At 49.1% G+C, this 576,716-nt stretch overlaps 5 protein-coding genes and 2 long non-coding RNA genes across 32 annotated transcripts; 2 read left to right on the top strand and 5 right to left on the bottom strand.

The window, feature by feature from the left end:
• Window positions 1–125,244: 125,244 nt before the first annotated feature.
• On the bottom strand, window positions 125,245–165,735 carry LOC309845245 (uncharacterized protein). The gene is made up of 4 exons (XM_082692961.1): window positions 165,609–165,735; window positions 164,332–164,456; window positions 125,996–126,248; window positions 125,245–125,733 (listed from the first exon to the last, which is right to left on the bottom strand). Exons 2-4 carry the CDS (start codon window positions 164,376–164,378, stop codon window positions 125,551–125,553), a joined length of 483 nt encoding a protein of 160 aa, XP_082549087.1. The 5' UTR covers window positions 164,379–164,456; window positions 165,609–165,735; the 3' UTR covers window positions 125,245–125,550.
• Window positions 165,736–199,541: 33,806 nt separating this feature from the next.
• LOC309845251 lies at window positions 199,542–209,582 on the bottom strand. The gene is made up of 3 exons (XR_014301165.1): window positions 208,074–209,582; window positions 207,730–207,803; window positions 199,542–200,389 (listed from the first exon to the last, which is right to left on the bottom strand). It is a non-coding gene; the product is annotated as an uncharacterized lncRNA (long non-coding RNA).
• A 3,346-nt stretch (window positions 209,583–212,928) lies between these two features.
• On the bottom strand, window positions 212,929–320,228 carry LOC309845244 (uncharacterized protein). Of its 12 annotated transcripts, XR_014301157.1 has the most exons (13): window positions 318,252–318,496; window positions 316,513–316,581; window positions 292,309–292,498; window positions 281,709–281,830; window positions 265,885–266,087; window positions 265,604–265,775; window positions 265,366–265,449; window positions 264,436–264,628; window positions 263,406–263,454; window positions 260,925–261,055; window positions 223,493–223,652; window positions 223,330–223,379; window positions 212,929–216,446 (listed from the first exon to the last, which is right to left on the bottom strand). XR_014301157.1 is itself a non-coding variant. In XM_082692959.1 (7 exons), the coding sequence occupies exons 1-3, from the start codon at window positions 319,263–319,265 to the stop codon at window positions 266,004–266,006; spliced, it is 918 nt and encodes a 305-aa protein (XP_082549085.1). In that variant the 5' UTR covers window positions 319,266–319,298; the 3' UTR covers window positions 212,929–216,446; window positions 223,330–223,379; window positions 223,493–223,652; window positions 260,925–261,055; window positions 264,440–266,003. The 12 variants fall into 12 exon arrangements, 2 of the variants coding, with proteins under 2 accessions (XP_082549085.1, XP_082549086.1); XM_082692959.1 differs by lacking the exons at window positions 263,406–263,454; window positions 281,709–281,830; window positions 292,309–292,498; window positions 318,252–318,496 and adding an exon at window positions 318,504–319,298 and having other exon boundaries at window positions 264,440–266,090; XR_014301150.1 differs by lacking the exons at window positions 212,929–216,446; window positions 223,330–223,379; window positions 223,493–223,652; ... (4 more) ...; window positions 281,709–281,830; window positions 318,252–318,496 and adding exons at window positions 267,467–267,613; window positions 271,942–272,043; window positions 319,327–319,750; window positions 319,824–320,228 and having other exon boundaries at window positions 265,759–266,090.
• Window positions 319,334–356,695, top strand: RNF32 (ring finger protein 32). 2 transcript variants are annotated; one of them, XM_082692945.1, is made up of 9 exons: window positions 319,334–319,521; window positions 320,606–320,692; window positions 321,670–321,934; window positions 326,006–326,148; window positions 333,255–333,287; window positions 333,835–333,959; window positions 334,143–334,251; window positions 355,090–355,257; window positions 355,803–356,695. In XM_082692945.1, the coding sequence occupies exons 2-9, from the start codon at window positions 320,678–320,680 to the stop codon at window positions 356,052–356,054; spliced, it is 1,110 nt and encodes a 369-aa protein (XP_082549071.1). In that variant the 5' UTR covers window positions 319,334–319,521; window positions 320,606–320,677; the 3' UTR covers window positions 356,055–356,695. The 2 variants fall into 2 exon arrangements, with proteins under 2 accessions (XP_082549071.1, XP_082549072.1); XM_082692946.1 differs by lacking the exons at window positions 355,090–355,257; window positions 355,803–356,695 and adding an exon at window positions 334,984–338,519.
• Window positions 356,696–367,676: 10,981 nt separating this feature from the next.
• LMBR1 (limb development membrane protein 1) lies at window positions 367,677–524,651 on the bottom strand. Of its 13 annotated transcripts, XM_082692933.1 has the most exons (17): window positions 524,306–524,651; window positions 490,127–490,199; window positions 487,118–487,157; window positions 479,401–479,540; window positions 458,671–458,774; window positions 431,331–431,457; window positions 430,811–430,879; window positions 430,064–430,128; window positions 426,147–426,219; window positions 405,480–405,560; window positions 400,051–400,127; window positions 399,343–399,420; window positions 397,068–397,141; window positions 396,748–396,838; window positions 395,411–395,477; window positions 374,071–374,232; window positions 367,677–370,935 (listed from the first exon to the last, which is right to left on the bottom strand). In XM_082692933.1, the coding sequence occupies exons 1-17, from the start codon at window positions 524,369–524,371 to the stop codon at window positions 370,850–370,852; spliced, it is 1,473 nt and encodes a 490-aa protein (XP_082549059.1). In that variant the 5' UTR covers window positions 524,372–524,651; the 3' UTR covers window positions 367,677–370,849. The 13 variants fall into 13 exon arrangements, 12 of the variants coding, with proteins under 12 accessions (XP_082549059.1, XP_082549070.1, XP_082549066.1 ...); XR_014301147.1 differs by lacking the exon at window positions 395,411–395,477 and having other exon boundaries at window positions 524,306–524,568; XM_082692944.1 differs by lacking the exon at window positions 479,401–479,540 and having other exon boundaries at window positions 524,306–524,574.
• Window positions 524,652–546,198: 21,547 nt separating this feature from the next.
• Window positions 546,199–553,116, bottom strand: LOC309845248. Its single transcript, XR_014301160.1, has 2 exons — window positions 552,899–553,116; window positions 546,199–546,590 (listed from the first exon to the last, which is right to left on the bottom strand). It is a non-coding gene; the product is annotated as an uncharacterized lncRNA (long non-coding RNA).
• A 959-nt stretch (window positions 553,117–554,075) lies between these two features.
• Window positions 554,076–572,401, top strand: NOM1 (nucleolar protein with MIF4G domain 1). 2 transcript variants are annotated; one of them, XM_082692932.1, is made up of 11 exons: window positions 554,076–555,256; window positions 556,515–556,639; window positions 558,078–558,273; window positions 561,688–562,011; window positions 563,720–563,830; window positions 565,588–565,755; window positions 566,539–566,660; window positions 567,568–567,700; window positions 568,218–568,349; window positions 569,140–569,249; window positions 569,584–572,401. In XM_082692932.1, exons 1-11 carry the CDS (start codon window positions 554,099–554,101, stop codon window positions 569,756–569,758), a joined length of 2,754 nt encoding a protein of 917 aa, XP_082549058.1. In that variant the 5' UTR covers window positions 554,076–554,098; the 3' UTR covers window positions 569,759–572,401. The 2 variants fall into 2 exon arrangements, with proteins under 2 accessions (XP_082549058.1, XP_082549057.1); XM_082692931.1 differs by having other exon boundaries at window positions 556,512–556,639.
• The last annotated feature ends 4,315 nt before the right edge of the window (window positions 572,402–576,716 follow it).

Below are 576,716 nucleotides of genomic sequence, written 5' to 3'. Positions count from 1 at the left end.
CACATAGAAATAAATTTAATAAGAAAGGCACAATATCTGTAAGATAAAATCTATAAAATCTTTTATAAAGGCATAAAACAAAATCTGGGCCAATAAAACTAATAGTCATGTTCTTAGATGGGAAGATTTATTATCATAAAAGTGGCAATTCTCCCCAAATTAATGTAATGCAAATTTAAAGTAATTCCGGGTAGAATGCAATGTTTTTAACTGGCTAAAATGATGTTAATGTTTATCTAAAAGAACAAGTGCCAAGAAGAGTTGAGACCATGATGGGGAGGAAGCCCAGTGACGGAGCTCTCTGCATCCTGGCTCTGACATGAAGGGACCATGATGCCAGTATGTGATGGGCAAGGAGGACAGTGGAGTGAACGATGAGCTCAGAGAGCTATCACTGTGCCCCTAAGGACGTCATGCAGGACAAAGCTGATGGTGTGTGTCAGTTGACAAAGAGACTGGTGAGAGCTCCTGACATAAGTGGCCGTCCCTCTGGAAGGCTCAGACAACACCATATCATCCCCAACAACAAACAAACTCTAGAAGAAGGACCTGAAGGAGGAAATGACTTGCTGGTAGTGAAAGCCCAAAATGTCTCATAAGAAGAGTCTTCATACATATAATAAGTTTGGAAAAACGTATTTGTGCCTTGGATAACATGGAGTCCATACCCACAATGTGAAATGAACCGTGATGAAGATATTTAAATTTAGAAGTTAAATAAATAGCGAAGAGTAACCAATGGACAGTTTATTTTTAAAGATTTTATTTATTTGACAGAGATCACAAGTAGGCAGAGGCAGGCAGAGAGAGAAAAGGAACCATGTTCCTTGCTGAGCAGAGAGCCAGATGTGGGGCTCGATCCCAGGACCCCGGGACCATCACCTGAGCTGAAGGCAGATGCTTAATGACTGAGCCAGCTAGGTGTCCCCTAGAGTGTTTTTTGCAGGATTGTTCATAGTAGGAAAAACTGGAAATGTAGAGAGTGCCCATCAAGGGAGGAACTGTCTAAATTAGTGATCTTGCCCACTCCCTAGAATGTAAGGCAGTCATAAATACAGCAAACTAAAGCTAAACAAGGTCACTTGGCAGGGCTTCCATGAAGAGTCACTAGCGCGTTATACAGTCCAGTCTTTACTAAACAAGAAAGGACCCCTGGCTCTGTGGGTCTCTAGAGACAGAGCAAAGACTGGAAGGACCGCTGGCTGGTTGTGCACACGACTACCCAAGAGCGACGGAGTGTGGGGACCAGGTGGGCAAGAAGAGCCACGCTGGAAAGGGAAAGTGACACCACAACAAGTGAAAGTATGTATTAGGTCATCACTTCTCTTCATTTATAAATTATATACTGCACCTATCTCCATTTATGTAGAACTGAGTAAATATTAAAGGTTATCAAAACAGAGACAAGATCTAAACTGAAATTCCATCTCGAGCTGGGTGTCTAACAGCGGTCTATCCAAAACAAAACATGTCAAGAATGACACTCTTTATTTTCCACATGAACGTCTCCAAGATGTCCCCCTCTCTGTCCCCATCCATCCAGCAGCTGAGGCCCAAACCCCAGGAGTTTTCCTTAATTTCACTCCTCCCTCACTACTGCATCCGGCTAGCTTGGAACTGCTCAAACCTCCTCCTTTTCCGACTCTCTTCCTTTTGTTCCCACAACCACTGGAGCCTGCCTACATCATCACGATAGCCTCTGACATGGTTCCCCTCTATGCTTTCTCTCTTATAGGCAGCTCTACACACAGGAGCCAGAGCAGCCTTTTGATTAATGTGTTACATACATAAGATACACTCAGTACATTTTACTGACTTCCCAGATCTGTGTAACCACTACCCAGATCAAGATATAGGGTGTTGTAACACCCCACTTTCAAGATGCTGTTCCATTGTCTTCCAGCTTCCATCATTTATGTTGAAAAGTCATCTGTTTTCTTTCTTTCTTCTTTTAATTTCTTTTCAGTGTAACAGTATTCATTGTTTTCACCACACCCAGTGCTCCATGCAATCCATGCCCTCCCCAATACCCACCACCTGGTTCCCCCAATCTCCCACCCCCCGCCCCTTCAAAACCCTCAGATTGTTTTTCAGAGTCCATAGTCTCTCATGGTTCACCTCCCCTTCCAATTTCCCTCAACTCCCTTCTCCTCTCCATCTCCCCTTGTCCTCCATGCTATTTGTTATGCTCCACAAATAAGTGAAACCATATGATAATTGACTCTCTCTGCTTGACTTATTTCACTCATCAGTTTTCTTAATGTTGTTTACTTGAAGGTTATGCTTATTTTCTCTGCCTTCTATTAGGATCTCTTTTTGTCCCAAATTTTTTAGCATTTTGACTATATTTATCATATATTTTTAATGCAGTGGTCTTTATTTTTGTCCTGCTAAATTTTTTTAGGCTTGACTTTGTGACTTGTTTTGCATCGACTACAGAAAATTCCTGGCCAGTATCTCTAAGACTGCTTCTGCCTCCATGTTCTCTTTCCCATCCTCTGGGACTTCAGTTCCACGTACATGATACATTTCTGCACAGCCTCTGTGGTGGGAGTCCAGGTGTGGTGTGCAGACTGCCCTTCAGGAAAGAACTTGCTATTCCCGTAAAAGGACTGCATTCAGCTGCCCCGCTAACTCAGCATTGTCAGGGTCCACCTCACATTTTATACCAGTTATGCTCCCCCTTGGAAGTCAAGTGCATGATTCCTCTAATGGGCAGTCATTGCTCTGGTGCTCCTTACTGGGTTCTCCAAAACTTTGTCAGGTTTGCAGGCCCATGGCTGTGCCTGGTCAAATCCATCCTCCTCTCCCTTTTTCTTTCACTGGACTCAGACATGCATCGTGGCACCATTCAGCTTTCTTTCCCTTTAATATTCTATGGATATTATCCTCAAAAAATTACTTATGCTCTTAATTTTATTTCAGTGCCTGCTTATACATTTTGTCAAGAATTAGCTAATTAGCTAATTTCCTGGAACAAAATAGGGGTGGGGGTGTAGAGAACACCTCGATTAATATTGCTCCTTTAAAGCTCTTGGCCCCTCAGTGTTGGCTGCCCCCATTGCTCCCTAGTGCCTGGCCCGAGATTTAGTGGTTATCCTTAGTGGGAGGATGGTCTAAACCCAGCTGTTACACCATAGCCAGAAGTGGAATCCCTTCCACTAGACTATGTTAAATTTCAATTCACATTTGGATAGCCACTGTTAGGATGTCTTACAACTGTCTTAAAATTGCTGTAGGAGGGACGCCTGGGTGGCTCAGTTGGTTAAGCAGCTGCCTTCGGCTCAGGTCATGATCCCCGCGACCTGGGATCGAGTCCCACATCGGGCTCCTTGCTCTGCAGGGAGCCTGCTTCTCCCTCTGACTCTGCCTGCCATTCTGTCTGCCTGTGCTCCCTCCCGCTCGCTCTCTCTCTGACAAATAAATAAATAAAATCTTTAAAAAAAAAATTGCTGTAGGAAACTTAAATAGTGGGTATCCTGTAGTCCATGATGGCTGAGTAAGTCTTTATGAAGAAGTTAGGCCTTCCTTAAGGGAAGTCTTGGATCAATATAGCCATATTTATTTATTTTAGAGCTCACATCACTTGTCCACAAAGTTGTTCCCCCTAAATCCTAGGAATTTCTTCCCCAGTGGAATTAATCAATTTACCCAAGATTACTGAGCATCCAGCCTGTGCCAGGCACTCTGCCCATGGGAAAGACCCAGACCACAAGACTCCAACAACACAGGAGAAGCAAGGTCTGAAACTTGATCTTTGTAAAACATGTTCTGCCCTTAAAAGAGATGCACAAATAGTTAAGCCTAAGAAACCAGCATTCTTTTATTCTGGAATTCCTTGTTCTTCAGATAAAAACTAACAGACCACTAAATGTTAGCAGAGCTGTTTGTCGCACAATGACCCTAGTAAAAGTCTAGCCAGACTGCTTGGGTAGATCACAGTCTTCCTACGCTTCCTACCCATGTGACTGTAGGTGAATGACTTTACTTCTGGACCACAGTTTTGCGTCCTGTAATATCGAACTATTAATAGTACTCATTTCAAAGAGTTGTCGTGACGATTAAATGAGTTATTTAATAAAGCAGTTAGAAAGTGCCTGGCATTTCATAGGAAGTGCCCTAAATAAGTGATTGATGCTTTAGGACTATTACTAATATCACTAACAAAGAGCATTTCTGTTCTCAAAGCTGACTGATCTTATGGAGATCATAATATGGCTAATTAATCACCATGGATGAAAACTATCTCATGATGGAATCCTCTTAGATGCATGTGAGCTTTTCTAGTAAAAATAAAAAAGAGGGACGCCTAACGTGGCTCAGTCAATTAAGCATCCAACTCTTGGTTTCAGCTCAGGTCATGATCTCAGGGTCATGAGATCAAGCCCTGAGTCAATCATAGATCAAGCTCTATGTTCAGTGTGGAACCTGCTTGGGACTCTCTCTCTCACCTTTTGCCCCTCCCCCAACTCCCACTTGTTCTATCTCTAAAATAAATTTAAAAATAAAAACAGTCTGATTTGAGCAATGAGACATTATACAGTGTTAATACTGTCTTAAAAATACCTATAAATGTCACTACTTTGCTGCATTGTCCTCACTCACCCAGCCGGCTGTTTCTTCTGCTTTTAGCTATGTAGGGCACACGCACTCAGAAAACACCATTAGGAAGATAATGGTCACATAAAAGCTAGCAGGACAATGGTGTCCTGAAAGATTTTTGGCAAGGTCATCAGTTAAGTTCACTGGAAAACTACTCTCAGGACGTTGAGAAGCCACATGGGGGACAGAAAGCACTTCAGACAAAAGGGCTGCTCTGCCGAGCCCAGCGAGTGGAGGTATCTGTCCTCAGACCCCGAGCAAATCAAGAAAATTGGAGCCCACAAAGCTGGAGTCCTCCCTCCTCAGAGGAAATCTCATAAGGAAGTGGGACACATGAAGCCAATAGCAGCAGGGCCACTAAGTTTAAAGAGGGGTGGGATCCTGCCCTACAGACTTCCTGACCCCAAATCCCTAGGACAGTGCCACAAAACCCCTAGGACATTTGGGGGTACATTTTGGAAACAATGGAGATAGTAATTTAGAAGACTTTCATTATCTATAAAATGCTACTCAACATAAGGTCTTCTGAGTTCTAAGTAATAGTAGTAATATTATTGGTGATATGATCTAACATCACACATTTGACAACGTAGCAATGGTTTGACTCTGTTAATAACCAAATAGATGCCATTGGTGGTAGTGACTTACTTTTTGTGCCTTAGTAGGAAGAAGCAATTGCCTCTCTAGTATTTATGCCAGTCTTCCCCTTGGTTACTCCTAAGCTACAGTCAACATCTTTATTGTTTTAACTTGATGAGTGAATATACATTGTGTCAATATTGATTGTATCCAGTCTCAATATTACTGAAAACAGGACAAGAGTCTCTGTCCAGTGGAGTGGGGGCAGATTGAGAGTTTCCCTGGAAAAAAAAGAGTCTTGGAGCCAAGAATGTCTGTGCTCAGATTTATCAAAGATTGGGTCAAAAATTTTAAAGGTTTCCTAACATGATTAGGAAAAAAAAAGCATAATTACAGAAATGATGTTTCTGATTTTTCAAGAACCGTTCAAATCATCATCACAAGACAGGTTCACTAAGAAATAGACTCCAAGACAGATTCGTCTGCAAAAGTTTTAGGGAGGGGATTCCCTCAGTAGAACTCTTAAGAACAGGGGGAAGCACAAATGGGCAGAAAGTTGGGTTATGGTCCACAAGCAACAGAGATGTTACAAAATCCCATGGGAAGTTCTGAGTGTGAAATGGTCCCTCAGAGTTGCCCCAATCAGGAGAACAGGGCATCCACCTTGACCAGTCACTGGATGTGAGCTGTGCACAGATTGGAGGGGCATGATCTTCAGTGAGGCATCTCGTTCAGCTGATGGCAGTTCCTGGTTGTTGCTCGGCGGTGAGCCCCCAGCAGCCAGCAGGTCCAGCAAGCCAGGAGGGGGGATGGGGGCCTCCCAGGGAAGGGAATATGGGTGTCGGTGGCACACCACAGTGGTGGCTGCGATGTACTGCTTGTGTGTCCCAAACATGCTTGCTTCATATATGAAGCTTACCCTGCCTGGGAAAAGCTCCACGCATTTGGATGAGTCTCTTTTCTTGGGCAAACTTCAACTACAGAAGTTAGGGGACTAGAAGTTCTGCTGCTGAAGCCATCTCGAGGCTGCTACAGACACTCCTCATTTCCCCTCTCCCCTGGCTAGCACCCCTGCTGATCCAGGCCAGCTAACTACTGGAGGAAAACCAGATCCTCATTTCTGGTCATTATGTTCCTCTTAGGCTGTAGCTGCTACACTTAACCATTTACCATCAAAGCTGGGCAGGGCACCAAGAGAGGCTCCAGTGAGTAACCTGCATTCCAGACAGAGTCTCCATGGTTGATGGAATTCTGGAGAGGACCAGTGTCCGCCATCACCTTATGCTTGCTGCCATGGCTTCTTCGGTAAAGGTGGGTGCTTTCATCCAAGGAGATGCTACACCATGCACTCTGCCAGAGGACCAAAGCTTCCATCAGTCTATAGGCATGCAGGTCTCCCTATTCTTGGAATACGTGTTAGTTCCCGTCAAGATGAATCACTGCCCTTTTCCACTGTCTGTGGAGTGGCTGTCAAGTGTCCTCTAGAGGAGGTCCTGGGTGGGGCAGGGTCGAGGTCTGTGGCTGGTGAGTGGGGCACTTGGCAGGGGGCAATGCTAGAAGCTACATCAGCCTTGGTGGGAGGGAACCAAACCAGGGGCCACCATGACCATCCGTGCATGTCCGTGTGGGCCAACACTGTGGTGGCCGGAAGAGGCTGGCTGATACTGTGTGGTGGCAGTTTGCATCTGTGTAGATTTTATGTAGATTTTATGTAGATTTAAGTGCATCTTCTATGAGAAGAATTCTCTGCTGGAGGTTAATGCTGGAAGCAAAGATACTTACGTGTTGCACTCACTGCTGTATGTCCCCCCAGAAGCCTGCTGTCCTTGTCCCCAAGAGAACAGTCTCTCTCCTCCATAACTCCTGACAGAATCCAGGTCTATGATCCTTGGAGTCGCTTCTCCAGAACCTCTCAGGTGCCCGAGTTATGGCTCCTACGGTTCCCTCCCATGGACATCATCTCCCTTCAGACCCGCAAAAGTGCCAACGATGCACCCGGTGGCCGGCTGGGGCTTCCCGCACCTCCCCCAGCACCGACGGTGTGGTTCTCATTTCTGGCTGCCCAGTGGGGGACTCAACTCCAAAAATCCCATTTCTGAGTCTGTGCCCATGACCACCCCTCATATCAACCATAATGCCAGGTTCCCCAGCAACAGGCTATGAGACGGAACAGAATGGGCAGAGAGCAGGTGACCGGTAGAGCCCCGAGTGGGGCTTTCACCAGTCCTCAGAGAACCCCGAAATGGGATGAGCTGTAGCTCCCCCCACCCAGGTGGGGCACCGAGCCTTCATGCCCCTGATCAACCCGTCGGCCATGGTGGGGTCCCACCTGGAAGGGGTCCCGGCCATAAGCAAGGCAGCTCCTCCAGGGGTGGTTGAGATTTGGGGACCCAGCCTCCTGCTCACAGGGGAGGCACAACCCGCTCGTGAGGGGCCCTGGGTGACACACCACCCCATCCACCATGCCACGTGGCAGGGTCCCCCTCTTTAGGCTGGAGTGTCCGTACAGAGAACGCTATGTGCCCTCACCCATTGGATTTCTGTATTTATTTTATTCTTGGGTGAAAGCTGGTCCTGTCACTTACTGCTTATCTGATTGGTCCGGGCAGCCCCTCTGTCCAGTGGGTCTAACAGGATCTAATTCATGGAGGGCTTTTGAGGCAGAAAGAGAAGATGTATGCAAACTTTTCAGCCCAGCGTCCGGCCCCCAGTTAGAGCAGGTCGCTGAAAGCTGACTTTAATGGGCAGGTGCGCATCCTAGAACGCCTTCTCTAGACGTGCGGGGGTGAGTCTTGCCGCCGGGTACCCTACTGACCTCTCTTCTGTTTCCTCCCCAGCTTGGGCCTCGTCACAGGAGCCTCTGCTCCCAGAAACCGTGTCTGGGCCTCGGAGCATTTTGACAAGCCCTTTGGGAGAAAGACAACTGGGGGAGGGAACGTCCGATGTGGGTCTCCCCTGAGGATGAGATCCAGCAAGGACCAGCACGGCCCGAGCTTCAGCCGGGTCCCCCTGCAGCTCCCCATCCGTCGCAGGGAGGGCGCTGCCAGGGGTTCCCATGTGGAGAGCCCCGGCATGGGGGGAGGCGCTGCGCACGGAGGGTGCTTGCCGCTGAGACCCGGGATTTCTTCCCGGCAGTGTAATGGTCTAAGGACAGCCTGTCCAGAGAAGTCTAGAGAAATCACTTTTCGGTACTGACAAAAGCTGTTTGATCAGCTAACATCCCCATTTGGGGAACGTTGAATCTTTCCCTCCCTTCTCTTTCTGCACACACCCTTGTATACCTGTACACACGGGTGCACATACATCCCCTTACACACGTGTACACACATATGTGCCCACACCCCGTAGACACACGCGTAACCCCCGTGTCCACTCCAGCCTCGCCGGAATGCTTTCGACAGAACCAATTTATTTTCCCCGGTTTTACCACCAAGATATTAGCAAGAAGACTCCGCTAGGAATTTCCTAATGGATGGTAAATCACTGTTTGGGGCGTTAAAGAGAGTAATTAGGTCATTTAGTAGAAGTGCTGCTACGGAGCGAGTCTGTTACTGAGAACCATATTTGGAAACCCACGGGGGGACAAATTAACGTGACTGATTGTGTCCGACTTCAGGGCAAGGAATGGAAAGACGTCTTGTTATCTGAGGCGAAGCGAGGTTTCTTTCTGTCAACTGCCCTTGAAATCAGACAGATCCAGATGTAACTACCTTTATGTGCAGCAGGCTGACGACAGGCTTGTCAAAATTGGTTGAATGTCCAAATTAACTTGAAGTTAATCCATCCCTCCCCCAAAGGCCTGTAAGAATCAGATCACAAGTAAGTCTACATAATAAATTCTTTGTGCCAGGAAATTGTTCTAAAGTAATAATGTTTAGGTAAGTAAAGGAAAAAAGGCTTCCTACCGAGAGATATTTTCTGAACAAAATTAAATATTATAAAACCATATTATTAAATTCTGTCAAAAAGGTATTAATCTTGCTACTTTGGCATGGAATCCTTGGCTCTCTGCACTTAGGGGCCCTGCAAACTTAGCCTTCCGTGTTATCTCATAGCCACCGTGCAACACGGGGCTGGGAACCGTGGAGGAGATCAGAAGGTTTCTGAAGCCCTGAGTGTGACCATAGCTCTGTGAGTGTGGGCCTTGTGAAGTTTGCATCTAAGGACATTTTGGAAGTCAGGCACACCCTGGACACACACATGCGTACACACACCCCGTGCACACACCCATGTGTGCCCCTGTGCATGCCACCCATGCCCCTATACACACACGTGCACACATTTGCACGCACACACGAGCACACACCCATGGACCCCTGCACACACCCATGCACATGCATGCACATGTGCACGCACAGATGTGACACGCCTACACACACCCCATGTACATGTGCACACACCCATGTGTGCCCTAGACACACATGTGCACAGACCCCCCCACACATGCGCACACACCCTTGTACACCTGTACACAAGGGTGCACATGCATCCCCTTACACACATGCACACACAGCCTGTGTACACATGCACACTTCCATACACACATGCACACATCGGCACACACCCGCACAAGTGCACACACCACCCCACATTCTCTCTTCTTGTTTCTTTCCGTCTATGGAATATGTGCACTGTCCCTCACGGCCGTCTGTGAAGACCACTGGCCTTTTGAGTGACGCATTCTGGTTGAGCCCTGGGGACTGCCAGCCGCCTCTCCAGGGCCATGATCACCTTGAGCAACGTCGCTTTGTCACACCATTCAACTGATGATCAAGATAGGGTCAGTCTTGGCGACGACACGTTCCCTGAGCGCCCGCTCTGTACGGTGCTGATCTGCAGAGGGTCAGACCCCCCCAGCTTCGGACTTGGGATATAGTTGAGGATTTAGGACACGGTTATAAAAAAGAAATAAGAACACATGATTGCAAACGCTCTGTGCCATCTCAGCATCGTAAGAACTGAGTTACTTACACACTCTGTCCTGTAGGGACCTGACTTGGACCAGGCTCCCCATGGCCGCAGGAAATCATGTCTCACGCCTGGCTCAAGGCAGGTTGCATTTCCAGCCTCCGCTGTGGGGTCTCCGTCCCAGGAATCACGACATCTACGCAGGTCGTGTTGTGAGGGAAGGCTGTGCAGGACATTCCCCGACCTCTGGGGCCCTGTTACCCCATCCCCAGAACGAGCACGGTCCTGATCCCGGCCCCTTCGCGGTCTGAGACGCGGGTTCTGCCTTTCCTTCTCCCGTGTTTCCGGTCCTGGTCCGCGGCCCACGCCACAGCAGGTGCCCAGGTCACGCTTGCTCGTGGAGCCACGGGCCGTGTGAGATGAGGCCGGATGGCTCCAGGGGCCGTGGCCTGTGCCGCAGAACACGCACGAGAAGCTGATCCGCACCAGCTCCTCTGTCTACTCTGCCCTTGGCTTGTGTTTTCCTCGCAGGGGTGCCCGATGTACGAGCTCTCGGCCTCCTGCTTGTGCCCATCAGGGTGCTCGATGCTTAACTGAAGCCACACACACCTCATTTCGCTCCTTCTTCGGTGACTCAGCTGGATTTACCGTAAGCTGACCCACCATAGGGCCGACTCCACTCGGTCTCCCGGGGCCACAGCCTGCCAGAGACGCGCCCCCAAGGTCCCCACTCCCCTGCTGCTCACCTCGACCGGAACGTGCTCAGGTCAGCCCACCCCCCACGGCTTTTCCAGAGCATCGGCTCTTGGCTCAGTCTTCACGGGGCCGGATGTCATTTCCTGAAGCCGAGCTCGGGTCCAGACCCTGATGGCTGTGAGCAGTTCGCTTGTGAAAACGGGACCACACTGAGGGCAAATGAAGAAGTTAATCGTGACATGGGCGACGAGTAATTCACACATCACTCCTGCCTTGAGCACATCACAGGAGACAAAGACATCGGTTTGTACTTGATGGAGAGAGGAAGACTGGGGCGGGGGACGGAAGGGGAGGGTGTGTTTGAAATGAAGAAACTATGGGTCTAAAGGAGCTGAAGGTCGGAGGCCCCAGGAGGGCAGGAAGTGTGGTCAGGCACGCCACCCGCCTTCTCCCTGCTTGTTGTGAGGGGCCGAGTGTGCCAGCTGGTCCCGGGCCCCCAGCCTTTGGGAATGCCCCCTGCAGACAGCCCTCCCTGTCAGCCGGTCCGGAATCACCTCCATGAGGAGACCACCCTGTTCAGCTCACGCCTCCCTCCAGGAGCTGCTCGCACCCGAAGACTGACTGACACACTGCCCCTCACTCAGCCTGGACTCCTGACTCCGGGGGCTCCGGGGCCACGGGCTCCCGGCCTGCCTTGGTGCAACCCTGTTCCCCACAGCACCCTGCCCACACCCTCCTCACACCCTGGGCGGCCATGCCCACTGCAGCCTGGCCCCCCCGGCCGCCCAGCCTGCGACACGTCCCTGTCACACCCACTCTCACTCCTGTGTTCCAGAGCTGTGTCCCTCCAAGTGTGGCCTCTCACCGCTGGCGTGAGACTCACCCCGAGCCCTCATGAGGACGCAGGCGCCGGGGCCTCCGCACGCTTCTCCGACCACAGGCCCCGAGCCCCATGGTTCCAGCCGCGGTAGCTTCGCCGCAGAGAGAAGGCAAGAATCGCGTCTCAGGACGCGTGTGGCGAGAAAGGAGTGTCGTCACGGGGCTTCATCTCTAGGTCACCGGCACAGGACCCCAGGCACTTCGTGAGATACTTGCTCCATCCAGGAGAGGCTCCTGGCGCGTGGCCTCGCAGCCCCATTTGTCCCGTCCGACGCCGCGGCTCGCGTTTTAGCCAAGCCTGTGCGTGTGGACTCGGGGCGCTTTCCGGTGGGTCCGTCGCCCCCTCCTTCCTGCCGCCTCCTGCGGGGTCGCTGGGCTGATGTCCTCGGAGGACAGGCTTGAATCTATTTCGGAGGCGCGCAGACAACCCGCTGAACCCCACAGTGGAGTCCAGCGGCTGCAAGCCCGGGCAAGGTCACAGGCCTCGCCCGCCAGCCGTCCCGGGCCACGGGGCCGGGTCCTTCGGCGACGGCCCACGCCAGCCGCTCCCTCTCCTGCAGCTCGGGTCCTCCCCTCACGCGAGCTGCCTCTGTGTGTCCCGCGGCCGCGTCCTCCTTTGCTGGGGAAAGAGGGAACGACGCGCGCTCAATGTTCAGGTCATTCTGTCTTGAAGCCGCGTGTTCGGACTCAGTCCAGGCGGGGAGTCGACCGGGTTTCTCTCGCCCTCCGTCCCGGTACTGACCGTGGGTTCCGTCCGCTCACGGTGACCCCGCTGCCCGGGCTGTCGGAGCGAGCCAGCGAGCACGTCCCTCCTGCCTTCTCTTTGGCTCTGTCGCCGACGGCGGCCGCTCACAGATGTCTCCTCGGGATCCGACTTTGGGGTCTGCTGTGTGTCCAGTGACCTCACGGATTAATTTTCCTACCACTAACGTGTCCAAAGACACAGGAAAGGCAAAGTAAATTCTAGCCCCTGCCTTCCCAGCACGCTGGTTCGAGCGGCCCAGGACGGCAGGGTGTGGGTCTGGGTGGGGTGCGCCTCGCCGTCGCGCATTCTGAGGGGCGACAAGCCCGCGGGGGGAGGGCCCCTGGTCTGGCGCTGCAGCCGGTCCCGCGGTGACACTGATGTGCTGCGGCACGTCTCGATGTGCCGGCGAGCCGTGCGGTTGTAGACAGAAAACGGTGGTTTTCCCTTTAACCAACCTAAAATTGCTGTAGAGAGGCTCCCCTCAGACTCTCCAGAGGAGTCAGAAACAAGACAGGGAGTCTCTGGGGACCGGGAACAACTCCAGTTCTTGTGCTGCGGGACGTGAATCCAGAAGATTACACGGAGGTGGCAAAGGGACAAAGGGTCTGAACAAGATGTCAGCGAGAGGAGGGCCGTAGGCCACCGAAGCCGACCCACACACTTGAGACGGAAACCGTGTGTCTGTCTGAAATATCCCGATGATTTGGGGAGAAGGGTCAGAATTCTTGGGCTTTCATTAACTCGGTCTCATTAACGAAGCAGAGGACACTAAAGGAACCCCAGGAATTCTCAAGGACCATCCAGCACTCGGCGTCGCGGGTCCCCAAGCGTCAGCTGATTCTGAGACAAGCCGTGCCCTGAAGCCCCCGCTGCCGGGTCGCCCCCTGAAGACGTTTGTCATCCATCTGAGGCCAAAAAGCAAAAACAAACACAAGCATATTAATTCGCGCTGGGAACGCCGAGCCTCTGAAATGCGGAGATGAAAGGCCGCGCTTCTCACCTTTCATCATGAAGCGAACACCTTCAGGAAGCTGGCTTACGGAGATGCTGATATTTAAGAAAGAAACCAGAGGCCTGTTATTACACAACTTGTTTTTACAAGGATGTTGCATAGATTAAATCATGCCCTTCAGAACCTCGCGGCCCCCACCGTTGGAGTCAGGAGGAGCAGATGCCGTGGGAGCCAGACTCTGTGCGCGGCCGAGGCGGTGCGTGCGTGGGGACCTGCCCCCGGCGTCCGGGGGTGCCCGTGTCTGTAGCGTTTGCCCACTTCTGCGGTGTAGCTCGTCCTGGGTATTTAACCGCGAGGCCTCGAAGATCGTCCAGTGATCTCGCGGCGCGGGAGTCAATAAGCATTCACTCACAGCTGGCCGCAGGCCTCTCCTCACCGGCCACAGCCTCGTCGTCGCCGTCCGACCCCGCGGAGCTACTTGATCATTCCCGGCTGAGTGGAAGGGGGAGATGGGGGGTGCCGGGTACACACAGAGGCCCCTCACGAGTGACAGCACATGGGGCTCTAAACGGGGACAAGCGGCTACTGTCCGTGTTTTAGAAGCACCTGCCAGGCCCAGTCCCCCCGAGGGGACACGAACCACCCTGCGTGGAGCTCCGCCGCCCTCGTCCCACTGACCCACTGACATTGCCCGTCCCTGCCAGAAAGACACTAAGTGTCCCCAGGTGCAAGCAAAAACACGCAGGGGTGACTTGGTGACCGGCGCCTTCGCTTCTTAGCCCCAGACAGCCAGTCAGACCCCAGACGGAGAGGAGGGCTCCGAGCTCCGCGTCCCTGTGCACGGCTGGCAAGAAAGAGGAGGCCGGCTTCCAGGTGGAAAAAAGAAGAGTCAGGAACAAAGTGACAGTAAGAGGAAGGAATTCCGTCTTTCCTTCCGCGGGCATCGTGCTTTATAACAAGACAATGTCGGGGGCTGCGTTCTGGTGGTGTTTCCGAGACACCGCAGGCGACCTGCCCCGTCCCGGCATCTCCCCGGCTTCCTCTCTCTCGGGCATCTCCGCAGTCAGGGGGACCACGACCGTCCCAGCAGGGCTGCCCCGCGTGGCCAACGCGCCTGTCCAGCCTGATGTTCCCGTCTGTCTTCAAAGAGCTGGAAGGGCTGCTGCGCAGCGGGCTCGCGGCTCCGCATTCTCTGCCCCCTCCGCGGAGCTGAATTTACTTAATTAGTGTTTTTCATGGGAGTGTCTCACTGTTCCCATATATTTACTGAACTATTTGCCACTGCAAAGGAAAATGACTGTTTTTATTTATCCGAACTCCTGAATGTCGTCCATTGTCTGCTTCACTATTTGAAATGCCTGCACTTTAATAATCTTAGGCTACGTGAGTTGAAAATCTGTGTATATTCATAATTTTATCAAATAATTGTTTACTGGGATTATTTCAGTCTGTAATTGTTGCTCTTTTTGTCTGTGAACAGCCAGTGCCCCCGCTCCGGTTCTCAGGAAGGGGCAAGCGCAGCCTCGGTTCCCCCACGAGATGAAAGGGAGCAGGGACGCGTCCGCAGCGCTCGGAAACGGCGCTCGGTTGCTCTCCTTGTTGATCCGGGGCTGAAAGCTCCGCTTGGAGACCGACACGGGAGCTGTGGGAAGTTCCCTCTGACGCCTGGCACCGGGAGGTCAGGCTGCAGAAGGTGTCTGGGTCTGTGAGCCGCAGGAAGGTGCGGGGCGGGGGTGGGGGTGCCGGCAGGCTGGGGGGGCCTCCGGGAGACGGCCCCCTGCCCTGCGCTCGGCAGTACCCTGCTCTCTCTGAGTGGAAAAGACGGGGTGACACGCCAGCCTCCAACCAGCAGGGCAGGAGGTGAGACGCAGACTCGCCGTGCGGGGGGCTGGGCGCTCTGTCCCGTTGGTCAGACTTGCTCTGCCCGCTCGTGGGTCGGGGGGCGCTCCAAGGAGCGGCCAACTTCCCGGAGCTGCGGCCACAACCTGGCCCACGGGGGCTGGTCTTGTCCGTGGGCCCACCCGGCAGTGGCAGTGACCCGTGGGAAGGGCGCTCACCCCCCACCGCAGAACCGACCTGGTCTCTTTGGGGGACATCCTCACGTCCCACAGACCCGAAAGGTTCAGAGGCTCCCAACTCCGCCTCCACCCGGGCCAGCACCACCCCGATGCAGCTCACCCTGCCTCCCAGCCTGTCCTGACCCGCATCTGCGTGGATCTCCCCAAGAGCTCGGGACAGTGGGTTTTCAGGAGTGAACTGACAGGCATTTGGTTTTTTTTTGTTTTTTTTTCCAAATTCTGTCTACAGAATCATCTGTATGGGCAGAAAGAGAAGGAATAGAGAAAAGCCGGTGCCCTGGCTGAGACTCGGCCGGCCAGCGGGCCATGACATGCTGCCAGTGCGAGGTCCCCACTGACCGCCGCTGCACCCCTGCCCCCTGCTCCTCAGGCCCACGGCGGAAGGAAGGGAGAGGGCTGCTCCTAGGGACAGCCCCTCAGACACACACGCACCTGCAAATTAAAGGGACAGGCCTGCCGGGGAGCACCGAGCCGCCCGTCTGCCCCACTGGGCCTGACCCCAGAAGCCCCAGGGCAGCCCACATCTTTGTAAAGAGCCCTCAATCCGTGTGCAATTCAGTCCCGAGTGGGCTTCCTCGCAGAAGGAGTCCTGGATGTGGACCACCCGGTCTGTCCGTGCAGTTACCTCCTACTCTTGCCGACAGCCTTCTCCTTGGCTTCTGAGCAGGGCCTCTGCTCCCAGGACAGCCTTCCTGGCTCCTCAGCTGGTGTCCCGGCCGCTGAGCCTCTGGTCTGCAGCCCCCTTGCCCCACCACCACCCCCGAGCTGGGCGACCCCTGGCCTCAGGTTTTCCAGCTCCTTTGTTTCCAACAGACCTAGAACATGTTTCGGTTGCTTCAAAGTTTCAGAATTCCATACAAATTAAAACTAATAAAAAGCCACGTAAATCCTAGAAGGTATAAAGAGGGTGGTTGAAAAGTGATTTCCTGCGGCTTTAATAAAGGCTTTAAGTTGCTCAGGAGAATGAGAAGTAGCACGGGGCCACTTCGGTTCTGTGTTCTAGCTCGAAGGATGGTCACGTGCTGCTTCTGACTTCTGAGGGGCGGTCATCGGGCCGCGTCTCTCTAACAAGGGCGATCTGTGACCTGCAGAGCCGTGCGCCCGGCGTCTGCGTTGCTGCACCCGCGTGGGGGCGGGGGCCGTGTGCGGAGGGCGGGGGTGGGAGGTGCGCCCGCGGGTTAGGGTTGGGGGGTGGGTGTGCGGGCGGCGCCCCCCTCCAGGAGGGCCGCTGAGATAATTCCGCTCCCCGGTGGCTGTCATCCTCCTAGAAGATCTTTCGTCGCTCAAATGCTCCGTGTCCGTGCGTCCTGCCGACGGTCTGCGGTTTCTCTGCGCTTATTTCCTGACTGCGCGGCCGCAGGGACGGAGGCGGACGTGGAGAGCAGGAAGGAGAGCCAGGAGGGCTGGAGCGCGCAGCGTTGGGGATGAGGGTTCCCTTCTGTGACGCTGGCTGTCCTGTTTGAGGGCGGATGGAACGTGCTGCCCTGCGCAGCCCCACAGACTCGAGCCTCACTCCCCGCTCCCGAACGAGCCCGTACCTTGGCCAGTCACACAGACACACGTCAGAAGTAGAAGGGCTAAGGCGAGGTAGGGACTGCCACACCCCCTCATGGCACCCTCGCTTCTGGACACTTCTACCGGGCAGGGGCATTTGACATTTCTTTTACTAGGGACAGTCTGTTCTCTAACGAGAGAAGCTTGTGAGCAAACACTCCATGGGAGGGACAGAGGACGACCCCCCGCACCATGGGTGTCTCTCACAGCAGCAACCGTGGAAGGGGGCACCCGAAGTCCTCAGGAAAGGGGACACCCCAACAGCAAGACCGCCCAGCTCTACAGTTCTGTCCCAGGCCAGCCCTTCTGGGCCCCTCAGGGCACAGGCATCGGTCAGCTCCTCAAGAACGTCACAGCGAGAGAACCCCACTCTCCTCCACGGCGACCCCCAGGACAAGGGTCCCCGCCGACCCTCGGGTACCGTGGTTCACTGGACTCAGTCTCTGCTTTACAAGGTGGGGAGGAAACTCTTCTTGCTCGTGGTGGCCCTGACCTCTCCGCGTGGCAGCTGAGGCCAGGCAGCAGCTCATACTTGGGAAGACCCCCCGGGGCCTCGTGGGGAAAGTCCCCTCTGGATCCGAGCTGCCTTAGGTCCCCTCCCGCGTTCTCCTCGGGCAAGCCGGCTACCCGTTGACGTCCAGACACGCAGGGCCCCCGAGCACCGCAGGCCTCTCCTTAGCTGACGCGACTTCACGAAGCCCCGGGAGCTGGACTTACTTTCAGGAAGACGGTGACTACGTGGCCGACACCGTCCTCGCGGAGGGAGGTCCTCTCACGGGAGCGGCTCTCCTTCCGGCGGCTCCCGCTGGCCTTCTCCTGGCGACACCAGACAGGATGACTGTCCCGGGAGGAAATCACTGGAAATCGCAGAAACGGGCTGCCCGTCCCCGCGGCCTCGAGCCCCATGTCCAGAGTGCTTACCTTAACGCTCAGGGGAGCAGTTCTCTTCCAGGGCCCAGGACCCCCGCCCTGGACTGGAGGCTCGCCTGCCCCAGACCGCCGAGGTAGTAACGGCTAATGGAGGGATTTCAATCCCGAGGGAAAGGAGATGGCGTATTTCCGCCTCCGAGTGGACGTGGGGGGCATGGGGACCTAGGGGAGCCAAGACCCAGACCCCATGGGATAGCGACACACAGGCCACCCTGCCAAGCTGCACGGAGAAGAGGGAGAGGCACAGGCGGCCCACGTGCCCGCTCCCACTGGCCACCAGGGATGGCAGTGGGCTTCTGGTTCTGTCTTACTTTCCCTCCTGTTTCATATTCTATAAAAAGCACTTTCTCTTTCCTCTCCTGTGTCCTACTAAAAAGTACAGCGTGGATTGACATTGGGAAGATTTGCCATTGACCCGGAGGTAGCCACGTCGGGGCAGAGCTGTGCTAGGACGACAGCGGAGCGCCAGTGAGCCCGCAGGCAGCGGCAAGCCGGAGAGCTGCACCACGCCGGGGGCATCATCACAAGGGAGAGACTGGCATCGAGCTGGATGGCCACCAGGAGGACCCTGCGGCCGGCCCCTGCCGCACTCTCCCAGCAACTCTTTCTGGCCCCCCGATGTCCCAGCCAGGGGCAGGTGGGGGCCGGCAACCGCTGCACCACCGCGTCTTAAATCCCAGCCAGATGCTTTGTCTGTTGGGTGAGCGCAGGATGAACACTGGACAGTGGGCCTCTCTCTGAAGAACTTGAGCTGAGCACAGGCCGAGAGCAGACGACACTGAGACACTTGTTGGCACCACCCAGAGAGAAGTCCCCTGGACTCCCAGGAGTGGCCCCGGCCCCCCCCCCCTGGGACTGGCAGCTCAGGCAAAGTCAGTCAGATTCCAGGCATATGGTCCGCAGGACAGAACAGAAACCAACACAGGGACCACCTGCCGACAGAGAAGCAACGGCCCCAGGATTCTTCAGGGGTGGAGAGGGAGGGGGGCCGAGCCCCTGAGGAACGATCTAGAATCCTGGAGGGAGCTGTTCATGCACAAAGTTCATGGCGGCCTTCATTCTTGGCTCTTCAGGAGACAGCAGCCTACCCGGGATGGTCCGGAAGCTTCCAGCAGACGGGCTTTTCAGTCCAAGATTTTCATCTGCTTTCAGCAAAGTCCTCTCGTGGTGGACCATGGCAAGAGCCCCAGGAGGGTCATCCACACCTTCCCAGGTCCCAGAGCCGCAGACAGCTGACTCCTGGGTCCCCAAATCACCCCTGCAGGCGTGGGTGCTCTACTCCCTCTGGGGCAGTGGCAAAGAGATGAGCTTGGAACCAGAAGTTACCAGACATGATTCTCTGGGTCTTGGCTGTTCCTTCAGTGAGAATTGCTTTTGGGCAACTTCTCTTTCCTATCTTTGGAAAAAGGCCAAGATCAGAGGCGAAAACAAAGTCTCTGGTGCAGATTGCAATCTTGACTTTTTGGAATCAACACTTCTGTTTTCCACCGCAAGGAGGGAAAACACGAGAGATGTGAGGGTCTGGCCCCTCACCTGCCCATCCACGTGGCTGTGCCGTGACCCTCCTAAGCACCGGGTTTCTGGGTCCTGTAGCCCAAGGATTAGGGAAGTTTTCTGTGCTTTGACCCAGACTCCAGGTCTGGCTGTGAATTTCCTAGGATCCCTGATCGGCAATCTTGATTCCTGCTACTGGATCCCGGGCCCCAGGGCACTGCTGTTCCAGCCACGAGAGCAGGGAAGTGAGCCGCCTGGACGCACCCACGTAAGGACTCCGGCTCCCGCCCACTCTCCAGACCCTTCTCCCAGCACCCACGTTTGTCCTCGTCAGGAGCTGAGTTCGTGGCCGTGACCCCTGCTTGCCCAGAACGTCTGTGTCCCTCTGAGCAAGCTGCTCATTGTTTACAAGGACTGTGGCCTCCCGTATCCACCCAAGATGCCACATCACATTTCAATTGCCAGAGACCACGGTTGGCCGTCGGGTTTTTCTTATAGAAAAGTTTCAGAGAGCGAGACACAATAAATCCGGTAGAACAGGCGCACTGTTGAGTGAACGGACTGCAAACCGCGCCCGCGACGTTGAAAATGACAAAACGCGCCCCACGGTCGGCGGCCTTCCTCCCGCAGCAGGAGATCGCCCGGAAAGGGGACCACGCATCACGTGGGAGTTGTGGTTCATGCGAGGGGAAGTGAGCGCCTGACACACAGTCGGGGCCTGGTAACGCCAGTGTCGCTTGTGAATGAATGAATGAGTCCGACCCCGGCAGGAAAGACGACGGGGAGGGTCCCGGGGAGCTGGTGACGCGGGGCCGTGCCGGGGGCTCTGGTCTCACTGAGGCTCTGCTGGTTTCGGCCCGTGGTGCACGGCGGGTGTAGGGGAAGGGGCTGGCTTCCTCTGGGATTCACAGCAGACGCACAGGAGGCCAAGGGGAGAGATGGTTCTGGCTCACAGCCGTGGTGACAAGACTTCCATCTGATGGTGATGGATATTGATTTTTTCCTCCTTTTCTAGGCCTGTAATGTCCTCAATCACTTCCCTAGTGCAATTGCCCAAACCCGTGCCCTGGCTTCCACGGCAAGGGACCCGAAGGTTATGGCTCCGGGGGGCGGGGGTGGGGCGGGGGGTCCGCATTTCGAGTGGCGAGGGGGATCGCGCCAAGACGGGCAGATGGTGCCAGACAGAGCGTCCCATCCTGCGCGGCTCTCTCCATAATGGAATCCACATTAAAAACGATATTATCTTCACTTTTAAAGGCCCTAATGGATGATATTTATGTCTGTGAAATATGTCCCCGGCCGAGCCCTACGCGGCGCATCGGGAACGAGCGTGGGGAGATCGCTGCTTCGGAGAGGAACACAGTTGTGGATGAATCTCTTTTCCAACCAGCCAGTCAGTGAAATATGTTTTAATACGCGGCAGAAAGTGTCGTTTGTCAGTTTTCCCCGCAGAGCACGGTGCGTCGTCGGACTCTAATGGGAGCTGACAGCCTCGTGATATTTTCCGCCATCCTTGTTCCTCGCAAAGTGCTCTGGAAAGGCCTCCATCATTTATTTATGGGGCCTGCCGGTTAACTCACGAGTGGCCAGAGCGCTTACCAGGGCACCGCGCCTGCAGTGTCCTCCTCCCTCTGGGAGATGCTGCCGTCCACTTCTGGGGAGTCGGGGGCCGGCGTCCGTGCCCTTTGCCAGACAGAGAAGCAGACGAGGACGGGGTCAGATCAGCCGTGTTCACGAGAATCGTCTCTGGACTCAGACTTCCACATTGAGTGAATGACTCTATTTACCTAAAAGCTCAAATGCTTCAGCTCCTTTTCCTTAATGACCTAACGTTTACCAAGGAGCAAAACTGTCGGTCGGGTGCTGAATTAATAGCATTTCACATTAGTGCATCTCTAACGTCCAAAATGTCAGTGAAAAAAAACAAACCCGTGCTCTCTCTCAGAAATTTGAATTTTGACTCTACCATAGGACACAGGGGCCGGGAACAGGGGCCTGAGCTCGGTCTGACTCCTTAACGGAGCTCCAGGTAGAGCTTACCAAGGGAGATCAAGAAATTGTAACAGACCCACAAGATACTCCATTGTTGAATGCCGAAATACTAATGGGGGGGGGCGTATTTCACTCTTATTTCAGCCCAGGACGAACTACGTCCACAAAACGAAGAGGAAACTGTTCCGTGACGATAATCGCTGTTACTAACGACCAAACCAGATCACTAATAAAGAAGAACCCCCCGTCATTAACAAATAACCAGATTATGAGAGGTGAATGGAGGTCAGTGTGAACCGACTCCACCCCCACGGCCCCTCGGGGGCTGGCAGACCCCGGGGTCCCGGCCCCGGGCCTTGGTGTGTGCTTGTAACTTTCACGGCTGGATACCTAAATTCACACGTTGGCTTGAACGCCAGACCTGTTGCTTCCAACGCGCTCCGTGTGAGCACACAACGCTGCTGCTGTGCGCGGACACCCCTCCGGGGATCCCAGCGTCTCCGTCTCAATCTCCATTTACAGGCACAAGACACAGAGGCAAAGTGTCTAAATTTACGTCATATGCTCCCTTTGTCACAGATGCCAAACGTGTTATGGACCGTCCCCTGGAAGGACGCTCTGTTTCCCAGGAAAAAGCTTGTGAGAAGCGCGATGGGGGGAGTGGAGAAGATGCAGGATTCAGGCTTCTGCCACTTGGCCCACAAGCCTCGGATCTTAGTACGAATCGCTGCCACAGCAAAACCTCTCCTTGATTCAGTCTGGATTCACACATTAGCCCTGAGGGTATTAAAACGATGATTAAAAAATCATTAATGATTCGGCCCTTGTTAATAAGCCCAAAGGGTCAGCTTCGGCCCCGACCGAACTTGGCTGGTTCGGTACTTTTCTGTCACATTCTGGACAGTAATCATCTGAGCGGGCGGTCCCCTTGCCCGACGGGCCGGAACTTCTGACGACACCGGGGACAACGGTGGGGACAGTCGGCGCGGGGCTGAGGGTCTGGCCTGTGTCAGCTGCTTTACAACAGCCCTGGGCAGGCATGTCCAACCCTCACCTCACAGAGGAGAACACGGAGGCCGAGAACGTTCCCTGACGCCCGAGTTGAGCCCACAGCCAGTGAGAGACAGGGGAGGGGTTTGAGTCCTGGCCATTTGCTTCTGAAACCTGCTCCCCTAACCCTCCATCATGGCCCCTGAGCCCCCCAGGAGCCGCGATGTACCTGGCGGTCAGGAGAGAAAACGCGCACGAGTGCCTTCCGGACCTCTCAGGGTGAGGCGAGTGACCGTCACAAGGACACGAGATGCCCCCGTGAACACGGGGCCTCCGTGGGGTCTCGCCACCACACTGCACGGCTGGGACAGCTGAATGACACGTCACAGGAGGAACCAGCGACAAGCACCCAGCCTGCGGCCCCATAGCAAGGCCTGAGCAATGGTCTCCAGTCCCGAGGGCATCACAGAGCCTGCAAGAGGCCGAGGCAACCTGCCCAGCTCATGGTCCTGATGCTCTGTTCCAAGCACCTCACTGGGAAGGGAAGAGTTCCATAACCAGGCGGCAAGGACGCCCGTGATCAGGCCCGGCCCTCTCCCAACCATGTGTCTTTGTCCCTGGTGCTGAGCCATCTGGCCCCTGAGCACAGCCAAGGGTCCGGAGCCTCACGCTGCTTTCCGCTACTCCTCCGGCCAGTCCGGAGTCAGTGTTTCCATCAAGACCTTCAGAAATAACAAAATATGCCCGATCTTAGAGACACCTTACAACCTCTCGTTGGGTTGATTCCATTCTTACCGCAAAAGGCAGACTGAGAGAGGGTGACCCGCCAAGCCGACGGACGGAGAGCCAGGACTTGAGCCGGGCTGGCACGGCCCCAGAGCCTCGCGCTCACCCGCCCGCGGCAGGGCCCGCGCCCACGTCTCCCGGGAGGGCAGATAAGAGCTCTCGGGTTCAACTGGCTTCTCGCTCTGAACACAGAGCATTAAGGACGGCCAAGTCTGGCAGCTGCCCTTCCCCCTGGGGCTGCTCCCCTGGGAGGAGGTTGTCTGTCATACCCCTCCCCCGTGCAATCCCTGGTGCTGGGCTAGCGGCTCCTTGGGAGTGGATCCTGGCGCGATGATCGCCTGTCTCCACCGCGAGCCCCTGCGAATCACCTGCTGGCTCCAGGCTGTGCCCAGAAGAGGAAGAGTCCATCACGCAGCCTGTCCTAGCACGGGTTTGGGTTGCGTTTTCTGTCATCAGAAAATAATTTGCAACCCCCCAAATCACCCTGAAAGCAAATGTTTCAAGTTTCCAGCTTTCTGCCCAACACAGGGAAGCCAGGCTGCCCCACACTCCTGGCTTGGTGGCACCGGGACCCTGCGAGCGAGCGACAGCGTGTTTGAGGGACGCTCAGAGCTGGCTAGCAAGGTCCGGACGTGGTTATGTTCGGCAGGAAGAGGGGGTTCCGGCGTTGGGCGGGCTGAGCACCCCCTCCTGGGGCTTGCCGTGTGTGGTGTGGCCAGAAGGTCATCGCATGAGGAGCTGGAGAACATGTGAAGTCCTCATCCCGGCTCCTGGTGTCGGGTCCGTGACAGGGGAGGGGACGGAAGAACTTTGGATCGAAACGTCTTGTGAGATACAGACCCCAGGGGTGCGGAGGCTCCCCAAGCCCACACTTGTCTGTTTTGGGAAAACCACGGGCGTGACCACTCCCTTGATTGGCAGGATGTCAGAAAGGACTCTTTTCAGAAGTGAGAGGTTAAACGCTGCAGTTCACGGCTGGGAAAGGCTGATTGGTCCGTTAGTGGGAGGTGAAGGGAAGGACCGGGGGACAGACCCTGACACCCACACGTCCACTGGGTGGTCCAGGCCCGTCGTGCAAGCTTGCTGTCTGCCTTTCCTCATCTGCCGATGACGACAAGAAATCACAGCTCTGTCCATCCCACAGAGCTGCTAGGACGACCGGGGATCTAATTATGTGAGGTCCTTGAAGGGCAAAGATCCGTGGAGAAACGCAAGGAGGCTCTGCACGGCCATCCCCGTCACTGGGGTCCGCTCATACGTGTACGCGACAGACACCGTTCTGTGCTGACCACAGACCCAAGCTCGGGGCCGTTCCCTGGGGACGATTTCATCCGCGTGAATCGAAGAGAGGAACAGTGGCTTCAGAGACCCTCACCTGCATGTTCCGGGCTCAGCCCGCACCTCCTGAAGCTCAGGATTTTCTGGGGACATCCCAGTGGCGCTGAGGCGGGCTCCCGCCGGCTTCAGAGAAGCAGCCCTTCACGGTCAGGGCGCCAGGGGGCCCGTCGTTAAGCTTCCAGTAGCTTGAAGCTTGGTGAGTATCTTCATGTCGTGCACACGGACACATGGTACAAATAAGGGCCCTCCCCGGCCCCCCAGACCCCAGCCCCGGCCCTCCAGACCCCCAGCCCCGGCGCGGCTCCCCAGCCCCCGCGGCGGGCTCCTGGGGCAGCGGAAAGACAGCCGAGGACCTCCCAGCTGCCGACCCCCGCTTCTTGCCAATGAGGGCCTGACCCCACGACAAGCCTTCTGGGAGGGGGACACCAGGGTCTGACCACCGCACCTGTAAACCTTCCAACAGGAAGTCTTCTTGATTTACCACCTCTGGTCTCTGCTCTCTCCTGTTTTATTTTAACCCTCACCATGGGGTGGGGGTTGAGTAGTCGCCACTTCCTTTTGCTGGGATGAGGACCTCACCCAGCTTAGCAAGACTCAGCAGATGACTCCTTCCAGAACGTTTACCGATAGCCCACAGCGCGGCTCAGCGTCTGATGCCAAGCCCCATGGGAAAGCTGGAAGAGGAGGAAACATGTCCATGTCGGGGAGTTCGAAGCGGGTCGAACTGCTCATCAAACACACGCGCGGCTTGTCCCTTGCTGGTCGTGATTCCCGAAGCTGCGGCTCTGTCTGGGGTTCTCCCTGCGGGCTCTCCAGCTCTCTCAGGAGGCCCCGCTAAGACACAAGCGGACTGGTCCCTGTCCACAGAGCGATCAGAGCTCGGTAGGATGCAAGGAGACTCAGGGAACGCCAGGGACTGAGACCCCCCCCCCCCAGACCCGGGCCCCCTAGCAGCTGCGAGACTGAACAAGCCCCAGACAGGGTCCTCTCGCCTTCGGGCCCCCAGACGCGATGTGGTACCATCCACAGACCCTTTTTTCCAAACCCAACCGCAAACCCCAAAAGCTTTCCAGGCTCACTTAGTGTTAAATTCTGTCCTGAACTGACATGACAGGAGGCTATTTTTAGTCTATTTATTCCACTTAACGTGAATATTCATGTCTCGTTGCAGAAGTAATCATGTGCTTGATTCTGGGGGTGCTTCTACCCTCCCCGGGGTTTGTTACTACCTTTCTAACACCTGCTCCGCCTGGGTTCCGAAACAGCTGGGCCATGTGAAGCCCTCGCCGGCCCCAGAGACGGAACAGCCCCCGCGTCCTGGACGGCTCGTTCCCCAGCTGAGCTCCTTCCGCTGTAGGATCCCCCGCAGAAGCCGGAGACAGCCACCGAGGATGTTCAAGCTACAGCCTGTGTTCTCCACCGTCCTGCCCGTGGGGTCAACATCTCCGCGGCCCGTCTGGGACAGTCTGATGTTGCCAACACCCAAGAATAGGGACAAATGCGGCGCCAATCAGCTCCAAGGAGACGCTGAAACTATGACACTAAGGGTAGGTTTCGAGTCATGAAAGGGATGCAAGAGAGCCGTCCGCGTTACCAACACACTGAGAAACCTCCGGAGGGAGAGCACAGCAGAGTCCGGCGGAGGAGGAACCGGAGGGAGGCAGCTTGAAAAGACGGGGCAGAACTCGGAAAGAATGGTTTGAATATCACAATTTTTTAAAAAATCTGTTAGGAAAACTGATGCTGCTATTAAATTTCTTCGGGATGCTAAGATATGATTCTCTTTGGATGGTGTTACAGAGTTCCAGGGAGAGCGGACCGTGTCCCACCGCACGGTTGTACAGCCGCGACGTAATCAACGCTTGATTTATTTATTATTTTTTAAGTCAGCATCATTGCAGTCATGTCATGTGTTATCGACTGGAGGAGAAGAATATGTGTTTTCTTACTATTAGCTTCACATTTATTTTCTGGACAGATTTCCAACCCACCCCCTTTTTTGATGATTTACCGCAGGGTGTTGGGTCTGTCTTCCCAGCGTGGACGGAGCCGGAACGCGAAGGGCCTGCCGTGGGTGGGGCCTACCCGGACACGCTGGCTCAGAGCCGCCCTCCGCTGAGCCTGGAAGCCCCGGAAACGGGTCCGTGGGCAAAACGGCCCCGCTGTTGGAGGCGGCAAAGTTAATGCAGGGCTGGGCCCTCGGGAAGGGAAGGAGGAGGACTTGTCCGGAAACCCCAGCGAGGGATCCACGCCCCTTCTCCTAGCGGCTGGGCGCCCAGCGTCCCAACAGTCCACGGGCAAGGGTCAGTCTTCTGCTGGGCAAACTGCTCTGGCTCCGGGTCTCCCCTCTGAGCCACGACAGCCTTCCAGCACCTGAAGACACCTTTCGAACCCCACCTCCCCCCCGGGCCTTCTCAACACACATTTCCACCGCATCTGCGGCCGGTTCCAGAATCTTCACCACGGCCTCGTCACCGAGTCTCCCCCCGGCTCAGCAGCGCTCCTCCAAGGACGCGGTGACCAGACCTGGTGCGACCCTCGGATGTGCTCTGAACTGCCTTCGTTGCACAAAATGCATGATGGCGAAGAGCTTCTAAGAGAGCATTTTTGGAGAATTTAAGTCTCATCGATAACTTGTATTCAGATCACAGAACACGGAAGTAAAATCACTTGTAAAATAATTTCTTACTTACTTTTTTCTCTTATCCTTTTTACTTTTTTACAGAGTTCAACTTTTTTAGCCCGGATCGCAGACTATCTCACGGCCCCAGCCCCCACGTCTCGTGACGTCTCTGTCACTGTCCGAGGCCGCGGAAATGTGCGACGCTTCCCTCTAGTTCTACCAGGAAACCCGAGGGGCATAAACCGGACCCACGACACCTCGCAGCACGTGTTTCTAGACTGCTCTTGCTTGTTCTCGTCCTTTCCCTCCCTCTTTAACACACAAGCACATCAAATACGTAATTGATGCGTTATAGCATCTACTGTTTACTTGCTAGCACACTGTGAGTATCATTAAATGTGCTTGTTTACATAAATCGATTCTATTTTGTCCCAGAGACCTATCGCAGCTTATTTAATGAGGCTTATTGCTGGACATTGAGGTAGTCCCTAATTGTTACAGAGTCCTAATTAATCTGCAAAGATGGACCCGTGCATAAATCATTTTGTGCATCTGATTATTTTCTTAGTATAAATTGCTGAAAGTGAAATTAGTGCACAAAGACACGCAATCTTTAAAGCTCTTGCAATCTCTTGGAGACAAGATTAACTATGCAACATGTTAATTTTGTAGGATTTGCATATTTGATAAATATTCTCCAATTTAAGCTAAGTGTTCAAAACGCGGAATCTTGTGGCAAACGAGTATCTACGATTTTACCACTTTATCTGGGAATTTCACTCATTCGCCCTCTAAGTTCAGGAACTGTTGAGAGATGCAGCACATCGGCCCCCGAGAATGCCTGCCCTGAGCCGTCCGAACGGAGCCTTCGGGCACCGTGGGTGGCTGGAGTTCCCACCCTGATCCCCGGAATGGAAACGGGAATCCCAGAGCTAACTGCTCCGGACCGTAGCTGGGGATGGTCGGGGACAGGGAGGGCTCTCAGAGCTGCTGCCTGTCCCCACAAGCATGGACGCTCGGGTGCCCGGGGCAAGACCCCATTCTGACAGTCGGCCCAGGACTCGGGGGTTCTCAGGCTCCTTCCAGCGCTTGTCGTCCTGCGTTGTGGGGGGTGCGGGCGTTGCTTGGCCCCATCCCAGGTGAGCGTCGCAGAAGCACTGCCCCCGCCCCCCACAGCCGAGGGGCCCTGGACGGCAGCCCCCCCTCGCATTGGTTCCACACGTCTGAATATCCCGCTGACACTGGCATTACTTCTCCTCTGACTCCTGGAGGTCCCGCTCCTTCGGCACCGCCTGTGCAGTCCCTCCTGTCCCCCACGGGGCCCTGGCAGGACGCGCTGCCAGGGCCCATTCCTCCTCCAGGGAAGCCAGACTGGAGTGCGCTGATGATGTCTGCACACACAGCGCCCGAGGCGGTGACGTGGCTGGGGGGGGGGTGTCCGCCCTGGGCCTGTGAGGTCTCTGACCTCCCTCCTGCCGGGTGGTAACGGGCTGGCCCACAGCATCTAACACTACTGGTCCAGAGACTAGGGGACACCAAGGAAGACTGGGGAACACAGGAGTGGTCTCCATGTGTCTTTTGCGTTCTTTCCCGCTCTGTTTGGTGCGGCAGACGCACGGGCGGCAGAGCTGGGGAACCCACGGGAGGAGGAGCTCACAGAGTGACCCCCGGTGCTGCGTGGTCTTCCCGGGCCGGGAACTCACTGCCCCAGACGCTCGAGAAGGGAGGCTGCTCTCGCGGGTGTCATGAAGACAGTCCCAGCCCTGGGGAACTGGGCGCCCCATGGAGCCCCCTCTCTCCCGGGAAGACGTGAAGTGGTGGCCTGCGGCGTCTCCGGGACCCGATGGGCTGCTCCAGAATCGCGATCTCTCGGACTGAAGCTCTGGACTTCGTCCCCGCTCGGAACGGACGTCCCGGTGTCACGTTCTGGGTTCAGGGGTGTCCTTCCCTGCCTCCTTGGGTCCTGCTCCTCTCCTCACAGACTGTCTCCCCTCCCCCGCTCCCCCTCCGCTCCCGAACGCCGGTCTGCAGGGTGCGGGGAGGGTCACGCTCGGCACCCTGAGACCGATGTCTGGACCTCACTGTGACATGAGCCACACCAGGATGGGTGACACATCCTGAGCGCCATGTGTCGTACGTGCTGGGGCTCTCCGTGCAGACAAGAGGCTGACACGGGGGCACCTGTGTCTCTGCGGGGCTGTTCCTCACGACCAGCGGCTGAAGGCCGTCCGCACAGACGAGAGCTCATCAGTCACCTCAGGCAGCTCAAGTGTTGGGGACAGGAGGCCTCGATGACCTTGAGCTCAAGCACACACATGATGTGAGAAACCACCACTGTCATACTCGGGGGGAGGGTCGGGGACCAGACATCGTGGAGAACAGGCCTGGGGCACCGGACCTTCCAGCCCCCGCAGGCTCCGACGCACGCATGTCCTCCCGTCTGGGCGAGCGGCTGCACATACGGTCTCAGCGCTCAGGCGGGTGACCTGGAAGGGATGGGCCACGAGGCAGAAAGGCAAGCTTGTGTGGTCCATGTGGACGGGGTCTGTTCCGCGGGCACAGAGCCGTGAGATCCCATAGCCTGCGCGTCTCTCAAGGGCTTTGAAATCCGCTGGGACCGTCCTGTGAAAGGAAACACCTGGATTGATCATTTTCCCCTTTCTAATGTTGGTATTGCCTTTGGCCTAAAAATGACAGGTTCGAAGACTGTCATTAGCCTAAGTTGCAAACAGATTATATGTTGATATAATAGATGTTTTACCTCTAATTTTTGTTTTAGTATCTTCTTATAAATGGGTATCAAACCATGTGGAACCTATTTATTAAAGCTTTCCTCTGGAAGGTGCTGGGGTTGCAAAAGAAAACCTTTCCTCCTTACCAGAGGTTCCTCCTGTGGCGGACAGGGCTGGGAGACGGGCCTTGGGTTTGGGGACGGCGAGGGGGCAGCCCTGATTGCCGGCTCCCCCCGGCCCCCCAGAAACATTACTTTCTCCTCCCTGCCTTAAAGTCTCTCGTTCTTTATAGGCCCTGGTATTACGGGCTGAACTGTGACACACCCCCGCCCAAGCTGGTCTGTTGGCCCCTGACCTCAGGTCCTCAGGACATGGCTGTATTTGGAGATGGAACCTTAAAGCGGGGACCGGGGTAAGGCTGTTAGGGTACATCCTGAACCAGCACAACTCATGTCCCCATAAGAAGAGGAGACGAAGACACACACACATAGAGCGACAACCGCGTAAGGGCCGGGAGGAGCCAACCCGGCCAGCAGCTTGATCTCAGACACCCGGCCCCCGGGACAGAGAGAAGGTAAATTTCTGTCCCCCGGTCTGTGTGCTTGGTTATGGCCCTCTTGAGAATGAACTACCTGGCCACAGGACACTTTCACGGGACGCTGTCCCAAAGCCGGGCCGGCCAGAGCACACAGAGATCCCCAAATACCAGCGGTGACAGCGAGTGTGTGTCCTGCTTCTGGCCTGCTGGACCCCTGAGGACAGGCTTCTCTTTTGCTCCTCTCTGGCCACAGAGCCCAGTGCCCGCATGTAAAAATGTTCTGTGCTCACCGCCGACGGGTGCGGAGGCTCAGCCCCTCCCTCCTTTTGAGACCCGCATCACCCCCACTGCCCCACCGCACACAATGCCCACCACCCGGCAGCTCTCGGCTGACCCTACGGTGACCACTTTGGCTCAGGCTGCGTTGGCTGTGGGAGAGCTGTGAGGTGTGTGCGGGTGTGTGGGGTCAGGGCCTACGGTGCTCCTCGCGGAGGCCAGGGCCTGGCTGCACAGACACTTTTCTTCTGCCTGAAAAGAGGCTTAAGTGCTGGGGAGAGGGCTTTGGGATGAGAGGAGGGGCAGAGGCCTTCGGCTCGCTGGCAGGCGGAGGCAGAGGTAGTGCTACGAGGCCGTCCGACCTCGTCCTATAAAGAGCAGCAGCCAAGCTGGGCCGCCGCACGACAAGGCCGGGCTCACTGTGGCTGGAGCCTGTCCCCAGCGTTGGGGGCGGTGGGAGGGGCGTTCAGCCCGCTGCAGAGGGACCTTCCATCCCTGCGGGGTCTGAGCAAAACCAAACCAAGGCTACACGAATGTCATCACAACTGATGTCTGGGAGTTACCGACTGTCCGTGGACTAACCCCCGAGTCATAAAGAGGAACTCGCTAGAAGCTTACGTGACTGAGCCGGGGGTCACCACCCCTTCACGTCTCCCAGTGTGAATAGTTGTCCAAGTGCAATTTGATTGTCCACTTACGTGACATCTTCCCCTTCCCTTGCCTTCTGCGGAGGAAGAGGCCCCACTTCGGATAAGACGCACCAATAAAGAGACGCACAGATGGTTCTCCGGAAGACGGACGCACCGACGCGGTTCCGCCAGCAGTGCCGGTCGTTACTGGTGGTCCGTCCAGTCGTGGCTGCCGTCTTTGGAGATGGCTAATCACTGAAGGGGCTCTCGTCCTGCTTGTCAGGAGCACTGGGGAGTTTGCCCAGGTCTCACGTTGAGATCTTTCCTGCATTTTGAGTCTATTTTCGTGTGTGCTGTAAGGAAATGGTCCAGTTTCAATCTTCTGCCTGTGGCTGTCCAATAGTCCCAGCACAGTCTGCTGAAGAGACTGTGTTTTTTCCACTGGACATTCCTTCCTGCTTTGTCAAATATTAGTTGACCGTAGAGTTGAGGACCCATTTCTGGGCTCTCTACTCTGTTCCGCTGATCTATGTGTCCATGTTTCTGCCGCTACCATACTGTCTTGATGATCACAGCTTTGTAACAGAGCTTGAAGTTCAGAATTGGGATGCCACGAGCTTTGGTTTTCTTTTTCAAGGTTGCTTTGGCTACTTGGGTCTTCTGTGGTTCTGTGCACACGTTAGGATTCTTCTAGTTCCGTGAACAATGCTGTGCTGTGGGGACACTGATGTTAGTGCCGCTCACTGCTGGGGCGCTAACTCTGGGACAGACAGCACAGCTTCACAACACACATCGTTTGGAGTCTCATGTTTTCTGCTCTCTCTCTCTCTCTCTCTCTCTCTCACACACACACACACACACACACACACACACACACACTTGTTTCCATTGGAAGAAAAGCAGAGAATCAGGCTAAGCTTCTCACAGGAGAACACCACACTCAAAGTCTGAAGCAAACTGCTTTCAGTTTTCTGGGTTGTGGGGAACAAGACCCTGCCCCCGCCTCTGCTTTCTGGTGTGCGCAGGAAGAGCTCCCCCACCCGAACGCCGGGTCGTCATTTGCTGTTGGCTTCAGGCCACAGCAGATGCCCTGCCCCTGCCTTGTCCCAGGGAAGCCGAATGATGCAGCCAAACGCTAGCGCTCAGGACTGGTGTGCAGCAGATGCAGGGCACCTGGGTATGTCAGAAATGGGAGGTTCCCAAGCCTCTGGAAGCATGGAGACAGAATCTGCAGCCAGCAGGAGCACTCGGGCAACTTCCTAGCTGATGATTTCCACTGGCAAATGTGCAGGTTTGCACGGAAAGTCATTCATTATCTCCCACTTAATCATCCATTTTAAGAGTTTCTGCGGGTTGGATAATTAAAGATAGAGGATTTTATGGGGATTACTGCAGTACATAAAATCCCCAGCCATGGGCCAGAGCCGATAGCGTACGTCTCAAGACCTTTAGAATCTGTCTCGGATCGTGACAAAGCATTCCCAGGCCTCTGTTGAGGCTGGGCTCAGGATCCCTTAGTACCCGCAGCCTTCCGGCCCACTCCTGGCCTGAGAGAGGCTCCCTTGGAAAGCCCTTGAGCATCTCTGCTCCCAGGCAACGGTTCCAATGTGAGTACGAGCAGTGGACAGCACCTCCCTCGCCAAGACCACCGACAACTGAACATCGATGAAACATGGCGGTGTCTGCCTTCCCTGAGGGCTGGAGTTCAGGCAGGCCTTGCTGGGGGAACAACTCTCAAACGTGCTCTTCAATGGCCATAGCCTCTTACTCATGCTCTAGGAGTGTGGGCTCTACCCGGGGACTAGCTTTTAACAAACAAAACAGATGGGACGTCTCTTGTATGGATCTCTCTACGGACATCTGGGCTGGTGTGCTTGATGAAAGAAGCTGCCATCTTGAAGCAGAACTAAAGGTGGCCTCCAGCAGACCATTGAGGAACTGGATCCCACCAACAACCCCACAAGTAGGCCCAGAAGTGTATCCTTCCCCAGTCGAGTGTTCAGATGAGACACAGCCCCAGATGACACCCTCACTGAGAGACCCTGAAACAGAAGGTCCAGCCAAGCCATGTCCAGATTCGTGACCCACAGAAACCGTGAGATAACAAAGGTTGTGCTTTCTGGCCCCTAACTTCCCGGTAATTTGTTACACAGTAATAGACCGTTGAACCCCTCAGACTAACAAAAGCTTAGGACCGTCATGAATCTTTTCATTTTCAACACCACGGTTTCTCAGAAGGACACGCTTCTGGGTCCAAGAGTCGCGTGTTCATTAACACATGCTGACCTCCAGTTCCACATGTTGACGAAGAGGAGGCTGTCCGTACCGGGTCCATGACACTTCTCTTCCATTCATACCTGTGAATAGGTCACGCAAGCTTGTATGCTGTGAAAACAGGGCCGGGGAGAGTCTGTGAGCTCTCTGATTTCTCAGAATCCTCTGTTTCCCTTGAAGATAGACTTCTCTGTATTTTATTCACACCAGCAGAGCGAGGACAAGAGAAGTAGCGCTGCTGAAACCTCACGTCCATCAGGGATCCTGACAAGGGCGTGGATGCTCGTGCAGGTTTAGGAACACTTAGGTCGGTAAGATACGGGATGAAGGCTCCTCCTTCAGAAGGGACGAGAGGGATCGAGAGGGACGACAGGCTGGAGGAAGAGCAGGTGAGGGAGGGAGCTCAGCCCGCCTCGTGGGCCTGCCTGCACTTTCTAAGCCGGGGCTCCACTGTCCAGTCTCCTCCAGGGGCATGGCGGGGAAGAGGGGCTGGGGACAGCAGGTGCCAACAGCTCAACACGGACACTTATTTCCTCATCTATAGACTGTGAAACTTGAGGCTCCCTATGAGTTACGTCTGAGAAGTTAGCTTGAAACCAGTACGAACGTGACAATAGCAACAAGGTCTCTGCTCCCTCATGTGGAGATATTGGCATCGAAGGGCCTCTAGTACACCCGGTGTCAGAACAGAGCGATCCTAGAGGCCCACCCATAGCAGAAACACGCGGTGCCCAGTCTACAGGCTGCGAGGCAAACCCCCATGGGAAACAAGCACGCGGTTCGCAAAATGGCCAGTTTGTTAAATACAGGTCTCTTTCTCCTCCATGTTTTGCTCGATCTCTTCTCTACAATGATGACCGATATCTTTTCTTTCTCCACCTAGCCTCCAGAGCTATGCGGAAGGCCAGGTCCCTGGGAGGCGGGAGCTGGAAGCGCGGACGGGACCCCTGACCCAGAGCACGTGGCATCGCTTCTATCCCCTTTCAGGCTGGTTTGCATTTGCGAGGACCGCCAGGCGGAGGCCTGCTGCTTCTGCGGGTTTATGGGGCAGAGTCCTTCAGGACTCGGTCTGTCTTCGGAAACTCAGTGCATGTAAATAAACCCGCAGGCCCTTGCTGGGGCTGTGTTTGAGATCGAAATCCCGCCTCACCCATTCACTGGCCGAACTCATTCTCCCAGAGCCTGGCTCACGCCGGCTTCCATGGCCGAGAGCTGAAGTTCAAATCTTTCTACACTGTAACTCAGGGTTCACCTGCAAGGCACGATGTCCTGCCCACGAGCGACAACAGAAACTGGAGAAGATCGGGAGGCAAGCTCTACCTCCAGAGATTGGCCTAAGGCAGAAGACAGAGGGGAGCAGGCAGGGTGAGGAGATGCGGCAGGCTCAGTGTCCAGGAGAGTCCGATGCCACCATGAAAATGACCACTGCGGGCGCCTGGGTGGCTCAGTGGGTTAAGCCTGTGCCTTCAGCTCAGGTCATGATCTCAGGGTCCTGGGATCGAGTCCCACATCGGGCTCTCTGCTTGGCAGAAAGCCTGCTCCTTCCTCTCTCTCTCTACTTGGGATCTCTCTCTGTCAAATAAATTAAATCTTTTTTAAAAAGAAAGAAAATGACCACTGAGCCAGCAGCAGAGCCAGGGTCCAGGGTCCCGTCCGAGGCAGGCCAGAGGGGTTCAGTGACAGAGACAGCAACACTGAAATCTCGGTTTCTCAGGACTGACAAAGAAGTAAGAACAAGACAGAGGCCAATTCTGCTTTGGGGGAGTTTGATAACCCAGGTGACCTTGACCTTTGGCTCCTTATGGTCCATGGGGGCACGGAGGATCCGGCGAAGCTGACGGCTAGCCTTAGGCAGAGGATGTTAGAGAAGCTCCCTTCATAAACTTTTGTCGTCCTCACCAAATGACTTCAGCTGAATTAGGGAAAGTGTCTCCTAAGAGAACCCAAGTTTTCTATCTTGAGCGAAAGGGGCAAAAATAGCTCCTCCGAGTTTTTAAACCACACGCTGTCCGCATACATTCTTGCATTTCAGACTCGCATAGACCACCTGGTGATCCAGGAAATCTCAAGCCAAGATTTTGTCTCTTTCTCTCTCTCTTTTTTTTTAATTTTATTTTAATTCTAGCATAGTTAACATACAGTGCTATACTAGTTTCATACTAGTTTTATGGTGATTGGGGCTTGGAAGGACACTCAGGCATTTGAAGCAGCAAAGGAAAATCCTCTCTGGAAAGACCTAACCTCCAAGCAGCACTCAGAAAAATCCCCACAAATAAAATCCCAAATAAAATGGGAGCTCACACTCAACCACGAAAGGGCACGTGAAACGGTCACCACGAACAGGAGACAACAGTGGAGGCTCCAGAGAATCAGATCTGCACGGACTTCGGGTCCTGGGGGCGCCAGACACAACTGTTCCCCTTTGTACGAGAGGGTGGTGGGCAGGCCTGCGGGAGGGCGAGCGTCGCAGGTGCTTGGGTTCTGCTTGTCTCACGTGCACGGCTGACGAGAACGGTGGCCGATGCGTGCTGGGTGTGAGAGACCGGCGTCGAGGGCAACTTTCCCGTTAGGATAGCGGGTGCATTTGGATGCCAACGGAAGTGATCCTAAGAGAGGTAACGGACGGCGCCGGACGAGGGAGATGGGGTGGGGTGCTGTCTCTGAGCTGGGAAAGGGCCGAGGCTACAGAGGGCCGGCCTCAGCCGGGACCCCACACACTTCACCCCATCTCAGGGAGAGAGTGGCCATGGGTGTAAGCCCTTTGGCAGGTAGGTCTGGTATTGGGAGTGGGAGCCAGGAGGGAACAGGTACGGGAGATGAAGAGAAAAAGCCAAGGCCGTGAAGCAGTCTGGGAGAGCGCGAGAGCGGAATGAGTAGGGAGACCACAAAGTTACCAGACGGCGTGAGCGTCCAGCGGGCATAAATGCAGAATCAGGGCCGTTCTGCGTGAGTCAGCGGCTGGAGGGGCCTGAACAGCAGGCAGAGCATGGGGTCCTCGTGGACGGGAGCCGTCCTGGGAGGAGCACAGAGCCGGGACTCACTCCCGAGACACAGCCGCGGTGGGGGAGGCGAAAGTGCAACGGGTCTGCTCTGAGGCCCCAAAAGGGGGCGAGACAAAAACGTCCGCTCTCGGAGTGCGGACCAGCGAGGCCCCTGGACGCACACACGTCTCCCCAGAGAGAAGTAAAGTGATAGAGCAGGACGACGTTCAGGGCACAATTTTCTAAACTTGCCAAGAAACAAAACAATTCTTACACCTACGGTCTTGGAGGGCTTAGCAAAGCAGAGCAGGAGTATCTTACCAAGGAGGAGCAGAGGGGCGCCTGGGGGGCTCAGTCCATTACGTGTCCACATCGTGATCCCAGTGTCCCGGGACCGAGCCCCGCATCGGGCTCCCTGCTCCGTGGGAAGCCTGCTTCTCCCTCTCCCGCTGCCCCCACCCATGCACACGTGCTCTCTCTCTCTTTGGAAGAAAATCTTAAATAAAAGATAAGCAAAGAAAAAAGGGATAAAGGCCAAAATGACAGAATCGACACATGCATGACCTAATGGGGGGACAGCCACTGTAGTCAGAGGCGCACAGCTGAACGCACAGGACAAAATCCCACAGGTAGAGGGGTCCGGAGGTCGGCGTCCGCAGCCGCTGCCCGACACAGGGTCTCTGAGATCCTGAGAGGAGCGGGACGGCGGAAGATGCCGGCACACACGGTTCAGACCGCCAAAAAAAAAAAGACACAGGAAAGGAGACTCACCGGGACCCTTGCAGAAGAGGCTCCGGAAGGCGCACAGACCCTCTCGGACGCTCTCATTCACGGTCACTGCAGTCATCAGAACTTTGGTACTGATGTGTTAATGCACGCACGGTGTGACACACCAGAACGTCCACCAGGAGAACGAGCCCCCCAGTCGCCGGTGCGGCAAGGCAGGACTCCGCGCCGGACGAGGAAACACGGGCAGCCCCGCCTCCAGACCCCGGCGGGGCTGCCGTCCACAAAGAACATCACAGCACGGCCTGCTCCCCACACAAACGCGCAACTTCTACATTTTAAACCCAAACTGCAAAAATACTGCAAGAAAACCCTGAGCGATTTTACGGAAGGACTTTCTGAGTATGACATTCGGCCGTTGAACCGGGGAATTATACTCAACAAACACAAAAAATGATCTGCACGGGAAAACTGTTGTGAGTACGGCCAAACGCAATACAAAATTGGCAAACAGGAAATATTTCCCAACATACCAGAGAAAAAGAGAAACTTCTTACCTATACAGGTTTTTCAGATCAATAAGAAAAACCCCGACGAGACAATAGAAAAAACGGCCAGTTTTTACAAGTACACAGAAAAGGAAACCCAGCTCGCCTGTGCGTTGTAAAGAGAAATTCGGTGTCACTCGGAACAAGAGGAATGTGAACCAACAATATGAAGCCGTAATTCTTAAAGCCTGTGGGTTCGGCAGAGATCGAAGCGCTTGGTCACACGGTAGGTGGGCGGGAGGCAGGGAAACCGATCTGGGGTCTCCGTCATCACGACATCATGATGGTGCAAACAGATGGGCTTCCAGGGGCCCACTCGGGGACAACTACGGACATGAAATCGCTGCACACAGAGCCCGGCCGGTGGCGTCCCGGGTCGTACCCCACACGTGGGAACGGCCGGTGCACAGATGCGGTCAGCTGAACTGAGTTTCATTGCGAAGACCTGACTGCATCGCAGGAGAGAGGTGAGGCGAGTTGTGACCTCACGTTGCAGATGCTGAGAACGAGCCAGCGCCAAGCATCTCACCCAAAACAAACGTCCTTTACGATCGCTGACGAATCGCTAACCGTCTTAGGAAACCTGTGAGACGTGTTGGTAGAGAAGCGTATGGAAGGGAAAAAAAGGTGAGTGTGAGAGAGTGTGTGCGACACGTGTTTCTGGAAGAGGCCAGCACGCCCCACGGAGGGGACCCCGTGGCAGAGGTCCAGAGTGGGAGAGATTCTTTTTGTTCTACCTTTTTCACAATTTTTGAATTCTGTATGTGTCTAATTGTTACTTTAAAAAAAAAACCGGGCACCTGGGTGGCTCAGTGGGTTGAGCCGCTGCCTTTGGCTCAGGTCATGATCTCAGGGTCCTGGGATCGAGTCCCACATCGGGCTCTCCGCTCAGCAGGGGGCCTGCTTCCCTTCCTCTCTCTCTGTGATCTCTTCCTTTCCTCTCTCCTACTGTGATCTCTCTGTCAAATAAATAAATAAAATCTAAAAAAAAAAAAACCCTCAAAATATAAATTAAGCTATTAGTTTTGTTTTGGTTGTGGAGAGAAATGAATCCTTTAGGATTTCTGGGAGCAGGAAGGTTTGCGATCTGTCTGAAGGACCAGCCCAGAGGTTCTAGAGTCCGGCTGGCCCCTCGGATCATGATGTCCCAGAAAACACAGAGGTGGCGGCCAGGCCCCTGGCTGCTCCCGGGTGACACAGGCCGGGGAGCACGTCCACCCTGTGGGGTCCCGCACCTTCTGTAGACTGAGGACAGACTTCTGTGTGACGCTGCGCCCGCGGCAGGAGCTCACCTGGAGGCGGAGCTGCCCGGGGTGGGGAGGCCGCTGTCTGTGTCCGTCCATGTGTCCGTCCGTGTGTCCGGCTGGGCCTCTCCAGTGGCCGGTGCTCCCTTCCGCGGAGGCCACGCTCGCTGGCGCTGCGGCTGGACGCCCCTTCCCGGCACTGCTCCCTTCTCCTTCCCTCCCCGGCCTCTGCTGCTCAACCGAGCTCATCCCCAGGTCTGTGGCCGGAACACGCCGCATGGCTCTGGCTTCTCGCGTCTCACATAGGCGCCGTGGGAGCCTCAGATGAACGAGACAGTCACGCCCGAGGCACAGCAGCTGCAGGTGCCACTTGGCCGCCTCACGATGGCTGAGAAAACGAGAAAAGTGCGGGTCCGCGGAAGCTCCGACAGCTCCCTTCAGTGTTCGCAGTGGGAAAGGGCGAAATCCGAAATCCGCGCCACGTAATTCAGGTATTGAACCCGTCATCCTGAGTGAGCCTGGGGGGCGCCTGGGTGTCTCTGCTGACGGAGCGTGCGAGTCTTGGTTCGTGAACTCAGGGTCGTGGGATTGAGCCCCGCATCCGGCTCCAGCCCAGCGGTGAGCCCGCTCGGGCCCCTCCCCCTCCCCTCTGCCCCTCGCCCACTCACGCTCGCTCACTCTCTCTCCAAAAATAAAATACAATAAGCTGAGCCTGGAGACCCAGAAATGGGACAGGCGTGAATGCGGGTTGGAGAAAAGCGCCCGGAACAGAGGCTGTAAGGGGTGTGGGGGCTGCAGGCCCCGTGGCACCCGTCAGGAGGCCGGCGGCCGGGCCAGGCTCTGACTGCGGCCCGCTGACCCAGACCAGGTGCTCGAGCCCCTAGTTCGCCGCCGCTCTGCTGTAATCCCTCGACGGAGCCGAAATACCAACGCCGCCTCCGTCTCGTTCTTCCTCCCCTTGTAGAACTGCCTGCCCCTCGCGCCCAGGATCCCGCAGGCCCCGGCACAAAGCAGTGATGTGCAGCCCAAACAGACGGTCACAGGGGACATCCGGGAGCCACAAGCCCCACCTGGGCCCCACCCGGGCCCCACCCGTGGGGTCTCTTCTCCGAGCTCCTGGGGACGCTCCTCAATAAGCTTTCTTACCGAGCCGCTGGTGTGACACGAGATCCAGAGACGAAGCCAGGAAAGCGGCGCATCTTCCGATCCGTTGCTGCATTCGGAACCGACCCGATGGGCCTGACTTCAACCTTGTGTTTTAAGCACCTATTTTGGGGGTCCCGCCTGGGCTTCTGGGCTCACGTTATAGTTCTGAACATCTCCCCTTGTCTGGGGACACGTACACACATGTGCACACGTACACACTCACACACACATTTCTTAACACAGTTTTGGGGAAATGTGGGGTTTCAGCTCCCGGGGGACACACTCTGGTCCCCAGCCGCGTTCTGCGCCTGCAGCCCCGCCTCAAAGGGAGATTGGGCAGGGACTGGGGGATGGCGTCCTGGCCTCCCGACTGGTCCCCGATATCCCGGGTCGGCCAGCCCCACGGGGGCCATCGTGGGTCGGGCGAGGGGCGAATCCACGCCGCCCAGCAGGGCCGAGCTCGCGGAGGCGAGCGCGCGTCCCCCGAGCCAGGAGCAGCAGATGCCGGACGGTGACGAGGCAGCTGTTCTTGCTGAGTCTGAAGAATCCCTTCCAGAGCCGCTCATCCGTCGCCGACGCCCGCGCTGATTGCAGACTGCACCCGTGTCAAGGACAAAGGGACGGCGCTCGCAGGCAGCGAGCTGCGGCCCCCACGCGAACGGGAGAAGAAAAGACCGGGACCGGGCAGGGGCTGTGCGCCCGAGCCCCCTGGACCTCTCGGGATGGACATGTCCCTGGCTGGCAGAGGCGGCGCCAGGCAGGAGGGGTGGGGAGAGGCTGGCCGAGGGCCCAGGCCTCCAGGCAACGGCCACACAGGATGTATCCCCACTCGTGTGCGCAGGCCGGGAGGGAGGGAGGCTGAAGACGAGTCGTGTTGCTGCCCGCCAGCCGGGCGGGGGGCTCAGGAGGTGTGAGCAGGGCGGGCGGGTCTGCGGGGGCACAGGAACGAGGACATCGGGGTCTCCTTCTCGCAGGTGTTGGGGAAGCTCGCAGGCCCATGGGAGAAGGTTCTGCGTGGGAGGCAGAACACAGGAGAGCCTTGGACGGAGGCCGGCGTCACAGCAGGTGAGCCCAGCAGTGAGTGGAGAAGCGGGAAAGGGCCCCCGTGCTGGTGTCCGTCCACGGCTGCCACAGCCTGAGCACTCGGCACGCACAGTCGGCTCAGATGGGCCTCCGCCGGCCCCCGCCTGTGGGCCGGCCTCTCCCCGACACCCCAGGGAATCCTAACACTAAGGCCGGTGCTCGCACTGACACGACCGTGAACACTCAGGCCGACATCGGCGCCGGGACCGGCCCCGCGGCTGCTGCTGCTGCTGCTCGTGCGTCTGGCGCTGACGTTGACACCGACTGACACGGACGCGGATGCGGACCCTGCAACGAATGCTAACGCGGACCACGGTGACACGGAGGTGGCCGTTGGTGCCAGGAGCTGGTCCTAACAGCTCCCCTGTGTGCGAGAGCCGCTGTGAGCGCCGAGACAAATGCTACTACTAATATTAATGCCCAGAGCAAGGGCCAGGAGTAGTGATGGAAATGGCCAGTGTTGACATCAGTAACTGACGCTAACGCTAGGGTCAATGCTCCACCAACACTAAGCCCAGAGCGCACGCTGGCGTTACTGCTAACACTACACTAATGCTAAGTAAAGCCAGAGCTAATACCAACACGGACCGACGTTAACAAGAGTCCGCGTCCTGTGCAGAGCATGACCTATGTGCTTCAGGGGCACGAGAGCGCGTTACCCCCCAGACAGCCCTACAGACTGCCCCGCCGTTGCCGTGTTATCCACCAGCGAGGGCAGGCGCATGAGGATTTGTGCCTTCTCCAGCCGGACACTCGCCAGACAGACTCTGGCCCATCCCTGACCTCAGTGGCTTGGGGCCGAGGCAGTTTGGCTGCAAGAAACTGAGTATTTCGTCCAGCTCCCGTCTCACAAATACGTCCACAGTCCCCTGTGGAGGAGGTAGTTTGCTGGGTCCCGGAGTCTGTCCCTTCTGTGGCCAAATGAGCCAGGACTAGTGGCCCGAGACCCCATCCCTGGTGTGGGAGTGGGGGGGTAGGGGCTGCAGTGCCTTTGCAGGACCAGTGCCCCTGACACGCAGCCTGTCCTCACCTGGGGGACCGCTGTTGGGTCCCAGAGGCAGTGAGGCAGAGGGCCACGGGAGGGCTCTAGCAGTGCGGTGAGCGGCGACACAGCAGCGCACCACCCTCGGAGCCGGGTCTGTCCCCCGCCTCCCCCTGCGCGCTGGAGACCCCTGACGGGCAGGCCCGAGTCTTTCCTAGGACTTCCTCACAGCAGAAGACCAGCACATGGGGGAGGAGATGTAAACCCCAGAGCCCCTCATGGCGACATTTCAGCTCCTGTCCTGACCCCCACGCCTTCTGCGGGGGCCTCTGAGCAGACTCTCCGGCCAGCAAGATGCTCGCCTCAGGATCCACCCGGAACGGCCACTCGGGGTATCTGACTACACAGAGTCACCGCATTTGTACGGACTTCTACTTACAACATCGCCAAGCTGACGTAGGAAAACGGGGAAGTAAAGTCACCGTAGCTCGGGGACGTGACTCGAACGGCTGATTGGCCTCATCGACTTTAACATACTCTTACTTTCCCCAAACAACTTCACGCAGGACAGGGCAGACACGCTGCTCCCGGGCAATGAGGCGCTCGCCCCGGCCTGAGCGCCCCAGCCTCCGTGAGTCGGGTGTCCTCCCGGCCGGCCGAGAGCAGAAGCAGTGGGGACAAGGCCCCCCACGTGGAGTGACCACCACGTGGACGCGCTCACGTTCACACCCCCCAGAAGCCCACTGCCCCGTCCGCAAACTGAGTCCTCCGTTACGTTCTGCAGAGTGGCACCTGACCCCTTACCGTTAGAGACTGATTCCCGCTGTGAGGGCTTTGGGCCATGAGCAAGTGCTTCTCTCCTGGCCGGGAGTGACGGACGAGGCCACTGTCGCCCACAGCCGAGCTCAGGGGCAGGGCGTGGTGCAGGCGTGTGTGGACTGCGGGGCGTGAAGTTCACGGAGCACACGGCAAGGGCCTTCCCTTCTGTGGGCCCGATTCCCCATCTGCTAACGAGTGCGCGCCCCGGGACTTCTCTCCAGGCTCCCGTGCGGACGGCTCAGTGCGGGGAGGCGCTGAAATGCAGGCCAGGTTGAAAACAGCGAAATGGAAACCCACGTGGCTTTGGCGTGAGGAGAAAATCCAAGCGGCAACGGCCCTCCTGTCCTGGTAACAAATCCCACGCCCCTTGGCCTGCCATTCAAGGAGGGACGGCTGCTTTCCTTCCTGAGAAGGTGACTCCTGGGTATGGGACCACTGTCCTCCGAGCCTGGTGATGGGCACGAGGCCGGCAGCGTCTACCTCGGGGGTCCCGCTGGAGTCGGGGAGACCGGGCAGCCCACCGGGGCAGAGGCTCCAGTGCCAGCCATAAGCCCCGAGCTCCATCCACACCAGCAGTGGTGGGGCTGTCGGCCTCCGTCTCCCAAGGAGCGGGAGTGCGGCCTTGACCTTGACCATCCCCAGGTCTCCCGCATGTGCAGGGCGAGGAGAGGGGGTGGGGCTCTGGGGCTCCTCATGGGGCTGTGGCGTTGCCTCAGCCCAGCTTCCCGATGCTTCGCTTTGCCGCTGGGAGCATGAATTAGTTCACACTGATGGGGACCCTGTAAGACGGGCGGTGGTGCTCGGCCGGGTGCGGGGCGAGATGAGCTCCGTCCACGGACCCCGGCAGCCAGGCTCCTCCGGGAGCTGCTGGGACGGGCTGCACTTCCCAGACATCGTCTCCGCGCCGTCCACGGACCCCGCAGGAGCCCCAGCAAACAGCTCCCAACGCTGGCCACCCCCAGTCCTCAGGAGGGTCCTCACCGTGTGTGCACGTGTGTGCGTGCGCTGTGGGGTGTGGATGTGTGGATGCGTGGCGTGTGTGTGTCTAGGGTGTGTACACGCTCATGCGGAGACCCTGCTGTCCGGCCGCTGTCCCGGAGAGCGTGTGGTGGCCGCTGTCTGGGGCCTGGCCGCGTGTGGGGACGGCCGTTGGAGAAAGGCACGTCTGCGGGTCCCCAGGGTGCTCGGAGTCAGCTCCCCCCATGGCCACACAGCCTCCGCCTCACATGCTCCCGAACAGTTCTGGCCATCAGGAAAGCGCGGTTTCCCTTTTCCTGAGGTAAGAGAGTTCATTTTAGGTAATCCGGGCTTCACAGCCTAATCCCAGGAAGCGGTAGCCGTGACGATACTGACAAGGGACGCTCTCTCTCAGTCATGATTTAGGTCACAGCTTCCTCAGATCGGCTATTGCCATAGCAACCGGAGCTTCTGCCTTTGCCCAGGGACAAGCCACACGACTCCTCCAGGTAGAGGAAAATCCAGAACCCTAGGACAGAGCCCCAGCACGCCCGCACCCTGCGGCCCCCGAAGAGGGGCCGTCAACCCCATTGCGTTCGGCTGTGGACCCACACGGTTTTCCTCAAGACTGAAATGCTGACAGCCGCCGCTCTCCTGGGGGGCTTCTGCAACTAAATGGAATCCGTGTTCCGTGAGGTCTGGGGAAAGCCAAATTCATGTAAGACCATCAAGGCAAGAACACATGTCTCTTCCCGTGGTTCCCGCAGGCGTCCCGGGGAGCCCCAGGGAAGGAACGCCCACCCCGTCAGGGCGGCCCCTCGGCCTCAGGCCACAGCCGGGAAGTGTGCGGGATGCGTCTTCAGCAGCTGGTGCGGGAGCGCCCAGCCTTGCAGGGCAGCTCACACCCGCCGTCTGGGAAGCTCTCTGGTCGTCCTATCACGTGATGCTCTGGAGTCCAGCAGAAGCAGCGCCCTTCCTGGGTCATGTGTCCCCAGAGGCTTAGCGCCCTGCCGACCACAACCCAAGGGCATGGTCCAGCCGCGCGCGTCCGCCCACACCTGTGAACCCCACCCAGCAAGGCCAGGCCCCACTCTTTCTGAGGAGCGTGCGTCACAGCCCGAATTCATCGTAGAGATCACCCGACGGGTTCACGGTGAAGTCCCCAGAGTACCTGTGGCTCTGGGGCATGTGAATGGAAGAGAGGCCTCCAGCATGAGCCACGGCCACAGCGATGCAGTTCCTGGGCACAAGCCGCCTGGCCTCTTGGGAGCAGCACCCCACGTTTGTAACTGTCCAAGCTGTGGCCTGCTTCGCAGCCTCGCCATCCTCGCCACAGCCCCACAATGATGGTTCCGCGGTCTTCATCCCTGCTTCAGCAAAGTAGGCAGTGACACTGACCAGACCACACAAACCTGATGCAACCAGAGAGCATCCCGAGATCAGTCCTGACCCCAGGTGTGCAGAGAGAAGGCTGAGGTTCAAGATCCTCTTCCCTGATGTGTCAGCCCTACGATGTGGGGCGGCCTGCGAGCTGATGGGGTATCCCTCCCAAGAGTAGGTTATATTCTGTAGCAAAGGTGCTGGGACCTGGCAGGTGTAATTAAGGCCCTCATTCAGCTGTCCTGAGTTCATGCAAAGACAGATTGCCCCAGGTGGGCCTGGCCTAAGCAGGTAAACCCAGACTTTCCCTGAAAGAAATACTTGAAGAAGTCAGGGACCCTAACCCTAACCCTAACCTTAACCCTAACCCAGCAGAGCTGAGAGCAGACCCCAACCCACAGAGATGGAGAGATGTGAATGCGTGCTGTCTTTGTGGTAACGATTATGTTGCCATGGGGAGTCGGGGGGACCCGTCCAATGACTGAGTCCACACCCTGACCAGGAACAGCCTGCTTTGCTCACGGTGGAGCTGCCCACGGATGGGGGTGAAACCATCTGCAGTGTCGTGTGAAGAGAGTCAGGAGAGGCCGAGGGACAATCCCTGGGGTATCTGCAGGAGCCCCTGACAGGAGGAGGGTTAGACCACTGCGGGCTTTGTGATACTTCTGAGCGTTTGTTATAATGATAATTTATTCACTTGAGAAGCTCAAAATAAATTTATGGCTCCAACTCTTCCTGTAATATTCATGCACCAGAAGTTATCCCAAAGCTGAGAATCTAAGCTAAACCAAAGCATGTGAGATCAGTGGCTAAATATTCCCTACTGCCTGTACTGGTCAGGTCTGCTGCTGTAACAAACAGTCCCCAGCTCTCAGCGGTGTGTCACGACACATGTCCCTCACCGGGGTTACGTGCTGGGCTGCTGTGTCTCATCGAAGACTTCTCCTTCTGGGATCCAGCCCAAAGCAGAGCCCCTCTGGAGACACATGGTTCTCCGGGGACAAGATCAGGATGGCCCAACCCTGCACGTTGCGACCCTCATGCCTTGGGCCCAGCAGGGCAGACGAGTTTACCTGCCTACAGAAGGGTTCTGCATGTCTCATGGGCACAGAGCCCTCTGACATGGGGTAGAAAGCAGCTGCTTCGGGACCACACGGCTGAGAAGTAAGCGTGTCCACGAACTTGCACGTGTCCTTAGTTCCAAGACCAGACTTCCCTGCATCGCTTTCACTTTGGTTCCACACATTCTCAGCCAAGCATTCTGTGACGTCCATTCATGGTCATTTCCACGGACAGACTGACTCTGAGGCTAACTAAGATCATCAGGCTCCTACTTCCGCTTTTATTTATCTTTCCAAAATCCCCACGACTTGAGACCTTGTAGAGGCTCCCTGGAACTCAAACATGGTCACGATGCTAACTCGAACGTTTCGAGGACACACTAGGTACCCCGTCTCTCAAGAAGACCATTGTCCAGCAACCCCGACTATCTAACATCGCTAAGGAGGTCAGGGTGAGCGAGGGCGGCTTCTGGACGGCAAGGCCGAGGTCCGGAGCTTCGTGCCCTGGCTGTGAGAGGAGCCTCGGTTCAGCTCCCCGCGACTCCGTTTTCCTGAGAGACACTGCGAGCTGTGTGACTTAGTTTCCCGCAGGACGGCAGAGTCGCAGTGAGTGAGAAGAGAAGGCAGACTCGTGGGGCAGAGCACGAAGCGCATCGTCTACCCACAGATTAACAGGAGGAGAGAAAACGCTCCCGAAGTAGACGGAAGTGTTCAGAGAGCAGAGTGGTGGGGAGGATCCCATACACAGCAAAACCACCCTCCCACGGGCCGGCCCTGAGGCTCACGCCCCCAGCCCCCCGAGCGTGTGGCCCGTGCCGTCTCCGAGGACACACGTGAAGGACCCAACCTCTGCACTTCAAGGTCAAGCCTCGGCGGGGACGGTCGGCCGTGAGCTCTGTGGGACAGGTGTTGCCTCGCTTTCTGCAGGAGGTGAGCCAACGCGGGTCTGCCCAGAGGATTTCAGGACAGAAGACAACCAGGCGACAAGCAGAAGCAGCTGGCCCGGAGGCTGTAAGGCCCGACTGGGGTCTGGAGAAGGCCTGGTCATACAGGGTTGAAGAATTGGGGCATTTGGGGAGTAAGGACTAGGCTTATAAGACACTGGGCAGCGGGTGCTGCTTGCTAGAGCGGAGTCGGCTGAGGCAGGTAGAGGGCCACCGTGGAGGGCCTCTCGTCGGAGTTGGGGGTGCTGGTTTGCCCCTGCAGTCGGGGTGTGTGGGGTCTCAAGGGTGGCGTAACCAAACTCACACGGCTCCAGGACCGCTGTGTAATGACAGCTCCGGGCAAGCTGGGGCAGGGCCGTTCGGATGGAGAGCGCCAGGCTGGAAGCCAGTGCAGTGGCTCGGACCCAGAGCGGGGGGCAGGCCGGCACAGAACCAACAGGCCTGTGGGGGCGAGAAACATGGGGGCAGGAGAATCTGACCCGCGATCTCTTATGGGACAGAGCGGTGCCTTGGACCGTGACAGAGACCCCGAAGGTCCCGTAAGGTTTGGGAGAAGGACAACATGTTCAGGTTTATGAATCCTCATTCTGGAGGCTGTGGGTCATTCACGCGGAGGTTTGCAATAGCAAGAGCGCTCAAGTTTGGAACCTGGGAGAGGTAGCATCGGGCCAGGCACGAGCACACAGATATCTGAACGGAGAAGTAGAGACACAGCCGGAGCCGTCTTGGAGAAAAGGCTGAAGGTCACTGGGAGGTCTGTCAGGGGGCTGAGTTAGTGCTGTCAGGGGACACGTGATCCGAAGCCCACAGGGACCCCCACGAGTGAGCCCACCAGGGCCGTCCACCATTGCGCCACAGCAACGACCTGCCTGCCCTCGGCACGCCCAGAACGGAAGGCCCTCGGTGCCACTTCTGTATCACTGCCAGTGCCCTCGCCGTCATAGCTGGCTTCTTGGTCCATGGGGCCTTGGGGGGCTGTGCCGGTTCTGACCCACAGCACAGCACGAGAGGAAGCAGAATGTAATTGGTTTGATGCTGCACCACTGGACACACGGGGGATTGAGCCAACCAGGCCTTCCCACCAGCCCCAAAGGTGGGCTTCCTCCCGCATGCAGAGAACGCGGGAGTCGACCGTTTCTACGAAGGGAGGGCTGGCCATGACCAGGCGGGTCATGTAGATCCCAGAAATGCAGGCCACAAAGGCTGGGTCCAGAGAAGCCAGAAATCCGACTCAGACAAGACACCAACGCACGCGGAGTGCAAGCCGTCAGGCCATGGCGGTGCGGTGACAGGCCCACGACAACCCCGCCTCCGAGTGGACACGCGCCAGTGAGGAGACAAGTGCGGGGAAGAGGCTCGGAGGGGAAGGAGAGCCGGTGCGGCTCCAGCGGGGGACTCGTGCGCGGGTAAGGAGAGGAGGCAAGAGCTCTCATGATGGGAAGACGCAGGGCTTCCAGAAAAGCGCCCTAAAAATGGGCATTTCAGCTTGCATTTTAATAGGCAGACGTGATGGTATAGCTCAGAGCAGGGGCAGGAGCATGGTGGAGGGGACAGGCTGGCAACGGCCCAGTGCTGGGGACGCGGCTAGCCCGTGCAGGGCCTCACGCGAGAGGCCGTCGTCCCTGGAGCACAGCCCGGCGGGCAGCAGGCGTCTGGGTAAAGCCGAGCTCACACAGAAGACCTGGCATCGGCCAACACGTGGCTGGGTACATGGCCACGGCGGTCTCCCAGGACGCGGTGACCATGCCCCACGCCCCACGTGGCTTCAAACCACAGCTGCCAGTTTTCTCCCGGCCCAGAGATCGGGCGTCACGAGGTCGGCCCCTACCTTCCTGCCTGTGCCCTGACTTCTGGCACTTTGCTGCATTTCTCACGATCCCTAGGTCTCCCCAGGCCCCGTGGTCATGCCTGCTCAACACTGCCCCTGGGCAAGGACACCGGCCTCGGGGCGAGGACCCACCCTGAGGGCCTCACTGTCCCCTCACTAATCACATCCACTGGGCAAAAGGCCAAGCGAGCGTGAGAAGCACCGTCTCGGGGCTTCGGCTCCTGCGGCCCTTCCGGCCCCGAATTCTGCCCCACGGGTCCCCCCAGCTCGTTGCCGGACACGGGACACTCTCCGTGCCCACCAGAGATCCACAGGGGAACCCCTTCGCCATCGGCCCTTTCTGCTCCTCACCCACACGGCTTCTAGAAAAGTGCCAACAAGGGACTCAGACACGTCAGACGTCCCCTCGTGTCCAGGGAGGTCTGGGTTTGGTGGCAAACATCGCTAGCGGACCCTGGGCCTGCAGGACGGGCCGCTGGGGCTGGAGGCGAGGTGCGGGGGAGGGGACGGGGCCGGCCACTGAGACGGGGGAAGGGAACCCGAGCCTGGCAGAAATGGCAGTGCCTGGGGCCGGGGGCCGAGACCTTGGGAGGTGCGGGGGGGGGCTTGACCTCGGGAGGTGCGGGGGGCCCTCTCCTCCAGCCACCGCGCGTCCAGACCTCCAGGGCCCCGGCGCCTCCCGCAACACCGTGATTTCCCATCGGCAGAAGACACGCACCACAACCGCCCGGAAACGCAGCAGCCAGAGCCCCCGCGACAAAGCTGTTCTGTGCTCACTGCGCGGAGAGATGCGTCTGCGGCTCGCCCGGCTTCCCCGTCTCTGCCGCGCACGAGCGCTGGAGCAGCCTTTGTTGATGTGTCCAGATGCTCTTCCGAGCGTGAGGCCCACAACAGCAGTGACGGATACTCACGGGCGGCCGTGGGCATTTCTGTCTCACTCACGCTCCGCTCGGGGAAAGCGAACCAGCACTTGGGCTGCTATTCAGACAGAAATTACGAGCACGTCTGTATCGGGACCCGGGACGCAGGACGAGGGACTCCGGGTCCCTCTCCGCGACAGGTGTGCGCGCTGGAAACCGGAGACCGGGGACCTTCTGAAACAAGGAGCTCAGAGCGTGAAGCTGCTGGGCAGGCGGTCTGGGTCGCCACGGATTTGGGGAGGGAGGGACAGAGCGGGAATGCTTGCTGCGAGTAGGCGCCGGTCCTGCCCCGGGCCAGCGTCCAGTCCCCGGCCAGGACCCTCGGCCGTAGCCTTCCACTTGCTAAAGCACCGCACCCTCATGGCTGACGGGAGAGTCCGCTCCCCAACGGCCTTGCCCTTTCCTGGCCCCACAGGAGGCCCGTCCCTGAGGCTGTGCCTCCCCCCAGGGGAGTCAGGGCCCCTCAGGGAAGGGAGAGCCCCCGGGCTGTGTGCTGGCGTCCAGTCAGTGGTGACCTCAGAGCGGAGGGTCCTCTCCGGCAAGCCCATTCGAGCAGGCCGCCTGAGAGCTGGGGCCGCCGGGCCTTCCTCAGAGTGACCTAGAAATGCCACCCAATGTCCCGAGAGGGAGCTGGGCTGGGGCTGGGACAGGTGCCTGGAGGAAGAAAGGAAGGTCAGAGAGGGACGGGCACCCCTGCTCTGCCACCACCTGGCAGCCGTGCGGCTTTGGCGGTTGAAGCTCCCTGGTCCTCAGTTTCCCCATCTGCACAGCCCGTTGGTCCCCGTGCGCCTTCCAGCTGCGGGTGCTGGTGACAGTCATATAAACCAGACCGGCCGGCAAGAGCCGCGTGGTGAAGGGAGCTCACGGGCAGGTGGGTCCAGGAGACCCCACAAGACCGGGGACCGGCGCCTCCCATCACACAGCGGTGTCGGTAACCCACACACGCCCACACGCACCCACGCGCATCCCAGAGAATCCAGACGGACCCACAACCAGGCGTGGAAGACGGCGACCGCGAGAGTTAAGTCTCCCTGTCTTCATAGGAGACCTAAAATGCAGAGCTTTTCAGCCAAGGAAGAGAGAGTCCACCCCAGGACGAAATAATCTGCAAGGTCGTGGTCCCCTGTTTTCCAGCTCCAGCAACCTCACAGCCCCCACACCTCGAGAGCAAACCGAAGGAAGCCCTGTGAGTCTTCTGGGAGGCGCCCTGGCTGCCGGGACCACACGCCCAGATGGCGCATCCCTGAGCATGGCAGTGGCTTAAATGACCACAGGGCTGCCTCCCGATGGAGCAAGGGGAAAGCCGTCAGGGATGTCCCCTGGTCCCTGCGGCCCCACCGCCCCCCGGGCACACCACCTCCCCTGCCAGCGGCCCACAGACTGCTGCAGGTACCGACTGGCTTCACAGAGAGCACTGCGCGCTCAGCCGGGAAGGGGAGCAGGAGCAAAGCTTTCTTTCCCAGAGCGTTGGTTTATTTTGCCAGAAAGAACACAGACCCCAGGGGCCTCCCAGGAGATGACTTCCCGGGGCCCCTTCAGCGCCCAGAGAATGGGAGAGTGTGAATTTGGCGCCCGGCCGGGCCGGCGAGTCTGCTCTCGTGTTTGGTCGTTCCGCGGGGCAGGGGTCTGTGCTGCGCGCATCCGGTGGGCAGAGCAGGGCGAGCGCGAACCACTCCACGGCACACAGGACGGCCCCCAGGTAGGGAACTGCCCACCACAAGGACAGTGGTGCTGGGATTGAGGGTCCTGACACAACGGCCGGGATCTATGTCTTGGGGTCGGAGAAGAGGGGCCCTTCCCGGAGGCGCCAGGTCCCCAGCCCAGCCCGGTCCCAGCTAAGGTCTTGCTGTGTGATTGGCTCCGTGGCTGTGGGCAGCAGCCCCCGGACTCTGGCCCCTCACCCCGCTGGCCGGGAGAGCACCGCGAGTCCTGCCACGTCCCATGCGCCCGCGGAGTGCGTCCTGTCCTCCACTCCTAACCCCCCAACCTCCGTGCCCGGCACAGCCATGAGCGCTGACCCCTGGCTTGACTCAGAGCCACGTACTCCTCTCCCATGGCAAGCGCCTGAAAATGAAGAATTGTTTTGGATCATCCTCGAGTTCCCCTGAACAATTAACGTGGGCGCGATCGTCAGCAAACTTAAGTGACACGCCCGGACCTGGTTTCCCTTCCAGGCCTCCAACCAGCGGCTGCTGTCACCTGCAGGAGCTCGGTTGTAGTCCCGAGCTGTGGTGGGATTCCTGGCAATTTTCTTTGTCGCCTTGACATACACAGATCGAGCTATGCAGAAATTTGAAAACTGTAATTATGTCAGCCAAGTTGCTTTTAAAATTAAAAGAGACTTAGGAAATAGGTTGATGTAATGTCATATGTATGCTATGTTTTTGCTCTGGTGTCAAAAATAAGCAACAAGTCAATTAACAGTCGAAGTTCGTCAGTGAGGGAGATCTCTGTGTCTCTGGAGACACAGGAGCCCACCCGTCGGGGGCGTTCCCGGAGTGGCTCAGGGCAATAAGAAATTGCACCCGACCCTGTTAAAGTCCATTTTGACCCAAGAGTTTTGGCGCCGAGCTCTTGGCATCTTTTTTTTTTCCCTGAAAAGGGCCTCTTTGTGTAGCCTCTCCGTTTTTCTACAGACGGTTAACTACGTCCTTTCAACAAAACCCACTATGTCTGTCTATCTGATTGGCAAGGGTTAAAAACATGACATCGTACATGACATCGGTAAGAATGTGGGGTGGACTTTCACACGCTGTGGTGAAATAGAACGGCTTCCGTCCAAGCAGCCTTTGGCGGGAACTTTAACATCATTTTAACAATCTGAAATGTGCACAGCCCTGGACCCAACATTCTCATCACTAAGAATTCGGCCTATGGACGTGCTCAGCCGGCGCAGGTGTGTGTGAGGCTGGTGGTCACACCCACGGCACCAAGAGGACTATGGGAAGCCACTGTGTCCCCTCGACACCAACACCGTGTAACCGTTCCACGAGAGCCAAGCGGTGCAGCACCTTGTGCCTGCCTGACGGGGGAGACACGTGTGTGAAACGCTATGAAGGGACGTCCCCGGTGCTCCACGAACCAAAGGAGGCAACCGTCAGGGGCACCTTCGCATTTCCACGTTGGGAAAAAGACCATGTAAGCACGCGCACGATCGCTTGACGAGGCGTCCAGGACGTGGTCGGTGAGGGGGACCCAGGACCCGGAGGGCCAGGCAAGAGACAAGACTTGCCCTTTGGACTTTAATTTCCTTCTTTATTCTTCTGGTTTTATCTAGACAAAATGTTTCAATTTCTATATAAAAAAAAAAAAAGAACATAAAAAATCCACAGATTCTAAAGCTTTAATGAAGTTTCGAGGAAGCTGTACTGAAGAGCAAGTGAAAAGGAGTAAAACCAAACCAAACACTGAACCCCCCAAAGGTGTTCTCAAATGCTTATAATTAATTGATTTTCTTTAGGAAAGTTTCAAAGAATCTTTAAAATCCCATCTTGATGACTGAGGCTTTGGCGGGAGCTCAGGGAGTGGTCGGGGGTTCTAGGACGTCGCACTGTTTGCTCCCCGAGAAGAGAATTCACGCAGCTCAAGGCCGACTGACGGCAGTGACAGTGACTCGTGACAAGAACATTCTGGCTGTTCCAACTTGTGGCGACACGGTGGCCTGCATTCGTTTTGCTGGCTTCTGTGCGTACGGACTCGTAACGGCTCGGTCGGTGGAGAGAAGCTGGTGCGCAGCAGGTAACTCACCTCGCCTCCCACGAAAGCGAGGACGGTTTGTTGCGGAAGCTCAGGTCGCCGGTTGCCTCCCAACCCCTGCTCTGCCCTTCGTCCAACAGCCGCCAACTCCAGCAAGACAGGCAGCCAGCCGCAGTGAGCACGTTTCCCAACACCCCTTGGAGCCAGCTGGAGTTCTCTGAGGAAGTCCAGTGAGCGGTGAGTCAAAGTGGGGAGTGAAACTTCTAGAAAGGAGAGAGCGGGGAGTGACCCAGCGGGTAGCACGGCCTGTTCCGTGTTCTGCTTTTGCTCCTCTCTGTGGCTTGCAGCGGAAATGTGAGGGCTGGAACGCAGCAGCCACCTTTCACCGCGAGGATGGAAGACGGTCCTTACACATACCGAGCAGAAAGGGCAGACATAGGACCGGGGACATACCAGCACTGCCAGACCACCCACAGATGTCATGTCTGCGTGCTTTTCCTTGAGAGAGAGAGAAATTTGGTGGCTTCCACTTCCAGGCCTGGCTCGTGAAAGTCTTCTAAGGCTCCCTCTGCCCTCTCCCCTTGGCTATCTGCTAGCCGAGCAAGGAAGGGAGGGAGCCCTCAACATGGCGGAGCCACGGATGGAGGGAGCCCAAGCCCCCAGTGACGTCTCGGGATGATTTCTGGACACACAGCCTTTCCTGCGGACAGTGCGGCCATCTCAGCAGACACTGAGAAGTTGAGGAGTGCGTGTGTCCAGGCCACCGGAACGCAAACCACATGTGGGGGCCTCGGAGCGGAGGTGCCCGGTCTCGCTCTCTGGGGGCCGGAAGCCTGAGGCGGAGGCGTCCGCAGGGCCGGGCTCCCTCTGAAAACCGCAGGGCCCTTCCTTGCCTCCCGCGCACACAGGGCCGCCCGCGGGAGCCGGAGGGAAGGACCCCAGCTCGACACGTTTTTCCAGGAGCTGCTCTTGAAGCCGGTGTGGCCCTGAGACAAGTCGATAAGAAGGAAGATAAAAGAGAAGAAGCTCCTTTAAAGACGGGCGAACGGGCGCGGGCGCGCTTCCTGGGATGCCCCACGGCGGCAGGAGTGCCCGGCGGCGCTCCGGTCGGCTTCCACCCACGGGCCTGAGCCGGAGGAGCCGGAAGGTCTCCAGCAAACGGAACCGGGCCGAGGACGGGCATCCGCAAGGAGTCGGTGACTCCGCGAAGGGAAAGGGAGGGCAGTTCGAAGGGTGAGTTTTCGCAGCGGGGCCCAGGATGACCGCAGGCCGGAGGCGGGACGGGTCTGAGGACGGGGAGAGGCTGAGCCGTGAGGAGCAGGGAGCGCAGCAAGCCCCGGCTCTCAGACCAGCGGTCCCAGCACCTCCGGCCACCCGCACGCCGCTCAGAGCCTGGGCTCCAACAGCCAAGACCCAAGACCCCCAGCAGGTTCTGGGGCCGGCCAGGGGAGCTGTGCCCAGGGGGAACCCCGTTCGTCGTCCTGGGGACGGGCGCTGGAGAGGAATCCGCACTCCCCGAGGAGGCTCTGGCCCCACCCCTGCTCCCTCCAAGGCTAGAGCCCCTCGCTCTGCAGGAAGCACAGCTGCCCAGATGCCCGCCTGGCTGGGGACACGCACCCCACATGCGATCCGCTCCTTCCTGCCCCGTCCAGAGAGCCTCACCACACCCAGGACAGAACCAGCCGCGTCTGGGAAAACCAATGACCTGAGGGAAGGTACCAAGCTCCGCACAAAAACAGAAATATCTCTTTAAGGAAAAAATGCTTTTCTGAGTAATGGAAGAAAGTGAAACACCACTGACAGTACACTCGGAGAGATTGACAAGGACGCGCCGCGCATACAAATAGGGCAGCGGATAGGAAAACTACTGAGCAAATATGTTACAAATTAAAAGTATGATTCCACAAATGAACAGAATGGTCAGCGGAAGGTTCTGAGAGCAGGAAGAGTAGGATTTGGGGTCCTGGGGGGGTCCAGGGAGCCTGGAGCCAGAGGCCAGTGAGGCGCTCGGGTAATGGCAGATCTGGGGACAGGAGGCGTCCTGGGATGGGGGCAGACGCCGGGCCATGGGAGGCAGACCCCACAGCAAGCGGCGGGAGCAGGTGTCTGGCTCGGAGAGGACCCTGTGCGCAGGGCGGAGAAAGCAGGGCTGGGGACCGGCGGGAAGCGCGCGACGAGCAGAGCCGCGCCAACAGTGACACGTGCGGATGAAGGCGAGCGCCGTGTTTCAAAAACCGGATTGTGCACAGGAGACCAGGAGCGCTTCGGACCTCTAAAGGAACTTCAAGTTTCAGAAACTGCCTTCCCAAAGCGCTCGGCGACCTCCTTCTCCCACTAAAGCAGCCTATTTTTAGCCAATAATAGAAGAAGCAGTGAGTGCATCAGCCTCGATGTTCGGGGGACTTTGAAAAAAATGAGGGGGACTCTCACCCCAGTTTCACAACTGGTCCCCACACGCATGGTGTTATAGCTGCATTTCCGGCATAAGTACGCCTTGTGGGCCCTCCTAGGAGCCTTACGCCATCTGGGACATCGTTTTATGAGAAGGTGCGTGTAAAGTAATCAAATCCCACAAAGTGTGAAGATGAAAACCATTTTAATAAGGGATTGGATTTTTTGAGCATCTTTTTACTCAACAAAGAGCATTTGCATATTTTTGGGCAAATGGCTTCTAAATAAAATGCAAATCTTCCATCAGAGGGTCTGTGCTCGCCTCCCAGAGCGGGAGGGTTTGGGGAGAGGCCCGCGCAGCCCAGCCCAGCCCAGCCCCGCGGGCACGTCTGAGAGGCAGCGAGGACCGGAACTCGGACTCACACACCTGCCCCTTGTCTGGTTGTCGGGGGTTGGGGGCTCAGGAGGGGTGGGGGCCCGCGCAGGAAGTCCTCCGTGACCTCCAGCAGTAGACACCGTCAGAGCCCACAAAACACCCACCAGACAAGCAGCTCCAAGCAGCCGGTTGGATCGGGGTGAGGCTTCGGTGTGTCCGCCAGGATGCCCAAACTCAATTATTCCCTTTTGTTCCCTTTATTTCCTCCTTAATGTTGCGCAGCAAACTAAATAGCTAAGAAATTGCAAATGTGGACCGGCACATAGTTCTTATTATTATGGTTAATTAAATAACACTCTCTGTGACACGTCATGATAATTATCGCCTCGCCCCTCTGTCTGCTTTTCCTGTTAATTTAGTTCCTAAATTTATTTCTGAACTATGGACTTTAATAGATAGTTATTTTAATGAGGTCTTTAAAAATGCGTGTGTTGTTGATAAGCTTGCTGTTAAGACTCGGTTTGAACGTGACACAGATTTCAGGTAATTTAAACGTGATTTAAAGGAAAGCCCTGCATTTCTTGGAAAATAATTGAGAAAGAAATGGAGTGGACGTTCGTGATTTAGGAGCCATCCATGCCTCGGCAGTTTCCTTTAAATACGGGCTTCCCGCTACTGGAGCTCATCTGATCTGAATTCCTTTCTTGTCCCTCGTCTGGTCCCTCCGCCACGATCCAAATGCCTCGTGTGTTTTAAACGCACGTTGTCCTGGGAGCTCAACGTGGGCAGAAATGAGCCGAAGATCCGTTAGGGACTCGGGGAGCTTCACCCTGTGGTGGGGCTGTGTCCCTACCACACAGACCCTCTCCCTGTGCTCGCCCCCCGCCCCGCCACACTGCGTCCCGGGAAAGGGCCCCAGCCTCGTGCACCCCATGCACAATCCACCCACATGCGAATGGCCCCGCCCCCAGACAGGTGTTTCCACAGGTTCGAACCAACCTGGGTATGGTGTTGTGCTTTCTTCACCTAAAACAAAACAAAAAGATATCTTAATTTAGAAGAAACGAGGGGAAGCTCTTGAATATGGAATCTACACTTTTTTTTTTTTAAAGATTTTATTTATTTATTTGACAGACAGAGATCACAAGCAGGCAGAGAGGCAGGCAGAGAGAGAGAGGAGGAAGCAGGCTCCTGGCCGAGCAGAGAGCCCGATGCTGGACTCGATCCCAGGACCCTGAGATCATGACTCCGGCCCCAGGCCTCCGTGGAATTGGCCGTCCCAGCCCCTCCCACGACGACGCCAGGCTCCCGCGGCACATGTGGACACGTCTGTGTGGCTCCACGGACCTTCCGTATGTCAACACCCACGTCCCCGGGACCCAGATCCAGCCAGAGAACATTTCCTGCAGCCAGAGGCCCCCGTGCACCGCCTTCTCTCCTGTGCCCCGACCCCACCCCAGGACAACCACTGCTCCCGCCTTGCAAGCCCTCACGTCGTCTGACGTTCTGTTCTTGTGTCAGCCCTGGGGCGGGATTGCCCATCGCAGGCGTCAGCCACGCACGTTGCAAGTGGGGGAAAGACACAGAGCCTGCCACGTCCCGGGGATGTCAGCCTCTAAACCCGGGTCGTCAAGGCGCTGTCAGGAGCCACGTGGGACTGACGGCCGCAGACTCGCCTCCACGGCTGTCTCCGTTTGCCTTTGTCCTACAACAGTTCTTTTTTTTTCTTTTTTTCTTTTATTTATTTATTTGACAGACGGAGGCAGAGAGGCAGGCAGAGAGAGGAGGAAGCAGGCTCCCTGCTGAGCAGAGAGCCCGATGTGGGGACTCGATCCCAGGACCCTGACATCATGACCTGAGCCGAAGGCAGAGACTTAACCCACTGAGCCACCCAGGCGCCCCTATGACAGTTCATTTTTATCTGTCCTTCGAGGCCTGTTCTGTTTTCGATAGTAAGTTTCAGAGAAAAGAGGAGAAGACGGTGAGAAAGTGCAGGATGGACGCGAGAGACCAGTTGCCGCTGCGGCTCCCGGACCATCCTCCCTCGATCCTCCCCGCCCAGGACGCCGGGTCCTTCCCAACCAGCCACGGCTAGAGCAGGAAAGCCCTGGGTCTGCCCCCGATCAGCAGCCCGTCTGTGCTCAAAACATAACCAGTTATGCTTACTGTATTGCGATTGGCAAAGGTGGCTGACTGGCAATGTTTTGAGCGGGCCGTATGCTTTCTCGTGCAGAAGTCAACCTGGACACTTGGCTGCCCGGGGCCAGTTCCGATGGAGGCCGGAGAAGGACGGCCTTGCAGAAGGCTCACGTGGGCCTGTGCTGTGCTCCTGCGGCCCTGGTCCCTCAGGAAGCCTCTGCTGGCCGAAGACGGGCCGACCCTTCCCCATTGATGTCTTTATTCTGCAGGCCAGGAGAGAAATGCCGGGCCTCCGTTCTCCCTGCGGTCCCTCCCCCGCCGCTTCTCTCCATCCGCGCCCCGCTTCTCTCGCTTGGTCGTTAGAAGCAAACAGAGGACCACACGTCTGCCTTTTAATTGGGTGTTTAACGGGACAGTGTTTGAAAGCAATTAATGGGGAAAAACATTTTTGTCCCGTTTTATCAATTGGTCTTCAAGAAAAACGCCAGTCCAAGGTAATGATCCCGTGTGAGCCAGGAAACTGTTGTCCTTTTCAGTTTTCCCATGCCACGATTTATTCATTTCATTCAGCCTCCGAAATCACTGCCGGGCCAATTATCTCCGTGTGTGCGGACGGCGAGCTGCAGCCCTCCAGCGCGCCTCCTTCTGATGCCCGGTGGCGGCCTTTCTTCTGTGCGGAGCAGTGTGCTGTGCGCAGAGAAAGGAGAGGGTCTTCCCAGCTATGTGGAGTGGCTGGAGTGGCTTCTCGGTACCTGTGAAGAGTCCCCTCGAGGAAGCTTAGGGGACAATGGCCGATGGCGTCTGCCGAGGGCCTATTTTGTCCACACGATCCATTTCACACGCACCCAGGCAACTGCTGAAAGGAGGATTAGCACCGGTTTTCCCCTCATTGAAACGGGGGATTCAAAGCAAACAGATGGGGCTAACTAGTTAGAATATGAAATTAAAGATTCGCTAAGACCCTCCGTTGTCCTTCAAGCCACATTCACACCAACTGAAAAATACGCAGAGACGCACACAAACAGCGGGTCATGTGACTGTCCCTAAGGCCGTTTGATCTGGTGGGAGGCTCTTCGCAAACACGGACCAGATCGGCCGCATCCCATCACCCTCCCCCGTCCGCTGGGAACCTCTCTGCACCGGCATTGTCCGAACCTGAATGAAAACTGTAATTAATCCGTGTACGAGGAAACACCAAGATAAGGATCTCTTAGGTTATTCCGTCTTGATACTAAATTTAAGCCTTTAACTGCCGTGGTTCATAGGAAACCGCAGACACCGCGCAGACCAAATTCTAACCGGCGCGGCTCCCTGGACGTGTTCGGTTTCTTACTCTGCAGCAATGTCGGTCACAGGCGCTTTCGGATTATCACAGACGAAGTCATTGTGCTGAGGTCACGTGGCAATTACGATGGTGTACAAGACGCACACACGGACACACGGGCATGCACGCACACGCACCGCACACACACACACCTCCACATGCCACCCAAGCCCACACGGGTCCACGGAGCCCCCGGATGGACTCGCCACCTTCCGCCGTGCTGGCAGCCGGCGTGAGGAGGAACCGACTTGATGAGCATTTTGGTTGCAGCAGTGCTCTAGTCACAGTCACATCTGCTTTTGATAGCTTAAATAAGCAGCTCGTTTCTAAGCCTACGTCTCAAGCATGACCAGACTGCGGGCTCCATTTCCTCCCCAACCCAATATTCCCGAGCATTAATGCAATGAAAGGACACACATCCTGGGGGAGACACTGGCGGGACTTTGATATGATCATTTATAGTTATTGAAACGAAAAGTTCTTTCACATTCATTAAATTTTGTTTTCACTTATCCGTCTATTTCTCAGTACAGCAAGTGACTCTGCAGGAAGCGAAAACATAAAAAGCAGAAACGCACAGCGTTTGGAAACCCACGATCCAACAGAGAGAACAGACACGCGGGTTTCAAAGCAATACTCTGCGGTTTATGACAAGGACCAGCTATTGTCTTTGACGTTTAAGGGCGAGAGTGGCTGAGTCGTGGGAACACGGGGCTCTCCGCGGAGCCTGGGAAGGCAGAGCCAGGAGGACGCGCTGAATGAGGAGGGGCCCGTCTGCGGACAGCCTGCTCCGGTGGGCGGAGACGACGGGCGTGTGTCCCGGGAGCTGCCCCTCCCCCATGTGCGTGAGGACACACCTGCGCCAAGAGCCAGGATGGCCTGGAGTCCGTCCCCCCTTCTGTGGACAGAGCGCACGGGACTCCGAGGCGTCCGCCCTGAGGCACGCCGGATTGCCCGGGGCCGGGGAGAGGAGCCGAGTCCTTGCGCCTGCCTCCAGTCAGTCACCAAGCGACATGGCGGTGAAGCTGTGCGCCAGGCCACACGTCCCCAGGGTCCCCTGCCCCATCTCCCATAATCTGGCAGAAGCCCCTTCAGAGCACTTGGCTCCCTGCAGGTCCCCTTGCCTGGGCCCCCCGCCCTGCCCAACTGCGCAGCAAAGTTCAGGGACCCATTCAGGGGTCCCGTGACTCCCTTCACGTTCGTCTTCTTAGTCCCCCCTTCCTCCCTCTGGGAGAGGACAGTGTGGACATGAGGAAAGCCGGTGTGAACTGAGCAGGACGTTCGTTCGGCAGGAGGCGGACTGGCGGTTTCAAAACCTCAGTCGTGCCGTTGTCCACCTCTACAGCCCGAGACCCACGAGGACAGTCTGGGTCACCTGTCACTCTCCCAGGGCGAATGGGTTCACAGACGCCTGCTGGGCACCAGTAGTTACGGAAATACAGGAACTCTGCTCGGACCTGCTGTAACAGACGCATCTCCTGAGGGGAGACAGAATGGGTGATCGTGACTTCCAGAAGCAACTTACCCAATAAGGACTGTGAATGTCTACACTGCTTTGAAGGGAACATCGAGGGGCAGTGTCTCTCCATCACGCACTAGCCATCGGAAAGTATCTCAAAATTGATTAAAGTGTTACTTAGCTTAAGTACTGTTGACCTATTTTCATTCAAGCCTGTCGTCTAGATCTCCAGGATATACAGTTTGTAAGGAAACAGACCGTGGACGTGGACGCCAGGAGCTTCTCCGCCGAGAAGGAGGGAGGCTCCGTCCCTGACCACCGGCGTCTCACACCGAGGGTGCGCTACAGGAAAGGGCGTCTCGTACCCGATGCTGGACAGGTTTGGGAACCCGTTCTAGAATTCTTCGTTCTAGACACCATTAATTACTCCTCCTCCCTCTTCTCTGACTGAACTCACTAGAGGTTTTACTAATTTTTTTCTCTTTACAAAGACCCAGCTTTTGGTCTTTCTGACCCTCTCCAATGCGTGTCTCTAAGTTCAACAACTTGTGCTTCTAATTTCGTCCAACCTCCCCTTCCTTTGGGTTTAGTTTGCTTTCGTCTTCCAAGTGCCCAAGAGAGAAATTTAAATGATAGATTTCAAGCCTTTTCTCTGTTAAAAACACATGCAGAGCCATGATTTTCCCGGTCAGCAAGGCTTTGTCTGAGCCCCGTGGGTGTTCACATATCACATCTCTTATCATTCAGCTCAAAAATATTTTCTCATTTGCACCATGACTTTTCTTTTGACCTGCAGATTATTTAACGTTTATTTAAGTTTCAAATGAATGTGTGAGATGTTTCTCTTTATGTTATTATTGGGGTTTTTTTGTTTAAATAAATTATGGTCAAAATATACACTCTACGATTTTATTTCACTGAAATACGTTGAGATGTGCTGGCTTTATGGCCAGAATATGGTGAGCTTTTCTTTTTTTATGTGTCCGAAAAAGAATATGGGGTTTGCAGACATTGGGTGAGTGTTTAATTCATACCCATGGGATCAGGTTTGCTGGTTACTGAGATGTTTTAATCCTCACTGATCTTATAATTTAAGTAAGTATTTTCCATAATTTGTAAGTTGCTTTATCAGATAATGGTAATGATTTTTTTTTTAATCCCAACATGCTTATGATTTTGCCTTGCATGTCACTCATCAGTTCCTCCTTTCTGTAATCAAGGCTGAATCAGAGTTCTTGTATCTTCCAGGTGATGTGAACTTTTTATTATTACAAAGCAACCTGGGTCTCTCTAGTACTACTGACTTTGATATGAATATAGCTGTACTTCATTTTGTTTAGGTTCCCAAACTCCTCTGCTCACGGTCCCTGTAGAGTCTCAGGGACTGTGCCAGGATGGCTCTCAGACGGACATAAGACCCGACTGTTCCACGGGTTGAATGGTTCGGCCCAAACCATCTGGTGAGGATTTATGTTCTATGAATTTTGCACGAGTCCGAACAGAACTTCTCAGAACCTCTGATCAGGTACCACTGATCACATCAGCAGCACGTCGGGAACACAGAGACCATCAGCATCATCACAAGTAAGGCGGAGACCGTTGGCGTCAACACAAGGAACACAGAAATCTTATGCACAGCCCACGACTACCTTGAGCTGGTAATCTGTGCAGGACCCAGAAGATCTACTGTGTTCCTTTAAAAATTTAAAATGTCCCATGTCAGCTCTCTAGGCTTGTCCTGACCTTACAGGATAGCTCAGTGCGCAGCTTGGGAATTACAGCGTTGCTATTTGGGATCTATCTTTTCCGTCCTTGTGCTTTTTTTATGCCAAGGAAGAATTAGCAGGGAGAATTAGAAAATAGCTTGAACTGAAAATGAAGACACAACATAACAAAACTTGTGGGTTGAAATTAAAGCAACAATTTGAGGAAAACGCATGGCATTGAACACTCCCAGAGCTAATATCAACCTTACTAGTAAAAGATGAAAATTTCCCCCTGTGACTATAAACCTGTAAAATTATTTTCTTGTTGTTCTTACTCAACACTGTGTTTGAGGACCTCACCGTAGCATTACTGTAGGGCCAAGAAGTAAGAAGAACACGATTTGGAAAAGAATAGGAAAAACCGATTTTATTTGAGGACGACATCATTATCCATATAGAACATGCTAAGGATTTACATCCTCCCCAAAGAAGGTTCTGAAATGAGTGAGTGAGATAAGCAAGTTTGTATGATACAAAGATACAATCACCCACTTAGTGAACAATTGGAAATTAAAATTTAAAACCATTCTAATAGCATAGAAATATGAAATCCTGAGGCATACACGTGTGCATACATGTGTACTTACAAGATGTGGATCCTGAGAAATAGAAAATATTGCTGAATCTTTTTTAAAGCCTATATAAATGGAGAGACAGACCATGTTTCTGTGCCGGAAGGCTCAAAATTGTTGAGGTGTCTATTCTTCTCAAATTGATCTACAGATTTAATGGAATCCCAGTAAAAATCCCTGAAAGCATTTATGCGGCATGCCGACATGCTGGTTCTCAATTTTACATAGAACTGCAAAGGACTTTGCACAGTCAAGATAATTTTGAAAAACGAATGGGCGGGGGGGACTTAACTAGCTGATCCCAAGACTAACCATCACAGTGAACAACACAGCGCAGTTAAGGTGGAAGACAGCAGGGAACTGCCGAGAGTCAGAAATGAACCCACACAGACGTGGTCAGCTAGTTCCACCCACTTCTAAGACAACTCATGGGGCAAGATTCGTCTTTTCAGCAAACGGGGCCAGATATCACGCACAAAAAAATAGTAATAAACTTCCAGTCTTGTCTCATACAAAACACAAAATTAAGTTGAAATAAATTAGTCATTGCTAAATGACTTCCAAGGTGCAGGCTTTTAGGACCCCAGACAGGAGGTGGCTCAGTGGGTCCCCTTGGGGGTCCTGTCCCCCAGCCCAAAGAGCTGTCAGCTCTGCACACGTGGGCACCACTGGGCACTGTAGCCACTCGGCCTCTTCTCTACCCGCCCCCTAGAATCAGCACATTCCCCAGGGAGCTCCGGGATTCCCTGTCGGGCGCCCGCTTACCTGGGCTTCTGCATTGGCTAACTCTCCTGATGCTCCGAGATGCGCGTGTGTCTACGTGGGCGCACACGGTGGGCAGATGGGCGTGCGTCTGCGAGCTACAGTCCGTGCGGACTTGTTCTTGCTCCCAGCGCCAGTTACCCGGCACGCCACTCCTGGAAGGGGCTGTTCGCTCCTTCCTTGTTTGCCCGTCCGTCAGCACCTGGGAGGTGTGCACGGAAAGCCAGCGCCTCTGCCTCCACCCCCGCCCCCTCCCTCAGTGTTTGGTGAGGAAACCATCTTTTCGCCACACCGCCTGTGTCCATGACGACGGGCTCTCCAAGCACACTTTGTCCCCCACCCCACCCCCACCTCACTGCATCCCGGGGAAGCAAGGTGACAAGGTGACTTTTATGAGTACACCCATCTTTGTTCTTTTTTTTTTTTTTTTTTTTTTTTTTTTTACAATTTCCATTAAGTTATACTTCATGAAAACTTAAAATTCCTCCTCTGGCTTCTCTCAGCTTCACACTTCTTTGGTGTATATTGTCTCTTTTTGCTTATTTCCAGCCCTTCTAAGTCCACTTTTCTTTTAATATTTGGGGGTTTAGTTGATTTTTGTTTGCTTGCTTCAGAGGTAAAGTTCAGTGATTCATCAGTTGCGTGTAACACCCAGTGCTCGTTCCGTCACGTGCCCCCTCCACGGATGTCACCCGGTCACCCCATCTCCCACACACCTCCCCTCCAGCAGCGCTGTTTGCGTCCTAGAGGTAAGAGTCTCTTATGCTTTGTCTCCCTCTCAATTTTCATCTAATTTCATTTTTCCTTCCCTTCCCCTATGTTTCGTTTCTTAAATTCCACATACCAGTGAAATCGTATGGTATTTGGGGGCGCCTGGGTGGCTCAGTGGGTTAAGCCTCTGCCTTCGGCTCAGGTCATGGTCTCAGGGTCCTGGGATCGAGCCCCGCATTGGGCTCCCTGCTCACTGGGGAGCCTGCTTCTCCCTCTCTCCCTCTGCCCCTCCCTCTGCCTGTGCTCCCTTTTGTATGCTCTCTCTCTCTCTCATGAGTAAATTTTAAAATCTTTTAAAAAACCATACGGTGTTTGTCCTTCTCTGACTTACTTCACGTCCACGATCTCCTCTAGTTCCACCCGCATCACTGCAGATGGGACGACACCGAAATAAAAAGCTTTTGCACAGCAAAGGAAATAGTGAACAGAACTAAAAGGCAACCTACAGAATGGGAAAAAATATGTGCAAATGTCTTATCACATAAAATGCTTATATCCAAAATCTATAAAGAATTTATCTAACTCAATACCCCCCCCAAAAGAAATTCCAGTTAAGAAATGGGCAAAAGACACGAGCATACACTTCTCCAAAAAAGACATGCCCCCGGCCACCTTCTGGATCCTTTCAAATGGAAAGCATGCTAATGATCTGTTTTTGCGCTTTGTTTCAGAATTTGAGAATCTTTTTTCTTTTGATCAATGAGTTTATACCATTTATATTTATGTAAAGACTATGACAATAAGCAATTTATTTCATCTCAATTGCACATTTTCCATTTAGAAAACTTCTTAAATTTCCTTTCTCTTTTTCTGTCTTACCTGGAATATAAACATTTATCCTACTGGTGTCATTTATTCTACTTTTATTTTTGTTATTGCTACCCACAAATTGTTAGGCCCTGATATCTGCTTATTTTCCCTATAAGATGTTTGCAGGTTATCAACAACTTTGTCTTTCATGGTCTTTCCAGCGTGAGCTGAGAAACAGTCACCTTTTCCAACGCCCACATACACTTTGCATGGTGTCGGCTACCTATCGTTATTCCAAACTTTAGCAGATTAAAACAACCCATATTTTGTCTCTCTCGGGTGTCTGAGGACCAGGAGTGCCAAGTCGCTCCGCTGAGGGCTGCTGGCTCAGAAGGTGTCCCTGTGGTGTCAGCTGTGGTCATCCTCTTGTGGCTTCACTGCCAGAGGACCGGGCTCCGAGACCCAGCAGGTCGCCGCAGGCAGGCTGAGGTCCTCGCTGGCTGCTGAGCGGGGAGTCCGTTCCTTGCCCACAGGACCATTCACAACAAGGTGACCTGAGTCCCGCAGAGAGAGTGGCTGAGAGAGAGAGGGAGCTGGGGACACAGGTATCATCTCTGTGAACCCTTATCTTTTAAGCAAAAGGTCACTAAATATGCCAGATTTTATTAATTAGAAGTGGGTCACTAGGTCCAGCTCACATCCAGCATGAAGAGAAGACCTGAGTGTGAACAGCAGGAGGCGGGGGTGCTGCTCTGGGCTCCCCGTCGCTGTGGAACAGTGTGTAGGATTCCCCAGGTGCGGTGTGGCACCTCATGCACTCATTACCTCGGGCCATAGACAAGGAAAAGCCCTTCACATATTTAAGACCTTGTTCCTCTGTATGTAATCTCTCTCTCCCTCTCTCCACCGGTCTCTTGGTTGCTCTTAATATTTTCTCCTTATCAGTGATTTTGGACAATTTGCATAAAACTAGCGTCAGTAAGGTTTTTAAAACGCTGCTGGTGTTCTTTGTGTTTCTTGGACCTGTGGGTTACAGTTGTCCTCGTGTTTAGAAAATGTGGTAATTATTTCTCCAAATGCTTTTTTTCTGTATCTGCATCCTTTGGGAATTTCATTTAAGTTGCTCAAACTTGTCCCACGGCTCACTACTGCTCTTTTAATTTTTAAAAATTCTCATTTTCCTCCTTTTTCTTTTGGATAGTTTCACCGTTAACACCTTAACCTTCGCTGGTCTTCCGTTGTACGACATCTGATCTACTATGTGTCCCCTCCAGAACATTTTTCATCTTAGACATTGTAGTTTTCACCTCTAGAAATTCTGTTTTTCCAGAATGTTTAACTCTTCAAAGTCTCTACTTAACTTTAGGACATACAGCATACAGTTACAATAACCAATTCCATGTCCTCTGTTGTGCTAAGACTTGTGAGTTCTGGATTAGATTGTATTGGTTTTTCTCTTCACTATAGGTCTGCTTCTTTTCTTGCTTCTTTTTTTTTTTTTTAATTTTGGAGGTAGAATTCAGTGATTCATCAGCTGCACATAACATCCAGGGCTCATTACATCACGCGCCCTCTTCCACGCCCATCACCCAGTCACCCCATCTCCGCATCTACCTCCCCTCCAGCAACCCTGTTTGTGTCCTAGAATTTAGAGGCTCTTACGGCTTATCTCCCTCTCAATTTTCATCTTACTTTATTTTTCCTTCCTTTCCCCTATGTTCATCTGTTTTGTTTCTTAAATCCCACATATGAGTGAGATCACATATTTGTCTTTCTCTGACGGACTTATTTCGCTTAGCAGAATAGCCCCTAGTTCCATCCATGTTATTGCGATGGCAAGCTTTCATTCTTTCGATGGCTGCGTAGTATTCCATCGTGTAGATACACCACATCTTCTTCATCCAGTCATCTGTCGATGGACTTCTGGGCTCTTTCGATACTTGGGCTACTGTGCTACTGTGGACTTTCCTGCTTCTTCACAGATGCATTGCTTTGAGTAGAGCCCAAGGTAGAGGAATTATTTCTGTCCACCAAGGCAGCGCCTTCCTGAATACTCTACCTGACTTCCCGTGAACTGTGCCCTTTCCCAGTTCGGCCACTGGGCACCAGTCATTTCTGGGACCTGTACGAGTACCCAGACCCTCCGGGATCCAGCAGCATCCTCACTCAGGCCCGGCCCCTGCTCTGGGCTTCCCAGGCAGCCCTTCCCTCCAAGCTCTTCTGAGAGCTTCGGCCACAGGTGTCCCTGGCCTCCTGGCTCTGTTGCACACAGACCACCTCAGTCCTCCATGCAGGGAGCTTTCTCCAGGCTGCTTTAAGGACCAACCCTTCATCCCTGATGCCCAGCTTCTTAAAAACCATTGTTTTATTATATTGTGTGGATTCTCTTCTTTTTTGGCCGTTTCCGACAGGGAATTAATTACATGGTCCCAGCGGAAACACATGAATTTTTTACGAGTAGCTGCTCGCTCTCACCCAGTGTGCTCGTCTGTCCTCACGGTCTGTCCCAGCGATCGTGGGGGGCTGCCGTCCTGGCTCTCCCATGACTCCATTGCTCCTGCTGTGCTCTGGTGGAGGCCACCGCCCTTCCCTCATTGTCTGTCCCCTCATACGTCTGGCAGAAGGTGCATGTGAGTCCTGCATCAGACCAGGGGCAGGAGAGACCACTCAGAGTGGGCCAGCCACCAGCTTGTTTGACGGCTACTTGACCCACAGCCAGCTTCCACTTGGCCCCGATGGTGCGTAGATCCCTCCGGCTGGCGCTGTGGCTTTCCCAGCGTGGCACAGGCTAGACGAGGCCCAGACAAGGCTAAGTGGGGAGAGGGAAGGAAAACCAGAAAGACTTCCGGTCCCGTTTCTCCCTTAGCTCTTGATGCTCGCGGCCTGGTCCCACATCCCTGGACCCTCCTGCCGCGGGCTCCCTGGAGAGGAGGCCCTGTCAGCCGCTAGGACCTACGGGCCATCCCCACAGCTCCTGTGGCCCCCCCAGGTGTGAGAAAGGCCAATGGCCCCGATTTGTTCTTCATCTTATCCAGACTTTTTCCTTCTGTAGATAACTTAATTATTTAGCTATAGGATTCTCTTGAATTGTAATTCTAAACTTTTATTCATGATTCCAGTTGGTAATCAGCAGGTAGAAAGTGTTCCAATTAGGAAAATCAAATTAATTCTTTTTTTAAATAAAGAGGAAAAACTACTTATTCTGTACTCCTGGGAAGTAGAAATTAGGTAGAATTCTTAAAATGAAAGAGATGATTATCTCTCCCTCATTTACCCATCTTCGCTCTCCCTCGTTGCCCTCCTGTGTTCTCTGCTCCCTGAAGCCCAAGAAATTACTAGGGGAGGAAATCATTCCTCATATTATACCCCTGCCCCCTGGACTTCTGCAATAAACCTGATTCTGGCACGGCTTTCTAGAAGAGAGTCGGAAGTCCGTGAGTTGGGAAATCAGCATTGGACCCTCTGCAGGTAGAGGTGACACCTCCGCTCCGACCCGTCTTGTGTCTGGCCGTGGCCGGCAGCAGGATGAAGAGAGGACAGCCTGCTCGCGACAGCCTCACCCCCTCTACCTCCTGCCCTCCTGGGCCTCATCCCAGTGCTGCTGCCCTGACCGGGGACTCATTATCTCAGAATGTGTCCAGCAAATGTTGTGATTCTTCTCACAGCTGAGCTACTGTGGCTCTGAGCACAGTTATAATTAGTCCAGTCAAGATGTCCTAAACCTCAAAGGTCATTTTCTTCAACTTCACAGCCACGTTCAGGATGGAAACCACTGGGGAGGGGCCGGGCTCTGGCCTTCCTCCCGGGACCATCAGTGAGGATAAATGTCCTTTTAAAGACTTCTCAGCGGTGGTTTCCTAATGCTAATTATCTCGTCAGCCTCCTCTCCCTGAGTCCTCACGTCCGCAGCGGCCGGCACTCGGCCCCAGACCAGCGCCGCATAACCGTCGCCATTTTGGCGAATGTTTCGTGAACTTATTTTAGGCCTCGCTGCCAGCGATGCATTCTCATCTAACCATCTAATGATTTACCATGTGAAACTAAGATACTGCGCTGTGTTTTTAAAACAAGATAAATCCTGGATCATTCATTATTCCATCTGGAAAGAATCCTCCGAGCCGTGGTTGGGACAACATGGCAACCCAGTCTCCCGGGCGACAGCGATCTCTAGGGACACGGGAAGCCGGGCACTCAGCACTGCCATTCTCCCAGGGCTGGGGAGGGGGACACAGTGCAAGCAAAGGCCTCGACGCATTGGGAGCACAATAAGAAAACAGGATTTCCAACCATGACAGCCTCACTCTGAGAAGAAGAAAACAGTTTTAACTGGTTGCTCCATTAGAACCAGAAAAAGGATGTGAAATAACTCTGGGGCTTTGCAGTGACTTTGTAAGGAAATCCGGGTGCTGTTGTGCCCTTGCCAGTGAGTCTTAGAATGGTCTCAGGGTTGGCTCTGGAAGACACTAAGGACTGGATCTTGGTGGTGGTAGAAACCATAGTGGTTTCCGGGAGGCGAGGGACTGAGAAATAAACACAGGATAAGACTCCCAACTGTTAGCCAGAGAAAGGACATTCACATTCTTGTAACCCCGATCCTCCCTTAGGAAAGCACCTTGACAGAAGTGTCGAGGACAGAAGAGCTGGCAGGAAGCTCTTGTGAGAGCTCCCTCCCCTAGGACCCTCACCCCATGGGGTGCTTTCATTCCCCGCTCATTGGCCTGCCTGGGGCAGCTCTGCGTCGAGGACGGCTTCCCACATAGCTGCGGCCAAGCAGGTGAGCCAAGCAGGTCTCCACCCACTTCCAACTCGCCTCCCCCTACCATGGTTTTCCAGTTGCTTCCTTCCTTCTTGATTTAGGGGAACCTCTCTCTATTTACTTCCCTTGACCTGACAGCATTTTCCCTCCTGGTAGGCAGGAAAACAGCCCCACTCCCCAAAGATTCTGTGAGTTTCAGCTTCTGAAATCTGTGAATATGATGAGTTTACAGCAAAGGGGAATCAAAGGGCAGATAGTTGTTAGCCAGATGACCTTAGATTGGAGAGATTATCCCAGAATATCTGGCAGACCAGCGAAATCACAACAATCCTCTCGGCGGCGTGGAGTGGCGAGGTGGCGAGGTGGGGAGGGAGGGCCACGCACCAAGGAGTGTGACAACCTCTAGGAACCAAAAAAGGCAGGGAAATGGCCTCCTCCCCCACAGCCTTTCCCACCAAGTCTGTCTCAATATCTTGATTGTAGTCCTGTGAGTCCCATGTTGGGCTGTTAATATAGAACTGTGAGACACTAAATTCATGCTGTCCTAAGCCCCTAAGTTTGCGGTCACTTTCTACAGCAGCTGTAGGAAGTCCCCCTCCCTCCACCCCTCCTATGACGGACGACTCTGACCTACAGCTCAGCATAGTCGGTTTTCCTCTGAACCTTCCAGTCTCTGTCAAAATCCTCCGAAGTCTCTCACCCCGGCCTGTCCCTTAGACACCTGTGCCTCGCATCTGGCCTGGCCCCCTTGGTTCTCCTTAGCCCACCTGCCCTGTGATGTGCACCCTGCCCCCACACACACACTCGCACAGGGAGCTCCGAGCTCACGCTGGGTCACAGAGACCATTCTGCAGGCCTGCTGAGTGCAGGGGTGATTTTAGAGAAATGCCCCATGCTCAGGCTATAGGACAGCCTTACCCACTGCACGCTCACCCCTTACAGACACCATGCCGAGCTCTCTACATAAACTCATAATATGATCCTCATGCCCAAATGCGGAGCATTATTCTTGCCATCTCCTTTTTCCAGATTTGAAAAAATTAAGGTCCTGGGAGGTAGGGTTACTGCCTAAGGTCACGCAGATTGGGTGGCCCAGCTAAGCCTGGAAGCCAGAGCTCCGGTCTCTACCCCCTCACCCCAATGTCCTGAAGAAAGAGTGGGAGCCAAGGCTGCAGCCACTTACCGTCCTGACAGTTCCTAACCAGAATCCACTCCATCTGCCGCTATAGACTGGGGTGGAGGAAGCCCTCCCAGGTGCCCATCTGCTCTGACAGAGTCAGGGACCCATGCCCTGCTGGCTGAGCCCAGGCGCGGTGTCCTGCAGCAAGGAAGGGGACCTGTGTAAGGACAGAGCTGCCGCCTGTACGCACGTGTGTGACCAATAGGTCACCTCTGCAGTCCTGACGTGGGGCACCCTGGGGAGATGCCACTGCGCCCACCCCTCCCTGCTGAGCCACGGACCAGTGAGTCAGTCCCCTGTCCCCGGCCATGGCTCACGCCCTCAAACTGCACCAGTCCCAGGTCCTCAGCAGCCTGTGGCTCGATCCTTTCTGTCTCCGGCGTTCTTCCTCTGGGTGGGTGGCAGGTCCTGTTTCCAGCCAGAAACATGGCCTCTCTCCTGGTCCCCACTGTCTCCCTGCATCTCACCAACCAGGAGACTCTGTCCCCTTTCCCGTCCCAACACGCCTCCCAGCCCCTCCCTCCTGTGCATCCCCAGCCGCCAGCCCAGCCCGGCACCCCCGTCCTTCTCCTGGACCAAGGCCTCAGCCTCCCAACCCGCTCAGGCACTTTACTAAAGCCAGAGTTCTCCTCCTTACGCACAAATCTGACTTTCCAATGCTCTCCATCCCTTCATAACAAAACCTCAGTGACTACGAGGCCCCAGGAGGTCTGTCCTCGACTGTTAGCACACGTCCCCTCGCGCACTGTGACACGGAACCCACTGAGTCCAGTCAGCTGAAGCATAAATGTTCAGGCCTCAGACATTTGCTGACGCTGTCCCGCTTCTCCATCTGCATCTTTCTTCCCTTCTTCCTTATTCCCATCCGCCCTTCAGGTTTTATTCTATGTCACTTCTTCCAGGAAGCGCTCCTGGGCTCCTTCTCAGTCTGAGCTAGATGTCCACACAGTGTGCTGCTGTGGTCTTCTAAAAAATAGTCTTTTAACAAAGACAAATAAGAAGGTATTGCTTGATGAACTTAAATTCCTATTTTTAAAAAATGACACAAGTGCACACCAAGCATGACATGGCTTCAGTGGACAGTAATGTCCAGTGTGTCTGCCTCCTGACCCCTCCCATCACCACCCCTTCTCTTCCCCCGCAGCCTGGGATGGCCCCTGGGCCGTTCTTCCTATCCAGGCATTGTCCACCACTCGTGAATTCCGGACGACCATGAGGGGTACATGCCACGTCCTCTGTAACGTTACTACAACTTCTCCATTCAAAATGACCCATCTTTTGAACCCTTCTGGTCTTTCAGTCCATCAAATGAGTGATTTTCTAATTATTTCTCATGAACTAGCTTTACATCTCCAACCATTGCCTGACACCCCCGGGCAGAGGCCGCATTGCATGCACACTCGCTCACACGCAGTGCTTACGGGCACCTCGCAGCCTCTACATAAGTGCCTGTGAACATCTGCTTTCGGACAGTCTAGGCAAAATGCTCAGTACCATCGCAGAGGCTTGGAGCTGAGTCACAGGTGAGTGACCGCAGGGCCGCCGGGGCGGGCTAGCCAGCAGACCGGTGGGTCTGCGGCCCCCACCCAGGCCCAGCGCAGAGCCCAGGGGGAGCACGGCTGGGGGAGGGGTAACAGGGCCTGTGGGGGAACAGGGTCGGAGGGGGGAGCAGGGCCGGGGGAACCCAGAGCACTCCAGGGGAGGGGACGGCCCTGGGGAGGCAGGCCGGGGGAAGCTGAACTCAGCGGGGAGCCAAGACGGGTTCCCCTGGTGTCGCCCGCAGTCAGAACTCATTTTCAAACTGGCGGTGAGACGTGGAGGGCCTGGCGCCGGGTACGCGCCAGGCCGTGGGTCAGAAAGCGGGTTCTCTGGAAACATGACCGTCTTCCTGACGCCCAGCATAATGAGACCTTGTTGTGTGTCAGGCCTGTGACATCGGCTGTCCTCCCGAGGACCAGAGACGACAGCCAGCAGGGTCCTCTGCGTCTCCTGAGGGTTCCCGCAGACCCACTCCTCGAGCTCCTTCCTGAGACCCTCCCCTGCTCGCGGAGCCCCGGGTCACCACCCCCAAGAAGCAGCCTGTCCTTCCCGACCTGCTCACGGTGCTGGGCAGGGAGTCGCCCCACAGACACATGGGTCTTGGGGCGATCGCGCGCCACCGACCGTGGCAGGGGGCCCCGGGGACCGCGAGAGGCTCCTGCTGGACTCTGGGGAAGGCATCGCCGAAGCTCTCCCTCCTCCGGCTCGTGTTAGCCGCCTGCTCAGGGGAGAAGAGCAAAACCCGTGCTTCCTCCCCGGGGGGACACGTCTCTGCTGAAAGGGAGAGGGCTGGAGCGCTCGGTCTGCAGGACGTGACCTGCAGGTGGCGGGGAGCCGGCCAGGGCCCTGCCCTCTGTCTCGCGGCCTGGAGTCCTGGCCATCGGTGCCACCGCTTCCTGCTACGGCCCTGCTCATCTAGAGAGTGACCTGAGGGCGGCAGGGCAAGAGTCAGGAGCCTCGCGGAGAGGCTGGTCCTTTGAAGCAAGCAGGCCAGGCTCCCCGGGGTGTCTGTCCAGCCTCATGGGGCCGCCTGCAGGCTGGGACCATCCGGCCGGTTAGTGCCTCCCGCGCCCGGTCCCCACAGCGCGCTGCGGGATGCAGATGAACCGGGAACAGTCTGTGCCCCGAGAAGCCAGGCCTGCAGACAGAGAGATGGAGCGGAATTGGGACGGGGCTTCGCGGCGGAAAACGCGGCAAATGTAGATGTTGTTGTCACACTTCTCATGTCCCCAAATGTCAGCCGTGATGTTTTGCGCGCAGACTGTGTTCAGTGTTTGCTAATTGATTAAGCTGTACTGACTTTGGCAGGAAAACGCAAATGTTTTCTGGCAGCAGGGAAGAAAATAGATTTATCTGCGGAGCAGGAATTTAAAATCCTGACGTCCCCTCACCAGTGGCAATGCCTGAGACGGGCACCCGCTCCCACGCCGTCTGCGGGGTCACAAGGCCACCCCGCATCAGGAGGAAGAGCAGTGGTGCTGGGACACCCTGTGGGCAGGGGGCTCGGGGCCGAGGCAGCAGCCCCAGAAGGCGCCCCTCGCGCTCTCCCGCACACGCACTGACACCAGCGGTCCCCTCCTCGGGAGGCGAGCCCCGGCCAGCCCCGGGCCGATCTCTCGCTCTGTTCCAGGAATCTACGCAACAATCCACTCCATCGCCGGCCGGGCTACTCTGCCAGGCCAGCGGCAGCACAGGCGGCGTACCCGGGCAGCCAGCCACGGTGCGGGCAGAAGCCACCGGTGAAAGTCTGCAGCTGTGACGCGCCGGCGTGCTGCTGGGTGGGCGGGAGCCTGTCAAGCTGCCAGGAGAGCCTGCCCCTCACTCCTTCCCTTGGTCCCTTTCACTCAGCACCTCCTCATGGGGTGGAGGCCCACCTGTCCGCTGCACGGCCACCTCTGTGACACCACGGAGATGATGTCTTGGCCCAAACGCAGGTGGGAGGCCCACGCGTGTCGGGATGTCGTCGTAGCTGGAGGTCTGGCGTGCACCGCGGGCTGGGCTCCCGAGGTTGTGAAAACACCTTATTTTCATTCTTAGTGGGCCAGTTTCCAGAAAGGGGGCTGTCAGGGAGTCCTTGGGCGAAGGACAGGCGATCTCATGGGAACAGTGCAGGGAAGGGTGTGGAGCCCACGCTCTACCGGCAGCGGGGCACCCACGGGCCGCGTGACCACCAGCCACACTTCAACCTCTCTGTGCCAGCAGCACGTGGGTCCACGTCACGGCGGAGAGACGGCCCTGACCCCACGATGCGGAGGCTGTGACATCGGATGCATCCCCAAACATGGAAAGAATAAAGTCCCACGGCAGTGTTGCAGTTCCTGCTGCGGCTACGTGAGCTCAAGGGTCCGGGTGGCGAGGGAGTCTGGTCTAGGGAACCGGTCCTGGGCTGGGTCCCATCTCTAATGCTGGGAGCTGCAGGAACTCGCCATCCTCATGAACAGGAGATGGACATCTGTAAAACGGGGCTAACGGCCCTGCCTGCTGCGTCCAGCCAGGAGGGGGACAGGGTGCCCACACGACATCCCCCGCCCCTAGTGTGACCTCATGCAGGAGGAGAGCTTCGACGCCGCCGCCGGAGATGCGCTTCCAGGTCTGAGAGGGACTCGAGGGTCTGCGCACAGATCGCGGCCCCTGGACCTCGAGGACGGAACAGAGGCGGGAAGTAGCCCGCAGAAAACATCAGAATCACTCGAGTGGTAGAGGCTCAGAAAAAGGAGAGCGTGGTAGGGAGGAGGGGCTGGAGCAGGCCACTCTGCGACTGAGAAATGCTCGGCCTGGGGAAGGAAGACATTTAAAGTGAGTCGGTCAAAGCACCGACACCTGGAAGCTCATACTGGGTCTGCAGGGGCCCTGGTACCCTCCGTCTTGGAGGACACATGGGCAAGGCTGACCGAGGGCCCCAGGAGCCACCCTGGCTGCTCTGACCTTCCCGGTCCCGCCTCACAGGAGGCCGCTGCCCCACGGTGCCTCGGCGGGCCCCATGGCCCAGACACACAGAGAAGGGGCTTGTGAACGCGGCTCTGGGTTCCGCAGGCGGACACAGAGCGTCCCTCAAACCCACAGAGTCCGAGAGGCCCTGGAGCGGCCGTCCAGTCTGCAGCCCCGGCTCTGGGCGTCCACCCAGAGGAGAGGGCCTGTGTAGACACAAATGTGTACAGAAACGTAACTGTCCATCCCAGAAATAGAAGCTGCAAATTCACTGTCGCTCACAGCTACCTGTCATTATGCCGCATCCGCAGAGACCGGCATGTGGCCGTCTTCCGGCCGGCACAGGTGACCTGTTTGGTTTTTCTTTATCAAAGTCTCCTGAAGGGCGTCAAGATTCTCAAAGTTGGCTTTTTCCCTTGATGACACAAAGCAAACTCAGGGACACGCCCCATGGCCAGATGCATTTTCCATTTGAAACAGACATTTCTTAATACATTTGTTTCCTTTTTTGTGTTAATCCCTCAGAGTTGCTCAGTTTACTGCTAATGAAAGAGTATCAAAAGCACGTTTATAGCTCGGTGGAGGAGCTGCCCCCAATTTAACTCTCCGGTCTCTGGGAGGGGGCGATCCACCGTGTGCGTCCACAGACACGCACACCCACATGAATGCATACAATCCGGTTTTGTTCACGTTAATGCCACAATCGAGCTGAGAAATAAAAAAGCACCTGCATAGAATAAAAATCTCGAAGAATGGGTCAATAGCCATTGAAAGTAATGTTGGAACAGGTGTCATATGAAAATCTTTGATCTTCAAGACCCTTTTAAAAGTGTCAGAAACAAAGTACATGGTTAAGTCAAAGAGAAAACCCTAAAGTATTGTTTTCTAAAGGAAGGTTTAATGTAAACTTCACTCTTGCCTGATGCTTCATGGGATACACTTGAAAAGACAAAATCCAAGGGAATTAAGCACATGGCACGTGGGGACGCTATCTTTTCCTGCAACCACTGCTGTTGTGGGAAAACTGCAGGACAGAGTCCTGGGTCCGCTCTGGAAATGAAGCTAGAACGCATGCAGGGTGCTGTCTCCTTGTTGACCATTGCAGCTGCGTGAGCTCATTCTGTAGGCCAAGCTCCAGGCAGTGAGAAAGCCGGCCAGAGGTCCCTAGGCTGTGGGGAGGGTGCACGGGAGAAGAATGGAGGAAGGTTCTTTGAGATTTTTATTCTACGCAGCTCAGGGGTTTAGCGGTCGGTACCCACATGCTTAGCTCCAGCTGCCCGTGCCCCGCAGCACAAACCCCTTTCCCCAAGAGTGGAAGAAACGTGCAAGGTCAGGCATTCTTGCCTTTGGGAGAATGTTGCTACTGGAACGCACAGGTGTGGGCCAGGCGCGCAGAATCGGGAACAGCAGGACCTACCTCCGCGCCTACGTGGGCTCAGGGTGTCACTGGGAACAGATCACGGAAGCGCCGGGCCGCCAGCATTCGGCCACGGCACTCCTTCCCGTCCTCACAAATGACAAAGGACCCTGGAGTGCAGGTGTTCACGCGTGTTACATAGGTCAGTATTTACTATGTTAAATAAACATTTATTTATTTATTTATCTATCTAATAATTAAATTAAAGCACAGTAGGAAATGTATAAGAATTTGTTTTAAAATAGTCATACAAGGGCACCTGGGTGGCTCAGTGGGTTAAGCCGCTGCCTTCGGCTCAGGTCACGATCTCAGGGTCCTGGGATCGAGTCCCGCATCGGGCTCTCTGCTCAGCAGGGAGCCTGCTTCCCTCTCTCTCTCTCTGCCTGCCTCTCCGTCTACTTGTAATTTCTCTCTGTCAAATAAATAAATAAAAAATCTAAAAAAAAAAAAATAGTCATACAAGTATTTCCTGTATTCATGTCTTTAAATAACCCTGTCTATGTCCTTGGTCCCCTGTGTAGACTAGGGTTGTCGCGACTTGCTAAATAATATTTATTTCCATTGCGTGCATTTACAGTAATAAAAATGTTTAGTGAATTTTAAAAAATGGCATATACTTCTGGAAAATAGTTATATTTTCCAAAACAAAATAAAAATACAAAGTGGGACTTCATCAAACTGAAAAGCGTCTGCACAGCCAAGGAACCACCAGCAGAATGAAAAGGCCATCCACGGAAGGAGAGGACATATTTGCAAATCATATGTCTGATCCAGGTTAGTACCCAACATACATAAAGAACTCACACAACTCAGTAACGACAAGGGCGACCAGTGTGATTAAAAATGGGTAGAAGACATGAACGGGCATTTCTCCAGACAAGACATCCAGGCGGCGAACAGACACATGAAAAGGTGCTCCACGTCACTCATTATTGGGAAATGCAAGTTAAAACTGTAATGAGACCCCCCCCACCCCTGTCAGAACGGCCAACATCAAAAAGATAAGAAACAGGTATTGGCGAGGACACAGAGCAAGGGGACCCTTGTGTACTGCTGGGAGGGAAAACTGCAGCAGCCATCATGGAAAACAGAGTGGAGGTTCCTCAGGATGTTTAAAAATAGGAGAACCTGGTGGCTCGGGAGGTTCAATGTCTGCCTTCAGCTCGGTCACGATCCCAGGTCCTAGGACCGAGTCCCGCATCGGGCTCTCTGCTCCGCGGGGAGCCTGCTTCCTCCTCTCTCTCTGCCTGCCTCTCAGTCTACTTGTGATCTCTGTCTGTCAAATAAATAAATAAAATCTTTTTTAAAAAAATAAAAAATAGAGCTACCCTATAGTCCAGTAATCACACTTCTGGTTCATCTCTAAATGAGACAAAAACACATCCGCATGTCCCTAATTATTGTAGCGTTATTTACGATAGCCAGGACACGGACACAGCCCGAGATTCGATGGAGGAATGGACAGAGATGTGAGAGGTACGGGATGTACACATACGATCACTCACCCATAGAAGAAGGAAATCCTGCCACTGGCAGCAATGTGGAGGGACCCGAGGGCATTCTACTCAGCGAAATATGTGAGACAGAGAAAGACAATTATGGTGTGATCTCACCTACACGTGGAATCTAAAAACAAAAACAAAAACAAAAAACGAATTTACAGAAACAGAACAGATGAGCGGTTGCCAGAGGCAGGGGACGGGTGAAGGGGGCCGGAGCTGTTAGATCAACGAGCCCGGGGAGGTCACGTCCGCGCAGTGACCACAGCCAACATGCTGCGTTGCATCGTCGAAAGCTGCTAAGACGGGCAGACCTTCCACGTCCTCACCACAAGAGAACGCATGTGTAACTGCGGGATGACGGACGTGAACTTGCATTACCACGTACCACGTTCACCGGATATCCTGCTCCTGGTGAGTACCCAGAGCGTTAGCACGTACCCCTGCACCCGCACAGGGTCACATGTCAGCTACGTCTCTGCAGAACGGGGGGGGGGGGCACGTCAGTGAGCCAAGCGCAGGGAAGGGCGGCGCTGTGCGGGGCTCCCCGTGGCCTCCGTCGCGCCCAGCTTCCGGGGGGACGCGGGATTCTCGCGCCCCTGCCTACGATGTGTGGTGATACAGCGCTTCCATCGATTGGCTGATTCCCGAAGACGACCACCTTCCCACAGATGCGTGGTAGAGAAAAGAGGGCACTTTCTTTCGAACGGCCCCCACGTCGGACCAGCGGTGTGTTTCCCGTAACATCGCCTCATTCAGCATCCGACTTGAGCGGTCTCGGACCCACTCGTGATCCTGTAGCCTCACACGGGGATCCCCTACGGGGTTCGGCAGATTTCCAGATGTGGCCTCAGCTCAGTCGGATGTCAAAAATCACATTGGTTCATGTCCCCCAATCTCCTCAGGAATGCCTTTAGCATTGGGAAGTTGTCGGGCTCGTGGTGGCAAATTAAATTTTTCCAAAATTCTAGCTTTCTCCTCGAAGTCTGAATTTTACCACGGGCGACAAACACGACCCACCGCTTTCCCCGCCGTGACAGGCTGACTTTGTCCATCTTGGGAACAGTCGGATTTCCCGACAGCGAGTCCAAGCACCAGCTCGTTGCTCATCCTTTCACGGGAGGACAGAGTCCAGGACCAAGGCGGCTGGGACGGCACAAGCCCCACCGCTCGTGTGCTTCCCTCGGCTGGCAGGGGTCCCTCCCGGCCTGTGGGCTTTCTGTGTCGTTCTTGACTGATCTATTTGAAATTAGAATCTAAGTGGCCTGCAGCGTAAGTCAAGTTACCGTATCTTCAAGTTAAATTTCAAAGGTGTGTGTGTGTGTGTGTGCACGCTTGCGTGTTAGCTTTAACTTTGGAGTCGATTCTGTGTCGGGAATCTTGCCAACAGATTACTCAAGGGGGGGACCCCATGGTCTGAAGTGGGTGCCACATTCCAGCAGTGCTGGAAACCTCGGAGTCCAGAAGGCTGGCCAAGACACACGCTGCTGAAACAGAACGGCAGTCCTCGTCCCGGCAAAGTCTTAACAACTTCGGTTTTCTAATACAAAGCAGTGTTTATCTTAGCCTCAAAGCTTCTCTGAAGCTGTGCCGTGAGAAGAACGCTCAAGATGCCCCAACATCAGAAAAGGCTTGTCTGGTGTGTGGGAATGTGAGCTGGAAGAAAGCTTGGGACCTGTGCGACCAGGACCTCATTCTAGAGAAATGGAACTAAGAGCCTGGGGCCCCCGTGCCCCGGCTAGACTGCTGCTTTAGACCATTCACCGGGCTCCCTCCAAGACCCAGTTCAGAGGCACTGGGGGGGCTCAGTTGGGTAAGTGGCTGACTCTTGGTTTCCAGCTCAGGTCCTGATCTTCGGGTCATGGGATCGAGCCCGTGTCTGGCCGGGCACTCAGCAGGGAGCCTGCCTAGAAGAGTCTTTCCTTGGCCCCGCTCTGCTCACTTACCCCCGAGCACTTGTACTACCCCCCATCTCTACCTCTCTTCCAAATAAAGAAAATAAATATTTTTCTTTTAAAAAAGACCCAATTCAATGGACTCTCCCCAGGAAGCCTTCTGTAAAGCCTCTGTTCAGAATCAACCACACCTTTTTCTGAGCTTCCCAGACCTTCCTGCACTAGGGCTTCCTGCAGCCCGTGAGGCCGCGCACTCCTCCCCCAGAGATGCCGTCATCTGAGTCCTGCCCGCAAGCTGCACCCCCGTTCAACTCCGCGTCTCCCGAGGGACCCACTGTCTTCCTCATCCTCCTGTCTCCACCCGGACAACACAGGCGGTCACTCAAGGTAGCTGTTCAATAAGCATTTATTAAATTATACCAAGTAATTTCTTTTTTAAGTCACGTAACCAGAAAGTGGCAAAGCAGCATTTGATTCCGTTTGTAGTTCACTGATGTTTCCTGCACAAAACATCCCTCCTTCCACAAGATTAGCTCCATGTGCACAGCTAAAAGCCCACCTGTAACTGTCAATCAAATCAGACATCTCCAGCCTCTACACGGAAGTACAGTGTGGCAAGGTCCAGGACAGTGACTCCAGGAACCATCCATAAACTGCACCTCCCAATCTCAGCTCCTGACCAACACGTACTGTCAGACACCAACACATTCTATCCGATACTGCCGGATACCAACACGTTCCACCAGGTGCCAGCACGTTCTACCAGATACCAACATACACCATCGAATACCAGCAGTATCACCAGATACCAGCACAGACCATCAACCACTGCCAGGTACGGGCACACTGACTGTCAGATACCATCACACACCATCACATACCAACAGATACCACTAGATACCAACATATACCATTAGATACCATATATCATTAGATACCAAAAGATATCATCAGATACCAACACATTCCAATAGATTCCATCACGTGCTGCCAGATACTATCAGATATCATTGGATACCAGCACATAGCAGTGCCATATTTGTGCTAAAGGTCATGCTGCTGCCTAACCAAAAAACCTCCTCCAAGAGCTGGCCCTCCAAATTCCCTCTATGGAGCACAGACTCCTGGCTCCCCTGTAGAATCTGGTGGCAGCCATTGATTTTTCAGGGCAGGTCACCATCTACCTGGGCCTTAACTGCGGAGATGACCAGCTGGGCTGTAATCCCAAGAGGAAAGCAAGTCTAGACATGGCGTTCGTGTCCACCGGAATGTTCCTGTTGGAACCAGTCACCCTCTCCTGACTGCTGGGCCACGGTTTTCAGCAAGGACACCACCCTCGGGGATCACTCCGTCCCACTGTCAGGGTAACCCTCGACAGCCAGCGACAAGCTCCCACGGTCAGAAAGGTGGGTTTCCACACAATCCAGAGTGGCTAAAGCCACCGTAGGTCCGCATTCCCGGAGGTGTCTTGTGCGAACGTTTGGAAGCTTAGTGGGGCACTTCGTTTGTAAGAAGGTCTGTCTCCAGGCCCGTGTCTGCAGTGAAAAACGCCTTCAACCCCGCGGATGACAAGAGCAACAGTCACAGCTCGCTGCCTTCGGAGCCCGCGCGCGTGCAGGCTGGAGACGCCATTTTAGATGTAGGCGCTGCGCTTCAACGTGAGCCCTGCGGCTGCCCGCGGCAAACAACTGCTAACGGAGGACTCGGGCCTCTCCAGACCGGGGCGGGGCGGGAGGGGCAGCCGCGGCGCTCGTGTGAGGAGGGGCCGCACCTCCCTCCCCGCGACACTGCCCAACTCCTTTCAGACCACAAGGAAAACATGAAGCTTTGCCACACAATCCCTTGGGTCAACTCAGCGAGGACAGTCTTAGAGACTCCTTTTCACGTGCTCCTGCTATCAGTTGGACTTGAAAGTGTTCTTTACTGTCTGGAAAGCAAAAAGCAAATTGAAGAAATAGTTGGGGACACTTTGATGGGCGTGGGAGCTGCTTGGGGCCGGAAAGGAGTGGCCTGGAGCCTGGAAGACAAGCCTTTTGTAGTCGGGTGGTTGCCCTCAACCGAACGCTTGCAGCCACCACGCAGTTTCAGAGGACACAGAAGCCGTGTGGGAAAGCTGCTGCGGGCTTCCTGGGTCAGCCCATTATTAAATGTCGGCGGTAAGTAGCAAGAGCAGGAATCCTTCCCTGCTTCCTCCTGACTGGAGAAGGCAAGAAGAAATAAGGATCTTGTTGGTAAAACTGGAGTTCTGAAAGGGATTTCCCCGTGTAACTCGCCTGTTCCATTGTCCATGTTCTTAAGTTGAAGAGAATTGTGAGAGTCACAAGAATTAAGGTGACCACTCAAGCAGTAAACATGGCTCCAGAAGTGTGTTCCTGCTCGTCTGTAGCAGATGCAGAGGCGCACCTCCGCGAGGGCGTCAAGGCAAGCAGGCAAGAACGCTGCAAAGCGTCCAGAAGACAAAGCCGTGCTAGGCCCGCGGCCGGCGTGCACAGGCACGGGCGGGCACGGGGCACGGTGGCACAAGCAGAGCCGTGAACAAGCTCCCACTCGCCGCTGCGGAGGGGACGTCCACGAGCTCACAGTGAGCGCAGCTCAGCGGACGCAGCTCGGCCCACGGCAGGGTGATGAGAACTGCACACACACTCAAGAGTGCCGGGCACTGGTCTGAACACCTTGCACAAGCTAACGAACGCAATCCTGACAAAATGCCACGCGGCGGGTATCATCATCCAGCGATTTCCACGACCCCGGCCGGAGCTCAGCGTGTCGTCGCGCAGCTTTCTCCCTGTGCTAGAGGACTTGACGGTGCTCCGTCACATACGACGACGTCTACGCAAAGCTTTCCTGAATGAATGATTCCGTCGTCGGTGAACCCTTTTCTCTCCCGGGCAGCAGGGGAGACGCTCAGCTGGGAAGTGGGCATCGCCGCCTCCACCCTGCCCTCCGGCCTCTGCCCGCCCGCCTGTCTTCTCCATCGGAGTCTGCTCCGAGGTCCCCTGTCTTCGCTAGAACGGGAATGACCGGCACAGTTTTAAAGGCTAAGACGCCTTCTTTAAACAGACCAGGACCAGGACCAGGACCAGGACCAGCCCTTCCTGTGTCTGAAACCCTCCTTCCTTTGCCTCCTCCCTTTGGCCTCACGGGTTTCCTGGTCTCCTGGACTCAGGTCTCAGGGAGACTTGTCTGTCGCATCTTCCTCGGACTATATGTCCAGGGACACACACCAGTTCTTCAGACATGAGCAGGCAGCAGAGCACAGCCCGACTGTCCGGGGTCGGCCTGACACGGCCGAGGCCAGAGGAGCGGCCGGAGCCCCACCCAGGGCCCACCCGAGCCGCAGGCGTGGCTTCCGAAGACCGGGATAGTCGGGGGGACGACATCCCAGCCCGAGGTCGGTAAGAGCGGCGCGCAGGCAGGTCATGTTTCAGACGCTCCACGGTGAGAGAGACCGAGTCATTACCAGCCTTTTGCTGTTGTTAAACACTTCGTCTACGCTGGTTACCACTGAACGTACAAGCACGCGCGAGGCTCCCACCCCGAGCCCGTGGGGCAGGGCCCGTCTCTGTCCTCCGGGCGAGAACCGGCTGGCGGGAGGCCGAGGGCTGAGTCTAGGGGCGGCTACGGGAGGCTCCAGGGAAAGCTCAGGGGAGGCGCGGGGTCCGCTTAGAGCCGCTCTCACCGTGTAGACGGGGAGAGAAAAGAATAAATCCGTACATGGTTTTGTAAGCAAAGCAGGGCAAGGGTTTCATTTTCCCTGTCCACGGTCCCCCGAGCGGCCAACACTCCCATCTGCCTCGTCGGCAGCCCAGGGGCAGTGACTTACCGCTCGCTGCCCAGCAGCCCGAGGGAGCGAGACGGGAGACCGGGGCCCCACCGGCATCACCAGCCCGGCTCCGTGGGGGAGCACGGCCGAGGCAGCTGTCGGCTGGTGAGCCCGGGCCCCGCCAGCCCCCCGGGCACTGAAGAGGCTGGCTCGGCTCAGGCCCCCGTGGCTCCGCTCTGTGACGCCCAGAAGGTTGGGGAAGGAAGCTGAGCGTCCGGTAGGGAGACAAACACGCGTGGGGAGCGGTGGGCAGAAGATCGGAAGGACACAGTGACCTGGCGATGAAATCGATGAAATCGAAGAGGCAGGGCAGGCCAGGGCAGGGCAGGCCGGGGCAGGGCAGGGCAGGGCAGGGCAGATCGGGCCGGGCCGGGGGCTCAGGTCGGGAGCGCCTTCGGGGCCAGACCCCCACCCCCACTCTGGCCTGCCAGTGCCGCTGACGTTACGCCGACAATCGGGTCTTACCAGTCCCCGCGCCTCGTCACGTCCTAGGAGGTCGCTGAGTCGGGACAGCCAGGCCGTGGCTCCAGGAGAGACACAGGCCGCTCCCGCAAGGCTCTGTCTCCGCATTTTCACCCGCGGGTGAGTCCAGAATCTCGTTTATGTGTGTTTCTGTTTCGGAGACTTTCCGGGACACATCCGGTCGGCTCCCTGGGCCGCACTCACGCCACCCGCCCTGTGGCTCAGCCCCGGGAAGCTTCCCTCACACGTGCGTGCCCCCCGTGGGCACGAGCAGCCTCTCGGGTTCAGGAGCCCCCGACGACTCTGCGGCGTCGGGCCCGGCCGCTGCTGGACAGGGAGACGCCAACGTAAACACGACATGGAACACACGGACGCGAGCCCGCGAACGGGTCACCCGTTCCCAGAATGTGCCGACGCCAGAAAGCAGAGCTGGCAAGGGGCGGCCCGGCGGCTTGACGGCGTGAGGCCGGGCGCGCCTGTGAGCCCCCGGCGCCCTCCCGGTACGGAGCCTGGGGCGACCGATGAATGTGGGAGAGTAAGTAATCCACAAGGAGGGACGCCACGAACAATGAGGAACGTGCTGGTCTGGCTGCCCTTGGAGTTCTTTTCTCATTATAAAACACTGCATCGAGAAAATTCCTTAAATAACCGAGAGTACGGAAAAGAAAATAAAAACCGAACCATCGCATTTTACTTCAATTCAGTCCTTGATTTACACTCTTACCTAGAAATTAAAGGAAGAGGGTGTATGCTGTGTGTATAATTGTTCTTGCATATTTCACTTGATCTCATCAGCTTGTCTCCGTGAAAAATATTCTTTAAAAATAATCATTAAATACAACTAATTTTTATTAAAAAAATAATAAACGATCACCATGGAACACTTGAAGCACAGGAAAAAGTACAAAAATGGAAATTAATACTGTTCCTTGCCCCCCTCGCCTTTCCAAGACAGCAGGTGGAGAGTTCTGTTTATCTCTCACAGAATTTTCGTCCTACTGAAATGACATGGTGAAGGCCAGCGAACGGTGACGGAGCACGCGTAGCAGGCGATTTGCCCTGTATAAAAGGTGATCCTTGCAACACGCACAACATGTAATCCCTCCCACGTCCTGGGTCGGGAAGCGGAGGCTTGGGCAAGCTGCTGAGCCTGTGCGTCCCTTCTCTCCGCATTTCGCTAAAATCTCACGCCGAGTGATCTTTGAAGCCAGAATTGAAACTCTGCCCCTTCGGGTTCCAACAGCTGTGTACCTGGCCGCCCGGAGTGTCCTCGTGTGGTCACGACAGGGTGCGGGTCTCACCTCAGCATCCCGCAAAGTGCAGAGCCTGCGACTTACCTCACCGCTTCCCACTTGTGCTCTTCGCAATTTTCACTTTTATAAATAAAGCCCGGTGATATCTGCTAATAACGATGGTGCATAATCCTGGCTTCCTCCACGTGGAAATTATCTCAAGACTTTTGATAAATATTACTTTTGATAAATATTAATTTCCAGCCGTTTATACCGGAGAGGCCAAGTTTTCACTTGTTGGACGTGACCGTGGTTTTTTCTTAGATTTGACAATTTGGTTAGAAGAGAGTGCAATTATGTTATTATTTCATAAATGACGGATTTTGTTTTATAGTTTATTTTGTAATAGCACTGACTGTGAGACTGTCCTCGTGGGATCACTTCCGGGGCGGCACACGCGAATGACAAATGTCCACATCTGCGAGGCATGGTCCCCCTCTCCGGGCCTTCCTCCTCTTCCTGTCCAGACGGGGAGGGCGCCGTCTACGGGAGCCGTCTCCTTTCTGGGATAAACCAGTTTTTCTTAGCAGAATGGAGGAAATTTGGTCTTTTCTTCTCTCTGACCTTTTTCATCAGAAGCACAGTTTCAGCGGACATTGGGGTGTGAAACGGGAGGGCCCTGGTACCCTTGATGGAGACTCCCTGTGCTTGCTACCCCCACCCCTCGGGTCAGGAAAGCTGGGCTCCTCCCAGTGTCGTTTAGCAGCAAGGATTAGAGCGAAGCCAGAACATTCTGTTGCTGTTCTGCATCTCAGAGACTTTGGAAGCAGAAGCTACGGATGTTTTCCTGCCGTGCAGAGGACGGTCACAGAGGCTGCCTCCCAGTCCAGGCCGCTCGCCCCTGCTTGGCGGATCCTGTGAAGGCTGCCCTGGCCAGAAGGCAAGAGAAGCCCTCGTGCCCCGCAACAGCATGGTGTTATTCTTTTGGACCAAATACTGTCAGAGCATTTCAAAACCTCTTTCTAAAAGGGTTCCAAATGTCCTGTATCTGGGGAGGGTACAGGCCCTTCCGAAAACGGCCTCCGAAGAGCCAGTTAGCCAAGTGCTTTGTGGGGGAGGGAGCGAGGGGCTGCGCCACATGGTGTGAGCCAAACTCAAAGGGATCTTAGAGTCCGAGTGAAGTTGGAACAGCACATACTGAGACCCGCATAAAAATCCATTTAAAAATCCATAAATATATTAATAATAAATCTCAAACCTGCCACTTATTATTGTAAAAGCATCTAACAAGCTAATTTTATCCGAACCATTCACTGTTCTGTTTGAACAGTGCTTCCAAGGTCCGAGGAACAGGTAGGGGTCTCCGCAGACGGCCTCCAGAATCGTTTCACAGCCATCAATGTATTTGGACTTTACCACAAGCCAGTGAGATAACTTTTAGTTCTCATCTCATTAATGAGGAAACTGAATTTGGGGAAAAAATAAAGGGATTTATTCAATACGACAACGTTACGGGCAAAGCCAACACCCAAGTCAGGTTCCTGGACGTCCGTGCCCTTCTCGAGGTCACACGGCGTCCTGTGACCTGAGCCTGGATCCGGAGCAAGGGGCAGGCTGGCCGCGGGGCCTCCAGGCCCGCCTCCCACCGCCCGTCATCAGACCCTGCGTCCTGGCCGGAGGAAGCTCCGATCACCGGGAGGGGCTTTCTGACTTTCCTGCGCCACGCAGGCAAGGGAAGGAACCTCTAACAAGGGAACTTCCAGCGGGCGACGTGGTACGTGTGGGGCACATTCCAGCTGGTGTCTCCGACCTAGCAGCTGGAGAGAAGTCCAAGTTTGCAATCAACCTGCGAGCTCTCAGGGGGTTTGCGAGGCAACCTGGACGGGCAACCCCTTCTCCTGGGTCGCATCTGGACGCCCAGCAAGCCCAGGACACACACCACTCTTCCCAGCAGTTGAGAGGGAGGCCTTTCCTGCAAAAGGCGTGGGCTCAGCAGCCAGGAGCACTGCACAGGGAGGCAGCTGTGTGGGCCGAGACCCGTCTCAGCCACGGTGCAGCGAGCGTGGGAACCCCACACGGGAGCAGGTTCACTGGAACAGTGGGGAGAGGGTCTGTGCCGGCGCATGAGCACAGAGCCACCAGTCAGCCTCAGACAACGGGGGACACTATGTCAGGTGCAAGACAGGAAGGGGATCTCTTTTCCTTCCGTTCTCTTCCAGTGACTTCTCAATAGATAATCCAACAAACTGAGTGCGGGGAAGATTATGCTGTGTTGAGGCAGCCCTTGTCAGAAGACCCCCAGAGCTCAAGCCAACAGTGTGAGCCGAGATTTGGCCACAGGGAAGGCTATGAAAAGATCCAGTGTAGAGCACAAATGTAGCTTCTGTGCCCGTTTTCCAGGGGTCGAGGAGCTCGGTGTCAGGAAGGAGCCTCCCGTTCCATGCACAGGGGTCCCGCGCGGCTGCCGCAAGCCGGTAAGTCCGGGTAGTTCCGAGGCCGGCACACCTTTCACCTCTGAGCTGTAAGGAAAAGTCTGGAAGCGGAGACGATCTAGAGTCAGCGTCAGGGAGAGAGCGTCGCCCAGAGCGCGGACTCTTGACTTGGCCGCATGTTGGAGTCGCCCGAGGGAAACCAGGGTCCGGTCCCCCAGACCCTGAAGTCATTGTTGGGGGCCAAGCTTGGGCAGGGGACTTCTGAGAGCTCCCCAGCTGGTCTTAGGACACAGAAGCCTTGGGAGCCGCTCAGTGGCACCAGCTGAGAACCTCGTGGACGGTTCCTCAAGGAGCTGGAGTCAGAGCGAGTCCGGGAACGGGAGCCACCAGGCGACAAGGAGCCGCGGCAGGTCGAGGCTGTGTTTGAGTTGGGCTGTCAGACTCAGAACCTAGACACGTTCGGTCACGGGGCCAAACGCGGCCCCTCCCGGCACTGGACGAGAGCCTGTGACACTGAGCCATGTGCCACGTTCCCAAGGGCCCCACGCACAGGGACCTGGAAGCCAGTGTCCCACCCAGCCAGGACTGCACCCAGGCAGCCACCCTGCCCTCACACACACACACTCGCGCACACACACCCACAGACATACTCGCAGGCACAGTTGCAGACACACCCGACCCTTGCACACATGCACACCTACAGATGCACATGTAGACATACTCGCAGACACACCCCAGCCCTCACACACATGCACACATGCAGACACACACACAGACACACTTGCAGACACACCTGGCCCCCCGCACACAAGGACACCTGCAGACACACATGTAGACACACTCGCAGACACACACGTAGACAGACTCGGGGCACGCCGTGTTTCCCCTTGGGGCTGGTGCTTGTGTCCCCAGGGCTCTGAGCAGGTCACACAGACACCGTGAGCCAACCGCTGACTAAGAGAATCAGCCCTTGTATGAATTTTTCCATCAGAGATTGGTAGATTTTTTTACCCACTGAGCCCAGATCTGGCTCGCTCTCTCAGACAAACTGAGTCGAAGACCCTGAGGCGTGAGAAGCCGTGGGTCACTCTGTTTAACTTCTGCTGGGACTGTTCCACGGGGCCACAGAGAAAGGCAGTGTAGGGCCCGGCAAGAATGCCGAGCTCACCGCCCTGGCCCTGCGGCGGCTTGCCTTCGAGAACTCCGGAGAAGACCGCTCGTGCTCGCGGGGGCGTCGAGGGCTTCCCCAGCCACACCCTCCGTGGTGACGACCTCCAGCCCGGCACCTCCCCCGCTCTGTCACCGCAGCCAACAATCCCGAAGGCGCACTGCACACCCTTCGGTGCACACGGCCTCACGCGCAGCGCGGATGAGGGAGCGGGGCAGGGAGCGCATCGCTCCTGCTCCTCCTGACCGCGGGCCCGGCGCGGCGCGGACTCGAGTGTTTGCTGGAAGCCCCGGCGCACGCGCTGCCGCCGGCCTGTGCTTCTGACTCCCGTGAGGCCTCCACCGTGATGCCGTGGGACCGGGGACGCGTAAGGCCGTGTCTCTCCTCTGACCTCTGCGGGAACAGGACCTGCAAAACTGGTGGCCTCCTTTCATGTTCCCACGAGGGGGGATGGTTCCAGAATCCGCACTGGTCTCCGGGGAGGCGGAGGGGCCGAGGTTCACGCTGGGAGAGCCAGCAGCGAGGAGGAAGGGGACGCAGCCAGACTCTGCCACGCCGGCCTCGGCTGACGCCGAAGGAGAAGGGCCAGGCGGTCCCCGCCAGGAGCCCCTCAGCTGGGGGCTGTCCTTTCATCCAGGACCAGCCGGACCCTGGAGCCCGGGAGCCTTTGCCGGGACTTCGGCTTGAGCTCCAGAGCGGGCGAGCCCGAGGGAGAACCACTTGAGCCATCTTGTACCGTGGCTGGGGCGTACCTACCTCAAAGGGGTGTTGTGTGGAGCTTAATTAATTAGTGTTTGGAAAGTGCTCTGGGCTCCCTGGATGAAAGGGTCCCCGAACAGTACAACGTATTATTATTAAAATGTCCTGGCGCGGGGCCGCGCGGAGCGCAGATAGACTCGGATAAAAGATGGACCACAAAAGAAGGAGAAGTTAATAGGATGTTTCGGGCGTGCTGCTAATAGTCTCACCGAAATTACTTCTCTCTCCTGTAATGATGATTTCGAGCAGAGATAGGATCTCAACTGCTTGCAGAACCGAAGGGTATTTCCGTGGCGGTCGTTTTGAGGACCCAGAGACGGTACAAAACAAGGAATGCCCTGCCCCGCCCCGCCCCGCCCTGCGGGAGCAGAGCTGGCCCTGTCTCAGGTGCGCCCCTCTGCCGCGAGCCGGAGGAGCCCTGCACCCGGGGACCCGGCATGATCGACTCCCGCCTGATGGCTCATCTGGGCCCCCACGTGAGCTCCACGCCAGCGTGCGCAGGTGGCGGGAGAACGTAGGAACGAGCGGAGAGCTGAAACGGTACCGGGAGCCGAGGAGAGGAAACTCCCCACCGCCGTCCCCGTCCCCAGCGCCCGCCCCACCGGGGAGTGCCGGCGAGCACGTCGGAACAGGCACGCCTTCATGAAAGCACACAGGTTAACTGTCTCCTGAGATGGTTGGGGCGTTTAAACGTGCCACAGCTGAGAGAAAGCAACTGCTTGAAGTCCTGGCACACAGTTGCCCTGAGTAACGTGCATCTGTCTGCGTTCCAGGAAGAGAACAAGGGGAGGGCGGCCGACGGTTCCAGCGCGGGCTCGGGGCGCGGAGCGGCTGCTCCAGCCTCGCAGCGCGGGGGCAGCCGGGGGGACATCTCCTGCCGCTTTGCTCCCATGGACTCTGGCTGGTCAGTCACCCTGGTGAGGTTTCAAATGAAGGCACGGGCCCAGAGACCACGAGTCTCCACAGCCACGGCTGTCTGGTCCCTGGAAGGACTACAGCTGGGACTCCTGAGGGCCCCAAGTAAAAGTCGGAAGAAAGACCCCTTTGCTCTCTTAATTTCCAAGCGGAGGCTGCCCCGTGGAGGCCCAGGTCCCCGTCCCTCCGTCCGAGCTCTATGAGCAGCGACCACCGGCCCGGGCTGTCCGATGCCTCCACGCGCCCTTTGTGTGACTTGACTGACCCTGGAGAGAAGGTTCTCGTCATCTTCCCACCAGGATGAAGCCTCGATGGGGCAGGTTCAAGGAGGACCCATGACCCCCCACTCTTGGCCCCGGTGCGGTGCTGGCTGGTGGCGGCCCCGGGCTAGTCGCTGCCCGTGCCTTCTGGCCTTTCTCGGTGCTCCGTGACCAGGGCTGCATGTGTGAGCAAATCACTTCCTGCCTCCCGCGAGGCAGCGGGTGAGACAGCCAGGCCGCGATACGCACCCCCTGAGGTTCTCTGCAGGGATGAGTAAAACTAAGACGTGTCTGGGGACTGCTTCTCCGTCTGCCCTCACAGATATGTCAACACGAGGGAGGGGGCAACCCTCCGAATGAAGCACGAAAGGGGCATTTTAGGGGAAAAACACAGATGTAAGTGAAAGTAAGCCATCCGTAAATATTCACAAATGAAGCGGCGGTCAGAAAGGGGTCCTCGGGTTCCCCCTCCCCCGCTAGCCCTCACTCATCCAGTGGTGTCTGAACCCGGAGGGATGGTGGCTGCCACAGGGCTGTGTCTGTGCCCAGTGGACGCAGGACCAGGACACAGGTGTCTGAATACTGAGCCCACCATCCCCAGAAGGCAACAAGGGACTGACCCGTGTCCCCGAGTGCCTCCTGCTCCCAGTGCTGGGTCCTGCATTCTTGCATTCTTGCAGCCTCATGAGAACCGCCGGCAGCGGGGACAGATCCAGGGACCCCTGAGATCCAGCTGGGGACCTCGTCCTGCCACCCATTCTCCCAGATTTTGGAGAGCAGAACTTGTAGATGCAACGGCCAAGTCTTAAGACCAAGGCCAATTATGTCCTGTGACTGCTGTAGAGAACGCTTCATTTCTCAGAAGGGACATGTGCTCTCAGGTTTGCCAGGAGTAAAGTTTTTGTATTAAAACTCACACTTCTCAGCACCTGGTTGGCTCAAGTGGTTAAAAGCCTCTGCCTTCGGCTCAGGTCATGATCTCAGGGTCCTGGGATCGAGCCCCGCATCGGGCTCTCTGCTCAGCGGGGAGCCTGCTTCCCCTTCTCTGCCTGCCTCTGCCTGCTTGTGATCTCTGTCTGTGTCAAATAAATAAATAAAATCTTTTTTTAAAAAAGTCATGCTTCTCCAGTGGAATTTGCTTATAGAATCAGAGACACGGTCGTCACATGTGGCCACACACATACACACACAGGCATTCCCCTCCAAACGGTCACAGAGTGGACAGCGGGAATGATCCGACCACACATGGACGATCCTTTGAAATCACCACTAAAAGGACACCTCAGTTCCGTCTACGAACATCTAGTGCATCTGGTAGTGCCGGCCCCAGCTTTGTGGTTCTTCAACATTGCGTTGGTTACTCCGGTCTTCGCCTCCTGGCAAACTTCAGAACCGGCTTGTTGAGAGCACAAAACACCACGCTGGGCTTTGGATGGGGACTGAGTTGAGAGCACAAAACACCACGCTGGGCTTTGGATGGGGACTGAGTTGAATCTGTGGCTCGAGCTGAGAACTGACATCTTAAAAACAGTGAGTCTTGTTGTGTTCTCCTTTCTTGACCCTCAGAGAATGAGCATAACTCAATCAGGTCTGAGAAACGCTTTAGGTGATGAATGGGATTGTGTGAATCAGAAAAGGAAAAAAAACAACCAAAAGTCCACAATTTCTGCTGGGAACAAAGAAACTCTAGCTATAGGTAAACATTTTAATCAAAAAACTTAATTCACCTAGTACAAAACCTTCATAATTTCTAAAATTCATGCTAAGTTTTCATATTTCTGCTCATTCATTTCTAAATTATTATGAATTTTAAGCATTAAATAGTAAAGTTAACATTAAATTGATTTTACCCTATCAGACCAAAATAATTTTATGTTTAATAATCATTTAATACTCTTAATTACTAATAAGTCATGAATAACTGAAATTAATTTAAAATATTGAACTGTTCATTATTGATCTGTTTCATAAGTTCTTAAATTTATGATGATTTCTCAGAAACATACTAAAATATTATTTCCATCCTAAGTTACCGATGCTACTTTGGGTGTGTTCATTTTTTCCCATGTTTTCTGTTCTCTAAGCCCAAATTGATCTCAGAACAACACGGAGTGCGGCTCTTGGATGCAGGATAACCCACGGTCTGGGAAATCCCAGCGGCTGTGGAAGCCACGCTACGTCCAGGCCCTGGAGACCACACCGCCCGCGGCGCCTCGCTGCTGCCCATCTGCCTCCCCTCGGGGGGGAGAAACGACCTGATGCTCACGGTGCCGTCGCACTCGTCACTTGGCCGCCGAAAGCAGATGCAGTGACCTTCGCATCTGCCGTCTTGGGCTGTCATGGGGCCTCTAGGCGGATCTGCATGACCGTCCCATGTCACGGACCAGCGCGACGGCTCCTTGTCCCGGCGAGCCCGAGGAGAACCGTTCCCAAGCTTTAGAAGCATGTGTTGCAGGAGTAAATCATCATGACGCCTCAATATATGCTAAAATGTTGCTGCAGAATGACAGCCGAAGAGAGGATGGAAGCATTCCAGTAAGGTCAGGCCGGAGGTCATTTTACCAAATGCGGTGCCGTACCCCACGCTCTTTACACCTCCATGTGTCTGAAATGTTTCTGAGCTGAAAACACTGACATCCACTTTATCAAAAAAAGAGCCTCGCAGGCTCCCTGGAGCTGTGGGCAACGTGGCCGGCGGGCCCCACCTCCGCCCGACCCGCCGGGGCTGCACCGCTCCGCCGGCACGTTGGGCGAGACGTGGAGACTGCTGAGCACTTTGCTTTAGATCCTTTTCAAAGTGTCCAGAACAGAAGTAATAACTGGGTAACATTCGGAGGGCGAGTGAAAGGAAAGCGTTGCCAGCCCAGCACATCAGGATAAGGCTCTGCACTAAAACCACACGGATCAGAGAAAATGAACGATCACGTGTGGCTCGTTCCGCCGTCCGGTAGGCTTTGTCAACTGAGCCCTTCTGGTCATCCCACCATCACAGCCTCGACGAACACCTCTCCCCCACCCCGGTCTCGCCTGCCTCGACACACCCACCACCGGCGCCCCCGGCCCTCTGTCCGTGTCTTCCTCCAACAGTCAGTACCCTTATGTCTGCACGGCCCGCCCCAGCCACGGGCCGACTGCTCCACAGAACTAAAGTAAAGAATGCGCCATGCGGTGCTTTCCTAAAAGCCATCGCAAGGAATCTGGGAGCCAAGGACATTTTTACAGGGGCGCTGTGGAGGCACGGGAGAGAGGGGCTCCCGTCACACTCGGCCTCCACCAATGACATCTTCGCTCACCCGATGGCCACGGTTCTCTTTCTAGTCAGTTTCTTCATGACCTCCCAGATGTCACAAAAGTTAAATAGGACATAAGAGACGGAAGGTCTCACTGAGGAGCTACACGGAGAAATGTGCATAGGTTTTAACCAGGTTGAATCTCCCACCGTGTCTTCTGGTTTTACAGACTCATATTTTGGTTCCTTGCTCTCCTTTAAGGGTGAGGGGTGCATAGTGAGACGGCGGGTGTCTGCCCGTGTGGACCTCTGCACTGCCACAAGAAGGACAAAGCTCAGGGCCACGCGTGACGTCGACGCACATCTCGCCCCTCCCGCTGCAGCAGCGGCTCGCCCCGATGTTCTCGCTTCTCACCCTGCCTCTACCGGGGCACCGGCTTCCGGACACGTGGCCTGGACCCTGAGTCCCCTTCAAGGGGTCTCACCCTCCTACTGTCAGGGACTATGGGTTTGAAATACCAACAACATGTCCTTCTGTTATTCTAGAAACCTATGTGCTCCTTTTAAAATATCATTGCTATTTACAGGGCATAGTGTGACTTTTTTGGGTGTATTTGCCAAACGTGCCAAAGAAATGATTTAAGTCTTTTGAAGTCACTTTAATTCTGGAGGTGCCTGGCCGGTGTGTGCGTGGTTTTGAGTGAGCTAGCTGTTAACTGCTCAGAGGTGGCTTCTCCCTTGTTCAAAGGTTTTTCTCCACGTGAACACACTCCATCCACGAATCTGCCTGCTGCCGTGTGTAAGGTCTGTCTACACCCCAGAGGTATTGGAGAACATTTACAGCGAAACAGGCTTTAGTCCCACTGGCTTATTTTCTTCCCCTTATAAGTCAATGATGTTGATAATAGATGCACAGAAATTGAAATAACCTGTTAACCTATTAAGGTAAAATACTGTTATGGGAGATCGTTACGTGTATATGTAACGGTGTGGGTCTTGGAATAGGAAGCTTTGGTGAGCTTAAAATCCTTTTCTTTCTAAGTTGAGAACATTGTTTATTTTTCATGGAAGTTACACATTTAAGTCATACGACACGATGATTGGGCACACGTGGAAGGACCGCTTCGGGCCAGCTAACTGCCGCGCCGTGTCCGTGTGCACCTGCCGGGAGGGCCCGGGTGTCCTGCCCCGGCGAACTCCCAGCGCCCTGCACGGCACGGCTGACTACACTCGTCTACACGCCTGGCATCCTCGCCGGCCCCCGGTGACTGCAGCTCTACCCTCTGCGCCTGGGACTTGGGACTGTTCGTTTCCGACGCCACATGTGAACGAGATCACACAGCGCGTGTCTTTCAGTGCTTGGCTTGTTTCACGTAGCACAGCAGCCCCGGGTTCATCCATTGTGTTGAGAACGGCCGGATTCCCTCCTCTTTGCGGCCGCAGATGATCTGTCCACGCTGTGTTACCGGCCCGCCCACCGCCAGACGCACGCGGTGTCCGTGCCCCTGGTGGTGCGAACAATGCCGAGGCCCGATGCTGTACGGCGGAGACCGTCTTCTTCCCAAGTCCACGCCAGCGCTCTGAGCCGAGGGCCTTCCCCGCCGCGCCTGCTGCGGCTTCTGATTTCTCGGTGGTCGGACACTGTCCATGCATCATCCTGTTCAAATCCGACTGCTCTGTGTCCTCTCGGCCTCGCTGGGCCCTCAGCGAGGTGCTGTCACCCTGGAGACGTTCCTTCTGCTGTGCCTCATCGTCCGGTGGCCGTTCTGTGATAAAGCTGTGAGTTTTCCTCCACAGCTTCTCGTGTCAGTTTCGTGGCTCTGAAAGTGCACTCCGGTGTCCACACGTGCATTTTCTCCACCACGCATTTCCTGTGCTTTCCGGAGAATGTTCACTGGAGACAGGACCATCCCCAGACCATCCCCGGAGCCCTGGTCTCTGCCGGGCCAGGCCCCTTTGCTGCTTGTGGGGAAAGACCGCACACCTTCCTTCGTGAGCAGGCGCAGCCGAACCTGGGGCTGCAAACGAGTGTTGGAGGAAGCTCTAGGGTGTGTGCGCCAGAGGAGAGAGCCCTTCCTCAGCTGCTGCCCTCCACACTAGCCAGAGGCGGGGCCGCTGGTTTACCGGCATGGGGCCGAGCTTGCTTACTTTGATAAACTCAGGAGCAAGGTCAAGTATTCTGAGGTCTCTAAAAGAAAAATGAACTTTCCCCCCGGGTCTTATTGCCACTGCCTCTGGCTGACATCGGCCGAGTGACCACGTGGGCACTTTTCAGAAAGCCTCCCCAGAATCGTCCGAGAGCGCAGAGCCGGGCCTGCAACATGAGCTCTCAGCCTGCCGTGTGAGCGGGCGCGGCAAAGAGGCACTCTCACTCCACGCTAAATGGACATCTTGGCCCAGGAAACGGCCGTGTCAGCACTGCGGCAGCATCGTCGGGAACGAACGACAATGATACACGCGGGGCTGGAGGCTGGCACCCGAGCCCCTGTCCCCAGGGCCCCCAGCATAGTTCCAGCTCCCCGGGGCCCATACGCCCACCTCCTCGGTGTCTCACCAGGAGGACAGCTTCCCTGGTGCCAGGTGTCTCGCTGGGTCTTGGGTGACAACAACTAGTTAAGGGATTTCAAGAGAATGCCAGCTCTCAGCGACTTCAAGGGCTCGCCATGCTCTCTAATAAAACCAGTAGGTTGAGGGCTTTAAAGTCATGCCACGTGTGGCTCAAAAAAGGATCCAACGGGAAGGAGCTGACATTTGGGTCACTAAGATCTGAATAAGTGAGACATGACCATAGAAATCAAGATTTCCTGTTGAACAGATTTTCATGTAACATGACCATATTGGACATGTTTTTGAGGATGTTGAGATAGTGATTCATGACCTATAAGGGAGGAGGGTAAGCACTGCTGGACCGCACGAGATCAGAACAAAGAGGGAGACAAACCGTAAGAGACTGTTAACTCCAGGGAGCGCAGTGAGGGCTGCTGCAGGGGAGAGGCGGGGGTGGGCGGCTGGGGGGCATGAGAACACGTGATGCGGAGCCCCGGGGACTGTACACACTGCTGAGTCCTCAACTCTACCCCTGAAAGGAATCATAGACTACACGTTTACTAAATTGAATTTAAATATATACTTTTTTCATTTTTAAAAAAGAGCTTCTGAACAGGGGTACTGGAGAAGAGAACATTGTGATTAGCAAAGAGAATGAGCAGGACATCCTTGGTCCCTCCCCATGTCACTGCTCCGTGAGCAAGACTCGGTACGTGGATTTTAAGTGACTTCTCTTGTTGGAGACGCCGCAATGTGACTCAAGGTCATTGTTGGGCAGCTCAGGGCCGCCGGCCCCTGCCTATATTGTGGGGGTAGATGTCAGGGGGCAGGGCTGCCGGCACCACGGCTCTGGGACAGCAGGTAACAGGATCATGTGTTTTATTTATTTGTGCTTTCATTTTCAAAGGGAACGTGTCCCAGAGCCGGCACTACTGTGCCAACAGTGGCACCTCCAGCTGCACAAAAAGCAGCGGCAACATTACTCTCTGCCTTTGTCTGTAGCGAGGGAATCACCGCAGTCTTCCCTGAAGATACTCTCTGTGCTTCGCTTCAAATTCAGAGAACATCTGAGCACTGTCCGTGTCATAAGGGCTGATACCTGCAGCCAATCCAAAAGCAAGTCATGGTCAAGACCACGCCAGCTTGTCTGCGTCCACACCCAGCTCCTCTACTTTCTAGGCTATGATTTGGCGCAAGTTCCTGAACTTCCAGAAGCCTCACTCTCCCCGCTGTAAGGTAAGAGCAGGAATCGTACTCGACACGTAATTCCCTCGTGATAATTTAGGGACATCTCTTAGCACGATGCTCTCGGCAAATATCCGCCACCGTCGTTACTGGTAAGGCCTTGCACAGAGACAGGGAGCGTTTGTGAAGTTCCGCACACTGACACGGGGCGCGATGGCCGAGTCTGTCGCACGCATTCCCGGGGAGCTGAGCACAGTCCAAAGGGCGCACGGGCCCGCACCCTCCTGCCGGGAAGTCCGGACGGCAGGACTCTGTGCCGGGCCACGTTCCCTCTTGTGCAGTTGCGGACTGACGGGACGAAGAAATAGGCGGCCTGTCCTTGACTGAAAAAAATGCCTCCTCCAAGCTGGAAGGTCGCGTTCTTCAGCTGAAAGCACATTTAAGGAGAGGTGTGGGATGCTTGCTTTGCAATCCTTAATGCAGATCCAACCCTGGTGATCGATGAAGAAAAGAAATTGCAGCCAGATCAGCCTCAAATTTTAAAATAAAATATGCTCAGCAAACCGCAGCCGACGCAAGGAGGAGAGGCCGCAGGAAAGTCAGGGAGTCAAGGCCCAACTGCCTCTCAGGGCCACACGAGCAAACCGTCTGGCTAGAAGCAGCAGAAAAATCCTGCTCCTGGGCTTTAAAATCAGTTGCCAGCCACTGGGGCCAGGAAACCTAGTTTCACGACAAACAAACAAAAACCTGAGGTTTCAGGTGGAACGACAAATTCAAGGAGCTTCCGTTGCGGTACAGCCCACGTAACGGAGGGCTGCGGGGAAGGAACAGCGTCAGGATCCACGGCCCGAGCTCAGATACAACCCTGAACGAGACCAGCACACCTTTGCCCTGACGGACATTCACCAAATAGCTCGCTCGCATTTGCATATCTGATTGGAAAGAGGCCCCGGAGCGCGCGGGATGGGTCTAGCGTGGGACAACAGAGGACAGGGCGGGAGCTGACATTCCTGCCGCCACGGGGGCCCATGCACTGCACGGGCACAAAGACTGGCTTGACTGTTCTCAGAGCGATCCCTGCTCGACACGAGAGCCCCCAGTACAGGCTCATAAACTACTTCAAAATGTCAGTGACGGTGCCCAGCCTCCTGCTAGTCAGGGGCCAGCCCCACGCCTGACTCCGAGACCCCAGTCACCTCCGTTACGCAAAATAGTCACAGCCAACAAGGAGGGCTCATGGAAACACGGAGGGGACAGGTTGGGGCGGACGGGAGTCACACTGACTTTTCTCCAGAATTCTGCGGTGCCTTCCATGCAGCTCCAAGAGAAAGAGCCAGAAGGATGAGTGAGCAGGAGGAGAAGCGCCCACATTCCGTAGCCGCAGAAGCAAGGACGAGGGAAACGCACCCGCTGTCACGGAGCCGCCGTGTCCATCACTGGAGGGTGGACGCCGGTGTGCCCACTCGCCGGGGCTATTGTCCCAGGGACCCTGCGCTACCTGTGATGCTGGCTGTGCCCCTTCCCGCTCTTCTGGTCTGTCTGTCCCCCAGACAACACGGGGCAGTGTCCTTCTGCCTTTACACGCCGGCACATGGCCTTCAGCTTCACAGGCGTGCGACCGGGCCTCGCTGCAGCTAACGAGTGAGTCGGAGGCTCAGAAATGTGACCTCTTCGTCCCTGAAGACTATTCCCACGCTCATTAGGAAAGCAAATTTTGTACAATGTTCTTGTACATACAGCTTGTCTTTAAAGCAGTAGCAATACCAGCATTTCCTGTTTGAAAAGTCATGTTTCTCCTTTTGCCCTATTTTTATGTCTCAGGTTCTCTCCGGGACCACCGCGGCGAGTTAACTATTGTTATTTATTAATTTTTTTTTACATAAATAAAATCTTTTCTAAAAAGAAACCATTGTTATTTTTTTAATTGAAATCTATGCTGATATTGCTTTACTGTTTCTTTTGTAACCAGTTGGCTGGAACAAACCCATCTTTGGGCGTTCTCAGGGCCGTCCACCTTCAGATAGGTCTGGTGGGTGCTCCCACAAAAGGGAAGAAGACCCGGGATTGGGAGGAGCAGGACGAGAGCCCGTTACCTCAGGTGCTTGCAGTGGGGTCCGCGGCAGTGCCTGACGGGCCCGGGCGAGCTGTGGACCCCACAACCCCCACCCCTTCTCTCTACCGGAGACCTGCGCAGCAGCTCCCTCACTCACCTGCTCCAGGGGCTGCCTGTGCATGTCTGGCTCCCTGCAGGGAAGACGGGGCTCTTGCTGGGAGAGTGGGGAGGTTGGCGTGGGGGTCAGGGGGCCTGAGGGGGGAGGAAGTGACTCCTCTCACTCGACGTTAACATCTGCCTAGGCTTTTCCTCCAGATCCTGGAGGAGGCAGCATGGCACTTTTAATCATATTAAAACATCGTTATGAGGCATATTTAATAACCCTCCAATGCAGGGAGCCCTAAGATCTGAAAACGGAAGGCTTCGTGCCATAAATGGCCGCTCGTTATCCGTGGCTAGACTTTAATGACAGATGTGCCTATTACTTAAAATGAACAGAGGTTACCCTTACGACTGCTAAGATAAAGAGAATACGTACGGGTGGGACGGAGGGTCAGAAGACGACCTAGCGTCTGCGATTCAGGATGAGTGAGGAGGGGTGCTCTGAAAGCAAGGGTAACGGGGCACACATGTGGGGCGTCTGCCTCAATCAAAGTTCGCCTGGTTTTTAAGTATTTATCGAGAAGCTACTACGTGCCACTTTCCCTGTTTCCACGTTCTCACTGGCGGGAGAGGGAGGCCCCGTCCTCCAGTCCTGGGAGGAAGCAGATGCTCCGAGAGCTCTCGTTGAACGGGGGACCCCGCAGCGGAGGCGCTGGGCACCCCAGAGGAGAGTCCGCGGACGTGGCGGGGAGGAGGGATCAGGGACGAGCGGGCCGCGCAGGAGGGAATGCTGAAAGGGGGGACAGCGCTGCTTATAACCGCGTGCCACGCAGAGACTGGCCATTTTCCTGTGAGCCGGCCACGATGACCACCACAGAGAGTCCCAGGGCCCCCCAGTGCCTGGGCGAGGTCCAGGGAGCAGACCCGGCTCAGCAGGTGGGGCGATTGCAGCTGCCCGTGCGAGCCTGCTGCCCTGGGTGGGGCCCAGCCTGCCGGGCAAGCATTAGAGACCCACACTAGGGGACATCAGAGACCCACGCTGGGGGTCAGCGGCCATGGGCTTCCTGCGGCGGCCACCACACCGTGAAATCCAAGACCACAAGTCCAGGGCTTAAAAGAGGAACAGAGCAGAAACCTGATGGTATCCGTTAATTTGATTTAACTTGCAAAGTTGCACCACGCGGCCCTCCCTCCAGCAGCCCCAGGAAACAGGCTAAGAATCCTGCTGGACCAGCGGCGTCTCTCCGGCTCCCCTTGAGATAACTTCGGGGCGACCGTGAGCAGTGGCTCTGGCTGGTTAATTACTTGTCGAAGGAATCAGGCAGAGACGTTTAATGCGTCAGGAGCTGAGGCTGATTGAAAATCCATCAGAAATTAGGGTAGGATTTCCTTCTCTGAGGTTATTACACAGTCGATAAGAAATGGGTTTGGATTCGGAACAGTCCATTCTCAGGCAGCCATTACGATGACGTCATTTCCGTGAAGTCAACACCTGACTCACAGCCCACACCTAAAAATAGCCAGCTCCCCGCTGAGCTCGGCTGGTCCCTGGGGACCTTCCCCGTCTTCGCAGCCGGGAGCCGTGTTCAAGGTCATTTCAAGAGGGAACAAAACGACCACCAGTAAAGCCAGGGAACTGTGCTCAGCGGACAGGAAGCCCGGCTCCCTGGTTCTGCCGTGCCCTGCCCACCCCCCCGGCCCCAGGGCCACAACAGCAGAGACTGCGGTGGGGGAGTGAGTCCCCACGAAGCTTCAGACACCAGCCGGCCCCGGGAGGTGGCTCTCCTGCCTGAACGGACCTCGCCTCTAGCCTCACCTCTTGCACTGGACGCGGGGCAGCTCCCGGTGAGCCCACCAGCCGGGCCAGCAATCCGCAGCCGTCCCCGGGAGGTGGTGGGCACTCCGCTCCCTCCGACAAGATCAAAGATTCCATGCGGTTTATTTTAGATTTAATTTAACTCCCAAATAAGAGCTATGTGTAGTTAAGGGTCTACGCCGTGATCTGACGCACACAGGCACAGGGACAGGGTCATTCCCGTCAAGCTCATTAAGATGTCACCTCTTTGCACGGTTACCGTATGTGTGTGTGTGTGTGCATGCGCGTGCGTGTGTGTGTGTGTGTGTGTGCTCACACATGCGGTGGGAGCACCTGAACAGCCCCCTCGAGCAAACCCCCAGTACCTGGCACAGCACTGCCAACCACAGGCCTCGTGCTGTCCATCAGGCCTCCTAGAGCCCCACCGCTCCATACCCTGTGAGCATCTCCCCCCCCCCCCGGGACCCCAGCAACGACCCCGATCCTCTGCTTCAGGACCCCCTGCGAAGTGTGATCCCGCAGGTCTCCGCCCTGCGTCCGGCCGCCTTTGCGCAGCCTCAAGCTCGGCAGGTGTCTCATGTCGCCACAAACGCCAGACTCTCCTCTTCGAAAGGCTGAGTGAAATTCCGTGTGCACGTGCGCGTGCACGTGTGTCCACCCCAGCTTCTTGTCCGCGCGGCCACCGGTGGACACTCAGGCTGTCCATGTGTCTTGGCTACCGAGAACAAGGCTACAAACACAGGGCTGCAGACGTCTCTTTGAGGCGCTGATGTCCTTTCCTTTGGGAACACCCAGAAGTGCGGCTGCTGGATCTCACGGTTGTTTCTGGTTTGGGGGGCACCTGCCCTGTTGGCACAAGGTCAGCACCACATTGCGTCCCGCACGCCGTGCCTGCGACCTTTCCCTCCAACTCCTCGCCAGCACCTGGACGTTCTTCTTCGATCACAGCCATCCTAACGGGTGCGAGGTGCCACCTCGTCGTGGTTTGATCTGTGTTCCCTGATGACCATGTCCAGAAAGAGAACTCCCAGTACACATCGGCCTTTTTCTGGGGAAAGGTGCAGATCAGGAGCGCTTGGTGTCCGGAAGGCAGAGGGGAAGGCGGGGGACATCAGGGAGGCCGTGCAGGGTCCCGGCCGGAGCGAAGCCCCCAACGTGGGCACAGGAAGCCGGGAAGGAGCTAGAGCAGACACGTGAAGAGCGACCGCACGGCCAGCGTAAGGTCCTACGTGGGTGCTGTGCTTGTGTCCGTCCCTAATTCCATCCTACGCATGTTTCAGAGATGGGAGCGCCGCTCGTCTCCAGTGGCTGACCTGCTTCCGGGAGTCCCAGCCCTGTTCGTCCGCTGCCACGTCCCCCAGACGCAGAAATGCCACCAGACGAGGTGGCGTCCAGAGCAAGAACAGCCTCTGACGGTGCGGGGGCGGCCACGGGGGCCCTCCCAGCGGAGGGCGGAGGTCCTGGCCGCACACACCTGTGCAGGCCGCCACCACTGCAAACCAGTCGAGTGCGTCTTGGGCCCCGAGGAATGGAGAATCGGTAGCTGCTGGGGTCAGGTAACACGCGGCCACTTCATTGCTTGATTGGCTTGGTCGCGTCGCTTAGGGAGACTTCAGCAAGGCGAGTGACACGCCAGCTGTGGAGATGTCAAAACGCATCAGGAAAAGGGTCCATCATGGGAACCACTACGGGGTCACCGTCTTTCTGCCTCATGAGCAGCGCCACGTGCCAGGGACACAGAGTGCGGCTGGAGCGTCCGGTCATGCTCATGGTCTCGGCCACGGCCGCCCCGCCCCCTGACCGTGAGCGGAGAAGGCCGGCCTTTGGGACCAGCTCGGGGTTCCTTGCGTCATTTTGCTCCACGAGCCCTAAGCCCCTCGCGCGGGTTTTTCCAGGCAGACTCGGAGAAGCGCCCCCAGAATCGCCCACAATTGTCGCCTCCTCTGTGAAGGCCACTTTGCTTCGCTTCCTCCTGGCTCAAAGGCAAAGCTCCGTTTGGGTAGAAAAGTCGTTTGACTCCAGGTGGGAGGCTTGGGTCATTATTTTAATTAAAATATTTTAATAAGAAATTCAATTCTTATTACTTCAAACACGTGGAACCACAGAACCGACGTTTCCAAATCTCGCCAAGTCTTGTTCCCGATCACCGACAGGACTTTGGGCTGTTGTCTGAGGACAGCCAGGCTCTCCCCAGCGTTCTTGGTGATTGCGGAGGCGAGGTCACACTACGAGGGGACATTTCACGGTGCTCGGAATTTAAGGGTGACCGAGGGACAGATCCGAGGCCCAGGTCTCGGGGCCCGAACGCCTAAAGCCCGCACACCCAGCGCCTCCTGGAAGTCCTCCCTCCCTCTCAGTCCGGTTCCCGTTGGGTGAGCCCCGACCGCGAGGGGAGGCCGGCAGGGACGCCCTCGGACGGCGAATCCTCCCTCCCCAGGGCCAGCGCTCTCGTGCGGGTCCTCAGACCCTGCTGCGGGCCCCCGCCAGCGAGGCCCGCACCTCCACCCGCTCGGTCCGCCGAGGCGACAGCAGACGCACGTCCTGCACCACAGGACGACCTTCCCTCGGCTCCGCCTCCCACATAGCCCCGCTCGGTGGGAGCGGGTGGCCCGCACCGCCCGTCCCGACCTCCGGGCCATGACCCGCTCTTCTCACACACTGTTTGCTTCCACAGGTTCCGCACGTCTTTGCCTCCGCTCAGGCACGAGCAGGTTTTTAAATAACGCGCTGGTCTACCTGAGCCGCGGCACCAAGGAAGGGCCGGCACGGAAAGCGCTCCCAGTGGCAGTCCCAAAATACCGTTCCACTGACCTACCTCTCCTGCCCCACTTTGCCACCCCAAAGAGAGCTCGTACAGGGAAAGCAGCCCCCGAGTCTCTCTGTCAGACGGCAAACAAGCGGTGCCATTTCTTCTCAAATCGGCGTGACTCCCTTATTAATTAGTTAATTCAGCAGCCACAGATACTTTAATTCAGTGCCTGCTCTGTTGCCAGGCATGATTCTGTGCGTTTTATCCCAGAAGCCAAGAAGGGAAAGGACAATCCCCCCACAGGGTAAATGTTTCTAACGGCAAGTCGTTCCTGGGAACGTGCGTGCTCCTCGGGGAAGCACCGTAATGTCTTCCGTTGCACGGCTATTTAAGGAATCCCAGCAGGAAGCACTGGGGTCCTCGGTAGAGTGGAGGCGGGAACCAGCCAGCGGCGGCGAAGAACTGGTAACAGGGTCCCTCTGACAGCCCTCCCCGTGGCCGGCCCGCACCCGCCGGCCCGCACCCGCTGGGGCCTTGCTGGCTCCATGGGACCCCAGGTTTCCCTGGAATCAGCCTCGGGGCAGGAGTAGGGGGTGGTCCAAGGAATGTCAGTCCCAATTTTCACATCGGGGGTGGCCCATGCCAGGACTTCTCCCCAGGGCGTTCCCGAAGACCACAGGGACACAGTTCTTTGTGCTACTGCGCAGTGTCTACCAGCCCCACTGCCACCTTCCCCTGCTGAAGATGAGGGTCCAAAGGCCCATCTTGGGCTTGTTGTGGGTCTCAAACTGGATAACAGCGAGGAGTGTGCTCTTGTGACCAGTGAGTCCCCAGTGTCACCACTACAGCAAGTCTGGGGACTGGAGCAGGCCGGGGAGCCACGGATCTCCGTTTCCCAAAGGGACCAGGGAATGGGACAAGAGAGATGACCAGGAATTCTGGAAATGACCCCGGAAAGGTAGCACATTTGGGAAAGGTTGTGGACGATAGGGTTCGAGACAGGGAAGGAGCCCGGCCTGACCCGAGCGATCCCGAGGGTGCCTGGTGCGGAGGCGGGGGAGGACCCAGCTGTGGGATCGGAGGTGACGGGTCACAGCTGGCGAGAGAGGAACGTCCGTTTCTTCACCTCTGGTTGGAAGCCCGCTGACCGCGTGACGGAGGGTTATCAACACACCTGGGCACAGCTCACACCCACAGGGTGCTGGGTACGTGCAGACCCTCCGCCCTTCACACCCTTGCTGAGGGCCACGTTCACACGCAAATCACAGATCCCAGAGAAACCCAGGGTCTGCTACACTGCCGGCTGGGTACTTCCTGCAGAGCGACAAGGACACATGTGAACGGGCCCCTCTCACGCAGCCAGACGCGGTGCAGACGAAATAAAACCCTCTCAGGCCACTAGCCCCAGACGTGTCACCGGCTACCGCACAGTCCCCGCCACGGCCTCATGGGGTCACTCGTGAACGGGGTCACACAGTCACGGGCTCGGGGGGAGGGGGGTCCACGGGGCAGTGCAGGAACAGCTGAGCCAAAAGCCACGCCCAGCTGGTCCTGGGGCTCCACCCCACTCTCGCCCACCGTCACCAGCCCCTCCCTCCAGGCACCCCCCCGTCCGCGGCCGGGGGTCCCACACCCGGGGCAGTGAGCCCCGGCATCTTGATGACTGCGTTGGTATCTCAGCTCCCCCCAGCTCTCCCGGGAGTCTGGGTGCAAACGCTCGACTGCACTGACCTCCTTGTCTTGAGCAGGATTTTCCAGCGATTTCAGTGAGGGCCGTCCCGAGTGCGTGGCGAGCAGCCCTGGGACACGGCCCACTTCGCCTAGTGTACCCAGGAGCTAGGCTGGCGGTTTTGCGTGAGACCGGAACAGCCTGACCACCCACCTTGTGCCCTGGGTGTTCCGCTCCGGAATCGCAATGAGGGAGCTGAGACGTGGCGAGGCCACCCCGCGGACGGCGGCCGGTCCCGAGCACCTCTCTTGTCAGATGTCGTCAAACCAACAGCACAGGCGCCGGGAGCCCAGTGTCTGCAAATGCTGAGCTTGCAGCCGGTGGCCCAGGGCTGGGCACACGGTCCCTCAGCAGCCAGTGGCGCTGAGCCCACAAGGCAGGGGCCTCAGATCCTAATACCCACTAGCGCAGGGGGGGATAGCTGAGTCCTTGTCCGCCAGTGTGGACCAGAGGAACCGCCAAGAGCAAGATGGGCTCTCGGATCTCATGAAACTACAGGTGTGGACGGCTGAGCTCCCCTCCCCTCTCACTGCCGAGGACTGAACTGTGCTTGTGCTGAGCTGAGAGCTGACCGTTGAGCGACACGTGGACTTCGTTCTGGTGCCCACTGACCACTGGGAAGCAGAGCATCGGGAGGCCCATTGGGAGGTCCACCCTAGAGGCTCGGTCTTTCTGCTTCATCCTCTGAGCACAGAGACAATCCTCCTCACCACGCAAGCAGGCTGCTGGCCACCCTGATACACTGCTCACCTGGGATCGCCCCACCTCCGAGGACACCCCCTTTTGGGTACACACAGGGGATCACCTTCTGGGGCACACCTTGCCGGAAGGCGTCAAGGAGAGACTCAGAGGACGGAAACAATGCAGTTCAGTGCTCTCTGGAGCCTTCTATTCCGAGTGACGCGCTGTCCCCACAGCAGTTTGTGAAGATGACAGAGGGCGTTCTGCACATTTGTCTTCAGGTCACGGCAGACACTCCCCAGCCTGAGGCTGTAACAGGTTTCCGAGCTTGCTGCCAGAAGTGACAGGCCGCACTTCCAGGGACACCTCTGCACGGACAAGGTCAGGAGGGTTTTCGCCACGAGAGCCGGGCGCACTCACTGCAGGCGATGTCCTCTTTGCTCTTGGTCCAAGTATCGCGCATCGGAGCTGGAAAGGCTGCTGCAGACATCTGGCCCCATTTCTTCATTTTAGAGAAAGAAGAGACCCAGGGAGGTTTGGTTATTTGCCCAAGGTCGCATCAGTTAATGTGAACATTTGAACAAAACTCCAAGCCTCCTAATTGCTATTCCTGCGTCCTCACAGCTACAGCGCTGTCTGCTGCTACAGCTCTGGGAGGGACACTGTCCTCCCCTTACAGACGGAGACACGAGTCTGCAAACACAGTAAGAATCAATGCGGAGCGCGCTTCCGAAGCCTGACGTTACCAGTGGCTCCAAAATAAAGTACGTGTCTGCGATACAAATTGAAAAAGTACGAGTCATGCCGCGAGCACAGCCACCCACAGGCACAGCCCCAACGGGACACACCTCCACGACACTCAGCCACCCAGGAACAAGGGATCAGCTAAACACGGAGGCCCCTGCGCCCCAGGAGGCAAACCGTAAACCCAGCCTGTGCACGCCTCAAGGGTGTGAGGGGGAAGCCAAAGGACCACCAGCCAGCCAGCCAACTGGGCTCCAAGCTCCCGGCGTTCAAATATGGCCACACTTTCTCCACGAAGTCTCCCCTGGCCCCCGCTTCTGCAGAGCTCCCTCCTGGCCAAGTCCACCGTGGCGCTGCCAGACTGGACCCAATTTTTGCTCCAATGAGCTTAAAATGTTTGTTGTGACTCAATTTATATTCTAATAATAGTGTACTTGCCTCATGGAGGTTCGCCAGCATCGTGCGCCATTTGCTTCTAGCTACCTGTTCAATGGGAATAAAATGGCTGAAATAAAAATACATAATGCATTTCTCTGCATCAAACAGCCCATGCGTCTAATAGAGATGACAAGGCAGAAATCAAAAGCAAGTATGCTGTAATTTATGCTCAGATAAGCTGAGTAAGTAGAGAAATGAGGCCAGTTAGGAGGAGGATGAATGGGTACCGTCTGGAGGCCTTTGGCAGATCCCACCGCCTTTTCCAGGACTCAGTTCCTCCCTCTACAGAATTAAAGAACTTAATTCCTAATAATGCCACTCCTGGATCGTGGATTCTCAGAGGAGGACTCTGTAGGTGAGTTGGGGCTTAGGGGTTAGATGGAGAAAGGGACGTAACCACCATGGTGAAGCCCCAAGCTTTGAATCCATTTTCGCCGAAGCTGGGCGTATCTTTCCCTCTGAACAGTATGAGAAAACCTCTCAACCTCTTCATTAATTCTGCTGGGAAAAAAATATATTTCTCTCAATCTTGAATCTTTCATTAGGAGTGTTGGTCAGACAATTGGGATGCCCAGGCAGAGCCAGGAGGCAGAGGTGATGGGCATCTGAAGGACGATGTGTGTTGGGTAATAATTTCAATTTCCAGACTCAGTTCTTTGCTCTCCAGCTTCATTTTCCATTGTAATTTATCAGTTAAGCCAAGATTGGCTCAGCTCTTGAAAAAACCACCCCATCTCCATGCAAGAGACGCTGCCAAGAGGGGAGTATTTTAGAGAGAACGGTCATAAAGCATCAAGGTTGGAGAGAGTATTTTAGGGAAGGTGACTCCTCTTTTCTCAGGATTATACTTCACAGAGAATCATTACCGTTCCCCTTGCCAAAGGCTTAAAAACTCATCTCTGCTTTCACTTCAACAGCAATTATTAATCTATACCACTCACATTTCCGTCCTCCTTAAGCCACCAATACGTTAGCCTGCACGTCCCCTAAATCAGTTATGGATACACCAGGGCAATGTCAGAAATGCATACACAATACCCACTGTTAAACAGCGGCAAAGTAGTTAAACATAGTTACAGAGCTTTACAGTACCACAGTGTTGCTGGTTAGCTAGGCAGCCTTGCTTATGCTTGCCCCGTGACCATCCCCCCCACACGAGTCCATCAGTTAATAAAAAGACAACTATCAAGCCCTTATTCTTTCCTCAGGCTTATTGCAGGTGTTTAGAATATATTAGAAAAGTATGCAAGGAGTGTATCGTTTTGATAAAGAGCCATGACTGACAAAGCAGAAGAGCAGTGCCCTCCATAAGCATCCTGGGGGAGAAGAGATTAGGATTTGCAGAGGTAGTTGAGAAGATTTGGAGGAAGAGCAAATGAGGCAAGCCAGGCTTGGGTTGTGGGTTGCACAAGAGTGGGGATGAGTCAATCAGCAGAAGCAGCACAAGCAAAGGCATAGGTAGGAACCAGTGGCATGTAAGAGAGGGGGCTGCAAGGGATCTCCCTAGTTCGAAGCAGAGTTCATGACACGGGGTAAGAGTACACTTCGTTTAGTGACAATGTAAAATACTTGCAAGACCCTGCATATGCCCTGCTAGAAAGGATAAAAATAACCTAAGACACACCCCCCAGGTGTCATGAATCAAGACGAGTATGGTTGTAACATTTGCCAGATCTCTACCTACTCTGCCCATGGACACTTAGGTTGCTTCTCTGTCTCAGCTGTTTGCTGTGAATAATGCTGCCATGAACATGGGGCACACCTCTTCCACACCTCCATTACGTCTCCCATGGACATATACCCAGAGATTGCTGGATCATGTGGTAGTTTTACTCCCCTCTTTCCTGAAGTCTGGTGACCTAGCATTGATTATTACCCGTGATTAGACCTTTTCTTTTTCATGAGCTCTTATATGCTATATTTGTGCTCTTGTTTTATTGAGGTAAACTGTAGGGCTGGTTTTGAAAGTTCACGGTAATGTGCTTGCTTACCTCTAGGCAATGTTTTTCAAATAGTTTCACTTGCCATCTGTTCATCCTGTTAATTTAATATATATCTCTTTCATATTTCAAAATAGACGTTTTAAATTATAACTTATTACTGAATAAGGAGATTTCTTCCCATGAACCATTTGATGAAGTTACACATAATGGAAATTCCAAGGACATATTCTAAGCCAGTGGGGATTCTCCTTATGTCCGGAGTTGTCTGTATGAATAGGTTCATGTAGACTCACTTTGTTCCATCCAATCAAAATACCCCTGCAAGGCTGTCCCTAACGTAGTGCTTCCCTCTGCCCTGCTCACCAACACACCCAGATAAATATATTTATACATCACAAATAGAGCTAACTGCATCCTTGTTCAGTGGGCTCCTGCCTGCACTGATTCTTGACACTGGACGCCACACAGCACCCAGGAAATGCCTGCTGCCAGCACAGTCTCCTTCCCTCACTCCAAATAAATAGTTACTGGTCTTCCCCAATCACTAGGTCACCTGTTTTGGAGAGGATGGCTCTGACACTGTGTCCTGAGATCTGCAGCTGGGGGTGGCGGGGGGAGGGTGCTCCTCGGAGGTCTCTCTGGGCCTCTCCTTGACCTTCTCTCTCCTTGGCAGCCTTCCCTCACATATTGTATTTCAGGCTTACAGATGTCTCCTGCTTTTGTTGTAAAGATGGCATTTGCATTTTTATTTTTCAATTTTTTTGTTGCTTTCGGGTGACTTTCAGGATGATAGGATGGAAAATGCCATCTTTACATAGCTAATTCTAAATAAGAATCTCTCAATAAATTCTGAGTGGAATTTTAAACACGGAGAGGGAAATGGGTAACAGTAAGACTCCCCGAGGCCCTGAAGCCATGAATGCCTGCCGGAACCTCCAGGCAGGGGCTGGGCCAGGGCAGGAGACCAGATGCCTGGCGGTGGGCTGAGGAAGGGGCTTCTCCGCCCCGGGGCAAATGTGGGGCCCCAGCACTATGCAGAGGTCAAGTCTCACCCAAAGAAACGAAAAACTGTGTCCTCCTAAGCCAAGAGGCCAGATTCAGAAACAGTTCGAAGGCGTCTTCCAGCTGGTAGCAATGCGACCTGTGCCTCCCCACAGCCCACGTGCCAGGGTCACGACAGCAGCAGGAGCTGCATCTTAAACCCTGCTTTGCCTTTTATTTAATTTTATATCATTTTTTTAATTTATTTTCAGAAAAACAGTATTCATTATTTTTACACCACACCCAGTGCTCCATGCAGTCCGTGACCTCTCTAATACCCACCACCTCGTATCCCGACCTCCCAACCCCCGCCCCTTCAAACCCCTCAGATTGTTTTTCAGAGTCAAACGTCTCTCATGATTCATTTTTTTTAACCTTTTAGTAAAGCCCCTTTTATAAATTTCAGCCTTTCTCAGCTTTCTCAGAGTTAAATTAAAAATATTTTCTGCTTCCTCTCGTCCATGGTCAGGCCACAGAGCACCCAGAATGACTGGATTCAGGAATAAACATATTTCCAAGTTGTGTGGGTGTGTGCTTGTGTCGGAGCGTGTTTGTGTGTCCGTGTGCCTGTGTGTGCACATGCGTGTGTGAGACAGAGGGGACGGGGCCGAGCCGTACTCTGTTCGCACGGCCGTCTCCCGGGAGCAGACTCTTCGGTTCCCGGCCCCGCTTCGCTCCGCGGGACGAGCACGGTCAGATGCCCATCGGCGAAGGAGACGCGAATTGGAACAAACGAGTCTGGGGGGACGGGCCGGTGAGACAGTGGAGTGGCGCGGTCCGGCACGAGAAAGCGGCGAGTCCGGAGCGCCGAGTTAGAGAGAGGACACTGAAAATGGTCGTCTGAGACCTTCGCAGTTCACCCCATCGTTCCCACCTCATTCTCCCCAGGGCTCCGGTGTTCTCCACTTGGAGAGAAGCAAAAAGGCTGAGAACCCGTGCGGTCACACAGCCGTGCCTCCCGGGGCCAAGAAAGGAGCCCTGTGCCCTCGTGTGCCCCGTGCTCCCCCACACCCCCGATCCTCACGCACCGTTACTAGCGGGACACGCATGACCCCACGTCCTGCTGTCCAGCTGACTCAATAACAAACTTCCCTTTGTAAGAAAATACCCGGCTCGGAGACAGACACTCGCCAAAGCAATAACCACGCCCTCTGGCTTTACCTTCAGGCACAGCCATGGTCGGAGCTTCCACGCTGCAGGGCAGACCCCGAGGACGCGGCGATGCAAGCCAGCGCTTCTCAGAGCCCCACGTCCCCAGCCAACCATGACTCTGGTGGGCACAGCAAGAAGCATGACTGTCCACGGGGAGAGCGCGCAGGTCCGCACTGCCCCGGCCACCCACCGCCCCTCACGAGCCGTGGTGCTCCGGGTCCCTCGGGCTTCCTGCCAGGGGGCACCGGGACCCTCCCCAGTTTCCAAACAAGTTGGGGTTCGTGGAGCTGATGATGCTCCGGCTCCCTTCCTAGTTTCCCGTGGAAAACGTTCTCTGAAATGTGTCACGTGGCAGCACTACGAGCCAGACGGGGGAGGACGGTAAGCGCGCGCTTTAACTACGCAGCGTCTTCTCCAGTGACAGAGAAACACGCCAGCCCACCCCACCGCTTCCAGAAACCCACGCGTGAAGCACCTTTGGGGGGCGTCACGGCCATGGTGGTTTGGGTTTTGTGGAGTTTTGTCTGTTTGCTGTTTGCTCGCTTACCGTGGGACGGTGGCATTGGCAAGCCACTCGTGAGTACGAATATCCCATATTCTTCTAAGATTCTGGGTCCATAGCTGAAGCCCAAGCGGGAGGCCCAGGCGTGCCGCAGGGCAGCAGGGTGACTCCTCACCCGTCGGGGCTCCAGCTCCTCACCTAAAGGATGGGGCTGCGCTCACTCACCACATACTCCGCGGACGCAAGTCAAGGGTGTCTGAGGGGCCAGGCAGAGCCCAGGGAGCGGCCCAGCATGGTGCATGACGGGAAACTAGCATCCTCCGTCTATAGGGCCATTTTGTGTCATCCCCCAAATTCACCGGTCCCTCCTGTGGGAACATTCTGCACGGGAAGCGTAGGTCCCCGAGCACCAGCTGGACGGGACGTGTGTTGTCTCTGGGGCGGGACCAGCCCTCCTGAGAAAGCGACCAGGACTCTGAGGAGACGTGGCTTTCACCATTTCTCCCTGGAACAAAACTCAAAGACACACTCTTCTCATCAATAATCAGTATGGGGAGGAATCGCTGCGGACCCCACGGGACCAGCGAGCCCGACCCCACGCTGCCCCCACGGTGGCGTCGGCACTCCTGTCGCACGGGTGAGTTTTCGACATGAACTCTGGGAGGCCGTGTGCATTTCATCTGCGCCGATTCAAGAAATTACAAGTGTCCTAATACGCAGTGACAGAAGTTGACATATCAAAGGATTCCCAGGAACACCAACAAAAAATAAATCACCATTTTGCGGCCCCTCCCCAAAACTGAATTCCTCATTTTACAAAGACCATATAATCCTTTCGTTTTCAAACAAATACCATGGCATCACTGTTATTCTAGCATAAGCTCGCATAAATCTTACGACAAGGAGCACGTCCAACGAGCTCTTTAATGGCCTTGCTTGGGGGGCTCCTGCCTGACACGGGGCCGCGGCGGGATCCGAGGGGATTACCCGCGTCAGCCCCGTCACTTGGTGGCAACGGCAACACAAAGGTGTACCCGGGACCCCCCCACCGGAAACTGTGCTCTGTGCTTTCCTGCCTTGTAAAAGGGGGGTTGGGGTGGGGAAGAGCTATTAAATTAATTGGCACTAAAAGCATGTAATAGTTACCTAATCTATTAATTTTTAGTTGACTATTAACTCCAGCGTCTGCCGTGACACGCAGTTGACCTGCGCAAGGGGCTGGGTCACCACCTCCGTCTTTGAAAGGAGACGAGGGGTTGGGGGAGCGAGGGGAGGGCATTCTTTTGCTCTGACCTTGTATTCGAAGACTGTGTTTGCTTTCAGACAAGTATTGACTTTCCATGGGGCCAGCCTCGTTGAGCCTGACGCGGCATGTTCCTCCATAAAGTTTAAAGGACCGCAGGTTCAAGAGGCAGCTTTTAACTCTCAGACGTTTGAACAAGCTAAGGTAATACCGTGGTTCTTCAAAGGAGAAAAGAGCATTAGTTCCTAAGGAGAGAGGGTGGGAAGTGCTGCCCAGGCCTCTCGGTGGGACGGATGACGACGCAGGGCCCGAGCCCCATTCTTCCCGCGCCCCTGACCCTCTATCCTGCGTTCCAGGAGGGCGCATGCGCTCTGGAAGAAAAACCATGGCAATAACCTTGTGATTGGCTTGTGCTTTTGAAAGATGCGTCTAAACCCAGAGAGATCCCTGAACTCATCAGCTTCCTTTAGAAGGAAAACGGTGAAAACCTATACAATTCCCTGGAAACAATTTGATGATCTGAACCATGTAAGGACTTCCTGCCTGGTGGCCAGAGGTGCTGGGATGGGCACAGATGGCCTCTGTGTGAGGGCGGCCGACGAGGGGTTCTCAGACTCCCCAGTGACATTTGTCACTTTCTCGGCCAGCATTTTACAGCTTGCATCCTGGAGCTCAGAACTTCCAACCTTGGGCTCACAACACAACAAAGAAAGTTGGGTATTTTCACGAGCAAGGACTGTCTCATGACGGAGCTCCTGTAACGGACAGTGGCACGCCTGGGCTGTCAGGTGTGCTCAGAGGAGAAGAGCCCAACCAGTCCGGCAGGGAAAACCGAAGCCCTTCTTCTTCTTTGGAAGGAGGCATTGGTTGGCCATCTGACCCACGCAACAGAAGCCTGTGGAATCACCGCGCTGCTCTCCACGTGTCCTCGAACAACGTGATGCCTGTGGGGTAACAAGGCTAGCGCGCAGATATTCCTGGAGAGATGACTGCCTGTGAGTCAGAGACCACCTGTCCAAAGTCCTGCATCCAAAGTGTTTGTGGTCCCCTTCCTCGCTGTCAGGGGGAATCTCTGACAGACCACTGCCCCTCCACAGTGATAGGTTGGAGGAACCCAGAGCAGAAATGCCCCTGGGTCCCACTGGGTCCCACAGGAGCGACCTGCAGGTGTTCCCCTGTCCAGAACAGCACGGAGAAGCCCCGCACCACCCCTGCACTCCTAGCAGACCGCCGTGCGAGCTCGGAGCCCTGCGGGCTCAGCGGGCAGGTGCAGCTGAAACAGACACTCTGAGTTGAAAATGACTTTGCCGGCTGTCAGCAGATTCCAGCCACCACAGGTGGCGCGATGTCCCCAGTGAGTTCGTTTTCGTCCCCCACGTCAGGTGAGACTGTAGAATGGACTCATCAGGCCCGGCGAGGGCTGCCTACGCTTGCTGCAGAAACACACTCTGCCAACAGCAGCCTGCGTTCGGACCGCCGCCGGGGACGTCGTGGCCGGGGGCGTCGTGGCCGGGGGCATGACTCTGTGGGCACACCTTGCTTTGCTCACCCGCCAACACCCGCCTGGTAGGAAAGACCCAGCAGTGAAGGTCAGAAGGGCTGCAGACCCCCCGCCACGGTCCCTGCTCCTCCAGCAGCCCCAAGCCCGGCTCCTGAAGAGAGTCGTAGAGAGGGACCCGAGCAGCGGCCAGAGCCAGCGCCACCCCCGGCGCACCGCCCTGCTGTCCGTCTGTTTATATTTTGTCTGGCATCCAGCTTTGGATTGTGTGGAAATGCCTGGCGCTCCCGCAGCAGAAGCAGGAACTACTGCCTGAGATTGGGATCACTAGCCAAGGGGACCGTGACAGCGGGTACTCGAGAGTGGGGCGAGCGCCTCCACCCACCGAGTGTCCCCTTCCCGTCCTCATGGCTGACCTCACTGTGCCGTGTGCCGTCTTCCCGTGGTGCCTAAGTTGCCACATCAGACACAGACTCCCTCACTCTCCCTTATGAAAGAGGAGGTCACGAGCCCCACTTCTGAGCTAAGGACAAACGCATGTGCAGGGAGGGCCAACAGCACATCGGAGCGCAAGTGAGAAGGGGCGCGACCCACACACCGGTCTCTGAACTCAGAGCAGGTCCCCGACCAGCCAGGGGGCTGCTGGTGTGTGTCCCTGTCGTAGGGGCAGCAGCAGCCCCTGGGGCCCGTCAGCTGGAGCCCCTTCATCAAGCCACAGGCCAGGCTGGCACAGCGACACTCCGCTCTGTGTGGCCGCACACGGACCTCAGCTCCAGCTGCCGACTCAGGAACGAGTCACTGTGTGTGCATGGCTCCTTCCAAGGCTCCGCCTCCGTGCTGCCCTTCCCCTCCTAGGAGGATGGGCCCCACGGCTCTGGTGCCTCGGCCTGGGACTCCCATCCACAGGGTCTGACAGGGCCTTCCAGGGCTTCCCCGGCCACCAGCACTGACAGCCCACCAGGGAGCTGGCCCCACGGTGCGCTGGTCCCTTCACCCACTCCCGCTCGGAGGGGCAAGTGCTTCTTCCTGCCGTGCTCGAAGCCACATGCGCTCTTGCCCAGCTGTGACCCCGTCAGGTCTGGGGAAAGTGGGGCCAGATGGCTCCTCCTTTCCTGGCCCTAGTATGTCGTCTGTTTTTAAATCAAAGCGATTTCTACCTCTGCCTGACCAGGGTCACCTGCTGGGAATGATTTTTTCTGGAAGTTAGGATGCGTGCCTAGTTCCCATCATCTCTGCAAGTGCCAAACGTCCTGAAAGGGAGCCAGGCAGAGAGCCGTCCCTCCCTGGCTGACCCCAGGACTCCCGCCTCCCCCCAACCTAGAGCCAACCCCTGACACCAGCCAGACCCAAGCTCCCCTGCAGGGGACGAGACTGTTTTTCCATCAGATGCACTGGAAAGGGAAAGGATCTAGAAGGAAACCAGTGTCTCAGCTCGAGTGAACCGTGGCGTCTCCATGGAGGCAGATTTCACTGATGTGAAAGCGTGTAAAGTGTCTGCGTCATGGCTGCAGGCGTCAGCGTTGCACGCTCCCCGAGCCGCTCTACCTGTGCGCGCAAGGTGCTCTCGGGGGCTCTGAGCACCGGCATCCTGAGGCCTACGCCCTCCTGGGGAGTGGGGAGGGCTGCATCCAGCCGAGTACAGCTCACTTACGGGGCCCAGCGCTGAGAACAGCTGCCTTTCATCATTTCCCTCCAATTAATTTGGGCAAATGTGTCTCCTCCTCCGCAGACGGCGCCCACAGACAGCAGGTGCTGATTATAATCACAGGCAGCAATATTTATCAGGTGCCAGAATCTAATGGCTTCTGCAAAATCAAAACGGTTTTGTAGCTCACAATCAAGTGTCCATCCGCGGTGGAAAGGGCATGCGGTCTTACATAATTCTTGGTTTATTTGGGCCATGCGGAGAGGTAACTCCGAGGCAGGCTGTATTTCTCTAGAATTCTCGTCTAACCCAACAGCCGTGTGCTTCCCAGATAAGAGCCGCGACTTTCGGGAGAGGTGGGGAGTTGCAGGTATGTTTGGAATTCAGAAGGACTGTGGCCTCGGCGGTGCGTGTCCCCTTCCCAGCCCCAAGCCCTTTGCGGCGGCATGAAGGGCTGACATGGGGCAGGAACTGGTCTTTTCCTTTCGTGTGGGCAGAATGTTTGCAGCAGGGCTCTCTGGAGAGATGATCTGCAGTCAGCTGGACACTTAGCACCCCGCCCGGACACCGTGCCTGGTCACCGTAGAGACGACACAGCTGTGTTCCATGCTGTCGTCTCTGCAACAGAGAGCCCCTTTCTCTCCGGACCACAGGCCAGGTTTCTGTCCGTGCTGCTCGCCACGGACAGGCTTCCCTGACTCCGTGCGGTCTGGGCTAGGCGGTCTGCGCCAATGAAGAGAGCTCAGCGTGCGACCTGGCGGACAAAGGGTGGAAGGCTCGGAGGCGCTGAGAGCTCTCTGAGTCCTGCCAAGAATGCTGCGTCCAGAGAAGCCGCCCTCCAGCAGCACTCACGCGGGGCCCGGTGTGCCACGGGGGAGGTTATGAATGGGGTGTGCCACGGTCAGACACAGAGGGGAGCCCGCCCTGCGGCCGGCAAGCGGCGTCCCGACTGTCACCTGCACGTCCCTGTAGGAGCAGGAGCGCTCGACCTGTGGGCCGTGCAAGCAGCAACTTCCTTCCTCTCCAAAGGCGTCCCCAGAAGGTGAAGCGCATGGCCCTGCCCCGCCCCCTGCTCCACCCCGCTCAGTCCTCAGGCCGCCTCAACTCCGCCCAGCCTGGGCAGCACGTGTTCACCTCTGCCTGTTACTGTCCTGTTACTGGGGGTCAGCGGTGTGTTCGGCAGCACGCGGTCCTGCCAGGCAGGGGGAGAGGGACTCAGGGGTCTGTTCACCTGCCCCCTACTCACCACCCCTCCCCAATAGCCACAGAAAACATACTTAAAAAAGAAAATGAGGGCGCCTGGGTGGCTCAGTGGGTTAAGCCGCTGCCTTCGGCTCAGGTCATGATCTCAGGGTCCTGGGATCGAGTCCCGCATCGGGCTCTCTGCTCAGCGGGGAGCCTGCTTCCTCCTCTCTCTCTGCCTGCTTCTGTCTACTTGTGTTCTCTGGCAAATAAATAAATAAATCTTAAAAAAAAAAAAAAAGAAAATGATGAATCAGTGCTTTTAGAAATAAGTACAGCACAAAAAATAAGATTCCTAAACAAGCACGATAAGAACAAAGAAGGACCGGGACAGAGAGATGAAGCAGGAGGGACAGAGCACATCGGACACACTCTGGGTCCTGCAGTGTCCGAGCCGGGCCCGGGTCTGGGTCTGAGCGTCTAGTGTCAAACAAATGGGAACCCTCAGCTCTCCCAGGCTCCAAGGCAGCCCCTCAAGACATGGGCGCAAACAACACAGCGGCAGCCTCGCTGTGTTCACGGCCGTGTCCCGGGTCCCCTCCCGCTGTGGCCTCAGTTGCTAAAACATAATTCAGAAAGGAGCACTTTTTAGTCCTCCAGCAACCGGGGGTGACCCAGTGCCGGGCGAGCCGTGGATGTGCAGCGGAGGACGGGAAAGCCCCAAGGTGCTGATGGCCCAGCAGGGGAGACAGACACAAGCACACAGTCTGGACAGACACGCAGAGTGCGAGCAGCGTGTGCAGGGATGTGAGCACATATGCAGAGAGGGCGGCGGGGATCCTGGGGTGTGGGCAGCGACGTGAGCACGTCCTGAAGGCCGAGAAGGAGCCACTCGTGCGGGACGGGGGTGAAGCCTTCCAGGACAGATGGGGGAGTGAGTGGACTCTGTGGACCCCCGACTCCAGCAGAGAATCCGGGGGTCTTCAAACGGGTGTATGGAAAAAGCACATCTTTATTTTTACTAAACTTTGACTGAACTCTGGTGTTCCTCCAGTGATGAACACCTTCTGTTCATGCCCATCAACCAAGACAGGCATCCCTGAGATCACAGAAAATTTCACATCCGATGACCTTGCTGAAGAGCTCACAAAACAGTGCTCAAGCTCAGCACTGCCCCAGGCCAGGGGACACGAAGCCACCCGTCTGACGCCTGAGCAGCACTGCTCTAAAAGCAGAAGCGTCTCTACACCACCAATTCCATTCACGTTCCTACAACACACATTCCCCCTGAAACAGGCAGTGCTACATGTTTCCTGCATCGCAAAATCTTATCTTGAGAAGGGGCCCACCCCAGGTCCGTAGGCAAATGATTTAAGAAATAACAACATATTTAAGAAAATGCTACATGAACTGAATCTCTCTCAGAGGTTTCTCCATCAACGCGATTTTGTGCAAGTGACTTTTGATAATAACTGAAGAGCCGTGGGGTCCAAAGTAAGTTGACACAAAAATTAGGAAAAAGAAGAAAAACTACCTGTAATGAATTAAAGATGGTGAAGTTCAGTACCCACTTATGGTCTACTGCTTCCAGGAAACTATGACTAGAAGATGCTCTCAACCAGATAAAAGACAGCTTCACGAAATCGGCATCGAAGTCATCCTTTGTGAGCTGGAAGCGTTGTCTCCGAGGCAGGGAGCGGCGTCCATCCCTCGGCTTCCGTCCAGCACGGCACTGGAAGCTTCAGGAAGACGAGAGAGGAACTGAGTATGGAGGGACTGAGAGGAGAAAACAGGACGGTCAGTACCTACAGCTGGTGTCACTTTGTAAGTGTAAAATCCAGGAGAACCAGTGGATAAAGTACTAGAATCTGTAAGTGAATTCAGGGGGCTGCTGGGTGTGGTCGACACACACAAGTCAGCCGGCTACCTTTGTCCTGAGGGCAAACACACATAATTTGGGGGAAAGGAGAAAGATAACGGAGCCGCTGCTGGCAGGGCCCCGGGCGGCGTCCCGCTGGCCAGCCCGACTTCAGCACAGCGGCGGCGGACAGCTCCACGCGCGTGGCCGGCCCGCAGCCAGCACGCGTGTGGGGTCTGCCGTCTGCTGCAGGCATCCGTCCAAGCCCCGGCGACCTCTCGGTCCGTGCACAGAGACGGGCAGAAGCACAGAGACAGAACAGCTCTGGAGGCAGCCCTCAAGCGCGGCGGGAATGGGATCGTCGGCCAATGTCCCAGTCTGTCCTCTGGTGGGAAAATCCCAGGACCCTTTCTCTGCTTCCCGTGAGACGGAGTCCTGGCTGTCCACAGCGACAGTCGCTCACGAGTCCCTGCCGTCCTGGCTTTCCCCTTTCCTGTCCCGCACGCGCTGCTCTGCATCCTGGGGCCAGGTTCTACGTAAACGACCTGTGCCCATATCCTTGTCCCGGGCTCTCCTTCAGGAGAGCATGAGCGGAAACCACGTACAAGAGCTTCAGATAACGTGTGGGACTATGAATGACTCTTACGGAAGACGTGGGAGACTTCTCTGCATAAAACCGTAAAAGAGCATCCGAGAGCATTTGTAGCTTGGAAGGACGCGCATGCTGACGATATCCATTCACCAAAACTCATCTATGTATCGGATACAATGCTAATCAAACCCCAGAAGACCTTTTTTAGAAGCTTGACAAGCTGATTCTAACGACATGAAAATTCAAAGAGCAAAGAATAGCCAAAATGTGCTCAAATAAGAACAAAGCAGGAGACACGCTCTATTCAACATGAAGATCTTTTAAAGTCACAGTAATTAATATGCTCTAGTATTGATGAAACAAGAAACAAATGGACAATCAGAACAGAACGGGCAGCCAGACAGGCCCCTAAACGTACAGTCACTATAACACAAATGTGGCGCTAAGACGGGAAAAAGTTGTTCTTTGTAATACTAGATTCTAGCACAATCAGATGCAAAAGTGCGGAGAAGTTATTTGTAATAGAACGTTCGAGGGCAATTAGATATAGTATATATTTTTAAAGGCCCTGATTATTACTTCACTGTGCATATAAGTCCATTACATATGGACTGTAGAAAGAACCTCAAAAAGAAAAACAAGGAAGTAGGTTAAAGATAACATAGGAAAAAATTATTATCTTTCTACTTATAATCATATTTATTGTCTACCCTTCCCCGATTAAGGGGCATTAAAGATTACTAATTATTCCAGCAGTGTTGCTTACTATACCTTTTTATATGACACTTCAGTCTCACGTCATGACTTTTGCTTTTAAGGACATTTTCGTGTTAATACCATGGCTTAGTCTCTCTGTTCGTGTTTTCTTGACGTACTTTTGCCTAACCCGGCTCTGACGTTTTGTTTAGGTATGTATTTTACGAGTGGCTTGTTTTTCTTTCTGGACCATGATGAATGGCTTTGGTTTTCATTCCAAATCTTAACCCATTTGTATTTATTGTTATAGGTGATATTTTATTTCTCTTGTCAATAGTTACAATTTCCATTACATTTCCAGAAGCAGCTTCGTGTTGCTTCTCTGTTCTATATACTTTAAGATCTATAACTTAAAAGGTCTCACTTAACAAGAAGTTATGATAAAAACAGAAAACATCGAACATCTTGGGAAATGTGCTGAGCCCAGGAAGCTAAGCTGGGAGTCATGAGCAAGGCCCTCTACAAAAACGGAGGAGTCCAGCGTCCCCGCCACGTCTGTTAAATGAAGGATTATGCCACGACCGACTTCCCTCGGGTTAACGCGTGTGCATCTTGCAATTTCAGTTTCAAATAGCATGATTGCTGTTTTTATAATTTGATGAGTGAATCTAAAATTTATATGAAAAACAATCTGACAAAAATGACACGTCACTGAAAATGTCACGAGAAAAGCGGCACAGTCTGATGTGGAGAAGGGGGACGAGGGAAGGAGCCCGGTGGGAGCCCGGAAAACACCGGCATGGGCTCCGGAGGGACCACGATGGAGAAGAGGGGCCTTGTGGGGCCGCGGCGCGCACGTGTGGGTACGGTGGGCAACGCGTTTTAGAAATGCCACATGCCACCCCAGTGTGGAAGCCTCAGTTTCTGGCCTGTCACGTGGGGGCTGCATCGGCACCAGAGGACACTTAGTTACAGCAGGAACGCACGGAGCGAGCTCAGAACAGGACCGGCCGCCGCGCCATTGCTCGGATGGGCTGCCCACGGCCGCCATCACCCCCGGTGCGCACGGGCACACCCAGACCGAGAGTTCCTGCAGGACAGAAGGCTAACCTCGCTCCTCCCCAGCTTCCGAAGGACGATTTGAATGGAGCAGGCCTTTTTAAACCTGACATCTCTTCGAATACCATGTACCCTTGGCTCTGAGCCCTCACAGGAACGAGAATCTAGGATGACACCCGAGGTTAGTGGGGAAACAGGGAACAGTTTTTTAAATGAAACGGAGAAAACTCAACCACTTGGAAAGAAATAAAATGAGGACCTCATTCCAAACCGTATAAAAACAACCTGTAAGAACAACCTATAAGACAGATACAGACTAGAATAAGTGATAATGATTGATTGATTGAAAATAAACTACAAGACACCACGGAAAGTGTAGTTTGTTTTTCAGAAAACCCTGTTTTAACCTGAAGGTTGAGGTTGCCCATAGCAGCACAGCCTCAAGGGAAAAACCATAAGGAAAACCTTGACAGATTTATAACATGATCACTTGTAAGTTCTGCAAATTAAAACATGTCATCAATACAATGAAAAGGAAAACTATCAACCTTTTGAGACATTTGCAGCTACAATCAGTAAGTCCACTAGGGAAGTATCGCCCAAACGGGAGGTCATTGGACAAGAGGAGATGTAATATCCAAAGTGGTATTTAAAACAAGGTAATTCAGAGAAAACAATTAGGAAGACTGCACTTCCCCATCACATTGGCGAAGGTTAAAGCCTGCCCTCGCCAGGCGTTGGGGAAGCAGAAAGCATCCCGTGCAGGGGGCACAGGCCTAAGCTTTGGGGAGGTCCATTTGGAAACTGCAGCAAAAGCTTTAACAACATGAGGCAGGCTGGTCTGGGGGCTTCGGGCCCAGGGGTCTGAAGCTAAGACGTCATGGACGGCCACAGAGACCGTCAGCCAAGCAGATTCCTGTCCCGGAAGCTGGAGAAATGGTGTTCCCCGAGAGGCGGACGGATGGCACCCTTACAAGGGAGTCACGTCACAGTATAGAAGGACATTTCAGTCGTTGGGAAAAGGACAGACACATTATTGGAAGGAGGGAACGTAAGAAGGAAAGGAGGGGGAGGGGATCCCGAGGGAAACTGTCCACGTGGTGCGGGGGCAGAGGGGAGGCGGGAGGCGGGGGGCAGACGGACCGAGCACTTGCCCACACACTGTCAGCCGCGACTGGGTCTCCTGCGCAGCACCGATTCCAGAGGAAGCGCCGCGAACGTACCTGACTCCTGCAGAGCCGGGCCGCGGGTGAGGGTTTGCGGACGAGCAGCTGGACACGCCGCGGGCAGAAGAGAGGCCGAAACGCCCGGAGGGCCCGGGGAGATGGAGCAGGACCGCACGCCGAGGTGCCCTTCCTGAGACAGGAGATGCCTGGGGCGTTCATCCACCCGGTCGGCCGCCGAGGACTGCCGGGGGCACCAGTGAGCCAGCGCGTCTGACCTCCGCGTGGGGCTCCGCGTGGGGCTCGGCGTGGGGGGCGCAGGCTGAGACCGCAGGTGCCGGCGGGTGACGTCGTTGGCCGGAGGAAGGATGCTCGGGGGCCGGGCAGAGCACCGGCGACTTCTGGGGAAAACCACCAAGAAGAGGAAGAAGAAGATTATTGCAACCATATTAAAAAACAGAAAAAGAAAACCCTATTTGGGACACACTTAAGCAGAGTACCTGACCATAAGAGGACAAGACCCAGGTCACCCTAGTAACCCGCTGCGGACTCGTGACCTGGTATCTGGGGCGGGGGCCGGGCCTTCGGGGGAAGGAGCCAGGGTGCCCTGCCCCCACCCGCAGGGTCTGGCAACAGAGCAGGCTGTGTAGACGCAAGCCTCACCTGGGAGGGGCGGGCGGGTAACGTTGTTGGCACCTCGGATCCCGGAACGGCCGAGGGGGTCACGCAACATTCGCGGGATGGGTAAGGGCACAGACAGCAGATGCTGGACCTCAGGGAAGCCAGCTCAGCCCCAGGCCACAGGTGACAGGGCGCGCACTCCTGGGCCCAAGGGCCACCGCGCTCCCTCTCTGCCACATGTCCTCCTCTGGACCCCATGCTGCCTCGTCGGTCTTTTCTCACAAGGATCCGAGGCCTGAATGGAGAAGACAAGACAGACAAAGTCACCCACGGAAGGCAGAAGGTCTGCGAGGGCCACTTGGGGCCCCTTGGGGCCACCCCGCAGGGCCACGCGCTCTGGGAACACCGGGCACTGAGCAGGAAGGACAGCCCGGCTGCCGGGGTCAGGCTCAGAGCTTGCCTCTGCGGCTTCAGCCCCATGGGGGCTCGCCGGCAGTGCTCAGGCAGTGTCCCGACAGGAATATAGGATGACAAGTGATCCCAGAAAAGCTGAACATAGAAGCCGGTGATGGGTATTTTGGCACAGGCGTGGGCTCCATAATGCCTGTAAAACCCAATCGCAAATTTGTAAATCAAATCAAAAGTCTGTGAAATGAGCCCAAGTGGGAGAGATAAGTGGGGATGAAATCAAAGGAGGGCGGCATATTGCATTGTGAGGCTGAGTTTAAAAATGAGAGACCATCTTGGAGGGAACTAATCACTTTTTGGCAGAATAGTTTCCCTCCAGTGCAAGTTCCGACGCAGACTATCGAGTGTTACTTGAAATAGTTTCTGCCTCACGTCACCATTATCCTGATCTTTCTAAAACTCGCCACGACGTTTGGCTTCACTGTCACGCCTTTAGCACAAGGTTGGTGCAAACAGGGCTCCGGCGGTGGGAGTGCGTCGTCAGGTACAGGGTAGTTAGCGCGGCCGTGGGCTGGGGTGCAGCCAGCTCCCTCCCCCGGCTCGCCCCCGGCCCTGCCTCTTCCCAAACCTGGAAGGGGAGAGAGCAAAGCCCACAGGCTCCACCCTGGACTGGGGATTCTTGGGGCTACACAGGCAACTGGCCGCTCGTGGCAGAGCTGCGCACACCAAAGAACCGTTTTCACAAACCTCCATGGGTAGAAAGTTCTTCGGGTGATGTCCCAAGGGGTGGTGGCCACCCCTCCTCCAGTCTCCCTTCCTGGGAGGCTGGATGGGCCCCAGGCTTCTTGAAGCTTCACCCCGTGAAAGCACTCAGAGAAGTAAGGGATGCGACGGACCCGAAGCACGGGGTCCTGTCCCGGCCCCCGCCCCACCTTCTCCTGTGCACGCAGGCCCACGGCCCGCCCACAACCTCAGGGAAACACAGGCTGTCTTCAGACAGCGACGATTATTTTGACGTTAGCCTGGGGCCTGTAAATGAATGAAAATATTTTTTAAAACTCACACAGTGGAAGCGTGAGTGGGTCTAGGCTCGCAGGCCGACTCCTGGGGCACAGCTGTGTCACCGAGCAGAAGCGGCCGGTCCCTCCACTTTGTGCTTTGGCCCCGGCATGGCCGCACTGACTCCGGGGCCCAGATCTAAGAGGCACCCACTCTGCGTTCCTGGGAGCAAAATCTTGGGGTAAACGAGAAGTGCAAACCCAACAGACAAAAGCCCCAACCCCCAGAACTGGACAGACTCGGGTTTACAGGAGCCAGAAGCTGTCTGGGCGGCTGCTCCCTCTCTGAGGCAGGAAAGGCGGCAGGCGGCTGTGTGTGAGGACGCGGGACATCTTCTGTGCCGGGGGGGACTCTCATCGGGCTCTGTGTTTTGTGGTCCCTGCGTGGGGCCCGTCACTGCTGTATTACCCCGTATACCCCTTTATTCCTGGTGCCACTCTGGGGCAAGGGAGCCCTTCTTCTCCTGGGTACATATGGCCACGGTCTGATCAAGACCGTATTTTCCACTGGAAGCGGCGCGTGTGCATGTCTTGTGCTCCATCCGAATCAGGGCCGCGGGACACGGCCCGCGCTCACGCCCGCGCCCTGAGGTCTCCAGCATCATGCTAGGCACCCAGCAGGAGCTCGATGAGTGTCTGTTGATTAATGGAACTTGAACCAGGAAAGACAGCCCTCTTTGGGGTGCTCCATCCCTTAAGTGGGCCAATTAGCTTGTCTGCTCCCCATCACCGCTGATGGGATATTGTGAATTGCCCGCGTCTACAATCAGCGGATTCAGGTCTCATCACCGTGAATAGCTTTCCACTCGTTCAGCCTGCCGAAAATAGCTGTACAGTAAACTCTCATTACGGAGGATGATGGTAAGATGGGGTGTTCTAATTAATTAAACATTCGGGTCAGTAAAAGGAGAACATATATATGCAGAAGACCAGCTTCTACAAAATCAGAATATAATCAGACGTGGGCCTACAGTCCCACCAGACACGACGCAGCCGCACGATTCCAGAACGACCGGACAGCCTCGTCCCAGGCCTCGTGCTGCACGGCTGGGCGGCAGCGTGGAGGAAAGCTGGAGTCCCAGAAACGCAGCGTGCCTGATGGAGAAGCTCACACCTTCCCCGACGCCCGATACATCCGTGAAACCGCATTTCAGGTGTTCCGGGGCCCGCCGCTTTCACTCGCCGACACTTTAGCGCGTCACGCCGACCTCCCGGCAGCTCCAGTTCTGGACAAAGGGTGGTTAAGGAACACAGTTTCCAGACTTCAGGAGGAACGAGCAGAAAGTTGGGGGAAAATTTCCAGGGAGCCGGAACGTTAGGCGTTTCCTCACTCCCACAGTTTTGTCTGCCTCTCCGTATAGGAATTAGTTAATTAGTATTCTCCCTATAAAATCTATTTTGGTCCCACATGTTAACAGCCATTTCAGCAGAAACTGAAGCAGTTCAAATTAAATCTGGCATATTTACCCAGCTTTTCTTCAACTTCATATCCATTCACTCAAAGATTATCTAATGAACAGAAAAAGAATGTTTTAACTATTGTTTCTGGGTTTTGGCTTGGACGTGTAGGTTTCTTTACGCATCTGCCCTCAGAAGCATTTGATTAGTAAGAATAATTTTTAAATGAATAAAATGAGATGAAAAGGTAACGCAGTCCAGTAAACCTGCGGCTGTTAACCTTGGCCGTGCACCCTACGACACCCATGACCCAGGAGTCTTTTAAAAAGGCCACACCCAGGCCCGTGCCTGAGATCTTTTTTTTCTTTTTTTTGGTAATTTAAATGTTCTGGGGTGGGGCCCAGGCAGGGGCACCTCCACTGTTCAGGGAGAAACTAACCCGAGTTGAAACCCGGACTGTGGCGGAGAAAAAAACAAGCTTCTTCGCTGAATGTGTATTAAAACAAGAACGCTCTGTCCCGTCTGGACGGGAGAGGACACCCTGTCCCTGGGGGTGCGGACGGCCACGTCCCTGGAGGAACGGTCCCCAGCTGCGCCGCCCAACGTCCAGGACTGCCTCCTTTTCTGGTCTCAGCAGACCCCCCTCATCTTGGTTCTCCAGACGCAACCCCAAAACCTCAACGAAACACGAATCCACAAGCCCTTCTCATCTTTCTATTAATTGGGAAGTGGCCGGTTCATCCGTAATCGGTTCCCACATTGTACACCGGGCCGCGAGCTCGTGAGCCTGATAACATCTCGGTGCGTCTGCGAGGAGGTGGCTGGCTATCACGACATCAAAGCCACTGGGAGATGAAAGGGCATCTGTGTATTTGCATCATAAACAAGCCTCACATATGAGATATTCCAAGAATCTTTCATTTTAACAGCTGGAAAAACAAGGACCGAAACCCCCGTGTCCGACACAAGCCTGCCCTGCGGCTGGTGACTCAGTGGGAGGGGCTTGGATCGAGCCCCTGCAATTAAGTGGGTGATGAGCAAGGACTTGTCCGGCTCTTTATGGGGTTCGTGGTGTTTATGGATCCCTGGTTTATGGGATAAGTCTATCGGCATCGGGGCGCAGCTGCAAATAAATTTTCATGGGGATGATTTGTATGCTGGGGAACAAATTCCAAAATTCTTACACCCTTTACTGAAGTTTTGCATCTTAAAAGGGGCAATTGGGTACGTCTCACCTGCTCTTGGCTGCTGACGACCTGCACCGCCCAGACCACCTCCCCGGGTCGGTGACACAGGAGCCGATGCAGGCCTGGTGGCGCGCGGTGAGTGGAAACCGCCACTCCTGCCCTCAGTAGCGGACAGGCCGCTCTGTCCGGGCGGCAGGCCACCCTCCTCCTCTGGTGGGAGGCAAGACCTCAAGCATGAGGCAGGAGCCGACCGGGGGCTCCCTGTTCCCAGAACCCCACTCACACGTGCTGGGTGTCTGAATCAGAGAAACACCTCTCTGAGACGGCCTCCAAAGGAGAACACAGTCGCGCTGGACAGTGTCATCCACTTTCCACACAGCAGGCCTAGACACAGAGTACTGCACTCACACGCCTCTCCACTTAGAACGATGTCATCTAACACGGCAGCTTCTCCCCCTTTCAGAGATAATGTTTGGAACACAAGGAACTTGGAAATATCTAAGTAAATCAGCTCCTTAATGCCATCATGGGAAGACACATTCCACATCAGCATCCTTAAAGTTATGTTCTTTCATTAAACGTACAAAAGAAATACAAAACCAAAAAGCGCACTGTTTCGAGCGCCACACGTCACCCTGGCGAACGCAGCCGGTGCTGGCTGGAGCGGATCCCAGCCAAACGCAACCCCTGAGTGTGCAGAACTGACCCATTTCCTTGCACGTCGCTGCGGAAACTAATCTTTATTGGGCATTTATGGGGGGAGGCGCGTATTATGCTGATCGCTGTTCGCTAAAATAAACATAAAAAAGATCTGTGCCCGTGCCCTCAGAAGCCTAGATGTCCTCCTGGGAAAAGTGAGAGCCGGGGATCCGACCGCGTTCCGGGGCGCCAGGCTGGGTGTGGTGTGGCCGGAACACGCCCAGTGTTGACTGAACCCCTAAGAAGCCAGACTAGACGCAGCAACGTCACACCTAGACCTGAGGCTCCAGCTGCCCTAGTCCTTCTGAGCCTATCCCTCCTGGAGGGCAAGAGCCAGCAGGGGAGCCTGGGTGCTGTGGCTGGAGCGGGGCGGGCTGAGGGCCGCGGGGCGACGGCCAGACAGGGCATCCGGGCTCCTGTTTCGGTCCTGTCTATGGGGCAAACGCACGGCATTTCTAAGACATCCACAGTTTCTGCGACCCAACATCAACAGGAATGAAGGGTCCTGGTACCCCGGGGGTCCTCTGGACGGCATCGCAGGCTGACCGGCCGGGGCCCGGGGCTGGTAACAGCAGAGCAGCAACCAGCTATGAAAATCCCATTCAAATGTCTCTCTTTTGTCCCAAGGGGCGGCCCCTACACCGAACCCCAGCCCCTCCGCATCCCTTCAGCAGGACCCAGGGTGACGACTGGAGACCCCGTCACTCCCTGCAGACCATGGGAGAGCCTGGAGCCTGGCCTCAGGCCCACGCACCCATACCCACCGGCCAGACCACACCATGCTATGGTGCCATCTTGGCTCTGGCACCAGCGCTGGGGCTGGGGAGGGGACCACGCTTGCTCTGGACTCCCCCAGCATGCGGCGCTCCCTGGAGCCTCAGCCCTGTGGGGCCAAGAGAGGGATAGCGCCCTCTGTCATCGCCACGCTCCTCCTCCCTGCCACAGCCTGAGGGCCAGGAGCCCGCGGCTCTCGAACCTGTGCCTTCGGGTCTGGGCCTGCCCTGTCCGGCGCGTGCTCTGCTCCACGGCCGGCTCTCCACAGCCCGAGGGAGGAAAGGACCTTAGACAAGATGCCCTCTTGACAAGACCTGGACTTCATGGTTATTTTGTCATCATAAAAATCCTATTAGGGGGGCACCTGGGTGGCTCAGGGCCCTCGGCTCAGGTCATGGTCCCAGGGTCCTGGGATGGAGCCCTGCATCGGGGTCTCTGCTCGGCGGGGAGCCTGCTTCCTCCCCCCCCCCCCCGCCTACTTGTGATCTCTGTGAGATAAATAAATAGAATCTTTTTAAAAAATCCTATTAGGGACAAAAGTTGAAAATCAGCTCCCTTTCCTCCGTCCCCCGTACGGACGCCGGCACCCCCTGAGGAGTAGCTCTGGGGGACGGGAGAGATTTTATGTTTTCGGCACAATCACACCTGAAGTTTTTATTTTATTGTCCACTTGCTTGCTGCTAGTATGTAAAAATTCAGTTGTATTTTTGAATGTTGACCTTTTATCCCAAGACTTCGTTAAACACTCGCATGGATCCTATAAGCTACTACTGCCGTCGACAAAGCAGCATTTCCTACGTGAACAATCCGGCCGCCCAGAAGGAGCACAGCCTTACTGCCCCACCGCGGATTCCTCGACGTGCTCCCCCCGCCCACCGGCGAGGACCCCCAGGACAATGCCGAGTGGAAGTGATGACAGCAGACCTCTCTGCCTTGTCCCCCGTCTTGGCGGAAGGCACCCAGTCTTTCAACATGGGGTATCACGTTACACGAAGGGCTTTGTAGCTGCATTTTACCAGATTGGGGACGTTCCCTCTATCACTCGTGCCTGAGAGTTTCTATCCTGAAGGGGTTTTAGCTTTTATCAGTGTTTTCTGCATCTATTGAGATAAACACACCCTTTTCTCTTTATTCAATGACTCTGGTGGAATATATTGATTGTCAAACATTAAACCAACTTCGCGTTCCTGGGATGAAGCCCGTCTGGCCACGAGGTACCCTTTCATCGCACTGCTGGGTTCAGCGGACCACCGCCTTGTGAAAGATTTAATCCTGCGTGTGTCTCAGAGCTAGTGGTCTGTGATTTTCTTTTTCCGTGATTCCTGTGTCGGGCTTTGGTGCCACAACTATGCTCCCTCATAAAATGAGCTGACAATTCTCTTTCTCTATTTTCTTTTTTAACTTTTTTTAATATTTTTTTTACTTTTTTAAGTTTTTACTTAAATGCCGGTTGGTTAACAGGCAGTGTTGGTTTCAGGAGTGGATTTTAGTGATTCACCACATCCGTACGACACCCAGTGCTCTCACGAGCGCCCTCCTGGGTGCCTGTCAGCGACGGAGCCCGTCCCCCACCCCCTCCCCTCCAGCAGCCCACACTGTGTCCTCCAGAGTTAGGAGTCTCTTAGGGTTTGCCTCCTTTTTTTCGTTTCCCCTATGTTCATCTATTTTGCTTCGTAAATTCTATATATGAGTGAGATCCCATGAGGCTCATCTTTCTCTGCCTGACGCATTTTGCTTAGCTCCAACCACGTCACCTCGAACGGCGAGGCTCCGTCTTTATGGCCGAGTCATACCGCATTGTTTCTATGCCACGTGGTCTTTTCTAAATCTACTCTGTATGTTCAGTAGCCAACATACAGCACCTCATCAGTTTTGGATGTCGTGTTCAACAATCGGTTAGTTGCATATAACACTCACTGTTCTTTCTCTGTTTTCTAAAAAAAATTGTGTAGGACTGGTAATATTTTTTCCTTAGGTGTTTGAAAGAATTTGCTAATAAAACCATCTGTGCCTAGAGTTCTCTTTGTGGGAAATTATTCTGAGAAAGTTTAAGGTCTTTGATAGCTATAAACCTATTCAGACTTTTTCTTTTCTCTTATGTCATTTTCGATGTGATTCTTTATAAGGAACTTTTCCATTTCAACTTGATGTTTATTGACCAATTATCAATAAATTTATTAAACTTATTGGTACAAAGTTGTTTATAATATCTCCTTATTATACTTTTAATGCCCATAGGACCTATAATGATCCTCCAACTTACATTACTGAAATTATTAATTTATGTTTTCTTCTTTTTCTGAGTAGTTACAGCCAGGGATTTATTAATTCTATTAATATTTCCAAAGGCCTCATTGAGTGTCGTCATGTACTCCGTTGTTTCTGTCCCTTTCTGTTCCGTTTATTTCTGCTCCTACCTCTATCATTGTCCTCACACTGACTTTGGGTTTCATATGCTCATTTTTCCTGTAGTTTCTTAAAGTGGGAAATTAGATCATTGATTTAAATCAATTCCTTTCTACAATAAACATTCTGGAGTTATAAATTTCCCCCTGAGCACAGCTTCAACTATGTTCCATAAAATTTTATATGTAGTATTTTCCATTTTCATTCAGTGTGAATTATTTCTCTTTTCCTCTGTGATTTCTTCATTGACATTTCAGTTTTCTTGAAGTTCATCATTTAACGTAAATATTTGTTGTTTTTCTAGAGCTCTTATTCTTATTGATTTCAAATGCAATTCCATTGTGGTCATAAGACAGATTCTGTAATATTTCAATCTCCTGAAATTGATTAAGTGTTGTTTTATGGCTCAGCGTGTGAATTACTGTGATAAGCTTTCCATATATGCTTGAAAATAACGCAATTCTGCAATGTTGAGTGGAGTTTCCGTAAATGTCGATTAAGTCATTTAGATCCTATAACTTAGATTTATAGTTTAAATGTATAGATTTATAAATGAACTGATTTATAATCATCATTTATTATTTGGATCTTATATCTTTACTGACTTTTTTTCGTTTTTATAGATTATTGAGAACAGAATTTTACTATGATACTGCATTTATCTCTCTTTTTTAATTTTTTGGTGCATGTATTTTGAATCTCTGTTACTAAGTTTGTGTAAATTTTAATTTCATCTTGCTGGTGCAGCCTCTCATTACTGTAAAGTGTCCTTCTTTACTTTGGGTAATGTGCTTTGCCTCAAAGTCTACTTTGCCTAGCACTACTGTAGCTACTCCAATTTTTTTTCTACTCCAATTTTTAATTATTACAGTTTGCAGTATGTTTATGTAAACACATTTTTTCTACTCCAATTTTTAATTATTACAGTTTGCAGTATGTTTATGTAAACACACACACTAAATTTAAATATATATAAATCTAAAGTGTATCTTTTAAGACAACATACAGTTGACCTGGCTTTTTTTTTTTTTTTTAAGATTTTATTTATTTACTTGCCAGACAGAGATCACAAGTAGGCAGAGAGAGAGAGAGAGAGAGGGAAGCAGGTTCCCCGCTGAGCAGAGAGCCCGATGCGGGGCTCAATCCCAGGACCCTGAGATCATGACCCGAGCCGAAGGCAGCAGCCCAAACCCCTGAGCCACCCAGGTGCCCCGACCTGGCTTTTTTAACCAAGTCTGACAATCTATGCCTTTTCATTAGTGTCTTAGTCATTTATACGTCTACCAAGTATTAACATGGTTTCATTTAGGTCTATCATTTTCCTCTTTGTTTTCTATGTATCTTGTCTCATTTTGGTTTCTCAGTTTCTCCTTTCTTGCCTTCTTTTAGGTTAATCACAGATTTTTTGACATTCTATTTTAGTCTCTGTCTAGGCTTTTTAGCTATATTCTTTAAATTTTTTTAGTGGTTGCTCTGGAGATTACACAGTACATGTATAATTTATTACAGAGAATTACTTATATTCAATATTGTATCACCTCCTGTGACATAGAGGGATCTTACAGTCCTATAGTCCCCTCCCCCCAATGCACTAGTGCTTCTTCATGACAGACTGGTCTTATAATTTGTATTTTTAAAGATTCTTTTGTCTTTCTATTAAAATAAAAATATCAATATAGTCTTCACCCACATGTTCACCATCTCCAGGGACGTCACTACATCTAGATGTAGAAGCACACCCCCCCCCAGTTATTTCTCTTGAATGTGAAGAACTTCCTTTAGCATTTATGAGTGTGAGTGTGCTGCACATGGATTTTCCTAGAGCTTGTTGATCCAAAATGCCTTTCACATTCATTTTAAAAATTGTATTAATGTTTTATTTAACTCAACATATCTAGAATATCATTTCAACATGCACTCAATGTAATAAAATTAATACTGATATAGTTTACCTTATTTTCATTCATGCCTAGTCTGTAAAATTTGGCTTATTGGACACCTACATCTCCATTCAGACGACTCATATTTAAATGCTCAGTAGCTTTCACTAGTGGCCAGTGAACTGGATGGCGCAGTCCTGGAACATCTCTTTGCTTCAATGTTGAAGACTAGCTTCATTGATATAGAATTCTAAGTTGATATTTTTTGAAGATTTATGAATTTATTTTAGAGAGAAAGAGAGAAAGCATGAACAGAGGGAGGGGCAGAAGGAGAGGGAGAGAGAGAATCCCAAGCAGACTCAGCGCTGAGCGCAGAGCCTGACATGGGGTTCAATCTCCTGACCACGAGATCATGATGAGCAGAAATCAAGAGTCAGACTCAACCAACGGAGCTACCCCTGTGCCCTGACAGTTTTTTTACTGCATCGTTTTAAAAATGTCATTCCATTGTCTTCCAGTTTCTATTGTTTCTGACAAGAAATCTGCTGTTAACTGTAGGATCCTTTGCCTTATGTAACATGCCATTTTTCTCTGACTGCTGTTTAATACTTGACATCTGTATTTTAGTAAATTTACCATATGCCTACGTGTGTGGGTTGGTTTGTTTGTTTGTTTGATTTCATATGCAGGGTTTTTTAGCTTGTTGGATTTGTAACTTAATGTCTTTAATCCAATTCAAGACATTATTAACCATGATTTCTTCAAACATATTTTTCTGTCCCATTATCTTTCTCATCTCTTTCTGGGATTCTAATTACCATATATTAGATGACTCAGTATTTCTCTACAGGTTTTGGAGGTTCTGTTCATTTCCGTCAAGCTTTTTGTACTTCAGAACTGATCATTTCTATTGACTTATTTTCAAGTTCACTGATTCTTCCGCCACCTATGTTCTTTTGTTAAGTCAATTCTGTGAATCTTTCATTTCTCTTATTGAACATTTAAGGTCTATAATTTCTATTTTCAGTTCTTGGCCATAGTTGCCACCTATTCAGTTATTACACATTTGTTTTCCTTTGGGTTCAAGTACACACCTTATTAAGGCTTTAAAGTATTTGTCTGCTCATTACAATAGCTGTTTCATTCAGAATTGGTTATTTGATGCTGCTTTTTTCTTGATTATGGGTCACATTTTCTTGTTTCCTCATGTATCTAGTTTTTTATTTATTATTAAATAAAAGTAATTATGAGTAAAACATTGTAGTCTCTGGGTTCTTTTATGCTGCTCTGGACAATGATTTTTATTTTAGAAAGCAGTTAATTAGGCAGGCTCAAACTCCATTATCTGCAACAGACAACAGCTAACATCTCTGTTTAAGTATGTTGGCTTTCAGATGCTGCTTTACTCCAGATTTTCTGAGATCTCCCCCACACAAGCATAGTTAAGTGGTTGGCCTATTATCTGGGTGGATTTTAGGTGCAGATTGGGGCACTCTCTCTTTCAGGATTTTCCCTCTTTCTAGATGATCTGCCAGCTCCAAATTCTCTCTTCTAACAGCCCAGTCCAGAAACATGCAAAGTTTCTCCTGTGCAAAGCCACAGACAGTGGAGTACCAGAGGCAAAATGGTGTGAACTCAAAACTTTAACCAAATCAAGTGCTTGAATTGAAAAGGTAGCCTCCCCTCTAGTTCTACCTATTTACCAGTTACACTCCTTTAACCCCTCCCCCACATATACACATACAGTTGTTCAGATTCTGTGATTATCTATGGAACAGTTAATCTGACTAAGCTCTTCCACCATTATCACAAATTTCAACTACCACATAGTGGATTCTGAGTCCAGTATCATGATAAGATCAATAATTCCTACAACAAAACTCTAACCTGAACCAGCATGAGATGTTTCTCTTCCTTTACTTTTCCTAGCAGGAGTTCTTACAGTACTGTGAGCAAGTCCAGTGGACCAGACCATGGCAGGACCACTGGTGGAGAATTTCTCAGACTCTGAAGCCAAGCCAAGTAGAGCAGTACATTGAAAATATCGGAGAATTCATCTCAACTTGCCATCCCCCTCCCCAGAATGGAAACCACAACCATCTCCCATAGACAGTACTTTGAAGGTCATATTAATTGTATCCCCTATAATTCCTTTGGATTAGGGAAAAACACCCTGATGAATTGAGAATCTTCAAAAAATCTATTTCTGAAATGAAACATCCTTCTTGCTCCCTTTCATTACCTGGTTTAGACTTAATTAACCCCTTTTATTGTACTATTCCATTAAAAATATTGTAACCTGGGCTTCTTGTTACTAGAGCCAAAACCCAGCAAACAGTCAACCATATTTACTAGCCCAGCTAATCAGGACAGCATGTCCAAGCTTTATCAATGTTTGTTTTTCCTTTTTTCTCTGTAGGGCAACACAAATACAAAATGATAGTGAAATCCCTAATATTTAATTCTGATATTTAAAAGGAAACTAGCTACCATTGCTATGTGTCTTGATGAAAATAATATGATAATGATTTTTTTAAATAAAGGAGAAAAAGAAATACTCATAATGAAATACCACCATACCCCATTAGCTTGACATTACCAAGTGTTGGTGAGATGTGGAGTGTTTGTGATTGTCATCATTTCTGTGACACAAGGCTACAGAAATGGGACTTGTGAGTCAGGCTGTCCCAGTGCTCATTCTAACCCAGAGGTGCAAGAAACACGAGGGCAGGAGGTGTGCTGAGAAGCCGGTGGATGTGAAAATTGCCACACCATTTGGGAGAATATGTGGACATCCACAGGCAGTGATGAAATTTATAAACATCCCACATCTCCCCCACACTTAGCACTGTCACTCTTGTCAACCTGTAATGTTGAACACGATATACTCCTCAACCCAGCAATGTCATTCTTCATTTATTCTCACGCGTATGTACAGCAAGACCCACGTAAAGGAACATTCTCCACAGTGTTTTTGTGCAATAACCACAACTTGAAAGCAACCCTAGTGATCAATGGGAGAGGGGATAAATACATTCTGGTATGTTCATACAATGGAAAACCAAACATAAATAATAAAGAAACCATATGGAATGAAAAGCGAGCTATGATGACAGGCAACAATATGGATGTACTTCATTAACACAATATTGGGTAAGAGAAGCAAGACACAGAAGAATAGAGACTACATGATATAATTAGTATAAAGTCCCCAGGAGACCTTTCCATACTGGTGGTTTCAGGATGCACAAATGGGTGGCAAAATGATAAAGAAAACCAAGGAAATAATTACCACTCATGTCAAAGAAATTGGGGAGAGAAGGAAGCAATATGGTAAGGATGGTAGATCCACATACTTTTGCTTAAAATTATTTATCAGCCTTCCTTTACAGTTAATACACTTTCTCATATATCTACTTCACAGTAACATCTTTAAACTATAATAAAATTAAGGAATGTCAACGGCCCTGAAAGCCACGAAATATTGAGTACGTCCGTGCTTTCAGGGTTTTAAGAAGGGCTTGAAATACACCTGCTTGCCACCATCACTACCCCTACTAGCACCACACTGCTTTCCTGATTGTTCAAGTATTCCAAACGGGTCCCTGTTACATACATTTACATGTCAGAATGTTTTATCCAAATGCATATCATAGATGGTTGATGAGAACCAGTGAAGACAGTTATGGAAAATCTTTAAAATACTAAGCATTTCTCCTCTTCCTCACCTTTATTAGCTTGGCATTAACATAAATTATTTTTTTTAATTTAATTTTATTTTTTCAGTGTCCCAAGTTTCATTGTTTGTGCACCACACGCAGGGCTCCATGCAATCTGTGCCCTCCTTGATACCTACCACCTGGCACACCCATCGATTATGTTGAATAAAGTCCATTGTGTTTTCAGAGCAGGTTCAGAGGGGAAACATTCCCATTTTTCCTCATGACAACCATTGGACCCTCTACTACAGGTTGGATGAAACAGCACCTCCCTCAGGGTGGGACCACCTTCCTGGGGTCTTTGGTCACGATGTACTCAGGGCAGAAAGTAGCTGGCCCAAATCTCAAACCCCTTCAACCTTAAGGATCCATCTTATGTTTCACATGCACCCAAATGCTCGTTTCTGATGAGCAGTCCCCACAGGACTCCGGGACCCCCACGCTGTTCTCCTTGCTCCTGGCCCCAGCAGTCATGCCTTCCAAAGGCAAGTCCCACCTCCCCGCACATTCTCCTCCTGCTCCGACCACAGCTGGCGGTGCTCCAGGCATTCTGCCCTCATGGCCTTCCTTCACATGACCCCATGCTCTCACTGCACTTCCAAACCACCTCCCCCTCTTCTGTAAAAGATTTGTTCAAGGACACGGGAGCAAACTTTGCTACCCCTTCCTATTCTGTAGCTCTCCCTTGTTCATGGCAGAACGCACCACCTCGATCCTCCTGCCGGCTCTGATACCAACTTGCACCGGCGCTTCTCCACAGCAGCACTCACCGGTATTGGGGCACAGTTTGTGTGGGTGCTGTTGTGGGAATCATAGGATGGGAAGCACCATCCCTGGGCTCTGCCCACTAGACCAGGAGCCCCTCCTCTAGCTGGGACACCCAAAAATGTTTCCAGATGTTATCAGAGGCACCTAATAACACTTTCCATGAAGATTTCTTACTTTATCCTATCTGAACTTTTAATTCTTTAACCCTCTTAACTCTAACAATCACATCCTCTGCCAACGTTAGATACCCCTCAAAGGGTAAACGCTAGACCACACCACTTCCACAGCCTCAGTCTGGACACCCCATGCTGCAGCCCCACCACCCTCCCAGCACGCTGCTCAGACCTGGCCGGGTCTCCGTGCCCCTTCAGTCCCTCCTCCAGCTCAGACTCTGAGATTTCACTGCAACTGTTACTAATAGCTTTACCTCCCTCACTCTCCTTTTTGGATTAATTAATGCAAATTTGGTTTACCTGGAAAATCCCTGATTCTGGTCAAGCCCAGCTATCTGCTTGTGTGGTACCTGCATCGGAGCAGGGGACAGTCACTGGAGAAAATCCCTCGATCTGCTAACAAGACTCACATCAAGTTGTGGCCAGTGGTCGCAGGACGCAGGACAGTGTTGCTCAGCCCCTTGTGAAACCCACGCCCACACGTCACTGACAGCCAGTCCCTGCTTCCTCCTCCCTTCTAAACTTCCAGGTACCCCATCCTCCAAAATAAATGGTCCGTAAACGATCCTTGTCCCTCTCACCAGGCAACCCCTCCAGTTACCTGGATCTGTCCCCGTGTCCTCTGTCTCTGCTATTGCACAAACAGAGGATCTAAGACCAACCCTCAACGTGCACCCGCCGGCTCACACCCCTACAACCACGCTTCCCTCTCCCATGGTGCTGAGTCTCTCTTTGGTATGAGGTGACTCCCGTTATTAGATGACTGCTCCCTGAGGGCACTCGACTTGGAAACAAAGAGACGAAACCCAAGCCAGGTCCCTCTGCTTCTCTGTGCTGCCCACGGGCCACCCACGAGCAGGGCCCCACCGTCCCAGCTCCTCACTCCTGCCCACTGGCCTGCTGGAGGGTCCGGGGCCCAGTCTTCAGGCGGATGTCTGGGTGGCACTCTTCCTCACCTCCCCTTCACTCGGATCTTCTGGTTCCATTTAAAACTGCAGCCCCTTCTCCTCCAGGCCCTGACTCTAGCGTATTACACACTTTACTTACTTGTTTCCTTGATCATCCTCATTATACTGGAAGATACGCTCCATGAATAGAAGATTTTTTCTGGCTTGTTTACTGCTGTGTGCCCAGGGCCCAGCGCACAGCAGATGCTCAATAAATACTTGTTAAGCTGATGAGTAAATGAACGACACCGTGCACACGTGCGTGACGTTGGAAGTGTTCATCTGTTATTGTCTCGTGAGAGCAGAGAGCAGGGATTGGATTTTTTTCTTTACTTCTGTGCCCACAGCGCCTGACACACAGAGCTAGATGCTGAATATTTAATCAACTAATCTTGGAGTGGTGGTCTTCTGTTCACTTTTCAGGTCTCTACTCAGCTAGAACAGGACAAGCTTTCGAATGTTCTGTGTTGCTTGTATCCCCCCAGAGCGGGAGAGCGTGTGTCAGACTGTTCAGTAATGATCTCTTCCATAAACAGGGAGACACGCACCATGACACAGCGATTTCACCAACTTCACCAAAAATAGAGGACACGTATTTTCCCTTGGATGAGATTATAACTTCGGATCAATGTTATAAAAGAATTTACTCCCCAGATATCCAGGCAGCATTGTGACCAGGAAGAATGAGACCATGTGATAGACGCCCCTCCTGAGGGACGGGTCATCCAAAATGACCTCCTGTGCCCCCAGATTTATCCTTTAATTTAAAACGGCCTCCTTGAATGCAAAAATCATTCCTCCTTTTGAATTACAAATAGCCTAAAAGAAGTAACTTTAAACTGATTCTTATTGCTAATGTTAAGGTAACTGGTTGCCACATCCTTAATGCACAACCTGCCCATGCTGAGCCACCCAGCCCCTCCTGCAGCTCCGGGAAGCTGGAAGCATTTGGCCTCAGACAGCAGAGCGTGTCCTGCCCCGGGACTCACTACCTGGTCCCGTCCTGCTGGTACCTGAGCTCTGAGGGGCGAGCTTCTCCTGGGGCTTGTTCTGGAAGCCGAGACCCTATCAGAAGCACTAGTTCTAGAACCGAGTTCTGGCGTTGTTCTCTGGTGCACACCTGCCCACTGCTCTGCTCCTTGAGGCCCCCACTCTTCTCATGTCCTTGCAGACCCCCGTCTCCCACGCCAGCCCAGCCAGGGACTGTCCTTCTATCCGTGACTCGCCTCTCCAGCACTGGTTTCCTACCAGCCTCTCCAGCTACCCCAACTGTGGTCTTTCCAGATTTCAGTCAATCCCAGGATATGTGGTCTAGGCACAGCTCATCAGATGACACAGCCACTGCCACGGAACGTGGTACAAACATCTCAGGAGGAACAAGAGTCTGGTAGAGACCAAGAGAGGGTCTTGGGATTCCATATAGGGGTGTGCGCGTGCATGTGTGGGAGGCACCAGCCAAGGCGTCCCTGAGGCTCAGAGCCGGTGGCGTGATGCTCCCCGGACAGCCCACCACCCGGACAGCTCTCCAGATGGCTCCTCACCAACATGGCCCAGGCATGTGCACAGAGTCAGACGTCTCCGGGGGCCCTACAGGCACTGAGCAGCCACCATGTGTCCCTAAAGCCACACCGTGCAGTCCTTTCCAGGGAAGGACCTCAATAAAGGGCAGAAGTCTGCTCCTGTGGTCTTGTTTATTTCTCTCTGAAAGACGAGGCCAAGAGTGAGGCGTGAAACCCAGGACTGCTGAGAGGGCACCAGGGGATCTGCACACCAAGCTCCTGCCTCTGTCCAGGGCTGCACCCCAGCGGCATGCCCACAGCTCCCTGGCAAAGTCCAACGACAGCTCAGTCCACACACCCCTCACCGCCTTCCTTCCGCACAACCCACACGAATGCAGAGAAGCAACACAAGAGCGTGTTCTGGGGAGCAGGCCCAGGACCACGGCCTGTTTGAGACGGGTTGGTAAGCAGTCATGTCTTCCTCCCGGAGTCCTACTGTCCCGGTGGTCTGAGCCCACAGTCATGTCTTCCTCCCGGAGTCCCACTGTCCCAGTGGTCTGGGCCTGTGGTTGTAGGTTACCTAGTAATGGCCACTGATCATTTTGCACGAGTTGGTCTAGACCCTTCAATTAGACCACAAACGGCTTAATGATGAGACTCCTCCTTTGTGATCTCCAGAGCCCCAAGGAGCAGAACTCCAGAACAGGGTTCAGCCACAGGGGAGTCCTTCATCCTAAACCCATGTTGGTTTGAGGGCGCCCAGTGTAGGGACATGGGATTTCCAACCCCACCACCTACGTGATGCCTGAGAATGAGTTCTTGGCATAATCCTGGAGGCAACATGAGAGGTTCAAATTTCAGATCTTCATGACACATTTTATTTCAACTCTGGTTTGAAGCTGAGTGTCCCCACGCATCAGGCATTCTGCTGGGGGCCAATGTACACACTGATGTACAACACAAGGCTTGGTCTCTGGTACCAAGAATCGACAGTCCAGTGGGGAAGAAAGAAAACACAAAGTAAACATAAGTGAGAATGTGATGAGAAGTACCATCAATGTTCCAGAAGGAGGTGAGCCGGGGAAGACCAGTCGGTGTGGAGGAAGTGACTTCCCGGCAGAGGGCATCGCCAAGCTCCAAGGTCATCCCCGGAACCGTGACTTCACCCTGGTGGGGAACGACAGCACAGTACCAGGCAGACAGGCTGCGCAGCCCCAGTGCCAACTAGAGCCAGAGCCCGTGTGCCTCTAAAACGCAAGACTCCTTCCCAGCAAGGGCCTCTCCGGGCTTGTGAGTATTTCTCTACTCCCACCTCTGCTCCCCACACACATGCAGTCTTGAGACCCGGCTGAGAAAATGAGGCCACGCGGTTAAGGTTATTGGTCAAGGTTATGCAAACACTCAGGTCGGGCAAGGTAAGAAGGCTCCAAGTCTGCCCTTAGGGTTAGCGGCCCGCTCGCCTCGGGGCGTCTGGGGGTCAGTCAGCCAGCGGCTAGCTCTGGGTCTCCGCTCAGGCCATGATCTCAGGGTCCTGGGTTTGAGCCCCGCGTCAGGCTCTGCACTCGGCAGGGAGTCTGCTTCAGGATTCTCTCTCTCCCTCTGCTCTTCCCCCATTGACTGTCTGTCTCTCTCTAATAAATAAATAAATCTTAAAAAAGAAAGAAAGAAACGCATGAGCCCTCAAACAGCCAGTCTCCTTGTCTGAGACATTCACTACTCATTCAAAGCCCAGGAACAGAGACTTAACCAAAGGGACAGCACCTAGTTTCTCACAGGGCCCAGACACACCCCCAGAACGACTTGGGGGGTACCCTGAGTTCCTACAAACTCAGCTGCGTGTATTCCCAAATCTAGCTCTGAGGCTGGTAAACTATGTCTCCTCACAATGCACAAAATGTAAATTTCCCCAGCTCAATTATATTTAGCAAGTATCTAAACATTACCTCAGTGATTTGGTCTCCCCGTTAATAACTGGATCTTCAGAATTAACCTCTCATAAGGAAGCCTTCCTTCAGACACCTGATTCTGGTTTCTCCACGTACCACAGGAAGAATCTCTGTTTTCCCATAAATCTCAGACTATATGAAAGAATGGGGGAGGCATGATTCGGGGGGACACTGATACCATTGCTCTTGTGGTCATCCGTGACCATCACAACGTGCCTCCTTCTTCTTGAGCAAACACGGGCTCTTTATTGGAAGATGCTTAAGAGGACTATGGATCAGGCCAAAATTCAACCATTGTGGACCAACCAGAAAAGTAAGTCACACAAACAACTGGGTTTTGATTCCAGTAAACCAGCATTCCAGTCAACCCCTGTTTCCAACACAGCTCCTGGGAAGAAATCCCGTGTTACAGCAGGAACCGACTGAATTACGCGGATGCGTGTCCTCCTGGAAGGAACTCTCCAGTGGTCTGCCACAGGCTCTGTGCGTGGCCCTGCTCTGATGAATATCTTTGACGATTTGAATAAAATATCAGACAGTGTGTCCATCGAGTGCACACGGGACAGAACGGAGGAGAAACAGTACCCCGAGTCACAAAAAGTTCGCAGGCTAAACAAAAAACAAAAACTGGACGAAACTAGACGAAAAGTCCTCTCCTCCAGAAGCTCAGCTGCAGAATCTCGGGAAAACCGAGGCAGCAGTTTGTGTTAGAGAAATAACAATTCTAAGCTGTTTCCAATGACATCATTTAAATGTGTCCGTGAGACGACGGACCAGTAGACTCCTGACCCTCAGAGCTCAGCCTGGTCCGCTCAGGGCCCCGTCCCGGCAGCACACGCTGGGCACGCGGCGAGTCTGTGCTGAGCGAGTCAGGGACCGGGCAGCCCACAGTGGCCGCTGAAGAAGGTCTGGTGTGCTCGGGACGCGCCGAGTCTGCGCAGACGAGCCAGGGAACGGCCGCCCGAGGCCGACCCCGGCCAGGCCGGAAGCAAGCGGACCCGGTGCGGCGAGCTCCAGGACGCGGGCGGCTGCTGGCGGCAGGGAGAGTGCTCTGCGGGCGCCACCCTGCGGGGGACCCGTCGCCACGTGTGAGCACAGACCCACAGCACGCACCCCCTCGGCTGCACTACGGACTCTGCGTGATGACGTGTCCGTGTGGCTCTGTCAACCCCGCCACCACGCCACCCTGTGCCTGCTGTCTGCGGTGCGGGGGTGGGGGGGCACGCAGGAGCTGTCCCTGCATTCTTCTCCACGTTGCTGTGAACCCAAAACTGCTCTAATAGAAATAAAGTCTTTTAAAAAGATGAAATCAGCGAAGAAGCTATTGACGTAAATATTGGGAAAAGTAAACACAGGCAAAAACCAGAACCGGCGCATTGACGGACCAGTTGACGGGCGCTGCCCCTGCGGGGCCAAGGGGTTGACCCAAGGGAGGCGTATTTCAGGGACAGGAAGAAGGAACTTTGTCCAAACGCGGAACGGCCTGACCATGACACGTCTGACCGGGACAGCAACCATTTCTGTTGCTGGACTCATCGAGGCGCGGTCCAGCAGCCTCCCGTCAGGACTGGTCAGAGCGGAGGTCGTCTGTTCCTGCAGCAAAGCACACAGTAAGTGCCTGCTGTGTGCCTGCTGTGTGGGGACGATGGGCTGTGCAGAGAAAGGGGACCTCACGGAGCAGCCCTCGGTGGCTCACTCAGGGAGCTCGCCCGGGTCACGGCATAAAGTGGGAGGCGACAGGGTTGTGCACCGTGGAGGACCTCATCCCCGGAACCTCCTCCCTGCGGGCTGGCAGAGACCGTTGCAGGCACGCTGGTACTGAGTCACTGAATGTTTCAGAATCTTCCAACAGGACGGATGTAAGATAAGACCAAGGCCGGACAGCGTCCTCCTGCAACACCTGCCCTCCACACAGCAGAGCTTCCAGATGACCCAGGAACAGAGCCATGAAGGGCTTCCTGCTCACACACCCCTACAGTCACAGCTGGAAGCCACGCATCTGGGGTGGGCTCATGCACAAAAGCACGTCTGCTCACTTGAAATCATGGGGTAAAACCGAGAGGAGCACCTCCACCCAGGCCAGTGGTCCTAGAGTGCAGAGGATGAGGCCCTGGGCACTTGCTGCCACCTTAATACACGCCAATCCAGGTCTTTCCACTCCCTGAAGAAATGGGAAAGGGAAATCCACCTTCCTTCAGGAAACAGAACATTCAATGTCATTTGGTCGCGTGGTTTCCACCCAAAGACCTCGAAGCAGAAGCTTGACACCAAACATGCCCACGTCCACGGTGATGCCGCCCAGCGATGACACGGTGACCCCCACCCCCATGCTCTACAGGTAAGTCCCTTCCAGGTGCGTCTGGGGAGAGGAAAACCACACACTGTGGCTTGCTCACGGGAAAGCTGTTCACCACTGAGGCCACAAAGGCCTCGTGTTCCACGCGAGAACCTCAGAGGAACCGAGTTGGCAGACCGGTGGGCTCTGCAGAGAGCTGCCGTCTGGTCCGATGTGAACACTGGGGTGACGGGAACCAAGAGCTCCCACGAGCAGATCAGCTGGAAAACAGCTCATCCCCTTGGCTTTCAGGGAGAGCCTGCGATTCACCTCTGTTTAACCAAGTGCCGGCCAAACGCACAAGATGTTGGATCGTTTTTTACTCCACTGGGAAGGCTCTGTTTGAGGAACACAGACTTGGGCACAGACGGTTGGAGCAACCACCTCAGAGAACGCCATTCTCCCATCATGGAGACTGAGGTCCAGAGAGAGGCCCGGCCAGGTGCCGAAGAGACACGTGATGGCGACAGGTGGCCCGGGAGTGTGGCCCCTGACTACAGGCCACGTTCTTCCGTATCCATGCTGCCGCTCTGCGAATGAAAATCACCCAACACATAACCAGCGCACACACGCAGACGAGTTCCCGAGCCACAGGTATTTCCGTAAGCACGGTTTAATAGAAATGTAACTCAGAAAAGCATTCCGGCTCCCTACAAAGGCTTCAGAGGCAACCACTAAAAAGACTTGAGGCCAAATCTGAAAGGGGGGAGGGACGGCCATATTATGCAACAATTTGTTGTCCTTGCCAAACACTGGTGCTTGGAAGTTAAGAAGAGACAGCAGGCGCACCTGTGTCCATTGGCATCGAGTTAAATCGATCCAAAAAATTAGGCCAACAGCCAATTACCTGTCACCTGAAGATTCACTTAAAGGATTTAAATAGTTTTTACAAGCATGAATTTAAATTTTCTGTGCTCCTAAGGTAGTCTTCCTCAGATATTTACAGAGACATTAAAATTTTATGGTATTATTCATGAAAAAGTAGGAAATAACAATGTGAATCACAGGTGCCTTGCAGCAGCATGTCAGCGGTTCTCTGGGGATCCCCAGGTCGTGGGTGAGAATCCCCTCGCCACTCGCTTGCATCTTTGATGTTTCTGGTTTCGCACCATGAGGAGCACACGTCCCTGACGCTTCTCTCCGGCATCTGCTGGATCTCGTTCCCTGCGACAGACCTCGCCCCTGCTTCGTGGCTCCTGATTCCCACTCTCTGCCCGTCACTGCTCTGCACCCCGGCAGACAACCGAGCAGACAGACGAACTACCCTGTCCTCACGAAGCTGGACACCGCGGAGGGCTTATTAACAAGGTCACAAATCGTGCTTTGTCAACAAAATCTTTTCTTCCATGGTCTTCAAAAGCAGACGAGGACAAGAAGTGGAGTATCTGGGAACTACACGGTCAACCTCATTCCAGCAAAGATATTCCCCAGAACTCCAGATTCCAAAATACATGCTGCAAGGAATTCCCACGACCGACGGGCAGTGCTGGGAAACACGTGTCACAGGTGTGGGCCCCCTCGGGGCCGTCAGCTACCATAGCAAGAACATGACATATATTTATTTCTCTCAGGTACTTCTAAGAAAAGTTTTAAGGCAGTTTTCATCTTTTTCTTTGTTATGACTTAGTAGGTAAACAACAGTAACCAGGGGCATGATTTCAACGCTGTATAATTTCTCGAGTACTTTCCAGAACCACCTTGTTTGCGAGTCACAGACAGCCATATGGGTCAGGTGGGGTAGGAAATCCCCCACCAACAGGCACACACAGACCCCGAGCCTTTGACCAAGGGGGACGCTGACGATGGGATATTTGGACCTTGTCATGGGGTGAGCCACCGATTCCCCTCCTGGAACAATGTTCTATCGGGGTCACTAAGAGAGATCACTTTACGTAAGCGCTCACCCCAAATCCTCCATGGAACTAGTAACGGTACAAATATTAACAAATTTCTTGCCATGTTTGTGGCTGTTGAGGACACGGCATGCTAACCGTCTGGGCCTAACAGAAAAGCCCAACATAAATACTTTTTGCATCTAGTTCTCAGAAAAGGTTTGCTTCTCCCGGGGAACTAAGATGCTCCTTCCTTTCTGATGATGAAAATTCTGGTTCTCACTATGCCTTCATTTTCATCTTACATTCCAGGAAGCTCAAAACCGAATGTGAGCAGAATCCTCACGTCTCTGGGAGCTCTCAGTCTACTTGGGCTCTTTCCCTCCACTACCAAACTGCTTCTATTCCCATTCTTTGAATTCTTATTAACAGTGTTTTTCTGTTGCTGGTGTTCAGCGGCCTCTAAACCTTTTCTGGAATGAGTAGGACCCTACGATGGTATGCATACGTTCACAAAAACCTTCAACTGACCGACAGGGAAATTATCGGTACACTTTCTAAGTGATGGGGTCAGAGTAACAGAACCTGGATGGACCCAGAATTGGAACCCAGGTCTCTGCAAATCAGTCTGTGCTTTTTACCATGCTCCCTCCATTCTCCTGGTTAACTTCAAGGTAAATACCCAAGACACCTTGCAGAGGAAAAGTGTCTGAACTTAACAGACCACACACCTCCGTCTCTGCGACTCCTGCTCCCAAGCTGACCCGGTGTGACTCGACCGCTGGCAACGCTTCATCTACACTGATCTGAATCACGAACACTGATACAATGAAAACGCCCTTTGATTCATCTAAGTAGGTTTGGCTCAGAATGGATGAGTTAACTAGAGGATTTCATTCCATCAAGAATTAAACTTTAAGAAACATAGGCCATAACTAAATTTTTTTAAAAGTCAGTTGGCTATAAATTCCACTGATGCTGACACAGACCTCTATGACCTCCTGGCAGCTAAAGATAATCTTTTCTTAAACATCATTTCCTCCTACCTAGCAGAACCCCCTTGGACTTACTTGGGTTTATGCCCAGACACCTGGATTTCACCAGGATGATCCGTTCCCGCCGCAGACTGAGAGCGAAGGCCGCCCTGTCCGTTAACGCGCTACAGCTGCAAGAGAAACTCTACTGTCCTCTACCAACGTTCGAGCTCTGGAGAGGTGACCGGTTCCCGAGTAGGCGTTACTTGTCTGCCTCGCCGTTGCTCTAGGGGCGCCAGTGGTGTGTCTCCCGGGGGGCTGAGCACCCTTTACTGAACACCCTGATCCTGCGATTCCATCAATACAAGTGGTTGCCTGCACTTTCAGGCCTATCCACTGCAAAGACAGATTTCTGCTCAATCTGCGACTACTTCAGGCATCTACTTCATCACGACGAACATCCCCTTGCCTGCCCCCTCTGGCAAACCTTTGTGATTTACTAATAATAATTACAGAAGCTTCAAATGAAGAATTACAAGCTGTTAGACACCTATGTGAAGAGTCGACCAGTCCGCGATCTTGGCACCTACAAGGCCCACAGGAAACGGGAAACACAACCTTTTTCAACTTAGAAATGCAAATTGTTTGATAAACTATTTCAACCAACAACTATTTGTCAAGGCCCTTCTAAGAATCGCACTGGGAACGCGCGGCTGGAGAGGCTGTCGTAGGCATGAAAGACGAGGCCGACTCCCGGTGAGCACCTTCCCCTGGGGTCTGGGGAGTGGGGAGAGAGGGAAGAGCAGGGTGGGGTGACGGCTGGAGACCCTGAGAGACAGAGCGTCCGCGAGCGGCTCCAGACATGAGAGGAGAGAACCGGACAAAGGGACCGGACAAGTGCCGAGCCGGGGGCAGGAGGGGCAGGAGAGTGAGCACAGAAAACGGGACACAGCGGCGCTGGCAAGGATGCGGAGACCCGGGAACCCGCGTCACTGGGAACACGAGCGGGTGCGGACGCTGTGGAACACAGGACAGAGGGTCCTTGAAAAACTAGAACGACAACTACTGTGTGGTCCAGCAATCCAGCTCTGGACGTTTGCTCAGAAGAACTAAGACGAGAATCTTAAAAAGCCACCTGCTCTCCGAGTCACGGCAGCTACTCGCGGAGCCCGGCGGCAGAGACGGTGTCCACCGACGCGCGACCGGAGAAAGACTATGGGCTGCATACACTCTCCGCGGCCCCTAGAAAGAAGGGACTCTACGACATGCCACAACACCGGGGCACCTGAGGACACTGTGCTCAGTGAGACGAGGCAGCCACAGAAAGACCGACCTGGTGCGCATCCACTCCATGAGGCACCTGAAGCAGCCACACTCGTAAAACCACAGAGCCGCGTGGCGGTTGCCTGGAGGCCTGGAGGGCCGCGGGTAGGGTGGGGGTCGATGCTCACCTGGGGGGCCTGGGGTGTCCCACGGAGCCAGGCAAACAAGCCCCAGAGCTCCCTGCACAACCGCAGACCTGTGTTCACCCACGTGTATCATCACTTGAAAAACCTTTAAGAGAGTAGATTCCACACGAAGCGTTCTTGCCACAGTAAAACAGAACTTCAGAAAAGAAAAATAAAGAAAGGCCACGGGAGAGGGAACAGGTACTGAGTCGGTGAGGCGGCGGAAGGCAGCTCAGAGCCCCGGGGACTGTGGCTGGGAGCTTGGGCTCTCCGGCAAAAGCCGTGGAAAGGCCCCTTCAAAGTCCCGTAAGAAGAGGAATGAGTTCGGGGTCGGGCTCTACATGCGATCACGGTGCATTCCGCGTAGACCAGAAGAGGAGGAGCGAGGGCCGGACGGCCAGAGACGAGGCTCGGCGCCAGCGCCAGGCACGCTGGCCTCCACCCCCTCCTCGTCAACCCCCACAGCCTTGCAAGACGTGCGGCCAACGAGAGACACTCGTGAGCGGCCGGGAGGCGGGGGAGGGGAGGTGATGTCGGAAGGCTGACGACGTCCGGCACCCGTCGCCTGCACAGCCCTGAGTCAGAGGTCTTCTCCTCCCAACCGTAGGCAGATGTGCCAACTAGAAACTGGCCTGGAAGGAAACCACTGGACCCTCCTACCCGCTGATGGCTTCAGCCCTCGCCACGAACCCAGACGAGACACTGATGGCTCAGATTAGCCTGCGAGCAGCGTCCCCACTGACAAAGGTGGGTTCCCATGCGGCGCCACGCAGACCCCGGCCTGCCCCCCACCCCAGGGCACAAGCATTTCCACACGGTCCTGAGAGGCAGCGGCTCTGGGCACGGGACTCAGGGCCCAGGGGCTCCACGTCTCACCCCTCAACTCATCTGTTCCATCACCAATGCTCTGAGTAAGATTTAGTTTGAAAATAAGGTTCTACTGTCCCCCCACATCCTGAGAGTCCCGTAAGTAGTGACCTCAGGGGACACTTACAATGTGGTGGCCTGTCCTGGGTCTCCTGGTCTTGCTTCTGACCTCTGCGCTGCTGTCCAGACCACTAGTGACTCACCTGCTAGGCTGGGTCAGCCGGACGTATGCGCCCCCCGCCCCCCTGGGCCCAACAGCAGCCTGTGACCTGATGCCCCCCCCCCGCGCCCCGCGGGGCTGCCCCTCACACCCACGCCCGCGGCCCGGCTGCCACGCGCCTGCACGCTGCGGCGCTCACACACAAGCCACCAGGCGCCAACATCAGCCTTCTAGAGGCGGCCCGTGTGTGCCCCACAGCGACTGAATCCCAGCAAGGTCGCCGTCGAGCACGACTCTTCCCTGGCCCAGCCGCCTCCTGTCTCCACAGCGGCTGCGGCTGCTACACCCCTGCCGGAACCCCTGCATCCCGCGGGGCCACAGGCAGTGGCATGTGCTCACTCCCGCACACAGGCACGTCGGCATGAAACCGGCATCCTCACCTGCGGCGAGGCTCAGGTGGTTCTAAACCGATTATATTGTCTATATTGTATGACAAAATCATCCCGTGATCGAGACGATGAGCTGTGGGCTCCCCCGACTTCCTCCCCCTCTATCAGGCCCCCCCAACTCAGCAGCCACGGCCTGGGTCGCTGTTTCAGGACCTAAGCTAGAAGGACCCAGACGGAGGCGCTCACGGGACCAAGACTCTGGGTGAGGCGGGTACTGGAACAGGGACGCATCTGAATTTTAGAGACGCTTCTGGAAGCAAGGGTGGACCCCAAATGTTCTGATGCTTCTTTGTGGAAGACCTTCGGCCTTGCAGAAAGCTGGATAACCAGAACCCGTGTCCTGTGGGCAGGATACTAGTGAGCACCATGTTCCCGGGGTGGGGGACACCTGCTCAGCCGAAGGCCGGCTCTGGGTCCCCTGCCACCTGCCGCAGCTGGCGGCTCTGCGGTCCTGCAGAACAGCGTCCTCACAGCACACAGGGTGCAGCCCGCACGCCCGCACAGGAGTGGGCCGGAGCCCGGCAGGGGAGCAGAGAGAGAGAGCAGGCGGGTCGCACAGTGAGCCACGCATCGCACACCGAGACCACATGAGTCCGGGCCTGCGTCTTGGGGCCTGCGGTCAACCAGCACACGGAGACCCTGCAGCCGCTCCAAGCAGGATTTCAGGGCAGTGGCGACAAAGAACACCCTCCAACCCTCTTCATCACGGCTGCGCAGACTGAGGACAGCCCCAGGAAGTGACTGTCCCCCGTGTGTCCTTGCAACGCTGAGTGTGTTTGCTTTCCATCAGCGCCCTCTTCATTGTCTCCCAGAGATCACGACTATGGCCACGTGCCTGTCCCCCAGACTCATCTGCTGAAACCCGACCGGCTGGTTGGGTCATGAGGGCAGGGCCTCGTGCTGGGATCAGTGCCCTGCTGAGACGAGGCACCCGAGCGCTTGCATCCTCTCTCTGCTCTCTGTCGGTGTCCGGACGTGGGACCCCAGCCCCAGCAGACACCAAAGCTGCTGCGCCTTCCAGATCTGTGAGAGGGAACATCAGCGAAGCCACCCAGATTGGGGACATTCTGCTTGCGCGGCCTAAACCACGACAGCACCCGCGGCAGGGGGGGTGAGGGCCGCTCCTTCCCCATAAACGACGCGCTCTGCCCATGTCTCCCTACGTCACAGATGCGCTCTCCACACCCACACACCCCAACGGTGGCTTCCGTCCCCTCACGGCACCCACACTGTTCAGAGGTCTTGTCCCCAGCACAGACAGACCTGCGCTCAAAGCACTGACAAGCTAGAATCCACCAGAAATCACCAGAACGGTGCGGTACTGAGCGCAAAAGTTCCAGCACGCAGGACGTTCTGAGAAGAGCCAGGAGAGCAGATCCGGGGAAGATCCGCGCCGTCTCTGTCCCGAGACGCCCGCAGGGCTCCCCTGGCCGGGAGAAACCCGTCTCGGTCCCTCACAGGAAAGGAGGGGGGCTGCCTGGCTCCCCACAAAGCCTGGCCCCTGACCTCAGGCCTCTCGTCTGACCCCAGGGACAGCCTCAGCACGTGGGGGAGGTCACGGATCATGCAAGCAGCGCTCCCCCTCCTGCATGTGAGACACGCTCAGCAGAGACCCCTCCGTCACGTCTCATCAACACGGAGACTAATCGGCCACACACAGCACGAGTTTCACATCGTTACCTGCAAAGACACTTACGGACCGAAACCCACGCAAACTCTATTTGTTGACCACGGTGAAGCCTGAGGTCTGCAGAAAGGTCTTCTTGACAAATAACACTGTCGGCCGCTGTCGGCCTCTTCTGGGATACGACCTGAGATTTCCAAACATCGTGTCGCTACTGGGTTCTTGTATATAAGAAACACCCAGAAGAGCCCAGTGATTGGCACAGGGCTGTCGAGGGCTAGCCTAGCTTGTCACAGACACACGCCCACGTATCAGTCAGACTGAGCCCTGCAGCACCTGCCTCGCTCTTGGGGGTGGGGGGACAGCAGCTGGCTGCAAGAAGCAGGGTCCGTGTCCACCTCCTCCAGGCTGGGCGGGCTTGGGACTTCCGCCAACACCACATAACTGCGTAACTCGAAGTGACATCACATCGGTCAGGGTCTAGACGGGAGAGAAAACCCACACCGTCCCCCGAACGGGGAAAGTTTAGCATAATGAAGCCCGGACCGTAAGCAGGAATGCGCACCATCGTGGACTGGTGAGCGACAAGTAGGGAGAACTCCTAAGAAGGAAAGGACCGCAGAGCCCGGGACGGCCCCGCCCCCCACACCGCACCCGGCCGAGATCCAGGCCTTCTCGGAGATGCACGCCCATGGCTCGACCACCCACGCCAGTTCCTGGGGCGCCGCAGCAGCAGAGCTTATCCGAAGCCCTCCCTCTACGGAGCCTGGGAAGCTGTTCACAGGGAAGCGTCTGCCCAGAGGAGCTGTGCCACGACAGTGACCGAGAGGATGGCCAAGGAAAGCGGCAGGCCACCGTCCACCATAGGAACCGTCCCTAGGGGTCACCCACCCTGCTGAATGCAGGGAGGTCACGTGTCTGCACAGGTCGGCATTGGGAGAGCCCACCCCGCACGGGAGACCAGTGCCAGAAAGGCTGTCCGCGCTGCTAAAGCCACAGACGCCGCCCGGCTACGGCAGAGCCAGGAGGTCAAAGCCCGTCCTCTCGGAGGGCTCTCCACGGACCTCTGCGAACAGAGCTTCACGTCCAGCCTGCGGGCAAAGGAGAAGGTTCCGTGGGCCCGCGTCCGCTTCGGCAGAGCGGGCAGAGAAGGGTGAACAGGAAGCAGAGCGGCAGTAAATCGGTAACTCGAACACTCCGCCACGCAGCGCCTCCCCTCTGCCCCGCCCACCTCGACCCTCCGCTCAGCCAGAGGGACGCCCCTCGCAGCTGACCAGATCGCCCCCTCCTCTCCGGCCCCACGCTTCCGGGGCCCTGGCAGCTCCCCCCGTCCCAGCCGCCCTCCAGCTCCCTGTTCCCGCCACGCTGCCCGTGCTGTGGAACTGCGTTCCCGGCCCCAGCACACGCGCCTCGTGATGGCTAACGTGGGGTCCACGCGACTAGGCCACGGGCACCAGACAGCCGGTCTCCCATTATTCTGGCTGCGCCTGAGAGGGTGTCCTCAGGGAGACGAGCGCTGGAGTCCGGAGACGGAGCAGGGCGGACTGCACTCCCCAGCGTGGGTGGCCCTCCTGCAAGCGGCTGGAGCCCGGGTTAGGACAAAAAGGCCGGCCTCCTCTGGAAAGAGGGAATTCTCCGGCCTGGCTTTGAGCTGGGACATCAGCTTCTCCCTGCCTCTGGGCTCTGGACTCCAACAGAAACTGCTGCTCCTCCTGGGTCTCCCACCTGCCACCAGACATCCTGGTGCTGCCCAACCTCCAAGATCGTGAGGGCCGACCCCTCAGAACACGTGTCTCACGATACCGTGTGGACAGGTGCACGGCAACCAACAGGACGCTGTGTGTATAGTTACGTATCCCCCGGGCGCTGGCCGGCTGGGCCCCCGTTCCTCGGGGCAGGGAACTGGAGGAACACGGGAGACAAGAAGTTCATCTGGGGATGTCGCAGCCCTTGTGGGACACGCGAAGAGCCATGTCTACCCACGTGGCAGGCGGGTCCGGGCCCAGCGGGACGGGAGTCAGCAGCCGCTGAGTTGTCAGGACGGTAGGTGTGGCCCCACCGCGGGTCGGCCAATACCCGGGACAGAAGCCTGGTGCCCACCAACATTTGGGGAAGAGCCGGAGGGGGCTACCCTGGAGGTATTCCGAGGCACGACTGGAAGCAAGGGCAGCACAGAGCCTAGGAAAGACACAGTGGCCAACGGCAGCCACACGGGGTCAGGACCGAACCACCCTGGGCTCAGCGGCTGGCCCGGGACGGGGGCTGGATCCCGTGCACTGGGCAGCATCTCAGCAGTGGGGGACTCAGCTTGAACAGGCGGGAGAAGAGGAATTGAGGGGATGGAGACCCCACATCGGAGGAGCCCCTCTGGGGTTGTCCTCAGGGAGACGTCCGGATACAGTCAGAAGCGTCCGGAAAGCAGGGACATTTGCCGAGGGACAGAACGCTCCACGAGGGCTGTCCCCGCAGCGGCAGCTGGCAGAGCAGCCCCCCAGGGCAGGCGGGCATGGCAGGAGCTGGGGGGGCCAGCCCCGGGGGCACGGTCGCCCTAGAGGACAGGCAGGCCCTCTGAGGAGGATTCGGGGAGGAGGGAGAGGGACAGAGGCGGAGGCCGGTGTGGGAGGCGTGATGCCTCTCCAAGGGGGGCCGAGAGTGGGCGCGGTCACCAGGGGCTGCCGAGGGGACCCAACACTGCAGCCGCCTTGTGACTCTTGACTTCATGGCTTCAAGCCCACCTTTCTGCCGGGGTTTTGTTTGGCTCCCTACGTCCCGAGACCGCGACCGGGTCCTTCCATGGGAGCTCAACGAGTCGCATACACCAAGGGAGCCCGCACAGCCTGACACCAGCCCCACTCGGAGAGCCTCGGTCAGCACAGGCCCCTGTCGGCAGCCGGACTCCACAGACAGCAAGCCCCGCAGCGATCCTCCCGGCTAACGACGAGGAACCGGCTCGTCTGCAGCTCCCCCAGAGGCTGGGAAGGCCAGGCCGGCCGCGCCGGCATGGAGCGCTCCGTGCACGGCCGAGCAATGCGGTTAAAGGCGTTCTTGGACGAAACGCATCCTTCACAGGAATTGGAAGTGAAAGCAGCTCACGTATTAACTACACTCACAGGTGATAAATGCACGGCGCTCCCCACCGTCGCGGGCTCCGAGCCAGGCCAGGGCCAGAGCAGCAGCTCGCCGTCCAGTCTCCTCGCGGCCCCCTCCCCAGAGACCCGCCCCCCTGCCCCTCGGGGTGGCGCGCAGCTCACCCCTACTCCAGACCAGCCCTTCCTCCTCCTCGTCACTAAGAAAGTAGCGATCGCTGCGTTGGTTATTCCCGAGCAGGTGAACGACCAGGCTGACGGCCTGCATGGGGCGGGGGCCTCACAGGCCTTCCTGCGGGGGTGCCTTCCTGCGGGGTACCTGTCCGTTCACAGGGGAACGCTGGAGGCTGGCACTTGGACCCAGAGCCTCCCGCTCACAGCTGTGGGAAGGCGGGTTTGGATGCAAAGGCTTTCGACCCAGCACAGAGGGCCTGCGCCACTAAGAATGGAGAGAGGTCGGGGTGGGCTCGACCGGGACAGAGGCTATGTGGGAACACAGGGTGGCCTTGTGCAGGAGGTGGGGACACAGGGTGGCCTTGTGCAGGAGGCAGCCACCCCAGATGGGCCTTATGGGTTGAGCAGACACGGTCAGTAGCGGGTGGGGCAGGAGGACAGGCCAGGCCTGGCAGAAGCAACACCCTCGGTCAGTTCAGGGCGCTGGCCCAGTGTCCGTGGAGAAGGGACACGCCAAGAGCGTGAGGCTGCACGGCAGCAGCAGCGCGCGGGGACTGCGGGGCGGGACACCGCACTGGGCTCAGAGCCAGGACACGCGGCAGAAACGGCTCCGGGGTGGAGCATGCCTGTGGCGCACCCAGACGTTGACGATGAGGTCCAGGTCCAAGGGCGGCGGCAGGGAGTTCGGAGGAAGGTGGGGTTGGCCGACAGACTACGTTACCCAGTGAGATTACAGCTGGCGGGTCTGGAAGGATCTGGAGGAGTGATGTGTGAGTGAGGCTCCAACACAAGCCCCTCGAGGGAGGTCCCGCAGCAAGTGGCGGGGTCACCCACGCAGAGGGCTGCAGGCAAGACGGACGCACGGGAGGGTGAGGACTGAGCCAGGGCCGACGGAAAACAGCGCCTTCAGCTTTTACAAGCATTCACACGGAGCCAAAGGCACGCACGCACATGTGCACACGCACGCGCACGCACACACCCACGCGTAATCCGAAAACACCCTGTGCCCAGCATTCTTTTCAGATTTAATATTATGCAATTAATTAACCGCAGGTGTGGCCTGCCGTGGCTCAGCCCGAACGCGAAACGTTCAGGGAACGCAGAGCGAGAGCCGCTCAGAGGAAAGCCCAGCGCAAGGTGAACCAGGCATTTCGGTAGGAAGGAGGAAAGTCGAGCTGGAGGACACGAGGCACTTAGCTCTTCATCCCAAACCAGAGAAAAATGAACAAGTGTTTGCCAAGAAGATGCTTTTAGAAGCCTTGCCTTCAGAACTCAGTCACCGTCCGGCAGAACTGATGACAGACGGGAGTGAGAACGGTCACGACGGCGGCCCAGTCCGGCAGCACCCAGACCCCAGTGGCCACCACGGCGGCCCCACCGTGCGGGCCGCACACGCCGTGGCCAGGCCCGCGGAGCCCTCGCGGCCCCGGGATCGGGCACTAACTACCGTCCGCTTCGTACCGACTCAGGGAGGACACCCAGCTCACGCAAGGTCACGGAGCTGGGATCACGTTATTATGGCCGACACCTGTTAAACTTCCATTTTTGAAACAAGGAGAAACACTCGAATTCAGTGATCTAGCTCTAACCTCCCTCGTTGTTGGCTTTTCTCTTGAGCTACAGAAACCCCTTTCCTGCTTACGGGCCCGGCCAGCGCTCTGACTCAGCACCCCGGAGAGCGGCACCCTTGCCCGGGGCCTTCCCCTGGGCTCTGAGAGGGTGTGCCGGGGAGACCCTGCGGCCCACAGAGCACAGGACAGCACCCTCCTCCGGGGAGCCCCACAGCCTTTCCAGCCTGGCCCCGCGCCATCTCTTGGATGGGAAGGATTCTGAGGCCCGCTGAGGCTGGGGAGGCCCCCCTCGAGGCCACACAGGGAGGGGAGCATGCCCAGGGGAGCAACCGGGCCCTGCCGTGGCCCAGGCCGTCTCCTCCCCCAACAAGGCAGTGTCCCCAGGCTCACTCGCCTCAAACGGAGGAAGAGACCAATGTGGGAGGGAACTCCTAGGTGTCCCGAGTGGACGTCCCTTCGCCGACGAGAAGCCCCGCCATCAGATGGCCCAGAGTCCTCAGCGAGCGGAGTGTGGCCCCGACCCTCCGCCCATCTTTCTCGTGCGATGCTCTGTAAAGGCCACGCAGGCTCCCCACTGACATCCGTGCTTTCTCCTCGGAGATAAAAATAGCTGGTGAGCCTTCTAGAAGCTCTGCTCCCATTTATTGAAAGCACCATCTCAAATAAGCTTTTGTCCTAATTACGGAGCCAGCCCCTGAGGGCGGGGCGCTGGGCAGGAGCCTGAGAGCCGGGCTGGGGGCTTCCCGACCTTCTGTCTGACTCGCAGACGCTGACAGATGCCATCCAGGCAGAGGCTCCCCCGGCCAGAGTCCTCGGCTTCACCACGTGGAGAAGAAAGCAGGGAGGTAACGAGGGACAATCCTAAGGAATAAGAAGTCTTCATTCCAAGTCTCGAGAGACAGCTCATTTTCTTCACTGTCCTGCCAGCTTCCTGGACCCCCATCCCTGTTCTGCAAACGTGGAGCGGGGAGCTGGGGTCGTCGGAGACGTCCGCGGAGGTCACGTCCGAGCCTCGTCTGGAGCCGGCTGCTTCCCGAGCGGTTCTGCTCCACGTGAGCCACGCCAATGTCTCAATTTCTCACCGCCAAGTCTCGTGGAAGTCTATTTTTAAATGTATAAATATTTATGCGCTCATTTACAAAATGCTTAGGCAGTCATTTTTTGTGGAGATGCTGGCCGGAGCCCGCAGCCCGCCGAGGCGCACTCGGAGCCCCCGGAAGGAAGCCCCTTACCTGGGAAGTGGGGGCGTCCGGCCAACCACGCGGCTGTGGGGCGCACGGCTCGCTGGCGACCGCTCCCACATCTCCCGGCAGCCGCCATCCGGCTCGGAGCTTCCTTTGTGGGGACGGTCCTCTTCGCAGAGACCGAAACCGTTAACCACATTGAAGACTTCCTTCAAGTGCCCCCACGGCAAACTCACGGGAAACAGCTAAACCCTCGTAAAACAGCGGCTCTCTCCTGACCCAGGGATGGATGAGCAGGAGTTCGTTTATTCAGCAAATATTTATTGGGCCTCCACTATGTCAAAGGCCCCACCAGGAGCTGGGCTATGCTATTACACTATTAAATGTCCCAACAATTAAATTTTTCTGTGTCTAGAATGGTTTATAACTTACTCAAAGTGCCTGTGCAAAGGACCCGGAGCGTGCAGCCAGCGAGCCACAAAGATCCCGTCACTGACGGTAAATCACACGGCATAAACAAATAAGAACATTATTTAAATGAGAGGCCCCTTACTTACAGAAACCATATCACAGGTATTTTCTTTCAAGATCTAATTAGATTTAAAGCTTCATTTGGGAAACAAGATGAAAATGAACGTCTTCTCCTAAGGGTATCTGGACGGGACTCAGCCGCGTGCATAATTTTTTTTTATCACACAGCAAATTTGCCAGGTAATAATCAAACAAAAGAGCTCTGTTCCAGGAGAGGAGTAAAAGGTAAGAAAAAAGAAACCAAGCCATGCATTGTGACAGTGGACGATCCGCCAGCACGCTCCTGACCGGTCTCACGATTTTTAACCACTCTTGGAGGAAAACTCTTACTGTTTAATTCAGTAAATCCCTGTATGCTTGGGATGCACAAATTTAAGGAATGTACTGAAGTTCCTAAAACAAACTACCTTCACAGGTACCCGTGCATGCCTCGGAGCGCTCTGAAATTAAAAACAGAACAAGGACAAGCTCCACCAACCCTGAAAGAAGTGTGATGAGTCACCTGAGCCTTCATAAGGCCACTAAGTGTCCAAATGCAGATGACCAGAGACCAACTTAGCCTGCTGAAGCCTGCTTCTCTGAAAGCTCACAGCTCACCTGAAACTCATTATACTGGGCCCCATTATTTGTCTGAAAATCATAAAAATATAACTGATGTCCACTTTGATTTAAAATAACACATGAATATATGAGTAACATATATTACATAGAATATAAAGTTTATATATAACAGGCTTATGAAGAAGAGTTACACTAAACAGGAGGGAATGTTTATTTTCAAAAATATTCTTTTTTAAAAAAATTTTATTTATAGGAGCACCTGGGTGTCTCAGTGGGTTAAAGCCTCTGCCTTCAGCTCGGGTCATGATCTCAGGGTCCTGGGATCGAGCCCCGCATGGAGCTCTCTGTTGGGGAGCCTGCTTCCTCCACTCTCTCTCTGCTTCCCTCTGCCTACTTGTGATCTCTGTCTGTCCAATAAAAGATTTTATTTATTTATTGGACAGACAGAGATCACAAGCAGGCAGAGACGGTGTGGGGGAGCAGGCTCCCTGCAGAGCAGAGAGCCCGACACAGGGCTCGATGCCAGGACCCTGGAATCATGACCGGAGCCGAAGGCAGAGGCTTTTAACCCACTGAGCCCCCCAGGTACCCCTAAAATATTCTTTACTTTACGGGAATTGCTGGGAAGTTCTTTTGAGCATTGAGCTCCCGAGGACACTGACGCGCTGGTCCACAGGGCAGCGACTTTTGGATGAAACTTGGAGAGAGCTAGTGAGGCAGAGAAAGGTGGGCTCGGGGGAGCTGCTGCTGAGCGAGGACCAGGCAGGAGTGAGACTCACATGGCCTCCGGGGAGAGGACGTCCAGGACCTGAATGAGTCCCACCATGAGACGTCCTGCCACGCGCCTTCCCGGGGCTCAGTCGTGCGTCCTGGCGCAGGTGTCTGTGCGCAGGCGCACTCCCGAGGCGCAGGTGCCTGCGCGCAGGCACATTCTCTAACCTCATGCAGGTGACTTGCGAACAGTTGGAGACGTAAGGTTTGGAAGACCAGAGAGAGGAGGGCCTTGTGAGGCGCTCGTGCCCCTGCTTGCCTCCCCTTACCCCGTCAGCTTGGCTCTGGCTTCCTGACCGTGACCCTGGGCCCCCAGCTCCACGTGAGAGCCCTCAGGAGGCCACAAATGTCCCCCTACGTGGGCTGGCCCCCGAACAGCAGGGCTGCACGCCAGACTGCTGGGAACCGCGTATCAGGACATCACTTATCCCCGTCCTTGGCTCTGGGCTCTCTCCAGCGGGAGTCCGGATGCCTGGGCATGGACCACAGGTATCAGCCACGAGGCACAGTCCTCAGAGCCACTTCCCTGTCCCACAGCCGGGCCTGGGTGTGGTCAGGCTTGGTCATGGGCAGAAGATAAAGGAGGGACTCCAAGGGTGGTCCCGGGGAACCGGCCACCGTGAGCCACAGAGATCGCAGACAGCTGTGCGACACGGTCAGCCACCTGCTGGTCTTCACGCTGCGTGAAGAACCAGAGAGGCTCGGGTGAGAGGAATGGTGTTCGCAGCACAGGGGAGGCCCCTGGGGATGAGCACCATCTCACCCGCAAATCAGGGAGGACAAAGCCTATACCGTCCCTGATAAGCACTACATATTTGTGGAGAAAAAGAAGAGATGTCTGCGAATGGACGTATCCAGCTCTGTAAACATTATTATGTGGTAGTCACCAGTGATGTCGGCTGTCAGGTAAGTAACAGGGGTCCCAGACACCCTGCCCTGTGACCCGCACACCGAGAGAGGATCTGGAGCTGGAACAGTGGGGCTCAAAGGTCCTGGGGGCACGGTGTCCGTGGGAGGGAGACCTTTCCCCCAAAGGAGGGCCGCGCTTGGCCACCACGGCTCCTGATGCCTTCTTTTTTCCCTGACTTCCACGATGGACATTTTCTACACTTCCATGTGAGAAATCTTTGACCGTAGTTTTGCCTAATCGTCTCACACTTGAGAATTCTCACAATGCAAGGTATGGTGAGATCCTGTGAGCGTCCGGGTCCTCCTGCAGCCTCAGCTCACGGAAATGTCCACAACCTCCATGTCAGAGTCTGTACCGCACCCCCCAAACCAGCCCACCAGCCCACGGCTCAGCTGCTAGCTCCACTGAGGACAGAAACCTCCCCCCTTCGTGGGGACCCGTGTCTCCGCCGGCCCCACAAGCCAAGACCCAGGAGGTCCTTCCACCGGCGCCTCCCAAACCAACCCCAGATTCAAATTCTAGCTGTTACCAAAGTCCTGCCGGAGCTTCCCAGGAAAGGTTTCCGTGTGCCTCACATTTCTTTTTGGACAACATCCGCCATCATGCCTGAGACCCTGCACACCTCACCTGCCCACTCTCTGGTACAGGATGGCCCCGGGTGCCCTGAGATCCAGTCTCTACCCAACAGCCAGGGGACTGTAGGACCACAGATCTGAGCTCGTCATGCTTGTGCCCAAAACCCTCAATGGCCTCCCAGGACCCCACGAACCAGTCCCACAAGCTGCTCCTGCTCCTGCATGAGTCCCCACTGGCCCCACACCCCATTGCTGCTGCCACACTGTGACCTGGACACGCTGACCTCCTACCTCCTAACAGCTGCCTGCACACACCTCGGGGCCTTTGCACACACTGGTCCCTCCCCCCAGACTGCTCTCCTCTTACTTCCTGTTCTTCTGAAACACCCCTTCCCCCGTGGTTTCTACCAACTTCTCTCCGCTTCTCTCCGGCCTCACGACACCCGCTTCCGTGCAGCACGTACCGTAGACCGTGACCACGTTCCGAAGGGACTGCTGCATCACTGTGCATCTCCTGGCAGGAAGGAGGGCTCTTCACGCCTCGGAGTCTCCCGGGCCCGCTGTGTCCCAGCTCCCTACGGAGTGACTCCTGGAGAGACGGACAAACAAACCAATCAAAACAGCTGGTAAATCCTTCTACCTTGAATCACACCCAGCTGGGCTAAACCACAGGAGGGTAGTTCCTCCCAGAGGCTGTGTGTCCTCCAGCAGGTGCTAGGGAGACCATTACAGAACCAGGATCTCGGACTTTCCTAGGAAAGCGGCCGCCTTGGTCAGACTGTGACGTCAGCACAGAAGCAGCGGAGCGCACACACGGAGTGTCTGCCGAAATCTGGGGGGCTGTCGGGGGCTGTGGCAGGGATGAAGAGGGCACCGCAGACGCACCCATTACTCCCCCAAGTAAAGGGTGAGGGACAGCATGGTCCCCAGAGCCCGCTGGCCCCGGCCACCATGACCTGTCAGGGAAGGAGCCCCCTTTCTTCCTCCCCGGGGCCACCGCTGTTCAAACCCAGCAGAGGTCAGAGGGCGAGGAGCCCAGATGATGAAGCCCAGAGAGCTCAGCCCCCCGGGGCCCACCACAGGGCTGAGGAGGTCAGCGAACGGTCTGGAGTGCCGAGGAGAGTATCAGCGGCACCTGCGTCATCCGTGCTGTCAGATGAGCCCTGCAGGAAGATGGGAACCGAGGCCTCGCCACGTGTCGGCCCGACAGGGTCCTGCCCAGTGCGCGCCCGGTAGGCAGCAGCAGGTGGTGTCGAGGGACGCTCCCGGGGCCTCTCCGTGCGGGCACGTACCCTGCTGCGGCCAGGCCCACCCGGCGCTGCCCGGACCCTGTGCAGCACGGCCCACCCACTGTGGAAGAGCTCACTTCCCTTCTCCTCTCCTCTCTCACGAGATAAGAGACGAAACTGGAGCCGTCCGTGAGCAACTCTCATTCCTGACAAAATGCTCGGCCTCTAAAGCCTCTGGACGTCACCAAGCGGCGGTTCTGAGCTCCTCAGGTGAGCCAACCTCACAGCACGAAGGGCGAGCGAAGGGCTGGCCCCAGACGCTCTCCCCACATCCCTCCTCCAGCGCATTAAGACATTTTAGAGCTGGCTTGCAAGTTCCAACGTTAAAGTCCTGATTATTTATTTATGCCCTTTTTGTCTAAGAAGTTAAATCCCCAAAGCATCTCAATTTAGATCAAAAGCAATTTACCAAACTTCAGCTGGCTCACCTGTGCCTATGATTTGTTAATTACCTGCTTAGCATTTCCAGGCTGTGAGGCGGAGACGCAGCCTCGCGGCTGCGGGGGAAACCTCGGATACGCCCCTCCCCGGATAGAGCCTTCCAGAACGCCCGAGGTGTTCAGTGGGGGAAGCCATCCCACAGCCCCCAGCTAGTGAGCCCCATGCAGTCTTGCAAATTGCTTTTCTTTTCCAGGGAGAGGAGCTCCACGCTGAGCAAACAGACGCACCAACGCCGCGGAGCTGCTGACATATTTCTTGGCTACCCGATCAAATTATGTAATGGCACTATCGGGTCCGCAGCGATCTATCACACACGGGATCAGCAAGGACTCGCACCCATTCCTCTCTCCGGTGCCCTCGGTTTACAATTTGGCATTAGGATATTAGGAATAACAATAATTACTTGCTTTTACATAGCTTCAAACGAAAGAAATCATTCAACGGCACACATGAAAAGATGATCTCATTTCGAAGGCGGCTTTGTTGGCGTTGCTTCCTCGCTCTCTGTTGCTTCTTCCCGTGTTCCCGCCTCCCCCACGCCATTCCGAGCAGTCGTCTGCGTAAGTGTCACCGCTGTAGCCTCTGCGCAGTGCAGAGGAACCGCAAGCAATGAAGAAGATCCGGAGTTTAGAGCAATACAACGTGAAATGTTTTTTCTGGGTTTTTTCCCGCTTTCCCGTGAAGAGATGGAAAGCATAACCTTTTCTGAGCCCCACCAGCACCAGAGAGAGGCAAAGAAACCGCGGCCCTGTAAGTGGGCAGCCTCTCACGCGAGGAGTTCTTAAATCTTAATTTGTTCGCTGTTTAACTTAAACTCTGAGGGAGTTGAACATGCCCCATGCTTGGAAAACATCTAGAAAATTAAGATTATGAAACGTATTGGCCTCTGGGAGTACGTGGCAGAGCTCTGGTTCCATGCCTCTGGGCACCCGCTCTCTGACCCCCCCTTCTCCTGCCCATGCTCTATTTTTATCTCTTCCATGAAACCAGCCACGTTTTAACTTGTGCTCTGATTGTAATTATGTCCTAGCTCGTTCATTACGCTGCAAGCCCCTTTAAGGCCAGATCCTATCGCAGACTCCTCTCTGAGTCCCTCCCCCGCCCCGCCCCGCCCCCGCCCACAGAAAGCACTCAGGACTCACAGGGGCTGCCAGGAGCCAGCCAGCACTCTCGCCTCTCCCAGGCTCTGCATCCTCCCGGTCTTTTCTGCACTCCTCTCCAGAAGAGCAGCGCACCGTCTTCCAGAGGGGCGCATGTCTCCAGTGTGGCTTCATGCTCAAACAGGGGGAACGCCACCAAACCTTCACGATTTTCCCCTCTCACTCCAGCCAGTCCTATGCCAAGCCTTGAGGTGCTGGGTTAGAAAAAATGGTACATTCGAGAGAGGGACAACGAGGTATTCTACTAGTCACAGTCAAATGAATCCTACCCTTAATAATGCAACATGAAAGATCTCAAAAAACACAACGAATAATGGATCTAGAGCCACTGTCTGTTTCCCTCTGTGGAGTGCGACATGGGCAGAGCCGCCCTCCCCGATCGGGAATTGCAACCCATGGGGACAACGGAGCCGACAAAATGCTGTGCTCGCTGGGTGTCCTAGAACACGGGACTCAGGTTCCCTCTTCCGGCAGAGCCCAGCTCGGCCCTCTCGTCTTCCTCCGTCACTGACAGGCTGGAGGCAGAGCCCTGCAGGCCGACTTGTAACGGTCCCGGGAGAGCTTCCGTCCTCCACAGACCTCCCAGAGTGCCCAACAGTCACGTAAGAACTGTGGCCACGGGAAGGCAGGGGCGCACACACCCTCTGGCTCAGAGGCTCTGTAGGACGTCACCCATGGGACGGGGTGGGGAACAGTGACCCAGGCGGCAGGCACGCAGACGCAGCCAGGCTCCAGCCGACCAATACGTGCGAAGGCGCCGCTGTTGGCGTTCCTTCTTGGAGCGGCAGCGCGAGCGCACCCTGGCCCAGGGTCTCCCACAGGGTGAGCTGCAGGCACAGCCGGCTTCCCAGCAACGTGTCCAGCGCACACGCCATCTCTCCTCCCTGCCCAGAGGACACGGCTCCCGCTGAAGTCAGCACAAGAGGAACCACGCCACAAACCAGGGGGCGCCCCACCTGTGCCCCCAGAAACACCCGGACACTGAGCTCAAAGTGAGGCACGGGGAGCTCAGTGCCCCCGCGTCCCTGCCCCCTGCCTGGCAAGGCGTCATGTGTTTGTGCATTCGTGTCCGAGGGCTGTTGTAACAAGGGAACAGGAAGACAAGAGAAATTCTCTCGCCCAGTTCTGGAGGACACGTAGCCAATGTCAAGGTGCCAGCAGGGTTGGTCCCTCCTGAAGGCCATCGGGGGGGGGGGGGCACCTACTCCTTGCCTCTCTCCTGCTTCCCGCTGCCACCAGCAGGCATGGGCCTTGCTGGTCCTCTGTCGCCACGTGGTCTTCCTCCCGCATCTCTGTGGCTTTGAGTCCAGAGCCCATCTAGTTAATCCGGGATACCCCACTTGAGAGCCGTAATTATATCTGCAAAACCCTCTTTTCTAAATCAGGTCCCCTATGGAGGGCCGTACCTTTTGGGGATGGGAGCCCCAGCCCGCCCACCACACACTCCTCCGAAACCTTACACACCCCTGCCTCATTTTTCCTGCCCCGCTCAGTGAGTCAAACAAAACCGCAGTCTCCCCGAGACGTGTGCGGTCAACCACACGGACAGATAACACGACCGCGAACCAGCTTTTCCAGCAGAGCACGCTGGTCTTGCCTTTCCCAACTCCTGGAGAACAAGAACAAAGGGTTTTTTAAAAATTTCCATAGAATAGGTCCCCATCAGGACCTTAAAGCTTTAAACTTCTCTTGTAATTGCCTGTGGTCAGTTGCATTATTTCCCCGAGATTCGATTTTGTGGATTTGGATCAGGGATAAGACAGAGGAGCTGAGAGTGGAGAGGGATTATCTTCGTAGACATTAGGAGAACCTGCCGTCCACATTCCCTGCAGGAAGCCTGGCTCAGAGGAAGATAAAAGCCAAGTTTAGGACTAACTGGGAACACGAATATGTAACAATTCACTCAGTACAATGTGACACGTGCAATCCTGCAACTCCGGACAGAATACAAGGGCAGGAGGCAGCTCGCTCCATGGACAGAATGGAGAGATAACGTCTCAGAGGAAATGGGCCTCTGCTGGGTGCAAAGAGAAGGGCATTTAGAACAAAGGACAAGTGGATAAAAACGTAGAGAGAAATAAAGATTTGGAGATCATGCAGGTGTGTGTCAGGGCAGAAGGTGGAGGGAGCAAAGCTTAAAATCCAGATTGAAGCCGGTTCGGAAGTTGCCTTAAATGCACTTTGAACTTCTGCCCTCTAGACAACAGGTGTTCTAAAGCTCCCCACCTCCTACATTTTGGGGAGACCCCTGCCCCTGCCAGCACTTCTGCACATGAAAGTGCAAATTGTGCACTGAAGGACTCCAAGGCTACCATTCACATGATGGTCCGGGAGAAAGAGCCCCCCCCCAGTTGTGCAGTGTTGGACACTGCAACCGTACAGGGCCATCCTGCTCTTCATTCTCTCCTCCCACCCAACAGCCTTCTGTGTGAACGGCAGATTTTTGCAGTTAGATATTTTAGGACTGGAAGCTAGTCCTGGTAATACATCAGAACTAATCAGAATAAAGCATGACAGACTGTCATAAAAGCTTGCTTGGTAATTCATGCTAGCATTTATAACATATAAATAAGTCATGTAGAGCGTAGCTGTGCAGAAAGCCTGCAATGAGAGAGTAAATAATAAAATGATGAAAGGTTGCCAAACTGGAGTGTGTCTATCAGGGTATTACAGGAATTATTTTAAGGTTTCATTTAAGAAGAGAGCATAAGAACAGATTTATGAAATGGAAGGACGTCCAAGCTGATCACTGGTACAAACTCAAGAGCAAGGCAGCGCCATGTGACGGGGAGAGCTGGAAGCCGGCCGCCAACCCAGATGACCTGAAGCCACTGCCTGACCCTCTTCCTGAGGTCACAACAGCCATGAGACAATCGGACGCTGACCATTCTGCAGAGTCACTATGAGGCTCTCCTATGAAAACTGGGAAAACAGAAGGGCATAAATTCAGGTAAATCATGGTTTTGTCAGAATCACGCTAATTTCTTAGGCATTGGAAAGGAAATGGAGAAAGTTACCCGCTGTGAACTTTCCCCTCCTCCTGACTCAGATTTCAGCAGCTAATATGTTGGGAAGATAATTAGCAATAATCTTGCATTTAAAAAAAAAAAAAAAACCAGAGTCAAGAGAGAGCGAAGGATCTGAGGTATCTACAGTCAGAAATGTAGGAGGGGAAGCCGGGCTTAATTTGAGGAGGCTTGGGCCAAAGCCTTAGCACGCTGCGAGGGCACGTCGCTGAGTCTGTACCCATAACAACACTCCCTTCAGCTCCTCAGGTCGGCAGCTCAATACAAGAAAGATCGACGATTTGGAAGAGGTTCAGAGAGGAACAGAGTAATGACACTATTAAGGGGCTGGTTTCAAGGATTGATTTAGGAAGAAAGATTAAGGACGCTGAGTGTGCACGGCTTCCCTAATCACGGACTCAGTGAAGACAAGATAAACATCATCAGATATTTAACGGGCAGAAGTGGTGAGGATAGAAGAGGATTATTTAGACGAGATTCCCAATGTCTGTGACACATCGTACGCTGCTGTACACAGCTAGAGGATGAGGACTTGGCTCACCGAGAAGAACTGGAAACGCACTTAGCCGAAACTGGTTTACGAGGCCCGCTGGCTTCCAGAAGCCTCTACCCCAGACATTAAAATGGCTGAAAAGATGAAGTTGATCTTCATTTGTGGAATGATGGGCTGTGCTTACACTAACATAAGCTGGCATTTTGGCAGGGAATAAACTGGAATAAACGGATTCAGGCACCATGCCAATCCCTCATCCTGGTCTCCGCAGTCTGCTCGAGGGAGCCGCCACGCAGGGGAGCGGAGCTGCCGTTCTGCTCCTGTCTCTCAGCTGAAGACCCACGTCTAACTCCTCAGCCCCCACTCCTGCAGGTGCACTGGTCTCTTCATTCTAGCGAGACCTCGCCCACTCACGCCAATATTACTATTTATAATCAGCATGTTCTACGGATTCTTCCCTTGCCAATGCCTCTGGCCATCTTTCGCGGTGATTGGATTTGGCTGCTGTGGTGGTGGGGCCGGTTGATGGTGGTGAAGGTGCTGATGGTGGTAGTGACTGGTGGTGACTGGCGGCGGTGGTGGTGGTGATGGTGATGGTGTCGGTGGGGACGACGGCAGTGCTAGGAGAGGTCATGGTGGCAGTGACTGTGGTGGGGACAGTGGTGGCAGTGATGGTGGTGGTGGTGGTCATGGTGGTTGTGGCGGCGGCAGTGGCAGTGCTGGTCCAGTGAGGGTGGTGGTGGCGGTGGTGAGAGTTGAGGTGGTGGTGGTCATTGCCGTGGCAATAGTGGTGGTGGTGATGGTGCTGACGAGGGAGGCGTTGTCCCTGCCTGGCAGAGTGTCTTACCTGCAGGCTATAAATCTGTACGCACGGCACTGAGCTACAGACCACATTCCGCTTGTTTTGTCGCCACTGCTGCCCCGTGGGCTGACACCGTGCACTCGGGCACCGTCCCCACCGCTTCAGGGAGGTGTCCCTCACAGCTTCCTGCCGGGCCACGTTCCACAGCACCCAGCTGCCCCCGTGTGACTTAGCCGTTCCCCAAGGGATGGACCTACCAGGTTGCCTCCCGCTTCCCAACACCACGTTCAAAGCTGATGCAGGCATCACCGCTGGACGGCCGGACCGGCCGGAGTTTCTCTGGGGCGCGCCTGGAAGTGGGACGGTTGTACCGTGAGCCGCGGAGTATGGACGCGCTCTCGCTGCAGAATCCCAGACCGCCCTTCTGCGAGGTTGCCCCGCCGCCTTTCCTCTAAATTAGGGTAACGCCCATTCCCCCACATCCTTGCTGACACTTGATGTTAAAAGATTGTCCACGTTTTGGTGATTTTATGTATGTATCACGGTATTTCATGATTGTTCTGATTCCTATTGCTCGGCTAACTGGAACTCAAGACTATCTGATTAATGGTGAACTTTCCAAGTCAGAGATTGACCGGAACATAGAAATCACACTAGGTATTTCACAGGAAGGGGATTTAAGTTAAGGAGCTGGTTACAAAAGGGTCGGAATGACAGAAGGAGTAAATCGGAACAGGAGGAGGCCCAGAGGTGAGCTCCCGCGGGAAGCTGCGCCCTCCGGGGGCTGGAGCCACAGGGAGGGAAGCGCGTAGGACTCCGCGGTGGGAACTGCAGGAGGCCTTGGGAACCCGGAACCACGGCGGCCGGGCCTGGTGCTCCTGAGACCCCAGCAGCAGGCACCAGCTCTGCCCTGGAGCCTCGGCCGCCAGAGCCCTCGGAGGGCACAGCCCTGAGAGCCAGCTCCTGGTGCCAGGGCTCCAAGCTCCTCACCGCAGCTGCTGCGGGAACGATCAGGGTCCAGCGGAGCCCAGGGGGGCCAGCCGTGGTGACGCACTCCGACGACCAAGGCGGGGGCCGGCACACCCGCTTTGTCCAGCGGGATGAGATCCGGTGGGTCTTCCAACCTCCACAGTCTCCCCTCGGCCCGGGCACCCCAGCTGCACTGGATCCGTTAACGTCCACTTCCAGCTGCTTCAAATCACCCCCGGGGTCTGCGTGCCCTGCCTCTCCAGCACACATTCCCACCGACATGTGTCCCCAGGTCCCCTTCGGGAAGCGCAGGTGAGGGTGTGCCTGGCTCCTGCACAGGGATGGGGAGTCCCGCCTCCAGGGGACCCCGTCTTCCCATTCCCACGGCAATGACCCGACCGGCTCTGGCACATGGCAGGAGCCCACATGACCGTCTCCGCGCCCCACCGAAGGGTTACTGGCAAGTGCCAATAGCTGGCCGGCCTCCGCCAGTTTCATTCCCAGGGACAGTGTGACCGACAGCCACGCCAAGGTTCCTGCCATGTGAACGCTACACACCTGCCACCGTAGGATGGCCAGCTGTCCCCAGCTCGCCTCCGAGGGGAGACCCCGCCACCCGGCACTTACACCTGGGACCGGGAGCCCCCGGCAGCAGGACCCACTTCAAAGGCAGCGTCTCCTTCCATAGCCCACGGGAGACTTCACCAAGGTTCTGCACGGTCTGCTCAGCACCTCCCACACATTTCCCGGGACACGGCGGACAAAGGCGAGGGTGTGGAGGAGCCCTGTACACGAGGAAGGATGTCCTGTCACCCTAAACCCGTGGACCAGGCTCCCCAGAAACAGACTCTGAGGCGAGGCGGGCAGCGGAAGTTCTGCTGGGACGCACATGGCGGATACGCCATGAAGGCACAAGGCGGGGGGCTTGGGAAGAAGGATAAGCAAACCGCATCGGGATTGACACCAAGCCCTCGTGCAGTCTCGGGGCCCCTGTGAAGCGGAGCGACCCTTTCACAATCATCGCAAGTGGAGGCGGCAGGGCTGGGCCTCTGCATGAACCCCCTTCTGGAAGGAAGAGATGTGTCCGCGGTGATTCTCAGTGAGGCATCCCGGGAGCCAAAGCTACTGCTGATCACTGTGAGGACAGGCGCCGGGCAAAACCCTGCAAGGACGGGGGGTGACCCCCTGCCCCCTCTTCACTCCAGGGAGGCCCTGCCATCCCCACCTTGGGGCTCCAGGCCACGGTCAAGGCGCTGCCCGTGAGCCACCGTATCTTCTAAGAAACACTGAAACAATATACATCCTGTGCCCATTTTTCTATTCGGGTTCAAGTCCTTTTCTTATTAATTTCTAAGAGTTCTTCATGTAGCCTAGTTTGGACATGACCAGGACCTTCTACGCTCCTACACCTGAAGGCGTCATCAGTGATGCCCTTCCCCGGAGAGCCACCTTGAGCCGGAGGCGCGCACGCCAACCCTGCTTCGCCTGAGGGCCTGGGGTCTTCGGAGCTGTCTCCCACCTCCACTCTGCAAAGATATTCCGCTGCATTTTCCTTCATTAACTTTATTGTTGTTTTTTAAAAATTTGCGCCAAGTTGGACTGTATACGTTGTGAGAGGTGGGGGTATACTAGACCTTCCCATTTAGTGGGTCAGTTTCTCCAAACCCTCCTGCAGAGCCCGTCCTCCCTGCTGGGCGGGGCCGCGGGGCACAGTCCCCACACCCCAGTGTCTGGTTCTGGGCCCTGCGTCCTGTCCTGCAGGGACTCGTTCCGTCGGGTGCTCTGTGCTCACTGTGGACTCTAATGCCCGTCCCACGTGGTACGGATTTTTCCTGTTTGAGGAAAAATCAGACATTTCTCGGTTTCTTGTGCACCTTTATTTTTCCAAATTAATCCATTTTTTGAGTTTCTGAAAGAAATCTTGCTGGGATTTTTAGTGAAGTCATTGACTCATCTGGGACAAACTGACATCTTGACGGTGTCAACTCCTGCACCCGCAAGCACGATCTGTCATCCCATTGATGAAAATCTCCTTCCCTGTTCCACAACAGGGTGTTTAAGCTTCTGTACAAAGTCTCCCAGACTCTGTCGGGTCACGTGTCCACACTGAGCGGCCGCGTGACTGTTCTCCGTGCAGCTTTGTTTCCACCACACGCCCCCGCCGCCCACCGTGGCCGGGGGAAGCACCGCCGAGGAGTCCGACTTCGGGCCGCGTCCAGCTGCTCCACTGGCCTCTCTTGCGGCTTCAACATCTCCTCCGCTGCTGCCACTCCGTCTTCTCTACGGACTCGTACGTCGCGTGACAGACGCCGCCCAGTTCTCTACAGACTCGTACGTCCCGTGACAGACGCCGCCCAGTGTCGTCTTGTTCCGTTCGTGCCACGCGTCTGCCTTCGCTTTGCCGTCTGGTCCTGATCCTGGGATCAGGATCTATGTTGGAAATTAGAGACCGTGTCTGGACCGCAATCATAAAGAAATTCTCTAAGGTTTCGCCATAAAACACATCGCCTGCTGGTCACTTTTGTTTACATGACCTTTTGAAATCAAGGACATTTCTTTACAGCCTTAATTTCTGAGAAGTCTCTTCGTTTGTAAATGTTGGACGTCATCAAATGTGTCTTCTGCACCTACTGAGCTAGCGGACGACCCTTCCTCCCTCGGTGCGTCAATGTGGCAACCGACAGAGAAGTTTCCAGTGAGGAGACACTTGCTCTCCCGGAACGAGCTATGCTAGGTACAGTGCACCTGTAAGACCCTCCGAGTCGAGTCAGCAGTGTCACTCCACGCACACGGACAGTAGCGGACGAGGCGACAGAGCTCTCAGTTCTTCTGAGCTCACACAGAGTCCTTGGACGTGTCCCCTCTGCCTGGAGGGATCTGCCTGGCTCTTCACACTGTAGCTCCTTCTGAACACAGGGTCTGGTCTCACATGTCACGACCCCATGGACGCCTTCCCAAAGCTCTGCTAGTCACTCCCTGTCCCCGATCACTCCATGAAACGGCCAGTCCTTGCTTACTGACCGTTGCTGTCTCCCGACAGACTAGAAGCACACGGAGAGCACGAACATTCCTGTCTTCCGTACTCTGTGTTCCCACTGCCCAGAACACGTTCTAGAACACAGCAGACAATCCATCAGTATTTAAGTCCACAAGGTCACAAGTCGACGCACCACGGCCACATGATGGGTCCACATTGGAAGCCGCGTGATCATGCCGGTATGTGCAGGACCACCTGAAGAATGCCGTACAAGGCCACAGATCCTACAAAGGCTACAGGACACTGATATCCGGGGATGTGAGTGACCGGCGAGAGAAAGAGCTTGTTTAAGATCCGAAAGTCACAGGCAGGCATGCAGGCACTAGAGGCCTTCTTCTAGCCAATGTCACTAAGCTAATCTTGGAGAGTCCTTGCAGAAAGTGGCCATCGTGCCCAGTTTTGGGCCTTCCATCTGCACACAGCAGCCTGGGGAATGGGCCAGATAAACCAAACTCCCCAGTCTTCAGAGCTGGAATTTCTCTGGAGAAAAGTGTCCAGTCAAACGACAGGACAGTAGAGTGTACAGACTGTCCCGGTCACTAATGGGGGAGGAAACGTGGGATTTGGGGATGACCAAGAAGCCACCCAAAGCAGTTCCTAAAGGGCAGGTATCAGAGGACGTGACGAAGAGAACAAACCCGGAGTGAGAAGGGGGGACATTCCCAGGTCAGAGGGGAGCCCGAGAACCTGAGACAGTCTCCCCAGCCTCACGCACACACTGGCCTAACAGCATCCTCTGCTGCGCGAGCCTCCTGCCGGGGAGGGCGGAGGCACGCGCGGGAGCCCCTCCAGCTCCAGGCAGCTTCTGAGCTGCTCGGGTTTTATCACCGCGCAGGATGAGCACAGCATGTCTGCCCCAGCGCCCAGCTGTACCTCGTGCCGGCAAACCCCGAAGCCTGCACAGGTGGGGGAAGGGGGTCCTCCTGTTGGGAGGAATGCCCCAGAAGGGGAGCATTGTAAGAAGGCGAAGCCCTCGTGCAAACACAGCCACCGTATAGAGATTTCTCTCCAAAGGGGCTGCCTTTGGTCATTCCTACCCTGGACCTTCCTCCAGAGACGCGAACAGGACCCGTGCTGGGGCGGCCAGCTGTGGCGAGGGCAGCGCCCCAATCTGGAGAAGGAGGAAGAGCTCCCGCTTGCCCTGCTCCCCGCTGGGACGTGGTCCTCAGTCTGCCGTTGCCCGCGCAAAGCGATGGACTTCAAGTGGTCACCAGCGGTCCGTTCCCGACCTCACTGAGGTCTGAACAGCCTTGGGCCACTAGGAAAGCATCTCACCTTTCCAAAGCTTGTGTGCTTCCCACAGACGCCAAGGCTTTGTTAACACGCCGACGGCCTTTAAACCCCATGAACATCGCTCCTCCCACGGTCCAGTACACTCTGCCCCTCCTTGGGCTCAGATTGCGTCCTCTACTCCTACTTGTGGCTCTAGGAAGTATGTCCTAACGTGAAAGGGTGAAAGCTCAGCCACGTCCACATGTGCCTTCCGCGTCCTTCGTTACTCGTGCGAGGTCCGCTCTGAGCAGCCCAGTGGCAGCGAGGGCCAGTGCGAGGCGGCCCGTGTGCTCCTCTGTGTCGCTCTCTGCTTTCCTGTCCGGGGCGGACGCGTCACGGCTCCTTTGTGCTCCAACACCGGGTGCCCCCGTTGAGGAAAGACCACGTTCACCCTCCTGTGTGTGCACCTCTGGGGGCACCGTTTAAGCTTATTTCCTCACATGGCATTAAATCAAGACCAAACAAAGATCTTTAGAGGCCTTAAGTCCCCTAAAAGATTGCTACCCCCTCATTTAATTCAGCAAAAACACTATTATTCCCCAAAACTGGGTATAAATAAATTCAACAAGTTTTGATTCTTCTTGACAATGTCTTCAATGCCTTCAAAATAAATTAATTAATTCTTTCCAAGACCATATTTGCTGTCCTGATTTTGGAGCTTCTGTTCTGCTCATACCCAACTGCTGTGAGATGACCCAGGGCCAGAGAGAGGACCTCATCCCTTCGTAAGGAGTCCCAGCGGCCACCAACGGCTTTCCTCCAGCCGAGCCAGGTGCTCTCTGGGGCACCAGACTCCCCCCCGACTGTGATCCAGAAGTCCCTGGACCTATGGGAATCACTTCAGAAACCCCGAAGTGAATCCACAGTAATCCAGATCCTGGGGTTCAGGAAACACACCGCAGAGGGGCTGAGGTCAAACTCCGGGAAGGTGGAGGGGTTGGCACCTGCCGCCGCAGCTGCCGGTCCTGAGAATCACTGACGTGGACGTGGCTGCACAGTGGTCCACGTGCATCTGGGGACGCGAGCGGCCCAGGGAGGGGACGTCTGCACATCCGGCACTGGCCAGCCGCTGCAAGGAGCAGCGTCCCCAGACACAGCCACATGTGCTATGGCTCTCACAACCCTGCAGTGGGCGCCAGCCGGGCCCCCACTGTGGACACTGAGGCTCAGTGACTTTCCGGGGGCCAAGACCCAGCTGACCTTGAGCTTAGAAGCACATTCCAAATCACCTCTCCTCCAAGTGGGCCCGGGCTCCTCCCATGTTCTTTATTGAAATGAAATTCCAGCAGGAAAGCAAACACACAGCCGTGCGACTTTAGACCCGCAACAGTACTGCCTTCGCACTGACGTTTGGTGTGCTGGGTTCTGTGACCAACGGGGCAGAGAAGGAGAGCCCTACGCGCTGTTTACGGGCTCAAATCCGTCATTTTTAATGGCCCATGATTGTCAAATCAGCAGGAGGGGAGAGAGGCTCATGGTTTTGATCTCACTTTTGGGGGGTCACATTCAGTACCAGGTCACTGGGCAGACGGCACACGGTGGGGGGAGCCCCCTGTTGACCTGAAGATTTACCCAGATAGTCTTAAAATCCATCTGGGGGACTGAATCCCCTGGGGCTTCGCGTGGACATTGCTAGTCTCAATCAAGGACAGTGAGATTACTAGCGGCCGTGACACCTAGTGACGTCACGTCATCTCTTCACACCAGCATCAAAGTAGCTGATCCACGGTTATGAAACCATCGCAGAATTTTCTTGGTGATACTGTGATTTCTGTGGTACGTCTGGGGTGTGTGTGTGTGTGTGTTGAAATTCACGTGCATATTAGGTGTTTTAAATGCCGGGAGCGTAATAACAGCAGGACCGCGAGCCAGTAGTTATGAGTGGAAGCCCACGGAGCCCTCGGGGAGGGCCGTCCGCCCAGAAGGAGGGGCCGCGGTGAGCACTGCTGACGGGCAGGTGGCAGTGACGGTGCTCGGTTTCTGCTCCCCCACTCCCGACCGGGCCGTGTGCTGAGGGCTTCGTACTGCTGGTGAAGGAGTGGGGGGTCAGCAGAGACTTGATGTGCACCTGGCACCCCTGTGCCACCTCGCCCAGACTGTGGGGGAAGAAAGTCTGGCTCCCCTGGGAAGGGCACGTGCCCTGTGCCTCGCTCTCCCACACCACCAGAGCTGGAGTCAGATCGGCGGCGCCCCCCCGCCGCTGGTTGTCCCAAGGACCCCATCTGGACAGAGAAGGAACACGACAGGTAAGATGGTGCCGGCAAGGATGGGCTCCCACCGAGGTCTCTCCCTTCTGACCGAATCCTGGGCAGACCTGGAGGTGGCCAACTTTTGGCTTCTAGAGGATGACACCCTCCCGCTTGAGATTTCTGGTTCCGAACGCCGAGACCTCGCCGGCGTGTAGGTGAAATGCACGGCACTTAGTGCGAAGTATTATTAGCTCAGATGACTTCGTGCTCTCCACTCTGTTTTTAATGGATAAGTGTCTCCATGCCGCAAAACCACCCTGCAGCGGGCAAGGAAGGCTAAGACAGGAGCCGCACAGGAAGAGAGAATGAGGCAGGAGGTCCGGCCGCTGGAAAGCACCGGGCATGGGCAGACAGCGGGGGGGGGGGGGGGGGGCAGGGCGTCCGCAAGGGCCACAGGAAAGAGGCAGCCGACATGAAGAAACCTGAGAAGCAGGCAGTGGTGTCCACCATGGAGTCACCCGCTGCAGCATATGTCAAGCTGGGAGTCACCGGCTGGGACCCCACACAGCAAACCCAGCTCCGATGTCCGGCCGGCCCCTGCAGCACTGGCTCTGCCTGCATGAAGCAGACCTTTCAGCGGGGGAGGCTAAGCACTGGGTGCGGGCTACCGTCTCCAGGGGGTGTGGGGTTCTGAAGTGCTAGGGCTGTGTGCAGTCAAATTAGACAGGAGGAGGACAGGAATCCAGAAGAAACGACGGAGCGGGACCAAAGAAGAACCTGGTCTGGTGGGGAGGATGGGAGCCCAGCAGCTGGTGGGAGGGAGGGAGGGAGGGGGCGGGGCAGGGGAGGGGCTCGCAAGGGGCCGGGCAAGGAGGGAGGAGCTGGCGGAGGACTGCGGGGGGAGGGGAAGGAGAAGGCTGGTGAGGGGGAGGGCAGAGGAGGGAGCAGACTGGGGGTGGGGGGCGAGGAGGGGTGCGGGCTCCAGCCAGGAGGTCGAGGAAGGAGAGGCCGAGAAGCAGCAGCAGGACGGGCAGCTGGGCAGAGAGACGGGTCCCCCACACCAGAAAGCGTTGGCCGGGTTCCTGCAGACGGACTCTTCCCAGACCTGGATGTGCTCCGCAGAGGCGGGCAGCTGGCCGGAGGGGCCCCGCTGAGAGCCCCTGGAGCGACCCAGTGCGGCCGGCCGCTCCCCCTGCAGAGTCACAGGCCATCAACGTGGGTTTGTGTGGTGACCTGGAAATGAGGAGGTGGGCGGCGGGCACTCGGGGACAATGTCTGCGACGTGGCGCGGAAACACGTGACTCCGGGGTGCAACGACTTTCAGGAACTCTTAATGACTAGAAAGAGATGTTTGCTAAGATCTCAAAATTACAGTATCAAGAAACAGAAGAACCCGGAGATTATTAATACATGCCCGCTAGCTCATGGTCCCAGACCCCCCGCGTCCCACGCACGCCGGCCGCCCCTGCCCGACTCACGTCTCCAGCCTGGCCGCTCGCCGGGAGGATGGTGGTTCTGTGCTCCATGTTCCACGAGGTCCTCATCCCGGGCCCTTTCTCTGCACCTGAGCCCACAGATGCCGAGACCACCTGCCAGCCCCCCCTCACGATCACGGCCCTGAAAGGTCCCCTCCTCTCGGGACCTGAATCGTCCCCACCGCCTGCCCAGAGTCCAGCCATGGCTGCTCTGGGGGCCGCCCACAAGCCCCTGCCCCGCTTGGACAGCATCTGTTCTGGGGGCCCCGTGACTCCCCCCACCCCCCGCACTGAAGCTCGGCCCGCAGCCCCCAACAGAAAGACCAACGTGTAAGTCTTCATCTATAAAACCCGTCCCTGAACACGCACGGACAGGCACCAGCTTAGAAACACATAAGATGTTTTTCTGGGTGCTTAAAGCTGGAAAATGTAAGAAAACCACGTTTCAGATAATAACACACAGACACCACAGGTCTTCGGAGGAAGGGGAGGGAGCATTTCAGAAAGACGTCCCAAGAAACTCTGAGCTTGAAGTGAAGAATGGGACAGGTCTGGGAGGGGTGGAGGGAGTAAGAGCTTTTAGCAAGAAAACACCCTCTTTACAGCCGCGGGTCCAGAAAGCTCAGGATGTGTTGCGAGAAGCCAGCGGGTCCCCCAGCACACACCCAGAGCTGCCGATGGGCAGGCGTGGTTCCAGGACCCGCAAACCTCCCCTGACAAACAAGGATCCTCACACGGGTACGGACTCTGACCAGGGACTGGTGCCCGGAGAAGCAGATCATAGAGGAGCAGGGCTCTGGGGAGGGCAGGCTGCAGGCCGAGCGGAAGGCCCAGCTGAGGAAGGCCGAGCTCGCTCAGGCACTAGAATTCGGATCAGAAGTGCAAGGGGCCCAGCCCTGCCCTTCAGTCCTCGCGGCAGACTGTGGCCTGGGCTCCAAGCATTAGGGCCTCTATCTTCTCGTCTTTAAAATCAGGGGTAGAAAAATAGTAAAAGTAAAAAAGCGAAACAGTGAAATAAAATAAAATCAGAGGTAGGACCAGATCTCACTCAAGAATTCCATGATGGTGCTTACATCTTGACTTTCAAATAAAATTTCTGGGGTGAGCAGGAAAAACAAATCTAGATGCTTTGGTTCCATTGACAGGTGGCAACTGTGTTCATTTTTCTCATTTTGGTGACAAAAGCTCAGTGTACGTTCGCAGACTCTCCTTGTATTCAAACCTGGTTTCACTCGTCATCCAGGAGCCACGGGCACAATCTGTGGGCCTGAGGTCAGGAAAAGAGAAAGCCCGCACGTGATCCCTGTCCTCGAGCGGCTGTGGGGGAGGCCGGTGGGGGTGGATGAGCTCCTGAAGGTGCGTTGGCTGCTCAGGAAGGGTTCGTGCTGGGGAGGTGGGGGCCAGGCCCTAACTAGCCAGCACCGAGCTGTCAGACACAATGACAGGACAGGGTCTGGGCAAGACAGAAACAGAGAAGCGGTGCGGGGCAGAGGGGGACAGAGGGCTTGGGGGCAGGAGGGGTGGCCAAGATCTGTCCTTGGTGACCGACACTGGCCCTTGCTGCTTCATCTTCGGTTCTGACGCGGGAAGACTGCCAGCAAGTGTCCCGAACACATCCCAGGCCCAAGGTCTTTCTGTAGTGCGGCTGGGACAGGTGAGGCTTCCAGCAGCAGGTCCGGGCTAGGTCCCGGCTAGGTCCCGGCAGGTGAGGGGTCGGAATTCACGAGGCCCTCTGGCAGGAATCAGGGCGCAGTCGTAAAGTGAGCGATAATTCAGGCACCTTCAGTGGGAGTTCAAAGCCAGTGACACAGAGAGAAATCTGAGATACAGAGTTCAAAGTCGACAGCAGCGAGAACAAATTGCCGCTCGGCCTGAAGCTGGGCGGGAGGGCTCCTTGCAAAGCTCCGCCCGCAGCTGGGGGTCCAGGCGGGGCTGTGCCGCCATCCAGGCAGCTTTGAAGTCCCGGCAGATGACTGCGAAGGCGAGGACAGGGCGGGTGGGGCCGGCATCAAAGCAGACATGCGGCCGGCGCTGGCTCAGGGTTGGGCCGATCTCCAGTTACAGCCGCATAATCCACGGTGCTCACCACTGTTTGCTCAGGGTTAACGCGGAGTTAGAATTCTGGTTTTGTTTCTCACCTAGGGAAAAATAGCTTTGTACAGCGAAGTCACTCAGTAAAGCTTGGAGAACTCTGCTGGCCCTCGCAGGCTGGCTTCCGGCCTGCGGTCTGGGCCCCGGCCGCTGACGGCTGGAGTGTAGCGTTCCCGGCAGGCTGGAGGACCTTCGAGGACATCCTTACTGAATCGCAGCCTGTCCCGGGAACCACAGAGGCCCTTCCCCTGCCGGCTCCGAGCTGAGAGGTGGCCCCGTTGCTCTGCCGGGAAACACCGGACGGTGCCCGCGGTGGAGGAGGCAGGGACGGAGGAAGGTGCATCGCTGTTCTCCACCCTCGAGGCCTTGGAACGTCATGAAAGTCTATGGAGAATTCTGCCCTGCTGCGTTTTCAGACTTTTCCCCAGCTGACGGAACGCCATCAGCTTAGTTAAGAAAAGCCAAAGGCCTCAAACTAGAACTTTGAGAATAAATGCGGTGGGCAGGGGCCAGCCCCATGGAGAGTGCGCCCAACACTGCAGAGGTGTGGGGCACACCCTTCCCGAGAGGTGTAGGTCAAGGTCGGCAGCAAGAGAGGGAGTCCTGCGTGCACGCGTCAGCGCCTGCTGAATACAGGCACTGGCCACATGGCATGCGTTCCAGCCCCTGGACAACGCGTGTTCAGGCTCAGTCCCCCGGCTAGGGCCGCACGAGCGAGCCACCAAGTTAGAGCTCCCGGCACGAGTCCTTCCTCTTCAGACCCAAACCTTGTACTGCTTAACGGGGCTATACCACACTAGCGATCTTGCTCCCTATGTTACCTCACAATAAACCATGTATTTCTGTGCAAGAAAATTCGAGAACTCTAGTGTGCGATGCGTGCAACACATCCTCTCTCCACAAGTGGTTGCTGACCGTGTCCCAATCCAGCCACCACTAAATCAGAAAATGACACGAACAGAAAAATCACAGACACGGCTCTTGCCCCACACGCTCCGAGCATGGAGTTGAGAAGAAGATTTGCCACCGATTACGTGCGGCAACGGCTCCCAACCAGTAAGACCCGGTGCTCCGCGGTTTCCGGGGCGGGGGAGTGGGGGATGCACACAGGTTGCGATGAGCAAAGACCTTCCAGAAGCTGGTCTGGGTACTCCTGGATGACTCGAGGGTCACGGCAGGTGGAGGGGACATGTGGCTCTTGTGACACAACCTAAAATCTAAAACAGCTAAAGCAGGGTGGGAGGATGGGGGTGTGGGGGGCTCATCTGGGGTGTGGTGACGTCGGGCTGCGTGGGGGACCGGCCTTGGTCCCACTGCGGCCCTGCACCCCCTCTCGATCTTTCCCTCTCCGGTGACACAGGTCAACTTCAGACGCGTCCTTGCCCTCGGAGCTCACGTAACCAACCATCAGTGAGTGCCAGCAGGGTGCACAGCCGTCACCCAGAAATCACAACTGCGAGAGTGTGGGGTGCATGCAGGAGACCCACACAGGCAGACTCTGGCCCTAGGGAGCAGGGGCTTTCCCAGGGGACACGGGAGAGGTGGACGGGAGGAGGGAGCTGCTTGAGGGAGCACGGACAGGAAAGGCACAGGTGCGAAGACAGAGCAGGGGCAGGAACAAATGCAACTGTTCTTCCAGGTCTGGGCCTTTTTCTCGCCACTGCTGAGGAATGAGTGGACATTCCTGTGCTGTGTCCTACTGGTCCATGAGATTGCTCAGGGTTTTGCCAGAAATGCCGACCTTATAGCACAGCCCGTCCTAGTCCGGAGTACAGAGTGACTTACGTAGTCACATCTGCAAACTGGCAGCCCTCCCACGCCCATCTCAGCCAAGGAACGCCTTCCTTTTGCTTGTGTGGGACAAGGACACTCTGCTCCTCCTTGGCATCCCTCTCCATGGCCAGCACCTGACCCATCGGCAACAAATAGGGCTTTACCCTCGGAGCACAGCCGGGCCCGGGGCAGAGTGGCCCCTCCATGGCCACGCTCATGGCCACGTTCTGCAGAGGCCCGTGTGCTTCTGCCGTGGGCCTGACCAATCTTGTTTCAAAGGGAAGCTGTGTTCCCAGACCACAGAAGATGATCGGTGTTCTTGGGGACACAAGAAGTCAGGGGCTGCTGGTGGGGAGGCCGGTGGCGCGGCGGCGGCAGACGGCAGGCCGGGCCCTCCGGAGCGGAACGTAGAGCTGCCCGTGCCGCAGCAGCGCACTTCTGGGTGCAGACATGGGAGGAAGCTGGGCTCACAGCCACGCTCACGGCAGCAGAAAGTGGCAACAGCACAGACCAACGGGCTGAGCACCGTCTGTTTCTCCGGACAACGGAATCGTATTCAGGCTTCAAGAGAAGGGAAATCCCAACCCCCACTCCCACACGGTGAACCCCGAGATCATAACGCTCAGTGTGGGAAGCCGCGCCCAAAGGGGCCCGTGCTGGGGGATTCCTCAAACGTGGTCCCTGGAGGGTCAGACACGCAGGGGAGAGTGGAGGGAAGGACTGGGGCAGGGGAGGGGACTCTGTTTCCTGGGGACAGAGTCCCAGCTGCACAAGATGAACAAGGTGAGGCGCTGGGACGCTGGGATGCCCGTCGGGGTGGCGGAGCTCCAGGCCGGGGTTGGCTCAGAGATGGCGGGACGCGTCTGCTCTATCTTAAGTGTGCCCGACCCCAGTGAGACGAGACAGAAGCCAGAGGAGCAGCTCTCAGATGTGGCTCTGACCTGCCGCTCCCCCGCGCAGCCCTCCTGTGGCTCCTGGCTTGTCCTGGGTCTCCCACCCCCGACACCTGCTTGTCCCCACGGCACCTGCACACCCGGGATGGCCCTGCACCCCCCCCGCCCCCGCCACGGCGGCACAACCCCCTCTAGCTTCTGTCGCAGCACTTTCCACCTCGGACGCAGCAGGGCTGTTACTTACTTGCTTATTTATCATCCGTCTCCGAAAACGAGCCTGTAAGTTCTGCTAGAGACGATTTCTCCTCCTGACCCCAAACACCCAGCACGCGCCAGCACCGCCTCCTGCCTCGGTCGCGTGAGCGAAGGAATGAATGGATTCGTCAAGTTCAAGTGATCAAGGAGAAAGGGCGTATTTTCTTTAAAATATTAGCATTTTCTGAAACTCTGAATCTGTGTATATTGATCTTTTCCTTCGTGTGAAGGTGGCGCTGCTGAAAAGAAGCGCCCACCGCTGTGCGCAGCCGAAGCACAGAAACCCTAAGTACCGGCCCAGAAAGTGGCTTCACAACCGCACGACCCTGTCGGCCGCGTTCCCTCTAAATCCCCGTCGCGCGCGGCTACCTCGCGAATGCAGCGAGCGCGCGTGCAGGGGTGTGTTGAGGCCGCGGTCACAACTCAGCAGCAGGAGTCGCACGAGGACCGCCCCTTCGCGCGGCGCTGTCCCCGGTGGCGATTCTGTAAGGAACTCACGGCCCGGCTCGGCTTCGCCGGCTCCCGGGAGCCGAACGGAAGAGCCGCGTTTCGGCCGCTCTGCACACGACAGAAAACTGCTCTTGAGAACGCCGACAACATTCAAACCAACGGCCGGGTGGTCCGGCAGAGAAGGGCCTTCTTCCTCCAGCAGCATCTTCTCCTAAACCTCGGCTGTCCGCGTGGGCGACGACCCGGCTGTCACGTGTCACCGCTAGACCAGAGTCCCCCCGCCCACCAGCCCCTTAAAATACTTCGTTTCCTTTGCATCGGATTACGCTGCGTTATCTCCCTCCCAAGCGAGGCTGCTGTTTTCCTGGCGTGGACCGTCTCGGGCCGCAGCCCAGCCGCTGGAGCGGGCGCTGCCGTCTGCGGTCCGGGAGGCCGCCGGCCCCCCGCGGACGGGACAGACACAGCGGCACACAGACAGCGGGGGAACACTCTGCAGGCTCAGGGAGTACCCCGCCTTGCCAAAACTACAGAAGAGCACTGCCTTTTTGCACCAAGGCAGTGTTTCTGGATATTTCGCTTCCTTGGGCCTCACTCTAGGCTGGTGGGGAAGCCAGCGCCGGTGGACTAGCTCTTAGGAGCACAGGTACGTGTCCGGGCATCCGAGGTCAACCCTGGGGCAGAGCACGTGAGGCGGGTGGTCCTTCGGACGGCTCCCGCGCGGGGCAGACCCGCTCCGCAGGCGGCTGAAAGCTGCGGGAGTGCGCTTCCTGCCAAGTCCTCCAGAAAAGACGTTTTTCTCAAATTGCTTTCAAAGGGAGCAAAGGTCCTGTTGCCGGCACAACCTGGTTAGGTGAGAACACGAAGACGGCCACTCTGGCCTGACGCCTTGGTCCAGCAGCCCAGAGATACTGCAGGGACGGAGGGAAGAACCAGGGCGCTCCTCCCCGAGGTCAACCCTGAGGCCCGAGGTGGACCGCGGCTCCCAGTCCCCACGTCGGCCGGGCCCCCGGCAGAGTCCTCGTGACTCCAGATGGAGCTCAACCTCAGCCCCGGGGGGAGGCTGTCTGTCTGTCTTGGCGGGGGGTTGCTGGTTAAGTAGTCTACCCAGAGTGCATTTATTTGGGAAGGTGGGGGAGGGACCCTATGGAAGAACACTAGGGTTTCCGGAACAAATTCTGGTTTGCCCCGCATGCCTCCCCCAGGCCCCGCCTCTGTGGCCTCAGGTCAGTTTCCCAGACCCGGCCCGGGCTTTCAGCAGGGCGCGCGCATCTGACCCCGCATCTCTCCGGCTCGTCACCTGTGCTCCCGGATGGTACCTTTGGATGAATTCATCAGCATGATCTGTGTCTGTGCCGAGGAGACGCAGAAGCAGGAGAAGAAAGTCCCAGCGCAGAAAGGAAACCCACGGGCCGGGGCCACCGTCACGAGCGAGGTCTGGCCCCAAGGAGGAGCCCCACAGAGTGACCGCTTTTCCTATTTTGCATTCTTGGGACGAACGCCCACAAGCTATGTGCCCCAAAGCTGGGCCCTGGCAGCTGACTTGTTAGCACAAAGCTTTGACTAGAGTCACCCGTTGAAATGAGTGTTTTTCAAGATTTTTGTCACCTCATTAATAACTTCACTCCAAGATCACAGATCCTTACTTCAAATTAAGCATCCAACCATGGAGTTAGTATCTTGCTGACCTCCCTTACAAACAACCTGTGACAGTTCAGTAGAAGTAGGACTAACTGCCTCTCCCGTGTCTTTACTTAAAAATACTGCATATATGTTGTTAATTATCTTTCCACGGCTGCACAAGTAAGGGATATAAAAAGGTGCACTTGTGTCTTTGAAATTATTTCACAAAAATACGTGTGTGTACGTGTATGCACACAGACACGGGCTTTTGTATATCCTTTAGTTGCAGATCAAAATGATTCGCTCTAAACTTTCATGCAAGAGTCCTAAGTGAGAAATTCCACACCATTATCTCAAGGCAGTGAGTCCACATCTACAGGTCAAATGGCTTGGTTATTTCATTTAAACTTATAAGTGCACAAGTTACCCCATCAGCTTTGTGAAGTTGTTCCCACTTCGTATCCTGGGGGATGGCGTCTACAGTGCCTCGAAAGCATCTGCTCTTTGTACATCCCGACAGTTGCGGTCCTTTGAGAGGCCGGGGCCTGGGGACCATCGGACACCATAGACGGCAGGATCGCGGGGCCACGAATCTCAACCGCAAATATATACACTCATATTCCCTCACACCCTCGGGCTAAACCATCAGCCCCTCTTCCCCCAAGTACTTCTTACGCCCCTGGTGTCTGAACATCATGTGCTTCAGCTTAGAAAAGTCTTGGCAGTCTTTCCTATCACATGATAGCAGGTGGGGGCCAACCCTGGGATTTACCCAGTTCTGTCGAGCGACGTACAAATGTCACTTGGGAAATGACAGAAATGGTGCTGAGCAGAGCTAGTGAGCATCGCAGCCTGGCCAGTGTGTGGAGCAAACACCGTGCAAACAGACAGAACTCAGAAACAGAGAGACAAATAAAGAAATGGGCTGGAATCCGCAACAAGTGAGTTTGGACCCGCGCAGCCCTCCCCCGGCTCGACCCCGGCCGCGTGGCCTCACAGGTCCACTACGGAGCTCTCAGTGCCTCAGCCTGCTTTCCGTATCGTAGTTTGAGGGTTTTACCAATTTTAAAGTGTTTAGTCCCAAAGGGGAAAGAAAAAACCACCACTGGTTATACACACTTAAGTTTGTCAAATGTTAGTTTGGCTCTTACTTGGCTTGTTATCTTGGAGGAAGAGTCTGAATCGGTTCATTTAAAAAACAGTATTGGTAGAAACACACATTTGATGGCATTCGGTTTTTCTTCCGGAATGGGAGCCCTCTGTGAGTCATTTCCCTGTGCTGTCCCCAGCGGGCTGCGGGGTGGGCTGTGGGCCCAGACGGAGACAAAGAGCCAACGGGGCAGCCTTGAAAATCAAAGCTTTATTTATCTCGAGAACAAGAGAGTCAGAGTTCTTTCATGGTCCAGAAATTATTTCCATGCTTTAAAAAAAAATGACTGGAAGCACGGAAAGCTCATCTTTATAAAAATTATTATACCTTTAGTTTGCTTCCTGCGGAAAGGTCAGAGGGCCTAGATCCAATTAATGGTGAAATCAACTTCAGCCCACGACGTAATTTCGTAGTGACTGCATTTCATCATCCCACCGTCTCCGAGACAAACGCTGCTACTGTGTTCGTCACCTCAGCCCGGGTGCGAAGGGACCCACTGTTGGACTGAGTCCCCATCTTCAAGGTGGAGCCCGAGTGCGGCTTCTCTTGCGCCGGCGGTCTGCGAGGGCGATACGGCCACCGTCCTGCCTAACGACCGGCAGCAGACCAGTCTCCAAGTTCCTACCGTAAATGCGACTCGAAAAGGACGACTTCGTGCCCTCGGGGGAGGGGAAAAGAAGATGTCTGGGGCATCGAGCGAATGCCTTCCCTGCTCTACGTTCTAAGGGCAGCTTTTGTGTGTCTTTGTTGTTTGTAGCTCAGGAGTTGAAGTGGGTTTTCCTGCCTGGAATGGTTGGAATTCTTCAAGTGGCAGGAGGGACACAAGGGCTGCGGGCTCGGCGACAGTCCGGGGGACCCACCGCCCCTTCCAGCCCACAAAGCAGACAAAGATGAAAGACGACGCCCTGCCCCAGAAGGTGGCCGCGCTCTGAGGAGGATGGAGCAGTCCGGCCGGCCGGGCAGGGACCGAGGCACAGGCCGTTCCCCGGGGGTGGGGGGAGCCCCACGGCATGACCCGTCCCCAGCACTGCTGCGTGTGTGACACAGTCACACCTGCCAGGGAGTGGGTCAGCCACCGTCACCGTCAGAAAACCCAAGGGACCAAAAGGCTCTGCTCTGCAGAACAGATGAAACCTTCCAGGATGGCGGGGACAATGTCCTTGGTCGCCACGGCCTGGCCACCTTCTCACCCAACGGGCGCAGCGTGGATGCCTGTGAGTGTGAGGGTGGGAAGCCTCCGGAGTGAAAGGGGCCTGGGGTTCCGAGGGCCGTGGAGGGACCCTCCCGCACGGCATCCCCCATGTGGCCGTGTCACAGCGCACGGAGCAGCCAAGGGGTCAAGAGGGAGCCGAGCTCTCCCACCGCCACCGCCTCCCCGCGGCTCCGGCCACTCCGGCCTCTCCGGCCGCGCGCAGCCTGCGAGCTCGTCCTGCTCTTACCTCCCGGACGGCCGGTGACGCCCCCGTCCCTTCTGTTCTCTACAGTGTCCTGGTGGATGTGGACAGGGGACGAGACCCCTCGGCCCCGGAGTCAGAGTCCACAACCGGGGTCTCCTGCGGGAACGGGAGCCCGCGCCTCCAGAACGCGCTTCTCGGGCGCCACGTCCAAGCCCTGAATTCGGTGAAGAGCGAGCGAGCGAGCGGCGGACAGGCGAGGGCGGAGGGCGACGGGGGCGAGCGGCCAGAACCGGAGCGGGGGCCGTGAGAACGCTGGGAACGGAACCGGAGCGGGGCCGTGAGAACGCCGGGAACGGAACCGGAGCGGGGCCGTGAGAACGCCGGGAACGGAACCGGAGCGGGGCCGTGAGAACGCCGGGAACGGACGACGAGCGCGCCCCTCCTGCGACACGGAGCCGTTCCCTGCTTCCCCGCTTCCCTCCGCGCTTCGCGGGGAAGACGCCAGCCTCTTCCCCGTCAGTCATCACTCCCGCCTCCCAGGGCTGGGGACAAGCCAGTCGCCTCTCCCTGTCCGAGGCTGTAGAAACCGAAGCCCGCGCCCTTGCAGGCCTGCAGGGGAGGCTGACCCGGACGAGAAGCTGAAGCCCGGGCCTCCGGCGCCGAAGCCGCTCCACTCTGACAGGTGGGGACGAGCCCAGGCCTCCGCCCTCCGAAGCCGGCCTTTGCTCCAGGCCCTAGTCTGTCACCTGCGCACGCACGGACAAAGGGAACTAATGTGAATTAGGAGGGACTCCGAGGTCCTCCGGGATCGTATCTGCACGGGCGTCACGAAGGGACAGGGGTGCCGGGGGTCGCAGAGCCAGCAGGCAGCCCAGCCCGGCCAGACTCCCTGGGGCAGGCTTACTGCACGGAGGGCCCGCCGTGGCCCGGCACACACACACGCAAGCAGCACTCGAAGGACGGGGTCGGTACACGCCAGACGACCCAGCACGGAACTTGCCCCCCTTCTCGGCTGCAGCTGGGGGAGGAGGCGCCCCAGACACGGATGCGCCAAGGACCCGTCGTGCCGAAGACGCGGCCTTCACAGGAACATAACAAACACAAAATATCCATAATATCCCCCTCGTGGAAACCCGGCACCATTGTATCCGAATCTGTCTTGACTATCAAGTCCAGTGGCTGGTTGTCTACAAATTTTTAAATTATGACTAGTGACCTTACCCTTAACTAAGTGAGGAACGGGGAGGTGCAGGGCAGCCCCGAAACCTCTCCCCGTGGCCAGTGGTACCAGGAGAATCACAATGACCCCGAGACAGGCTCTGTCCACGCGTGCCTGACTGGACCTTTTCTCTTTGGGGAGGGAGAAGCCCATGGACTGTTCCATGCTCCCCCACCCCCGCTCCCCAGTTTCCGGATTCCACGTCCAGGAGCTCTGTCGAGTCTGTCCCACCCTCTGTCCGTGCTGCCCCCCGAGGCAGTGTTCAACACCGTCTGGACAAATTCATCTCTCCTCACTCAGACCTGACCCTGGCGCCGCCGCTGCCTGGTACGGAGCCCGACACGCAGCAGGTGCCTGTCCACTTCTCCCCGCGCTGGTGGCCGAGGGAACGGGGTCACCCCCGGCTCTCGCCTGCCTCTGCTGCCCCTCCCTGCACACTGCGAGCGCCGGCTGTCGCAAGCTCTCGTCCGCCGTCCTACGATCGGAAGACTGAGAAGCGGTCTTCTCTGAGACAGAAAAGGCACTTCTTAATCTCAAAATAGATGTTCGGCGAGAGGAGTATTTTTATAAAAATAAAGGATAACCTGCGAGAGCACACAATAGAACTGTAATTTCCACAACGGAATTCGCACTGCTCGTTTGAAGCCTCCGCGGTACACATCCCTCCGCATTAGCGACCGCGATAAACAGTGTTTTCAGAGTCAAACACGGCAATTACAGCGTTCCTGGGCCCTCGCACGTCTGTTCCTGTTCCGCTTCGCACGCAGCTCCTCCGGACGTCCAGTCGGCGCTTCGGGAATATTCACTCGCTAATTGTAAACTCGCGGTGGCCATTCTTAGCCTGACTATTCGTGTGAAATCCAGGAAAGCCAAATTTGCCTTGAGCAGAGTGATTTTATCACACCATGTGACCCGGTTTTGTTACCGTCCAGATACAAAGAATAGTGGTAAGGTTGGAGGTAAAAGTACATCGTAAGCGTCTGCTCTAAGCTGGTTGGCCACGGAGAGCTGCAACTCCACGGGCAACCCAATCTTGGGCGGCAGACGTTACCCTGTGCCTCTAGTCCTCTGGTAAAAATAGTCACTAACGTTGTAGTATAAGTTACTCTAGTGAATCGCTTTTCACAAGTGGAAGGGAGGATCAGAACACAGAAATGCAGAGGCGGCGGGGGAGGGGGGCAAAAGCATCAAAATTTCGCCGCCCACAGCCTCTGCATAAGTTCTCTCTCCTCCTCCTTCGAAAATCAAGGCTGGGGAGGAGTCTTTCTACAGTAACTGATGAGAACGGAGACGGGAAAAAGTATCCTAAACACAGTCTTGGAATCCCCACAGTTTGACACTGCACGAAAATCCGGTGAACCTAGAATACCAGAAGCCCTAATTCCCAAATTCCATTTTTAAAATAATAAATGAATGCGTTAAGAACATGCAGCATGGCGCCCTCTGGTGCCCGCACAGAGCAAGGGCGTCCGGCCGAGGCGCCGACCGGTCCCCTTTGTTAGCCCAGAGAGGAAGACGTTGAACACAACCCTCTGTCGTCGCGTCCGGTCCCAAAGTGCTACAAAAAACAGACACAGTCTGGAAACCAACTTGAAAATCATTCCAAGTTTAGCCAAAATGACCTGATCTCGAGACAGAGCACGTGACGTCCGACTGACACCAACACTCGTCCTGGCACAACGTCCCTCTTCCCACAGAAACCTATTTCTAGATAATGAAAGCATTTTCCACGTGAGAGTTCTTCGTCCTGGAAATTCACGGAGCAAACGGAAGCTTTCTTCGCCAAGTTCTGTCTGTAAGGGCACGGGGGACCCCTCCTCCCACACCTAAAGCTGACTTGGAAACTCAAAGAACTAAAGGAAATGAAAGTGCGAAGATCCCCGCGCTGCGCTGACTTTCCCTTCCCGGAACACAAGCAGCCTCTCCTGACCGCATCTGCATGGAAACGGGCCGGTCGGCAAAGCCCTCCCCACCGTGCGAGCCCCCCTGGCGGCCACCCAGACGCACCCTCCTCAGGGACACCCGTCCGGCCCCTCCTGCCGGCCCCACGAGTGGCAGTGAGTCACGGCATCTACAAAACCACCGTCGAGCACGGAAGGCCTGGCTTGTTTGATCTCATTTCTGATTCCCTCCTGACGGCAGCCCTCGCACCAACAGCCCCCCCCCGAAGGGTCCTCAACAATCCGGGTCGCTGGCGGGGCCGCGCTCACCAACGACCGTCCACGCGAGCCTAGCCCCGCGGTCACACGGGCCCAAGACGTGGCTTCGGGTGCATCCAGACTTCAGCTCTCTCGTTCCTACAACGGTGTCCGCCTTGCAGAGTCCGGCCTGCAGGTCTGGTATCTTCTCTGGCGCTCAGCTAGCAACTGCTTGTGGTTTTGGACTCGGCCGGCCAGCGGGGCCCCTGCCCTTCCAGCTGAGCCGTCGCCAGCTGCACTCCTGGGGAGGATGAACTTGACTTTCTCAGGAGGCCGTGCCGCCTCGCCTATTTCCACGGCTCCCTACATCACCTGTCCCGCTGGAATGCCTGTCCCCTCCTCCCCCCGACCAGAGTCCCCCTCAGCTCAGTAGGCGGGGCCTTCCGGTCCCTCGGGGCCACACGTAGCCTCATCTGCCTTAGCCGACTGATGTCCCTGTCCCAGTGGCTGGGCTGCAAGCCGGGGACGGGGCCGAGTGCGTGAAACGACCCAAGTCTGAGGGAGGGTGATGAGAACAGCCAGGAGTGGGAGGGAGCGGCACTGGGCCGGGCCCGGGGGCAGCGAGCCCACCCCTTGTCTTTGGTACAGGCCGGGGGCCACATGCAGGCCTCAGCAGTGGAAGGGGAACCACCGCTCGCACGGCCACTCCGCGGCAGAGTCCCAGCCTCCTCCCCCTCCCCCAGCACCTGTCTGTGCTGCTCATCAGGGGAGGCCCTGCCCGCCCGGGGGAGGTGGAGCACGGAGGGACAGGCGCTTCTGGGAGAACCACAAGTCCACGCCAAGCTGTCCGCCGCGAGCGCCCCTTCTGTCTCATCCAAACACTTCACGCACAGCCCTCACACGGGGCCCAACAAGGTGTCCCACCTCCATAAATGCGACCTCTGCCTCGGAGTCCCCAGCAGCAGGGTGCACCCAGGTAGCGCCAGTGCTGAGGACAGGGGCCATGGAAAGCTCTGAAACCGCAGGCTGGAGGGCTATGGCCCCTTCTACCGGCGGCAAGAGTCCCTCCTCCCTTCTCGGCCAGCAAGCTGGAGGCATCTCTGATCTCCAGAGCCGCGCCCAGCGGCAGCCTACACCAGGCAGGCCTCCCAGGCTCAGAGGTGTGGCTCCGGCAGGGGCAGTGCGAGTCGGGCCGGAACTGGGCCAGCTTCTCCACGGGGTGCACGGCGCACCCCTCCCCGCGACGTCACCGCATCCACACACAGAGCGGACGCCAGTCATTGCTCCTTGATCTTAATTACCAACGAGCCTGGGACCCCTGCTGACCGCGGGCCCCCAGCCCCGAATTCTTGCCGAAGTCACGGTGCGTAGAGGACGAGCGAGGACGGCCGCAGGAACCCCCTCTGAGCCCGGGGAGGACAGAAGCAAGGGGACAGCGCTGGCACTGGGCGGCCGCCCCGAGAGGATGACGCCGCCGACGCAGAACGTCCCAGTGGAAAGGGATCCAGAGCTCCACGCTCAGCGACACCCCAGGGCCCCCCAGGCCAGCTCTCAGGTCCGAGCGCCTCGTCTCCTGACTGACTCCACGGCCCAGCCTGAGAGGCAGGTGACCTCTGGGGGGACACGGAGAAGCTGGGACGCGAGCTCTGAGGACGTGAAATGCTGCAACCGCTGAGGAGACGTCTGGTGGCTCCCAAAGCAGTGACACGGAACTGCCACACGACCCGCCAAGTCCGCCTCCCAGTGTGACCTGGTGTGACCCAGAAGTGTCAAATGCCGGCACACGCCCGCACTGGCCCGGGGCAGCGCCGGTCGCTCGTGGTGACTAGGAGGCAGTCACAGTCCCAACATCCCTCAACAGATGACACGACCCAGATGGGCCCTGTCCGCGCGCTAGAGTGTCCTGTAGCTCGTACGCCCAAACACGGAGGGAACCTGAGGACAGAGGTCGGTCACGAGAGGTCACGTGCGGAGTGAGTCCGTCTCTACGGAACGTCCAGAACAGCAAGTCTGCAGAGCACGAAAGCCGACGGGTGGCCCCGGGGCCGGGGAGGGGGAGGCCTGCATCGCCGGACGGCAGGGGACGCCGGACTCCGGCCAGAAAGCCTCGCTGCTCGCTTTCCCACAGAAGTCACTGGGTTTCTTCGCGCGGAGAAGCTGTGTCCCGTGAAGAACCTCCGCGCGCACTACTGACGCCCGTGTCAGCCTCCGTGCGCTGGGCTGGGCTCGGACCCACATGCTGTGCGCGTCTCGCCCGCGTCCATGACTCTGACGTGGACCACCCGTGGGCTGCGCGTTTCCCAGGCTGCCGCCCACACACCCACGTGTAAAGGCGCTCACCGGGCGTCAGGAAGTCGGACGACCCCCTTCCAGGTCCGCCGTGCGGAGCAGGACGTGGGCAGCCCGGCACCTGGCGGACGTTTAGCAAACAGCCACCCACGGAACCCCGTGCCTGCCCTCAGGACACCCTCCGCGCCTTCACTCGAGAGTTACAAAACGAGGGAGAGCCGTCTTCGATACTAAATCAGTTATCACCAATATTTAAAGGAACGCTGTCGTAAATTGTTTTATGATTATTTTATGATTCGCCACATAATTTATTGATCTATAATTATTTTTAAGAGAGGGAAGCCTCTACCATTAGCTTCATGTCATCAGTTAACATTTTCTTTGAAGCAAAGACTCAGCAACAGCACCCCCGGCTCAGCCACCCCGCGTGGCCAGTTGACAGCGGTCTGACCGCCGCGGCCTGCAGCGGAAGAGGAGGGCGGACACGGAGACGGACGGTCGCCTGAAGGGTGCGGGACGGCGCCAAGTTCCGCACGCTCGCCACGTCGCCGTGATGAGAGTGTGCGCGTGCGTGTGCGCGTGCGTGTACGCGTGCGTGTGTGCACGTGTGTCCGCGTGTGTGAGCACGTGTGTGTGTCTAGGGCTGTTGTTCTGAAAGTTGCCAGGCATAGAAAATTGCTCAAAATGATATCCCAAACCCAAACTAACAGCCGACGCGCCCTGCGCCAGGACTCCCGAGTCTCCGACAAGGCGGGAAAGAACCCAGCTGCCCGTCCCCTCACTGGCTTCCTGGCAAACAATTCTTCGAAGTGATCGTGTAACAAGCTACAGGAGAGCCTGGAGGGGAGAGGACAGTACAATGTCAGCGGAATCCGCACGAGGCCCCAGGGCGTCCCCGGAGGCGACAGGACGCCCGGGCTCCTCTGTTCTCTGCTGTCCCCGCACTCGGGATCTCTGATTGGTTGGGGGGTTACAAATCTCTCTAACTCGCAGAGCGAAACAATGACAGGAAACTTTTTAAAGAAAATTGGGCTCTGTGTCGCTAACAGGTGCCCGACGTTGCCACTGCGCACCCGTGTGCCCCGTAGCCCATCACCGCGGACTCCTGAAACGCTGTCGGTGCCGGCCTGAGGAGGGGTCGCCGACGCAGCCGTCGTGGAAGCACCAGACAGGACACAGGAAGGGCAGAGCAAACAGTGAAGGTAACTTAACTGATGGGACAGACAGGATAAAACACCGTGTGGGCACGTGGGACCCGCTGAAGCCTTGCCTCAAAGGAGTATGTGTGAGGACGACTGGTGGTCAACTCCAGGGTCGGCCTCGGGAGACCAGCACTAGACTCCCCGGGACCCCTCCCTGACGTCATCGAACATTTCCTTTGGTGGGAGCCGCTATAAACTCTGCCCACCCCGCTCCTGTTTCCAGACGGAGTCACACCCAGAGGACGGACCGTCGCTTACTGCCCACGCAGCACTCGCTTCCTTCTGGGAAACCTCAGGTGTTGGTCCCAACAAACCACACACTGAACGGGCCGGATGCACGCACAAGTGACCAGAAGCGTGTTCATTTTGGCCTCCTAGCGTCCCTTTAAGGAGGGACAGCATCACAGGTAACCTCTCTGCTCCAGACGAAAACCCAGCAGGCCCCATAAATTCCCCAACTGTTCAGGGGCTTCTGCCCCAAACTCAGTGCTCCCTCTTGAGCCCCCAGCAATCTGATGACCACCAGCACAGCTAAAATGTGTTTCTCTAGAAAAACTAACAGGCAAACTTCTGGGTGAACTGGTAGAGAAGACAAAGACACGATTTGGCAATTTTTTTCTCCCGAAAAAGAGACGTAATGCCAGATATAATTAATGACACAGCTTAATGCCAAAACTCGAAAACTTGGACAAATAGATAAATTCTTTGTAACTTACAAGAACTCAAAAATAAATAGAATTTCTCAAGAAACCAAAGCAGTGGTTAAGAATTTTCCCAGAGAAAAAGCACAAAACAAGAGGTTTTCATAAGTGAGTTCTAGAAACTTCTCAAGACCCAGACCGTTCCATTCTCACACAATTCTCTCCTTCTAGGGGATGAAGAGAGAGGCTGCTCCCACCATAGGAGGCCGCAATAAACTAGATGTCAAATTTACACCAGACCGATCGCATTCATGAACACAGAACCCAAATCCTAAATAAAATATTAGTAAGCGAGGCCCGACAGTGAGTAAGAAAACACGGTATGTCCTGGCCAAGCCTCAGTTGTTCCAGAAATGCAAGAGCGAAAAATCCACGACTTCATTCCTCACATTATCAGAACATCCTACAGCTGTCTCGACAGACACGTGGTCAAACCTCATTCAAGCTAGGAACAGAAAGAAACGTCTCTAACCTCATCAAGCTTGTGGCTAAAACACCTGCCGTGAACGTCCTTCTTCATGGGAAGACTCCGGAAGCAGCGTTCCCTCGAGATCAGGGACTGGTCAGGCCACCATGGACGCCCTCTGACTCAATGCCGCAGCAGAGAGCGGAGTCGGCATGTAAGGAAGTGAAATACATTCAAGTCAGCAGGAAAGGAAGAAGGAAGGTCATTACCAACTGTAGAAGGTACGTACAGGAAATCAGTGACATACGGAAAGACGTTCAGTCTCACCACCGATTACCTCCATGTAAACCAGGAGCACACGAGCCACCACGCCACACCCACGATGTTAGAGAAACCAAGAATCCTGACCACACCAAAGCCCAGAGTTTATGGGGACCAGGGTGTCACAGAGCGCAAGCTGACACGACCCCTTCGAAAGCAATTTGCTGTTATTCAGTGGCACCGACAGTCCGGATGGCCCCCTATCCAACAGCCCCACTCGTGGGGTATGTTCCCGAGGAAGCCCGGCGCACGAGCCTGAAGAAAGGTCTAGGAAAGTGTTGGCTAGAAAGAGCTCCGATGTCCTCTGCGGTGAGTGGAGACCCAAATGGTCTCACGTTCGCACCGAGGAACGGTCTGTGACGACAGAAATGATAGGCAGCAGCCAGGTGGGACAACCAAGTTGCCTCGATTCAAAGGCCTTTCAGAGCAGAAGTGGGCAGAGCCACTAGGGCCCAACCAGCATGGGTGTTCAGAGCTCAGGTCACGGCCGAGGGCAGACTCGCAGGGTGTTTGGGGATGAGGTGAAGAGGACTCCGAGGCAAATCAGCGACCCAAACAGTCACGGATCTGTCCTGGGTCTCGGGCTCGCACAGCTGCTCGAGCAACACCCTTCTCTGAGCGACGGACACAGGAGGGCCTGGAGGAACCTCGCACAGTGGAATGGAGAGGGGGTGGCGGGCTAAGCTGCTCTAGGACAAGAAGATGCCCGAGGGACATGAGAAAAGACCAGGCCTATAAGGAGACAAGTGCAAAGGCCCCGAGGCAGGCATATATTCGGTGCATTCAAGACCATCAGGGAGACTGAGAGCTCCTGGGAGGCTGGGCGACGGGCGATGAGGATGGCAGCCTGGTGACAGTAAGCACTCGAGGGGCTTAGTAGGTTCCAACCTCCTGTGTCTTCTTAAAGCGCACCCACACACAAGGGATCCCAGTCTAGGAAGCACAGACAGACCGCCCTTCAGTAAAGTCAAGAGTTACTGTTGTAACATGAATAAGGACTTGCGAATTTACTTCTCCATCACTGATCTCCCCTCAGGCAACTGAAGTTCCTAGCTGTGAACCACTCCTCTGCCTCACTCACGTTCTTCCTTTCAAGCCTAAAATTTCCAGTTTATCAAATTTCTTCCCCAAACTAAGGTTTAAAACTAGAGCAAAAATGCAATACTAATGAGCTAGAAATAGCATGTTGCTATATAGTAACACCAAAATCTAAAATTAGATTTTTGATCTATAAAAAACATAAAATTCATTATTGTGCCACTCGATTCTGTCATTTTTCTCTGGGTCAAGCCTATCTCAAAAAGAATCGTTATTACCCAGAATCACAGAGAGCCCGTCCCACGGTGAGCGCGAGATGGAGCAGGTAATTGAAGTCCACAGGTAATCCAGAAACCTCATTTCAGTTCAATCTCAAAACTTTCTGCCATCAATATGTTATTATATCTACGCTCAAGTCACAAAATTGGTTGATTTATGAAGTTGGACAAGTTTCATGGCCTAAGACCTCTATGTCCTCCATTACCAAGTCGGAGAGGCTGCCCAGACAGTCTCACTGGCCCTCCCCCGCCCGGTGCTCCCAGGACCTCCCCTTGCCCCCATCCCACAGGCCAGACGGCCCGCGAGGGCGCCTTCACCCTTAGCCGCCAGTGGGCTCGGAGCTGAGGCACCGAGGTGTTTCTCGGAGCCTCCGATCCAGACCTGCAAATGTCCAGGCCACGGTAAATCATCCTCAGGAGTAAAACGACACGGGCCGATCAAGCAGGATACTGTGACCTTCTGTCATACAAACACACAGACGCACAACGCCACGTGAAGGACGGCACGCGGGCTGAGCGGATTCAGAATCACCTTCGTCTTGCCGTGCAGAATCGCCACCGAAGCCAGAAGAGGCCCCCATCGCACGGACACGGGGCTCCCTTCTGTTATGACGTAATTATATCTCCATGGGCTTCCTCCCAGCAGATTTCCCCACTGCGCGAACCACACGAAGCTCCCACATCACCGATCTCCCCAGTGTGTGGGGCTCGCTGTGCGATAGGTCCTCCGACTTGCTTGCACGTGACCGAGGTGCTTGAAAACCACGCACTTGTGCCGCGAGTCATGCTAGACGCCCATCGACGTGGCAGGACCACGCCTGCTCCTCAGCCCACAAGCGTCAGCGGCTAGCTCAGCTACGTGCCGGACGAAAACCTCGGCCTCGGCATTTAGTGACGTGACGCTGCAACACATTACTGACTGCGTGTTTTTCACACCGACCCGATGAAGATGCTGCTGGGTCCACACAGGTCAGCCGCGGGCCCACAGTCACAGTCCCCAGGGCTGCATTTGAACCTGGACCGCCCTTGGGCAGCATCTGGAGAAAGCCAAGGGGAGCGCAGGAATGCACGCGGGGGCTTGGATAGAGCGGCTCCGTGGTTGTGGGACCCATCTGGGCTGGTATTTACACTCAGGGTCTCTCCTGTGCCTGAGGGAAGAAAAAGATTCAGAAAATGAAAATGCCCCTTTATCCGGGAGCCTCCGTATCCAGGGCGCTCACGCACAGCCGGCAAGCCCACCGGCCCTCAGAGCTGTGTATGGACCCAAGTCCCCCAGAGCAGGACACTCCTTCTCCACCTGCTTCCATCTGCCCGGTCCTACGAGCTGAACAGCTTTGTGCTTCGGACCCCTCGAGATATTAAGATGGGAGAGCAAATGGGTTCTTTTATAAATATATATTGTTCTTATAATCAGAAAGAAGTCATACACTTAAAAGAAAACAATGCTTAGCGTATTGGAGTGCTCGTAGAACACAGGAGCATAAGTAGGCAAAGAATTCTGGTGGAAAATTTGGTAAAGGAAACTTGAAATTTTTCGGTTTAATTTAATAAACATATTCCCGAACACTGCAATCACATGTCTAAGAGTTTGTTTTCAGGAAACAAAGTCTTAGCACTAGTGGGCTCTTCCACAGGTAGGCCATGTCCGAATGGGATTGCACATGGCTGACAACGGTACAGACCCAAAGCAATCAACACTGAGAAAAAGATGAAAGCCAGGAAGTAAAGATTGGCAGTAGGTATAAGGGTGGTCACCATCTACCCATGTACCTGCATGGATGGCTTGGGTGGGCGGATGGACGGATAGGTGAATGGATGGACGGACAGATGGATGGATGGGTCAATGGATAAATGGGTGGATGGATGGACGGACAGATGGATGGATGGATGGATGGACGGATGGATGGATGGACGGATGGATGGATGGACGGACAGATGGATGGATGGGTCAATGGATCGATGGACTGATGGATCGAAGGTTGGATGGTTAGATGGATGGATGGACCAATGGACAGATAGAGAGACAGACTTCCTGGCAGTCAAGGCAATGCTTACAGCATCCTTATCTGAAGTAAATATACCAGCTCTTGTGAACATAGAGTTTTCCCTGGTCCTGAGCAATGCGATTCTGAACTACGCCATCAACGGAAGTTTTCTTTAAAAGCTCATTTGAGCTACATATGACTGTTTCTTTATCGGCCTTATGGACATAATATAGAAGCACGGCTATGTATCTTTATTTCTCTAGAAGTCCAGATGATATGGCACAGGTCACATAGCCTTATCTCTCTTTACAAATGGAGCTGGCAATGGGGAATAGTGGAAAGGAATGACCATGCTTTACATATCATCCTTCCAGCCAAGCCTTCCACAGGGAAAGCTACTGAGACTGAGGACTATTTGGCCATGCAGGGAGCAGAGACTGTCTTACTGAAAAAGCAGAAGAACCCAACTTGTTCCTTTGGTCATAATGGAGGAAGCTGACAAGTAGGAGCTGCTTGGACTTACGTGACTTATGAGACTGCATAAGGAGGTTCCTGAGGCCATAGAGTTCTGTCCAATGAGCCACATCTAATTTCTTTCTCCTGCTGTTACCAAATCCCCACCTACTCAAGTGCGAACATTTAGTGTCCCTCTTGTGTTGTATGTGCCAACAGACTGCACACAGAATCAACGCACTGAATAAGCACCTTTACTGATTTTAATAGAGGTATTTGAGATATCCATCTAAGTGCCAAAGGAAAACCACCAAAAATGATTATTTGAGTTTGGGTAAAATTGCAATTTAGATGATATTCTTGACCCTGATTTGCTAAATCAAAGGCTTCTTGATCCCACTCGAGAAACATGAATATAGAGGCTAATCACTAGCATACAGGAAAAACACTCAATTTCTCTCTAAAAAAGTGTACAAATATTAGAGTACACATCAAATATTTAAGGAGCTAGGTCTCAACATTAGTTTACACCATTTAAAATGGAGATTTGATAAATTAGAACATCATTTTTGCCCTCTCAGTTCTCAGGATGGCATTAGGATAAAATGCCTCAAAAACCATTTAAAAGCTTAAATCAATATTAAGATCATTCAAATTGCCCAGTTAACAATTTCTGTCTATGGAGTCAAAGGTTGATGGTAGATACATAAATTCTATGAAATGTCTTAAAAGATTCTTGACGGGTTTTTTTTTTTCCTATTAGTTGGAGGGATGGGTGTTTTATAATTAGCACTAGGAACCAGAACAGAACAGCAGTCTGAGAGAGAGAGAGATGACCCAAGACAGGTTTTAAAGGACAGACGAGTCTAGGCGGCCAACAGGATTTAGGACGCTGGGCCACAATGGTGCCACCAGCAAGGGACACGTTTCAAGCTGCCCGAGCAGGCCTCACCTCCTGAGTGTGCGCCTGCCCTTCCCAAGCCCGACCACTCTTCAGAGGCAGCACAATTTCCAGAACTGTCTTTGTATGTGTCAGACTTTGTAAGTCTCAGACGGCTTCCACAATTTCCTCACATGTCCCATCAGGGTGACCTTGCTCTACGTTATTGGTGGGGGGGGGGGCTATCACCTGTTTTCCTTAGTCCTGTTTTCATATCCTTGCCGAATTTAAGCAACTAACTAGGAAATTCTGGCCAAGACTAAGAAGACTGTCTCTTTTTTTTTTTTAATTTTTTATTTTTTATTATTTATTATAAGAAGACTGTCTCTTAAAGAAAAAAAAGAAGAGTATCTTTTTTAAGGCTGTAGTGTATCTTTGTATGTAAATTATTTCAAAGAAACACTCCATTTCACTGGGTTCGTGAAAACAGTTTAACTTTACCCTGGAAGCAAAGCAGTGGGCCCTTCTGCATAATGGCTGGGGCTGCATTTTAAAAGAGCAACTTTCAGGGGCGCCTGGGGGGCTCAATCAGTTAAGCATCTCTCTTCAGCTCAGGTCATGACCCCAGGGTCCTGGGTTCAAGCCCCACGTAGGGCTCCCTGTTCCACGGGCCACCTGCTTCTCTCCCTCCCTCAACCGGCTGCTCTGCCTACTTGTGCTCTCTATCTCTGTCAAATAAATAAATAAAGTCTTTTTAAAAATGAAATAAAAAATAATAAAATAAGATTTTAAAACAGAGCAACTTTCAATATGTAACTTTCCCATCAATCGCACAAACACACACTATGCCAATCACACAGTTGCCTCCAAGAAAAACAGGGACTTCTTCCTAACCCTTTAGCCATCAGAAAAGCTTGACTGTTGCCTACTATAGAATTTGGCCTGAGATGGCAGAGAATGGTTTCTCCCCAAAGCAAATGTTCCATTTTTCCAAAATTGTATTTGGATCGTCATTGATGACAGACCTAAAAATACTTACTAAACCTACAGAACTATTCAGTCCTACCAGGGATTCCACCAAGGGCACCATCAGCTGTTCCCACCTTCTCCCCAGGAGAGCCCCCCACAACCCCTTTATGGCCGCCCAATATCCCCACCTCCAGCCACAACCACAACCCTCCCAGGGGCTCAGACTCAAGACACCAGGGTCATTCTGCTTCCTTTCCTTCCCTGACACAACAAGACACGCTGGTCTTATCCCTTCAGATCCGCAAATGCTGCTCCATCCCCGCAGCTAGATCACTCTGCCCAGCTGCCAAATACTGCCCCCCCACCCCGAGGCTCTCCTCAGCCAGTCCTGACTCTGTCTCGGCAACATCTCTCTCGCTTCCTTCCAAGCTCTGCTCCCCACCTTCAACTGTCTGTTTGCTGTTCATTGGCTCTGTGGCCCCGCCGGAGCGTGAGCTCCAGGAGAGCGGGGGTCCGTCCGCGCCAAGAGCGCACCTGCACGCGGGAGGTGCGCAGAAAGCCTCTACCGAGTGGGTGTGCGAGTAGCAAGTGTGTGTAAGGATCGTGATACTGAGAAAAACACACGATAGGGTTGGGACCTTAAGGACCCGATGGCCGGAGACGAGGTTCTGTAAGAGCGCCCAGAAGCGTGGAAGGGAGAGCGCAAGGGCCGGGGCGCAGCCGCTCGGACAAGGACAAGGGCTCGCAGCTGTCGGTCGGGTCCGCGGCTAGAGCTCAGCCCCGGCACACCGGGGCCTGGGAGCCCCAGAGACGGAGCGCGGGCAAGCGCGGAGCCTGTCCCCAGCCCCAGGGGCAGCTGGAGAGAACAGCCCCACGGGAGGAAGCACAGAGGCGCAGGCGGGAGGCGCTCCCGCGAGGAAGAGCCGAGCCCGGATCTCGCAGGGGCTGGCGGAGCGCTGGCACACGCTGGCTCTGTGCTGGGTGAGGTGGGGGCATTTTTAGCTCTCCCCGGAGCGCTGCGCAGAGGGACCCGCACTGCAGCCCTCTGGGTCCTTCTCAGGCTTGCGGGCTTGCTCTCGCCACACCGCACCGGACCGAGGTTTCCTTGCTTCGTTCAGCAGCACCACGCCCTCCCCCATGTCAGGCTCCACCTCCAGCCGCCCATTTCTGTGCCCTCGACACCCGGGCACGAGCACCGCTCCGGAGACAGGCAGGAAGGGTCTCTGCACCATCGCGCGCCCTGGGCAAAACCCGGCAGGCAGGCTTTGGGTGCCTGATCACAGGGACCTCCTGCCCTGGAGATCATCGCAGATGAGCCACAAACCAGACACACTCCCACATCTGTCTCGAGACACGCCTCTGCGGAGCGCACCTCGCCTGTGTGCAGCACAGGCCGGAAGGGTGAGGGGCAAAGCTACAGCAAGGGCCTCACCCCACGGGGGAGTCGTGGATAAACACCCCGGCCTCGGGGGGACCAGGCAGGGCTGGGTCCCATCCGGGGTCCCCGGGGGGACGAAGCCCAAGCCAACACCTCCTGGTAAACACAAGCCCCAGGTCTTCCTGGGGCACCCATGGTCGCACAGAGCCCTTCCCTCGGTGGGTCCCCATCAAGCTTGACTTAAAGCTCCGCTGTGGTTGTCTTGAATTTTTCCATCACTTTTGAACAAGGGATTCTGCGCTTGTCTTTAGCACTGGGCCCGCAAATTATGGAGTTTGTCTAACTTGCTGGTCTCCTCCTTCGCGAGGCTCTATAAACCACTTGCATCCAGGGGCACCTGGGTGGCTCAGTGGGTTAGGCCTCTGCCTTCGGCTCAGGTCATGATCCCAGGGTCCTGAGATCAAGCCCCGCATCGGGGGGAGCCTGCTTCCCCTCCTCTCTCTGCCTACCTCTCTGTCTACTTGTGATCTCTCTTCCTCTGTCAAATAAAATCTTAAAAAAAAAAACAAAACCCACTTGCATCCAAGCCCTCGTCTCGGGAGCCGCACTTCGAGAAACTTGCAGAGTCAGCAGAGCTCCTTGCCTTTCTGCGTACTCCTCCTCCGATCTGTCTCCTCCGTATCTCCTTCAGTCTCGGGACATCACAACCCAGCGTGGAACATGAAGCCAGTACATGAAGCCCGTTCTGGTCCCCCATCAATCGAGGTCTAGCTGCTGTGATTTGTACAGACAACGTGCGGCGCGCACACAGTACAATGACCTTCTTACCCTCGCTCACGGATCATTCCGAGAAGCCTTGCGCCTCAGGACCTTTGCACTTACTGCCTCCTAGAATCACCCTCTACCCATCAAAAGTGTGTAACATGGAGAAACACACAGGTATGCTCAGTCTGTTCCTACACAGACCAGGGCTAGGATAGTCATGTGAGGATTTCTTGCCTTTCCAATGATTTCACACAGGCTCCTCTAAAGCCAAACTCCCCAAATATCCACGAAGTGCCTTCACTCTGCTTCACCCATGACGCGAATGAATTTCGGAGCCCAGCTCAGTACAAACTGAACTATGCCTCCTCTACAGATGACTGAACTCAGAGCGAACCCCCAAACACTTCCTCTGAGCCCCGAGGCTGCCCTGCGAAGCCGTCCTCACCCACTCGACTCCACTAACCTGCACAACCTGAGGACACAAGCTGGTGCTGGTGGACATTCTAGAGTAAGGAAAAGTCTCCTCAAACACCCGGGACTGGGCCAGTTCCTGGGACGGCGCTCAGTTATTCCATGGGGTCCGACGAGCCTCTAAAATCTTAGCAGGAAACTGACCGAGAACGGTTGAGACAACGGAGCTTTTCCTTTTCCTTGAGAAACATTCCGTACCGACGACACGTCCGTCATGTAACGGTTAATGTGAGTATTTTCCTCCCCGAGTCCATTAACTTTAATGTGTTTGTTGAGCATGTGTTATGAGCCGACCATTATGGAAGTACACGACACATTAAGATACGGTTCCAGTCCTCAAACAATGACAAATCTGGCTGGGAAAGCAATCTAGCTATACTTGAAAATTGTGATGAAGTTAAAAATATCCTTAAACAGACAACGTATGCTGTAGGAGAGCAACAAGTCCCTGAAGACTCCAGCACACTTTCACTACAAGGTCTTTGCCCCGGGGTTGGTCCTAGAACGACCTTTCCCTTAGACACCGCCAATGTCGGCTCACTCACTCAGGTCTCTGCTCAAGGGGCTGCACATGGGGGCTTCTCGGACCACATCCTTGCACACCTGCCCCCAGCCCTTCACTTCTGCACGCACCATTAATGCAAATCCACACAGACTCCTGTATCCCCAGCGTCCGTCTTCCCTCCCGGCAAGTGCACGGCCTGTGAGGGCAAGAACCCGGTCTGCGTCTGCTCACTGCTCCGTCCCTGACGCCTGCAGGAGCCCCTGGACCACAACGGGCACATGACAGAGAGCTCCCTGGTAAACGCTGAAGCAGAGTCGTACAGGGTGGCGTATTCCACAGTAGGACATCATGAGGGTTCGGATAGTTTCCAGGAAGGGTTAGGACCGCCACATCCGATTACAAGCTTCGTGAGAGATAAGCCCTACTGACCGACATCAGCCCGGAAACCGGGCCGGCAGGCTGATCACATATGTACCCCGAAGAAATACTGAATTTGTGTACAAACAAACATACGTAGACTATTCGTGACCCGTAGCTAAAGATGAGCCCAGTTAAACATTCTAAACTCTGAACGGGAACACCGAGGCTGGTGTGAATTTTAGATGTCTGCATAGTTGGAAGCAAATTAATCCCCTACATCTCTGAGCCGTATCTTATAAAGACAGACGCTGTTCAGCCCGGTCGGTGAGAGACAGGAGATGGATGGTACGCTGTCTGCTCCGCGGCGGCTGGGCCCTCCCGGGGGTCAGGGATGGGCCCTCCCACACGACAACTCTTTAACCTGGAGGCTTGCTTCCTTCTCGATGGGTTTCAGTCTGGGTGGTGTACTGTGCTCGCCGACAGAAATCAAAATTTCTCGGACGTGTGGTCTTCATCCAGTGAAATAAATGAAGCTTCCAGAAAACCTCTAGTGGCAGAGTCAGGCAGGAGCTGGCCGAGCAGGGTGCCTGAGGCCAGAGGAAGGGGCAGCACCCTGGCCCGTCCGCTCCTCGCTGCGGACCGACCTCGCATGCAACCTCGCCTGCCCCTTCTCAGAACCGCTCCAACGTCCCCGGGTGCCACAGCGCTCCGCGATTACTTACCCCACCTGCGTCGCCTGGCGCTTCAACTGTCTTGTAGCGGAGTCTGTGCGTGCCTGATTTCGGGGTTTCCTAGGCTGGTTATGTGCAAAGCACGCGGTTTCAGGATGTGTGTGGGCCCACAGGTACTTTGGCCACAAAGCCGGGCGGGCCACCCGCCACGACCGTGCTTTGTGGACGGAAGAGGGCGAGCATCCTGAGACTCAGCCCCAGTGCCGCCAAGGCCAGGCCGGGTAAAGGGTGAGCCCCGCGCTTCCTCGGTCCCCCAGGGCAAATCTCTCCCGCGATGGGGCAGATTCCTTAGTAAAATGCCAACAAGCGGAGACTTTCGTCCCCCACTTACATACCAGAGTAACTCTGCTACCACGTGAGGACGTCCATGCCTAAACAAAGGCAGACATAGCAGAAAGCATTCTCTTCCCAGGGGCGGAGAAGGGGCAACACGCGATCTGTTTACAAGGACGGAGGAAAACCAAGGTAAGGAGCACGGCAAACCCACACCGGGGAGGAAAGCAGGGTCCCCGCGTCTCCGTTCGGCCCGCCAGCTTCCCTGCGGCCCCTCCCACTGCGGCAGGTGGCGCGGGCAGGGAGCCCTGCACCCGCGACCGGCACGCGGGCGAACCCCACCGTCCGACGGCACCGCTGCCCGGAACAGAACACAAAATGACAACGGGAGAGCCGTCCAATTGGAAGGGCCACGGTCCTCTTCATCTCTCTGACAGGAACCAAGCTCTGCACACTGCCAAGGTGTGACTAATGCTTCCTTATTCTGAGCTTACCTAATTCCTTTTCTTTTCCCATGTAATTCTGCAAGGCTTTAAAACAGGAAGGGAACATTTGGCCACGAAATGCTTTACATGATATAAAAATCCACCCCCCCAGTCGCCACCCCAGCCCCTCAATGCAAAGCAAGTTTTATTAACACAAGGCAAGTGCTCAATTTAAAGAGATCTGCGGGCATTAAAGCAGGTGGCCTTATGTCTCGGACATGAGTGCTCCTGGTGGGTGAACTCTCAAGCCCTGGGCTTCAGTGTGATTAATGCCTCGTATTTGGAAAGCGTCCAAACTTATTAAATCTGATGGAGTGAAACGGCATAACTTTCTCATATTATTTCCAGGAGCTGCGACCAGGCTGAACTGCGGTGCTGGAGGAAACCAGGGCAAGGCAGCGGGGCAGGGAACCGGGAGCTGCGGCTTATTTACAAAGAATCCAGCGGAGGGAGCGGGGTGTCTCGGCACGTACAGGCAGAGCTCAGTCACCTTGGCCCAAGGCACAGAGTGAAGGCTGAGCACAAAGTCAACACAACCTTCCCGCGTCCTCCGTGGCTCTTCCACACGCCCGAGCTTGGCGCCCGACTGGAATCAAAGGAAGAAGAGAGGCTCTGCCCGGTGAGGCCCCGCCCCCGCCAGCCCGTCCCCACCACGTCATTTCGTCCCCGGTGTGGGAGCTGTATCGCCGGCGGCTGTAAACCGTCCCTTCCCACAGGCAGCTCAAAACCCGACCTCGTAGGCCTGCAGCCCAGACGCGCGTGTCTGGATCCGACCGTCCGCAGGTTGAGTGGTTCTGCGATCGGGCCCGCTCGGCCCTCCGAGCCGGTGCTTCCCGAACCAGGCAGCCTCCGCCGCTCAGACACTCCCTGAATTCACTCGGCTCTGCCTCGAACAAAGTGAAATTCCAGGGACACAAACACCCGGAAGAAAACAACAGCCTCCTGGGTGTGTCCACACCAGGCGGGAGCCGAGCGGACGGGCCGGGCCGGGCCGGTGTCCCCACAGAGGGACACAGAGGAGACCCGGCCCCGCACGGACGTGCCCGAGACTTTACACACTGGTCATCTCCACACGCAGACGCTGGCACTCGGGGTCATTATCTGAGAAGGAGAAACACACCAAAGCGCTGACCCCAAGCCCGCCCCAGCCGGCGACGGGCTGTCACGGCGGATCCGAGACGCGGACGGAGCTGGACGGGGCCTCCCAGGCTCTCCACTGAGGAAGGAAGAGCAAATACAAGGGGAAAGTCTGCCAAACAACAAAGCTTCAATTTATTATCAATTTAACCCCCAAAACCCTTAAAAGCCTGGGGGTGACCCAGGGCCTCTAAGAGGTGGACCCGGAGTGCGGCAGATCAAGGCCGAAGCCCCGCTGCTGGTCTGCGGGGATGGAAGCAGCCGACCGCAGGGACGGCTCTGCTTGAATCCTCACCTGCCACGCAGCCAAGGGAAACCAGGAAGGGAGGCAGGAAGCTTTCAGACGACACGCGGAGCAGGTGCGGGCTCACCGCGCTGCTGGGGGCTCCAACCCGCGCCCGACCCCGGCCACCGGCTCTCCTGCGCGGACCAGACTGCTCGCGGGAACGTGCGGCGAGCTCCACGCCGGGCGCGAACACACGAGGCCTCCCCGGCTGTTCTCGGATGCAGGTTCTACCGGCTTGTCCCAACCGGGACAGCGACACGGGAAACTTACCTGTGCTCCAGACGCAAGGTCCCCCGAGCCTCCGGCCCACAACGCCGGCACGCGTGCTTGGAAGGTGCTAGGAAAGGAAATCTCAGACGTCCTATTACGAGAGAAAAACCGCGTAACTGTGTGAGGTGACGATTGCCAGACAGACAGTGCACGCATACATCAAATCCCAGAACAATCCACGGAGTAAACAAACAAACCGAAGGACCAGGCTTCACTTCGTCTCCCCACGAGTGCGATTCTTGGGGTCTTTCCCAGAGTTGGCAGACCTGACCCGCTCCCCAGTAACAGGACCGTCGCCGTCGCCCTCCTCCTCCTGAAAGAGCGCGGTGAGTTTGGAACAGAGGACGGCTCCGCGCTGCGGTATAACACTCCCTTGGCATTTTCAACAGATTTTAGAAAAGTCGCCGGGTTTGAACGTGCCTGCTGCTCACTTCGCAGACCAGCCATCTTCCGCCGTGAACCACAGGCACCTGCCCCTTCGCCCGCTCCCTGCCACCTTCCCGGAAGCAGGGCGCACTCCGCGGGCGGCACGCTCAGTCCGGCCACACACCCGCCGAAAGGACTGCAGATGTTTTCACCGACAGACGCACCGGCTTTCGAGGTGTTTACTGTAAAAGGAAACAGACCATTGACACTGCGCGCTTTGCGTTTGTGCGCGGCCAATCAGGCGTCCCTGGAAACTAAAACCAGGATTTCAAAAAGAAACCCCATTGCATCAAAATGAGTAGGGGAGACAGACGTTAATAAGGCTGACTGCTCATACGACATGAAGCTCCCAACATCACAATTCTCTTCTACCGACTGTCTGGGAGGCAGCCAGGAACGCACTGCCTCCTCCTCACGGCTCTTCACGGGCTTCTAAAATGCCAGGTGCACCCTGGCCACTTGCGTTTCTGTAAATCGATAACAAGGATCGATGCGAGCTTTCTGGCCCGCGGAAGCTAATGGTGAACGTAATGTGTTGGGCAGAGAGAAGAGCTGTTTTCAGCTTCTGGAAAGTATCTTCTCCAAGGTAACTTTTTTTATCTCAATCAATGAAGACAGCAGGGCCCCACGTCCACTGGGTCACCCTCGCTGGCCCCACAGCCCTGCTCCCAAAGCCGGCCAGACATCCGCACCCCCGCTCCTTCCCGTGTCTCGCATGCACTCTGCACTGCCCACCTGGTGCCCAACGCAAGGTCATGGCTCCCACTCACCCTCCTGAGTGTCCCAGAACGGTGACCTTCCCAGCTCAAATCAACCTGCTGAGGGGAGCGGAATCAGACCTTGGGGCTGGGTCTGCATCCGTGGTCAGGTCCTGCGGATTTCCAACCTTGCTAAGCTGATGACCAGCGAGTCCAAAGAAATCGCTGCTTCCCTGTCGAGGAGGGAACTCGGAACAGCAGCACACCTAAATCCCAGGTCCCCAGAACAGCCCGGCCCCCCTTCCCCGTCTGCTCGAGCTCTTCAACCCGCTGCCACCTGACCGGGCCCAGGTCTTACCGTCCCAGCACAGGGCACGCCTCTCCTGCGCCCTCCAGGACAGCATGAAAACACGGAACAACTCTCCTGGAAGGCACGGCAGCCCAGGGGTCTTCCGGCAACGCCGAAGGACTGTGTCCCCGCTATGCCGGTGCGCTTTGTGCAGGCACGAAGTAACGTTCTACCCCAGCAGAAAGTGACCCATAGACTCCGTCAGTTCGAACGAAGTGTGGACAGGGGAGGTACGGGGGACAGCACTCTCACCTCCCCTGACTCGCCGGGAAGCAGGCGGCTCCGAGTGAACGGGCTTCAGCAAACGTGCCCTGAGCCTGGAACAGACTCTGGAAACAGACCGGCAGCGCTGGGACCACGGCTGTGGACACGCACCCCGGCAAAGGTGGACTTGAGTCGAGGAAACGAGCTGGACCAGGGGCCCAAACCTCTGGGATTTCAGGAACCACTGGGATCTGACAGGCTCCCCACGTAGCTGCCCCCATCAGGATTTGGGGAAAGCATCAAGGTCAGGGCCTCCTTTCTTTCTTCATTCCTGGCCCACATCACACCACGCAGCCACACCAACGCACCGCCTGAGAACCACCGCCTGTTTGCAGATGTGGCCATCCCCCGTGCGCTCACGCCGCTCTGTCTTTCGGAAGAGGGAAATCCCCGCAGTGGGCACCTTTCTGCAAGGGGCTTCCAAGCCCAGGGACAGTGGGCTCTGGGGATGCTCACAGGGCACCACCGCTTCCTGCTGCCCGGCCTCCGGCCCCGGGAGCCATGTGGGCGGGCGGAGAAGGAGAGCCGGCCAACCCCACGCCCCGCTGCCCATCGGCACCCAAGGGCGTCCGCCGGCCCCCGCCTGCACGCTCAGCGCGGACCACACACGCACGGGGCTGCTGCCTCGGGAGCTCTCACCACGCAGAGCCACGCGCCCTGTGAGCATGGCTGCAGGGTCCACCGTGGGCAGCAGAGGACGGCACAGGCGTGCGACTTCTGTCCCCGACACGCTCCGTCTTCGGTCACCACCATGCGATCCGCACCTAGCCACCTCCCTGTGGAACACGCAGCTGCACTCGCAGATGCGCGGCGCTCAGGGCCCCGGGCCAGCTCCCAGCAGCGCGCGAAGGCTGACCAGGTGGCGGGTCCATCGCCAGCGCAGAGGGACCCACCGCACAGATTGGCCAGTACCGACGGGGTCCCTCCGCGGGGAAGCTCGCGGGAACCACGGCGCGCTGGGGCTCGAGACTGAGCAGAGACATCAGGAGGCAAAATACACAATTTACTGGCAATGAATAACTTTTAGTATATTTCAAATATTTCATAAACACGCTTATAGCAAAGGAGCTATCTGTTGTTTTCTGGAATTCAGGCTTCGCTAGGCATCTCGGACGCAGTGTGGCTGTGGCAGTGACAACTCGGCCTCTGGCTTCGTCAAGCCCGCTCTCCTCCACCCCTCCCCGACGCTGGGACAGACAGAGCAGGCTGCTCCATGCTGCCGCAGGCCGTGGGACCGCCCCTCGCAGGTGCATCTTAGGGAAGAAATACTCATGGAGGCCGCATCACGAGGCCCTTCAACAGCTTGGCTCCCCTTCCCACTCCCGAGGTCACGCATCCAAAGAGATGTCCCCATGGGCTCACGTGTCCAACCACCAGCGAGGCAGTGGGGTGGGGGCGGGGCTTGCGTTCCAGACCCAGGAGCCAGGCCTGCCGGTCCCCGGGGCTCCGCTGACAGCAGCCTGGCCCCCTGGTCCAGAGTTTCCGTTTCTTCCGTAATTCCGAGCTGTTCCAAGAGCTCCATGTTTCTCTGAATGCCCTGCAGGTGAGGGCTGGCGTGAGCTCTGGTGGGCACCGCGCTCGGGGCGCGCTCCGTTCAGCAGGCGCTCCTGGGGACCCCGGCGGCGAGGGCAGGGTCTCCGGCAGCCAGCGTGCCAGCCCTGGGCTCTCAGGAGTCGCCGTCCTGCACGTGAGCACGCCCAGGTTTGCAGACTCATTACAAGACCCAGGAGGCTGTCCGTCCGTCTGTCCCTTCGGTAGCCTCAGGTCCACTCACTCCGTCTGAATCTGCTTTATGATCCTCAGGCTGTGCAACAATGTCCCTTTCCCCGTGGCTGGGCCGGAGAAATGCCCTCCCCGACTCTGCTCACGCGCTCGCCCTCAGGCCTCCAGGCAGGCGCCTTAATCCTGGAGGGAAGCGCGGCCGCCACACCGGGCGCAGACCAGAGACCTCGGCGGAGACCGCGGCAGACCTGTGCCCCTGGTGACACATTAACTGCTCCGCCGGGCTCCTGCAGATTCGGCCCAGCCCCCGGCCGGCTGCGGGGCTGCTCCTCATGCGTTCTCCAGCCGCTCAGAGGAAACCTGCACCGTCAGGCTCTCTCCAAGGCCAGGGTCCCCCTCACAGGCACCCGCTTCATCCCCTAACTCTCCGGCATCCAGGCACCCACTGCACGTGCTCCCCTTTTCCAGGCCTCTTCCAGATTCTTGGGTCTTCAGGATGTATCCGCTACTCATTAACTTTTAACTTGGCCGTTCCTCCCCAAAATCCACACGGTGACTGACCTGCCACCCCCCCGCCAGCCCCTCCAGCATGCGCAGGCAATCTTCAGCTTTACCCGGGCCACCAACGGTCACCGAGAACCGTCACGGGCCTGCACCCCAGGAAACAAAATGAGGGAAAGGCGCGGCTGACCCGGAGAGGCGCAGGGCCTGGTGGAGGAAGGCGCGGAGCAGGAGCGCGCACCGGGGCGCCGTGGGGCGTGGAGGCAGGTGCAGGGGGGCCTCCCGCGGAGCCAGTGGTTGCTTCTGTGTGTGTGGGTCCGAGGCAGCTCCTTCAAAGGGGTGACATGTGACCCGGAAGCTGAGAGTGCAGACAGGAGAAGCAGCTTGCCCAGGCGAGGCCGGCAGTCCCAGCATCGGCGGGCCCCCCGCGGTCCGCCGTCAGCAGCGTGCCGGGTGGCTGGCGAGGAGCCGGGAGCCTGCACGCCACGCGAAGAAATGTAACTCAGCTCCTACTTCCGATTACACACCAAGCGCGGTTACCGTCGTGCGAAGCCGGGACAGACCGCTCCCCCGTCCCCGTCTGGAACCCCCGTTCTAACGGGGTGGGCGGCAGTGAAGAAATTGGCAGACCGTGTCAGACTCAGAGTGATAAACGCTACAGAGGAAACCCGGAGGGAGGAGGCAACAAGAATGCGCAGGTGACATTAATGTTTACTTCAGAACCGTTTTTGGATTTGTAGAAATGATGCCAAAATGGGCAGAGAGCCCCCCTCACGTTCCCCTCTGGTGCCTCTGCCACCACGAAGAAGCCAGTGTTGCTGTGGTCCTGGCAGAACTCCAGACTTGCCCGCATCTCACCGGCTGTTCCGCGGACGTCCTGCCTGGGCTCCAGGACCCACCCAGCACATCCACTGCCTGGCGTGGTCGCATCCCCTTAGCCTCCGCTGGGCCACCTCAGTTCCCCAGCGCTCCTGGGTTTTCATGACCTCGAAGGTTTCAGAAGTACCAAATGCCCTCAGTGGGAGTTGTCTGACCCCGCTCCCAGGCTGGGGCTGTGCCCAGAGGCTGCACGCCCTTCACCTCCTATCATGACAGGGGACAAGATGCTCGGGGCAGCCTCACTAAGACAAAAGACAGACTTCGAGCAAAGACCTGAAGGAGATGAGGGAGTGCAACATGCAGGTAAGCCTAGGAAACAGCATGTGCAAATGTCCCGAGGCAGGAATGGGCTGGACATATCAGGAACAGCAGGGAGACCAGGGAGACTGGACACAGTGCCCAGGAGAGCAGGACTAAATGAGGCCGGACAGACAAAGGAGCCTGATCACAGGCAGTCTGGTAAGAAATGAGGATGTTTTTGAAGTTTTTTGTGCAAATGACTGACACAATCAGACCAGTCCTCGATGTGCCTTAGAGACCGTAGAAATCCCCTCTGCATCTGGGGGCAGGTGAAGAGCAGCAGACCCTGTGGCCCGCTCTCCCTGCGGTGGCAAAGGCTAATGCAAAGACGTCCCAAGCCAAGTGGAGCCGAGTCAGTCAGTCTTCCTCCTAGAAATGTGAGCCAAGAGGTCCAGAAGGAATCAGGTGGTGAGTGAGGGGAGCCGGGGCTGGGAGGGCTTCACATCTGGGCTGAGCTGGCCATTGGAGGCTCACGCTGGAGCAGAGGAGGGCTGCCGGCCAGCAAGAGCAGCACAGCCAAGTGCCGTTCCAACCCCTGCTGATGTGACTCCCCTTCTGGCTTGCAAGAGACCCAGCTGCTCGCTTCCTGTCTTTGACTTCTCCAGTGCCTTAGATCGATGCCCTTCCTCACTTTCCTTTACCCGAACGTGAATGGGTTTCTGGTGTTTGCAACTAACAGAACTCTGACCATGACAAGAAGATTAAGGTGGCGAGTTGGCTCTTGGCAGACTAGAGGGGAGGGACCCAGGATGTGGGTAGACCAGCTGTTAAGACCTTTCAGGGGCCTTCCGGGCCTCTGATGCAGCACTGCTCCACCGTGTGAAATCAGCTCATGCCCATCCCATGGCTAGCGGCGCCGTTCCCATCATTTCCAGAGGAACTAGAGCTCCTGAAGATGAATCCTAGAAACACAGCACCTTAACGCTCCAGGAGCAGTTCCAAAGGGCAGAACTCCAGGCACCCGAGTGCGGGTCGGAAGATGACTCTGAGCAGATGAGCTTTCACGCGCCGCCATCCAGGCACTCCCCTCCCCCCGCAGGTGATCCTGGGACCACAGGGGAGTGTGGCAGGGACCGCACTGCAGGGCTGCTCCAGTGCCCCTCTCGGCAGACAGGAAGCTAGCAGAACAGAAGGCATCGTGAACATTGCCAAGAGGGTTTAACTAAATCTCAAGCTTTGATCACGAATGTAACAAAAATATCTCATTATCAAATGATCTTGCCAATTTATTATAAGGCAATATTTCCTTTGTTCCTATATCAAAGGAACCACTGGTACAAGAATCCACAAATGTGTTAGAATAAATACTCCATCGTGAAGGAAGGACCCGTGCAGGTCTTCAGATGCCTTCCAAGCCAGAGAAGAGACTAGAAGACTGAGCCGAGAGATGACTCCGCCCCAGTCCCACAGCTGGCGACAGAGACCCAGGTCTCCTCTCCGACCCACCGCGGCAGCCCACACACCAGCTCCCAAGCGCACCTGTCATCACCAGCGTCAGCCCCGTGCTAGTGTCCCTTTCTATGTCTGTGAGGGGACTGACTGGTCACTGGTCCCCGGGCCACACACGGTCTTCCTACACAGTGACAGTCACAGGTTTAGAAAAACACGTATCCCCCCTCTTCCTTCTCAGAAAAGAGAAGTGAGCTTCCAGCGGAAGCAGAGAGTCGGCACAGGCATGGAGACACCGGCGTCCTGAGCCGAAGAAGCAAGAGGAGCCCTGGGGCAGCTGGGGAGCGGCTCCTCCACGGTCACGGTCTGGACCAGAGTGAAAGCGGCTGTGTCCCCGCTCGAAATCCCAGGTGAGGAGGACAGGCCACCCCACTGCGTTTCCACGCTCGGCATTCAGACTCTTCACCAGGCTGTGCTCTCTGCCGACAACGCTGGCCTGTTTCCCTTCCCAGCAATGTTACTCTCTCTCGTGCCTACAGTTTCTAACAACTTGGTCTGGAGTTTGGTGAGTTCCAACAACCGTCTTGTAGACCAGAGCATGGCTGCCCCACTCCCCTGCTCTCCCCTGCTCAGTCTCCCTCCAGCCCTCACCGCCCATCACCAGCCCCGGCCCACGGGAAGACAGCCCAGCACAGGCCACGGCCAGAGGACTGGTCCCCAGAGGAAAACCAGCCACAGCAGGCAAGCACGCCAGGACAGCGACCTTCCTGCCGGGGGCCTTCCCAGCCTCCTCCCCAGGTAGGTGGGGAGGGGCTGCAGCTTGGGGCTCAAGGTGGCTTGGTTCAGGGTTGGGGGGCAAAGCAGCCAGAGAAGCAAGGGTTATTGTGGGAACAAAGAGCCAGCGGGCAGCTGAGACATGCTCACAGGTCCCTGGCAGACAAGACACCGTGCCTTGAGCGGGGACTCTGAGCAGGCTGTGAACGCACAGGCAGAGACATCCATGAGACCGCTGTCCCTTCGCGCGTGAACTCAAGCCACACGGGGCCCAGAGGGCAGAGGGTGGAGTCCCTTCCGCGTCCAATGTCAGAGAATAACCTCGAGTCAAGTCACTGTCACACCACCCAGGCCCAGGGGACCTCTGGGGAGCAGGCTGGTGGCAGCTGGACAGAGAGGGTCTTGCTGCGTGCTGCAGGGGGTGGGGAGGAGGGGAGAACACTGTGATCTGAGCCCAGCAGGGCCACCTGCCGACACCCCTAGAGGCACAGGCCAGAGTCACAGGCACCCAAGAGTATCACCTCAAACGGCCAGTTTCCAAATGCAAGTTCCCACATACACAAACACAGAGAAAAGTATGAGCCATCCTGGGCCGTGGGGGGTGTGATCAATAGAAGTGACTCCAAGTGGACCAAAAGTTGAATTTACCAACAATTCTTTTTAAAAAGTTCGCTTTTGTAAATGTGTTCAAAGCTTCAAAGGAAAATAGGTTCAAAGAACCGAAGGGAGATGTGTTAGGCATGAGTGAGCAGAGCAGGAACAGGAAACACGTGGAAACCAGACCGCAGGCCGACAAGTACAAAGAAGGGAATGGAAATGTCACCTGAGGGACTCACCTGCACAGAGCGGCAGGAGAAGAACAAACCCAGGGAAGGGGGACAAAGACAAGAGAAATGCCTCCGTCCGGAGAACAGGAGGGAGGAGGCTGAGCACAGACGAGCTGAGCTCCAGAGCCCGCAGCAGCACTGTGTGTCCCAACACACATGCAACAGGAGTCCAGAAGGAGACACGGTGAGGGAAGAAAATGTATTCAAAATAGTGTACAAAGAATCCCAAATTTGGTTTAAATAAAAGTATGATAGAAATCCAAGAAGGTCACCACATCCAGGTGGGGTGAATGGTAAGAAAACCACACCCGGACAACAGCTTCGTCAGACCACCAAAAGTCAAAGATGAAAAAAACAAAAAAAAACAACCTCTTGAAAGCAACCAGAGAAAAGAACCCACACACAGCAAGGAACAAAGATACAACTGAAAACTGATTTCTCGCTGAGGCCAGAAGATGCTGGAATGACACAGTGTGCACAGAAAAAACTCTCAACCAACAGCTCTATGTCCAGGGAAATGATCTTTGAAAACTGGTAGTGAAGCCAAGATATTTCTAGATGCACAGGAATGGAGAGAACGTACCGTTACTGAGACTGCACCGTGAGTGCTGACGAAGGAAATCCCCTGGGATGAGAGAAACCGAAGCCAGCAGGTAACTCGGACCAGAGGAGAGGATGGAGCCAGGAACGGTACGTAGCAGTCAGTAAGAAGGTGCGATAACGCACGCTCTTCTCTTTCATCCATTACCTTCTGTAAGGGTGTTTAAAGCAACCACTGTACGTGTTGACAGACTCTAACATACAGAATATATGGGTGCGCGGGTGTCCGTGTGTGTGCGTGCTCACAGGCGTGCACATGTGTAGATAATTCTACTCACTACACCACAGCAGATCGCCGACATTTTGCCAGAAGAAAGTCATCGTTACCATGAAGCAGACTGTAATGAGTTCACAATGCCTACATAACCTCTGGAGCCATCACAAAATCATGTTTATAGAAAATCAGACAAAGAACTGTAAGTAAGAAGTCAATGGAGAGAGAAAAGTGCTCTACATAAATATTTAACACAAAAGACGGAAGAATGAGCGAGCTGAATGGCAGACATGAATCCAACCATATCAAGAATTACATGAAATACAAATGTACTAATCACTCCCACAAAAAGGCAGAGTTGCCAGACTATAAGTAAAGGCAAAATCTAACTACACGCTATCTACCGGAGACACACTGTAAATCTGAAATTATAAAGACAGCAAAAATGAATAAGTATGCATAGTTCATGCATGAGAGACCTGGAGCAGCTATAAGATACCCAACAAATAGTTTTTAATCTAAGGAATATTACTCAAGACAAAGAGGTATTAATGATAAAATGCTCAGTGTAGTAAAAAGGCATAATAATTTAGGCATATATGCCCCTCCCTACAGAACTACAAAATATATGAAGCAAAATCTGACAGGATTGAAAAAAAAAAAAAAGATAATAGCTGGAGACTTCACCAGTCTTCTCTCCAAAATTTTAGATCCAGCAGAAAGACAACTGGTAAGGACAGACACCTCAAACCACACAAACAACTGATATCCATAAAACCCTCCTCTCAACAGTAGCAAAATGCTCATTCTTTTCAAACACACATGGAGCATTTACCAGGACTGACCACAGAGCAGGTCTCAGAAAGTTTAAAATCATAAGGAGCATTGAAAGATGACTCTGGGCAGCATAGACATTTTAACAATGTTTATTCTTTCGATTCATAAGCATGGAACATTTTTCCATCTCTTTGTGTCTTCTTTGATTTCTTTCATGAGTGTTCTATAGTTTCTAGAGTATAGATCCCTTACCTCTTTGGTTAGGTTTATTCCCAGGGATCTTGTGATTTTTTGGTGCTATTGTAAATGGAATTGATTCCTTAATTTCTCTTTCTACAGTTGCATTGTTAGTAAACTCTTCAACACTGGCCACAGTAACTTCTTCTAAGACATGTCTCCAAAGGCAAGGGAAACAAAAGAAAAAATGAATTTTGGGGACTTCAAGATAAAAACTTCTGCACAGCAAAGTTAACAGTCAGAAAAACTAAGAGGCAACCCATGGAATGGGAGAAGATATTTGCAAATGACATTACAGATAAAAGTCTGGTATCCAAGATCTATAAAGAACTTCTCAAACTCAACACTCCAAAATCAAATAACCCAGTCAAAAAATGGGCAAAAGACATGAACAGACACTTCTCCAAAGAAGACCTACAAGTGGCTAACAAACATGTGGAAAAATGCCCAACATCATTAGCCATCAGGGAAATACAAATCAAAACCAGAATGCGATACCACCTTACACCAGTTGGAATGGCAAAAATTAACAAGTCAGGAAATGACAAATGTTGGTGAGGACATAGAGAAAGGGGAACCCTCTTACACTGTTGGTGGGAATGCAGGCTGGTACAACCACTCTGGAAAACAGTGTGGAGGTTCCTCAAGATGTTCAAAATAGAGCTACCCTAGGACCCAGCAATTACACTACTGGGTATTTACCACCGAGACACAGATGTAGTGAAAAGAAGGGGCATGTGCATCCCAACGTTCATATCAGCAATGTCCACAATAGCCAAACTGTAGAAGGAGATGAGATGCCTTCAACAGACACATGGATCAAGAAGATGTGGTTCATATATACAATGGACTATTCCTCAGTCATCAGAAAGGATGAATACCCAGCATTTACATCGACATGGATGGATCTAGAGGGGATCATGCTGAGTGAAGTGAGTCAAGCAGAGAAAGATGATTATCACACAGTTTCACTCATATGTGGAACATAAGCAACAGCACGGAGGATCCTAGGGGAAGGGAGGGAAATCTGAAGGGGGAGAAATCAGAAAGAGAGCCAAACCATGAGAGATTATGGACCCCAGGAAACAAACTGAGGGTTTCAGAGGGGAGGAGGATGGGGGGATGGGGTAACAGAGTGATGGGTGTTAAGGAAGGCCCGTGTTGTGATGAGTACTGGGTCTTATATGTAACTAATGAATCACTGAACACTACATCAAAAATTAATGATGTGCTGTACAGTGGCTAACTGAACATAATAAAAAAAAATTATAAGGAGCATGGTTTCTGACCACAGTAAGAATTAGACTTTAAATTAGTAACAGAAAAAATATTCTGATAAATCCCAAAAACATGTGGAAAGTATACTAGATACTTATAAATGACCAGAGGAGAAATCATAACGAAAACACAGCAGGAGCAGAATGAAAATGGAAACACCACGTGTCAGAATCCAAGAGGTGCAGCTAAAGCAGCGTTCAGAGGGAAATTCATCCCCAGAAACTTACACTGGGAGAGAAGGAAGTCTGTAGTCAGTGGCATGAAATTCCAGTGGGAAACAAGGAAGCAACAGATACGGATCAATAAAACCAAGAAATGGCTCTTTGACCAGCAGTAAGATTTATAAGCCTTTATCTAACCTGATGAAATACTACACATTCATCAGGGCTACGTATGGAGACCAGAGAGAGTGACAATTTCTTAGTTAAGTGAACACACGCTTAAGCAACAGGCCCAGCAACAGGAGGCCACTTCTAAGAACCTACCCCAGAAAAATGAATGTGTCCACGTAGGAACCTGCATGTGAAGGCTCCAAACAGCTCCATTCATAACATCTAGAAATTAGGAAAAAGCCCAAACACGCATCGTCTGGTAAACAAACAAACCAGCCGCAGTGTGTCTGTCCCGCGAGGCAGCACTCCGCCGCAGCAGGGAAGCAACCACTACCACGTGCGGCAAAGCGCATGAATCTCAACCCTTCCCGCTCCTGGAAGAGCTGGACACAGAGGGCTCTGCAGCGCGTGATTCTGTTTCCCCGAAGCTGCGGGGAAGGCGAAGCTCTGGCGGCTCGGCGCTGCTGGAGGCTGGGGTCAGGGGAGGGGCTGACCGCAAAGGGGCAAGAAGGGGTTTGGGGTGACACGAGTGTTCTAGAACATCGTTGTGGCCATCGTTGCATGATTTTACACTCATCAAAGCTCAGTGAACCATATACCGTGAGCGGGTGCGTTGCCGTTTACATGATTACACACCAGTAAATAAGACTATAGTGTGTGTGTGTGTGTGTGTGTGTGTGTGCGCGTGCGCGCACGCGCGGGCGACAGAGACCGCGAGCTGGCGAGCACAGACCCCGCTGCTCACTCTGCCGGGCACCCCACACTGCTGACAAAGGCCCACCTGACCTCCACAGCGGGCTCGCTCGATACTGTCGAACACGCCACTCCTGGGTAAGCCTGCACGCCGACTGGTTTCAACCCCAAATCATCTGCCCCTTCTAACCCAGTTTCTTGAAACCCTATTCCACTACCTGTAGACGCTCAAATCCCGGGAACGCGTGGACGCCCAGCCCACTCTTCCTTCTGCACGGTCCGGTCCGGCTCTGCTCGCCGTCCTTCCAACCTCGACTCTCCCGCACGGGGAGCAACGCTTCCCTCCCCGAGCTCCAGGCCCGCTGCCTCTGCCCGTGGTTCCCCCGCATGCCACCTACCGAGTCACGGGCAGAGTGTCTGGGCTTTCCCATGCGGAGGGGAAGCGCCATTGATCACAGGTTCGCGCTTGGGGACCCGTGGTTGAGCAGATCTGCGTGTGTCGTCTGTGTCTTCCTGGATCTGCCGGCTATTGTGCTTGACCTCCTCCCGGACAACGGTTCTAAGCCTTTCCACAGCGCATCCTCTGGGCCATCAGAATGTTAATGGCCGTTCCTGAGACACCTCTGGGCATTGGTCCGTCTCTGGCCCTCTGCCCCCCGGCCCAGCACTGTGGACTTCCCCAACGCTCAGCCTGCTCGCCGTCTCCCGGTAAACTCAGCCACTTCACAAGCACCGGCCCGAGGATGGCTTTCCAACCCGTCCTGCAGCCACACGTCTGCCCCCCTTCCTAGCTGGCTTCTCCCACAGCTGGCCTGGAACGACCAGGGCCCTGCACACCAATGCCCCCACCCCAGGCCAGCACCACCCTCCCGTTACTCACCGAGTCTCAAGATCATGTTCCTACGGTGTCTTCTCTGACCCCAGTTATGACTGCACACACAGGTGAGGTCAAGCTTCCTTGTTTTTTCACATCTCAACGTGATGAAGACGGTGCTTTACACACCATAAGCAACAAACAATATTTTTGAACTAAAATCCCTTACCTTTGGGGCGCCTGGGTGGCTCAGTCAGTTAAGTGTCTGCCTTCAGTGCAGGTCGTGACCCTGGGGCCCTGGGATCGAGCCCCACGCCGGGCTCCCTGATGAGCATGGACCCCGCTTCTCCCTCTGCGTGCCACTTCCCATGCATCTGTTCGCTTCTTCTCTGACAAATAAATAAATGAAATTTTGAAATAAAATAAAATAAAATGCTTTCCATTCATCTCCACAGCGCGTGACTGTGCCGTGCCCCTCAGAGCAGCCTCTTCTGTGGCTTCCTGTCTGTCTGTCCCTGCCGTCCTCTGAGTGTCTCATCCTTGACTTACAGCCACGCTACCGCGCATGCGCTGGTTTCCTTCAGCCCTGCCTCTCGTTTAAGCCGTTCATTGGAGAGCTGTACTTCACATCAATCTCCCGCCCCCCAAAAGCCTCTGCTACCATGGAGGATGCGGCCCGCTTGTCCGGTGTGGACCAGGGGCTTTCCCGGGTTATCTCCGGCGCCGCTTCCCTTGTCCCCTTAGTCTCCAAATCATGCCCATCCTTCGGGGTCCAGACCAGCACCTGCCCCCACTAGGAAGCTGCGCCATCCTCTCCAAGTCCAGAGCGTTTCTTGCCTTCTACTGTTCTCACGTCTTGTACTGAAATGCTAAAATGTATTTCAGAAGCAAGGACTTTCTTCTTCTAACGAGATTATCAAGTCCTTGGCGTGGCCGTGGCCGGTGGAACTTCATCTGCAGCCCTCATGACGCCCAGCAGGCGTCGGGGGAAGATGGCTGAGACCTACCGCATCAGAGAACGGGATCACGAGGGCGCTCGAGAAGGCCGCGTACCTCACAAGTCTCTCCTCTTGGCCTCTTCCACAGAATTCCATTTAGGGTGGGACCCCATTTTCCCAGAATTAACATTTTTGTTTCGGTGACATCGGTTTTCCCAAGAAAGTTCCTAGGGTATTATTTTTGTGTATTTTGTCATTTAGAGGCAGAGAAAGCACCAAGGCTTGAGACAGGGTGTTCAGAAAACTGAAGTGTAAGGCGGGAGCTCATCCCTTCACCGCCTCCTGCTATCCAGAGCCTGTAGCCGCGAAAGCCCGTACTCCCCACAAAGGCCACCAAGAATGACGCAAAGAATGGGCGTGAGCAGCGGGTCAGTCTGGGGTCTCGTGTATCCCCCCGAGGAGCCCTTCCAGAACAGAAGCAGCAGGGCCAGCAGCCACATCAGAAACGGAGGCGACCGACAGAGACTCAGGAATGCCGGGAGAGTCCAGCGGGCACCCGAGTGTCCTCGTGCCTCTGAGGGACTGTCCCCTGGATCGTTCTGGAGGAGGAGTTTACTCCTCGTGGCCGGCGAGCAGGCAGTCCGGTGGCTAGGGTCCCAGCCCCGGGGAGGGGGAGTCCACTGCCTGGTCCGCACCCCCCTCCGGCGCCTCCTCGCCACCCCGGGGAGCTCCTTCCTCCGTCTGGGCCTCAGTTTCCTTCTAAGAAGCGGACACAGTCCTAGTACCTGTGAGTTCGAATACACACTTCGCCGTAGTCGGTAAACACCACCCGCGGATGCTAGTGTCGGGACCGTTTACGCAGACGTGCCCGCCCGCGGCCCCATCCCATCCCGCAGGGGCGCCCGCCCTCACGCCGCGCCCCGCCGCCAGCCCCCGAGCTGGCCAGAGCCAGCCAGACTGTTCCTATGCGGGTTCCGGTGCCCAGACCAGGAAGAACTAGACGGGCGCAGCCCCCCCCCCCCCGAGAACTCTGTGCCGACAACTGTCGTTCCTCACTGCTGATCCGCCGCACCTAACAGTAGCCCCGCGGAGTCAGAACAACCGAGCTCGGATGGCGTGTTCTCGTCTGTCTGACTTTTTCTACCATCAACACATTTTGTTCATGATTCTGCTCAGCCTGACCTGAGGGTACACCCCCAATCCCCCCACCAAAGGCACGACACCATCCTTCTTTACAAACATCCCTCCTTCCTAAGCGGCTTTTTCTTGCAAATCTACAGCGGCCTGCGGGACGCGATGGCAGGAGACGCGCTTGTCTTCGTCAACCTCCCGAGGCACGCACCTGAGGGCAAGAAAGGTGCTCATTCGTGCAGAGGGGCTGACCCGCGGTGTCCCCAAACCAAGCCTGTGGTCTCTCGCGAAGGAAGCCGCCAGACGTTCTGAAAGCCTCGTCTCCCCCGAAGCACGGCACGTCGAGAGAAAACAGCGAGCCTATGGTGAACACTCTTCCCCGGCCCTGCGCGCCCCGATTCTGCTCACACCTGCCTCCTGTGGCATCTGGACGAGCATTTAGGAGGCTGGACACCCTTCCCCACCCCAGTCCGGCAGAGACGGGGCATGCGAGCCGTGCTGGCCGGCTGGGAGCTCTTTCTGACGGATCTGCGTATGGGGGAGACGGGGCCACGTCCAGCCCCAGGGTCCTGCAGGCAGCCACCACGACGGGCCCTGCGTGGGGGCTGCTCTGTGGCTGCTTCTCAGACCCCCGGGCGCTCTGGGCCTCAGCCCCCCTTCCAAGCCTGGTTTTCAACCTTCAGTCAACCTTGGGGCCTCCCAATAAACCCCCCTCTTTTTTTGATCTGACATGGCATCATGTCTACTATTATCAACCAAGAACTTCGGCCACTACAGTGGCTGGAGGCCGAGTATTTATGAGGAAGGACCCCACAGCCGGTCCCACCGCGGGTCGCGCTCTCCCTCCGCACCAGAACAGGGTCATAGGGAGGACACGCGCCATGTGCCTCACACCATCCCACTCCCTGGGCGGCCCTCACGGCTGGGGGACGTCGCTCTGTCTCTGAGGCCGCGAAGTGACGGGCCAGGACGAGAGCCTGTGTGGCTGGGGCTGTTGCCCCAGGATTACACAGTTAATGTCCTAGAGACACTGAGAGGCAAACACAGACATCTGTGATCTCCGCACCTAACACCCCTCTTCCCCTCCCCCACTGCCATTGCCTCAGTCAAGGACACGCAGACCTCTAGCTCCTGGTTCCCGCAGAGCGCACCGCGGTCCGTCCCCACAGGCACACCCTGGACTGCAGAACACATGCGGAGGAGAATCCAGAGCAGGTCGACTGTGGCTGAGGCTCTGGGTCCCAGGGGCTCCAGGATGGAGAAGCAGAAACAGAGTCCAGAGGAGGGGGACAAACATGGGACAGCAGCCAAGGGGCCACTGGTGCACCAGCTACAGCGGCCACCCAGAAAACGGTGGGGCCTGAGCCTCAGGAGAGAAGGGGGTCCGGGAGCTGTGGTCAGGACACCGCACGACGCATACTCGCGAGGAAGTAACTGGGTGATGGCTCAGGTTCTTCTCGCTTGTCTTCTCATCCTGTTCCCCAGGCCGGGATGGAAGCCTCCAGAAGGAACTAACTCCAAGCACAACACCAGCTAGAAATCACCCTCCAATGCCCTGTGTCCTTTCTCCCTTTGACTCTGCCCCCAAAACGGAGGTAATTAGCTCAACTCTGGGACTCTGGGCTCAAAAATCTGGGCGAGCATCTGCAGACATTTCTGGAGGAGAAACAGATGGTTCAGCTGCTGTGGGGAGAAAGTGAGCAGGTTCTCAAAGAGCTCCACACAGAACCACAGGACCCAGCAGCCCCAGCCTTAGGTAAGGACTAAAAGCACTGAAACAGAAGCTCAGACAAAGTCCCTGCACACTCATAACCGCAGCAGCACTGCCCACGACAGCCAAAGGTGGAAATGACCCAGGCGCCCACCCACGAGGAACGTGTATGCAAAACGTGGTCCATCCAATCCCTGGAACGTTACTTGACCTCGAAAAGGAACAAAAGGACAGATACCTGCTACAACGTGGCCCAATCCTGAAAACACGATGCTGAGTGAAAGGTCACATTCTGAATGATCCTACTTACGTGAAATCTCCTAAGCACATAGGTCCAGAGACAGAAGAAGGCCGGTGTTGAAGATGCTTTAGGTCCAGAAACAGGTGGTGGGTGCACACCAATGTGAATGTGTTAACTCTTCAAAACTGGTGCTTTCCTGCAGTATGAGTTTCACCTAACTGAACAAATACAGTACGGGGCAGTAATCGCCCCATTCTGCAGATGAGCAGGGAAAGACTGAACTCGGGGCCTAAACTAGGTTTGGGTCTAGGGGCCGCTCCTAACCTCTCTACTGAGAGCATCTCCAGACTTCTGCCTGCAACGGGCTGGGCTTGGGCCGGGAGAGGTTGACTGTCCCTCAACAAAATATGGGCACAGTGACTGCATCCCACTCGGGCCGCACAGCAGGCTCAGAGACGGCGGGAGGTTGGCCTGTTAGTCCCACTCAGTTTGGGGAAAGAGGCTGGTCAGTACCCGGATGTTAATGATACAGGACAGTCTTCCGTGTTTCCTATCCACAGGGATGATTTCCAGGGATGAATGTCCTAGGACTGTCACAAGGAAGATCTGGGCGTTTCTAGGCCTTTCTCTTGTACAGTTCCATCTTAAATGCGCGGCTTGCCTATTTCTTCTCCTTCCCACTCTCATTTGTGCTTTGAATTATTTGAAATGTGTCCCATTATATTAACACTTTTCTCATCTGATGACTTCGTGGCCCTATTAGTTTTCCAGTGTTGGGCAGAAGTATTTTTAGCCTCCTCATGCTATTAATTTAATTACTTTTAATTTGATGATCTGTACTTGACATTTCTTGATCTTATGTTCAAAACTAAAGTCTTCATTACGCTCGCTCTAAAAAAGAAATCATAGCAGAGTTTTCTTTGATTATTGGTCAAATCGTGTCACTGAAGAAAACCAGATGTCAGATATGAAGCTACTAAGTATCAAACAGATTATAATATACACGGAGGAAAATGTGAAGATATGACAGCTGATACAATTCTATCTTTAAATACATATTCTTTTCCATCCTCATCAAAAATAAAAATGTCAGTCTAATAGCAGAAATACATCACAGTGTTTATTATCTGCCAAATGAGAGGGTTATAAATAAAACCAATTCTGTGTCCTTGTAAAGGATAGTGACACCAGTAAGTCCCGAAGCCAGGAAACAGCATCCCGTCCTCTGCTCTGTTCATCGTCCTCTCTCTCCGTGGGGTGGCCCTTTCCCTGTCCCTGGATCTGCCGGTTCGTGCCTCCCCTCTAGACATCCAACAACACACCTGACCCTGTACACAGAACCAACCTGCAAAGAAATCAACAGCCACCAAGAAATCTTACGGTTTTTTGAACTCTAGAAATAAAAGCGGAAGGAAGTCCAACAACAAACCCGTTATTTCAGGAAAGACTTTCAAATAAAAATCTAAAACTCCTTTCTAGAAGGAGTAAGTGCTGCAAGGGACAAGATACCATAAACTGAGAGAAATCAATAAATATGCAGATGTGATCTAATAAAGAAAACTGCACCAAATCTCAAGAATGTCTTAAACTCTGATAGAATCTGAATAACAAAGACGGCTTACTTCCTACAATTATATTTGTAGAAAGAATTCCCAAAAAAAGGTAAGACTTGGTCTGTGCATCTCTTTGCTTTTTCCTCTCCGATTGTTTCCTTGTGTGACGCAGGTGGTCGCTGTGTCCAAATTTAGGTGAAGGAAGCACATGGTGCTTGGTCCTCGCGCACCGGTACTCGCGCACTGGTACTCACACTGTGGTACTCACGCACTGGTACTCGCACACTGGTACTCGCACAGTGGTACTCGCACAGTGGTACTCGCGCACTGGTACTCACACGCTGGTACTCACGCACTGGTACTCGCACACTGGTACTCGCACAGTGGTACTCGCACAGTGGTACTCGCACAGTGGTACTCACACGCTGGTACTCACGCACTGGTACTCGCACACTGGTACTCGCACACTGGTACTCGCACAGTGGTACTCGCACAGTGGTACTCGCGCACTGGTACTCACACGCTGGTACTCGCACACTGGTACTCGCACAGTGGTACTCGCACAGTGGTACTCGCGCACTGGTACTCACTCACTGGTACTCCCGCACACTGGTACTCGCGCACTGGTACTCACGCACAGTGGTACTCACACAGTGGTGCTCGCGCACTGGTACTCACGCACAGTGGTACTCACACAGTGGTGCTCGCGCGCTGGTACTCCCGCACAGTGGTACTCGCACAGTAGTACTCGCACATTGGTACTCGTGCACCGGTACTCGCACATAGCCCGTGCTGCTGCGGCCTTGGTGACTGGCTTCTTCCTTGACAGTTTCAAACACGTTATGTCGTCTGACCTTCGGAGGACAGCTGCGAGGTCCCTAAACACCTCAACGTGCCCCTCTGGGCCCCGAGTCCCCTCTGCGCTCGGGGCCGCATGGGGCTCCACGCTCATGTCCTTTGCCTCCGAGGAGTTCACACCCTGGGGGGAGAGATGGACATGGGAACAAATCAGGACCAGAGTGACACCAAAGCTGCCAAGCAAAACTTTCCCAAGCGAGGACAAGAGGGGGTCCAGGAGGCTCTTTTCAGGGACAGCGCCCATCTGTGAGCAAGCGGCGCACACATGAGGTTTGATCAGCAAACTGGCTTTGCACAACGGTGCACACGAGCCAGGTGGCTCATGCACCTGCACCGTCTGTGGGGCCACATCTGTGGGGCCATGTTGCTATGGGGTGGGGCGAGCAGAGCAGGTGCAGCCCCGCGGTGGCTGTCGCCAGGGCACGCCCCCAGAGGCCAGCCGTCCAGAGCCCCGCAAATGAGGCCCCTGCCCCGCACAGAGACGGCCTCAGGGCCACTGCGCAACCTGTCCCGAACCCCCTCTGAGCCTGGAACGTCGAATGACAGCTCGGACTGTCCTCTCCGCAAATCCAAATGTCGAATGACAGCTCCGACCATGCTCCCCCAAATCCAACCCCCAATGACAAAGTGAGTGGAACGGAATTGAAGCACTTTTACTTTTATTTCTTCTATTCCCAGAGAACTCTGGCCACTTGTACTTTCCTGGTTTCGTGGAGAGAATACGGTGCAATTTTAGGACCTAATTATACAGTTCGTGCACTTTTCATTAGCCCGTTCATTTATATTTGTCCTTCTCGGGTTTAATCATGCAGTCAGAGGAACCTTGTAAAACCCTCAGACAGGACCTGGCACCAGGCTCTGCACATATTCGGGCTTAATTAGCTCGAGCAAATCTGAAAAGCAGAGAAAAATCAGGAGGATGCAAATATGATGGAAGAGAAAACAAGGAACACGCTCCTCCTCAACACGGAGAAACAAAGAAGGGCCCCAAAGAAACCCAGCGCCAGAGATGAGCAATCTCTGCCAGGTGCAGGGCGGGACCCCCAGATTCCATTCTCAGCCCCCCAACCAGTTCATGAGCCCCAGGACCTCACTGCCCACCCCTGGCAGTGTCACCAGCAGAACCTCTTCAAGCACAAAGAGCCACTGACCTGTTTTCTGAAATTGAACAGAAGCAGAAGGAAAGCGAGGGGGTGCGGCTCGCTGGGCAGCGGGCTGGAGGGCAGGAGGGCCCCCGGGATGTGACCATCGCCCCAGCGTGGGGGAAGAACAGAGCAGAACCACCCACTTTTCTCGGCTCCTACAAGCAGCCACAGCGATGGTTGGGCTGATGAGGGACCCCCAAACCCTGGCTGAGAGACGTAAACGCCAGGAATTCTCCATAACTCAGTCTCCAGGCAAATCTGCATGGAAACGACAGAAACGCCGTCCCACCACCTGCGACTCCACACCTGAGGCCGGTGATGGAGGTCGCTGGGGGCACAGAACGGAAGTGAGGAAGATGGAGGCCACGTGGCCCTAGAGACCTTGTTGGCTTTAAGGTAACCCAACACTTGAAAGAGAAAACATCCTCACTCACAAGACCCGGAACTTAAGGAACACGAATGTTCTTCTGGAAACAACGTGCTTCGCTTCCGTTCATGACCAGCTCCCCCGTGCCACCAAGCCCTCGCTGAGCGCGTGGCCCGTGGCCGGCGTGACCACGGTCCGCTCCGCTTGGAAGGACAGTAAACGATACCGCGTGCCATGCTGAGGCGGTGGCCGTGCAGTGCGCGAGCCGGGGGTCTGTGCAGGAGCCGAGGCAGAGCGAGTGGACGGGGCGGCCCGCGGCCTGGAAGAGAAGCTGCACCAGGACACTGGCTCTTGAGCTGAGGCAGAGACTGAAAAGAGCCTGGGCTGGTGGAGAAGCACACGGTGAGTGATCCCGTAGAAGAAACGCCGGGGAGATCACGGGGGCAATGATTTCTGCAGGGACCAGGGCCAACAGGAATCGTGAGTCACAGCAGGAGCCCCTGACCATGGACACCAAAGTTCAAGGTGGAAATCCGAAGGATTTGGGTAAGTGTATTAGTTTGCTAAGGCTGCCATCGCCAAGACCACAACCGTTGCAGCCTAGACTGTAGGGTGGAGACCAGAAGTCCAAGCTCAAGAGGTGGAGCAGGCCGGCTCCTCCTGAATCTGTGAGGGGGAGGGGCCGTTCCCGGGCACTGCCCTCGGCCTGCGGTTGACCCGTGGCATCCCCCCTGCCTCTGAATCCCCCTTTCTGTCAGGACAGCAGGCACATTGGGCCAGCACCACCATGACCTCACCTTAACTTGATTACGTGCGCAGTGACCATGTCTGAACAAGGCCGTGGGGTTGGGACTTCAACACGTGAATTTGGGGATGGGGGGGGACAATTCAACCCGTGGTGGTAAGCTGTGCTCTAACTTTCACAGATACGATGTCCCAGAATGAGACCTACAGACAAGGAAAGACAGAATCCTGCAGTATTTTAAGAGTTCTACACATCACTCTTCACCGGATGCTCCGTGGCTCCTATTTCTTGCCTAAAATACAAAGTTATTTTTTGTCATCTTTCTTAAGGCTGGGATGTCACTGATGTCTCCCTGTCGAGGGCAGCAGAATTTCTTTAAGTGAACATCTCAGTCAATATAGGGGACGGTGAGCAGGGGCATGGGGTCCCTAGGGCGTGGGCATTAAGGAGGTCACGTGAGGAATCACGGAAGTCTACCCCTGAAACTAATAACACAGCATATGTCAACTAAATCTAATTGAAATGAAGAGTGAAGAATATATATACTATTTGGTGCCTCCATTCCAGCTAGAAAGAGGCGGTCCTCTGCTTAGCAAACTTATGGTCTATACTGCGTTTCTTTTCCTTTTGTGCATCTGCAATGTTCGAAGTTTCTCAGGTGAATATGCATTACTGTTTTATTTTCCTTCTTACATTCCGATTCCTTCACCCATTTCTCCCGCCACCCAGCTCTGGCAACCATCGGCCTGTTCTGTGTGTTTTTAGATTCCACATACAAGAGAGACGACAGGACGTATGCTTGTCTTTCTCTGTCAGACTTATTTCACCAAGCATAATGCCCTCCCGAGCCATCCATGTCGTCACAAATGGCAAGATTTCATTCCCTCTTACGGCTGAGTACTAGCCCACTGTGGGGCATGTGTGTGTGCGTGTCTACCATCTTCTTGCGCTGGCCATCAGTAGACACTTCCGTTGTTTCTGTATCTTATCATGAGTAATTCTGCAGTGAGCATGCAGCGTGGACATCTTTTCAAGTTAGTGTTTTTGTTTTCTTTGCATAAATACCCAGAAGAGGGGTTGCTGAATCATATGCTAGTTCTAGTCTGGAAAGTCTGAGAACCCTCCATGCTGTTCCCCACAGTGGCTGCACCCGTTGGCCTTCCCATCAGCGGGTGCACGGGGGTCGGTCTTCTCTATGTCCTTGCCAACAGCTGCTGTTTCTGACCTTTCGGAAAACAGGCATCCTAACAGTATGAGGGAACATCTCATTGCGCTTTCGACTCGCATCCCCGGACGGTGAATGATGTTCAGCCTCTTCTCGTGTGCCTGTTGGCGATCTGTGCGTCGTCTTTGCAGAAATATCCACTCAGATCCTGTGGGCAGGATTGAACTGAGTTTTGTTTTGGTTTTTGGGTTTTTTGTTTGTTTGTTTGGGTTTTGTTGTTGTTGTTTGGGTTTGGGGTTTTGTTTTGTTTTGGGGTTTTCTGCTGCTGAGCCTATGGATCTGTTCTGTATTTTGGACACTAACTGTTTTATCAGATGTAGGATTTGCAAATATCATCTCCCGTTCCATAGGCCACCTTTTTATTCTGTTGACGGTGCCCTTCGCTGTGCGGAAGATTTTTATTTGATGTAGTTCTACTTGTTCATTTTTCCTTTTGTCACCTTTGTTTTTTTGTGACAGATTAAAAAAATCATCACAAGATCAATGTCGACAAGCTTACCCCCTAGATGTTCTTCTGGGGGTGTTATGGTTCAAGGACTTTGTTCAAGTATTTAATCCATTTTGAGCTATTTCTGTGGATGGTGTAAGACAGCGGTCCAGCGTCCTTCTGCCTGTGGCTGTCCAGGTTTCCCAGCATTTTTCAAAGAGGCCGCTCTTTCCTCACTGTACTTTCTTGGTTCCTTTATCAGAATCAACTGATCATATACACACAGTTTTATTTCTGGGCTCTACTCCGTTCCATTGGCCGATACGTCCCATTTTATGCCGATTACGGTGGCTCTGAAACACAGCGTGAAATCAGGGAGCACCGTGCCTCCTACTTTGTTCTTTCTCCAGATCGCTTCAGCTGTTCAGCATCTTCTGTGGTTTCGTGACAATTTTAGGGCTGTTTGTTTTAGTTCTGTAAAGAAGACCACTGGACTATCAATGGAGATCGCACGAGTCCGTAGATTGCTTTGGGCGGTGCGGACATTTTAACATCTAAGTTCATGCAAGAACTAACATTTACTAAGGACCGTAACCCAGACGGGAGCGTCCTGGGCCCCTCTGGTGGAGCCTCTCAGCCACACGGTTAGAGGCCGCTGTACGCTCTCCCTTCCCGTTCAGGCAAAAGGTTTGGCTCACTCAAGCAAGCACTTGGTGGCTGAGGGAGAACTCGGCCCCCACGGGCCAGACCGTCCAGCCTCTACGGCAACCTCACAGACAAAACAAAATTTGCTTCCAGAATCATAACGCAGACAAACTGCAAGATTCTCAGCCACACAAAAAGACGAAATTGTGTTCACTGGGCATTGCTCCCGTAACGGAAGTACCAGCAGAGCTCATGCCTTCGACAAGGACGCCCGAAGATTTCCAGCAGGTGGCTGGAAGGGGACACTCCCCATGTCAAGATCAACAAAGTTCTATGAACACACGTCCCCGTCCCTGGACTCCGAAGTTAGGCTTCCTTACGACCTACACCGGCTGCTCTCTCCTTCCATTTGGTGAAAATCTGTATAAGTTTCGTCTTCAGTAGGCTCTCGTGGCCCATAAATTTTAAAGACGATTAAGTAAGGTTACTAGTTAAATCTTCACACTAAACACTGTGCCTCCAACTAAGGGAAGAATTCATCGCTTTCTCCCCCCCTTGATATCCTGACTCCTGAGAACAAAATAAGTATTATTGTGGTTATTACCCACTGTGACCCTCAATGGCCATGTGTCAAGCTTTACAAGTAGATTTTCCTTTTTTTCTTTTTTTTCCAAGTTTTTATCTAAATGCCAGTTAGTTAATATACGGTGTAATGTTAGCTCCAAGAGGACGGTGTAGTCATTCATCACTCGCCCAGAACCCCCACCGCCGGGTCCCCAGCCCCCCCCCGCCCCCCCCCAAGGGGTCCTCAGTTTGTTCTCTAGAATTAAGCCTGTTTTCTGGTTTGGCCCTGTTTTTCCCCCTATGTTCACCTGTTTTGTTTCTTAAATTCCACATACGAGTGAAATCATATGGTATTTACAAGTGGATTTTTAACTCACAGGCAAAATTCACTGGTATGAATTCTGTGGCCCCAGGGTCATCTCTTTCAGATTCCATGAATATGATTTTATAGTCTATGAATATATAATTATAATATAATAATCCCATTTATTTATCATAAAAGCTTCAAAATCCTATTTTATTTTATGAAGTTTAACGTAGAGGGCCTGACAGTACACACACTTTTGCAAAATCCAAACAATAAACTGAAGGATGGTGTAACTCGACTTTCTGGAAACACAGCTCATCTGAGGTCACAGAGAAGGAGAAGTTCTGAGGACACTCGGGGGGGGGGGGCATCAGAAAAGGCATCAGCACAGAGACTAAGGAGAATGTCAGCCTTGTATCAGACCTAATAATGGACTTTTCAAAGGGACGTAAGGTCCCGAGTCCAACATCTTCTAAGTACGTTTTTTGAAACCTTGGGTTTACGGAAAGTTAAAGTATGTCCTACAGACTCAAAAGGGGCAGAGGGTCAACAGACAAACAATTTCAGGAAACTGAGTTTAACCAAATTAAGCAAGTTTCTTTAATTCAGAGTATTTAAAGACACTGTGATTCTCAAGAGGGAGAGAAAATGTTTCACTTTTTTTCCCAAATTTACTTGACGAGACTCCTTTCCCACAGAGCACTCTATAGGTTCAGTGCACCCAAGACAAGGCTGGGAGCTGTTCATCAAATGGAGAACCTCTCCATGGAGATGAAGACACTGTGGCCAGGGACAGCGTGGGTCCCTGGACAAGAACGCTCCTGCTTCCCCTCCGACAGTCCTTGGACGGGCTGCCACCATGTAACCCGCCAGTATTTTTAGCTGGTCCTGTGCACAGAATTGTGCTTGTCTAAGGAGGCTCTGAGCGTGGCCTCGTTCAGCTCTGTCCAGCGCCAGCTCCTGGCAAACCCAAGGTGCTACATATGTGCACGTGTGAGGAATGAAAACAGCGGACATCGCTGGGCACTGCCTGTGTCTCAGGGGCCGTACTAAACCCTTCCGGGAGAGGCGTACTACTACGACCCCCTTCTCCAGATAAGGAAACTGAGCCTGAAGACGGCTCGTGGTCAGTAAGCAGGCAGCAGATTGGAACCCACCCAAACTCCTTGCCACCATGCACAGAGGAGGGTGTCTCCAGGCTAAAGACTCGGGAAATGCCACTGACGATGGCTAATGAGTGACCCAGGGTAACAGCATCAGGAAAAGGTATTACCCTGGTTCGGGGCGTGCGCTCTCCATTGCTGGTGTACTAGAGGGCTGAGCTAATCATTAAAAGACCTTGGTTTTGTCCTGAATCCTGCATTTCTACCTGGTCAGGCTTCTCTTCTTCTGAAATCATGCCAATGGGAGGCATTCCACAAAGACTGCTGTCCGCTGTCCTCAATGCCGCTAAGGTCAAATTCTTCAAGGAAGTAAAGGCTACAAGGTATTTCCCAGAAGAATGGTGACAAGAGAAGCCAGGGGCTTTATGCCAGAAATCTTGCCATGAAACCCCCCTGTTTTTCTCTTCAGTGCTAAATTGGTCAAAATTATAAAACGGGCATCCCTCCCCATTCTTGACTTACAATTGAAAGATGAAGAAGAAAGTTTCTTCTCGGTTACCGAGCGGGGACTCTGATCTGTGACTAACACCGAGTCGGAGCATCCTGGGAGCGTCCCGGGTCATAAGGCGCGTCCCTGTGACTAGGCCGGGACTTCGGGGGCAAACAATTCACTTGCGGAGATCAGACACCCAGAACATTTTAAAAATACCACATTTAAGACATCCCAGATTTCGTGTTTTACAGCAAATGTCACATTTCTGAGCGTGGGGGTGAGCTGGCGAGACCCTGTGGCTGGAGCAGGTCCGAGAAACTGGGAGGAGAAGCCAGAAGCGTTCCTGCACCCAGATGGGGCTCTGGGAAGCCTGGAGCTCCTGGAGAGCCCGAGGGCTGCCGGGGGTCGCGGCCGAGCAGCCGTCCGCCCGCTGCTGTCCGTGAGGCAGGAGTCCTTCGTGGGCCTCCATGTTCTGGCCCTTTCTACGCCAGGGGTCGTTGTCTTGAGGTGACGGGGGCCTCCTGTCTGGAGTCCCCCCAGTGCAAAGGCTTCTCTTAGACACTCGTGCCTGCTGGAGTGATGACGTAGAAAGTCCCCCCACTTCGTCTCTGAGCAATCTCATTTCTACAAAAAAGGGATCCCTGAAATGAACACTGTGCTTCCAAGGGGACTCTGAGTCTGACTTTCCTCGTCTCAGAATAGTCCCATAAAACAGGAAATGTGGACACCATGACTACCACTGGGCCAGTAAAAGGGAAGTCTGAGGCCCTGACGGCTAGAGACAGAAATAAAGCAGCCCCCAAGTGAGGGCACGGGCAGTGGCTTACGGACATGGTCAGTGGCTTATGGACACGGGCAGTGGCTTACGGACACAGCCCGAGATCTCCGTGGTAATTGTTCATTTTGTTTGTTGTGCGGGAGGCATGGTGTTTACACAGGAAAATCCCCTTGTTCTGGGAGGGTGTGTGCTGAAGCTTTGCAGGATAAAGCACGCTGATGTCTAGACCATCTTTCATTTACTTGATAGGATTCAGCAAAAATGTTCTGGTGAGATGCGCAGGGAATAGGTGATGTCTGCTTCTGTGTCTGCAACATCCTATTATGTTTAGGCTTAAAACTCTTCCTAACAAACAGAAGAAAAAATAAAGTAAGCCGTTGATAATACCTAACACGTATCCTACAGGTATCATTACGTACAAATTACAGAAGCAGATCTCAAGACCCAGGGCAATTGATCGTGTTTGTTGGAACAGCAAGAAGGAGAACGCACCGTCTGAACTCCTCTATTATTAGGACATTGCACAAGAAATTAGGATCCGTTCTGCTTGAGCCCGATAGAAAAACACAGAATCTCTGCTTGGACAGGCGCTAGCCCGTGTCAGCTGCTGCCTTGGGGAAGCAACGACTTCGAGCCAGACAGAGCTGTGCCCTTGACAGTGACATTTCAGAGAGCCTCAGAAGGCAGGCCAAGGCAAACAGTGCGGCTCATGAGAGTGGCCCCTGGCCAGCCTTGCCCCCAGCCGCTGCTGCTGGCTCCTCTTCCTGCTCGATACTTGTAATTCTGACCTTCGACCTGCCCGTGGCCTCCGCTTGCTCCCGCCCCACTTCCGGACCCTCGCGGCAGGTCTCATGCAGGGACGCCGCTTCCCCGGGCCGAGGCACTCATCCGGGCCCTGACCTCTCCCTCCACACCCAGCCCACCCCGCTTCCCACCCCACAGACAGGACCGAACTTGCCACATACGCCCCAGGAAATTAGCTTCAAGGCGGGTGACATCTGTGATGCCAAGAGACACGATCCACACACGCCACTCACTCCAAGTCCCGGTCATTCAGCACGATGCGGCCGCGGGCTCCGCATGCCGGGCGGGACACACGCACACGCCTCTACACGCTCTTACTTTGTCAAGTGGTAATTTGAACTGGGGACAGCGATGATCTGCGACTGGTTCTTCTCCGTGCACTCCGGCTCATTGCGGGCGCCTGTGATACGTCGTCTGGGTGCTCGGTCATGACCCCGTCCCCTGAAGGCCCACGTGTGTGAGGGCCTCAGAGCCCGGGACTGACCATTCCCGCGGGCACCCACGAGCTCTCTCCACGGACGCGTCGCTCTTCGTCCCTCTCACGACCAGCAGGAGCAGAGACTCTGTCCTATTTGACACCGCGGAGGTCCGAAGAGAAGAACAGACTGCTCAGTGCTTCCCACATGAACGACGCGTTGCCTTTCCATTTCTCATCACATTCAGCTCCGAGGTTAATAAAAACATGTGCAGTTTTCTAAATGGGAAAAATCTCCTCTGCAAGGACCTTTGTTACCACCCTGGTAGCAGGACCAAGAGAATGACAGCAGAGCCCTCATTTTAAAAGTGCTTTGGGGTGAGCCTGGGGGGCTCCGTGGGTTAAAGCCTCTGCCTTCGGCTCAGGTCATGATCTCAGGGTCCTGGGATCGAGCCCCGCATCGGGCTCTCTGCTCAGCGGGGAGCCTGCTTCCTCCTCTCTCTCTCTACCTGCCTCTCTGCCTGCTTGTGATCTGTCTATCAAATAAATAAATAAATAAAATCTTTTTTTAAAAAAAAGGTGCTTCGGGATTTGATTTTTTCAGAATACCATGGATTAGGAAGAGCAGAGCTACCCTGCCATGCAGGCAGAAGCCTTCGAAGCTGAGGGCGCTGCCCCTCCAGGTAGTTAAAATACACGCGCTTTAGTTACCAGGCAAATACGCAGAGGATGTGCGCACGGAGGCCCAGAGAAATGTCCGCTGCACCACCTTGCCTTGCCCGGCTGCTGGGCCGGCGTGACCACACACATTCTCTCCCATCCTTGCCACCACTCGCCGTCCTTCTCTGCACTTCTCTGGGCCAGGGCCCACCCTGGCGGAAGCACAGTCCCGATCCCATGACTTCTGGTTTTGGGTGAGTCCACTGGGAGACTCGGGCGGGCGGCGGATGGCCAAGGAGCCATGTCTCCAAGGCCTCCTGCCCCCCGGATCCTGCAGGCACCAGCTCTGGGGGAAGCAACTTCCCAGATGGTTCCCAGAGCCCTGGGTTGGCACGGCTTCCTCCAAAACCCTCACTGGCAAGAAGTTAATAAAGAGAAATCAGAATAGATTTCAGCAAAACAATCAATATGCCATGTTCTCGTTACCTCTCGCTACTCTCGTTAACTGCTAATAAGACAGTTTCAACATTTAAAAATCTGGCAAAAACCACCAGAGGCCTCATCAGCTTGAACACGGGCCATGGAAAGGCCCAAGCTACAGCTCAGCTCCTCACACGGCGCGTCTCGGACGCCACAGCCCTCGAGTGACCCCCCCCCCCAGGAGCACCACACAGAGAAGTGCCCAGGTTGACGGTCACATGAGGCCCCCCTGCTCCGCGCCACCACCCGGCACAAGGGCAGAGCCCCGCAGAAGCCTGCCTCCGCCATCCCCTCACCTCTGGGAAGAGGCTGCGTCCCATGGGCAGCAGCCGACAGAAAGCCCGGCGTCGGCCTGGAGCTGGCCGTCCCGCCTCCAGCAGCCGCCGCCGCCGCCCGCCCCGGGAGCTCAGCACCCTGCCCGCAGCGACCACACCACCAGCATCCAGAAGCCTTTCTCCACAGCCACTCTGCCACAAGGAGTCAGGTGTGATTCGTGAAAACAGGAGAAATGTGCTTTTTAAAATCAGACAGACATGGTAAAGAATCCTGCTTCTAGGCAACCAGTAGTCTCCTGGAGAAGGAAAGAAAGAAAGAAAAAACACCTCTCCTGAAGTTTGTTTAGTAGAAGAGGCTCTGTGCCCAGCAGTGGGTTTCCCGTTCCTGGTTTCCCTGTGGACTGTTTCTGAATCACCGAAGACCCACCACGACTTTTCCGTTGCAAAAACACCAAAGGCATCTGGGAACGACGGGTTACGGACGCCTCATTTGTGCTGCGGATCCTCTGACTTCCTCCGCCTCTGTGTTCCCATCAGAAAGGTCCGTCAGCCCTCGTGTGGGGGGGCCGCGGGCCAGCTCCCCCCAAGCTGGCTCCAAACCGCTCCACAGCAGAACATGACTTCGCAGGAGACCAGAAGTGAGACGGGGCCAGGAAGGCGTTTCCCGGTAGCGGCCAGAGTTCCCCTCCCTATCAGCGAGTTCCCCTACTCTGCCCCCGAGCGGCTGTCCTTTGCCCCGGCACTCTCTTCCCTCTGGAATGGGTGTCCTTTGAGGCCTCGGACGCTGCACGTGTGACAAGACAGCATCGCCTAGTGGAAAGAACGCTGGCGTAGACTCCAGGACAGCCGAGGGCTCCTGGTTTCCTGGTGTCTTGGTTTTCTCTGCTATAAACTCAGACGAATGTGCCACCACCTTCTACCTCACCGATGGACCCCGAGACAAAGGCAATCAATCCGGAAGAACTTCTACCTCGGCAAAGGAGAGTTAGACGTGGAGTTGGTCACGTCTCTGCTTTGAAAGTTCTCATGAGCAACAGTCCTGCCAGTCAGCGGCAGCAAGAGGCTCCGTCCGGACTCCAGCTGGAGGGACCGGGTGTGAAACAGGGTGTGGGGGCTCCAGCGTCCTTCCCCACCAGGAGCCGGCGTCACACCCTTCTGTCCGCAGTGGTCCCTCTAGATGTGTAAGCGGCCATCAGGGTTGTTCCTCGGATGCTGCCTGCTTGGTTCCAGTTTTTGCCTTTCGGCAGGAAACTGTGGAAAATTCCAACTCTATCTAACTCCAGAGTTCCAAGGGCTCTGGAGGGACATCTGGCAGGCCTCTGAGTCTTCCAAGACATTCCTCAGTCTACCCCCAACACAGATGCCCTGTGTTCTGCCTCTGGGGTCAGAGCCTTTCTGAAGACACGATTCTGGCCCCACCCACAGCTTTAAAACTCAGGAATTAGACAAAGTCAAAAGTGGATGAACGCTTGCAGCTTACAGGAATAGAAACCAAACATCAGGCTGTCTTGGCCTCTTGGTGGCTTATAAACAATGGACACATTTCTCCCAGTTCTGGAGGCTCAAGTCCAAGACCAGGGGCAGGTGGTGGGGGTCACTCCCTGGTTCACAGAGGGCGTCTTCTCAAGGCCTCAGTTGGTGGCAGGGCCAGGGGGTGCTCTGGGGTTCCTTCTGTAAGAGCAGCGGCCCCATTCATGAAGCCCCACGCCCATGAACTAACCACCCCCCAAAGACCCTGCCTCCTAACACCAGCACCCTGGGTGAGGACTTGGGCAGAAGGATCTGTGTGGGGAAGGGACACAAATGCTCAGACCATAACAAGAGGCAACACTATAGTGGAAATAGTTACAGTTAAAAGATGCCCAAAGTTCCCTCTGGCTGTAGAATCGGTGTGGTCTCTATGTGAGACTTAATGACCAGCTTCACAACCTAACCCAGTGGCAGAGCATGTGTCTGTACCACTCTGATCCCTTCAGCCTGTCATCTGCTTCAGTAAGATTTCCTCTACTGCAATTTTTTATAGGGTCTCTGTTCCCTGTATCTTCCTAAATAAAATTTGCCTCTTTTAATGGAATATTCATAATCTTCCCAAAAATGTGACATCAAACTTGTGAGTCCAATACCTCTGTGTCGCTCAAACCAAGTCCTCCAATGCAGGACATCACAGAGATCCCAGACAGTCTCCCTGATTCCAGCCAACACAAATCTCCCCTGGGTTAGTGCAGGTCCTTGATGAAGCAGATGCCGAACGGGAATGGGATGTACAGGAGACTGAGGGGGGAGGCAGTACAGGGAAGAGAAGAGGAGAGGGAGCAGGAGGAGGCAAGGACAGTCCCCATGCAAAGCCACAGGCCTGACACCCATGGAAGAAAAGGGGAAGAAAGATGAAGGCTGCTAGACCACCATGTGGCTAAGTCCCTGCCGGCCCGCACGCATCCCACGCAGAGTAGAGGACCCTCACGACGGAAAGAAGTAGCCAGGCCTGAGGACCGACAGCAGCCACACACACGGGCCGGGAGCTGCCCCGGAGGACACGTCTGCATCCCGGTGCACAGATCTGGAGGTGCGGAGCACAGGGCAGGCCAGCTGCTGCATCCTGTGCAGAGGGGGGACTACTGTCGTCCACGGCTATCAGGACCACTCTCTGGGCACCGCAGACCCACTTCTCTACGTGCTTTTGTAAGCAGCTTCCCATGGCTCCTCTGGGCTTAGCTTCCTGCAGGAGCTAGAAGTAAAAGTTACAGCCCGAGAAAGTAACCTCCAGTATTTATTCCAAATCTCCACCCCTCAACGGTCGCTTCCTCAGGTCTTGGTGACTTATTGGTGGTACAACCTGGACCCTCATCTTTTCTCAGGCCGCAAGTAGACAAGGTCACACCATGGCAGTCCCAAGGGAAGCACCTGACAGGCAAACACACTCCCCCTGCCCCTCTGTGCACCAGCAGCCCAGCCTCTTCCACTGGTCAAGGTCAGCTACCCCCGCCAAGACCATGACTCTCATCTGCAGCCTGGATACAAGCAGTCCAGAGCTCCTGGAGTGGTTGGGCCTATGGTGTAATTAAGAACTGGCGGTTCTCATTCTTGGGGGCCTAAGACCCCCCTGCCTGCAGAGCCCAGAGCGGGAGAGGGCAGGATTATTACCATGAGGACCAACTGCGGGCCCTTTTGGACAGAAGCAAGTCAATTTGCCACCAGGTGGCTGGAGTCTCCACACGGGCTTGAGCATATCAGGGCTTAGTGGAGAGCCTCGTTGCCGGCCGCTTGGCTGAACGTTCAGAGGAGCTGTAGCTAAACCACCTCTGGTAACCGGGGCCTCTGCGTTGAGGCCACGGGTCACCTCCACCTCTGCCACCATGTTCCCCATGACAGTCCTCACCTTCCAAGGCCAAGGGCCTGTCAAGGACGTTCCAGCTCTGTGGGCTTCTCTTCTAACGGACTCAGCCACCAGTCTGACTCCTGGCCTCAGTCTCTGTCTCTACACCAACAACCCCCAAACCCACCTTTCCACTCAGGAGTCCCATCCGCTCACTCGTGTCTTCCACCTGAACCTCCACTGCCGTATTTCAAGGCACCTCAAACTCAGCCGAGAATGAACCCATGAATTCCACGCGGTCTGCTCCTCCAGAGTCCCATCGTGAGGACGGCGCCGCGGTCCAGGACCCGCATCCTATCATTCACTCGTTCTCACACACCTGTGCTTGCTCATGACCCTCGCCCTAATCAGAGCCCCTGTTGTCTGTCTTAACCTACAACAGCTTCCTAGCAGGTCCTTCCGCCTGTCCAACTCCAAACCATTTTCTGTTTTGCAAATAGGGTAATAATTCAAAGATATTTACCTACTTAAAACAGCTCAAGAGATAATGTCTAACGTCATTAACATGGGAAAAAGGGCTTTTTGGTGTGGCCAGAATTATGGAGAGTCCAGAAAATATAACTCGTGAAAAACAGCTGAAGAAACTGAAATAGAACCTGTGTCTACAAAACTTGAGGGGAAGCTGCGATAACCACCGTCAGGTTTCTATGGCTCTAATCTTTTTACTTCATCGAAATGTGACTTATCTGAGAGTATAAACTTAGTTCTCAGGTGACCTTTTAAAACAATATCAAAACTAGTACCTGTCACATATAGACTATATGAAATATCATGTCTATAAAAATAAGAACATAAATTCATAATGATACATTTTCATCTTACTTTCTTGGACACATTATTACACTGGTTCATTAAGTACTTTATAGCTTGCTTCAATATTTTTGTGGGGCCAGTACCTCCTTACCACTCTTTTCAAAACTTCCATAGTTAAAAAATAAACATAATTAAACACAAAAATAAACATAATTTTTAAAAAAAACTTTCATAATTATGGACTCAGTTGGTTAATCGTCTGCATTTGGCTCGGGTCATGATCTTAGGATCCTAGGATCAAGCCCCCCGTCAGGGTCCTTGCTCAGCAGGGAGCCTGCTTCTCCTCTGCCCCTGCCTCCTGCTCCCCCTGCTTGTACTCACTCTCTCTCTCTGACAAATAAATAAAGCCTTTTTGAAAAGTAAAAAATAAAACTTCCATAATTATTCATAGTTATTCTATTCTGAGTTCATGCAAACTAGTTAAAAATAGATAAAAATAATCTGGCACATAGTAATCTCTAAATAAATGTTAATAATGATGTAATTGCTTATTAGGTTTATTCAGAGCTTTAAAATAATTTTCTCCATCCAACAAAATAAAGAGGGACTGTGATCTGATTTTCATTGATTCTTTTGGCCCTAGCAATTCATTTCTTCAAAGACTGACATCTCCACAATATTCAGTGTCTGTATGAACAAAAGATATCTCTCCTTTTATTCTATCTCTTTGTTTCTACCTCTCAATTAAATTAATAATAATTTCCCCCAAATAGGTTCTATACTTACCATCTTAATAGTATTATTTTAGATAGGAATCATTGACTTCAAAAAACAAAATACCAAACTAACACAAAAAAGGAGATTCTGTTAGAATATACCCATAGAATTCAAAGGCAAAAAAATACCCAAAAAACAAAATATAGACAAATGTCACAGGGACTGAAATAGGGTCATCGGGAGCCATGACTCTTCCTTCCACCCCTCTCCCTGGAGCCACGTGACTTCCTGATTGCTTTTTCCATGAATCTGCTCCATTCCTCTGCTTCTGTCTTCAGACCAACTTCTCTACTTACTCATGGTTTCGCTTTCTCCATAATTTTAGTTGACACATAGCTGTGGTTTGCCATGGCCCATTTCTATCCTTGAATGAATTTAACTTTTGCACCCCCTTCACCAGTGAACCCTATTAGTGTCTGTGTCTCTTAGCTCATATTCATGAGAAAGAAAAGTCTAATGAATTGTTGGCGAGTCACTGGCTGGTTTGGATTAGCAACTTCCCTCCTGGACCAGTCAGTCCCATGTGGGTGTGAAGGTGGCACAGTGTGAGGGGCAAAGCTGTGAAAGAGGTGTGTAGTACGGTGGCTAGCCGCATGTATGACAGTGGCCGAGACAGGCAAGGTCTCTAGAAGTACAGGAAGTTGGTCAGGAAATAATGCACATATCCAAAGGTATTCTGAAACACTGTACACAAATTTTTTATCCTCAGCAGAAGTTGCCTTTCATTATATTATCCACAAGTTATTCCCATATATAGTAATAACCTTGCCATTTGTATATTTATTATATATCCAGCAACTGTACTCACTGAATCTGATTGTTTTTAACTTGCTCCCTTTTAGAGTTCTGTCCTAACACTTAAAATAATGATTGATTTTTTCCCTCTATTTTAAAAATGTGTTCCTATTATCATGTCATTTTTGTATCAGAATAGCATTATACAATAGAATACTAAGCATTCATTGTTTTTCATGTTTTTAACAGTATTTCCTCCAATGCTTCACTATTGAGTATCATGCAGGAAATTAGGAAATTATATCACAAATATTTCAGAAATGTAGATGAATAATAACACAGATGGAACAATGTGAGACATGGAGGACCAGCTTGCAACTCCCAGACCTGAGAGAGAAAACATGGTGAGAAAGAGGAGGAAGAAAGCCGGGAGCAGATTCTGAAATGAATTGGGAAATGCCCTTTGTCCACTGAGTAGTTGAGAGTGGCCTTCCTGGAAGTCCAGGAGGTCTGCGAAGCAGAAAGTCAGAAGCACCAAGGGGCTCCCTCCTACAGTGGTGGTGCCAGGCCAGAAAGTGTGTTGGGCAGAGCCTGCTACCCCCCGACATGGAGGTAAGCCAGAGAGAGGACTGCACAAACCCAGCTCCTGGTCTGAGAGTCATCTCACCAACTCTAGTCATCTTAAATAATATTTTGGGGTGGAGCAGAACTTGTGAAGAATAAACATGATATGCTGTGAGGGCAATTACCCTGCCACGGAAACCCTTACATTATGTAGTACTCTAAAATTGAATTTTAAAATATTACAACATGCTATAAGCAAAAATCCTTTCTGGTTTTTTTATAGTCATTATTTTACTATGGTAAAATATTTTTGTTTTTAACATGAGTTAAGCCAGTCATGTTGATCAGGTAACATGTTTTAGTTAGCATATTATGTATCTATCTGCCTTTCCAAAAAGTTCAAAATCTTCTTAGAACAGTAGCCATGGTTTATGCTTCTTTCATATTCTACATAGCAGCTGTCATTTTGCTGAAAGTACATTCAATAAATACTTACTGAATATAAACAAAATTGCAAAAAGCTGTTGATAGCCAGGAATCTCACTACTAACCAGGGTCATTATCTCATAAATATTTTTTTGGTATTAGGTGGACTAGAGTTCAAAAGAGTTTGCATAGGCTGGTACGAAACCCTTTCCACCCCAGCCTGAAGCCGTCACCCTGTAACACGGTGGAAAACTGGAGGATGTGATGGGTGTGCGTGTGGATGTGCACAGGGATGGGTGAAGCTGATTTTGCTTCATTGGTTTTTTGTTTTCTGTGGAAGAGAAATGGGGCAAGTACAGCCCCTGGAAGTCCAAAGCACAAGGCTTATAAGAGAGTGCTCCAGCTTTTTCTCGGAATAAACTCTTTTTTACTTTATATATAATTTTAGTAATCTTGGTGTCTGTCAAGTTTTTTCATTGAATGTTTTACATAACATATAAAAATTTCATTTTTTAAATAAAAACTGAAGACATTTGCTACCTACAATTCTCTTGAAAGAACTGGACTGTGTTTAGGAGCAGAGGCAAAACAAAAATGGTATTTTCCTTGGTTTGTTTATCTTTTACATAAATCAGGAAAACATGTTTTAATTCTTTGAAAGTAGAGACCAGATGGGTGAATAGATGTCAGGCACGATATACACAAAATTCTGCAATCCTAAACGCAGAGGGAGGAGTAGAGAGCACGCACGCTAGTAGCCTACGCACGCACGCATCCAACCAATGGTTGGTCAACAGTGTCATCTTCCCACACGTGGGGTATGTGCCGTGTGAACGCACTGACCCACCGTGTTAACTCCCCAGTGCTCAATCCCGTGGGCCCGCTATGAGATTTATGGTATCTATTACTGGGTTGTAGATCAGCCTAGATATTACATGTCAGTGTAAACACCTTTTCACACTCTTCACCATATAACTTGTCATTTTTAATCTCCTGCAGTGATGTTAAGCATCTCCTTACCATCAAACTGTAAATACAGCACAGACCATATTTTCTACGTGACTAAAAGGGATGATTGAAGAGTCGATTGAAAAAGAAATTCCTTGATTCATGTCACCTGCAGTTCCCCAGGAATATGCTATGATTTACGTCCCAGCACGGGCTGTCGGATTAGTTCACTCTGGGCTAAAATGGCAAACCATTAAAGGCATTAAAATTTCAACAAGAATGTTATCTGCACAGTAAGCACGAGAGTGACATCTTGTGCCTACAAGCACACGAGTTCTTGTAGAGCTTCCCTTTCCCAGTGAGCATCTGGAGATGACGCATCAGCACAGAGCCAAGTTGACAGCATTTAAGCACGAAAACTTACAAAATGTTGCAAGTGCCTTGGTACATGGATCAGCCCCAGCAGGGGGGTCTGTTTTCACTTTTCAGTTAGCATTTACAGTATGCAAATGCCGGTCTACAGCTTTTTTCATTATTTATGTCTGGAGGGGACAGAAAGGGCACGGGACGAGCAGCCCAGAAGCCAGGTTTCCAGCCACGGCTCTGGCCATTATTAACTCATCGTGCTATTTCCTCACCTGTAAAAGAAGAGCTTTACGCCTGAGGCCAACCACAGAAACACTTCCGTACTTACAGTTCTTGGATTATTCTGACACGAACACTGTCAGAGAGAAAGAGAGAGAGGAAGGGACGGAGGGAGAGAGGGAGGAAGTGTCATTGTGAAGGACCACACTTTGGGTGACTCACAGCATTCTTGCCCACTGACACCTGTAATGGTTACCTACAGGCACAATAATGCTGCATAACAAATAACCCCAACTTTAGGAACTCAGAAGTGTGTATTTGGCCCATGCATCGGATGGCGAGCGAGGAGGTCAGCTCATACAGGTTGGGTCCAGCCAGAGCAACTCAGCTCTTCCTCCTGGGACTAGCAGGCCATGGGCTCCCAGAGCAAAGACAGATGCAAGAGAGTGAGCAAACACACAGTTCTCCGGATGCAGGCTTATACCTGAGCGCCATCATATCTACCTTGTCTACTGGCCAAAGCAAGTCACAAGAACCCAAAGTGAAGGGCGGGGAGGTACATCAGCCCCTGTTGGGGGAAGCACAGATTCACATAATGAACCATGTGTTAGAGAGAGGAGTGAGGACTTAAGGCAAGTACACAGTCTTTCATGCCAACACACAAGACGAAAATTAATTGGAAAAAGAGTAATCCCAATCCACATTCCCACTCCCCTGACACAGTGGACACTCTAGCCCAGCTACTGGAACCCACTTGTGTAATTTAAGTTAATAAGTACTTGTTCTGACCGCCTCTGAACGAGACTTGGGGTTGGACTGGGGTGGCTGATCTGGTTCAGCAAGCTCCTGGCACCTGTGAACCTAGGTCTGCCGACAGTCACCGCACAGGCAAAAGTCAGAGATGCTTTCTTCTCATTACACAGAACACTAGAAAAGACACACTACCTAAATACAAGTTTCACCCAACTACTCTTCCAAGACATATATTCAAAATGCAAATGAATAATAAAGCAGATAGATATGTAACCAGAATCAAAAATGTAAAGTTTTCCTTTTATAAATCACTGCAGAATAACCTAAATGTTAGAAACCCACATGTGGGAAACTTGACATACATCGGTCAACAATGCGAATGTGAAATTGTTTCTGATTTGTTGGTACTAAAGTAATTTCCTTCCCAACACTGTAGCATTCTGATTCAGGCGTGTTTCTGTGAGTTACGCGTTGGAGTGATGCTATATCCGACACATTACATGAGCGGACATGAAAGATCTGTAAGGTCAGAGTATGCAAACCTTAGTAAAACGTCTCAACAATTTGAAATAAACAAATCAAATCCAAAGTCTCTGGGGGAGGAAACAGAAACATGGCACTCAGGTGTCGTCAGCAAGCTGTCCAGTGGCTGGAATCACAGGCCTGGTGACCTCGCTGATTCTAAGATTGTCCCCTTTGCTGATTGCCTTCTGTGAGCGGTTAGAAGACAGTTACCAGTAATAGTGATCGTGGAGAAGGGGAGGTGCAGTACATTATCTGTGATCCCTCCAACCTGGGCTATTTCAAAGCTCTAGAAGGTCCTCCTAGATGTATGTACGGAGCATTGAGCCTGAAATGTGCTCTCCGATATTTCAGGAAGGTGTCCCTCTACATCAGTGTCCATTACAGAAGTTTGAAAATGTCCACCTGTGTTTGAAAATCTCCCAAAGACAGAGGGGAAAACATGCAACAGTCAATATATATCTTCCAGAGGCTTCTAGTCAAGATATCAAAACAGAGTCAGTTTTTGACGAACCCTCTCTGCCCCATGCACTTAACATGACGGATAAAATCTACCAGACAAAAATAAACAAAAAACAGAAAAGATACAAGCTCAAAACGACACAAACAGCCCAAGGACCCAGAGGCAGCCCTCCGGTGTAATGGCGCCAGCAGGACTAGACCCCAGGCTTGCTGGAAGTCAGGTCTGGAAACAGACTCACCAGCAACGATCCAGTGTCTCAGGCTGGGAGAAGAAACCCACAGGCCAAGACCCAAGCAGGTGTTTGACTCCCTTCACGCAGCCACCAAAACATGCAGAACGAAGCCAGAGAATGGCCTCACCAGAGCCGTCACACACCGCTCATCCTTTTGATCACGAATGCAAAAATTCCAAATAAAATATCAGCAAATCAACAGTGTAGAGAGAGAAGGTAGCATGGCAGAGTAGGATTTCACGTAAGAATGAAAATGGCTCAGCCTGAGATTGCCTGGTCAGGCAACCCTATCGAGTTGACAGATGAAAGAGCGAAAGCGGGGTGATCTCAACGGATTCAGAAAAATCATTTTATAAACTTGGCCATCACTCCTGCCGACCAAGTGACTCACACAATAGAAACTTCACTAACCTGATTCCCATCCCCCCTCCCCAAAAAAAGATCATCAGAACCCACTGCAGGCTTCCCCTCTAGCTATGATAAAGGAGCTGGGGGCAAACAGGGCTCCTGCCAAGAATAAACAGAATATTCTGGTGGGGGCAGAGTGAGATGCCAGAAAGAAATTCTGTTTGAAAGCCCTGGAGAGCCACTGGGGCCATCGGGGCCCGGGGAACAAGAGCGTGGGCAAGAGGAAATCACAAGGAAGGTGAGCCCACATCCTGCAGCTTTTCCCTTCTGGGCATTTGCTGACCCTGGGGCAGGGCAAGGCTGTGCACCTAGACAGAGGGCCGTCCGCAGGCAACCCTGAAGGGCAGAGGAAGCTGCTAGGGCTTTGGCAGTCCGGCCAGGACAGGGGGTCAGCCAGAGGTGTGAGGGGCTAGGGCCCCAGCTAGAAGGGAAGAGACTGCTGGTCACTGTGGGCCGTTACCTCTTCCCCCCACACACGTGCAGGGGCAGGACGCGGTGATGCAGGAGTGAATTTGCAGGTGGTTGCTAAGAAATCCGGGACCAGGGGCAAGGCCAGGCAGGGGAGAGGGCCAAAGCCTGCGGGAGGACGGGCAGACAGGAGATCCACAGCCCGGCCCTGAGGGAGCCCAGCCTGCAGCTGCCGAGGCCATCACAGCCACGTGGGCCCAGAGAAGAACGGGCAGACCCTGTCTGGGAGAGGAGCAGCTCAGAGGCCTCCAGTTGTTCGCGCACAATGTGCAGCGTTAAGGGGAAGAAGGCCTTGCAGGACAGGGACAGAGCTGTTTCACCAAAGTCAAGGACAAACCAGCCGATAGAAACAGACCCATATCTGAAGCACATAGTAAAATCACCAGGTAAGCAACTTGAAGCGGTTATGAATGTGTACAAGGAAACGATGGGGGATGATGACAGAAGGGATATTCCCGTCAGGAGCGAAAATCCGGCGAGAAGAACCAGATGGAAACGTCAGAGCTGAACCACACAGTAACTGGAGTTACGACCTCCTCGGAGCAGCGCACGCAGACGATGCGCAGCGGAAGGAGACGCTCGTGGCGTGAGGGCAGGTGTGCAGAGAGCACCCAGCCTGCGCCAAGGAGCGGGGCGCAGGGAAGAGCAGGCGACCCGGGACACGGGGCTCCAGAGGGACAAGGGCCGGACAGCACGGAGAACGCATGTGTCGGCACATGACGACCCGCTTTCCTAAAACGAGTGGAAGACGTCATCGAGGCACAGAGTGGGGAATTTCTGCCAGTTCCAAGCAGGCTCCGTTGCGGAGGGAGGCTCAGCAAACATCACGCGCTGCAGCAAGCCTGAAGCCCGAGAGGACGGCAGGAAAGCCCTCACAGCCCCAGAGCTGCTCACGGTGCGTAACACCGACAAAACATTAAAAAGCCACATTACATTCTTTAAAAGTTGACAACCAAGTTCCTAGCCCGAAAGTCGTGCCCTTTGCTCCGCCGGAGAGCCTCGTAGCGCCGCACCCAAGTCCCTTCTGGACCCGCTGCCTATCGGCCTCCGCTCTCCAGGCCGGCCTGGCAGCAGGACCGCCCCGCGGCACCAGGACCGCGGTTCCTCCCAAGACTGCTTCCCCGCAAGGTGCAGGCCCCACGAGCCCATGGCCCGCCTTGCACACCAGCCTCTCACCAGTAGTTCCTGAGCCAAACGTCTGGTCACGGCCCACCAAGGTCCCCATGGGTTAGCTGATGCCATCTGTCTCTCCCCGCGGCCATGCGGCCGCTGAGCCAGTGCTCACCAACCCCCAAGCATGCAGGCTCGGACTGCGGACAAGTGAGCAGACCGAGACCCGGAGCGCAGAGGCATCGGGAAGAGAGCGTTTTGTCCTCTCTCGTGTCACACTCCAGACGTCACGCGTGGCTGGAAGAGAAGGACCCAGGCTGGCCAGTCATCCTGGCCGTGCTCAACGTGTGACACTCTCTGGGTCTGCCCTGGCCACCGGCAGGCAGGCAAGGAGGGGTCGGGGCCGGGGCCCTCCTCCTTGTGCACACTTAGCCACGCGCCACGCCTCCCTGCGCGAGTGTCCGGGCAAGGTGCCTCGAGCTCTGACCTCTCAAACATGGAACAGGGAGAGGCTGACAGAGGCAACCCAGAGCACCACGGGCCGGGCCTATGATCCCACCAACCCTGGCCCTTCCCAGGGAGGCAGGTCTGCCTGGGAGTGGGGCCGGGCCAACCAGATTGTGGTGTACACAGTCTCCCGGACTCACCCCGGGCTCCCGCCATCCTCACCCAGACCGCCACCAGGCTGTCCGCCCTTCGCGCCTCCTCCGGCCGGCAGGACGAAGGGACTTCAGGACCTTTACTCCCGGCCCTTTGTCTACTTCTGTGCCAGCCTGCGGAGCCCTGGCCAGTGTCCTGAGGTCCAGATCCAGGAAAGGAAAGGTCACAGTGTTGGCTCCCTCCCAGAAGACCCTGGACCCCCCATAAACAGTGTGCCCCCCAAACCTGCATCCCAAGAGAAGAGCTGCATTAGTACACCAGACCTAGTACACTGTGTCCTTCCTTCACCCCAACAGCCAGCGCTGCCAAGGCAGGGCTCTAATGAGGAGACACCGATTCACAGAACAAACAATTTCCTCTAAGGTAGTTTCCTGCGTTCTCATAGAGACAAGCAAGCAGCGGTGTCTTTTGTCGACATGTATACACACACACACAGACACACACACCACAGACACACACACACATAGACACACACATACACGACACACCTGCACCAGACAGACACACACACCAAACACACACACACACACACACACACACACACACATAAAAGACCTGGGGAAACCCCCACATCCCAACTGAGGCATTCCATTACACAATAAATAATCAATGCCACTTGGGGACATAAGACAGACTTAAGAGAATACACACTGTTTGTTCCCGAATGGAAAAACTCAGCATTGTAAAATCTCAGTTCTCCCTAAACTAGTAACTTAATTTCCATCTGAATCTTCATGAGATTAATTTAGGAATTTGAACATTTTATTTCACAAGTGATGGGGACTCACGTACCAGTCTCTCTGTGGGTAGAATGAGGAAGACTTGTACTACCAAATAATAAAACGTTAAAAGAGTCATCAGAATGGTCTAGAACAGGTGGAACAATAATCATATGCATAAACAGAACAAAACGGAATCCAAAAATAGATCCCAGCATATGTGCAAATTAAACATATAATAAAGGAGGCATTGTAGATTATCGTAGTCATGACCGAGTAAGAAATGGTTCTTAGAACAACCGTATTGTTATTTAGAAAAAGATGATGTCTTGGGGCACCTGGGTGGCTCAGTGGGTTAAGGCCTCTGCTTTCGGCTCAGGTCATGATCCCAGGGTCCTGGGATCGAGCCCCGCATGGGGCTCTCTGCTGGGCAGGGAGCCTGCATCCTCCTCTCTCTCTGCATACTTGTGATCTCTGTCTGTCAAATGAATAAATAAAATCTTAAAAAAAAAAAAAGAAAAGAAAAAGAAAAAGATGATGTCCAACCTAGATCTCACATCTTCCATTAAAATAAATTACAGGTAGACTACAGATGAAAGGGGAGGAACTAAGAGCATAAATGAAATAATTAGATGACTATTTCTGTAATCTACAGGGAAGAAAGGCTTTCTAAGACTGACATCAAAGCAGAAACCATAAATACTAGTTGAAATGAAAATGTAAAATATCTTCATGCCAAAAAATGCTGTTTATTAATTAAAGTCAAAACAGTAATATAATTATATTAAAGGGGAAAGTATGGGTGATATAAAATAGTTAAATATTCTTCAGTCGTACAAGGAGATCAGAGAAAACAGTGTCCGAAATGCTAAGTCAAGGAGCTGCAAGTTATGATAGCAAAGATTTGGGAAACAGGGTTTGTTCCATATTGTAGAAAAACTTACATGCATGTCTGTAGCTCTCTATCTTTCTGCCTATCGCTATCCCAAAGAGCCAAAAGTACCAGGATGCAGAGTGGACAGACTTAAAACCCCGTTGTTTCCTGTCCAGCCCTTATGCTTCTAGAAGCTTCCTTGGTCCTTATTTTGTGCGGATGGAATCGGGAGGCAGTGGTCTCACAGCTCATGATGGAGACCGGCTCCAGTGTTCCATCGCTGTGTGTTAACCCAGGCACACCCTGTCCCTCCTCCAGCTCACGTGCCTGACTCCGTTCAGCGTGCTGGACTCAGTTTCCCCACCTGTCCAACAAAGAAGTTGGACCTCACTGCTGAGCCCTTCCTAGTTCTCAACTAAAGGTTCCGTCCCTGGTGTTAGAGAGGACGGGAAATATGGTGGAAGGTCCTGGAACAGAACCAGTCAGCTTCTCTCACCCCAGTCCCCGTCGTGTGTGTGCACGTGTGTGTGTGTGTGTGTGTGTGTGTGTGTGCGCGCGCGCGCGCATGCATGAGTGTGTGTATTCGACTGTACAGACCCTCACACGCTGCCGGCTCTAGAGAACACTGACCATGGCAGTGTGAACACTGACACATGGGACCGTGAGCGGCTGTCACCAGGGCCGTGCACAGGTATCCCAGGCCGCCTCCCCCACCCCGAGCTGCCCCCAGTAAGTGACGGTCACTCTGAGCACATACCACTGGGTGCCCCCGGAAGCCGCGGAGCCTGTTAAATCTGGTATCACCATGGGCTGTTCCTACTCGCTCCTGCGTGACCACAGTGACAGAACACCAGAGACCCACCCGTTCTGACTCATGCAGGCGGCCTGGCACATGTGACATCCCAGCGGTGAGGAATCAGCTGAGGCTAACGTCGATGCCAGGACAAGAGGTTTCTGTGAAGTTCCCACGAGAAAGCCCAAGAATGGAGGGTCCTGATTTTCACAACACGTTCCAGAATTCCTCAGTGCGGCTACGGCCACGGTTTCGTCCATCATTCAGGCTCCGTGTAGGACGTTCTAAACTTCATGATAAAGTTAAGAAGGTACCAGCCTGGAAAGCAGACATTTCCCATAAAATCTGACTTTCCTCCTTGAAAAAGAGACAGAAAAGTGATACCATGTATGCGTCAGGTGCATCCGGAAAGTTTGGGGTTAGGATATAAACAGGCAACTGTAGAATCAGCATGACTTGAGTAGAGTAGTATGTTGAATTTTAACATTTTTATAGTTTTTAAATGAGATGAATTGTCAATTAATTAGATTCTCTCTTGAGGGCAAAGGGCCAGTGAAAGCTAAGCCCCCATCTCCGGTACCACGAGGCTGGGGCCGGGGAGGGAAGCGAGAGCAGGCCGGCTCCTGACGGGACGGGGCGGCGGGTCCGAGTGGGGAGCGGACGTGTCGCACGGATGTGGCCGGGCCCCGCACCCCTCCCAACCATGAACGGACGGACCTCCCCGTGCAGAACTGTGACCGACTGAAATGAAGGCCCCGCAGCAGGCATCGCCGGGGTCCGTCTGCCTCCGGACCTCCTGCAAAGGCTGCCCCTGGAATAGGGGAAAGGGGCGCTGCGTCACCCTCTACCGTGCGGGCTGCGGCAGCCGGGCGGTGGCGAGGGATGGCGGCCATCGGGGGCGCGGGTGCCAGCCCAGCTAAAGACATCGGACTCTGACTTCACAGAACACACCAGGCCTCTGAAGGAAAAACAGGAGCTGCGAGTTAGGGTGACTGTGAGATCCGTGTGAGATTTAGGGCGAACCCCGTCCAGGGCAGAGAAAGCCCGGAGAACTCCACGCGTCCTGGAAGGGGCCCCGACAGTGGGTGCCGGGTTCTAGGAAAGGCACTTCTGGTGCCCCCACCCCAGTGACCCGACGGTGTCGTGGAGCATGAGGTCCCCGAAGACGCACCTCAGCCACGTGCCCCGCCGGCAGCTGCGCTCAGCACCCCGGACTCGGCCGCGGGAGACACGCTCGCCGCACACACGCCGGTGCCCCGGCCTCTGGAGGCTCTCACGGCCAGACTCCGCAAGCCGCGCTCTGGCTCCGGGCGCGGATCTCATCCGTTTGCTTAGGATAAGTTCATCCTGGGATTTGCAGAGCTCAAAGGTTCAATCCTGAACCCCAGGAAATCATGACGGCGTCTCCCGCACTGCCCTTATCTCGGTGTCCCCCAACACCGCCACCGGCGACGAGGGTTCACAGCCTCCACGGCTCTGTGGGGCAAAACCTGCGGCCCACATGGGCACGAAGGCCGGCGCTCGCCTGGCGCAGGCCGGCTCCCCGGCCCCCAGCGTCTCACACGGCTCTTCCAAGCGGCTCTCCAGGATGTGTCCATGCCCTGCACGGTGCGAGCGCATGTGTGCGTGTGTGAGGGCACGGATGTGTGTGTACATGTGTGCGTGTGCACGTTGGTGCATGCATGCGTGTGCGTGCGTGTGCCTTATTCACAAATGCACCTCCATACCCCGGGCTCCCCTTGTAAGCTCCCCAGCTCCCAGGGTTTGGTGACGCTGCTTCCCGTCTGTCGTGGCCAACCCCAGCTCCGGGCAACAGGAAGCCCCCGTCCCTGCTGTCCCTGCTGCACTGGGGACCTATCTCCTCTATAGCGACTGTTCCACGAAGACGCTGGTCCGTCATCTACACAGAAGGCTCCTAGAAACGAGTGATTCCATCATTGCACATTGAGGACCCTGGGATTGTGGCCTGCCGCGTACACACGATAGTAAGTGAACAACTAGCCTAAGAGCTACCCATGTGCCAGAGAAGACTCAGTGCGAGCCGTGTCCTGGGCGTCCCCCCAGGGGCGTGGGATAGAGGAGATAATGGGGTGTGGCGTGCAGGGGCTCCGCGGCCCGAACCACGAGGGGTCCGCGTGCAACCCGACAGGAAAGAGTCCCCGACCCCTCGTCCAGGCCAGGGCTCCTGGGCTCCGTTCTCTTGTAAAAGTACCTAAGACTGAAATTGCCTGTGAAATCAAACATATTTTCTCCCGACAATTTTTTCTAAATTGGGTAAAGAAAGATATTAAATCCAATTTATAATATAATAAATTTTCCAAATTTGAAAAACTACTCTGTATTCCACAGGGAAGACTCGGGCAGGCGGACTGCTGCTGTGACCCTCCCAGGCTCCCGCAGATGGCTTTTCACCATGAAGACCTCATTTTACAGCCCCATTTTTCTAAGTGATATCCTGAACTAAGGAATAATTTAGATAATAAATCCATTTCAATTACTGTCCATTAGAAGACAGGAAAACATTAAACCCAAGCAAAGCAGGTAGGAATTACGAGCCGCCTTTCAGGTGAAAATTAGCAGAATGCACCGCAGGTACCCCTCGATTCCAGCCCGCGCCCCCTCTTACGAAAAGAAAACCTCCGTCCAAATGACACGCTTCTCTGCAGCGCGTGTGCGTGGACAAGCCCGCGCGGCCTCCTAACCACAGTCGGCGGCCCTGGCAGACGCGCAGGACGACCCTCCTCCCGGCTTCCCTGTCCTCCCTCCCTCTGACCCCTTCTCTCGCGACTCCAGAGCTCAAGATCCTCCCGCACCTCCAGACAGAAGCAGACAAGAGCCCATGTTTGGCTCCAACTTCCAGTCTCTTCCGGGATCTGACAAGCTGAGCACAGGTCCGCGTCCACCCGGGTCCCAGCTCGGGGTCATGGGCGGCCAGGACACATTGAACAGACGCGTCTTTTATGCAAAGCAGGTCGGCATCTCAGGGAAAGACGATTGGCTCAAAATCAAGCAAATACCCCCAGAATGTGTCTATTTCAATAGCTTTCCCTAAATTTCTCCCTAAAGCATTTAAGAAAACACATTTTGCAGTAGTGATTGATGCTAGTATCTATTAAAAGATGGAGAGATTGATTTTTCTGCTTTCACGGGAATCACAAGCTCCTGCATATCTTAACCGTCCTTACACAGTGAGGTCACGCGCGGGGACCCCGGCCACCCCCTCGAGCTCTCCCACGGCCCTGCATGTTCAAAGGAGCGAATAACTGAATAGTGATGATTTTGTTTCCATCACTCACACTCGTGGAATCGGGGGACAGGCCTCAGGAATTTAGGAATTCCGAGAGGCTTTCATGACAACTGATCAGGACTGGGGAAGGGGAAGGGGCGAGGTTGATCAAAACTCACTTGTCTGTCGCAGAAACTCGAAGCGCGCACCGGCCGGTGCTACAGGGAAGGGAGGCGCACAGCCCGCACGTCCCCGAGTTCGGAGTTCTTCATATGCCCCCGCCTCCCCTGCCCCTGTCACCGGCCGGCCGCCAGGCCCGCTCGGAGCACCACCGCCCTTCAGCTGGGTCCCAGAAGCCTGACGGGCAACCTGTTGATGAAACCCATTACTGCAGGGGATAAGGAAGGAGGAGACAGAAGCAGATTTAGGAATGACTGGGATAAAACGATACTATTCATGTCATAATGGCCACTGAGAGCCGCTGGGATATAGCCTTTAAAGAGGAGGATTTTCAACTAAGGAGTCACTGAACGCTCCACCCAGAGCCAACGATGCACCCTGTGCTGGCTAACTGAACGTAATAGTAAGTAAATGATAAAGTAAGATTAAATAAAATTTTTAAAAAATAAGGATGAGATTGTTGGGTTAATCCTACGCCCATGTTCCTATGGGCAGGATTTCGTTGGGATGTCCACAGAGAGAAGGCTCCCTGGACAGCCCCAACAGGAACAATATAGACACGAAAAAATGTAGTATATACAGGGTTTGGTACAATCTGTGCTTTCGGGCATCCGCTGGGGCTCTTGGAACGCATTCCCAGGGGATAAGAGGGGACAACTGAGAATACCTGTTTGTCTTCCATTACAGTGTGAGCTATATGAGGATTTGGCTAGTCACAGGGGGCAGTCGGCCTGGCCTACAGAAATAAGGAAATGATGGGTTCAGGGCACACTCCCCCCAAATATGGTGCCGGGACACAAGTGTTTCCCGCTGAAGGAGGCAGAGACAGCGCAGGAAGTTCTCTCTGACGACCCGACCCCGCCCTCCCTGAGGCAGGTCACAAGACCCTCACGAGACAGGCCCCCTGGACGCAGGGAAGGGAGAGCCCGTAGCTCCTAGACGGAGTAAAGCGGAGCAGAGCCCGCAGTCTCCCCACGGGCTGCCCCTACTGCGCGCTCCTGAAGCACCCGTGCTCCCCGTGACGGTGCAGTGCGCTTCGAATCCGCCATAAAATACTGGGGTCTAACGGTTTCTTTGGGTTTTCATTTCCTTACGCTCCACGTCAGGTGCAACCTGTACATCTGTGTGCTGTTCTCCTGCTCGTCTGTCTTTGTCAGAGTAACCGTCGGACCCAGCCGCGGACCCTTGGGGGGTGAGGAATCAAGTGTTACTCTCCTTCAGAAGGAAGGAAAGTAGGAGCGAGTGGGGCAGTGGGGACGGGCTCCCTCTACCCGAATCCCCAGACCAAACAAGACAACCTGTCGGCACAGACCGCAGACTATATCCTCCGTGATTCTAGCAATATTGCTTGACTGCTTCCGAGTGGCTCCGGTGCCTCGTGGATATAACTTAAGACGCTGACACTCTTCTCTTTCAGCTTATGGTCCCGGTTAATCATTTGAGCCAATACTTGGCCAACTTGGATTTACTTAATTGCCAAAGCTACTCATCGTCCTAGAAACACACTCTAGGACGTCACACCCTGTGCCTTCTCTGTTTCGGCTTCCCTTGTGGTCCCATACCTCGACACCACACATACGTCAGCCCCCGCCAACTCCCCAGCCTTCACCTTTATCGGAAAAAGACACGGCATTTGATCGAGAACAGCAATTTCAAAATTATGATCTTCTCGTGGGCCATCCTGGAGCCAGCCCTCAACTCAGATTCTGCCCTTCTAGCCCCAGAGCAAGAGAACGTGCCCAGGAATCAGCACTCAGAAGACCGGCCTGCAGACCGCGGGCTCCCAGAGCGGGGCCTTCTTCGTCTTTGTGGTCCCGGCTCCCGACACCAGACGTGAGCTCGTCCGACATCAGTCATCACTGAAGGATTCTAATATTTCCATCGCATCACACCGAAGCTTCCACTAGGACTTCAGGTCACGAAATAAAGCTGCCACTTTCTGAGCATCTCCTTGTGTTGGGAAACATCTCACCTAACTTAACCCTTGCAAAAGTGATGTGAGGTATGGACTAGGACAAGGAATCAAGGAGATCAAGCAAAGTGTCCAAGTTTGAAAGCTGGTGAATGATGGAACGGGTTTTCAAACCCAGGACCTTTCTGACCTCAGATCAGAGTTAAAAACCAATGATCTTTGCTGACCAGCTCTGTGAGGAATCAGAGCATTCGTTTGAATATGACCCCTCCGGCCCCCAAAATGTGCAACTTCCAGAAGACCCACGAAACTTACGAGCTGACGTCATAACACGTATCTTTAAGACAAACGAGGCCGGCGCGCAGAGGATTGCCTTTCCTATTTGAGATCGATGTATTGAACCTGCTCCCTGGTCCTCAAGGGAGCTTTGACGTGTTCATCTTGCCCTGATGGGTGAAACAGCAACATAGAGACAGGTGTTTGAGACACATGACATTACACAAGCTGGGAAATAGGATTACCTAAAACCTCCCTTAAAAATGACCGTTTCTGGGGCACCAGGATGGCTCAGTTGGTTAAGCATTCAAGTCTTAGCTTCAGCTCAGGCCATGATCTCAAGGTCATCAGATCAAGCTGAGCAGGGAGCCCGATCTGGGGCTCGATCCCAGGACGCTGGGATCATGACCTGAGGCGAAGGCGGAGGCTTAACCCACTGAGCCACCCAGGTGCCCCAATAATTTTAAATTTTTAAAAATAAATAAATGACCCTTGTTGGGGAGCCACGGTGGTTTAGTAGGGTAAGTGTCCAACTCGATCTCAGCTCAGGTCTTGATCTCAGGGTCAGGAGTTCAAGCCACCTCTTGGGATCCATGCTGGGCATGCAGCCTGCTTTTAAAAAAAAGAAATGACCCTTCTTGAGCACATGGGGTCTAACGGAGGCCAGAAACAAGAGTAATAGGCAGCATTTTGACACTTACTCTGAGCATCTGCTACACCAGAGTTTGTTGATATGAAATCACGTCACTTCTTGTGTCTTAAATCCAAGACAGTAGTTAGAGCCACCTAGGGCGACCCTGGCACATTTCAGGTTCCATTCGTGGTACCCACGGGCACTTCCTTGTAAACGGTCCCTCCCGTTCCTTCCACTCCGTACTAACCTCCACCCGAAGGTGTCCCTGTCAGAGCTGTCACCTAATGAACCAGCGAGCGCTGGGCTGTTCCAGCTGAATTCACTGAGCCTGGATGGGGCACCAGGACGCGCAGACCCAGGGCGGGGCGCCCGTCAGGTGGGCCCCGTCAGGTGGGCCCCGTCAGGAGCTGGACGTAGCCGCACCCACAGGACCCTCAGCACTTTGTTCAGACACGGGAGGAACGCTTCGCTCTGAGCAATGACTCGGGGAGGCGGCCAACGTCTTCGGGCTAGCACCATGCCCGCCTCCTGTGAGGTCAGCCGGCCGTCCCAAAGGCAGAGGTAAAGCCGAAATGTGGGGGCCCCAGCCGGCCCTGCCCCTCCTCCGGGCTTGAGGAGGAGCAGACGGAGGTGGACGACCAGGTCCCCGTCGCCCTGCCCCAAACCAGAGAGCTGCCCTGCACCCCGCGCCCCACACCCCTTCTGTGCTAAGCCTTCTGTAGCCTCCACGGCTCCATTCAAGGCCACTTGCAAAGATACTAAAACCGCCTCAGCCGGGGTACGGCTCCACGGCATAACCTGCTCCTCGTTCAGAGAGCGCTCAGTAGTGAAAGCAGCAGCAAAGTCAGGAAAATGGCTCCTTCATACGACTCCTGAGTTGTCAGGTGAAAAACAACCTCATCACCATATATATATATATATATATATTTAACTTATATAACCAAGAAAAGCAGATTTTATTTTAAAACATAAATTAAAAATTCCTTGTTTACCCTTAAGTATGAAACACACGGGGAACCCTTTTCATCTTATTGGCAGGTCTTGAAAATAAATGTAACTTAAAAATTCTCATTGCTGATAGAGACCCAGAACAAGCTGTGCTAGAAAAGTCATCATTAGACCAAGAGCTGCAGCATCGAGACCCTCGCAGTCGGAGAAACTGTGAATGAGCTCTGCGGCAGGTCCCCTGGTCCTTCCTCTGCAGTTACTCCCACGGAGACCCATAAAAGATTAATCAAGACAAGCGATCGATAACTTCCCAAGTGCTAATAAGCCCTGCCGTGCTCTGTGGTATGTCAAGCAGCTTATCACGTTTGGCCGCATGGAGATTTATAGAAAATCCATAGTTACAACTGAAGGGTGAGGTAATGCAGCACTTAGTAAATGAAGCTTAGAGCTGAGGCTTGATATCACACATTCCCAAGACTGGCAGAAATTTGTTTGGGTCCCCCTCCTTTTTTAAGAATCACAAGGGAAAAAGAATCGAGTCACTTGACCCGTGTCATCAGGGGTGTGACGGGGACAGCGCGCGCCGTCCCCGTGACGGTCCCCTGCTCTTCCACGCGAGGCAGCAAAGTGCCTTGGAAATCAAGGATCGTGTCTTCTGCTCTTTCTCATCCAAGGGTCAACTTCTCCTGGAAACTTTTTGGAAGTGACGTAGTCTATCTTTTGGGGCCATTTAGCTTCCTGCTCACAGCTGAGCGGATGGATCAACAGGTCCCGTGAGCAGATGGGCTGATGCGTGATTAACAGTTCGTAAACTGTGGGTCTTGACCCTTAGGTCACACCACTGAACTGCGCACCACGGCAGGCTATTAATTAAAGGCATCAAATTGTATGTTTTGTAAATTAATCTTTGAAGTAATATTATACCGACAAGAACATACCTAATCAAATAGATGGGCCACGGCGCTCTCATTCATGTGGGAACATGAACTAACCGTGAGTGATTACCAGCGGGCTCGGGTGGGGGTAAGCAGTGGCAACATCAGACCAGGAGATCCACATGCGGCAAATACGAAACCGCCAGGTGAATCAATTTGTAACAGGAAGATGTATTAAAAAATGTGGAAAAGGCCAAATACTCTTTTTTTTTTAAGATTTTATTTATTTGACAGAGATCACAAGTAGGCAGAGAGAGAGAGGGAAGCAGGCTCCCCGCTGAGCAGAGAGCCCGATGTGGGGCTCGATCCCAGGACCCTGAGATCATGACCTGAGCCGAAGGCAGAGGTTTTAACCCACTGAGCCACCCAGGCACCCCAACGCCAAATACTCCTAATAAAGAATAGAGTTCACCACCACATCAAACCGGTAGATGATGCTTCTACAGCAGATAATGGGAGCGATGCTTAAAGATAAAGGAAAACATTTCCTGGGCGAAATTCTGGTATTTGCAATACTTTCTGGCCCAATTATGTGGTGACTTTTTTTAAATCGGAAAATGCTGGTGCACAGTGAGGTTTAAAATCCCACGTTAACGACACTGCTCCCGTGGGTCAGCCCACACACCTACCCACGCACCCACCCGCTCGCTCCACCCTGGCCGCTGGCGAACGTTTATTTGACGCGCCGCTTTCAGAAGGTCGCTTGGTCCGACAGTTTCCGTGGTGCCGCATCTCTGTCCGTTTACAGTTCAGTTTCTCGAGCGGCCAAACCACACAGCAGTGGGTGGAACGTGTAAGTAGCCCTAAACTCGAAGCGTATGTATGGCCTCAGAAGTTGCCCGGGACAAGGGCTGCACGCGGGGACATTCGCAAGTCACCTCCATCAGCGGGCGGGCCTTGGCCCTCGAGTAACAGGAAAAGGCATCAAATCGTATGTTTTATAAATTAATCTTTGAAGCAATATTATACCGACAAGAACATACCTAATCAAATAGATGGGCCACGGCGCTCTCACTCATGTGGGAACATGAACTAACCGTGAGTGATTACCAGCGGGCTCGGGCGGGGGTAAGCAGTGGCAACATCAGACCAGGAGATCCACATGCGGCAAATACGAAACTCTGGACGGCCTCGAAGGTCAATGCAGGGGTTCAAGGACAGCTCCGTGAACACGATGACTTCCCTCCCTCCAGGCTGGCACCCAGCAGCGACCTTGGCTACGAGACCTGCACAAGCACACCAGTGAGAGCAGCACCGGCTTTCCGCGACTCTCTCTCTGAGGTGGGGAAGAGCTTCTCCCACAGCCCCCAGTGAAGTTCTCCTCAGTCTCAGAGGCCAGAACCGGGTCAGGGTCCCGTCCCTAAACCGGTCCGCAGACAGGCTCACGGGACGACCCCTGGATCCACCAGGTCCTCTCCTGAGGTCAGTCCCGGGAGCTGGTGCTCCGTGGGCTCACGGTCTCAGAACGGCACAAATGCGGGCTGTTACAAATAATACTCAAAGCACACACCAGTGTGGTCCCCAGCCAAGGTCCGGCAGCCTCAGGAGGGGAGGTCACAGCACAGCCCTCTCTCGTTAGTGAGGCAGCGTGATTTTTAGCTCCTCTGCACTTGAGTCCCTCTGTGCATGTGGTTAGTTACCTTCTCACCCAGCAAGATCTGGTTCAATGATTTAATTACATCAGAAACTATAACTAATTATTAAGGGACTGTTCAAGGTCACCGCCTCATAATCATAGGATAATTATCCTTGCTGTAAAAATCACATAATTTTGACGAAATATAAAATTTACATGGCAAATAAACATTTAATTAAATGGTAAGTTCAATGTAATTATTATTAAATAATCCATCCAAATATAAAATCACTACCCAATGGGTTATAACGATCAGCCCTGTTACTGCCAAAAGTTCCACATGGTTACTCGTGTCTTATGAAAGGAAATGATTCTAAAATCACTCACCGTGCTAAAAACAGAAGAGCTTTTTTTGTTTTGCTTTTCGTCTTTCGGGTTTATTTGCTGGTGTTTGTGTTTACTAAATGGTGTCTTAAGTCGTTTCATTAGGGTTCAATTCATGGAAATTTAGAACAACGACGACAAAGGCACAATGTAGGGGAAAAAACAAAGGAACGTGAAGAAGAAACAGAAACAAACAAAACCTTAGATTTAAAAAAGAAGTCTGAAGCCAAGAACACAATACCAGGGCTCCATTAAAGATCCGTCGCTACTTTCTGGAGAACTTGAGGAGAAAGACAAAGTTTCCATTTCTCCCTCAACAGGAGCAAATGGTCACAGGTCACACGAGCGTCCCCTGGTTAAACTTATTCACAGAGGGACAAGCAGGCTCAGAAATCCTCTCTCATCATTTATTTCTTCTTCTGAAAACCAGGACCAAAAAAAAAAAAGACAAAGAAAAAGATCTATGACAATTGATATTCATGCCCATTTAGCCAAGTTTAAAAAAAACCACAGTCCACGAACCCGTTTGGACAGATCGCCGCCACAGGCTGCATTTTGTTCTAATGTCTTCCCGTTCTTCGTCACTTCCCCGTCTTGCACTCATTGTCCTTGGCCCGGTCGTCCTCCCGCGCTGGTTTCCATCAGCTCGGGGTCCCACAGGTTTTGTGTATTTGCCGTACGCTGGAGGGAGTCCATTTACTGTCTCTTTCGTTCCTCGACAGGCACTGCTGTGCACAGAAAAATCATTCAGGTTTTAAGTTCACCAGCACTGGGAAAGCAGTACGAAGTGAGGGGAGGAGAGGCAAGGCGGGGCGGCCGAAGTGAGGACACGGGACGGCCGCGGGAGGGGCAGCAGCACGGGCGGGACAGGGAGACGCCAGCGCGGCCACCCCCAGCGGGATTCACGCCACAAGCCCTGTAGGCGCCCCCAGCGTCCAACACCTCCCGCCATCTCTCTACCGGCGCAGAGCGAGCTCAGGGGGGACGCTCGCCGCCCTCAACCAGAGGGACAGAGCTGGGCTGCCGCACGCCGCCTGGTGCCCCCCCGACCTCATGACTGGGAGGAGCCCCGTGACCCTCTGCGCCCATCATCTTACATGAGCATTTCCTGACATTCAAGATGGAGCTTGTTACCAGCTGTCCCTCAAACACCAGCAATGAAGGGCATCATCTCCTCCCTCTCTGGGCCTCGGCCACAGTCAAACACGTTTTTGTCACTTTGCCTTCCACCCGACACTCTGGTCCTCCCGAAGCGCTCCGGACCTTTCCCTTGGGAATTCACCACAACTCGGTCTTCCTTCTTCCTGGGTTCTCTGGGGCATTTAACCCAATCTACACTCCGTTCTCCCCACCGGTCCCCCCAAACCTCCCCCTCTGTTAGGGACACTGACCCTTCCTGCTCTTGCTGCTTCCTGTGGCCACTCCCTGGCCCAACTCGACCTTGTCCAGATGCCCATCCCCGTGCCCTCCGCCGGCACTCCAGCCCGGTTCCCCATTTCCACAGATCCTCAGGGGCTTCTTCTAGAAACATCTCCAATCAGTCTGGGACTCCTGCTTTGTTCCTGAACCAGGTTTTTCCAACCCTTCCTGCCTGGTATTTCGTGGCACCTCCACCAGCCCGTGATTCTACCCCTCATGCCACGCCACTGTCATCATAGCACACCAACGTGCGACCCCAGCGAGTCTTCCAACGTAGGCACAAATAACAGACTTATCTTCCTAAAGGCGTGACTCTTCTTACGTAACTCCACCTCAAAAGATGTCCCCCCAAAAGTCCTCTTCATCTGAAGTTCAAGGTCCCCACGGCTTTACGGAATCTTACTACCGTTACCTGGGAGGCGACGCAGCCTCCAAGCTTCCTCCTGCACTCTTGCCTCTCCCAAGAAACTGTCTCTGTGCTGATGCACCCTACACCCCTTTCTTAGGAATCTTTTCGAACTTGTCACCTTCACATAATTGGTATTTAGATATAAAAAAAGCCTGTATTATTACCGAACTGCTTTTTTTGTCCCCAAACCTAAAGTTTATTTTTCATTATTGCTGAACATACAATTGGTATTTAATAGCTATCAAACACTATTTTATTTACTCAACAACTACTTACAGAGAACTACCCCGTCACTGGTATTGTGCTGGGCACGGAGATACAATGGTGTGCAAGACAGACAGGATTCCCACCGTGAAGATGTCTCAGTCTGCTCTGACACGGGAGTTCATGTGCCATGGACGACCAGGGAGGAAAACCTTGGATCTGGGGACCGTGCAATGCAGACGTATTTAAATATCCTATAGGCCAATGGACCCTATTGCTATCTCTGGACCAGAAACCCATCTGCTTCCCTCACCTAAATCCCCACACAGAGATGCCTTTAACCCTAACTCATTCGCGCTCTTCTTTCTCTACAGCCTGGTCTTCCATGGACCATCGCTATATGTGACAAGGAAAATCCAGAATTTTATAATGTACATGTCATACTATGTGGAACCACCAGAGCCATCTCACAAGGATTCTTTTTTTCCTAAAAAAAATTGTCAGTACATGTTACCTCTGCAAAAAGATTAAACTTTAGACAGCTCATCATCCATAAATATAGTCACTGTGAGCAACTTCCTCCAGCTTCAGTTCCTTTTACACCTGCCCATGTAACACTGTTGTCCCCTCATGCTTTGATCTTGTTCTGCTAAGAGTGTGTTATATTCTCTATATTATTATTGAATGCTCTAATAATATTAATTCCCTCGATAATCTAAGAGAGATAACCTAAGAGAAGAAAACCTCAATAGCGTGTAAATTTCAGCCTTCGTTGGCATAGGAACTTCCTCCATGCTCTTTTCTTGAGATGATCTCTGGAAGATCCCCAGGTAACACTCAAAATAATATACACCTTTTCTTATGTCCTCCACTCTTGATTCTTATCAAGTATTTCTGTTTACTGTACCTAGGTCTTTCCAGTTTCTGCTTTTCCCAAAACAGTAGACATTGATCATGTTTTCTGAAATGAAAGACTAATAGAATCACAGGTTAAAATGGCGAGAAATCAATCTTTAGGTTTGAATGATTAAATTTAACACTTTTGAGACAACGGAATATAAGTGACAAGGTGCAGCTGGATATCACCCTCTGGAACCTTGGATGGAGATGTGAGTTGGAAATAACAATCTGAGAATCATAGACACATAGACAATATACAAAAAGTGAATGCCCCCACCTATATCTGTAGGGTTAATCAGAATACACACATAAAAGAAGGAAAATTAGGAAGTTCCATTTAAAAGTTCTCTTGTTAGCAAGTCTGGTCATTGGCATGAGAAACCTAAAAGTTTAATAGCCAAAATGCATGGTGGTCACATTAATTCTCCTGCACAAGTTTGAAAATCAGAAATATAATCAAGTGAAATATAACCAAGTAATATATCATGGTTTTTCTTTGATTTTTCAAAACATCCAGATCATATTACTTCAATCTAGAGGATTTGCAATGAAACACAAATAGCAAAAGTTAACAGTAACAAAGTATATCATTTTGTAACTACTTAGTAGCAAACTACAATATTTAATAGCTACATAGTAACAAACTAATAGTAAGTAGCTACATGGTAATGAACTGTGATATTTAGTAGTTACATGATAACACACTATACTATTTAGTAGCTACATGATAACAAACTACAATGTTTAGTAGCTACATAGTAACAGGCTGATAATTAGTAGCTACATAATAATAATGAACTACAATATTTAGTGGCTACAAAGGAATGAACTACAGGATATAGTAGCTACATGGTAACAAACTATGGTATTTATGGCACTACATAGTAACAGACTGCAGCGTAGGTGACCATGTTCACCAATACCGAGGTTGTCCTAAGGATGATGAACCATGAGAGACTGTGGACTCTGAGAAACAGCCTGAGGGTTTTGGAGGGGGGGAGGTTGGGTGAGCCTGGTGGTGGGTATTAAGGAGAACATCTGTTGCATGGGGCACTGGGTATGGTGCATAAACAATAAATTTTGGAACACTGAAAAAAATTAAATTAAATTTTTAAATCTTCCTGTTTCTAGCAGGCAGGGGGCAAGGACCCAGTTTGAAAGATACCCAGAGCATTCACCATTACAAAGTCCTTTGCAGGGAAAGACTCCTCCCACCTGAGCGGACAGTTACCCACTCCATGCCCCTCCAGCCTTCCTTTCTCCCCTAAAGTGACAGAAGTCAGGAGGTTGGGTGTACTTGCAGAAAGGCAGAGCATCAGAGGAGGAATAAATGAAGAAAAATACAATTTTTTTTCATATTCTGACCTAATCTGAAAGATGACTGCCTTTTTCCGCATCAGTAACCACAGTAACAGTGCACCGGGTGGCTACAGCGTATGGGGAAGTGCCGCGGATGACAGCAACAGTGCGGGGGAGGAGCATGAGGCTTGTGACGCTTTGCTATAACGTGCCTGCCGGCCTCATGAAGCAGTGTAGTGTCATCTGAAAGAGAATTTAGGTGAATTGTAAATGTATGTTCCAGACTGTCAGGCAACCACTGAAGGAAAATCTAGAAATAAGTATAAATGATGTGCTAAAGAGAGAGAGAAAACGGGACCAGATGACATCAAATAAAACCGGAGGAGGCAGAGTAAGAAGGGGAGGTCAACAAACAAAGAGTGCAACAAGCGGAAAACAGTTACACACATGACAGGTGGCAATCACTTTAAATGTGAATGGCCTAAAGACATTCATTAAAAGACAGGGACTGTCTTATCAGAGTGGATAAAAAGCCAAGACTCAAATTAATGCGGCTTCCAAATAACCAGTGCACTTGACCCTGACCAATCACGGCACTCTCCCCAAGCTTAGAGCTCTTCAAGGATGGAGCCTAATTTGTTCAGCATGTCTCAGCAAAGGGGTGGACACTAACAATGATCAGAATGCCCACCTATGATTGTGCATCTACTATATGTGAGGCACTGTGACCTCAAGGCATGAGAAACCCTTAATGCCAATTTGGTGAACAGATGCATAAATGAATTAATGAAAGCTCCGAGCAAGCTGAGTTTTCTCTTCATCTGTATCTATGCCCAGCTTTCTTTCCAGGAGGTCTTCTCAGACCTGGGTTTATCAGAACTACAAAGGGAGGGAAGATTTTTAACCCAACCCTAAGATCCCCATGAAACAATTATCTCAATTTAGTCAGTGAACTTTTCATCTTTCCCTGCCTCGCCACTCACGAACACTGCTCAGGAATGTCTCCCTGTTTTTTCTGGCTTTGTACACTTTCCAGTTGGAGAACAGGAAATGAATAAAGGACATAGGCTGGTGGCTTCACCAGTTGGCCTATCATTACGTAACTGATATCTATCTAACAGGTAAAATGTTAAAAACACCTACCTACGTTCAGCTATGCAGGGTGCTGTGTAACCAAAAGACAAAAGTAAGTGGGATGCAGCACCTAGAAAATCGCTAATGTAACCCACAATCACCAATTTCCGATGATCCGAATTCACTATTGTTTTCACTGATTTATTTCGTAGTAAGACAGTCACATATTTGTTATGTATTATATACATCCAAAATACCACCATTATTTGGGTGTTTACTTTGTCTCTTGAGGTTCCAGGCTCATTTTTTTTTCAGAAAGGGGTTTTATACTACAGATATTTGAAAACTCTGATAGAGCAGTGAGAGCACAGTGTGGACTCAGACCTGCGTGTGAATTTTGGCTCTGAAACCTACTAGACTTATCACATGGGCCGAGTGACTTAACCTCTCAACTTGGTTTCTTTATGGATTAAGTGGGGATAATGCCTACCTCACAGTTCTTTAAATGAGGCCAATAAGCTTGCTTTCTTGGCTGCCTCTCCTCAAGGGGAAGATATCATAGAAATACTGCCTTGGGTATTTTTTAAATGCTCCCTTTTGAGAATCAGCATGAAATCGATACTTTGTAGGCTAGCAACGGCTTGCCAAGTGTCAAAATGTAAAACAGCAGAGTGACTGGCTTCAAGAATTTTCTTAAATAATAAGTTTGGGTACTGAGTAATTGATTAACCAAATTATTAGTACCAGATAGGTTTTTATCAAGTTTTACAAAAAGGGCATAAACATTTAAGATGCCATCCACACAAGCTAACTTCCAGGAGAAAAGCAGGACTTTATGGAATATTTATAAGATCCAATTTAAAAGAGTTCCAGGCCGTCAGCCAAAAAAGGTGCAAGATAGTTGTTTCATTTTTATAACTTAAGCTTCCTATGAAATTCAACAAAACAGAAAAGGAGGAGAATTTGAAAAGTTTTAGGTGCCCAAATAACACTTTTCTTGAGATCGTTCTTGAGATCGTTCGATAGACTCAGAGATGTAGATTTACGCAGTCATCCGTTTCTTTCCAAAGAATTCCCGAGATGTGATTAGAAATTCATTATGCTGCAAAAAATAGCTGGTCCTTGGTGGGCTTTCAGCGTAACCAACATACGGAAGGAAGCAGAGGGACTGCATGAAATATCCAGATGGACACAGGCAGTGGAATTATTAAACCATTGGGCAACAGTGCGTGTGGCACGGTGGGCAAAGCCCGTCAACAGCACACCTGACTCACCCAGTGAGGAGGAGGGTCTCTAGCAGTGTAGACCTCGAGCCTTCTCCTTGGACCATGCGCAGAAATGGCTTGTCCCTAAGCAGCAACCTAAGCTTGAGTGACCTGGGGGAAATGTTCACACCAATGGTCATGCGACAGTTCACCTTGTCATGCAGAAAAGTACAGATTCAGTCAACTGTATGAACTAATTTCTTTTAAATCCAGACTCACTTGCCCCAGATCAATGGAAGCGGTGCCATTCACTGAATAAAACGGAAGTTGTGCGAAGACATAGTGCCCGATGAGTAGGGCTACCGTGGCCCACTTCTAGGAATTCGGGGCCAGGACTCATGCAAACGAGGTTTCTCCCACTCTGTCATGTCAGAACTAGTTCCACATAGAACGATTAAAAAACAACACACGGCTGAGCCTAACAGGAAGAGCAGAAAACCCCAGAGGCCAAGGGCAAAAAGAGAAGGCAGAGGAGAATATGCGCCAGACGATGCTCTGGCGACCCAAGACTCCAGGGGCCGGGACTGGACTGTGGGGCCACAGCTTCTGAGCATGACCAGCACCTGCGGCAGCAAACTCCGGCCCAGCCCGGGGTCAGCCCGGAACCCCCAAAGGCCGTCGGTCAGCACCTGCGGCACAGCAGGACGCCTGCCATCTCTCCACAAGATGTCCAAGAAGGGGACCGAGTCTGGATGTGCAAACCCAGAGGGCCGGGAGGGGCACGGAGCACAGAGACCGGTGTCAGCTGCGTCCGGAACCGCGGCAGCCCACGTGCGCTGAGACCGCCGCAGTGAGCACACCACGCGCGGAGCTGCGGACCAGGACAGATGAAGTCACACACACACACACACATGCATGCCCACGCGCACACCACAATACACACCTTAGTTTTTCCACTGCTGAGCTGTGGAAACCGAACCACGCGAGAATTGTCATTTTCCCCACGGTCAAGGCGCTGCTAAGGAGTGCAGCTGATACCTGAACAAGGCCATCTGGCTAGACCACAGCGTCTGAAACCCAGTGTTGACTCCAACTCTGAACCTCGCCACCAGTGCACTCGCGCAGCCGGATGAGACAGGAATCTGTGTCCCTGCCGGCAGAGGTCCCTCTGAATGGAGGCTACAAACTGTGAGTCAGAGGAGATGAACCCAGTTCTCTCCAAACGTTAAGAAAGAGCTCGCGGTACCTAAAGGGAAATAGTTAGCCTTCCGCGCAGGTATGAGAACAAACTTAGAAATGGATGAGTGAAGAGGACAGCTTCAGTTTGTCCCCCCTAAGAAAGGAGAGGGAGGGCGGAGTGGACTAAAGGTTTGGGTCCCCCAAACGTGTCTGCTGCGGCACTGACTCCCAGAGGGCTGTGTTTGGAGACGGGGCCCTTGGGGAAGTCGTCAAGGTTAAATGAGGTCAAAAAGCTGGGAGCCCGACCCAGCAGGACTCGTGTTCTGGGAGAAGAGGGAACTCCAGAGAGCTCCGCCCAGGGAGGATGCAGCCCAGGGAACAGGCTCCCTCCAGAGTCCGACCATGGGACACCCTGATCTCGGCCTCTCCACCTCCAGAGCCGGGACAGGAACGTCTGCTGGGGGAGCCCCCATCAAAGGCATTTTGTTTTGGGAGCCTGAGCTGACTAAGACAGAAGGAAATAAAAGTAAGAGCAGAAAGGATGGAACAGGAGGAAACCACAGACACGTTTGACTTCATTGACTTCTGGGGCCATTTTAATCTACAGTAACTTCGGGCGTTCACAAGCTAGGTCCCCTTCCATTTTTCTTCTTCAAAACTGCCTTTGCTGTTTTTGGTTCTTTTTATTCTCATCACTTTTAGAATCAGCCCATCAATTTCCATAAAGTTTTGCAGTATTTTTATTGGAATTGCACTGTATCTACAGATGTACTTAGAAATAATGACATTTTTACAATAGTATGTCTTCCAGATCAGGATATAGCAGGTCTCTCCATAAATGAGGAGGGTCTTTATAATTCCCAGTATGGAGATCTTACATATCTTTCACTCAGTTTATGACTAGGTGTTTCATGTTTGGGATACTAGAGTAAGTTATTAAAATTCTATTTCTAATTGCTCAATGACCATGTATAAAAATGCAACTATCATTTACCTTTTACCTTACAACCTTAAAAACTTCACCAATGAATTCTAAGAGTTCACCCTCAGGTTCTTTCAGATTTTCTGTGTACACATCCCAGACTCCAATACCTGAACAACCTTCTATTTGCTGAGTGATTTCCTCAGCTGTGTTCCTGACTCTATTGTTTAAAGTAATAGGAATTAAGCCTCTGTTTTCTTTCAGTCAGATTACAGGACATTAGAGGAACCAGCACCTTCTCTGTCCGCCTGTCTTCTGCCCGGGCTGCGCACAGGGGCAGCATACCGTACTGTCTCTTTGTGAAATGATCTGTATATGAGATCATGTACCCCTGTCTTTCCTTTGTCCTGAAAACAACTTTCTTCTTCGATTTTATATCCCCAACACCTGCTGCAAGACAACAAGCTCTCAATAAGTATCCGTGGGACCGAAGAGCCAGACTAAGTCACCGAGCCCAGTGGTGGCCAAGGTCTTCACGCCATGACCTCACACAGTCTTACCGAATCTGCATAAAAACCCGGGAGGTAGGAAAAGCACATATAATGAATAACCAGGTGACAGGAAGCTCTGGGTCAAAATAATAATTAAGTAGGGGTTGTTGACAATTACAAGCCTGGCCTAGGGCAGGCCCAGAGCCTGGGACACGCGTACTTTCCCTCTGTTTGCATACAAAAATGGAAATGCTGAGAATGTGACTCCAGGTCAGATTTTTGAGTGGTATGCACAGGGAAAGAATTGCTCTGGTTCATTATTGACAAGTGTATCTATTCTTAGCGTCTGAGGCTTTAGGACTCAAAGGGCTGTTGTGGCCTACTGTGAGCCACTGTAGAAAGCAAGACAACCTCCTGGTCTTCTCTAAAACTGACCATAACTAGGCTACATGGCTCAAGTCTACTGTCAAGATAGGCTGTTATCCACTGAGGGGTGAGTTAAAGCCCTAACCCCACATGTGACTGCATTTGGAGAAAGGGCTTTTAAAGAGGCAGCCGAGGTTAAATGAAGCCATAAGGGCAGGGCCCGATCCTATACGACCGATGTCCTCATGGGAGGAGGAGGAGGAGGAGGCACAGGGCCGGGCCCAGAGAAAAGCCACCTGTGAGGACACAGAGGGGCGTCTGCAGGCCGAGGACGGGCCTCAGGACAAACCCACCTGCTGATGCCTGATCGTGGCCTTCCAGCCTCTAGAACTGGGACAGGAAATGGGAGCTCTTTAGCCCCCGCCCTGCAGGAATCTGTTACAGTTGCCCTCCGCTGACAAAGACAGGAGCACTGAGCAAAACTATCGGACCCAGGCCCTCTCTCCCGGGTCTCTATCCCCCTGGCTTCATGTCTCTCCTCCTTCATGACACCCCCCCTCCCTTCTGTGGCCACGAAACTCAAAACAATGGCTCTTCCACTCACCAGGGTCTTCTGCAGGGGTGCCCTACCTTGGTCCCTGTCTCCTGCATTCCCAAAACTCTCCCATCCGCTCTGTGCTTTATACGTGGACATAAGAGGAACCAAAGGAGAGGAGGGGGAGGTGCCCTGCTGCCAGGGAGGCCCCGTCGGCGGAACACAGCCCCCCCACATTCGGAGAACATGGCTGTCCGCGTCAGCGACCCCGTCTACTGGGGGCACCTCGCCCCTGAACAAAGGGAAGAGGAGCGGCCGCAGCCGAGCAACGGTTCTCAGCTCGTTCCAACTCAGCTTGTTCCGGAGCCAACTCCGTCCCCACATCCTGGGTTGTTCAGCACAGCAAGGGCAGCAGATCAGCCAAGAAAAAAGAAAAATTGTTACCGGTAGGTTCTTCGATCAGTCACTGGTCAGAAACTGCTCTGCTGGACAAACAGTTTGCATGCACCAACCTTGCAACAATATATTTGTTTAAACTCTAATTTTTTAAAATACTTAAATTCTTTTATTTTTAAAGATTTTATTTATTTATTTGACAGACAGAGATCATAAGTAGGCAGAGAGGCAGGCAGAGAGAGAGGGGGAAGCAGGCTCCCTGCTGAGCAGAGAGCCCGATGTGAGGCTCGATCCCAGGACCCTGGGATCATGACCTGAGCCGAAAGCAGAGGCTTAACCCACTGAGCTACCCAGGCACCCTAAATACTTAAACTCTTATAAAAAAATTCTTATTCCTTTGCTTCTTCTCGTGACTTTGCCGATGTTCCACCTACGACGTGGTGCCCCATTGGGGTCAAACGAGGCTCACATTTCTAGTTACTCCTACCAGTGTATCAGAGAAATAGGGGAACGTGTTTGTGGCTCTGTGCTGCCGTGTGTTGTTCTCTGATGACTGGTCTTCCCGCGACATGTGGACCACATTTTGCTTCTATAATGCAAAGCAAGCAAGAGCCACAAACTTTGTTCCTGCTATGTCCCACCAGGTCCTTGGGCTGGTGAAATCCAATAACGTCTGTAGCCCAATTAGTAGCACTGTGCTGCCATTGGTAATTTACCCAACGGACACAAAAACACTAATTCGAAAAAATACATGCCCCCTATGTCTAAGGCGGCGTCATCAACAATAGCCAAGGGACGGAAGCAGCTCCGGCATCCATTGAGCAATGAATGGAGAAAGAAGATGTGGTGTGTGTGCCGTGGAATATCGCGCAGCCGTTAGAAAGCAGGCAATCTCGCCATTTGCAAACCTGTGCTTGGAAATAGGGAGCATTAGCTGAATGAACCAGGTCAGTCAGAGAAAGACAGCACCACGTGATTTCCCTCATATGCAGACTTTAATGAACCGAACAATGAGCAAAGAGGGAAGAGGAGAGACGAGCAACCGAGAAACAGACCTACAGGGGTGCGGAGGGGAGGCCCGGCAGGGTGGCGGAGGACGGGCCTGTCCTGAGGAGCGTGGGGTGGCGCAGAGAAGTGCCGAGCCACTCCGTTGTACACCTAAAACTAACGTCACACCGAGAACTAAAGCCATATTATGCCAATGTTAATTTCTTAGGTGTTTTTCTCAGTGTTGATCCTTCTATGATGGTTAAGTTTGAAATCACCTTAAATTAATACAGTCCTGAGACAGGAAGGGCCTAGCTTTCGGGCCAGATCTCTGTCCATGTGCGTGACATAGTGGTGCCTCCCTGGCCCCTCCCCTCCTCCTGAGAACGCAGGGCTGACAGGCCCATCTCGGGGCCAGAGGAGCCACAGGCGCACAGAAGTACACACCCCTGCTCCCCAGGGCCTCCCTCTCACGGCTCCCGCAGACACGAGTGGATGACCCCTCGGGTCGCCTCCAGAGTGCCAAGGCCTCAAAGTCCACGTCTTCCCACCCGTGACACGGGACCTGAGGGCTGGGCAAGAGCTGTGACACAAAAATGTCCCCGCAGCGAAGTGGCGGCCTCAAGGTGGGGGCAGCCCTGTTCTAACTGTATTTAAGGGACCCAGACTGGCACCCTCCCGGAGGCCCCTCACCAGCCATGTTCACACCGTGTTTGAAAACTGGGCCCAGGACACCCCCGCGTCACGACTTTCAGCTTTTCTTGCTGAACCCCCAGCTTTGGATGCTAATACAACCTGAACTTCTGGAGGTAAACTTTCCTATAAAAAGCCAAGCTACTGAGCGGCAAAGAAAGTCGGCGTCGTGGTCGCGCCTTCCCTCGATGGCTCTCCTGCCCGTCACCGACAGACACCAGCCACTTTCACCAAAACGCCACGTTTGAGAACGACACAGTTGGAGAAACAGCTGGACCAACTTCCAACACGCTGGGGCCTCTCTTTGTCCCTGGGGCCCCCACACCGTGCCTCCTTCTGGAGAATTCCTCCAGGCTTTACAATGCCCGCCCAGGACCAAAGGACTCCCAACACGGTGCGCTGCGAACCTCGAGTCCTTCCTTTCTTCGCTGTTCTTTCTGCCACTGAGTGGGGGCCTGAGGGGCGGGCGCAGCGTGCCCGCAGGAAGCGAGGGTCTGGTGGGCGGCAGGGTCTCTCGGGGGCTCAGCGCACCCCCAGCCCCGCCGCCACCAGGAACAAGCTCCCTCTGTCTCGCGGCTGTGACAGCGAGGCTCATTGTCGCCGGCCGGGCCGCAGGGACCGCCACAGAGCTGTGCGCCAGCCACTCAGCGAGCAGGAGCTGTTCATCACAAGTGCTGGGACCTTGAAAAGGACTCACATTCCTGAGTCATATTTGTTCCCAGGCTAATTTGATTTTGGAAAAACCAGGTTTCCCTCCCAAGAAAGACAAGGCGGACAAGAGCAGGCTTTTAGCCAAAATAAATGGGAAGAAGAAGCCAATTCAATTTCTACTCATCTCACGGACCCTCTCCAAGTGAGGCCTGAAAGAGGGTCTGCCACGTCACCTGTTTGTCCCTGTGACTTAAGACAAATCCAGCTGACCACGGCAAAGCACGTCCTTTGTCCCCATGTCAGTTCATTGAAAGGGGACATGTTTACTAACAGCTTAATCTATTTAGTGCAAATAGTCCTTTACATTCTTTTCCTCCATCGAAACAAAACAAAAAAGGCTTCAAAACCCGCAAGGAAACTTCCAAAGTCATAGCTGGCCTTTGCAGTCACACCATGGCTTTGTGCACACTATGGCCCAAATGTCCCGCGCTCGGCTCCTTCATGTCCGCCCTTTGTGAAACACGGGGGCCAGAGCTGGCGTTTGAGTGGCCGTCCTGCATTGTCACAGCCCCACACTCTTGCACTGCATAAACAGTACAACAGCAAAGAAGCTCACTTTGACCCCAAAAATGCCTTCCTCCAAGAATCAGCTCAAAGAAAAGCACTTTTCTGTTCCGCAGAAAACTGACCAGAGGCTTCGTTGGACTTGGTATAGTCAACAAGTAGAGAGACGCTTGTAAGTTCACAGCAGAGTGAACCGAGTCACTTTCCTGCAGCTGTCACGCAGCTGCGTCCGGAGACACCCGTTTCCACCAAGGGCTCAGCCACACAGAAGCTGCAATGTCCGAGTTTTCAGAGAAGCACAATATAATTCTGACACTGTGCATGCTTGTACTTCACTTTAATACAGAGAAATCTTTAAACTGGATTTAACTATAGACTTTCATAAAATTAAAATGCATGATCGCATAAAATCAAATCAGTCTTTAATTGAAACAATAAAAGTCCGCACCGAAGTCATGGTCTCTGAGTCAACAGCCCCATGAAATAGCAGACGCAGAGCCAGTCTTTGCCATCTGAGTTCCTGCTTCTCCAACATCTCCGTGATCTAGAGACGAAGTTCAGAAACAGACTCAAACCGCACCCCGCCGGGGCAGATTTCCACCCACCTGAGCGGGAGGCGCCGGGCGGACCACTGCAGAGTGAAACGGCAGCTCCAGAGCTGGAGAGGTTAAAAACAACAAGAAGAACCCATGCCAAGTTCATACCCGTCAGATGAAAGTGAATTCGATGTTGTTTCACTGCACACCAGAAATCATGTTTCCCCGTGTGATACACTACTATTGCTAATTTGTGGATTATAGGATCTATAAGTATGATCTCCAGTTTTTTCAAGTATCACAAAGGAAGCCAGTAAGAAAATTTGACGTTACAAATGCACTTTATTTCTAGGAAAGGCTCCGACTCATTTGAATCTTCAAGGTAACACCGGTTGCTCCTGTGGGTGGAGCAGAGGCTGAACTGTTCCCACGTGAGCACAGCAGACGGAAGGGGGAAAGGAGCTCAGGGCAGAATCATCACTGCTACGTGTGTGTCTCGGATGATAACAACCCGTTCGCTCCCGAGCTGGGCCGGAGAGCGGTGAGAATGGGGGTGCGGGCAGCGGGGAACAGGGCGGGGTGAATGGAGGTGGTTGTGCGCGCGGCCCGCAGAAACTGGGGGGCAGCCTGGGGTCGGGGTGGCGGGCAGGGCCGGAGAAGAGCGCACCGGCTGAGGAACGGCAAGGCCTGGGTGCGGGCGGCGCAGCCCGTGCTGAGGTGGACCAGACCCTGAAGAGGGCAGGAAGAACCCGCCACGGCCACCCAGAAGGTCAGCAGGAGGCCAGCGTGGAAGCAAAGAGCACTCTGCAAACAGAAGCCGGTGCGCGGCACCGGGCTGACTCGGCGGTCGGGGTCCGCTCCGGCTCCCGTCACGATCCTGGGGTCCTGGGACCGAGTCCCGCATCGGGCTCCCTGCGCAGCGGGGAGTCTGCTTCCCCTCTGACCCTTACCCTGCTTGTGCTCCCCCTCTTCATCTCTCTATGATAAATAAAATCGTTTTTAAAAAAGTTTTAAGAAAATTAAAAAATTTTTAAAGAATACATTTAGTGGAGAACAAAATGAAAATTATTAAACTAAAAAATATAATCACTAAAATAAAAAACCAGGTGTCCTCAAAGCCACAGGAAAAAGGAAGTGACTGTCCTGCAGGGCAGAGCTACGGAGATTGCCTACACCGGGGCACAAAAACATGGGCCAGAGACAGAGCTTCAGGGCCGGAGGGGAGGCAGCACGTGCCCAGCACAAGGGCTCCAGGGTGCGACTGACTGACACAGCACCGTGAGCAACGACAGACGCAGTGCCACGTCCCACGCGGGCAGCCGGAGCCACAGCACCAACACGCACCCCTACTGCGCACCATGTCCCTGCACCCTTCCCCGCCGCCCTCCGGGCCACACGCCTGGTCGGCACAGCTGCCTCTCCTCTCGGCTCGGGCTTCTCCTGTCGCTGGCCTGGGCTCCTGCGCCAGCCCCGCCGCACGCCGCAGACACCGACGCGCCCTCCGTCCGGCGGCCCCTCCGTCCACACCGTAGCAGCCACGGCCGCTCACGGACTGCGCGGCCGCTGGAAGTCTGTGCCAGACTCCGGACAAGCACATGGAACACAGACTTGTTCCGCGTCCTCGAGAAGCCCCAAGCCTCCTGCAAAGACCAACACATTGAAAACAACAAGCCGGAAAATCAGATGTGTCATAAAATACATATACGTGTGAAATTATGACAGAAGTACGAAGGCAGGCGGGAAAATCAAATGCTCCGTCAACGTCCCCGTCCCCTGTGCACAGGAAGTGAGGACAGCAAGTCCACCCCTGCTCCCCGAAGGCCCAGGCTCCCGGCGACGTGGCGCCCGTCACTCCCCTGCGTTCCAGAGCTCTAGCTCCTTCTGCTCGCCGCGGGCCGACTCGCCTCACCCCTTTCCCCGAGCACATGGGGCTCCGGCCACCGCCGCCACCGTGTGCCCCCCGTTCTCGACCCGGCTCGCTCCCCCCCTTGCCCACAGCCACCTGGGCGAGGCTGTCCCAGGAGCACGCCTCGGGCTCCTGCTGCCTGCGGAATGTGCGGACACAGCTATGTTCACCTGTTTTGTGTTTGTGACCCGGGTCTTCTCAATCAAAACTTCAAGTCCCCTTGGAGGTGTTGTGGAACGAAACGAGACCAGAAGATGAGACTTCTGCGTTCCGATGATAAATTATCTTATCGCCTTGTACGAGCTACTCAATTTTGCCTCTGTTTCCTCTTCTACAGAACAAGGGTCACGGGCCAAACACTGTCGTCTCCTGCCTCGGCTCTCAGCGACTCGGCTGCATTCTTCCCCTCAGTGAGGACGGTGAGACCTACCCCGGTGGCCTCCTCTCTCTTCTAGGAGCGGACTCTGCAGGCAAGCGCAAGGCAGGGACGAGGCCAGTCCTTACGGGGGGCACTGCCACACGCTCCCAGTCCAGCAGAGACCACCTGCCTGACTCCAGAGGCATCTTCGCAAGCAGGCAAACACGGAAGGTGGAAAGTGTTCTTGCGTACCTAGTCGGGCGCTCCACGCTGTCCGAGACCGACCTCTGCACCGGGGCAGGACCGTGTCTAAGACTCGATTGTTGTGGTCAGAGTCTGAGAACGTGGTTTTGGTGGATAACTTTTTTCCACTACTGAAAGAAAACAAAATGTATCTGGCAAATTCTGTTTTCATTTCAGTCTGAAATGAACAGAACATTAAGTAATTTTTTTCTTGGCATAAACATTTCGTTTAGAACCCAAGGACCTGGGGTGCCTGGGTGGCTCAGTGTGTTAAGCCTCTGCCTTCGGCTCAAGTCATGATCCCAGGGTCCTGGGATTGAGCCCGCATTGGGTGCTCTGCTCCGCGGGGAGCCTGCTTCCCTTCCACCGTCTGCCTGCGGCTCTGCCTACTTGTGATCTGTGTGTGTGTCAAATAAATTTTTTAAAAAATCTTTAAAAAAAAAAAAAGAATCTGGGGACCCCTTGCAGCTCGGTATAAAACAAAACTGGACTAAACGCACACTTGTCACATTGCTTTTATTCCTAAACATCACTGACAGCAATGTATTGACGTTGCTTCCGAAAGACTCCTCGGCGATAACATAGCAAGACAGAGAATTTAGGTTTTTATTTCACGTGCGTCTGACAAGGTCCGCATCTGGCCGGAGCCACCCAGACCGCAGGCCGGGGCGCAGCATCCGAGCAGCCCACACGGGGGGCTGGAGCGAGCCCCAACCCGACGACGAGGACGAGGACGACCAGGACGACTCTGGGGCAGCCGCTCCTCAAATCAGCTCCCTGGAGTCACCTGGAGAGCTTGTTAAGGGACAGATGGCCCTGATTCGGGGAGAACGGGGGGCCAGGGGCGGTAGGGATCTAACTGTGTAACAAGCTCCGACGCAAGCCCAACCCTGCTGGCCTGGGACCACCCCGAGAAGCAACGCGGAGAAAAGACGGGATGACCAGGGGCCGCCGGCCTTGTGAGGGCAGCTTTAAAGCTCCCCGAGTGACTATAACGTGCGCCCAAGTTACCCAGGAGGAGCCCAGGCCGAGGCCCGAGCGACTTCCTCGGCTTCGTATCACTCACAGACCTGGGGATTCTTAAGTCACCAACGAAGCCACGGACGGCTCCGGAGATTTTCTCCCAACCGACATGAGCAGTGTCACAGGTCTGGCACCAGCCCTGGGCGCTGCGGTCTGTCTGCATCTCTGTGCTCATCCTGAGTCGTGAGCGCGAGCGGGGACCTCGGCTCTCCCGTCCGCTGCGGCACCCGGTGCCAGGCCCAGGGGGCACCCAGCGGTGTTTGCTGAATGAATACACGGGGGCTGTTAGAGCCTTTCACATAGGGAAGAGTCACGGCCAAATCTGCGTGTCACATGGGTCTCCAACCGAACCCTGTATACAGGATTTAAAGACAAAAACAGAGAGACCTTTTCTTGTATTGCAACAATCCTGAAAAAGGTAAAGAGAATACTGGAATGCAAGAAATAGAAAAGGTTTAACATTTTTTTCAGGCAAAATCTGTAAAACTCAAAGACAAGAAACATTGCTTACTTTGGAGAGCACCTGTGGGTTTTAATTTATCAATAGACTCCTCACTTATGTAATTAAGAAGTACCAGACTTCTCAATTCTACGCCGGCCCCATCTCTCCTCTTGCCTTACGCTTTGTCAGACTTCGACGCTCAGTGACACACAGCATCAGAATTTGGCCTTCAGGGCAGCTCTCCACCATCAAGGCAAAGTGGCAAATATTGGACCAGAGCCGAACAGATTCTGCAATCACAAGTAAGCCGCACGAGCAAGGAGCTTAGCCCCCAGCTCCTCCCATGCTCAGCCTCTCCTAACCGACAGCTGCGGCCTCAGAAGAGCATCCTCTGAGCAGCTGACTTCGAAACGGAGCGCTCAGGCTGGCGCACGGCTGGCTGCGCACCACGCGCTGGTACCACCCCAAACTGGGCAGATGGGGCACTGCAGCCCCACGCGAGACTCGGAAGGATGGCAGTGGAGGGACGTCCTTGCCACTGCTCAAGCAAAGCCCCCAACTGCTCATTTTGCCCAAAAGGAAATATGGCCAGAGATATGGTGGACAGTAGCGATCACTCTGGTGGACAGAGGTTTGGAAGGAAACTTGGGAAATGATCGGGAGCGCGGGGAGGCGGCGCGTGGACAGACTCTGCAGAGGCACCCCGTGTGCCTCTATTTCAGCTACCTGGGACGCTCACCCAAGGGCCACTTCACCTGAGAAGGACTGGAGAACCAGACTGGTGATGGGCCCGCCTCTGCTCCCAGCCACGCGGCCTCGCCCCAGGGGCTCCTGAAGAGCAGGGCAGAGGCTACCAGAGCGGGGCTGGGTGGGCTTTGCCACTCGAACTCCCACTACCTAAATCTGATGCGGCGATGGCCGCTACCCAGATCGCCAACCCCAGAGACCAACTCGGTGTCCTCAGCATCCCACCCCCACCCCGGGGAGGGCGCCGGTGACAGCCTGCTGCCTGCCCTGCCATCGCGCCCTTTTTCTGGAATAGACAGCTACTCTGAGCAGAGGCTTGTTTTCCCTAACCACATACTTTTGCCAAAATCACCATCCCGCAAATGACGGAACAGCTTTATCCTCAGCAGACATTCCACACAGCACGGCTGCGGACCGGGGAGTTCACAGCAGACTAGGGATGGGAATCCGGTCCTGTCCACGACACCCACGGGTCTGCCTGTGTTCTCCGTTACCGAAGCAACTGGCCGAATGGTAGAACGGCCTTGTCCACGACTCAGTTGTGGGCCCAGGTGTGCAGCAACACCATGCAGGGCCAGTGTAGGCTGTGAATCAGTGACCAAGATGGGGTGCAAAGCTCCCCTTGGGTGTGTATCCCAGGAAATCCTTCCTGACTCCCGTCTCCCGAAGCACCCACACGTAGACCGAGCTGGGTTCTCCGAGCATAATCATTACTGCGCTTGACTAAAACCATCTGCCTACATGTTACTCTCCCTCTGTCCTAAATCTAAAATGCTCAAGGGCAGGAAATGCACCTTACTCATCTCTACTCCGGGAAGCTAGCATGGTCCCTGCCCGTATACAGCAGGTTACAAATACTTGTTGTGTCTAACCCATCAAACGTTACAATGGATGTGCTTTGACACACATACAGGCAGCTCTGCAGCAGTCACCCAAAAAGTACAAACACCAAGTGACCACATTGCTTCAATACTTCCCCTTATTTCATTCAACCCCATGCAGGGTATTTAACCAGATGTAGTTCTTTTCTTTTCTTTCTTTTTTTTTTTTTTTTTTTTTTTTTTTGTCAGAGAGAGAGCATGTGCACATAGGCAGGCGGAGTGGCGGGCAGAGAGAGTGGAGGAAGCAGGCTCCGGAGCCCGATGCAGGACTTGATCCCAGGACCCTGGGTTCACAACCTGAGCTGAAGACAGCAGCTTACCCGAGCAAGCCACCCAGGTGGCCCGACACGATGTATTTCTAACCACGTCTCTGCAGCAGAGCCATCTACTCCCCTCAAAGTCATCACGCACACACAGACTACAGGGTCTACTTTTTCCCCTGTATCCCATGCTGATCACAGGTGAGATATAAAATAATCATTTACAGAGGTTTTAGATTAGAAGTAAAGGAACTAGGAAAAGAAGCATAAAGAAAATATCACCTAACAAATTTGTAGACTTTAGCTAAAGCAAGAATTAATGGAAAATTTGTGGTCTTAAATGTGTGTGTTAGAAAAGAAGAAAGCTGACAATAAATGAGCTAACAGTCCTTCTCAAAAAAAGAAAGAAAAGGAAAAATATGTAAAATAAACCAAAGAAAATAGAAAAATGAAATAATAAAGAGCTGGAATTAATGAAGTAACAACATTTGATAAACAGAACCAAAAGACAAAATCTTGCTCCTTGAAGAGATGAGGGAAGTTGACAAGTTTCTGACACTGAGCAAGGGTTTACAGAAGAGGGAACAAACCACTACTATCAGGAATGAAAACAGGAAGATCACTACAAACACTTCAGAAATTATAAAGATAATGTCATAAAAAGCTTTATACACAAATACAAACATTTAGAGCAAATTGAAAAATTCCCAGAAAAATACAACTCATCAAACTGAATCAAGTAATAAAACTTAAATGGTTCTATAACAATTAATGAAATTGAATCAATGATTTTCCTACTGAGAAAATATTCAGACAGTTTTATAAGTGACTTCATCAAACTTTCAAGGAACAGATCACTAATCCCTGAACAAAAGTGAAGGAACAGGAGGGAAATCCTTAACCAGATAAGGAATATCCGCCAAAACCTGAAGCAATGTCGCTTCAGCGGCAACACACCAGAAGCACGGCTGTACTACCAGAAACGCAGCAATGACCGCCACCATCCCTCTTCCACGACACCAGGCAGGCAGGGCGGCAGGCACAGCAGAGAACGAGACTAGGGACCTCACAACTGGGAAAGAAGGAATTTCATTATTTACAGATGATGTGGCTTCCGGAAAACCCAAAAAGCATATTTAGACAAATTATTAGAAACGATCAGAGTTTATCAAAACCGCTCACCAGACAATCCACATACAACACTCAGTACCATTTCTTAAGCAGAGACAGAGAAGAAAACTAATAGCATTCGAACAGCAAGGAAGGGTGCACCTGACACCGACGGGCCACGCCGGCACGCGGACATTTCCTGACGTGTTGCTGAAAGGCATCAAGGCAGAAGTACAGAACCCGTGGAAAGATGATGTTTCTGTGCAGAGACTCAGTGCCCCGAGGTGCTCTCCCAGAGCGCGTGCAGACACAGCAGAATCAGAGTGCTAGTCCCCGTGAGGCTTTCTATCGACGGTGACGGGCTGATTTTAAAATTCAGATGAAGCAGTCGAGGGCCAGGAATAGCCAAGATAACTCTTGAGGAAGGTCATAGGGGACACGGAGCCCGCCAGACAGCAAGAAGCATCATAACTCCAGAGTACATAAGACAGGGCTGCAGCGTTTACAACCAATCATTGCAGAAGAATGGGAATCCCACAGTCAGACCCAGGAGGAAAGTTGGGAAGTTTATATAAAACAGAGACAGGTTGATTCCACCGAGGGAAGGACAGCTATTTATTAAATGGTCCTGGGAAAAAATAAGTATCTTCCCTGGAAAAAAATAAGGCTGAACCCCTACATTCTTTCATAAACCATCTATTCTAGGTAATTCAAAGACACTTCAAGCGAAAATAAACTTTTGGGACTTCATCAAAATCAAAAGCTTCTGCACAGCAAAGGAAACAGTCAAAAAAACAAAGAGGCAACCCACAGAATGGGAGAAGATATTTGCAAATGACAGTACAGACAAAAGGTTGATATCCAGGATCTATAATGAACTCCTCAAACTCAACGCACATGAAACAGGCAAACATATCAAAAAATGGGCAGAAGATATGAACAGACACTTCTCCAATCAAGACATACAAATGGCTATCAGACACGTGAAAAAATATTCATCATCATTAGCCCTCAGGGAGATTCAAATTAAAACCACATTGAGATATCACCTTACACTAGTCAGAATGGCCAAAATTAACAAAACAGGAAACATGTGTTGGAGAGGATGTGGAGAAAGGGGAACCCTCTTCCACTGTTGGTGGGAATGCAAGTTGGTGCAGCCTCTTTGGACAACAGTGTGGAGATTCCTCAAGAAATTAAAAATAGAGCTTCCCTATGACCCTGCCATTGCACTCCTAGGAATTTACCCCAAAGATACAGATGTCATGTAAAGAAGGGCCATCTGTACCCCAATGTTTATAGCAGCAATGGCCACGGTCGCCAAACTGTGGAAAGAACCAAGATGCCCTTCAACGGACGAATGGATAAGGAAGATGTGGTCCATATACACTATGGAGTATGATGCTTACATCAGAAAGGATAAATACCCAACTTTTGTAGCAACATGGACGGGACTGGAAGAGATTACGCTGAGTGAAATAAGTCAAGCAGAGAGAGTCAATTATCATATGGTTTCACTTATTTGTGGAGCATAACAAATATCATGGAGGACAAGGGGTGTTAGAGAGGAAAAGGGAGTTGGAGGAAACTGGAAGGGGAGGTGAATCACGAGAGACTATGGACTCTGAAAAACAATCTGAGAGTTTTGAAGGGGTGGGGGTTGGGAGGTTGGGGGAACCAGGTGGTGGGTATTATAGAGGGCACGGATTGCATGGAACACTGGGTGTGGTGAAAAAACAATGAATACTGTTTTTTTAAAAATAAATAAACTGAAAAAATTTAAAAATATATATATAGTACTTAAAAAAAAAAAGATACTTCAGGTACTGTCTTCATGACCTGAAGGCAAAGAGAGATCTTGTAGAAAACAGAAAGCACTAACCATAAAGAGAAAGTTTGATAAAGTGGGCTACATTACAATTAAGGGCTTCTCTTTACCAAAAAATGATATAAATAAAATGAAAAAGTAAGTCACAACCTGGGATATTAGCAACAGATCTAACTGAGGAAGGACCTACAGATGACTACATATGACGATACTAGGAAAAGGTAAATGACATTGATAAGTAGAAAAAAGATATGAATGGAAATTTCACAGAAGACAAAATAGAAGCAGAGAATTATCATATGAAAAGTTTTTCTGCCTTAATAATCAAAAAAATTAAAATTAAGACTGCAATGAGATTACATGTTACATTTAACTAGATTTAAGAAGCTGAACAATGCCAAATGTTGGAGACATGGCAGGTTAGTGAGAACTTTACCTACCCTCTTGGGAATATATGTTGCTACAACCACGATGCAACCACTACACAAAGCATCTTAGGGGCACCTTGGGGGCTCAGTCAGTTGGCTGAGCTCAGGTCATGACCTCAGGGTCTTGGGATCCCACACTGGGCTCTGCTTGCAATTCTGGCTCTCCTTCTCTCTCTGCCCCCCCCCCCAAAAAAAGCACCTTGACATTGTTTTCCACAGTTGGGCGTTTGCTTACCTCACCTAGCAGTTTTGTTATTAGGTATATAACCTAGCAAAGTTCTCATACCTCTACACAGAGACACCCCCATAGCAACCCTGAGCCTAATAAAAATAAAATAAGCTAAGAAAAACCTGAATGGCCATTCACTGGAGAATGGGTAGACAAATTAAGACAAATTAAGGTGTAAGCATCACACAGCAGAACACTGTATAGCAGTAAAAAAATAAATGACCTACAACTACAGGCAACAGCACGGATGAATCTCAAAAACAACATTACTTGAACAAAGTCCTAGAAGATGAAAATCAGTGTGGTGTCATTTGTATAAAGCTGAAAAATGAAGAGGAAAATGTTTACAAGTTGCTGAGAATTAGAAACACAGAATAAATATAGAAACAAAACCAAGGAGATGATAAACACCAAATTCAACATGGTGGAATGCAGGAGAATCCTGACGCAGAATGAGAAAGGAACGAGGTACATGCAGTGGTAGATCTCTAGTCCCCACACCGGGGTGGTGGATTCAGACATTACTGGATTAAACTTTCACACATATATTTATATATAACATGTAAGAGCAAGGAACTCTACTCCACCTTACCCTGACACCAAAACCAGGCAAACTCATTATAAGGAAAGAAATCCACATACCAATAACCCTCATGAACACAGACATAAAATTCTAGCAGCAAATACTAGCCGATTGAATCTGGCAATACATAAAAAGAGACAGAATTTTTACGATTGCTCTAACACAAATATTGTTAACCTTTTTTACCAGATCACTGGTCTTTCTTTTTTTTAATAAATGAAGCCTTAAAACCAAAAAAAAAAAAATTAAAATAAAAAAAAAGAGTAATATTCCATTATCATTTGGAGCTTATCCCAGGAATACAAAGCTTGTTCAACATTCAAAAATCAATCAAATCCATTATATAAGAGACAAAAGAAGAAAAACCACATGATCACATGAACTGGTACAGAAAAGCATGTAACAAAATTGAACATTAATTCATTATAAATATACAGCAAACTGATAAGAAAGAAATCTCTTAATCTGATAAGGGGCATCTACAGAACAATCTAGAGCTAACATTACATTTAATGGTGGAAAAACTCACTATTTTCTGCTTTAAACAAGAGAACCAATCACTACACCTATTCAACATCACACTCTAAGTCCTAGCCAGTTCAGTATGGCAAAAAAAGAAAAAGAGGGGTGCCTGGGTGGCTCAGTCGACTGAGCATCCGGCTCTTGGTTTCAGCTCAGGTCATGATCTCAGGGCCATGAGATTGAGCCCTGCATCAGGCTCCACACTCAGTGGGGAGTTTGCTTGAGATTCTCTCTCCTTCTTCCTCTCCCCATCTCCCTGAGTGCTCTCTCTCTCTCTCTCTCTCTCAAATAAGTAAACCTTAAAAAAAAAAAAAAGGAAAAGAAAAGGCAATAGAAAATTTGCTGTCTTTTCAGATGTCATGACTTTAGAAAATCTCAAAGAATCTACAAAACAAACTTCTAAAACTCATAAATGAGTTTATCAAGTTTGTAAGATATAAGGTCAATTCACAGAAATTAGTTCTATAAACAAGCAATGAATCATGAGAAAGAAAATAATTAAAACTATACCATTTACAATAGCTCCAAAAATGATATATCTAGGTATAAATACAAAACATTTTTTGAAAACTGTAAAACCCTAATGAAAATAAAGGAAGAAAGAGCTTATTAGATGGAGAGGCGTACTGTGTTCATGGATTGGAGTATTCTCTCCAACCAACCAACTTAGTGCAATTCCAACCAAAATCCCACCAGGACATTTGTGTATATAGTCAAGCTGATTCCAAAATTGATATGGAAAGGCAAGGAATCCCAAATCATCAAACAACAGTGAAAAAGAGAGCCAAGTTGGAAGACTCCCACTATCCAATTTTTTTTTATTTTTTTAAAAGATTTTATTTATTTATTTGACAGAGATCACAAGTAGGCAGAGAGGCAGGCAGAGAGAGAGAGAGAGGAGGAAGCAGGCTCCCCGCTGAGCAGAGAGCCTGATGTGGAGCCTGGTCCCAGGACCCCAGGATCACGATCTGAACCAAAGGCAGAGGCTTTAACCCACTGAGCCAGCCAGGTGCCCCCACTATCCAATTTTAAGAATTACTATAAAGCTACAGAAATCGAGACAGTATAGTTTTGGCAAAGGAAGCAAAAAAAAAAAAAATACCTATTAATGCAACAGAATAGTTGAGAAATTAGCCCACATAAATGGCCATTTGATCTTTGACAAAAATACAAAGACAATTAGAAGAAAAATGATAGTGTTTACAACAAATGCTGCTGAAATAACTGGATACCCATACTCAGAAAAGATTAATGTTGGTATAAACCTCTCACCTTGGGGCATCTTGCTGGCTCAGTTGGTTAAGCATCCAATTCTCCATTTGGGCTCAGGTCATGATCTCAGGTTTGCGAGATCAAGGCCCGGGTCCCGGACTCCACACCGGGCAAGAAGCCTGCTTAAGATTCTCTCTCTCCCTCTGCCTCTGCGTCCCCCCCACCGCCTCTCCTCATGCTCTTGCGCAAATAAATAAATAAATAGATAAACAAACACCTTATATAAAAAGGAGCCCACCATGCACCATAGATTTAAATGCAAACTGTTGATCTATGTACCTCTTGGAAGAAATCATGGGAGTGATTTTTGTGACCTGGAGTTAGGTAAAGATTTCTTACCTATGACACCAAAAGCAGAATCCTTGAAAACAGAAATTGATAAACGCCTTCGTCAAAATTAGAAATGTTTGCTCTGCAAAGATACTGTTAAAAAAAAAAAAAAGCTATAGACTGGAGAAAAATATTTGCAAATCACTTATCTAACAAAGGACTTGTAGCCAGAAAACACAGTAAATTCAAACAACCCAATTAAAAAAGAGGGGGGCAAAGACTGAACAAATGCTTCGCCAAGATACATGGGTGGAAAATAAGCACCTGAAAAGATTCTGAACATCGTTCTCCGTTTGGGGAAACTTAACCCATGCTGAGACAGAACCGCACTGGGACGGCTACACGGAGGGAGACGGAGAGCAGAGGGCGGGGGAAGAAAGTCCGCCCTCACCTGGTGCCAGTGAGGATGGGGGGCAGCTGGGCCACAGCCACAGCGCACTGGGGAAAGCAGCGAAACCCCCCACCACAGGACCCGGCAGCCCCACTCTGAAACATAACCTTAAACAAAACCCGCACATGATTGCTTACAGTGGCTTTATTTATCGTTACCAAAAACTGGAAACAACCCAGATGTCCAGCAACCCGTGAATGGCCATCGCAGTGAGGCGGACGGGATATATCTCAGCCATGAAGAGGAAGGACACACACACACATCACGGCATGAACGAATCTCCAATGCGTGCCGCTCAGGGGAGAAGCCAGATTCGGAAGGTCACGTATTGTATGATTTGGGGTATATGAACATTCTGGAACCAGACAACACTACCGGCCCAGAAAACAGAGGAGTGATTGCAGGGGCTGGGGGTGAAGAGAAGGGACTGGTGACAGAAGGCCCCAAGGAACCTTCTCCTGCTGGTGGTCATGTTGCCAATCTTGACGTTGGTGATCACACGACTTTGGGTCTTGTGAAAACGCATGAAACTACACAATTTAAACAGTATGTGCATCACTTACCTCCATAGACTTGACTTTAAACACGTATCAGGTATAGAAATAGAAGCCCATGGGAAACCAGCTGCTTCGGAAGAGGAGACAAAGTGCAGCGTGCTGGGGAGAGCGGAACAGACCGTGTCGCACCCAGACCAGGCAGTAGTTTGTAGCTTCGAATAACATTTCTATAAGCTCAAATCTCCAATAATTAAATCTATAAAACAGATGGAACAACAGAGCTAAACATCTTGTAAGAGAATCATATGTATTTATGTCCTACATTCCAAACCTCTTTCTTTTACCTTTTTATGGATCTGAGCCATTGTTCGTTAAAACCAGAGGAAATGGAAGCACCCAGCGATCCTGGAAAACAACTAATTTATCTCACAGTATAATCAACTCAGCCTCAACAAAAAGAATCTGAAACCAAATGTTCAAATGAAGAGTATATGCCTTTGTTTTCCATCCAGTTTTTATGGTGTTTAAACAAGGATTTTTTAAAGCCTTGACTTTCAGAAGGTCACATGTGCAACATTTCCCTAAAACTTCGTCTGCTCTCTCAACAAGGTGAGTTTCCTTAATGCTGCTGCAGATCAGGTAAAAGGCATGCCGAGGGGAAAGTTAAATAAAAAGCTATCTCAAATAGCATTTTTTAAAAGGCAAACATCAACCTTGTAAGTATTAAAAGCACATTCTAAAATCCACTCTGATGACAGTTTAAGAAAGCCGCTTTTATGTGCGCAGAGCCCTGCTCTGCAAGGTCTTTTAAATGCGAGTGTTTACCTAAAAATACAGGCAAGGGCCAGAATCTGGCCTTGAAGAGGCGCCTTTTGATTGCACACAGTGAACTCAATCTTTAACTAATAAATTGTCCCACACCTTTGTCTCGCCCAAGAAAGGCAGAGGTCTGCTCTCACAAGAACGTACAAGCCTCTTTAAAGGAGCAGGGTTTTTCACTCTGAATCTCTCTACTTGTTGATTTAGAGCTTCTCTGAGTGACAATGCACATCACTGGCTTTTTTTTTTTAACTCTGTCATCTGTGCTACTGAGTGTACTTTGACTCAGATCAAAGTTGAAAGCTTCCAGAAAGATACACAAACCACAGTGTGACAAATAGCATGCCGCGTCTGACCCGGCAAACAATAAATTACTTTCATCAGCCCAGGTAAAGAATCCCATGTTTTCAATTCTAATTCTGAGGTCTGAAATGATAGAACTTTACCACATTCTCAAAGAACGAAGAGCTTTAAATAACAAGGAAAAGCCGTAAGTGAAACTCACGTGCTCCACCACTGAAATTCTCATTGTTCAAAGGACTGTGGTTTCAATTTGCCCTCCTCTGAAGCCATTGTGAAGTTTAAACTAAGTAGCATCAGTTTAACCAAAACATGTTCATTGGACTCCATTTTTTTGAGTTGAGAAATAATTTGCAGCGTGTCTGTGCCCACGAGACTATATAAAAATGTCTTTGATATTATTCAACAACAGTACAACCGACCATTCCTTTCCCGCATAGACCTGTGTAAAGGGCCCACAAGTGACAAATGACATCGGACAAGAGATGCCCGCTTTGTCAGGGCCGCGCTCTCCGGTGCCCGTGGGGACCACTATGAGCAGAGACGGCGGCTCACCGAGCGTCTGCTGTCTGCTGGGCCCTGGGGAGATGCTTTATGTAGATGACCTTAGTCCCTCCGAAAATCCTAGGAGGCAGAAATTTCTACTCCCATCTTCCAGATGGGGAAACTAAGGCGCAAAGCCTTCAAGTAACCTGCGCGAGGTCACACACCTCTGGAAAGTGAGAGAGCCCGGACGTAAACCAGTCTTTTCTAAAACCCAAGTTGCACTGGACTCACAGGGGAGAACACGGTCTTTTAACAAGCGTGTGAGTGGCCCTGATGGTGAAAGAAAGGACACACTGGTCTTTTGTTTCAAATCCTTCCTGAATCAAAGAGAAAAAAGGTCATCCTAGCTTGTCCTCCTGAGCACTTCCATTATGTGTCCCCCAGCGCGGAGACGGCGAATTCCACAAATACTCGTCGGGTGCCTCCTGCGACAGGGTGCTGGGCTGTGTGGTGGGACCATCATAAATAAGAAAACAAACAGAATTATTATTGGTTCTCTAAGAATTAGGTTTTTGATTTATTTTTTAAATATTTTTTGGATTCAGATGTCCTGCCAGCAAAATAAAATCAGTAAGTCCAGAACATCTGAGCAAAACATTCCACATTCCAAACTGTCACTAATCCTTCTGTCCCCTACAATGACCCAGAATAATTAGGGAACGTGATTTGTGCCATTGGGACAGCAATTGATAATCACAGAACAAAAACAGGGCCATTGTAAACCGCTGAATGGAAGGTCCCGGCGCTTCTTCCGTCCGCCAGACGCGAGAACGCACTGTGCTAGCGAAAGCCCGTGTCGTTAGAGCAAATAATTCATCTTTCCTCTTGAGCAAAAACCAAATATTCTTGACCGGATTTGCTTAGGGATGCCTATGTTTCATGGCTATAGACATCTTTTGCGAGGGTTATTATAGGTTTTTTCCTATAGGAAAAAAAAACCCTTTCAGTTCAGAATCTAAACCTTTCTTCTCTCCACGACAAATTACTGTCCAAAGCGTCTCCAGGCAGCAGAGCACTTTCCCCTGCTCTCCACCCTGGAGCTAGCCCTGGCCCCCGCCCCTCCTGCTGCCCGTCCTCAGCCCCACTCTGCGGCCGCAGCGGCTCTCCGGAGATCCTGGCTTCCTTCCTCGGAGGGACCCTACTGTTTCAGCACCGACCTGGCTGGGTGTTCCCTGCTCTCGCTGACCCCCGGCTTGCTCCCAGCCCTCAGTGCGCGACCTGCAGGAGAGCAGTTCTCGCTCCCAAGGTCCTCAGTGGCTCTGTATAAGCCCGGCCCCCTCCTCCCCATCTAAAGCCCTTCCCCAGCCAGACCTGCCCTTCCCAGGCCCAGGACAGGTCTTCTGCACCTGCACATTCCCATTCTTCCAGGCACTTCCTCCCACACTCGGCAGGCCTACACCCTCCCTGTCCTCACAGTCCAGCTCTGCCCTCCAAGCCCACTCTGACCCCACGCCCACACCTCCAAAGCCAAGTGTTATCTCTGCTCCAAACCCACGCCAGACTGACCCAGTGTTCCTCCCGGGCGCAGTCCACCTGGATCCGAGCTCAGCATGCGCACGTCTTTGTCCTTCCAAACTCACATCTCCTTGAGGGCACGACTCTCCCCTGGCCTCCCTGTTACCTCTGCAATTCTCCAGGCCATTCTTTCATAAAATAACCATCTAAGCAACACTAGTTTAATGAACAAGCAAGTCAAATATGAATTTAAAGACATGGCCATCAGCTTTCCTAAGTCGGTTATGTTGAGAGTAACACAGAAGCAGACACTAATGAAAATAAACATGAAAATACACCCAAACCAAACTACTGAGAGGATTACAATAAAATAGAACAATTTCAGAGAAAGAGAGAACTAATATTTTACGTACTATTCTTTTATTTAATGGTTCCTTTTTGTATTTATACTAGCATAAAACTACATCTTTTTCTGTTAAAGAAGTTTAAGCTCGGTAACAGTTCTCAACACGACACTTGTCCTGGTGCAGTGTTTATCCCCTCCATGAACGAGCATTTGAAGAGTTAGAGAGCATCTCGAAGCATTCACAATAGGGCACTCACAGCTGGGGCAGCTGGACTTTTCAGGCCTCAACTGTACGCATCGCTTTGCACACAAAGCGTGATGATATCTTAGAAAACCGCACACCTGCTGGACTTAAACATACTCCACTTTCATTCGCATCCATTAAAGGGTAATAAAGGGATAGTGACAGTTATTATAATAGGATTTAATGTGAGTAAAAAGTATAACGAGTCTGCAAGACTGTTGCTACCTACAGGCTCACAACTAAGAAACCGAGCACAATCAAGAAGAAATGAATGGAAACTTTGCTGTGGAAACTCCCAGAGGGTTTCAGCGATGATGAAAATAAATTGGAGTGACAGAGAACGCAGACGTTCACAAAAACATTTACTTCCAAATTACCTTTGTCTGTGAAAAAATACAGAGATCTGGGAGCAGAAAAGTAGCTTAACGGCCTCATTTTAAACATTTGATCTATGTATTAACAAATTCTAGGTTCATGGATTAAGATCTCATTTTCAAAGTATTAAAGACACATTTCATATGTGAAAACTAATGCACAGCCATCAGTGAAGTTGTTTTCTTACATGCAACTATTTCACTTGCCTGGACAAAGCAAGTCATGCAGCCAAGCACAGGGCTGGGCGCGCACAACGGCAGAGACACCAGACAGAGGGACTGCAAAGCCGGCTCCAGGCCTGCACTTCTCCCACACCTGCCCGTGGTGCCAGGCGACTCTGCAGGACCGCGCATTCTGACTCTGGGCCCCACCGTGTGACTTGTTTGCCCGGTAGCACATTCGCAGACACCGGAGCAAAGGCTTGGAACAGGCTTGCGCACTGGGGCTGGGCCCCTCGCGCTTCGCCATCACAGGAAGAACGCGCCTGGGCTCGCCGGCTCGAGGACGGGAAGTCTCCGGAGTGCGGCTGAGTGGCTCCGGTCGCCCCGGCCAACCGAGATGAGCCAAGGGAATGCCAGTTCCATTGCAATAACAGCTCTTTTGGGGGTTTCCTCTTCAGTAAGTTGCCTGTTCATACAGTAAGTGATCCCAGTTGAGACCAAAATCACCTCCAAACTAAGCCCAGCCCAAAGTGCCAACCTGCAGGCTTTCCTGTAAGTCAAGTGAATCCAACTGTTTGTGACGGACCCTGGGCTGGAGAGGGGCTGGAAGCCAGCGCTGCTGGAAGGACGCAAGAGTGACACCGAATCTACAAACGGACTCTCGCCAGAACGTACGGGACAAGAACACTGCCATAACCTGCGGCGACCGGCCCGCAAAGCCAACCACAGTCACAGCAACTGGCCCCACGTGGTCAGGACCAGGCCAGCGAAGCAGCCCCTCCTCCCCACTCAGGACAAGCTAGACGAAGCCAAATCTCCCCCATACCGGCCATGCAAGATGCCCCATTTCTGTCTAGCCTCCTCCAGCTTCCCTGTGCCGACAGCCTCCCTCAGGGCCCTCTAGAACCTTCTGCTTCTCCCTGGGAAGCTCCCGCAACACCCCCCCCATGCCACCGAGTGTCACTGAACTCGAGTGAGTGTGCTGAACCCCCGGCAGAGCGCGCTCTGGATAAAGACCTACGTGTCCTCACCTGGCAGGTTTTCTTCATTTCCACAACACGAAGGGCACACAGAATTGTGACTACGATGACGAGTCGTAACAGATACCTAACCAGGAGCCACATGGATGCGTCACAAACTGCGACAGTAATTAATCTGAGTAACTAATGCCAGATCAAAACGCTGCACCATCACGTGTGTTCACTTCCACTTAGTCTGCAACAAAAGCGTCCTCTTTTGTCACAGATGATTCCGGAGACTTCTCCATGCTCCCAAGAGCCTCTCTCAGCCTGTGGCCTGCAGACCTTTCTCTCTTGAAGCCCCTTCTTGCCACAGTCCTTTTTCATTCTCTCTTCTAAAATCGTTGTCTGGTCTGGGGCACCTGGACGGCTGAGAAAGTAGGTAGAGCATGTGACTCTTGACCTCAGGGTTGTGAGTTCAAGCCCTATGTTATGGGTGGAGTTTACTTAAAAACAAATAAATCGGGGCGCCTGGGTGGCTCAGTGGGTTAAGTGACTGCCTTTGGCTCAGGTCATGATCCTGGGGTCCTGGGATCAAGTCCCACATTGGGCTCCCTGCTGACCAGGGAGTCTGTTTCTCCCTCTCCTCTGCCCCTGCTTGTGATATCTCTCTCTCTCCATGAAATAAATAAATAAAATCTTTAAATAAATAAATAAATAAATATTACTTGGTCTAATTCTTCCAGATTTTCAATCAGTAATGGCTTTATGTGATTCTTATCAATTACATTGAATCCCAAATCTTACACAAGATTTGTAATTCGAGCTTTGCAATCTCTTTGCCTCATATTTTTACAGGTTTGCAGTATCCCTTCTGCAAGACATTCCCAAGGATCCTGATAGCACAGATGACAGTGGGACAGGGGAAGGGACATTCGCTAATCTTATAAATGTTTCAGTAAAGAAATTTGATGATGAAAGTAGGATATCAGTACTTCAATGTTTTTATAATTTCCCCTATACTTTAGAAAAATATTTTAGAAACAAAAATTCAGTACGAAAGAACTTTTATCAAATAATAAAACTCAATAATTTTTATTTTAAAATAGTAAATACAGTGTGATTCCCTTTATATCAAACTAATTTTTCACAATCTATCTGTATATGTGTACTGGAAATACAGCTAAATGATGTTCACCAAATGTTCACGATAATTCTGGGAGGTGAGATGTTAAGTATGTGTACACGTGTGTGCATGCGTATGTTTACTTTCTTCTTTGCACAGTTACATATTGGTAGAAATGTTATACCAAAGTTCTATCATTTGATGAAAAGGTAAGGGTAGTCTTTTAGAAAGTCCAAAACTTGAAAATATACAAATGAAGATCTGAATTCATTTATTCAACAATCTCCTGACAATTTATGAAGGTGAGAAAATGAGAGAAATTTTAGAAACATGCAATACCAAGTAAACAGTAGGCACTAGAGGACAATGTGAACATGGAAAAACATCCTGGGGTCATAGAAAATAAGGGTAGAGAGACTAAAAGGACACATAATGAGGGGGAAAGGGAAAAAAACTAAGGAAAGAGAATGAAACGAGCTAAAAACACAGTTAAAGGAAAAACAAAACAGTCCAATAAACAAAAGCTCATCCAGACTCCCCAATTCTGCTTTTCACTCCCACACACAGAGCCTGCACCTATCACTCCCACCCTCGCACCAAGAAAAAAGCTGAGTAAACTGAAAGTCAACAACTCTTCTTAGAGCAACCTGAGGACTGGGGTCGCGGGGCAAACCCCCCCCAAAAAACACCAGAGATACACAGGAACGCAAGACACCTAAGCTTACTGGGTGGGGCTGCCACTGGCAGACATGCTACACGGTAACTGGGAACGGCTGTGTGCTGAGTGTGGACGAGCTTTGGGGTTAAAAATCACAGCAGAGGAGGAGGAGTCAAGATGGCAGAGAAGTACCAGCTGAGGCGACATCAGGCAGCAGGAGATCAGCCAGATAGCTTACCTAAAGATTGCAAACACCTGCAAATCCAACGGGAGAAGGGAGATCAAAAAGAAGAACAGCAATTCTAGAAACAGAAAATCAACCACTCTGAAAGGTAGGACCGGCGGAGAAGTGAATCCAAAGTGACGGGAAGACAAGACAGCTGGGCTGGGGGCCGGCTCCCGGCAAGCGGCGGAGCAACGGCGCACAAAATCGGGACTTTTAAAAGTCTGTTCCGCGGAGGGACATCGCTCCAGAGGCTAAACCGGGGCGAAGCACACGCGGGGTCAGCGTGGCCTCAGGTCCCGCGGGGTCACAGAAGGATGGGGGTGTCTGAGTGTCGCAGAGCTTGCGGGTACTGGGACGGGAAAGCCGGCTGCAGAGACGGAGCCGACAGTAGCTCGCAGCTCGGGGTGACCTTGAACCGGTCGCAGGCTCGGTGAGCTCGGAGCGCGGCCGGAGGTCAGGCAGACGGGAGTAACTGGGCGCTGTTCTCTGAGGGCGCACTGAGGAGTGGGGCCCTGGGCTCTCGGCTCCTCCGGGCCGGAGACCAGGAGGCCGCCATTTGTATTCCCGTCCTCCGGAACTCTACGGAAAGCGCTCAGGGAACAAAAGCTCCTGAAAGCGAACCCGAGCGGATTACTAAGCCCCTGGTAAGGGCGGTGCAATTCCGCCTGGGGCAAAGACACTTGAGAATCACTACACCAGGCCCCTCCCCCAGAAGATCAACAAGAAATCCAGCCGACCAAGTTCACCTACCAAGGAGTGCAGTTTCAATACCAAGGAGAGCAGCAGAATTCCAGAGGAGGAGAAAGCAAAGCACGAACTCATGGCTTTCTCCCCATGATTCTTTAGTCTTGCAGTTAATTTAATTTTTTTTTCAATTTTTTTTTCTTCTGCTGCTGAATTTTTTTTAACTTTTACCCTTTTCTTTTTAACTTTTTTTTAAGATTTTATTCATTTATTTGACAGACAGAGATCACAAGTAGGCAGAGAGACAGACAGAAAGAGAGAGGGGGGAAGCAGGCTCACTGCTGAGCAGAGAGCCTGATGTGGGACTCGATCCCAGGACCCTGAGATCATGACCTGAGCTGAAGGCAGAGGCTTTAACCCACTGAGCTACCCAGGTGCCCCTCTTTTTTAACGTTTTTTAACTAGTTTATCTAATATATTTTTTCTTTTTTATATTTTTTCTTTATTTGTTTTCTTTTTTTAATTGTTTCTTTTTTTTTTCTCTGAACCTCTTTTTATCGCTTTTCTCCCCCCTCCCCCCATGATTTGGGGTCTCTTCTGATTTGGTTAAAGCGTATTTTCCTGGGGTCTTTGTCATCCTTTTAGAATTTTACTTGCTCCTTCGTATACTCTTATCTGGACAAAATGACAAGGCAGAAAAATTCACTACAGGGAAAAGAACAAGAGGCAGTACCAAAGGCTAGGGACCTAATCAATACAGACATTGGTAATATGTCAGATCTAGAGTTCAGAATGACGATTCTCAAGGTTCTAGCCAGGCTCGAAAAAAGCACGGAAGATATTAGAGAAACCCTCTCGGGAGATATAAAAGCCCTTTCTGGAGAAATAAAAGAACTAAAATCTAACCAAGTTGAAATAAAAAAAAAACTATTAATGAGGTGCAATCAAAAATGGAGGCTCTCACTGCTAGGATAAATGAAGCATAAGAAAGAATTAGTCATATAGAAGACCAAATGACAGAGAATAAAGAAGCTGAGCAAAAGAGGGACAAACAGCTACTGGACCACGAGGGAAGAATTCGAGAGATAAGTGACACCATAAGATGAAACAACATTAGAATAATTGGGATTCCAGAAGAAGAAGAAAGAGAGAGGGGAGCAGAAGGTATACTGGAGAGAATTATTGGAGAGAATTTCCCTAATATGACAAAGGGAACAAGCATCAAAATCCAGGAGGTGCAGAGAACCCCCCTCAAAATGAACACCCACCACCTTAATAGTAAAATTTACAAGTCTTAGTGACAAAGAGAAAATCCTGAAAGCAGCCCGGGAAAAGAAGTCTGTAACATACAATGGTAAAAATATTAGACTGGCAGCAGACATATCCACAGAGACCTGGCAGGCCATAAAGACCTGGCATGATATATTCAGAGCACTAAATGAGAAAAACGTGCAGCCAAGAATACTATATCCAGCTAGGCTATCATTGAAAATAGAAGGAGAGATTAAAAGCTTCCAGGACAAACAAAAACTGAAAGAATTTGCAAACACCAAACCAGCTCTACAGGAAATAATAAAAGGGGTCCTCTAAGCAAAGAGAGAGCCTAAAAGTAGTAGATCAGAAAGAAACAGAGACAATATACAGTAATAGTCACCTTACAGGCAATACAATGACACTAAATTCATATCTCTCAATAGTTACCCTGAATGTTAATGGGCTAAATGCCCCAATCAAAAGACACAGGGTATCAAAATGGATTAAAAAAAATAAAACCCATCCATATGCTGCCTACAAGAAACTCATTTTAGACCAGAAGACACCTCCAGATTTAAAGTGCAGGGGTGGAAAACAATTTACCACACTAATGGACATCAGAAGAAAGCAGGGGAGGCAATCCTTATATCAGAGCAAATAGATTTTAAGCCAAAGACTATAATAAGAGATGAGGAAGGACACTATATCATACTCAAAGAGTCTGTTCAACAAGAAAATCTAACGATTTTAAATATCTATGCCCCTAACGTGGGAGCAGCCAACTATATAAACCAATTAATAACAAAAATCAAAGAAACACATCAACAATAATACAATAATAGTAGGGGACTTTAACACTCCCCTCACTGAAATGGACAGATCATCCAAGCAAAAGATCAACAAGGAAATAAAGGCCTTAAATGACACACTGGACCAGATGGACATCACAGCTATATTCAGAACGTTTCATCCCAAAACAACAGAATCCACATTCTTCTCTAGTGCACATGGAACATTCTCCAGAATAGATCACATCCTCGGTCCTAAATCAGGTCTCAACCGGTATCATAAGATTGGGATCATTCCCTGCATATTTTCAGACCACAATGCTCTGAAGCTAGAACTCAACCACAAGAGGAAGTTTGTAAAGAACCCAAATACATGGAGACTAAACAGCATCCTTCTAAAGAATGAATGGGTCAACCGGGAAATTAAAGAAGAATTGAAAAAAGTTCGTGGAAACAAATGATAATGAAAACACAATGGTTCAAAATCTGTGGGGCACAACAAAGGCAGTCCTGAGAGGAAAATATATAGCAGTACAAGCCTTTCTCAAGAAACAAGAAAGGTCTCAAATACACAACCTAACCCCACACCTGAAGGAGCTGGAGAAAGAACAAAAAAGAAACCCTAAACCCAGCAGGAGAAGAGAAATCATAAAGATCAGAGCAGAAATCAATGAAATAGGAAAAAAAAAAATAGAACAAATCAACGAAACTAGGAGCTGGTTCTTTGAAAGAATTAATAGGATTGATAAACCCCTGGCCAGACTTATCAAAAAGAAAAGAGAAAGGACCCAAATAAATAAAATCATGAATGAAAGAGGAGAGATCACAACTAACACCAAAGAAATAGAGACAATTATAAGAACATACTAGGAGCAACTCTATGCCAACAAATTTGACAATCTGGAAGAAATGGATGCATCCCTAGAGACATATAAACTACCAAAACTGAACCAGGAAGAAATAGAAAACCTAAACAGACCCATAACCAGTAAGGAGATCGAAACAGTCATCAAAAATCTCCAAACAAACAAAAGCCTGGGGCCAGACGGCTTCCCAGGGGAATTCTACCAAACATTTAAAGAAGAACTAATTCCTATTCTCCTGACTGTTCCAAAAAATAGAAATGGAAGGAAAACTTCCAAACTCATTTTATGAGGCCAGCATCACCTTGATCCCAAAACCAGACAAGAATCCCATCAAATAAAAGAAATACAGACCAATATCCTTGATAAACACAGATGCAAAAATTCTCACCAAAATACTAGTCAATAGGATTCAACAGTACATTAAAAGGATTATTCACCACGACCAAGTGGGATTTATTCCAAGGCTGCAAGGTTGGTTCAACATCTGCAAATCAGTCAATGTGATACAACACATCAATAAAAGAAAGAACCAGAACCATATGATACTCTAAATAGATGCTGAAAAAGCAGTTGACAAAGTACAGCATCCCTTCCTGATCAAAACTCTTCAAAGTGTAGGGAGAGAGATCACATACCTCAATATTATCAAAGCCATCTATGAAAAACCCACCGCAAATGTCACTCTCAATGGAGAAAAACTGAAAGCTTTTCTGCCAAGGTCAGGAACATGGCAGGGATGTCCATTATCACCGCTGCTATTCAACATAGTACTAGAAGTCAAGCCTCAGCAATCAGACAACAAAAGGAAATTAAAGGCATCCAAATCAGCAAAGAAGAAGTCAAACTATCACTCTTTGCAGATGACATGATACTATATGTGGAAAACCCAAAAGATTCCACTCCAAAACTGCTAGAACTTGTACAGGAATTCAGTAAAGTGTCAGGATATAAAATCAATGCACAGAAATCGGTTCTTTACACCAACAACAAGACAGAAGAAAGAGAAATTAAGGAGTCAATACCATTTACAGTTGCACCCAAAACTATAAGATACCTAGGAATAAACCTAACCAAAAAGGCACAGAATCTATACTCAGAAAACTATAAAGTACTCATGAAAGAAATTGAGGAAAACACAAAGAAATGGGAAAATGTACCATGCTCCTGGATTGGAAGAACAAATATTGTGAAAATGTCTATGCTACCTAAAGCAATCTATACATTTAATGCAATCCCTATCAAAATACCATCCTTTTTTTTTTTCAAAGAAATGGAACAAATAATCCTAAAATTTATATGTAACCAGAAAATATCTTGAATAGCCAAAGGAATATTGCAAAAGAAAGCCAAAGTTGGTGGCATCACAATTCTGGACTTCAAACTCTATTACAAAGCTGTCATCATCAAGACAGCATGGTACTGGCACAAAAACAGACACACAGATCAATGGAACAGAATAGAGAGCCCAGAAATAGACCCTCAACTCTATGATCAACTCGACAAAGCAGGAAAGAAAGTCCAATGGAAAAAAGACAGCCTCTTCAATAAATGGTGTTGGGAAAATTGGACAGCCACATGGAGAAAAATGAAATAGGAACATTTCCTTACACCACACATGAAAATAGACTCAAAATGGATGAAGGACCTCAATGTGCGAAAGGAATCCATCAAAATCCTTGAGGAGAACACAGGCAGCAACCTCTTCGACCTCAGCCGCAGCAACATCTTCCTAGGAACATTGCCAAAGGCAAGGGAAGCAAGGGAAAAAATGAACTATTGGGATTTCATCAAGATCAAAAGCTTTTGCACAGCAAAGGAAACAGTTAACAAAACCAAAAGACAACTGACAGAATGGGAGAAGATATTTGCAAACAACGCATCAGATAAAGGGCTAGTGTCCAAAATCTATAAAGAACTTAGCAAACTCAACAACCAAAGAACAAATAATACAATCAAGAAATGGGCAGAAGACATGAACAGACATTTCTGCTAAGAAGACATCCAGACACACGAAAAAGTGCTCCACATCACTCGGCATCAGGGAAATACAAATCAAAACCACAAGGAGATATCACCTCACACCAGTCAGAATGGCTAAAATTAACAAGTCAGGAAATGATAGATGCTGGCAAGGATGCGGAGAAAGAGGAACCCTCCTACACTGTTGGTGGGAATGCAAGCTGGTGCAGCCACTCTGGAAAACAGCATGGAGGTTCCTCAAAAAGTTGAAAATAGAACTACCCTATGACCCAGCAATTGCACTACTGGGTATTTACCCTAAAGATACAAACGTAGTGATCCGAAGGGGCATGTGCACCCGAATGTTTATAGCAGCAATGTCTACAATAGCCAAACTGTGGAAAGAACCTAGATGTCCATCAACAGATGAATGAATAAAGAAGATGTGGTATATATACACAATGGAATACTATGCAGCCATCAAAAGAAATGAAATCTTGCCATTTGCGATGACGTGGATGGAACTAGAGGGTATCATGCTTAGTGAAATAAGTCAATCGGAGAAAGACAACTATCATATGATCTCCCTGATATGAGGAAGTGGAGATGCAACATGGGTGGGCGGGGGTTAAGGGGGTAGGAGAATAAATGAAACAAGATGGGATTGGGAGGGAGACAAACCATAAGTGACTCTTAGTCTCACAAAACAAACTGACAGTTGCTGGGGGAGGGGGTTGGGAGATGGGGGTGGGGTTATGGGCATTGGGGAGGGTATGTGCTATGGTGAGTGCTATGAAGTGTGTAAAACATAGTGATTCACAGACCTGTACCCCTGGGGATAAAAATACATTATATGTTTATTATAAATAAATAAATAAATATTTTTTAAAAAACAACACACAGCAGATACCATCTTATGGGGCCACCACACTTTCATGAGTTTTACCTATAGGAGGCCTGACCAGGTTCTCTCAGTGAATATTTCACAAAAGTCCCCCTAGTGTTTGTGGCAGTGAGAGAGGTAAGTAGGCATTCTGAAATAAAGCCAGAGCATTCTCTTCTGGTCACTCTGCTCTAGGGATCTGCCCTCAGGCGACGCATTCTTGTTGGAATCTGTGTGACCTAGACTGAGACCCTGCTTGTTTTCCTGTCTCACATAATGGGAGGGGAAAAGGACTGAGGGACTCTGTAAAGGTCACAACCCAAGGATATTAGTCCATTAAAGGAATAAGGATTCAATCATAATATTATAGAATGCTTCTCCTCCCCAACACCTTGCCCCCATCCACAGAGCTCCAGTATCATCAAAGTGGGTCACAACTCAGTGAGCTGATAATGGAGGCACAGCATCTATTTAAAAAGGAGTCTCAAGGGATACCCAAGAACAGTGGAGGTGCTCCCAGTAAGAACACTGGAGGAAATGCAAGCTTTGACACCTACAAGTACAGTGAAGATTAAACACAGCACAACTACTTTCCAGATAAAAGTACAGCTCTCATTAGAGGCCTATTTGCCTCAGTTCTTATTACAATACATATGTCTGGCTTTCAACAACAAAAAAGAGATGCAAAAAGGGAGGGGGAGGGCAAAAACAAAAGCAAGAACACTGTCTGAAGAGACAAAGCAAGCATCAAAGTCAGACTCAAATATTACAGAGACCTCTGGAATTATCAAATGAAAAAAATTTTTTTAAACTATGGCTAAGATGGTCCAGGAGGAAAAGTGAACGACATTCAAAAACAGATGGGCAATGTACACAGAGAGATGGAAACTCTAAGAAAGATCCACAAGGAAATGCTAGAAATCAACACTGTGGCATAAATAAAGAGTGCCTTGATGGGCAAGGAAATCAGTGATCCTGAAGATGTGTCAATAAAAGCTTCCAAACCTTGTGCTCAAACAGAAAAAGTAATGAAAAAAAATGGAAGAGAATATCCAAGAAATCTGTGGCAATTACAAAAGATTTAACATACTTATAATGAGAATACAGGAAGAAAGAGAGGTGTATAAGAAATATATGGAGTAGTAATGGCTAAGAATTTTCTAAAATTAATGAAAGATATCAAACCACAGATCCAAGAGTCTCAGAGAACATCAAGCAAGATAAATATCAAAAACTGTGTGCCAAGGCATGTCATATACCAACTGCAGAAACAAAGAAAAAGAGAATATCTTGAAGGAAGCTGAAGAAAATCACCTTCCTTACAGAAGATTAAGAATGACACCAGACTGTACTTCAGAAATCATGCAAACAAGAAGAAAGTAGAGTAATTATTTAAAGTGTTGAAAGAAAAAAAACCCAGTAACCTAGAATTCTGTATCTAATGAAATTACACTTCAGAAGTGAAGGATAGGGGTACCTGAGTGGCTCAGTTGATTCAGCAACTGATTGTTGGTTTCAGCTCAGGTCCTGACCCCATAGCTCATGGGATCAAGCCCCACGTTGGGCTCCACACTTACTAGGAGTCTCCTTGGATATTTTCCCCCTCTGCCCCTTCTCCCATTCATTCTACACTTTCTTTCTCTCTAAAATAAATAAATCTTTTTTTTTTTTTTAAGTGAAAGAGACACTAGCAATGAAACATCTGATAAGGAAATTAAGAAAATAATTCCAGGAGAGGCAAGATGGTGGAGGAGTAGGGAACCCATTTCAACTCGTTCCCTGAATTTAGCTGGATATCTAACAAAACATTTTGAACACCCACAAAATCATCCTGAGATAAAAGACTGTATATCTGGATATCGACAAGCAGAAAAGTGACTGTTTTTGCAAGGCAGGACATGTGGAGTCATGAATCTGTTGGGGAGATATCAGAAGATAAACAAAAGGGGGAGGGAGCCTCCCTAAACTGACTCCTGGAAAGTGGTATAACACTAGAGTGCAAAATCAGAGCCCTAGAAATCTGCTGTAGTGAGAGACATCCCTCTTTGAAAGGGCCTCAGGAAATGAAAAGGCAGAATTCTAGGTAGGGCATTGTGGTCTCAGGATACAAGGAACCACAGAGCAAAAGGGGTTGCCTGAACTGGTAAAGTGCCCTAGCAGAGGAGCCAGGTAGCAGGTTATGGTCAGCAAGCCAGGAGGGGACTCTCGGCTCAGATCACTATAAACTCTGAGCCAGGTCTGTGGATAATTGCTCTTTTCCTGAGCAGCCTGAAAAAGTCTGGAACCCGCACCCACAACCGGGCAAAAACTTGCAGAGTGATAGCCGCCCAGAAGGGGCTTTAGGGCAGCACCCAGACATGATCCAAGAGCTGCTGGTGTGCACACGAGCCTGTAGCCACTTGAGGTTTTGAAATAAAAAAGGGCAATGGCACTCCCAGGCCCCTGGGACTACCTCTGAAAGAGATGCTGTGGGCATGCACTGTGGGAGACTGTGGGAGCATACAGAAGTGGAGACTGTTCTTGAGGGCTTATCAAAGAGAGAAGACTGCATTTTTTTCTGCTCTGGGCCATAGGTTGGGTGTGGGCCATTTTCGCTCTGATCCTTGGAAGAGGAATGGAAAGCTTCCAGGAAACAAAAGCACACAGAAACAGTTCCCACTGAGCCCATTCCCCCAAGAGGGGGCAGAGCAACACTGTCCACGCAGGGTTACCTGAGAAATAGCATGGCAGGCCCCTCCCTCAGAAGACGGGCTGGAAGAACAGCTGGACAACAGTCCTATGGCTCTCACAAAACTGTAAGATCCCAAGGCCAAAAGAAAATAGTACATTGAGCTCCAGGTGTTGACTGAAGCCAGATATAATTCAGATAGTTTTTATTTTTTTCAGATATAATCCTCCTTTTCTTTTTCTCTGTTTTTCTCCTTTTACCTTAATCTCATTTCAACTAGATGTTTATTGTATCAACTTTTATTTCCTGGTTGCTTTTTAACTTGTATTTTTTCACACCTGTATGTTTCATAGATACATGCCTCATTTTAGTCCTCACTCTCTTCAATTTTATCGTCACATGTATATACATGTAAGTTTTACATTCCTTGGAATTTGGGGATGTAGTGTCTGTCCTCTAACACATGGACCAAAATACACCCAGGAACAACTGGAACATCCTGATTTGCCCTCACAGAGATCATAGGTCCCCATCCCCATTGTTTTCTTTCTTTCTTTTTTTTTTTTTTTAATTTTTTGATTTTATGCTTGTGTTTCATTTTGGCCTTGTTTTTTGGTGGTGGCTTCTGACCACTCCAGATTTTGCTAGGTGTATCTTTCTTGGGTCATGATTGATATTTTGGACTCTGCTCACTTGCTCAACCATCCCTCAACAGAATGACTAGGAGGAGGAACTCTCAACAAAGAAAAGAACCAGAAACAATGTCCCCTGCCACAGAACTAATGGATATAGATATAAACAAGATGTCAGAGATAGAATTCAGGATAGAAATCATAAATTCAATAGCTAGGCTTGAAAAAAGCATTAGTGACAACATAGAATTTCTAAGGGCAGAAATGAGATCTAACCAGGTGAAATTTTAAAAATGCTATGAATGAGAATACTCTTATAGCCAAGGTAAACGAGGCAGAAGAGAGAATCAGTGTTCTAGAAGATAAGCTGATGGAAAGGAAGGAAATTGGGGAACAGAGATAGGCAGCTAGTAGCACATGTTGGAAAGATTAATGATGCCATGAAACATTCTAATGTCAGAACTCCTGGAATCCGTGAGTGGGTGGAGAGAAAGAGAAGGCTACGAGGTATATTTGAGCAAATCATAACTGACAACTTCCCTAATCTGGGGAAGGAAACAAGCATTCAAGTCCAAGAGGCAGAGAAGACCCCTCCCAAAATCAATAAAAATAGACCAACACCCTCATATGTAATAGTGAAGCTTACAAATTTTACAACCAAAGAAACTATCCTGAGAGTAGCCAGGGGGAGGATGTTCCTTACATATGGAGGTAGGAACATCAGAATAACATCAGACCTGTCCACAGAGACCTGGCAAGCCAGAAAGGGCTGGCAAAACATATCTAGGGTACTAAATGGGAAGAACATGCAGCCAGGAACACTTTATCTGGAAAGGCTGTCATTCAGAATGGATGCAGAGATAAAGAGCTTCTAAGACAGGCAGAAACTAAAAGAACATGTGACCACCAAGCCAGTCCTGCAAGAAATATTAAGCGGAATTCTGTAAGCAAAGAGAAACCCTGAGAGTCATGCAGACCAGAAAGAAACAGAAAATCTACAGAAATGGGGGCTCTGCAGGCAATACAATGGCACTAAATTCATGTTTTTCAATAGTTACTCTGAATTTAAATGGGCTGAATGCTTCCATCAAAAGGCCCAGGGTTTCGGATTGGATAAAAAAGCAGGACCCATCCATATATTGTTTATAAGAGACTCATTTTGAACCCAAAGACAACTCCAGATTGAAAGTCAGGGGATGGAAAACCATTTATCAAACTAATGGACCTCAAAAGAAAGCTGGAGTAGCAATCCGCATATCAGACAAATTAGATTTTAAACCAAAGACTTTAGTAAGAGATGTAGAGTAACAATATAGCATACTTAATAGCATACTTATCCAACAAGAAAAATCTAACAGTTGTAAATATTTATGTCCCCAACATGGGTTCAATTATATAAACCAATTAATAACTAAAATAAAGAAACATAGTGAAAATAGTACATTAATAGTAGGAGACTTCAACAGTCTGTTCACAGCAATGGACAGATCATCTAAGGAGAAGATCAGCAAAGAAACAAGAGCTCTGAATGATAATTGGGCCAGATGGACTTTGAAGATATATACAACATTCCATCCTAAAACAACAGAATACTCATTCTTCTCGACTGCACATGGAACTTTCTCCAGAACAGATCACATACTGGATCACAAATCAGATCTCAACCAATACGAGAAGACTGAAATTATTCTCTGCATATTTTCAGACCACAATGCTTATATGGAACATAAGTAATAGTGCACAGACCATAGTGGAAGGAAGGGAAATCTGAATGGAAGAAATATGAGAGGGAGACAAACCATGAGAGACTCTGGACTCCGAGAACAAACTGAGGGTTACAGAAGGGAGGGTGGTTGGGAAATTGGGTAACCAGGTGATGGGTATTAAGGAGGGCATATGTTGTGATGAGCAGTGGGTATTATGCCCAACTAATGAATCACTGAACACTACACCTAAATGATGTACTATATATTGGCTAACTGAGCATGATAATAAATTTTTAAAAAGAAAAAAATTCTATTTATGATAACATCAAAATGAAGAAAATATTTAGGAATAAATTTAACCAAGGAGGTGCAAGACCTGTATACTGAAAACTACAAATGTTGCTGAAGGAAATTTTTAAAGACCGAAATAAATGGAAAGATGTCTTGTGTTCAAGAACTGGAAGGTATAATATTCTTAAGATGATAGTACTAATGTTGATGAACATTTTTTCATGCATCTGCTAGCCATTTTTATGTCTTCACTGGAGAAGTGTCTATTCATGGCTTCTGCCCATTTTTTTACTTGATTATGTGTTTTTTGGGTGTTGAGTTTGAGAAGTTCTTTATAGATCTTGGATACCACCCCTTTGTCTGTAATGACATTTGCAAATATCTTCTCCCATTCCATGGGTTGCCTCTTTGTTTTATTGACGGTTTCCTTTGCTGTGCAAAAGCTTTTTATCTTGAAGAAGTCCCAAAAGTTCATTTTTCACTTTGGATTCCCTTGCCTTTGGAGATGTGTCTTGAAAGAATTTGCTGTGGCTGATGTTGAAGAAGTTACTGTCTATGTGCTCCTCTAGGATTTTGATGGATTCCTGTCTCATGTTGTGGTATTTCATCCATTTTGAGTTTATCTTTGTGTGTGGTGTGAGAGAATGGTAGAGTTTCATTCTTCTATACATAGTTGGCCAATTTTCCCAGCACCATTTTTTGAAGAGATTGTCTTTTTTCCATTGGATATTTTTTCCTGCTTTGTTGAAGATTATTTGACCATAGAGTTGAGGGTCCATATCTAGGCTCTCTATTCTGATCCATAGGTCTACGTGTCTGTTTTTATGCCAGTACCATGCTGTCCTGGTGATCACAGCTTTGTAATAAAGCTTGAAATCAGGCAACGTGATGCCCCCTGCTTTGCTTTTCTTTTTCAACATTTCCTTGATGATTCAGGGTCTTTTCTGGTTCCATACAAATTTCAGGATTGTTTGTTCCAGCACTTTGAAAAATGCCAATGGTATTTTGATAAGGATAGCACTGAAAGTAAGATTGCTCTGGGCAGCATAGACATTTTAACAATGTTTATTTTTCTGAAAATGTTCATCATCATTAGCCATCAGGGAAATTCAAATCAAAACCACATTAAGATACCACCTTACACCAGTTAGAATGGCAAAAACTAACAAGGCAGGGAACAACAAATGTTAGAGTGGATGTGGAGAAAGGGGACCTCTTACACTGTTGGTGGGAATGCAAGGTGGTACAGCCACTTTGGAAAACAGTGTGGAGGTTCCTCAAAAAAATTAAAAATAGTGCTACCCTATGACCCGGCAATTGCACTACTAGGTATTTACCCCAAGGATACAGACATAGTGAAAAGAAGGGCCATATGTACAGCAATGTTCATAGCAGCAATGTCCACAATAGCCAGACTATGGAAAGAGCCTAGATGCTCTTCAACAGACAAATGGATAAAGATGTGGTCCATATATACGATGGAATATTACTCAGCCATCAGAAGGGATGAACACCAACATTTTGTATCAACATGGATAGGACTGGAGATTATGCTGAGTGAAATGATTCAAGCAGAGAAAGTCAATTATACAGTTTCACTTACTTGTGTAACACAAGGAATAACATGGAGGATATTAGGAGAAAGAAAGGCAAAGTGAAGGCGGGGCCAGAGCGGGAGATGAACCATGAGAAACTGTGGACTCCAAGAAACAAACTGAGGTTTTCAGAGAAGAGGCAGTAGGAGGATGGGTGAGCCCAGTGGTGAGTATTAAGGAGGGCATGTAGTACATGGAGCACTGGGTGTTACATGTAAACAATGAATCTTGGAACATTACATCAAAAACAAATGATGTATTGTATGATAACTAACATAACACAGTAAAAAATAATATAAATAAATAAATAGAAAAAAAGAAAAAGATGATAATACTATTAAGGTTTAGTACTACTGGAAGATCTAGTATAATTAAGTACTACCTCAAGTGATACACAGATTCAGTGTGATGAATCCCCTATCAAAATCCCAATAACATTTTTGTAGAAATGGAAAAATACATTCTAAAATGCATATGGAATTTCAAGGAATCCAGAATAGCTAAAACAATCTTGAAAAAGAAAAGCAAAGTTGGAGATCTCACACTTCATAATTTCAAAACTTATTACAAACTACAGTATCAAAACTGTATGGTATCAGCATAAGGATAGACACACAGATCAGTGGATAGAATTGAGAGCCTAAACTAAACTTTCACTTGCTTGTTTAATTGTTTTTTGACAGAAGTGCCAAGACCATTTAATAGGAAAGGAATAGTTTTGAAAAAAATGTGCTGGGAAAAACAGATATCCACAAATGAATGAAGCAGGACCCCTGCTTTACATCATACACAAAAATTAACTTCAAATGGATCAAAGATTGAATTATAAGAGCTAAAACTATAAGACTTGTAGAAGAAAACATATGGTAAAACCTTCATAATATTGAATTTGGCAATGATTCCCCAGATATGACACCAAGAACTCAGGCAACAAAAGAAAACAGATAAATTGGACACAATTGAAATGAAAAACTTTTATGGATCAAAAAAGACTATCAAGAGAGTGAAAAGAGGGCGCCTGGGTGGCTCAGTGGGTTGGGCCGCTGCCTTCGGCTCAGGTCATGATCTCAGAGTCCTGGGATCGAGTCCCGCATCGGGCTCTCTGCTCGGCAGGGAGCCTGCTTCCCTCTCTCTCTCTGCCTGCCTCTCTGCCTACTTGTGATTTCTCTCTGTCAAATAAATAATAATAAAATAAAATCTAAAAAAAAAAAAAAAGAGAGTGAAAAGATATCCCATAGAATGAGAGAAAATATTTGCAAATCGCATCTATGATAAAGGTTTTATATCCAGAATATACAAAGACTGAAACTCAACAACAAAGAGTGGTTCGCTTTTGTATCCTGGAACTTTATTATAATTGTTTATTAGTTCTAAGTTGAGTGTGGGGGTTTTTTTGCCAATTCTTTGGGATGTTCTATATAACCGTGTCATCGATCAACAAATATAATTTTATTTCTTCCTTCCCAATCTGTATACTTTTATTTCCTTTTCTTGTCATATTGCATTAGCTAGGACTTTCGATATGAAGTTGAATAGGTGGTAAGAACGGACATTCTTGCCTTGACAGAGGGGTAAATCAACTAGAGTTTCACCATTAAATATGATGTTTTTGCAGTATTCTTTCTAAGTTGAGGAGTTCCCCTCCATTTCTTATGTGCTGAGAGTTTTTATTGAGAATGAGTATTGAATTATCTCAAGTACTTTTTCTGTATCTATTGATATGGTCATATGAACTTTCTTCTTTAGCCTGTTGATGTTATGGGTTACATTAACTGATTTCTGAATGTTAACTAAGTCTTGTACATCTAGGATAAGTACCACTTGGTCATGGTACATAATTCTTTTTATACATTGTTGAGTTCTATTTGCAATATTTTATTAAGGAATTTGGATCTGTGCTCATGAGGATATTGGTCTGTAATCTTTTATCTTTATCTGGTCTTGGTATCAGGGAAATTCTGACCTTTTGCGGAATGAGAACTCCCTATACGGTCTGCATAATTTATCAGTAAATGTCTTTAAATAAAAACTATTTAATTAAAAAATTTACCTTGGTTTAGTCAGGAAATAGCTCCTTCTCTATGAAACAAACTAGCGCACAAACCAATTTAAGTTAGAGAAACATGCTTTAGCAGCAGCAGTTGGCAACCAGCATGCACTGAGTCCCAGGTTATTGTAGAGACTGTACTAGTAACCTGGAGTTTCTTCTGCTTTTACACACCTCCTAAAACTTTCAGTGAGGGCAGAAAAATCACAAATGTCTGAAATAGGTTCATATTACCCAATCAAAGTCCTTTGATACAATGAATATGTACTAATTGCTTCTGACAAGACTTTTTTAATGTCTGGTACATGGTGATCAACAGCATTTTTAACATGAATATCTTTATCATGTCAGTTTTTAGATCATAACAAGACACTGTTCTTTACCAAAGTGATAAATTGCTTCTAACTCTATTGGATTCAACAACAAAGAATGAATTTGCTCCATTTTCTATTCAGAAAATGAGTTTTTGTTACACCCATGAGTTTATAGACAAAGAACTGAAATAAGATAATTCTGCCTTATTTCTCCGGTGCTCAAGATATTTTCATCAGTGTTATTTCACCACTCTACTGTAATGTGAACAGGAATGACATAATCATCATACCTCTTGTTAGAGATTTAAAAAAAAAAAAAAAAAGAAAGTATACATTTTGCCAGAGGAGTTAAAACAACTCGTCCTAAGCTCTTTCTCTTTCTTTATTAAAAATAAAATCTAGTATAATCTCTAGGAAAGAAAATATTTTAGGGACTCCTACCATATCCCTGAGTCTCTACAGGGATCACTGCTGTGGGCAGAGGAGAGATGGCAGATCGCCCCCCAAATGGCTGACCCTCATCCATCACAAAATACAGAAAAGGACTTGAGTTATCTGGGGGGTGCGGAAGAAAGCCCTGGGGTGGAGGCAAGTTTAGGAATAGAAATCAGTAATAAATCTAGAAGTGTTAGTAGAAAATTAAAAGCAATACTAAAGATTAAGAGAAATGAAGTGCAGGAAACTTGTTTTCAATGACAATTAAATTAAGGAAGAAGATGGACTTTGTGCCACAGACTTCTGCTTCTTCCATTTGTTTTCAAGGTGAAGAATTGGGCGAAGAGAGGCAGGAACAGAATATGGCTTGTGTAGGATTAGAGCATTTTGTGGATCACAAAGAAGAAACGTGGGAGCACTGAGATAGAAAGTAGGAGAAAGGGAGGACGTTGAACCGGTAGAACATTCTGATCCACGCAGTGTCCAGTGGAGCCCACAGAGGTGGGCACACGTGAACCCTGTGGACACGATGTACCAAAGATCCATATGTTCCCAGCGATTGGTCTCTAGGGTCACTGTGGGAAAACCTCACTGTCAACTGGCAAACTCCAGCTGTCGTTCTAGAATTTGGACATGTTCTCTAATTTTCTCCTATGCAGGACACAGAATAAGATTCCCCTCTGCATCCATGTGTCCTGCTTCAATAGCCAGGCCTTCCCACCCTTGGACCCTCTTCTCCGAGATGCACAGGCATCATCTCCTTTCTCATCACAATGTTTACACGGGCATCTCTTTAATATGGCACCGGGCACCACAGCTTAGACATGGCAGAGCACAGGCGTGCAGGCCATTCACCCCAGGCACTTCCTCTCCCTTCTCTGTGTGACTGAACAGAGCAACCAAACACCTCTGGTCCTCTACGTACACCCTTACCTGTGTCTTGTCTTCTTCAGCCTTTCTCTTCAGATCATTCCCAGAACGTTCCATTCGCGTCTTGAAACCCTAAAATAAATAAGTCACATGAGTGTTTTTGCAAAGCACACAACAGCACGCCACCGGGCTTTTAGAAAATGCAAACATAGTCTACCAACGTGCAGTACCTTAGGCCCATCTTTAGACAAACGAAACCTTAATGCCGTCACACTAATACATCATCAAGAGCACTTTTGGGGAGTGAGACCAAGAACAGAACATACCACCTGGAGGAAGGATAAGGGACGCGCTCCCCACGGCATCTTCTTCCAACATCAACCACGTCAGCTCTGATTTTCTCAAGAATTACAGAGTCTTAATCACAAGCTTGAATTTCCAAGCAAAAGCCTGCACAGAAATAGTCTACGTAGCTAACAAGAAAGACCAACATCTTCTCGATGGAAAACGTGCTGGGGGTAAAACTGTTGACTTTAGACACTCGGAGGGAAGGGGAAATTTTTAATGGGGATTTTTCTTAGAACTTTATGGAGTTGAAGAGAGATACCTTAAAATGGGTAGAGAGAGTAGCAGGCACTGTACTAAGCACTTCATATACATAAGATGGGGTTTTTTAAAAGATTTTATTTATTTATTTGACAGAGATCACAAGCAGGTAGAGAAGCAGGCCGGGGGGGGGGGGGCAGAGCAGAGAGCCCCATGCAGGGCTGGATCCCAAGACCCTGAGACCATGACCTGAGCTGAAGGCAGAGGCTTAACCCACCAAGCCACCCAGGTGCCCCCATAAGACCGTTTTTAATCTAACCACAGGCATCAGGTGGTTAACAGCACACCCACTTATCATTCAAATTATTCCTATCACAAGTAACAGAAAACCAGCCCCAAGCTGGCTGAAGCATATGGGAACCCCAGCCACATGGGGAGGTAAAAACCCTGAGTAGGGCTGGCTTCACGGCATTAGCTATGTTGCCAGGGCTTGGTCCCTGTCCCGATCTGGGCGGTTTCCTGTGTGATTCTCTTCTACAGCTCACACCTTGGTCCCACAGCACCAGCTCTCACGTTGGGATGACAGGAGAGCTGGCACAGCTGTAGTTTCATGTCTTCTCTTGTTTCTACGTCAGTAGGAAGAATTACAAGAATTTTACAGTTGCAAAAATACTCAATTCACCTGAGTGGCCCCGTTAGGTCACATGCCCAGACCAGCTGCGACAGTGTGGCCAGGACACTGATTTCTGAGTAGCTCAGGCTGGTCATAGGTTCCATTCTAGAACTGATGAATCCCCAGGGCTATTGCTAAAGGGTGGGCAGATGTTGACAAGAGAAGTAGAAAATGTCCCTTTCTGTAGAAGGGACCCATTGTTTCAGAAAATGAAGTAACTTCCCAAATTCAGACCCCTAAGGAGTCAGACTAGATCTGAACTCAGATCTACCTATCTAAACCCAAAGCTTTCTCACCGTGTCCTCGGCACAGTCCTAACAGTCACAGAATGAAAAACTCTCAGGTCCACAGAGAGACCCTACTTGCATTCTAGACCCATTACCACTGCAACATAAATCGAGAGTACAACATTTGTTAGAGAATTTTAAATAACTTAAAATTAATTATGAACTTAATTTGGTTTCTCAAAAAAAATTTAGCTTGCTTTTAGTCTGTCTTTTAAAAACTTCCAGACAGGACTGGCCAGCTTAGGAAATTGAATTCCACTATGAAAACCGTTAGGAGAAGCGGAGCTTCAAGTCACCTTGCTTCACAGTAGAAGACTATTGACTCCGAAGTCATGTCAGACACTTTCACTTTAAGGTCTTTTAATGACCAATGACCAATTTCTACTCAAGTTGGTAACTTCCTTAGAAGTATAAAGGGGCGGGGGAGGGGGACTGTTTGCATTTCTGTCTTCTTTATACTTCCAGCCGAACTGGATTTCAGTAACCGTCCAAACACTAAATAACACAATTGAGTCACTTCATTCAAAAAAAAAAAAAAAAAGACGAACGTCCACTAATCTCTGCTTCTGGCCAGGACGGGGTTTCGGGGACCAGACGGAACGCGGACCCCCGCTCTGGGGCCGCCGTCCTCCAGCGCAGGGAAGCCACGGGCGGCGGGTTCCAGGCCCCGGCGGGTCCGCGGACACACACTCAAGGCCCGCAGGAGGCCCCGCGCGGCGCCAGGCGGACCCCGAAGGCCCCGCCGGGGTCTCCCGCCGCGTCCCGCCGGCCGCCAGCTCGGGGCGGGGAGCGGGGCACAGCGGCCGGCCGAGCTCGCGCGCGGCCCCGAAAGGGCTCCGGTCGGCTCGGGTCCTGGGGACCCCGCGGCGCTCGGGCGCCCACCCCGGCCCGCTCGCGACTCCCGCTGCGCCCCACGCACGGCGCGCCACGTCCCGCCGGGGCCGTGAAAACGCCCGTCCGGACGGCCCGCGCCCACGGGAGCAGGACGCGGATCGCGGGGCAACACCCGGAGGCGCGGGCGGGGGCGGGCGGGCCCCGCGGGGGAGGAGGCGCCCCGCAGGTGCCCGCAGCAGGGGGCCCGCCGCGATCTGAGCACGCGACAGCCGACAGGTGCACACGCGCCCGGAACGGACCGCGGTAACGGCGCTCGGAGGGGGGCCGAGACCCGTCCCACGCGCCGAGACCCCAGGTGCCCGCGGCATGGGGACGTCCACCCAGGGCGCGAGCGAGCGCGGGGCCGCCTGCGCGGGGTGGGGCGGCGAGCGTGCGCCGCGCGGGAGCGCCCGGACCCGGGCCGGGCCGCCGAGCATGCGCGCTGTGGCCCCGAGCTGGGCGCCGCGAGGGGCGGGCGCGGCGGTTGAGCATGCGCACCGGGTTGCCGGGCAACGGCTAGCGGCGCGGAGGCCGCGGGTCGGGGTCGGTGCGGGAGCTGCCGGAGCGAGCGGGGAGCGAGGGGCCGCGGGGAGGGTCCTCGGTCCGCAGCACCGCGGGGTCATCGGGACCGCTCTCGCGAGGGCGCAGAGGCGGGGACGGTGTCCCGACGTGGTGACCGGGCGGAGCCCCCAGGTAGGGGCCCCGGAGAGCGTGGGAATCCGGGCGCGCTGCCCGCTTGGGGCGGCCGGTCCAGACACCGGGGAGGGCCACCGCGACGGGGGGCCACCAGCGACTCCGGCCGCCGGTGGTCGCCGTCGCTACCGAGCCCGGGCGCGGTTCACCGCGGGTCGCTACGCACCGGAAGCCACCGCCTCCCCCGGCGGCTCCGCCCCCGGCGCCGGCTCCGCCCCCTGCGCGAGGACTGCCGCGGCCGCCGGCTCCGCCCCCTGCGCGAGGACTGGCGCGGCCGCCGGCTCCGCCCCCTGCGCGAGGACTGCCGCGGCCGACGGCCACGCGACACGAGGACCTGACGCGAGCCCCACCCCCACCCCCACCGGAGCCGTCGGGACGCGGCGGGCGTGACGGGCCAAAGCTGTCCGAGCTCCCGGCGGGGAACTGCGGCCCGGGCGGAGGAGCGCCCGGCGGGCCCTGAGCCCTGGCGGCCGGGCGCGGAAGGAAGGTTCTGGAAGGGCCCCCGGCGGTCTGGGCACCGCGTCCCACGCGCGGTCGGCGCCGCCCCGAGGACACGGCGGAGGCTGGTCACATGCGCCCTGAGGCCGGAAGGGACCGCGAGCGCGGCGGGGACGCGGGTTCCTGCGCGGGACGCCCCGGCCGTGTTCGCCGCCGCCGAGTGTGCGGCCCGCCGCGGCCCGGGTCGTCCCCGAGTGTCGTGCGTCCCGAGCCGCTCGTCTGACCTGCGCGACCCGCCGTCCGTGTCCTCTCCCTGACGCGCTTCACGGACTGCGCGGCGCGGGGCTCCGTCGGGGCAGCGGGTGCCTTCGGCCCAGGTCGGCGTCGGGGCCCCGCGACGGAGCCGGCGTGGCGTCCGGGTCTGGTACGTGTTGACGTGACCTTGAATGACATTGCGCGGATGTGCCCCCGGCCGCTGGGCCGCGCCGTCCCGACTGGCCTGAGTCCCGCGGGCACCCCGTGCGGCCCAGGTCCGAGCTCTCGGGGCGACCCGGGTCCCGCAGACCCTCAGACGGACCCTCCCCGCGGCCGTGAGAGGCGGTGCCGCGCCCTCTAACTGGGACTCGGGTTGCTTCTGTCTTCGCAGAGGCCACCTGGAGGCTCGGACGCGCCGTCCGACGCGGGAGCGCCGAGGAGCAGGTGCGCGGACCGCCGCAGCATGTCCAAGCACAAGGTACGGGTCCCGTTCGGAACCTCTGCGGCCCCGCGGACGGAGCGGAGGGCATCGTGCTAAGTGGAGTAAGTCAATCGGAGAGAGGGTTCTCCTAGGATTTCACTCATACGTGGAAGTTCAGGATCAAACGGAAGGGACGGGAATACAAGATAAAGTCAGGGAGGGAGACAAACCCTAAGAGACTCTTAATCTGGGGAAATAAACAGGGTTGCTGGGGGGGGGGGCGTTAAGGAGGGCGCGAGGTCATGAGCGCCGGGTGTTGCATACAACCGATGAGTCACTGACTTCTGCCTCGGAAACTAATGCTACGCTATGTGCTAATCAATTGAATTTAAATTTTAAAATTTTTTTAAATAAACACTGTTTTACTCATGACTATTTTTTTGTATTTTCATTGTACTTCATTTTTTCTCATTGTGAGTCATCATTAGTTTTTGACGTAGTGTTCCCTGATTCATTGTTTGCCTGTAACACCCAGTGCTTCATGCATTTTAATTCCGCTGTTTGAAAGTATAAAAATATAATTGCAAAGCTCGCTCCAGTGAGGAACTATCCACCATAGTACCGACTGCAAGCATGTCATAGGCGCCCAGCAGTTTTATTCGGTGTTAAGTTTTTGCCAAAAGAGCGCATACTTAAACGCAGGATTCCCTTTCATATTACGGAAGCAAGATTTTGCCTAGAGTCTAATTTAATTGTAGTAAAGCAGAATGTGTTCAGGCATGCACAGCTTTTATAGGTCATAATGAATTAATTCATATTTAAGACCTTTGCAAACAGATGAAAAGACATTACTATGTCACCAACATAAATGAGGAGACTGGGCTTTCCCACACTTCCGTAACGTGGGTCAAGCATCCTGCACCATTACATAGGGTCTAGTATCTCACCCAGATTGAGTACTAAAGCTTAAGGTTTCTTCCAAATGATATATTATAAAATGTTCCATAAACAAGGCTTTTTTCCCTAATTTTTAGGGTCATTCATCTAAACAAGATAACTTAGCAGTCACTGCAGTTGCTTTACAAGATCACATTTTACATGATCTTCAACTTCGAAATCTTTCAATAGCAGATCACTCTAAGACAAAGGTACAAAAGACAGAGAACAAATCCAAATCTCTAAAAAGAAACACAAAAGCAATAATAGATACTGGACTTAAGAAAACTATACAAGGCCCTAAAGTGGAAGATCCAGAAAAAGAATATGTTCTTGATCCAAAACCACCACCATTAACTTTAGGTGAGTTAATCTTCTCATTCATATTTTGGCTTATTAGAGCTAAGGAATCTAGTTGAGATTAATACTATGATTTTTCCTGGAACAGAAATGATTCTAATTTATAATCTTACAGAAAGAATGTATGTACTAAAGCTTAAAAATGATGGGGATGATATGAGCAAGAAAATAAAGATAGAACTAGGGACGCCTGGGTGGCTCAGTTGGTTGGACGACTGCCTTCGGCTCAGGTCATGATCCCGGAGTCCTGGGATCGAGTCCCACATCGGGCTCTCAGCTCCATGGGGAGTCTGCTTCTCCCTCTGACCTTCTCCTCGCTCATGCTCTCTCTCACTGTCTCTCTCTCAAATAAATAAATAAAATCTTAAAAAAAAACCGATAGAACTACATAAAAATAAAAATAGTAGAATACAATAAATATCCACTAATCCACATGGGTGGAAGTTAATCAATCAATAATGGAAATGAAAAAGTTCTCTCTTACAGTGGAATGACAACTGATAAATACATAGATGGGGCCAGAAATAGAAAATCCCCATCTGGCCAACAGCACAGTAAGAACAAGCATCAGTGGCTGCTGAGACACAGGGTGCAGGCATGGCCTCCCAGCATGCTCATGCACCACAGATGGAAGCATAGCCACCAACTACCAGGTACATGTGACCCAAGTGCCATCACCAAAGGAACACATGTTGACATGCCCCCCGATCTCATGCTCTGAGAAAGGCGCAGCATCCCCTCCGGGGTATTCTTCCCAACATGCATATCTGAATTTAATCATGAAATATCAGACTCCCCCAAACTGATGGAGACACTACATAACTTCCTGGCCAGTACTCTTCAAAAGTATCAAGTCAAGGAAAGCAAATGAGGAGAAACTGTCCCAGATACAAGGGACAAAGGGGACATGACAACTGAGTGCTATGTGTAATCTGAGTCCAAAAAACGGACCTCCATGAGACAAGAATGAAATCCAGCAAGGAGTACAGATTAATTGCCAGTGTTAGATCAACATTAATTTCCTCACCTTGATCACTGAACTAAGGGATATGAAAATACTAACATTTGGGAAAAGTGGGTAACAGGCCCATGAGGATTCCTTATACTGGCTTTAACAATCTTTTGCAAGTCTCATTATTTTAAACTGTAAATTTAGAAATAGAAAAGATTTTTACACGATGCTGGGCATGGAAACTAGGTTTGTCGGGGGGTGCTGTGCCCTCATGCAAGTGTGATGGCTGCAGGAAGCCCAGGGAAGCCGCGGGCTGCTGCACGGTGTAAGGGGAGCCTGTGGCTGCAGCAAGTCCAGTGGACACTCATAACTTCCCATTGCACTGCAGACAGTGCTATTTGTCTCCTAGGAAATGGCACAGCCCGAGAACATGCAGACGCTGGGAAGAATATGACACAGTCATGTAGTGGGTCTCTTGTGCATATATAATTTATGGAGACAACCAACTAGATGATCGTTATAGTCAGTTTAGCAGGAAAGGTTTAAATTAGACATCAGCAAGAACTTCCTAATTTGGAAAAAGAGTGAGGTTAAAAAAAGTAAATGAGTTATTTTTCCAGGAGCTCTTTGTGAAAAAGTAATTTTTCACTATTATGCAGATCAGCTACCAGTAACTGTTGAACCATATGCTCTTCATTATTCTCGATACATTGTATTGCACTCGGGTCTCTTCTTGCTGATTTCGTGGAGCTCTTTATGTACTCTCCATACTAATCCCTTGATGATGGAGCCACTGAGACCTCTCAGTCTGGCACGGTCTTTTAATTTTAGGTGTGATTTTATATTGAATAAAACCTTCATTCTGATTACTGTGAAATCCATCAGTTTTTCTCTTTATTGTTTATGCTTTGGGTGATTTAAGAAATCCTTACCCATTCTGAGATCACAAAAGTTTTCAAAACCACATTTTATTTACTTTTACAGTTTGCCTTTCACATTTAGACCTCATCACAGTTTACTTTGCATACAGTATTTGCAAAACCAATTGATAGAAAAATTTACATTAGATTTTTCTCTAAAACCATCCTCTATCCTTTCTTGGTTGACCAGCAGCACCACATTTTGCCTTTCCCAAGTTTTCCAAGTTCATGCAAGAGAGGGAGGAAGAGTCAGAATGTATGATTAGGGGCTTCTGTTTCTATGTCAGGATTTTACTGTTTTAATTCATAGCAGTTTTGTAATATGTCTTAATAGCTGGCATAAAAAGGCCCCAAATTCAATCCTCAAGATCTCAGAAGTATATTCTTCCATATACTAAAACAGAGTGGGTGATCTTCCGTTTTCATCTTTGTGGAGGCATTCCTTCTAAAACCTCCCATTACTTTGCTCCCCTATGGCCCAGTTGCTCTGTGGGGCTGGCACAGAGCCAGTAGCCTTGGATGTCTTCTTGGCATCACCCTGTGGGCTAATACCCTTTGGTTCTCCTGGCATTAGCTCCTCTCTCTCTGATCGCACAGCTTCCCCTTTTTGTTTATGCCCTCATTGGGGTGAAGCCACTCCTCCAGCAGCTTCCTGGGAAAAGAGTCCAGAAGAGACCAGTGTATAAGCGTATGGACACAAAGATAGCTTCATCCTATCATAGTCCATTGATAGCTAATAAAGAATTTCAGTATGGGAGTCCTTCTCAGAATTTTGAAAGATTTGCCTTCTCGTGTCTGTGTTGGTGGTGGTAAGTCTGATCTAATTCTGACTTCTGACCCTTTTTGAGACCTGTTATGTCTCTCACACACAAAACTTTGAAATCTGCTTTTTGTCCCTACAGCTGTGATGTTTCACAGTGGTGGGATTTGGTGTGAATCCTTTGTTCTGGGCCTTCCTGGGGCCTCTCAAACTAAAAACTCACTTCCTCTTGTGGGAAATGTTTTAGGCTATTTTAAGATCTTTACTCTTGATTTTCTGTTTTCTTTACGGAATGTCTGTCTTTCAGATGTCAGGCCTCCCTAGTCTGGTCCTTTAGTTTTCTTATCTTCTGTCTCCTGCTTTATCTCATCTTCCTACTTTCTATGAGATTACTTTAACTTTCTCTTCCAGTATTTGAGTTGACTTTCACATTTCTATAAGATTTTTGATTTTTAAGAGCTCTTTTTTGTAGTTTGAATGTTCCTGGTACAACTTCCTGTTCTTGTTTTGTAGATGTAACACTTCCCTTTCTATCTGAAGAGAGCCCATAGGGTGGCACTTTACCCATTCCCTCATTTGGGGGTCGTGTGGGGGGTGGATATTGGTGCTCGCACCCTGCCAGCACTGTGCCCCAGCTGCGGCAGCTCCTACTGGGACGTAACCTATGCTTGATGTAGAGGAGACACATGGTGGGCTCTCAAATATTGCTGAAGTAAGGAATTGATCCTGACAATAATTATACATTGTAAGAATTTTTATTTTTTTTTTTATTTTTTTTTTTTTTTTTTTTTTTTTTTAAAGATTTTATTTATTTATTTAACAGAGAGAAATCACAAGTAGATGGAGAGGCAGGCAGAGAGAGAGAGAGGGAAGCAGGCTCCCTGCTGAGCAGAGAGCCCGATGCGGGCCTCGATCCCAGGACCCTGAGATCATGACCTGAGCCGAAGGCAGCGGCTTAACCCACTGAGCCACCCAGGCGCCCCATTGTAAGAATTTTTAGCAAGAGAAGAACCTGACAGACACTCATTCTGTGAAGGTCACTGGTGGCAAAAACTAAACTAAACTAAACTGGCAGAAGACAACACTGAAGCCTGAAAGACAAATTAGGTGAACAGCGAGAACCTTTGGCCAATACATGTGAAAGCCTAGTATTCTTCAAATTTTCTTTCTTAAAACTGGATAGCAGTCCTGCTTCCTGTAGAGGATATTGTGAACATGATATAGGTATGGGGAATCCTTCATAAATAAAAGCATAAGCCACAAATGGAGGTATTATTACCATTGACTTCTATACACCATGGAGGATTAGCATTCAGCATTCAGTGAAAGTACATGGTATGTTTTGCTTTCAAATTTGTTTACACAATAATATCATTAAACTGTATCTGAGTTCTATATTCTAAATAGATTGCAACTTCTGTTTCGTATTGTTTTAACTTTAGCACAGAAGCTGGGCCTCTTTGAACCTCCGCCACCACCACTATCCTCAGATGAATGGGAAAAAGTGAAACAAAGATCCATCCTGCAAGGGGACTCTGTGCAGCCGTGCCCAATATGCAAAGAAGAATTTGAACTTCGCCCCCAGGTGTGTAACCTGAAGATCAGATAAGCAGGCTTGGGAACTAGACTGAGCTGGATCCTAAGATCCCAGGTTTCATTTTTCTAGTTTCTTCTTCCTATGTGACCTCAAATACTTTTACATTTTCTTTTCCATTAATTAAAATGTATGTGTAAGAAAGAGCTAAACACCCTCATCAAACAGTTTTGTTTATTTACCAAATGATATTCTCAAGTATAAAGTTCATACAAAAGGAATGCTTCCATTCCGCTGGCTGGAAATAGCTGAGGAGGGACTGGAGGCACCACTAAGAGGAGGCCAGGCCAGGAAGAATGAAAGCAAATGGAAATTTTAAGTTGTTTTTTGAATTGAAATGATAAAAGAAATGAAAAACTAGGCTCACATATCTCCAAAGAATTTGTGTAAGAATCTTCAAGTAAAATCTTTTAATAATCTTTATTCATGAAACTTTACCACAAGAAGGTTGATGACATAATAGATAAAATGCAATCAATCTTGATCAAAGGTTTCCCTGTACATACTATGTCTGCCTGATCTATTGTCATCTCCTGGCAGTTAGGGACACTTCCACTGCTAGAATTTTGTGTTTTATTTTAAGCTAGTGGCCGCCCTACAGCAGTTTCCCATGTATGCAGCATTGTGATTCCTATAGAGCAGGCACTTGGGCATTTGCTGGAAAAAAAAAAAAAAACAGCAAACAGAGTCAAAGCGGGCCCAAAATTCATAGCCTGGGAAACCTCCAGCTTTACTCTCTACCTGACACTTAACTCTCAAACTTAATTTGTTTTAATGAGTTTCATCGTTAACAAGTTAGTTCACAGTCATAAAACGTTTGTTCTTTGCTAATTTGATTTTACAAGTTATTTTAAGTATACTTATTGTATTCCAGTGCTCTATCAAGACCTAATCTTACATATATGAAAGCTAGGTATTTTAGTAAAATGTTAGCCCTTAAACCACAGAATTATCATCTAGTATAATTTAGTATTTTAGTGTAGCAAGAGTTAATAGACCCACACAGAGTCATTCCGGCCCCAGCAACCTCTTTTTTTCTGTGCTGTAAGTATTGAGCCCAACTGTTGAATGACGGATGAAAACTTACACGGAGTCTCAGAAGCAGGGCAGGGTACATCATCCCTACCATTTCCTCTATTCTGTGTTTTATACATTTCTCACTAAATTCTTATTTCCATTTCGTCATAGAGACGCTTGTGTTTATTTTGCATCTTTAGCTCGTTATTCTTGTTGTGCTTGGTTTTCCTTTCCTTGTACCCAATAGTTGGCATTTCCTCAGCATTTGATGATTTCAGTACTTTGGACTCCAGTAATTCTTGCGCATCACTAAGGGAAGCACTGTACCCATTTAACAGATACGGAAATAAGTCTAGCAATCCACAGCCGGGTGGCTCGGGAAATGTTTGCATGGTCAGCTGGAGTCTAATCCCAACTTCTAGGACATCCTTAGTGCATTTAGCACGATTTAATCATTCATTGTTATCTCAGAGAATGTTTGCCAAAATCGAACATTTATGGACATTAAAAGTCTAATACTTTAAATATATGGAAGTACAAAGTTATTCAGTACAGATAATCAAATATCTATTGATAAAACACCCAAAGACCATTCTAGAAAGTATGAGGAGAAGAGTTAAGATGGAGGAAGACTAGGGGGACCCTAAGGTTGCCTTGTCCCTCAAACACAGCTAGATAATTATCAAATCGTTCTGAACCCCCAAGAAATCAGTCTGAGGACCGTGAGAACAAAACCGCAAGTCTGTAAGTAGAAAAGCAGCCGGAAGGTAGGAGGTTCAGAGAGTTGGTCTGAGAGAGCTATCACTGTGGGTACTGCAGCAGGAAAGGAGCCCTGTTTGCAGAGACCACCACAACAGATTATACAGAGCAGAGTGCGATATCTGACAAAGTCTCACGTTTTAGAAGTCTGCCACCGCCGGGGTCATGCCTGGCTTAAACATGCTCAGGAGGGTCGGCGGGGTGGACCCAGGAGTGGATAGGGTAGTCTGAGGTTACCCTGGATTGCGAGAAGAACCAGTGACATCAACATGCTTCACTCTTTGCAGGCACAGGAGCAGGGACTCTGCCTGCAGGCCATGTCCGGGTGCCGGCTCTCTGCTCCACCTCACCATAAACTCTGCACTGCTGTGGGTCTGCGACCACTTTCCTGGCATGGTCCAGGCAAATGGCAAAAGCATAGTGACACACTCCCCCAGAGGAACAGCATGGTTCTGTGCCCCAGGAGTCCCTAAAATTGTGGCGTTATAAAACCCAGTCCCGCCTGGGATAAAACAGGTTGGACACAGGCAGTAGGTAAAGGTAGGGATCTGAGGGAAACTCGGAACACAAGAGGGGTGACTGATTGCCCTTCTGTAGGGGTTCCCTGAAGAGTGAGGGGGAGCAAGAACCTTCCGGTCCGGGGCTAGAGAGCACGGCCTGCCATGTTCATCCCACCCATCAACGATGAAACACCTCAGGGGGCAGCACAGTGCAGCCGAGTGGAGAGGAGCGGCTTACACCAAGCCCTGCCCCCTGTGCCTCACAGCTGCGTTTGCACTAGCACAAGCCCATCTGAGAATCAGTGCGACAAGCTCCTGCCCCAGAAGGCCAGTACAAACACCTTGCAGTTACCAAGTCGGCTGATCATAGAGTACAGCAAAGCTTAATTAAGGGGAAATAGGATTTAGCTTTCTTTTAATATTTTTATAAATATAAAAAATATTTATATAAATATAAATATTATATAAAACATATAAAATAAAAATATATAAAATATTTTATATAATATATAATAAAATATATAAATACACATATTTATAATGAAATATATTTATTATAACAAATAATATATATTTATAACAAATATATAATATGTAATATATAAAATATTAAAAATATTTTGTTTATAAAAATATATAAAATATTTATTTTATGTATAAAAATTATATGAAATATATAAATATATTTATATATTATATAATATAAAATGTTATATATAAAATTATGTATTATATATAATATAAAATATATATTATATGTAAGCCTTATATAAAAATTTAAGATATATTTTTATTTTTCAATTTTTTAACTTTTTATCTTTTTAATTTTTAATATGTGTGTGTGTATGTGTGTATATATCTATGTACATGACTTTCTGTTCTTCAAATTTTTACTTAAATCTAATTAGTTAACATATGCTGAAATATTGGTTTGAGGAGTAGAATTCAGTGATTCATCACTTAACATACAATATCCAACGCTCTGCATGAAAAGAGCCCTCCTTAATGCCCATCATCCATTCAGCCCATCCCCCACCCATTCCTCCATCAACACTCAGTTTGTTCTCTGTCTTTAAGAGTCTCTTAAGGTTTGTTTTCCTCTCTCTTTTTTCACTTCTCCCTCCCATATGTTCACCTGTATTGTTTCTTAAATTCCACAGATGAGTGAAACTATGATATTTGTCTTTCTCTTTTTTCACTTTGCATAATATAACTCCATTCACATCACTGCATATTTATAGTAAGACCTCGTGCTTTTTTTTTTTTAAAGATTTTATTTATTTATTTGACAGACAGAGATCACAAGTAGGCAGAGAGGCAAGTGAGATGTCTAAACTAGAACTTAAAACAACAATTTTAAGGATATTAGCTAGGCTTGAAAAAAAGGATAGAAGACTCTGGATAAATCCTTACTGCAGAGATAAAAGAACTAAAATCCAGTCAGGATGAAAGGTAAAATGCTATAACTGAGGTGCAAACCCAAATGGATGCCATAAAACGAGGATAGATGAACTAGAGGAACAAATCAGTCACATAGAAAATAAAATTATGGAAAGTAATAAAGCTGAAAAGAAGAGGAAAAGAAAGGTAATGGATCACCAAGGTAGACTTAAGGAACTTAGCAACTTATTAAAATGCAACAACATTCGTATTTTAGGCATCCCAGAATATGAGATAAAAGGACAGAAGGTTTATTTGAGCAAAGTAGAGCTGAAAACTTCCCTAATCTGGGGGAGGATACAGACATCAAAATCCAAGAAGTACAGAGAATTCCTATAAAATTCAACAAAAGCTGGCCATCGCCAAGACATATATCACAGTCAAATTCACAAAATACACAGACAAGGAAACAATCCTGAAGGCAGCAAGGGGGAAAAAGTCCTTAACCTGTAAGGGAAAACAGATCAGGTTCACAGCAGATCTGTTCACAGAAACTTGGCAAGCCAGAACAGAGCAGAAGGGAATATTCAACATGTCAAATGGGAAAAATATGCAGCCAAGAATACTTTATCCAGCAAGGCTCTAATGTGGAATAGAAGGAGAGACTAAAAGTTTCCCAAACAAAAAGGAGCTCATGACCATTTGACCAGCCCTGCAAGAAATATTAAGGGGGACTCTTTGAGTTGGGGGTGGGGAGAGACCAAAAGCAACAAAGACTAGAAAGGAACAGAGACCATCACCAGAAACACCAACTCTACAGGTAACACAGTGGCACTAAATTCGTATCTTTCAATAATCACTCTGAATGTAAATGGACTAAATACTCCAATAAAAAGACACAGGGTATCAGAACAGCTTAAAAAACAAGATATGCTGCCGATAAGAGACTCATTTTAGACCTAAAGACACCTACAGATTGAAAGTGAGGGGACAGAGAATCATCTACCATGCTAATGGATGTCAAAAGAAAGCCAGAATGGTCATACTTATTTATATATTCATGTATTTATTTGAGAGAGAGAGAGTGTGTTCACATGCAGGAGGTAAGGTGGGGGGACAAGGAAAGAGGGAAAAGCAGATTCACTGCTGAGCAGGGAGCCTGACGTGGGGCTTGATCTCTGTACCCTGAGATCATGAACTGACCCAAAGGCAGATGTTTGACTAAGCCACCCAGACACCCTAGACAAACTAAATCTTAAAATGAAGACCATAACAAGAGATGGAAGAAGAGCATTTTATCATAATTAAGGGGTCTACCCATCAAGAAGCTCTAATAATGGTAAGTAAATATTTATGTTCCCCAACTTAGGAGCACCCAAATATATAAATCAATTAATAATAAACATAAAGAAGGACACTTGGGTGGCTCAGTTGGTTAGGCATCCAACTCTTGATTTCAGTTCAGGTCACGATCTCAGGGTTGTGAGATCAAGCCCCACATCAGATTCTATGCCCAGCATGGATTCTCCCTCCCTTTCCCTCTCCCTCTCCCTCTACTCCTCTCTGCCCTGCTCGTGCATGATATCTCAAAATATAGCAATAATAATAATAATAAACAAGAAAACTGGTAATATAATAATAGTAGGGGACTTCAACACCCCACTTACAGAAATGGACAGATCAGCTAAGCAGAAAAATGAGGAAACAATGGCTTTGACTGACACACTAGACCAGCTGGATTTAAAAGATATATTCAGAACATTTCATCCTAAAGCAACAGAATACACATTCCTTTGAAGCGCACATGGAACATTCTCCACAATAGATCACATATTGAGTCACAATCAGCCCTAAACAAGCACAAAAAGATCAAGATCATACCATGCATATTTTCAGGCCACAGTGCTATGAAACTTGAAGTGAACCACAAGAAAAAAATTGGGAAGACCACGAATGCATGGAGGTCAAAGAACAACCTACTGAAGAATGAATGAGTTAACCAGGAAATAAAAGAAATTTTTAAATACATAGAAGGAAGTGAAAATGAAAATATTACATTCCAAAACCTTTGGGATACATCAAAGGCAGGCATACAAGATGAAGGTATATTGCAATACAGGCCTACCTCAAGAAGCAAGAATCATTGGGACCTCATCAAGGTAAAAAGCAAAGAAAAATCAACAAAACTAAAAGACAGCCTATGGAATAGGAGAAGATATTTGCAAACAATATATCAGATAAAGGTTTAGTGTCCAAAATCTGTGAAGAATGTATCAAACCCAACACCCGAAAAACAAATAATCCAATCAAGAAATGGGCATAAGATATGAACAGGCATTTCTGCAAAGAAGACAAACAAATAGCCAACAGACACATGAAAAAATGCTCCATATTACTCTGCAACAGGGAAACAAATCAAAAGTACAATGAGATACTACCTCATACCTGTCAGAATGGCTAAAATTAACAAAAGAAACAGCAGGTGTTGGAGAGGATGTGGAGAAAGGGGAATGCTTTTGCACTGTTAGTGGGAATGCAAATTGGTACAGCCACTCGGAAAACAATATGGAGGTTCCTCAAAAGAGCTAAAAATAGAACTACCTCATGACCCAACAATTGATTTACTAGGTATTTATCCAAAGGACACAAAAATACAGACTTGAAGGGGTACATACAGCCCAATGTTTATAGCAGCAGTCTCTTGGCCCCAGACACTGGAGAGAAGAGAAGCCAGTGGCCAGAAGACCAGCCCCCTTGTGGGCTCCTTCCGCACTGGTATCCTGCTCCCATCCCCCAGTTCTTCTGGGAGAACCACACACCTTCCTCCTCATCCTACAGCCTAGAGTATCACTGTGTGGTGGGGACTCTGGGCCACAGAGAGGAGACATTTTCTTGTGAGCATACTTTCCCCACATTTGAGAAAGAAGAGATGATTCCAGTGTCTCTGGACTTATTTCTGGAACTCTGTTTAAGCGTCACAGTCAATGAGCTGCAATGCTAAGCACTCCAGGACTGCAGCTCAGCTGAACAAAGCCCTGCACAGAGATGCCCATCCCCTCCCTCTGCACCCCCTTCCCCCCACACCCTGGTGTGGGCTGGGCCCCCCCAACACACACCCCAGCTTGCTTCCTTTCTCAGGATCTACCCAGGGAATACACCTATTTCAGAAGCTGTGACACTTACTAGCAGACACGTGTGTTTGATGTTTCAGACTGTCGTTAACTTAGTCTTTCTTGTTGAATTATATGCCTGTGCTGTGCTCAACTTAAATGCTAAATATTAGAAATATCAAGGTTATTAATCTGCTTTTTTAATTTTTCAAAGAAACAACACAGCCTACCTTTTAAGCATTCAGAATTTTTCTTTTAATTAATGCATTTATGCTGCTGCTCTTTTAACACTAATTTAAACTTCAAACATTTTTTGTCTTCTCATGCACAGGTGCTGCTTTCATGTTCACATGTGTTTCACAGAGTAAGTGACTCCCGCCCCCTCCCCCCCGCCCCAATAGAGTGAGCAGGGTGCCAGCCGCGTAGCTCTTACTCATTGAAAGTTTCCCAAGATGAACCACTTATTTTATCCATAATCACCACTCGGAGTTAGAAATCTGACTTTAGGCTACAGAATAATTCATTGTTTTGAAAATCACGAATTTTAAGTGACAAAAGAACCACACGTGCTTGTGTAACACAGTGCTGTTACTAACATTCCTCACAGTGAGTGGCCGCCTGCTCCCTGTGTCCTGACTGCATGGTAGCCATCTATACTGGGCTCACCTGTCTTGACACAAGTGATTTTCAGAAGTTTTTGATGTATGTGCATGTATGTTCTTGTAAAATTTCATTTTTGGAACAAGTTTCATGAGGAAGGTGTTAACATCTGATGAAACGTCTTCCCTTCATAATCCAAACCGGACTGTCTCATAATGATGAGAGGAAAGAACACTATAATTACATTAGGAGTAAGAATGTTATTTATAAGTAATTGCTCATAAAATTTTAAGTGAAATGTTCTTCTTCAGGCATGCCTCCAGGCTTTTGAAAAGTTCACAAATAAAAAAACCTGCCCTCTCTGTAGAAAGAACCAGTATCAAACCAGAGTGATTCACGACGGAGCCCGGCTGTTCAAAATAAAGTGTGCCACAAGGTAGGAAGGGTCCGTCCCCCTCCCCACAACATCCCCAGCTGCGGCGCCGGCTGGTGACTCATTCTCAGGGAAGGAGGGGCTTTGCCTCCCTCCTTGGCCACTGCCTCCCCCGGGCCTCCCCCCTGTTTTGAAATACCTGTCAAGGCCATCCTGAGTGAGTCATGTCAAACATCTGTGTTCCAGGATCCAAGCCTGCTGGAGGGGACACGTGGTCAGGAAGTGGTACCAAGACCTGAGGAGAAAGGTACCTCCCAGAGACGCCAAGTTGAGAAGAAAATTCTTTGAAGAAAAGGTAGGTCCAGGGCCTTGATTCTCCTGGTAGTGTGCCCACCAGTGGTTCACTGGGGTCAGGGAGGCCCACTGAGGCGGTGAAGCCCAGAGACTCACTTCGTTTGCAGGCCTTTTACAGATGCTTGAGAAGCTGCTAAAACCCCATCCCACCTGGATTTCCAACCCAGGCAGTAAAATACTTCTAGATTTTCTTTTCTAGTTAAATCATAAAATCCTAAAAAGAAGGTTCAATTCAAAGCAACTTTGGTTTGGCTGTTTCATGACACTTGCTTAAATAATCTCTTCAGAGGAAGGAATGGATAAAGCTTAAGTTTTCACATCCCTGAGTTGCAGGTTAAAATGTTTTATTTATAAAAATAGAGTTCCCACTGTGCTACAGTTTTACCAAGTGTCTCATTGGGCCTCATGGGGTCACCAAAATGTGAGTTTCAGAAATAAATAACCTCGGTTTCTATCCTTTCTTTGAATAACTTTTTAGCTTTTTTTTTTTTAAGATTTTATTTATTTATTTGACAGAGACCGCAAGCAGGCAGAGAGGCAGGCAGGGGATGGGGGGGGGAAGCAGACTCCCCGCTGAGCAGAGAGCCCGATGCGGGGCTCGATCCCAGGAGCCTGAGATCATGACCTGAGCCAAAGGCAGAGCCTTAACCCACTGAGCCACCCGGGTGCCCCAACTTTTTAGCTTTCATGTTTATTTTTGGCTTACCAGTTTTCCACCCTTATACCCCACAAGGCGGGGTAGAGCAGAGGAGCCGGCTAGCCTGGGTTCCAGCCTCAGCCCGTCCCACCAGCTTGTGGCTCCGGGCACAGCCTCCGGGCTCAGCTGTAACAGGGCAGTCATGACCTGAAGCCCCAGCGCTGCTCTAGGACTAACGCCCAGTAGGCCATGAGATGCGCCGCTCTTCCGTCCTGTGTTGTCCGAGCTCGTCCTCACGGTGACTGCTTCAGATGTGGTCACAGCCCCTGCTGCCGGGGACAGCACTGGATGAGGCTCTGGCGTTCTGACATCACGTAGCTTTAAATCGCAAAGATGGAACTCACCGTCGCACTTCCCTGCCGCCTTCTTTATGGAAGTGTCCCTTACACGTTTATTTAGCTCTTCCTACACCTGCTTTGTGAGCCTGCACTCGTGTTGGGAGTAAGAGTGATGAAGATTACCCTTTACTGTGTAAGGAGATCCCTGGTCCTAGAATGTGAGGCCCGAGGGACGGCGGCCCTGTGCCCCGGGGCAGAGGCCGACGTCCACCAGAAGCGTCGGGCTTTCACAGACTCCCCGTCCGGCCTTCTCCCCCGAGGTGCCGTGTCTCTGTGCGTCGCGTAACCTCGCCAGCTTGTTTGTGCCCTGGCTGGGGGGCTTCTCCAGAGAGCCCAGGACCACATAGGGATCCTGAAACCAAGTGCATTTAGGCTCGACCCTCAAACGAGATGACTGTCCTGGGGCCCTTCCTGATCACTGAAGTAGTTGGTCCAGGCAGTGAGTACAAAAGAAAATCGGGAACTCGACTGATTATGATGTCATTAAATCTCATGGATTTAATTAAGAAAATACACTTAGCTACCCTCGAGAGAAAGACATTAAATGCGATATAGGAACCAATAACCCTAAAATCCTGAATATCCTGAAGACAAGGAGGCGTAACCACTGCTGGAGATGAGCCCATGCGGCAGGGGCAGCCCGAGCGCAGGGGGAGAAGCCACAGGTGCTTGGCTGCTCTGCAGGAGGGGGTCCCCTCCGGCGGGCACAGGCGTGGGGCGGCTCCGGCAGGGGCAGCGTCCACAGCAGCCCGCTGGTTGCCCAAGACGAGGCAGGGGCAGAGCAGAGGCTATGGAGAGAATCTGCCATTCTACTTGTGAGTAAGAAAAACTCTATTTTCTGAGCCGTTCGTGCACCTTGTGGCATGAATTGGGGAGCTCAGGATATGTGAGGAACAAGGACAGAGTCCTAGTGAAAGCCCCCTCCCTTGCTGTCTGCGGGGGGGACAAGAGAAAAGCTTGGCTTTGTTCAGCACCATCCGTTTGACAGAAGCAACGACAGGTCGGCTAAACTGCTGCGAACTGCCTGGAAATGTGAGCCTCTGCTCTAAGAGCTTGGAGAGCAGTGGACTGCCCTCCGTCCTCCCCTCCGCTCGGACCTTTGCATCCGGCTTCAAAAAGCCCCCGTCTGTAGGCCAAGACCATGGATTCAGCCTCGGCGGGGGTCCTCAGTGCCACTCCCCGCGCTGAGGCGGTCTTAGGGCCGTCTGTCCGTCCTCCCTCTCCCGCCGGGACTGGCGGCCTCTCGAGGGGGGCTCACACTCGAGGCAGGGAGCGACTGTCCATGGCCGGGTGTCATCCTTCTGCGTTGTCCTCGTGCTCGCCTCTCTCCTGGGTCTGACAGGAATTCTGATACATTATTATCATTACTCTTAGTAATTCTACTATAATACTCTCTTGGCTTTCAAATCAGAAATTATTAATTTTTTTCTCTTACAAAATTTTAATTACAGATGATAGTCATTTTACCTATGTGTGTAATTTTTTTCATTTGCATATATCATCTTATTATAATTTTTTAAAATACAGGCTACACTCTGCTTTCACATAAAGCAGAGTTGTGAGACTCCAATGATTATACATCTATACCCAGACACCAACACACAAATGTGCACACGTATACAAAGACACACACTGTAATTCAGATCATTCTTCCCCCAAAGTGCTGATTTACTGTCATACTCAATTTGTTGAACAAATAAGCACTTTATAACTGCTTCAGCTATCTGTTAATTAAATCGATAATCCGCAGCTCTCTCTGCTACTTTCCTAAATGTTCACTTCAGTTTCTTCATTCCTCACTCTACTCACTTGTCCCATTTGGCCATAAACATTGAAATCTATAAACCCAAACCTCATTTTATTTTTTTAAATCCGGTTGATCAACCTCCAGTGTGATATCAGCGTCAGGTACAGAATTGAGCGACTCAGCACTTGCATACAGCAGTGTGCATCAGTGCGCGCGTCGCCACCAGTGCTCTCTTTAATCCCACCTCCCCTCCACCTCGCCTCCAGGGACCAGCAATTTGTTCTCTAGAGTTAAGAGTCTGTTTCTTGGTTTGTGTCACACTTTTTTCCCCCTTTGCTCATTTGTTTTGTCTTAAATTGCACATATGAGTGAGATCATGTGGTATTTGTCCTTTTCTGACTGATTTTACTTGCATAATGCACTCTAGCTCCATCCATGTTATTGCAAATGGCAAGGGTTCGTTATTTTTGATGGCTGCGTAGTATTCCACTATATGTACACACACCACATCTTCTTTCTCCATTCGTCCGTCGATGAACACTTGGGTTGGCGTCCATAGTTTAGCTATTGTAAATAGTGCTGCACTAAACATAGGGGTGCAGGTATCCCTTTGAATTCGTGTTTTTGTATTTTGGGGTAAATATCCAGGAGTGTGATTACTTCATCATAGGGTCGCTGCAGTGTTGACTGTTTCCTGCACTGGGCAGAAGCTTTTTATTTTGATGGGAGTCCCAATAGTTTATCTTTGCTTTTGTTTCTTCAGGAAACCTATCTAGAAAAAGCTGCTATGGCCAACATCAGAGAAATTACTGACTGAATTCTCTTCAAGGATTTCTTGTGGTTTCAAGTCTCATATTTAGGTCTTTAATCCATTTTGAATTTATTCTTATGCATGGTGTAAGAAATGGGCCAGTTTCATTCTTCTGCACTTAGCTGTCCAGTTTTCCCAACACCATTTGTTGAAGAGATGGTCTTTTTCCCACTGGATAGTCTTTTCTGCTTTATTGAAGACTGTTTGACCATATAATTGTGCATTTATTTCTGGGTTTTCTATTCTGTCCCATTGATCTATGTGTCTATTTTTGTGCCAGTACCATCCTGTTTTGAACACTACGGCTTTGCAATACAGCTTGAAGTCTGGAATCACGATGCCTCCAGCTTCACTCTTCTTTTTCAAAATTGCTTTGGCTATTCAGGGTCTTCTGTGGTTCCATACAAATTTCAGGATTGCCAAACCTCATTTTGAGTAAGTAAAGAGAGGGGCACCTGGGTGGCTCAGTTGGTTAAGCATCTGACTCTTGACTTAAACTCAGGCCATGATCTCAGGGGCCTAAGATCAAACCTCACATTGGGCTCCATGTTGCAAATGGAGCCTGCTTAAGCCTCCCTCTTTCCCTTTCCCTCCGCTCTTCCCCCCAACTCCCACTCTTGCCCTAAATAAATAAATAAATAAATAATGACAGCATTTACTTTCAGATAGTATACTAGTAGTAGGTACTCTTGTCATTGTTTCTGGTTGCCCATATGGGTACACATCTGTCTGCCCTTAACCCTGGGGGTGTGCTCCACGAGCCTCAGTGGATGCCTGAAATTGCAGATGGTACCAAACCCTATATATACTACATTTTTTCTCTACCTACACACTCAGGATAAAGTTCAGTTTATAAATTAGGCACAGTAAGAAATGAACCACAACAAATAATAAGACAGAACAATTATAAAAATCTAAAACAGCACACTATAATAAAAGCTATATGACTCTGTTTCTCTCTGTCTCTCTCCCTCAATATATCTTCCTGCACCCACCTGCACCCATCCTTCTTGTGATGATGTGAGATGACAAAATGCCCCGTGAGGAGATGAAGGGAGGGGAGTGACACAGCATTAGGCTACACCAACCTTCTGACAATGTGTAAGGGGAGGGTCGTCTGCTCCATGGTTCACAGTGGTTCACAGTGGGTACCAAGTGACCCACAGGTCATGGTTCACAGTGGGTAACCGACACTGTGAAAAGCAAGACTGCAGAGGGGGGGTCAGCTGTGTGTCTGAGTGTCTATGTGGTCAGAGCCCAGAGGCTATCCTTTCTTTTTTTTTTTTTTTTTTTTAAAGATTTTTTCTTTATTTATCTGACAGAGATCACAAGTAGGCAGAGAGGCAGGCAGAGAGAGAGGAGGAAGCAGGCTCCCTGCAGCGCAGAGAGCCCGACGTGGGGCTCGATCCCAGGACCCTGGGATCATGACCTGAGCTGAAGGCAGAGGCTTAACCCACTGAGCCACCCAGGTGCCCCCATGAGGCTATCCTTTCTTAGTCCAGTTCTTAGTCATTTACGGAATGGCTCTTATAATTTAATGATCTTTTTCCTACCTTTTTCAAACTCTCCTGCTGGCATAGTCTAGGAAATAGACCAGTTAATCTACAATTTTAATGTATAATTTTAGTGAAATCTGAAAATCACTGAACGAGGCTACTGAATGCCACATTACCTAGGACTGTACAGATGCATCCAGACCACGTGGACAAATCACACTACCATGAATTACTGGGTAAAAGACGGTGGAGGAACAGGATATTCACAGTCTCAAAGCATCAACCCAAAGATTATGTATAATTTGCAAAGGGTATGAGAAGCCTTTACATCGGAAAGGTCCAACAGACATCTCAACCTAATGATCGAAATTACCAATACCTGCACAAGTTGCAGGTATTGCTCCTCATGTGCACAGAGTATACTAGAACAAAACATCACCTTTATACTTTCATGCCAAAAATGCTTAACCTGAACCCAATCAAGAAAGCATGTGATCAAGTAAATCCAAAATGAGGAATATCCTCATTTAAAAAAAAAAAAAACTAAACAAAAGTAAGAACCTCTTCTTACTGTTCACCTATTAGATTGCAAGAACTGGAAAATGTGAAGATAATTTTCTAGTACTGATGAGAACAAGCGCTAAAGGGACATTCTTATAAGACATGGTAGGACAAAGAATGTACATCCTTCTGGTTGACAGTTCTCTGAGCCATCTCTAGAAGTCACCCTACAGCTATACATGTATGCTGAGACGCGGCCATGACTCGTTCACTATGGCAATGATTATAAAAGAGAAAGAACCAGAAACAGCCAGAGTCCGCCACCAAGGAACATCCGCACAGTGATTACTACACAGCCATTGTAAAGACCAAGTTAGATGTATATGTGGGGGTAGTAAAAGATTTCCAAAAAAAAGGCAACAAGAAAGAATAATAAGTAGACAAGGTATCATGATAGGATTAAACTATAATAGTAATTACAGCAAACATGATTGAGATGCATTTCCTTATTAAATAACAAACTTGAATTACATTGAAAGTCCACTAATAGCTGATTATGAGAGAAACATTTGAATCAAATGAAATAAAAATGCCTTATATAAAGGCATGCTCAAAAATAAATGATGCAAATGCAAATAAATAGAAAATCACAGAGCACATGGGTGGCTCAGTTGGTTAAACATCTGCCTTTGGCTCAAGTCAGGATCCCAGGGTCCTGGGATCAAGCCCCACATCAGGATCCCTGCTTACCATGGAGTCTGCTTCTCCCCCTCCCTCTAGCCTTCTCCACTCATGCTCTCTCTCTCTCTCTCAAATAAATAAAATCGTTTTTTTTAAAAAAAAGGCAAAAGCCATGAAAAAATAGAAAATCACAATAAAATAAAGGAGTATTAAAACACATCAGGAAATTCAGAGTCTAAGTTACATTCTGTCCTGGCGCTTGTGACAGTGAACACACTAGAGTTCTATGGTGTGTAGCTAACGCTGTATTTAGGGGCCACTAGGATTAAGCACATTTATTATTAAACAAGAAAGATGAAAAATAATGAACTAACCATTTAAGTCAGAAAGCTATTTAAACACTAAAGAACCCTTAAATGTAGGAAGTAGAAAGTATAAAGATAAAAGAAGTAATTTATTAGGATAAAAGTAAAACCAGTAAGTGAAGCCAATAGCTGGTATTTCAGGAAAGAGAAACTAGAAGTGACTATTTTTTCAGTGATTGGAAAACTACCAAGTACAAGATAAAGTCTCACCAGGGTTAAAAAAGATAAAAGAATGTAGACACACAGAATGGAAGGCATAACCATAGATGTGGAAATCGTTTTAAAATGATAAAACTGTATGCAAATTCATGCTCTTAAATCTGAAATTATTTACCTCCTATCAAAATAGGAAACACAGAAATATATAAAAATGACTGAGAAAAATTATATTAAATCGTCTCAATCTAAATCTAAACAGCCTTTCTTAGTAATGACAGCAATCTCAAGCTAAAGTGACATTTCCTTATCACAGTAAAGACCATATATCAGAAACTAAAAACATATTTTTAGATACTGAAACCCTAAAGATGCAAAATAGGTTATCTATTATCACACTTTGGCCAATCCTTGCCAATGCAATAATACAAGAAAACAAAATACCGTGTGTGTGTGTGTGTGTTTGTATTATATAATATTTAGTACATATATTATCTATATACATGGATTTTAAATCAGTAAAGTCATTTGAAGAGTTATTAGAATTATTAGATATTCCAATTCAAGGTAAACATGCAATAATTTTTTCCTATAGAGCAACAAGAATCAGGTACAAAGTGCAGTGGAATAGGATCCTTTTGTAATAATTAACACCTAAAAATAAAGGGACGTAAAAACTCTGATCAGGAAAAAAATGTTTTCTGGGGTTGACATTAGCAGCATGGCCAAATAAATGTTCCTCACTCATATCCACACCCTCCTCCAGCAACAACAGTCTTGCATCCAACCACAGGTAAGAGCGCCTCTGTGGGAACTGTGGGTTCCAGCACCACCGAGCAAGCGAGTCAGGAGTCTCACCCAACCATGTGTCCAGTAATAGGGACACACACCTCGGTGCCTGTGGACCCTGAGGTGCGCTAGTCCCTCTTGGCCACAGTCTGTGAGCCCCTGGAGAGCACTGCCTCAGACAATCACCCACATCCAAGAGAGACTTTGTGAAGTCCAGGTTTCCAAAGGAAACCTCCACAACGCCCTTGGAGAGGGCCAGAGGACTTACACTGTACCCACGTCACCCCTCCACCAAGTAGGCACAGCTCGGGCCCAAGAGAGATCTTCTTGGCCATGATTTCTCCTGCAGGGGAACGTGAGAGCTTGTGAGTGAGCACCCAGCTTCTTGGGCTGTGTGGGACATACCAAAAGGACTCATCCTTCCATCCAGCATACTGAGCCATGAGCTGCGTGACCGGGGGTGGGAAGAAACTGGAAGAGCAGCAGGTAGGACTCCTGAGGGCATGAAAAACACAAGGACCCTACCGACTGCTGCAGCCTCCATCAAGAAGCCCCAGGGGAGGTGCTTCACCTGTGGATCCCCCCACGTGGCCCCCAGTGCCACATGTGCCTCACTCACCCACACCCTGTGGCTGGTTCTCTGTGCGCACTCCTGATGGCGACGGCCAGGAAGCACATGCAGAGAGCCAGCCTGCATCTGGGGGCCGGGGGGAGAACACAGACTGGAGCTTCACCATCACCCTGGGAAAGTCGAAGGGAGGCCATCGGCACCTGGCCTGGCGTGACGCAGAGTCCAGAGAAGGCACACAAGCGTAAGAATTCTGCCATAAGAGGAGCACAACATGGAGCAGGAGTATCCATAGGAGGTCTGAGAAAGCCTCAGAACCCATACAGGGCTGACAGGACATCTCTCCTGACGCTACTCAGTAAAGACATAGGAGGCCACGGTTACTTTGGTTTGGTGACAGCAATGCAGGACTGAAAAAAACGTGAAAATCAGGACGATATGATACCACCAAAGGGTCTCGGCAGCCTCCTAGTCACCAAGCAAAGACGTGGCAAGCTACAGCCTGGTAAAGAATTCGAAACAGGCATTTGAAGAAAGCTCAGGTGCAGGAAAACAAAAAGACACATTTGATGGAATCAGGAAAATAATACGTGAGAAAAGTGACAAGCTCAATAGAAATAACAACAAAGAACCAAAGAAGTTCTGGCGCCTAAGAGATGGCATTACCATCGGAACGGATCAGGCAGAGGGAAGAACCTGTGAATTAGAAGAAAGGAACTTGGAAATTATCCAGTCAGAGGCAAACAAAGAAAAAAGAATGAACAAGAGTGAAGAAAGTATATGTGACCTTTGTGATACTATCCAAGGAAACAGTCTGTGAATTGGAGTCCAGAGGGGAGAGGGAGGGGCAGAAAGCTGGTCAAAAGAAATCATGGCTAAGAACTGCCCGAATCAGTGAGAAATTTGGAGAGCAAAATTTACGGAGCTCGGAGTCACCAAACTCAGTTTAAAGAGATCTCCCCCAGGGCGCCTAGGTGGCTCAGTTAAGCGTCTGCCTTCGGCTCAGGTCATGATCCTGGGGTCCTGGGAATGAGCCCTGCTGGCGCCAGCTTCCCTGCTCAGCGAGGAGTCTGCTTCTCCTTCTCCCTCTGCCCCTCCCCCACACGTGTATACTCTCGCTCTCTCTCAACTAGTAAAATCTTTAAAAAATAGAGATCTTCCTAAAATATATTATAATAAAACTCAAAAACCAAATAACCTTGAAAGCAGCAAGAGAAAAATATTCCACCCTCACGGGCGAACACCCATAAGGCATATTTCCCAGCAGAGACGTGGCCGGCCAGGATAGAGAGGGACAAAATACTCAGAGTGCTGGAAGGAGAAATTTCAACTGACCACACTCTCTGGCAAAGGTGGGCTTCAGAAACGAAGGATGAATAAAGATGTTCCCAGACAAACAGATCTGAGGGAGGCCATCACCACTGGGCCTGCCTTACGAGAATGCAAAAAGCTCTCCTCAAGCTGAGATGATAGGAGGCTAATCAGTAATGTGCCAATACAGGACTATGCACAGCACGGCAGGAAAGCTAAATACGTCGGCAAATTCAGACTCCTAACACTGTAACATGACGGGTGGGAAACTCTCACCTCTGTGTGCAGATTAAAGGACAAAAGTATCAAAAATACCTAGATCTACACCCATTTGTCAGTGAACATACAGTACAAAAAGGTAGACCGTGGAGCATCTGGGTGGGTCAGTGGATTGCGTGTCCAGCTCTCGAGTTTGGCTCAGGTCTTGATCTCAGGGTCCTCTCAGGTCCCGCGGTCAAGCCCGCCGTCGGGCCCCGCTCACTGGGTCTGCTTGAGACTCTCTCCCTCTGCTCCTCCCCTGCTCGCACCTGCTCACGCGCCCACCCGCTCTCACTCAAATAAAATCTTCAAAAAAAAAAAAAAAAAAAAAAGGAATATAAGCTTGCCAGTAACATGAAGCTTGAAAATCTAGAAAGCACAGACTAAGAGATTTGAAATAAAATGCAGCTCTCAGCCGTGGGTTCTCTTGGCATCCGTCCTGCTGGTGTCAGAACTGAAGGTGCACGCTCAAGTCCAGCTTCAGGAGAAGCAGCGTGTGCAGCTTTCCTAATAATCCACCTTTAAAAAAAAAACAAAAACAAAAACAAATTCCAAAGCCAGAATGAACAATGACTTTATCAAGCCTCCTCTGGGTGGGGGCCTAGCTTTGTAACATAGTGACATTCCAGAAATGCCAGCTTTTCCTCCAGAAGTCAGCCTCGCGGCGGCCCCTGAGAACGGGCCTGGGCACCCACCACCCTCCCACCACCTAAAAGTGCACGGAACTGTACATTAGTAAACAGACATCTGATGTTTGAATTTGAGAAATTAGTAAGTTTACAAAGCAAAATGTGCAGTAACAATATGCTACCTTCAAGGGAAACGTCTATAATAGGAAAGAAAGGCAAAGAGGGAGAAAAGTGTGACATTTTTAGGCATAATAAATTAGAAGGTGCTTCTGTTTAGAGCTTCAAGATCTCGCCAAGATGGACATGTTTTTAATACTGTAGATTAGATTAGTGCAGGTCATTCTGTTTTTATAAACTGACCCCTCTTTCTTAGAACTCTGGCCTTGCCTGTTCCTCCCTCTGTTACAGGGGGACTAATGAAGTCTCTTCTAAACTTTGGCTTCCCTGAACCTACTGGATGTTAACTAATTAATACAGAGTTCGTCTTTCTACAGACAGTAATGCTTCCATACGCTGAGAATTTCTTCTTGCAGATTTTTCTTCCTTTAAAATGTCGTTGGCACATTCTTAACAAACTGAACAAGAACAAAGTGATGTGTTATAATGTGGGATCTTTTCAATAGATTTCAGTCCTGTGTAAAGAACCGAACAGATCAAATGTTGGATTTTGTCTCTGAGTGTCAGAGAATTCAGTTGGAGTCAGCAGTGCCTTTGAGTGGGCACCGGGGCTGTCGGGGATGGCACAGCTGTCCTGGGCGCTCTCACAGTGTGTCTCGGTGGACTCCGGCCAGAGCGGCCTGGAGAGGTCAGGAAAGCCGCTGTGCTCCTACCTGTCCCCAGTGTGTACAGAAAGCCCGAGTGTTGGCCACAATGCAGTGCTTGGTCCTTGAATGCCTTTGATCCTTATCTAGAAATTCTGCTAGCATATGTCATATAATTGAGGTATGGTCTTTTATTGCTGCAATTAAAACTTTTCAAATGCATTATACTATCTCCACCCAAGCTAAAAGTCCTGACCATTGTTTAAAAAGTAAGGTTAGTGATTTGTCAGATGCCCTGGCTGACTTGAGGGGCCGCCTGCTCCCACACCCACCCACATGAGATTTCTCTTACTTTTTTCATTGACATCTCACCAAACAGCATAATGGTCTTAAAGTTTGTTTAGTCCTTTGACTTCCTTTATCACGTAGAGATGGCAAACATTCTGTTGCTAACTTGGAGTGGTTCCAAGCAGCAAGACTGGGAGGGTATTAAACCAGTAAAAGCTTATCAACTGATTCATTGATATGCTGTAAATTCCAGGCTTTTCATTTTGCTTTTGAGGGTGGTCATAAGTCAACACATTAGTAAGCAATTTGCTGACATCCAGACGGATCACTTAGAGAGGCCCCCCGGGCAGACAAAGTTCACCTGGTACTTTTGTTCATGTATTTTTTTTTAATGTTTAGCTGGTATGTTACTTGTAAATGACCAGTAATTGCTTTACGTATCAATAAGCTTATCAAATATCTGAAATAGAAGACTTTTTTAAAAGGAAAAATATATGAAGACATTCCTTCTTCTTAAAACTGAATATTTTACACACTTTGTTTCCGTAGAATTAGTAATATTAATCATTGGTTTAAAAACTAGAACTCAACTGGCTGCTTTTGGGGGGAGGGGCAGTTTTTGCCCTTTCAATGACTAAGGGCATCTGACCCAGATACCAGTAAGGAAGTAAAGAAAGCAAGAGCACATAAGAACTTGAGATGCAAGCAAGAGTTAACAAAGGCTGCACTGAGAATCGGCCAGACAGGTGGTCATAAGTATCGCTGATTTAACGTTGTAACTATCACCCTTGCTGACTTTTGACTGTGTGCAGCTGCAAGAGTAAGGTCACAGCAGTTCGCGTGTAGGATTCTGCTGCAAATGCGGACTGAAGGGTTCTCAGTATCCGTATTAATAAGCTAACGTCGATGTCATGATTAAAAGCTAAATGCCGATGCTTTGTTCAATCTTGAGAGTTGGAAATAACTTCACGTCATTCCTCGGAGGCATCGTCCTTTTGTTTTAATCCCAGAAAGGACGCCATGCTGTCCTCCTTTAGAACGTGGACATTGGGGCACATATGCGTCCTTGTTTCTAATCTACAGCAAACGTAAAATCGAGATTTTTTAAGGAATGCTAAGGGCCTTAGCATGAATCAGGTGCTTCTCTGGACCTAAGGAATTCATTCGAGGAGATAAGAAATACACACAGAAAAGATAACAGCGTCCCGCCGCGCTAAGTGCCCAGGGCAGGGGCCCCGTGCTCTGAGAGCTGAGAGAGCAAGCTCACCGGAGCGGAGCCACGCACCCCGGGTGCACATGCGGTCCTCGGGAGCCTTCGGTGCAGGAAGTCATGGAAACAGGAAAACAGGGCAGTTACTCATGGGACTCTGTAACCATGACCAGCCGGCTGGAAAGTCCTACCGGACAGGAATGAGAGGGAAGGTGGGCGCGAGGCCCCAAGGGATCCTGGAGGGATCTCAGCCTCCAGACAGGCCCAGGATGAGGAGTCTGAGGTCAAAGAAGAGGTGGTGAGGCCCGTGCTCCAAGACGACAACTCGGCCATCAGAGGCGAGCGGGAGGCAGCAGGGCGACTCCTGCCACACCGGCCCCCGCCCCCTCCCACCTGCTGCCGGGCACAGCTGGCAGAGCCCCCCGCACCCTGCCGGCTCCTGCTGGGCCTCTGCGCCCTCTGCTGAGTCCTCCTTGTTCCTGCAAGCTGGAGGCCCCCTTGCGACAGGTCACCCGGGTCCCCGGGCCGCAGGTGCGGTGCCAGCCGTTCCCACACCGTCGGACCAATCCTGTTAGTCACTCACGGCGCCAACACGGAACGGTGGATACTCAGAGTGAGTCACCCCGTTTTCGTGGCCCTGCAGCCCCGTCACATATGCCGGGAACCGCTCCTTCCCTCACGACGAAGTGCTTCCGAGCGGCAGGAGGGAATGAGTGGACGCGTCACCGAGTGTGGGGTCCGCGCTTCGCGGGGCCGGGGCCGGCCCAGACCACAGCCCTTCGGTGGCTGATGCCCGCAGCTCCGCACTTCGCCACGCTCGTCCAGCTCCCCCTCCCCCAGCAGAGCCCTAGGGCCAGCCCCTGGGCCGTGGTCCCGGTCGCTGCTGCCCCGCAGGTCGCCTTCCCGAGCGGAGACCACAGCTAACACGTGCCGGTAAGATGTGGAGAAGCGGTGAGCGCGCAACCGGGGCGGCGACGCCGGAGCCGGGGAGCCGCGTGGGGAGCCGCGGGTTCCGGCTCGGGGAGGCCGACGGCCGGGCTGCGGGAGAGCCGCGCACCCCAAGCCCCCGCAGCCCCCCAGAGAGGGTGGGTGGCTCCGGCCCGCAGCGGGCGCGGCTCCCGTGGGGGGGCTGCCGTGGGGAGGGCACGGGTGGCCGCGGGGGCTGCACCCGGGGCTCGGCGAAGCGGCGGCCGGAGCAGCAGCCCGGACGCCGCGACCCTCGGGCGCTTGTGGAAAACCGACCCTGCCTCGGCCGCCCCCCGCCGCCCGGCCGCCCTCGCGGCGCCGCAGGCTCTCCCGTCGGTTCGCGGGGGTCGGAGCAGAGAGCCCGGCGTCAGCATCTCGCGCTGAACGAGGCCAGGTTCCCGCAGACACACAGGAGCGGGTGGTCCCCACCGGAGGTCCCCAAGGCCGTCGGCGTCCGCGCGCACGCGTGCGTCGAACCGCGGGGGACCCCCGCGCCCGGTCCGCAGGCGGCTCTCGGGGCCGTGGGCGCAGGCCCGCGCGGGGCTGCGGGTCCCGGAGCCGCAACACGGAGCCGAAGGGAGCCGGTCTCGGAGGACGCTGCGGCGACGGTGGGTCAGCGTGGCCCCGACGGACAGGCCGGAGGAGGAGGGCGCCCGGGTTCCGAGACCCCGCGCGGCGCGGACACCGACGGCTCCCGCGGAGTCAGGTCGCGGGCGGCCACGAAGGAATGAGTCGGAGTTTCCGCGTCCACACGGGTGCGGAGACAAGCGGACACCGACCCGTCCACGCGGGCGCCCGGGGGCTGCTCCGCTCCGTCGCGATCCCGGAGCCCCGGGCAGGCTCAGCGGGGCGCGCGCTCCCCTCGGTCCGCCCGCCGCTGGCTCGGTCCGGTCCCTCTGTCTGTCTGTCAAGTCAATAAAGAAGCTTCTCTAAACCGCTAGACGCGTCACTCACGTCTCCACAGCGGACACGACTCGCGGGACCCGGACGACGCAGGACGGGCGCGCGCCCGGCGGCCCCACACGGAGCGCGGGAACGACGGGGAGACCGGCGCAGGCGCAGACGGGCGCGTGACGCAGGCGCAGACGGGCGCGTGACGCAGGCGCAGACGGGCGCGTGACGCAGGCGCAGACGGGCGCAGAGGCGGCGCGCGCACGTCCGGCCGAGGCTCAGGGAGCGGGACCGGCCCCGCCGCCAGCACGCGCCGCGCCCGCGCTCGGACAGACACGCGGACGCGCAGACGCGGAGCGGAGCACGGCCCGTCCCGGTCCAGGAGTAAAGCGCAGAGCGCGGTCCGCCGCGGCGTTCGGCTGGAAGCGTGAAGCCGCCGGGACGTACGCGGGGTCGTCGGACGCCCCTGGACAGCGGGCGACGGCGCGGAACCAGCGCTGCTGACGCCGGGACGGCGGACCGGCCCTCCCCGCCCGGCGGCCGCGGGTGACCCCGGGGAGCGCTCGGGTCGGAGCTCGGAGCGGGAGACCCCCCCCCCCCGACGGTCGGGCCGCGGGTCCGGCCGGCCCAGGCTTCCGGAAGCGCCGAAGCGCCTGCCCCGGCGGGTGCACGGCCCGAGCCGCGACCGAGGCGAGGACGGAGCGGGAAGCCTCGGGGAACAGCGCCGGGTGAGGCCGCGCGGGGTCCGGCGCCCCCGGCCCCAGACCCGGAGTACTAGAGGCAGCGGGCGGGTGCCGGACCCCGCGGAGGCAGGACGAGGCGCCTGGACAAGGTGACGGGGCTGCCCTCGCCAGCGCCCCGGGCAGGCCCCAAACAGCCCTTCAGGCGCGTTTCCCTCTGAGCTGCTTTGTCTGCGTCCCCGTGTGCGAGCAGTTGGGGTCCCGCCCGCGCCTGGCGCCCGCAGGTCTCCCCGACACGGGCTCCGCGTGCACGCGGCCTCCGCTCCGCGCTGGCTCCCGGCTCTGCGGGCCCCGGAGAGCCCCCGGTGGTCCCTCACGCCTGCAGCGGGGGCCCCAGCCCAGGAAGGGCATGAAGGCGGAGCCAGATAACGTGGACGCTTCACGTCAGGCAGGTGACCTCAGCAGAGTCCCCAGCTGGCTGCCGCTGCCCAGGTTCTGGTCCAGCAGGTCGGGGCACGGCTGGGACTCGGCATTTCCAACAGGCTTCCGGGCGAGGCCGAGGCCGAGGCCGCGGTCCCAGCGCGACCGTTGAGAGCCGGCCCCCGGTCGGGCAGTCACACCCGTGCGCGGCCTCCAGACCACACAGACCACACGTCTGTGTTCAGGAAGAACCTCAGAATATGCCTCGCACCCGAAGTTCTTTGTAAGGTCTGCAATAGAGTGACCCCTTTTCTCTGAGCATAATTTTGGAGGAAGGAAAGATCCTACGTTCCATTCCATGGAGACCTGGGAGATGGCTCTCCCTTCAAGAAAACTCAGCACCCGGGGTCCTGAAACCTGAACGGGAGCCCGCGGTACAGACGGCCAAGGACTTCTCCCTTTACACCGCAGGGAACTCTTCTGCCCATCATCCGTTTAGAGAGTATCAGACAGTGGAAGAGCCAAAGAACAAAGAAAAAAGCAAAGCCCTAGGATTCACCGATCGACGCTCAGTTAAGCTACAGCTGCCTGGCAGTTCAGCGGGGGCAGCGGCACCAGCTTCCTCGCAGCAGGCCAGCTTCGTCCAGGCCTCCAAATACAGACGCTCCTCGACCGATGACGGCACGAGCTCCCGACACAACCATCGTAAATCAAAAATATCATTAAATCAAAAATGCATGTCCCGCACCTCCCCTCGCCAAGGTCACCGCAGAGCGCGGCCCACCTGAAGTGCGCCCAGAGCGCTCCCGCGAGCCCGCAGGTACGCAGTCAGGAAACACGAAGCCTGTGTGACAGTAGGGTGTCCAGTCGCTCCTGGACTGCACGGAACGCTGTCCTGAAAGGGACGGACGGGCGGGCGGTGGGGGCGCACCCAGTTCCCACCCTGCCGACCGTTGACCCTCGTGATCGCACGGCTGCTGGGAGCTGCGGCCACCGGCCGGCATCATCAGGGAGGGTCCGACCTCAAAGCGCTAGCCCAGCAAGAGGTCCACGTCCTGAACGTGGACACAGTTTCTACGAGTGTGTCGCTTTCCCACCATCGTAACGTCGAAACATTGCGAGTCAAACTCCTGTAAGTTGGGGGCGTCTTTATGGCTAAAAAATAATTGCAAACAAACCCCCAAAACACAGGTGTCTGGAAGATTCCCGCACACATCATTAAAACCCCAGCCACCAGCCATGTGGGTGCCTTTCCCTGAAACCCAGCAGTCATCCTGTACCAGCCAGGGACAAAGGCCAGCAGGGGCTCCCTCACCACAGCTGCCCTCCCTTCCTGTGGGTCTCCACGAGGTCTTAGGGGAGGAAAAGAAGTGGAAGGGCACACTTCGTCCCCAAAGGCCCATTCTGAGGTCTGACCCCGGAGCCGTAGCTCTGGAGGGAACTTCCGCACTGTGTTCAGACAGGTGGGGCCATATAAAAACAGAACACACATGAGATATCCCATAGACCAGAACACTTGAGTGCTGGAAATTCTTACCACCGTCTAGAATCTACATCCCCTATATCATCCATCTCATTGTCTCTGAGATTCGGACGGGCTTCGTTCCCATCTCCAAGCCCAGCAACACGGGACAGGTGTGGCCACTCAACCAGGACACTTCTAACTGCTGGAGCAAAGCAGTGCAGCCAGGGACGAGTGCAGCCAGCCACCCTGTAGGAGGCAGACTCTGTCCCCTCCAGCCTTTTGCTGGGCTGTCCCCGGAGCAGCAAAGTCCTGTGAGTCCAGCCCGGAGACCCCCACGTCCACTTGGAAGAGCCATGTCAGTGGCCCCAGCTAGCACGGGAGGAATGGCAGTGTGAGTCTCTGGACGGGATGCCAACTTCTCCAGACAGCTCTGTGCTGGGGAAGGAGCAGCAAGAGAGTAAGAGGGTGACAGCCAGCACAGCCCTCGGAGAAGATGATTCCATAGCTATTTACATGTTTAAAAAGGAGCCCCCCGGTGTGGCCCTGGCCAAGCGACATCCCTGGGCCTCGGGCACTGTGTCACTCTCCAACAACCCCACTCCGTGTAGCACTGTCCACGGGAGCCACCAGCCACATGCCGTGTGCGCCTCTCGAGTCCTTGAAGTGAGGCCAGTCTGAGTTGAAACAGGCTGGATACACAAGATCTCAAGGACTTAACGGGAAAAAAAGAATAAAATTCCTCATTCATAGTTTATTCAATTGACATATTTTGAAATAATATTTTGGATATGCTGGGTTAAGTAAAACTTGAAAATTAATTTTACCTTTAAAAAAATTTTTTAAAACGTGGCTTCTGCAGGTTTTAGGATTAAAGATGTAGCTCATGTTACATTTCTTTTGCAAAGGGACGATCTAGAGTAGCTAGCTCTTACATTTTAGAAAGTTCTAAAAACAATGACGCTTAAAGGGGGTTTTTCTAAGTGTATCACACTATTTTGAGAAGATAAAGAAAAATAATGCAGTCCACCCCCAAAACCCTCTTTCAATTTGAAGATAGTTGACACACGATGGTACGCTGATTTCGGGTGTGCAACACAGAGACTCCCGAGTCTGTCCAGCGTGCTGCGCTCCCCACGGGCGTAGCTCCCATCTGTCCCCGCGTGGCCCTGACACACCACCACTGACCGTCCTCCCTCTGCTGTGCCTTTCATCCCCGTGACGCGTCCGTCCGTACCTGGAAGCCAGACTCTCCCACAACCCTTCACCCACTGCGCCCGTCCCTCCAACCCCTTTCCCTTGAGCAGCCGCCGGTGTGTTCTCTGTCCTTACGGGTCTGTGTCTGCTTTTCGTTCTTGGTTTTTAGATTCCACATATGCGTGAAGTCATGTGGTATTTGTCTTGCTCTGTCTGACTTATTGCACTGAGGATAATACCCTCTAGGTCCATCTCTGTTGTCACAAATCACACAATGTCATCATTTTTATGGTTGTCTAATATTGCTCTGTGTGTGTGTGTGTGTGTGTGTGTGTGTGTACCACATCTTATCCATTTATCTATGAATGGACACATTGCTGGTTTCCATATCTTGGCTATTATAAACAATGCTATAATAAGTATAAACAATACATATATCTTTTCAAATTAGGGTTTTCTGGGCAAATATCCAGTACTGAACTATTAGATCATATGGTAGTTCCAATTTTTTGAGAAATTTCTATACTGTTTTCCACAATGGCTGTCCCAGTCTACATCCCCACCAGCAGTGCATGAGCACTCTTCCCCAAAACTCTTTAATAAAAACCATTCACTCTGCCCCTACCCAACGCCCTCGCTGTTTCCAGTCTTTTCTCAAGATTTTCTCAACTAAGATTGCCTTTTCTCTGGTAATCCAGATCTTTACAACCTAACTGAAAACCATGAAACTATTCTTCCTTCCAAGCCTAGCAAAGGAGAATGACTTCTGGACTCTTGAAGCCCTTTGTAATCACAAAATCACTTTTCTATGTAGGCATTGTTCCTAACATGTTTGTTCCTGGGAACTCACACAGGACTTAGGGCAAGATGGACAAACCATCCAAGACCTGTATAACTGTAACCAAGACACTAACAAAACAGTAACTGTCTTAATAAAACCCCTACTAAAGATTTAGACACGTTAAATTTCTAACAAGCCAATAATCGTAGAACTGTTCCCTTTTTGAAAAGAAGTGGTGGAAAAACCAGGGAGAATCACACAGTAAATACTTCCAAATCAGAACATAGACCAAAACAGTCTGGGGAGGAATAGAGAGAGAAGGAGATCATGTTAAACCACTTTGGAGTTAGCAACTGTGGCTTCTACAAGATGGAGGCATGTTCCATTTTACTCATCAGACGCCAGCGAATTCTCCCACCAGTGCACGCGCCGTAGCAGGAGGGTCTGTAGAACTCCTGCCTCACCCCGGCCGTTCCCGCTGCTTGTCATCAGGAGGTGCTGACAGCCACCCCACAACCTGCTAAATTGTTGGCCTAAGATCACGGTGTTTTTCTAAATCCTTTTGTATCAAAAATGTAGTACTTTATAAACTGAGCAGGGGCGAGTTAGAGAACTCTATTCAAGGACAGTGCTTTCAAGGCAAACTCTTTAAAGTTTGAGATAAAAGTAATATGCTGCCTCCATTGTGGTAGACTGGCAAGGGAAACACTTTTAAAGTAAGTCCTAAAGATCCGTTCTGTAGCAAGGGGCTATACAATTATCCATAAATCAATTACCTCCGCTAAGGAGGTTTTTAAGGTCCTTGGGCAATGGGAGTTTTTATTATTATTATTATTATTATTATTTTAGGGTTTGGTGAGAAAAAACAGAATGAATAAACTAGTTTAGAAGAAGGGGATAATCTTTTTTTTTTTAATGGTCACGCTAAGATGATCGTTCATAATCTGCATCCACATTGGGAAGACAGCTGGCCAGCAAAGGGAAGGGAAGAGTGCTGGCTCCAACGGCCAGGCAAGCAGGGCACTGTGGCCGCACGCAGTGAGCGCCCTGCTTACAGATTAGAAGAGATGCTGCCAGGGGCGCCTGGGTGACTCAGTGGGCTAAAGTCTCTGCCTTCGGCTCAGGTCATGATCTCAGGGTCCTGGGATCAAGCCCTGCATCGGGCTCTCTGCTCAGCGGGGAGCCTGCTTCCTCCTCTCTCTCTACCTCTGCCTGCCTCTCTGCCTATTCGTGATCTCTCTCTCTGTCAAGTAAATAAATGTCATCTTAAAAAAAAAAAAAAAAAACATGCTGCCAGAGCAGGGTGGTAATGGGATGAAATTTGTGCAGTTCTAATTCCTCTCTCCTCTTCCTTTTCCCTTTTTTAAAAATACTTTTATTTATTTGACAGACAGAGGTCACAAGCAGGCAGAGAGGCAGGCAGAGAGAGAGGAGGAAGCAGGCTCCCTGCAGAGCAGAGGACCCAATGCGGGACTCGATCCCAGGACCCTGAGACCATGACCTGAGCCGAAGGCAGAGACTTTAGCCCACTGAGTCACCCAAGCGCCTCTCCTTTCCCCTTTTATTAGCTCTCAACTTTTAATTATAAAGTACTCCTTGTTAACAACCACCAAGACTTAAACCAGGTGGGCATTTCTGAATCTCTTTCTATCTGGACATGGCTTTATTAGGTAAATATACATATGTCTGTTTCCCCAAAAAGTCTTATTCAAAGGTAGAGACCTGAGGAAAGTTAGTAAAAACAAAAAAAGGTGGCCAGAACCCAAGAAGGCGCTTCCTTTGCGCCTACAGGTAGAGCCCCTCCAGGCCTGTCAGTGCCTCCCGCTTCCTTTCCAGTTCGCAGAGATCAGTCACCGCCTGCTGTGCTCCTACAGCACAGACATAGAGCACCTCTGCTGGGAAATCGACCACTGCCTGGCCATAAACCGAAGCGTTCTTCAGCAGCTGGAGGACAGGTGCGGCCATGGGCTCACAGGCGAAGACTGGGAAAAGATCCAGATTCAGGTAGGCACGGTCACTAACGGGAAGCGGCAGAGCCCCCGGGGGTCTGGGTGACATGAGCGGGAAGACTTGGGGACCCTGTGGTGCCGAGCTTTCTGCCCCGGCTGTGCCTGTGCGCTGCCCTCCTCTGACGTCTGTAGCAGCCCTGGGAGAAAGGGAGACTCAGAATTCAACAGAGGAAAAACTTACTTAGAAAATCATGAAAATATGAAAATGTATAAAGAAGTTTGGAAGCTGTATAGGGTCGAGGATTTTGAAAAAGACCACCCTTGGTTGCTCAACTAAAAGGAAATCTACACCATTAATGTTCAGCATCTTATGCGGTATTTTGGTTCTAAAACTGCTCATCACAAGCAGGTTACTCTCCCTTCCCATCTTCCGCGAGACTGGCAGTGCACGTGTAACTGGTGCCATTGAAACACGGGATGAGATTTCATTTCTAGAAGTCTGTGTCTCTTGGTACACAGTTCTCACTTAAATTTAGGAAGTTCCCCATCACGACAGAGTTACGACCTGCACAACAACTCACGTGCTCTCCTGTGTTGCAGGCTCTGCACCGGGAGTCCTACGAGTGTCCCATCTGCCTCACCCCGCTCCCAGCCAGCGCCGACGGTCACCAGGACCCGGGCGAGACGCGCCGCAGCCAGTCTTCCCGGGAGACGGTCCTCCTGTCCTGCTCACATGTGTTCCACCACACGTGTCTCCTTGCTCTGGAGGAGTTCTCCTTGGGGGACAGTTCTCCTTTCCACGTGTGTCCCCTCTGCCGCTCTAGCTATCAGAAGAAAATTCTTGAATATTGAATTCACAGGAAGAATTATATTGCTCCTGGGCAGTGCTGGGGGAGCGGGATTTACCTCAATTTTGTAAAAATTGTACGAGTTTGGGGTGAAGTACTACAGTGCAATCTGCTCTCCAATGAAACAGACTCTTAGTAGTTGTACATAGGGACCCTATATATATTTTAAAAGCTGACAGCATACCCAATTTTAGTCTTTAGTTTATAAAAATTTCAAATTGATGAGTTTAGTCCATTGAAATAAGTGAGGAATGGATAAAAACTTGAGGAATGGATAAAAACTTGAGGTTCTACATTTAGTGACTCACTATGCTTCTAGTTGATCGGTCTGGACCCCTCCACACAGTGGAATCACTCCCTGCTTTCACAGTCATCTGATTAAGTGGTTCTGTTTCCACAAGGTTCTGACCGGCAGCACGCTGGGCCCGGCTCACCGGGTACACACAGTTACTCAGATCGAGCTAGTGTCTGGCCACAAGCCGGTAACTAAAAACACTCCCAGTTGTCTTGGGTCCCTGCCGTTCCTAGTTATTTGTTTTGTAGTAATTGCTTTATTTCCATGTGATAGCTTACCATTATATTTCAGCACTTCGAATATGTAAACCCAAAGTATAAAAATAAAATCTTCAGTGGTATTCGTCAGCAGAAGCTGGTAAATCACATTGTCATGACTTGGAGCCACACTATTGCAGCTTGTACAGGAAGAAGAAATCCATGAAACCGCCTGGCTCAGAAGCATCCTCCCGGGGGCGCGGCTGTTTGTGGCGACAAGTGCAGTCGGACAGATCAGGTGTCTGGCTGCTGTCGCAGGTAAGGCCCCCATTTCAGTGGCTTACAGAGAACCCTGTTCTGAACCCCACAGAAAAGGCGGGGTGAGGGCTGAGGGGCTGAGGGGCTGCTCCACGTGGCCTCTGGCTCCCAGGCTGCTCCTGAGCCTGTGGATGTTCTCGTCGCTGGGGAAGAGCAGGCCACGGTGTTTCATGGCCCACGTGTGGGCAAACAGGCACACATCCCGCAGCCATAGCTAACTACAGGACAGAGACAGGGCGTGAGAACACAGGGGGAAAAACACACAGGTCACCAAGCCCAGGTATGTACATGTCAAGGGTGTAGGACAATCCTGGTGTCTTATGGAAAGAAATAAAATATGTGTTCCTATGTTTTTAATCTCATCCTTTTAAAATGCTAGTCTGGTATGTTTTATTTCTAAATAGCTGTATCCAAACATACCACTTATGAATAAATACTCATATATTAGGCTGTGCTCAAACATTTTTCAAATGATGGAGTATCCCATCGCAAAATTTAGACAAGAAAAATTTGTTCAAAACCTGTCCCAGTCATCCCCTCATCCAGAGGAGACGCGCTCCAAGGCGCTCCCCGTGGGTCCGGGAAACTGCATATGGGGCCAGACCTTATTTCTCAACTACATTTGAATGGTAAACTATGATAAAGTTTAATTCATAAATTAGGCTGCAGTAAGAAATCAACAATAACAGTAAACAGAACATACTCTAATAAAAGTCATGTGAGCGTGGTCTCTCTCAACATCCCTTGCTGCGCTGTGCTCACCGTCCCGGGGGGGCTGAAGCTGGAAGGTAAAATGCCTCCACGGCAAGATGAAGGGAGGTGACCGACGTCGGCCCCGGGACGCAGCGTCGGGCTATTACTGGTCTTCTGATGACCTGGCAGGAGAATCGTCGGCCCAGGACCGTGGACGCGGGACTGTGGAAGGGGGCGGTGAGCGTAGGCGTGGGGGACAGCTGTAACTCAGAGACTGCTCCGAACAAGGAATAAGCCCTTCTACCCGGACGCAGCAGACGGAAGCCACGCACAGGCCTCAGGCGTCTGTTCAGAAGGCCAACGAGGCAGACGCGCCTCTCTCCTGTGCCCCGACGGGAGAGCAAGCCACGTGACCGATGCCAGGGCAGTCCGATTCCACTGCCCCAATCTTGGAAGCTGGAGGGAGAGTCCGAGTTTGCTCAGGTCATTGAGTGACAGAGTCCCCTGAGGACTGCGTGTGGCCACATCCCAACACGTTCCTGGGGAGGATGACCTGGCTCCGGCCGCCCAGACCCCCTGCGGGCCTGCTGCCTTCGGACCCCGTCTCTTGAGCTTTCCCACTGACCTCTGTGCTGCTCCATATCCTTCCAGGAAACTTTTCCTGCGTATGTGGGTAGAATCCATTTCTGCTCTGCACAACCGAGTACTTTACTTGACATAAGAATTAGTGAGTTGTAGGCAGCAAAGTCAGAGAAATCAGTCGAAATGGCATCTGGAATTGGTCCTTTCTGGGGATGAGGGCAGTGCTCAGGGATGAGTCTGGGGCAGCTGTGACAATCAATGTCAAATCAGGTCACTTTCTTACCGAAAAACCTTCTGGAATGGCATTCCCATCAAAGGCTTGGGGAGACCCAACTCTTGACCACAGGATACTAAACAAGGACTTCGACAGAGTAGCTGCTTCTCTGGGCAGTTTGACGATGATGACACATTTTCAGGTCAAGTCACAAAACCCATGCAGACTTCTGTACGATTATAGCACAGCCTCAGGTCTCTTGTATAAAAACTGGGTCACTGACCAAGAAAAAGTTGGGGCCCCAAGAAGTGGGGCATCAGTGGAGGGCCTGAGAAAGGAACATTCTGTGATTCTACTTAAATCCATCATCGTAATCATGTTTACATTCCCAGTGGTGGGGTACTTGGCTTATTACCATGCTGGTGAGTAAACTCCTAGGACAGGGAAGAGGATTTATCAGTCCTGTCGCTGGAACAGGGCTTGCTGCAACAAGCGCCCACCCCCGTTTGCTGGACAGGGGCTGGCTGGCCTGCAGTGGGCTCGGCTGGCTTGGCTGCAAACTGTGAGTTGGATCCAGATACGTTCCCTGAGCTTTGTGACTTTGGTTTCTGGCACCTGCAACCAAAGAGTTCTGACGAATACAAGAAAGCACAAACTCAGGTGGAACCAAAGAAGAGTGAACCAAAAAGGGGAAGGAAGGAGGGCGAGCCGCGTGTCACACACACCCACGTGCACCTGCTCTGGGAGCGAGGCCCGCTCGGTTCTGAGCTTCCTAGTCGTGGACCCAAAGGGGACACTCACGTCTCTTCCACTGTGCGTCGCGTCCCTGAGTAAAAAATAGGGCAAGTGTTCAGGAAAGAATGACTACTCTTTTTTTTTTAAATGTCTCCTTTCTTCTGTTCTTTGAATTGGTAATTGGGAAGGCCCTGGAGTTGCAGCCCACAGATGGCATTTCAAGAGCATCAGCTGTGGGGAGTTAGTGAGCTGACATCCTCCTGCCGCTGCCCCGTCGGGTCTGTGTGGGCGCTCGTGGAGGCTTCCAGGCTGCGCCCTAGCACCACGGGGGTCCAGACCCGACCGCGGGGGAGCCCGCCCTTCACACAGGTCCATAGTCTCACCTCATGGGCAACCACTGCTCGTCCTCAGACATGACTTTTACCATAAAGACAAAATTAAATGACACAATAAAATGATGCCCACTTAGGCGTCCCTTCAGATAGGCGGTGGTGAGTTTCATGGGACAGATTTTTAAAATGTCCCTCTGTATGCTGGCCACACCACCACCACCGACAGCGGCTTCTGGGACGCGCGCTCTGGTGCAGTCTGCTGGGGGTGCTCCCTGTAGAGCGTCTGGCCGGCTTGTCCGGAATGTGCGTGCGGGCGCACTGGCCGTGCGCGTCACCGAGTCTCATGGGAAATCATCTCTAGTGCTGTTTTGATACATATTTACTTCCTAGTAAGTCCCAGGACTATTTGCTTCTTCCATACAAGACAATCTGCACGTAAATGGACCTCTCTTAATAGACAACAGACGTGCAATACAGTTCACCACTGTCCAGAAAAGTGGGAAGCCCGTGAAGTGCGCCTGTGGATGGAGCTGGCCGGACCCCTCTGAGGCGAGCCCCCAGCAGCGCCAGAATTCCCACTTAAAAGAACAACACTGCACAGGGAATACAGTCAATGATAAGATGGTGACAGATGGTAGCTAACGTTGTGTACCCGAAACTAATGTGACACTGTGTGTCAACTATATGCAAAAAAATGTCAACAAAAATACAAATAAATAAACAATGGATGGATCGGATTTCTTATTCTAGCAAACTAGGCAAACTCAAATGCCTTCTGCAGCCAAGCAGGTAACAGATTAGTGAAGAAAGCAGTTGTTTTTCCAGAATTCCAAAATATGGAACTTAATGTTGCCAGATTCTCTAATACTTCAAAAGCACACCTCCCACCTCCCAATTAAAAATGCATCGGGCTCTCTGCTCAGCGGGGAGCCTGCTTCCTCCTCTCTCTCTCTGCCTGCCTCTCTGCCTGCTTGTGATCTCTGTCTGTCAAGAAAATAAATAAAATCTTAAAAAAAAAAATGCTTACTCTCTTGTCACCAACAGCAATATGGCACTGGCATAAAAAATAGGTCAGTGAAACAGACAGCCCAGAAACAAACCCATACCTATAAGGTCAATTAATTTATGACAAAGGAGCCAAGAATATGCAATGCGGAAAGAACATTCTCTTCAACAAATGTTGCTGGGAACCTGGACAGCTGTACGCAGGAGACCGGAACTGGACCACTCTCTTACCATACACACAAGTCAACTCAAAATGGATTAAATACTTGAACCTAACACCTGAAACCATAAAACTCCTAGAAGAACACACAGTGGTAAGCTCTTCGACATCAGTCTTGGTGATGACTTTTTGGATTTGACACCAACAGCAAAGGCAACAAAAGCAAAAATAAACAAGTGGGACTGCATCAAACAAAAAAGCTGCTCAGCAAACAAAACCAAAACCAAAACCAAACCGAAAAAAACAAAACAAGACAAAAAAAAAACCCGCAACAAAATGGAAAGGAAACCTACTGAATGGGACAACATGTCTGCATGTCACATACCTGCTGAGGGATTAATATCCAAATAGATAAAGGACTCATACAACCTCACAGCAAACCAAACAGTCCAACTTAAAAATGGTTCTATCCGAACAGACATCTCCCCAAAGACATGCAGACAGCCAACAGGCGCGTGAAAAGACGCGCTGCTGGTGGGGAAGCAAACCGGTGCGGCCCTGTGGAAAACAGTGTGGAGGTTCCTCGGAAAACTAACGTAGACCTACCACGTGACTTTGCAATTCCACTTTTGTACACTTATCCAAAGACAAAGAAAACACTAATTCAAAATGGTATTAGCACCCTTGTGTCCACTGCAGCAGCATTCACAACAGCCAAAGTATGGAACAGCCTGCGTGTCCATCAGGAGACGGATAAAACTGTGGTGTCCAGACGCGCTGCACATACACGCACACACTCTGCAGCTGTGAAAAGGGAAATCCTGCCCCTTGGGACATGGACGGACCCTAAAGGCATCCTACTAAATGAAGTCAGTCCGAGACAGACAGGTACCATATGATCTTTCTTATACGTGGACTCTGAAAAACAACAACAAAAAAAACAGATTCATCGATACACAGAACACAGATTGGGGGTTGCCTACGGTGGAGGATGGGGAGTGGGTGACACGGGTGGAAGTGATCAAAGGTACAAACTTCCAGTCATAAAGGAAGTCCTGCTGATGTCACGGACAGCACGGGACAAGTTAGCAATACTGTACTGCATATTTGAAAGCTGTGGAGAGTATATAGAGATACATTCATGGTGTTATGCCCCCGAAACGAACAGAATGTTATATGACAAAGCTATCTCAATTAAGAAAAGACTGAGGTTACAGCTATAATATAGCTAGAACAGCCGTGGTATCGCAGAACTTTTGTGATTCGTGAATGCTAACTAAATCTTTAAAATGTTGAAGTGGCAAAAGCGCGTGTTTTGCAGTGAGTGCCACCCCGAGCCTGTGTGCCACGCACGTATCGCACAGACACACCCGGGAGGGAAGCCGCGGAGACCAAAGCCCTCCTTTGTAGCCAGCACGTCCCGGGCGCGCAGAGTTTGCTTTTAGATCGACTACCACAGCGACACCCTAGGACAGCATCCAGAGCGTAACTGGCTTTGAAGAATGCCACTTCCTAACCTCATTTTCTAAAGCCACGCACTCAGGCAATGCACAGTGACTCAGCGGACGTGACTGCCAGACGTCGGGAAGCACCCGCCGTGGAGCCTTCGATTTGAGCAGAGCTCATTGGTGGCCGACGACCGAGAGCAAGAGCAGTTGTCTGGATGCACCTGGGGTCAAGATGAAAATACAAAGTGTATTAAAAGACAGCAGAGGAGAGGAAAAGTCTTCCTTGACCCTCTTGGATCCCTGGCTGGGTCTAAAACCTAACCCGACGAAGCCTGCTCAGCGGGAGGAAAGCACCCAGAGACGTTCAGCGCCAGTTCCGCCTGCTGCGGGCGCTTCCTAAAGAGATGAAGACCCAAAGACAGACCTACTTCACCCCATCTGATGAGGAGCAGGCAGTTGTGGGACACACAACAGGCTGGGAAGTGTGAGGCAAGCGTGTACATCGGGGAGCTCGGCAAGGCCTGTTAGGATTCTTGGGGGTGAGGGGCTCCCTTCCTCTGGGTGCCGGGAGGCCGCCTCCCACAGGAGGTTTCAGGCTAAACCTCAAATTCTTTCAGCTTAAAATATTGGATATGTGAGAGTGGTGTGTCCTGAACCCAATCCCATGTCTGCTTTCTGCTTTCTGCAGGGGTGTGGACACACATCTAACTTCTCTAAAATGGTATGAGAATTTGAAATTTTTAATCTCTGACTCTCCCAATAGTGTTATGGAATAAAGTTCTTTATCAGCCCCAATAATCAGCAGTAATATTAAATTCATAAGCCTAAGTTATGACCTATTTCTGCTCAGAGAGGGAAAGACCTGAGATCAAAGCCTGCACTGTCCTTGGCAGATTTTCCATGAGTTTTGTTGAAAAATTGCAAGGTTCTCAGGCCTGCATGTGGAAACACACACAGAGCTTGTCAAGGAAACAGCTGCTGCACAGTATCCGAGAATGCCTGTACGAGCCTGTACTGGGTGCACAAGGTCTTTGTGAAGACACGATCGTCTCCGGATGCAGCCTCACTAGGCCACGTTCTGCAGGGCTGAGATGGGCCCATCAGGGACCACAGACATTTGTGCCCTTGAGACCACACACACTTGCTTCCGTTCCTCCCTCCCCGAGTACCCGGCTTCCATCCTGAGGGCACCCTGCAGATGAGTTAAAATTTTTAGGTACATGTTTCTGAACCAAGTAAAATTATTTTACAGCACAATTCTTTCTTACACAATGTCTCTGGGATTTTTAAATACTTTAAATTGTTGCAAATGATTAAACAGTTGCAAAAATAGACTTCCCATATACCCTTCCCCAGCTTCCCCTCGAGTCAACACACCGCAGTAAAATGATCTAAGCCAGAATTGACAATGGTACAGAAGTGTTAACTAATGTACACATTTTATTCAAATTTTGTCAACTGTCTCTGGAATGTTTTGTGAATACGAATTTTCTTTGCCAACGTAAGTGCTAATGTGTCTAAAAGAATACATCTTCCAAATTATAATTCAAGTGTACATGGTAAAGTCACCATATTAACTGGAGGTTTCCAGACAGAAGAACAAGTCACTGACCAGAAAACTACAGAAGAGTAAATTTAAGTATTAATAATTCAAAACACAAGATTAGTGTTTGTTTCGTACATTAACGGAGGAGAACATTCTTTGAAATCAGTTTATGAGATACATTAATTAGAGGATTTGAGATATAAAATTTAGGGAAAACTCAATTTTTATGGACATTTAGTTCATGAAAACAGCATTCAAATCACACACACTGTTTAATATATGGTTCGGCCACACTGGCCTGTCACTTGAGGAAACCGTAAAACTAGTCAAGGACAGGTTAGAATTGCGCTCGGGCGCTCCTATCAGACCTGAACGCGGCAGTGTGGACACACGAGGAGTCGCCGTCTCCGCAGAAGCCAGGCAGGGCGGCGGGGCAGCGGAGCACTCAGGGGGCATCCAGACTTGCCCAGCTGTCCTCACGGGTAGTCGCTATCCCAAGTGGCTCTTGGGAGTCCCCGCTGTCCCATGCGGTCCCAGCCACGGCACCGTCAGCAGGAGGGAACGGGGGAGGTGGGATGGTGCTTCCGCTGGCTGACAGGCTGCTTTCAAGTCATCTTTCTGGAGGTCCCACGGGACAGGCTGCACGAACACCGAGGACAGATCCCAGCCCCACGTCCACGCCTACCTGCATGGGAAGCTGGGCACACTGGCACCCTGAATGAAACGGGCTGGGCTGCCCGGCTCCAACAGCTGCTGTGCGGCCACTGACATCTCGGCACAACCATTATCTCATCCCCTTCAACAAAATAAATCCAGATAAAGTGTTGATGAATTATGAGAAAAAAAAAAGACATAAAAGTAGTTAGGTTTGCGGTAATTAAAACAACATGGGATCACGTGGTGAGAACGGTTGCACAACCCCAGGAATATACTACACATCAAGGAATCATGTGCTTTAAGAGTCAATTTTGTAATATGTGAATTATATTTCAAGTAGATAAGGAAAATATTGGGAAATAGTTTAGAATTCTGAGAGTAGGGAAGGTCTAAATATGATGGCAAAAAATTATGGGAAATTATAAATTTTGCATACTTCAGAAATTAAAATTTCCATACAGAAAAAAAAAAAAAACCCAATGTGGACAAGTTAAAAAAACAACCAGGAAAAATACACACATCAGAAAGACAAAAATTTAATCCATAATATAGAGTTTTATAAAACAGTAAAGATATTATGAAATACCTGCAGAAAAATAAGCTAAATATATTTAATGATAATTCACAAAAGTCGAAATACAAATAGCTGATAAAAATTTAAGTTCCCAACAGCTATTAAAAATGCAAAGAAAAACAAATATTTCCCTCTCAGGTTGGCACTAATGTAAGACTGGCAAAACCCAGTGTAAGTGAAACACATCTTCACACGCTGTTGATGAGAGTACATACTGATAGGTTATTTCTGGAAGTAGTTCGAAAATGCATTGTCTTTGAGCCACTGTAGTACCTAGTAAATAGTGGTACTGGGTCGCCTGATGCAAGCCGCTGCTCCAAACTGAACCCCTCCAAGTAATTTGTAAGAAATATGTATTTGGTCTTCCTCCCTATTCCTGGCACAGAGCTAAAACCTGTGGAATTTCCTAAGTGATAAGAAGATCAAGGTGTCTTTTGATATTTGTAAGAAGCCCCTTTCAACCACATCTGAGCTTATGCTAATGGGTTGTCTTTTGGAAAGCCCCTAATGATGGCCCCTGGAACCAACTACTTCGGGTCCCTCCTCTGACCTCTGGGGAGTGGGGAAGGGCTGGAGGTCAAGCTAATCACTAATGGCCAATCCTTTAATCAATCATGTGTATGTAGTGAACCTTCCATAAAAACAAAAACAGAAACACTTAACTGAAGGGATTCAGAGAGCTTCCTGGTCAGTAAGCGCATGGGGGTGCCGGGAGGCGGGTGCACCTGGAGAGAGCACAGGAGCTCTGAGGGCACCCGCATCCCTGGCTCTGTGCGTCAACTCCATCTGGGGTTCCTGAGGTGCAGCCTCTGTAGTAAACAGGTCATCTCATAAGGAAACCGTGTCCCGGGGTCCTGGGAGCTGCCCCGGCACGTCGCGGAAAGGGAGGGCGCGGTGACAACCCCTGATCTAGAGCTGGTTGGTCAAAGCACATGGGACAGCCTGGACTTGGGACTGGCCTCTGAAGTGGGGGTGGGGAACCAGTCTTATGGGACTGAGCCCTTAACCTGCAGGGTCCGTACTAACTTCACGTACACAGTGTCAGAATTAAATCAGACTGAGGGACACTGATGTGGTATCTGCAGGGAACTGGGAGAACAGCTTGGTGCGGAAAACCCCCCACACATTTGGTGGCTAAAAGTGAAGTATTGAGAATACAGAAAAAGAAACGTTTTCACCGCTGATTTCTAAAGCAGTAAGAGAACAATGTGCTAAGATTTATGTAACCAACTATCTGTTAGTACTTCTGGCCGTTCAGGACGCTGTACCAGCTACACGGCTGACAGAACAGCTACAGCCACTCGACACTACAGCATGTCCTGGGTGCCTGGAGGCCACTGTCGGCCAGCAGTCTATCTGTCAGTAAGAGCTTTGCAAGGGAGAAGACATTAAGGGAGAAGACATTCTCTTTTCAAGGGAGAAGACATTCACACAGGATTTTTAATAACTGACAAAACTTCCTTCCTTAAATTCATATTGAAACCAATACCTCCTCGGGGCGCCTGGGTGGCTCAGTGGGTTAAGCCGCTGCCTTCAGCTCGGGTCATGATCTCAGGGTCCTGGGATCGAGCCCCACATCGGGCTCTCTGCTAGACGGGGAGCCTGCTTCCTCCTCTCTCTCTCTGCCTCTCTGCCTGCTTGTGATCTCTGTCTGTCCAATAAATGGATAAAATCTTTTAAAAAATTAAAAAAATAAAAAATAAACCCCTACCTCCTCACACACGGACACTGAAGGTCTTCCTGCCCACACCGATTCTCAGGAATAATACCCATCAGGGGCGGCTACCCTACTTTCTCAAAACCTATGCTTCTGAACTTGACTTCTCCAGCATGTTCAGGAAGAATGTAACACCAAAATCACATTCAAAAATAACTGGGCTTTGTCTGAATTTCCTATTTGATCACATTTGAACTTGAAAACACTTTTACCTAATTGAACCACACAGAATAGGAAGTTAAATAACTTCTCTTCAAAACTAGATCCCAGCTCTACTCCTCCAAGAAATATGGATCAAGTACCTAGTTTTGAAATTTTAAAATCCAGTTTTTCGAGTTTCAGCAATTTCTATTGATTTTAATTACATTTTTTTGCAGTGCAACAAGTAACATGCATAGATAATACTTTGGCTTCAGTAGCATTTGCAATAATGAATTTTACCTAATATTCAAAAGCCAAAAAAAGTTCTTGTGTTCATTCATCTTTCAACTAGATCCTGGAAATCATGTTTTTCAAATGAAAGTTGACCATTCACTAGTATTAGTGTGGTTTGTGTCTAGTATTCTAAAATATAGAACAGAAAATGCCAGCAGTCATCACATACAGTAAAAGTAGGTACTACTTTGTTAAATATTTGTTCACATGTATAGAAGTGTGTGTGTGTGTGTGTGTGTTACAATGCAAAAGCATTTCTTCCTGTGGTCAGAAAGCTGGAGAGCCATTGCTGCAAAGGCTTCTGTGTCTCAGTGAAGCCAGCAGATGCCGATGCCATTTACTCTTCCGGGAGCTCTGGATTAAGCTGCCAGACCCAACCACGTAGGCGTGGCTCATTCCTTTTATGGAAAAGATTAGAAGAATCAAATACTTCTAAGTAACTCAAAGAATTACATGACATACGTGATTTCAATTGCTGATGCTACATTTTAGCTGCAAATGGTTGGAAGAAATTCATCGACCAATAACTCCACAACAAAAAGAGAGAGAAAACGTTCATTTCTTCCTCAGTCCAACATCTCACCAGAACCATTACTGCCCTTTCTAAAATTGACATGGAAGTAACGTACATACACCCTTAAGTTTTAGCCACGATGGTATTTAAGATTTAAGACAAAAACAAAAACACATTTGAATGCTTTTAAACCAAAACATGAAATCACTTTTTGTAAAATTTTAATTTCTAAGACATTTAAAGTTACACTAAAAGAATCTCATAGAAACAAACAAGGCCAACAGATCATTTGTAAACAGAACACTCTGTAAACAAAAGTAATATACCAGTGCATCTAAACATTATTTTAAAAGTAACATACCAGTTTTTTAAGCCAGTACTACAGATATACTCCTATTTAAAAAAAATTATTTTAAGAACTCTGCCTTTATACATTAAATACTGTGCTAACAAAGAAAACCACATAGGGTTTTCAAAGGCCGTGAGCTTGTGCTGTGGGCAGCTTAAGTGGTTATGGATGCACAGACAGGTCTATTATGCTCCAGCAAGGCAAGGCTGATGTCCAAGCCCCTGAGAACAGGGGCACGCAGTACACTCCTCGAACACATGCAAGAGTCAAACCATGCAGAAGACTTCATTCTCATCCAGTGATCAACCAAAGTCACGATGTGGCCTGAAGCAGCTAGCACGCGTGTGTGCACGTGTGCGCGTGCATGGGTGTGCGATTTTTACACAGTCTCTTCTTTTAGAGCAGGTCTGTTTTTATAAAGAATATATGCAAAGCTAAGTAAATACTGAATCTAAGAAATATCTTGGAAAAGTCAGTAAAAATTATAAATGTTATCATCCATAAAACTTAGAATTTCAAAATGAGTATTGCGGAACCAAGGAATAGAGTTGGTAAGTCGCCCCCAGAAACTGTTTAACTACAGTGTCTAATGCCCCTTAAAGTGGATCCTAAAGTGAGAAAGAGTCAACAGAGCGCCTGACTTCACACAGTCACCTAGATGCCCCACACCCAATGAGAACACTGGGGCCATCCCCAGGGCCGCTCTAATCACGGGCACAGGGCACTCCGGCATCAGGCCCCCTGCCTCCTCCTTGGCCAGCACAACTACAACAAATGAAAGGCCTGAGGTGCACCTATGCTTTCGACTCCAAGTGCTCGGCCTTAGTGCGCTGCCACCCATTTCCGTCATGGCCTCATGCAGCCTCCCGTGTGTCCAAGGGAAGCATCTGTGTTCAGACTAAGTCTCTCACTCAAGAGGAAGACTCCTGTGTACGTAACCAGGAATAAACTCTTTGTGGAACCCCAAGCTGCTGTACTCATGCAGCAAACAGTACGTAACCACCTGGACTTGTCCCCACAGAAGGCATCTGAGACCCAAGATTCCACCCGTCCTTCCATGTGAACTGTATCCTGTCTCAAAAGCAATGAGGATGTACCCAGTAACAGCTGCAGGAATTTATAATACACTCCACTGTTCACTAATCCAAACCTGGCCTAAGTTTTCCACTGGAAAGAAACTTTCAAATGAACAAAGAATTGATACAGACATTGAAAAGTTTAATATTTTACTCAGAAATTTTCAGACATCTTACAAATACCCCCAAACTTCCTATGGATGTGCCCAGAAACTAGTGTAAGTTACAAGTGAGGTTCTTTTATGTAAAGAACTTTCTTTTTCTTCTCCCCTTGACCTAGTTTGCTCAAAATATGGATTGCAAGCAAGTTTCAGAAAAACCACAGCCTGCATTTAATGTTTAAATAGGTGTAACTACCAGTGAAATTAGGAAATGGCCAACTTCTATTAATTTTCTCAGTATGCAGCTCCTACGTGGAGAGATTTACCAATTTACGGAGTGTTGTTTAGAATCACAAAACGTTCTTTTATTTTAAAACTGGACTGTATTTTAGTGATCAGAGAAGCTTGGAAGGAAATGCAGAGGTTAAATAAAGGAGAGGTATACACAATGGAACTTAGGAATACACAGATAAAATTTTCTTATTATTTTGGCTCTAAGTGGCAATTTTTTATGTCAAGTATATACAGCCTGATTTTCATAAATTTCTCCCAAAAAAACCCCTTTAAACTCAACAATTTGAGAAAAATGTTCTTTTACTTTTGTCTGAACACAGACAATCTGTTGCCATACACTTAGTGCATGTGAACATACGCATTTACAGAGACTGCGTAACTACGAAGTGTGTGCAAAGGGGCTCATCTCGTACTTCCGCACGCACAGTCTCCAGTACTCTACCCGAGGGGATGGATGGTGACAGAGTACAATTTTCCAGTTTTTACTCAGTGGACTTAACGTCAAGAAGCCATCCCCAGAATTATTTACAACTTAGTAACTGAGTGATTATCAGATCATGAAACATTGAAAAACTATTCCTACATCATGAATGCTGATACTGTGTCCCTGGGTGTCAAACTGGTAACTTTAGTGAGTCTGAGGTTTAAACCGGCATATACAAAAGGAGCCCAGGCCCGAAGAATGTGTTGACAGAAGGGGTTTCTACCACAGAGCATTTGTAGTTTCATAATGGACACAGGAGAACAAGGAACTGAGAGACTTTAGAAAAAAAGCTTAAAAAAATTGAGTGTACATATAGCCTATAAGGCAAAATCTAAGTTACAAGTGTATTCGACACCAGCAACTATGTTACGAGAAGTAATACTGAATTCTATACACATAAGATGTCAGAGAACTATGATCACAGATAACTTCCTACGTAGCTGACCACACTCCGTACAGTGGAAGGTTTCCCATGCTGTTCTACCACGGATCAGGTTTTCAAAAGAATTTCTTATTTTTCCTCAACTCAAAGTCCAACCGATATCATTCTGAAATATAAACCAGAACTACGCGTCTGTCTTTTTCTTTAAGGAAGTGAACAACAGCTTTGCGCACTACCGCTCCGATGCCCCCACTGCAATGGCGGCGTCCGGAAACCTGCTTTTTTGCGGGGCCTTCACTTCACATCCAAATACCAAGGATGCCTTTCTCGATGCCTTCTCCATTTTGAATAAAATATATAATGGGATTGAACTGAATTCTTAGAAAGCCCCCAAGTTTGCCTTTCCTAATATTCCCATATGGGTGATTGTAGCAACTGATGCAAGCAAATGTGTCCACAGAAGAATGTGCTGCCCTACGGAGCCGCGTCTGGCTGGAAACTGTGGGGTCCTTCACACAGCTAAAGGAGAAGGCTTGCGGCAGCCAAGTTCTCAGGAGGTTACGGAAGAAACGGTGCTTCCAGGCCCCGGCCCTAAATGTGAAGCCCAGTCAGTGCGTGTCATTTCAGACCGGCGGGGATGTCGGGAGTGTGGGGCTCCCGGGTCCTTGATCGCAGAGAGCTGCTGCGTGTCTCACAGTGCTTTGTGATGCCCGTTTGCAGACGGCTTTGATGTTTCTGAATCCCTTGAAGTATCTGATAAGTGGAGCTTATGAAGCCCTGCAGAAAAATTAAGAAAATGGTGAGAAATGATGTACTGTGGCGTAGGTGGGCAGAGGGCTAACGAGGCAGAGTGTCAAGGGTTACTGAGAAAGCTGTGATGTGCTGGCCAGACCCCCTTTAGGGTGAAAGATCTCTTGTCCCCACTGGAGGCTCCCTGGGGGCCTAAGCAGAGTTGTCTCTCAGGAAGCCATGCCTTCTCCTCAACTCTGCAGCTCTGGGGCCCAAGGAAGCTACTGGTTTCTTCTCTCAGCACAGTGAGTTCCTTCTCCACTTCCTGCCCTCCAGACCAATCCCAAGAGCACCCTCTCATATACCTGCTCCTCCAAGCTTGTCCGAGCCCCGAAGTGTGCTTCCCAGGGGAACTAACATGAGGCAAGTATGATCCCACTTTTGTTTTAAAATACACACAAGCAAGTCTACATACAGGAAGACATACAGAAAGACCCACCAAAGTATGAAGCACGTAATTAAGAGGAGAAACAATGGAAAACATGGCATAAAGAAAAGGAGAAGAAATAGCAAAAGAATAAATGGAACATAAATGTTTCATTATTCAAAGATACTTCACAGAATAAAAAAATTATCACTATCTTTAAAAGTCACATTAGTTTCCCTCTGTATCACCCATCAGTCATTCACATAATATGCCTGATATATACAACACTGTGCAACTCAACAGGGAAAACAGGCAGAAGGAAATGTGAGAGTTTATGCGGCACCAAAGCCCTCGGCACTTATTAATCAGACGAAGCAACAACGATGTTCAAGAATACATAACCAGCTCATCTATGGAAAAGATGGTGAGCAAACATTTTTATGAGGCTCAGCCTTTGTGACACATCAAAAACACACTTGGATAAGATTCGATTCCCCTAAGATTCTAGAAATCTGTCTACCTGGCTGTTAAGCAATTTTATACTGCTCTTCAGTCAACACAGCACTCTGAATTTTGAAGTTTCTACCACCTGCATATCTTAAGGAAAGAAAAGGTAAAACTGACCCTGTCTATGATGGATGAATGGGAAGGAAAAAAGAAAGCAATCCAATCCAAGCAACAGTTCTGGCCCCGGGAATGGCCAGACCACGGAGTGACAACAGGAACCCGCGGCTGCTGGGTGTGGGGAGGCGCCTTTAGACAGGGTCTGTTCGAAAAGGAAGGCAGGGGAGAGAGCAGCAGAGTGGTGATCAGTGCTCGAAGTGAAAAGGAATCCCCCTGGAGGATAGATTATTTCCATTATTACTTCTAAAACCTGGGTGCAGCACAGGGTCCACATCTTAAAAAAAAAACAACAACAACAAAAAACAGAACTGTAATGTCTCTCTCTGCAGAAGCAATCGCCTCCCCCATGACCAGGTTTCTAGCTACTGTGTACCAGATACTCGGAGACAAGTACTATCCTTATCAGTGGACACAGAAGCAGCAGAAAGGACTACAAAACAAAGGGATGGGGGGAGATGGGTTAAATTTTGTAATCAAATTATGATTCCCAATGAAATCAGATTTAAGATCTCAGATCACACACTATTACATATACTTAATGAGGATCTTTTTTTTATATATAATGCATTTCTTCCCTCAAGCATTCCAAAGAGTAACAGAAAACACTTGGGCAAAAAAAGCAAATCTATCTATTAGTTTTACACAAGTCTTGATAATTCGACTGCCTGTTATGGTCAAAGAGCCAACACAACATACGTGACTTCACCTTAGGTTGACCAAAATTTCACTATATTAATAAAGACTTCCTTCAAAAGAAGAGATCCAGAATACTTAACTCAAAACCAAACTCACTGCGTTTCATCTACAACTGTCCATGTTGGTGACCGGGAGGGGGGAAGTCATCTGACACACCGCTAACGCATCTCACTGATGCTACCGTGGCCTTAAACATGAAGTTCTAACTTTAGACATTTGGTTCAGAGAGCTGCTGATTCCCGCCTCACCCTGCAGTTTTTAACCTGGCCAGCGTTCTGAAAGCGAGGCCTGAAAATCCATCAAGTACCCGCTGCTCCAGCTGAAACGAGATGTCACTTCCGCTTGCAGGCACTGCTGTACCGGCCATCTGCTCACGGGGAGAATTTAGGAAAATATGGATGAATAGATAATTTGAAGTCTTTTTTCCTTCCCAAAGGTCATCCCTTCAATCACAGAGTTGGAAGAACTTGGTGGGGTGCGAAGCTCTATTGTTGCTCAGAAGGTTGAAGTTATGGGGACCTTAATGAATCAATCACTATGTAGCCTTTTGCAATAGCTAAAAGCCACAATGGAACACAAAGTACAAGCGTTCAAATGATGTCACGTTAGGTAAATGACCTAATGTCAGGATTTTCTATAATAAATCACTGCCTTTCCCTTCTTTTATTCTAAAATTACTCCAAACCCAAGAGGGTTTATATAGCAAGATAGTTTATATTGCCCTGGTATTCCTACAATATAAAATAAAACTAATAAAAAATATAAAATAAAATAAAAACTTATAAAATGTTTAGTTCTAATGTTGATGTGGGCATGAAAAGCTCATTTATAAGTTTCATTTATACCCTTTATATCTTAGCCAAACCGAAAGTTTTTTTAAGACTATCACAATGCATGTGACTTATGGAATACATGATAAGGAAAGCCCCCCTCCTATTAACGACAAGAATATTATTATTTTTATCCTGAGTTACTCGGCTTACTGTGGAGAATTATGGATCAGCCTGATACCTATAAACTCCTCGTAATCAAAAGAAATCTGTAACTAAAAAGTGGTAAGTGGTTTCACTACCAAAAACGAAGTCTCCAGCCCATTATCAGCTTCACCTCGCCTCGACCACCATCATCATAATAAAAAAGCTGATTTTACTGAACTTATATGATGTGCCAGGAATCTGCTCAGGCCCTTAAAATAAACATTCCAGTTAATATTCAAAACAGTCCTCGAGAGAAGAGACTGTCACCATTTTACAGATGACAAAGCTGAGGCTTAACGAGGTAATTTCACAGGAGAACATAAACAGTAAGTAGTGGGTCAGAAATGGAATCTCTATGGTTATACATAGTAGGAAAAATGAACAGATGAAGATTAATCCAAATGACAAAATTAAAAATTAGTAGAAAGAGAGAAAAATACCCATAAACCTCGGGATTACCTAGGGCCTTGAAAAGTTCTTCTCGCACAGCAGAGGTGAATTTTCTGACCAGACACAATGTTGTCACAATAGCAAAAAGCAAATTGTAGGATAATACAATATAGAAATTTCCCAGCCAATTAAACCTTCCAAAGTCTCCAAGTAGATCAAATCTAGTGATTCCTGTTAAAAATAAATAAAATAACCCTTAGTAAAAACAGGTACGATATATTTAAATTCGTTACACAATCAAGAACAAGTAGATAAAACTCCGTGGACTTTCTCATCTGGAACCCCAGTCAGAATTTGTAATCGTTAACTTGTGGAACAAACCCAGCCGGTCCTAACCGACTCTCTCCATATGCCACAGCCTCTTGGAAGTGATGAGGCTGGAGTGACTGTCCCTTGCCACTCAGTCCACGCGCATCGACCGGAGATCTGCTGCGCTGCTCACGGAGAGAAAGGGCACAGTGTGCTCAACTGAAAAAGGAAACAAGGGTCCTGAGGGAGGAGGCGACACTGGACGCGCCCTCCTAGCTCCCACCCCTCTGCTGCGTGGTCCCTCTCTTCGTGCAGCTCCCAGGTCAAACCTCACCTCCTTAGAAAGGGCACCTGTTTCCTCCCCATGAAACAGCCGGACCCTCCAAGGTCGTCTACCCCAATTACACATCTTTGTAACACGTGCTACTGGAAATACTTCTTTTCCTTTCTGGTTTATTTTTTGCTGACTTTCCCACTAGTACGTAAGTTCTATGAGAAAAGGGACTTTTTTTTCCCACCCCTATAATCCTAATGCCCGGAGCAAAGCTTGTCCACGTCTTAGTAGTTACTACATAAACGAACAACAACTAGGGTGATTCCTTTCTGGGTTGGTGGGGTGGGGGGCAGTGGGGATAAAAGCATTATTAACCTGAGCGGGACACCACAGGCTTGAAGAGTAAAATGGCAAATCCAGAAAAGGCAGTTTTCTCATATATACAGTGAAGTTACTTAAATTCACCTATACACATTTTTTTTTAAAGATTTTATTTATTTATCAGAGAGAGAGAGAGAGGGAGAGAGCGAGCACAGGCAGACAGAATGGCAGGCAGAGGCAGAGGGAGAAGCAGGCTCCCTACCGAGCAAGGAGCCTGATGCGGGACTCGATCCCAGGACGCTGGGATCATGACCTGAGCCGAAGGCAGCTGCTTAACCAACTGAGCCACCCAGGCGTCCCAACCTATACACATTTTTAAAAGTCTTTTTATTCAAAAGAATAATTCAAATAGTCATTCTATTTAGTAATAATGTGCCCTAAGCCAAATATTTACTGGAAAGAATACGTGAATGTTAGAGCTCCTCCGACACCTGGTAAATAAGTAATGGCACTCAGGTAGTTCATCAAGCAACAGATGACGAGACTGCTGCCAAGCTTCAGGGAAGAAACTGGAGTTATCTGGGGCCACATAAAATTGTAAACATAACAGACGGTATAAACAAAATCCTGCACCCCGTTATTGTTTGAGTGGTCTAAGGATTTCAAGAGTAACCCAACTTCCCTCTATCAGCTGACTTTTGAACTTAGCTCTCATTCCCATCAAAGCAATCCCATCATCCCTATAGGGCCAGACTCCACAAAAGCAGTGCATACAGACAACAGAATAACCTTCATACCCAAAAGCATCCCAATAGTAGGAGGTTTCAAGAGCTAGTTCCTTTTTAATTGTTTTTTTTAAAGATTTTATTTGTCAGAGAAAGAGAGAGCACAAGGAGGGAGAGCAGCACGCAGAAGGAGAAGCAGGCCCCCTGCTGAGCAGAGAGCCCGATGCGGGACTCGATCCCAGGACCCTGGGATCATGACATGAGCTGAAGGCAGATGCTTAACCAACTGAGCCACCCACGTGTCCTAAAAAGTAATTCTTCTATGGCCACATTTACACAGGGCCAATGTATTTGAACTTGAGAGACAATAGTTACCATAATATTTTAAAGAGAAGATTAATAAAAACATACAATAAAATATCTTTTTAAGGAAGGTGAAGGAACCCAGACCCCAGGAGAATATGCCACATAGACCACAAATTGTAAGTCATGACAACAAGCTCGGCTGCAGTTTCTCAAAGCCTTAATAAAAGGTCACTTTCTCTGGGGCACCTGGATGGCTCAGTCGGAGAAGCATCTGCCTTCGGCTCAGGTCACGATCTCAGGGTCCTGGGATCGAGCCCCATGAGGCCACATCAGGCTTCCTGCTCAGTGGGGAGGCTGCCTCTCTCTGCCCCCTGCTATCTCTCAAACAAATAAAATCTTAAAAAAAAAAAAAAAAAACCAACAAAAAAATTTACTCTGTCAAAAGGAATACAGATCTAATTACGCATTGTATTTTTCAAACAAAGTACCATTTAATTTAACTAGGAAGTTATCTATAGACAGGATGCAGTCCTTCCAAAACAAATTTCAATGATTTCAGCCCAAGGATCCCAGATAAGTAGTTTATTTGATCTTTAGGATCAAAGACTCCTTTGACAATCTGGTGAGGGCCATAGATCTCTTCACAAGAAAAACAAGAGATGCACACACACACACAGACACACACACAAAATCTTGCATATGATGAAGCTGATTTATAGAGAAAACTGCTGGATCACTAAATAAAAATCCTTGTCTAGAAGCTCCAGAAAAGTCTTACGTGGTCTCAAGACATTTTAATCATATACCACTATTAGCAAAATTAGCACACATATAATTAACACACATATTAGCAAAATTAGAACACATATATGCAATATATGTGTATTTAATTATTTTAAAACTATGTATGTACTGGCTTTTACATTATACACAAAGGACAGACTTTTAAAAAAGTAAGAACAATAAAAGTAAATAGAAGTTCTCACGGTTTCTTCACATAGCCCAGTGACTTACTCTGTGAATGCTGGGGGACAAACCACTTTGGAGGGCACTGGTAACTGGCACACGCTAACTGGTACCTCAGCTGCCAGCCCGAAACCAGCCAACATACCACACTGGGACAGAAGTTCCACACAGAGCGCAGTGAGGAGAAGGGTGCACTTAGCACAGGGACATTGGAAGGTCTGTTATGAACAATGGGAAGTGCTCGCACTAGGACTTCTTAGTGGATTCAACTTGGTATCCTGAAAGTCAAGGTCAAGACTTCAAATGAAACCCAAGACAGAGAGGAGTCTCCTCCTTCTATGTTGGGTCCCCAGGACATCTCAGGTTGACCCCACAGACAGAAACCCAGGAGCCTATTGCTACAGTGCACCAAAGCACTAAACAAAGTATTAGATTAGTTCTAAAGATGCTATTGTTTCAAACTGAATTTAAATATCTAACGAACATTGTCTGATTAAAAGGTCACTCTGGATGACACATGCAGGTCTTCGATTATGAAAATCTTCTGTAAGACTGAACAGCAAGAAACTTGAAACAATCACTTCCCTAAACTTCCCTCTGAGAGGTTGAGGTCAGAGCAATAAACTATAAAATGTACTTTTTTGTTAAAAGCACCAACACTTAAGAAAAAGTAACAATACTTAAAATTTTAACAACACTTATGGTATAAATGTATAATACTTCAAAATCTCTATTTCTGAAGGTATATAAAAGGGTATTAAGGCAGCGTATTTTAAAATACTATTAACTAAAAAATTTCAATTATCAAATGCTGTTATTTAACTCTCCTTGTCAAATACTGAATGCTCACTCCCAACCTGAAGTCATTTCTTTAAAAGATAAGTAAAACATATACAAGGTGAAAAGCCTAATTAGTTAAGCAGTGGCTATGCATAGGCCATATTATCTGTGAATAAAATGCACTATGATGCAGTAGACAATGCTCTATGCATAATTCCTTGAATATAGATCTTTTTCTATTCATACCTATACAAGAACCAAGGTACAAAACCTTATTTCAGGAAAGAGCTGGTTACTCCGCCAACAATATGATTCACGAGAATTTACCTTCACTAACCCCCCGGACTTGACTCTGATTTCTAGCAAATATATTCCTGTTCCTTACTAGCAAGAAGAAACTGAGAGTTTATAGGGCTTGACACACTGAAGCAATCATTAAAGTAACTTTATCAGTAAACCATATGTGCTGGCATCTCACAAAAATGGCTGACACGATATCCACGGCTTTAATGGAAGATTACCAAAAAGAACACACACATCTTGTCATACAAGATAAATTTGTAAGTTAAATGTTCTCTGACAAAACAAGAAGACTGGGGCACCTGGGTGGCTCAGTCAGTTAAGCATCTGAATCTTGATTTCAGCTCAGGTCTTGATCTCAGGGTCGTGGGATCAAGGCCTGCATTGGGCTCTGAGCTCAGTGGGGGAGTCTGCTTGAGATGCTCCCTCGCCCTCTTCCTTTGCCCCTCCCCCAACTCATGCACACAGTCTCTAATAAAATAAACCTTAAAAAAAATCAATATACCTCTAGCAATACTATTAAAGAAAAAAAAACACAAATTACCAGTATCAGCTATGGGTAGGTAATTAACACTGCAGGGCACTGATATATCCATACTAAAGGGATAACAAAGGAACTTTATGCCAAAAAACTTGACAAGCAGATGAAATAAACAAACTCCTTAAAACACATAAACAAACTCACTCAAGAAGAAATGAATAGGCTGAGTAGTCCTCTATCTACAAAATAAATTGAATTTGTTGTTAAAACCCTTCCACAAAGTAAATTCCAGGCCCAGATGGCTTCACTGATGAACTGATCAACTGAAGGGGAAAAACAAAAAAACCCAATTCTATAAAAACTCACTGTCTTAGTCCATTAGGGCTGCTGTAACAGAATATTATAGACTGGGTGGCTTATAAACAACAGACATTTTTTTTTTTTTTTCACAGTTCTGCAGGCTAGAAGTCCAACATCAAGGCTCCAGCAGACGTAGTGTCTGGTGAAGGTCCACTCCCAGGTTCACAGACAGCTATCTTTTCACTGTAACCTCACATGGCAGAAAAGGACAAGAGAGCTCTCTGGGGCCTCTTTCATAAAGGCACTAAATCCCATTGATGAAGGTGACCTATCATTTCCTATAGGCACCATCCTCCTAATATGATCACACTGGGAATTAAGTTTCAGCATACAAATTGGTGGGGGGGCCTGGCACAAACATTTAGTGTATAGCATTCATCCAGCAAACTGAAGAGGAGGAAACACCTCTGGATACTTTCAATCAAGATAGCATTACTCACATAATTGAAGTCTGAAAAAAGTCATTAACAAGAAAAAGGAACTACAGGAGTGCCTGGGTGGCTCAGTGGGTTAAAGCCTCTGCCTTTGGCTCAGGTCATGATCTCAGGGTCCTGGGATCAAGCCCTGCATCAGGCTCTCTGCTCAGCCGGGAGCCTGCTTCTCCCACTCTCTCTGCCTACTTGTGATTTCTCTCTCTGTCAAATAAATAAATAAAATCTTAAAAAAGAAAAAAGAAAAAGGAACTATAGATTTGTGCACTCATAAATACAGATAAAAAATCCTAAACAAAATTTTAGTACATTACACACACACACACACACACAGAAAAAAGATACTATGTCATGACCAAGTGGGGGTATCCCAGGAATGCAAGATTGGCTTAATAATCAAGAATGACTCAGTGTAGGAAAGCAAGATGGCAGAGGAGTAGGAGACTGAAATATCACCAGGTCCCAGAAGTGCAGCTAGATAGTTATCAAACCATTCTGAACACCTACAAACTCAACAGGAGATCAAAGAGAAAAAGAGCAGCTATTCTAGGAACAGAAAATCAACCACTTTCGGGAAGGTAGGACACGCGGAGAAATGAATCCAAAGAGATGGGAAGATAGACGAAGGGGGGAGGGACCGGCTCCCAGCAAGTGAGAGAGCAGCAGAGCACAAAATCGGAACTTTTAGAAGTCTGCTCCATGGAGGCACGTTACTCCAGAGGCTATATGGGGGGTGGAGCCCTTGCAGGAACAGTGTGGTCTCAGGTCTCTCAGGGTGACAGGAAGACCAGGGGTGTCTGAATGTGCCAGAGCTCCCAGGAATCAGAGTGGGGAAGCTGACTACAGACACAAAGCCAAGGAGTAGGCTCTTAGCTCACGGTTACCTTAAACTGTAATCCAAGGCACACTAGGGCCACTGTTCTTCAAACAGGGTCCCCACAAGTGGCAGATCCGGGGAGACTCACCTTCCTCCTCCAGGAGTGGCATGGGACCACGCTGCAGGAATATGCTAGGTTTGGAGATGCCAAACAGGGCTGTGAGCCAGGGACAGGAATGTTCCGTCACAGGCCGGGTGAGCAGGGAGTGCAGCAGGAGACCAGGGAGATGGGAGGGATTGACCGCTTCTCTCTGAGGGCGCACTGAGGAGTGGGGCCCTGAGCTTTCGGCTCCTACAAGCCAGAGATTGGGAGGCTGCCATTCTCATTCTCATCCTCCAAAGCTCTATGGAAAGCACTCAGGGAACAAAAACTCCCCAGCATGAATCCAAGCAGATTGTCTAGCCTGGCCTCTGGCAAGGGCAGTGCAATTCCGCCTCGGGCAAAGACATTTGAGAATCACTACCACAGGCCCTTCCCCCAGAAGATCAGCAAGAACATCCAGCCAAGACCAAGTCACTGATCAAAAAGAACTGCAGAACTCCAGAGCTAGGGGAAGCAACACACAGAATTCAGGGCTTTTTCCCCATGATCCTTAAGTCATTCAAAGTTAAATTTTTTTTAATTTTATCTTTTACCTGGTCTATTTTTTAAAATTTTTCCTCTTATTTTAATGTTTCTTAACTATTTTCTTATCAATACCTTATTTAAAGAATCTTTTAAAATTTTCATTGTTATAGTCTATTTTATCCCTTCATTATATTTAACCTTATTTTTTTGTATACATATAGACTTTTTTTCTTTAAAATTTTGAGACACAATTTCTTCTAATAGATCAAAATATACCCTAAATCTAGCACATGGTTCTAGTCTCCAGCCTGATCACATTCGTTCCTTTTTATTTTTTTTCAACCAACTTCTTATTTTATCAATTCCTTTTTTAGAATCTTTTTAAATTTTCATCATTATGGTCATATTCCACCCCTTCATTGTGTTTACCCTTATTTTTGCATATATATGTTTTTCTTTCTTTAAAATTTGGAAGGTAGTTTCTTCTAGAAGACCAGAATACACCCAAAATCAAGGGTATGGCTCTGTTCTATTCACCAGTCTAATATATATATATATATCCCATTCAGAACATTCCATCCCAATGGAACAGAATACATATTTTTCTCTAGTGCACATGGAACATTTTCCAGAATAGATCATGTCCTGAGTCACAAATCAGGTCTCAACCAGTTCCACGAGACTGAGATCATTCCCTGCGTATTTTCAGACCACAATGCTCTGAAACTAGAATTCAATCACAAGAGGAAAGTTGGAAAGAACTCAAATACATGGAGGCCAAACAGCATCCTACTAAAGAATGAATGGGTCAACTAGGAAATTAAAGAAGAATTTTAAAAATTCATGGAATCAAATGAAAATGAAAACAAAAATGCTCAAAATCTTAGGAATACAGCAACGGTGGTCCAGAGAGGAAAAAAAAAAAAAGCAATACAAGCCTTTCTCAAGAAACAAGAAAGGTCTCAAGTATACAACCTAACCCTACACCTAAGGGAGCTGGAGACAGAACAGCAAAGAAAGCCTAAACCCAACAGGAGAAGAGATAAAGATCAGAGCAGAAATCAATGAAAAAGAAACCAAAACAACAGAAAAACAAATCAATAAAACTAGAAGCTGGTTCTTTGAAAAAACCATGAATTAAAGAGGAGAGATCAAAACCATCACCAAAGAAATACAAACAATTATAAGAACATATTATGAGCACCTATACACCAGTAAATTTGACAATCTGGAAGAAATAGATGCATTCCTCGAGACACATAAACTACCAAAACTGAACCAGGAAGAAATAGAAAACCTGAACAGACCCATAACCACTAAGGAGATTGAAGCAGTCATCAAAAATGTCCCAACAAACAAGAGTCCAGGGCCAGACAGACAGCTTCCCAGGGGAATTCTACCAAACATGTAAAGAAGAATTAATACCTATTTGCCTGAAATTGTTTCAAAAAATAGAAATAGAAGGGAAACTTCCAAACTCATTTTGTGAGGCCAGCATTACCTTGATTCCAAAACCAGACAAAGACCCCACCAAAAAGGAGAAGTACAGACCAATATTCTTGATGAATAAGGAATGCAAAAATTGTCATCAAAATATTAGCCAATAGAATCCAACAGTACATTAAAAAGATATTCACCATGACCAAGTGGGATTTATTCCTGGGCCTCAAGGTTGGTTCAACATCTGCAAATCAATCAATATGATACAATACATTAATAAAAGAAAGAACTAGAACCATATGATACTGTCAATAGATGCTAAAAAAGCATTTGGGAAAGTATAGCATCCCTCCTTGATCAAAACTCTTCAAAGTATAGGCATAAAGGGTATGTACCTCAATATCATCAAAGCCATCTATGAGAAACCCACAGTGAATATCATTCTCAATGGGGAAAAACTGAGAGCCTTTCCCCTAAGGTCAGGAACACGGCAGGGCTTTCCACCATCAGCATTGCTATTTAACATAGCACTAGAAGTCCTGGCCTCAGCAATCAGAGAACAACAAGAAATTAAAGGCATCCGAACCAGCAAAGAAGAAGTCAAACTCTCACAGTTTGCAGATAATATGATACTTTATGTGGAAAACCCAAAAGACTCCACTCCAAAACTGCTATAACTCATACAGAAATTCAGTAAAGTGTCAGGATATAAAATCAATGCACAGAAATCAGTTGCATTTTTATTCACCAACAGCAAAACAGAAGAAAGAGAAATTAAGGAATCAATCCCATTTGCAATTGCACCCAAAACTATAAGATACCTAGTAATAAATCTAACCAAAGAGGGAGAGAATTTGTACTCAGAAAACTATAAAGTACTCATGAAAGAAATTGAAGAAGACACAAAGAAATGGGAAAATGTTCCATGTTCCTGGATTGGAAGAACAAATATTGTCAAAATGTCTATGCTACCTAAAGCAATCTACACATTTAATGCAATCCCTATCAAAATACCATCAATTTGGGGCACCTGGATGGCTCAGTGGGTTAAGGCCTCTGCCTTTGGCTTGGGTCATGATCCCATAGTCCTAGGAACTGCCTGTTAAATAAATATATAATATCTTTGGGAAAAAAATCAATTTTTTTCAAAGAAATGGAACAAACAATCCTAAAATTTATATGGAACCAGGAAAGACCCCAAATAGCCAAAGGACTGTTGAAAAAGAAAGCCAAAGTTGGTGGCATCACAATTCCAGACTTCAACCTCTACTACAAAGCTGAAATACTAATCATTAAGATAGTATGGTACTGGCACAAAAACAGACACACAGATCAATGGAACAGAATAGAGAGCCCAGATATGGATCCTTAACTCTATGGTCAACTAATATTCAACAAAGCAGGAATGGATGTCCAGTGGAAAAAAGACAGTCTCTTCAACAAATGGTGTTGGGAACATTGGACAGCCACATGCAGAACAAAACTGGAACGTTTCCTTATACCACACACAAAAATAGACTCAAAATGGATGAAAGACCTCAATGTGAGACAGGAATCCATCAGAATCCTTGAGGAGAACACAGGCAGCAACCTCTTTGACCTCAGCCACAGCAACTTCCTAGAAACATCACCAAAGGAAGGGAAGCAAAGGCAAAAATGAACTATAGGGATTTCATCAGATCAAAAGCTTTTGCACAGCAAAGGAAACAGTCAACAAAACCAAAAGACAACCAACAGAATGGGAGAAGACATTCACAAATAACGTATAAGATAAAGGGCTAGTATCCAAAATCTATAAAGAACTTATCAAACTCAACACCCAAAGAACAAATAATCCAATCAAGAAACAGGCTAAAGATATGAACAGACATTTCTGCAAAGACATCAAAATGGCCAACAGACACATGAATTAGTCCTCAACATCACTCGGAATCAGGGAAATACAAGTCAAAAGCATAATGAGGTATCACCTCACACCAGTCAGAATGGCTAAAATCAACAAGTCAGGAAATGACAGATGTTGGCAAGGATGCGGAGAGAGGGGAACCCTCCTACACTGTTAGTGGGAATGCAAGCTGGTGCAGCCACTCTGGAGAACAGTATGGAGGTTCCTAAAAAGTTGAAAATGGAGCTACCCTACGACCCAGCAATCACACTACTGGGTATTCACCCTAAAGATACAAACGTAGTGATCCAAAGGGGCATGTGAACCCGAATGTTTACAGCAGCGATGTCCACAATAGCAAAACTATGGAAAGAACCTAAGTGTCCAACGACACATGAATGGATAAAGAAAATGTGGTATATATACACAATGGAATACTATGCAGCCATCAAAAGAAATGAAATCTTGCCATTTGCAATGGTGTGGATGGAACTAGAGGGTACCATGCTAAGCAAAATAAGTCTATCAGTGAAAGAATTATCATACGATCTCCCTGACATGAGGAATTTGAGAGGCAGAGTGCGGGGTTGTGGGGGTAGGGAAGGAAAAAATGAAACAAGATGGGATCGGCAGGGAGACGAACATGGAACTCTTAATCTCATGAAACAAACTGAGAGTTGCTGGGAGGTGTGGGGGGAGGGACAGGGTGGCTGGATTATGGACACTGGGGAGGGTATGTGCTATGGTGAGTGCTGGGAGGTGTGTAAGTCTGATGATTCACAGACCAGTACCCCTGGGACTAATAATACATTATATGTTAATTTTTTTTAAAAAAGGAAAGAAAGAAAAGGAAGGAAGGGAGGGAGGGAGGGAGGAAGAAAAGAAAAAATAGAAAAGAAAAAAGGAAAGGAAAGAAGGAAAGAAACAAAGAAAAAGAGAAGGAAGGAAGGAAGGAAGGAAGGACCACTCATTAATGTGCTGTAATTCAGCACATTAAGTCTAAAAAAGAAAGCCACAGGATTATGTCAATAGATGCAGAAAAAGCATTTAAGAAAGTCCAGCATCCGTTCCAATAAAAACTCCAGCAAAGGAGAAAAGACGGAAACCTCCTCAACCTGGTGAAAAGCAACTACCAAAAAAAAAAAGCAAAAAAACACTACTGCTATTACCAGTTTAAGGACAGAATGCTTTCTTGCTATCACTGAGAAATAAATCAAGAATGTCTGCTCTTACTACTTCTATTCAACATTATACTCGAAGCTCCAGATAGCACAACAGACAAGAAAAATAAAGCATCCACATTGGAAAGGAAGAAGTAAAACTATTTTTATTCGCAGACATCATCATCACCAACAAAAATTCAACAAAATCTACAAAACAGATACTATTACTAATAAGTGAGTTTAGCAAGGTTGCAGAATGAAAGACCAATATACACAAATCAACTGTATCTCTATGTACCAGCCATGAACTATTACAAGAAATTATACTTTTAAAGAAATACCATTACAACAGCATCAAATGTGCAAGACCTAAACAAAAAATGCAAACTTTGCAGAGGCAAATTAAAGAACTAAATAAGTATACAGTGCTCAGGGACTGAAAGACTCAATATTGTAAAGATCTTAATCCTCTCCAGTTTGTTCTACAGATTCAACACAATCCAAAACCCTCGCAGACATTTGTGTAGAAAATGACAAGCTAATTTAAAAAGCCACAGGGAATGCAAAGGACTTAGAATAACTAAAACCACTCTGAAAAAGAACAGACTTCACTGCCTGATCTCAAGTCTTACGATCAATCTACAGCAACCCAGACAGTGCAGTATTGATGTAAAGACAAACAGAGACATCAATGGAACAAAATAGAGTCCAGAAATAAACCCACACCCACAAATACATGGACAACTGATTTTCCATGAAGTTTTCAAGGCCATTCAGAGGGAAAATGAATAGGCTTTTCAAGCAGTGGTGCTAGAATAATTGGCTACCCATATGCAAAAAAAAAAAAAAATGTATCTCAATTCATACCTCATACTATATACAGAAATTAACTCAAAGCAGGAGTTAATTTCTGGATCTAAGTACAAAACCTAAAACCTAAAAGTATAAAACTTCTAGAAGAAAACACAGGAGATAACTAAGTGATTTGGGGTTAGAGAAAGATTCAGTATACTGATACAACACCAAAGTACAATCCAAATGGAAAAATTGGTAAATTTGACTTCATCAAAATTAAGGATATGTATCCTTTGAAAAATGTTGTTAGAAGATTAAGAAACAAGCCACCAAATGGGAAAAGTATTTGCAAATCACAGATCTTGATAAGGGATTTTTGTCCAGAATATATAAACAGTACCCAAAACCCAACAATGAGAAAATAATCCCAATTTTTAAAGTGAACCAAAGATCTGAACAGACACTTCAACAGAGATATAGACAGCAAATGAGCACATTAGTCATCCGGAAGGTTCAAGGTAAGTCCACAGAGACATACCACTACACACCTATTAGAACACCGAAGCAGTAAGTGACGGACTATACCGGTGTTGGTGAAGATGGAGAGGAACCAGGATTCCCATACACTTTGGAAGAGTTTAGCAGTTTCTGAAAAAATAGAGCATACACCAGGCTTTCCACTTTCTAGTTACTATCCAAGAGAAATGAAAGCATATGCCCAGAGACTTGGATGTGAATGTTCACAGCAACTTTATTTATAAAAGCCAGAAGTCATAAACACCTCCAACGTCCTTCGGGGGGTGACAGGATAAACAAACTGTGGTCCACACATAAAATGAAACAATAAAAAATGAACTACTGATACATGCAACAACCTGGGTGAATCTTAAGATAAATACACTGAGTGAAAAAAGACAGACAAAAACTACATACTATATGATTTCATTTATATAAAATTCCAGGAAACATGAACTAATCTATAGTTCTAAAAAGCAGGTCAGTGTTTGCCTGGGGATACAGGGTGGGGGTGTGATACGGTGGAGAGGTGTGAGGGAGGAACTACATATGGCTAAAAGGAAACATTCTGAGGTGACAAGGATGTTCACTAAGTTGATTGTGGCGATGGTTTCACAGGTGTACAAGTAAGTCAAAACTTGAAAAAAACGAAACAAAACTCGTCAACTGTACTTTAAATACGTCCAGATTATGGTACGTCAATTATGCCTCAGTAAAGCTATTAAAATACATTTATTAGGCTTCAGACTATATACATGCCATAGCATGCATGCCTACAGTAGTTTATGGCTGTGGCAATTAGATTTAATTAGAAATTCTGTATTTCTATATTTGCTCCTGTGTTATAAGTTAAATTTTTAGAGTATTTTTCAGTCCTTATCATATTCCTAACGCTATACAGGTACTGTAGGAGTTACAAAGTGGGTATGTAACATATTTATTCCCTTTATGGAACTGTCTTCACATCCTAAGAAATGAAGACTTTCAATAACATAGTCCATATATTCATATACATTTCCAGCATAACTACATGTCTGTGTAGTTAAGTAGAATAGAAAATCAGAAGCATGAACTCCCACAGACGTACTGAAAGTTGCATGCAGACAGACTGCCCAGTATTATGGAGGGAAGAGAAGTGAGCATTTCGAGTGCAACCTGCTCAGTGAGAAGGCAGATGTGGGGAGAATGAAGCAGGGGATGGGGGGCCCGTGGGAGGGAGGCCTGAAGGGCAGAAACTTGGGGACAACTTTCTCTGCGGAGTTCAATGGCTGAGCCAAGCCTTGAATGGCATGTCAGGTAGGCCAGGAAACGAGGTGAACAAAATCACTCATGTCAGATGAAGTCCCATGTTCAAAGGCGCGCAAAGTAGAGCAGTACTGTGTTCCCATTCGGTACCCCGAAGAACCCCGAAGAACCCCGCGGTCACCGATCGTGGTTCAGAGTGGGTGGGGCTCGGAGTGCCGAGAAGAGAAGGCGACTGCCCAGCGCGGATTAGGTTTAAAGGACCTCCTGTGCCACCTTAACAAAACAGAACCTTATTCTAATGGCAGAAATCTTTGAAGTCTAGAGAGCAGGGGAGTGGCAGGTCCCATTTTCGTTGTAAGAGAAGGGGATGGAGCGCCAGACTGGCCATTAACTCAAGAGAAGACTGCGGATGAGGAGGGAGGCCGGAGGCTGCTCCTGGCTGGGCTGTCTCTGCTGTCAGGCCCTGCTGTCTGCTCCCCCTTCCTCTGCGCAGTGCCTACCACTAGGGTAGAAACAGAGAACACTCAAAGCTGACTCATGATCATTAAAAATAGGTAGACCTCAGGATTAGCGACATTACCACATCAAGGAAACAGAGGAGAGAGCAAATATTTACTGTCTACTGTTATACTGTGTAAGGGTCTTTAAAAAATAATAGTTTATTAAGATGAAATTCACATCATAAAATTAACGATTTTAAAGTAAACAATCCAGTGCAGTGAGTACACTCACAATGTTGTGTAAATCTATCTAGTTCCAAAACACTTTCTCCACGCCGAAGTGAAACCCCAGACCCATTAAAAGCAGTTTCTCCCCCATCACACCTCCCCCCAGTCTTTGGCAACCACTAACCTGCTTTCCCTGTCGAGTTCCCTACTCAGGCCATTTCATATAATAGGCATACTACAACGTGTGGATTTCTGGGCCTGACTTATTTCACTCAGGATCATGTTTTCAAAGTTCATCCATGTTGTGTCACTACAGTATTCTTTTCCTTTTTTTATTTAATTGTGGTAAAATACACATGACACAGAATTTATATAGTAAAGCACATTCACACTATTGTACAACTAACCTCCAGAACATTCATCTTGCGAAACTGAAACCGTACCCATTAAAAACCACTCCCCCTTTTCCTCTCCCCCACCAGACTCTGGCCACCACCATTCCCCCTTCGGTCTCTAGGATTTAGACGACTAGGCACCTCGTGTAAGGAGGAGTTACCCAATATTTGATTTTTTTGCAACTGGCTCATTTCACTTAGACGTCATGCCTTTTTATGGCTGAACACCATCCCCTGTACGTACTGGACCACAGTTTGTTTATGCATTTCTCTGGGTTGTTTTTACCTTTCAGTTATTACTATAAGAGTCTTTTTAAATGATAAGACTCAAATACTTGGTCAAACTAGCCTGGAACATGGAACGAAAGATGATCAGGATGGAAGCAAGACACCCAATTTCCCAGTTCATCTACTCCAAACCACAGGCCACACTCAAGGCCGGGGCACCTGCTGGCACCGCAAATACGTACTGACTAGATGCTGGAAGGGATCAAAAGATGCATAAAATATGCTCTTGTCCTTTAAGGGGTAGAAAGCTTCTTGAGAAAGACAATATAGGCAGGTTAAGTACAACACAAGGCTGGATGTGTCAGAATCGAAGAGCTTTATGTGTGACCCACCTGTGACCCGGCCTTGGAGGATGGGGAGGAACCAGGCAGGCCAACAGGTGAGGAGAGAAATTGGAGCAATGTGAGCCAGAGCTCAGAGAGGGCAAGTGTGTTTGCAAAGGTCAAACCAATTTTAGTCACAACTATTTGCATGCCACGAATTCAGCTTGTCCTAATATGCAGGTAACTTAACTAGGAGGCCAGATGAACTCGACTACAAAAATTTTAACCAACTAAAAGCCAGTGAACGGGAATGAAAATCACTGTCCAAGAGGCACCTAAGTGCTGATTCTCAAACAGGTGAGCATGTAAGCATCCCCTAAACTAGACAGAAACTGTCTATTCCCTTCCTGAAGAAAACGTCCAGAGACAAGGCCCCAAAATGTCCCTCAATGACACCTCCTGATTTGGAAAAGTAAGTACGACTTCAGGTCATTTGCTCTGGTTTCACTTCTTATTCTAGTCCCCTCAAAGAAAAGAACACCTGTTTAGAATCGGTTTCGGGCGCCTGGGTGGCTCAGTGGGTTAAGCCTCTGTCCTTGGCTCAGGTCATGATCCCAGAGTCCTGAGATCGAGCCCCGCATCGGGCTCTCTGCTCTGCAGGGAGCCTGCTTCCTCCTCTCTCTCTCTCTCTCTCTCTCTCTCTCTCTCTCTGCCACTTGTGATCTCTCTGTCAAATAAATAAATAAAACCTTTAAAAAAAAAAAAGAATCGGTTTCATGAACATTCCCTAACAGTAAAGTACTAAAAATAAAATCATATACTTAGCCCTCTGTTTGGGTGTTTACAGGAGTCTGATGCTTTCCGCCTTTTTGTAAGGAAACAGGAGGAAGGAGCATATGTGAGAAACCCCACAAGAGGAAGCGGAGAGTCACCGTTAGTCGCCAGCATGAAGAAGTCGATGCATCTGACAGAACTCTCTAGTTTCTGCTTTGGCCTGTTAGATAGACAGTGACCAAGGACTGCAAGGAAACCCGGAGGAGAGAGAGAGGGAGGGGAGGGGTAGTGGGAGGGGAGGAAGGTGAGAAGGACAGAGAGAGACACACACGCAGCGTGGGTCCCACCGAAGAAACGACCAGTGTGGGACGGCGCCCACATGGTGCACAGTTCGCATTATCTGTTCTTGGCTCAGGGATGCGTGCTGGGCTGCAGGTCTGGGTTTGGGGACCAAGTATGGGTAAACCTGAGGAGCAGTAAAAGAGATAGTTAAGAAATGGCCAAAGGAAAAGAAAGAAACAGGGGAATGGGGACCAGAAATAAAGAAAAGATAGAGGAAGTAGAATTTCAAACAGCAAATGCCATGGAGCAATTAAGACAAAAAGAGAATCCACAAGATTGGACAATTACAAGGTCACTGGTGACCTGAAGAGAAAGAGATATTTAAGTGTTTGGGGTTTGAAATTCCTTTGCAGATGACTGAGTTCCGGTAGACGAAATGATGTCAGCTCCTACTGGACAGCACACTGAGGTCAGGAGGCAACATGAGGAACAACACCGATGGCCAAAGCCAGCATCCCGGTGGCCCCAGATGAGGATTTCACGTTTCCTGCAGAGGCACCAGGTATGTCCACGTACCTTTGGAGGACGATCCGAAGACTTGGACACTCTGAACAGGGGACTGGGAGTAAAACTGGTGGTCACAAGGAACTGCGTCTTGATCTCTAACTTTTAGTATTCTTTATAAGGAGAATTTATTCAAGTCTATACTTATATAATTGATTAAAATTAATTTTAAAATAAAATCTCCTACAAAGAAGGAGATAATATATTCACCGGTCTCAGAACTGACTGTGTGCAAGTGTGCTATGAAGTATTCTCAGCCAGACTACAGGCCTTTTTTCTTAGTACAAAGTACACCCTTATTATAGCTTACTGTCTGGTTTTTAACTGTAACATTTTAAGGATTACCTCTTAAGCCTCCTTTTTTTTTTTTAAGATTTTTTTTTTTATTTATTTGACAGAGAGATCACAAGTAGGCAGAGAGGCAAGCAGACAGAGATGGGGAAGCAGGCTCTCTGCTGAGCAGAGAGCCCAATGCGGGGCTCCATCCCCGGACCCTAAGATCACAACCTGAGCTGAAGGCAGAGGCTTAACCCTCTGAGCCACCCAGGTGCCCCCACCTCTTAAGCCTCCTTCTAGCTAAATTGTCCCAACTAGAATTATTTTCATATAAAAATATTTTATAACAAACTAAAATTTTAAATATTTGATGTATCTGAATGATGGCTAAATTATTTAGGAAAGATTGGCCACCCAATATGACATTTCCTCAGACAGGACTAAGTTCCCTGAAGTAAGAGTGGCATCGTAAGAATAGAACAAGTAGGTAATTGGGAATAAAAAGCATTTAGGGACTAAGCATTAGTTAATCTCTTAACTCTTTTTTAGACATCTGACACAGAGTAACTTTCTCTTTATTATTAAAAACTATAACTAGATATACACATAGATAGAGAGACAAATTTATTGTTCAGATATAAGAACAACAGTATTCAACCAAAAGTCAATTAGGGCCACTCTCTCTGCAATATAACTGAATGTAAGTAAATCATATACAAATTTTTTGCTGAAAAATTTTCAGGAAGGAGTTTAAAATTATTTTTACATCAAAGTCATAGTTAGGAATATTTTGCACTTGTCATTTCTAAGCATCATTCACTTTTATTTTACACTGAGAACTGGAGAGAAGCAGCCCAGGGTAAAGATTAATAGTATATTTATGAAACCCTAAATCACGACCTCCCCAGGACGAAGCACTTTTTAAACAGGTTCCCTACATTAAGGAATGAAGGAGTAATCCACTTTATCTCCTGCAAGATGAAGGGCTAAATGGGACCCGGATGAGAAATACATGAAAATACTAAAAAATAAATTCAAAGGGATTCAAAGGAGTAAGTGTTCTTGTCTTAAAAATCCTAAGTATATTTTCTTTTAAAAATCTGCATTTGGGCCTTGTACAGCTTACAAGTTACAGAAAGAACTTCCGTTTAACAGAATAACTATAAAGATAATTTTATAAAAGAAACTAGTAACATCATTGCAAAGTCTGTTGGTTACATTCGAGAGAAATCGTCCCTGTTGAGGGAGACTGCACACGGGTGGGATGTCTGAAGGGGAATGCAAAATGAAGTCCGTCTCGCAGTAGTTTCTTGATTAGGCATAATTGGAGCATATCAGCAATCCTCCAAAATCTGTTCTTACAGAATTCATTGCTGCTTTTAAAATATTTTACTGCAGAAAAGTGTGGGCATGTACAGGGAGCTCTTTAGGCTTGGTGCTGTTCTATTTTCACCATGTTCACCAGTCACTTCCTCTAGTCAGCATCAAAGCAAACAGTGAACTGTTCACTGCACATCAAGTCTTCCAAAATGTTGGATTCTTCAGAACTATAAAGTCTAAACAGGCAGCAAAGCTCATATGCACTGACATGGCATTATTTTTAAAGGGCTTTAAAGAGTTTGAATAAGAAATGCTAAGCTTAGATTCTTTGTGTTTCCTATAGACAATAAAACCATCATTTATATTAATTACATTTAGCTTAAAATACATGGTCAAAATCGTCCTCACAATTTAATTCTTCCTTGTCAAGTGATATGCTTATGAAATCTACTCTGTGGCAATTTTTCAGTTAGTACAAATTCTTCCATAATCAAATATAAGAAACTGATCAAAGGAAATCTTGAATGAATGTGTCCTATCAAGCCAGGCACTGAAGTCTAAAGCTAGAGTTTCATGACACCTCTGCTGCACCGACAACACCAGCTAGCAAATTAAAATATGCAAACTAAAAACCCAAAAACCAAAAAACTCATGTAACACTTCCATTTTTGAAGCAAAAATATCATCAAATTCTTTTACACAGGATTTAATGTATTTTCCATTTACAATTAAAGTAAAAGCTATCACTGATAAACTGCTGAAACAAGAGAAGAGCTGCTCATATACAGGTAATGTTGGATTTTCCCTGCTATTTCAATTCTCGTTTCACTGGCAGAGGTGGGTGCTGCTGGCGGAATTCCCGGGGCAGATGAGAGCACCTAAGAGTCAGGCTTTCCTTTGGAGAGGCAATGAGAAAGAGTAAAAACTTTCATAGCTTGGAATGTGGTTGTGAAACACATCCTCTATTCTAGGCTTATGAGCTTTTCAGCTGGTAAATCAAAACCCTGTTATACACCAGGATAACATTCATGACAATTCTCCACATTTTATCTTCTTAAAAATCAAAGGCTCGGTCCTAAAGGGTTAATAGAGGAATTACAAAGTAACTCTCTAGTTTGCATTTCCCATAATACTAAAATAAAGCTGCTTCTTTTAGTCCAGAAATTTGCTTTTTTAATACTGTGAAAAGCCTCCATGAATCTGTTTAACGTATTTACTTCTTTTCATCTATTCAGTGCCACTGGGCATAACCTGTAATGCAGTGCGTGTTGATATTTTGCAAAGCGCCACATGACTCACTGTACCCTAATGCGCTCCATTAATCCTGTTTGGACAGCTGGGTCCAGGCGTTTGTTAGCTGCATTCTAATTGTCCCATCTTTCTTTTTCTTCTTTTTAGTTATCTCTATGGCAAACTACTCAGGAATTTAATTTGTTGATCTTCAAAAAGCAAATTTTGCCATTAATTTGTTTTCTTTGTATTAAAAGTATACCTACCATGCAATTTTCTTCCATAAATTCAGTATATATCACTATTAACAATTAATCTAAAGTAGCAGATCACAGTAAGTAAGTTTTTGAAATGACTAAACGGTGGGGTGGCTGTAATATCATAGGAATTACCGTTGGACTGTGACAATACAAACGATATCACTTAGTTACAAATGAAGTTACTGTCGTGCATACTTTTGGCATTTTCAAGATTAGCACCCCATAAGCAGATGTCAAAACAATAACAAGTCCTGTAAAGCAAACACAAAAGAGGTGAGACCACGGAGTAAATAAGCTGTGTATTCGTCTACGGAACAGCGGTCCCTTCCCACTGAATACTTAGATCTCACTTCTTGCTAAAACATGAAATTCTCAGTAAGGGTTGCACCGATGACCATAGAGCCTGTATTTCCCTCTCGCACCTGCCTCCCTGCCGCCCAGGAGTCGTGAGCCAACAAGGGAGGCAATAGAAGAGGTAAACAAGAGCAACCCCCAGCGGCTAGTAATTTTCTTATGAGCAAGTTGGCGAGGTTGGATGATGGGGTTCTTCTAATCATTTGTGAGCACTCTTAAGTGGAAACCGAAGTCCAGAAAACCAAACAGAACTGCCTAACGGAAACTTTTGTCTGAAATAATATTTAGCCAAGAAGCGAGATCAGAGACCGCAACATGCTTTAGAAAAGAGAAGAAGGCCAAGTGAAGATTTGTTCAACTATTTTAATGACAACGTAGAAATGTATTACTTTTAAAAGATCCTTCCTATAAAAAATTAAGAAAACTATATAAATGACAGGCAAGAAAAAAATTAAAAAACTAAAGGACGCCCTTGAAATCAGCTCGTGCTCTCAGAGATCTCCCTGTTTTCAAGTCTATTTCATGGACACGAAGCAGCTTAAAGTTTTACACATTTTCAATTTTTTAAACCACATATTAAAAGTTTTTTTTTTTTTTTTTTTTTTTTTAAAAACATTTCATATAAGACAAATTAGTTTAACACTTTCTAGACGTTAAACAATTGTGTTGTTGTTTTTTTTTTTAATATCACAGTTTTCTCACTGGAGAACTCAAAAAGCTTAACTACTCAGTAGAAAAAACTGCCCACTGTTTGAAGAAGGAACATTTTTAAGTATTTAAAAAAATAAATGGTCTTTATTTAATAAAAGTACTTGTTTTGGTATGGTTCTTATATAACCTAAGTACAGAAAGAAGTAAACATAAAATAGTGTGAAAGGAAATGTTATATTTCAAAGGAGGGTCTTTTTGAAAAAGTGCAGAAACTACAAGTTAAGGCAGAAGTTTAAGAAAGATACAATTAACAAGGTATGGACATTTCTCCCGGAAACCTACCCAGTGTTCTTGACATCACAGGCAGTGCAGAGCTCAAGACCAAGATGGACACACAATTCCCAATGATCTATGTGGGGATCACAAAGAATATTGGGCAGTCAGACAGCAGAATCACGCATGCAGTCAATCCACTCACATTCTGGGAACTCACTGCACATCCTACTCACCTTGCACTGTTGCACTGTACTCTGCTAACTTCTTAATGATACCACTCAATATAGAACTTAAAGAGAATAAGAAATGTTTTCTACAAATATTTAAAGTTACATCTGTAAAGTTCTAAAAGACAGGTACAGTACTTGGCATGACTATCAAGTTATAGGACACTGAAATCATGTCTCAGACAACGCATCTTACATTACTGGTTGCAGTTGCCAATTTTAAAAAGGTTTGCCTGTCAAGTAAAATAGAATGAATACATTTAATACTTCTGACTATATTTTTAAAGCCAGCCTACTGCTCATGATATATAATATCTACTTCTAACACATTCAACTATTATAAATTTTAATACCAAAATGTTAGAAATCTAAAACCCCTAAATTCTAATAATTCATTCCCAATGTGTCCGACGCTTATTCTTTTCTATTAAATAAAAGGAGCTGAAATACTGATTAATGCTGATGATCACTGGCACTAGACGCTAAATATCTCAATAAGTCAGAGCATTCTATAGATACGTAAATAAAGTACATAAAATAACTTTTCCTTTTTAAGATAGGCTGAAAATATGTGATCTATAATAAAAAGAAAAGAATCCAGCAGCTCTTACTAGTTATTCTTCATGGTCAGGCTGTGGGAATATTTTTAAAAGATGTAGTCACTATATAAGGTAACAGTCTTTGTCATTCCAAAGCCAATGACACATTGTAGGAAGTCAAATTAGCCTCAGACTACAAAATGTTTCTGAATAGAACTCTTCCGTCTTGCTTTAATTATTCAAATTTGAAATACTTTGTCTCTACTACTTGTAGCAACTAAGTTCTTCAGATTTCAAACAAGCTCCCTGAAGTACAGTTTGCACAATCAAAGTTACTCATTAGCAATACGTTTTCTTTAGCGGAGAAAGAGCCCTTTCAGTAGCCTTCTGTAGCTGGTTAACAAGCTCTGCAGTTCTATGCATTTCCAAGTGAATGGATGCCATCCAAATTAAACAGAGCAGCACATCCTTTTCCCACTCATTCAGCATTTTCAAAATCTTTCCGTTTGTGTTTATGCAATTTACAAACAAATACCTATCTCGGCAAATGAACCATTCAGGGTGATTACAAAAATAAAACAGTTCATTTGCCTTGGAATGCAAAAAGGAGGCACCGCCATCTAAGACTTTGCCTTACCTTTGTCATAGTTGTGTCATCCTTCTTGGGAATAAAATTTCCAAAAAATCGCAGGCTATAGAAACCGACAACAGAGGATACCATAAGATAGCTGTGAGAATCAAGGAAAAAACTCTCCAAAGAATGCAAGTTTCCTTAAGTTCTCAGTAGTCTCCAGAAACTCTTGAGGTCCAAAGGAAAAACAAAACAAAAAGCCACTTGGCGTGCTTGAGGAAGACTGACTTGTTTTTCCCTTCTAAGCAAGTGTCTTAGTAAATTACCACTGTCCCAGAAACTAAACAGAAAATTTGTTAAACAATGTTTAGTTAAAGAAAGGATACAAAATCAAAATGATTTCAAGTGCAGCTCCCACAAAACCAAAAGCAGAAAGAGAAGCATTTCCTATTCCAGGACCCTGGGGGGAGAAAAAACCACTTTTCAGAATTCAATGACACTAAACATTTGCTTTCCCTAAAACTATTTCTTAAATACAGGAATTAGGACTGTTTAATACCCTAAAATAGCATCTAGATTTTCTAAGAATAAAACATGACACTAGACTGCATTCATCAACTAATGCAACCATGTGTTAATAATTTCAACAAGTTCAAAACATCTCTGATTTATCTAAAATATAATTTACTCATAAAAATGATATTATGCTTATTGTTAAGAGCCCTGAATATTATTGGAAGAAATTTTTTTAAAACAGTACCACAGGAATCGAAGATATAGTTATTTAAATAAACCCTATGACAACATATAAAAATTATACAATTAAAATCTATCAAAGTAGGCTAAGCATAGAAAGACTGAATGTGCATATCCTATTTCTACAGTTGAAAATTTTGTTTCCCCAAATCTTCCTTGGGAATTTGGACATTTTTAAAAGATATAACTTAGTTAACACAGATTTTTTAAATGTAACACTACACAGTTTTCCAAAACATTACACCTATTGTGGAAACCTATCTTTATCTAGAACTTAAAAAAACAAGCATAAAAATTAGTATTTATTAATGAGACCAAACAGGCAAAAAAATAATTTATTAAAGTAGGAAGAATATTTTCACAGCTTACCAATTAAAGGCAGTATTCAAATATGAACTACTGTTCTACTATCAGCTCTAATTGTAGCAAACAAAAATACCAGGAAAATTAGAATGTATAGCCAGGTTAATAAAAAAATGAACCAATAAGTAATATCATGCATATCATATACACATTCTAATTTTGGACTAAAGAAGTTAAGAATACTCATGGAAATTTCATATATATATATATACAAATCAAAGACCTATCAACTTTTTGTTAATCTTTTGACAAAGAAACAAATAATGCTAATGGCTTACTGGCTAGGTGAAAAACATTTTGGATATATTCCCTGTGTCAAGAGAAGTCCTCCAGGCAGGATTAGGATGATCTGATTTATTTACAGAATCATGCATGGGTCCTACGAGGTAGAACTTCCTCTCTATGATACACTAAGGGGATGGTACAAAAACATACCATGGCGGCATGGGACTTACGCAGCGTGCAATGTATAACAGAGGGTCACAAAGTGAACAGAAGCCAACACAGTAGATAACTTCCTGCTCTATCAATGAATTTGGGTCTAAACAAAAGATAAAGACCAGGTTGCAGATGAAGTACCCTTCAGTGTTGTTTGCTTGTGGAATGAGGCACCTGGAAAGCTTGGTGGCAGGCGAGACAGTGGGCAGTAACAGAAGGCATAAGGTCCAGCAAAAGTTAGAGGAGGGCAGGATCTAACTGGAGAAAATGCCTGAAATTGAAAGAGGAGGGCATCTCCATCGTGGACTGAAGGGAAGAAATTTAGGTTGATGTTGGCTTGTTCCTACGAGAGGAAAGGGATACATCCTCTGGTTCAGAGAGAGAAGTGGCACTACAAGTCTGGAAGAGTTTTGAAGTCCTTTCTATGGAGAATAAGAAAGCTACTGACTTAGAAAAATATATGAAAACATTAGAATGTAAATGCTACTTTAAGTAATCAAAAGTCTACAGAGTCCTAGAAGTATGCTAAATATGCATCTTTAGTGATAACTACCTTCTATATGGAGAATATATTTAAACAGGCTAAAAGATAGAATTTAATAGAATCATCAACTTCTAAACAAGAGAGAAAACAAAGTTAATTCATGAAAAGATAGATAGCTGACTCTCCTCTAGTAACTAAACATTTGACTCAGTTTCATAAAATGTGTGACTCTCTTGAAACCTAAGTGCCTACCAGCCACATATCAGGATCTTCAGCAAACCCTATGACTCCATCCAATAAACTCCTTCCACATCACTATTTCACAGAGTATAAATTTTCATAAAGAATTCCAAGTATGAACTACAGCAAAATAAAAGTAAACTGTGATACAAAGTCTAAAAGGAAAATGATATCCGATAAAAGGGCTAGACAACTGAAAGTAAGAAATTAGAAACAAGTCATAGGTCACGAACACTGTTTACGAAGGCTCTTTACATAAAGAAATTCATACAACCTGAAACATAGGTACAGAAAGGTGATGTTTTAAATTACTTATTTGAAACACTCAGGGTATATATACAGAACACTTTTGCAAAAGAAAGACATGTAAAGCAGTTTACCCTTGTTCCCTTTGGCATGGCTGTTTCATCAACCAACAGGCAAAGAATATTACAAGCCACCAAGAGGACCGAGATGGACTACAACATAAAAAATGATCATCAGTTCTGAATTTCACAGATATTTTGTGAGTACACATGTATTAAAATCTAAGTTATAGACCAAATATATGCTTCAGAACAGAGAAGACCAAAATTCTACACACAAACTGGAAGTAATCAAACTATCTGCAAAAACTCCAGTATACACTCCAAAAGCTTCTGCAAATTATTACAATTTCAAAGCTTGTGACTAAAGCTAATAATATAGATTCAGTTACTGAATGATTCCACCAACTGGAAACCCACAACTCCACAGATTTAAAAAATAGTTAATAGTTATCAGAACTAATTAAGAATATAATTTTCACATCCCATCAGAGTCTGAAGCAAGATATCTGCAATACCTCATCTCCTAATTCTAAATGGCACAAAAGAATAAATGTCCTGTTTCCATGAGGAAATAGTTAATCTTGAGGACTTAAAAAAAATGCCATTAATTTCCATTTTTGCTTTTCTGAGTTTTTCCAAATACAAGTATGGATGGATTTTAACCCTGTTGACAGAAAGCCAGTTTACTTGAAACCATTTAGCTGAGGGAGTTACCATATTCAAATACCAAAGTAAATAAAAAATAATTTGCTTTATTTAACTAGGCAAATAAATTCTTACTGTCTCAATTAGAAGGAGAATCATAACAGCAGGATACACCAAATTTCTTTCCCATGCTGAAGCTTTTTTTCGCCTCTCTATTAGGAAAAAAAACAAAATACAACAAAGAATTCTCTTCAGAACCATGTTTTCATTCCTTACTGTTATAATTAGTATGTATTATTTTTATATAATTTTTTCCACGAACATAAATTATTTTTTATTTTCCTCCATAAACTATAAAAATCAGAGTTTTAAAATCATTTTGCTACACTGAGTAGTTCCATCCCATAATGCTTACATTTTAGCTCTGTAAAGACATTTCCAGTTCCTAACAAAATGTACTGTTAATACACAGCTTGCTATGAAAATATAGAAATGTTTGTATTTGATGTAGATTTACATGTTGATATAGATTTGAGTGAATAAAGTAACATGAGTAAAAATCCCCTCTAATCCAAAGATAAAAACCTCCAGTTTCCTAAAGGTGGAAGCAAACTTCTGGCTACAGTGATCTACGTGATATCGCACCAATCCTCATGCTATGAACAACTGGTAAAAACAAACTTAACTAAGAAAAAAGTCTGCATGAAGGAGTCACAGAATTACCACAACAAAGCTGTGAGGTCAACACGGATTGATGTGAGCCCTCACATTTGCACTCTCTTTCCCTCAACAGTTCTCCAACGTATAAAAAGACATGGCCTCATGAAGCTGAGAAATACAGCAAATATCAGTGAGGAAAAGGAAATGATGCTAAAGCAATGCTTTCAGCAAACTCAACAGCATCAGGAAAACAAAAATTCGTGTGTGGGGCTACCAAGGAAGCCAAAATTTGAGAGGCTATAATCACAGAGAAAAGGAAAGGAGAAAGAAGGAAGCCTAACATTCAGCCTCCTGCCCTTCAAGGCACCAGTGGCCAGCAGGCTGAGCGAGTGACAGGAAGGTACAGCAAAGAGAAGGAGCAAAGCTTCTGTCAGGCTCACGTTTCTTGAGATAAAAACTAACGTTCAGGGCTCATGAATAAGATGGTATCACAGCCAACAACAAAACACCCAAGCTCTCACTTAGGAACGCTATACACTAGGAGCAAGGCCAAACTGCAAATCGACCAGCCCTCGTGAAGACCAAAACCCACTCTGGAACAATCACCAGCCCAAACAGGTGAAAGGATCTGTCCCTACTCTAACTAACTGCCTAGCACAAGGAAAAGTAAACCCTCTCAAGAAGAAAACATTATCCAGAGTTTTTATTTTGTATAATAAATGCCTGACAATCAAACGTTTCCTGGAGACAAGACAAAGAAAAAAGATAATAGAAACAGACTTTCAGTTTATCCAGATATTTGAACTTACCAGAAAGAAGCTTTAAAATAACTGATTAATATGTTCAATAAGATAAGTGACAACATGGCAAATGTCATAATTTGAATCGAGGAAAATAACTGAATGAAAATTCTAGAACCGAAAAATACTGTAACTAAAATTAAGACTTCAGGAGATAATTTAGCAACAGTTATGACACAGCTGAAAAGACCGTGAAATGGAAGACACATCAATAGAAAAAATTACAGATCAAAGAATGTGGTAAAGGAGGGGAAACTCAGAAAATAATACAGGAGTGAAAAGGTCTAGCGCATATGCAGCTAGGGTTGAAGGAACTTAAAGAAAAGGAACAGCAGAAGCAGTATTTGATGAGACAATGGCCAACAAGTCCCCAAATAGATAAAAGACATTAGGCTACATGCTGACGAAGTAGCACAGATCTCAGAAGAATAAACACAAAGAAAACTAAACCTGAGCACATCAGACTACTAAACAAAGACAAAAAGAAAATCTTAGAGCTTTCAAAAGGGCAACAATACAACTTTTTTAACCAGAAACCAGAAGACACTAATAAGACATCTTTTCAATGTTGAAAACTACCAAATAAGAATTCTAAATTCTGTTAAAAATGTCCTACCAATGAGAATGCAAGTAAAAATGTTTTCAGGAAACAAAAACTGAGAGAATTCATTGCCAACAAACTAGCACTAATGAAATGCTAACAGATGTTCTTCAGGCAGAAGCTAAATGAACACTGAAAACACAAATCAGGGACATATAAATTAAAACACCAGTGAAAACGACTTCACAACCACTAAATTGGTAAAAATGTAGAGTCCAACACTGTCAACTGTTGACAAAGATGTGGAGCAACATGTCTTACTCATGCTTAAAACAAATGCAAAATAATACCACTATCTGGGAAAGCGATTCGGCATTATTTTTTTAAAAAGTTGTATGTCCACATACTCAATGAGCCTATAATTCCACTTCCAGATACATATCCTAAAAAAAACATATGTACCAGAGATATGGAGAACAATGTTTATACCAATATTATTCATAACAAAAGATAAACACATCAAATATCCATCAACAGTAGAATGAATAAAGTAATTTTAGGCAATATGATGTTGTTTACAAAAATGAAAATGAGAGCAACCTATAGAATGGGAGACGGTATTTGCAAATGATATCCACTAAAGAGTTAATATCCAAAATATACAAGAATTTACACAACCCAGCACCAAATTAAAAAATGAAGAGGACTTGAATAGACATTTTTCCAAAGAAGACATCCAGATGTCCAATAAACACAGGAAAAGATGCTCAACATCAATCATCATCAAGAAAATGCAAATAAAGCCACAGTAAGATATCACCTTATACCTGTCAGAATAACTAAAAACAAATAGCACAAGAAATAACAAGTGTTGGCAAAGACGTAGAGAAAAAGAAACCTTCATGCACTGTCAGTGGGAATACAACCCGGGGAAGCCACCGTAGAAAACACTATGGAGGTTCCTCAAAAAATTAAACCTAGAATTACCAAACAATCCAGTACTTCCAATACTGGGTACCCAAAGAAAACAAACAAACAAGAAAAACAATTTTTATTGTTTTTTGCAGCCAAGACATGGAAACAACCCAAGTGTTCATCCATAGATGAATGGATAAAGACATGATACGTATACATTCCCACATACACACACAGGAATATTACTCAGCCACAAAAAAAGAATGAAATCTTGCCATGTGCAACAACATGGATAGAGCTAGAGTGTACATACTAAGTAAGGTATGTTCGTCAGAGAAAGACAAATACCATCTAATTTTACTCAGATGTGGAATTTAAAAAACAGAACAAAGTAAAAAAGAAAGAAAGACCAAAAAACCAGACGCTTAAATACAGAGAACAAACTGGAGACTGGCAGAGGGGAAGTGGGTGAAAGATGGGTTAAGTATCACGATGAGCACTGAGTAATACACAATATTACTGAATCACTATATTGTATACCTGAAACTAACATAACAGCACACGGTAATGACACTTCAATGAAAAAAGAAAAATGAAAATGAATAAATTTTCAACAACAAAACAATTTCTTTTTTTTTTTTTAAAGATTTTTTTATATTTTACTTATTTGTCATAGAGAGAGAAGCGAGAGCAAGCACAGGCAGACAGAGTGGCAGGCAGGCAGAGGGAGAAGCAGGCTCCCTGCCAAGCAAGGAGCCCGATGTGGGACTCGATCCCAGGACGCTGGGATCATGACCGGAGCCGAAGGCAGCCGCTTAACCAACTGAGCCACCCAGGCGTCCCAACAAAACAATTTCTGAAGACAGAGTAATCATAGGGACCAATTTTCTATCCAGGCTAAAGCAATCAGGAAACAAAAAACACATGCATATGAAACAGTTTCGACCCTGGAATGCGGTCACAGAACGACAATGCTCTCTGAGAGGTGGGAAGCATACAAGGCAAGCCATGGGTTCGCCCCTGCTTACTGTCTCTCGACAGTTTACCGGCCACAGTAGAGGGCACAGGAACCCAAGCAAAGCCTTACTTATTTGTTGAGCTGAAGACTTAAAACAGGAGTGTGGAGAAACCTAGTTAGCTGGACTGTACAGAGCAAAGTACCACCGACATAAGTCCCCAGACTGCCCCAGATCTTCAGAGAGTTATCTTGAGTCTTCAGTTGGGTAAAGATCAGCTCAGGTACATGAACAAACAACCCTCAGCTGAAGAAAGAACATCCCAACAAGGTTAGATGGAGCAGAAGTAACCAACTATTATAAAGGGCCAAGAATAGGGCCTGTTCCCCCAAGACAGGAACGAGACCTCATCGATCAGGAGCACAGCTGCCTTAGTGTGGAATGACTGACCCCAGAGGAAATGCTGCTCTAGCCGTGCCTGACAAGCCTTCATAGCAAAAACCAAGAATATCAAACTACTTCCAAGTAACTTAACTGCATCCCAGAATAAAGTTCCACACTTATGGGAATACAAAAATATCAGCAACCAGCAATAAGATTCTCAGTGTCCACTATCCAATCAAAAATTGCCATGCATAAAACCACAAAAATACAACCAATGATGAGAAGAAAAGCCAATCAATCAAAATCTATCAAGAACACAGAAGTTAGAATTAGCAGATAAAAACACTGTAAGTGCTACTATATAATGTATTCCATATTTTTTAAAAAGTGGAGGACACAGACTAAGTTCTAAACAGAACTTCTACATATAAAAACTACAGTATCTGAGAATGCCTGGGTTCAGTCGGTTGAGCATCTAATTCTATCTCATCTCAGGTCTTGATCTCAGGATCGTGTGCTCAGGCCCTGCACTGGGCTCCACACTGGGCATGGAGCCTATTTAAAAACAATTTTTTAAAAATGCAAGACTTGAGAAGAATACAATAGATAGGATTAAATGCAGATTAGATACTCAACAGAAAAGAGTAGTGAACATGAACATATAGTAATAGGAACTATCCAAAATGAAACACACAGAAAAACAAATCTGAAAAATGAAGGAAAATCCATGAGTTTGGGGGGCAACTTCGTGGGGAGGGGGGGAGCAGTGTACATGCAGCTGGAGTCCCTGAAATGGGGGCACAGAGAAGAAAAGAAAAAAACATTTGGAAAAACAGTGGCCAAAAATGCTCCATATTAGATGAAAACTATAAATTCCCAGATCCAAGTCTCAACGAACCCAATGAATCAGAAGCATAAAGGAAACTACTCTAAAGCACACGTTTATCAAACTGTTCAAAGTCAATGACAAAGAGGACATCTTAAAAGCAGAGAGAGGAAAAAGATTCAAAAGATGAGGATGACAGAAGATTATTTGTCAGAAATAATGCAAGTGAAGAGACAACAGACGGACATCTCCGAACACCGGCATCGGAAAAGTCATTTACGCATGTATGAGACACCGACAAACAGGGAATTCAGCTTCTCCCCAAACTAAGAAACAGTCTGTATCAATAGCTTTGCACAGATCGGAAGCGTATAACATACACTAAAGATTTCGTCATTTTTTTTTAATATTTCAGACTACAGGAAAGTCTTTGGAAAGAATCCAAGACCAGTACATGAGTCAAGAACAAAAATGTACAATACCTAATTTTGTCTTAAGAGTCTTCACATTTTCAAGTTCTCGTTCCAACTCCATTATATTGTATTCCACTGATGAAGACAGTCCTGTCAAAAGCAAATGTATTTTAGAAGTATAACAACAGAACCTTAACAGCATAGAATGGGTAGCCCTTAAATTAAAATATAAGATAACACACTACAAACCCTGATCACAAAGAATAAAAACAAATGCTGTTGTGATCCACTGGAAAATATATCTACTTCTTCATCACTTAAGACTTCAAGTTCTGGGGACACCTGGGTGGCTCAGTGGGTTAAAGCCGCTGCCTTCGGCTCAGGTCATGATCTCAGGGTCCTGGGATCGAGCCCCGCATCGGGCTCTCTGCTCAGCAGGGGCCCTGCTTCCTCCCTCTCTCTGCCTGCCTCTCTGCCTACTTGTGATGTCTGTCAAAAAAATAAAAAAAATCTTTAAAAAAAAAAAAAGACTTCAAGTTCTTACTGATTAAATATTACCTGTTTCCTAGAAAATGTCTGACTTTGATAAATTTTTACTTGATCCATTGTTAATTTTTCAATAATGACAAAAGTATCATATGTCTATAGAAAGTGGAAGAAATTCATGATCTCGTTCTCTAACCCACCTCCCTAAAGTGACAACTGGTAACAGTCTGGTTGATGCTTCCACACCTTTCTTCATGATCATGTAAGTATTCATACATATGTACATAACATACACATGGTTTCTATTATATATCTTATAGGAATGGATTAAAGCAGACATGCTATTTTACCACTTGCTTTCCTAATCAATGATACATCCATGTTTATAGATAGTGGTAACACCTTTAACAAATGAATAACATTCTATAGTATGGATGCATTTCAATTTTATTTAGTTATTCCACTTATGACTAGTCAGGTTTTCCTCTGTTTTTTGCAAGTACACAAAATGTTGAGCAAAAATGTCTGTATGCATATCCAGTATATTCTAATTCTATTTTTTCTACAGGACAGATTCCCAAAATTTCAATTGCTGAGTCAAAGGATATAAGCATTTACAGGTTAAGAGATATTTAAAGGTTACTTCCTTCCAAATACTGTAATTTACTGTAATGGTTTAAATACTGTAATAATTTTTAAAAATAAGGACACCTGGGTGGCTCAGTCAGTTAAGCATTAGACTCGATACCGGCTCAGGTCATGATTTCAGGATCATGAGATCAAGCCCCACAATAAGCTCTGCATTGGGCATGGAGCTTGATTAAGAGTCTCTCTCCCCCTCTCCCTCTGCCCTTACTTCCAGGCTCACACATGTGCACACACACACACACACACACACACACACACACACACACTTTCTCCCTCTCTCTCTCTCAAATATATGGGGAAAAAAAGAAATGATTATAATAATTTACATTTCCATTCACAACTTTTGAAAGTACCTATTTTCTTCCTGTATTTACCCTAGCACTGGATGTTGTAATTCTTGAGTTTTGGCCAGTATGATGGATAAAAAATATTTTCTTATTGATACTTTAACATGCATTTCCCTAAATGTGGTTGAGCATCTTTTCAGATGTTTATTTATCACCATCTGTGGGACTTTCCTCCTGGGCTACACAGACTCCCCAGATAAGACTCTTCTGATCTCCTTGGAATATCAAGCTGTCCAAGTGAAGGGAGATGGGAGCCTGTGAGCACTCACCCCATCCTTTACTTCACACTGTGTCCAGGCCACAGCCTCTGTTTCACTCTCTGGAGAACAACCCTCCCTCTTCTCTTGGCAGGAAAGAGGCAGTGCCTGGTACCTTGGATGGAGGGAAAAACGTGGAGATCAAATCGCTTCATCAACAGGATCTCCAAGTAACCTCCTTACTTGAAACTCACTCCACTCTCATATCTGCTGGTGCCCCCTCTTGAGACTCTGGGGGATTCCAGGATATAAATCAAGCACAGATGGCTTAGGATTTAGCTTCCTTGGGTCTGGGTAAACTGGTTACTTCGAAGGTTCTCTCGGGTCTGCTAAATTCCAAAATTTTATTGGGATTTTCTCAAGTTCTCATTCTCTGAACCCAGAGTTCTCCCATGTGAAATGAGACGTATTTATTAGAATGTTTTCCACTGAACCAAAAACCTCAATTCAAAGAAGCTTTAAAAAAAATAATAATTTCATGAAATTAGGAGTTTAAACACAGAGTGGGCTTCAAAGTAGGTTTTCCCCCCACAGCTCAACAGTGACATCCAGGGACTGAGTGCCGCCATCTATAAGTTGGCTTTTTATGAAGACTGGTGGCTCTTTCTCCTTTCATGTAATTTCATAATATCTGATTATTTTGCTCATTATTTCTTCTTTTCCCAGCTAGTAGAACTTCTATTTATTCTTCTCCCCCATGTTAATTTGGTCCTTTGGTGGTTACTTTCTCACTGTTAACACACATAGACTTGTACTTTTTTTTCAATACAATATAGTTATAATCCCATAGCGATGCTCTACTGAGTAACTCCTGCACCAAGGTGAAGCTTTCATACTTTTATCTGTTCTTTCATTGCTTCCTACCCACTCCTCCTAAATCCTGGATTTTGCTCAGATTTATTTTAAAATATTTACTATACTAGGGTGCCTAGTGGCTCAGTCGGTTAAGTGTCCGACTCTTGATTTTGGCTCAGGTCATGATCTAGGATCATGAGCTCAAACCCTGAGACAGGCTCCATGCTGGGCATAAAGCCTGCTTTAGACTCTCCCTTTCAGGGACGCCTGGGGGCTCAGTTGTTTAAGCAGCTGCCTTCAGCTCAGGTCGTGATCCCAGATCACGTCCCACATCAGGCTCCTTGCTCAGCAGGGAGCCTGCTTCTCCCTCTGCCTCTGCCACCTCTGCTGCCTCTCTGTCTGCCTGTGCTCGCTCTCTCTCTCTCTCTGATAAGTAAATAAATAAAATCTTTAAAAAAAAAAAAAAGGAAAGAAAGAAAGAAAAATCATTTTAAAAGACTCTCCATTTCCCTCTACCCCTCACCTGGTCCCTCTGATTAATTAATTAATCAATTTTTGGTATATGATTATTATTAAATTTTTCTTTCAGTATAAAAGTTGCCACATCCTTAATGTCTAGAATAGTATCTACACAAACCAGATACTCAACATACAGGTATGAAATGAAGGAATAAACAAATGTCTTTTTTGGTCCTAATATACATATGACATATTTATAAATATATGAGTTTTTCAATGGAATCTTCCCCCAACACTTAAAACTAATAATATCATTCAATAATCCTTAGCAGGTTACAAATGGGAAGTTTGATGTTGATTTCTCACTCCTTTATAAGTGATTTTTCTATAAGAAAGCTTGTAAGGTGTTTTATTATCACTATTCTTGGAATTTAACAATGTTACACAATAAATCTAGATCTTTTAAATGTCCTGTTTAATAACCTTGTCTAGGACTCTGGTCTTTTAACCTGCACTAAAATCTTTCTTCAGCTTGACATTTTCTTCTATTATCTATTTACTTAATTTTCTTATACTTGTTATTCTTCCTCCTTCTAGATGCTTACTACTTAGATTAAGAAGCTTAGCTCTACAGTCTGTGTGTCATTTCACTGGTTTCCCTCGCTTTGTACTTTTGGTTTGTGACATGCAACAGGTCTCCCACTAGATTCTACCAGATAATTAATTCAATGTTCAGAAAGACTACCCTCACTCCCTATGGCTGCTGTAACGAAGTACGTTAACTTAGTGGCTTAAACACTACAAATTTATTATCTCACGTTCTAGAGATCAGAAGTCTGAAATCTGGGTGTCAGCAGGACGGTGTTCCTTCTGGAGACCCCAGGAGAGATCTGTTCCCTTGTCTTTTCCAGCTTCTAGAGGCACCTGCACTCCTTGGCTCATGGTCCCTTCTTCAGGTCACACTACATTTACTTCCACTGTCCCATCTTCTTGAACCCTCACTTATAACAATGCCATGAGGACAATGGGTCCAGCAGATCATCTGGGATCATCTTGAGCTCTTCACCTAATTACCTTACAAAGTCCCTCTGGCTATGTAGGGAATATGTTTACAGGATCGGGGTGGTTAGGACTTGGCGACTTCTGCAGGGTCACTATACTGCCTATCATAAGGACTACTTCATCTTTTGTCTACTGAATTTTTGATTTTTTTTCATATTCTAGGTGGCCTTTTTTTGTTGTTGTTCTACATTATATCTCCTTAAAAGTCCATACTACTTTTGGGGACTAAGTACAAATTCTTATTTGTCTCCATTAACTTTCAATTTCAGTGGGACTCATTGTTGTAGATACTCATCTTAACCTTCTTCACTCGGTCTTAAGTGAGTGATCATTTTTCTTTATGCACTGCTACTGTTCCCTTCACACTGAATCAAGACAGACAGTCCTTCACACAATGACAAACCATTTTGAGGGCCCAGCAATTTCCGTTTTGGGGGCCTAGGGATAAACTGGCCAGAAACAACAATGCAGGAAGAAGTGTCAGTGCTCTGGGGTTTCTCTCTGCCCAGTTCTCCTTTCTCAAAGGGAGAAAGAAAACAGAGGATTCAGGCCCAATGTACAAGATGGCACAGATGCTAATGCACTAGGGGGATTCAGAGGCTCTTTTTCTAAGCCCTCTTAGAGAATCACAAAACTCTACTCTTACACTGCATTTCTAGGAAAGGTAAGTACTATATGCTCTCTGAATCTCCTTCCTCACTTGTGTCACTGAAGAGAGAGAAGAGAGAGAAATTCAATGCCTTCTTTGGAGGGCCTGAGGTCTTGAATGCACTAAACTGTTCTATAGTATTTCCAGAGCTTCTGAATTTAATCATTTTACTAGTCAATATATAATTGACATTTATAGGAGAACAGGGTTAAAGACAGAGATATTCAGGAAGTGCAGCCCAAGACTACTAAACTTTGACTATGAATGTAATTTATAGAGTTTTTGGTAACCAAAGCCAAAGGGAGACAATTAAATCATAGAATCAATGAATGTCTCCATATAAGAACAAGACTTACAGTAAGATGCCATAGTATTCTAAGGTTTACAAGTGTCTTTGAATCAAAGCTTAGACTTAAACACAGTCCTTCAGATACCTTTTGCTTTTTAGCCCATTTCTTCATAAATTATATGGTATCTATAGTTAATGCTCTTTTAACTTCTCTATCTGATTAATTACAAATACAATTCCAAACTACACTTCATTCCCTATATTTATAAAGAAGCATTACTCCGGGGGTGGGGGAGAAAAAGATGGTGGAGGAGTAGGGGATCCCATTTCAACTGAATCTAGCTGGATATCTACCAGACCACTCTGAACAACCATGAAGTCAGCCTGCAATGTAGGAAGATATATCTGGATCCACACAAACAGAATATCTCCGGCGGTTTGTTCCAAGGTATGAAGGTATGAAGCGGGAGCCATAACTCTGCTGGCAATATTGGAAAATAAATGCGAGGGGGAGGGGAGGGAGCCTCTGGGATCCTGTGCCTCCTGCACTGGGGACTGGGCACAGACTCACAGACTGGTAGCAGAAGGGCAAGGACTTTAGGGCAGCCCCCCCGACTGAACCCTTTAGCTGCACGGGCACAGGTGTGAACTGGGGGCAGCTGGCGGTTTTAGAAGCACAAAGGGCAGAGAGACATGCCTGGATGTGGAAGCGAGAGCTGCGAGTGTTGCTGTGGGGCGCACAACCCAGGTCACTGCAGTTTTTAGCAGCACAGACAAAAATGGTGACAGTGTGGCCTGGACAGCTCATTGGAAAACAAAATGGAATCTCTCTGTTCTGAGACAGAAGTTTAGATACAGTCACTTCAGCCATGACTCTTGTAAGAGATGTGGGAAGCCACCAGGGAAAGCGACCAGAGAACAAAAGCCTCCAAAAACACTTTCCACTGAGCCCATCCCACCCCCACAGGGAGCAGGGCAACTCTGCCCAAACATGGGGGTTGTCTGAGTAACAGTGCAGCAGGCCTCTCCCCAAGAAGACAGGCTAGAAGAACAAGAGACCGACAGTCCTATGGTCCCTAAAAAACATGTGCATCTTGCTTGAGTTGTGATCAATAATTTAGACTCTACATTCCCTCAATCAACCAACAAAATGACTAAGTGGAGGAACCTCCAACACAGGGAAAATTCAGAGACTGTGGCCTCGGCCACAGAACTAATGGATACGGATATAAGCAAGACGTCGGAAACAGACTTCAGGTTAACAGTTAAGCAGACAGTAGATAGGATGGAGAGAACTATTAATGATAGCACAGATTCTCTAAGGGCAGAAATAACAGCTGATCTGGCAGAACTTAAAAATTCTATCAATGCGATCCAATCTAATCTAGATACTCTAACAGCTAGGGTAAATGAGGCAGAAGAACGAATCAGTGATTTAGAAGACAAACTGATAGAAAAGAAGAAACAGGAAGAGACCTGAAACAAGCAGCTTAAAATCCATAAAAACAGAATTAGAGAAATAAATGATGCCATGAAACGTTCCAATGTCAGAATCATTAGGATCCTTGAGGGGCTGGAGAGAGAGGACCAGAAGATATATTTGAGCAAAACGTAGCTGAGAACTTCCCTAATCTGGGAAATGAAACAAGCATCATGTCCTAGAGGCAGAGAGGACCCCTCCCAAGATCAAGGAGAACAGACCAATGCCCTGGTATGTAATAGTAAAACTCACAAATCTTAGAAGCAAGAAAACCATCTTAAGGGCAGTTAAGGGAAGAGATTACTTATGTACAGAGGGAGGAACATCAGAATCTCGTCAGACCTGTCCACAGAGACTTGGCAAGGGCTGACAAGACATATTCAGGGTACTAAATGAAAAGAACATGCACCCAAGAATACTTTATCTGGCAAGGCTATTATTTAGAATGGATGGAGAGATAAAGAGGTTCCAGGGCCAGCAGAAACTAAAAGAATATGTGACCACTATTCCCACCCTGTAAGAAATATTAAGGGGGGTTCTATAAAAGAAGAAAGACCTGAAGAAACTTACAGAGACAATCTATAGAAACAGAAACTTCCAGAGACAATCTATAGAAACAAAGACCTCACAGGAAACATGATGACAATAAAATCATATCTTTCAATAATCACTCTCAATGTGAACAGCCTAAATGTTCCCATAAAATGGAACGGAGTTGCGGACTGGATAAAAAGACAGTACCCATCCATATGCTGTCCACAAGAGACTCATTCTGTACCTAAAGCCTAAAGATACATCCAGACTGAAAGCAAAGGGATGGAGAAACATCTTTCAGGCCAACAAACAAAAGAAAGCTGGGTAATAATTCTCATATCAGACAAATTAGATTTTAAGCTAAAGAATGTAGTCAGAGATACAGAAGGACACTGTATCATTCTTTTTTTTTTTTTAAGATTTTATTTATTTATTTGACAGACAGAGACCACAAGTAGGCAGAGAGGCAGGCAGAGAGAGAAGGAGGGGGAAGCAGATTCCCTGCCGAGCAGAGAGCCTGATGCGGGACTCGATCCCAGGACCCTGAGATCATGACCTGAGCTGAAGGCAGAGGCTTTAACCCACTGAGCCACCCAGGTGCCCCACACTGTATCATTCTTAAAGATCTAACAATTGTAAATATCTATGCCCCCAATGTGGGAGCAGCCAAACACATAAGCCACCTGTTAACCAAAATAAAGACACATATCGATAAGAATACATTAATTGTAGGAGACCTCAACACTCTACTCTCAGCAACAGACAGATCATCTAAGCAGAAAATCCGCAAAGAAACAAGAGTTTTGAATGACACATTGGATCAGATAGACCTCATAGATATATACAGAACATTCCACCCTAAAACAACAGAATACTCATTCTTCTTGAGCGCACATGGAACTTTCTCCAGAATAGACCACATACTGGGTCAGAAATCAGGTCTCAACCACTATCGAAAGAATGATATTACTCCCTACATATTCTCAGACCAAAATGCTTTGAAACTGGAACTCAATCACAAGAAAAAGTTTGGAAGAAATTCAAACACTTGGAAGCTAAAAACCACCCTGCTCAAGAATGTTTGAGTCAACCAGGAAATCAAAGAACTTAAACAGTTCATGGAAGCCAGTGAGGATGAAGACACACGGATCCAGAAGCTGGGGTGGGATATGGCAAAGGCAGTCCTGAGAGGGAAATACACAGCCATCCAAGCCTCACTCAAAAAAATAGAAGAATCCCGAATACATAAACTATCTTTACACCTTAAACAACTGGAGAATCAACAACAAATTAAGCCTAACCCACACGTGAGAAAGGAAATAATTAAGACTAGAGCAGAGACCAATGAAATAGAAACCAGAAATATAGCAGAACACATCAACAAAGCTAGAAGCTGCTTCCTTGAAAGAATCAGTGAGATCAATAAACCACTGGCCAGACTTACCCAAGAGATAAGAAAAAGGACCCAAATTAATAAAACCATGAATGAAAGGGGAGAGATCATGACTAACACCAAGGAAATGCATCAGAAATTATTATCAACAGTTATATGCCAATAAGTTAAGCAACCTGGAAGAAATGAATGCATTCCTATAAACCTATAAACTACCAAGACTGAAACAAGAAGAAACTGACGACTTGAGTAGACCAATAACCAGTACTGAGATTGAAGCAGTGATCAAAAACCTCCCAAGTAATAAGAATCCAGGACCTGATGGGCTCCCTCGGAAATTCTACCAAACATTCAAAGATGAAATAATATCTATTTCCTGAAGCTGTTTCAAAAAATAGAGACAGAAGGAAAACTTCCAGACTCTTCAAAGAGGCCAGCATTACCTTGATCCCAAAGCCAGGCAAAGACCCCATCAAAAAGGAGAATTTTGGACCAATATCCCTGATGAATATGGATGCCAAAATTCTCAACAAGATTCTAGCTCAGAGGATTCAAATGTACATTAAAAGGATTATCTACAACAAGGTGCGATTTATCCCTAGGATGCAAAAGTGGTTCAACGTTCGCAAATCAATCAATGTGATAGAAAACATGAATAAAAGGAGAGGGGGGAACCACACGGTCCTCTCAATTGATGGAGAAAAGGCATTTGATAAAATACAGTATACTTTCCTGATTAAAACTCTTCAGGGTACAGGAATAGAGGGAACATACCTCAATTTCATAAAATCCATCTATGAAAAACCCACAGCAATATCATTTTCAAAGGGGAAAAGCTGACAGCCTTTCCCTTAACAGAAACACGACAAGGATGCCCACTCTCACCACTACTGTTCAATAGAGTACTAGAAGTCCTAGGAACAGCAATGAGACAAAAAAAAGAAGTAAAAGATATTCAAATTGTAAAAGAAGTCAAACTCTCTTTCTTCACAGGTGACTTGATACTTTACGTGGAAAACCCAAAAGATACCACCCCCAAATTACTATAACTCACACAGCAATTCAGTCATGTGGCAGGATACAAAATCAATACGCAGAAATCAGTTGTTTTCTTATACACTAACATGTAACTGTAGAAAGAGAAACTAGAGAATCAATTCCATTTATAATAGCACCAAAAACTGTAAGATACCTTGGAATAAACCTAACTGAAGAGGTAAAGGATCTACTCTCTAGAAACTACAGAACACTCATGTAAGAAATCGAAGAAGACATAAAAAGAAAGACATTCCATGCTCATGGATCAGAAGAATAAACATTGTTAAAATGTCTATGCTGCCCAGAGCAATCTATACCTTCAATACCATCCTGATCAAAATACCAATAGCATTTTTCAAAGTACTGGAATAAATAATCCTAAAATTTGTATGGAACCAGAAAAGACCCCGAATCATCAAGGAAATGTTGAAAAAGAAAAACAAAGGTAAGGGCATCACACTGCCTGATCTCAAGCTTTACTACAAAGCTGTGATCACCAAGACAGCATGGTACTGGCACAAAAATAGACACATAGACCAATGGAACAGAGTAGAGAGCCCAGATAGGAACCCTCAACTCTATGGTCAAATAATCTTCGACAAAGCAGGGGAAAATATCCAATGGAAATAAGACAGTGTCTTCAATAAATACATACATAAATAAATAAAATAAAGAGCTAAGATGCCCTTCAACAGATGAATGGATCAAGAAGATGTGGTCCATATATACAATGGAATATTACTCAGCCATCAGAAAGGATGAATAACCAACTTTTACATCAACATGGATGACACTGGAGGAGATTATGCTGAATGAAATAAGTCAAGCAGAGAGAGTCAATTACATATGTTTCATTTATTTGTGGAGCACATTAGGAGAAGGAAGGGGAAAATGAAGGGGGGAAATCGAGGGGGAGATGAACCATCAGAGACTATGGACTCCAGGAAACAAACGGAGGGTTTTAGAGGGGAGGGGCGTAAGGAGATGGGTTGACCCAGTGATGGGCATTAAGGAGGGCACATACTGAGTGGAGCGCTTGGTCTTATATGCAAACAATGAATCATGCAACACTGCATCAAAAACTAATGACGTACTGTATGGTGACTAACATAACATAATAAAAATAAATAAAATAAAGAAGTTAAAAAAAGAAGAAGCAGCAGCAGCATTATTCCAGTAACCAGTTCAGTGTACAAAAAAATAATCTGATGATTATTCAGAATTCTGAAAGGGAACAGATATCAGAAGAAACAGTATTCCTGGCACCAACTTTAAGCTACATGAAAAGATACAAGTGCCCACTCTGCGGGTTTGATGTCTACAGAGCTCAATCCAGATATCTAGGAGAAATAAAGTCGTATTTCTGAAATGCTGCGTTTTTATTTTTAGGTGACACAATGGTAGGCACACAATAATTAATAAATATTGACTGACTTGCACACAAAAATTAAGAATACATTCTCATTTTCTTCAAACAAAGCATTGTCATTAAATGATTAGATTCACCTGGAATAACACAATTTTCAAACACACCGTCATCCTTTACTATATATGTAACATGACCTTAGTGAGAAGAGCAAGCTTGTTTATAGGCAGAATCTTCCATTACAAATGACCAAAAGGAATGACGGCTATTGTAAGGAATTAAGACACACTGCAAACACACACTGAAATGTGAAGGCAATTTAAGTTGCACCAAAAAAAAATCATCAAAATATCCTGAACAATTGTATTATCCTTACTTTATTTCAAAATGAATCTAACATGTTCCATGTCAGCATTGTCTAGTCAATAAGTCAAATTGGTAGACAAAACCTGTCTGGACTAGTCATGAAAAATAAAAAGGGATTCTCCAAGAAAACCACAAAGCAGCTCATTTAAGGTCAATTTAACGGTATTATTCTGTTTTTCTTCCAGCCTCGACATAAGATTTCACTACCTCAAAGGAAATTAGAAGAGTGTCTATTTGCATTCCCCTAGGTGATTGGCAGTTCAACACCAATTAGTTCAAAATTACACTGTTACTAGCGTGCAATAAAAACAACACCTTTCATCTTCCTCTCACAGGTAAGAATACCTTCAGAGCCAATAACTTTGATCAAGTAAGTATTTTTGATCCTGCCCCACCCGTCTCTTTGGATTCAGGAAAACTAATAGCTGAAGGCAACTTTTCCTGGCTTTATTCTTAAGCTGAAAAACTAGTGTGGTATTGAAAATATTTTGCGTCCAAGATAACAAAATTTCCCAAAGCCTAGCATTTCTTCAATAACTAAGCCTTAATACATAAGACAGCTTTAACTGACATTCATGTGTTAAAGGGCAGATACTATTTAATTTAAAATATGTAATGCATTTTTTAAAATAAACATAAATCTCTACATTGGTATATAAATAATTTAAATAATGTGAAGCAATAAACCTCCCTAAATAATTTAGTGTCCTAAACTCAGTCTCTAATGAATACTATTTAGAAATAGACACCCCTATTATAAGCTGATTAGTCTTTCATTTTTTAAATTTAGCATATAACCCAAAAAAGTTGATTAGAAAATCTGTTGCCTAAGTAACTCTCTAAAATTCTGATTATACTTAACACATCATTAAACTGACCAATGTGATCTCTATGACCAGCTTATAAGGGCCCTCAAGTACTTTTTAATTACTTCCTTTTTTTTAAAGATCTTATTTATTTATTTGACAGACAGAGATCACAAGTACGCAGAGGCTGGCAGAGAGAGAGAGGAGGAAACGGGCTCTCTGCTGAGCAGAGAGCCCGACGCGGGGCTCGATCCCAGGACCCTGAGATCATGACCTGAGCCAAAGGCAGAAGCCTAACCCACTGAGCCACCCAGGTGCCTCACTTTCTAATTATTTCTAATCACTTCGACAGATAATTTTGATGTTTAAAGCCCAAGACTCCTAAAACTTCATAGAGTGAAGAGTCCCCAAAGCAAACCCCCATTATTGTTCAGCACAGAGCCACTGCCAATGAGGCAGACCCCAGAAAGTTTTTGAAAACTGAAGCCTGGACATTAAAATCTCTACAACATCTATCTCAGCATCAACGAACTGTTATTATCTATAAAAGGGATGGACAATCCATATACTCAAACACTCTATTTCTATTTCATCTGCAATGCTAGTATTTGTTAAAATGTTAGTTTCTATTGACTCATGACATATCCTCAAAACTATGGCTAAGTACCGAATCAAGCAATGTAAGACATTTGACATACAACACAATTTGAAAATTCAAGTATACTCTCATTACAAATGACCACAGCAAGACAGAAAATATTAAACAATCAGCTTTAAGAGCATTATAGAAATCTATGTACTGGCACAGCTGTGTGGCTCAGTCGGTTAAGCCTCTGGCTTCCACCCAGGTTGGGATCCTGGGGTCCTGGGACTGAGCCCTGCATCAGGCCCTGTTGGGAGGTGGCTTGTCCCTCCTGCCCCTCACCCCATTTGTGCCCTCTTTTTTCTCTCTCTCTCAAATAGATAAAACTTTTTTTTAAAAAAGCTATATACAGTTAAAGTTGTTGCTCACGGTGTATTGCTTTTTTTTTTTTAACTTTAGATATAAGTTATTGGTAGATCTTCAACTAGATAAGATATTAAGATTTTTTTTAATTTCATATTTATATATGGTACTATCAGGAATACTATCATCCAAATAGGTTGTGGTTGAACAAGCAACTCGTGTATATTGAATTTTATCTTCTGCTAACAAATATAGATCATTTATATATAGCAATTGCCCTCTAAAGATTAGAGGATATATGATACTTGACTCTTAAGTTGTTCTACAGTTTGTTACTCCCAACTACTCCCCATCTACCAATACTGTATCTTACCTTACCTCTCTTTAGTTACCTCATTTCATCTTGCAACGAATCATTTGTTTGGGACACAATTTATGGTCAAGAAAGTGTTTATATGGCTCCAGAAGCTGAATAGATTGTTAACAATGTATCTCTCGTTGTTTCAGACATTTGGACCCAAATGTTGGTAATCTTATTAAAAAGAAACCATTCAATTCGTTTTGCCAGAAGAGTTAATATTCTTCCTATTAGCTTAGGAAGTCAAGATATTAATAGACACTTTGTTCTATCACAATACTGCCAAAAAGGGGGTCACGGAGTGTCAACAATTTTTGCTATGTATGTGTTGTTAATGAGAGCTGATATCTGATCACCTTCAGCCAGTGCAAGCCCATCACTGCTCAAAGGGGCCCAGGGCGTGATACATTTGACATAATCTCAACTTCAGTGACATGACCAACAGCAAATCGTATTCCTAGAATAACCATTGCTAGACTACAGAACTGCTAAAGAAAGTCAAGATGAAGGTGTGTAGAAAACAGAAGATGTGATACAAGCTTCCTTACAACATTAAGGATGTCACCTGAAAGACTTCAGACAAGTAATGACCAAATCAGCAAACTGTACTGACAGCGATGATAAAAAATGCCTCTGACAGGTGCCACTACTCTAAACCAAGTATATACACTGTAAACCTTGTCACCATCATGCAACTGCCTGGCAAACTCAACTTCGTGATAAACAGGCAAGATTCTATAACTGATGGTGACCAGTTGCTTCTGACAGGTAACTGTATTGACTGAGTTATTTTTTTTCAATCTTCTATTTTTCAGAATACAAAGGTACTTACTGCAACTTGACACTCCACAAAGAAAGACTTAATACAAGCTTCAGTGAAAAAGACTTTCGAAAGAAGATCCAAATCAAGCAGAAAAGAAATTACTACCAAAAGCGATATACTTTTTATCATGAAGATGAAAATAGTACCTTAAAAAATTGAATTGAATCATTAAGTTCAAAGTCTACAATATTTTTAAATAAATTACATTAAAAGAACTGTCAAGGTTTTGAACTTAAACAATAAAAAATAATTCCTATTCATTATGGTACTTCTAAAGTTACCCAGTACACCCATAGGCTATATACACACGAAAGCTAATTATTTCAATTAATGCTGCTGCATTACTTAAACATTTAAACATGCTAATGATATATGCATCCTCGTAACCCTAAGTAGGAATTACAAAAGATTTTCTACCACAATTAATGTAATGGGACTTTCTGTTGGGCGACTCTTCTGGGGTCTTGGAGTAGAAATGGGCCTTGACTGCTCGAATTTCAGGGCTTCACACTAGGGGAAATCACCTTATCTCGGCTTCTCTACTAACACCCCAGGGCATAAGGTCCCCACAGTCTTGGCTTGTCTTCAGAGGTCTCTACTGTGGGCCTTGCTAAATACTGTCTCCATGTAATTCTTCTATTCTATCACCAAATTGTATCTCTTCTGCCTTCTTCACTTCCTTGTGGTAAAATGCCGTCTCCATCACGCATGTCTTTCATGTCTTCGTTTACTCATGCAACAGTTTTCACCACCCACTATGTGACTGGGGATATCATGGGATCAGGAGCACAGAAAGGAAGAAAAGGAACAAAAATCCCTGCTCCTGTGCCGCTCCTGTCCTACTATGGAGAAACTGGCAATATCCAAAAAACAGTACGTGAGAAAATGGAAGGTGTTGCAGGAAAACAAGGCAGGAAAGAGGGAGAAAAGTGCCAGGGCAGAGGTAGAGCCTGGCAGTATGAACCATGCCCACAAGGCTCCAACATGGAAAAGCCCACCAAGAAGGGGCTCTTTAGGTAAAGACCTGAAAGACAGAAGGCAAAAGGGAAACACGATGCCCTGGGACTGGAGGTGACGGGCCAGGGAAGAACAGCAAGGAGACTGCAGGGAAGCAAGTCAGAGAGCACATGGGGAGCAGAAAGGGAACCACTGCAAAAACTGGTTTTTATTCAGACTGAAAAAGGAGGCCACTAGAGAACTTTGAGGCAAATACGGGAGGCGATCTTACATCTCAAGCACTTCTTCTGACTTACAAGGCCAAAGACAGACACATGGAGGGTAATCAGGAAACTAGCACAACAATCTAATCAAAAGGAGACAGTCACTCAAACCAAGGTGGTGACATGCAAGCAGATGCTTTGACACTGGAGACAACAGCTTTGCTAAAGGAATCCATATGGGAATTACGAGAAAGAGCCTCTAAGGAATCGGCCTCAGCACCTAAAAGAATGGATTTGCCACCTAAAGAGACAGGTTGGCTCTAACAGAAGCAGAAATGCGGTATGAGATCTTTAGCTGATTCGCGACAAGATATGTTTGAGATGCTTATCAGGCATCCAAGTAGAAATGTCTACTAGACGGATGGAGAGGTCAAAGGAGAGGTCAGCAGCATACAAATGGCATTCAAAGCCACAAGACCAGATAAGATAACCAAAAAGGAGTGCAGGTAAACAAACAAGAGAAGAGTTTAAGGACTGAGGTATGAGGCGTTCCAGTGAGAAGCAGCTACGGACACAGAGAAAAACCAGCAGTTGTTTGAGAAGCAGCATCTCCTTCAGTAAAAGAACAAGGGAGTAGTGAACTGAAAACCCAGTGGAATGAGGAGAGCAGGTGAAGACTCCGAGGTCACCAGCCAACTGGACAACAGCACCGTCAGTACAGCAGTGGAGGCGACAGCGGCACCAAAACCCAACGTGGAGCACGGCAATGAAACTGATGAGGGTACAACCCCAAGAGTTCTGCTATCAGAACCAGCAAAGCGCTAGATGATAAGCCAGAAGGGGTAGAAGTCAAGACAGATGGATTTCATTTCCTTCCTCCCTTCCTTCCTCCCACTTGTTCATTCTACTGAGAAAAATGACAGCATATTCTGTGCTGAAAGAAATGATCCAGTTGGAGAAAGGCTGGTTACGTCAGAGACAGTAGAATGGCCATCAGCGTGTCCTTGAATCAGGGAGAAGGGACTGAACCCAGTGCATGGCGGGAGGGCTGAACTTCGCCGGAAGCAGGGACAGTCCAGTCACAGCATCAGAGAAAGGCGGCACATGTGAGGGGAGCAGCAGGTAGGTGAATCAATATGAAGGAAAGAGGCTGCCAGCATCTCAGCATGCTTGCTTCTGTTTTTCTCAAGAAACGAGGAAGCAAGGCCATCGGCTGAGACTGACGGTAATGAAGTCTTGAGGAAAAAGAAGATAGAAAATAACTCCAGGAGAATGTAAAGTCCATCTAACACACCATCGGACCTTTAAAGAAAGGCCAGGAAGGCAGCTGAATAGGTGCGTGCTGAGAACACCAAGAGCTGCTATGACCACGGCTAGCGTTCAGCGAAGCAGAGAGGGAAGGAAACTGAAAGAGCGGGGCACTGAGTCAAACGACAGCCCAGGAATTTAAACCGCGCGAGGCATCGAGGGTCTGAGGGAAGCGAGGGAGAAAACGCAGTAAAAAGTTATCAAGACGGACAGATGGCATGAAGAACCACAGGGCATGGCACACCTCGGGCAGCGAGCTGGAGAGCAGGGTGACTGACGGTTGAGACGGCAAGAGAACTTGTCAGCGCTAGTGACATGCCTGCGCTGGGCCCCAGGCAGCAAGCGGCTGAGGAAGACCATTAAGAGAGAGGTCTGTGGATGGCCAAGCAGCCCGGAAAGGTCATCCACGCAGACACTGAAATCCTCAGTTGTGACAGGAAGAGTGGCAGAAAGAATGATCATGAACAAGAACTGAAACCTTAAGGATAGAAGAGGAACCGTCCGGACCGAGAGGGCTGAAGGGAAAAGGGAGAAGTAATCGGGTCACGATCTAATGACATGAGACTCGAAGTGTGTGAAAGCAGCAGAAGAGAATGAGAGGAGGCCTGCCTAAGCTCCTGGGGGAGTGGAGTGCAGGATGCGGGCGAGAACAGAGCTACCATCTGGAGGGACTGAGAAGCCGTGTGTGCTGGGAGAGCCAAGTTTCTTCCAGCAAGAGGGAGAAAACTGAGGGTCTGGGTGGCTCTGCGGCCGGGAGCCAGCAGCTCTGAGGCCCGCGTGGTTCCACATGGTATAAGCAGAGTTTCAGGAGCTCACCACAGTGGGAAATCAGGTCAGAAATGCGACACAGAGAGATGTGAGGTCCACCTGAGATGCCAGGGTCTTGAATATTCCGGGCTCCTTATGCCGACTGCGAAGGGGGAAGGGCAGGATGCAAGCACTACTCCTCGCCTCAAGGCAGATAGCAAAGAAGGTTGTGTGCAGGAGACAGAGGAACAGAGCCTCACAAGGACGGGGCTGAGTCCTGAGATCTCGCTCCTGCCATGGTGATGTAGACACTGGGGAGGGCTGTCTGCATCAGAGGGCTAGAGATCTGGGGCTCCCTCCGGTCCAGGAATACACACGACTCTCATCAACGATTTCTCTTGCTTTCAAGTATTCTAGTTCTGGATAAAATCTTATAGATCTTTGCCCTTGTTTTTCCTCTTCTTCAGCCAACTCATCTGTGATCTTGAGACTCAGAATTTAAATTCATCTGCTCAAGGTCTGGTGCTTAGAAGAAGAGGAGCAGCAAACCGAAAAGGGGGAGAAGCAGCCACGCAGACCGCTAACAGGACGACTTCCTCAGACAGTGATTAGAGTATTTATAGTGATTTATAGTATATGAGTGTATAGGTTCTTATTAACAAATTTTCTGAAGTAATACTAATATTAGTAAGAACAAAACTAGCACCAACAAGCGATAAACAGGAACAATGGAAAAGTCACGGGCAAGTATCCCATCAAAAAGCTATACTGATACTTTAAAACCCATGCACAGAAATTCAACTCCAGTAATGTAATAACTACCAAAACAAGGTATACATCTCCAAGAAAAAAAAAAAGTGTTATGTTTTTTCAATGACTGTGAAGCTGAGCTCAGAGCAAACCATGCCAATGTCCCAAAGGCTCCTGTGATCTGCATCACACATCCCCACACAGACCAAGAAAAGCACACTCAAGGGCCACTAGCAAACCACCACCAGGAATTCTGGGGTACATCACTGCTATATAATTTTTTTAATCTTTTACTCTTATTATTCTGTATTTCTTTTCAATAGCCCAGAATATAGGATGTGAGGGTGGTGCAGTCAGTTAAGCATCTGCCTTTGGCTCAGGTCACAACCCCAGGGTCCTGGTATCAAGCCCATGTTGGGCTCCCTGCTCAGAGGGGAGCTGCTTTTCCCTCTCCCTCTACCCCTCCCCTCCCATGCTTGTATACATGTGATCTATCTTGAATAAATAAATAAAATCTTTAAGGAAATTAGAGCCCAAAATAAAAACTATTTTAAATTTACTTTTTAAGAAAAATTTAAAATGCAAAATAGCTGTTAAAACAAAATACACTTGGCATAATACTAGATTAAATAAAACCCATAGGGATGATTCCCACTACTTACCTTCTATGATCTCTACTTTTTAAAGTAGGTTCCATGCCCAGTGTGGAGCTCAACATAGGGCTTAAATTCAGGACCCTGATATAAGACCTGAACTGAGATCAAGAGTGGGACGCTTTGCTATAGAACCATCTGTGTTACAAGCCTGTTGTTTTCCACCTGAAACAGTCCACAGTGCTAACAAGGAGCAAATTACAACACTACAGCAACTACTCCAACATATCATTAAAGAGTGTCAGTAGAAAGAATTTAACAACCTACCAACAGAGCACTTAGAAATGGTGCATAGCTTACCAAAATGGGAGAAAACAAAATTATACTTAGCATTAGCTATCATATAATGCTTAATCCTCTCCATATTATATTTCTGTGCTAGTCAGGGTATTTTGTTTACTTGGGTTTGGCTTCAATTTGTAATATACCTAGCCTTCTGGCAACTACTTCTTTTTCAATTTCTTTAGCCATAATGATCCATTTTTGCATTTGAGAAGTCAAAGGATCAAAAAAAGATTCTAGGGGGACTTTTTCCTGAAGTAAAAAGTGGGAAAAGGCTGTATTTTGGTTTAGTTTTAACTCAAATTCTTTAACTGATGGGGCGTTGTATTTTTTTTTAGTTAAATAGGTTCCACATCCAGCGTGGAGTCTACTGTAGGGCCCGAACCCACAACTCTGAGTTACAGACCTGAGCTGAGATGAGAAGTCGAACACTTAACCAACTGAGCTGCCCAGGTGCCCCCAAGGGGCACTATCTTTTACCCTTCCTAGTTCTCAGCCTCCTGATCTGTGAAGACAGAAAGGCCGTCTACTTCAGGCTGAAACATAACTGCACACTGCAGGCAGCAGCAGGATAGTTCAGGCATATTTATCACATATTAGCAAGACTACCTAAGTAAGACAAATTTATTATAATATTTACTACTTTAATGAAATTTTATAAAGCTGACACTATTGAGAAAAGTTGTAATTCTGAAATAAAATGGACTTAAATATTAAAATACCTTTAATAACATTAGAAGAAAAAAAGACACATGTAGTTCCAATCTAAAAGTTATTGGTACCAAAGGAACAATATTATTGCCAAGAATTCTCTAAAATAGATAAAATCTGAAATTCTTTGATCTAAGAATAAAGGTCTAAATGTTAGCAACACTTTTGAGTTGATTATTTAAATTCACTCCTTTAACTAAAGAAAGTAGATCTATTTCTTTCTATTTCATAATTAAAGTAACCTTCCATTTTATACCTGCTCTTTAATTATGATCCTGAAATACAGTTAGCTCCTAATAATCTGATCTTGGGACTGGTTTTCAACATTAAAGAAAAAAACAACTACCACACAGGAGAAGAGAGTGCAGAGTAAAAAGCATTTAAGTAAAATAGAAAATTTACCCAAACTATATCATTTCTTTGTTAAACTACATCATTACTCTTTTTTTCCACTGGTTCTTCATTTGAAGCCAAAAGGATGGTAAATAAAAATTAAACTTTGAGATCTTTGACATGCTTACATGGTAATCACAGCTGATAACGAACAGAATTCCCAAATAACAACAGAGCTCCTAAGCGCAACTGAGACAGTCAAATTTGGTACCTAGTAGTGAAGAGACAGACTACTTTTGATCTTAAGATTTCAACAGGAAAGAAATGAAATAGAGATATTAAAGTCACTAAGAAAACATGCAAATCTGCAAAACTGCAGTAACTAAGTCGTCATGTTTAAAATACACAGCACTAGAGGTGGATACCTTCGTGGTCAGTGTCTCAGAACCGAACGGGCTTTGCTAAATTCCACCTAATCACAGCTACAGGGAAAGACGGGTGCTTGACCGCAGTGCCACTAGTCTTTAGCAAAGCTGTCCTCACCTGGGACATTCACATGTTACTCTTACATCTTGACCTGGTGACTCAGCACAATGTGCTAAGAGGCCTGCATTTCTCCCCCTTAATTAGCTGTCTTTTTCTGAATTAAATAATTTTTTATTGAGCTCTAACCACAGAATACATACATACCATTTAGTCGTCTCTGGAGTGCTTCCTCCTCTAGGGTAATAATATAAATCTGTTCATCCAGGTCTTCAAGAATCTAAATTCAAAGATCACACCATTGACTAATGCACATTACAGAACTAGTGCTTGCAAGAGCATTAGGCTATTTGGTCTACGATTTAGACTGAATTTAGATTCAAAATCATTAGGAATTTAAAATAAAAATACTCCCACTATTCTATTTATAAGTTAAGGAAAAATATTTTAGCAGATAACTAAACACATCAAAAGTTGACTATTAGAAAATCTACATATATGTAAATTTAAAGGATTAAAGAACACTGCAGCTCTCTCAGTGACAAACAAATGCATGAATTCTCAACATCCAAAAGACTAAATACTATCTCACACCCAAACCAATATTTTAGAGCAAGAAGGAATAGCTCACTCTGTCCAACACTGGTTTCTCATTTATATTTACCTATATGATATTTAATACAAGAGACCTATAAACTCAGTAACCACCACACAATACTTTCCACTTACATCATCTGTATATACTAAAAATTTTCTGCAGATTATGACTACTGGTATTATCAAAATCATTCTGTAGATAGAACCCTAGAGAAATACTGTGTTTGTGAAGACTCCACTCACCACCCTGCCATACAACACTAGTAAAAAAACAAGAACCACTGATCAATCACCCATTATATGGGCTATTATCTGCACTATCTTCACAACTGATAAAACCTAAAATATGTTTAATTCTAGCTTTGTTAACATAGCTATCCTTCTTGAAATGATCCTAAATATATTCCTAGCTCTGGGGAAAATCTGAAAGAAGCCCAAAGCTGACATATTTAATATCATTCAAACACAAACTACTTATTCCCAGCAAAACAATAAACTATGAGAAGTTGATGGAAAAAGCAAAAGGTGGAAACCCTATACATGTGAAAAAGCAAAAGGTGGAAACCCTATACATGTGTAGCCTTTCAGCTTCCCGATGAGGTATTTTCATAAAAAGGAGTCTCAAAGCATGCAACTCCTATCAGGTATCTAATCAGGTGCCTAATTTCTATAAAATTTACTTAGAGCAATCCAGTAATTCCTAGTATTTCAATAAATATGGATAATCCCTTATTATCAATAGACCTAGCACTTGTAGCAAAATAAAATAGTAAGATATGAATAAAGAATAACACACAAATAAACAAGAACAAAAGCTGACAGACCTAGGAGAAAAGGACGGGCTGACCCACGTCAGCAGGCTGCCAGTGAGGGCCACCACCAGTGAGGGCCTACCCCAGAAGACGATGCACCAGTCCAAAGTGGGAAGGCCTGCGCAGATGTACAGCACGGGTGCAGGCAGCAGACTGAGCTGAGTTAATCCAAGACGCTCCGAGCCTAAGGCAGGCAAGGGGCCATACCTTGGTAGGTCATCATATCAAGTTTCTTTCCAATCAGTGTTCTCACCATTCTTACTGTTTGGACCACAGTCCAGTTTTTACTTTTCTTAAGGTCGAGCCCATACAAAAAGATTTCCTCTTACAATGCACACTGTTCATTAGTGACTTATAGTATGGGTCCGTCTTCATTCAAGTGAGCGACAATGAGGGGCACACAGATATTTGTGTTAAATGCTTATGTGCCCCGTGCCTGTGATTCTACAACAATCCAATGAAAATCAGACTGTTGTCTTCCCCCATCTTATAATGTGCCAAGAAACAGGGTTTGGCAAAGAAAAGTTATCTGCCTTTTGAAGCCCGTACTCGTCACCACTCTGAGCTGATGGGGACCTAAAGAGGAGTTAAAGACAGTCCTTGACCTCAAACAGCTGACATTCTAGTGTCAGGAGAGACAGAATGAACTCAAAAAAAGTAATTACAGGGTTAAAATACCTGTCGTAACCCAAGCAAAAATAAAACATTACAAAAGCTCAGAGGAAGAAAGATCCCCAACTTCTAGGTGGGAAGAAAAAAGTTTTCTCAAGTGTTTTTGATGATAGTAGCCTCTTACCTGATAGCTTAATTTATTAAAAATGGGAAAGGCATCTGGATCAGAAACTAAGCAGAGTACAAAGGTGAAGAGATGTGAAGTACATTCAGCAACATCGTGGTTCAAGTACTCTGGAGCTTATGACAGAATAGAACAGTGGTCCAGGGTCTGAAACCCGGCTCTGGGTTCAAATCCCACCCTACCAAGACTGATCTGAAATCTTGTTCAACCAACTTAATCTCCCTGAACTATAGATAATTCAGCCATAAAATAAGACCACCACCTAACTTATGGGTTTATTAGCAGGATTAAATGAGAAACGTGTGTAAAATACAGTACTAATCACAAATATAGAGCCTAGACTGACTTAATATCATTAATAGTGGGTGTTAGCAAAAAGAAAAGAGACAAAGATAACTAAAGTTTTGAGAATAATGTTAGTAAGAGACAACTTTAGGAAGAAAAATCAGCTTTGGGAAGGGCGCTAAGTAAGTAGTTCGGTTTTCTATGAGCTGAGCTCTCAGCTCCGTGGGTACTCAGGCACAGCATTTATCATGTGGTGTAGTTTGTTTGCAGCGTCTTTTGCTCCCCAGAGTTACACATATAAAAGTGTCATGAAAGTGGCAGAGGTGGTCAGGAGAACGGAGCAGAGCCACGTTAGACCAAAGACAGAACTTGGAACATATGCCTATCTTTAGGGGGCCAGAAAATAGAAACAGAGAAAAAGACCAAAAAAAAAAAAAAAAAAAAAAGCTCTGCCAGAGAATCAGGAAGAAATTAAGAATGCAGTGCCATAAAACCTCTTCCAGAGGAAAGTGCATTTTAGGATTTGATAGCATGTTTTATCTAAGTGTGTATACATTTATGTAGCAATGTTAAATAATCCAATTTTATTTTTAAAAAAGATATGAAAAAATTATTAGTCCTTTATTTTTAAATCTCTCAAAATTAAGCATGCATTACTGAAAGAATACCTCTACTGCAATATTTCCTCAAATTTTTCCTTGATTAATCACTCTGACAGGAAAGACAAACATATAACCAAAATAATTTGATAGGTGCTACCAATGAGATACACTGGAGAATATGAGCGGTGCAGAGAAAGAAGCTTGATTATCTGAACTTAAAAGAAGAGATGAGGCAAGGTTCAAAGACAGGCAGTGAATGCAGCCGACCTCAGAGCCAGGCCTGAGGACGCTGTCAGGTGGCTGAAGCAGGCAGGGTGCAGGGATGGGAGAAAGCCCCAGACATGCCTGGAAGTGACAGCACAAGCCTGTTGTGGGCACAGCCCCTCAGCTGCAGAGGGCGGGATCAGACAAGGGGGCGGGAGCAGAGGCTGGAGGTCGGTGGACTAGAGAACTGGTTGTGAGTCATTCAGACCTGAGCCAGTGAGGACCCGTGAAAATAATGTAAACGGCAAGTTCCTTAAATGCAGCAAAGAATTATTTTCATGGGAGCAAATATTTGACAAAATAGCTAGAGGCCAAAGAAATTAGGAACAATTCATTATGATTACTGCCAACTGAAAACCACTTCAAATGAATATATGGTAACTCTGAGATTAACCTGCAAAGTATAATCAAAATGAACACGCAACAACTCCCAGAGACGTAACTGGTCTGTTAATCAAGGAATATATGTGGCACATTCTGAAACATAACAGAGTTACTACTGATACAACAGACACCTAAAATATCTGTAAGTATTTGTAAATTTTGTCATAAAATTTGCTAGAGGAATTTCCACCTGAGTGTCTGTAGTTAGTATTTTAGAAACAAAAACAAATTTGATTTCCAAGGATGAAGAAGATTAAAATAAAAGCAACAATAACAAGGTCTCAAGCCCACAGAAATATTCTAATGTTTCTGATTGCTAATTCACAACCTAAGAGATGCTCAGATGTAAACACATTTATTTCACAAACAAGACAACACACTTACTGTTGGCTTCACCAGCAACTGACCCATCACTGTGAACATGCGGGAGAGGCCAACGGGGGTACACACTGCGGGGAAGATCACAGAGAAGAGGCAGGTCAATCGATAGTGCAAAACAGAGAACGGACTCACAGATCACCGTTTTAAGAAAACTCTGGTCTCCAACTTAGATTCTCTCAGTGTTTTGTCGGGGACACTTTCTCAATAAAAGCTACGGCGGTGACCGGGAGAGGAGGGCAGACAGCTGAAGGCTGGCAAAGGCTTAGTATGTGCAAGACTCCAGCGGCTGAGGAAGTCTTTTCACTTAAAAGAAATAAAAGAAAACCAACGAAAGAGCAGATTACATTTCAAGTGCTGGTGGGAGTTGAGAACCAACTATTATCTTCACTCCTTACACCCACATTTATCTGCTTACAGTACTCCGAGACACGCTATGATGACTCGAGTAAAATTGGACACATGTGAAACAAAGACCACAAACTCACCCCACGGAATTATACGTTACTATTCAAAAGTCGAGTTTAATGCTTCAGTGAGTGTGTGCCTGTGTGTGCGTCTCTCTACAAGAGAGACTTTCCTTAAAGAACACCACATGTGTTTTATTTCATGGCTTTAGTTTATCCAAATTTATCTTAACATTAAAAAAGTGAAGGGCCAACTTTAAAAACATTTCTTCAGGAAAGCTTCCTATAATTTTCCAAAATAAAGAACTCCATTCTCCCGTCAACAATAAGCCAGAAAACTACTTACGGAGAAGTAACAAACATCCCATCAGAGATATACAGGAATATAAATAGGGAAGGTAGAACTCCCAGAGATCTGCAAAGAAATGCACATATGTTTTCGAAATCCAAAATATTGTACATTGAAATACATTGAAGTTGACTATAAATTGTTTGATAAACATCATAATTGTCTATTTGAGTCTAAGCCATACAATTTCTAAATTATACAATAAAAAGATCTAAAATAGAAGAAAAGGAAATAACCCTTTTGCAAAACCTGTCTGGAGGAGAAAAAAAGTCTCCATGGAATTTTAAGAACAGAATCCAACTAAGAAACAAACAAACAAAAAATCTTAAAAGCTGCCTACTCATTCTGAATACAGCAAACACACGAACACTCATTTCTTTTCTTAAACATGTCTAAAGACTTATTAACTCTGTAAATTAGCAACAAGGGCTAACGACACAAAGAATTATGAAAACACTCAGGAAAGCGAGTGTGTAATTTTACGCCCGGTTGAGGTCCCAGAGAGAAGCCGGCTTACCATACAAAGACTCCATGCTCGCCGCGTCCTTGTCAATGAGCGCCGAGGCTACCCACACTATCCCGAGGATAAGGAGCGCAAGAAGGACAAGCATAACTAGAGTTTCTAAAATGCGGGCTCGGATTCCCTGAAAAAGATAATGGAGATCTAACTGTATTTTATTTCATCTCAGATTAATTAGGCTTCTATCTATATGAAAGTACAAAGATTCTTTGGAAAGAGAGGAAATTTGTATTTATTAGCAAGATTAAAAAATTCCAGCTTTACAGTGTCAGGTTTAGACTGACTTTGCTTTACCAAATTATGCAGAATACCATCAAGCTTTAAAGAACCAAAAAAAAAAAAAGTGAAAACATTTTTTAGAGCCATGTTTTAAAACGCAGGTTGGTGAATTTCTGTCTGCAGTTCTCAGCGAGGGCATCAAGAATGACTCAGGTTGGCAGCCAAGCAGCCATCAGAGCGCTGGACCCCATGAGCGCGCACAGACCGCAGTCCCAGGGCGCTAGCCTCGAGTCCACTCCCACGGCCCCCAGCACAGCTGCCAGCGCTCCCCTCACCTCCACCCCTACAAGGACCAGTGCCCCCTCCCCTCCACTCCCACAGCTGCCAGCAACCCCCCACCCCGCCCTGCCGCCGCAGAGGCCAGCATCCCCTGCTCTGCAGCCCAGGGACTCCCCAACCAAAGCTGGCAGCAGAAACCAAGGCCAGGCACAGCACTCAGCTATCAATTATGTATCACTTCTTTCTTCACATTAGATAAAACCATCATTACTTCATGTGCCCGGAATATAATAAACCATCTTTATGCACAGTTTTGTTTTAGACATAAAACAAATTCTGATCTCAGGGCCAAACCAGAGGTCTTCTAAACCAAGCCAAACCAAGGCTTCTAAGCTTGAAACATTGAAACCTATTGGACAAGGCAAACAAATGAATAAAAAACAACTTTCTTATATTCCTGAAAAGTCACCAAATGACTGAATCCGTACCTAAATTCAAAGACCCCTATTGATGCTTTATACCCTAATGCACTAGTGTACATCTAATACAACAAACAAAATCAGAAATAAATCCATGTCTCTCAAAAAACATCTCATGTAATGTTTCCTTCCACATTAAAAATAATTGAAGTTGTGTGATAAAGATCTAAAACACACACTTACTTCAATTTCGCCCTATATTATTTGCTAACTGGAGAGGCTGCACGTCAATCGCAGCGTGCAGTCAGATGGAGAGGAGAAGGCCCGGCCCACACCCTGGCAGAGCCGCCCCAGCCCCAGCCCCAGCGAGGCTCTCACAGGCCAGGCTTACCACCGAGCTGCCCAGGGCAGGTTCAGAGATGTCCTTAAATGTGGAATCAGCACACCTTCAGTGTTCACAGGAAGGGAGGCCAGCAGACTGGAGTGTGTGATGCTTGTATTTTATTTAACACATCAGATCTAACTGCAGTTATGACTCAAGTGAGACGAAACATGAAGTCCCCAGATGTGCTCCGGAAAAACCCACGGACTCTCCCGAAGAACTCTCCAACCTGCACTTCACAACCTTCAAGCCACTTAGGATACCAAAACATGACCGCCACCTTTCTTTTTCTTTTCTTAAAGTAGGCGCCACACCCAGGGTGGGGCTTGAACTCACAACTCTTAAGATGAAGAGTCAGCTGCTCTATCAAGTTAGCCAGCCAGGTGGCCCAGGTAGCCACCTTCCAATAGTACTTTCTTTTACCTTGCTTCCCTCTTTCTAAGCAATAGTCCTTTTTTGTAAGCAAGAATCTTATTACACATCAAATATTATGTGAAGAGCTTATAATGGATAAGAAGAATAGGTGCTCGGATACATGACCCTGAGATCATGGCCTGAGCAGAAATCAAGCTAGATGCTTAAACAACTGAGCCACCTAGGAGCCCCTGGACTATCTTTAAAGGATGTCTGGATAGCAAACACTCTTGGAAAACAGAGACGGTATCTCTCTGAAGCAGAAGTAGGTCTGTTTCCCACAGAGCAAAGGGCAGGCAAGTTTGCTTGAAACACATGTGTGGGTTTCCCTAGGTCTGAGATTGCTCAGCTAAGACCTGAGCCCACAGCGGGAGTGGCGTCACCGGAGCCACATGCCCCCATGAGGCTGGTGGGAGGAGGGCTTGTCCTGGGGAACAGGAAGCTCGTGGCTTACCTGTTCTGAGTAATGAAGTCCTTTGTCTCTGATCCAAGAGTCTCGTGTCTACAACAACCATGCAGGAACCCGACTAACTGTCAGCTTGCAAGTACAGTAAAACCTCAGACCCTCTCCCTTCTGGCAGCTTTGGGTAGCAAGGGCAGGCAGCTAACATGGCTTTCTAGAGAAGAGCAAATAAGAGTCCCACCAGGTTGGGTTAAGCGCAATGAGAAGCCTCCCAAGATCTAGTAATGAACGCTCTACCCAAGCAGTAGGCAAGTGGGAGAAGTAAGGGCCCCCCAGGACCTGATGTGCTGATGCTTCAGAGGCTGAGCCACAGGGGGGGCTTGGGCATAGCCCCTTCTCCCAGAGAGGAGGGGTGTCATCATGTTCCTATAACACCAAGCCCTGCAAGGCCAGCTATAAAAACTATGATTACAGGCAACTATTTTTCTTATATACTTTGTCCTTTTATGTATTTTCAAAATTTTATAGTGTAAATGTGCATTACTTTAAGTAATACGAGAACAAATTAATGTTGTTCTTAATTTTTAATTTTTTTCTTAAAAGAATTATTTCCAAGAGATTGGCACCCAGAAAAGTAACTTTTAAAATATCCAAGTTTAGTTTATGAGAGTATAGGGAGCTAGTTCAGGACTCCAACTCCAGCAGCAAACCGCCTGGGTTCAAAGCCTGGTCCCATCACTGACCACTTGTGTTAACACTGGGCAAACTTCTAAACCTCTGTGCATTTGTAAAATAGGTTAATCCCTACCTTATGGGGTCATTATAAGGATCAAATGAGTTAACATAAGTAATGTGCTTAGCCATTAGGCTGGGTGCTTAGTAGGCACAATCTCAGGGTTAACTGTAATGGCTCAAATTACTGCCTTTGTTTTTTAAATGTTCAAGGCTTTGGAGTTCACCTATCATTTGTGTTTCCGGATCAAATTTACTTCTACGGGCGCCTGGGTGGCTCAGAGGGTTAAGCCTCTGCCTTCAGCTCAAGTCTCGTGATCCCAAGGTCCTGGGATTGAGCCCCACATCGGGCTCTCTGCTCAGCAGGGAGCCTGCTTCCTCCCTCTCTCTGCCTGCCTCTCTGCCCACTTGTGATCTCTGTCAAATAAATAAATAAAAATATTTAATAAATAAAATAAATGTATCTCTCCTAGTGCCAGCTGGTCACCTTCTTCACATCTCTGTCACCTACTATTCACGGACCTATAAGAAACAATCCCAAGTTTCTTGATGATGTCAACACCAGGTACACAAGCATTTCTGATCATTCCCTTGCCATCATGACTAACATACAAGCTCCTAATGAACTTAACCTCCATGCTACCCCAGCCCAGCACACGCACTAGTTGACTCTCTCGTCTCTCAGACCCACCTCTAAGAACTCAAGACTGTGAGACCGCTCCATATTCCTCTCCAGGACATCCAGTCCTCTAACCTACACTGGTCTTCCTCATTATGACCTCCACTCCTCCAGTCTTATTTTCACTTGCCTGTACCCTATGCTGAAATATGTATTTTAATGATACTTCGGTACCAGTAATAATTCTAATATTCCGGGGCCCTTTGATTTCTACCAGACTACCTTAATTCTACTGGTGGCTCACTCCCTGAATTCTCAGTCCTAGGAAAGAAATTTACAAAATCTTGAGAAACATGTGCTACGACATTCCAAAGTGGGCCTTTGCTGTTACCTGGCACGACTTAAGCTGATCTCTAGCTGACTAACGATGCCCTCAGTTTTTTAAATGTTTTCCATTCTCCTTGATCCTACATCTCATCTCCTACTTTCTAGGAACCTGTAGCTGCCCTTACGTCTTCCTTAGTGGGATATAACTGGAGGGACTGCACATCCCTCAGTTTCCTTTCCCTACCTCTGGTTCTCCGTCTCTGCTCTTATTTCTTTCATTCTTTACATAAAGGAAAACACCTCAGATTCCTCTTCTCCCATGGCTCAGGCTTAGATGTTCATCATTTCAACATGCTGGATCAGTGCTTCTCAAACTTTGGCACACGTCAGCATTAGCAAGGGGCTTGCCAATCCCTGAGAACCAGCCCAAAGACACCTCAGTTAATTCTGACGAAGAGAGCGCATCTGATGAAGACCCCAGATAGATCGCTCCGTTCTTCCCCCAGGTGATCTTGCCTCCTCATTTAACCCATGACTCTGAAGTTTGTGTCTTTCGTCCAAATCTCACCACTGAGACCAAGATCCATACCTCTGAGCTGCCTCCTCCCCTCAAGTATCTCACAAGTATTTACATTTAATTCTAAAGTCAGACTCACCACTTTATCCCCTAAACCCACTCCTTCACTGTTAACATAGCCCAACTGATGGCACCATTACCCACTGTGTTCTTTTTTCCAGACACTGCAAATACCCCTGTCATCCCACCCTCCTGCATGTGTGCACGCACACCCACACACTCACACTCACACTTGGACCCTAATCTATTCAAACACCAAGGCCTCCTGATTCTATTGTGTCATTATGACTAACTCTATCCACTTCTCCTTCTGCCACCACACTCATCTCACCTGGACAACTCCCTGCTTTGCTAGCTAGGAGTCCGATGGCCAGCTCTGGCCTCTCTCTGCCTGACGTACTGCCTACACTGCAGCAGGAATGCAATCTCCACAAAACACAACTCTGATCACATCACTCTCAGTCAGAACTTGCTACAGAAACACAGGCCGGCAACAGGGAAACAGGTGCAGTAATGCAACAACAAATAAACATCAAGTCTCATTAGCACCACTTCTAAGCAAATGAGGTGCTATACATACATCCTTAAAGTTGGGTCTTACTCTTTCTTCTGCTGTTTAGATGGTGTACAAAATAATTATAGATGAAGCAAATTATTTATGATTTAATAGCATACAGAAGTGCTGTCCAACAGACCCTTCCATGGCGATGGAAATGTTCTAGTCTATGTTATCCAAGAAGACAGCAACTAGCCATATGTGTTATCAAGCACTTAAAATATCATTACTATGAATGAAGAACTAGTTTTTAACTTTATGTAATTTTAGTACTTTTACATTTATACAGCCTCACAAGGCTAGTGGTTATCATATTGGTCAGAGCAGATTATTAACCCTCTGCTGCTAATGAAATCTGATATAAGTCAGATACTCTCTGTACTCTGAAGTACTTTCCGGTTATTTTTCTAAATTTAGCCTTGATATAAAATTATTGGAAAAACAGCTTTGTTGAAGTAACCTGATTTAACATGCTATTGCTCTACTTAATATTTTCATTAGCATTAATGTCAAAAAGAGATAATCTACTACTAAATTCAAAAACCACCCCCTTCTGTTTATATTAAGAAAAATTACATTCTCTCATTAAGAAAAATAATTTTTAAAATGCCGCCTACATATGACCTGACTGACAGTGATACTAAGGTTCAAGACCCAAACACTTACTCCCCTACACTGACATATTAAGTCCTCAAATAAATCCCTTTTTGTTAAATATATATATATATATATATACATATATATATATATATGAAGTTTTTCTAAAAAGAAACAAGCTATATAATTCAAAAAAGATGCCTTTTTCTATTTCAGATATTGAATAATATCAAGAAGAAATGTCTAAAATGTATACTCACATGTGTAGCAGTCATGTAAGAATAATTTAACAAAAAAAGACTTCTGTAGTCAAATCATATAAATTGTTCAAAATTTACCCTCAATATTTCTTTTGAAAAATAGCAAATAACTCACAAAAAGAAATCTCATTTTCAGTTATCAGTCTAAGTACAAAAGAGTGAATTAACAATATTACACTTACAGAAAAGGCTGCCACAGAGCAAGTCACCAAATTTGCTGGACAGGATTATGCCTGTTGGTAAAAGACTGCGGACTGCTGTAGGAAGAAATCACTGTTATTCTGACTCAGCCCACTAGGAGGCCAGGACAGTTATGTTCTCCTTTTAACTGTATTCTTTTTTTTTTTTTTTTTTTATTAAATGAGGTAAAAATGAGCCCAACTTGAAGTCACTTAAGTGTCACATTTATGAATTTTAGCAACACCAATAAAAAAACATAAATTCTTTCATTAAATGCAATGTGGCAGCCTTTTTCTATCATCAACAACTTTAGGACAGAGAGAAGAGGGGTAATGGGGCTATAAATAACCAGAGACTTCATCTGTTAATTCAGAATTGACCGGCTCCTACAAGTGCCAAAAATACATAAACTGCAGTTACCACCTTTCTTGAGATCATAAAAGTATTACAAAGCCTAAAAAGTACAGGCTTTGTGGCATGTAATGTGTGAGATTTTTAAACTTTTGTATGTGATTCTGTCTGCAAAGTAATGAAAGCATTGAGAGAGCTTTTATCACTACCATTAATCACCAGCAGGACAGCATATAAGCAAAAAAATATGCCTACTGCTCATTTTTCCATTAAGAGTCAGAATCAGGAGCTAGGAAGCCCCAAGGGGAAGGTTCCTATCAACTCTATTCTTGCATATGCTGAGCTAAAAGATGTGCCAGATGTCAGAGTAACTTACTGAAATACCCTGCAAATAACAAAGTGGCAGAAGATTGTCAGAGAGGAAAAAGGTTTCTACTGTTTATCTTAAAAAGTAAGTCTCTTGAATATAAGATCACAAACTATAAGAACTTGAACTTATCAACAGTTGTACCTCTTTCAAGTACTTTTGAATGTTTATACTATGTCATACATTATTAAGATCTCTGGAACTCTGTAATATTTTTATCCCCAATATGAATACTTATCTTAATCCTACCCAAAAACCATGAATCTAAGTTACTTTAATGAAACGCCACCTTTTATTAAAATGATAGTTCAATAAGCACTCAAAAGTACTATTAAAAACAGCATTGAAACTAAGTACTTTCTTTCCACTAATAAAACACTATAGTGTTTTTTAAGAAAAGCAAGCTATATAATTACACTAGTTTCACATCAATATTATTTTGAAAATTACAACTATCAAAACACTATAAAAGCTTAAATTGAATAGACTAGTAAAAACTAAATACATGTGGACAGAGATTTAAGATTTAAATAAGCACTGAACAGGTAAAAGTTTAAAACATTAAAATAGTTATAATTGCTTTTAGAACTTTTTGTACTTGTCAATTGCACACTTAATTGCTTTGTGCTGAAGATCAATGAAGTGACAATGACAATGTATATACAAAAGTTCTAACAATAAGCTGACATGTTTCTGTGGTGATGAACATTCAAACAAGATTTTGCCTGGACATCTTGACCTCTCAGAAGGTATGTAAACACCATGTTACATACTATGGCCCCACCCAACAGGAAAGCCTGGGAAAATTTTCTACATGTACAGAGCATTTAAAATAAATATCAAGCCACTGTTCACTTAACAAAAAGAGTCTCTTAGTAACACGAAGGTAAGGTTTGCTCAGCATGCCATCAAGACTGCACCAAACATATATGCCGTCATCTGGGAAGATGGATAGAAACACTAACTAGGAGCAGAAAATAAAGGCAGGTATTAATTACTCTAACCCATGAAACAAGCTACAAACAGGCATCCGCAGAGTGTCAAACATTTCCCCCCTTCCTCCCAAGGTAATCATTAAGCATTTGGACAAAAGAAGTTTTGGTCCCAAGGCAAAGAAAACAGCTTTATAGAAAGCTTTGTTAAACTACAGTGAAATATTTCTTAATATATTAATGCACTTAATGTAATTTATTTCAGATGGAAAAATTAAAACTATAAGATGTTCAAGTCATTAAAATTTGACAAAGAGAATATATTTTAGGATAAGTTAAAATAAAAACACTATCATTGCCTATTCATTTAACTAAGATGTTCATTGTATTCAAATTTATGAGAACCTTCCCATGATATTAGACAAAAATCCTCGAGATCTGGACACCTGCTGGCTCAGTCGGTTGAGCATCTGCCTTCAGCTCAGGTCAGGATCAGAGGCTCCTGGGATTGAGCCCTGCATCGGCCTCCCTGCTCGGTGAGGAGCCTGCTTCTCTCTCTCTGCCTCTGCCTGCCACTCTGCCTGCTTGAGATCTCTCTCTCTCTCTTTCTCTCTGACAAATAAATAAATAAATAAATAAATAAAATTTTTTAAAAAATGCGAAGACCTTGTATTAAAAATTTTAAACATAATTCTAAATTCGAGAAAAAACTTTCGCAGTACACTACACTAGATTATCAGAACAACTTCATGGCTAGCCAGTGAAGACCTTTCGTTCTGCTTCTTTTCCAATAATCTTTAGTATCAATCTCACAGAAGAAAAGAGATGGGAACTGATATCTACCAAGCTCCTACCAGTTGCTTTACACATGCTCTTTGAATCTTCATGATAAATCAGAAGGTAAACTGTATTAGAAATGAGGAAGCTTACATCCCAGAAAGTTAAACAATCTGCCTCCAGTCACCCCATCGCAGTGAGTGAGCCGGCACTCCCTGCGAACTCAGGGCTGTCAGCTCTCAGAGCCTATGCTTTCCACCCCCCCACCCCACAGTACAAAAGTGAGACACCAAAGACAAACTGATGTGGAAACAGGGAGGCAGGGGAGAATGCTTAAAACATACTAAGACAAACCTCTAACATAGTAAAAGAAATAAAGGAAAACACATAAAAGCTTCTTTTACTAGAACATTAATTTTCAATTCCATAATAGCAAACTCATGCTGAGGTCAATCCTCAGTCCCATAAGAAACTTTTAATACAACAGAAGTCAATATCTTACCTTTTGTTTCATAAAACACCCACGCATAAACCCCAACAGATACAACAAAACAAAGATCAGTAGGGTTTTTATCACATTACTACAGCAAACCGTAGCAGAATATAACAGAGTGCCACCACATAATTTAGCTGTAACATCTCATTGCTTATGTGGCAAAGACGGCATTCATACAAAAACACTAAGAATTCCAAAATAGCACACAAAGCTTAGGGCTGTCTGCCCTCACTCCATTATCTGGGTTGGGCCCATCTCTCCCTGATTTCCACATCTCCCCCAGCTCTCAATAAAAGCAGCTTTGGCGGGGCGCCTGGGTGGCTCAGTGGGTTAAGCCTCTGCCTTCGGCTCAGGTCATGATCCCAGAATCCTGGGATCAAGCCCTGCATCGGGCTCTCCGCTCCACAGGGAGCCTACTTCCCCCTCTCTCTTTGCCTACCTCTCTGCCTGCTTGTGATCTCTGTCAAATAAATAGATAAAATCTTTAAAAAAAAAAAAAAGTGGCTTTGGATGGACAGGTGTGCATGCAGGTGTATTTTACAGTTTTCCACTGATAAACAATAAACTGACACTTCAGTTTTACATATCAGTTTCGATTTGGGTAATGTGAGCTCCTCACCAAGAAAAATAGCCTTTCATTCCTTCCTATTTGTAAACAATGACAGTCTACTGTCTACTAAATACTAGTGCATATTCCACCCAACTTACAGGAACATCACACAACTACCTGGGCACCCATGTGGCCCTCCCAACAACACCCAAACTTCCACACCAACCTGGCCAAACATAACCACTAATTTGAACTGCCATGTTCGTCATTTATTTACTTTTATTTTTGATTGTGGTAACACACATGTAACACAAAGTGTACCATTTTGAAGTGCACAGTTCTATAGCGTTAAATATTGGTTCACGCCGCTCTGCCATCCCCGTCACCAGCCATCCCCAGGACTCTTCCACATTCTCCAACTGAAACTCGGCACCCATTGATAGTGACTCCCCATTCCTGCCTGCTCCTGCACCCAGCCCCTAGCCCTGACCATCCTATTTTCTGTCTCTATGAACTTGACCACTCTAAGGGCCCGCAGACAAGTGGAACCACAGTATTTACCTGGTTGCGACAGCCTCACCTCCCTCAGCATAACGCTCTCCAGCCTCGCCCATGTTGCAGAATGTCTTTGATTTTTAAGATGAAATAACGTTCCATCATAGATGCACACTACATTTTGTTTATCTATTAATCCGCTGGTGGATACTTGCGTTGTTTCCACCTTTTGGCAATTCTAAATAATGCTGCCGGGAAAAGAAGTGTATAAAGGTCTGTGAAGGAAAGAGGAAGACGGCGGTGGAGGAGGAGGAGCCTGGGCGAGCTGGTGGCCAGAGGGGAGGCAGGTGGGAGGACGGGTGGAGCAGGTGATGGGAAGGAGGGCGGGCACTTGCTGTGCACAGCTGGAATATGGAAGTGTTTCACTTAGTTGTACACCTGAAACTGAGTACCTAACATTACTCTGTTAACCAACTAGAACCTGAATAAACACTTTTATAAATGGATACATGAATATCTGTGGAGTTCTCACTTTCAATTCTTCTGTGCATATACCCAGAGGAGGAACTGCTGGCTGATAAACAGTAATCCTATTTCAATTTCATGAGCAACCACCACACTGTTTTCCACAGCGTCTATACAACCTTACCTTCCCATCAACAGCGTTCATGCGTCTCAATCTTGCTACATCCTTACCAATACTCGTTCTTGTTTGGGGGGTTTTGCAGTTGTTGTTAGCCACCAGCCTAATGCATGGGGAGAAATACTTCACTGTGGTTTTAATTTACATTTCCCCCAAAACTGGTACTATGGAGGTCTTTCATGTGCTCATTGGCCACATACATGTTTTCTCTGGAGACACATCTATCCCAGTCCTCTGACCCTTTTTTATTTGGTAGAGTAAGTCCCATCACCACGTTCTTCAAAACAGCTTTGGCCATTTTGGCTCTCTGCTCCTCCATAAGAATTTTACTATCTGCTTATCACATTCTTCACGATAACCAGTTGGAATTTTCTTTAGAATTGCACTGATTCTAAAAAATAATTTGAGAACTGTTATTCTTACCCATATAAAGAAAGCCTAAACACAGAATAACCTATCCATTATTTAAGTCTCCTGTATCATCTTTCAATGAGATTTTTTGTTTCCATATATTATTTCCATAAAGATTCTACATATCATTTGTATGATTTATTTCAAAATGCCTTATGCTATATTGCTACTATAAAAATTTTTAATTAGATTTTCTTTGTTGTTATTTATTAGTTTTCTATTTTAATCTATATTAATTTTTCTATGTCAATCTTATATCCAAGTTCCTTGATAAATTTTCTTATTTGAGGGGCGCCTGGGTGGCTCAGTGGGTTAAAGCCTCTGCCTTCAGCTCAGCAGGGTCCTGGGATCGAGTCCCGCATCGGGCTCTCTACTCAGCAGGGAGCCTGCTTCCTCCTCTCTCTCTGCCTACTTGTGATCTCTGTCAAATAAATAAATAAAATCTTAAAAAAAAAATTTTCTTATTTGAAGTAATAATTTATTCTTAGATTCTATGGGGTTTTTCAACAGACAATATCATCTGTTAATAATATTTTGTTAACCTTTCAGTTTTTTCTTTTCTTGTCTAACTGTAGTACTAGTAAATCCATAACAGCGTTATTATTAGAAATAAAGGATTTCAGATGGCATCTCAATTTTAAAGTAAATACTTTCTACATTTTACTATTAGGTACAATGCCAGTTACGGACTTAGAGTAGATATATATCCATTATCAAGTTAAAAACGTTTGCTCAAATTCTTAGTTTGCTTTTTAATCATGAATGGGTTATTGATTTTGCTAAATGTGTTTTGTGTCTCTTCGGAGGCACTCGAATTTTTTTTTTTCTCATTTACTTTCCTAATATGAATTATAGTGCCATAGATTTTCTAATGTAAAGCCAATCTTGCATACCTGAAATAAAATTTTCTTTGATGATGATTTTTTGCATACATGGCTGAATTCAGCTTAATATTTTTTGATTCACAAGTATTCACAAATAAAAATGGCCTATAGTGATCTTTTCTTACACAACCCTTGTCTACTTTCAGTATCAAGATTCTATCAGCCCCATAAAACTGTGAGCGTTCCATCTTCAAATCTCTGAACAAATCCGTATGAAACTGAAGTTATCTATTCTTTGACGTCTGGTAAAAATATCCTACAAACTGTCTGGACTTGATTTTTTAAAAACCAGAATGACTGTAGAACTTTCATTTCTGGCAATATTGAGAATAAGATATACTTAATTTCCTCTGCCAAAAAGTGTCTGAAATGCTAGAGCAAATATTTTTAAATCTCCCTGAAATCTTTTCTTTGTCGATTTATTCTGAGCAATACATTCAATCTGGTAACCCTCACAGTGTTAGCTTTTCCCAGATGTCAGGTCATTTTCTGAATTCCTACTCATCTTTATATTTAAAGAGTTTTTTCCCTCCTGGTTCTCTTTATCACCTCCTGACTCTGGTGACAGCAGAACTACTAAGTGAATCTAGAAAGTAGATCTTAGATAGGCAGGATCTGGTTCTGAGTGATGGTCTCAGTAGCCTGTATCTTGGTGGACACTTTTAAGGATTTACTGGGCACTCTACCACCAGAACCCCCATTTTCTATGTCAGCCTACAGTAAGTATTACAGCTGCTTGCTAAGTGCAGCTCCCCTCTGAGTACCCTGGTCCTTTCTGTTCCTCACATCCTTTACCAGCAGAGCCAGATGGTTTGAATTTTTGTTAAGACCAGGTCAAAGAAGAATGTGAAAAACACAGATATACTCAGATAACTGGAAATGATAAAATCAATTTGCCAATAGATGCAAAACTAGATAGTATCCTATGGGACAACATAATAAAATGCTTGGAGCTATCTTTTATATAGAAAAGAAATCAATTCTATCAGACAAACTCTTTTTCATTGCTCTTACTTTCCTACAAGTTAGCTCTAACCCTAAAGAGATGTAAAATAGCCAAGTCAATAGAAAATCAAGCAAAGGTACACATCACCACGGTCTTCTACAAAGCCTAGGACTCCACTGACAGAACACCCAGCATCTCCTTTGCCCATTTCCAAGTCTTGAACAACTGCTCCTGGCACCAGAAAATTTATGTATGCAAAAGAAATTATTAAAGTAAAAAGGATATAAAATATATGTACAAACTAATTATAATTACATAGTACTCCAAATACAAATATTGACAGGTAATTTGGAATGATATAAAGTGTAATGTCAGATTAATTGGCTTCCTATGAAATTTTTAAAATTAAAACTAAAATATTAATGAAAAAACAACAGAAGTCAAGATACACAGGATAATCAAACAAAATCACCAGCCTCATGAGTATGCTTCATGCAAGCCCAATAAGACACAGGAAAAGTAAACATTCAGGATCCTACAATACAGATGCATTCAGGAAGGATGTGTACATTTGTAGAAATCATCCTGGAATCTTGAGGATTTATGAACATCAGACTGGAAAAGATCTTCTTTGAACAGTAAGGCCATGAGTGGATAAAACGTTTACAAAGCTAAAGAGGAAAGGCCAAAAGGAAAGACCGGGCCTCCATATTTGCTGACAAAATCAGAGCCATTTCAAGCAGAGACCACAAAACCTCCCAATCTGGAAAAAGGCCAAAGAATGTCCCCAAATTAACAATTAGCAAATTAATAATGTATTTCAGATAAAGGGCCAGTAAAATTAACAGGTAGAGAGAAAAGAGGAATCAGGGAGATTGGTTCAAGATGATCGATCATCACGGAAGATAGGAAAAATATATAACAAATAACCAATCAATGAATCTGCACCATTCCTAGCAGCTGCAACAACAACAAGCATAGAGTAACTCACTGAACGAATTATGCTAGAAGATAAGACTGCCATCAGTAGACTAATAATGTTAAGAAATCCCTAAATGATAGAAAGTAGATGGTATTAAATCTACGGAGAAATTATAGACTAACAAAGGGGGAAATAAGTACTAAGAGCCATAAGCTTCTAGTCAAAAATTCCTGGGCTCCTGGGTGGCTCAGTTGGTTGAGCGACTGCCTTCAGCTCAGGTCACCATTCTGGAGCCCCCAGAGAGTCTGCACTGGGCTCCCTGCTCAGCAGGGGTCTGCTTCTCCTGCTGACCTTCCTCCTCTCATACTTGCTCACTCTTATTCTCTCTCTCTCAAATAAATAAATAAAATCTTTTATTTAAAAAGTACAAAAATTATAGATAAGAAATGCAGGAAAATCAGAACACAGTAAAGTATTTAAAAATAATAGATAAGAGTAATATTGTTATATAAATTGCCTTAGAACTAAATAATACAGAGAAAAATTAATTCAGATTCATTCTTTTAATCACCTCACAAAATTAACTACATAGATTAAAGTATTAGATCATTGTAAAAACTCACAGAAAAGGGTAGCTAAAATAAAAAAGACTACATTATTCATTCTTGGCTTTGAGGGATGATAACACAAACCAATATCAAATTACTAAGAAAGAATGTAATTTTAAAGTGTACAAAAGCTAGGACAAAATGAAACCAGGTTTTATTTAGGCCTGTTTATGTAATATTTATTGTCAAGTCCTGAATCACACAATTAATTTAAAGGCAATTAAACAGCACATGTCACAGTTAAATAGGACCAGGTCAAAAACATATATGGATTATGAATCTTGAATTATATTAAATAAACTTTCTAAAGCCAACTTTATACATTTATATAAGCCATTTTTAACTAAAATTTATTTAGAAATATCATACATTAAGTTAAAATGACAAAGTGATACATAATGCTTTGAAACAACTTTTATGCTAATTTCTTATCTTGGGGTTTCCCGGCAGTTATTAAATACTGAACCCCAACCCCTAGGAGGTAAAGGCCTGTGGAGGAACTCTCAGGGGAGACTTCTGCCCAGAACTAAGGCTGACAGTACAGTCTTCCCCTATCAGTGGGCAAAGGGTGTGAGTGTGTGAGTGTGTGTGTGTGTGTGTGTGTGTGTGTAAGTGTGTGTGAGTATGTGTGTGAGTGTGTTAAATGAGGAGGCCCCTCTGCTAAAGGCCTTCACCGGGGCCTCAGTTCCATCTCCTCACCTCTATGCACCTGTGACTCTCTGTCACCGAGTAATAATGACCTCGGCTGTCCTGACCAACACAAACAGGGCATCACCTACTCACTCACTGACATCACCTACTTACTCAACACCATCCAGGTGTTGTGCTACCTGTTCGGTTTGGTCTTTGGAGATTTTCCTGCTTTCCTGGAACTTATCTATGTATTTAATTATAGAGGGATTGGTTATACAGTTAAATTTTTGGCTTGCTTCTATTTAACAGCGTTAGAAAATTCATGAGTTGACATCAAACATCATATAATTAGATCCAAACAAAGTCCTATATATAAAATATATAGACTAGGGGCGCCTGGGTGGCTCAGTGGGTTAAAGCCTCTGCCTTCGGCTTAGGTCATGATCCCAGGGTCCTGGGATCGAGCCCCACGTCGGGCTCTCTGCTCGGCAGGGAGCCTGCTTCCCTTCCTCTCTCTCTGCCTGCCTCTCTGCCTGCTTGTGATCTCTGTCTGTCAAATAAATAAATAAAATCTTAAAAAAAATAAAATAAAATAAAATAAAATATATAGACTAAAATTTCTCTATGCATTACAACTTATAATATTTTTAAAACTCTAATATCTTGAATTTTTTAAAAAACTATCTTTTATAACCTTCATATTTTATTTCTACATATTTAAGTAAGAAAATATTTCAGGCAGTTCTTTGCAAATGTTTCTCAATAAATAACACTCCAGGCTCAAGTCGTCTATTTTTAATACATAAAAAGCCAAATTAGATAAAATTATTATTCCATTTCCTCTGGTTAGCATTAATTTTGAAGTTCCAGGGCCATCTTAATGTGCAGTACAGAATTTTTAATGAGGCAAATACCTTTACCACAACCCGGTGAGGATTTACGGGGTAGGTCTGCAGAATCATGATTTTTCTCATCATTAGTTTTATGCTCTTTATCCACATTGCACTTAAACCTCAGTGCCCCTTAGATTCATGGTATTTAAAGAATCATTCATTATAGCACTAAATGATTAAGAATTTTTAGAAAAGAAAACACACGATGCTCAAAACCGCCACTGTGGTTTGTGAGGTTCACCTGAGCGACCCGCCAGTGAAGTCCTGGAACCACGAGCACACGCCCTGAATCTCCACCAAAACCTGACAATCCCACCAAATACATATGTGTTTTAAGGAAAAATACATAAATTTATTGATTTTTTTAAAAATAGAAATAGTAAGAGATATCTTTTTAGAATTGCACTGCAGTAACCCTTCCTAATCTCTAGAAGGTTTGAGAACTATTTGATTAGTAAGTATTAACACTGGCAAAAAACACTCCACAGAGTCTAGCAGTAGTTCTGCATGGATTATGTCCTTGAAGTTTGCCAAGAAAACTTGGGCTTCAAGACATTCTCTATAAGAAACATGCAATAACAGGAGCACCTGGGTGGCTCAGTGGGTTAAAGCCTCTGCTTTTGGCTCAGGTCATGATCTCGGGGTCCTGGGATTGAGCTCCGCATCGGGCTCTCTGCTCAGCAGGGAGCCTGCTTCCCTTCCTCTCTCTGACTGCCTCTCTGCCCACTTGTGATGTCTGTCTGTCAAATAAATAAATAAAATCTTTAAAAAAGAAAAAAAAAGAAACATGCAATAAAATTTGCCTTGGTAACTTCTCAAGATATTTAACAGATCAAATTAAATACATGAAAGCAGTTTAAAAACAATAAAACACAAAGCAAGCATGAACCTTCAGTAATAATCTGGCAGCAGGGAAAAAAGATGTGAGGGCCTATTCTATGTAAGAATGAGATGTGGCACATAAGATATTAGGTTAAGAGTATTAACACTATTTTCAAGGTTTACTTTGACTTTTCATCAATTTCTGTCACAATTTTCTATCAACAATTTCTATCATGCTAGTAAACACCAGCATCTGTCTTCCTGCTTCTAAGACACTCCAACCCAGGAGACATGCAAGTCGGGCACTGACAGGCCGGGCCAAGAAGGAAGCTGGGAATGGAGCACTATGGGCAGAGGAAAGCTCAGCCGCTGAACACATGGCCCTTGAAGGGCATGGCCAGGAAAAGGAAGATGCTCACCCCCTGGCAGGCGGTCAACATCCGGCCGAGCAGGCTGCAGTCAGGCTCCAGCACAGCAAGAGACCGGGAACCACCAGGCTTACCTAAGAGGCAAACACGGTGGTGACTGTGGGGCTCATTCCCAACTGCCAGCTAAAGCACAAGAATAAGGGTGGGGAGATAGGGTTTTGTAAACCAAGCCGAGGATGGTAAAGATTCTGTAAAGACTCACTCCATTAATGAAGAGCCTCATTATAATTTAACCTGGAGGTTCTGGACTAAAAGCCTAAACTGTACCAAAACAATGCAAACTCTCATGTCTTTTGTGTTGTGGTTCTAAAATGATTCTAAAAATAACATACCTGCATGATAACCATGCAGAAACCTATAACCAGCCCCCACCGGAAAGGGGAACATTGATGCATTTTCAGATCCTTCCTCTGACAAATCAATGGGACTTCATTTTTCCTCTGTAAAAACTTTGTCTGCAATAGGCTAAGTATATATATCTGGGAAGACCATGGTAAATAAGTGAAAAAGACACACCTACAAACAATCCCTACTGCAGGAGGAGGAAGCAGCTCATCACAAAGCAGCCCCACTGGAAAGACTTAAGGAGCCCCAGGAGGTAGTAGCACTTGCAGACCGAGTCCACCAGGAAGTGATATGAGGGCTTCCCAGCAGAACTGCCCAAGGAGACAGAAAGCCATGGAAGCACCTAGAAAGGGCTGCACAAGGCGAAGAGTTCAGTGGGAAACAGCTTGGGGAACAGGGGAGCCTCCTGAAAAACCGGCCTAAAGGACAGATGTGAGCCAATCTCCGGAGTTGTAGATACAGTGTTACAGATGTTAGGCTTCATTTTGTTGGCCATTAAAAACTATCAAAAGATTTCATGGAGGTGAGTTACAAGATATCATTAAGAAAACAATGCTGGGGGCGCCTGGGTGGCTCAGTGGGTTGAGCCTCTGCCTTCGGCTCAGGTCATGATCCCAGGGTCCTGGGATCGAGCCCCACATCGGGCTCTCTGCTCTGCAGGGAGCCTGCTTCCTCCTCTCTCTCTCTGCCTGCCTCTCTGCCTACTTGTGATCTCTGTCAGATAAATAAAGAAAAAATCTTTAAAAAAAAAAAGAAAGAAAACAATGCTGGAAGACAGCATGGAGGTTCCACTGTACAGGAAGAAAACTGGAAGCAGAAAAGACAGCAGGACAATGGTTTATATAATCCAAGTAAAAAATGATGAAGCCTGAACTAAGGTAATGCCATAGGGAAGAGTAGAACATTCAGAACACTTATTCAGAAATTATTCATAGTTTTTAAGTTATCTAATGCACTAGGTTCTTATTACAATGTAAAGTACTTTATTATATCTCTTCTAAAAAAAAAACAGAAGTATAATTCAATTCTGGGCACTTAAGAAGGAAACAAAAATTATCAAGAGATCAGAAAAACCTTTTTGATAACTCAAAAAAGCTTTAAAAAACTTTTAAGCCCTTCCCATGTCTGTTTTAAAAATCAACTGCTTATAATAAAAATTAATATTCATTAATTAATGTGTAAAGAGAAACATTAAATATCAAGTAATCCCAACTAAAATATGAAAGTATACAAGTAGTTAAATCTAGCATTCTAAACAACTTCAAATTTCTTCTCTGTGTTCTAAAAAAGATAATAGGAAATGTTTTCTATGAATTAGTCATTTCGGTACTTAATTCTAACTTTTTCTTCTGTTGATACAGCCTTATTTTTTCAGTTTTTGCCTACTGATCTTATTTTTAGATTAAGAATAAAAAGAATAATAAGTTAAAAAAAGAATAAAAAGAATATATATATGTGTGTGTGTATCCATATTTCTGACAATTCAGTGCTTTAAAAGTCAATTATTCCAGGGGCACCTGGGTGGCTCAGTGGGTTAAGCCGCTGCCTTCGGCTCAGGTCATGATCCCAGGGTCCTGGGATCGAACCCCGCATCGGGCTCTCTGCTCAGCAGGGAGCCTGCTTCCTTCTCTCTCTCTCTGCCTGCCTCTCAGTGTACTTGTAATTTCTCTCTGTCAAATAAATAAATAAAATCTTAAAAAAAAAAAAAGTCAATTATTCCAAAACAGTAAGAACTTGCCTTTCTAGATAAGAACTACTTTGCTTACCAGCTGTGCAAACCAATAAATTTTTAAGTACTGTAACTGCTAATAACTTCAGTTTTAAAGAAAAGTAGGTATACCACAACTTCAAGTATTTCCTAATGTCAAAACCATCGAACAAGCCAATTGCCTTTATCTGATTATGCAACATTTATTTCTCAAAAGAACAGGCCAAATAAATGGGTTGGTAAAGTAATATACCAAGTTTCAACTATATACTGGGAAATATTCCATAGAGACCTTAAGATTAACATTTCATAATGCTGAATAAATTATTTTATAGACAAATAAATATCTTTAAACACCAAACAGAAGATTTTAATAGTCCAAACTCCAGCCTCACTGTGGACCTGTGAGCATGTGCCATAACGTGCCGTAACCAGGTAAGCAATTTCATTCTAGTCAGCATGAAATTAGACATCAATTTTACTTTCAAATAAAGCTTATTCCAACCAAGGGTAGATAGTTTTCAAGTCCCCCTCAAGAAAAGTTTTGGAAAAAAGACTCTAATTGACAATGATTATTTCCATAAAGTTGTTTCATGAATGTTGGGCATAGTAGGGCCAATTTAATTAAGAGTTTAATTACTTTAAAATCTGAACCTGATTATTTTTTATTCCCTCCATACTGAAATTCTTCCTCATTTAACAAAGAGCCCCAAATTGTGAGACTTTAATTAATAATTTAATCATCATATAAAATAAAGTTTGAAGTTTAGTTACCTATTAAACACAATACCTATGTTTTTTACGACTTACACTGTTACAATATAAAGCAGTTCCTATTCCAAAAAGGAAATAAATAAAGCTGACTATGTCGACTCCACTATCATTTCTTATATGTAGCTTTGCTATCGCAGGTAAAAAATGATCCTACACAAATCTTCCTGACGTTTCATTATCAACTGCCATGTAGCCCATACATTTAAGCACCTACTCATAAGTGGTGGCTCCTGGTAGGCGAGACCAACAAGATTCTGGGCAACCCCGCAGGGAGTACCGACAGCCCATTTTACAGACACAGACACTGAGACACATGCCTGTAGCCATGTGTTAGCAAGGAGAAGAGTCAGGCTTTAAGTCAGACAGTCTAAATGCCAAAGCTCACAATTTATCCACTATACTATTATGCAAAGAAAGAGAACATTTGGCGTTAGGGGAGAAATCTCTCATTTTTTGATAGATGGACAGAAAAATGAAAGTGCTATACAACGGTCCAATTCAACGCTCCTACCATCTCGAAGTATACGGGTACCAGTGATATCTTTTAGAAACACAGCTGCTATTTAACAGTAACAGTTACTGTTACTGAAATTATAATTTAGTTCCCTCCAATATGCAATTGTACTAAAAACAGTGACAAAATTAAGATCATTTCATGAACTAAATGATTTTTAACTCAAAAGCTTTATAAACTCAAATAATTTTACATGAAACAAATGTTTTCTTTTCCTCAAAGTAATACTTTTATACATCTTTCTCTAAGATCTCACATGACAAGCTTCAATGAATCACTACAATCACGCCTTTTACAATAGATGGACAATTCCGAAAAGAACCCTGAGCATATCAACACTGCCAGAATGAAATGTTTTAAAAATAATCATCTTTATCCATGTTGTTTCTATGGAAAACAAGGAAGGCTCCCAAGAGAAAACAGAGGAATTCTATTAATAAATTGCCGAATGATTTTTATTCTTGAAGGTGTTGGGAAAATCAAATTAACACATAACAATAGTTAGTGAGATATGACTCCGTTTTCTGTAATAAACACCAAGATCAAAACGCACCCAAGGTAAACTTCCTTGCAAGTCTCCCAGCAGGAGTTTTCCTTCTTGTACGTGATTTCCTCTCACCCACAAAAACCAGGCCAAATACGCGCATGTGCCGCTAACACTAAGCAGCACTTCCTTATTCATCATGTCCAACAATTTATGGATGATCAGTGGCCAAAACGAGCAAAAATAATGAAAGGATGCAATGAAAGCTCCCTGAGACCGAGCTGGACTTCCTACTCATTTCTGTGTCTCTTTCAGATGCAGGCCTGATACAAATTAGCCACTGGGGGGAAAAAGTCGTCTGGTCATAAAATACAGTACAAGGTCACTTTTATGTAAGTTTGCCAAAAGGGACATAAACCAGGACAATTTCACACTGTGACACAGGATAGAAACATATTAAAACAATCTCTGTTCCTCCTCCATTGTGCTGTCACAGTGCTCAGCTTTATAGGCCTTCCCAGCACCAGCACCGGGCTCTTCGCTTCCACCTGGTCAGTCTAATTAATTAAGAAAGGAAGTTACCTCAAATTCTGTACTTTTTGCTTTTATTATCAAGCACTTCGTTTGAAGTTATAGGAGTTAACCTCTTAATCCTACAGACCGTGTGCTATGTTCTGGACATTTGGGGATGTCTGGATAGCTTGGATAATTGGTCAGGATGTTGCTGTCGCTTATGTTAAATTTTATGCCAAGACTTCAAATCAAAGATAGGCATTAAGGTGAGGCACAATATAAAATTACTCCCAGAAACATCTTTGCTTTGTGAATTAATCTGCCATTGATTATATTTTTTCACTTCCATTAAATTGTTGAATTTCTGCCTCATAACATCTGAACTCAAAGCAAGATGTTAAAATATAATATGAAATAAATATATTCCTAACTCCTACTTCATCTCTGGCCAGAGGTTAGATTTTCAGAGTTTACAAAGCAATCAGCAAACATCTTCTGACATCATCCCACATAATCTAGAGGTCTCTCTGAGGCAGAATGGGAAGAGAAAACCACACAGCTGATTCGAGGTGTGACAGGAACAGCAATGCTGTTGGCCCCGATACCCTGGTACCCCGATACCCTGGTACTCTTGGAGTAACCAAGATTAAAAAAAAGAGGAGAAAGCATCTCCACCACAAAACACAACACTCAGCAGATATAACCTTCTTATCAGAACTGAAACAAACATTAAGATGCAAGCCTGGGATCGGGTTCAAACACACGTGAACATAGCTGGACGCAATACACAGAGGTAACTACAAAATAATCTAAATGTGATAAATAGTTAAGCACGAACAATAAGAGTTCTAAGCTCAGTTCTTACTTAAAAACTGTCTTGCTTTATCAAACGCATCTCCATCCCCTACCCCAGGAATATCAAGAATGGGAACAGTGAGGAGATGGTCCTGATAAAATAGAAACATGCACAATGGCAAGGAGAGAGAAGAAAGGCTTGTTTAAGGCCCTTAAAAGGACATGGCCAACCCCCCAGGCCTAAAATGTCCTGTTTGAATTAACATAGTGGTTTAATTAAAAACTAAGTAGAGAATTCTGCTTAATTTGATTTTCAATTCAAGCTCTGCATCCGCCCATGGCTAGTGGCCAATTTCCGCGTCTCGGCACAATATGCAAGGGGCTGTTTTAAAATCGATTGCCCGGGGGACTCAATGAGGGTATGGTGGAGCCATGAGCCACTTAGGGACCCCACCAGACTTAGACATAGTAAAACAGCGCCGGGAGGGTGGTCAAAGGAATAAAAGAGAAATTTAACTTAACCATATTTCAAGTTTGTCATTACTCAAATCATTGTGCTGAATTTACCAATTAGAAGTGTTTTCTAAGCCCTCTTCAATAGCCCTTCAGAACTAGATATGTCTAAAGCCAATGAGCAAAGAGCTTTAAAGGATATACACTTATTTGTGGAGCATAACAAATAACACGGAGGACAAGGGGAGATAGAGAGGAGAAGGGAGCTGAGGGAAATTGGAAGGGGAGGTGAACCATGAGAGACTATGGACTCTGAAAAACAATCTGAGGAGTTTGAAGGGGCGGGTGGGTGGGAGGTCGGGGTACCAGGTGGTGGGTATTATGGAGGCCATGGATTGCATGGAGCACTGGGTGTGGTGCAAAAACAATGAATACTGTTACGCTGAAAAGAAATAAAAAAAATAATAATAATTAAAAAAAAAATAAAAAGGATATACACAAAGGAATATACTCTTGCTAGCCAGCTAAGTAAAACATGTCAATGACTGTGATGCATTCACTTCAATGAGGCAACAATTAAAGTCTGGGGTCCAGTCTACAATATTGTGTAAAGAACTACAGATCTTAACAAACATGATGTAAAATCTGCACAAGTCAACTCCTAGGATCATATATTAGGAAAACAATGAAAGGCTTAAACATATACTTTACACATTAAGACTTAACCAAGCAATGTTAATAACCCTTGCAGCTTTCAAATAATTGATTTTAAAACTGAAAAACATAAATTTTTACAATTATATGTCATGATTACCTTAATCTTAAAGCTTTCCAAACAATTCTAACAGGGTCTAGAATGCACCTTATCTTCAAGGTGATTTTGCTTCAGTCCATGACATTTCAAAATGGGAAAAATAATCTGTAACCTTAAAATAGCCCAAGATAATATGTGAATAATTAAGAACTGACTGTACTGTATTCAGTTGCTTTCTGGTGATCCCATAGAACATTTACTGGCGAAATGCATTAAGCTCTAGAATGATGGCACTAATAGCTAACATATCCTGGGCTATGTCTTTTACATGAATATTGTCCTCTCATTTAATCCTTTAAATAATACAGTAAGGTAACAATCATTACTATACCCATTTTACAGAAAGAAAACGTGAGGTCCAGATGAAAAAACTAGCCCAGGCCGTGAGACTCAAAGGGCAAATTTTCGCCCGTTAGCACCCATCCCTCCCATCTGTCTGCCACAGGCCCCTTCTCCATGCACAAAGAGCAGAATCATTCTGCCTCTTCTGCCTCCAGGCTACAGCCCCATTTTCCCTTCCCTCTTCTGAAAGCTTTAAAGACCAAGTTCTTTCATTTGGTTCCTACAACTCCCAATCGTTGTCCAATGACAAGTGACAAGTCAGACAAGCGGTAACCAACTCTCCCCAGCTGTCTCCTTGCCCCCCTTTCAATCCTTTGCTGAGCTGGCGAACCACCTGGCCTGGACAAGCTGACTATACCTCGAACACATCAGTCCTCTCTGAGATCGTGAAATGGAGCTGGTGATCTTGAAGGATTCAGAGGAGACCAACATAGTCAAAGATGTGCTTAGAAAAGAATACTGTTTTAAGAGTGTATGGACAGACTAGATGTAAAAAAAAAAAGAGAGGAAAGAAGGCTGTACAATTGTAGGTGTGAAGTATCTTCAGTAACCTTCTTGTGTCCCTCCTCAAGCTGCTTCTCCCCTTGGACCTTAGTCTCCACGGGGGAACAAGAGAACAGTGACATATCACTGGGGTTTCTGTCAGGTTTTTTTTTATTCTAGAGATGGTAATTCTGTTCCAGTAAATGTAGCCAAGACCTTCTTCTAGTTGGTTTGTTCACAACAAGGGAGGAAACCAATTTGGAGACTAAGCGTCTGTCCACATTACAAACTGTTTTTCTAAAAAATAACCTCTTTAACTAAAAACTAGAATTTTGTAAAGAGTATAAATTAGGTAGAGGCAGCATGTATTCTACTTTCAAATATGAAAATAGAACTAACACTGAGCTTTACCAATTGTTTTTGTACTTGGTAAGATTACACGCAAGGTGGAGACAGGACGAAAGAACAATTTGCATATTTAAAGCAAACATGAACACAGCAACGTTGCCGACATATGTTGCAACACTCTGTTTAACGGGAGTAGGTGTGTGATTGATTCAGTACGGTGCTATCTCTACAAAACAGCGTTTCACATTGTCTGGTACGTGTACTCCCTTCCCTTAGTGACATATGTTTAAACTCCGACATGTGTATTTATCTCTATACTTATATAAAACAGTAGTTGCAAAAATCTTTTTCAAAAATCTTTTGCCAACTCCCTGTTATCTATAGCACAAAATCCAAACTAACTGGCAGAGCATTCAAGGCCTCCCAGATGTGACCCCAACAAGATTCCATGAACCCTGATCTCTGACCAATTCTGTTCTATAGCTAAGTGCCAGCCATTCCCTCAATCCAGGCAGAATCTATGCCTTTGCTCAAGCCTGGAATGCCACGCTCCCTCCGGCAAAAGCCTATTCATTCCTTCAAGTCTTAGCTCAAGTGCAGGGGGACCCCTCCCGTGAAGCCTCCCCAGCTTCCTATGCAAACCAAGACTTGACTCCTTCCAGTGCCTCCCATCACAGCGGGCTGCATAAAGTTCATCACACCACATCCCATTTGATTGCAGCTCTTTCTCCTATCTCTGGAAGGCAGGAGCCCTGGCTTTTCATTTCTGTCCCAGCAAGGTCCTATAGTAACATAATTACTTCCTAGTAGGTGCTTCGTAAAACTCTGCTGAATGAATGAATATCCATCAAAAGCTTTGGCTCTAAAATTATACAGAAATCACTTTCTCAAGTGTCTCCTATGCTGTCACTTCTTGGTGTTCATTCTTTCCAGCCCTCTTGAACACAGTACTTTACATCCCATTCTTCCAGAAACCCTGTCTTCTGGCCTCCACAAAACCACACGCCTTTGCTCCCCTGCTTTCTCACAGGACCTGCTCAGCAGCCTCCTTTGCTTCTTCCTCTGCAAGGCCGCCATAGAGTAGTCCTCCTTTCTGCTCCAGCCCCGTTTGTCCTTGGCCACCTCATCCACTTGGGCAGCCTCCATAAACTCCAGCGTTGACATGTGAAGATCAACCACTCTGGGGTGGTTATGACCAGGAGGTTTTAGTACCCGTTCTGGAATTGTACATATGTGGCCCTTAGACAACTTAATAACAGCTAATATATTTGGACCTCAGTTTTCTCCTTATAAAAGGAAGGTCTGCACTACATCCCATTCAGCAAAACTCCTATAATTTCTTCAAGAAGTCTTAAGCAAAGAGCTTTTTAAACTGAAACTACACAATTATTTCACATTATACAGATGATTTAAATAATTCAGATAAACCATGATAAAAACAATTCCAGCATATCAAAGCCAGTTTTCTCAATGTCAGGTCTGACTACCAAATACAAACATCCATTCTGATCTCAGGACACTTATTATATATGAAATCAACTCTGACTTTTCAGGTTCAAACTATTCAAGTATGTAGTAACATCTAGAAAGCAAGAAGGTACATCCGCTAAAACAATACCCTACCGCCTCCCAGTGACTCTTTCCTGGCGTCCTTCGACAAAAGGATGTACTTAAGGTTTAAAATCAGAAGACTTGCAAAATGTGAGACTAAACAATTTCATTGCTAAGTACCTACAAAAAGTTATATGAAATAAAAAGTCATAAAAATTCAGTTTACAGCTTCCCTTGCCACAGGTATTGAGCTGGCATTAGAGTATTGTTCAACAGTAAGACACACAGGCACACCTTCACTTCACATAGCACAATACAAATAGAACTAACAACTAAAAAGGTGTAATGTGTCCATAAATAAACTGTAACTCGGACCTCATTTTTGCCAAAAAGTATTAACTATTTAAATCTTTGTATTATATTCCATATGGTTATATGGTTAACCATTGCTATATGGTTATAGCAAAGACCCCCACAAGCCATAAACAGGAACATCGTTTGTTTCACTTTAAAATGTTATTTTCAAAGACAGATGAAGTTATTACCACTGATACAGTCTGGACTGATTGTTTAAGATGCTCTTGCAAAGTCTCCTGTTAGGCTCACTTTTAACCTCTCACATTCACTAGGACCAGTACCTCACAGTATCTTGAGAATCTGACTATCTACAGGGCATGTTTGATTTTATAATATGCTACTCTCCCGAAAATACGAGATACAAAATAACTTGTACATCAAAATATGGTTTAATATTTTGAGAATTTCATGTCATACTTTACACTAAATGCAAGAGAGCCTACAAAAGGAAGAACGGCTATCTTATCAGCTTTCTTCTCTACAAATACTCCAAGTTTACAGGTACTATTAAAACCTTCAACGGTCAAAAGATGACTTCCTCCCTATGGAACAAAATCATTCAATATGCAATAGTATTAATATTATTGTCAACATGATTAATATTAATAAGATGTCATTATTACTAATTAAACGTTTTATATTTCAAATGGTTGTTCAAGCCTGTTTTTACTAGTTCAACATGAGTGACATATACTTCTTTTGAAAAATTTAATTCCAAAATATGATTCACTTACCTTTTTCAGGCCAGCAAAACCTTCTGATTCCAGAAAGAAAAAGGCAAAGGGCATCAACACGAATAAACAAAGGTTGGAAAAGAGAGAAGCAAGATTCCACAAGCCTATAGGGAGGTAGCAAGAAAAGAATAAAAAGATTAGAGACAGGCTTCTCAAAAAAAAATTACTACGCTAAATTATGATATTAGTCAAAGAGCTATACTTTTTAATAATAAAAATAAACATAAACTTGAAGACAGTGCCTAACAAATCACCTAAACTTACAAATGAGAAAATAATTACACATCCAAATTTCTGTAACTTTGTAGCTTGTACCTATTAGGGAAAACCAATGTAGAAACTAGAAATATTTTTCTCCATGCCCTAAAACAAATTCACTAAAGATATGACAAATGCAGAGATCCAAGACAGAGTCTCTTTAGATATACTGGCATCTGAATATTTAAATTAGAGCCACTAGCATGAATTGAGCACTTAATAAATGCCAGATACTCTACTAGACATTTTACATGCACAGTATCATTTAATTTAAGCCCAAGCAAAATAAGTCAATCAGAGATAGACAATTATATGATCTCCCTGATATGAGGAATTTGAGAGGCAGGGCAGGGGCATCGTGGGTGGGAAAATGAAACAAGATGGGACGGGAGAGGGAGACAAACCGTAAGAGACTCAATCTCAGAAAACAAACCGAGGGTTGTTGGGGGGAGGGACAGGGTGGCTGGCTTATAGACATTGGGGAACGTATGTGCTATGGTGAGTGCTGTGGATTATGTAAGCCTGATGATCCACAGACCTGTACCCCTGGGGCAAATAATACATTATATGTTAATAAAAACAAATAAATATTTAATTTAAGCCTACTAAAAACACTAAAAGTAATAATTAGCACTTCTTGGGTCCTTCTGTGCCAAGCACTATTCCGAGTGATTTACCAGTATTATATGAACTCGTGTATTCCTCACAGGAATCCCCCAACAAGACAGGCATAGGCTGGTTATATAACTTAGCCAAGGTTGTAGAGTCGGCCAGTGGCAGAGTTAACTCCTGGGATTTTTAAAAATCACTATATCATAGAAGGTTAAGTAAGCAATTCTAAGTGGGAAGGAAAATATAAGAAAGGCAGACAAGTTCATATCACCTTTTGGCACATTCTGTACTCTTATAAAACCACAATAAAGAGCTACTAAAATGATAATAAATAGATTTAGGAAAAGAAGACTAAGTCTATCTTTGGGATTATGTTTGGCCAAACTTCTTACACCTTTTATAGGTAAAACTCTCAAATTTAAAAACGATTTTCAAAATAATGCCTGTAATACTTAAAAAATCAAGAGTTAAAGACAAAATTATGCTAAGTATAAATTCAATCTATCACATGCACTTATCACTCAGTGCTTTGGAAAATGGGCAAGAAGTGTTCTTTCAAAGCCCCTATTTAGAAGGCAGTGTTCCAAGCACAAGAGACAGAGGAATGAACAAAACCTTTGTTTTAACCAAAATATGGTACGAGGAATCTTTTCCGTTTCAGCCATTCTAACAGGTATATAGTGGTATCTCTTTACTGTTTAAATTTGCATTTCCCTAAATCAATAAAAAACAACATGAACATCTTCAGGAACCTGTCGGCCGCCCGTATGTATCTTCTTCGGTGGAAAACCCCTTCAAGTCTGTTGCCCATTGTTTCCTTAGACGTTTGTTTACTTACTGGTGAGTTTGGCAAGTTTTTTACATGTGCTGAATACAAGTCCTTCAGCAGGTATATAATTAGCAGATATTTTCTCCTCATCTGTAGATTGTCTTTTCATCTACCTTTTTAACAAGTATCTTCCAAAGAACAAAATTTCTTGATTTTGACAAAGTCCAATTTACCAATTTTTTCTTTTACAGATCATCTTTCCCAAGAAATTACGGTCTATTCCAGTAACACTAATACTTTCTCCTAGGTTTCCTTCAACAAGGGCTACAGTTTTAAGATCTACATTTATATCTATGATCCCTTTGAGTCGCCTTTTGTATTTGGTGCCTGGTATGGACTGAAGTTCATTTTTTTCCCTATGACTATCCAATTGCTCCAACACCATTTGTAGAAAAGAATACTCTTTTTCTGCCAAATTGCCTTTGCACCTTCACTGAAAGTAAACAGACAGTATATGTGTAGATATATTCCTGGATTCTCTATTCCATTGAGTCAACCTATATAGCTTTATGCTGATACCACACCATCATGATTACATGGCCTTAAAATTTAAGGTTTTGAGTTGGGTAGTAAGTCTTCCAATTTTGTTTGCTTTCAAAGTTGTTTTGGCTATGCTAAGTCCTTTGAATTCCCATCTCAATTTCAGATGAGCTTTTCAATTTCTACCAAAAAAGGGGGGGGAAAAAAACCCTTCTGGGATTTTCAATGAGACTGCATTAAATTGGTAGACCAATCTGGAGAAAACTGACATCTTAACATTGTCTTTTTATCCATGAACATGGTATATCTTTCCATTTATTGTGGCATTCTTTATTTTTTATCAGCAGTGTTTTATACTATATAGTATATAGGTCCCTCACATCCCTAAGTATAACATGTTTCTGATGCTACTATATACAAGTGGCATTGCTTTTTTTTTTTAATCAATGTCCATTTATTCATTGCAAGTATACAGAAATACAGTTGAGTTTTGTACATTTATTGTGTATCCTGCAACCTTGCAAATTCATTAACTGGTTCTAAGAGCTTCTTAATAATAGACTCTACCACAATTTCTATATAGACAACCAAATCATCCGTTAGTAGATACAGTTTCACTTTTTCCTTTCCAACCTTAATGTTCTTTATTTTCTAAAAATCACCAGAACAATGTTGGATAGAAGTGGTGAGGGGACATCTTTACCTTGTTTCTATTCCCAGGGAAAAGTCTTTCATTAAGCATAATGTTACCTATAGGGTTTTTACAGATGCTCTTTATTAGGTTGAAGAAATTCCCTTTCATGCCTAATTTGCTGACAGATCTTATCAAGAATGGATGTTGAATTTTTCTTCTGATATTTCTGCATGTATTATGGTGACTTTTCTTTTTTAGGGTTTGAATATAGTAATTACATTCATTGATTTGTCAAAAATTATAATGTATTATTCTTTTTATATATTGCTATATTTGATTTGCTAAATTTTGCTTAGAATTTATGCATAACTCTCTTTTCTTGTAATGTCTGTCTGGTTCTGGGAACAAGGTAATGCTAGGCACCATGAATTAGGAAGTATTCCTTCACTTCCAATTTTCTAAAAGAATCTGTGTAGAACTGGTATTGCTTCTTCCTTAAATATTTAATAGAACTGAGAATGAATTCTTCTTGGCCTACAGTTTTATTTGTAAGAACATTTGTAAAATTTCTACATTTGTGAGACTTCAGTAGTTTTTGCCTTCCAAATTTTCCCATTTCTCTAAGGTGCTGTATTGACATACAGGTGTTCACAATGTGCACTAATTATCCTTTCAATACCTGTAGAATCCATAATGATGTCACCTCTTTCATTCCTCTTATTAGTAATCGGTGTCATCTCTTTTTTTTTTTGCTAATCAACCTGACTGCAGCTTTATTAATTTTATTGATCTCACTTTCTCTGTATTTTCTGTTTTCTATTTCACTGATTTTTCATCTTATCTTTTTTTTATTTCCAGTCTTCTTAATTTGTTATTGATTTGCTCTCCTCTTCCTGTTTTCTTAAGGTAGGAATTATGGGCACTGATTTAAGAAACTTTTTCTTTTCTAAAATGGACATTTTAGTGCTATAAATTTTCTTTTTTTTTTTTTTTTTTTAATTTATTTTTTATTTTCAGCATAACAGTATTCATTATTTTTCACCACACCCAGTGCTCCATGCAATTCGTGCCCTTTATAATACCCACCACCTAGTACCCCAAACTCCCACCCCCCACCCCTTCAAAATCCTCAGATTGTTTATCAGAGTCCATAGTCTCTCATGGTTCACCTCCCCTTCCAATTTCCCCCAACTCCCTTCTCCTCTCTAACTCCCCATGTCCTCCATGCTATTTGTTATGCTCCACAAATAAGTGAAACCATATGATAATTGACTCTCTCTGCTTGACTTATTTCACTCAGCATAATAATCTCTTCCAGTCCCGTCCCTCCAGATTTAAAGTGCTATAAATTTTCAAATGTTTTATTTTTGTTTTCATTTAGTTCAAAGTACTTTCAAATTCCCCTTCTAATTTCTTCTTTGGCTTATTAGTTATTTAGTTACCAAATAATTGAGGGATCTTCTAAGTATGTTTCTGCCACTGGTTTCCCATTTAATTTCATTAAAAGACATATCTTATATGTCTTAAATTCTTCTAAAAGAATTGAGATTTACACAAAACAAAGGGTTTTGTGGGGTTGGGGGGTTGGGAGAGGGTGATGGGGTTATGGACATTGGGGAAGGTATGTGCTATGGTGAGTGCTGTGAAATGTGTAAACCTGGTGATTCACAGACCTGTACCCCTGGGGCTAATAATACATTTTATGTTTATATAAAAATTTAAAAATCAAAAAAAAAAAAAAAAAAGAATTGAGATTTATTTTATGGCACAGAATATGGTCTCTCTTGGCAAATGTACCTAGTAGACTAAAAGAATGTATATTCTACTGGCGTTGGGCAGAATGGTCTATAAATACAAAGTAGGCCAAATTGGGGTCACCTGGGTGGCTCAGTTGCCAAGTGAATGCCTTGGGCTCATGTCATAGTCCCAGGGTCCTGGGATTAAGCCCCACATCAGGCTCCCTGCTCAGGAGGAACCCTGCTTCTCCCTCTCCCTCTGCTTGCTGCTCCCCCTGCTTGTATTCCTTCTCTTGCTGTGGCTCTCTCTGTCAAATAAATAAATAAAATCTGAAAACATAAATAAATAAATTAGGTCAAGTTAGTTAAGAATGTTATTCAAATTGTCTATCTTGTTAATTTTCTTAATTTGTTCCATCAATTATTAAAAAGAAGATATTGGTAAATCTGAATAGAACTGTGATTTTGTTAAGTTTTCTTACTCTAATTTGTATTTTTTACTTACTCTAATTTGTATCTAATTTAATTGATTTCTCGAAGTTTTTGCTTCATGTATTTAATAGCTACTTACTAGGTAGATAAATGTTTATTAAGTTTTGATGAATCAAGTCCTTCATCATTATGAAATGACCTTATTTATGCCTAGCAAAACCGATACCCTTTTCTAATAATAATATACATACTCCAGCTTTCTTCTTATTAGGATTAGCATGGCATACCTTTTTTCTGCTATTGCTCTAAACACATTTGTGTCTGTATATTTAAAATGAGTTTACTGTAGGCCCCCCTATACTTGAGTCCTCCTTTTTATTTAATCTGATAATCTCTGCCTTTTTTAAAAAGTTTAAAAAAGGCTCAAACTCCCAACCCCAAGATCAAGAGTTACATGCTCTTCTGACTGAGCCTACCAGGTGCCCCCAATCTCGATTTTTTAATCGGAATGTTTAAACCACCACTGATGTTTACTGATATGGTCAGGTTTAAGTCTGTTGATTTGCTCTTTATTTTCTTTTTGTCTCATTTATTGTCCCATTTTCTTCTTTTTCTGTACTCCTTTGGATTAATTTTTATGATTCCATTTTATTTTTTACAGTTGCTTATTGACTATACCTCTTCATTAAACTATTTTAGGGTTATGTGCAGGTTTATCACATACACCTTAACTAATCATAATCTGTCAAGTAATATAATACTCATGTACAGCATAATAACCTTCCAATAGTGTATTTTCATTTCTTTCCTTCTGCCTTTGTGCTATTGTTGTCATGCATTTTACCTGTGTATGCTATAAAATCACAATACATTGTTACTATTTTTTAAGCAGCCAGTTATCTTTTTTTTTTTTTTTAATTTTATTTGTTTGAGAGAGAGGAGAGGGAGAAGCAGGCACCCTAATGAGCAGGGAGGCCCTGCTTTGTACTCAGGTGTGGACTCCAGGTAGGCAGAGTGAACCCCCAAAGATGTCCACATCTTAATCCCTAGAATCTGTGACTATGTTACATTACATGATATATTAGTTTTCTAGGGTTGCACTAACAAAGTACAGCAAATTGGATGGCTTCCAACAACAGAAATTTGTTCTTTCACAGTTTTGGAGGCTCTAAGTCCAAAATCACGTTATCAGTAGGGCCATATCCCTTCTGAAGGTTCTAGGCAAGAATCCTTCCTTATCTCTTCTGGTAGCTGCATTCCTAGTTCTTACAGATGTATCTCTCCAAATCTACCTATGTCTTCACATGGCCTTTTTCAGGTGTGTCTGTGTCTTCGTTTTATCTTCTTTTAAGGATACTAGTAATTAAATTAGGGCCTACCCTAAGCCCATGTGACCTTATCTTAACTAATTACATCTTCAAAGACATTATTTCCAAATAAGGCCACATTCTGAGGTTCTAGGTAGACCTGAATGGGGGGAAATGGGTAGGCAGGAAAGAGGACCATTATTCAATGCCAAAAAGACCGCAGATATAATTATTAAGGTCATGGACCTTAACATAGGTTGACAGAGAGATCATCTTAGATTAGCCAGGTGGGTGAAACCTACCCAAATAACCTTTAAAAACAGAGAACGTTCCCCAGCTGAAGTCAGAGAGAAGCAGCAGAAGGGTATATCAGAGAGGAACTCAAGCCACTTTTGCTAGAGGGGGTCAAATGAAAAACACAAGAGGTGGGCAGCCTCTAGAGCAAAGACCAGCACCTGGCAAGGAAATGGGCTTCAGTCTTAAAACCACAACAAACCAAATTCAGCCAATAACCTGAATGATCCTGGAAGTAAATTATTTCCCAAAGCCTCCAATAAGGAATGCAACCTCATGAAAAACCTTCATTTCAGCTTCTGCCACCCCCACAAAAAGAACATCAGTTTAGTACGACTTACAAGGAGAAATGTTTCAACTGAGATGATGATAGCCCTTTCATTCATCTACCTGTACAACAGCGCGTCTCAGTGCGACTCGCTCCTGTCTAGGACTCTGTCCAGAACCTCCAGTCACTTGCCCCCCCCCACATCTGTATCCTGCACCCCCATCCTCCCGGCAGCACCCTGGTTGCAGGACTCATATATGCTGAATTGCTGAGCTTCAGTGCCTACATTTTCTCGAAAACTTAGTTGTTTTAGGTGACAGGGTATATACAATCTCTCTTAATCATCTTGGTTAGACTATATGTAGCTTTTAAACTTGAATACTGATTTTCTTACTTCATACCTGAGCCTTGGTTTTTGATAAAACAATAAACACAGGGAATGCTCTGGGCATAAAACACCACAGCAGTTCACTCTTTCTTTACTTACTGTCCTCGTGGATTTGTTAATCTTTAAAAAGCTGTTTTTAACCTGTAGTTACCCACTGTTTGAAGTTGACTTCCCAAATACTTACTGATGTTCTTGCCCCCTTTTTTAATTGTTTCAACACACAACTCAATAAAGCCTCAACCTCAATTCCTATGTCTTTGTTCTCACTTACTCAACGAAATTGTTATCCATTCTCTTTACTCTCTTGCCCTACATTCCTAAAATGTAATTGCTCCAGTACACATTCCACAGTGGACCTCTACGATACCTCACAAAACCATCAAGTTTATTCTTTATTCTCCCTTTTCTATACCCTGCTCATTATATTCTTTGATACATTTAGAAAGTATACCGTAATCAAATGACAGTGTCCTAAGGGCGCCTGGGTGGCTCCATCAGTGTCTCCCTTCAGCTCAGGTCATGATCCCAGGGTCCTGGGACCAAGTCTCACATTGTGCTCCCTGCTCAGCAGGGAGTCTGCTTCTCCCTCTGCCTGTCACTGCCCCTGCTTATGTGCTCTCTCTCACTCAGTAAATAAATTTCAAAAAAAAGATAGTGTCCTAAAAACATCTTAAATATAATGAAATCATTGCAAAGCCTCCGTTTGTTAAGCTCCTGCTCCTGCTACCTGCTATTTTCAATTTACACTCTGAAAGGAAAAAAAATAATAAATCACTTAAGGAAAAAAAGTACTAGTTTTAGATCTTCTCAAAGAATTGCTTTAAACTAAAAGGACCTCTCTTCTTGTTTCTAATGGTCTAAATAAAGATGTCTTTGACAAAATACTTAAGCAGGATAGACTACATTTGTAAGATTCTGAAATTAAGATTCGTTCAAAATAAGCAAAAGTTCACTTTTATTTTAATGCACCAGGAATAAAAGGAAACACAGAGTTTTGGAGCAGAAAAGAACTTGGAGATCCCTTGTTTAATTCACTCAGAAACCAAACTCCTTTTTTAAAAGAGGTTAAATAAATGCCACACAAATTCCGTAACTTACAAATGATAGACAAGGGAATAGATTCAAGATCTCTTGCTCTTTTAGAGAGCAAGATCCAACTCTACGGATCTCACACTTAACATTCTGAATGAAAAAGCACAATATTTTGAATTTTGCTAATATCTGCTACAAAAAGCAATCAGCTTAATAAGATTTTACTAAAGGAAATGTTTAAACTGAGAATATGACAGCTTATTAATTCTATCCTTCTGTGTAAAACAAAATTAGTTGAGCTTCTGATCAGTTTGTAAAACACTGAAACAGAATTCAGCACTGCTACATGTGTTTATATGTGAGCACATGTAGACCCAAGCCTTCTGAAAACACCAAATATGGGAAGGCTTTAACAAATCCAACTTCAATAAAACACTGCTTGTACTGTATGTACTTTGTGTGCTATAATGTCCTGTAATAAAACAAGGCATTCATACTATTCGTGATGTACAAGGCCTAAAAGTCCTGATGGCCAATGTCTGCGTGAGCGGCACTTTATGTCTGACTTTACATCTGACTAGCCTGAGTGTGCATCTATCAGTTATATATGAGCGAGAAAAGGAACTTCAACTCTGTTTCCTCATGTATAAAACAGGCTATAACTTAACTCATAGGCTCTCATAAAGAACAGAAGAGAAATAACATACCAAATACTAAACAAAAGTCAGTGCCTCCTGCCAGCCATCTCAAAATAAGGCAAATGCTCCAAACAATTGAAAAATTCTAATGCACACCAGCAATGTGACCAGATAAAGACAAGAAAGTGAGTTACAACTAAAATTAGCTCTCAACCATTCCCAAAGAAGTATTCTCATTAGGGGCATCTGGGTGGCTCAGTCAGTTAAGCATCTCCCTTTGGCTCAGGTCATGATCCCCGGGTCCTGAAACAGCCCAGTCTCTTCCGGCTCCCTGCTGAGCAGGGAGCCTGCTTCTCCCTCTCTCTCTGCCCCTCTCCCAGCTCATGCTCTCTCATGCTCGTACTCTCAAATAAATAAAATCTTTTTAAAATTAAAAAAAAAGATTCTCATTAATTATACCCCAACAAAGTTACAAAACAAAAACCTGTATACACATGATATTAAAAATATATGAAAACAACAATGACCAATAATAGATACAGAAAGTAAACTGCAAAGAATTACACAAATTACCAACAATGTGAATATACTAAAATTATGGATGATTTTTTTCCTACTTTTCTACATATTGTAAGTTTTCTATAAGGAGCAAACAAAGACCCTTACCAAAAAGAAAAAAAAAGAAAAAAAAAAAAAAGAAACATATTTAAACCTCCTTCTCTCCAAATCCCTGTTTGGTAATCTCCCAACAAAATGCTGGACTTCTCCTAGGCCACACCACTCACTGTATCTACCAGCCTCACTGGCCGCACAGTTCAACTCCCAGCTCCAGCTGAATCAGCACCGAGCAGGGAGCTCAGAGCGTGCTCTCTAACAGCTGCCACCATGAATATAAACCCCTGGATGCTTAAACTCCACTAACTTTTTTACACTGAAGGGAGCTTTGTAAGTTTTTGCAATTTGAAACAACTATCATCCGTAGCACAGAAGCAGACTTTTTTATTGTTACTGAGCTACAAATACACGTAGTTCATCCGTAGCGCAGAAGCAGACGCTTTTATTGTTACTGCGCTACAAATCCACACAGTTCAGAATTCCTCCTTCTCGCCAGTCCCCTTTCATGCAGGAAAAGCTACACATTTTTCTCTGAGAATCAAAAGTTACGAAATACGACAATGCCTTGGGCAAAAGCTCACAAATCAGAAAAAGTATCTGTTCTGACTAACCCACACAATTAAAACGAAGACAGTTATGAAAAGCTGAAGAAATCTCTATCAACAGATATGAAGGAGGAGCAATGTCTGCAGAACAAGTGAAGAAAACGGTGCGCATGATTACAAAGATTCTGAATACGAACTCATTTAGTTTGGCAGGAAATTAGATGCCTACACTTTTACATGCTGAACTTCATATACACGTAATATGTGTACACATGTGTATATGCTATATATGTGTGTGTATATATAACACATACGTGTGTGTACATATATATAATTTTATAATTTCTTTTACTTTCCCCCAACTGTCCCTTTTCCAGGAGACTCAACGTTAGTACTAAAGGTTTTGACAACCACAACTGTAGAAAGGGATATAATATGATACAGAACCTCCACTGTATTTATTTTTGCAAGAAATATTGATTTAACACAAAGATTTTGAGCATTGATGGTCTTATCTTAACAGGATAATCATCTACATAAATAACCAGTTTTTATTCAAAGACTAAATAAGTAAATGCAAAAAACTAAGCTTATTTACCAGAGTATATAAATGTGAAAGTCTCAACGACTTAGTTTATGTTAATTATTAAATCTACAACATATAAGTTGAAGTTACTTTGAGAAACACACCTAATACAGAGAAAAATAATACATCTAACATTCCCAAGTAGTAATTATATTCTTGACAATTTTGTAAGACTTAATAAGTTTCCAGCATTTTACAAACATACATCAGACATGCATACATATATATCCCTTAAGAATTATTCTATAATTTTGATAAAACTTTCCCAATTTTAAATCAAGACTAATATATATAATTTATTATATATGACTACATATTAATTTATAAAATAAAAATATTAATCAAATTTCTCTACTCAAAAAGCTAAAATTACTTCAATATAGCTAAATTATATCAATATAACCCAAAAAATTCAAAAACTTCATAGTCTGTCTAAAGCAATATAAGTGACAACCTTTTTGAAAGATCTCTTATGTCTATTCCCCAAAGACGTACCTAAACTTAAACAAAGGTTATTTACTAATCCTAGAAGACTTCATTTCAAACCAAACCAAACAGACCTGCGAGATCACCACAGGATGCATTAACTTCTAGCTCCATCTGCTGGAGTACAAAATATTCCAAAGTCCACCATAGAATACTATGAAACAAATGATTGATCTATTACTTTCCGTCATCTAGGTGAAAATTTTCATGAATTTAAAACAGAAAATTAATTAGAGTTTAGCCATATTCAGTACATTTCCAAAATGACAAATCTAAGTTAAAATCAGTATTTCAGTGGGATTGAGGATCTAATGCAGTTGTCAAAAAGTGAGTTATATAATAAAAAAAAATTCTACCAAGAAAGGAGAAGCTTTAGAGAAAGACAAGTCTTTCTAAAAGCTTTCTAAAGCTTTTGAACAGTAAGTATTGTGTGAACCTCAGAATTAGAACAAAAACTAAAGAACAATTTTAGCAGAGCTGTACAACTTTTTATCTTAATATAACTTTTTTCTTATAACAAAAAAGCAATGTCTGTTGTAGAAATATTATAAAATACAATCACCAAAAAAAAAAATTTGTATTCTGTAATTAATTCTACCACCCAGAGAAAAATGTGTTTTTCAACATCTTTCTCTAATGGCCAAAAAGCACTCCACTGTTAGGATCTACCAAATTCAATTAAGTAAATTTCTTACTTTGACACTTAGATTGTGTTTTATTTTTAATATTAAAAATAATACCTCTATTAATATCCAGTAACTACAGGGCGCCTGGGTGGCTCAGTGGGTTAAGCCGCTGCCTTCGGCTCAGGTCATGATCTCGGGGTCCTGGGATCGAGTCCCACATCGGGCTCTCTGCTTAGCAGGGAACCTGCTTCCTCCTCTCTCCCTCTGCCTGCCTCTCTGCCTACTTGTGATCTCTCTCTGTCAAATAAATAAAATCTTTAAAAAAAAAAAAATCCAGTAACTACAGTAATAAGTGACTATTAAGACCAATTAATTAGAAACTACTGGTAAAATTAAATAATGATATATTAAACTTTATGAAGGACTGATTTTGATTTAATATCTATACATAAGTAGATGTAATATTTATTTTTCTTTTTAAGTTTGATTGCTTATAATCCAGAAGTCTGACTTTTTTTAATCTTCGTGGGACCTGAAAATTGATAAAATAAAGATGGATTTTGTATTGTTCCTTCATGATACCCACAATAGCATACTGTCTATTCCTGTTGAAAAATCAAAATAAAATATCCACGCCTTAAAAAGACTAGTCAGGTTCATGGTGGCTATCTCTTAAAAACTAAAAGTCAACTAGGCAATCATGTTATAAATATGTGTCTCTGTCTGTTTCACAAGGAGTATGGACAGCTTAGCAAAAATTGGCCCCCGGTGGCAGGATACCTCAAAGAACTAAAGAATTATTTCCTGACCATTTAAGGCACAACTGACACCGTTATTCTCCTACCCTCCAAAGATTTATTCCTGTTCAGTTTTTAACTTTAATCTCACATTACGTGAAATTATCACTGAAAGGGAGTAATTCAATGCATTTAGTGCATTCACAAGTCCCCATCTCATTCTAAGACCTGTCTATCACCCAGAGAAGAAAATCCCCTGTGTATCAGTTTTTCAACCTGTGGAACTCATTTCATATTTTTCTAAGTTTTAACAAGATACAAAGGAAGTGAATACAAATAGATGCTTTCTTTTTTCTGTCCATGTTTCACCCTTTGCCAACTTTAACAATACAAGTGACAATACAAATTTTAGTTCCATTTGAATTTGTCATCTCTGCTCTCTTTGTACCATCCTAGAATATCTACAGTTGCTGGCCATGTCATACCCACACTAAGCGAACGAAGGGACATGGCTCAGCTGCATCCGGCTGACAGACATGGGGCTGACACTGCCCATGACCAGAGGATCAGCATTCTGCCTCATTCCAGCTCAGATATCATTTTTGTACATCACATTTTTCAAGCTGTTTTAATAATTTTCTCACTGTATACAGAGATACATCTTGTTCCATGATAGAGATTTAGAACTAAGAGTAATATTTTATTTATTTACATTACTAAATTCTGGCCCACAGAAGTGAAGTGGCATTCTACCGTAATCTGGTTAACATGTAACATCTTAAATCCACGTGCCCAAAATCCAGACACTGTATTTAATTCAAACCAAATATTTTTAAACATACTAAAGCATTATCAATACTCATACTGGCCTAGTGCATGTGATTTACACACTAAGGCACAAGCGATCAAAACCATCCATACTGACAATTTTATAGGTAAGTCATTCTATTTCTTTTCAAATTAAGTTCTTTTTTTAGCCAAGGTATTGCTAATGACACAATAAATAACTTTTACTCACTGAACGATGAATCTTTACTGGAAAATTTCAGTGTGACAGTACGGGAGCAATGATCCATGGGAGATAAAGATAATTTCAGACATCTTCTGAGACCTCAAAGAATTTGGCAGAAATTCACAAAAGGCTTAACCAAGAAGACAAATAACAACTCAAGAAAATCTCCCAAGTTTTACAAAATGTTAAATGACTGACGAATGTGGATGATATAACTGCACTGGGGTAAAGGAAACCCTGAGACTTTCCAAGGACTACTAAACACTGGCTCTGACCTGACACTAAATCTAGGAGACCCAAAATACCACTGTGGCCCACCAGACAGAGGAAGGGCTTAAGGAGATCAGCCTGTCGATGGAATATTAGCTCAGGTCTCACAGATGTCCCAGTGGGTCTGCAAACCCGGTCTATGGTCACATGCCCAGTGCCAGAAGGCACAAGGAACAGATATACTTCACAGCTGACAGAATCCCTACTCTGGTCCCCTGACCTGTTGTAATAAGGGCTCCTACAGTGGGAAACACCACATGGAAGCTTCTAGAATTGCCTCTAACTAGGAAAATAGTAAACCAAAAGTCATGCCACATCCCCGGAAGAAATGCAGAAATTAGTGCCACCATCAAGGGTTAGAAAGACACAAAAGTGGTGACTCCCACATCCCCAGAACATACCTCAGGACAATGACAGTGGATTACCATAAGCCTCACTCGATCGATCGCGACCCCCCACTGTTGCTGTTGTTCCAGCTGCTGTTCCAGATGTGGTTTCAATGCTTGAGTAAATTAACACACTGGTACCTGGTGTGTGACTCCTGGCCTCTGTCTTCATCTCTGTCCCCTAAGACCTTCCGTAAGAAGTTTACTTGCAGCTGCAAAGCCACCAAAGCACCCTCACTGCTTTCCTTCAGGGCCCTCCAATTCTTCAGTCCTGTGTCACAATTTAATTTGCAGGAATATTGATGGCCTTTCCCTTCCACAAAATATCACAGGGGCCATTCTAATGATGACATTGTGCTGATTGGATCTAGTGAGTGAGAAGTAGCAAGTATCTAGACTAACTGGTAAGACATTTTCATGTCAGAGGTGGAGAATCAATCCAAGAATAATTCAGGGGCCTTCTATGTCAATGAAAGTTCTAGGGGGTCTAGTGGTGTGGAACACATGGAGAGCTCTCTTCTCAGGAGAAGGGTGAGTTGTTGAATCTGGCTCTTCCTACAACCAAGAGAGAAACAACTGTCCATGGGCTTCTTAGGATTTTAGAGGTGACAAACCCCTCACAGAGCCCCTCTGGGTGTGTTACTCAAGCTCATTTACCAAGTGACGCCCAGAGCTGCCAGTGTACGGTGGGGTCCAGAACAAAAGAAGGTTCTGCGACAAGCACAGGCTGCTGTGCAAACTGCTTTCCTCCTCAGGTCACCGGGTCCGCAAATCCACTGGTGCCTTAAGTGTCTGTGGCAGAGGGGGTGCTGCTTGGAGCCTCTGACAGGCGCTAGAGACAGATCATGGCACAGGCCCTTAGGACTTTCGAGCAAAGTCCTACAGCACTACAGCCCCTGCCCCTCTGGGACATACATGAAGGACAGCCCTGCACAGATAACCAGTCTCTTTTAAGAAACAGATCTTGGCCTGTTACTGGGCCTTAAAAGAGATTGAACACTTCATCATGAGCCACCAAGTTACCATGTGACTGGAGCTGCCCATCAGGAACAGGGTGTTTGTTATCTGACCACCGAGCCATGACACCAGACGTACAGCAGCACTCCACCACCCAACAGAAGTGGTATGGACATGATCAAGCCCAAGCAGGCCCTGAAGGTACAAGTAAGTCACATGAACAAGTGGACCAAATGCCCATGTCCCCACTCCTACTCTACTACTTCTCTCCCCCAACTTGCACCTGAGGCCCCACAGGACGTTCCTTACAGTCAGCTGACAGAGGGAAGAAAAGACTCCAGCCTGGTTTACAGATGGTTCTACACGACAGCACCCAGAGTGGACGGCCGCAGCACTGGGGCCCTCGGAAACGTCCCTGAAGGACAGCACTGAAGGGAAATCCTCCCGATGCTCCTGGCTGTTCACTTTGCCTGGGAGGAGAAATGGCCAGACATGTAATTACAAACTCACGCGTTGTGTCCAGTGATGTGCCAGACGGTCAGGAAGAAACGACTAGAAAACTGGTAGCAAGGGAATTGGGGGCAGAGGTATACAGACAGAACTCTCTGAATGGGAAAAAAAAATGTGAAGATATACGTGTCCCATGTGACTTCTCGTCAAAAGAGGACACTGGCAAAGGAGAAGTTTAATAATCAAGTGGATAGGGGCGCCTGGGTGGCTCAGTGGGTTAAAGCCTCTGCCTTCAGCTCGAGTCATGATCCCGGGGTTGTGGGTTCGAGCCCCTCATCGGGCTCTCTGCTCGGCAGCGAGCCTGCTTCCTTCTCTCTCTCTGCCTGCCTCTCTGCCTACTTATGATCTCTGTCTGTCAAATAAATAAATAATCTTAATAAATAACAATAATAATCAAGTGGATAGGACACCAGTCAGCCTCTTTCCCCAGCACCCCTGTCCTGGTCCAATGGGCTCATAAACAAAGTGGCCATGATGGCAGGGTGGAGATTAGACATGGGCTCAGCTATGTACACTGCTACTCATCGGAATCATCTGGCTACGTTTACCACTGTGTGCCTAATTGTCCGCAGCAAAAACCAACACTGAGACCTCACTATGGCACCACTCCCAGGGGAGATTAGCCAGCTACCTGGTGGTGGGTTCAGTGAAATGGGCCACTCCATCATGGAGAGGGCAACATTTTGTCCTTACTGGAACAGCCACTTACTCTGGGTACAGATTCACCTTGAACGCAAGGTGAGCTGCTGCCAAAACTACTATCTGCGGACTTTCAGAATGCCTTGTCCACCATCATCACAGGAGTGCTTCTGATCTAGGAAATACCTCACAGCAGAATAATGGGCCCATGCCCTTGGAATTCACTGGTCATGCATGTTTCCCACCATCTTGAAGCAGCTGGTTCAACAGAATGCCCTTTTGAAGACTCAGTTATGGTACTAGCTAAGAGGTAATACCTCACAGGGCTGAAGAAAGGTACTCTAAGAAGTTGTATTCACCCTGAATCTGTGTTCAATACATGGTGGTATTTCTCTCATAGCCAGGGTCCACAGGCCCAAGAATCAAGGGGCAGAAATGGAAGTGGTAGCACTACTGACCCCTAGCAAACCTCTGCCTCCTGTTCCTATAACCTTAGAAACTAGTGCTGCTAGGCTAGCGGTTCTAGCTCCAAAAGGAGGAACACATCCACCAGGAGGTAGAACAGTGATTCCACGGACCTGGAAGCTCAGACTGTTGCCCAAAACTCTATGGTCCTCCAGCCTCTCAACCAGCAAGGAAGGGAGTCCTGGCCACCAAGCAGAACCTGGACTGCTCCTCCACAATGGAGGTGAGGAAGAGTGTTGTCTAGAAAACAGGACATGCCTCGGGGCATGTCTTAGTATCACCGTAATTGGGGCCCATTAATGATTTTTTAAAAGCCAAGAAGCAAGCATGTCTAAGGCTGAAAAATCTTCAACCCAAGACAATCTTAGGAACTAATAATCACTCCCTCGAATGTCACTGACAAGGTTAAAAAAAGCTACGAATTTAGAAGAGAAAGATGAATTTAAAGATTCATGAAATTCACTACATGCAGCAAAGGATACAGACCTACCAAAGATTCAGCAGAAACAAAGCCAGGGGTCATAAAACTCTCAAGGAAAATTTCCAAGACTTACATCCCAGGCCTCCTAAAACTTATTCCTAAGAATACATTTAGAAGCAGTGACATCATTTAGAAAGTTCTTCCTCTAGTTCCCCAACTTTCAGATGCTGTGGTTTACTGAAGTTCAAAATTATTATTTATTACATTTTCATTCAACACATTTATTAGGCCATCACTATGTGGGAATCATTGCTCTAAGCCCTAATTTATAAACAAAATATTTGAGCTTACACGCACACTTTACATCCTAATGAGAAAGACTATCAATAAAACAAATATATTTACTTCCAGAGTTAAGACCTCCAAATATATGGCATGTCATGTGCTGGTCACTCTTACTTCCAGTCCATAAACAGAATAAAAGAAATGACCTTGATTTAGAGTATGTGAAGGTCATTAAGTATAGTACGCAATTTCTACTCAGCGAAACTGGAAACAAAGGCCAGTTGACCTGTCATACTGGTTAGCCCAGCTTGAAATCACCTGCACTGCTGGTAAAAACACCTGGAGCCCAACCCTGCAAAACGTATGTGCCACAGTACCTACAGCTTTACAGAAAGGTAGGGCCAAGAGGAACCATGCCAAACAGTCCTCCTCAAACATTTTAGACAATACATGTAAAAAACGTTTTCTAAATTATATATTATCCACGTATTTTTAATAACAAATAACATGTCATCTAAAAATAACTCACCAAAATATTCACAGCCTTTACTTTCCAGGCTGTTTCCTGCCTTTCACAGTAACAGCAGACTTTTCAGTAGAAGATTTATTTTTTGTATTAATTTCAGTTTGCTTATTTGAGTTTTTTTCAATTGCTAAGCAAAAAAGTGAGTAATTATTAAATTATTAATTTAATAATTAGTACTAATATTGCTGAATTCACAAGGTCTTCAGAGCATCATGACTCCATTTGTTTCTACTTCCAAGCACAACAGAAACCACAAAGGCCAAATTCAAATATATGATTAAACTAAAATGTTAAAATTTTTCATGTCAATAAACAGTTTAAGCAGTATTAAAGGACATACAGGAGGAAAGTATTTGCAATTAACCTGATAAACAACTGATTACTTAAAAATAAAAGCGGGTGGAAAAAGGAATAGAATCTTGCCATCTACAACAACATGGATGGAGTGAGACTATCATGCGAGGAGAAATAAGTCACTCAGAGAAAGACAAAGACCCTATGATTTCACTCGTATGTGGAAGTTAAAAAACAAAACAAATGCACAAGCGAACAAGATTTGGGGGTCAAACCAGGAAACACAGGAAACAGACTCTTCACTATGGAGAACAAACTGGTGGTTACCAGAGGGGAAGGAGTGGTCGGGGGATGAGTGAGGCAGGAGATGGGGATGAAGAAGTAACACTCATCGTGATGATCACCAGGTGGTGCATGGAGTGCTGAATCACTATATCGTACACCTGAAACTGATATCATACTGTATGTTAACTAAAGAAAATTAAAAATTTAATTTAAAAAAAGGGGGGGGAAACACTGTAAAAATGGGCAAAAGAAACACAGGTAGGCAATTTACTAAAAAAATAACTATGGTGGCTCAGACATGAAGTGTTTGCCTTCGGCTCGGGTCATGATCCCAGGTTCCCAGGATCGAGCCCCGCATTGGGCCCCCTGCTCCACAGGAAGCCTGCTTCTCCCTCTCCAGTTCCCCCTGTTTCTGTTCCCTCTCTCGCTGTGTGTCTCTCTGTCAAATAAATAAAACCTTAAAAAAAAAAAACTATGAATGACCTCCGAGTATGTTTTATAAATGTTGTAAATGCCTATCATACTAGTAACTAAAGTAATGTACATTTACAAGGAGAAATGTTTCACGTTTTCGAATTGGAATGACTGTTTTAAAGATTTACTTGGGGGTAGGGCAGAGAGAGAGAATCCAAGTAGACTGCACCGAGCATGGAACCCGACGCTCAAGCTCCTGACCCTGAGACCATGACCTGAGCAGAAACCAAGAGTCGGACACTTAACTGACTGTGCCACCCAGGCACCCCTTGAATTGGCAGGTTTTAAGTACTGCCCACAGTTGATGAAGATGCATTCTGGGAAGAGGAGCCCCTCCCCCATCCCACCACTGAAAGTGAAACCACTAGTGGAATTCACATAGCTTTCTGGAATCAGGAAATATCTTCTCAAAACTTTTGAAGTGTGCTTACCTGGAAAGCAAACTGCAGAAATTTATCCTAAGGACAAATATTTATTTGTAAAGATGAAGCTTTTTTAGTTAAAAAAAAAAAAAAAAGGGAACAATCCATGCTTTTAACAACTTCAGGCACTACTGTAAATTGCACAGAAAAGTAGTTAATGGCATGGAAACCTCCCCCTTATATGCTGATTTAGGAAAATGCAAATTATCAGTGAGTCCATGAAGGTTTCCATCTGGTTATGTATCCACAGGAATATACCTTACTGAAGGCTACAGGCCACAGTACTCCCAATAGCTCTGTGAGTTGTAGGATTTGGGGTAACATTAATTTTCTTCACTGTATATTGTTTTCCAAATATTCTACAGCAAACACAGCATTTCTTTAAACACAAAGGAGTGAGAGAAAAGGTAGCTGTGTAGATAAATTCCAGATAAAGAGTTATGCACACAGTCATCTTTAGAAAATGAGGGGAGAGAGACTATTTGTCACGTCTCGGGAAGGGAAAAGACCCTCTAAACACAGAACAATTAGACCAAAGGAAGTAAAAAGACTGCACACTGGGCAAAATACAAATGTTAATAATTCTATCAATCAAAAAAGCGAATAAAGTTAAAAAGAAAAATAACCAGGACATATTTACAAAAATCTAATAAAAAGCTGATGTTTCACATATAAAGAAATCATAATTCAATAAGAATAAAAAGATCTATGTATTAGATTTTATATTTTATAAATCAAAATTAAAATGTCCTACCTCACCAAAAATTTCTAGAAAATGGTAGCGTCAAGATTGGAATGCAGGTCTACTTGGCCTCCAAGCAATATACCATGTTGCCCACAGCAAGTAAGTCACTTTTTTAACCACATTAATTTTAAAGTTCATACTTGACAAAAGAGTTTTTTCCACTTCAATTACACATTCTTAAATGAAAAAAGTAACTAAGAGTAAATAAATGAAGTAGAAAACTATGGCTAGTATTTTTAGGTCTTAAATGGAGGTTGAGTTCTTTTGACATATCCAGATAAACCAGAATTCTCCTGATACATATTTAAATAAGAATTTGTTTATCAAAATCATTATTTACTTGATTAAGTAAAACAGAAAAGGCTGTCACAACTAAGAATAGGAATACTAAGTAAAATCTGGTTTTCTGATTTTATGAAGGACTCATGGTTTACTGGAGGAAGATGCAAATTCTGAAGGAAATTAAGAAAAGGCAAATCTAAAAATACAGTGCGGAAAAAAACGAAAACATTCATTATTAAGCAATATATACTGACCATGAATCAGGGAGCCATTTAGCCACTGAATATAGTAGTTTTGAGGAAAAGAAAGCAGGATTTCGTTGCTGATTATTGAAAAGGGTAAGAGCAGAACAGCCCCGGCTGAAACGGCCAGCGTGAAGGTGCTCAGACACAGCCTGGAAGAGAAGAGACCGCGGTCACCAGCCATTGGAGGAAGCAAGAACACGGTCGGAATTCGAAAAGGACAAAAACTCTTAAACCTCTTAATCCAAAAAAGTTACATAAGATTTTCATTAAATACGTGGAGTTTGAGACAAATGTTGTATGTATTATACTAGAAGTTCAATTAGGTATACCCCAAAACGCCTCACTCTGTGAAAAAGGTCAGTAACTCGAACAAGCAGACCCTACAAGAATCACATAGAGAAGACAAAGTACTCTGCACATTTTACAAAGAATAAGCCATCGTCTCTCTCCTCTTTTAAATTTAAATATTTATTCCACAATTGCATTTAATTAATAACTGGCAGATACATCCTAACAGCAATGCAAAAACTGATTCAGGTGAAAAAAAAAATACTTGTGAAAACAATATGAAAAACCAATTCAAAATGGTTATTTCAAGGAAAAAAACTCAACAAAGCCATTGGTCAGCTACCTCTTAAAACCGGTAAAGGTAAAATAAATTAGACTAGCAAACAGTATCTAACTATTAAATATTCTACTATTAAACTATTTAAAACACTGCACTGTCATTTTTAAAAGTAAGATATTGCTAATAAATACTAATTCAGAAAGATGTCAAAAATAAATTAAGTGAAAAAACAAAAACTAAAAAAGCATGGACAATAAATAGAATACATGCTTACACACACACACACAAACAAAGCACTTATATACACAGGAAAACAGAAGTACCAAAAAAAAAAAAAAAAACCTAACATAATATATAACAATCCCACAGGAGAGTGGGTTTTCCCATTCTCAGTTATACATGTCTGAAATGTTTAAAAATTTTTTATCTAATTTTTTAAAGATTTTTTTAAGACTAAAAGGGAAAGGAAAAGAAAACCTCACCAACATTATAGATGGAACCTTAATTTAATATCCATTCCATTAAAGTCAATAGAGGAACAACGTGAAAATAAACGTAAGACGACATAAGGAAAAAATGCACACTGAACACTGGCAATACACATCCACTAGAGAAACTTTGAGACCAATGCCATCTTGTGGCAACCATAAGAAGTGTTTTCCTACTTAAAAGCCAAAACAACCATGAAACCTCTCTGTTCAGTAAATCATTGATAAAGTTCAGATGTAGACCATATCATCCATACCAAAAATACAACTCAAATCAGACACAGAAGAAGGCTTAGGAGCTGTTTCGCTGAGTTGGCATGTTTCCTGGGAAAAGCACTAGGAACAATGTCTGCCTGGGTCCACCGCCAACTCTGGCAACTACCAGCCCGTGGCCGGAAGCGTGCTTCTCTGGTTTTGTCCTTGCAAGTCAAGTGAGGAACTTACCCCAACCACTACCATGTCTGCCTTCCAATGCTAAAAACAGGATCAAACCCACAAGCTCACCATTCCAGGTCCCGCACAGCTGTTCCAGTATGTGTGCGAGGCTCCTCTCGCCACGACAGACTCCCCCATACAGTGCCATGTAGCCAGTCTTCTTGTACACCAAACCTCAATGCGCCTCATCGCTCTGTGCTCCAGGGCACAGTCAGCTCTGTCCCTAGGGTCCCCTTTCTGTCATCTGTCCTGCAAACACCTCTCTGCATTCCTCTCAGTAGTCAATCCCTCTCTTCTCAGCTCACATGACACTCACCACACAACCAGCAAGACGACCAACCACAGTTTCCAAATCAAAAACTGGGTCCTGTAATCCGACAAAAAACTAAGCGTATGGGGCGCCTGGGTGGCTCAGTGGGTTAAAGCCTCTGCCTTCGGCTCAGGTCCTGGGATCGAGCCCCGAATTGGGCTCTCTGCTCAGCGGGGAGCCTGCTCCTCCTCTCTCTCTCTGCCTCTCTGCCTACTTCTGATCTGTCTGCCAAATAAATAAATAAATAAAATCTTTTTTAAAAAAAAAACAACAACTAAGCTTATGAAGACAAATAAGTATTTGAAATCAACGATCCAGGAAAGCCTGAATGTATGGTCACCATAAAGACAACACCAACTCTCAACAAAACACTTCCAGAACCTACTGTATGTATTCCAAGTACCATGACTGGGCTCAGGATATTCAGACAAGATGCTGTCACCCTCTCGCACTGCTCATGGGCACCTAGGGTGACAGCTACTCACAGAAGACCAAAGCAGTGCAGGTCAATGCTGGCAAGGGGTCCTTACTATAAGGTAAGGCCCTGAGTCAAGTCGAAATTGGGCAGTAGTGCCCATGGCTTACAGACCTACTGAAGTGCCCCTCGGATTAAAGCACTGTTTCACAAACATCACCTTCTGAAACGGAGCAGATTTTGAGGACAGAACCCACAGGACTGCCTGAGGGCGGGGGCAGAGAGCCCTCAAGGCTGATCTGAGTTTTAGCCTGAGAACTGGAACGGCAGAGCAGGTACTGCCTGTTTTGGAGAAGGCCGCAGCTGGGGCAGGCTGACGGGAAAACAGGAACTCAGCTTTGGCCCAGCTCCGTCTGTCACCTCCACAAGGCAGGAGCATCACAGAAGCAATGCTTCACACTTCTCTCTGCAGGCTACCAGGTAGCCTAGACCTTGTCTGCCCCATTGCTGGTCACGTTCTGATGACCACTGGTCAGGATGGTGTGTGCCGAGGCTCTCTGACTCTAACATCACTCTTTTCCCTTTTAAATAGTAACTATTTTGTGGGAAGCTAAGTCTGAAACTAAGAAAAATAGCCTGTTCCTTGCCAAGAAAGATTATTCATTTACAGATTCCTATCAGTTTAGACTCAAGATTGTTCTATTTTATTCTGTGTAGGGTCCATTACAATCATTCTCCAGACACTGAGATTGTCCCTGATTGGTGTGGAAGCCCTCAGAGGCTTCTGGGTCTTTTTGACATGTACCCATCATTCTTGGGGCACTTCCCTGCACTCTGCCAGTACCACATGCACAGAATGAGCCTGGAACTTCCCCTCCCCTACCCTGCAGTCAGCTTCTCCCCCAAGGGGCCTCGGTCCCTATTAGTGGGAAATTGTATTTAGAAGCACTGAAGTGGTGCTGAATATACTCCCTGCTGCTGGTGTGTCACACTCCCAAGGGACAGGCAAGGACTGTAAGTGCGCACGATGCATACAGGTACACATACACAGTTACCTGACCCGCTTTTACATTGAAATCTGCTGCGATAACTTTGTGTCATAAACCATGAGGCCGCACTGACAGTCCACTGGCAAGTCCAACTGCAATGCAACAACCCTGTTCATCTTCATTTTCCTCCCCTTCCCGTAACTGCAAATGGCTCCCATCACCTTCAATGGACCAATCCCCTGGAAATGATCTGACACTGCTAGCCTACCCAGAGCCACCATCCTGCTCAGGTGACTCCCCATTCGGGACTGCCCTACCTCCTTCCCCACTGACCTCTGATAGCCACGCCAGGCCATCCCTCTAGGGACACCAGCCTACTTGGGCTCTGTCATCCTGTAGGGATGCCCTCCCCAACCTCTGACGCCCTATGACAGAGCACCCCTAAACACATGCGGATGCCCCTCATCACCCTCAAGCTCACACTCTGCGCCAGGATTTCCCTCTGCAGGGAAAATCCCCTCCCTCCTCTCAGACCCTGAGAGCCCACACCAGGGTGACGTGTCTCTGACACGTCATGCTAGGACCACCTCCTGCAATGGAAACCCTCCTCTCACCTCAAAGGCTCGCAAACTTTCAGCAGTTAGGCATTCTGATTTCATTCTCAAATCAACTAACTAGCCAAATCAACTAACTAGTAGCTCTCAGAAAATGTAGTTTGGGGTTGCAAAGTTCACTTGGATGCCAGTCCCTGCACTTAAGAACTTGTCGAGCTCTTGCCCTTTCATCTCCTTGTTAGCAGGACTCTCCTTCTACTTCCTCCTCTTCGGTGGAGGGGGCAAGGGAAGGAAAAATGGTGGAGAGAAGAGAGGCAACCCCTAAGTCCCACGTACAAAGCCCCAGCACCAACCCTGGATTACTCTGCAGATACAACTTAATCCACACAACAGCATGACAGAGTAAGTGGGAGCTCAGCTTCACACAAAGAGAAAACAAATGTTTCTCAATCTCTTCTGACCTGAAGTTAATCCTGAGTTCAGAATCTGAATCCAGATCTGCCTTCCTCTTCCGTTCTCACTCACTCTATCACACACGGTGGGGAGAAAAGCAGTGAAAGCCAAAAGGGTCACTGGGAGGCAGTGGAAGGGAACAGACTAGTCCTGATACTCTTCGGTGCCCTCCCCCTTGCCCCTCTCCCATCTTTAGTGTAAGTGCTCCCCCAGCCGCCTGCCTCCACTCATGGGACCCGCCAGCAGAACCCAAAGCCCTGAGGCCCACCCCAACAGCGACGGCAGCAGAACCGGTGAAAGCAGAAGCGGAGGTCAGGGCTCCTGAGCCGCCTCCGAAGGAAACGAGGCACAGCCACCGTTCCATAGACTGCACTGCCGCACAAAGACTAAGTGCTGTCCTCTGGTCTGCTCGTGAATGACTGACCCACAAATGCGTGCATGTAAACGTACCACCAGGAGTGGAGCACAGTCTAAACAGAGAGGAGAGTGGCACACATCTCACAGGTACTTACTTTAGCCCTAGAGCATGTCACTGGGAAGGAATTATATCTGCCCTTTATTCAGTGTGTGATTTGCTGAAGCTTTTCGAGGTAAGTGAATTATTTAGACCAGGAATTTAGACAGTAATTTAGACAGAGAAAAATGATAAATCACTGAAGAATTTTCATAAATGTCATGGTCTGAAATAAAACTATAACCCCTAATCCTATAAATTTAAATAAAGTAATAGGCCTAAGTTTTAAATCCACAAAGCAAGAAGAATTTACAATATAAAGTTACAGATGTTTTCCCTAGGGCATTTAAAATAATTTAAATTACCAAATCTAGTAAAACAAGGTCCATTTAAATTCACTGTTCAGTTATGAATCAAATCAGCCCTACTCAAGTCACTTCTCAGTTGAAAGTATTTTTTTTATTTAAGTGAAATTCACATAACATAAAATTAACCATTTCAAAGTGAACAATCTAGTGGTATTTAGTGTAGTCACAGTGCTGTGCAAACACCACCACTTTCTAGTTCCAGAACATTTCATCACCCCAAAATAAACCCTTGTACTCACGAAGGAGCTGTTTCCCATTCTGCTCTCCCCTCGGTCCCTGGTAACCATCAATATGACACGGATGGATTCACCTTTACTAGTTTATCTCTCATAAATGGAATCACACACTAAACGGCCTTTCATGTCTGGCTTCTTCCACTTAGCATGATGTTTTTGAGGTTCCCACATATTCCTTTTTACAGCTGAGTAATATCCCAGGGTACGTGAGAGTATTTGTGTACATGTGCGGTAAGTGCAGGCAGCCTTTCTCCCTTTCCCTCACCTCCTCCCCACCCCAGGCACAAAATAAATAATCTGATACCAATCATGAAGACACACATCCAAACAACTGGCCTGCAATCTTCAGAAGTATCAAGGATAGGGAAGTCAAGAAAATACTGAAGAAGGGTTTCAGTCTGAAGGCGACTAAAGGGAACCCACAACTACAAGCAGTGTGTGATTCTGAACGGGGTCCTTTCGCAACAAAGGACATGACTGGGACAAATGGTAAATCTGAATGGGGCATGAGTGGTACAGCCTCAATTTCATTATTTTGATGGTTGTACGGTAGATACAACTGTTTGTAGGCATTATATATAAAAGTATCCTGAGGAAATAGAGAACCAGGCTGGCAAATTCTCAAGCAGTTCTAGGGCAAAAAGGCTCTTTTTTTTTTTTTTAAGATTTTATTTGTTTATTTGACGGAGATCACAAGTAGGCAGAGAGGCAGGCAGAGAGAGAGAGAGAGAGAAGGGGAAGCAGGCTCCCTGCCGAGCAGAGATCATGAGATCATGAGATCTGAGATCATGACCTGAGCCAAAGGCAGAGGCTTTAACCCACTGAGCCACTCAGGTGCCCCTAAAAAGGCTCTTTTTTTGTTTATTTCTAACCTTTCTATAAATTCAGGGCTATGCCAAATAATTTTCAAAGTATCAATAAAAAAGAATCCTGGCATAAGAATCTCTCCAATGTAGTTGTATCTGTGTGATTTCAAATTTCAGTCAAGCAAAATCTGATAAAAAGAAACTTACTGCTTCCCATCCAGTTTGATACCTCAAAAAATTTAAAGGGCAGAACAATCATATATCAGCATAAATAAGGAGAAAGAGAGCTATAGGGAACCTAAAGAATCATCAGACCGTCTACCTGCTCAGAGCAGGTAGATGCTCAGCTAGCTAGAACAGATGTCTGTTCCTTATTCCAAGACTGTCACAGTCTTCTCAGGAGACCATTAAGCAACCCAGAGTTTTCTTTCTTATGGCCCAGCAACTTTCCCACCAGAAGCCCACTTCCTGGCTAAAACCTCTGAAGGTAAAATTATCAGCTCCTCAAAGAAGCAAATTTTAACAGGAGACAATCAATCCTCATTTTTCCATGTACAGTTGATCCTTGAACAATATGGCTTAGAAATGCACAGGCCCACTTATAAGTGAATTTTTTAAATTAAATATAATACAGTATTATAGAGGCAACTGGGTGACTCAGTCATGAAGTGTCTGCCTTCAGCTTAGGTCATGATCCCAGGGTCCTAGGATCAAGCCCCACATCAGGCTCCCAGCCTGGCAGGAAGCCTGCGTCTCCCTCCCTCGCTCCCCCTGCTTGTATTCCCTCTTTTGCTATCTCTCTATTAAATAAATAAAAATCTTTTTAAAAATATATATAGTACTGTAAATGTACTTTCTCTCCCTGATGATTTTCTTTTCTCTAGCTACTTTTTTTTATTAAAGATTTTTATTTATTTGAATAAATAGAGAGAGAGAGCATGAACAAGCAGGAGGAGCAACAGAGGGAAAAGCAGGCTGCCAGCTGAGCAGGAAGTCCGATGTGGGATTCCATACCAGAACCAAGGGATCATGACCTGAGCCGAAAGCAGATGCTTAACCAACTGAGCCACCCAGGCGTCCCTAAATATAATAGAGTACTATAGGGTCCTAGGATCAAACCCCACATTGGGCTCCCTGTTTGGCGGGAAACCTGCTTCTCTCTTTACCACTCCCCCTGTCTGTGCTCCCTCTTCTGCTGTGTCTCTCTCTGCCAAACAAATAAATAAAATCTTTAAATTAAAAAATTGCAGTACTGTAAATGTATTTTCTCTCCCTTATGATTTTAGTAAGATTTTCTTTTCTCTAGCTACTATATTGTAGGAATGCAGTCTATAATACACATAACATATGAAATGTGTGTTAATCAACTGTTTATATTATCAGTAAGACTTCCAGTCAATAGTAGGCTATTAGTAGTTAAGTTTGGGGGAAGTCAAAAATTATACACAATTTCCAACTGCACAGGGCCAGCGTCCCTAACTCTCATGGTGCTTAAGACTCAACTGTATATTTATATGTTTCTAAAGATAGGGTTAATATCAATAAAAAAGGTGACTTTTTCCCACATTTATGCCCAAAGGTGCAAATTAAATTTGAAGAATTTATGGCATCGAAAATAGAAACAGAAAAAATGAATTTTAAAATACATACGAAATCCTGTTGACTATGGCATCTTCATCTTCTTGTTCATCTGTAAAAATGGTTATGGGATTAGTTTTTTTAATCTTCAACAAAATGTTTCATTAATTTATTAGAAAATATAAGCAAAAATAGAAACTTAAAGAATTACTGAAAAGAACTGATTTTCAAAAAGCACTGTATTTATTTCAGCATGGATGCAAATTTAAATCCTATTAAATTACATAGGACAGAATGTAGGTAGAGAAGAGTGTTGTGATTAACCAAAATCTTGATTAACAAAACTAAAATATGTAAACTGAGATTTTCTAAATATTTATTGTGCAAGAAAATAAAACTTAGCAGAACCTTAGGACCACTATCAAGTTTACTGTCATACAATATAAGTAAAATTATAATTGCTAATGAATGAAATTTTTTAATTGATAATATCCAACAAAAATCTTTATTATAAAATTATTAGTCAGAATCTTAAAACTCATGTACTTTTAATTTTTGAATTTGTCATTATTACTGGTAATAAGGAAGATGCTCTTGGACCAGTCTAAACCATTTAAATACCACTGCCTCAATACTTCATAATTACTGTTCAATTTACAGAAGGAAAGTATCAAGTTTTATGTCTTTTACAAGTAGCAGATGCCCTCTGCTCCAATGCTCACTCACCTCCCTCTCTCTCATGGCTGCTAGCCTTCTCTTTGTCCTCCCACATAAATTTACCAGCTAAAGAAAGTATGATCCAATTACAAGAATATTGCACAACACCCCCTGACCCCTCCTTCTCCTCAATACCTAACTGGGGTGTCCTCAAAGGCTCTCTCTCTCTAGGTCTCTGTAATTATGAGAGTCTACCGGCTTCCATGTCGATGGTTCATATGAGCCATTCTGACCCCAATCTCCATTCTTTTTTCTTTTCTTTTTTTTTTTTTTTAGATTTTACTTATTTATTTGACAGACAGAAATCACAAGCAGGCAGAGAGTCAGACAGAGAGAGAAAGGGAAGCAGGTTCCCCACTGAGCAGAGAGCCCGATGTGGGACTCGATCCCAGGACCCTGAGACCATGACCTGAGCCAAAGGCAGAGGCTTTAACCCACTGAGCCATCCGGGCGCCCCTCCAATCTCCATTCTTAATTACAGGCTGCCAAAATAGCATTACAACCAAAAGGACAGTCACAATTAATTTTTATACTGTTGTACATACCCCCAATTAACCATCAACTACTTAAGAATGTTTTAATAGCTTCATATGAATTCCAATTCTTCTCCCTAAATTCTACTAAGTCCAAGGTATTCATCACCCCTCCCTGCCATTACTTTAAAAATCATCTAATGGGTTGTCCCGGTACTCAGTCTGTTGGGTATCCAGCTCTTGACCTCCACTAGGGTCATGGTCTCGGGGTCCTGGAGCAGGCCCTGAGTCAGGCTCTCACTCAGTGAAAAGGTCAGGGGAATCTGCTTGGGACTCTCTCTCCCCTTCTGTCTCTGCCCCCCACCCTTGCTCACCCACACTCAAAATAAATAAATATTTAAAAACCATCTCAATCCTCTCATCTCCAATTTTCCTGCTCATCATCCCCTAATTTCCCCTAAAATGATGGGTTTATATTCATTAATTCTCTTTCTCCCCCTGCTTCTGTGTCTATAATCATTAAAACCTGATGCCAAAACATGTGTAAAAACAGCTAAGATACTGTGTTGAATCTGCAGGTCTTCAAATTTTTGAAAGCTTATAGATTCCAAAAAGTTTTTTATAGTAATCATAGAGCCAAACTAAAACACTAGAGCCAGTACTATTTCCTAATTGCTTTCAAAATTCCAACAAGTTTTTTATTATTATAACATGAAGAGTTCCTATTATATGGAATCCTTAAGTATTCACATGGTACCTACTGTGAGCCCAGCACCACAGGCAGAAAATCCTGTGATTTATAAAAAATAGCTGAGATTTAACAGAAGGCAGTAAGGCCATTGTTCAGATCCTTACAAAACCCTGGCACAAAAACCTGTGACTTAATTAGCACAAAGTTCATTTAAAAAAAAGAAAAAGAAGAAGGGATTGTATGCCTGGGTGATTCAGTCAGTCAAGCATCTGCCTTCAGCTCAGGTCATGATCCTAGGGTCCTGGGATCAAGCCCCACACCAGGCTCCCTGCTCAGCAGAGAATCTCTTTGTCCCTCTCCCTCTGCACCTCCCCCCACTCATGCACATGCTTGTGTATATGAAGATTTTATTCACTGTAATACAGTGAATAGAATAAAATCTTCAAAAATAATTAATCTTCAAAATAAATAAAATCTTCAAAAAAAATAATAATAGGGTGCCTGAGTGGCTCAAATGGTTGGCATCTGCCTTCAGCTCAGGTCATGGTCTCCAGGTCCTGGGATTGAGCCCCACTTTCGGCTCCTGGCTCAGGGGGAGTCTATTTCTCCCTCTGCCTCTTCCCCTGCTTGTGTTCTCTCTGTCTCTCTCTCTCTCTTTCTCTCTCAAATTAATAAAATCTTTTTAGAATAATAATAATTTTTAATAAAAAAGGAATAAAAATTTAGTAGATCCTCTGGTATACAGGATATATATGAAATAATAAAAAGAAAAATATAAAATTGAATCCTCAATTGATACTAAATGGTATCATGGAAATTCTAAATTCTATATCACTTTAGAGAAAGAAAAGATAGTCTAGTAGTCAGAGTAAGGATGGAAAGTATGCTGTTCAGACTCAGAGCCAGTCACAAGAACACATATATCCTTATAAACTCTAGAACTTTGCAGATACTGAGCAGCCCCACACTACTCTTGGACAGCAGAACAATGGTAAACAAGGGTTCAGGTCTAAGAGAATGAGGACCCTGCAAGCAGTCAGATCCCTGAAGGTTACTGTCTACTCTCAGTACCAAGCTATTGTGTCCTTCAATCATGGCCATACTGAATATATATGCTCCATACTGGCATAGTATTTAGCCCATACACCACAGACCGCCCAGCATGATGATCTAAGTTTTAGCTACAGTGTTTCTACTTGCCTGATTTTCTCTTGTATCTTCTGATGATGAAGTAAGAAACAATGTAGAGAACGGCAAAAAGAAGGAAACATATCTGAAAAATAAAATTAACAACTCACTTACATTTGTTGCATTTATTTTTCAAAATTATAGAAGATACACCGTTGGTATTTATAGGCAAGAATGATTTGATCTATTAAAAAGTAAAAATTTTTAGATATTTTGGAAGTGTAAAGAGTCAGACTAACACCAACAATTCTAAAAACTAAAGTCAATGAGATGCTACTATCCCTTCCAAATATCGAACATACTATAAAGCTCCAATAACATTTAGAGTGTGATGGCCCCAAAACTTGACAGATAAATGAAACATTCTATCATAAAAAAATTATATAAGTTAGTTCTACATACAGGAGGCATCACAAATCAATGTAGGGGGAATAATGATTCAATAAATATACCACATATCAAAAAAAATAGCAGCTGAATGAGAAACTTAATTTTAATATTAAATTCAAATTAAATTCCATCTAATTTTATGGGGATGACAGGTAAAAGAGGATGGGTCAAGGATAGGAGATCTCATTACAGTCCAAGACCAAGTGTGCTAGAAATAGTCTTACTAGGGCTATGGATCAAAGTAAAAATAGGTTTGAATACCCTCAAATGAAAAAATTCCAAGTGATGGTAGTCTAGGGACCACCCCTATGCATGGATTTCTGAAGGAGGATTGTTGCCCACATGACTGAAAATGACCTTGGATCTGGGTGTGAACAGACACTACACAATGTCATCCACAAAATGACAAATGGACAATGAAGAGGAAGACCGTGAGTCTCATGATGTCACAATTCTTCCAATATAAGTGGAGTGGGAAAGTGACAACTGACAATAAGGACAGTGACCAAAAAGGAGCCAAGAGGACACCCGGGTGGCTCAGTCATTAAGCGTCTGCCTTCGGCTCAGGTCACGGTCCCGGGGTTCTGGGATCTAGCCCGCATCAGGCTCCCCGCTCAGCAGAAGCCTGCGTCTCCCTCTCCCACTTCCCCTGCTTGTATTCACTCTCTCGCTGTCTCTGTCAAGTAAGTAAATAAAATCTTAAAAAACAAAAACAAAAAGGAGCCAAGAGTCAAAAGCATCAAACTGGCCTGCTGCTGGGAGCCCGTTCAGAACTCCAGATGGATAAGAGAATATTAACACCATCACTACTTTCTCCCAAAATCGTTTGGAGTAGGGAAAATGGATCAAAAAGGAAACCCATCATCGGTGAAGAAATGTGAAGAGAGGGGGTCTTCTAAGAAGATGTTAAGGGTCAGGGGAGATTGTTTACAATGGAATGGTGAAGCCTGAGTAGGGCTGCAAGACCACTGGAAAGAGGGTAACTGGCCAGAACCCTGTGACTTACGAGGTTCAAGTCAGAGGGATCGAATGACCAAAGGAATTAATATTTATGACAGAAGCTACCTGAAATTCGATTCACTCAGCAATTACTTGTCATGAGCTTACTGCACACCAGGCACTCTTTTCAGAACTGAGCACACAACAGTGAACAAAACAAAGCTCTTGCACTCACTGGGCTAAGAAACCGCCGATCAATAAGCAGATGAGGGGGCAGATGATGACTGGTGCAGGACTAAGGGAACAGGGAGTACGAGCGGGGGTGGGGGCTGCCTCACTAATATGGTGGTCTCTGAAGAAGGACTTGTGGGAGAAGAAAGAGAAAGACATGCAGAAATCTGGAGGGAGGTACTCAGTGCCTAGAGAACAGTCACACCAAGGGTCTGAGACAGGAAAAGCCTGGTGTGTTCAAACAGCGAGAGGGGAGAAGAGATGAGGTCTCACAGGAGTTTGCACTATGTGTCAGTTCTCACAAACAGTGCAGAGTTCATTTTTACGCTGAGTGAGATAAGAATGCATGGTGGGACTCTAAGCAGACAGGTGACAGGATCTGATAGAGGGCAAAAGCCTCACTGTAGGTACAATGTGGAAAGTAACTGAGAAGGGACACAGACTGCAGCGGACAGACCAGTCAGGAGTGTACTGCAATCATCCAGAAGAGAGGTCACTTGGCCCTGTGTCATAGAAATATCAAAAATTATCAAGTTCTGGGTATGTTTTGAAAACAGACTTGACAGGGTTTGCAGGGATGAGTCTTGACCTACAAAACTGGAAAGAGAAAGTGGCCATTTTCTCAGGCAGGAAAGATTATGAGTAGTTATTTTGCTTTGGAGATAAAAAGTACAGGGTACACCACTGAACGTGAAATCCCTCTTATTCACTGAGGAAGAGAGGGCAGATAAACTGTTGGTTATAAAAATCTGTACAATCCAAGGGAAGGAGCCTGGCTAGATTTTTTTTTTTTTCCTAAGGTGAGGACCAGGGGGGGACATAATCAGATAGGTATTTAAGGCCCTAAGACCAGATAAGATTTCCATCCTAGGGAGTGAGTACAACCAGAGAAGTCTGAGAACCAAGCCTCAGACCTCTCAAATATTTAGAAGTCAACTTGACAGAAGGAATCAGGAAGCGCTAACTGAGGAGCAGCAGTCAGCAGGTAGGAGGCAAGCAAGAGACTGTGACATCCCAAAAGCCAAATGAAGAAAGTTCATGTAAGAAAAGGGAATTATCAGCCGTGTCAAATGCCGCTGACAGGCCAAGTAAGATGAGCGCTGAGAATTGACAACTGGATTTAGCAACGTGGAGGTCATCAGTGACCTTGACAAGAGCTGTTTTTCTGAAGCAGTGAACATAAAACCCTGACTGAAGTAAATTAAGACAGAAGAAGAATTGAAAATAAAAAGTACATCGACAGTTCTTTCCAGGAATTTTATAGGAAAGGAAAGCAAAAGAAATGTGATGGGAACTATGAAGAGGATTTTTTTTTTTAAGATGAGAAAAGTCACACATAATTGCAATAAAAATCAGGTAGAAAGAAAAATTACTAATGCAAGAAAGAAAAAGGAGAAGTGCTAAAGCAGTGTGTTCAAGGTAAGGAGCTGGAAATAAATGTATCCCTCGTCAGAAGGAGGAGGAGCCAAAGCAGAAGAGGACAGAACATTTGAGTTCCACTGCAGGGAGGTAAGCAGATGGGTGGTAAAAGCACAAAAATATTCCCTCTTGATGGAAGTTCCTCGAATAGAGTTACATGTGGAGACAGAATTCACAGGAGGATGACCCCGTAAATGGAGTAGAGAATATAAGGGAAATGAGAGCCACAGCAAGACGAAATGGAAGTCCCAGCTCCAGGCGTGCCCAAGCTGAGCTGGGGAAGCTGCAGGTAAAACGGAGGGGAGGTGAACCATGAGAGACTATGGACTCTGAAAAACAACCTGAGGGTTTTGAAGTGGGGGGGGTGGGAGGTTGGGGGAGCCAGGTGGTGGGTATTATGGAGGGCACGTATGGCATGGAGCACTGGGTGTGGTGCATAAACAATGAATTCTGTTACGCTGAAAAGAAATTAATTTAAAAAAAAAACCAAGCAGAGGTTTGAGGATTCTAACAACTACCCTCTTCTCTCCTCCCCTGGACAGCCTGTCCTTGCAGACTTGCGCAGGGAACCACTCACTCACTCCTCTCCAATCACAGATCTGCCTTCACGTCCACTGCCCAACCCAAGTGCTCCCGCAGTGATCAGTCCAGACCTAGCAGCGGAATTCCACTCCCACGGTTTCACCTGATCTCTGAGCAGTCCTCCTGCTTCAGCAACCATCCTCCTCCTCTGATTATGCACCCAGAATCCATCACTAGCTTCCCTCTTCCTGAAAGCCTTTAAACGCTATTCTTCTAAAACAAACAAACAAACAAAAACAAAACAAAACACACCACACTATTATTCTTCCCTATGATTTCAGTGCTGAGCCAGAACTCTATCCTCAATCCACAAGCTCTTCATAGGTAACCTAATCAGGGTTTTAACCATCAACCCCCAGAAATCCTTGGACCACAGTCTGAAAACCACTGGATTAGGGTATTAGCAGAAGTAAGTTAAGGGCACCTCGGTGGCTCAGTCAATTGGGCATTTATTTCTCTTTGGCTCAGGATGCAATCCCCTGGGACTGAGCCTGGTGTCAGGCTCCCTGCTCAGAAAGGACTCTGCTTCTCCCTCGCCCTCTGCCCTTGCTCCATCCCGCTTGTGCTCGTGCTCTCTTTCTCTCTCTCTCTCTAAAACATAAATAAAATCTTAAAGAAAAAAAAAGTGAGTGAAATGAATGGCCATAAATCCTAAATAGAATGAGGGGGGTAAAGAAACTAAGTACAGAGTGATGGGTAAGTAGAGTTGTCTATCAACTGAGGCTCCCAATAAAACCACAACAGAAGACCAAGGAATGTGGAAGAAAAGGTTAAAGAAAAGATTAAAGAATGTTTACAGATCTTTAAACTTAGTAGTTAAAGTTAGAGAACAAAAGTGTCAGAAATTTCAGAAAGTTCATGCAGAAGCAGAAGATGAGAAGACATAAGAGGTAATAAACAAAAGGAAATGAAGAAACCAAAATTCATGGTATAAAATGAAAAGACTAATGGAAAGTAATTCACTTAAGAATGGAAGAAAGGGGGTACCTGGGTGGCTCAGTGGGTTAAAGCCTCTGCCTTCGGCTCAGGTCATGGTCCTAGGGTCTTGGGACCGAGTCCTGCATCGGGCTCTCTGCTCGGCGGGGAGCTTGCTTCCCCCTCTCTCTGCCTGCCTCTCTGCCTACTTGTGATTCTGTCTGTCCAATAAATAAATAAAATCTTTAATAAAAAAAAAAAGAATGAAAGTAAGGCTAACAATTATAAAAACAAACATAAATATTGCTAATTTAAATATAAAAGCCACCCATTAGGAAAATAAAAATTCAACTATAACAGATTGAAACAAAACTCACAGAATGGGTTAGACTATTTTTCTAGTTCCAAAGGTGGGACTAGGAGCAAATGCTCCTCCCCTAAATGAGTGCATCTTCAACAGACAGCAACCCACAGGGATGAGGGGAATGAAAGCAAACTGCCATAATGCCTCTTATTGTCCCTATAGCTGGTGGGAACAAAGGACATTCCTAACCAAAAAGGAGAAAGTCAGGGCACCTGGGTGGCTTAGTCGGTTAAGTGTCTGCCTTTGGCTCAGGTCATGATCCCAGGGTCCTGGCATCTAGCCCTGCACTGGGCCCCCTGCTTTGCAGGGAGTCTGCTTCTTCCTCTCCCTCTGCCGCTCCCCCTGCTTGTGCTCTCTCTTTCTCTCTCTATCTCTAATAAATGAATAAAATCTTAAAAAAAAAAAAAAGGAGAAATTCATTACAACTCCTCACCACTAACAGTGAGTAAGATACAGCTGAGAAAAAGGGAGAGGAATAGGCTCTCATCTAAAAAGGATGAACTTTCCCCCCTAGTCAGGGAGGAAGAGCAAGGTTCCCAAACCTCACAAGGAGAAACAATACTTTAATAAGGAGATATGTACTATATGTGTATTGGAGCATTTTTTACATCAGCCAAGATATGGAGACGATCCAAGTGTCCACCAAAGGATGAATCGATAAAGAATATGTGATTTATTCATATATATATGTAATATATAATAATATATAGAATATATAATACATATCATATATACCTAATATATATATATTAGAATATTACTCAGCCATAAAAAAGAATGATATCTTGCCATTTATAACAACCTGGATGGACCTAAAGGGTATTATGCTAAGTGAAGTAAGTCAGACAAAGAAAGTCAAAATACCATATGATTTCACTTACATGTGGAATCTAAAAAAAAAAGAAAAAAGAAAAGCAAACAACCAAACAAAATGGACTCTTAAAGACAGAAAATAAACCGGTGGTCGTCGCCAGAGGGAAAGGGGGTGGGAGGTCGGGTAAACAGATAAAGGGATTAAGAGGCTCAAACTTCCCACTTCCAGTCATAGAATACATAAGTCACTGAGACGAAATAACACTGGAATAATGTTGTATGGTGACAAATGGTGACTGCGTGTATTGTGATGGGCTCTGGGTGATGTATCGAATTGCTGAATCAATGTGTTGTATACTGAAAACTAAGATAACATTGCATGTTAACTATACTTCAATTAAAATTTTTTAATTAAAAAAAAAGGCTAGGCATTTGGGAGTTGAATTACCCAGTCACAAGTAATCTAATAATACTTTTAAAATACATTGTTAAAGGCTAAAATTCTTAAATTCCAGGTATAAGATATGAACGTAAATTCAAACCGGTGCATTATAATCAAATGGTACTACCTAGCTTTTCATTCAAGGCTGATGGGCTTCAACTATTTTAGGGTAACCAGAGGAATGAGTTTCATAAAAGAGTCATGGGTGCAAACAGGCTCAAGGACTGCTACCATGAACACATTTCTGACAAAATCTTGGCAGAGAAATTAGGAAATTATAATTGAGCCAAAAATCTCATACCACAGCTGAAAGCCAATAGACACTGCTTTATTTTAAGGTCACTAAATCAAAAAATAGAGATGTTAAGTAACCTCAACATTACAAGCTAACCACTAAAATAAAATTAAAATCCTTCAAGTTATCCTAAGAGCCAGGAAAACAACAATAAAACAAAGAAAAATACAGACTATGTAGTAAAGGACAGGAAAAGACCAATATTGTGAAAATAATTACAGGTTAAAGATGAAACATTAAAAGCAAAATTATAAATAAGACAAATTATTAAAAGAAAACTCTCACAGATATAGACATATCTAAAATAAAGTAACTTGGGTGCCTGGGCATCTGCCTTCAGCTCAGGTCACGAGCCTAGATTCCTGGGATAGAGTCCAGCATTGGGCTCCCTGCTCAGCACGGAGCCTGCTTCTCCCTTTCTTCTCCCACTCCCTCTGATCTGTGCTCTCTCTCTTGCTCTCACTCTCCCTCTTTCTCTCAAATAAAATCTTTTAAAGAAAATGAAATGAGGGGTGCCTGGGTAGCTCAGTCCTTAAGCATCTGTCTTGAGCGCAGGTCATGATCCCACATCCGGCTCCCTGCTCAGTGGGAAGGCTGCTTCTCCCTCCCCCACTCCCTCTGCTTGTGTTCCCTCTCTCCCTGTCTCTCTCTCTCTCTCTCCCTCTCTGTCAAATAAATAAATCTTTTTTAAAAATGAAATTTTAAAAAAGTGACTCAAAAAGATTGAAAACAAAAGGATAAACAGACAAACCAGGCAGATGCTAACAAAGAAGCCATCTTTTTTTTTAAAGGTGTGAAGACTATTATAGGACACTTTATGAACAATGGTATAACCCACAGTGAAGAAAGAATCCTCATGCACCAAAAACACAATACCAAAATAATTTTTTAAAACTGAATATGTGGGGCGCCTGGGTGGCTCAGCTGGTTAAGTGACTGCCTTTGGCTCGGGTCGTGATCCCAGGGTCCTGGGATTGAGCCCCACATCGGGCTCCCTGCTCAGTAGGGAGCCTGCTTCTCCCTCTCCCGCTGCTGCTCTGCCTGCTTGTGCTCTCTTGCTCTCTCTGTCAAATAAATAAATAAAAATTTTTTTAAAAATCTGAATATTCAAGGGAAAATGTAAACCACTACTTTGGTTAGGAGTCTTCACTCACCATGAAAGAAAAAGTAATGCAAACCAAATACATAATAAATAGGAAAATTTTAGAAGTAATAAGATTGCTCTAGTAAATAAATGGGTTTCTCATACTCAATGCTATATACCCCTACAAATCCACATCCTGCCACCCCAGCCCCTCACAGCTACTAATCTGCTTTCTGACATTTGCCCATTCCAGATATTTCATATAGAATGAAGACACAGGGGGTGCCTGGGTGGCTCAGTAGGCTAAGCTTCTCTGCCTTCAGCTCAGGTCATGATCTCAGAGTCCTGGGATCGAGCCCCGAGTCAGGCTCTCTGCTTGGCAGGGAGCCTGCTTCCCCCTCTCTCTCTGCCTGCCTCTCTGCCTACTTATGATCTCTGTCAAATAAATAGATAAATAAAGTTTATCTTTTTTTTTTTAAATGAAGACACAGCATGTGCCTTTTTGTGTCTGACTTCTTTCTCTTAGCATGTTTTCAAGGTTCACACATGCTATAGCATATACCAGTACATCATTCTTCTAGACTTTTTACAAGAAAAATAAAACCTTATTTGATTAGAAACACATTGAATATTTTGTTGCTAGCAGCTGAAAGCATTCCTTCCAGATACATTTGCATATGTTCATTGTTTGTTTATAACTGCAACAAACCACCTTTCAAAGAGATAAGAAAACAAAATCAGCAACACTACCTCCAGAACAACGTGATTTTGAAACACAAGCTGGTATCTACCTCTCTGTTATTAGCACCATCATAATATATTGCCCTGTGTCCATCAGTTTGTGCTTCAATAAAGGTAAAGAATTTACCTTTTTCCTGGCAAAGAACTCACGAAGACTTTTAACAAGGAGTAGATACTCTATTTTTCAAGATTATCACAGTAAATGTCAAATTCTGTAATATCATCTACATTACACTTTATTAGTGAGATTTTTGAGATTCTGTATATTCTTACATTGTACGTGACCAGCCAAAAGTTCTCTAAATCCCTTCTGAGACGCAGACTCCAGCAGAACGTAAAGGAAAGAGCTTTGAGAGAAGTTGGCATCAGCTTCTACCTGCCATTCGTTGTCTGTCCTTTATGTTCTACATAGCACGACTATTCTACCCACAAAGCCCCCCTTTTTGAACCCCCACAATACTCCTAGTTCACAATATTTCAGCACAACCACTGACGGCCATTAAATGTTTCACGTAAATAAAATTTGTCTCCTAAACTTTTTATTGTGTATCGTTTAGGCACATTAAAGGTACTAATACAAGCAAGAAATATCTTACACATCTCTTAAATAATTTTAAAATGAACTGAGTAAATTACACTCCTTCCCACTGCTGGTTCCTTAACCTCCATCAGGCCCAGTCAGGGCAAGGGGAAGATACTTTGAATAAGATGAAAGACAGAAGTTTAAATTAGACTGGACTTGATTTTTCAGTATGTGAGAGTGACCATCAAGCTGTGAGATGAACCGAGGGAAAGGAACAGAGATCCAACGAAGGATCCTTGCAAGCAGCAGTGGGAGAAAATGAAACTGCTTTACAACTGTTTCCTATCAAGTTTATCCACACAATAACCAGTTAAGTACTGACATCTGAACGATATTAAGTCTTCCTTCCAGGAGAGGAACAGCTCTCCACTAATTCAGATCTTCTTTGATTTTTTTAAATCAGAGTACAGTTTTCCTCATATAGGTCATGTACATGTTTTGTTAGCTCTATATACAAGAATTTTTTTCTTTGTGCTAATGTTAATGGTGTATTTTTAATTTCAAATTCCAATTTTTCATCTTGGTATACAGGACAGCAACCGACTTTTGTATATTAATGCTATATCTTAATGTCTTATCAGTCCCAGGAGTTTTATTATTATTGACTTTCTGGGATTTTCTACCTAGACTATCATGTCATCTAAGAATGAAGACAGTTTGCTTTTTCTCGTCCCAATTTGTACACCTATCAGTTCCTTTTTTTCTCACTTCCAGGACATCCACTACATTGCTATGAAGCAGTGGCAAGAGAGGATGTCCTTCCGTGTTTCTGATCTTAGTCAGAGAGCTTTTGGTTTCTTCATTATTATGATGTTAACTGTATATATTTTGTGGATGTTCTTTATCAAGCTGAGGAAGTTCCCCTCTATTCTTGGTTTATTAAGAACTTTTATCATAAATGGGTGTTGGATTTTGTCAAATGCTTTCCCTAAATAGGATATTAACAGGACCATAATATGCTGTTTGTTCTTGAGTCTATTGATGTGATGATGGTTTACACTAAGTGATTTTTGAATGCTGAACCAGCCTTGCATACTTGGGATAAATCCCATTTGGTCATGGTGTATAACAATTCTTTTGATATGCTGTTGGATTTAGTTTGCTAATATTTTCTTGCAGAACTGTGCATTTATGCTCACAAGAGATACTGATCTTAGCTTTCCTTTATTGCAATGCTTTTGTCCAATTTTAGTATTAAGGTAATGCTAGCCTCCTAGAATAAGCTAGAAGTATTCCCTCTGCTTCTATTTTCTGTTAGAGATTACAGAGAACTGGTATCACGTCTTCCTTAAACATTTGGTAAAATTCACCAGTGAAACTATCTAGGACTGTTTGGAGGGTCAATTGCTGATTGAATTTCTTTAAAAGATACAGACCTACTCAGATTATGTTTCTCACTCTACTACACTTTATTTGATTTCTACCATTCGTTGGTTCTTTCTTAAAGCTTCCATCTCTTTGCTTACATACTCCATCTGTTTTTGCATGTTGTGCACTATTTCCATTACTGCCCTTGGCATATTAATTAGTTATTTCAAATCTGGCCTTTATAATCCTCAACTCTCTCTCATATCTAAATCTGCTTCCGATGTTTGCTTTGTCTCTTCCAATTTTATTTTTTGCCTTTTAGTTTGTTTTTAAATTTTTTCATTAAAAGTCAGACATTACAGGGGCACCTGGGTGGGACAGTCAGTTAAGCATTTGCCTTCGGCTCAAGTCAGGATCCAGGGTCCTGGGATCGAGCCCCACATCGTGCTCCTGGCTCTGCAGGGAGCCTGCTTCTCCCTCTCCTTCTGCCGCTCCCTCTGCCACTCCCTCTGCTTGTACTTTCTCTCTCTGTCAAATAAATAAATAATATCTTTAAAAAAAAAAAAAAAAAAAGGCAGACATTATAAATAGGGTAAAAGGAACTGGGCTAAACAGGTTTGTGTTTAACCTGGCTGTGAGCTGGGCTGTTTACTGTTTGATGGAGCTGTAGGAGTCAGAGGCTAGAATGTCCTCCAGTGTGCTTGGTTTTATCTCCCCTGCTGTCTGGTTTTCTGTAGATATTTCCCCCTGAAAGACAGTCTGAAGAGACTTGTCTTTTTTCCATTGGATATCTTTCCTGCTTTGTCAAAGATTATTTGACCACAGAGTTGAGGGACCATATCTGGGCTCTCTATTCTGTTCCATTGGTCTGTGTGTCCGGTTTTTGTGCCAGTAAAGACAGTTTCTTCAATAAATGTTGCTGGGGAAAATTGGACAACTATATACGGAAGAATGAAATCTGACCATTCTCTTACACCATACACAAAGATAAACTCAAAATGAATGAAAGACCTCAATGTGAAACAGGAATCCATCAAAATCCTAGAGAAGTACATAGGCAGTACCCCTTCAACATCAGCCACAGCAACTTCTTTCCAGACACGTCTCCAAAGGCAAAGGAAACAAAAGCGAAAATCAACTTTGGGGACTTCGTCAAGATGAAAAGCTTCTGCACAGCAAAGGAAACAGTCAACAAAACAAAGAGGCAACCCACAAAATGGGAGAAGATATTTGCAAATGACATTACAGGGGTGCCTGGGTGGCTCAGTGGGTTAAGCCTCTGCCTTTGGCTCAGGTCATGATCTCAGGGTCCTGGGATTGAGCCCCACATCGGGCTCTCTGCTCAGCAGGGAGCCTGCTTCCCCCTCTCTCTGCCTGTCTCTCTGCCTACTTGCCATCTCTGTCTGTCAAATAAATAAATAAGATCTTTTTTTTTTTTAAATGACATTACAAAGGGCTGATATTCAAGATCTATAAGGAACTTCTCAAACTCAACACCCCCAAAACACAAATAATCGAGTCGAAAAATGGGCAGAAGACATGAGCAGACACTTCTCCAAAGAAGACATGCAAATGGCTAACAGACACATGAAAAAGTGTTCATCATCATTAGCCATCAGGGAAATTCAAATCAAAACCATACTGATAGTACTTTACACCAATTAGAATGGCCAAAATTAACAGGCCAGGAAACAACAAATGTTGGAGAGGATGTAGAGAAAGGGGAACCCTCTTACACTGTTGGTAGGAATGCAAGTTGGTACAGCTACTTTGGAAAACAGTGTGGAGATTCCTCACAGAATTAAAAATAGAGCTACCCTATGACCTAGCAATTGCACTACTTGATATTTACCCCAAAGATACAGATGTAGTGAAGAGTAGGGCCATCTGCACCCCAATGTTCATAGCAGCACAAGAGGCAAACTGTGAAAAGAGTGGAGATGCCCTTCAACAGATAAAAGGATAAAGATATTGTCCATATATACAATGGAATATTACTCAGTCATCAGAAAGGATGAACACCCAACTTTTGCACCAACATGGATGGGACTAGAGGAGATTATGTTGAATGCAGTAAGTCAAGTGGAGAAAGTCCATTATCATCTGGTTTCACTTATTAGTGGAACATAAGGAATAGCATAGGGGAGGAGAAGGAAGGGAAAAATGAAGGGGGTGATTTAGAGGGGCAGATGAGCCATGAGAGACTGTGGCCTCAGAGAAACAAACTGAAGATTTTAGAGGGGAAGTGGGTAGGGATTGGCCCAGTGATGGGTATTAAGGAGGGCACATACTCCATGGAGCTCTGGGTGTGATACACAAACAATGAATCATGGAACACTACATCAAAATTAATGACGTACTATATGGTGACTAATATAATAAAAAATAATAATAAAAATAAAAGAGAGAATCTGAGCTTTGCAGTTTTAGCTGTAATCCCCTGTTATTACACAGAAGTCTGACTGATGTGATAGAAAGGGGTGGTTCTGGTAAAAACAATTTCCCTTAAGAGAAGGCCTTTTGTCACGGTGAACAAAATGTTCCGGTTATTTTTCAGAATGGTTACTTTCCCTCTCCCCTGCCAGAAGCACTAGGGGATATTTTTCTTTTTTAACCAGAGAACCTAACAGAACTCCTAGAAGTAAAACTCATTAAAGTGTGGGAGCACCCCACAAGAAGACTGGACCTCTGGAGGGTCAAACTCTCTAGCTAGTCTACACTAAGCCTCCACCAATTAATTAATTACAGATTAAGTGTTCCTACCAGTACTAGCTACTTAGCAGGCTTCTGCTTTACAGGCTTTTGTTCTGGGTAAGCTCTGATTCCAGGCATTCACCTCTCTTTCCAGTTTTCAAGGCAACAATGTGCCTCATAATCTCAATTCTCTGACGAATCTGAGAAGAATTGCTGATTTTCCAATTCTTCAGCTTTTCTCACTATGGGACATTGGGAATGACAACTTCCAAGCTCTTTTCAAGTTGGACTGGAAACCAGAAGTCACCTATATGCTTTATGATTTTATCTCTTACCTTTGGGTCTTTGATTTACTTCGAAATCATTTTTTGTGTATGGTGTATATGATGTAAAATACTATTTTAAAAATACTTTATTCTAGGAGTGCCTGGGTGGCTCAGTGGGTTAAAGCCTCTGCCTTTGGCTCAAGTCATGGTCTCAGGGTCCTGGGATCGAGCCCTGCATCGGGCTCTCTGCTCAGCAGGGAGCCTGCTTCCTCCTCTCTCCCTCTCTGCCTCTCTGCCTACTTGTGATCTCTGTCTGTCAAATAAATAAATAAATAAAATCTTAAAAAAAAAAATACTTTACTCTCTGTGGGAAACACTCTTGGATGCATCATTTGACATCTCCTTGGGATCTTCCTCTGATATGCAGGTTGTAGGGATTTAATCCAGATGAGTTATGCCAGGGTTTCTCTCTAACTTACTCTGTTTCACTTTTATTTTAAATAAGTTTTCGGTTGACAGAGTTAAAAAATTACTTTAATCCTTTAAAAAAAAACACACACAAGGTGTGAGATCATAATAGAAAGTACTTTCTTTCCCATTTTAATACTAAGTAGTTTGGACTGAACGATCCTTTAATCTCTTAAGGTGCCTCCTGATTTTTTTTGAAGAGAAAGGAATTCAGTTATTAAAATGTACCAATTAAATTGATATAAGCATTTCCTACTCTGCAACTTGCAATAGAAAATAAGCATTACTAGGGATTTGGGTGGCTCAGTCCATTAAGCACTCTGCCTTCAGCTCAGGTCATGATCTCAGGGTCTTGGGATTGAGCCCCACATCAGTCTCGATCAGCAGGGAGCCTAATTCTCCCTCTCCTCCACACTTGTGCCCTCTCTTGCTACCCCTGTCACCAATTCTCTTTCACTCAGATAAATAAATAAAATCTTTTTAAAAAGAAAGAAAGAAAATAAGCATTATTTGTAAGAGGCTATTCCAATTGCGTTTTATGTGTGATTATTACTGTGCTTATGTATTTTGTGGCAGTTAGTCTAAGACAGAGTTCTTCCACCCTGGCACTTTGAAAATTTTAAGCCAAATAATTCCTTATTGCTGTGGGGCTCTCGCAATGTAGGAGTTTAGTATCATCTTGGTCTTCTACACATTAGATGCCAACACATGATCCAAACCCCCAAGTTGTTATATTGCTGCATGTTTTCTGGAGGGACCCAGTTGAGAACCACTGGTCAAAGAAATGTATGCTAAATGTGGAAAAACAAAATAATGTAAGAATTGTATTATTTGGTGTTAATTTTTTCAAATAATGTAAATTTTCAAGTGAAAGAATGGTAGCCAAATATCTAAGGAATGACTTAAACATTGTCGTGTCAGAGATATACATGCATGTGATACTCAGACCTCAAGAAAAGACTCCCAGGGGTGCCTGGGTATCTCAGTCAGTTAAGTGATAACTCTTGGTTTCAGCTCAGGTCATGATCTTGGGGTTGTGAGATAGAGCCCTGAGTCAGGCTCTACCTTCAGCAGGGAGTCTGCTTGAAATTCTCTCTCCCTCTCCCTTTGCCCCTCCCCCTGCTCACACAAACTCTATCAAAAATAAATAGTTTTTTTTAAAAGACTCCCATTCAACCTTCCTCCATAAGCAATGTTGTTTTTCTAAGTCATTTCCATAGTACTAGGAAATGTTTCATTTTACCAACAATATATACCGACTACCCAGTACAGAAGTTCAGAATTTACCTACTAGCTTTCTAGGATTTATGCCAATACACTGACTATTACCACTACTACCTGTCTTCCAAGTCCTCCTCTGGCATTGATTATAGTATTACTCTTTGCTATTCTTTTGGGTAACGCTCTAAGGATTTAAATCTTTACTTCTTGTTTTACCAGTTTATTCACAAAGGTGTAGGCCCACAGCTGTCTCCTGTTCTTAAATTCTCTAGTAGCTGTTATTACATTATTGTTACTGTTAACATCATCGTCAGTAGTAAAAAAAAAAAAAAAAAAAAAAAACCTAATTCTCTAACAATAGATGAATGGTTCTCTTTAGTTTTTCATGGTTTAAGATAATGACACAACGAAAATTTTAATGCTACAAGCCACCTTTTTGAAATAACTGCAATATAAATTGCCAAGAATAAGATTATTAAATCATATTACTTTCCAGCATGGTTATTAGAATCCATTTTATTTTGTTCATATTGAAAATAGTGTTTTCTCCCATTTATATGAATAAAATTCCTTGTTAAAATTTCAATGTATTCAGGGGCACCTGGCTGGCTCAGTGCGTAGACCATGCAACTCTTGATCTCAGGGTTTTAAGTTCAAGCCCCACATTGGGTACAGAGATTACCTAAAAATAAAATTTTAAAAAACTTGAATGTATTCAAAGGAGTATAAGGAAGAAGGTAAAAATATGAAACTCCACTACTCCGAAATAAGTACCTCTTTCTTTATATATCTACATAGTTTAAATAATTTTAGTCAGATTATATACATATTGGTTTTATATAGCAATTTCTTTTAATTTTTTCTCTATTATTTCTGGTTTATAATCATACTTATATTACACACTCTCCCTCTCTGACAACTTTATCATCTCCTCAGGTAGCCAGCAGGAAGAACAGTCTGGTGTGTAGCTTTCCATTCTTACTGGCTCCAAAATATTCCACAATATGTGTGTAATGAGAAGTATAGGCTAGTTCTCCTAAAAAATTATTTTTACATGTAAGTCTCTAATCCATATGGAACCTCTTTCTTTTTTTGTTTTTTCAAAGATTTTATTTATTTATTTGACAGAGATCACAAGTAGGCAGAGAGGCAGTCAGAGAGAAAGGAAGGAAGCAGGCTCCCCGCTGAGCAGAGAGCCCGATGCAGGGCTCGATCCCAGGACCCTGGGATCATGACCTGAGCCGAAGGCAGAGGCTTTAACCCACTGAGCCACCCAGGCGCCCCTGGAACTTATTTCTTATGTATGACATGGGAGTTCAAGTACACATTTTGTTCCTAAATAGTGAGTGATTAGGCCAAAACAATTTATTAAATCAACCATCTTTTCCCACTGTCAATAACTGTTGTTGCTGTAGACTGCATTCCCGAGTATGCTAGGACATAGTTCTTACTCTCCATTATGTTTCTTTGTTCTCTTTGACAACTCCTATAACAACAATATGAATTTTTAATAATAATGATTAGATAGCTTAATTGCTCTCTGGGCAAATTTCTCTCTAGGAGTTTCATTTTTCATAATTTCCTAGGCTAGCCTCAGGTTGGTTGGTTTGTTTTTTTGGAGGCAAAAATTTAAACAATCTTCCATATAAACTTTAAGATCATTTTTATTCAATTCCAAATAAACTCTGACTCTAAATGCAACTGCATTAAATATATAATTTTGGAAGAGTTAACATTTGCATGATATTTGCTTGTCTTTCCCTCCAGAAATGTGGACTATCGTTTCATTTGTTAGATCATGTTGTATACCCTTCATAAGATTTTTATGGTTTTCTGCATATAGTCTTTATTCCTTTCATGTTTAGTTCTGTTTCACAGTTTTTGTTGCTAATGTGAATAAAGTATTTTTAATGTTCTGACTTGTGGCTGGTGATTGCTAGTATAGAGCAAAGCTCTTCACTTAGATATAGTTAAATTGTTTCTAGTCAGTTTACCAAACACACTCATAATTTCAGAATCTCGTGGTTTTTCTAGTTATGCAATCATATCACTAGTTAAAAGAGAACACCTTCTTTTCTAATAATTATAATCAATATTAATTTTCTTAGCCTTCTGAATTCCCCAGAATCCTGAAAATAATGTCCAATGCTAATAAGAGCAAACGTATCTGTCTTTTTTCTCTTGATAATGGAAATGGCTTTTCCGTTTCCACATTTAGTATAATGCTTCCTCTTGGATTTTTAACAAATATTTAAGTAACTGTCATTAATTTCCATCTTATTTAGCATAAGCCAGCTACAGGAAAGTGATATAGCTATCTGAACTTTTAGAAGTCTGCTCCAGTGATAGACGCCCCTGCCTGAAAAGTGCTCAGGTGGCAAAGTGGGGCAGAATCCTGGGTGGGACAGGGTGGTCTCAGGTCACAGGTCACAGAAAGAACAGGGTGCCTGAGCCGGCAGAGTTCCCAAGCATTGGAGCAGGGAAATCAGCTACAGCCAGTGAGCCCAGGAGTGGGCTCTTAGCTTGGTTTGCCATGAACTCTGGTATAATCTGGCGACCACTCTCTGTATAGAGGCCCTGCAAAGGGCAGAAACACAGTGACCTTCTGCCTTCCCCTTCCCCTGGGGAGGAGCGGTGTGGGTGGGCACCGCAGGAGTCTGCGGAGTTTGGCACACACAAAAGTAAGATCACTTCCCGCTGAGGGCTTACTGAAGAAAGGGGCCACAATCTCTCAGTTCCACGGCTGGAATTAGGGCACCGCCATTTTTATCTTCATCCTCTCAAGCAGCGCACAAAGCCTTCGGGCAACTAAAGTCACATAGAACAACCCCAAGCGGCTTACACTGAGCTCAGTCCCCCCGCAAGGGGTAGTGCAAACTTCGCCCAAGCAAAGACACTTGAGAGTCCGTGCAGCAGGCCCCTCCCCCAGAAGACCAGCAGGAACAGCAGGCGAATACCAAGTTTACTGAACACACAGAACTGCAAAACTCTCAATTCGAGGGTTTTTTTCATGATTCTTCTTTCCATTTAAAATTTCCTTTTCTTTTTTCTTTTTTCCTTTTCAAATAGTTTCTGATTTTTATCAACTCTGTTTTTAAGTCTTTTTTTAACTTTCACTTTTATATTAGCATTTTATAGATAAAGTCTTCATTTTTGGCTTCCCTTCACTGTATTCAATTTTATTTTTGTACAGAGAGAAGCTATGCTTTCTTTACAACTTTGGGAGTTAGTGCCTTCTAACAGACCAAATACACCCAGGACCAAGTAGATCGCCCTGTTTTGTCCACCTGGGAGATTATATTCTTTTTCCCCACTTTTTCTTTTTCTTTTCTTTTTTGGTTTCCGACCTCCTCAGATTTCTCTAATGTGAATTTCACTTGGGTTATGGTTGATATATTTTTTTAAGATTTTATTTAGGGATGCCTGGGTGGCTCAGTCATTAAGCGTCTGCCTTTGGCTCAGGGCATAATCCCAGGGTCCTGGGATTGAGCACCACATCAGGCCCCCTGCTTGGTGGGAAGCCTGCTCTTCCCTCTCCCACTCTCCGTGCTTGTGTTCCCTCTCTGTGTCTCTGTCAAATAAATAAATAAAATCTTTAAAAAAAAAAAAGATTTTATTTATTTGAGAGTGAGAGAGCAAGTATTAGTGGGGGGAGAGGCAGCAATACCATAAAGTGAAACAATATTAGAATTATTGGTGTCCCTGAAGAAGAAGAAAGAGAGAGAGGGACAGAAGGTATATTTGAGCAAATCAGAGCTGAGAAATTCTCTAATCTGGGGGAGGAAACAGGCATTCAAGTCCACGAGGTAGACTAGACCACTCTCAAAAATCAATTAAAAAAAATATATCAATACCCCAACATAATAATGAAGCTCGCAAGTTTCAGAGATAAAAAGAAAAATTCTGAAAGCAGCTCAAGTCAAGGGGATCTTCACCTACAGGGGTAGAAACATTAGGCTGGCAGCAGACCTATCCACAGAGATCTGGCAAGCCAGAAAGGGCTGACATGATATATTCAGGGTACTAAATGAGAAAAATATGCAGACAAGAATACTTTATCCAGCAAGGCGTCATTCAGAATGAAAGGAGAGATAAAGAGCTCTAGTACAAACAGAAATTAAAAGTATTTGGGACCACTAAACCAGCCCTGCAAGAAATATTAAAGGGGATCCTGTATGCAAAGAGAGAGCCCACAGGTAACACAGACCAAAAAGAAACAATCTATAGAAACAGAAATTTTACAGGTAATACAGTGGCACTAAATTCATCTTTCTAAACTGACTCTGAATGTAAATGGGCTAAATGCTCCAATCAAAAGACACAGGGCATCAGAATGGATTAAAAAAAAAAAAAGGCAAGACCCATCCATATGCTGTCTACAAGAAACTCATTTTAGACCTAAAGACAACTCCACATTGAAAGTAAGGAGGTAGAGAACCATTTATCATGCCAATGGACTCAAAAGAAAGCTGGGGTAGCAATCCTCACTTAAGACAAATTAAATTTTAAACCAAAGACAGCAGTAAGGAATGAAGAGGGACACTATCATCATAATTAAAGGGTCTATCCAACAAGAAGATCTAATGATTATAAATATTTTTATGTGCCTAATTTGGGAGCAGCCAATTATATAAACCAATTCATAACCAAATTAAAGAAACACACTGATAATAATACAATAATAGTAGGGGACACTTCAATAGTCCACTCACAACAATGCACCGATCATTTGAGCAGAAGATCAACATGGAAACAAGGGCTTTGAATGACACACTAGCCCAGATGGACTTCACAGATATATACAGAGCATTCCATCGTAAAGCAACAGAATACACATTGTTTTCAAGTGCACATGGAACCTTCTCCAGAATAGATCACATACTGGGAAACAAATCAGGTCTCAACCAGTACAAAAAGATTGGGATTATCCCCTGCATATTTTCAAACCACAATCTTATGAAACTTGAACTCATTCACAAGAGGAAATTTGGAAAGAACTGAAATACATGGAGGTTAAAGAGCATCTTACCAATGAATGGGTCAACCAGGAAATTAAAGAATTTTTTAAAATTTACAGAAACAAATGAAAATGAAAACATAACTGTTCAAAAACTTTGGGATTTGGGACAGCAAAGGCAGTCCTAAGAGGGAAGTACAAAACAATACAAGCCTTTCTCAAAAAATTAGAAAAGTCTCCAATACACAAGTTAATCTTACACCGAAAGGAGTTAGAGAAAAAACAGCAAACAAAGCCTAAACCAAGCAGGAGACGAGTAATAATAAGGATTAGAGTAGAAATCAATGAACTAGAAACCAAAAGAACAATAGAACAAATCAATGAAACTAGAGCTAGTTCTTTTAAAGAATGAGTAATATTGATAAACCCCTGCCCAGACTTATCAGAAAGAAAAGAGAAAGGACACAAATACATAAAATCATGAATGGAAGAGAAGAAATCACAACCAACACCGAAGAAATATAAACAATTATAAGAACCTATTATGAGCGGGGCGCCTGGGTGGCTCAGTGGATTAAGCCGCTGCCTTCGGCTCAGGTCATGATCTCGGTGTCCTGGGTCGAGCCCCGCATCGGGCTCTTTGCTCAGCGGGAGCCTGCTTCTCTCTCTCTCTCTGCCTGACTCTCCGGCTACTTGTGATTTCTCTCTCTGTAAAATAAATAAATAAAATCTTTAAAAAAAAAAAAAGAACCTATTATGAGCAACTATATGCCAACAAAATAGGCAATCTGGAAGAAATGGATGCATTTCTAGAGACATGTAAACTACCAAAACTGAACCAGGAAGAAATAGAAAATCTGAACAGATCCATAACCAGCAAGGAAACTGAAGCAGTGATCAAAAATCTCCCAACAAACAAAAGCCCAGGGCCAGATGGCTTCCCAGGGGAATTCTACCAAACAATTTACAGAAGAATTAATACCTATTCTTCTGAAGCTATTTCAAAAATAGAAATTGAATGAAAACTTTCAAACTCTTTCTATGAGGCCATAATTACCTTGATCCCAAAACCAGACAAAGACCCCACCCAAAAGGAGAATTACAGACCAATACCCCTGATGAACATGGATGCAAAAATTTTCACCAAAATACTAGCCAATAGGATCCAATAGTACACTAAAAGGATTGCTCACCATGACCAAGTGGGATTTATTCCTGGGCTGCAAGGGTGGTTCAACATCCACAAATCAATCAATGTGATATACTACATAAGTAAAAAGGACAAGAACCATATGATACTCTCAACAGATGCAAAAAAACCATTTAACAAAGTACAGCATCCTTTCTTCGTTAAAACTCTTCAGTGTAGGGACGCCTTGGTGGCTCAGTTGGTTAAGCAGCTGCCTTCGGCTCAGGTCATGATCCCAGCATCCTGGGATGGAGTCCTACATCAGGCTCCTTGCTTGGCAGGGAGCCTGCTTTCCCTCTGTCTCTGCCTGCCATTCTGTCTGCCTGTGCTTGCTCTCGCTCCCTCTCTCTCTGACAAATAAATAAAATCTTTAAAAAAAAAAAAAAACTCTTCAGTGTAGGGATAGAGGGAACATACATCAACATCATAAAAACCATATATGAAAAACCCACAGTGAATATCATTCTCAATGGGGAAAAACTGAGAGCTTTTCCTCTAGGTCAGTAACACTGCAGGAATGTCCACTCTCACCACTGCTGTTCAACATAGTACTGGAAGTCCTACCCTCAGCAACCAGACAACAAAAAGAAATAAAAGACATCCAAACAGGCAAAGAAGAAATCAAACTCCCACTCTTTACAGATGATACTCTACGTGGAAAATCCAAAAGACTCCACTCCAACTTGCTAGAACTCATACAGGAATTAAGCAGAGTTGGCAGGATATAAAATCAAGGCACAGAAATTAGTTGCATTTGTATACACTAACAATGAGACAGAAGAAAGAGAAATTAAGAAGTCTATCCCATTTACAATTACACCAAAAACTGTTAAGATACCTAGGAATAAACCTAACTGAAGAGGCAAAGGATCTATATTCAGAAAACTACAGAACATTCATGAAAGAAGTTGAGAAAGACACAAAGAAATGGAAAAACATCCCATGCTTATGGATTGAAAAACAAATATTATCAAAATGTCTACACTATCAAGAGCAATGCAATCCCTATCAAAATACCATCAACTTTTTTCACAGAACTGGAACAAATATTCCTAATATTTGTATGGAAACAGAAAAGACCTGAATAGCTAAAGGAATGCTAAAAAAGAAAAAAACCTGGTGGCATCACAATTCTAGACTTCAAGCTCTATTACAAAGCTGTAATCATCAAGACAGTATGGTACTGGCACAAAACAGACACACAGATCAATGGAACAGAATAAAGAACCCAGAAAAGAATCTTCAACTCTATGGTCAACTAATCTTTGACAAAGTAGGAAAGAATATCCAAAGGCTCTTCAGTTAATGGTGTTGAGGAAATTTCATAGCCACTGCAGAAGAATGAAACTGTACCATTTCTTTAAACCATACACAAAAATAGACTCAAATGGATAAAAGACCTAACTGGGAGACAGGGATCCATCAAAATCCTAGAGGAGAACACAGGCAGCAACCTCTCCGACCTCAGCTGCAGCAAATTCTTGCTGGACATGTCTTCAAAGGCAAGGGAAACAAAGGCAAAAATGAACTATTGGGACTTCATCAGGCTTAAAAGGCTTTTGCACAGCAAAGGAAAGAGTCGACAAAACCAAAAAACCAACAGAATGGGAGAAGATATTTGCAAACGACATTTATCAGATAAAAGACTAGTGTCCAAAATCTATAAAGAACTTACCACACTCAACAGCCAGAGAACAAATAATCCAATCAAGAAATGGGCAGAAGACATGAACAGACATTTCTGCAAAGACGACATTGAAATGGCCAACAGACATATGAAAAGATGTTCCAAATCACTCAGCATATACACTCAGGACATAGAAATCAAAACCACAATGAGATACCACCACACACCAGTCAGAATCGCTAAAATTAACAAGTCAGGAAACAACAAATGCTGTTAAGAATGCAGAGAAAGGGAAAGGCTCCTACTGTGTTGGCAGAAATGCCAGCTGGTGCAGCCACTTTGGAAAAATGTAGAGACTCTTCAAAAAGCTGCAAACAGAGCTACCCTATGACCCAGCAATTGCACTACTGGGCATTTACCCTAAAGATACAAATGTAATGATCCGAAGGGGCACCTGCACCCCAGTGTTTATAGGAGCAATGTCCATAATAGCCAAACTATGGAAAGAGCAGAGATGTCCAAGACAGATGAAGGGATAAAGAAAATGTGAGATACATAGATAGATAATATACATATACATACAAAGGAATATTAGCCATTAGGATGAATACTTAACATTTACATCTACATGGATAGAACTGGAGGGTATTATACTGAGAGAAATCAATCAATCAGAGAAAGGCAATTGTCATATGGTTTTATTCATACGTGGAATATAAGAAACAGCACCAAGGATCATAGGGAAAGGAGGGAAAACTGAATGAGAAGTCATCAGAGAAGGAGAAAAACTATGAGAGACTCTTAACTATAGGAAACAAACAGGGTTGCAGGAGGGGAGGGGATTGGGGGGATGGGGTGACTGGGTGACGGGCATTAAGGAAGGCATGTGATGTGACAAGCACTGTGTTATACATAACTGATGAACTATTGAAAATTACATCTAAAACTATGATATACTATATATGTTTGCTAACTGAATTTATTTAAAATATATATATAAAGAAAATTAATCTAGACATAGACCCTATAACTTTCACGAAAATTAACTCAAAATAGATCAGTCTTAAATGTAAAACATGAAACTGCAAGAAATGCAGGTGATCCTGGGTTTGACAATAACTTTTTAGATACAACCTGAAAAGCATAGTTTATTCAAAAAATAATAATAAATTGGACAGGATTATAATTAACAACTTCTGCCCTGTGAAAGACACTGGTTAAAATAAGACAAGCCACAGGCTGGTGGAAATTTGTATAAAACACATAGCCAGTTCAAGAAGTTGAACCCAAAATGCAGAAAGAACTCTTAAAACTCAAAAAAAAAAAAAAAAAAAAAATTAAAAAGTGAGCTAGTGATCTAAAGAGACAGATCACCAAAACAGATACGCCCCTTTCTTTATCATACACAAGAATTAACTCAAAGTGAATCACACATATAAATGTGACAGCTAAAATTGTAATATTCTTGGAAAAAAGTATAAGAGTCTTTATGACCTTTGGTTGGCAAGGCTTTCTAAAATATGACTTAAATACAAAAGTGATAAAAAAATTTTATAGGTGAATTGTATTGGAACAAGATTAAAAACTTTTGTTGTACAATCAAGAAAGTGAAAAGATGACCCACAGAATAGAAGAAAATATACGCAAGTCCTATGTTTGATAAGGGCATGATGTCCAAAATATATGAGGATTTCTTACAACTCAAAAATAAGAAGAAAAAAGAACCCAATTTGAAAAAGGACAAAGCTGAACAGACATTCTGCCAAAGAAGATACACAAATGACCAATAAACAGATGTGAAGATGTTCAACATCATTAGTCATTAGGGAAATGCAAATCAAGACCACAATGAGGGGTGTGTGGCTGTCTCAGTCAGAAGAGAGAGCAACTTTTGATCTTGGGGTTGTGAGTTCAAGCCCCACGTGGGGTGTAGAGATTATTTAAATAAAGCTTTAAAACACACACATACACAATGAGGTAACACTTCACACTCACCATATGACTGTAATTAAAAATCAAGGGGGGCTCGCCTGGGTGGCTAAGTTGTTAAGCATCTGCCTTGGGCTCAGGTTATTATGCCAGGGTCCCGGGACCCTGCTCAGTGGGAAGACTGCTTCTTCCTCTCCCACTCCCCCTGCTTGTAGTCCCCTCTGTCTCTCTGTCAAATAAATAAATAAAATCTTAAAAAAAAAAAAAAAAAAAAACAAGGGGTGCCTGGGTAGCTCAATCAATTAAGTGTCTGCCTTCGGCTCAGGTCATGCCTGATCCCAGGATCCTGGAATCAAACCCCATGTTGGGCTCTCTGCTCAGCGGGAGCCTACTTCTTCTCCCTCTCCCTCTGCCTCCCTCTCCCTCTGTCTGCCACTCCACCTGCTTGTGCTCTCTCCCTCTCTATGCCAAATAAATAAATAAAATATTTTTAAAAAATTAAAATGGCAATTAATAACAAGTGTTAAAGACGATGCAGAAAAACTGAAATGTTTGTAGATAGAAAAGTGAAATGGTGCTCCAACTTTGGAAAACAGTTTGACAGTTCCTCAAAATATTAAACACAGAGGTATCAAACAACGCAGCAATTCCATCCAAGAAAAATGAAGACATACATCCACAGCAAAAACTTGTACATCAATGCTCACAGCAGCATTTTTCATAAGAGCCAAAAAGTGGGAAAAAACCTAAAGGTCCATCAACTAAAGAATGAATAAACATAATGTGGCACATCCATACAATGAAATATTATTTGGCCACAAAAAAGAATGAAGTATTGATGCATGCTACAATGCGGATGAAGCCCAAAAACATCATGCTAACGGAATGAAGCTAGACACACCAAAAAAACACACATCGCATGATTCACTTTACATGAAATACCCAGAATGGGCCAATCCATACAGAAAGTAGATTAGCTATTGCCAAGGACTGGAGGGAAGAGAATTCAGAGGGAAATGGGGAATGACTGCTAATGTGCATTGGGTTCCCCCTGGAGATAAATAAAAATATTCTAGGATTAGATTATGATGGCTACACAACTCTTAAATATACTAAAAGCCACTGAACTGGGTGAATTATATGATATGTGAATCACATCTCAATAAAATTTTTTAAAAAAATAGTTGAGTTTTTGTGCAGCATTTCCACTGTTCTGGTGAGAACAAAATATATATACAAACATGTACTGCTAAATATAAATTGCATAATTTCAGTGATTGCACATGGGTTCAATATCCCTATATTCGCATTTAAAACTCTACTGCACCTCCAATGTCCACAATAGCAGAATTATGGAAAGATCCTAGATGTCCACTGACAGATGAATGGATAAAGAAAATGTGGTACACACACACACACACACACACACACACACACACACACACACACACAATGGAATACTATGCAGCCATCAAAAGAAATGAAATCTTGCCATTTGCGATGATGTGGATGGAACTAGAGGGTATTATGCTGAGGAACGTAAGTCAATCAGAGAATGACAATTATCATATGATCTCCCTGATATGAGAAAGTTGAGAGGCAACGTGGAGGGTTTGGGGGATAGGAAAAGAATAAATGAAACAAGATGGGATTGGGAGGGAGACAAACAATAAGAGACTCTTAATCTCACAAAACAAACTGAGGGTTGCCAGGGGGAGGGGGTAGGGAGAGGGTGGTTGGGTTATGGACATTGGGGAGGGTGTGTGTGATGGTGAGTGCTGTGAAGTGTGTAAACCTGGCGATTCACAGACCTGTAGCCCTGGGGCTAATAGTACATTACATGTTCATTTTAAGTAAATAAATACTGCACCTACCTCCTTAGTGCAGTAGGCAGCACATCAGTCTCAAAAACTAATACTGCATTATTTCTATACACTAATAATGAAACAGCAAAGAGATTAAGAAAACAGTCCAATTTACAACTGTACCAAAGATAATAAGGTGCTTACCTTATTTTCATAGACAGGAAAATTAAGGTTCCAAAGAGACTACGGAACTTTCCCAATGTCACACAGCTAGTAAATAGTGAAGATAGGACTGGAACCTACACTGCCCCAATCCAAACCCAACAAATGTACCTCCTTGTTCAGCTTTCAGCACTGCTGTGCAATAAGGAAAAGCTCAGGCTCTCAATAAAATAGTTAAAATTTGGGGTTTTGAAGGAAAATATTACACTATGAATAACAACAGTATAGGCCTCAATAATACATTTGATATTCAAATACGCAATATCAACAAACTCATACATCAATCCCAAAGAATCACTACAGAATCATGAATTAGTATGCTAGTGAAACAACCCTGCTTGCAGTCCTAGTTGGTCAACTTTTTGTCAAATTCCGTATTTAGTTATGGTGTTCTTTGAAAGATACATAGATTTGAGGAAAATTAATGTCAGATGAATGACTTCTAAAGGCCAAAATTTGCACATTAAAGAGTACGTGGGGGGGGGGCACCTAAGTGGCTCAGTTAAGCGTCTGACTCTTGGTCTTGTCTCAGGTCATGCTCTCAGGGTCATGAGATCGAGTCCTGTATCAGGCTCTGTGCCGGGAGCCTGCTTAAGACTCTTTCTCTCCCTCTGCCTCTGCCCTTCCCCCACACACACTCTCTCCCTCTCTCCCTAAAAATAAAATTAATTTAGTAAAAGGTATGTGGAATGTTCCTGATGCCTAAGCCCCGAAGAAGGTATGTGAAAAACTGATATAATTAAATATCAGAATACTTTAACAATTCTATCTAGAGAATCTACGGCCTACACAAATGAAACACAAGTTTTATCACAAGTCCTGCCACAAAAACATCAACAAAGAAAAGCAAATGATATTATATTCCCTCTCCAACTTCAAGTTCCCCTCACACAATTTGAAGTTCATGCAAATTTAATTCTACAAAGCTTTTTAAAAAACAAAAAATTCTGGCACCCCCAAATTTCAAGTCACTCCTGGTGGAGATGGGTCAGCAATAGAAAGACAAGTAAAGTGGGAAGACAGAGAAATGGCTTCTACAATGTCACCTGGGGAAGGCATATCTGAGCTGCAGAAGGTAGCCCACCACCATTTGTGGGGACAGGAACATAAAAGATAAGTGCTCTGACGTAGAGTCGTCACAGGCAGAGCTAGGGTTCTACACCCAGCGACCAGGAAAAGGCACCCAAACCATCTCCCACCTCCAGCACACAAGTTCTTCTGGGCCCGTGGAATGAGAGTGAGGAGTGGTCCCAGGAGTCAACAACTCTGAGCCATATATCAGAGAGCCATCTGGATGGAAAAAGAGAGAAAAGGAAATACTTCTCCTAAGGCATATTATTTCAAAACAATCCAAAACGCATCACAAGGATCCCACTGAAATTCTAGGGAAGGGGATTCTGAAAATTCTAACACACAAGAGATACATAAAATTAGAATTTATTGTCTTTATTGTGCGTCCTTTCTGAATCATCTCATCTTAAGTATTAAAACATTTACAAGGGTTTCAAAGATAAATTCTGAACTGCATCGCCTCGTGTGTTTTCTTTTAATGCCTTATGTTCTTTGAATTATCTTACCACCAAGGTTTTCAGAAAATTAACCTATACTACTATATTTATATGTAATCTTCAAAACCTTATCATCATGAGTAAATATCTATAATTACCTTTTACAAATACCATGCAGAATAAAACAAAAGCATAGAGCTCTCAGAGAATATATAGTCTATCCTACTATATAAATTAGCTTGGAAACAAAAGGACAACTAACACGAGAAATTGTGCTGAAATGATATGGCATTCTTTGAAATGTCTATGCCTCTCAGGAAATGTACTTCCAACTATTACTTTAGACAGAAAGAATAAAAAGAAAGAAAAAATCTTACATGCAATTAGAAATGCCTCAGGCTCCTTCAACCCCAAGTACAAAACTGGAGAGAAGTGAGGCAGAGTCACAGGGAGAGCAATGCAGGTCAAAGCCTCCTTCCTGATGAAGGATTCTGAGTGGCTGCTGTAACCAATTACCACAACTCAGTGCTTAACACAAATTTACTACCTCACAGTTCTAAAGGTCACAGATCTAACATGGGTATCACTGGGCTAAAACCAAAATGTCAGCAAGACTAGTTCCTTCTATGGACTCTTGGGAGAATCCATTCCCTTGCATTTTCCAGCTTCTGGAGGCTCTTCACGTCCCTTAACTTATCTTCAAGGTGCTTCACACTACCGCTTGCTCATCGCCACATCTCTTTCTCTGACTCTGACTCTCCCACCTCCCTCCTGTAGGGACGCTTGTGATTACACTGCACTCACCCAGATAATCTAGGACAATCTCTCCCTTAACTTAATCACATCTGCAAAGTCCCTTCTGCCATGTATGATAACATACAGGGCTCCAGAGATTACCACATGAACATCTTTGTGGGCTACTGTACCACCTACCGGGGGAAGTTCATTTAACCCAGTTGAGCGAAATCAAATACAGAGAATCCTCTATACCGCTATTCCATTCCTTTTTACTCACCTATGTTATAAAATCAATATATTCAGCTACTGGATTTGCCTCTACTACACCATTCTATACCATACTATACCAAGTAAGACTTTATGGACCACACTGAGAAAGAGAAAAGCAGCCCCTGACATCTGGAAGCTGGCCTGCTGCTACCAAGCTAGGCTTTGCTGTCACTACAAACACCAGCAGCTCAGAGTGAGGCACTCACAGCTAGGTCTTTTTTTTTTTTTTTTTTGAGATTTTATTTATTTATTTGACAGACAGAGACCACAAGTAGGCAGAGAGGCAGGCAGAGAGAGAGGAAGAAGCAGGCTCCCCGCCATGCAGAGAGCCCGACGCAGGGCTCGATCCCAGGACCCCGAGACCGTGACCTGAGCCAAAGGCAGAGGTTCAACCCACTGAGCCACCCAGGCGCCCCTCACAGCTAGGTCTTGATGATTCTCCTCTTGAAAATAAACAGCTTTCAGGAGCACTTCAGGGTCACAAATAAATAAATCAAATCTTTTTTTTTTAAAAAATGACCAAATTATCTCCCCACCATGGCTTATATGAATGACTTGCTTCTTTTCCAATTAGTTTCAGCTTCAACCCACCCAATTTTCTTTCCTTCTGTATCAGATTAAGATACTCAATCATAAAATTATCTCTGCTTCCTAACAGCATCCAATACAGATCAAAGCCCCGTGTCCTTAAATTCTTTCCAAATCACCCAACACAAGCCCAAATCCTATTTTTAAAAGCTCCTTTCAAATGTTTTCTTATTAAACACCCCACAGTTCCCGGTGGTATGCATTTCCCCTTACTGCAACATGCAATCAGCCTAACTTGTCCAACTACAAGTATATTCCTATGGTCTTTGGCTGGAGAACAGTGACAACGCTCAGAAAAGACTCCAGACCTCCAGACACTGCATTTCAAAATTAGATACAAGATTGATCATTGGCTCCCATCTTCTGCTCAACCTCTATTCTCAAGAGGGAAGGGCTAAAGTTTTTATCTGCAGTAGATGGAGTGAGCCATGGAGATGAAGGCAAGACCCTGGTAGAAAAAGGCAGGTAAACTCACCTACGGAAGAAGTAGAGAGAAGATGACTCCTGGCATCTCCATTGTACCCCCACTCTATTTGGCCAAAAGGAAACCATCTAAATTAGGGGTCCTAAAATCTCCACTGTTGTAAAAGTTCTAGTGAACCCCAGAACTGTTCCCAAAAATGCTACAACCAGAATAAGGAAGAATTTAAATTGTGCAGCTAGACCCCAAAATTCCTGGCCAGCTAGGTTCATAGGTTCTCCCTGGTCCTTTCATTAGCCTTACAACAAGCATTTTATGTAATCAACCTAGCTGGATCCCACATAACCCTGTTACAGTGGAGGTTTAAATTTTATAGGACTATAAATATAGTACAGGCTATGAAATCAGCCTGCCCGGATTCAAACTCTCGCTCCATCACATGCTAACTATGCCACCTTGGCTACATGCTGCGAAATACCTACTTCATGTGCTTGTTATGGGACTCAAATGAGATACCTGGTAAGCACTCAATAAATATGATTTATTATTAATTTATCATAATTATAATTTATTATTAATTTAGTGAAGGTATTACGAGGATTTCTGGGGGTACTGTTATGTACCCCAAATAAATACGGTTATGTACTGTTATTGATCTGTGACCATTTTAAAATAATAGCTGTTATCGGTGAAAGTGGCATCAACATTAAGAAAACCACTTGGAAGATACCATCTAAGTAAATGCACTCAAAGAATAGAGTACAGGGGTGCCTGGGTGGCTCAGCCAGTTAAGCAACCAGCTCTTGATCTCAACTCCGGCTTTGATCTCAGGGTTCTGAGCTCAAGTTCCCTGCTGGGCTCCACGCTAGGTGTGGAGCCTACTTAAAAAAAAAAAAAAAAAAAATAGATGGACCAAAAGACAAGTGATCCTGTGCAGCTATGGAAGGTATAAAGAATAAGAACATATAAATTACAGTCCACATTTCACTTCTCCTGCTGGGTATTTAATAAGCTCAAGTCAATGTTTTGGTATCCTGGGTAGTAGTTTGTGGGGTGCATACTATTTAAAAATAGGTTAATCAAAAGCAGGTCACACATGAAACAATGAAAAATTTGTGTATGAACCCAGGATTATAATTAATCCAATTCTGTGAATCTTAAGTTCAAAAGAAAAAGGAAAAAGAGCCAGCAAAAGAAGAAAAGAAAAAAAAATCATTACCACCTGGTTAACAGATTTTAGCTACATAATCACTGAACTAATTGACAAGAAAATTCAGAAATATTCATAATTCACAATTATTACATGAGTATTTATTTATAAGTTAAACACCACAGAATACCCAAAAATTAACCCAAAATGGATAAAAGACCCTAAATGTTAAAAATTAAAACTCTAAAACTCTAAGAAGAAAACATAGGAAGACATTTTCATGAAATTGAATTTGGTGAGGATTTTTTTTTTTAATTTATTTGACAGATGGAGAGTGCAAAAAGGCAGAGAAGCAGGCAGAGGGAGAGGGAGAAGCAGACTCCCCACCGAGCAGGGAGCCTGATGCAGGGCTCGATCCCAGGACCCTGGGATCATGACCAGAGTCAAAGGCAGTCACTTAACCGACTGAGCCACCCAGGTGCCCCATGGTGATGATCTCTTGAATATAACACTAAAAGCACAGGCAAAAAAAAGAAAAAAATGCATAAAATGAACTTCATTAAAATTAACTTTTGTACATCAAAGAACATTATCAATAGAGTAAAAAGGCAACACACAGAATGGGAGAAAATATTTGCAAATCTGACATTTAATAAGGGAATATATAAAGAACTCCTGTTCTTTGTCAACAACAAAACCACCCAATTCAAAACAGGCAAAGGACTCAAACAGATAATTCTCCAAAGAAGACAGACAAATGTCAACGGCCAGGAAGCATTAGTGCTCAACATCACTAATCATCAGTAATCATCAGGGAAATGCAAATAAAAGCCGCTGCCCACCCATTAGAATAACTATCGTCTTTAAAACAATAGAAAACAACAGGCGTCGGTGGAGAAGCTGGAATCCTGGAGCCCGGCTGGTGGGGCTGTGAAGAAGCGCAGCCCCTACGGAAAACGGCATGGCGGCTCCCAAAACCTTGAACATAGACTCTTTTTACACGGTCCCAGCAATTCCCCCTCTGGGTAGGCATCTATGTCAGGGAACTGAAAGAAAGGTCGGGAAGAGGTGTTCGTCCAGCCGTGTTCACAGCAGCACTGGTCCAACGGCCAGGACACAGGCGCCCGGCCGGGACGAAGGATGGATGACCGAGCGGGTCGTCTCGTGCTCAAAAGGAACAACTTCGGACTCGTGCTCCGAGATGCATGAATCTGAAAGTCTTGAGCTGAGCGCCACGAGCCACACATGAACGGACCGACACTGGGATCGCGCCTCTGCGAGATACCTGCGTGGGTCGGATGCGGAGACCGGAGTGGGGCGGCAAGGAGAAAGGACTCCCGGGGCAGCTTCGGTGCGGGGCGCCAGCAGGGGTCCCGGGAGGCCGCACGACATGGGACGCACCTCGTGCCCATGAACTGGACCCTTGGAAATGCGAATCACTCGCTCTGTGCATTGTATCAGGAAGAAAAGGTGGGCCTTCTAGCATTGCAGGGCAAACCCCAAATACCGCTGAGTGAAAGTACCCGCAACGCGTCTGAGGGAAAACCCAAGCACTCCTCCTCCGTCTGAGCGGTCGGAGAGCCCAAGACTGGACACCCCGCGGGGCGTTCGCGCGCACAGCTTCTGCGGAGGCTGCACTCAGCACCCAGCGGGGCCTGGACATCCGGTGGCGGAGGAAAACACAGATTCCGACCTCAAACAGCCCCAGAAAGCCGATCCCCGATGAACCGCCGGTGGAATCGGGAAGGGTGCGTCGGGGAAGCTTTTAGAGGAGCCCGCGAGGTCCTCCGGATGGGCAGCGCGGGGCCAGCCCGACCATCAAGCCATCTGCCGACGTGAGTCCGCGACCCGGCCCTGTCCCCCGGACACGCGTCGCCGCGCGCGAAGGCACCCCGCACCGGGAACAGCCGCAGCCCCGCAGCCCCGCAGCCCCGCGCCGCCCTCGGAAGCGGAGCGCACCGGCGAGTCCGGACGGAAGCGCCCACGGGACGGACGTGCGGCCGCTTCACGAGAGCGCGGCGACGGCCACGCACACAGGACGCGCGGCCCCAACCCGCTCATCGTCCCGGAAGCGCGCACAACGTTCCGTGCGGGACCCAGTCCGACGCGAGGACGAGGACGCGCTGCCTGCGGCGGCGGAATCACCAGCGCGCACGCGCCCAGCCGGCCCAGGGGCGCACCGAGCCGCGGCCGCGCGGGGGCCGGAGCGCTCGGGACCCGCCCCCGGCCGCGAGAGGCGCGTGCGCGCGCCAGGCCCCAAGCCCGGGCCCCCGCGCCGCCGTCGCCGGGCCGCCGTCGCGGATGCGCTCGGCTGCAAGCCAGGCCCGGCCGGGCGGTCCTCAGTCCCCGAGGCCGAGAGCCGCACACAGCCCGCAGCGCAGCTTCTTCCCGGCTCCCGGCGCCGCGGCCGACCGCGGGGCCGTCGGTCCGCCGAGGGGACGCGCACACACACACACACGCACGCGCACACGCACGCACGTAACACGGGCCCCGCGCGGCCACGGGGACACACACGCGCACCGCGCGCTGCGCTGCGGGACGGGAGGCGCACACGCGGGCCCGAGGCCGAGCGCGGGTCGGAACAGGCAGCCCCGGCGCGACGGCTCCCGGGAGCGGCCCCCGAGCCCGGCGGGCGCCCCCCAGCCCGCAGGGTCCTGAGCCCACGGCGGCGGGGCCGGAGGCCGGCTGCGCACGCTCGGCTCCCGGGCCGCCAGTGGGCACCGCACGCTCGCGGGTCCGCCGGGCCGGCGCCCGCCCCCCGCGACGGGAAGAGCGCCCAGCGGCCCGCGCGGGTGCTGCGCCCACCGGAGCTTCCGCGAGGGGGAGGGGCGGGGGGTCGGGGGACACCGGGCGCGGGGCGGGGGGCGTGGCCGAGGGCGCGGCCGGCCCCGGGAGATGGGGGCGGCGGGGCCGGGGGCGCAGGGCGCGAGGAGGGCGGAGGCGCCGGGCACGGGGGGCGGCTGCAGCTCGGCCGCGGGGGGCGGGGCGCGGGTCGGGGCGCGGGTCGGGGCGCGGGGCGCGGGCCGGCTCACCGTGGACTCCCGCACTTGGCTGTGGAAGTGCTGCTCCCGCGCCGACACCTCGTCCTGCCCGTCCATCCTCCCTCATGCCCGCCGCCGCGCCGCCCGCGTCCGCGCGCTCCGCCGCACCATCGCCCGCCGCTCCGGGACGGAAGCACACAGACAGCGGACCGCCGTCCCCACGGTCGGCGACCGCAGCCCCCGTCCCCGCCGCCGCCTCAGCCGCCTCAGCCGCCGCCTCAGGCGAAGCCGCTCGGGCTGCGGAGGGCGGGCGCGGGGCGGGGCCGGGGCGGGGCCTGACGTCAGAGGAAGGCGCTTCGCGTCAGAGGAGCGCGCCGCGGCACCTTACTAACGGGAGCCGCCGAGGGGCGTGGTCTACCGGAGGCGGGGGCGGTAGGGCCACGCCCCCAGGACTGAGGCCGGAGCCGGGCTGCCGGGTCCCAGTGCCCAGCCGCTCGGGGACGCGACCCTGGTGGGGCGGCAGGAGCGGGTTCCTCCTCTTTGAAGGCTCACGGGGCGGCCGGCCACAGTCTCGGTGCAGTTGCTCCCGGCAGGAGGGGATCTTCGTGGCCCGGCGCGGCCTGCGGGCCAGCAGGTCTCCCGCGGAACTGGCGCTCCGCCAAAGCCGGTCAAAGGCCACGAAGGACCCGGCTCCGTGGCTCCGACCGCGGCGTCTCCCGCCCGGACAGCGTGGACAGCCCCGCGTGCGAGGCCCTTGCCGAGCGCGTGGAGTCGCCCCCGGGAGGCCCTCGGCAGACGCTCATATTGGGGACCCCCTAGCAGACCGAACACGGGCCTTCATCCCCGCTGGACGCCCAGTGTCTTTTTCCTATTTTCGCTGGATATGTGTCGTTTTACTTCGGGATTCATTTGACCACAGAGAGGTCGCTTAAATGATGCTGGCCCTGCGATGTGGGGGGCGTCTCTCATTGAGAACTCGAAGGAAGTAAGAAAATCTAGAAATTGCTTTCAAATTATTTTAATGATGTATCTGCGTCTAGATTGTTCAGTATCTTCTGCAATTTTGAGTTAAAAGTTTTCTCATGACTTAAAAAAAAAAAAAAATGTTTCTAAGGTCTCCAAAAAGCGTGTCAACCCCATACACCGGGCCTGTGATGCAGGAGGCTGTAAATGGTCGGTAGTGGGAGGACCAGATCGCGGGGTTTGCTCTGAGTGCCCCTGCTGCCACAGGCTGATAAGAAACCAGGAATGCTTCCAACTGCTTAAATGCAGTGTTCACTTTTATTTTTAAAATGTCTCAGAGACGGAAAGAACCACCGAAAGACAAAGTCTCTGTTTTTCTAGACACCCGGGTTCTGAGAGCTGGGTTAAACACTTGTCCGAAATGATCTGCATAATTTCTGGGTTAATTAGAGTAAGCAGATCAGATTTTAAGTTCATGATATTTAATGTGTTCCCGGACGTAGATGCATGCATTTCTGCTCTATCTAGCCCAACCCCCAAGCATCTAGTGCTTTCTGTTTTCTTTAGCCCCTAGCCCTGGGTGGGAGGCTTCAAAAATAGCCAGAAGCTCCCCCCTTCCTATTCCTATAGACAGGAGACAGACATTCTCCTGTCTGCCTTGTGGCATTGCCTCTCCTTCCATCAAGAAGTCATTATTTTCCACCCTCTTGAATCTGGGACCGAACAGGTGACTTGCTTTGGCCAAAAGAACAGTAGAATATATGAAGCTACTTTGAAAAGTGCTTGTGCCTCAGGGCTTGTCCCTTCTTACCAGCCCTGGGCATCCTCCAGCTGCTACTGTGCAAACAAGCCCCAACCAACTAGAGAGAGGGATCCCTGTTCTCTCTGGCTCCCAGCTGACACAGTCTTTTCTGCATCCCTCTAAAACATAAATCTTCCTGTAACAGTTTTTCTCCCCTGTTCAGTGCACTGCAATGCAGTTGTTCTCACTTAGTGTAGAATAAAATTAAACTCCTTAACTTGGCATTCAAGAGCTTGACTTTGGAGCCCGACCCCATCCTTCCAGACCCTGTCCCCACTTCATTCCCTGAAGAGCTCTTGGCTACAACCTGGCTTCCTCCTCTCTCCCATCCCCAAGGCCAAGGCCCAGCCCCGTTACCTGTTCTATATACTCGTTCCTACTGTTCCGAGTCAGTGCTAACTCCCTTCAGCATTCACACCAAGACCTTCTTCTCAGCAAAGGGAACCTCTTACACTGCAATGTAATGGGAATGCAAGCTGGGGCAGCCGCTCTACAAAACAGTATGGAGGTTCCTCAAAAAGTTATAGAGCTACCCCACGACCCAGCAATTGCACTACTACGTATTTATCCAAAGGATACAAACGTAATGATCCAAAGGAGCACATGTGCCCCAATGTTTATAGCGGCAGTGTCCACAATAGCCAAACTATGGGAAGAGTCCAGATGTCCATGGACAGATGAATGGATAAAGATGTGATATACACGATGGAATAGCATTCGGCCATCAAAAACGATGAAATCTTACCATTTGCAACAACAGAGATGGAGCTAGAGAGTATTAGGCTGAGCAAAATAAGTCAATTAGAGAAAGACAATTATCACATGATTTCACTCATGTGGAAATTAAGAAACAAAACAGATGATCATAGGAGAAGGGAGGAGAAAATAAGATGAAATCAGAGAGGGACACAAACCATGAGACTCTACTCCAGGGAACAAACTGAGGGTTGCTGGAGGGGAGGGGGGTGGGGGACAGGGTAACTGAGGGATGGGCATTAAGGACCGCATGTGAGGAAGTGAGCACTGGGAGTTCTATGCAAACGATGAATCACTGACCTCTGCCCCACAAACTAATAAAACACTATGTGTTAATTAATTGAATTTAAGTAAATAAATAAAAAGATGTCTCTTCTCCACAGTCTTTCCTGATGATTCCAGATTCTTCATTCACACATTTATCCAAAACCGTGGAGACACAATGGAAAGATTGCTGGGGCGCCCGGGTGGCTCAGTCAGTTAAGCGTCTGCCTTTGGCTCAGGTCATGATCTCGGGGTTCTGGGATCAAGTTCCACATCGGGCTCTCTGCTCAGTGGGGAGTCTGCTTCTCCCTCTCTCTCTGCCCCTCTCCCCCTGCTTGTGCTCTTTCTCAAGTTAATAAATAAAGCAGAGGAAGGGAGGGAGAAAAGGAAAAGAAAGAAAGAAAACCGCTTCAGTCCCTGCTTTCACAGAGTTTGTAACCCAGGAGTAAAGCAGAAACCTTACAGCCATTCACTTGACCCTTAGCAGACATGTCCCTGTATCTACTGATAGTCGATGCATAAGCTCTTCAAGACCTAGGGCATCTTTTCCTCCATCTTGTAAACATCTGTGTACTTCCTACAAGACCTAACGGAATGTCTTGCACAAAGTAGACACCTAACAAATATTCCTTAATCAGTAGGCTGCTTGCTCTGAGAAATTTCCTAGACTTCACACTCTGGTATGTCTTCATATTTTATGGATGAAAATAATTGTGTGGGCCTTGCTGGTTCTTCCAAGCGCACAGTTCAGATGTCCATGACTGAAGGCACTGCCTGTTGCTCCGTCCTCTGCTTCACTGCCATGTCATGTCTTTGAAACCGTTACAATTCCAGATAATTCCTCTCACTTCACTAGGCTTTGCTTTGGTTTTCTTGGTCACAATGATAAAAAATTTTTGAGATATAAGGTGACAGAGACCATGCTTTTAACCTCTGTATGCCCTATACCAAACCAAGCCAAGCAATATTCAGATGTACCCAGTATTTCCCCCAGCCACTGGCAGAGGTGAGGATTTTCTTTTTCCCTTAGCCCCATTATAGCAAGAGATACCAACCAGCAAAGGTCCAGCCACATCCCAGCTCTCCCTCCGCAGTGGATTAGGTAAACACACCGGGATGTGCTCATCCAGTGGGATAAGACCCTGGGGAAAAAAATCAATGCACTGCGGCCACAAGCGATAATACGGGCGAATCAATACAGGCAAAAACAGCATCGAGCATCCACAAGACGGAACTGCGGTAGGAGTCCGTCTGGATGAAGGTCCACACCCTGCAAAACCAGACAAGGTATCATTCCAGGATACAAACATGTAGCGGACCTACAGACAAAGTGGGGAAGGATCACTTCCAGGAAGGAAGGTCAGGGCAGACAATGGTGGGAGGTGCTCTGGGGGCCGCACAGATGACTGGGCTCATTGCGAAGACTTGTCAGATCTGGACCCTAAACGCGGCTGTTTCCACCTGCCGGATGGATCCCAGGGGGTCTCCCCATCACGTCGCCGCGGTGCGTCTCTCTCACTGGCGGAGCCTGGGTCATGTGGCTCCACCTGAGCCGCCAAGGCAGAGCGCCTGCAATGTTTTCTCCTTCTTTTGTGGGATGGAGTCCCTGCTTCACAGGGGAGGGGCCTCTCGTCACAGGGAAAGGGGCTTCTCCTATGGTTCAGCCTAAAGGAATTATTTGGTCCAAACACAAAGCTCTCTGGAGACCCAGCACAAGCAAAGTATAAAATTTAGACTCTCTAGGGGCGCCTGGGTGGCTCAGTGGGTTAAGCCTCTGCCTTCGGCTCAGGTCATGATCCCAGGGGCCTGGGATCGAGTCCCGCATTGGGTTCTCTGCTCAGCAGGGAGCCTGCTTCTCTTCATCTCTCTCTCTCTGTCTGTCTCTCTGCCCATTTGTGATCTCTCTCTCTGTCAAATAAATAAATAAAATCTTAAAAAAAAAATTTAGACTCTAAAGAAACAGATGGACTTTAGGGCTTTGCTAAGTGATAATAATTAGGGCTTTGCTAAGTGATAACCAGCCAGCGCTGTGCTGGAGACCAGGTCTTGAACACCGCGGGTCATGATCCTAAGGTCCTGGGGTCGAGTTCCGCATTGGGTTCCCTGCTCAGCAGGGAGCCTGCTTCTTCCCCTGCTTGAGCTCGCTCGCTTGCTCTCTCTCTCTCTCTGACAAATAAATAAATTAAATATTCTTTAAGAAATTATATTTTTAGGTGCCTATGCCTGGGTGGCTCAGTGGGTTAAAGCCTCTGCCTTCGGCTCTGGTCATGATCTCAGGGTCCTGGGATTGACCCCGCATCGGGCTCTCTGCTCAGCGGCCTGCTTCCTCCTCTCTCTCTGCCTGCCTCTCTGCCCACTTGTGCTCGCTCTCTCTCTCTTTGTCAAATAAATAAATCTTAAAAAAAAAGAAATTATATTTTTAAAATCATATTTTTAAAAGGTAACAAATATTCAAATTCCTTCATGTCTTAATTATTTTGTTACACTTTCCTCTTAGCTCTGTTCCTAAAGTTACTTCACTCCCAGCGGTGCGCTACTCTCCCTCCAATGACCTCACTTGGGCAGCTGGGATGGGCCACAGTGGGAGCATTTACACCATGGGAATCAGCAAATGATACACACCAGGGCCCTTTCTCCTCCCCCTCGTAGAGCAGTTATTAGCTGTAGTATACCACAGGAGATACCAAAGTTTTGAGAAACACCTAAGTGAAGATTTTCCGTATTGGGAGCTAATGTCAAACAGCCAGCTGGTCAAAGTTGGTGTCCTCTGAAGGAAGTTGAGGAGAATGACACACTCGCCTGGTGGCTGGTCACGTCAGGTGTCTGGAGAGGTCAAGGGCTCCCACAGGGAAAATAGGATTTTTCTCAGGAAAACAGTTCTAATGCCATGAAGGTGCAGATAGGTTTAGAAACATCCATTGTTTAGAAACATCCATGTCACACTGATCGGACCCCACCAGTGGTTTGTATATTTGTTGCTCTTCTAAAGGGACAAAATAGTCATCGTTCCCCATCACAGGGGAGGCAGCAAACACGGGTCTGGGTGCAGAGAGGGGTCAGACGTTGTGAGAGTTCATTGGTCTCCGGGGTATCAGACTACCCCAGACTGGACAGATGGACAGAATCCTGATTTCTCACAGCTCCGGAGGCTGGAAGTCTGACGTGAAGGCGCCGGCCGGGCTGGCTCTTCTCGAGGCGCTCTCCTTGGCGTGTGGACAGTGGTCTTCTCTGTGTCATCGTCTGTGTGTCTGTGTCTCATCTCTTTTTATAAGGACACCAGCACGTTGAACTAGCGCCCTCCCATAGGACCTCATTGAACTTAATCACCTCTGTGTTTTTGTTTTGTTGGGGTTCTTGAGAGAGAGAGAGAGCAGGGGTGGAGGTGGTGAGAGGGGGAGAGAGAAGAGAATCTCAGACGGGCTCCATGCCCAGCACGGAACCCAATGTGAGGCTCGAGCTCACAACCCTGAGATCATGACCTGAACAGAACTCAAGAGTCGGATGCTCAACCAGCTGAGCCACCCACGTGCCCCAACTTAATCCCCTCTTTGAAGACCCCATCCCAGTTAGGGTCACATTCTGAGATCCCGGCAGGATGTCCACATGTTAATTTTGAAGGGACACAATTCAGCCCAGACAGGGAGTGTGTTTAAGTCTCTTCTGCCAGTCGGCTTCCTCAGGGAAAGAACAGCAAGATGATCTTCTGGAGGGAATAGGGCCGTGTTTGAGGTCCTGGGAGAGGAAAAGCATGACGGAGTCACCAGTGGTGCCCGCAGGAGTGGACACAGTCACTAGAGGGCAGACGGGGTGGACACAGTCATAGGGCGCTGGCAGGGGTGGACGGAGTCAGCAGGGGACAGGCAGGAGTGGGCAGAGTCACTAGGACACTAGCAGGGGCAGACACAGTAAGGGTTCAGGCAGGGGTAGACAGAGTCCCCAGGGGGCAGGGAGGGGTGGAAAGAGCCCCTGAGGGACAAGGAGGGATGGACAGAGCCCCAGGGGACAGGCAGAGGCAGACAGAGTTCCCAGGGGACAGGGAGGGATGGACAGAGCCCCCTGGAGACAGGCAGGGGTGCACAGAGCCCCAGGGGACAGGCAGGAGCGGACAGAGCCCCCAGGAGACAGGCAACAGTGGACAGAGCCCCCAGGGGAGGGCAGGATGAATGAGGAAGGGCATATCATTTCTAGCCAGCACTAAGCTCTAGCTGGACACCAGCCTCCAGCATCTAACTGCTCCCTCTGCCCAGTAGTGCCCTGGGCCCTGCTCCACAGTTATTGTGCACAGTGCTGGCCGGCGTTTGTTAACATCAGTAAATGAAGCGCTCCTCTGAAAATGAGATGCCGTAGTGCGCATGAACAGTCTCCAACGCCAGAGCACTGGGCTAGAATCCCAGCTTTACCACTTCTGAGTTGTATGGTTTGGGGCAAGTTACTGGCCTGCTTTGTGCCTGTTTTCTCACCTGGAAATAACCTGGAAATAACGAAGAGGCTTCCCTGGCATGGTCCCTGGGGTGAAATGCCATACCCACGCAGAGCAGAGGCACCCGAAAGTTGGCTGTCGGCGTCGCCGTCATCGGAAATACCAGGACCTCTGCATGGATTGCGCTGACATTGACATATTGGGCTACGTGTCCATGAAATAGTCACGGATTTTGAGGAGATTCATGGCAGACCTGTAACTCCTACACCGGAGATTACAGATGAAAAGGAAGCTTCAGATGGAAGAGAGGAGCTCCACTTGGCCAAGACGTGCGACCGTCGCATCCAAGAGCGGGAATGTGTAAGAACCAGCCAAAGGGAATGAAGGGATGTGGACCTGGCATTGGCAGGGGTAGGGGTAATTACAGGGAATCACGGGAAATCTAAGTGCACAGACGGAAAGCACACCCCTGCCTCGACTTGCCCTTCAACCCTTGGTGTCAGCTTCTGATTTTGACAAGATTCTGTCCCGGGTGAGGCACGTGGTTTTCACCTGCCCTGCTGACTCTCACTGAAGTTTGAATAAAGAGAATCGAGGCCACTTGCAGAGGAGAGGAGAGGGACATGAGGAATTCATGTGTGGGGAGGACCGGCCTAATTCGCACAGCGTACTAGCGGCTCCGTGCATCACGGGGCCTCTCACTCTTTCCACAATAACATACCAGATGCCACAGGATGGGGGACCCAGTGAATTCCAAGAGAAGACACCTGTAGAGACATCGTTAAAGGCTTCCCACTGGCAGTGTCCACACAAAAATGCCTGATCTCTGATTCAGATACAACTCTAGGGGGTGGCCTGCTTTCTGCCCGAGGAGTACAGCGGGCGCAGGGAGCATGACAGCAGCAGGGACAACGGCCTGGGCCAACCGAGCAGGAACGAGGGGAAGACGGGACACACGGAGGCCAGCCGGGAGGACTCAGAAGGACGACAGGACGTGTTCTCAGACTCACCACAGCCACGGTTTTGTCCTGACTGCCTGTCGGCATGAATATCTCCCGCAGCTCAGCGGGGCCTGCTGGGGTGCAGACGCTACAGTGCAGAAACCCCCCAAGAAAATATCCCGGGCTGGGCGAGCCAGTCCGGAGACGGCTCTCTAGGAGGGAGTTAGTGCTCAGAAAAAGGGAGGCTGAACTTACACTTTTTATGATCGCTTTTTAATTCTTCTGTCAACGAGGAACAAAGGACGAACATATGAGGAAACGATGAGGAACGTATATATATATTTTTAAAGATTTTATTTATTTATTTGGCAGACAGAGATCACAAGTACACAGAGAGGCAGGCAGAGAGAGAGGGAGAAGCAGGCTCCCCGCTGAGCAGAGAGCCCAATGCGGGGCTCGATCCCAGGACCCTGGGATCATGACCTGAACCAAAGGCAGAGGCTTAACCCACTGAGCCACCCGGGCGCCCTGAGGAACGTATATTTAAGAAGTGAGCCCTTCCCCCCTTTCCCTCAGACCCGCTCTCCAGGGGCAGCCACGGCTGAGGAGCTCAAGCCGCAACTCCTGCACGCGCGGGGGTGCTTAGTACACAGTCCAGATGCGTTCTGCCACTCACTACTTCTATCTGACAATGGATTGTGCCCTCCGCCCCCCATCACTGTGCACAACAGTCTCATTCTTCCCACTGCCTCATTAGCACTTTTTATGTTTATCAATCTAGTCTTATGCAGATCGACATTCAGATTGTTCGGTTTTCACTATTTTCTAGTCTTATGGAAATGATGCTATGCTGTATATCCCTCACACATATATTTTTGTGCACTTCTGGGAGTATTGGGGGTGAGCATGCCACCAGCGAGAATTTCCCCGTTTGTTCCAGATGAAGCCAAGGCAGCCCAGGTGCTTTCGGAAAGGCTGCCCAGGGCCCAGACCCACTGCAGCAGAGGGTGCCCAGGGGACAGAGCCGGAGCTGGCTGGGAAGGAAATGGGTCACATGTGGCGTCTTGACTGGCCACCAGGCCTGGAGAGGGAGACAGCCTGTAGGGAATTCACCCAGGGGAACACAGACCTCCCCCAGGCCTCCTTGGAGTGGCTGCCCTGGGACAGGCCCACCAGGGTAAGTGAAGTCAGCCGTGCCTAGGAGGGAGGGGTCAGTCTGGTGGGGACTCTCCCTTGCCTATTCCAGTGGCTTTAGAAAACACTATTTATCCTGATGTAAATGTTAACAGCAGGATACAGAACGCGGGGGCGGCGGGGGGGTGGGGGGGACCCCAACGCTCCTTTGGGAACTCACGGGCGGGTCAGTGGGGCGTGAGCACACACGCCAGGGACCCGCTCAGCTGTCATGGGGACACGTCAGGCTGTGTGAGAAACTGCGGTGAGAGGACACAGAAGCATTACTCCATCAGCACAGGTCTTGGGCATTCGTGAGCTTGCCTCCTGGGAAGCTTTTTTTGACCATAAAACATCAGGACAAGCACACAAACAAAACATCAGCCCGAGACCCCGCGCTGCTCGATGGTTCAACGTGATGAACAGCGCGGCCAAATCCTTGCTGTCACTGATGACGTGTCTGTGTGTACGTCTTGTCGGTGTTGGGGTCAGCTCTCCCAGCGGGGGCCGGGCCCCTGTCACTCCGCGGCCTGGCGGTGCTGCCTTCCCCGCGGAGCCTTGCTGGAGACCACGGCTCAGAGGCCGCAGTCAGCAACAGACGCCTCGAGATGCCTTGCTCACTCCCCTCATCCAGAAATCTTCAAATGAGGCCCAGGGCCCTCCAGGTTGGAGACTTAGACGTTCCCCGCAGGAGCCACACACTCCAGCTCTTGTCCCGACGGTGCTGCTGGTGGAAAGTCTTTATCCGTTTTGCTGTTGGTGTGACGGGAGCCGCGTGCGCCTGGGCTTGCGGGGAGTGGGGGGAGGCTTGGCACCCAGCCCGGACTAAGGCTCCCGGCTGCAGCCTCTGGCTCCCCCACCCCACCCTGGCTCTGCTGGCGCGTCCCAAGAGGGGCCTTGGAGGAGGTGGCCGGGCTGCTCTGGGAGCGCAGCTAGAGGGCAGTCGTGCTGCATGAGCCGCTCAGGATGCAGCCCCTCCCCCCCCCACCACCGCGTGGCCACCGCTCCTGCCACTGGGGACTTGCGGTCTCTGACCCACCGACCGGAGGACTCTCTCTCCCGTCCCCAGGCTCCCCGGCTTTGAGCACAGGAGCCCCTCACGACTCAGACCGAAGAGGACCCTCTTTATCCCGCTGATCTTGACACTCCATTTTCTCTTCATCGTGGACTTAGCCCCGATCTAGGGCGACGTCTCAGAAAAGAAGCTGAGACTGGGAGGGGTCAGTGCTCTGCACATGGACCTCGGTGCAGTCTTGTCCCAGCACAGACCCAGCGGCCCGGCCCTCCATCCTCCTGGCTGCCCACCGCCCCCACACCCAGCTCTCCCACTGGGGGCCCAGCCGGGCCAACTGCGCACTGCCCTGGGGAATAGGTCTCCCCAGCTGGGCCTGAACAGCCCAGCACTAAGAACTTCCTGCTGGTATGTGGTATTTGGAAGCCCACAAAGCACATGTTCCTCAGTGTTTAAAATCCACAGTAACCCACCAAGATAAACTAGCGTTATCATCCCTTTTCAACAGACATGGGCTCTGAAGGAGGTGACTCGCATACCCAGGCGGGCACAGCCTCTGTCACCAGCCCAGAGCCCTCTGTGATGTGCCCCACGGCCATGCCAGGAGAAAAGGGGGCAGTGGCGGGAGCACAGGCATGCGGATATAGACACGGCTGTCCTGGAGACGATACTGCTGTGGACCTGGAGACCATAAACGCAGTGATCGTCATTGATACGCTACGGTTATGGATGCAGGTAGATATCCTGAGAGACACTGACAGAGACAGAGGCAGATACAAAGTGCTCCTTTGAGCTGGCCAAATTAAAATTCTTTTTTTTAAAGGTTTTATTTATTTATTTGACACACACACACACAGAGAGAGAGAGAGAGCATGAGCAGGAGGAGAGGCAGAGGGAGAGGGAGAAGCAGACTCCCCACTATGCAGGGAGCCCAACTCGGGGCTCGATCCCAGGACACTGGGATCAGGACCTGAACCGAAGGCAGATGCTTAACCAACCGAGCCACCCAGGCACCCCCCAAAGTCAAAATTCTGAAACACAACTAGAAAGCCCGAATCCAGAAACTAGCTCTGGCGTCCTTCAGTCCACAGACCTCCTGGCTGAAGGGAGGCCACACCAGGGAGTGCAGAATGCTAGTTCCGTAGCCTGACAGGCCTGACAAGATTTCCCTCTCTCTCGTTCATCAAAACCAACATTCTATATAGTTAGAAAATTCTGGAGCTTCCTGGGACAGCATGGGAGACTAGTTTATAAATAGTTCTACTTTGCCTTTATATATGCAAGGATAGAAGAGAAACAAAAAAAAAAAGTGGTAAAAATACTTGTTATATGTCTTACTATCGTAAAATTAAACTATAATTTAAGAGCTTCGATACCTTTCTAACCGTGGTAGATTTTAAGGTAATTATGTGTCTCTTCAGTAATATATTTGCTATCAACTTATTGCATAAAAGGATTGCTTGTGAATTCAAAATTATTTTTAGATTTATAGCCCTTTCAAGTGAAAAAGGGGTTTTTCAGAAATACTTCCGATTTCCAATATCTGGTGAATCTTCCATTTGCCATCAATAATGCCTCGTACAGAAATCCTCCTTCATATAAATCCAGCCTGACATTCCTATAATGCACACTGCGAGAGAGTGCTCTTAGGGCAAGAAATAATATCCGTGTGAATTATATTAGGCCAGCCTGTGGGAAACATTCATCCCACAATTTATGAATTCAGATGCTCCCAGAACATGCTTTGGTATTCTGAGGAGACGTAGGTGTTTTCATTTTCGTTGGCTTCTTGATAAATGTTTATTGTGGGCACTGTGAAAACTGCTGATCTGGAAAATCATTTTTGTACTCATTTGTTTGCCTGCCTCTAAGGTTTATTACTCACATTATCAAAATTGTACAGCTCTTCCATGCAGCCTAAGGTTGTGCCGTTGTTGCAATGTTTCCAACGGGCAGACTTTGTTAGCGGCGTTGGTGGAAACCCTGCTCTCCGACGCCAGGCTGCACCCCTGCCTGGGCTCAGTCGTGGGGGGGGGGGGACTTGGGGAGGGCAGGGAGCAAGGGTCTGGCTGGAGATACTGTGGTGTTTCATGTCCTCTGACTTTGTGCCACTCTGTGTTGCACAGTGTTGTGTTGTGTTCCATTGTGTTGCGTTGCCCACAGTGTGTTGAGTCACATTATCCAGAGGCCATAGAGTCATGGCTGCGACGCAGAAGATGACAATTTCTGTGGGTTGAGGATAGAGTGAGTGTTTGGGCTAAATGACACACTCCGTCCACACTGCCAACCTTCACTGGGTAGTTGCCACTGTCTTCACTTTCCGTCCTGTCACTGTATCCTTACAACACGGAGTTTGATGGGGAGCCCAGATGGCTCTGTTGGGGAAGGGTCCAACTTTTGATTTCGGCTCAGGTCATGCTCTCAAGGTGGTGGGATGGAGCCTCGTGTCAGGCTCTGCATTCAGTGTGGAGTCTGCTTGAGGTTCTTGCTCTCTCTCCCTCTCCCTTCGCCCCCTCCCCCTGCTCACTCTCTCCTTCAAATAAATAAATAATTTTTTTTTAAATGTGGGGTTTCAAAACTTGGCAGCCTGCTGCCTCTGGGTAAGAGCGTGTGTGTGCACGTGCGCACACGCCGGAAGATCCCAGGGAACCGGGACGCTACAGTCTATCTTCACGACCTGCTCTCGTGCCCAAGCTGAGTCCGCAGCCTTCAGTAACACAAGTGAGGAGGCTCCGTTCCTCTCCCGCTGCACACTCGGTTCTTACCGCAGCGTCTCGCTCTGCTCCCGGCCGCGCCTGGGAGTGGGATCCAACCTGTCATATGAAGAGTGGCCACAAGGAACGCATGCACGTAAACATGCCGCACTCAGTGAGCCACGCGAAAGCCACTCAACCACTGCCCGCCGTTGGGTCACTGAAGAGGAACCATACGCTCTTCTTGTTCTGAAAGATCTGCTTCAGGAGCATTACAAGTCCAAGTGGAAATGAATCAGATTAATTTTCGAAATTAGCCGGGATACGCTTTATTCTGAAATCGCGAAGCTCCCTTAATGAGATTGAAGTGCGGCTGATCCGTCGCAGGCGCGCTACGGGATCCATCGGAGACCGGCGTGCGGCGGGTCCCTGTAAGTAACTAGACGGCTTGGCTCAGAAAGCAAACGTCCAACATCCTAAAAATCCCCGTCGTCTCCTTCGGTCTCATCAGCAAAGTCAGGCCCTGCCAGGCCCTCGGCCGACGCCGGAGTTGGGCATCCGTCCGGGACGCGCTGGAGGAGGTGCAGAGCCTCGCGCCGGCCGCCGGGGTATCAACTCGGCTATTCGCTTCCCAAAAGCGCATGGAGAGAATCATGACCGCAGCAGCGCCCAGCACGTCCTGCTCCGCCGGTCATAGCCCAGGGCGGGCAGCAGAGCCCGTTTCTGCTCCCCTGAACCACCAGGGGCCCGCGACGCACCGTCGGCGGCTCTTCCCAGCAGGGGCAGGCGAGGAGCTCACAGACTCCGCGACCCCGACGGGGCTCCCGCACTCACCGTCACGGCGGACCTTCTGCGTCCGCGGAGACCGCGAGCCAGAGGAGACGCCCGCCGGCGCGGTGGGCAACCCCGACGGCCGCGCACGCCGGCCCAGGAGGTCGCCGCGGGTCTTTGCGCCGCGTCGGCTGGGGGACACCTGGCCGGGGCGGGGGCGCTCCCGCAATCACGCTCCTCTCCTCCTCGGTGCCCCCGCTCAGCGCGCCGGTCCCCCGAGCTCTGCGCCCGCCACGACCCAGACGGGACCGAACAAGGACACCGGGCGGGGCGCGCAGCTCTCGGCTCCGGCGCCCACGCGGGGACACACCCGGGCGTGCGCGACCGTCCGGGCCGGTTCGCCAGGCAGCGGGCCGCGGCCCGGGAGCGCCCGGCAGCGCGTTAACGCGGGCTCTGCGGGCGGAGCGGACGCGGCGGCCGGGGGCTCTGCACGGCGGCCGGGGACGGCGGCCCCGGGGAGCCACGGGCAGGAGGCCGCGCGCAGTCGCGACGCCCCAAGGCCGGTCCCTCTGAGCCCGTCGGAGCCGCCGTCGGGGGGCGCCGCTCGCGAAGGCCGGCCTGGCCCGGAGCCGAACGTCCGAGGCCGCGGGCTCCCGTCACGCCCCGGCCCGAGACGCCCCGACCGGCCGCGGGAGCCCCGGGACTCTGAGGCGGACGCCGGCCGCTCGCGCAGGGGTCGCCGCACGCGCCCGGCCTCGCTTCCAGAAGCTTCGCTCCGCGCGGGGGGGGGGGGGCGCCGTCTCCGTCCGCTTCGCCGCGGGGCCGTCCGCAGCCCGAGCCGGAGGCGCGGAAGCGACGGGGCGGCCCGCGGCGCTCGGCCCCGGTCCCCGCGGGAGCCCCGGGCGCGGGTGCGCGGGTGCGCGGGCGGAGGGCCGTGTCGCCGCCGGGGCGCGAGCCGCGGGACGCCTCCGGAGGGCGGGAAAGCCGCGCGCTCGGACCACGGTCCTCGCGGCGACGGCGCTCGGCTCCACAGCGCCCCCCGCCGGAAGCGCCCGCCGGAAGCCGTCGCCGGAAGCGGCCGACGCGGCGCGGCTTCCGGGAGCGCACGCGGCCCGTGTTCCGAGGCGTCCTCCGTGGCGAGGGCGGTTAGCAGGGGTCACGCGGCCTCGACGACCTTCGTGTCCGTCGCAGATGGCCACGGGTGCGGGCGCTGGCTTTCACGCGAACTTACAGTAACTGAGGCCCGCAAACCCCGGAGCGGGAAGACGCGGCCCCGGAGGAGACAACGCAGGAGCGGCCGCCCGGCGCGGCGGACGGACAGACGGGGCGGCGGCGACCGCGAGGACACGGCAGGGCCCTCGGTCCCGCCTCGGCCGGACGGGGACGATGACGGGAGACCGCGCGAGCTGCGCGTGCCGCCGCCGGGCCGGCGCTGGCCGAGACCCCGGGAACGTGGCCGCCTGCGAAAGCTGCGGGTCCCGGACCTTCCCTCGGGCAGGACCGACCCCCAGGCGTCGACTTCAGACCTCGGGACCTGCCGACCGAGGGGACGCCCGGGAGCTCGGGACCCGCACGGCGGCGCGCACAAGGGGCCGCGGGTTTCCCGTCGGAAAGCGCCGAGGCCGGAGGAAGCGGCCCGAGGCTTCCCGGCCCCGGCAGAGGAGGGCGGCCAGTCGGCCGCAGACCGCGTCCCGCTGAAGCTGCCGTCCAGGCGCGAAGGAGCGGCGACACCGGAGGCCGAAGGCGCGGTCCCGCGCAGACCCGCCCTCCCAGAAGGGCCGCCGGCTGTCCTCGCAAGGTCAGGGCGACGCGGCAGGCGGGGTCGCCGGGAGATGGGACACGGGCAGGTACCGGCGCCTTCTCGTCGCCAGTGGTCTCCGTCATCTCTGGCGGTGGAAACAGCAGTTCTAGCCCCGCTTTAGGGCCGGGACCCGGATCCGGGACGGCGAGGACAGGAACGGCGTCTGCGCGGGACGCAGATGTGCAGACGGAGCATGGGCTCCGCTGGCGCCTCTCCGCCCGGACCCCGGCTCCGGAGGGACGACCCACCCCGCGAGGACCTGGCAAGTTCCGAACCGGACGTGGGGCGAGCACTCTGAACGGCGCATCATTCGCCCCTGCCCCGAGACCACGGCTCGATTGAACGGTTTTTACAATGAACGAGGACTTAAATGTGCGACGGCGGAATCCCGCTCGCTTAGTTTTCCCTTGATGTAGCAGTCGTCCAACCCGCCAACGCAGGAATTCATCCCGACGGAGAACAAGGGTGGTGACTACCTCTGCTTGCGGTCGTGTTAAAAGCCGTTACCCAGTAAGCCATGGCTCCGCAGGGCCCACGGCCAGAAGGTCTCGCTCGGCATGCAGAGTGGCTCAGGACCCTCTCTGTTGCCGGAGCAGGAGCACTGCCTTTGCCCTCCGCGCTGCGTTTCAACAGCCATGTGAAATCACACGGAAAGGGAGCGGGCTCTGTGAGCCGGCAGCCCAGCCGCCCAGACGCAGCAGTAAATGCAAGACCAGGAAAGTAGACGGGGGACACTAACGGACACCAGGGAGGCAGCCCTGAAACCCAGCGCCCACTCGCCGGGTGGACAGCAGCAGAGGGACGGCCCTGTCCTCGGGAGCCTATGGTCTTGGGACGAGGGTACTCCCTCCTTCGTGGGACCACTCCACTCACCCCCTCAGACTACGGTTTGGCCATTCCAGGGCTCTTCCTCCAAGGGGCAGCCTCGGAGGGCATCCTGGGGAGACGAGTGGTCTCCTCTCCTCTCTTTCTGGGCCCTGCAGATGGCTGTCACCTCACACCGTCTCGGACTTCTGCAAGGTCAGGGTTCCATGAAACCCCCAACTTGACAGTGTGGCTGGGCCCTGCCGCATGAGTCCCTGACCACTCACCTGCCTCTGTCTCAGGTCCTGCTTCCAGCCCTGCCTCTCCCTCAGGGATCCTGGCTCCGCAGAGTCTAGAGAGTGGCTGCCACCAGGTGCCAGCATCTGCTGTGAAAGAGAGAAGCTTGACCGCAAGAAGGGGCGTTCACAGCAGAAGGCTCTACTGCAGTCAGGGGTCTCCTTCCAGCCTGTGAGTGGGGGACCGGCCTTGCCCTCCAGCACCCCATCCGACATCCATGATAACAATGCAAAGAGCATGGGTCTGTCCCTCACCCAGAGTCCACTCTAGGTCCTCTGCTGAAATCGAGTTTCTGAACCTGTAAAGCTCAGGGCAAGAGCCTGAACGTTGAAAAATTTACTGAGTTAATGAGTCTGACCCTGGAATACCCTTCCCTGGAGAAACACGCGCTCTTGACTGAGGCCCAGTGAGACGAAGCACAGGGTAGGAGCCGGGCCTCAGTCGTTTGAAAGCTCAAGGGGAACAAGCACAGGCCATTGAAGGGAGGCCATCCGCTGGGGTCGCACTTGCCCCCCTTGGGGAATCCTGGGGCTCCAGGAGCCTGGGCCCCTGTGGTCTGCCTAGACCACACGATGTGAAGTCTGCTGGCTGCACAGAGAGGCCTGACTCCCTCGGCCCCAGCTGCCGTCTGCTGGCACATGGGACTCTCTCTGCACCCATTTGCACGTGCATGTCATGCCTCGTGCAAAAATATCCTAAATTTGGGTTTTAGAGAAAATTCTGAATTCAGAGAAAAAAACAGAATCCAGAATACCGGGAGCTCCTCTGGCAAAGTAGAAAGGACAGTTGTGGAAGTGTTAATATTTATACTGCCTCGAGACAACATTTCAAATGTCAAGTTCCTACGTAATTGTGAGATACACACAAAAATAGAGGAATTATTATATTTCTGTCATAATTTGCCACTTGACCAAAATAAACCAATAAGATAAATAAATACAGCCTCTTTTGCCCAACTGACTAATATGACCTGAACGGAAATAAAATATTGGATGAGCTGCCCACGCCAAGTTTAGATTCGCAACAGAATCTCAGCGTTCTGTTTCGATATAATTAACGTGATGATTTAATGTGTTTTTCGCTCAGCATCGTCATGAGTTTTTTTGTGATAGCATAGAAATGAACACACACTCATCCCAGCATCAGAGGAATAAAAGGTTGTCGTATTTTTGAGTGCTGTTGACAGAGCCATCCATCTCACACGGCGCAGGAGAAGGGAGTGTTGTTCTTCCGATCGGTTATGGTCATTATTTAACATGGGGCTACAGCCACAGTCTTCATTAATATATTAACCTACGGCTGAGACAGGCCCTGCAGTGAACCAACCGAGGACTCCTCGGGAAGGGTCCACACCCTTGGAGAGATTAACTATTGGAAACACTGACCTCGGGTGAGCGTAATGCTGGCTATGGGTGGAAGCAGCCAGCAAGCAAGGAGGAGGCTGCCCCGGTGTGAGAGAGGGCCAGGTAAAAACGTATACCATGCAACCCTGTCATGCAGCACCTTGCAGCTTCAGAAAGGAGGGGTGAACCCACTATATCTGCCCCGCCTCAGCCTCTGCTCATTCCATGCCAGCCCCGCCAGCCTCCGGGCCTTTGCACAGACCGCACCTTCCACTCTTCCCTGGACAACACTTCCTTTAGGGAAAGATCACGACCCACATGACCTCGCGGAGGCCTCCTCTCGCCACGCTCTAACAGTCAATCGAAGCCCCCTTGAGCCAGAACTGTCCCTTCAGTGCTTTGCTTGGACCACGGGATGTGGCATTGACATGCAATATCTTACTTATCTTGGTTTTCATTTTTCTCCCCAAAAAGGTGAATTCCATAAAGGCAGGAGGCTGAGGGAGGACCCAAGCAGGAAACAGAGGGGGACCTTTTATTGGTTTCGTTGAGGACAGTTTATTAAAAGAGCCATTTCCCAAGATGTGGATAGAGGCAGGGAAGGCTGGGGTGAGGCAGCACCCCAGGGCAGGGGCTCAGCCTGGAGGGGGATGTTTGTGGGAAGGAGAGCTAGAAGTTTTACCTTTAGGTCTAGAATCCATCTTGAATCAATTACCTTCTCACAGGATTTGTATTATAGACAACTGAAAGTTAAAATTGGTAAGGATACAAAACCACAATGAGCTACCACCTCACACCGTCAGGATGGCTAAAATTAACAATGCTAGAAACAACAGATGTTGGCGAGGATGCAGAGAAAGGGGAGCCCTCCTACACTGTTGGTGGGAATGCAAGCTGGTGCAGCCACTCTGCAAAACAGCATGGATGTTCCTCAGAAAGTTGAAAATAGAGCTACCCTATGACCCAGCAATACTACTGGTTATTTACCCAAAGTATACAAAAATACAGGTTTGAAAGGGTACATGCACCCCAATATTTGTAGCAGCATTATCAACAATAGCCAAACTATGGAGAGGGCCCACATGTCCATCGACTGATGAACAGAGAAAGAAGATGTGGTGTATACATACAGTGGAATATTACTTAGTCGTCAAAAATGAAATCTTGCCATTTGCAACAACATGGTTGGAGCGAGAGGGTGCTAAATTAAGTGAAACAAGTCAGAGAAAGACAAATACCATATGATCTCACTCATATGTGGAATTTAAGAAAGAAAACAGATGAGAATATGGGAAGGAAGGGGAAAAAATGGATAGAGAAACAAACCATAAGAGACTCCTAATGATAGAGAGCGTGCTGAGGGTTGATGGAGGAGGGGGTGAGGATGGGCTACATGGGGATGGGGATCAAGGACACCTGTTAGGACGAGCACTGGGTGTCGTATGTAAGAGATGAATCACTGGGTTCTACCCCAGAAGCTAATAGTGCACTGAATGTTAACTAACAAAATTTAAGTTAAAAAAAATAGAGAAAAATAAATAAAACTGATAAGGTTAGCTAAGATCTCAAGGAGGTATCAAGACCGACCCCTATTTCCACAATAGCCAAGTTTTCACAATAGCCAAGATAGGGAAACAGCCTAAATGGTCATCAGTAAGTGAACAAATAAAACGGGATGTGGACATACAGTCGGACCTTATTCGATCTTACAGCAGAGGATATGTTACCTCCTGACACCTGCTACGACACAGATGTGCCTGGAGGACACTGTGGCAGCAAAATAAGCCAACGTGAGGAATCCAAAAGAGTCAAACCCGTAGCAGCAGAGAGTAGAATGAGAGTTGCCAGGGAGAAGGGAAGGGAGAAATGTGCGGTGGTTCAGTGAGTGTAAGATTTTGGTTACGCAAGTTAAATGATTTCTAGAGGGATGCCTCAGGGGGTGGGGGCTCAGTCAGTTAAGCATCTGTCTTCGGCTCAGGTCATAATCCCAGAGTCCTGGGATCCAGCCGAGCACTGGGCTCTCTGCTCAGCAGGGAGTCTGCTCCTCCCTCTCCCTGCCGCTCCCCTGCTGTGTTCTCTCTCTCTCTGTCAAATAACTAAATAAAATCTTTAAAAATAAATAAGTAATTAATTAACTTCTAGAAATCTCTGTACGACATAGCACATACAGTTAGCAATTCTGTACTGTATATTTTTAAAATTAGTTCAGAGTGCAGATCCTGGGCACCTGGGTGGCTCAGTCATTAAGCGTCTGCCTTGGGCTTAGGTCCTGATTCTGGGGTTCTGGGATGGAGTCCTGCACTGGGCTCCCTACTCAGCGGGGAGTCTGCTTCTCCCTCTCCCTCTGCCCATCTCCGCTGCACCTCCTCGCCCTCCCTCTCTCTTTCAAATAAATGAACAAACTCGTTTTTAAAAAAAAGAAAGAAATATGTGTAGATCTCACGTCAAACCAGAAAAGGGGTGGTGGAGGGGCATGAGGAAAGTTTTGGAGGTGACAGATAAGCTTCTTACCTCGATTGTGCTGAATGTATTATAGGTACACACCCAGACTCATCGTATTATATACATTAAGTATGTTCATTTTTAATATATCAGTTGTATGTTGTTATTTTTTTAGAAGAAATTGATGTGCCTTACATATCAACAAACCAAGTATTGGTATTCAGACAACAAGGCCAAGGTTGTGCTCTTAATGTTAAAAACCCTCGTTTAGGGATGCCTGGGTGGCTCAGTGAGTTAAGCATCTGCCTGTAGCAAAGGTCATGATCCCAGCGTCCTGGGATCGAGCCCCGCATCAGGCTCCCTGCTCAGCGGGAAGGCTGCTTCTCCCTCTCCCACTCACCCTGCTTGTGTTTCCTCTCTCACTGTCTCTCTCTCTGTCAAATAAATAAATAAATTCTTTAAAAAAGAAAAAGAAACTATACCCTAATTAAAACCATATACAGAAATTTTGGATCTAAAACAATACAAAAGAAACCTGATTTATGTTGCCATCCTCAGGAAGGACAGCCAGGTCTTCCCGTCAACTAGGACTATTGAGATCCCAAAGTATTTTTCAAAAAGCACCTGGAGGTTTATTTAAATACCCAACAAGTACTAGTAATACTGTTAATGGGACCAGTAACATCCCAGAATGTAGAGTCCGAGATACTGGTCACAAGCAGGAGGTTGGACCCCGCGTTCAGCCTTGTATTCTTATCTCATCGAAGGCTCCATTGAAGAAGGCTTTAAGGACATCTCTCCTGCCGTGAAAGGACTCAGCAAGTCTTCTGGGAATGAACACTTGGGCCCCCAAGTGATCAGGTAAGTGAAGCTGTTCAACACGCTCACTTAGCAGGATCAAGGCTGACGTCGGAGTCAGACGGACGAGAGCGACTGTGCTGACGTCCGCTGTGAAGCCGCTGGGCTCTGTCTTGACGGCCACCACCTGGTACCTTCAGGGGCTCCCGAGGCCCCGGGGGGACACCGCAGTGGCTGGTGCATCAGCAACAAAGGGACCACCTCCTGTCTGATGCTCTTCAGAGGCCATGTGACCCGATAGGTGCGGAAATATTCCAAAATCTTTATGTGCAAGGCGGTGGGAAAAAGAGCCATCCCGACATAATTAAACGTGCACTTTTGTGTCAGAAGACCATTCCGGCCCACTCTGGTTTTCCCAGTGACATTATGATAAAGGCAAAAGGTGCATTAAAAGCTTTGGATCTATACTGAGGTCGTAAAATCTCGCACATAGACAGTTCCTGTCTTGGGAGTCATATGGCAGAAACAGACCACTAAAAGCTGCAGAAAGTTCTCCAGCAGCTGCCTCCGGCTGCTCTCGGGAGCCCAGGGAGCGCTCGCCCGTCGAACGCTGAAGCCCACCCATGATGCTATATTAAAGATACACTTTACCCAAACAAAAGAATTTGTTTTCTATTTATTCTCTTGGAAAAATGAATTGAGAAATGAAATATTAGACCTGCCTCATTTTTCAGGATGAAATTCTGATGAGCCTCTGGGTCGACACCAAGCCTGGAGAGGTGGCCTCGCCCAGAGCTGTTGCGTCTCAAGTGGTGGGGGTTCAGCCTGACAAAACTTCAGGGGCGGGACAGAGCTTCTCAGGAGGAAAATGTCTTCATCATGGCAAAGTGGCCGTGCCAGGAAGAAAGCAAAACGAGGAAATGTGTGTTGGGGTGGACGGTCACCCCTGAAGTCCTGGACAGCTGGGCCTCGGAAGGACAGACTGTATGCCGGCTGCCCCAGGGTGAGGAGACTCTTAGAGCCACACTCTGTCCCGCAACAGGAAGGACCATTTTCCTGGCAACAGAAAGATTCATCACACATTTCACAAAGGAGACACAAAGTTCGGTAATGCGAGACCTTGATTTACAGTGGCCTCCTGATTTATAGTTGTGTATTTTTAAACTACGCTATTTAAAACACGGCTAATTTAAAAGCTAGCGCATAGGCACCATCTGATTCTTGCTAAAGATTTACTCTGCACTAATACGAAAATTATTCTGTCTGCGTTATTCCCACTTCTCCCACACCAAGTTCCAACCTCCTATAAAACTGCTTGTCGGGTGATAGATATTGGCTTCCTTGGGATAGTTACTCTCTCTTTGTCTTTTTATCCCCCCCACCCCCAATACAGTTCAAACACTACAGACACAGCACACGAAAGATGCAGCAGCGGTCTGGTGAGTAAAGCAGCGAGTGCTTTTAAAAGGGCCCTTCCCGCTGGCGTGACCGGCCTCTGCAAATGCCTTGTTTCGGTCAGAGGGTAAATAAGACACAACACCACCCTCCTCTTGCGGATACGGACACGGCCTGCCCACCCTGCCCACTGAAGCGAGGAGGGCCAACCAGCCCCCTCTTCCGGCTTTGTACCCTCATCCCGCTGCCTCTGGGATCATAGGGGACTTTAAAAAGCCTGGGAAAGGGCCTGTCTCATGGCAAACATGCCATAAATGTTAGCCGTCCTCATTAACACAGAAACGTGAAATTCTATTCAAGCTCATTATTGTTAGTACAAGACCAGCAGATACGTTTTGGAGAACCTGTTCAAATTCTCCGAAGAAGTGCGTATGTTGCAACTCCAGTTGTAACCCAACCATAGTGAGCCCACTCTCTCCCGCAGGAACCTCGAACCCCAAATCACCAAGTCAGGGATCCCAACTCGGTTGCTGTAAAATTTTCAAACATCTCCACTTCAAGCAACCAGCAAACAGGTGCTTGCTAAAGACATTGATGCCAGGCACTGAGAAATCAAAAAAGCGTGACCCTTCCTTGGATAAAACCATAGGAACCAGCCACCAGCCACCACGATGCCTCGACGGTCAGGAGGAATGCTCCAAGAGAGGGTGTGGGGCCTTCTGAGGAGAGGACCCAAGGTCAATCTCAAAACAGAGGTCGTGTGTGGCTAGCTGCACGAAAAGGCGTACCTGGGAGAAAGGGCAGGGGGAGGCTGGAGAGTAAGCTGGGGGGCAGCGTCGCTCCTTTTGGGGATGTCTGGGCGGGATGGTACAGCCGCGCCGCTGGCCTCCAGGGATTCCAGCCTTGGTCTCCGGAGCACATCTCCTGCGACCCGCACGAGCTGTCACCTTCACAGCACCCCCAGACACAGCGAGGACGGAGGAGACCGTGCTTACACCGAGGCTGAGCATATTAAAGTGCTGGTGATTTCAGCCAGCGAATATATACTAAGGAGGATTTTAGGCTAATTGAAAAATCTATTTCAAAATTCAAATGATGATTAGCTTGCTCTAGTGCAAGCAAGATACAGCGCAAGCAAGACCAAACAGCCGTGGAGAAAATGGAGTTTTACAAGTCCACGTAAAAACGGACGTCCTGGGGCGCCTGGGTGGCTCAGGTCATGATCTCAGGGTTCTGGGATCGAGCCCCGCATCGGGCTCTCTGCTCGGCGGGGAGCCTGCTTCCTCCTCTCTCTCTGCCTCCCTCTCTGCCTACTTGTGATCTCTGTCAAATAAATAAATAAAAATCTTAAAAAAAAAAAAAAAAAAGGACGTCCTCAGTCTATCCCGGCCCAGAGCACAGTAAACATCAGGACAGACGGTCTCACGTGGTAACGCTGATGGGAAAAGCACACATCCAAGATTGCCCTGCGTGGACACAAGCCCGCCTGACGACCAAGCCTTGCACAGAAGCAGCAAAGCAATTTTGTTCCCGAAAAGAGTGAGAAATCCCACAGAACTAGTGAAACGGCAGAACAAAGACCTAGAAGGTGCAGGCCCCGCGTGGAGACCGTAACTGCCTTAGTTCAAGGGCATTTAGGCAATGCTGCAAAGGGGGGGGGGGGCATCTCTAGACAGGAGGAAGCCGCGGAGAGGGAAGCGCGTACAGAAAGAGCAGGAAGGAGTAATGAAATCTAATGGCGCGTCTGAAATAGAGCCAGAAGCAGACAGCGCTTTCCTGACCGCGGGGCCCGTACCCAGGGACGAAGGTTTCCTAAGGACTTCGGTAATCAGGAATGAGATTGATCACCGAAATGAAAGCCATGGCATTAATAATGAAGGGATCAATGACACAGACAAATATATTTACAGACCATCGCCTCGGCTTGAAGACGGCAAAGGCCCAGCTACATCACCGCTTTCAGATTTATTTATAGATCAGTGTCTTCACGTGATAAACAGTTGGCTTGTGAACGAAAAACACTGAAGATCACAACAGACAACTTCGACTTTTGTTCCTTTTCTTTACTGCACGAGGGATGTCAGCGCAGGTCTGTGCCTCAGGGACAACTCCTTAGTCCTCTGGTGAGTGGTGTCCAAGGGCGGGCACCCTACGGCTGACCTCTACCAGACACAACACTCAAGGCCCGTGCACGCTCGTCTAAAAGCCAAGGTGCCCTGGTGCTCCTCCCATGGAAAAGTCCTTCCCCACGTCTAACCTGCCCCTGGGGGCTGCAGCTGAACGCCGCCCGAGTGCCGTCGAGAGGGAGCCCGGACCTTGGGGCTCTGGACCCAGACTTTCCGTAGTTGATTAACGCAGTGAGGGAAAGACTCTCAAAAGTTCTTTTTTGCTCCGATGTGACTGCACTTGGGCGTTCCAACAAATACCTGAGTGGCCACTGCCAGCCAGGAACAGAAGCAGGTCTGGGGGCCCGCACATGGCTGCCACACGCTGAGCTGTCCGACTGGGGGTACAGAGGGAGCCGCCAAGGGAAGCAGGAAGCTGTGTTTGGGCGAAGCAGGGGGGTGATCGTGCAGAAGGGGCACTTCAAGCCAGAGGGCAGTGAAGGAGGTACCGGACGGAGTGAACCGCCAAACCAGGACACGTGCAGAAGGGAGGCCAGTGTGGGGTGCGGCGGCGGGGACCCAAGTGGGCTGAAAGGCTTTGAACGTGGTTCTTCCAGGAGCCACGAAAGATCTTCCACAGGAGAACGGCAAGGAGAGACTCAGGGTGAGACGGAGCACTGTGGCAGCCCATGAACTGGAGAGAGCCAAAGGCAGGAGCTGCCCAGGGCAGGGGCCCCCGGGATGGAGAGGAGGAGACTCTGGTCTGGCTGAATGCTCTCCGGCAGGGCACCAGTGTGGATGCTGGGGAAGACCTCTGGGCTGGGGCTCAGCAGGCCGGGTGGTGAAGGAGGCAGAAGAAGGAGGTGTGTGCGACCTGACCTCGCAGCCAAGGGCCACCGACAAGGTCACCCACAAGATGGCGAAGATGAAACCCCGGAGGTGCTGTGAAGGAGAGGCTGTGGGGACAGGGGCTCACTCCCACGACTGCAGCACAAACGGGCACAGCTCTGGGGTTGCAAATGTGGCATTATCAATGCGTTCAAAAAATACCCGTATCCAGTTCCTGGAAGCAACTTCCAAGATGACGGTGGCAGGGAGCTTGTACCCAAGCCCTGCAGACGCACACACGACGCGTGCTAGAGTGTTTGTTAGGAGAGCAAGGGCTGGGTTCTCAAGCGGAAACCATAAATATTCTTCATCAGCACCCGTCTACGAGAGCGGAGCCCTTCAAGCCACTGGAAGGAGTGGTGGATCCCAGTTCAGGCCTCTCCGATGCCTGGGTCATCCTGGAGGCTGTGGAACGCAGATTCTAACTCGGGCCTGGGGGGACTCCAGTGCTGTGTTCCCCGTAGGCCTCTGCTCAGCAGCGGTCAGGCCCCAAGTCGCTGACGTGAAAAGAAACCTAAGCTGTATCTCTCATAGATTGCAAGACAATAGATCCTCTTTTGGTAAAAAATAATAATCACTCTCATCACCATCATAATGCAAGTTAGTTACACGTCGCATATCCACAAGGATACACATTCCTGGACAGAAGAGCGCACAGAGGACGTCCCTCCTACGTGAATGTGTGACCGCGGTGCTTCCGGTCTGGGGCGCCTGGGGGCTCCGTCAGGCAAGCGTCCGCCTGCAGCTCAGGTCCTGATCCCAGGGTCCTGGGATCGAGCCCCGCATTGGGTTCCCTGCTCAGCAGGGAGCCTGTTTCCTCTCCCACTCCCTCTGCTTGTGCCGTCTCTTTCTCTGTCAAATAAATAAAATCTTTAAAAGAAAAAAAAAGCTTCCATTTTTTTATGATGAGCTGGAATAATCTTGCATCAGAAAAAAAATTTTTAATTTTATTTATTTGACAGAGAGAGGGAGAGACCACAAGTAGGCAGAGAGGCAGGCTGAGAGAAAGCGAGAAGCAGGCTCCCCGCTGAGCAGAGAGCCCGATGCGGGGCTTGAGCCCAGGATCCTGAGACCATGACCTGAGCCGAAGGCAGAGGCTCAACACACTGAGCCACCCAGGCGCCCCAGAAAAAAAATTTTTAATCAACATGTGCATTGAAACAAAAAAAAGTTTGTGAGCCGAAGTGTTATGGACAGAATATTTGCGCCCCCCCCAAATTCACATGTTCAAGTCCTCACCCTCAGTGCGGTCGTGTCTGGAGGGGGACCTCGGAGGTGAGTAGGGCGTGAGGTGGAACCCCAGGCTGGGATTAGAGCTTTAACAGAAGGGACCCCAAGCCCTTCCTCATCCTTCCACCATGTGAGGACAGAGCGAGATGTCATCGTGACCAGTTAGGGGGTCTCCCAAGACACTGAGACTACCAGCATCCCGACCTTGGACCTTCAGCTTCTGGCACTGGGAGAGATAAACATGTGCTGTTCAGGCCCCGTCTGCGGCGTTCTGTCACAGTTGGACGAAGACACAGTTAAAGGCTACGCTTCACGTCGTGTCTCATTTTACTCTTAATAGATCATTCATGCTATTACTTGTAAAAAGCTCTCAGGCAAAGCCCCAAACCGCAATTCTTTCCAGGCTGGGGGACAAGTGTCTGATGCAACGGCCTCACGTCTGCCCTTCCATTCTGACCCGCCTCGGTCAGCCCTGCAGGCAGGTGGGTGAGCTTTTCACCAGGCAAAAGTTCTTTAGGCCACCCCCCCACACCAAACACTGAGACCCTCGGCTCTCCCTAAAGCATTCCCCTGGTTTCCTTGTGCTCCCAGAATGAAAACGCAGCGGGGGCTGCCAAACCTGTCACACCTGGCCCGGCCCCGCAGCTGCTTGTTTTCTGCACGAGCCTACCCACGTGCCCGCGCCAGCAGCCGCTGCTACCCCTTGCTCCGGGCCCTCGCTGCATGGGCCCTGTGCCGTTAACGGATGCTTTTACGCTTTCACTCCTTGTCTTGACGACAAGACGGTGCTGCCGCGGCTTGCCCTGCCCCCAGCAGCTCTCACTGGGAAAGAAGAGCCTCCTTTCCGGTGGGGCTGAGGCAGTCTGCAGGTTGGGAACAGAGCTCCTCCAAGTGCGAAGCAGCCAGAAAAAAATGCCAAAGGTCGGGGCGCCTGGGTGGCTCAGTGGGTTAAAGCCTCTGCCTTTGGCTCAGGTCATGATCTCAGGGTCCTGGGATCGAGCCCCACATTGGGCTCTCTGCTCAGCGGGGAGCCTGCTTCCCCCCTCTCTGTCTGTCTCTGCCTGCTTGTGATCTGTCTGTCAAATAAATAAATAAAATATTTTTTTAAAAAAATGCCAAAGGCCTCCCTCACTTTAGGGTTTCAAGATTGACCCCCATCAGCCCCTCCTGGAGTCCTAGAATCCGTGGCGTCAGAGCAGAACCTCCTTGATAAGGAAGCCAGGGCCAGCCCAGGGCTCAGAATGATTCACAAACGCCCCGTGATCTGGGAAGTCAGGGACAACAACGGCCCGAGTGACAACAGGCCCAACCGCCACCCCTGCCCCAGGACTCTGTATCAGTGGATGGATTTGATTCATTTGGGTCCTGTCAAAATGCGTTAGAAACAAGCATCTCTGGCTCCCTCTCCCCAGTGAGTATCTGAGAAATTCTTCAACGAGAGGGGAGCACGGACCCCAGCGCGTGACAGCAGAAGCCGGAGCCCAGCAGAACCTGGAGGTGAGGACATGGAGACAAGCTTTCTCATCCCTGCTCTCGCTTCGCCCCTGGGTACGGCCAGCGCCCGGGAGGGCAGGCACCCAGGAAAGCAGTGGTGGGCCAGCACCCCATGCACCTGCTCCTGAGCCCCAGACTCCCAGGACTGGAGCTGCCCCCAGGGTACCCTGCCTCCCCTGACACTTTTCTCTAGGAGCTCGGTGACCTGCACCAGCTGACATCACGGTGTCTCTCTGCCCTGAAGGCTCCTACCTTCAGCCTTTGACACATTCACTCCCAGTGTCCGTAGCCCAGGAGAACAAGCCCTCACAGGGAGGCATGGGGAGCACCGCAGCCCCCAATGAAGATGAAAGGAGACCACTAGCAGCTTCAGACAAGGGTGAGGATGGGACAGACGGAGAACAGAGGGCCTGGCAGAGGCCCTGGGGCACAGCAAGAGGGAAGCACTGCAAATTGCACCGTGAAAACGAAACGAGGAAGTTACTTTGTAAAAGCCCGCTGGTCTTTACAACAGCCCGTTGGGTGGCACTGTCATCCGCCCATTCTGCCAGCCCGGTGGGTGGCACTGTCATCCGCCCATTCTGCAGATAAGCTGAGCCTCGGTGAGTTCACACAGCTGGGAAGCGGAGAGGTCAGGGTTTGAACCCCAGCCCCAGAGCACCCTGAGTTCTGCACTTTTATTGGGTTGTGACTCTTGTCCTTTCCAAAGCTTTTCTTCCCTGCGCACCAGCAGGCCCTGGTGCTTCCACGCGCCTCCTGCCCGTGGGCTGGGCTCGCCTCCCGAACAGCAGGAGCGCCTCCTCTCCGTCCCGACGCCGGACGTGCGAAGCCGAGGTGCGGGCCGGGCTGCTTCCTTCCCGGGGCTCCAGCCGAGAATCTGTCCCGCGGCCCCTGCAGCCCCCCCGGCTCCCGCAAGCCCTGGCCTTGCCGGCGAGAAGCTGCTGCTCCGTGACCTTCCCCGGGCGTCCCAACTTCCCGCTGGGAAATCCAGGAAAACCTCCTCTACCTCTGTTCCCCGAAGGAGAACGAAGAGCCAGCGCTGCGCTCCTTCCAGGCGCCACCGCCCCTTGACGACAGCGGCCCGGACCCTGCTTCCAACAAGGCCGGGTCCCAGCCTCCCCGGGCAGAAGCCCCGGAGCAGCCCCCGGACGCCGAGGTCAAATGCACAGAAAACAGCACTAATGTCCTCCCTCCGGTGCGGAGACGCACGCGCGTCTGGAGTCGCCCCTGCAGACGACGACGCCTACTTCCGCGGCCGGTCGCCAGGAGGCCCCTTCACCGCGCCGCAAGGTGTGCTGCGTTAGATGAGCACGTATTTGTGCGCTCGCGATCCCGGGCGGTCCCGGAGTGCCGCCCTCCCGCCGGCAGGGGGCGCCGGTCCGCCCCGCACGGCGCCCGCTCTGTCCGGAAGTCCCGCCCCGGCCGGAAGTCGGCGTAGGAGCAGCCGGGAAAATGGCGGCGCCCGCGAGCGCTGGAACGGCGCGGCGGCTCGGCCGCCGGGGCCGGGGCCCCCCCAGGCAGCCCGGGCGCGGGGTACGCCGCGGGCCGGGGGGCGGCACCGAGGGGGCCCTGAAGCGGCTAAAGCTCGCGGTGGAGGAGTTCGTGCAGGCGAGCTCCGAGGGTGAGATCCCCGGCGGCGCCGCGGGGCCCCCCACGGGCGGGCGCGTGCGGCCGGGCGGGAGGAAAAGCCGCAAGGAGCTGAGGAAGGAGAAGCGGCACCTGAGGAAGGCGCGCCGGCTGCGGAGGACTGCGGGGCTCGCGGAGGGCCCGCGTGCGGGCGGCGGCGGCGGAGCCGGGGGAACGGGCGGCCCCGGGGCGGCGGCGGCGGCGGGGGAGGGCGGCCGGCCGTCCCCTCGTCGGGCCCCGCCGCCGCCGCCGGAGGAGCTGCGACCTCCCCAGGCCAAGGGCGCCCGGGCCCGCCCCGAGCCCCGAGCCCCCCCCGGGACCCCCAGGCCCTCCGCGGCCGCCGCTGCCGCTCGGAAACGGGCACTTCTGGCGGCCAACGAGGAGGAGGACCGGGAGATCCGGAAGCTGGAGCGGCGCCTCGGCTTGAACAAGCGCAAGAGGAAGGGCGGCGGGAGCTCCGTGCCGCTCAGCTTCGCCCGGGATGGGCTCGACTACCTCCTGGGGGCCCTGGAGCCTGGACACCACGGCGGCTGGCGCGAAGGCGGCCGCGCGGGGGACGGCGAGGAGGAGGGGGAGGAGGACGCCGGACAGACGCTGCCGGACAGCGGCACGGACGGCGGCACCGACGGCGGCACCGACAGCGGCGCGGACGGCGGCACCGACAGCGGCACGGACGGCGGCACCGACGGCGGCACGGACGGCGGCACCGACAGCGGCACGGACGGCGGCACCGACAGCGGCACGGACGGCGGCACCGACAGCGGCACCGACAGCGGCACGGAGGGCGAAGGGCAGCACGAGGCTGAGGAAGAAGAGGGCCGGCCGGGAGCAGAAGCCGGAGCAGAGACCGAGGACGCGGACGTGGACGACGACGGGCAACCAGCCCCGCAAGGGCGAGCCGCGTGCGGAAGGAGCGGAAGGAGGGTCCGTTTCGCGGACGGAGGGAGGGAGCCGGCCCCGGAGGACCCGGGCGCAGCGGACCAGGTCGGTGGGTCGGTGGGAGCTCGGTTCCTTGCCTGAAGGGAGGGGGTGGCAAGCCTGGGGCCGAGGTACCGGCAGTTGTGCAGCCAACGTGGGGCGAACCGGGGTGTTGTGTTTGTAACCCCACAACGAGCAGCTCCGGGACAGAACGTCCCTAGCGCTCTTTTCATCCCGAAAGCTGGAGGCCGTCCCCCCGGCTGTGCTAAGGCGGACTCTCCTTCGCTCCGTGTCCGAAGCCACCTTGCCCCCCCTTTGTTCCGGCCACCGAGGTGCGGGAGGCCTGCAGCACCGCCGCGGCTCTGCCCTCCCCGCGCCCTTCTCCTTTTCCCGCCCGCTGCTCCCGCGGCGCATCCGAAACAGCCGGTCGGCCGCGCGCCCTGGGCTAGGGTCTGCACCGAAGGTGGAGTCAGGATCCAGGACAGAGCAGCGAGGCCTTCCCGGGCTGCCCCTCGCGGTCCACACGGTCCCCTCAGCCGGCACCTGGCGGGTCAGTCGGGCCGCACGCGCGTTTTCCTGCCCCGCCATCTGTGCCTCCCCGGCACGGTTCTCCCCCAGCCTTTCGCTGTGTGGTGGTCTGCGCGCTCCGACCTCTCTCGGGCCGTCCTCTCCCAGAGCCTTGGTCGCGTCCTGACTCTGCTTTCACAGCCTGCGAAGGTCTCTTCACGAGCGGCCTGAGCTCATGGGGGTCACAAGAGCCACGGTTTCTGGGTGCATGAATGGGGTGTCCCCAGCCCCGCGTAACCCCCTGACGGCGTGGATCATGCCGTGGTTGTCTCCCAAAGCCCACCCGCGGGCCGGGGAGTGTGGGTCAGAGGAGTGACATGTAGCCCTCCGTGTGGCAGACCGGGGGATACTGAGCGCCCGACCAATGCTGCCACGTGTTCATAGATGCTTTGGACGAGTTTAGAGTCACTTTAGGACACTCTCCCTCCAGACTGGGGGTGCACGGGATCGAGGTGCGTGTGAGCTGCTGTGCCAGCCGGCCGCGAAGCCTGAGCTCGTGCACAGTGGAGGGCTCAGGTGCGGCGGCGAAGTCACAGGGCGGAGAAGATGCTGACCGTCCCTGCAGCAGTGACCCCCACTCAGCCCCCCCTCCCCCCCCCCTTGCGCTCAGCACATTTCTAAGGGGCGTTAAGCCTCGGTGGTCGGTCGTTACAGCTTCCGTGCCTCCTTGGGACTCTATTGCGGGAACGGGAGCATGGCAAGCAGAGGAGAGTATCTGGTTCACGTAAAACTTTTGTAATTCTGTTTTTTCAAGCAGAGTCTCTGTGAGAACGAGGGCAAGTACATCCCCCCTCACGTGAGGCAAGCTGAGGAAACCGCGAGTGGTCAGAGAAAGGAGGGCCTGCAGAGGCTGCAGAAACATGTCAAAGGTCTGATCAACAGGTACCTCATCCATTGCCATCTCAGCCGTGCCAAGAGCTCGTCTGTTTTCTAAAGTTAGAGAAACGTTGCCGGGAACTAGACTGTAAGCGATGGGGAGGGGGCATGGTAGTTGGTCTGCCCCTCTCTGTTCCTGTGATCTGTACGCTGAAAAGCAGGAAGCCCACCTTTTCCACTTGGTACTTTGAACCCTTGAGGGTCCGAAAGCCACGCAGGTGCCCACATGGTTCTGAAAAGTCCCAGGAACAGGGGCCGGCAGGGCCTGTCCTGCCCCCGCATGGTGCTGCCGCTCAGGAGTGCGGCGCGCAGCCCCCTTGCTTATTCCTTCGGGTCACACAAGTGTGCATTCTCCGCTGCAGGAAGCGTCAGGTCCCTGACCACGGTGCAGAGGGGACCCTCCCAGCACCACGTGGCTCCTGCTAGCCTTCGTGGTCGTACCCAGTCCTCTCGTCCCCCGACCTACCCCCCACCCCACCTCCCACACACCCACTGCTTTGTTTTTAATGAAAACAGATCAGTGTTTTCTGGACGCCTGGGTGGCTCAATTGGTCGAGTGTCCCGGCTCTTGACTCCTGCTCAGGATGTGATCTCAGGGTCCTGAGATGGAGCCCCACATCGGTCTCTGCACTCACTTTCACGTGCACTTGAAGTCTCTCTTAAGTAAATATTTTTTTAAACTCTTTAAGATTTTATTTATTTGAGAGAGGGAGTGGAGTGCACATGTGTACACACAAGTCGGGGTAAGGGGCAGAGGGAGAGGGAGAAGCAGACTCCTCCACTGAGCAGGGAGCCCGATGCAGGGCTCGGACCCAGAACCCCGGGATCATGACCTGAGTCGAAGGCAGACAATTAACCAACTGAGCCCCCCAACTACCCCTAAAAAAAGTGAACGACAAAAACAGAACAGCGTACATCCTGGACCCTCCCCCAACACGCTGTGCGAGTGCTGAGTGTCGGCATGGGTGCGGTGGCGGTCGTGCACCCTACCCACCCTTCTCCTCTACCCAGCAAGGGAGCAACCTTTTCTCCGTGTGGGAACTAGAAACTTGTGGTGGCCACAGACCAAAAAGTAGAGACGTTGGACTTTTCCCAGCAGCACGCCTGATGTGCTAGTAAGGCTGCTTCCTTGCCTCTGCCTGGGACGCTGGACCAGCTACCAGGCGTGTCGTCCTTACGGTCTCCGTGCTCTTCAACAAGACAGCCCTCCGTGGGCTTCGCCGGGGCCACGCTTCAGGTGGAGAGGGAGGCTTCCTGCGGATTCTGTGTGAGGACACGCAGTATGCGTTAGGTTAGCAGCCGAGATCAGAGCCGCTCGTGGGTTTGGTGTGTGCATGACTCGGGGCGGCAGGAGTGTCGATGACTTCCACTGATGTACATCAGCTGATCGCGTCCGTCCCGGGGTGAGGCCTCACCGCCCCTCTGCTTTGACCACTGTCTGCAGGTTGAGCGAGCCGAGCGTGGCCTCCATCAGCGGGCAGCTGGAGGAGCTGTACAGGGCCCACAGCAGGAAGGACGTGAACAGCACCCTGACGGGCGTCCTCCTGAGCGCCTGCGCGCCCGCCGCCGCCGTGCCCAGCCGGCTGGTGATGGAGCCCGTGCTGGTGCTCAGCATCCTTCACCACACGGTCGGGGTCGAGGTAGGTACCCTGCCCGGAGCTGTGCATCGCGCAGGCTCCGGTCTTTTCTTCGTATTCCCCCTGCAGCAGGGACTGGTCTCAGACTCTCTGTACGCGGTGCTGCGTGCAGGCTTGCCACTCCGGTGTCCGTCCGTGCTGGATGGAGGTCAGTGTTTTCGTCAGTGAGGCCACAGCCTGGGAGGTAGACCTGGACTGAAGCCAGCGAGGGGGACACGTGACGGGGGTGAGGCCTGGAGCCACCAGCGCCCCCTCTGGGTGGACCCAGACCTTCCCGCGCCCTCCTGTGTGAAGCAGGCCTGTGTCGGGACTCGTTCGAACAGCGCACAGGGAGCACTTGCACGTTGCTGGGTAACAGCCGCCGCTGAAGGAGGACTTGTCCCCCCTCGTCGTGTGCTCTGTCCTCGTTCGCCGGCCTCTGGGTTCACCCCAGGGAGGCCATGTGGTGCCCACTCTGGCTCTGATAAAAGAGGCCTTTTCTGTCACTGCATATGGTGAGTGCCAGCCTCTTAGGCAGAGTTCTGTTTCCCCCCGGTGGCCTGTCCCGGGGTCGTTGGAGGAAACCACTCTGATTGCGCGCGTTCATGCCAAGGCCCGGGAACGAACGGACGATTGGTGAGTAGGGCCTCATAGTTCCAGGTGACATTCATCCTCAAGGACTCCGTGCCCCTTTGGGGCTTTCTGTGGGGCAGGATCTCTCCTGGAGGTTTTGGTTTCTTTGCCTTCTGATCACCCTCCTTGCAGGAAGGGGCTTTGGCAGCAAAGCCCCGGGGAACGGCCTGGCCCCTGGGGCAGGTCTGCACAGGGGTGCCCCCCTTCCTCCCATCCGCGCAGGTCCCAGCAGGGCCAGGAGGGCAGGTGGGCGGCCGCAGAGCACTCTGGAACTGTTGGCAGCACGCTGCCGCCCCTCGTTGTCTTGGTCCACTGCACCCAGAGCTCCCTGGAGTCTTTCCCAGCCTGTGCAAGCTCTCCAGCAGCCACGGACCAGCCGGGCTCCGTGTCCTTCACGCCACTATAGGTTCCGCGGTGACAGCGGTGTGCCGCCGGGGAGATGCTGCCTGGGCTGCCACGGGGTCCCCATCCCCTGGCGGCTCTGCACTGGCGTCTTCCCGCGCGGGGTGGTTCAGCGCCGTCTGCAGGCGAAGAGTGCGTTCTGGGGTACAGCCGAGAGGAAGTGCTGGGCGAGGCTGGTTAGTCATCCTAACTTCTGCCTGATGCGGGAGGGCGCTTTCCGGTCGGACGGCTCTTCTCCCGCCGGTCCCGCCGCTGCGGGCTGCGTCGCTCTCCATAGACGACCTCTGGGAACCAGGCTTTCGCGTGCAGCTGTAGTACGGTGGGCGAGGTTTGCAAGGTGCATGTTCCAGGACCTTCTGGGCACTGGGAGGGGCACAGAGAGGCGCAGGCCCCACATCTTCGGAGCAGTATGACTCCCCGCCCCGACGTCTGTGCTGGTGGTTTGGAGAATCTCGCTTCGAAGCAGCTGTTTTTCTCAGAGCCGTCCTCGTTTTCACGTAAGACCCCGTGAGTCCCTTCTCTCGGGGGTGAGGTATAACGGAGTCCCTGGACGCCGCCCCACCAGGAGGGGACCCGGGAGTGCCCCGTGCTGCAGAGGGCGCTCCGGAGACAGGAGTGGGAGCGGTCTTCCGTGCTGCGGCCCCCCTGCCGCGCACAACATGCAGGGATTCATGGACTTGAACACCGGAGGTTACGGGTCCGACTTCTCATTCACGCCTCTGCCTCAGGAGCGCGAAGGACACCTGAAATGACTCACGCCACGGGAAACCGTCATGGTAGTTGGCTAACGAGGCGCACTAGCACTTCTCCCGGCGGGTGACGAGCCCTCGGCACTGGGGCCATTACGCCTCCCGCAGCTCCCTGACAAAAACCTCCTCGTGGGAGTTCACGGAAGGAGAGTCTGTTACGGAGCCCGTGTTGTCAGTTACTGAGCTGTTTCTGAGTCGTTTAGAAATAAAAATCAGGTGTGCACAGATCTGTGTTAAATTCCCCAAGTCAAAATTAATGTACCTTTTTTTCTTTTTAAAGATTTTATTTATTCATTTATCAGAGAGAGAGCACAAGCGGGGTGTGGGGGCAGAGGGAGAAGCAGGCTCCCCACTGAACAGGAAGCCCGATGTGGGACTCGATGCCAGGACCCTGAGATCATGGCCTGAGCCAAAGGCAGATGCTTAACGACTGAGTCACTCGAGCACCCCGAATTCACATATGTTCTTCAGTAACTGCAGCAGCAGGAATGTTCTTCCTATTTTTCAGTGATACCCTAAGTAGGGGTGTGGCCAGCTCCGTCAGTGGTGCGTGCGACTCATCATCTCGGGGCTGTGGGTTCCAGCGTGGAACCACACCCACAGTAGGTGTGTGGATTATTGAAAAAAATAACATGTTAAAAAATAAAAGTCGTGGGGCAACTGAGTGGTTCAGTGGGTTAAAGTCTCTGCCTTCGGCTCAGGTCATGATCTCAGGGTCCTGGGACCGAGTCCTGCATCAGGCTCTCTGCTCAGCAGGGGAGCCTGCTTCCTCCTCTCTCTCTGCCTGCCTCTCTGCCTACTTGTGATCTCTGTCTATCAAATAAATAAATTAAATCTTTTTTTAAAAAATAAATAAAAAAATAAAAGTCATACTAAGTTTTAACCCACTGAGCCACCCAGGTCCCCCAAAGTCATACTAAGTTTTATTTTGAAGATATTACCTGGAATCTAGAGTTTTGACGAATGTTAACATAGTTATTCCACTCGTGTGATTGAAAACAAACGTAAGTGTGTTTTATGCCTGCGTTTGTCTTGCTGTCTGCAGAGCTCTGATTCCCTGCAGGTCGCATCTGGACAGTACGGTGGTCGGAGGAGGAGGAGGAGGGTGTAGCCCTCAGGTTCCTCGTCCACGTTTCAGCGCTCATTCCGTGGCCAGTGTGCCGACATCCCTCCCTGCCAGCACTGAGCCCCTGCCTCCGGTCCCTCCAGAGGCCCCTCTGGCCCCTCCAGGCCGGAGAGACGAGGGTGGCGAACAGCAGGACGTTCCTAGAGCTGCACATGTGTTCTTGACAGTTTTAATGATTTTCCTTTTTTAGGCATCAGAATGGCTGCTGGCTAAAAACAGGACCTTGTTGATTTTAAAGAACAGAGGACGTTCTTTGGGGTTTGGGAGCTGAGGCAGGTCGCCGTGGGTCGTCAGTCACTGCAGCCTCTTACTCTCCGATCAGACTTCACTGCTCGCTAACATTCACGCCGCGTTGGAGTTTATACCTTGCTGCGTGTACGCTTTATGGGTTAACTTAAAAAAACACTGTTCTTTTTTCAACATACATTTAAGTTTTGTGGAAGAAGGAAGAAGGACCCTCGCGAAGAGCTTGCTGATGTTTGATTGTTGCGTGTTCGCAGTGACATTCTCTCCCCTGTCTTTGTCCAGGTTGGTGCTCACTTTCTGGAGGCCGTGGTGAAGAGGTTTGACGCCGCCTATAAGAACGGAGGCGAAGGGAAGGAGTGTGAGAACCTGCTCACCGTCGTCGCTCATTTGTATAACTTCCACGTGGTGCACGCTTGCCTGGTCTTTGACATTTTGAAAAAGCTTATTGGGACTTTCACAGAAAAAGATATTGAACTGACCCTATTAATGCTGAAAACCGTGGGCTTCTCGTTGAGAAAAGATGATGCTCTGTCACTCAAGGAACTGATCGTGGAGGCCCAGGCCAAAGCCAGTGCGGCCAGCGGCAAGTTCCAGGACCAGACCAGGGTAAGCCTGACCTGCTCCTGAGTGCCCGAGTGCTCACACGCTGACCAGAGCTTTAAAATAAGTGTTTGGGGTAAAATCACATGTAATTTCTTCGCGATCCCCATTGTTTTTTTGCCTCATCAGGTTTTGTGGCTTTATCACCAGAATGTGAAAGAACTGTTTTTCTTCTAAGGACTCAGATATTCTGTGAATTTAAGAATCCGTTTCTTTAACATTTGTCTTTCCGGAAAGCGTTTTCTTGAGGAAGGCTGCGGCACAAGCCTCAGGCGTCAGCACTCTTGGGTTTCCGCCCTGCTGCTTAACAGCGGTGGGCCCTGAGTCTTCCAAGCCCATCGAGGAGATGGGGGCTGGTTGTGCTTCCCACCTCATCTGCCAGTTGCTCGAGGCACAGGCGAGCCACGGGAAGCCTGTAAGAGAGGAGAGGAAGTCACTTTAGAAACGAGAGAAGTATTGGTGTCAGGAGCCTGCAGGGGAGCGGGCAGGAGGGGCAGGCGGAGGCTGGCCACAAGAGGCCTTGGGAACCTTTTCAGGGGCCCGGGATTTTATCCTAGAGGCACAGACGGTTCTGAGCCAGGTAAGCGATGGATGCTGTTTCCACGGTACTTTGACCACACTGAGAAGAGGGAGAGGAGGGCAGGGCAGGGAGAGGCCACCGCGGGCGCCGGCAGGGAGGCTTAGCCTAGCAGCAGTGGCTGTGGGGTTAGGAGGTCGGCGGGAGCAGACGGCGTGGGCCGGCGGGAGAGGCAGTTTGAAGGACAGGAAAGGCCAGGGTTACCCGTGCTGGACGGGAGGCCAGCAGAAGGACACAGACGCAGGAAGAAAGACAGGCTGCTTCGGAAATCCTGAAATGAGGTGCTGGTGTCACCCACGAAGGGGCGCAATCCCAGGAGCTGCGCAGGCTGGGGAGTTGCTGGGGTCCAGTGGGGAGCGGACGAGCGCTGGCATTCAGCTGCGTGGTTTAGGGGAGGGAGAGCAGGACGAGGCTCCTGGAGCCTGGCCCCAGAGTGTCCCAAGAAAGCACTTATTCCTGGGTTGAATGCTCTGAGGCCAAGTTTAAAACCCAGAAGACAGCAGAGGCAGGAAGGAGCCTCTGTTACCTGGGGATGGGGGTTGGGGAGATGGGGAGTGTCCATAGTGGGCGTGGAGTTTTTTTCTGGGGAGGATGAAGATGTTCTGACGGTGATCATGGCAGCTGCACACCCCGACTGTGATTAGGGTATGCTGTTAAACGGGAGCTTTGCAGCAGGCGAGTTAGGTAGAGGGAAGTAGGTGACGTTGGGGAGAAGCTCAGAGGAGGGTATGCAGAAGTTCTTTTTTATCGTTCTCACAACTTTTCCTAATTAGGATATTTTCAGTTTTGAAAGTTAAAAAGGTAAGAAGGGCAGGCACGGGGAAGAAGTTGGAATACAGCGGAACTAAGACCGCGGGGGCGCGATGGGCACCGGGGGTGGGTCAGAGGTGATGGGGGTGGAGGAGGCGATGTCAGATCTCGGGGTGTTCAGGGTTGCGGCAGAGGCCAGGTGGCACAGTCGTACTGAGATGTGGTCCTGAGCAAGAGGTTCTTGTTGGCGACTGTCTCCAGAAAACCATCACCGGTTTACTGTCAGCAGCGGTGACCCTGTGTGCAGCCGATGTGGCTCTTCCCAGAACAGAGGGTCTGTTGTTCGGGCTCTGAAACGGTGATTTCTTCTGTTATGTTTCCTTAAAGGTTCGGTTTATGCTGGAGACCATGTTGGCGCTGAAGAACAATGACGTGCGGAAGATCCCGGGCTATGACCCTGAGCCTGTGGAGAAGCTCAGGAAGTTACAGAGAGCGTTGGTGAGGCTCTTTTCTTCTCTTTTTTTCAAGATTTTACTTATTAGAGAACGAGCAGGGGTCGGTAGAGGGGGAAGCAGGCTTCCCACCGAGCAGGGAGCCGATGCGGGGCTCCATCCCAGAACCCTGGGTTCATGACCTGAGCTGAAGTCAGAGGCTTGAGCCACGGAGCTGCCCCGGTGCCCCTGGTGAGCTCCCCATCCACATGGGCTCGTTGTGAAGCTGTGAAGGCAGTCGGAGCTGGAAGTCAGTGCCATGTCTGGTTAGTAATCATTCCAAGAGGGTGCTTGGGGGGCTCCGTCGGTTGAGCAGCTGACTCCTGATTGCAGCTCAGGTCGGAATCTCAGGGTGGTGAGATCACACCCCGTGTCAGGCCCCATGCCCGGGGCAGTTGGAGTCGGCTTCAGAGTCTCTGTCCCTCTGCTCCTCCCCCTACTGGTGCCTGCACTCTCTCGCTCTAAAGTAAATAAATCCTTTTAAAAAAAGAGTTCCAGGGGGTGTCTGGGTGGCTCAGTGGGTTAAAGCCTCTGCCTTTAGCTCAGGTCATGATCCTGGGGTCCAGGATCGAGCCCCGCATCAGGCTCTCTGTTCATCGGGAAGCCTGCCTCCCTTCCTCTCTCTCTGCCTGCTTCTCTGTCTACTTGTGATCTTTCTCTGTCAAATAAATAAATAAAATCTTTAAAAAAAAAAAAAAAAAAAAAAAAGAGTTCCAGGGCACCTGGGCGGCTCAGTGAGTTAAGTGTCTGCCTTCGGCTTGGGTCATGATCCCAGGGTCCTGGGATCGAGCCCCACATCAGGTTCCCTCCTCGGCGGGGAGTCTGCTTCTCCTTCTTCCACTCCCCCTGCTTGTGTTCCTCTCTCGCTGCTTCTCTCTTTGTTAAATAAAATCTTTTTTAAAAGGTGGGGGGGTCGTGGAGGAGTTCCAAGATACTGGGAATAAGTGTCACATTTCTGTGGTGAGACCCTCCAAGTGGGCCGGGTGCAGGGCCGTCCCTATGAGCACAGCGTCCCCAGCCCCAAGCCTGTGGTGCTCGACTCAGCCGCACCATAGAAAACTCTGGTCACTTTGAAAGAGGTCTCAGGCCAGGGTCCCACCCAGACTGATAAAGTCAGCATTGGGGTGGTGGGGCCCACCTGTTGAGGCTCCCCAGGTACTCCCGGTGTGGGGCGGCAGCTGAGACCCACGGACATCCCTAGCCCTGGCTCTGGGCAGGTCTCAGATCGGCTCTGCAAACCCAGGTGCTCCTGGGCAAGTTTTTAACACCAGCTGCATGCGGCTTTCCTTGGGGTCTGCATCTGCATCTGAGCCTCTTGCCGGGTGCAACAGCTTTGCAAAGACAGCAGTGTTCGAGGTGGTAGACCCTTAGCCTTCAAGCAGAGGCATTGAGTTTACCTCTGCCTTTGGCATGATTCCAAACTGGTCAGTTGCCCTGACTGTCAGTGACCCGGCACAGCGCTCACGAGCCGGCAGTTCCGCAGTCAGGAGCAGAAAACGCCCAAGGGGCACCTGGGGGGCGCAGTGGGTGAAGCCTCTGCCTTCGGCTCAGGTCATGATCTCAGGGTCCTGGGATTGAGCCCCGCATCGGGCTCTGTGCTCAGCGGGGAGCCTGCTTCCCCCTCTCTCTTGCCTCTCTGCCTACTTGTGGTCTCTGTCTGTCAAATAAATAAATCTTTAAAAAAAAAATCAAAGAAAAAACGCCCGAGGCGGCAACAGTGCAGACTGTGAGCCAGCGGCAGCGTCTCACCTGCTCCTCTCTCAGGTGCGCAGCGCCGGCTCGGGCGCCGAAACTCAGCTCCGCATCTCCTGGGACAGCATCCTGAATGCCGAGCAGACCGGCCGCTGGTGGATCGTGGGGTCCGTGTGGACTGGGGCCCCTATGATTGACAACGGTCAGCAGAAGATCGCAGAGAAGCCGCCCTCGGGGACGGTATGAGAGCCCTGCGCTGTCGCCCTGGTGTCCCTCGGCCGGCCCTGCGGGAGTCCCCAGTTGGTTGCGCGGTTATGAGACATACAGACATGGGCTCCCTCAGACCCCTCCAGAAGTTGTTACTGTTTTGTGATAGGATTTCACTCAATTTCTGTGGTTTCTTTTTAAGTTTTTTTAAGTCCCAAAATAGTGTACGTAAAGGACTTAAAAACTGAACCAAACAAGGGGAGCCTGGGAAAGTCCGAACCCTCGGGTTGCAGATGCCGGTCCTGAGGGACAGGTGTTCCCACAAGGTGCGGCTTCCCGTCCATTAGACTTGGATTTCAGATTGTCGGAATTCTTCATATTTCTTGGTATTTGATTTTTAACTAAAGTTCCTATGTTATTCGGGTCTCCTTCATTTTCCCCTGATCACCCTTTTTGGTCTCAGGGTCCCATGACACACCTCATCGTCCTGCCTGTTTTGGCTGTGGCCGCCTCTCTCTGATACATGCTGGTATTGCCTGCATGGATGGGCCGCGCTGCCCTTGAGAGGCTCCCCCGTATCAGGCGGCTGTCTCCTCCTGTGGTGTGCTTTGTCTCTTGCTCTGGTTTTCTCTTGTGGGAGCGCACCAGAGAATAAAGGTGTAGCATTCACACATAAACCTATTTCCATGTAATTCAGAATTAGTCTTCAGTATAAGCCAGGGAAGCATACGTGTTGTCTTTTAGAGACTTGGTAACCACAGTGAACCAGAGTAACTTCTTGAGACATCAATGTGATCTTAATTGCCCCTCTTTCAGGTTAGTGGGAAGATACTAGAACTCGCCCGAAAGCAAAGAATGAACACCGATGTCAGGAGGAACATATTCTGTACGATAATGACTAGTGAAGATTTCTTGGATGCGTTTGAGAAGCTTCTGAAGTAAGCATTAGTGCAGACACTGTGATCAGATGCTGTCGAAGAAATCAGCACAGTTGGTTTTACGAGGGTCGGGTCAGATGCCGTTCGGGCCAGCTGGACTGTCCTCTCTCCCCTCCTGCCCTGGGTCCAGTCTTGCCCCTGCACTGGCCACTGGTGGTTCCAAATTGGAACATTTTATAGGTATATTTTGATTAAAAGTCTCAGCTGACCAACTGATTAGTCACAGTGTCTGTGGGTGGTTATAAATTTACTTAAAATCCGCATATTGAGGGCGCCTGGGTGGCTCAGTGGGTTAAGCCGCTGCCTTCGGCTCAGGTCATGATCTCAGGGTCCTGCGATCGAGCCCCGCATCAGGCTTTCTGCTCAGCGGGGAGCCTGCTTCCTCCTCTCTCTCTCTGCCTGCCTCTCTGCCTACTTGTGATCTCTCTCTGTCAAATAAAATAAAAAATCTTTAAAAAAAAAAATCCTCATATTGCAGCTGTGTTTCTGATGACTTCTAAATTAAAAACTTCCTGGTACAGTTTCTGTAATTCGTTGTAAAACGATTTTTTTTTTTAAGATTTTATTTGTTTATTTGACAGACAGAGATCACAAGTAGGCAGAGAGGCAGGCAGAGAGAGAGGAAGAAGCAGGCTCCCCGCTGAGCAGAGAGCCCGATGCGGGGCTCGATTCCAGGACTCTGGGATCATGACCTGAGCCGAAGGCAGGGGCTTAACCCACTGAGCCACCCAGGCGCCCCTGTAAAACGATTTTGAAAGTACCCGTGTACCTTCACAAAATACTCCTCAACAAATCTGATGCTAATTTTCCTTTATGGGCTTCAAATGCAGAGCGCGCGGGCACGAGGACAGGCCTGCCCACGGTTCCCGCCTCGTGACCCGCCGTCTCCGTGTCCTCTGCGTCGCAGGCTGCGGCTGAAGGACCAGCAGGAGCGGGAGATCGTTCATGTCCTCGTGGATTGCTGCCTTCAAGAGAAGACCTACAACCCTTTCTACGCATTCCTGGCCGGCAAGTTCTGTGAATACCAGAGAAGGTTCCAGGTAAGCCCACTAGCAGCCCGCCAGTCACCTGTGCTCCACTGTTTCCCTGGACATCATCTGGCTCAGCCCGCCCAGAACGAGCGCCCCGAGTGAGACGGTCAGCCTGCGCCGAGTGCCGCGTGCGGGGGGACAGTTCCAGGACCCATGCCCGCGGCCAGGCTCGCTCTCGGGGAGCGCAGGTGGGTGTCGTGGAGGCCGAGGGACGGGGCAGAGGAGTGCCAGGCCCCCTTTTCCTGTCTCAGAGGAGGGTGTCGTGCAGCCTGCGTCCCCGGGGGAGTGCCTTTTAGATCTTAGATGGCACCAGCCTTCTCTGATCTTTCTCAGCATTTCTGCCGATTGGAGGGGAAACCCACGGCAGAAAGAAGCTACTGTGGCAGGACAGGCGCGGGTGTGTGCAGCGAAGGAGGCCGCGTTGCTCCGGGCTCATCCTGACGTGGACACCACTCCGAATACGGCTGGATTACGTCTTGGTGACTTGTAACAGCAGCCCACGTTGTAACTTTTTTTTTCCCATCAGATGACTTTCCAGTTCAGCATATGGGATAAATTTCGAGACTTAGAAAATTTGCCAGCCACTAATTTCTCTAATTTGGTTCACCTGGTAGCCCACTTGTTGAAGACGAAATCACTTCCGCTTTCTATTTTAAAGGTTTGTATCTTGGATGAAAGTATTAAAAGCGTTGAAAACGGTAGTGCGATTGTTCATAGCCAGTACCTCAAGAAAACGCACATCCTTAGATTCTAACTCACTGGGGACATGTGTTTATCACGTCCTAGACGTCCTAGAAAGTACACAGTGCCTTGCAGTGTAGACATAACTCATGTACGAGGCATGGGTACAGTTGTTTTGTTCATCTCTGAGAATCTCACTTGCACTTTGGGTTCACGTGCAGGTCCTCGTTCTAAATCCCCCACTGGCCACCGCTAAGCGGGGAGGAGGACCGGGAGGCATAGGAGCAGGTGAGCCGTGGTGCGGGATTCTGTGGCCGCCTCTCCCTTCGTGGTGGGCGTCCTGCCCCCGACCAATTAAATTCCTGATTCACGGAAACTTCATCCAGGGAAGGTTGCCCTGGACAGTGGCGTGCGTGCCCCAGCCCGCAGGGCACAGAGGCCGTGGCCACACGCCCTCGCCCATAGCTCTTCCATCTTCTGTAGCTGGAAACAGCCTTACTTAAAGGGGTGGGTGCGTTTTTACTCTACTTTTTGAAATTATTGAGATTTTTTGTTATTTATTTGACAGAGATCACAAGTAGGCAGAGAGGTGGGGGGTGAGCAGAGAGCCCGATGTGGGGCTCGATCCCAGGACCCTGAGATCATGACCTGAGCAGAACAAAGGCAGAGGCTTTAACCCGCTGAGCCACCCAGATGCCCCTACTTTTTGAAATTACTGAAAAAATTGATTAAATGTGACTTGTTTTCTCTGTCCTGATTCTAATTAGATAGTGGAATTCGGCGAACTGGATAAACCCAGAGTCCACTTTTTACGAAAAGTGTTATATATTGTGTTAATGGAAACAGAAGCTGAAGACCTTGGTTCAATTTTTGCAAGGTATGTTCTCAGCTTGTTTTGTTAAAACGTGGAGAAGAGGTGAAGGAAGTTATTTTCACTTACGTTGACTTAGAAAAAGCAAGGTTGTTATACGTGACACGCAGCTTAGTACCTTATTTGAAGCTGGTGTCTTCTGCGTTCGATTTGGGGAACATGAAGCTGCCTGACAGCCGGCAGTGACGGTCTCTACAGCGCGGAGTGCACTGTTAAGCTCTTAGTTGAGAATTCTGCTTTTCAAAGCCATTCAGTCCCGTCTCCCGGTTGGAGGTTCCCGGGAATCGCGGGCCGGGGGAGGCTGGCTCCTCGCTGACTCCCGCTTCTGTGCCCCTCGCAGAGTGAGCGACAGCCCGAAGCTGGGCCTGCTGAGAGAAGGTCTGAAGCTCTTCATCGGCCACTTCCTGCTGAGGGGCGCGCCGGCAAGCACGAGCGGGGAGGCGGCCGAACGGCTGAGGGCGAGGGCCGACCTCTCCACCAAGGCTCTGCAGGGCAAGGCTTCCCTGATGATGTAGTCCCGAAGCGGAGAGGAGCGGCCCGCACATTTCTCTGAAAATGCCCTTTTTAAACCCAGAAGGCTCGTTGTGCCGCTGGCTGCATGTGCAGGTGGCAGGGCTCTGCCACGGGCTGCTGTGCTTGAGATCCTGCGTTTCTAGTAATTTTTAAATTCAAGGTCATACTGTGTTTCTGTTTTAAACGTTCTCACGTATCTGTTTCCAGAGTGGGGAGGGCAGAAGGCAGGGAGGGCAGGACAGGTGGCCACGGGCAGGTCCTCCAGTAGAGACAGGGCAGGGTGCGGGTGAGATCACGTATGTGGTGGCTTTTTTTTTTTTTTTTTTTTAAGATTTTTATTTATTTATTTGACAGAGATCACAAGCAGGCAGAGGGAGAGGAAGGGAAGCCGCCTCCCTGCCCATCAGAGAGCCCGATGTGGGGCTCCATCCCAGGACCCTGGGATCATGACCTGAGCCAAGGCAGAGGCTTTAACCCACCTGAGCCACCCAGGTGCCCCTGTGTTGGCCTTATTTTTAATAGATGGTTCGCTAGACGGTGCAGTGATAAAGAATTGGATGGGTCTTTTATCTTTTTGATGGACTGATTTAAAGTCCAAAAACCATTAGTTAAATGTGGTAGCTGATACCTCATGGATTATTTCACTGTTGGGAACGCAAGCGTGTGGGGAGGGTGAGCGGTCGCCCAAAGCCTTGTGGACGCCTGTCCTGCGCGGTGTGGCCGGGAGCTTCCTGCCAGCACTCAGTGCGGTTCCCACATGCGAGGGCACGTCCCGTGTGCCTGTCCCGTGTGTGCCCATCCCATACACACCGCACTTTACTCGACAACGTGGATGGCACCAGAGAGCTGTCAGACGCCGGACGGTGGGCCTCTGGGCGAAGTCCTGGGAGGAGTAAGTGACTGGGACAGCACTGCCGCCTGCGAGCTGTGAACACTCATCTAGCAACAGACACGCCCCACGAGTACCCTGGGCTCTGGCTGAGTCTGTGCAAAGTCAGTCATGACCGACGAATGTCTGTCCTTCTCCGGCTCTTAGAATCGGCTTCTCTGTCTTAAGTGCTGCGAACTTGAGTTAAGTGTCCCCTGTGGCTACTGAAAAGTTATCAGCACGTGTGCACGGAATAGTCTTTTCTGGGGCATCGACACGAGCCCGGCGGCGGCGCGCTGTCCCGCAGGGGGCTCCCTTGGCCGGAGGGAGGCCGCTCCCGTGGAAACCCCTTTTGTCACAGGCTTTCAGACACCGGCTGTACGTGAGCCGACGGCAGCGTGTGTTTGGAAATGACCACGTGACGTTGGCAGCATATCCGTGTGTGTCCCTAAACGGACGGATTTAAGTCTTGAACGCCCAAGGAGCACGAACAGCGGCCTGCCGGCCTCTCCCAGCTCGTCGGCCCCACCGCCGGCCGCCCCACTCCGCGTCTCCCAGCTGCTCCCGAGCCGCGTCCGCAGGGAACAGAGTGCACCGGCCGGGAGCCTGCACTTTCTCTGCGGGTGGGGGTCAGGCAGGGAGCCGGCGGGGCTCAGCACAGCCGCCTGCCTCCCGGGGTCGGGCTCGGAAGAAAAGTGCGTCAGTCGAGCGAGACCACCGGTTTACCGACACCGTCGACCTGTGCTCGGCATAAGCTCCTGCTTCCTCCATGACCTGCAGACCTGCCCACAGGCCGTTCACAGCAGGGGCAGCCGCTAAGACTGAGAAGAACGGTCGCCCGTCCCTGACACGGCCCACACCTAGTGGGGGGCATGGCTGCGCAGGCTGACTTTTTGCAGAAGATAAACTGGGTTCAACGGAATCCTCTTTTTATATCGTCTTTGTTACTAAAACAGTAAAAGCGGTCTCTTTGCCATGGATGAATTTGTGACTTCCTTCCTGACGTCCAAGTCTGGCAGGTATTACGTGGCAGGCCATCCGTTAATTTCTCCTTTTTCGGTGTAAAAGCCCTTTATAGCAGCACACTGTCACGGGTATCACATGTTAGTATGCTGTCAGTGAGTGTATCTTGACCAAAAGCTACTGTGAACTCAGATTTGCTTGTAAATATATGGGTTTTCAAAATGTATTATGGTAGGGGCGCCTGGGCGGCTCTGTGAAGCCGCTGCCTCCGGCTCAGGTCATGCACGACGCCCCGGGTCCTGGATCGAGTCCTGTGTCGGGCTCCCAGCTCAGCAGGACGTCTGCTTCTCCCTCTCCCTCTGCCCCTGCTTGTACTCCGTCTCTGACAAATAAAGTCTTTAAAAAAGATGAAGTAAAACTTGACCCTACAGTATCATAGTTTATTATTTCCCATCTACAATAAAATGTATCTTAAAAAAGTAAGATGTGTTACAGTAATACTCTGCTCTGGAAAATACTGTCCCCAGTGCTTGGTATACATGGAAATTTGGGGGCTTCTTGTGGTGCAGGTTGAGAACTGCTATTGTATTGACAGAATTTGTGAAAAGACCTCATCTTTTAGGGGACTTCGTCTTTTTTTCCCTCTAAGTAATCTCTGCATCCAGCCTGGCGCTTGGACCCTAAGAGCAGGAGTCAAATGTTCTACCGACTGAGCCAGCCGGGAGTCCCTAGGGGATTTCATCTCTAAAACAGAATAAGGAACAAACTTTTTAATGTATTAAAATGTATAAATAAAGTAATTTTTTGTATTTTATTTAGAGTGCCAGTGAAGGTTTGTTTTGAAACAGCAGGTTGGCTGGTTGCACACCTTCTCCTTCCCGTTTAGGGAAATCTGCCTAACCTGTGGCTTGGGCTACACCTCAGCGGTACAGTCCCTCCTCACCCCTCCCCTCCCTCTTTGCCCAAAGACCCAGATAAAGCAAAGGAGGCAAAATGTTAACCAGTAGTGGATCTGGGTGAAGTTTATGCAAAGTATATTCTTTACAACTTCTCTGTAAGTCTTAAATTATTTTAAAATAAGAATTTTTATAAGACATTCATAATGCAGAACCCATCCTTCAAAGTTTTAAAATACTCTAATGCTTTTTAACAAAAATAATTAAGCAAATCACCTCTACCTCTTTTGTAAAACAAAACAAAACAAAAACCCTAATCAGTTCTTACCATGTAAACAGCGATAGGGTTTCTGTGGTTTGCCTGGACTTGGGACACCCGCTCAGCAGGAGGAGCAGGTAGATGGAGAGGAGATCCGGTTCCTTCCTAATCGCTGAGCCACGGTCAGTGGCTTGGGATCAAAGCCCATACGTGGGCTGGTGGCCTTGGGCGCCAGTCACTGAGAGTTGAGCACTCACGCAGGGGCTGGGAAGGATCCCGATGCCCGTGCGCGCGTGGTACGAGCACCTTCCCACCCTGACGCTCGGATCGCACTTGTGCTTGGACTCCGCGGCCGGGGCTGGTCAGCAGCGAGGCCAGGAGCCACGTGAGAGGAAGTTGCGGCATCACAACCCTTTTCCCTAGATGACTGTTTCCTGAGAAACACGAACAATTACCAAATTGGGAACGAACCCTGATGGAACTCTGGCACGGTCCCTTTGCTTGGGTTTTCACGCTGTTCCCCGTTCACGCAGGTTCGACTCCAGTTCCTTCCCTGTGGGACAGTGAGAGGCACGGGTCGCAGGCGTAGGTAACTGGTCTGCGTCGGGGCAGGGTTGGCTGGGCTCTGCCCCGGCCACTGACCGGTCCTCCGCACGTCAGTGGGAGCCGCGTGAACCCATCGCCGCTTCCTGGTCACCGCAGCCTCCCCGCGGAAGGCGGAAGTCACCCGCTCTCTGGGGTTCTCGGGGTCTCAGGGACCCTGAGCAGCTGCTCAGCATCGGGGCCTGCGGCCCTCCGGGACTCTCATGGGCCTCGGTCCCCCATGGAGCGTCTCTGCGGGAACAGCGAGTGGTTCTGTCTTCCGCAGGAAAGGCTGCGAGCCGGGCAACGTGCCGGGCCCTGAGCCCCGCAGAACACCCCGCCTGACCCTTGGCCTCCCACGGGGCCCCTAAAATCCTTCGCTTGAGCTTGTCCCTGGTCTGGGCGCCCTGTCCCTGATGCCAGAGCGCACGGCGCCCGCTCCCAGCTCCTAACGCAGGCTGTGGCAGGTGCGGCTGTGGACGGCTCTTCTCCAAGCTCCCTGCCCCGCGGAGACACTTCCCGCTCTCGAGTCGTGCGCGAGCATGTTTGTTCGCGTGGCCGGGGGCCTCTGACATCGCTCCGAGCCTCTGCGACGGCAGCCCCTCAGAGAGTGCGGATTGTTGGTCCCGTTCTGCACTCCCTGGGGGCCTGCCGGTGCTGCCCAGTGAGCTGAGCCTGGCGAGCCCCTGAGCCCTGACACCTGCCTGAAGTCTGAGCAGCAGGCCCCGTGGTGACAGAGCCCCAGCCGTGTGAGGCGAGCAGCCAGCCATGCCCGAGGGACAGCGACGGAGAGCTGCCCCTGGGAGGAGCTGCACAGGGCGTTGTGGTGGGGCTCCTGGCGCGGCTGCCCAGGCACAGAGCCCTGCCGTGGCCTGGCCCCGGACGTGGCAGGCCCACGGTGCATGTGGAGCCTGACCGAAGGGCCGCAGTTTCCACGCGGAGGACGTGGGTTTGGTCAGTGACAGCAGACTGTCAGCGGATCATTGAGGAGACTAAGTGCCTGAAGTTGGGTTTCAAAAGCATTGACGGACGGAGCCCGGCTCTGGTTAGGCAGGTGGGCATGTTGGGGACAGAGGATGGGCCGTTAGCAGGTTCCTAGGACCTTCCTGGCCAGGTGACTGGACCCGGGCCAGCGCAGCTGCTGCAGTGAGGGGGCGTTTCGGAGACACGCTGGGGAGACTCGGCCTCTGGCACCCGGGAACCCATGGGGGTCAGGGTCAGACACAACCCCTGGAGGTGGGACCCCCACGGGAGTCGTGGGCCCAAGGGCCGAGAACAACACCAGCCGCGCGCGGGTTTGGCTTTGGGGGGTGTCTAGAGCTGGTCAGAGACACGTCCTGGGGACAGCGGCTCGCTGTGCAACCCTGACAGTTACCGACGGTCGGGAGAACACGGATTTTCTCCGCATGATCTGAGTCTGGGGAGTGGCGCTTCCCTTTTTCCCACCCTTGAGGTTCTCTGCCCTGGGCTAAAAGTGAACGATGCTGGCAGGAGAGAGCTGGCCACCGCGAGGCCGAGGTCACCAGAAAGGGACATTTATCTTGAGCTCGGCTGGATAAATGATGAAAAATTATGTTTGCGCGATAAGATGATGAAAGGGAAATGGGGACTGGCTTCGGGGCTCCAAGGGTGCAGAGGCGACGTCAGACACAGCGAGGGCCACACGGGCTTGGGAAACAATGTCCTGTGTGTGCCCACAGGCCGCCACAGCCCAGCAGGTTTGACCTCGAGCGTGTCCAAACAAGGATGTATGAGCCACTGACCTTCACGGGTTATCAAGGCAGCGCTTTCCCACCCTTTCCCTGAAGAGTGCCTGCCCCCAACGTGCTGTGCTGCCCCCGCGCCCCCCACCCCGTGTGCTCCAGCGGGGACCTCGCCAAGGCCCTGCCCTGGGGAGCGGCAGAGCCGGACACAAAGCCAGGACAGCCTTCAGCCTGGGCCAGAGCGAAAACGATCAGGAGTGTTTTAAAAAGTGTTTTTTCTAGAAAGTCTTTATTATGGGCCACTCCTCCCATTTTACTTTGTCACATTCCTCCTCCTGTGTTTCTGGCGGCCGGGCTGGCCTTTTCTCCTGTCTGTATGTCCGTCCCCGTGCGGCCACACTCACCTGTGTGCTGCGCTGGACTCGTCTGCAAACACGCACATCAGGACACTCAGCTCCTAAAGTCTCGGCCTGCGTCTCCCGGGAGTGAGAACGCTCTCTGGGGCCCCCGGCACTGTCATGGCCGCGGAGAGCCTGGCGCTTGTGGGTGCCAGAGGCTGGCGGATGCTCCCCTTGTTCTGAAGTCAGTTTTCTAGAGTTGCTTGTTCCCACCACCAAGAATACAAAAGGAACAGAGGAAGCCGGAGAGGGAGACAAACCCTGAGAGACTCTTGATCTCAGGGAGCAAACAGAGTTCTGGGGGGAGGGGGAGGAGGGGGAGAGGGGGGCCAGAGATGGACAGCGGGGAGGGTGTGTGTTGTGGGGAGTGCTGGGAAGTGTGCAAGCCTGATGAGTCACAGACCTGTACTCCCGAAACAACACATTATATGTTAACAATAATTAAAAAAAAAAATACGACTGAGGTCCAAACATCTCGCTTCCACTCCTCCTTTAGTGTCGAACATGTCTCTGCTTCTTAAAAAAGTTCTCGGTGCTGGGCTTGTGAAGAGTCAGGGCCAAGCGTTACCTCGAATCCTGGACATGTCTTTGAGCCTCGGGGTAAACCTTCTGGGAGCAGCACCACGTGGTGATGCCTGAACCTCTCTCAGCGGCACCCAGGGACGTAATCAGGACCAGCAGTTAATTCAGATCCATCGCTTAATTCAAGGCCACCAGACCTTTCCACAGGACAGGTACATTTTTACCTTTGTCATTTGTAAGGGAAATTGTTCACCAGACTTAAGGACATTTTACAAAGGGAAAAAATGGCAAAATGTGGATTTCCTGTTGCCCACCAGTAGTTGGTGGCTTAGGCAGCCATTGGTCACCCTTGCCAGAGTCGGGGGTTGCAGAATGGTCATTGTCTAGCTCGTCACTCTCCTACATTATCAGCTGATGTTCTTCCTTTGAAACGGGACTTCCTGGTGAGCGCCCGGCTGGCTCGGCCGGTAGGATGTGCAACTCTTGATCTCGGGGCTGTGCATTTGGGCCCCACATCAAGTGTAGAGATTATTTAAGTAAATAAATAAAAATAAACTTTAAAAAAGTCATGAACACATGAAATGAGTCTCCCTCTACTACTCTCCGCTTTTCCTGGAAAAGATCAGACTCCATACGTCTTTCCTGAAGTATCGACTCGATTCGCTGCCACGCACACAGGGGGACATCACCACTGGCCGCAGCGGCACCAAGGGTCCATTCTCAGGTGGGGGCGCGGGGAGCCTCCAGGCTGTGGCGGGCCCTGGGGGCT

The sequence above is a fragment of the Mustela nivalis genome (genome assembly GCF_964662115.1).
Source record: "Mustela nivalis genome assembly, chromosome: 12".
Lineage (NCBI taxonomy): Eukaryota > Metazoa > Chordata > Mammalia > Carnivora > Mustelidae > Mustela > Mustela nivalis.
This window is presented reverse-complemented; position numbering and strand designations above follow the sequence as displayed.

Coding starts and splice junctions, on each gene's coding strand:
- LMBR1 (XM_082692933.1), bottom strand. CDS start 524,371: ATGGACGGGCAGGACGAGGTGTCGGCGCGGGAGCAGCACTTCCACAGC. Junction 490,200..524,305: donor GCCAAGTGCGGGAGTCCACG/GTGAGCCGGCCC, acceptor TTTATTTTTCAG/ATATGTTTCCTTCTTTTTGC. Junction 430,129..430,810: donor GGGATGTTTGTTACTTCTCC/GTAAGTAGTTTT, acceptor TCTTCCCCGCAG/TGTGTACCCCCGTTGGCCTC.
- RNF32 (XM_082692945.1), top strand. Junction 321,935..326,005: donor ACCACCACCATTAACTTTAG/GTGAGTTAATCT, acceptor TTTTAACTTTAG/CACAGAAGCTGGGCCTCTTT. Junction 355,258..355,802: donor GGGAAAAGATCCAGATTCAG/GTAGGCACGGTC, acceptor CCTGTGTTGCAG/GCTCTGCACCGGGAGTCCTA.
- LOC309845244 (XM_082692959.1), bottom strand. CDS start 319,265: ATGCTCGGCGGCCCGGCCCGGGTCCGGGCGCTCCCGCGCGGCGCACGC. Junction 316,582..318,503: donor AGAAGCAGAGATTAGTGGAC/GTTCGTCTTTTT, acceptor TATTTATTTTAG/GGTTTCAAGACGCGAATGGA. Junction 266,091..316,512: donor CTGAAGAAGACAAGACACAG/GTAAGGGTGTAC, acceptor TTCTGTGCACAG/CAGTGCCTGTCGAGGAACGA.
- NOM1 (XM_082692931.1), top strand. CDS start 554,099: ATGGCGGCGCCCGCGAGCGCTGGAACGGCGCGGCGGCTCGGCCGCCGG. Junction 562,012..563,719: donor AGTTCCAGGACCAGACCAGG/GTAAGCCTGACC, acceptor GTTTCCTTAAAG/GTTCGGTTTATGCTGGAGAC. Junction 567,701..568,217: donor AATACCAGAGAAGGTTCCAG/GTAAGCCCACTA, acceptor TTTTCCCATCAG/ATGACTTTCCAGTTCAGCAT.
- LOC309845245 (XM_082692961.1), bottom strand. CDS start 164,378: ATGCACAGTGATGCAGCAGTCCCTTCGGAACGTGGTCACGGTCTACG. Junction 126,249..164,331: donor GAACGTGGTCACGGTCTACG/GTACGTGCTGCA, acceptor TTCTCCATTCAG/GCCTCGGATCCTTGTGAGAA. Junction 125,734..125,995: donor TACCCGCCCGCCCCTCCCAG/GTGAGGCTTGCG, acceptor GGTTTTCCCCAG/AAGTCGCCGGTGCTCTGCCC.